At 44.2% G+C, this 541,274-nt stretch overlaps 1 protein-coding gene and 1 pseudogene across 3 annotated transcripts; one reads left to right on the top strand and one right to left on the bottom strand.

The window, feature by feature from the left end:
- Positions 1-80,265: 80,265 nt before the first annotated feature.
- Positions 80,266-529,698, bottom strand: LOC144829368 (xaa-Pro aminopeptidase 2-like). Of its 3 annotated transcripts, none has more exons than XM_078688440.1 (22): positions 529,681-529,698; positions 504,248-504,322; positions 435,835-435,908; positions 414,819-414,929; positions 357,289-357,352; positions 351,125-351,229; positions 350,447-350,533; positions 347,853-347,996; positions 343,291-343,392; positions 340,016-340,097; positions 280,348-280,543; positions 232,585-232,674; positions 229,136-229,245; positions 220,026-220,103; positions 208,906-208,977; positions 127,776-127,836; positions 118,857-118,926; positions 113,770-113,874; positions 99,687-99,746; positions 83,120-83,196; positions 81,774-81,872; positions 80,266-81,248 (listed from the first exon to the last, which is right to left on the bottom strand). In XM_078688440.1, exons 2-22 carry the CDS (start codon positions 504,294-504,296, stop codon positions 81,048-81,050), a joined length of 2,037 nt encoding a protein of 678 aa, XP_078544566.1. In that variant the 5' UTR covers positions 504,297-504,322; positions 529,681-529,698; the 3' UTR covers positions 80,266-81,047. The 3 variants fall into 3 exon arrangements, with proteins under 3 accessions (XP_078544566.1, XP_078544567.1, XP_078544565.1); XM_078688441.1 differs by lacking the exon at positions 529,681-529,698 and having other exon boundaries at positions 80,266-80,903; positions 81,005-81,248; positions 504,248-504,570; XM_078688439.1 differs by lacking the exon at positions 529,681-529,698 and having other exon boundaries at positions 504,248-504,575.
- A 6,164-nt stretch (positions 529,699-535,862) lies between these two features.
- LOC144829709 (28S ribosomal RNA) lies at positions 535,863-537,597 on the top strand (annotated as a pseudogene).
- The last annotated feature ends 3,677 nt before the right edge of the window (positions 537,598-541,274 follow it).

The following is a 541,274-nucleotide window of genomic DNA, read 5'->3' as shown; positions in this document are numbered from 1 at the left end:
CTTTCTGAGAGAGTATCCTCTTGTGGGGATGGTTGGTAATGTTGTAGCACCTATTGTTAACAATACCCGGGGTCCAGTTAACTCCAGAGGTGGAATTACCAGGAATTCCAAGTGGAACTCTAAGGGGCCCATTGGGATGACGGGCGGACAAAGTCCGCCCGTCATCCTGGCATGTGTAGGGACCGCCCGCCATAAGTGCGGGGGTCCCATTGGGGGTATTAGGATGTGCCCGCCACAGTGGCGGGCGCATCCTGTATCTTTAGCATTGCGGTGTAAAGATACATGTTGTGCATTACAAAGCACAACGTGACAGGCACCGCGCGGTGCCTGCCACGTTGTACTTTGCAATGCTGGGGGGGTACCCCCATGTGCACCCCCCACCCACCCAGAGTCCCTGGGGGCCCGCAACGGGCCCCTGCAGGGTGTCTCCGCATGCCTTTCCGTGGCGGCATTGGAAAATGCCCATGCTAATATGGCTGGCGGTGTCTGATAGACACCGCCACCATATTAAACCTTTTCCGCCCCAACCGCAAGGCGACCAGGGTGGAAAAGCGGCGGACGGTCTTTCCGTCTGCTGCGGTCCCTCCGCCATACTAATATGGCGGGGGTCATTCCGGGTAGGATGGCGGGCGGATCGCCCCCGCCAGGCCGGCGGTGGCTCCCGCCAGCCTGGCGGGGGCGATCCGCCCGCCATCCTAATTGGCCCCTAAGAGTCTACTGAGGAATGAAGACTTATCGGGAATCAGTAATTCCGACTCTGATACCCCTAGTAATTTCTCATTCTCTCCGACATTTTCCTCTGGAGATTTCAGCTGTTTTTAGCAGTCAAAGTTCACAGAGAAATGTTTAGGGGGAAATAAATGAAATCTTGGAATCCTGATAGGCCCAGTAACTTACAATAAAGACTTGAAGGTGTAAAAGTTGGAAAACAAGCCTTCTTATCTGCCCCTTGAATATATTTTCTCTCCAACTGGATAAGGCTATGATGCCCTACATGAAAGATTCTTAAAAGGAAAGCAGAGCCTTAGCATCGATTTAGGTCATTATATTCTCGTCCCATTAGCCAGCCATGACCCTCGATTTTATTTTAATCTAACCCATTTTAATCAGAACTGTGAGGTCAAAACCATCTGTTATCATATACTCCATTATACTTCAGATGACGATCAAATATACCAAAAATATTTAATATATAGGACATGTTCATATATCATACGAATTCTTCAAAAATGAGCGTGTTATAATGGCTATGTTTAATATTAATCCTAACAGGTGACTGTCCATTGCTAGTTCCATTGGGAAATAGGACTTTACATCACAAAAAACGTTTATACAACACTGTTTGTATTGCCCGTTCCCAGTAAGGTATTTTCTTTATCAATATGTTGACATTGCCTACCTATTTGAAGCTTTTAATTGTTACTGTTTGTACATACCTCATACCTCATACCTTATACAGTATCTAAAAAGAGGTAACTCTAGCTGTATCACACTATTATTAGGGATGTGCCCGTCATGCTGATAACATCTCCATAATATATGGAATTTTGTAATCATCAATTGGATAACTGCCACTACTAAGTTATGGAATACATATGAATACTCAGATAAATGTTTAGTTTGTACTCTGAGTAAAATACCAGAGAGGGAACTGGGGATCTCATAGGGAAATATGATTGGAAGATATGTAAGAAAATGTTTATGATTAACCACATTGTCTGATAATGAACCTTGTTTTAATGAATTTAATGCAGTGAACTGTTATTTTATTTAGTTTTTTTCATATGTTTCAGAAACGAATAAAGTTTGTGGCCCCTGAAGAAGGCGTCCTGTGTACGCCGAAACGCGCGTCGAATACATTAATGCCACTGATTGTTTTATTATAAAAAAAATATTTTTTTATTACATTAATTGTATACTGTGGTTGTTTTTTAAAACAACGGTTTTAATTCTTATTTGAATTAATGTCTATAATGTGTCTTTTTTTAACGGAAGAATTTATCCTATATGAATGATATATTAAAAAGCTATTGTTTTTATTATCTTTTTGATTCCTGAGTGTTTTCCATAAGTTCCTTGTTACTGTGTTCTACATTTTCAAAATGCCTAGGATGTTATACACATAATTGAATTCCCTGCCCTAGGATTTGAATTAATCTCTGCTCAGGGGCCCCTTGTTTTTCTCATATTGGGGGCGATCCGCCCGCCATCCTAATTGGCCCCTAAGAGTCTACTGAGGAATGAAGAATTATCGGGAATCAGTACGAACCTGAAGAACACAGTAGAGGGGAGATAATTAAAACAGTTCCGATTGATGCTAACAGAATATCCAAACAAAATGGAAGGAAACTAGACTTAAAAAACCTACAACATATCCACGAACCTGAGTGAACAGGAATCTAATAATGCTGGAAAACCAGTGAAATGTATGTTGCTCAACTGCAGGTCAGCTGTAAAGCATGCGTCAGACGTTGCTGCTCTTATCATTAACCAGGAAATTGATATAGCTATCCTAACTGAAACTTGGCTTTCGGAATCATCATCTCCATGCATGGACCTGTTAGTGCCCCCCCAGTATAACATAGTAAGACTGGACAGACCAAAAAAGATAGGGGGGGATAGCCTGGATCCACCGATCTGATATAGAAATCAACCAAATTCAATCCGACCCTATGGAATGCTTTGAATACCTAGGCCTTAATGTTCGATCTACAGGCATTCAAAGTTGCATCCTGCATGTCATCTATCATCCCCCAGGAAATAATGCTACCTTTATAGACCAGTTAATGGAGATTATCACGGAAAATTCTAACATTCACTCTAACAACATATTCCTGGGTGATTTTAACTTACACTGGGACGACAATAAGGACAAACTGATCAACACTCTGAAGGACTTCCTGACTGAGTTAAACCTTACCCAAGCATGCACATAACCAACACACTCGAAAGGAGGAATTCTTGATTGGATACTTTCAAGAAGCAACAACATACAGATCCAATCAGTTATGCCATGCGACTGGTCAGATCACCACGTCCTAACCTTCCTAATGCCAACGCTGAAAAGGGGAAAGACTAAGCAGCCTACTAAACTTAAGAAGTGGACCTGGGAGACTAAAGAGTCGAATATCGAACGATTAGTAGAAGAATGTGAGAAAGATCTCAAGTTACTGAATAACATGCAAAACGTGAACGACCTAATAGACCACTTCAACACAACAGTCACAAACTTAGTTAACACCACTATGCCACTAAAGTTAAAAAGAGTGTCGGAAAAGGACAAAAATCCATGGTTTAATGAGGCACTGAACGAGGATAGACGGAAACTAAGAATGGCCGAAAGGAAATGGAAACAAAACCCGGCAACTCCAGAGCTGAAATCATTAAGAAAAATAAGGAATGAATACAACAAAAAGATCCTGAAGTCTAAAAAGGAATATATTAGATCAGAATTGGATAATGCCAAAAACAGACCAAGGAAACTATTCGAGGTCCTAAAGCAACAATCCAACAAATCGGCAAAATAGGCCCAAGAAACCACTAAAACCCTTCTGAGCTGTGAAGTATTCGCTAATTTTTTCACCGACAAGGCCATCACACTGGATACAGAGCTCAAACCTGAAGCGGACAATCTACTCATCCAACCACACAGTCTGCACAATAATACTCAGACAAACGACCTTGAGGAAACTAAAAACAAAGCGCACTGGGACACCTTCAAAACTTATGATCAGAATACCATCGACAAAACTCTAGCAGACATCAAACCAAATAACCACTTCAATGATCCACTCCCCACCAAATGTTTACAAAATATCAACCACGTCATCATCCCAATATGGACAAAAATAATAAATGCATCGCTATCGCAAGGGGTCCTTCCAGAATGCCTGAAAGCAGGCCAAGTTACACCGATCATCAAGAAACCAACAGCGGACCCAGCAGATCCGAATAACTTTCGCCCAGTCACCAATATTCCATTACTGGCCAAGCTAATCGAGAAATGTGTACAAAATCAACTAAGCCAACACATCACAAACTTCAGACTATTGGACAACTGCCAATCAGGATTCAGAGCAGGACATAGTACGGAAACAGCGATCCTACATATAGCGGATGATGCCTTACAGGCCCTAGATCTTAATAGAACATGCCTACTGGTCCTTCTAGACCTATCATCAGCGTTTGACACGGTAAATCATGATAAACTATTGGACAGACTACACAAGAGGATGGGAATGTCAGGTCTGGTACTGAAATGGTTTGAATCCTTCCTTCAGAACAGATCGCAAAGATTCTTGGTCAACCAATCTTTATCCCCCTCTTGTCCAAACTCGATCGGGGTCCCTCAAGGATCTACCTTATCTCCTTCACTCTTTAACCTTTACGTTGAACCTCTGACAGAAATCCTCCAAGACGCAAACATATCCTATCACATGTACACGGACGACACGCAGATTTACATCAAAGTAGCATCTCTAGAGGACATCAAGTTAATCAATGAGGCTTTAAGAAAGACAATGTATTGGTTAACCAGTAATCACCTGAAGCTGAATGCTCAAAAAACTGAATTCCTATTAATTTCGCCACCAAAGATCAATTCAGAGACGATAGAGTGGACCAAAATGATCACAGCACTAAACTGCACCCCTACGCTGGTGGACTCAGCCAAATCGTTAGGAGTCACCTTGGATAAGAATCTAGACATGAAAGCACACATCAAAATAATGGCAAAAAGTGCGCGCTTTCACTTGAACTACTTAAGGAAAGTGAAACCGTTCATCTCATCGGCAGACCTCAAACTAGCAATTCAATCCTTAGTTATCTCAAGGATTGAATACGGATGTACAACTTTAGCAGGCCTACCAAAAATGTCCACGGCACCTCTAAAAGCATGCTTCAATGCAGCTGCAAGGCTCATCACCGGCTCGAGGAAGTTCGACCATATTTCACCTCACCTAAAAGCGTTAAACTGGCTTCCATATAAAGCCAGAATCCAATTTAAAATGGCATGTATCACCCACAAAGCACTCCACTACAAAACACTGAGTTACCTGGCCCAGAAGATTGAGATATCGGGAGGTTGCAGACCTGCCAGAAGTGCCAAGGAGCTGCTGTTGAGGCCACCCTTATTCAGGAAGAAGAAAACCTATGACAGAGCGTTCTCTGGGGCAGCCCCCAGAGTCTGGAACTCACTCCCTCCGAATATCAGGAAAATTACTAACACTATTACATTCAAAAAGGAAGCTAAGAGCTTCCTAATGAATAAGTTCCTTACATAGTCAAGTACGGACTTCAACGTCACTGCATCGGAAAGGGCCCACACGGAGCATCGAATGGAAACGAGAAACAATGTCCAGAAAGCAGTAACGACCTAGAGGCTAGAGCACAGAGAGAACTAGAAGAAGTTCGCTTAATAAAAGCCAAGACAGTATGGTCTATACAGGAACTTAGCAGTCAATTTAACAGGATATTGGAGAAAAGTTATAACTTTTATGTCAACTTGGGGATAGACGCAGGTTGAAAATTTAGTATGATGTTATCCTGATGTTAGTACTAACCGAATCTACCTCATATCAGTATGATACGCCTATTTACTTAAAGTATAACTAACCTACCATAGTCCAGTAAGGCAATGCTATGTGAATTGTAGCAGTAGGTTACACCAAATGTATGAAACCATAACTACCTACCTCATTCCCTTTAGGGTAACGATATGTGAATGGTTTGTCTAATCTACCTCATGTATATGTATTCTGTATTTCTAATCTACCTCCTGTTTATATATGCTGTGAAGCGTTCTGATACCCAAGGGTCACGTTCGCGCTATATAAAACTTCCTAAATAAAATAAAATAAATAAAATAAAATAATTCCCACTCTGATACCCCTAGTAGTTTCTCATTCTCTCCGGCATTTTCCTCTGGAGATTTCAGCTGTTTTTAGCAGTCAAAGTTCACAGAGAAATGTTTAGGGGGAAATAAATGAAATCTTGGAATCCTGATAGGCCCAGTAACTTACAATAAAGACTTGAAGGTGTAATAGTTGGAAAACAGGTCTTCTTGTCTGCCCCTTGAATATATTTTCTCTCCAACTGGATAAGGCTATGATGCCCTACATGAAAGATTCTTAAAAGGAAAGCAGACTAATTAAGCAAAGGAAAAATTACAAACACAAAATGTATTTCTCTGTGTAGTACTCCTCACACCTCTTTGTCCACCCAGTAAAATCAAAAGAAAGGGTGCTAACGTAGGAGAAGGCTCCTGATTAATATCACCAGGCATGAAGGACATCCAATAAATAAAGACTGAGGCTGGAGAAGAGTGCCATGGCCTGGGTGCAAGTTATAGTTAGCTCATTTAACTGTGACTTTAAAGTGTCAGTGTTTCTTTGGTTATTAAGCATTTGTCAACACCTAGCAATAATGTTACTTTAACCTTTAGCTTTTGCATTAGATGTCTAGGGTTTTTTCAATGTTTGTTAAGATCTTTTCACCATACCTAAGTATAACATCACTTTAACCATTGCTGTTTTCAGTGAATAACTAGGGTTTTTAATGTTTGGGGAGATTATATTATCGCAACTGACTATAAAGTCTCTTTAACACTTGGTTTTTTCAGGTATTTCTATAGTTTTTTGGACATATTCATTTGACAGCCCCACTGAGCACGGCCTTCTGCCATTAACAAAAGGGGGGGGGGGGTGGCATAGGCCCACTTCCGGCTAGTGGCAATCCACTACAGACTGCTATCCATGATCCGTTTGCTGCCCCTGGTCCTCTTCTGCTTGCCCTCTCTTCTCCATCTGCCTTCCCTTGCCACCACCTACTGCCCTCCATAGTCAGCTTGCCATCCCTGCCCCCCTCTAGCCTGTCTTAATTCTCTGCATGCCCCATCATCTCCCACCCTGATCAGCTTGCTGCTCCTTCCCCATCTCGCCTGCCCTTATAATCCATTGAACTGCTCTTGCTAGTGCCTGCCCTCCATGGTCCCTTGCTACTTATGCCCCTGGCCCCCTCCACCTGCCCTCCATTGTCCATATGCGGGCCTCTGCCCACTCCTTCTTGCCCTCCATGATTTGTTGTGCTGCCACTTCCCATCCTGCATGGTCAGCTTGCTGCCTTAGTCTCCTTAGATCCCTTTCCCTCCATTGTCTGTGTGCATGCGCCAGCCCCCTCCCTCCTGCTCTACATGGACCTTTGTGTTGCCACTCCCCTCCTGGCCGCATGGTCTGTTGTGCTGACACTGCCCCTCCTGTCTGCCCTTTGGGGTCAGCTTATTGCTTCTGTACCGCCCTCCCTCTGTTGGCTAAGCCTGTGTTCCTACTCCCTCCCTCCTGCCCTCCATTGTCTGTTGTGTTGCCACGGCCTTTCCCTCCTGACCTCCATAGTCTGCTGTGCTGTCATTTCCCCTCCCGCTTGCCCTACATGGCTTGTTGTGTTACCACTGCTGGGCCTGCATGGTCAGCCTGTTGCCCCAGCCCCTCTGTCTCTCCGCGCTCTCTTCTGAGTCCATGCCCTTATCCACTCCATCCTGTCTTGCATCATCCATTGCAACGGCCCTGCCCCTGCTCTCTCCTTCCCTCCCTGGTCCATTGTACTGCCACTGACCCTCCTGCCTGCCATATGTGGGCAGCTTGCTGCCACTGCCTCCCTCTCCCATTCTCTGTTGTCTATGCCTCGGCCCCCTCCCACTTGCCCTCCATGGTCCATTGTGTGGTCTATTGTGCTGCCACTACCCCACCCTGCTTCCCTGTGTAGTCAGTTTGCTACCAGTGCAACCTTCCACCTGTGTCGATTGTCCGAGTCTATGTCCCTACCCCAATCACCAGCTCTCCATGGTCCATTGTGTTGTGACAGCCCCTCTCTCCTGCCCTTCATGGTTCCTTTTGCTGCCATAGCATCTCCCCCCTGCCTGCATGGTTGACTTGATATTCCTTGATATTTGTTTTTTATCTAATTGATCACTGGATTTTTTATGGCACAAGTTACTTAAGCGGTTTGAACACTTCTATCATTGGGCTATATTTGGCCTACATTTGGGTGATATTGAGCTACATTTGAGCTCTTTTCTGGGTTGGCCATCTTGAGAGACTTTTTTGTTAACAAGCTACCTCATTCCTCCATTTACTGCAGTATCCTCCGTAAGTATTGCTTTCAGTGTCACAGCTTTAAATCAATCAAGAAAGCATTCAGATGTGCTACACTTTTGTCATCAATACAGATTGCTAGCACTCTATTTGGACATTAGAAAACTGTGGTAACACTGCATGTGATCCCCAGGGAGTTAACTCGTAGGCTGCTGCTTTTGCTGAAAGTGCATTCAGATGGTATGTCACAATGCTTTGCTGAAATGGGTTAGAAGATATTTGAGAACTCGTTGAAAATATGTCTTAATTTTGACTTCTACAGCACTAAACATAACTTTAATGACAAATCGAACCCCCTCATGTTTTTATTTTCTAAAGGAAAATGCTTTAAGTTTTACATCTTTGATTCAATCAAGATGTCTTTAGGTGTGAAACCCTTCTACAGTCACTAAGAATGTTAGCATTTTAGTTGTTGAATTGAACACTGAAGGAGGCTGCAGTCGAACACTGGGGAATCCCTGACAGGCGGCTAGTTCTGTTTGAAGTAAATGTTTTACTCAGCAGTTCAGACTTTATTCTCATATGACTAAGGAAGATTGTGTGACTTTTCTGGAAATATGTTCTCATTTTAGTTTTTGGAGCACCTGACATAACCTATGAGAAACTCATGAGAAAAAGCAGTTTTTTCTCAAACATGGTTCATCAAATCCCAGCAGAGGATCAGTATTTTACACCTCTTTTTGACCCTCAAAAAAAGATTTTTCCTACAATGCATTTCAATGTGGACCTTGTAGTAGAGTCCAGTAATCGCTGCCACACCATGATGTTCATGTCCCCCACCCGAATGTCTGACAAAATATCGACAGGTAGAAAATCGACCTACAAAAATATCAACACAGAAATATCGAAGAAAAAAATATCGAAGTCCTATCTACATAAAGGTAAGTACAAAAACATGGAAAAGAACTATCGTTGTAAAAAATATTGATGTTAAAAATATCGTTTTTTAAAATGTTTTCATAATAATGTAAAAATAAGTAAATAATACATATATTAAAAAAATTATAGATATAAATATTAAAACATATTAAAAAAATAATAACTAATACATATAATGTTAAAATCAATTAAACATCTACATATAAATTAATATATATACTTACTCCACATATTGCAACATTAGGGAAAGCGTTGGATAGTGTCAGGGTAAAAATTACTATTCCCACTCCAGAGAGTGCAACAGTAGGGAAAGTGCTGGGTAGCGTAGGGGTAAAAATTACTATTCCCACTCCAGTAAGTGAAACAGTAATGAAAGCGTTGGTTAGTGTAGGGGTAAAAATTACTTTTCCAACTCCAGAGAGTGCAACAGTAGGGAAAGCGCTGGATAGCGTAGGGGTAAAAATTACCATTCCCACTCCAGAGAGTGCAACAGTAGGAAAGCGCTGGATAGCGTAGGGGTAAAAATTACCATTCCCACACCAGTGAGTGCAACAGTAAGGAAAGCCCTGGATAGCCTAGGGGTAAAAATTACTATTCCCACTCCAGAGAGTGATCAGTAGGGAAAGCGCTGGATAGTGTAGGGGTAAAAATTACAATTCCCACTCCAGTGAGTGCAATAGTAGGGAAAGCGCTGGATAGAGTAGGGGTAAAAATTACTTTTCCAACTCCAGAGAGTGCAACAGTAGGGAAAGCACTGGATAGCATAGGGGTAAAAATTACTATTCCCACTCCAGCGAGTGCAATAGTAGGGAAAGCTTTGGATAGCGTAAAAATTACTATTCCCACTCCAGAGAGTGCAACAGTAGGGAAAGCGCTGTATAGGGTAGGGGTACAAATTACTATTCCCACTCCAGAGAGTAGGGAAAACACTGGATAGCGTGGGATAGTGTAGGGGTTCAATTAACATACTTATCAATTAAATAATTTTTTATGAAAAAAATATTATATTAATAAATAAGTAATAGTTACTTAAATAACATTAAATTACATCCCACACTATTCCCCCTTTAACACACAACACACTACACATACAAAAAACACAATTAATCAATTAATAACAATGAATAATACATTTATTATAATTAATATATATTTATAAATTAACAAATTAATAAATGTTAATTACCAATTAATAATTAATCACCAGATAATTATTAATTATCAATACATTAATTAAAAACACCAATAAATACAAATTATTAATAAATTAATTATAATTAATATACTTAACTAATTAGTAACAATTAATTAAGAATCAATAATTAATTAACAATTAATTTATAATAAATAGCAATAATTAAAAACAATCTCATTAATTAATTTAATTTAATTACTTTCCACCCTATTCCCCTATAAACCCGCAGCTCACTACACATAAAACATCACATAATTAATTTAATTATCAATTAGTCATTTAATAAAAATGTATCACCAATTAATTATTAATTACCAATACATTAATTAAAACCAATAAATAAAAATAAAGAAGAAATTCTTTATAATTAATATAATTGACTGATTAATGAAAATGAATTACCAATTAATAATTAATTAACAATTACTTAATAATCATTTCCAATAAATAAAAACATATTAATTAATTAATTATAATTACATTACTTCCCACCCTATTCCCCTATAAACCCACAATCTGATACTAAAAGGCACAATTTACTTTAACAAAATTACTAATTTCGAAACATGTATTTTATAATTTGTGAAAATACATAAAAAAATGTTTAACATACATATAAAATACATACAAAATACATAACACTAAAAATAATTTGGATGTTATTGACAACGATATTTTTTTTACGATATTACTTACTTCGATATTTTAAAAAATTATATTACTTACCTTGGGGTCGATATTCTGGTAAACGATATTCTTGACTTCGATATTCTGTCCCTACGATATTAAAAACTCGATATTAATGTAGGTTGATATTTAAAAATCGATATCTTGACTGACCACCCCCCCACCCACCCATGTGTTTTGGGTCCAGGGTGTGCTCACCTTGTGCCATTATATACATTTGTTTTAAATTTCAGGGCACAGGGACCATGTCCCCTGAGTTCTGTAATGCCTGCCACAACATATTATTCAGTGTCTGACTAACCAAACAGGAATGACTAGTCTCCTTTAAATAGGTCAGTCAGAATATATTTAAACAAGTCGATTGCTCTATTTTTTTTAACCTTAACATTTTGAAAAAATGCCTTTCCGAAGGAGTGGATTTTGCAACGTTTAATTGCTTGTAGGCATTGTTCTGCCGTTTTAGGAGATGCATAGCTCCTTGCAGTTGGGCGCCATACTTTAGTTGGTTTTAACCTGAGTTGTGTTCCTTTTATGATTATTCGTTCTCAGTGTTATTTTATTTCTGTTTAATTTTGCCAATATCTTGACTCCTGCACGGGAGCTTGTGGAGGTGAGTGGGGTACTGAACCTCGGTTTGCCGTTTTATTTTTCGCACTGCTTTTTACCTGGCTGTAGTTGTTTTCCAATGCTGCTTTGGACCGTGATTCAGTAGCTGACTCTGGTCCATGCCCCTTGGGCACACCCCCCGCGCATGGCAGGCTATAATTCACCTATGACAGTGCATCCGCGCAATGGACGTGTTCAATGGGTGTGTTGAAGGCGCTCCTAAGGCAAGCCTGTCCATGGCCGACTGTGCCATGCACCAGGAATACTGTCCATTTTCGTAAGCATTCTAGCATTTTCCTTCTTCATTTTAAAGATAATGGCCTGAGTTCAAACTGTATCCACTTTAGTTTCAACCTCTCTCATGATGTCTATGCTTGTGAGAGTTGTCATTTCTGCTGCTGCAGCAACAAGCGGGGGGCGAATAAATCTTCACCCCCTGAAACAATTCCAAATTCTAAAATGCCCGGTTCTTAATACACAGTCCATGATAAAACATAAATGTGAACCTCTGGAATATTTAGAGTATTACTGCCCAAATATAGATGTCCTCACTGAAACTTGGGCTGATAGTTCAGCTGCCCCAGATTTTCAGGCTGCCTTACCAACTGGATACTTAATTAACCGATTACATAGAGCTGGCAACCGAGGTGGGGAACTGGCAATAATTTTTAAGAAACACCTGACAATCTGCTAACAGTCTGCTAGGATTACTGTGAACTGCTCTCCTTTACTATAACATCAAACTATCATGCTTCTTATCATGGACTCTTAATTTATAGGCCCCAGGCCCTTAAACTAATGTTCTAGAAGCTCTCAGTGATTTTCTTAAGGGGAAGTGGTCAGTAAAGCAATCTCATAGTATTAGGGGATTTCAATTTCCATGTACACGATCATGAGAGCACTGATTTTAAAACACTATTTGGCTATATTTTGAGTTTTGACCTTAGACAGCTGGTGAACTCTCCTATTAACTTTGCAGGACACACATTAGATGGAATCGTTACTAATTTTCCTGAATTACAGCTAGGCGACATCCTTCTGCTTACATGGACTGATCACATTGGCGATGCAGTTTAGTACCAGTGACATACAAGCTACCATAGTCTCTAACCATACAACTCAAGCTAAGCTAGTAAGGTCTTGCCACAAAGTTAATGAACCTGAATTGATGAGGACTCTAGAGATCTCTCAATCTATCCTTTCAAAAATCTAAAATTCTGCCATCCCTGGATTTGAAATTGGATTCAGGAAACAGCCAATAAATTGCCTCCACTTAAGGTCAGCAACCACAGATCACACCCTTCGGCTCCATAGTTCTCCCTTAAGCTCAGGGATCTAAAGAAAAGATATCGACATTAAGAATTGGCCTGGAGTATTAATTATGACCCAAATAAAAAATGTAAATACAAATTGGTGATTCAAGAATATAGGAGCCTGATTATTTTGGAAAGAACTTTCTACTTTTCAGACAAAATTAAATCTGCAGGTAATTTAGTCTTGGAGCTGTTCCAAACAGTTCACAGCGTTTCCACCCCCTAGTCTCTATCCCACCTTTTCCCACTCAGTGATCATTTAGAAAAGTATTTTAGGCCCTAGTTTCTACTACCTCAGATGTTAGTTATCCCACACTGGGCAAATTTCTTACTATCTCCACTGAATGCATGATTGAACTTGTGAAACATATCAGGACGGGAGCCCCTTTGGACCCTTGCTCCATGAAAGAACTACACGACATAGTCGACATCCTGCCCCATATTTGGCTTTGTTGCTTAACAATGTTTTAAATCTGTCTGATTTCCTACAGACTGGAAAAAGGCCTCCGTTGTCCCACTTCTCAAGAAACCATCTCAAGTTCTGTTAGAAGATAAAAAATGCCATCTAATATCTAGACTACCCTTTCTGGCAAAAGTACTAAAAAAAGACACCTCAACATCACTCTCTAATTTCCTTGACCAGAATAATATCCTGGACTGAGCTCAGTTTGGTTTCATAGTATCAAAGCTGCCTTGACTGCAGTCTCAGATGAGGTCAGAGACATCCTTGATCATAGAAGAAAGGCTGCAGTGGCCTTGTTAGACTTATCCGCAGCCTTTGAAATGGTCAGCCACCGACTACTGAAACAACGGTTATTAGAGATAGGTGTCCACAGTTCCACACTCAGTCTTCGCTGCTCCTTTTTGGAAAACAAGGAACAAACAGTCAACATGGGAAAGAATGGCTCCAAGTCGTTTTGTTTATCCTGTGAGGTCCCACAGGGGTCGTTGTTGAGCCCCACTCTTTTTAATATTTATGTTGTTACCCTTTTGGAAATAATAAGATCACATGGTTTCTCCACAGTCTCCTAGGGAGACTATATAGAGACAATACCCAAATTGTGGTACCCATTAATAACAATATTGAAGTAGTGGCCTATTATTTCAACAAATCAAGGACCGCAATAGGTGACTGGATGAATTCCCGGGCTTGAACCTTGAAGCTAAATTCTGAAAAGACAGTGGTCCTCCTTTTCGGACGTGACACCTATTTTTGGAACAGCACTTGGTGGCCTCAATCTCTTGGTTCCCTTCTCTGTCCTGTCTATAAAGCAAGGAACCTGGGCATCATCTTTGACTCCAACCATTCCTTTAGAGAACAGTCTAACCCTCTCTCTACCTCAAGTTTCCTAGTGCTGAAAACTTTAAAGAAGATTCTGCCTTTTCTGCCAGTTGATCTGCAGAAAACAATGGTTACTTCTCTCATTCCATCCAGGTTAGAGTACTGCAATACACTTTATGTTGGTGCCCAGCAGGGTATCCTGGAGAAACTTCAGAGGATGCAAAATGCAACAGTTCGGGATTTGAAGAACATCAAAAGGTTTGAGCCTGGCTCCAAAGCTATGAAGGACCTCCATTGGTTACCCATCAAAAGAGAGTGGATTTTAAGGCACTCTGTCTTGTTCAGAAATCTCTTTATCATCAAGGTCCTAACTTTTGTAAAAGTAACATTTTCTGGTACTTTCCAAAGAGATCTCTTGAATCAGGTTCAGTTAGAAATGTTTTGGTTCTCTTCGTCAAAAAGGCTTCTTGGGGTGCCAGAAGCCTCTTCTTTACCACTGCCCACTTTGGAACAAATTGGTGTGGAATTTGAGGAATCAACCTATTCTCTTGGCCTTTAGAAAATCACTAAAAGCGTGGTTATTTACCCTTCTGGGGTAAAATCTGAATAGGCAGTCCTCACCCTCTTCCCTAATAGGAAGCGCCAAGACACCCTTGGGTATACTTTGCGCTAGAAAATTCTATCAATCAATGCATTCACAAAATAAGTCCATAAAGCATGCTTTTTGTGATTTAGTGTAATACTGGTCAGTATTTTTTGAGAAGTTAAGGTTAAAATTGTATGTATGTATCACGCCGGGGAGGATTTTGCCCCTTTAACCTTTGTTCTTATTTAGTGTTTCTCTAAGATTTTTTTTAAATGTAAAGTAAGATAATACAAGCTGTACTAAAATGTAAATGTAAATCTGTATTTGTAAAGCGCGAACTACTCACCCTTACGGGTCTCAAGGCGCTGGGGCCTGTTGTGGAAATTAAGTGAGCTATTGCCCACAGCCAAAGGTGCTGAGCTGAGCTGCCGCAGGAGCCGGAGATCAAACCATGAACCCTGTGCCCCGAAGTCAGCTGCCCTGGGCGCTGCACCACACCTCTCCATATATAGATATACACACACACACATGCACACACATATATTCATTAAAAAACAAAGTTTAAAGGAACGTTTTAGTTATTAAATAGAATTTGAAAAACCTTAGAAATTCACTGAAAAACACAAAGGCTAGAGGGACATTATAGTTAGGCTGAGATTTCACGCATGCAAAACCAGTGAAATTTAGCAGTTATGGTTGGCTAAGCTAATTATAACTCATGTTCCTGCAATGCATAGCTTATGAACTCACATATTGCAACACTTGTGACATGGTCAGTGACATCGTGATGACATCTCAAATTACATCACTGATGACATCAAGTGAGTGTAAATGTTTTCAAGAGTTTATGGGTGTTAAACCTATATACTAGCCTACTACAAAAGTTAAATTGGTATACTAGGTATACTACTACTGATTGATACTGCTTCTAACATACATTATGTGAGTGGCTGTGTGACTGTAGACTTGTGCCTATAGGTGTGTAAGTGGCAGTATGGGTGTATAAGTGGGTGTGTGAGTAGCTGTGTGGTAAGTGACATGCTGTGAATGGTGGTACTGGTGAGTAAGTGGGTGTGTCAGTGACTGTATAAAAGAGTGAGTAGCAATGTGAGTGGCTCTGTGGGTGTGTAGTAACTGTATGGGTGAGTTAGGGTGTCAGAATGAGTATATGAGTTAGTGACTATGTGGCCGATTCACAGAACTAATCTGAGACGAAATCCTAAACTTACGACATTTGGTATTCACAGAAGGCATTTAATAGAAATAAAGTTAGTATTTTGTCTTAAGTTAGGATTTTGTCTTAAGTTAATATTTTGTCTTAAGTTAGAAATTTTTCTTAAGTTAGTATTTTGCCTTACATTTTGCAAAATCCTAATTTAAGACAAAATACTAACTTAAGATAAAATCCTAACTTAGGACAAAATATTAACTTAAGACAAAATACTAACTTAAGACAAAATACTAACTTAAGACAAAATACTAACTTTACTACTACTAAATGCCTTCAGTGAATACCAAAAGTAGTACGTTTAGGATTTTGTCTCAAATTAGTTCTGTGAATCGGCCCCTCAGTGTGTAAGTGGCTATATGGGTGAGTTAGTGGCTGCTCGAGTGGGTGTTTGGGTAAGTAAGTTGGTGTGTAAGTGGCGTTATTGGAGATTGTGTTATAGTGGCTGTATGGGTGAGTGAGAGGATTATGTGAGTGCTTGTATGGATGTGTAAATGGGTATGTAAGTGGTTGTGTGGGTGTGTGAGTAAGTATGTGAGTGAGTGTTTGTAGGGATGAGTGAGTGGCTGGGTTGAGAGGCTGTATGGGTGAATGAGTGTGTGTGTGAGTAACTGTATAGGTAAATAAATGGGTGTGTTGGTAGCTGTATGGGTGAGTGTGTGACTTTGTGAGTGGCTATACAGGTGAGTACTGGTCGTATGAGTGACTGGATCGATGAGTGAATGGTTGTGTGAATGGCTGTACGAGTAAGTGAGTAGGTATGTGGCTACCTTCATGGAGGAGTGAGTGGGTATATGAGCACTGGTATGGGTCTGTGAATTGGCAAGTGAGTGGTTGTGTGGATGTGTCAGTGGGTGTACGAGAGGTTCTATGGGTGTGTGAGTGGTTCTGTGGATGATGACATCAGTGATCTTGTTTGAGATGTCATCAGTGATGTCACTGACCATGTCATGAGTGATGTAATATGTGAGGTCATAAGCAGTGAATTGCAGGGGCATAGGTTATAGTGTGGTTCTGAAACTTCTGGACTCGTGTAATTATTCGGGACTCGAGAATAAAAACTTCATCATAACATGACGAGTTTAGTATCAAAAGACCGAGAATGACGAGTACACCATGTACAAGCATTTTCAGCATATTCGTGTGACGATTTCACCTCGAAATCGTCATTATCGTTCAGAACCCCCGGCTTCCATTTTTTGTATGGCAGCCATTTTGTGAGTTGCCCTTTACATAGGCTTATAATCCAGCTGAATTCTATTCCAAAAGGACACGTACACCTAATCGACTTTCCTATGACCTGTGCAAGTTGGAACCATTGCCCCAGGCCGAACCTGTAAGGTCAGTTCCTCTCCCAGTGGGCGAACAAGATAGCATTAAGGCTCAACAAGCCATAAAACCTTTTTATCACACACACACCTGCCGTATCTTGCTCACATCTGTCTCTGCTCTTTTTGCTTCACTTGCTGTATGATGGGGAGGTGCCCGTTTTTATTGGGGGTCCACCGATATCTGATGGAAATACTGGACCTTGCCGGGTAATTTATTGTGGGCTGGACGAAGTGAAATATGGGCTTGTCACCTGACTCTGCTTTTCCTTTGTAAATTAAAGTATGCGAATAGTATATTGTAAATTCAAGAATGTTTGCCTGAAGCTGAATATTTTGTATAAAAAGAGAAGCCTGGCTTTGTGAATTCGAGCAGTCTCCTGAGAATATACTTCCTATGTGTTGTACTTCTAGGACACTTGTTACCTAGGTTGCAGCCAATAAAATCGATCCTTGACTTCACCTAGAAGACTCTGAGTTTCTGTGGTCTGAATCAGGAAGAACCCGAGGTCTCTGGGTGTACCCTGGCACCGCTGGGTTAACGGTTCAGTACCGGTTCTGAAAAACCCAGTACCTCAGTTGGCGCCCAACGTTTAGGGCGATTCCAGCGGTACCAGCCCAGCCAGAGGTTCGTGAGGAGCTTCGTGTGAAAATTCCGGAGGACGGCCAACCACTTCATCGACCCCTGCATGTCGACGTGGTCGAAGGTCTTTGCTACGAGGTTCCCCGCTTCCCGACGGCTACGAAGGACTGCTGCCCTGGCTATCGCCCTGATTTGGACCCTTGAAGTTTGGTAGAGCGAAACACTAAGACGAGTCTTCTGGTGACGTTATCGATATCTCAGTTAAGTATAAGTGGAGCGTCTCCCAGTCCTTAGTTGGTTTTGATTTGGAGCTTGCAAGCGCCAAAGCCGAAGGACTTGTGTATTCACGAGAAATATCGTAATCGATAATCCTTTGAAGTTTGGAGCTAGACTAGAGAGAGAAGATGCCTGGTCTTAGACTTGGAAATTTGTTTTGTCTTGGTTGTAATAATAGGTACTCCCGATTGGAGGACTCATGTCCGGTTCCTCCGGTTGGAACTCCAACTTACAAGTTATATGTCAAACACGGAGTAGGCCCCATCACATACAATGAAGTATGGATCAAATACACCAGAAAAGATGGTGTTTTGAAATGGCCCCAATATGGTAGCTTTGATACAGAAATCTTAGATAACCTCGAAATTAAACTGTTCAAAAAGAAAGCCCGGCCGGCGATGTTGGACTCTTTCCGCCTATGGCGTAAGGAAGCCAAACAGAAGGAAATTAAATTAGCGAAGAAAAATAAGAGAGAAGGGGTAATTTCGATAATGCAAGCTGCTATGCAGTTTAAAGACAATGAAGAAGAACAGATGAGTGAGCAGTTGCACAGGCAACGTAAAATGGTAATAGATAAATGCTATCCAGTTTTGCCGTCTCTTCAGCAAGATGCAGCAAAAGAGAATGAAAAAGATCCGTTAATGTCGCATTTATTAAGTTCGCCACCCCCCTATGCGCAAAATGCCACGGCACCTCCGCAACCTTTAGTTGTGCAACCTGTGCCTCCTGTTCCTCCACAGCACCCACCAGCTGTTCTTCAGCTGGCTCCTGCTCCTTTGGTGCAGCCTCCTCAAGGCCCACCGATCACATCTGTTTCACCTGTGCTTTCCACCACTTTGCCTAGTACACCTCCTACTTCTCCTAATGATCCCTCTGCTATTGCTTCTGCCCCTGCCTTATCTCACCCTGTTTTCCCACCCGTTCTTCCTTCAGTTTCTCCTTACGTTTGGCAGAGAGTGGCCAACACTGTTACTAATCTTTTCTCACCTCTTTTCGGGTCGCCTACTACGACCCCTAACATGGGACGAAGACAGTTGCGAAGTCAACTGCCTGACTATCAAGAGAGAGATTCACTGAATCGTTTGGCACATAAATGGGTTATGGACACTGTAAAGTATGATGTAGAGTCAGTCATGGAAGTCTTCCGTCAATGGGAAGCACCGACGCAGAGATATGTTTTTGAACAAATGTGTGTTTTTCTCTGTGAGGATTTGGAAGACAATGATCTGGAATACAACCCACAAGAGTTGTGTCGTGTGCGGTTCAATTTCGCAGAGGGCATGATTGTAGGTTGCGATGTCAAGAGAGCGGTTGAGATATTGTTGTCATATCGGAGTAAGGGGGGCCCTTCTCAGTCGCTATTTGAGCATGGTAGGAAAAAGGCGCGACACTACCCCATGAGAGAAGTTCCCCCACAATGGAGAGAGGGTGATGCAAATGCTCACCCACCTATTCTGCCTCATTTTCAGCGTGTGTGGGTACATGTCCCATGGAGGCGAGCTGAAGTTTTAGCCCTCAAACAGACATTGCCTGATCCCCGTAAAAATCCCGCAGGGTATTACAAAGAATTGTCACAAACTGCTGGGTCATGTATAATGAATTTAGCCGATATTGATATGTTATTATATCGAATGTTGTTCCACAGCCTTTATGGGGTAAGATTCGTCATGTAGATCATGATCAGGAGTTAGGTGACTCATGGGCTAATATTGCTGCTGCAGATGCCCGACAAGTTGGTGGTGCTAAGCCTGAGCCTTTAATAGCCGAACTCCCTGGTAAAATAATTGATTACATGAAAACGATAATGCCTGCAATACGTGTAAATTGGGATAAGTTGTCTGCATGTAAGCAGAAGAAAGATGAAACGGTCTCAGATTTCTTCACCAGGTTTGAAGAGACTTTTGTCGACCACAGTGGTCAAGATATGAGCACAGAAGGTGGTCAGCGTTTGTTCGTCGATAAATTCGTGCACAATCTGCTTCCCGAATTGTGTAAAAAGTTAAAAGATTCAGAAAGCTCATGGGCAGTTTCCTCCTCAGCACAGATATTGGCTACTGCACAGTATTACGAAAACCGAGACAAAGACGAGAAAGATAGAGCAGAAAAGAAAACTAAAGAGTTGAAAACGAAGGTTTTGTTACAGCAAGCATATCCGCCACGTGGTGGTGGTGGCCAGAATGGTGGTGGTCAAAATAATAGTGGTCAGAGTAACTATCAGAATAATTTCCAGCAGCCTCAACAGTATCAGAGGAACTGGCAAAGAGTCGAGTATACTCAATCACGTGTCCCTGTAGGCCCCAATCAGTGTTCATATTGTAAGGAAGAGGGTCATTTCAAGTATAGTTGTCCTATTTTATTACAGCGTGCAAATGGTGCTTCTGGTGTAAGAGGTCGAGGTGTTCAGCAAGCGTCCAGAGGTAGAGGAAGTGGAAATTTCCCCCAGAACACGCAGTCTCTTCCACCTCAAAATTCGATGAATAGGTTTGATCAGCAGAATAACGCATCTGGTAGGACAGCTCAGTACTATACTGATGATTACTATACAGAAGATGAGCATTGGGAAGGTAATGATTGCTAGGACAGCCATAGACAAAGAGAGGGAGTTGTTTCAGTTCCAGTAGATCAGAGTGGACCTTACGTTGAGGTGATTACATCAGGTGTGTCAGAACCTTTTCTGTTGGATACTGGTGCTACAAAGAGTTCTATTATGCACTCCAAACTCCCTGGCGCACCTTTGCCTGGCGAAATGAACGTTTCTGTAGGTTTTTCTGGCGCCCCCGTTAGAAATCCGATTTCTGACCCCTTGTCCCTTTCTGTTGGACCTTGTGAATTCGAAGCACCCCTTATTCTGACAACAGGTTGTGGTGAAAACTTGCTAGGATTAGATTTGCTAAAAAGATTGTATGCGACTTTGTACTGTTCTCCTTCTGGAGTACAACTTACACTGGGTAAGAAAGTGGTTTCTCCAATGTATTTGTCGAGAGACAAACTTCCAACAGAATTGTCATCTCTCCCTAATATTCTTTGGGCTACTGGTCCTAATGATGTAGGTCTTTTGGAAATACCACCATATGTTGTGACATTGAAAGCCAATGTTAGAATGCCACGAATTCCCCAATATAGAATTTCTAGTGAAGGTGAAAAAGCTTTGCTAGCGATCGTTTACGAGCTTATTGCAAAAGATGTGATTGAAGAGACAAGAGGCAACGTTTGCAATAGTCCTGTTCTGCCTGTTTTAAAACGAACTGATCCCTCTCAGCCACCTGTGTACAGATTTGTAATTGATCTTAGAGAGGTGAATAAAATAGTTGTGCCACAATTTCCAGTTGTCCCCGACATTACTGCATTATTGACTATGATTCCAGCTTCTGCCACCTGGTTTTCGGTGATTGACCTGAAGAATGCTTTCTTCAGCATCCCGATTGCCGAGGAGAGCAGGGATATTTTTTCCTTCAGTTTAGGAGGACGCAGCTTCCGCTTTAAACGCGCTCCTCAGGGCTACTGTGAAAGTCCATCAATATGTAGTCAAGCTCTAAAGACACAGCTTGATACGATTGTTTTACCTGAAGGTGCTACTCTTGTACAGTATGTGGATGATATGCTCATTGCTGCAGATACTGAGGAAATATGTAAGAAAGCCACATTGTCATTGTTGCGTCATTTGTGTGATTTGCATCACAAGGTGTCACTTTCCAAATTACAATATTGTCGACAAGAAGTGACCTACTTAGGTCACCTCTTATCGAAGGAGGGAAGGAAACTGACCCCAGAAAGAATTCAGGCAATAGCGAAATTGAGTGTGCCAAAAACACAGAGAGAAGTGCGTGCTTTCTTGGGCATTACATCGTACTGTAGACAGTGGATTCCAAATTTTTCCTTTTCAGCCAAACCTTTGGTGGCATTAACAGGTAAAGATACACCCAATCCCATTCCTTGGTCTGAAGAGTGTCAGAAAAGTTGTTCTGAATTGCGCACAGCATTATGTTCGGCTCCTGTGTTGGGTACCCCCAACTACAGTAAGCCCTTTACATTATATGTCCATGAGAAGGAAGGTTGTGCATTGTCAGTTTTGACTCAGCTGTTTGGGGACAAACAGCGTCCATGTGCATATTTTTCGTCGACTTTGGATCCAGTAGCTAGAGCATTGCCAAGTTGTTTAAGAGCCACAGCGGCAGCAGCTGTTTCTATTCGACAGTCTGCTGGTCTAGTAATAAATAATACCCTAGTCGTGATGGTCCCACATGCAGTAGACACGTTGTTAAATAGAACCAAGACACAGCACTTAACTAGTGCTCGATTGTCAGGTTACGAATTAACCTTGTTAGCGAGTCATGTGCACATAAAAAGATGCAACACACTCAACCCAGCTACGTTGTTGCCAATTGTAGAGGAATTAGATGCTTCAGAACAGCATGATTGTTTTCTTAGAACAGAAGAAGAAACGAAAGGGAGAATAGACCTCCAGGATACTCCTCTTGCTGAATGCGATGGTACATTGTGCGTGGATGGTTCATGCTTCAAGCTCCCGAATGGTGACATGACTGCAGCATATGCTGTCACGACTTTGCATACAACTGTTGAAGCTGCACGTATTCCACATAATTCAGCTCAAGCAGCAGAATTGATTGCACTTACGAGAGCATGTGTGTTGTCAAAAGGAATGAAAGTGACTGTCTATACCGACAGTCAGTATGCATTTGGTGTGGCTCATAGTTTTGGACGACTGTGGAAAGAACGTGGGTTCCTGACTTCGCATGGAGCTAAGATTCAGCATGGTCAGTTGGTGAATGAGCTTCTTGAATCACTGACCATGCCTTTGCAAGTGGCGATTCTGAAATGTAGTGCTCACAAGAAGGTGACTGATGATGTTGGTCGTGGAAAAGCATTTGCTGACGCAATCGCGAAAGAAACTGCAAGGAATGTGATGAGCCGAATGTATGTTGCAGGCCCTGCAAGATGGGTTGGTGATGTTGGAATGTGTGAAGACACGATAGAGAGTGTGAAATCTATTCAAGCTGAGGCTACAGAGAAAGAGTTGAGCATGTGGAGAGAAAGTACGGGTAGAATGGATGCAAATGGCTGTTGGATTGAATTGTCAGAGCATCAGAGATGGTTGTTACCCGACGCATATGTGCTTGCAGTGGTTACAATGGCTCATGGAATGGCTCATATCAGCGTGAAAGGGATTTGCAAGTTGTTGGCTCCAGTATGGCAAAATGCAGGAATTCCCAAGTGTGCAGAGAATGTCGTAAAGAATTGCATGGTGTGTCTGAAACACAATCCTGGTAGGGGAACCCCAACTCCAGCTGGTCATTTTGCACCTCCTACGTATCCGTTCGAGGTTTTACAGCTAGATTTCATCCACATGGAGAGGTGCAACAATTTAAAATACGTACTCGTTGTTGGTTGTGCCTTCTCAAGATGGGTAGAAGCATATCCCTTAAAAGACAATACTGCTTTATCCACAGCGAAAGCCCTTGTGAAAGAGTTCTTCCCCAGGTTTGGAATGCCTAGAATGGTCTGGAGCGATAATGGAAGTGAATTTGTGGGTCGAGTGATGAAGAGAGTATGTGAAGGGCTAGGTATCCAGCAGAAGTTCCACGCTGCAAATCACCCCCAATCAGCTGGATTAGTAGAATGTTACAATGGCACGCTTAAGTTAAAATTGGCCAAAATTCAAGCGAGCACAGGTCTTAAATGGCCTGATGCTCTACCCTTAGCACTCCTATCCACCAGAATGACTGTGCATTTGCGAGTGAAACTTAGCCCCTATGAGATAGTCTTTGGCCGCCCGGCTAACATATGGGGAGTGCCTAGACCCACCAAATTCAGCGAGATTGAACACCCTGTTTTGCTTGATTATCTGTATGAATTGACGGCTAAATTGCGTGTTTTGCATCAACAGGTTCACGACACCCTGCCTCCGGTCTCTGAGACTCCAGGACATCGGATCGACCCTGGATCCTGGGTGTTGGTCAAGAACTTCCAGAGAACGAAGAACGACCAGCCCAGGTGGACCGGACCGCACCTCGTCCTTCTTTCCACATGATCAGCCGTTAGGGTGGAGGGGAAGGCCAACAGGATCCACGGGGTCCACTGTAAAAGGATCCCTTTACCTCTGCCGTATTACCAGTGGGTCCAGGAGGGTGTCGCTGACTCAGAAACGAACACCGTGCCACATTTCCTACCTTTCAGTGATGCACGTGCAAAAGGAACTAACTCTGAACGTGAAAGTGAGGACATTTTGCAAGAAGCTGTGCCACCATTAAAGCGATTGAACACTTTGGAGCCTGAACTTTTGTTTCAGGATCAGACAGTACCGGGAAAGAAGCGCTATAATTTGAGGCCGAGACCTATGGACTAATAAAAATCTTTTTTCCTTCCAAGTGCTATTTTTGAAAGTGCAGCTCTCCCATCTGAAAACTTGCTTATTTTTGTTTTTCGAACCGCCATCCGGGTTCCGCTGCTAGGGCCGCGATTGCTTAAAGTCTTTGGGGTGCAGCTGACGACGTTAGGTCGGTAGTTCTGGTTGGTCAAAGACTGACAGAAGCATTCTTTAGCAGAATCAACCTCCCATCGCGGGCAGCACTTTAGAGAGGATGGAGTTTTCCGAGATGGAGAGACCTGCCAAACCAATGAACTTTAAACACAGATTATGTAAAATTATGACAAGGAAAAGCTTTTTGATATTGTGCATTTTTATGTTATTCAGTGTGATGATATTTTTAATAAGTTATGTTTTATTCTCTTTTCGAATAACATTTGCACCCACTTCATCGCCTATACCTCCCCCTTCTACTGTCTCCTCACATTCTTTTCAACCCCTTCCTGAACACGAATCCGCTATGAGACTAGAGTTTATTAATAACTCCTTTGTTCAGCTCTTGCACCAACACCAACTTGTAATGAACACGACTAACTGTTGGGTGTGCGGTCTTATGCCTCACACAACGGATAAAGATATCCCTTATCTGGTCCTGCCATTTAGCCACAATGGTTCTATGTGGGCATACAGAACAATGTTCATATATGCACGTGAAGTCTACCCCCTACATTCTGTAACAGACAATCCTAAAAATAGTGCTCTAGTCAAGGGTATAGTTGACATGATTAAGGATGGTATTTCTTATGAAACTACCCCCGAAGATGAGATACGTGCCTATATAGGATGGAATGTGACAGGATATGGAGCTATTCTGAGTGAGAAACAGCAAGCTAAGATATCTTCCCCGATTTGGATTGTACCCCATCAGGGTCACCTGTGTCTGCAGGGTACTGACAAGAATCCCAGAGCTCAGTTAGGGAAGAGTGTCTGTACTGAAACGTATGTTTTTGGGTCTCAGACTTCCCCTGCGTTTTTGGCAGCTAAGGGTACCTATTTCATCTGCCATGATAGAGCCTATACATGGTTGCCCCCTGACTTTTCGGGCTCATGTTTTGTTTCGTTCCTGTTGCCTCCCACCTACACAGCAGCGGCAGATTACCACAAGACAAGGATAGTTAGAGGTGTCTTGAGTGAAGAAGACACTGCAGGTCAAGAATTTGGGGACTTTGCAAAGGGTTTTCTGCCGTTCTGGGGATCCATGGCTAACAGCAGGAACATAAGGCAATTGACAAGGGTAGTTGAGTCCACCGTGATTGAAACTGCTGGTGCCCTTAGTAACTTGACTGCTGAGCTCCAGTCGGATCGTCTTATGACCCTTCAGAACAGGGTCGCTTTAGACGTCATACTTGCAGACCGAGGTGGGGTATGTAGATTGATCCAATCGAGTTTCTGTGTTTTCATCCCAGATAACGCTCCAACAGTATACCAAGCCATCTCTAAACTGCATAAGATTACCGAATCTATTCATGTGGATAAAGGAGATTGGTCATTTATGGGGTGGTTCTGGGAACTGATATCCGGCTGGGGATGGAAAATTCTGATGGTCATTGGGAGGGTCTTAGCCCTTCTTTTCCTGTTCTGTCTGTGCGTACAGTGTGCTCCTGCAATATGTGGCCTCTGTATTACATCATGTGTAAGGAAGCCTGTATCAAGAGATGAACTAAGTACTAGAATGATGTTACAGCAACATCTCAATGACTTTAGGAATACAGATCTGGACTCAGATTAGCATGAGGATAGATTAATTGCCTATGTAAGGGCAAAAGGAGGGTTTGTGGTTCTGAAACTTCTGGACTCGTGTAATTATTCGGGACTCGAGAATAAAAACTCCATCATAACATGACGAGTTTAGTATCAAAAGACCGAGAATGACGAGTACACCATGTACAAGCATTTTCAGCATATTCGTGTGACAATTTCACCTCGAAATCGTCATTATCGTTCAGAACCCCCCGGCTTCCATTTTTTGTATGGCAGCCATTTTGTGAGTTGCCCTTTACATAGGCTTATAATCCAGCTGAATTCGATTCCAAAAGGACACGTACACCTTAATCGACTTTCCTATGACCTGTGCAAGTTGGAACCATTGCCCCAGGCCGAACCTGTTAGGTCAGTTCCTCTCCCAGTGGCCGAACAAGAAAGCATCAAGGCTCAACAAGCCATAAAACCTTTTCATCGCACACACACCTGCCGTATCTTGCTCACATCTGTCTCTGCTCTTTTTGCTTCACTTGCTTTATGATGGGGAGGTGCCCGTTTTTATTGGGGGTCCACCGATATCTGATGGAAATACTGGACCTTGCCGGGTAATTTATTGTGGGCTGGACGAAGTGAAATATGGGCTTGTCACCATGACTCTGCTTTTCCTTTGTAAATTAAAGTATGCGAATAGTATATTGTAAATTCAAGAATGTTTGCCTGAAGCTGAATATTTTGTATAAAAAGAGAAGCCTGGCTTTGTGAATTCGAGCAGTCTCCTGAGAATATACTTCCCGTGTGTTGTACTTCTAGGACACTTGTTACCTTGGTTGCAGCCAATAAAATCGATCCTTGACTCTGAGTTTCTGTGGTCTGAATCAGGAAGAACCCGAGGTCTCTGGGTGTACCCTTGCACTGCTGGGTTAGCGGTTCAGTACCGGTTCTGAAAAACCCAGTACCTCAATAGAGCTAACTATAACTGCTGAAATTCATTGGTTTTGTACAAGTGAATTCTCGCCTAACTATAATGTCCCTGTTATCTTTGTTTTTTCTGTGAATTTCTAAGGTTTTTTAATTCTATTTCATAATTATAACCTCCCTGTAATTTTTGTTTTTTTCTGTGAATTTGTAAGGTTTTTCAAATTCTATTTTCCAACTGTAATGTTCCTGTAACCATTTTTTTTAAGTGAATTTCTATGGTTTTTTTAACTAGTAGTCGCGTTTGCAGAGTGGTGGAGAAAAAGGGCGGTGCCTCGAACCAACTCTCAGGAATCCCACTGTTAGGGACATACTGGAGGTAACGGGAAGGCTTCTTGGCCCCGATGGTACTTCAGCAGCTAAGGGGACTTTATCCTTCAAGCAGTAGTGTGCAATGTGGACCGTTTGCAGATTGATGGCGAAAGGTTGCATGGCCCCCGAAGTCCTTACAGCAATCATGCTCTGTAGGACTTGCTGGTGGTAAGAGGTAGTTGACCACCAAAGACCCTCTAGAACCAAGGGGACTTCACTCCCCAACTAGTAGTGCAGCAGGAGGCGCGTTAACAGAGTGGTAGAGAAAAGGGGCGTGGCTTCCAAAGACCACTTAGCAATCCCCTCTGAATGGGACTTAGTGGCAGTAACAGGAGGGCTTGTAGGTGCCAAAGGACCCTCTGCAGCCAAGGGGACTTCCCCCTCCACCCAATTATACACCAGGAGGCGCTTTTGCAGAGCGGTGGTGAAGGGGGCGTGGAATATGGCGACTTGCGGAATGTTTAAAAAAAACATTTTTAAGGGAGGGGGCTGGTTTGGCCCCCCTTTCTCTGGGTCATTTTCAGTCCTGGGGACCCCATCCCCTGGTACCAGGCCTTTCTCCAATGGGGACGGAGGACTGGATGGCCCTCCTTCGTGGGTTGATTTTGGCCCTGGGGATCCCATCCTCCAAAGTCCAGCCTTTTATAAGTTAAAGGGGGGTGAGCAGCCTCCTTCCTGGACTGATTTCGACCCTGGGAACCCTATTCCTTGGGATCTGGCCTCTGTTGTTGGTGACCTGTCCCACCCAGGGCACTCACTTTTTAAGGGTGAGGACCGGGGAGGAAACCTCAAGGCCCGAGCTGTTCCTGCTGGCTCTCCGCCTCCTGTGGGAGCTGCCATTGCTTTAACACATAGGGACCTGCTAACATGCAGTTCCATGTGTGTAAAAGAAATTCTGTTCCGGTCTAAGCAAGCCAGAGCAAATGCTGTTGCTTGCTCAAAATGGAGCACCCTTTGCAATGGCTTGGCGAGAGTGGAAAGCTCCTGCCAAGTCGTAGCAAACAGTCATGTCCTGGGAGTGGGCACCCCGGACATAGCAGATGGGCCCAGGGGGTGGCGGTCCCATGGCTATGTATGGCTCCAGGAGGAGGGGCCACACAGCCCCCATCATTCCTTGATTATGGGCCTGCCCCGGGGTGATGGCGGTCCCCTGGGCCAAAGGCGGCCAGGAGGGAAGACATTCAGCCCCCACCCATTTCTTAAAAAGTACCTTAACCCCGGGGAGGTGGTGGTCCCCAGGCAGGGGAGGTCCAAGAGGCCCCCATTGCTTATGGATCTCTCCTGCATGAACTTAGTAAATAGCCCCGGGGCGGTGGCAGTCCTTGGAGCTGCTGGTGGGCTGTGCAGCCCCCAGAAATTTTATTATTGTTTGCCCCATGGAGGTGGCAGTCCCCGGGGAGTGGCACCATATGTTTTTACTTTTTCTGTGTGGCATGGCTTGAATGTTACAACTGAATCATATATATCCTAAATGCCGCTATTGTTTCCTCATGGATTTTAAGCCTATTGTTATAAATGGGGTTTCTGGTTGGCTAAGGTATGCACCTAAGCCAGGCAGAACTCACCACTCTAGTCAGGGAAAGTAAGTTACGCACCAAAGATAACCTGTGCTCACCCTCTGGTAGCTTGGCGCAGAGCAGTCAGACTTATCATCAGATGCAATGTGTAAAGCGTTTGCGCAATACACACACCAGTGCCACAATGAATACACCACAAAAGAGACTCCATGCAGAATTATATAAAAATATACCATATATTGTGCATAAATCATACACCAAAACGACATGAATCATAAATACTGTGCATATTATTCCATCTTGTTATAATACTTGTTATCCTGTCAGTGCAAGAATAGTAATGACATACATTTTACATCAAGGCATGAAATGCAGCAGATTAGTTAGAAGGAATATACATGAGTCATAATTTCTGTACATACTGTGCAACGCTGGAGTAGTCCTGATAGTGCAAAGATCCAGACGATATACCTTGAAAATCATCAGGGCATGGAATGTAGCATCTTATGACACACATAAATCAACCTATGCGGGTAAGGATGAGAAAACACCTTCCCTCCTTCTAACTGTGATACTGTAATAAGGCGTAAGTCATAAGCTTCAGGCACATCGGTGCGCCTACTATGTGCATTAGAGTAGTAGTCTGGGCTTCATGATAAATGTGCATCCTCAAACTACGAGGTGTGCAGTACAGTGAAATCAGGACCGCCTGGGTCCTCATCTTAATAACTTTAAGACTAAGAATGCACCCCCGCTGCAGAGATAACACCTGGTTGCAGAGAGCTCCTCGGGAGTGCCTGGGCCTGTCTTCCTCAAAAAGCCTTTTAGGGAGTTTAAGGTCACTCATGGGTATCGCCATCCCACCTCAACAATCCCCGCCGGGATCAACACCTGGAGAATGGCGGGGGTGCCGAGCACTAGCCACCAATGTCCACGGAAACAGTGGGAAACTTGCGAGCAGAAACACAAAACTGAACACTGGTGCCCGCATACGTTGGCTGTCCTTCAACTCTGAACGCACTTTCGTCGATGTGAATGCCTCCTTGTGCCCCTTCGAAATAAGGCCGGTCTGAGGCAGACAAAATGCTCACCATGTGCCACCTTTAGAAATAAATTGCCTGCGCCTCAGACTTTCAGCAGGAGCTACTCACATTGACTGGTTGCCAGGAAAGGAAAGCAGTCAACAAGCTCCCATTAGGAATGGCTGTGTGGCTTGTAAAACAAGAAGACAAGGACAATCCTTATGTGCTCCATGGAAATAGGAAGTGGGCAAACCAACCCTCCATGGAGAGCACTGGAAGCACAAAGTAGGGAAACAGCCAGCAAGCCAGCACATGAGGCAGTGCAAAGTGGAATTCACTCCTGCTATCCAGAAATCAGTAGGCAGCAATCCAACGAGGCACAGCACAGCAAGCATTCAAATTGGGGTCCCTCCTGGTAGCACAACAGTCCCTAGAAATGTGTGCAAGACCATTGACTTGGTCAGTGTGAGTGCTCTCCCCTTGCACAGCTCCACCACTGAGGGTTGCCCACTGAGCTCTCTCTTGCTGGGTGCTCACGGCCCTCCTCCTCCTTCAGGCACCTGCCTGCACCTCATCCCTGAAGGTCTAGTGGAAGAGCACTCCGCTCTTCTGCTGTTCTGCCTCGACCTCTCTTGTTTATTTTTTACGTGCTCTGTTGCCTCTTTTCCTTTGTGCCCTCTTTCTTCTCTACTTACTCTGTCTTTTTTCACAGCGGTTCTCTTTGTTTTTTGCTGCATTTTTCTCCTCTGCCCCTGCTGTCCCTGTGGACCCTCCCCCCTAGTGTGTCCTTCCTTCCTCCCAGATGACCTGTCCTCCCCCGACCCCTACTTAATGGCCGCCACTGTGTGGCAAGAAGAGCAAGACCAATGATCTGGCCAGTGTGAATGCTCTCTCCCCGTGCAGCTCCACTACTGAGGGTTGCCGCCTGAGTCCTGAGCTCTCTCTTGCAGGGTGATTGAGGACCTCCTCCACTTGCAGGCACCTGCCTGCGCCTCATCTCTGGTGGTCCAGTAGAAGATCACTACGCTGTTCTGCTGTTCTACCTCTACCCCCCTTGCCTCTTTTCCTCTGTGCCCTCTTTCTTCTCTCCTCACTCTGTCTTTTTTCTTTTTTCACTGTTTCTCTTCGTTGTTTGCTGTATTTCCTCCCTTGCCACTGCTGCCCCCTTAGCCCCTCCCCCAGTGTGTCCTTCCTGCCTCCCAGCTGACCCACCCTCCCCAACCCCTGCTTAATGGCGGCCGGGCGCTGCGGGTGTGCCACTGGTGTGCCAACAGTGCGCTAAAGTCAAGCCCATCTCCATTCGTCTGTGACCTGACCGCGACCAGGGCCAGAGACCCTGGTCTTCCGACCTGCCTCCGCAACGACTCCAGCACCTTCCTCGATCTCAACCCCAGATGCAACAACAGCTACCAGCTCTCAATGCTGAACAACACACAAGGCCCTCTCTCTTGTCTACACTGCCCCTGCACCGTCACCCACCACTGTACCCCAGCAGCACCCCCCCAGCCTACCGTACTCCACTGCCCTCAACTGCATCCTCCTCAAACTGCACTCACTACACAAGCATGCTATAGAAATCTGTGACCTCCTCCCTCAACACCTACTTGCCCAACAGTGCCTTCCTCACAGAAACCTGGACCGATGCAACCCTGCACCTGACATCAACACCGCCATTCCCGATGGATACAAGATCTTGCGCAAGGCCACGCCATCAGCCCAGGAGGAGGCCTCGCCATTGTTCACAAAAACACCCTCCGCAGGACGACCACCATCCTGGATGTCGCAACAATTCTCATGGAGCACATCCATTTCCATGTCCAGACCAACTCTAAGACAACTTTCTGAGGAACTCTCCTCTACATGCTGCCCGGCCCTGAGCTCCCTTCACTGACATGATCACCAACCTTATCACACCACATGCCCTCACCGCCACAGAGTACATCCTACTTGGAGACCTAAGCATCCACCTGGATAACCACGACAACTCAAACACCGTCTACCTCCTTGAGAACCTAGCCAAAATAAGACTGAAGTAACTAGTCACAGACCCCACACACACACAGTAGGACACACACTCAATACCATCTTAGCCGAAAGAAACAGCATCTCCTACTGCCACACCATGTAACTCCTATGGACAGATCACCACTGTATCTATTTCTCCTTCAAAAAACCCATGGTACACAAGCATGCCCACTGCCCCCACCCTGCCAAAGCTGGAACAAAGTCACTGAAGACCAGCTCACCTCCACCTTCATCAGCTCCCCACCACAGACTACGCCAGAGGAAACACCGCAGCACGCAAGCTCGACCGCTGGATCACAAACTGTGCCGATAAACTTGCCCCCTCATGAAAGCCAAGGGAAGGCACATCAAGAAAGCAAGCTGGTTCACCACTGCACTCCAAGAATGAAGATGCTCCTGCAGATGACTCAAAAAGACATGGACGAACAACAACACCACGGAAACAGATGTCACCTACAAAGCAGCCACCACCTCACACCAGCATCTCATAAAAATCCACAATGAAGAAATCCCTCCAAGACAGAATCCTCACCAATGCTCACAACTCCACAGAGCTCGTCGCCATCATCGTCCAACCCTCCCAAGACTTCTGTAACAGAGTCAGTACCTTCTTCCACCACAAGATCAAGATGATGTGCAACAACTCGACAACCAAGACCTCCGCACCCCTCCAGCTCCCCCTACATGCGATGCCACCCAACAGCCCCTGCTCAAATTGACCCTACCCATGACAGAAGACACTTTGAATCCCATGAAAAGCATCCACTCCACAGCACCCTCAGACTCCTGCCCACATCAGATCTTCCACAGAGCCGCCTCGGCCATTGCACCCGAACTACTTCGGACGGTCAAGAGCTCCTTCGAGACAGTCACCTTCCCCGATGACTGGAAACACGCCGAAGTGAACCCCCACATGAAAAAAACCTCAGCAGATCAGATGGACCTCAAAAACCTCAGGCCCATCTCCATGCTTCCATTTGCAGCCAAGGTCATTGAAAAGGCCGTTAACACCTGTAGCGGGAATTCCGTTCTCCTACAGAACTGTGCATAGAGATTTGGAACCTCGGCGAATTAGGGTGGCCCAAAACTCACCTCAGTACCCAAAATCCCCTTACCAGGCTAGCTACAGTGTCTCATTGGTCATAACAAACTCCCAATGTTTAGACAAACCAGAACATGAACTTACGATACCTCAGGTCACGTGACCACTCTTTCGTTATACAATCATTTCAAACCAGAACGTGGAGTAAATGAGGACACGTGCACATTTGAAATATTTATTTACTAATGCCGTCTTCTCAAACACAGTATCTTAGATAATACAAGGAAACATATTATCAGAAGCAAAGTTATCAGCATAGTTACTAGTCCATAGAAAGCAAAAGGTGACAGCATGCTAAAATACTGTAATGAATAGGGGTTAACAACGCCTAATTCTCACCCTCCTTAACTAGCTTATTATATTAATATCTAAGAAGGTCTCTTTGGGTTTTAGCAGGGCGGCCCCATACCTCAAGATCCTAGTATGAAGAGATCAAATCAGCTTCCACCAGCTCTCTGCATGCGAACCGCATCAAGTGTGTATGTGTTCTCTAAGCAAAGCAATATAAAATGCGCCTAAAGCCAGAATGTGGCAGGAGCTGCACTTATGTTATGTCTATGAAGGTGCGGCGATCAGGCCTCACAACAATTCTGTGTCGAGTTATCCTTGAAGCTTCAGCACTCACTGTACAGACATAGTTTACCAAGCAAAGCTGATATCAGAGCAATAACATATTATTCTCATGTAAATCACAACGCTCTTCTAAGCTGAAAGCTAAATCAACAATTATGTGTCGTGTGCAGAAGCAGCAAAAGGAAAAATGGCGTTTAAACATTTAATAAGCTCATGCTAACTTAACACGGTTTATAGATAAGCAGTAACTATATGACACCCCCCATTATCCAAGCACGGATAAGATAAGATAAGATAAGGGCCTCCTCATGAAAGCAGAGTTCAAGAACGATGAGCAATATAATAATTTAAAAATTGACGGAAAAAAATTTCCATGATTCATTTAAAAAAATCCAAAATGTCAATACAGTGTTCACTTGTACTCAAGCCAAAAGGTCTGGGAGGTGGAAAATTCAAGCAAAATTTGCAAAAAGTTATGTCAGTAGAAAACAAGGGGTCGTGATCTGAAACTCGGAAAGCTTTTAGGGCAAGACCGAATATGCAAAATATGCAGCAACAGCCTCCAACATGAAATCACCGTCTTCATCCGAAAACAGTTCAGCCATCCAGTTCAATAATGGGAAAGAGCATACATGCTCTTCTAGTACCAGAGCCTCTATCACCATCAGAGGACAACTCGGTGGGTTCTCAAGAAAGCTCTGTGCCAAGAAATCTTGCGCTGCTGCGAGTATGTTCCAATGACCCATTAGTCCATGCATCGCTGCCAAGGCCATAATCCTTTCGCCAGAACAAACCAACTCTTGAGTAACGATGGGACCCATCAGCTGATTAAAATCGACGTCAGGAGATACCGTCTTGCAGAGACACAAATCAAGGGACCAGTCAAAATCACAGCTCAGGCAATGAAACACAGTCTGGACACATGTAAAATAGGAAAATCGAAACGATAATCCATATGCCGTGCTTAAAGTCGCAAGTGGCAGTGTGCCATAGTATTCAAGCATCCTGTTGCGAAAAAGTGCGAGCAGGGACTGCGCGGCTTCTTGCACACGAAGGGCATCCATTTTTTATAAAGCATAATATCACCAGAACGCCTGCCGCCAGTGCCAGCAAAACCGGGAATCCACCAAACAGACTTGAAAAAATAGAATGGAAGAAAGCAGGAATGACCCCAAATATTTTCTCAAATGAAGTCACGAGACCGCTGCTAACTATCTTAAAAAAGTGCACGAGCCCAGTCGTGGAGGACGCGTTAAAGATTGAATGAACCAGTTCGCTGAAATGCAACAGCAAATAAGTGTTTAAAAGGGCCTGAACCTCTGTGTGGGTGTTAGCTATGTGAAGCACAAATGTTTCTCGAGCCGAACTCAAGGCCACTTCTTTTTGGGACAAAAGAGCTCTTATTCTACTCATGCCATTGAACTCCGCTGTCAAGGTTGGGATGCGCGGCCAGATGTAAACATCCCCTTTCCCATGCGGGGGTGGGTAAAGTACATTTTTGCAGCAAACCACACGTTCAGATACAGTCACCACATAAGCAACACCTTTAATTAACCCACAACAATCTTCATTATTTAAAAGTAAATAACTGCAGTTTGCCAGTAAAGTAAAAGTGGGGATGATTGCGGGAACTGGAGTTCCTTTCAAAACACAGGCTAAATTTGGCCGGTCCTGGTTACAAGAACCGTGCAATTGAATGTGTCTGCACATTAAGGAGTGATCCGGTGTCTCTGTACACACCTCCCCATTCAGATAAACTTCTTGTCCGTCCTTTAAACATCTATAAGTAAATGGGAGGGACTAGACCTCATGAAGAAATGCATTACCTAATGGTTCATATCGACCTAGAACAACATAACGCATACAATTTGTAAATTTATATAAAGCAAATGGTAAAGTTATCAAACCGTGGATAAGCCACGTTGCAGCAGTGGCCTCTGCCACAGAGAAAGGCAAGGATTCCAACCTTTCAATATGCAACATTTAAAAAGACGCATCGCGCATGGAAAGCAAGCGCTGCTTGTCAGTTAAATTAAAAGGGGCAAAGAGAGAGGACACATTCATGTAGGTCCACGGCACCTTGCCAGGCTTCAGCGTCTGTAGGGTCCACGCAAATTGCATGATAGAACGCAATTGATTTTGACCATGGTACAATACAGACACTTCATCCTGCACAATATCCACTACAGAAGACACAATATTATCTAATGTGTAAATGCGGGAAGAAAGCATGTTTATACTATTATCTACCACAGCAAGCACTTTTTCTAGGTTAGCTTGATCAATAGCTCTAAGGCGAGTCGCCGCCTCAATCTGTGATGTCTTCCAGATTTCATTGTAAATAGCATATATCCATCTTTTTGATCTACCACTAGCCGGGCCTTTTATGAAATCATTTAAATCCACATCTTCATTCAGCTTGGATAGATGCAGCTTAACCGTAGCCAAGGTAGAATGTTTCAGCCAATTTTGACATAATTTTCCTACCAAATAAGTTGTGACAGAATGGTCAGAATCAAATCGCGGATCAGGTCTGAACTGTTTAAAGCCATCAGACAAACCCAAAAAACGATGCTGGCATGAATCAGCACTTCTCTGCCACATCAGCCAACCCTTTGGATACATACTGGATATGTTAAAGGATGAATTTAGCAATAGGGTCAGTAAGTCCCTAATGAAAAACTGAGTAAAATTGTTCCAGCCAGAATATTCTTCTAATTCAGGGATGGTAGGACTATTTAATTTTTTAGAAGTAGCCAATCCAAAGCATGTTGTTTGTGAAATAGTAGAATTCAGAAAAAACATGTGATTTGGGATGAGGCATGCTCGGTGCAAAGCCTCTGTGCCTTGTACCTGCCAGCTTTTAGAACCCCAAACCGATTTAAGGTCAATAATTTCCTTCCACAATTCATAACCGCCAACAGCCAGCTGATCAAGAAAGGACTTCGAGTACAATAATTTGGTATCGGTAAGTCTAACCTTGGACATTGGCTTCTGTGTCATTTTAAAATAAAAGTACTGGGGATTAGACTGATTGAAGTTGGTAAAATACGTGTACTTTTAAAAAAAAGTACTTGAACTGCCTTGTTTAGGAGCTGGGCAATGCTCCCATTGCGTATAATTTACAGTATTCCTTCTGGAAGTAGTTTTATGTAAGAAGTGATTGCCAAAATGTTGAAAGCAAAATAAATCACCATAATTAGCAGATTCTAAGTACAAATCTTCAGCATCAAAGGCAGCATAGTATTTCAAATCAGAAAACAAACTTTCTACGGCCTGAACATCCCAATCATCAGAACGTATGTTTTGTTTCACTACATCCCCCATGTTAACTCTAAGCACATTAGGGACATTAACAACCTCTGTAGGGCCATGAATTTGAAATCTAACTGCATCCCACACTATCCCATCAAGGACAGGCCAAGCAGTGATGTTAACAAATGTCAAGTCTCTTTTCAGTCTGTGTGCAGAATGCGATGAGGAAAGTGGGGCCAAAGTTCCATTGAGATGTCGAATGCAAGTTCTTTCTTTGACATAATGTCCATTGACAATTCGAAAAAAATAAAACACAAACCCAATTGACATAAAAAGGTAAATTGAAAAAAGCACTAGCCAAATATATGTCCAAGGGGGAATCAAAAAATGTTTTTTAAATAAGCTGGCATAAACTGCAAACCAGGAGGGCTTCTTTGAGGCGTTTGAAACAGTGTCAAATGAAAATCTGGATTCTGTGGCCAAACGTGTTTGCAGGTCAGGCATAGATAAGTCAGTGGGGTAAGTGTAATCAATGTCATTATGGTCTGTACCAGGCAAAGTACTTAATAAAGGACTGGAAATTGCAGGTAACTCAATGGCCACTTCTTGTTCAGGATTAGAAGCAGTGGCCAAGACAGAATTTCTCACAATGGTTGGACAGGAAACTGCCGGTGTCATACTAAGAAGAATCGGCCACTCTGTGTATCTTGACATTGTCAATGGAGATAAACCTGTTTTCCTTATGACCTGGAAGGGGCGGTAAAATGACAGTTCTTGTGCCCTTCACTCCAAGGACTGGAACCGGAGCTCGATAGGAAGGTCCAAATTCTTTCTTGTTATCGATCTTCTCTCGAACCAGTTCTCCAACTTGGGGTAGCCAGCCAACTACCGGGATCTGCAATGCATCATCCGATGTGGAGGGGAAATGTTCCTATGCAAGACTGTCTCTGGTCTTTTGTAGATCCTGTAAAACATTGCAATGTTCATCTACGTCAAAGGTAGTGGCGCGAGCCATGCAGTCTAGACCATCAAGGTCAGGGAGGTACATCTTGATGCCAAAGAGCATTTAGTACGGGGTCCGCCCACCCAGAGACCTTCTAGGGAGATTATTAAGTGCACGCTGCATGCCATTGAGGTGGGCCAGCCAGTTTCTGCCAGTGCCTATAACTCGGGCTGTCAATGAGTGCTTTAAGTCACAGTTCATTTGCTCCACTACACTATTACCCTCAGGTCTGTAGGGAGACAAAAACTTGACTTGGACCCCCATCAAAGTCATGGCATCCTTATACGCCTTAGAGGCAAAAGCCGGACACTGATCCGAATGGAAGGTACAACAGGCAAAAATCCCTACAAAGACACGCAAATCTCTTATGACAGTGCGTGAATCAGCGCTGCGATGAGGCCATACCCACACAAAGCGTGTGCATGAATCAACTGCTACTAAGATGTACTTATACGCAGTATCAGAGGAAAAAGGACCGCAGTGATCTAAATAAACACAACCTAGTGATCTAAATAAACACAACGCAGCAGTTGAAGGTTTAATCTGCTGGCAAATGTCACATTGAAGGACATAGTCTCGCGTCTGTTTGTACAGTCCCCGCCACCAGAAACGTTTTTGTAATTGAGCTACAGTGGCTGAGACGCCCGCATGCGCAGACGCCACACCTTCATGTGCCGCTGTAATCAACGTAGCCCTGCGATCCGAGTTGGGAATCAAACGTTCTCCAACTTCAGGAATTTTTACAAAAGGAACCTTTTCGGGACTTAAGTGGTATGTGTACTGCGAAGGGAACCCTGTAGGATGTTTAACTCCCTTCTCAGTGGCAGCAACAGCCGCCAAGATGTCATCATCAATCTTAATTTTGGATCGTGTAACTGCTGCAACTAGATATGTAGATACCGCTGACTTCGCCGCTTCATCAGCAAGCGAGTTACCGACAGCGTGGACTCCCACACGCTGATGGCCGAGAGTATGAATCACAAACACGAGCGGCAACTCAGCCTTAAGCTCAGCCACTCGAACCCAGATCATCTTCTGTTTTATTGTGCTACCCTTGGAATCACGAAAATCATTCTGAATCCAAAAGAACAAGTTCTCATTGTAAGACTGGACACAGTAGTAAGAATCACTTACAATAAGAGTAGTCACACCAGGATCAGCGTACTCCAACGCAAGTAAAAGAGCACAAAGCTCTGCCAATTGGGCGGTGCAGTCCCCTAGAGTCTGCGTGTGCACTACTCTGGACTTGAACTCATCGTTCACCATGGCACCAACCACAATGGCGCATGCGGAAACGTAGGCGTGTTTAGAGCCATACGCAACCTGCGCCGAACCATCAGTGAATATGATGCAATGGAAGTCCTCCAAAGGTCGCATAGCTAGAAGAGCAGGATGAACGAATTCATACTGCAAGTACTCCTGCGACCGTAATGAGGCATCAAAAATAAACGTGACATCCGTGGACGTCAAGGAAGCAGCCCATTGAATCCACCGAGGGTGCAAAGCTTTAGAATTTGGTACACTGGCTTTCGTAACTGCCTCCAAATGAGGACACGGTGTAACAACCAACATGCGTTTCCCCTGTTACAGAGCACGTTCCTTAAGAATCGCCATCTGCACAGCCGTTAAAACTTTCTCCACAGTGGAAAATCGCAATTCAGCCGAAGTGTACAAGTGTGACTTGTAAGCAATAGGTACTGTGTCACCTTCATTAAAAGTTAGGTACGTGAAACCCACCGTCCCAGGAATGATTCTTATCACCAGGTTAGTGTGGTTATCACGGGTCAGTAAGAATTTAGAAGCGAGCAGATCAGCCTGCAAAGATTGCAAAATGCTCAGGCAGCCAGCATGTTTTGGTAAAAGTTGGTTGTATCAAAGCATACAAAGGCTTGATACGCTGGGCATATTCCGGAATGTAAGTTCTCCCGAAATTTAAAAAACCCAGCAAAGACTGTAATTTCTTCAGTGTTGTAGGAGCGCGCAACTGTGCGCATTTCTCCAGGAAGTGAGGAGCCAAACCTCTACCTTCGTTGTTGAGATCATAGCCCAAGAACAACACTGTGTACTCTGCAATGTGCGATTTCACAAAGTTAAATTTGTAACCCATGTCTGCAAAGTTACAAATTATGCTGTTGACTCGACACAGATGCTCCCAAATTTCGTCGTCTGTGAGATATATGTCATCCACATACGAGCATGCATCTGGGTCGATCCTCTCTAAGAGAGAGACTATGCGGGCGGTGAAAATCCCAGGACTATTCTTATAGCCCATTGGGAGACGCCGAAATTGTTTTTGGACCCCGGCGCAAGTAAAGCTGGTCCATTGGGAACTAAGACCATCCAATCGATGGGCATAAAAACCGTTGGAAATGTCAAGCGTGGTCTTAAAACGCTAACGCACAAGACTATCCACAAGAGCAGAGCCGTGTGTATTCTGTACTGCACAGTTACGGCAATGCGAGTTTAAATGCCGGTAATCCAATACCAAACGATATGAACCATCAGGTTTGGTCACAGTAAAAAGAGGGTTATTCATCGGTGACACACATGTTTCAATTACTCCCTGATATTCCAATTGTTCAAGGATTGCCGCGACGGAAGCCTTGGCTTCACGCCGTATGGGATATTGTGGTTGAGGCTGCGGCTGAGACCGTAAAGGAATCTCGTGGCATGGGGACAATTTATCCCAACCACATTGGTTGAGGTACACAGCCGGCGCTAGAGCCTTAGCCCACTCTTCTGCAAAATGCAGCGCATGCTCTTTCGAGACTGTGTTCGCGAAACTCGGGAGGATTACCTCCTCCCCTCGCGGTGCTGCGAGCACAAAAGGTGGGGGCCAGTCAGCCTCCGAAAGTAAAATGTCATACGTAGATGAAAGATTTTCCCAAAATACCCCTTTTATGGTACGTTGTATGTCACCTTTGATTAACAGGACAATTTCATAAAGTCTATCAGGGGGAGCAACTCTTGTATCAGCTGTTTCTATCACAACATAAATGTCAGTCGCTGTCACCTTCAGTAGTGGACGCAGGGCCTCTCTCACAATGGTAATCTCTGCCGCGCTGTCCAGCAAGGTCAGAGCCCGTGTCAGATTCCGAAGCCGCGTTCTCACTATCTGTGGCATATCGATGCTCTGTTAAAGCCGCAACTTTCTTTTTGGCAAACTGCGGTCTCTTCGGCGTTGAGCCGTCCTGCTTTCCTGCACCGTCTGTGTGGCGGGGCTGGTCACGTCCTTGCTGACCACCCCGTCCTCTTCCGCCTCCTCCACCACCGGTCTTCGGGCCGATGAGTCCTGAAAGGAACGAGGAGAGCGTTGATCAGAAACCTGAAATCGATCAGGCGATTTAATCGTTGCGCGCTCACGCAAGTCATAAACACGTTCTGTTTGCGCAGGCATTGGAGACGCAGGACGAGATTCTTGTGTCTGCTGTTGTTGCTGTTGCTTACCCTGTTTCTGTTTTTTAGGCCAATTTTGTTTTTTGGACTTGGGCTGTACTTCCGTTTCTGAAGCCTGCCCTTGGGGTTGCTTTTTCTCTTTGACAGAAAAAGGCTTTAGACCCTTGCTATTGCGACCCACTGATTTATAAGCTGCCACAATTATCCTCGCCAACTGTCTGGGTTTATCGCATCGGGAATCACCTCCAAAGCATTAGCTACCTGAAAGTTCACTGCATCCCCCTTGACATTAGCAAGAATGAGATCGCAAACTATATCAAAGGAGCCACACAGGCGAATACCCAACTCAACCGCTGCCTCCGGTCCGTGATCATCTTGAATACGTTTAATGATCGTAGGCAGGACAGCCATAGACGGAGTGCCATAACACCTCGCATAGACCGCCGCAAATGTTTTTCCCCAGGTTTCACAGTCACCGATTTCAGGAGCTAAATCCTTTGGTAAACTAATCGTTAAAATCCTGTGTTTGTCACTAGGAGTTGTATTAGGAAATACAGCTTCCAGCTGGTCAAAATTCTCGGCAAGCCAGAAAGGAAAATCATCCTTTTCCTGGGGATGCTTGCCCATCACAGCATTGACCATCACGGGACTGAGCTTCAAACCGCCCTGTCCGGCCGGAAGCGCCGCACCTCTCCAGGCGCGTAGGGCGTTACCTGAGCTCGTCAGCTCAAAGGCTCGAGGGAGCCGTATTTAAGTAAAGGGTCCATAGGTCGCACGCTACTCCACCATTCCAGCGTGTATACCCCAAGAGCATCATGGTAAATGCAGTTTTCTCAAAGCGGGTGCGCTTATTCAAAAGTTCCGAAGTGTAATGCTAGCCAACTCTGGACACCAGTGTTTCAGGATTATTGTCCTTCATCAGCAGAGTGTAGGAAGAATTACAGGGTTTGCTGTGCAGGCTGCCACAGTGTTCTCAGGTCTGGTACCTCTCCAGGCGCGTAGGGCGTTACCTGAGCTCGTCAGCTCAAAGGCTCGAGGGAGCCGTATTTAAGTAAAGGGTCCATAGGTCGCACGCTACTCCACCATTCCAGCGTGTATACCCCAAGAGCATCATGGAAAATGCAGTTTTCTCAAAGCGGGTGCGCTTATTCAAAAGTTCCGAAGTGTAATGCTAGCCAACTCTGGACACCGGTGTTTCAGGATTATTGTCCTTCATCAGCAGAGTGTAGGAAGATTTACAGGGGTTGCTGTGCAGGCTGCCACAGTGTTCTCAGGTCTGGTACCTCTCCAGGCGCGTAGGGCGTTACCTGAGCTCGTTAGTTCAAAGGCTCGAGGGAGCCGTATTTAAGTAAAGGGTCCATAGGTCGCACGCTACTCCACCATTCCAGCGTGTATACCCCAAGAGCATCATGGTAAATGCAGTTTTCTCAAAGCGGGTGCGCTTATTCAAAAGTTCCGAAGTGTAATGCTAGCCAACTCTGGACACCGGTGTTTCAGGATTATTGTCCTTCATCAGCAGAGTGTAGGAAGATTTACAGGGGTTGCTGTGCAGGCTGCCACAGTGTTCTCAGGTCTGGTACCTCTCCAGGCGCGTAGGGCGTTACCTGAGCTCGTCAGCTCAAAGGCTCGAGGGAGCCGTATTTAAGTAAAGGGTCCATAGGTCGCACGCTACTCCACCATTCCAGCGTGTATACCCCAAGAGCATCATGGTAAATGCAGTTTTCTCAAAGCGGGTGCGCTTATTCAAAAGTTCCGAAGTGTAATGCTAGCCAACTCTGGACACCGGTGTTTCAGGATTATTGTCCTTCATCAGCAGAGTGTAGGAAGATTTACAGTGGTTGCTGTGCAGGCTGCCACAGTATTCTCAGGTCTGGTACCTCTCCAGGCGCGTAGGGAGTTACCTGAGCTCGTCAGCTCAAAGGCTCGAGGGAGCCGTATTTAAGTAAAGGGTCCATAGGTCGCACGCTACTCCACCATTCCAGCGTGTATACCCCAAGAGCATCATGGTAAATGCAGTTTTCTCAAAGCGGGTGCCCTTATTCAAAAGTTCCGAAGTGTAATGCTAGCCATCTCTGGACACCGGTGTTTCAGGATTATTGTCCTTCATCAGCAAAGTGTAGGAAGATTTACAGGGGTTGCTGTGCAGGCTGCCACAGTGTTCTCAGGTCTGGTACCTCTCCAGGCGCGTAGGGCGTTACCTGAGCTCGTCAGCTCAAAGGCTCGAGGGAGCCGTATTTAAGTAAAGGGTCCATAGGTCGCACGCTACTCCACCATTCCAGCATGTATACCCCAAGAGCATCATGGTAAATGCAGTTTTCTCAAAGCGGGTGCGCTTATTCAAAAGTTCCGAAGTGTAATGCTAGCCAACTCCGGACACCGGTGTTTCAGGATTATTGTCCTTCATCAGCAGAGTGTAGGAAGATTTACAGGGGTTGCTGTGCAGGCTGCCACAGTGTTCTCAGGTCTGGTACCTCTCCAGGCGCGTAGGGCGTTACCTGAGCTCGTCAGCTCAAAGGCTCGAGGGAGCCGTATTTAAGTAAAGGGTCCATAGGTCGCACGCTACTCCACCATTCCAGCGTGTATACCCCAAGAGCATCATGGTAAATGCAGTTTTCTCAAAGCGGGTGCGCTTATTCAAAAGTTCCGAAGTGTAATGCTAGCCAACTCTGGACACCGGTGTTTCAGGATTATTGTCCTTCATCAGCAGAGTGTAGGAAGATTTACAGGGGTTGCTGTGCAGGCTGCCACAGTGTTCTCAGGTCTGGTACCTCTCCAGGCGCGTAGGGCGTTACCTGAGCTCGTCAGCTCAAAGTCTCGAGGGAGCCGTATTTAAGTAAAGGGTCCATAGGTCGCACGCTACTCCACCATTTCAGCGTGTATACCCCAAGAGCATCATGGTAAATGCAGTTTTCTCAAAGCGGGTGCGCTTATTCAAAAGTTCCGAAGTGTAATGCTAGCCAACTCTGGACACCGGTGTTTCAAGATTATTGTCCTTCATCAGCAGAGTGTAGGAAGACCTATGGACCTTTTACTTTATTACGGCTTCCTCGAGCCTTTGAGCTGACGAGCTCAGGTAACGCCCTACGCGCCCGGAGAGGTACCAGACCTGAGAACACTTTGGCAGCCTGCACAGCAACCCCTGAATATCTTCCTACACTCTGCTGATGAAGGACAATAATCCTGAAACACTGATGTCCAGAGTTGGCCTGCAACTTTGCATTTACACTTCGGAACTTTTGAAAAGCACACCCGCTTTGAGAATACTGCATTTACCATGATGCTCTTGGGGTATACCCGCTGGAATGGTGGAGTAGCGTGCGACCTATGGACCTTTTACTTTATTACGGCTCCCTTGAGCCTTTGAGCTGACGAGCTCAGGTAACGCCCTACGCGCCCGGAGAGGTACCAGACCTGAGAACACTTTGGCAGCCTGCACAGCAACCCCTGAATATCTTCCTACACTCTGCTGATGAAGGACAATAATCCTGAAACACCGGTGTCCAGAGTTGGCCTGCAACTTTGCATTTACACTTCGGAACTTTTGAAAAGCACACCCGCTTTGAGAATACTGCATTTACCATGATGCTCTTGGGGTATACCCACTGGAATGGTGGAGTAGCATGCGACCTATGGACCTTTTACTTTATTACGGCTCCCTCGAGCCTATGAGCTGACGAGCTCAGGTAACGCCCTACGCGCCCGGAGAGGTACCAGACCTGAGAACACTTTGGCAGCCTGCACAGCAACCCCTGAATATCTTCCTACACTCTGCTGATGAAGGACAATAATCCTGAAACACCGGTGTCCAGAGTTGGCCTGCAACTTTGCATTTACGCTTCGGAACTTTTGAAAAGCACACCCGCTTTGAGAATACTGCATTTACCATGATGCTCTTGGGGTATACCCGCTGGAATGGTGGAGTAGCGTGCGACCTATGGACCTTTTACGTTATTACGGCTCCCTCGAGCCTTTGAGCTGACGCGCTCAGGTAACGCCCTACGCGCCCGGAGAGGTACCAGACCTGAGAACACTTTGGCAGCCTGCACAGCAACCCCTGAATTTCTTCCTACACTCTGCTGATGAAGGACAATAATCCTGAAACACCGGTGTCCAGAGTTGGCCTGCAACTTTGCATTTACACTTCGGAACTTTTGAAAAGCACACCCGCTTTGAGAATACTGCATTTACCATGATGCTCTTGGGGTATACCCGCTGGAATGGTGGAGTAGCGTGCGACCTATGGACCTTTTACTTTATTACGGCTCCCTCGAGCCTTTGAGCTGACGAGCTCAGGTAACGCCCTACGCGCCCGGAGAGGTACCAGACCTGAGAACACTCTGGCAGCCTGCACAGCAACCCCTGAATATCTTCCTACACTCTGCTGATGAAGGACAATAATCCTGAAACACCGGTGTCCAGAGTTGGCCTGCAACTTTGCATTTACACTTCGGAACTTTTGAAAAGCACACCCGCTTTGAGAATACTGCATTTACCATGATGCTCTTGGGGTATACCCGCTGGAATGGTGGAGTAGCGTGTGACCTATGGACCTTTTACTTTACGGCTCCCTCGAGCCTTTGAGCTGACGAGCTCAGGTAACGCCCTACGTGCCCGGAGAGGTACCAGACCTGAGAACACTTTGGCAGCCTGCACAGCAACCCCTGAATATCTTCCTACACTCTGCTGATGAAGGACAATAATCCTGAAACACCGGTGTCCAGAGTTGGCCTGCAACTTGGCATTTACACTTCGGAACTTTTGAAAATCACACCCGCTTTGAGAATACTGCATTTACCATGATGCTCTTGGGGTATACCCGCTGGAATGGTGGAGTAGCGTGCGACCTATGGACCTTTTACTTTATTACGGCTCCCTCGAGCCTTTGATCTGACGAGCTCAGGTAACGCCCTACGCGCCCGGAGAGGTACCAGACCTGAGGACACTTTGGCAGCCTGCACAGCAACCCCTGAATATCTTCCTACACTCTGCTGATGAAGGACAATAATCCTGAAACACCGGTGTCCAGAGTTGGCCTGCAACTTTGCATTTACACTTCGGAACTTTTGAAAAGCACACCCGCTTTGAGAATACTGCATTTACCATGATGCTCTTGGGGTATACCCGCTGGAATGGTGGAGTAGCGTGCGACCTATGGACCTTTTACTTTATTACGGCTCCCTCGAGCCTTTGAGCTGACGAGCTCAAGTAACGCCCTACGCGCCCGGAGAGGTACCAGACCTGAGAACACTTTGGCAGCCTGCACAGCAACCCCTGAATATCTACCTACACTCTGCTGATGAAGGACAATAATCCTGAAACACCGGTGTCCAGAGTTGGTCTGCAACTTTGCATTTACACTTCGGATCTTTTGAAAAGCACACCCGCTTTGAGAATACTGCATTTACCATGATGCTCTTGGGGTATACCCGCTGGAATGGTGGAGTAGCGTGCGACCTATGGACCTTTTATGTATTGCACCAAAGCACGAATCACAGCAATAGAGACTACATGTAGTCTACTAATTTCTGCAAGGGCACAATTGCCGTGCTGAGGGTGAGGAGTAAATCCAGCCAAAACAGGCCAATTAGCGCCTGGAATGGACAAAGGACCTAACCTCGGAGCAGTTAGAGTATGGGGTAGGGCGCCACCAAACCAAACGCGATGCTGCCAAGTATCAATAGGTACTTCCTGTGCCCTGTACGGAGTATATTCAGCCGGTACAGGTGAGGGAGTGTAAGTGTGGAACACACCAGAATTAGCGTCCACAGCCGGAAATGTCACCCACGAATAAAAGAGTTTGTACGGGTAAGCTGCTTCCGCACTCACCACCAAAATCACAGCCAAGCCTTCAACGGGTACATTATAAGTCTGCAAATGATTGCGCACAGCAATTCGACTATGCTGCGGAATGTCCACAGGCTGGGCCATGACTGCACAGGACCTTGGAAAAACAAAGTAAACTTTGAAGCACAACTGGGTAGTAATTCAAGGAAACCGTTTTAGAAAGATTTAAGCTTGAAAAGACCTATTTCAAAAATAGGTAGGTTTTGTCCGACACCACCGTTTTCCGGAAACGACAGGTTTGAATGATATACTACTCGAGTGTCATGATATAAGACCACCAACGAATGGGCGCCATGTAGCGGGAATTCCGTTCTCCTACAGAACTGTGCATAGAGATTTGGAAACTCGGCGAATTAGGGTGGCCCAAAACTCACCTCAGTACCCAAAATCCCCTTACCAGGCTAGCTACAGTGTCTCATTGGTCATAACAAACTCCCAATGTTTAGACAAACCAGAACATGAACTTACGATACCTCAGGTCACGTGGAACACATGAGCACTCTTTCGTTATACAATTATTTCAAACCAGAACGTGGAGTAAATGAGGACACGTGCACATTTGAAATATTTATTTACTAATGCCGTCTTCTCAAACACAGTATCTTAGATAATGCAAGGAAACATATTATCAGAAGCAAAGTTTTCAGCATAGTTACTAGTCCATAGAAAGCAAAAGGTGACAGCATGCTAAAATACTGTAATGAATAAAGGTTAATAACGCCTAATTGTCACCCTCCCTAACTAGCATATTATATTAATATCTTAGAAGGTCTATTTGGGTTTTAGCTGGGCGGCCCCAAACCTCAAGATCCTATTATGAAGAGATCACATCAGCTTCCACCAGCTCTCTGCATGCGAACCGCATCAAGTGTGTATGTGTTCTCTAAGCAAAGCAATATAAAACGCGCCTAAAGCCAGAATTTGGCAAGAGCTGCACTTATGTTATGTCTATGAAGGTGCGGAGATCAGACCTCACAACAATTCTGTGTCGAGTTATCCTTGAAGCTTCAGCACTCACTGTACAGACATAGTTTACCAAGCAAAGCTGATATCAGAGCAATAACATATTATTCTCATGTAAATCACAACGCTCTTCTAGGCTGAAAGCTAAATCAACAATTATGTGTCGTGTGAAGAAGCAGCAAAAGGAAAAAATGGCGTTTAAACATTTAATGAGCTCATGCTAACTTAACACAGTTTATAGATAAGCAGTAACTATATGACACACCCAGCTAGCATACTTAATTGAAGCTAACAATGTCCTGGACATCTTACAAACTGGATTCCGCAGCAACCACAGCACCGAGACCGCCTTACTCGCTGCCACCGACAACATGCGCTCCCTCCTCGACAAAGGCAACCCTCATACTCCTGGACCTCTCGGCTACCTTCAATACCATTTCCCAGTGCACCCTAGCCACCAGACTCCATGACACCGGCATCCATGGCAAGGTGCTCAACTGGATATGCTCATTCCTCACTGGCAGAACTCAGCGGGTCAGACTGCCTTCCTACCTCTCGGAATCGACAGAAACCAACTGTGGTGTGCCCCAGGGCTCCTCCCTCAGACCCACCCTCTTCAATGTCTACATGGCCTCCCTCGCAACCGTCATCAGGAACCACGGGGTCAACATTGTCTCTTACGCCAATGACACCCAGCTCATCCTCTCCCTCACCAATGAATCCAACATTACCAAACGCAACTTCCAAGAAGGGATGAAAGTCATCACCACCTGGATTAAGAACAGCTGCCTGAAACTCAACTCAAAGAAAACAGAAGTCCTCATCCTCAGCTCCACCCCCTCCACATGGGTCAACTCCTGGAGGCCCCTTCCCCTCCAAAATCTCCCCACCCCGATGGACCATGCACAAAACCTCAGCATCATACTAGACTCATCACTCCCAATGAACCGCCAGATCAACGTCATCTCCTCAACCTGCTTCAACACCCTCTGGATGCTGTGAAAGATGTTCGGATGGATCCCTTCAGATTCAATGCTCTCATCAGCAGCAAACTGGACTACGGTAATATCCTCTACGCTGGAATCAACAAGAAAGTCCTTTGCAAACTCCAAACCGTCCAGAACGCCGAAGCCAGACTGATCCTCGACATCCCCTTCTCAGTCACATCACCCAACAACTCCGCAATCTCCACTGGTTACGAGTCAAAAGAGGAATAACCTCCTCACCCTCACATACAAGGCTCAGCACAACACCGGACCAATATACTTGAACAACCGCCTCTCCTTCCACTCACCCAAAAGACACCTCCGATCAGCTGACCTTGCTCTGGCCTCCGTCCCTAGCATCCACAGGACCAGAACAGGTGGAAGGTCCTTCTCCTACCTCGCAGCCAAGGTCCGGAATGAACTCCCCCTCAACCTCCGGCAAGCTCCCACACTACCCCAATTCAGGAAGGACCTCAAGACCTGGCTCCTCGGATGACCCCAGCACTCAACAGATCCACCCTCCTCTCCCCAGTGCCTTGAGACCAGCAGGGGTGAGTAGTTGTGCTTTATCAACCCTGATTGATTGATTGAATGTGCAGCATGTAGAGCCCACAGCGTTTGGTTACAAGTCCCATGCAGTGTTTAAAATCATGGGGTCAGAGCCCTTGTACTTAAACTCAAAATGTCTTTGATGTGGAGGCAATTTCAAAAGAAACTTAGAAATGCACAACACCAGGGGCGGATCCTCCGCTGAGGCGGAAGAGAATTGCCCCACTGAGCAGGTCAAAAAATAAAAAATAAAATGACAACTCATTGTTATTATCATTTTATTTTTCCCTTGTTGCTCAGCTGGGTAGGGACGGGGCAGGCTGGGCTCTTACGGAGGAGTGGTTCGCTATCTCTTGAGTGCGCATGATCGTTTGGCCTGACGTTTTTGGGCCAGCCAAACCTTCATGCCCACTTTGCATGTTCTCCACCCAGAATGCATTACAGTCTGGGTGAGGAACATACACAGGCACCCTGTGCCCGTCTGAGCGCTTACACACGGTGCTCATACCAATAACAACGCTGCATTGCAGCATTGTAATTGGCTTAGGGGAGCCTGGAAGCCCGAGCGCTTCCTGTTCCTGCTTCTTGCCCTGGAGTCCTGGAAGCGGGCTAAGTGGACCAAGAGGCGGTGGCGGCACACAGGTAAGTCATTGTTTAATTTTATTTTCATTCCCTCCCCCTTTCACCCACCAACCTTAAATAGCAGCCGCCACTGCACAATACCCCTATCAACCCAGCTCTGGCTCCAGATGTACAGTAGGGGGTAAACAAGCTCTTTGTATGAGGTCAAGACACAGCCTATTCAAATGTAAGTACACCCCACCTCCCTCTCTCCAGGCCGAGTAAACAGATGCAGCCCTGTAACACCCAATCTCCTTGTGTGATGGCTCTCTGGAAAGTATGCACAAAGTGTAGCCCAGACGTGGATTGGAGTCAGGCTGCAAAGCACAGCGAGTCCTAGGTACAGAGAAATTACCAACTTTCTCGAAGTGGCACTTCGACAATAGTACTGAAAAATCCTCCTACACCAATAAGCAGGATTTATGAGCACTTTTCCAAACATTCCAAACGTGGCAACGCTATTCCTTTCAAATAAGAAATTACCACTTAAAGACTTTTGAGGGAACTCCCAATGTTAGCCTATGAGAGGAGTAGGCCTCAGAGCAGTGAGAAACCAAACGTGTGCATGTACAGACATTTGTCGCTACCAGGACATGCCACACAATAAAGGCACAAATAGCTACTTCGGGCCTACCTTAGGGGCAACCTATATGTAGTAAAAGGGGAGCATCAGGCTTGGCAAGTAACATTAAATGTCAGGTCACTGTGGTAGTATACTGTGCACACAGGCCCCGCAGTGGCAGGCCTGAGACCGGTTTGAAAGGCTGCTTCTATGGGTGGCGCAAGCAGCGGTACAGGCCCACCAGTAGCATTTTGAATGTACAGGTCTTGGATATATGGTATACCGAATAAAGTAATTTTGATGATGATGATGATGATGGTATACCACTGTACAAGGGACTCAGAGGAACATTAATTATGCCAAACAGGTGTAAACCAACCATCCCATGTTTAAAGGAGAAAGCACATGCACTTCAGCACTGATTAGCAGTTGTAAAGTGCCCAGAGTCCTAAAGCCAACAAAGAGAGGATCAGAAAAATACAGGAGGGAGGCAAAAAGTGTGGAGTTAACCCTGCAAAAAGGGCCGGGTCCAATACCTATTATTATTATTTTTTTTAAAAGGCCTGTAGCTTAGTTTTAAATTGCCTTGTGCTGGGTTAGCACCAACAGCCATCAGGTAGATTTTGCGTGATACTGAAATGTGGCACACTAAATAAAAAGAAGAAGCCATTTAATAGTTCAGCAATATTTATTAGCAAGACAATATTTAATAGAAACCAAGAATAAAGATAGTTCAAATGAAAACCTTGCATAAAATAAGTTGATGTAGAAACAAAGCAAATAGTAGCAATGATCAAACAACACACATTTTGTTTTCTTTATCATATTCTTTTGTCATAGGGTTCCTTGAAGCTGAAAGACCTGCACGAAGTATGTCACAAATGCAAAACATAAACGCGCACTTAATACATGTTTCCAGTGTGACCTAATGACATTAATGTAAAGTGTTGCACTTGACATCATTATTGAAGTGCATTCACTGAAGAATTCATACATGTACTATGTGCCTTCATGGTATTAAATGATATATTTTTTGAAGACATGATAAATAAACCCTCCTCATCTGTTGAAATTGTATTCATTTTAGAAATTAAAATGATTCATGTAATGTGTGCACTAATGTTTCAACTGTAGCTCTTAGGCACACTCATACACATGTGTTCAAGATTTAATCTATGGCACATGTAATATGAATTAAATGTACTGACATTTTACATTCTTTTATGTCTGTACATGCACACGTATATTAAATGTGCACCACTGATTTAAAACTTCAAGTTGTCCTGACTAGGCTTGTGCTTCATTCTGCATAAAATACTGCTTTCCATTTTCTGCTTGCATGCCTTTTTCCTTGCAGGTGCATTCACGTGGTTTATTACTTGAGAATAGATACAACACTGTACTATCGATAGAGAGAGGGTCAGAAGGAGACCTTGACAAGGAACATGGAGAGCTTGAGCGTTAACTGAAGGGTCCTAATCGGCAGTGTTGCAACATGACTTAGGTGACTATGGACGATGTTGTTCCCATGTTCAGTGTGGGACATTTCGTAAATGTTGCAGCTTACAAAGTGAGAATGGAAAAGGACAATGGAACCTCTGATGATGTGAACAGAGAGGTGTTGTTTAGGAGATTATTGTGTTAATATCTAGTGTTCACAGTGTCTGAGCTCTTAACTCTTTCATTTGAACTTTGAGTGGTTGAGACTTCTATGCTTTCTTCTGATCCTTTGTTGAGTGTGGCTTAGGCTAACACTCATTCCCTTGTCAAAAAGAAGACTCTTGCCCGAGCTTCTGAGATGCTGACACCTTCCTTCTCTTTCCCTCATTTCCTATTTTTCTGCATTTCCCTGGTTTGAGATCTCTTTAGACTATTGACCCAGTGTGAATAAAAAAATAAAATGATAATAATGTGCATTATTGTCAATTTTTTTCTGTATTCAGCTTGCAGCTGAAGCTGGGGGGCGGGGCTGGGCTCCTTGCATCACAGGGGGGAGAGTGGTGGCAGCACCTAAAGTGAGCATGACGCTTTGCGCTTTGGCTGGGCGTTTCTGGTAGGCCAAAGCATCATGCACATTCCGCATGTTCTCCACGCAGGCTGTATCACAGACCAGCTTGGAGAACATGCACAGCCTGCCAGCCTCTGTCTGAGTACTGAACTACAGCTCTAAGCACTGAACTACGGCACTCAGACCAATCACAACGCTGCCGTAAGGCAAGGCAGCGTTGTGATTGGTCAGGGGATTCTGGGAGGCTGTGTGCTTCCTGGGAAGGAGGACGGAGGAAGAAGAGGTGGCTGCCGGAGGTCGGTGGTATAGGAAAGTGTTTTTTTTATTTTATTTGAAGAGGTTATCAGATTCGTTGTGTCCTGGGTGTAGTTGTCTGCTGTTTTGTGGCGCTAGTTGTGAGATTATATTCCTAACAACAGTTCAGGGGACAATTGATAAGCAACAATTGTTATCTAATCACACATTGGTTACTACAAACAAATTTACATTTATAAGAAAAAAGGGGGAAAGAAAATAAAAAAAAATAAAGGGAAACCATATGTCAGATAAACTAAACAGTCAGCAAAATTCTTTAGAAAAATATCACAAATGTATTATAAATACATAATTCAAGAAAAACAAGCACGCTCAGATAAATACTCGCTGGTATACAAAACAATACATCACAAAAACCAGACAGGTGGCAGACAACAAATATGTTACAGTGAAGATACAACATATACAAAAATGATGTGTCCTCTAAAGATTATTGGCCACATATGCGTCAACGGCGTTTCAACCGCTGTTCAATTACGCGGTCATCATCAGGACAGAATTGTTCACTGAGCGTCAAAAAGATTCTGCAATTATAAATACATGTGTCACAAATCACATAAGGTTTTGGACTCCCTTGAAGGAAAGAAAGAAAAAAGGGAAAACAATAGAAAAGAGGAGAACAGAAAAAAACTCCCAGTGAAAAAGTTTAAATTTGAATCAGAATATGTTTTGCATCAAAAATACATTTTAATTGATGGATGAAGTGACAGATTTGCATGATGTCTTATTCCTTCACAAATGTGCATGTAAGCCAGTCTGTTTTAGGAAAAAACATTTTAATATAAATTTTTTTTTAAAACACAGGAATGCGTACATATAGGTGGCAGCGTAACACATACCCCACCACCTGTTAAAAATTGTCATTGTTATGTCCAGATGATAGATCAATGCTGAAAAAAATAGGATAATTAAGGGGACTTTAACTGATGAAATGCTCTGTGTAATATATGATGGAGTATCCCAGCTGAAAATCCCCAAATCAGGCCCAACTCAAGGCTCATGAGGAAATTGTAGAAATTCAAAAAGTTTAATCTGTTGCATATTGTGATTTGCTTTTCTATTTTTAATTTAAAAACTTTTATATGAATCCGTGGGTGAAATATTTACTGTGATATTGTACCAATTTGTACCTACAGTACAAAGGCAGTTTTGCTTTTTAAGATGTTTTGTAACAAAGGTTCACTATTCAATACAACAATAAGAACCATTCGGAGGTGTTGAACAGTTCCTGGAGAGAATTGAAAAAGCTGAAAAGAAAAGATCATAAATGATATAAGTGCTACATATGGAAATTACTAAACTGTGACCAAATGGTTTCTGAAGATGTTCCCTACATGTAGGAGATAATTATAAAAATTAACCAGAGTTAGACAAACTTGAAGCAGGTGAATTCTGATAAATGTGAACATGTTTTGAGAAAGAACTTCATGATTGGTTCTATTTACACAGATACAATGAAGTTTATATATGTATATCTTCAGCATCTTCAGGAGCAGGTGAAGGTCACAGTGGCAACAAAAGTGGGGAAGCAGCTGGTCACTCTGCTTCGGGTGCTGAGACAAAGACACAGATGAACACATTGGCATGGAGGGTGAGGGGACTTCAACAGAGGCCACCAGCTCATCTTCATCATCTTCAGAGGCCTCCATAAGCCAGCAGTCCCTAGTGGAGGCGGTCCCTAAAAGGAACTCTACCACTTGCATCCTTGTCCGCCACCCAGATACCCATCTCCACCCTCCCTCTTGCACCCTTCCATTTGGCCAAACCCACCTCCATATAAGAGCTGGGATCTCCTTCCTTTCGCTACAGGTACTGTACCCCCTGCCCAGTTCCCATAGCTGCTCTGAATAAAGAGGCTATTGACCTCTTATGAAGCATCTCTGTAGTCCAGACTACACTCCTGAATGCTGTTCGGGGCCTTAGTTGCCAAATGCAACAAATGGTAGCATATTTTTATGCCTGGCCGGCAGAAATCATTTACCAGATTAGCCTCCTCATTGACGGCAGTCTTCCAACCTGCCCAGCCTTGTGCCCTAATTCGGGTCCTTCCTCATGCCATTTCCAAAGTCCCACACCTATCCCAAGCACACTCACTTCTTTGCAGTCACCCACTCCAACACACACAAATAGCGCACTCACACACCCACATAAGCACAAACACACAAAGAAACACTAGCAAACACACAAACAACAAACAGACACTAATGACACTGCACTCACAACCACCACCACACCCATAACCACCACCACAATAACCAATACCAGCACTACACCACCACCACACCCACAACCACCAGTACACCCACAAGCACCACAACCATCACCACACCCACAACCACCAGCACACCCAAAAGCACCACAGCTACCACCACCAGTACATCCACAAGTATCATAACCACCACCACACCCACAAGTACCACAACCAGCACCAAACCCACAAGCCTCACAACCATCACCGCACCCACAAGCACCACCACATCCACAAGCACCACTGCCACACCAACCACCTCAACAGCACCATCATCCAAATGCACACCTACATGCCAAACACTTCCAACCAAACACAAACACACACATTCACCCAAATACAAAACACCTGCGAAACCACACACATCCAAACATGCACCAAACCCACATGTAACTGCAAAACATATACCCACACGCACCACAAACACACCAACCCCCACAACAGCACACTCATCTAAACCAGCACCCTCATACACAAGCAGACCTACGTGCAAAATAATACCACCAAACACACATGCAAAACAACACAAATAGCGCACTCACACACCCACATAAGCACAAACACACAAAGAAACACTAGCAAACACACAAACAACAAACAGACACTAATGACACTGCACTCACAACCACCACCACACCCATAACCACCACCACAATAACCAATACCAGCACTACACCACCACCACACCCACAACCACCAGTACACCCACAAGCACCACAACCATCACCACACCCACAACCACCAGCACACCCAAAAGCACCACAGCTACCACCACCAGTACATCCACAAGTATCATAACCACCACCACACCCACAAGTACCACAACCAGCACCAAACCCACAAGCATCACAACCATCACCGCACCCACAAGCACCACCACATCCACAAGCACCACTGCCACACCAACCACCTCAACAGCACCATCATCCAAATGCACACCTACATGCCAAACACTTCCAACCAAACACAAACACACACATTCACCCAAATACAAAACACCTGCGAAACCACACACATCCAAACATGCACCAAACCCACATGTAACTGCAAAACATATACCCACACGCACCACAAACACACCAACCCCCACAACAGCACACTCATCTAAACCAGCACCCTCATACACAAGCAGACCTACGTGCAAAATAATACCACCAAACACACATGCAAAACAACACCCACCAAACCCAAACCAAACATACACCTGCTAAGAAATGTACACCCAAACATACACTACATACACCAGAACCACATATGACTGCAAAAGCAACAGACACGCTGACACTCCCTCTACGTCCCAAACCTCTCCCACCTCTCCTACCCTTACTCCACAGGATGAATTGGCCGCATACTTGTCCCTAACCCCTGAGAAACCCAAATCATACCCTCCTAGGACAGATCCTTGAGGTGCCTGTTCTTTACCAACTGGATTCCCCTTCATGAGAAGGTTCCCTCTTGGCAGCCTATTTAGGAGGCATGTTTTTAGTAACAGTCCAAAAAGTTCTATTTGTTTCCAGTTTTATGTTTTGTAAGTAAAGATATTTTATATGAGAGAAGTGTACTCAATCCCTGGTGCTGTCGAGACTGGACTACAGTATTGCAACCCTCACAGGATCAGCAAAATCTCACCTAACTCCCCTCAGATCAACTCTGATCACAGCAGCAAGAATGGTCACCGGAGTAAAGAAATACAAACACGTCGCGCCTGCATTCAAATAATTAAAATGGCTTCCAATCAAAATGCGCGCCAACTTCAGATCTGCCTGCCTCATGCACAAAGCGCGGCACACAGGGAAACCCACCTACCTGTCCGCCAAACTCCAGAAGGCGGGTCAGACAAGAAGCCTTAAGAGAACCAAAACTCTACTCCTTATCCCTCCTAAAACTCGCAAACAAAAAACTGCATCTCGATCCTTCACAGAAAATGCACCCAAAATCTGGAACTCCATACCAGTCTTTATCAGGACGAATCCCTCCTACTTAAAATTCAAAAAGCAGCTCAATGACCTCATCCTCAACCAATCTCTCCCGAATGGATAGCTAGAACCTTAACGCCGAAGCCTGCCAACAGCAGCACACGGACACTTTAACATCAAAACCTCTACCTCCCTGTCCCCCTGACTATCTCCTATATCCCCCCTCCCCCGGTCTGATCTCGCAACGAATCATTGTGCTTTCTACGATGACGATTACTGTAATAACATACCTTACGAGTGACATTGTGCTCTTTATGACAATACTATGCGATACGTCATGAGTCATTGTACAAACCAATATGTTAATGTATCTTATGAGTGATCATGCTGTAACGTGCTCCGATACCTTTGGGTCTGGCTAGCGCCATATGCAACTCTTAAATAAATAAATAATAAATAAATAAATCTCATTTATTAACAACAATTATTCGATTTTGATAAGGTTTGTCCTGACATTAATCATTTCAAATTCATTGATTATTAACAATGTTAATGATGAAAATATGGGATAAATCTTCTTAATGATATTTATTATAGTAAAGACAAAAGCTTATTTACATAACAAGCCTGATTGTCCATTTGGAGGCTGGACTTTTATTCTTAGATGGCCTAGTCCAGCTAGTATCCCTTCATGCTTGGCTCAAATTCTGGTACTCAAAACACACTAGCTTCTCTCGCTTTGTTATAGCAGACTGCCTGAGGCAAGATGGAGCTTTTTCATTACCCTGGCTCACTCATGTCAAAAGATCTTTCACTGACATAGGCCTTTTTAATCTTTTTCTTTACCCCAATGAAATTGACAATTCATCTAAGTCCACAGTGAAAACCCTTAATTGCCAATTTAAAAACAAAGTCAGATCCGATAAAAATCAACAATTGAGGATTGTCCAGTGCTATCTAGATATAGAGCAGTGAAGGAGCTGGATGAACATGTTCTAGATCAGCTCTAGAACCTCAATGTTTCTTCTTCTCAGCATGAAAGCGTAGGGGGCAGAGAAATCTTTAACAATGTCAATCCATTTGCCAAATTCCAAAGTCTAACCCCATAAGCCACGCCATTCGAGACCTGCACTGGTAACCAGTCCAGGCAAGGATTCATTTTAAATCTATGTGCATTCCGCATAAGACTGCACAGGGCTACGTCAGCCTACCTTAACTCACATACCAGGCGACACACACCTCAACGAGAGCTTAGATCTGTAACCGGGGTGGCAGAAGTTATCTACATCTGGCCCCAAAACTGTGGAACACTTTGCCCATTAATCTCCGGAAACAAACCAATCTGTTAATGTTCATAAAGGCATTGAAGACATGGCTGTTCACTCACAAAATTTGGCCAACTAGCCCGACTCCTACACAGACACTGGACAGCTAGCACTAAGATGCCACGGCAAGCACGCGCTCTACAAAAACCCACATTTAATTTAATTTCATTTCATTTCAATCAATCTGATTACAGTTCTCCAGGGCCATTAAGAATCACAGACTACCAAATAAAGTTAGATGATTTATTACAAAGCTAAAAATAACTGGATGGACAAACACTTCAAGACAAGGGTGTAGAAATACTGTGGGACTAGTACAAAGCTAAATCTACGAATAAAGTTAAGATGGTGTAGCATACACAGGATTTTTAATCCAAGATTCAGGACACAGAAAATTAAGGAAGTATCCAAGTTCCCCTGCATCGAATGTTCATGAAAATAAAGCATTAATCTGTCCCTACACTAACACTAATCAATCAATCAATCATATCATATAATTTGTAAAGCGCACTACTCAGCCGTGAGGGTCTCAAGGCGCTGGGTGGGGAATGCTGCTACTTCTCGAAAAGCCAGGTCTTGAGGAGTTTTCTGACGGTCAGCAGGACTTGGGTCTGCCGTAGGTGGATGGGGAGGGTGTTCCAGGTCTTGGCGGCGTGGTGGGAGAATGATCTGCCGCTCTTCGGAAGCGGGGGACTGTAGCGAGGGCGAGGTCGGCGGAGCGGAGCTGGCGGGTGGGGGTGTAGAAGCTGAGTCGTCTGTTGAGGTACGTTAGTCCGGTGTTGTGGAGTGCCTTGTGTGCGTGGGTGAGGAGCTTGAAGGTTATCCTCTTGTTGACCGGGAGCCAGTGCAGGTCTCTCAGGTGGGGTGTGATGTGGCTGCGGCGAGGGATGTCGACGATCAGGCGTGCAGAGGCGTTCTGGATGCATTGGAGCGATCTCAGGAGATTGGCCGAGGCTCCTGCGTAGAGGGCGTTTGCCTAATATTCAAACTTGCTGCTGACAAGGGCCTGGGTGACTGTTCTTCTCGTTTCAGTGGGGATCCGCTCGTAGATCCTACGGAGCATGCGGAGGGTGTTGAAACAGGAGGAGGAGACGGCGTTGACCTGTTTAGTCATCGAGAGGGTGGAGTCGAGGATGACCCCTAGGTTGCTTGCGTGGTCGGTGGGTGTTGGAGCGGTTCCCAGTGCGGTCGGCCACCAGGAGTCGTCCCAGGCCGAAGGTTTGGATCCAAGGATGAGGACCTCCGTCTTGTCCGAGTTCAACTTCAGTCGGCTGTTCCTCATCCATTCAGCAACGGCCTTCATTCCTTCGTGAAGGTTGGTTTTGGCGGTGTGGGGGTCCTTGGTGAGGGAGAGTATCAGCTGGGTGTCATCGGCGTAGGAGAGGATGTTGAGGTCGTGCCGACGGGTGACGTGGGCGAGCGGTGCCATGTAGATGTTAAACAGGGTTGGCTGAGGGATGAGCCCTGGGGTACGCCGCAGATGATCCTTGTGGCTTCGGAGCGGAAGGGGGGAAGACGGACGCTCTGTGTTCTGCCGGAGAGGAAGGAGGTGGTCCAGTCCAGGGCCTTCTCTTGGATCCCAGCGTTGTGGAGGCGTGTTCGTAGTGTGGGGTGACAGACCGTGTCGAAGGCGGCTGACAGGTCCAGGAGGATGAGGGCCACCGTTTCTCTGTTGTCCAGCAGGGAATGGATATCATCAGTGGCGGCGATGAGGGCAGTCTCAGTGCTGTGGTTGCTGCGGAACCCGGACTGGGAAGGGTCCAAGATGTTGTTCTCCTCGAGGTAGCGGGTCAGTTGTTTGTTGACGGTCTTCTCGATGACCTTTGCTGGGATCGGGAGCAGGCAGATGGGCCGGAAGTTCTTGAGGTCCTTGGGGTCAGCCTTGCGTTTCTTGAGTAAGGTGTTGATCTCGGCGTGCTTCCAGCTCTCAGGGAAGGTTGCTGTCTCGAAGGAGGTGTTGATGACTTTCCGGAGATGGGGTGCGATGAATGTGCTGGCTTTATTGAAGATGTGGTGTGGGCATGGATCTGACCGAGATATGGAGTGGATGGTTTTCATAATCTTGATGGTGTCATCGTCGTGATGTTGGTCCAGTAGAGCAGGTGGTTGGTGCGGATGGTGGTCGTGAGGGCGGAGGTCTCAGTGGTTGTCGGGGTGGTCGTGGCGTTGAAACTGTCGTGGATGTCTGTGATCTTGCGGTGGAAGCAGGTGGCCAGCGAGTCGCACAGGTCTTGCGAGGTAGGGACGTCGTTGGTGCTGGAGCTGGAGTTGGAGAGTTCCTTCACGATGTTGAAGAGCTCTTTGCTGTTGTGCGCGTTGCTGTCTAGGCGGTCTTTGAAGGAGGCCCTTTTGGCCGATCTGATGAGGTGATGGTGTATGCGGGTGGCATTCTTGTGGGCGGCGTGGCTGTCCGGTGTTCGTTCACGGAGCCAGATCTTCTCCAGCTTTCGGCAGGTTTGCTTGGAGGCCCGGAGGTCTTCAGTGTACCAGCTGGGTTTCTTGTTGGTATGATTGTTGTAGGGTTTCTTCTTTTTTTTTTTTAAAACCTTTATTATACAGAAGGTGCTCACAAATACGGGCCTACAACCCATCGGGCCGGCCACCACACTGAAAGAAACATATCGGGCGGTACAGAAGCTCCAACAGGATATCATAGCAAACCATACGGGAAGCAAAGGCGAAAAGCCACAGAGCAACCACCACGAGCAGGATAAGAGAAGGTTGATTTTATAATAGAAGAAAGGGTATAGCAGAATAATGGCAATCAGTAAAGTCCAGAGGGCCGCGGCGGGCCGCGAGCAAGCAGAGATATAGAACACAGGATAATTCAAAAGGAACAGTTACATTTTGGCAAAGGCAGAACGTGAGTCCCACAGTAATAAGCAATTGCAACCGCTGCCCAGCGCCCACCCACCACTACGCGAACACACAATGATACACAAAACTGAAAATAGGCTTACAAAACTAAAAGCCCTCCGGTACAACAACCCAGGGGAGGAAAGAAAAAAAGGGGGGGGGAGGAAGAAAAAGGGAAAGGACATCGGGAAAAAAGGGGGAGAAGAAAGAACGCAGCCTCACTGCATGCGCCCCATGGCTAACGAAGCACTAAAAAATAGACCGGCACATGGAACTAGTGGTAACAGGAGTAATGAATGCGTAGTAAACCGTGACGGCAGGAAGACCAGAAGGCCCATGCTAGCAAAAACACCCCAGGGGGCCCACATGCCGACACCGCGTCCCGAAAAAAGAAGAAACATAAGAGCCATAGAACCAAAAAAGGAAAAAAGGGGAAAAAACAAAATGACAGACCCCCCCCCACCCCGCTCACCCCACCCTGCACCCCTGCAGAAGGCTATGGCCTACCCCCCAGCAGCGTGCCTGTCGCCCTAACAAGAACCCGAAATATAGAAGAGTTAAAAGTAAAGAAGGAACCACAAAGAGAAAAAGAAGAAGGGAAATAGGGAAATAACGACGGGAGAGGAGCCACTAAATCAGAACCATCAGCTCCCACCCCCCCGTCCAAAAATACTCAGAGCCCACGGGAAGATAATAAGCACAAGGAGAAGCTCCAGGAACATGAAGGAGAATCGAACATAGTCATACAGTCACAAACGGATCATCCGACCATACCGCAAGATAATAGTCCACCGAGGCAAGTTCATCTCAACCCTGTCCTTGTCTATCGCAAGCTGTAGTCGTCCAACGCACAAGGAACCAGATCATGAGGAACAGGAGGCGAATAACAGGGAGTCCAATCGTCAATCCACACAAGTCACATCGATTGCGACCCGGAGAAACCGGAAAGGACAGCAACCACCTCAAGCAATGCAGGCACAGTTCCGACGACAACAGGAGGAAAGCCGACCCGGCGGAGCAATCACAGGATCTTCGTTCGGCCATTCGAGGCAAAAAGGGAAAGGGAGATCCAACGAGACCGGTCCGGACGGGACCCGGCCGGCGGACCCCCGGCACAGGGGGGAGCACAGGATGATTGAGGGCAGCGGACATCCTTACACCCACACGAGCGGCAGCCGCCGGGTCCACGACCTCCAGGAAAGATCCGGCAGCACACAGCAGTGATGAAGCCGCACACACCGGGGGGGGGCCCAGCAGGCCCAGCAAAATGATCCTCCTCCAGGTCAGCGGTAGGTGCGGCCATGGGAGCACTCCAGGAGCGCAAGGCGGCAAGGATGTCGCCAAGCGTAGGCTCACCTTTACGGTATTCAGCAAACGTGCCATGCGGCGGACCAGCGTCGCCAGTCTCGGCCAGGCTGAGAGACATGGGGCCGGCCGCCATCTTAGAAGCCCGGCGGGGCCGCAGCAATCTCCGACCCCCGTCCGGCCACCAGCGGGACAAACAGGATACAGCCGACCACCAGCAGAGGCACCTCCAGAGCAGGAAGGCGGGCCACCAGAAGAAGGAGGGTCGCCGGCTCCCCCACGCCACCGGCTTCGTTCTCCGAGTCCGGGCGGAGGGACTCAAAATGGCCGGACAGGAGAACAAAGGGGAGACGAGCCACATACACGGTCAACCCCGTCCACGGAAGGCAGCGCCCCAACACCAGGCCGCAGGACCGCCGGACCAGGCCCGGAGAGCCGTACCCGGTCTAACTGCACATCGGCCTCTCCGACCGAGCCCACTCCGCCACCAAGGGCCGGCCACAGCGCTCCGCCCCGCCTGGGCGCCGCCGAGGAGGTTCAGGCCCGCTCACTCCGGAGGCCCCGAAGCGAACAAGGGCGCAGCTCAGGATCCACGGCACCCAGGAACAGACGGATCAGACGGTAAGTGCCTGCGATATGTCTTAGTTCCATAGTCTATCAAAGAATACTTCCCGGGGCAGGATAAAACACAGGATAGACGTTCCAGACAGGAAAGCGAACGGAGCCGAGCTAAAACGCGGCCATCGCGGACGCGAGCTTGGCTCCTCCCCCCGTTGTAGGGTTTCTTGATCGGGGCGAGGATGTTGGCGCAGTTGTTGATCCACAGTCTGAGGTTGCGGGCGGCGGTGTCGGGGTCGGTATGGTCGGCAGGTGGGCTCTGGGCGAGGGTAGTGGTTAGCTGGTCTTCGGTGACTTTGCACCAGTAGTGGTGAGGCATCTGTTGGGTGCGGTGCTGCGTGGTGGGTTTCTTGAAGGTGAAGTGGATGCAGCGGTGGTCGGTCCAGTGGAGTTCAGTCGTATGGTTGAAGGAGACGTGGGGGCTTGCGGAGAAGATGGGGTCAAGCAAGCGTCTGACCGGCGGAGTGGGTTGGTGTTGTGACGAGTTGTCTGAGTTGGCTAGGTTTTTTTTTTTTTTTTTGCAGAGTTTTATATAGCGCGAACTAGATCCGAACTGAATCAGGTATCAGAGCACTTTACAGAGCACCAGTTACGTTACATGAGGGCACGCATTCATTTTGGGCACGGGGAGATTAAGTGATTTGCCCAGAATCACAGGAGGTTTTTGGCATCGTTACCGAGACTCGAACCCAGATCCCCAGGTCCGAGGTCGAGCGCCCTAGCCATTAGGCCAACCCCTCTCCCCTTGTTGTCGATCAGGGTGGTGGAGTTGGTGTCGTTATTGTTCTCGAGGTGGAAGTTCAGGTCCCCGAGGAGGATGTAGTCCATGGAGGCGAGTGCGTGTGTGCTGACGAAGTCGGCGATGGAGTCGATGAACTGTGGTCGGGGTCCGGGCGGTCTGTAGACGAGGGTTCCTATGAGAGTGGTGTTGGGGTCGGTGTGGATTTGGAAGTGCAGGTGTTTGGCGGTGCTGAGGGTGTCGTTAGTGTTGGTCGAGACTCTGAGAGTGTTCCTGTGGACGATGGCGATTCCTCCTCCCGCTCCGTTGGTGCGGCCCTTGCGGGTGATCTTGTAGCCTTCCGGGATGGCTATGGCTATGTCGGGTGCCAAGGCGGGGTTCAGCCAGGTCTCCGTCAGGAAGGCGACGTCTGGGGAGGTTGAATTGAGTAGGTCCCAGTGTTCAATGGCATGTTTTCGGGCGGAACGGGTGTTGAGAAGGATGCATCTGAGGTGGTTGGGTTCTTTCCTGGTTGGCAGCATGGTGGGGCGGATGCTTGTGAAGCTGCAGTTCCGGCAGGTGAAAGCTCCGTGGGTGCGCATCGGGGCGGCCAGGAAGCAGGTGTGTGATCGTCCGGTGTTGAGTGCATGGAGGGTTCTGGCATCGTAGCGGTGTCGGGCATCATGGCGTTCGTGGTGTCCAGGGGTCCTGGTGCTGCGCGCGGTCCAGGCACGGACGGGCACAGACGGGGTTGCCATAGGTGCGCCAGAGGCGCGCCCGCTGAGTGCGGCCGCGTAGCGGCTTCCATATGAGGGGATGTGGGAGGGAGGAGCAGCTGGGAGCGGGGCGGCGAATGGGATTGTAGGTGGGCGGGGCAGGGGAATAAAAACAAGTCTGGGCAAGAAAGCAAGTACAGACACAAGGGAATAAAACAAGTCTGGGCAAGAAAGCAAGTTAGGCACAGGGGGAAAATACAAGATTAGGCAAAAACAATGCAAGCAGAGCCATGCAGCAGCTTGGGGAGCGACCTTTCTGCGAGCAGGGTCATTTTACAAGGCAGGATCAGTTAAGGTGCCAGCATGTGGAGTCTCTCCACTTTTATTGGGTCATGTAGCATGAAGCTACTAAGACAGAAATCATTCTAAAATGCTCTAGCTCCAAAAGCAGAGAAGTGGGTACTTTCACTACTTACAATTCTCCCAGTATCTCAGGTTTCTCAACAAGATGCACTCGGGTCATGCTATTCGATCAGGTCACATTTTCGTAGGTAATTGCTATGCCAACGACTTAGCATAATGACCTTGATTCCCAGGTCCTCTCCGGTGAGAAAGTACAACAGTTTTCTTATCTGCATTAGCTCCCAATGTATCCTTTTCTCTCCTTGCCTAACACATAAAACAAAGACATTAATCTAACTAACAAGGGTGCTTCTTCCACAAGCTACACAAATGTGAGTATGAAGAGAATAAAACATGCACATGGAATTCAACTATTATTTTCTAATGCAAGAGCCTCCAGGGTAAATTCATTTCAGGCCTACAATATTCAGCTAACATAAGAGAGATGAAGATGAGCTTTACAAAGTTACATAGAAATGAAGACATATGCAGTTAATATTCCATCTGTGTATAAAATGACATGATTTATAAACACATTCAATAATAAAATGATCATCAAGGGCGCAACACAAGTGCTTCAGTTAGTGTTCTCTGCTGTTTATATTTGATTGTTTATTTTTGATTGTCTTCAGAATTCTTCAAATGATCTACGTTTTGGCCTACACATGTCAAGTTCATGTTATTACATTACAGGATCCTAACACTCAGGTTAACACAACAAAAGATTATACATGGATACAGTCTACACGTGTGATTATAATAGATTTTTTGCTACATCAGTCAGAAGCAGGAATGGAACGCTACCTAACATGGGTTCCAAATAACGAACTCACATTTTATTTAACTCATTTTAGACTCAGCACCATGAACTTTGGGGTAATCTACCCTCATCAGGGCACATGTCTTCACTCTTTTCCCCCTTGTCCCAGTGTCAACATCTCAAACAATCAATGGCACTCTATGTTTTTTGTACATTTTATGACCACCCTAGACAACAATATTTATTACCATGTATACGCACCCTTTGCTTCAGTTATTATACAGTTTGTTTGAATTCTCTCCAACTTTTAGCCAACAAGCAATGTTGCCTTGTTGTAATAAGCTTTGTACCTCAGGCTTTTAGACTCAGAAAAGGATTGAGGGACAGATGTATTTCCAATTAACTATGATATTTAGTGTTGTCATGCTTTGAATTTCTATCAGTAATATTATTTTATGGATTTCATATGGTATCGTTTTATCCTTGTTCAGTATTATTGATACATTTTACTTCTGATGTAATATCTTTAATGGCTCTTAGCTGAATAGAGAATTTTTGACTGACTGAGTGACTGACGTAACATAGTTGTGCAGTGCAAACATCAGTGATAATAAAAAAGTTTTGAACATAGATTTTTGGCTGAAATCATTCATCTTGATAATAGACACCTACATAAAAAAATTCATTTGTTGTGCTTAACAAGTGATAAAAAAATAAACACATATGCATTACACCTTGAAAACAATAATGAATAACTTAACTTTGTGTATTTACAGAAAATGCAGAAGGCAAGGGGAAATGTGTCAATAATATACATATAAGACTTTTTAAGTTTAGAACTAACATTTTTTTACATTTATTGGAAAACAAACGTTTTGCCTTGTTTAGTGCAATTTTTACATTATGTTAAATTTGATTTAATTCAAATTACATGTAATGCATATGTTTATGATTTGATAGTTTACAAAAATTAATTGAAACCCACGTGTATAGACACTTAGTTTTTTATTGATTGGTGTAAATTTTGGTTTACCTGCCCATCATCATTACGTCAGCTTCATCAAATTATCAAAAATATAATACATTTATACAGGTTTATTTAGTTTACTTTCTTAAACTACCACTTTGCACACATATACATTACACATTTGTATAATATTGCTTGTAAGAGTGATTTGAAAATGCACGAGTCCAGAGATAATATCGACAGATAATTCAAAAGTTAGCAAATAAAAATTAAGTCTACCTTCGATTCCTGCAACAGCGGGGTTCTGTAGCTTTGTGATCAAGTAGCTGCAGCAATGGCAGGCCTTGAACGATCAGTTCCATGACAGAAAAGAAAGTGTGAAACAGTAAGAAGGTAAGTCAATGCCTTTTATCCCTTCTTATCCACCAACTCAGGTGTGGAGGTTTCCCTGCCACAGTTGCGTCGGCTGGAAGGCCTATTGTGATTGTCGTGGTGGACAAACTGGATACACACCCTGCAACAGCTGCTTTTGGCTATGGCGCTGTTGATGCGTGTGGAAACATCTTACTGAGTTGGCTGCCTCCGACAGTCGTTCGTCCATCAACCCACAAACATCTAAATAGAGCAGGTGGACCACCTAGGAGGCGGACAGAGAATCAGATAGAAAAACAATGGCAGTACAAAATCTGCCAAGATATACATTAGGCCCTTTATCTTTGTGTGATTGTGAGGTGTGATTGGTATAGTTGATCTCAGGACACAGGGAAGAACTGCATCAATCTGAGTGAGACTCCACTATTTGAGGTTTAATTTGAAGTGAATGTCAAGGTAGGTCCGAAAATGTTGCTTAGGACCGGTTCTTGTGCCCATGAATATCTTTAATTTCTTTAGAGGATCAGACAAAGTTAGTTGATGGAATTGCTTGCATTTGTTTGTCTATAAATTGCTGAAAGAACACGCTTGTGGAAAATTGTAAAGGAGGGTGAGCCGCAGCAAGGGGTGAGTGTCACAGTGTGCAGCGCTGGCATTGGCCGATTGCTGGAGAGCCGTACTGGTATTGATTGGCTGAACTGGCATTTGTTGTGATCGCCAAACAGAATTGTGGGTGATAAATAATTTCTTGGTTTAAACAAAAAGTCATTTGTGTTATTTGCATATGTGTGATTCAAAATGAAATTCCTTAAAGCACTGTAAAGTGTAATGAGGGGAGATGTGACTGTACCTGTTATAAAGTGGGAAGAGGCACCACCTGCAGGTATGCCAGGCCCTACTAGGGCAATAGACGTGGGTCTTCATACATGTGTTCGGCCCGCAAAGTGGCATAAGATCATTGAGAAAGATGGTCCTTTGACATTTCTTTGCTATGGCACATTTAATCTGAGAATCATCGACCATTAAAGGAGGACATTGTATGACATGAAACTGCCTCCTAGATGTACACAATATGAAGCACTTAATGGCTGGAAACATACAGCTCACCAGAGGCAGAGAGGGAGATTTCAAGGAAAGGCAAAGTAAAGAAAGCCATACGCATTTGTGCGAATTCTAGATGGGATGCAGATCAGAAAAAAATGAAAAAACTGACATAATTGAGGGAGCTAGATTATATCCTGCATTATTGAGTGAGGAAGAGGGGAAAGGGAAATGAAAGGATAAGAAAAAGAAGAAAAACACAGATGATACAGAGAACATAGCTGAGGACAGTGATAGCGATTCAAATGAGGATTTTATAACTGAATTATTTTTAAAGCGTCCACCCCCATACAATCTGACCCAAACTGGAGAATCGAGAAATATACCTATTGGTGAGACTTTCAAGGGGCCATTGGAATCAGTTAATATAAATTCTGATTTAATAGGAGATGATTCAGGAATGACAACCCCTCCAAATTCAGTTACTCTAAATGCTGTTCCTGTTACAATTGTTCCTGTGGTTCTTTGTATAAACCTGGATTGGCAGGAAATTCTACACCTACTTTGGCTGTTCCAACTGGTACAAGTCCTTCAGCTAGTGATTCTACTGGCTTGACAAGGAGACCAATTCCTCAGATACCTTTGGTTCTGGCACACAAGAATACCCCATGTGCTGCAAGTGCAGATCCTACATTAAATCAGACAGGATTTGACCCAGCTAGCAGAGTTTTCCAAAGATCAACACCCTTTTTCATTCCTAGAATGAATGTGATTCCAAATGTTGATTACACTACCCCAGGACAGAAATACCTTTGGGGACACCAAATTCTGATATGTCTCTTTTGAACTCATCACTGAATACAAATAGTGGTTCCTTTAGCGGCGAGAGAATTCTTAATATCTCAGCTGAACAACTTGATCTTACAGCCCGAGAACTTGATGATTTGTTCAAAGGTATAAACACCCCAACTAGTAGTGGGAATCCTGGAACAAGTGGAAGGTATACTCAACCCCCTGCATAATACCATCCCTCTAATGTAACACCATAAAAAATTGTTATCCAGGGATTTTCATTTTTGATCTGTGTTTTTGCATCATCAGAGAAGTATTTTAGCTTGGGTGGACATTGCTGACCTGGGCTGAATCTATCTAGACGACTTTTTCTTAAATTGCGGATGTGTTGCTGTAATGATGTAATATTTCAGGACCCATGAAACCTATACACTTCATTTTGGTGTCAAAACATAGGTTTTGGGGGTCAAGTAGTTTTATAGAGACAGAAAATAACTCCTCAGAGCAGTCCTTCCACCATTTTCCAAAATGGTGGCTGTAATAGAGGAAGAAGAGATATGTATAGAAATGAAACAAACAATAGTGATTTGTAATCCTTTTATGTATACACTAAACATAGTTTATGATCTGAATATGAAAAAAAGTAATGTTTATCACTCCTGTTTTACACTTTTTTATATTTCACTTTATTTATTTGTTTCAGCAATCATTCATGGTACAAATGCAGAATGTTTAACATTTGACAAGAGAATACCAACAGGGACATCTTTTTTGTAAGACAGGTTTTGCAAGTACATGTACATGTAAGTTCTGTGGGTAGAGGCTTAAGAAATGTTGTAGGTTTTAGCCCCCGATCAATATCTTCCGTACGATACTCACAGAGATATTTCCCAAATATGCTCGATTCAAAACATTTACACATCTTCTGATCAGGTAGATTGCTCTTTTAATGTGTGCACACACAGAATATGACACTGGTGGAAGGTCACTTAGTGGGATTGATCTCTTGAACTCACTGTACAAAAGATCGTCAAATGTGTGATAGTCAGAACTGGTTTTCCACACATGAACAAGGTATTTTTCTCTGTCTTTAAAGTCCCATTTTTCATGTGTTTCAGCAACTCTGTTTAGAAACTTCACAAGTTCAGCAGTTCAGGCTCCAAGTTTTGTTCCAATTTTGCTCATAGTGTCATTACCCGTAAGAATATATGACTTGATGAGAACACTGGGCATATCTGGGTCAATGTTCGGGTACAGAATATTAAGCAGGATTAAGTGTATTTTCTCGCCTGTTCCATAACATATCCATAACTCTGATAATCATTGATTAATGAACATTTCAACAAATCTAAGTAGCATAATAATAACATCTATGTAATTTGACAATACAATGACTCTATTGGAATCATTTCGAACAGCCCACTCACCATGTGGCAAAACACGAAGGTCAGCTTCCTCCAAATTGCTGTACAGTTCTTGAACAATATGGCTCGTACCTTTTGAAGATATCTCTGCAGCCACCAAGGGCCCGATGTATGACCCTTTTTAGAGTTGCGAGTTTTAGAAATGCGAAATCAGCCTTATTGCGACATTAAATTTGGGTATGCACAAACCCTACTTTGCGAGTCAGTAAACTGTTACTGACTTGCAAAATAGGGTTTACAAGTTTCTATTATGGAGAGGCATACCAAGGGCATCTCTTCCTAATAGCGTCTTGCAGTAGTATGTATGATTGTTTCGCGACTGCAAATGCGGTCACAAAATAATCGCAGATACTTCCGAGTATTTCGTAAGCCAGTAGCAAACGGAGGTCCACAGGGGACACCTTCCCCTTTGTGAATGTTTTAGAAAATATTTTTTAACAGCAGACAGTGGTCATATGAACGAGTGCCTGCCCTTAAAAAATTTAAGGAAAACTTTTCATTTTTTCTCTCAAGGCATCCCATTTTTCATTAAGGAAAACAGGCTTCATTTTTTTAAGTTGCTTTATTATAAAGCAAATACAGACATGGTGGCCTGATGGTTGTCTGCTGTCCCCAGCAGGCCACCATCTCTCTGATATGTGAGAGTCCTAAGGGGTCGCAAATTGTGACCTACCTCATTAATATTAATGATCGGTCTCAGGCAACATGTTATTATCTAATTTACCTGATATACTCAAGCACCAAGATCTTAGGTTGTATCCTACTTTCCCGCCTCGAAGATTCGGCCATCACAAAAAACATTTTTTGTCAGATGCGAATTGGGGTTCAGACAGAGCATTAGGACAACTGAACAATGCCTGAATATGTACCTAATTTGGGGAAAGTATGTGAAAGCCAAGTAGGCCTCTCTGAACCTTGCTTTTATTGATTTATGAGAGCTTCAACCTTGTTAATCACTGTAAACTGTGGGAGATTATGAGAAAAATCAGGATTTACTTTCTCTTATATTGTGCCTCCATCAGGACCTCTCAGTAAGATCCGCTACGGCCCCTCAGGCGAATGTTCTCCGAGCATTAAATCAATCAGGGGTGTTAGACAGGGGTGCATTTGGCCCCATTCCTTTTCCTGCTGTATATACATGGAATTAGTGAGTTTTGATTAGGAACAGTAAAGATGACCTCTATATGGGCCATACTTCTATCCCTATCATATTATATTAATATTATATGCGCAGTTGTAATAGCCCGAACTGAAAATTGCCTCCAGCGCCTCCAAGACTTGTTTTTAATGTGTATTGTGGACTTAATAATAACAATAAAAAAATGTATAAAGCTCATGGCTACACTGACTAGTGTGTCCCGGCGCTGCAGTACAAAGAAGAACATATTCCAGACAGAGCAGAGAAAGCAGAGAACGGTTAGACAGAAGGGCTTACAGAGGGAAAAAGCCACGCTTTCAACTCCTTTCGGAAGATAGTCTCAGAAGCCTCCAACTGGACCCCAGGGGGTGTTTATTCCAATGCTTGGCTGCTAAAAAACAAAAGTAGTGATCACCCATCCTTGCTCTTTCGATAGAAGGAATGCTAACCTGCCCGTCCCACTTGATCTCAATTGACGGGTCGGGGAATAAGGGGTTAGTAAATTGTGCAGGAAGGTGGGCCCCTTTCTTTGTAGGATATGATGGCTGACACATAGAGCCCTAAACAGAATTCGCTCCCTTACCGGAAGCCAGGGAAAGGAGGCTAAGGCCTTGTTAGAAGGGGCTCTTCTGGGTAGCATCAGAACATGACGCGCTGCTGCATTCTGGATGCGTTGGAGTCTCTGTATAAATTTGGTATTAGCTCCCAGGTAGAGTGCGTTCCCATAATCCAAGCGTGATGTCACCAGCGCATGAACCATTGTTTTCCTTGATGTAATTGGCAGCACATCTAAAGTCTTCCGGAGTCCCCGCAAAACTCCAAAACCTGTTCCTGCCACTCGCCTTGTGTGGTTCTCGAAAGAGAGGTTGGTGTCCAGCCATATCCCTAAATTCCTAACCTGCTCACAAGGGGAGGGCGTGATTAACAACAAAATTGGTTCTGTCGGGTAAGCGCCAATATTACTTTAAGGAAAGGCTGAAAAAGCTCAGAATACACAAACACAAAACCTCGCTGAGAAAAACGTTTTTATAATAAAAACAGGGAACACAAAACACGGCAATTACTTCATTCCGTTTTTGGTTTAGTATTTAAACATGTGAATGGTGACTGTTGTGAACATAGTGACTAGTGCAAAGCATATAGTGACACATATACAAATATATCCAGTTGGGGGATGGGGAAGGGATAGTGTCTTTTGTTCAAGGGCTAGTATTGTAAAGATTAAGATTCCAAGGAAACAGATGGTTAGTGTCCAAGTTCCTGGTGGTATCTTGGCCAAGTAGGAGCGTCGACGTTTCGACCCTGAAGCGCCCCAATTGGTGGTCGCGGCAGGTCTTTATCAAGACAGGGGTGGGGGACCTGGAAAGTAAGGGAGGAAGTATCAGAGAGGGTTCTGTGTATTTGCTTCGTCAAGTGTGACAAACATACAAATTTACTCACGGGTGGGTCTGGATTCCAAGGGGAAGCTTGTCAGTCGACCTGATTGGAAAATAAAACTAATTTAGGGCCTTGAACTGCTGGTCAAGGTCAAAGGTCTATTTTGGACGTGCCTAAGTGATTACTAAGCATATGCGATACTGGATGTGCTCAAATGATTAGTGTGTGGTGCCCATGGAGGGCTAGCTAAGTTACGCTGGGAAAGGTCTGCGTGGTCTAGGGACCGCTTGCTTACCCTCGGTTCTACGAATTGCGATGGTAACGCTGGCGATCCGAGCAAAGTCAAGGCGCCATCAGAGCTGTCAGGGTAAAGCTCGAAAAGATTGAGCCCGGGAAACCAGTGACGATAATTATACTAGTTGCTGGGCAACGCTGGTCGGCGGTGATGACGCGCCACCGCTCACCCATTCAGCCGGGGGGCGTGAAACTGGGAGACGTGAGGTGCTGATCCTCGAGGACGCGTGGCACGTCGGTTGCAAGGCAACTCCAGTGAGTTAGTATCCTCAGCTATGGTTGGCCAAGTACCCTGTCAAACGCAAAGGGGAACTAGTGGCAGGGACCAAAGTGAAGAACAGGTATTAAAATAAATCAACGCAACAATATACAGTATTCAAATATACATTCGCACTAACCCACACATGGGTTACATCATTTCGAGGGAGGATATAACGTTCAAATGGCCTGTTTTGAAGACGAGTCATATAAGCAGGTTAAAGTAAGCCCATTTGTTTTGAAATCTCCTCGTGCTCGTTCAATCCCTGACTCACAGAGTTAAGAGTGTGAATCCATTTACACTCTTTTCTGTTCAAAGCATTGGACAAGGAGCCACCTCTTGGATTTAGATTGATCTTTTCCAAGATGCGCCAACGCATACTTTCAGGATCATGATTATGAGTTACAAAGTGGTCCACCATGGGCGCCCCTTGAACCCTACAGCGAATTCTACTCATATGCTGTAGTATGCGTGCCTTCACCTTCTGTGTTGTCTGTCCCACATAGGGTTTGTTACAAGGACATAGAATGATGTATATGGCATTGTAGGCGCCATCAGAGCTGTCAGGGTAAAGCTCGAAAAGATTGAGCCCGGGAAACCAGTGACGACGTGCCACGCGTCCTCGAGGATCAGCACCTCACGTCTCCCAGTTTCACGCCCCCCGGCTGATTGAGTGAGCGGTGGCGCATCATCACCGCCGACCAGCGTTGCCCAGCAACGAGTATAATTATCATCACTGGTTTCCCGGGCTCAATCTTTTCGAGCTTTACCCTGACAGCTCTGATGGCGCCTTGACTTTGCTCGGATCGCCAGCGTTACCATCGCAATTCGTAGAACCGAGGGTAAGCAAGCGGTCCCTAGACCACGCAGACCTTTCCCAGCGTAACTTAGCTAGCCCTCCATGGGCACCACACACTAATCATTTGAGCACATCCAGTATCGCATATGCTTAGTAATCACTTAGGCACGTCCAAAATAGACCTTTGACCTTGACCAGCAGTTCAAGGCCCTAAATTAGTTTTATTTTCCAATCAGGTCGACTGACAAGCTTCCCCTTGGAATCCAGACCCACCCGTGAGTAAATTTGTATGTTTGTCACACTTGACGAAGCAAATACACAGAACCCTCTCTGATACTTCCTCCCTTCCTTTCCAGGTCCCCCACCCCTGTCTTGATAAAGACCCGCCGCGACCACCAATTGGGGCGCTTCAGGGTCGAAACGTCGACGCTCTTACTTGGCCAAGATACCACCAGGAACTTGGACACTAACCATCTGTTTCCTTGGAATCTTAAACTTTACAATACTGGCCCTTGAACAAAAGACACTATCCCTTCCCCGTCCCCCAACTGGATATATTTGTATATAAGTGTCACTATATGCTTTGCACTAGTCACTATGTTCACAACAGTCACCATTCACATGCTTTAAATACTAAACCAAAACGGAATGAAGTAATTGCCGTGTTTTGTGTTCCCTGTTTTTATTATAAAAAAAACGTTTTTCTCAGAGAGGTTTTGTGTTTGTGTATTCTGAGCTTTTTCAGCCTTTCCTTAAAGTAATATTGGCGCTTACCCGACAGAACCAATTTTGTTGTTAATCACGCATGCCCAGGTTCTGAGGGACACAGGGTTACCCCTTTTCTATAAAAGCACATGGGGAGGGGGTTGGTCACAGTGTCTGAGGCCACCTTGCCGACGACCAAACCGAGGGCGCTTTGCTTATCACTAGCACTTCAGTTTTATTACCATTCAGTTTAAGGCAGTTGTTAGCCATCTAGGACGCCAGTTCTTGTGGGCACATCGAAAAATTGATGGCTGCCTTCTCATGTGCTAGTGTTAGGGACACCACCAATTGTGTGTCGTCAGCATTGGACACAACACTTAGACCTTAAAGTTAATTTTTCAATGTACTACATTTTGCCTTGTGGTAGCCCCGGTACCAAGTCAATGTCTTTTAAGATGGGTGAGCCTTCTGTTAAAAATGTTAATTACCTGGGGATTTTGCTTAACCAGTCTCAAAATACTGAGAGGCCATACTTTTAGAAGAAATACTGAAGCCTTCTTTAGATTCGCTAGTAATGCTTCAAAATAAACCAATTGAAGTAATGCTGAATATTTACAAGAGTAAGTGTATGTCAGCGTGCATTTAGGGTGATGGCCTTTGGGGGCATAACAATGTGGAAGTCTTACAATGCATAGACAATCAATGTATGCATAGACTTTTATCAGTCCCTCGAAGTACTTCCTCTTTAATTTGCCACGAAGAGCTTGGCATGTCATTTTTGAAAGATGTGTTAGGGCTAGCACCCCTATTACCCTGGACAAACATTTGGTCATTACAAGAGGCTGGACTAACAAGATCTTGCATCTCCGACTTCTGCTACTAGATGAGGGTGATTAAAACACCATGGCTTGAGCATGTGAAGGTTTCTTTTGAGTGTTTGGGTCTGTCTTATTTTTACAATTCTCCTTTTTTAATTGGCCCAAATTTTAGTCCAAATGTTAAAAAATTTGTATTTTGAGCACTGCATAAATAACCACTTAGATGCGGCCCAAAAGAGCCGAAGCATTGTAAATTATTCTCAAGTAACAATAACCCCTGGCTTAGAGCCTTACTTTGGGTTGGTTCATATCCCCTACTCATCATTATTGGTTTACCCTTTTTAGACTAAGTACTATATATGTTTCATGCACCTTATCTTTAAAATCTGTGGTCTGTTTTTTTTGTGTGCTTTTATGGCCCTTGGCCGGATAAAGATTATCTTGACTTGACTCGACTTGACTAATAAGGTAGCTCTTTAGCGACCCAATTAGGAATCGCAGCCAGTGTCTGAGACACTGTTGTACATTCCATTTTGCAAATTGCGAGTTGCAAAAACGTTGCAATTTCCGACTCGCAAAATGGAATGGTCATCCATCTGGCCCCAACTCCTCATTGACAATCATTCTACTTGCAATAATTGGCAATTCAGTTTTGACTGAAGCATCAGCAATGTTTTGTGGAGTTAACATCTCCAAGTTCATCTTGTTCGATGCTGATGACCAGAATTTATCAAGTTGCACAGGTCTAGGTGTCGAATGTTTGATGCAAGCAAGGTCAATTGTTCATGCACCAGAATGTCCTTGATAAATTCACCCCTTACTTTTGGTACATCCATCTCTGTTGTTTTTTTGTAACCTATTTTGTAGAAGCTGGCTAGACGAAACTTTTAATATGGTAATAAAAACGTGGAAGTTTAGCTTTAGTGAGTATGTCAAACAGCGTTTTCTCTTTCAATACAAATCTCTCCTTAGAGTTTTGATCCATGTTCCAGGACATCTAGTAGACGTGTCTTTATATCGTTATCCACATATTCCTTGATAACGAAGTTGTGTAGTCGCACAGGCTCAGCCATTTTAAAGGGGTTTCCTTGTTGCTGCATGAAATGAAGAAGGCTGTCAACATATTTATTAAAACGTTCCCCTCTCTTTCCCACAAGTTCGTGGCAAGGAACAGTTTTACTGTGGCCCATTAAGTTTGGATTTGTTTTCTCTCTGAAAACATTGCAAAAAGAAAGGACTTTTTGGTAAACGCGCTGCCACTGAGCAACATATTCACTTTTACATGTCTGACCAACAATTCCCTTAGAGCTTTACTGTAATCTCTGGATCATCTGTTTCATTTTCATATGTGGAGCCAAAGCATTGAACCTTCCCTCTCTGTCTTTCACTACAAAATGTCTTAGGATGAATTTTCTGTAACTGTATGGTTTTTCAACCTCAAGCTTCTTAACAATTGAAATGTAGCCGAAGCCCTATTTAAGTCAAAGACCATTACCTTAAAATTAAACAACCCCCAGGGAGTCAATAGTGGGTATGTACAAGGACTCTCTTAACGACTCACTCAACTCATCAATACATGGTAAGGAATAATTGACAACTTAGGAAATTTGACTGACTGCTCTAAAATAAATATAAAATTTTATAGATCTATCTGGTTCAGGGACCAAAATGCTAGGAGACCATATTGGGTGAACAGTGGCAATCCTAGGCAAATTGCAGCTCACAACCCTTAGAGTAAGTGTGACTACAGGGATGTGCCCCACCAGCTGGTATAGGATGTGATTATAAACAGGGGCCTCTCCAGCCAAAGGACAGACAAGTATGCCTCTCCTACATTCCAATGCATGTTTAAATGTATGTTGTATATGTTATCACAAAGAATGGTTGACTGACTCAAAAAAGTAGTAAGGACATCAAAAACACTGCAGGAGAAAGTAGTTCTGCGGAAAGCCTTGGACCTATATTTGGCAGTTTAGAAGGGCTGCAACATGTCAACACACAGTAGGGTACAGGGATGGTGACCCTTCCCTAAGATAATACCTGACCAATAGCTTTTTTTAATTGTACCAGTGGCACCCAAACATAGAGGGAAACATGGGTGACAACTAGGTATTTTTAACATTTGTATAGTCTCTAATAGATTAGGAGCAATATCCAAAGTGCTCCATGGAATATGGTTGAACACACCCTGGTGGTTTTTAGGGACCAGGGTGCAACTTGATGATGAAGCCTCACACTAATAGGTTGTGTGTGGGTCCATAAAGAATAAGCACAAGTGATCCTCTTGAGAAAAGGCAGATATGTATATATTAAGGAAAAGAATAAGGGCTGGTAGGATACTTTGGGTGATGTGCCATCAAGGGGTTGTGTCTTTTCCTAGAGACCTGGATTAAATCCACTTCTGACTCTTAGGTTCTTCAGGTGATTCGATCAGGATACAGCATAGAGATTGTGCATTTTCCTCCAGATTTAGGAGTGAGACTGTTGCCATGGCCATCTCACAAGGACAAGATGCTAGCCATACAGCATAGTTCTGTTTCCCAACCAGGAGCATGGGTTCCTCCTCAATTGGGACCAGTGTAAACTCCAGCCAGTGCAGGATTGGACCATCATAGGGCTTGCTTCCTAAATAACTTGAACAAAGTCTTTCTTCCTGAGTCTCGTGCAAGATCTCTGAGGGGTTTGTGTCCCAAGTGCACCTGAGTCAGTCTCTTTTGGTCAGGCATTGACTAAGGCAACAATTTTTACAGTGCTTTGGACCAGACTGCATCTTCTTTCTCTTTGACCTCATCTACATGCCTTCTGGGATCCTGGTTCTTTGGAACTCGAGAAGTTGGTCCCAGTGACTCCTTAGCTCAGGTTGGTTTTGGCTTGGTGACTTCTTCCGGAGTCCTTATGGAAAGATGTGAAGCTCCAGCCAGACCCTCCGACGGTACTGACTATGGATGTAAGTTAATTCATTGGGGAGCAACTGTGGAGGCTGCCTCCACTCAAGCACGATGGTCCATTCGGGAGAGCAGGTGGACCTCCAACTGGAGGGAGCTGATGGCTTTTCTGAGGGCTCTGTTGCATTTCCAGGATGTTTTTAGGGTCATAATGTGTCAGTCAGGATCACGAGATGGTTTGCCCAGCTGTTTTGGATGTGTTTAATTCTTCTCAGAAGATTGGATGGCATCTTATGGATGTGAAAAGGGTGCTGCAGGTCTATTTAGCTAAGATGGCGCCTTTCCGTAAATCTGACTCCCTCTTTGTTAATTTCGGTACACCCTACAAAGGTGTGAAGGTTTCCTTGGTTTCCATTATCAGATTGTTCAAGCAAGCTATTTCCCTGGCTTACTCTGTAGCTGATGAGCCCCAATAGAGGGATTCAAGGGTCGCTCTACTTTCCTCCTTTTGGGCTGTGACATGGGGTGTTTCCATTGCTGAGATGTCGGGCTGCTACATGGACGGATCCACATATGTTTGTTTGGCACTATTAGCTTCATAATGTTTCCCATGCACCGAAGAATTTTGGCTTGGGGTCTTGGATATGGCCTTGCCCTAGATCTGCGCTCTTCTGTATTTGTTTTTCATTAAACCTTTGCGACTTTTGCAGCATTTCTTGTTTTAATGTTTCTATTTTTTGGGTTATGATTTGAAGGTCTTGTTTGGACCGTTTTGGTATCCCTTAATAGTAATATTGGGACGGAGACATAAGGACGTGGTGGTAATGTCTCAATTACTTACTAGCCATCTTTATTACTCCTACTCCTGTTTGGCCCCGCCCCATTCATTACGTCACTCCCTCCCTCCCGAAATTCAAGTCTTTCAGGTTTTTGAAGGGTGTTTGGTATTCCAGGAGGAATGCTAAGTAAAGTGTAGCCTTATAGGCTAGCTCCTGTGAGGGAGGGGCACTATTACAAGCATTTCTTGGGAGGTGGATTCACAGCATTGGTAATGAATGGGGTTGGAGGAAACAGGACTCGGAGTAATGAAGATTATCGGTAGGTAATTAAGCCAATTGCAAACAAAGGCCTTAAAGTATCTTTTCATTTACATAATGTTCTCTTAACTGCAACAAATTGAAAGACCTGACAGCTTCATGAGTGATGCTTTCTTTCCAGCTGACACCTGCACATTTATCAAAGAAACTGCCCAACACACATTCAAGAAAGAACACAAATGCTCTTGAAAATAACCAGTGCATGGTCGCAGCTTTTTATAATTTTTTAATATCCATTCAACAGGAAAAGTCTCCAACTTGGATAGGAAGCCTGTAAATGTTGATTGTGTGGCTTTTTAAATAATGGTATTAAGTGATAAGAATCACAGCAATTAAAATCCCATTATCTTAAATCCATGCAGTTCTTATTGCTCACTACTCTGATTTCATCATTGCAAAACATGCAACATCGTTTAAGGCCTATGCACTGCCTTTCATGCATGAACCAGTACCAAAGGACCGACTGTTGTGTAAAAGATAACACAAATTGCAAGGGCAACCAATCGTAGGGTCAGGTTTTTATATGGCATGCTTTAAAGCTGTGTAAAATATTGTGAAAATAAGCATCCTGTAGATAGTTTCATTTTATAGTTTGTTTAAAGGTGTATTTATTGCACATCATTGTTTGATAAGGCACGGTACACTGGAGCATAACATTAGGTGTGAGCCTGTACGCTATATTTGCCCATGGAGAGGGACACCGTAATTTCAAAAAGACCACTGTACATATTTAGGGCACTATTTAGACTTTACAGACAGGATACGTTGTCAAATTGTGGCAAATGCCCCATCCGATGTGCTTGAAGTGCCAGGCTACACTGCAATTGTAATAGGGGGTATAGGACATCTATCACATTTGTACAGAGTACCCCATGCACCAAAATCCCGGCAAGGCCCTTAGTCTGTGGAGACTTTAAATTACATGTGAAGTACGATTTTGATAATAACTGTGGTTACGTCACCAGTATCTGTCTTTTTTCTGGCCCAAGTACTATTCAAAGGCCCACTGCACAAATATATTTGCCAGCAGGGCCAATGGCAGCATGCCTGTGACCACTGTGGTCAAAGTGCCTTCCGAAATGGGCTCGGTGTTCTTCATCATCCAGCGGTGCTCCTCCTTCAGGTTCTGGCCCAGGAGCTCTGGCCCAATGAGTTTGCGGATGGTCTGGTAGTAATTATCCAAATATTTAACCTGAAAATAATGAGCACAAAGTCATCCAAATGCACGTAATAGGCAGAGATAAGATAGAATAGCAATGGCATACTTCCAAATTTAGGAAAACCTTGGTAAATGTTGAAACCATTCTAATTAAGGACTTCATCACGAATACCAGTGTTATTCCGATGGGGCTTTAAATGGTAGTTACTAGCCCCATCAAAATTATCATTCACACAGGAGCACTGCGGGTCTGCTGTTTTTCACCTGCTACTGAAAGCAGATGAAATGTCCAGGTGAAACTCTGGGAGAATGGGAATTACAGAAGGAATTGAGTGCTGCACTCCATCCAGGTCAATTCATGATCCCACAGTATTGCCCACCTCACCAATGTCCCAGGGATTGGTATCTGGGGATCAGTAGCACTGGAGATGGATACTGGGCTGACTTGAACCTTCTGGTAATGCTCCCCCTAAGGTTTATTGATTTCAATTGATCACATCATCAATAAATATTCACAATTCTCACTTCGTTTGAATTTATATGTCTCAATTTACTCACATGCTGATCTGACAAAAGGCGTGTGTCAATGAGCTTCCGTTCATAGGGGACGAGAGAAATAGGCTCAAAAGTAAGGTATGGTTTTCCTCCGAACATGTGCTGTGGATCAGAAGAATAGACATATCATGAAATGCTGAGGCAATGCATGATGAAGAAAATTAGAAGTGCAAGAAGCCCATTTCACAAAATTTAGGAGTGGACAGTCAGAAATGTATGCTATTAGGCTTTACAGGCACCGTGGTCCTGTCATCCCTACAACTGCCCCTTGTGAGAAGCTGTTCTCACACAGACAGTTCTACTCTATTGAGGGAATTGTAGATTTAAGTCCAATTATATGTATAAATAATGCTTTGTGAATCACTAACATGAGTTTGCACTAACAAATAAAGGCATTCATATGTCTCAGAGAGAGGAATGCAAATACCTTCATAAATAGGGCCCAGATATTATGTATCATTATAAACTGGAAAGAAAGAGGCAGAGGCACATTCATAGAGATAATAAAAGCAATAGGGGAGGCCAAATTAGCAAAAAGGATATGACATCAAAAAACAGAAGTATAGTAAGTCAACATGAATTGGGGTTTAACAGAAAGAAGAACAATTATAGGCGCCAGGGATGCAGAGAACGGCCAGACAACGAGGGAGGGAGAGCAACACAAGAGCACATAATTGATGGAAAGAGGTAAAGGGAGAGGGAGAAAGAAAAAGACAGAAATTTGGATAGAAAGAGAGAGTAAAAGACCCAGCGGGAGTGAAAGAAGAGAAGAGAGGAGAAAAAATCTGCTGACCGTGTTTAGAATGAAGAGTTCAATCGTCTTATTTGCTTACTGCTCCACTGTGGAGTTTGGATTTTATTTCACACTCTCTGCCTTCTAAATTGTTCTAGATGTTATAAGGCAAATACACACAATCATGTAACACCACATACTCTAGAACCTATTTGTTATGAGATCAAGGGAGAATGTACTTGCTCTAAGTGCCCTAAAACCCAACTATATTAAGTAATATGGTTTTCTGTGACACAAAGATGCCTTCCTCGTTAATGGCAGGGAATTGGGTTTTATATCACCGACGTAACTACTGGATTGTTAGAGTGTTAGAAATTGATTTGTTGGTTGACTGGGATGGGGGTCCTGGTTAAACAGCCACTACAATCCTAGTCAGACTAAGCCACAAGCAGCCAAATGTTCTCCAATTAAAATAACACCATATTCTAGAATTGCATTATTGCTATTGTGCAAAGTCATTGTACATCTGTATAGGAAGGTTCTCCCAAATGTAATTGTAGGGAATTCATCAAATTAAGTATTTCTATTCAGACTGGTTAATACTCCAAGCATTTACCTGGGTTTGAGCTTCTATTACCAGGGAGACATCTTCTATACGTATTCCAAAAAGCCCATCATGGTAGTATCCAGGCTCTAGGGCACAAAAAGAGAATATTATTCAGCTACATATTTGCTGATTGTTTGCTTCCTCCCTCAGAGCTTAATTTGTAAAAAAAAAACATAAGCGAAAAGGCCCAAAGATTTTTGAGGGAGTAGGATCCTGCTGCCAGTCCTTTCCTTTCCGGAAATTGCCAAACACCACGGTTGCCTATTCTTGATACTGAAAATGACCCTTTTTCCACCTTCCTCTTCCTCTTATTCATGAATGTTCTTTTCCATTCATACTTTCTCTCATTGCCACTGTTTTCGGTCAATTTCTTGCTCCGTCTTTCTCTATTGTATGCATTTCTCTCCCTTAGGCTGGGATAAGTCTGATGATGTAAAATAAGTCCTGATCCTAAAAAGTGCTGGTGCCCACAGCCTGTACGTACCAGCACAAAGTAATCACTGCTTACAGCAAACATCCCAATCTAAGGTTTTCTGAGTTAGTATATAAGAACATATAACACATTTAATGTAGAAAAAGGGAATAGAAGAGATAGTACCTGGAGGGTTCTTGACCTGAACTTGTTTGAAAATCCATGAACCTTTCTCAAAAAGTCCCTAAAGGAGGACTAATAGACCTACAGGCATCTTTACTTTTAATAATCAGTTTTCCCTGGCAGTAATGAAGGCCCCTATATGTCCGCGGCTAAAAACAGACAGAACAGCTTCATTAATCTAATGGTATTTTTCTGTTTTTATTACCATTAGGATGTTTTAAAGAACAACTTTTGACTTCAGCCCTCTCCACATAACACAGTGTAATGACCGGTATCATTCATAAACACAATTCTTTTTAAGTTCAAAAGAATTTTATTTGATAATAATAAAGAAGAGAAAAACAGGTGTCAAAACAGAATACAATGTAATACAAAGTTAAAGACTCTTAAGCAAAAAAAAAAAAAAAAAGAACATAAGTATATAAATGCATTTGCAATAAGAAGAATTGGGGTACAAAGTGAAAAATAAGGAAAAGATATAGGAAAAATACATGAGCGTAAAATATGGCAATCATAAAAACATTGGGAAAAGTTAAGAAAGTGATACAGTGAAGGATAAATGGAATGTATCGAGCGATTAAGGGGGTTTGGGAACTTCTTGTTGCGGAGGCAGAGGATGAAACAAACGTTTACTGCAAGAGTCCAAATAAAGTGCAACTGGAGTCCATAAGTCCATGCGTTTGACAGCCAAACATGCCGGGAAAACATGAGTGGTATCGAGTCTGTGGTTATGGCAGACATTAAACCACCATGCTTTGAAAGAGATTTTGGAGAAATCCTTCCAGTTAACTGTTAATTGTTGGAAAGCAGCAGCAAGTAAAAGGTCAACAATCTGGGGTTTTAAGTCAACATCATCCCAGCAAGGGGAAAGGCTACCCATAAAAATATGAGTGTGGGAGAAAGGGATAGAAGTGTGGAAAATCACATTAAGTTGAGCCCAAACCTGTAACCAAAAACTACGAACATGAGTACATAAAAATAACATGTGGAATAAGTCAGCTTGTGGAGATGAGCAAGACCAGCATGTGTGAGGAGTGTTAGGAAAGCGTTTGTGTAGGTCAGAGGGTGTGAAGAGGAGTCTATTATAAATAAAAAATAAAGTCTGAGTGAGTGTTGCTGCTCTTGAAGATTTGCGGAGTTTGGTCCAAATCTTGTCCCAGAAGGGAACTGACCAAGAGACAGACAAGTCATGCTCCCAGGACTCCTCGACTTTGGATTTAGGTCTTGGAGTCTCACTGGCGTTGAGGTAGTTATAGATGGCAGAAGCTTTTGGTGTAGTGCGTAAGAGGGAGTGGAGTGAGGAAGTGGGTGTAGATGAGGGAGAAGGAGGGTTGGGTTGAGTGAGGAGATCATATTTCAATAAAACTGCGTTTTTAAGCGAATGATATTTGCGTGCGAAGGAGGTGGGTAAGTCATAAAGGATGCGAAGTTCATGAAAAGATAAAAAAGAGGAGTTGGAAAAAAGTTGGGAAATCCATTGCAGACCTCGAGTGTGCCAAGATTTCCAGAAAAAGGGTCTGTCCCGGATGAGTAAGGAGGTGTTATGCCATATGGGGGAGGATAGGAAATCGGCAATGGTGGTAGGGGGTGAATGAGAGGAGGAGAGGAGTATTTTTGTGGTAAACTTATGAATCGGGGTAGAAACAGATGCAGGTTTGCGAGAGAAGGAGAGGTATTCGGAAAAAGAGAAGGGAGATAGAAGGAGGCGTTCAAGTTTGGCCCATAGTGGACATGGGGTGTCAGGATCTTGGAGCCAAAAAGAGGCTTGTCTTAATTGGAACGCCTTGTGATAGGCAGGGAAATCAGGGAAGTTAACCCCACCCTCTGATTTAGGACGAATCAAGCGCGCCAAGGACATTCGTGGTTTCTTTTTATTCCAGAGAAAGGAGATTAGAATGGAGTTGATCTGTTTGAAAAATTTGGATGGGATAGGGACCGGAATATTAGAGAGCGTGTATAAAACAATGGGAGATAGCATCATTTTTACAGTGTCCAGACGGCCCCACCAGGAGAGGTAAAGAGGATGCCATTTGGACGTGAGATCTGTCAATTTTTGAATACATTTGGACATACACAGGGAAACAGTATCTGGGATGGTGGGGGCAACATGCATTCCAAGGTACTTGATATGGGAAGGTTTTCATGTGAAGTTGGAGGCGGCAAAATCTGGCTTGAAAGTAAATTTGGTTAAAGGAAGGATCTCGCATTTGTCATTATTAAGTTTGTAACCAGAGATTTGGGAGTAAGCATGGACTTCGGTAAGGAAAGCAGGAATGGAGACAGAGGGGTTGGAGACAAATAACAGAATGTCATCCGCATAAGCAGATAGTTTGATGTGGGAATCTGATAGTTGGTAACCATGGATGGAGGAGTTTTGACGAAGCTTGGAGAGGAAGGGTTCTAAAGCCAAGTTAAAAAGAAAGGGGGATAGGGGACATCCTTGACGAACACCTCTTTTTAAATCAAAAAATGAAGAAATTTGACCATTGGCACAAACCGCTGCGCGTGGGTTAGAATAAAGCAGTGAAATTAAAGACGTAAAAACAGGGCCAAAACCGAACCATTGGAGGGTATGAAACAAATAAGTCCACTCAACCCTATCGAACGCTTTTTCAGCGTCCAAAGCAATGGCCGCAAGAGGGTGAGGTAAAGGACGGGATTTAGAGAGAATGTTAAATAGGAGTCTGGTGTTATCAGTAATAAATCGGCCTTTGACAAAGCCGGACTGGTCTTCACCCAATAAATCTGGAAGAAGAAGGTCGAGTCGAGCTGCAAGGGATTTTGCAAACATTTTGTAATCAATATTGACCAGAGAAATCGGCCTGTAATTTTTGCAGTATTGAGGATCCTTCCCCTCCTTGGGTATGAGGCAGATATGAGCGTCTGAAAAGGAGCCGGAGGAGGAACCCAAGGAAAGGAAGGTGCCAATAAGGGAATGGAGTCTGGGTAGAAGAAGCTTTGAAAAGTGGAGAAAGAATTCTACCGTGAAGCCGTCGGGCCCAGGGGCTTTGTCTTTTTGGAGGGTTTGAAGTGCTTTGAGTAATTCTTGTTGGGATATATCGTGTTCTAATTGACAAAGGTCAAGTGGAATAAACACAATTCTCAGTTTATGATTAGACCTATTTTTTTGCATTGCATTAGGTGACTCAAATTCCAAGAGCACTATCCTGCCGTTTTGCTGATATATTGATGAGTGGCTCGCTCTTGTTTGCTCCAGAACATCCCAACCTATGCACCTTGCTTTTACTCCTGCTGAATAACACAATAGCCACTTAGGTTTCATGATCTACACCCTCATTCCTTCCCTTGCAGGAATGTGCTCTCATGAACCAATTTGTAGGATGAAGGGGGGACCCAGGGAGAGCCGTGCGCGAGCCGGTCTCTCCCTGGGTAGGTTCCCGCAAGGGCTGGCCACGAGAGGCAGCTGTTAGCAGAATAATTAGCGGGAGGGAGGCTATAAATAGGGGTTGAGAGAGCGAGAAGGTAACTGTGCCGGCGGGGGCGGGTAGAGGAATTTTGTTTTTGCCACACCCACCCTGCCCTCTCTTTTTTATATTTTCAGCCATTCTGCTCCCCCTTTTTTTTTTTAGGTTTCGGTGCTTTAGGTACGGTCTAGGAGGTTAGGTTACCACGCTAAGACAGGTTAGTTTCAGTTTTTTCAGTTGGTAGGCGGTTTTTATGGGGGGTGGGCAGCCTGGAGCGGGTTGATCCATCCTCAAAGGACAGTTAAAGGAAAGGAGGGAGTATCAACAAGAGTCAGGTTGCTTCTGGGTTTTGTTTGGGTTAACTTGGTGGGGGGTTTCCTCTTTAGTAAGGATGATAAGATAATCTGAAGGAATTTTTGGTTATTAAATAATTAATTGGAAAAATGCTTGATCAGATTATTATTTGCACCTGTCTTAATAAAGTGGCCTTTCTTGCTAAACTAAGAAGTTGTGGACAGTGAGTTCTTGCGCGATGGTGGTTCTAAAGCATATCTGCTGCAATGTCTCCGTTCTAAGATTGCCACACTCTTGCATTCATTCAAGACAGTCTTCTGAACAACTATGTCTATCTATATCTATGATAAATCTGATAGTTTTCGTAAGTAAAAACAATTATTAGAGTAACCCCATTGCCAATCAGAAAGGTGTGCCGAATATCAGGGGAAAGTATAAAGCCCCCAAACATCCAATTTCCTGCAGTTGTTATGCTGTTTTGAATGAGAAATCAAAAAAGATTCAGAAAAAGAGTCTTGTTGGTGCCTTCATGTTGTTCAGATTTGCAGATTATTAACTCTGGAGTAATTTTCAAAATCCCTTGCTTCAATTGGGCAATTCCATGTTGTATTCCAGTGCTGAGGATCAAATTATGGTACCCTTTTCAACTACTTTTATATGTTCAATTCTGCTTCAACCATTTGTGGATTTACATTGCTCTGTTTTTATTTTTTTAACTCCCTTCCCACTCAGAACTCAAAATAAAGGCGCAGCCTGTCTTAGTCCTAATATTTCCTAACAAATAGATCCCATTCAGTCTCACTCTTTCCTTTTTTATTACAAGAACTATGATATATAGGGTTCCAAGGCCTAATTTAACTTGGAACTGCCCATTGAGCCTACAGATTTGACTACTAAGTTGATGACACCCAAATATCCTTTCTCTGGACCATGGCTGAAGTCTACAGATAACATATTTATGAGGTATACCACATTTTCTAACAATAGATGAACAAGCATAGGCTTTAACTAAAAAAAAGAAAGGTCGTATTGGTGGGTGTCAGGGATAAACTCTGCATATCCTCATTCTGTGTAGTTACAGTGGCTGGTTGCCCTAATCCTGCTTAGAGATTAAAAACATAGATTCTAAACTTGCTTATCAGATTTAACTAATGGCTTGTTTTGCTGTTTACAACTAAAGATGCTGCCTACTTTTTAACCTACACTTCATGGCTGATGTTTAATGTACTCTTTTCTCTGGCTGTGCTACTGTTGTGTGATAGATAACAGACCTCCAGATGACTTGAACAAAAAAAGAAATGCCTGCACCATTATGTAGCTAGACTGTGCCAAAACTTCTGAAGCGTAACCACGCAAAACCAGCAATTGATACACGTCAATGGCTGCTTGAAGAAGCGAGAACCACGTTTAAAGTTATCTAAATTGTACATTAGACAAGCGATAGTCGAGAAGCATCCAAAATAATGCCCCGCTAATCGTAATCAGGAATGTCCATTGAGCTACACCACATTGTAGGGTCCCCCCTACACATGCATGTATCGTGCGCGTGGCACAGACGTGTCCCCACTACAGGGGCACTCTTGTGCGCAACATACCTTTTTCGCCAATGGGAGCCTATGTACGCGTTTTCAATAGGGATCCGAGCGACCGTGTCCGTCAAAGCTTGTTCGCATCGTACTCGGGCGCTCAGAGCCCCGGAGCACGAGTTGGTCAGAAAGCCCTCCGGATCAGAGTCAGACCGAGCCTTCTCCCAGTGAAATTAGTATTAACTTTTTCAACCCCCTCTCACTTGCACAACTCACCTTTGCTAATAAGGGCCCGATTACAATCTCGTTCGGAAAGCATTGGGACCGCATCATGTCTGGAATGTTTTACACATGTCTCGGGTCTGGGGAGTGCGACCGAACAAGTATGATGCATTTGAATGCATTTGGATACGATTCGATCAGACTCCTATTGACTTCAATCTGAGCCTGTGTATCGAACATTTCTGCCACACTGTGCATGTTAGGAAGAGGGGACCCATGGATACCCCAAGGGCCCGATGCGGAGGGCCATGGGGGAAGGGGGGTCTGCTACTGGCCCCCAAAGAATGATTCTGGCAGCTTTTTTGATCTGGGCAAACTGACTCATGATGGCTTTCTGAATTGTTCATCGTACTTGCTCGCTTGGAAAACCTAGTCCATAGAGCTGTACGATTCCGCTCCAGAAGGCTCTATCCCTCCGAATGCCTTGCGGAACCGATTCAGTCAGTGCGAAGAATTTCAAGGCATCGTACTTGGTCATTCAGAACTGTGAGTGATGCGGTCGGGAACAAGGGCTCCGGATTGGTTTAGGCAATTCCTCATACAATTCAGAGCCCTTCCAAACGAGATCGGAATCGGGCCCTAAGTAGTAGATTTACATGTGTGAGGATTTCCCTATAGAAACGATTGTAGAGGTAGAGGAGGAAATTTACGCTTCAAGGTTTGTCACTAGCAGTTTGTAGTACTTTAGTAGCACTACCATAGTACTACTAGATGTACTACAAACAGCAGCTTTTGAATAGTCCGATGTGTGTTCAAATACTGGTAAAGCCAACTCAGACTTTTATCTACGTCATGTTGCTTAAGTGATACCTATTCAATTGCAAAATGCCAAAAAGCTGTAATAGTTGCTATATAGAGACAAACAATGTTATTCATAGTCAATCACAATAATATTATTGTTTGCAGCATTAGTGTTAGTAATAGTAACATTGGTGTAAGTGCTACTTATGTAAGAATGACTTGTATTATTTTCACCTTGTCCCTAAAATAAGACACGCTGTGTTGGACCTGCCAATAAACTGCAGGGTAAAAACATTTTTTATTTTTATTGTCTAACTTAATGGACTCTTTTCATCTAGTTGTCTTAGTGTGAATCCTTGACACACAGTTTATTGTATGATATTATTTGTAACCAGCTCATTCCTACTCATGTTATCCATTTCAGAAGAAAAATGTTTTAAGCTTATATTTCCTGATTTTAACTTGCCAAGTCAATGTTAATAGTAGGTCATTTATCACCACAATCAATGCTACTAATTTTAAGAATGTGGACGAGAAAAAGACGATTACGAGTCAGCAGAAAGGTATCTCCAGGTGAGATACCCTTCTGCTCAAAGACAAATAGCCCAGTGTTCCTGCACCTGAATTTCACAGGCCAGATTTTACAGACCAGAAAATTCAGCCATTAAAATTGAAAGAGGATTGAGCTGCAGTTGCAGACTAGTTTCGCCCTTGCCTGACCACCCTTTATGTATGGTGGTACAAGGAACAATTCCTGTTGTCAGTCCACAGCCTGCCATGTCCTCGGCCACTTTCCTTCCCCTTAAGACTCCCACCTCCCTCCACCTTCTCCAATTCCCCATCCAGTGAGGTCAAGTGAATGTTGAGTACTTTACAGAAATATTAAATGGCGAGCCTTTCCTTCTAGAATTGCAAACTATTTTCCCAATTCAGACCTGCAGATTGTATACACTGTGGAAGACTGTGTTAACCCACTTCTAGATTCAAACTTTATAGGCAGATTATGGAAGAAAAATATCTATAGTGAAATCAAAATTGGTGACTTGTATTGTACATAGAGGGCCTAATTACGAGTTTTGTAGTCTACCTGTGGTTCGCCACACCAGTGCCCAGCAGGAAGACTGCCAAACTCACAGTCAGACCGCCCGCCAGACGAGTATAATCCTGGAGGGTGGTGTGTGCTGTTGCGGTCCAATGGAGGTGCTTTTCTAAGGCTCAAAGGAGAGTCATAGAAAGGCAGCGCCGTGGGACTGATGAAGGGTGTTCCTGCATGGGAAGAAATGCAGCATGTCGTAATTATGCCCACAGTTCTATTAAACTGAATCAACCAAAAGTTCCCTTTAAGAACTGGTCTTGGTTAATTTCTATGATTTACTGAGAAACTGGGTCCAGGCCACATACAGTTACAGTTGTTTGATACTAAAATAGGAAGAGACAGTCTGCCTAGTGGGAAATTGGTGTGCCACAATTCTGCTTCACATGGCAAAAGCAGGGATGTGAAGCACCACTGTTTTCGTTTAATGCAGGAAATTCAGCCCACAGGGCTTTAGCCTTGTTTCACATACTTTTGGGCAGAGGAGTTGGCCTAACGTCTAGGGCGGTCGACCTCGAATCTGGAGAACTGGGTTTGAGCTTCGCCAATGATGCTGAACATCCTGGGCCTCATTATGTTGTTTTGCCGCAGGGAAGCGCAGCAGGCCTTCCTGCTGCGTTTCCCTTTGGCTAAAGAAAAGGGCAGGAATGCTCCGTGTCTCTCAGATACGGCGCATTCCTGTCCTTTTCCCCTGCGCCGGCGCACAATGGGCTGCCTGCGCCAATGCAGGCACATTTGCATAATGGTGTAAGGGTGCCTGCATTGCGGGGATGATTATTTTTATACAGGAGTCGTAAGCTTTTGGCACTGCCTCAGATTTACGTTTTCTCGTAAATCTGGAGCTGTGTCAAAAAGCCATGGATGTTGCTGGGAATGCCCCCAGCAACACCCATTGCACGCCCCGTTAACGCAGAACACTGCGTTAAAGGGACTGATATTTATCAGGCAGCATTAAGCCAAAAAAAGGGGCTTAGTGTTGCCTGATAATATAACACAGGCTTCTGCGCCACAGAACGTCACAAAAATATATGTGATGTTCCCCTTGTGATTCTGTGCAAATCACTTAATCTTCCCGTGCCTAACAAAAAAAAATGAACGTGTCCTCGTGCAATGCAACTAGTGCTATGTAAGTGCTCTGATACCTGATTCGGGTCAAGTTAGCGCTATAAAAACCCTGTAGGGGGTGTGGCCACGGCGCCGTGCAAGATGGACGGCTAGGGATTTCACTCCACCTCACCGGACCACTCGCGGGCACCTTCGCTGCGCAAAATGTGGTGACCAAGAATCGGAACATTTTCGGAGCCGGGTGAGCACTTCTCTGACCTCTGGCGGGTCGCGCTTTCTGATTTATCAGCGCTGACGCATTTGCTCGATGACTGCGCCCGCCATTTTGTAAACGCGCGTCTGTCATATGACGCTCAGCTCCTCCGCAAGAGAATTCTTTAAGCGCACTAATGCATTTATAAACGCGCTTCAACCTCTGTTTCTGCTCAAGTCTGCCTTTATTTCACTCTATTTGCCTCAAAATGCCACAAACTTTCATTTGCTTATAGACAATTCTAGGTGCAGACATTTCTGGCTGCCACAGCTTTTCATTTGCTGTTAAACTCTAGAGGGACGCCTTTACTATTACCAGTGGCCCGGTTTCAGGCTTATTCTTGAGAAGGTGTCTCTAACATTTCTATGATGCACTTTCTCCCCATGAACTGACGATGTTGGATACTTACAAGATGTTTGTGTGACCAACTCAAGCCTCGCTCTTCGTGGAATACACTACATGATGTAGACTGTGTTAATGCATTAATGATCAGCATTTTCCAGCTTATTTTCTTTTCTGCTTGTTGGAGTGGCTCATTTATTCACGGATGTTTTCATGAAGTCTCATGTGGAGTTCTTCATAATTTCCTCACGTTTTCATTCTCAGAAAACGCTGCTGCTTCTCCTTCAAAGATGAAACTTCCTTTCATTTCTTCTATTTTTCTTGTTTCTGCATCTTATGACTGGCTAACTTGTATTTGAAGTGTGTTTGTACCTTTATCTCACCGGACTCTGTATTTACTGGCCTTTCTTTCATATACTGGCATTATGGAGCTAGGCGCTTCCCTCTTTGGATATTCCTTCATGTTCTAAGCATATGTGTGGCCCTCTTTCACGCTCTCAGCGGAGTTTCCTGACATATTGACATTCACCTGCGCTACTACATTTTTGAGGATACTGCCCTCTTCTCAATTGCTTGCAACCCTCTACGCTGTCTCTTTTGCTTGGTTCTGGACAGTCTTTATGTGTACAGGCATATGGGCAGATTGCGCAAGCCACAATTTGTTTTCATTTCTTCCAAATCTCCTCAGAAGTCGTCTCCTTCAACTCCGCTCAGCGCTCCTGGAACGGCTAATCGAATGGCTGGTTTAGCACCGTCTTGTGTCTCCTCCTCAACTCAAGCATCATCATCTAAGGCTTCTCCTCCTAATATTTCTTCTAAGTGCTTGAAACAGGATCCTCCTTCTCCAGATAAACCTTCCGCTCTAATCTCTATGGAGCTAATTCTTGAGGAAATACGAGCCCTTCGCCCCTTTGTTGAGGAGACCAGCAAAGACATGCAAATCTTGAAAGAGAATTGGTCTTCCATTGACGCTAGGATCACTTCTATAGAACAGCAAGTTTTAGGAGTTCAGACCAATTCCCAACGCATATCCTCTCTGGAAAAATCGGTTCTTGCTCTCCAACAACACACTGAGGATTTGGAAAACAGAAATAGGCGAAATAACCTCCGTATTTATGGTTTGCCGGAATCTTTGGGAGGGAAGATCCTGTGACGTTCTTCACTTCCTTTCTGCCGAAAATGCTTGATATGCCGCCTTCCACGTCCATTAGCATCCAAAGAGCCCACAGGCTTTGTCCGCGCTCATCAGATTCCCCAAAACCACGAGGTGCTATCATTCTTTTCCTGAAATTCACGGATCTTCTCTCAGTTCTTTCTGCGGCCAGATCTAAACGTCAAGTTTCCTGGTTGGGCCAGAGAGTGTTTTTGTCTCAAGATGTCTCCAATGCTACGGCGTCCAGAAGGAAGGAGTTCCTGAATCTTCGTGCACCCTTGCGATCTCTTGGTGCAAGACATGGCCTGTTTCATCCCTGCATCTTCAGAGTAACTTACCAGAATAAGACTTGGTCTTTTCAAGATCCTGGAGAACTTAAGAACTTCATTCATCCTAAGTCTGGTGGTGCCATGGATACTTTGTCTTCCTCTTCTTCTGGCTGATTCAGTTGCATCTATGCTAGTGTTTGTTTTTTCATGGAATTTTTTGTGTTGTTCCTCTTCAAGTTTATTGTCTAAATTTGTCTTTTTCTCTTTCTCTTATTCATCATTTTTTTCTGCCTTAGTATCACCCTGTTGTATTATATTTCTTGCCTTGTTTACTCCTATTGCCACTTCCTAATTGTTACCTGCGGTTTCTTTTCTTCCCTCATACAGGTCCCTGGTGTTTTTTCTCGAGTCCGTGTAGGTCAACCGGTCAATTATTCAATCTGTTTTTTGTCCTGGTGCGGTTGACTTCCCTCCCTTTGCACGGTCCGTCTTGTCGAGTGTCGCCACTTCCCCATTTCCTCATGTTTATCTTTTTCAGGTATGTTGCTTTCAGTCATCCTTTGGATATGTACTCTCTCTTCTCCTGCTTTCTTTTTTCCCTCCTTTCTTTCCTCTCCTCCCCCTTTCATTCCTGTTTCTCTTTTCTAACTTTTTGCTACTTTCTTTTTTCGGCTTCATATTGTTTATATACTTTGTTACTAATTTTAAGGTTGGTATGATTATCTTGTTTGAAAATTTAGAGTTATTTCATGGAATGTAAAAGATTTTGTTAACCCTATTAAACGGCAGAGAGTACTTTCTCATTTATTCTCCTATACCCCTGATATTGTTCTTCTACAGGAGACTCACCTTAATGATCTTGAATCCCTTAAGTTAAAAAGAAACTGGTTTGGTACAGTCTTATTTTCTCCCTCTTCCAACAAAAAAATGGAGTTGCTATTTTGATTCATAGAAAATTAAAATGTACAGTGTTGTTAGAGGAGAAAGATTCAGAAGGGAGATGGATTTTGGTTAAATTATTGATTAATTCAATTCCTCTTACTGTTTTTAATATTTATGGTCCTACTTTACCTGATTGTGCATTTTGGCCTTTAATTACAAGTAAGTGTATACAACACAAAGATTACTTTTTTCTTTTAGGAGGGGACTTTAATCAGATTGTAGACCCCTTCCTTGATCGCAAATCCACGGTTCGCTTCATTCCCCACAAACCTCACAAGCAGTTCTTGAATACTATACTTCAAACACATCTTTCCGACTCATGGAGACTCACTCATCCAGACATTCTGGATTACTCTTTTTTCTCACATCCTCACGCTTCTTCCTCTAGATTGGACTATATCTTTCTCTCTCAGTCTCTCACTCAAAATCTTTTATCCTCCTCTATTGAACCTATTGTCATTTCAGATCATGCTCCTATTATAACTGATTTTGATTTACTTCCACCTTCTCCCAGGCCCTCTCGTTGGCGCTTGAACTCTACACTTCTTACTGACCCTATTTTCTCTTCTTCATTTCGAACTTTTACTAATGGCTTTTTTCAAACTAATTCTGCTCCCAACACTCCTCCTCATATCCTCTGGGACTCCTTTAAGGCTACTGCAAGAGGATTTATTATTGACTTTGTCTCTAAGAAAAAGAAACAATTTCTTCAAAAGCGTACGTCTTCTCTTGCATATATTAAAAAATTAGAACATCAATTCTATACTTCTTCCGACACATGTATATCCCCAGAACTGTTGCGTGCGAAGATTTCTTTCAACAAGTTTACCACGGATAATGCCTCTTCAATTCTTCTTCGTAGTAGTGCGCAGTATTATGGAGGCCGTAACAAATCGGGGAAACTCTTAGCTAACTACCTTAAATCTCGTAAGGAACGTACCTCCATTGAATCTATCTTTTCCTCTGATAATGTTCTTCTCCATACTGATAAGCATATTCTTGAACAATTCCAACTTTTCTACAAACAACTTTACACCCCAGAATCTCCTCCTACTCCTTCTATGCTTCATTCTTACTTTGAGAAGTTACCTAAACCCTCTACTTCTCATCTTAATTTTTCAACCCTTGACCTCGATCTTTCCCTTCATGAACTTTCACAGCTTTATCTTCCCTCACTAAAGGTAAAACTCCTGGTCCTGATGGATTCCCGGTGGAGTTTTATTTACATTTTTCTGACCTTTTATTACCCAAACTTTTATCGCTTTTTCAATCCTGGTACAGCTGCAGGTACTTTTCAAGATGCCACCATTTGTCTCATTCCAAAAGAAGGTCGTGACCCCAAATTTTGTAAGAATTATTGTCCCATCTCATTAGTCAATGTTGATTATAAACTTTTTGCTTAATTACTAGCCTCACGTTTGGATTCTTTCATGCCCCATCTTATTGGTAAGGAACAATGCGGTTTTATTAAAGAGAGGCTCACTTCTGACAACTCTCGTCTTTTTCTGAACGTTTTAAATAAAGCCTTCTCTCTCTCCCTACCTTTGGCTGCTATTTCTATTGATGCCGAAAAAGCTTATGATAGGGTAGATTGGTCTTTTTTATTTGCTGCTCTTAAATGGCATCGCGTTGGCTCCAAATGTATTTCTCTTATTTCTTTATTATATTATTATACTCTTCACCCAAAGCTTCTGTTCTGGTGAATGGCCAACTCTCTTCTTCTTTCAACCTTCAAAGAGGAGTTCGTCAAGGTTGCCCTCTTTCTCCACTTCTTTTTGTTTTAGCCCTTGAGCCTTTTTTGTCTTCCATTCGGCAGAATACTTCCATTGCTGGTTTTCCCTATGGTGACCATCAATTAAAACTTTCGGCATATGCCGATGACATCCTCTTGTTCATTTCAGACCCAGAATCATCTATCTCTCCTTTGTTATCTGAAATCGAAGCATTTTCCCTTCTTTCTGGTTACAAGATCAATTCTGACAAAACAGAAATTCTTCCCCTAACTAAGGGGTCGATTAGGATCGCGGACGGACTTGAGTCCGTCTGAGACCCCTGAGGAGGAGGGAACGTCCGCATGGGCTGCGGCGTTCCCTCCGAGCTGATTAGGATGTGACCGCCAGGGTGGCGGTCACATCCTCTATCTTTAACATTGCGGCGGGTGCAGCTTCAAGCTGCACCCGCCACAATGTTAAAAATGCATGCCACGCATTTGCATGCACAAAGCGGCATGCACCGCGTGGTGCCTGCCGCTTTGTGCACGCAAATGCAGGGGGGTACCATAGGCAACCACCATGTGCACCCCCCACACCCCCTTCACCCAGGGGGCCCGCAACGGGCCCCCGAAGTGAAACTCCGTATGCTTTTCCACGGCGGAAAATCCGCCGTGGAAAAGCATGTCATTCACACCATCCTAATATGGCTGGCGGTGTCTGATAGACACCGCCAGCCATGTTAGAGCCTTTCCGCCGCAGTCGGAAGGCGAACGCGGCGGAAAGGCTGCGGACGGAATCCCAGACCCACATCCATCCTAACATGGCGGTGGGTCTTTTGAGGCTCCGCAGCGTTTTTTCCGCATCCTCCGGGCCGGCGGTGGCTTCCGCCGGCCCGGAGGATGCGGAAAAACCGCTATCATAATCGGCCCCTAAGTTTTGCCTTCCTCATTCCTTTTCTTCCACTGGTTTCGCCTGGAATGGCACTAAGGTTAAATATCTTGGTGTATGGTTCTCTAATTCTATTTCCTCCTCTGTTAAATTAAATATGTCCGCTGTTCTCTCTCAAATTATTCTCTTGCTGGAACCCGCTTTTTCTTTCCTGGTGGGGTCGACTTGATTCCATAAAGATGATGATCGCTCCTATCCTTATTTACATTCTCTCTATGCTGCCTGTGCATATTCCTGCCTTGTATTTCAAACGTATAGACTCTTCTATCTCAAAATTTCTTTGGAAAATTAAAAAACCTAGGATTTCTCTTTTATCTCTTCGCAGACCTAAATCGAACGGTGGTGTTAATTTTCCAGATTTTCGCCTCTATCACAAATCCTTCTCTTACTGTCAGGCTTCGCGTTGGCTCTCGTCGGAATCTTCCCCCTTCTCTCCTCTTTGCCTCTGTATTGAACAATCCTTTTTATCGCCCTTTTCTTTTGAAGAGATAGTTTGTTTCTCTTCTAAATCCCCTTACGATTTGCTTCCCTTGTTTAAGTACACTTCCTCTCTTCTTAAACCTCTCTTCTCTTCGTCAATTCTCTCACGCGAATCCTTTCTACATTTACCCATCTGGTATAATTCACTTATTCTTTTACACAATAGACCTATTTGTTGGAACTCTTGGAGGCTTAAGGATATCATATGGGTCCGTCAGCTTTTTGATGGTGTTTTGCCTTGTTCCTTTTCCCATGTTCAACTTCAATTTCATTGTCCTTACTCCTTTCTACAGAAATATACTCTTCTTATGGAAATCATTCTTTATCGTTATTATTCTCTTCCCTCCTCAGTTTCCCTTTCTACCTCTCCTCCTCTCCTTTCTACTTCCCCTCCTCTCCTTGTACTACTCTCTACTCTTCCTAAAGTGACTCTTATTTGTAAATTCTTTTCTTCTCCTAACCCGGATCGTCTCAAGTCCAAATTGGAACTCTCCTGGGAAACAGATCTGGAGTGCACTTGGCCCTTTACCCTCTGGGATAAAGTCTGGTCCAAATCTTTAAAAATTTCTCGATCTGCATCTCTCACTCAATCTCTTTTTTCTGTATCACAGACTTTATCTTTCTCCTCATTCCCTGTCTCGTTTCACATCTTCCTCTGATTTTAACTGTTGGACTTGTAAATCACCTAATGCTGAATTTTTACATATGTTCTTTTTCTGTCCTACAGTTTCTACTTTTTGGAAACATGTTTGGTCTTCCATCTCTCGTGTTTTCTCACTTTCCATACCATACTCTCTCCCTCTTCTTTTTCTTGGTAGTCTCTCAGAGTCTCTAAATCTCCCCTCTCAGACTCACAGGGCTTTTTTGACCTTATGCTTGCACTCGCATTTCAACATATATCTTCTAACTGGAAATCCCTTACAAATGTCTCCATTCAACATTGGTGGAACTCTTTATGTCACCATCATAGACTTGATGTCTCCTTTGCCTCTTCCTGTAAACCACCTCGTAATGTTGACCTGTACTGGTTACCTCTTACTACATACCTAGATCATTTAGCTCAAAAGAAAACGGTTCTTATCAATTCTGAAATCCCCCTTGAATGATTTTACTCTCCCCTTCTTGTGTCTTTAAACACTGTTTACAGCTTTTCTTTATTACAATTGCTCTGTATATATTATACAATTTTTGATTATTGCTTGCATTATGCCTTCCTTTGCCGTTATCTTTCATAGTATTGTTTTGATATAGCATATTTTCTCTTACTCCCTTCCCCTTTCTTTTTCCCCTTAAAATCCCCATAAAATGCTTTAATTACTTGACTTGACATTAGCAATGTTGGTATTTTCATTTGCCTTGTATGCTTTATATTTTCCTTTGCTAGTGTCAATTGTTATCATTGTTATACTTAATAAAGCTTTTCAAACACAAAAAAAAAATGTAAAAAAATACTTACCTATCGAGGTGAACATTCCTTTTGTCAGTGGTATATTGTTGGACTGAAATCCGACCGGCCCTGCAAAGAAAATTAAAATGAAGTTGAGAAATATTAACCGTATTTTGTTGTTAGTCAAGTCCAATCACCGCTACCACCGCCATAAAATTACCTTTGGGCTAAAGCAAACAATTACTTGAGCTAGTGCATTAGCCGCCAACATATGGAAACAGGGAGCAGGGAGGGGAGTTCTCTCTGCTTTCAAGCTGTGCTTATGCACTAGAACGCCTGTGTTAAATGCAGTAGCAGCTCCTGGAGGGAGTGCTGCATGGTGGTGGGGCGGGGCAGGGGGCAGGGTGGGGGGTAGTTAACTCTGGCATGCAGCCGACTGGAGTTAGCTAACTAAATAAATGAATAAAACAAATTACATTGCGCGTGCTGAAACACCATCGGCGTTGCAGCGCACGCAATGTAATTCGTTTTTAAAATGTATTTAGTTAGCTAAGTCAGGTCGGCCGTATGCCGGAGTTTACTACCCCCACCCTGCCCCCCCACCCCACTGCCCCGCAGCACTCCCTCCAGGAGCTGCTACTGGATAAGGTAGAGCCAGGTTATGTGGTACTTACCAACACAAATGAGGCGAATGTTGCATGCAGCATGTTGATTTAAAAAAAAAAACAGAATTCTGATGAATTAATACATTTTTAACAACATTATGAAATGTATTATCATGATGGAATGAAATGTATGCGTTTTCGACATTCGAATCACATAATAAAATAGTCTCTCTTCTTTTCACTAGCACACCTGTACTTGCTATGACCCTTGTATGTCGTACACATACAAGCACACAGTAAAAATGGCCCAATCCTCTCGTTTTGCTGCAGTGCAGCAAGCAATTGTGTTAAACGGGGACGAGCTACATCACAAACAGCAAAGGCGGCCATATCATGACATGGTGCAGAAATGAAGAGTACCACTATGCATCTATTTTTATGACATTGTACTGACTTACTCAGGGGCTGAGCTTTAAAGACCACAGCATGAAAACAGGGACCAGTGGTTGCCCCTCCTTCATGCGAGCAGTACTGCCTACAGCTCATATACCTGCACTTAGAATACCTGTGTTAAGTGCACCCATTCATGATGATTGTAAGGCCCCATATGGCAACTTTTTCCAATAGAGTCTAATCTATGTCAAAATATAAGTGAACACATTGAAACACAGAGGTATTTCTTACTCATTGCAACACAGTTGCCAATAGTTTTGAAACTTAGCTTTACACAATTTATCATAGTAAATGTTGTGTAAGTCAAAAGGTTACATATGTAATTTTTGTTCACAGGAATTTGGAATAGAACATTAAGGGGCTTATTTATGAGCGATTGAGTCACTTTTACGCCGCGGGTGCGTCACTTTTTGTGACACACCAGCAGAGTAAAAAATGTGCCATGTTGCACTATATTTACAAAGTGACGCATCTAGGTAGATGCGCCACTTTGTAAACGCACTTTGTATGCAAATGGGCGTTTTGATACAAGAAAGAGACATAGAAGTGACGCAGTGAAATCTATAAGATTTCACTGCGCCATTTCTTGGACGCTAATGCATCAAAATCGTACGCCTGCCTCATGGCAGGCATAAGACTGACGCAGACACTAACAACCAGGGGCCCTCATTTATGAGAAATGATGCATCGCTGCGTGAAAGCAGCGATGCATCACTTCTCAGTGCGTACTCCTTGCGACCTACCTGATGCGTCATATTTAATGTATGACTCATCATGTCACAAGAAGGTACAGATACGTCAGTATTTCTGACGAATCCTTAAGCGCAAAAGTGACGCATTGCTGGAGTGTGTCACAAAAGTGACGCAACTCCAGCAATGCATCCTTTCACGTGGGGGCTTCCTGCGACAGTCTTATGCCTGCTGTGAGGCAGGCGCAAGATTATGATGCAGTGAAATCTCATAGATTTCACTGCGTCACTTCTACGAGGCTTTTTGCGGGGGAACGCCCCCTGCATACATTATACCTGACGGAGGTATAATGTAGCGCAGGGGTTTACAAAGTGACACATCTGCTTAGATGCGTCACTTTGTAAATAGTGCGCATCAGGAGGCATGTTTTACGCCGCCGATGCGTCACAAAAATTGATGCATCGGAAGCGCAAAACTGACGCAAGGCCTCATAAATGAGGCCCATGGGACTTGCCCATGTGAAAGTACACATTGCTGGAGTTGCGTCACTTTTGTGACACACTCCAGCAATGCGTCACTTTTGCGCCTACAGATACGTCAGAAATATTAATAATAATACTGAGGTTTATATAGCGCAACAGCTACCTCTCACGGAGGTGTCCCGGCGCTTAGTGAGGTAGGGGGGGCAGTGTACCGAGTGAAGGCGGAGGTGGAGACAAGACAGAAAGTTAGTGATTAAAGAGCCACATTTTTAACTGTTTCCTGAAACACAGCTCTGAGATCGCATTGCGAAGCTCAAGTGGTAGGACATTCCACGATTTGGCTGTTCTGGCTGAGAACGTTCTCCCCCCAAGCCGAACTCTTGAGAAGCGTGGGACAAGGAGCAGATTTTGCGTGTTTGAGCGCAGGGAGCGTGCCTGTTTGTAGCGGGGGAGTCTTAGTTTGAGATAGTGTGGGCACTTGCCCTGAAGAGCTAGGTAGGCAAGTGTCAGAGCCTTAAACTCAATTCTGCTTGCCACTGGTAGCCAGTGCAGAGCACGTACGAGTGGCGAGACATGTTGTTTAAATGGTGTGTGTTTAATCAGCCTTGCAGCCTCATTCTGCACCAATTGCAATCGCTGGATTGTGTACTTCGGTAAGCCTAGGTAAAGGCCATTGGCAGAGTCCAGCCTAGATGTTACCGTGGCATGGACTACTAGTTTGCGGCAATCTTCGGGTAGTAAGTCCAGGAACTTTCTTAAGTTTCTTAGTTTATTTAGGCAGCCAGCCGCTACTTGTTGAATGTGGGCAGAGGAAGAGAGGTCGTCATCCCATCTCACCCCCAGATTTTTGCACTAGTGCTAGGAGTAGGTGGAGGCCCCATTTCAGTCTGCCACCAGAGATCTGGTGAGAGCGCTGGACCTTTCCCGAAAAAGATCACCTCTGTTTTCCCTGCATTTAATTTTAGCATGTTTGTGTTCATCCAGATAGTAACATCACGGAGACAGCCCTTAAAATTGCCAAATGCCTCCTTTGTCTGCTCTTGGTAAGGGAGCACCAACTGAGTATCGTCGGCATATGAAATTGCTTTGACGCCCCAGTTGGCAATTAAGGTGAAGAGAGGGGCCAGTTACACGTTAAAAAGCAAAGGGCTCAGGGCTGACCCCTGGGGTACACCGCACCAAAGAGGTTTGGGTGAGGACGAAAAAGGGCGAAGGGCGACTTTTTGAGAGCGGGCACTCAATTAGGACTGAAGCCAGGCCAGCACCTTCCCACCCAGGCCGATGTTTTCAAGTCTCTGGAGCAGCCTGGCATGATCGACTGTGTCGAAAGCTGCAGATAGATCCAGGAGCACCAGCATTGCTGATGCCCCTGAATCTAGTGACCATCTGACCGACTCCGCTACCTCTATGAGGGCTGTCTCAGTACTGAAGCCCGACCGAAAGCCTGACTGAGTTTCATGTAGTACATTGTTCCCTTCAATGAAGTTGTTCAGTTGGCGTTGAACCAGCTTCTCCAGCATTTTTCCTGGTGCATGGAGTAGCGAAATTGGCCTAAGATTGCTAAAATCCCCTGAGGCTCCGGAGTTTTTTTTTTCAAGGGAAGCAGCGTAGCGTGCTTCCAGCGGTCGGGGAAGACTCTGGTAACAAGGGATGAGTTCCAGACATGGGTGAGTGTGGTAACTAGGGACTGAGATATCATTTTCTAGAGTTTGGGGGGGCAGGGATCATCAGGGGCCCCTGATTTACAATTTTCAATCTCTGCTAGTGCCTCCTGAGGCAAAATTGGAGAGAAACATAAGAACGGTGGAGCTGGCGCACTGGCTAAAGTAAAATCTAACCTCTCTGTCGCACCCGGGGCAGAGAAGGTGTCATACACCTTTTGGATTTTATTGTCAAAAAAGTTATAAATTCTCTTCTAGCCTTTTTTATAGATTTGTGTAGCATTTTCACAGCCTTTCTATAGCACGCCTTTGTCGCATCACTGTATTTTAGTCTCCATTGGTGTTCTAATCTCTTACACCTGCTTTTTTCTGCTTCAAGTGTTTCTGAGAACCACGGGGCAGAGGGCGACATTTTTGCAGGTGCAACAGCCTCTACCGCCGTAGCAATCCAATGATGCATTGCTGCAGCATCATTGTTTGGATCTGAGGTAAGTGCAGGCGGGTCTGAAGCTAAAATGGGACCCAGGGTTTCAGCTGTGAGATTTTTCCACTTCCTCTTCAGGGTGGGTCGTTTTCCTTTTGCTTGGCCTGAGTTGTTCATATTTATTTTAAAGGAGATCAGATAGTGGTCTGACCAGACCAGGGGTTGGGGTGTCTCTGCTATAGCATTCTGAAAGTTGGAGAAAACTAGCTCTAGGGTATGGCCTGCCCTATGTGTGGGGCCCGAGACCAATTGTACTAAGTTGGCCGCTGAGGGCAGTTGGGGTCATCAACATGAAAATTAAAATCCCCAAGTGCCATGAAGTTAGTATGGGCTAGCGATTTTTGCACAATATAATTGCAGAGATCATAGGTGATATTTGCTGCACAGTCCGGTGGTCTGTAAATAAGCAGACCTGCTAACGATACCCTAGCATTTATCTGGAAACAGAAGTGAAGCCCCTCAATACCTTAAAGGTCAAGAGAGCAGGAGGTAATCAGTTCGCATGATTCTTTAAAAATAATAGCCACTCCCCCCCTCTTTTTTCTCCCTCCCTATTTGCAAAGCACATTTTAAAGCCAGGTGGGATGGCTAGGGTGATAGATGCCATAGTATCTGCGTTTAGCCAGGTTTCAGTTAGGAACATGGCGTCCCAAGATGATTCCATGAGGGTTAGCCAGATATTGTCGGCATGTCTAGGGAGGGACCGGCAGTTCACAAGACCAGCCCTGAAGAGCTCGCCAAGCTCTAGATGGAAAGTCTGTGAGCCTCTTGGCTTGTTATGAGTTAGATGAGTTGGCATTGTTGTGTCAAGTGTAGCATCGAAACCCTGTCCGCATAATGAGCAGTTGGATGGCAAGCTCTTAGTTGCCAGATTGACTTAATGTAATGTGCAGTAGTTAACAGTATTACAGGCTGTCAGCTCAGCACCAGACCAACAGATCCTCCTCTCCACCTCCCTCTCCCGTCTCACAGCATTGCTGGCGCTGGCCGCGTTTGGGTCGTGGACGGGCACAGACGGGTTTGCCTTTGGCACGCCCACTGCGCGTGTCCGCTGCGCGGCCGGCCCCCCCATCTGTATTTACCCCGTCCACCCGGAAGTGAGGCAATTGGTTGGAGGAGTCGCGTCCCTCCATACAACCGGCACTAATAAGCCGTGACGGACCGGGGTGCGCGATTTACCCTGAGGTAAGAGTGTGCAAAAGTAGCAATTTCAATTAAAACTGCAATGAGGCAGTAAACAGTTCTAAAAGTACATGGAAGTTCGTAATCAACTTTCCCTTTCAATCAGCAGATATAAAAGTGTGCAAACAGAGCAGTTAAGATTAGTTTTTAGCAGCAATAAATCAGTAGGGGAGGCGGTGAGTTCGTCAGTCAACTTTCCATCCAAACACACAGCACACGCGATTACTCACTAATGCGCGGCCGAGCCCCCATCTGTATTTACCCTGTCCACCCGGAAGTGAGGCAATTGGTGGGAGGAGTCGCGTCCCTCCGTACAACCGGCACTAATGAGCCGTGACGGACCGGGGAGCGCGATTTACCCTGAGGTAAGAGTGTGCAAAAGTAGCAATTTCAATTAAAACTGCAATGAGGTAGTAAACAGTTCTAAAAGTACATGGAAGTTCGTAATCAGCTTTCCCTTTCAATCAGCAGATATAAAAGTGTGCAAACAGAGCAGTTAAGATTAGTTTTTAGCAACAATAAATCAGTAGGGGAGGCGGTGAGTTCGTCAGTCAACTTTCCATCCAAACACACAGCACACGTGATTACTCACTAATGCGCGGCCGAGCCCCCATCTGTATTTACCCCGTCCACCCGGAAGTGAGGCAATTGGTGGGAGGAGTCGCGTCCCTCTGTACAACCGGCACTAATGAGCCGTGACGGACCGGGGAGCGCGATTTACCCTGAGGTAAGAGTGTGCAAAAGTAGCAATTTCAATTAAAACAGCAATGAGGCAGTAAACAGTTCTAAAAGTACATGGATGTTCGTAATCAACTTTCCCTTTCAATCAGCAGATATAAAAGTGTGCAAACAGAGCAGTTAAGATGAGTTTTTAGCAGCAATAAATCAGTAGGGGAGGCGGTGAGTTCGTCAGTCAACTTTCCATCAAAACACACAGCACACGCGATTACAGCACACGCGATTACAGCACACGCGATTACTGACGTATCTGTAAATCCTTGCGACATGATGCGTCATACTGTAAATATGACGCATCGTTAGTGTCGCAGGTAGAGCACAGTAAAAAGTGACGGATCGCTGTTTTCACGCAGCGATGCGTCACTTTTCATAAATGAGGCCCTAAAAAGTTAGCTCTGGTTTATGTTTCTGAAAAGCAAACACTTTAAGAATAGCAGGTTTTTTTTTACATCGTGAACAATAATGTGGGTGACACATTTCTTGTCTATTGGTTGATCTTTGGAAATGTACAACCTAAATCTTTATAAACTGTAAAGGTGTTACACCTTTGAAAGCAATGTATTCATTTTCTCGGATTTTTTCAATATGTTAAAATATATTCCCTTTACCAATACCTGTCAAAACGGAACTTCACAGCTGCACCACGCACGTGACCATTCATGCCATTTTTTTCCATCTTCTGAAACTTTTCCAAGGCCTTCTAATTGAAGAAACCCCTCACACAACAATTCCAAGGCTCCACCAGAATACGATTGGTGGACTTGCTGGTCCATTACCATCAGGGAGATACCATCCTGCTGCTAGGCCTTGGTTAGAGGCAGTTATATATAACATAGCTGCATTATAAGGGGGGGGGGAGACCCACTGCCATTCTTTCGAAAAAAAGAGCCCCCCATATCTGACATCACTTTGTTCTCCTCCAAAGTTACTGCAAACAACAAAATATCGCACACAACATAAAGTCTATGTAAGCAATGATGATGATTGCTCTTGGGAATCCCTTTTTGTTTTACCCATCGATGATAGTGAACATCGCTTTGTGAGAATGTTAACCTAATAGTAAGGATCTATGTTCAAGAGACATGGAATATCACAATTATGTTTCCTCTCCTTTCTTGAGGGACAGTTTCAATGAGTGCAAAACGTATGGAATATTATATTTCTAATATCAATTAGCCATCAAGGTCTGTAACAAACTCACTCTACCCATAACACTCCTTTCACAGGAAAAAATCAGTGAACCTATCCATAACCAGAGTGGCTGCTTATCTAAACTTTCAAAAGACACTTGAACTAAATGGCAGTATACTGCCAAGGTATGTGGGCATATGCTGGAGCTCTACTTCGTCTTGAACATCAGCCATCATAATCAGTCCTCCGTGGTCCCACCCGGTGCTTTTCTGCATCAAGGAGTTTTAAGGTTAGGAGAAAAGTTAGTAATCAGCACAGAACCCTGATACGTTTGGTATCTGATTCTGCTAATGCCTTACTTGTGTGGAAAGACCTAACCAGACCTAAGAGGAAAATAAACTGACCCACAGCCTCCTCTATCAGATATCCTATATCAATGGAGTTTGCCTAAGAGTTTACTCAACAAGTGAGGGCGAGTTTCCTCTGGCATTAACTTTGCCTGTCAAGAACACTCCTCTGAATCAAAATAATTTTGTTCGAACTGTCTTACCTTGCCAATGCCTTGTACCCTCAAGTCTCTGCTCTGCATGTTATGAGCACAGGTCCATCAAAAGGCTTTACCATGAGGCTATTGGAGTTCGAATTGTGTAACCTTCTGCACTAGATCTTGAGATTTAGGTGCCAAAATATTACATGTACTTGACCACAAGTATCATGAAATTAGGTATAGATGCTTTCGATACAGTTTACTGAAAGTTGAGATCTTAAAAATGTACTGTGTGTGAGTTGGGATTTTTTTTTTTTTTTTATTGATTATAACACAAGAGTAAAATATACATATCGGGTGTCATGTGGTGGAACATATTACAGCAGTGGACGGGCAAATGAGTTGAGGAAGTACACTACAATTATAGGCATCTGAGAAATATCAATACCAGCTTAGAGCTGGGGCAAAACAATACAATACAGATAACCGTAAGCAAACATTATCAGAACCCGCCCACCAAGGATACAGGATATGAAGATTGGACATTCGACACCCAGATATGAGGAACAAAAAGCTCAGGAGAATATGCCACATCTCTTGTGAAGAAGGGAAAAGGGAAATAGAAAGGTCATAGAACAAAATAAAGGAAAAACAAAAAAAAAAACCACAACCCCCCACCCTGCACCCCTGCAGATGGCTACGACCTAACCCCACTAGCAGCGTGCCTGTCGCCCCCTAAACTACACCCCAAGGAAGGGAAAAGATGGAGGAGGAGATGTAGTACAAAACGATACGAGCTCCCGGACTCCCCTCCCCCCCGCCAAAAGCAGACATCCCCTACCGTGGTATTAAGCGAGTTATAGCAGACTAATAAGCAAACCGATAGGGGAGCCACCAACAGAGAAAAGACCATCCCGCCCAGCCCCCGGCACCACAGAGGCAGCAAATCCCTTTTCGAACTTAGCCGACACACCAAACCCAGACAATCAGAATTCCATCTGGCCCCCACTCCCACAGATACAACCCAGCAGAGCCAAAAGAAAGTCACAGTACCGAATTCAAACAGTCAAATTCAGCCCTGGCTCTTACGATCCATTGCACAAACCACATCCAATAGGACCAATATAGTAGCAAAGGAGTCAAAGCGTTGTTGAAAAAGGAGATCGATATAGCCTGAAGGGGGCAAAAAGGTTAAGTCTCGAAGTCTATCAGATACACGAAAGTCAATCCAAAAAGTATTAGTGGAGGTCTCCAGAAAAGAAGGAAGAAATGAGTCCTGTGCGGGCAATAACTTTGCCGATCTTGCTAGTTGTTCAGGGGCTCCGGTAACGTACCGCTGTAGTTGTAGGGATACAATTAGCACCAGTTTCTGATTATCTTCGGGGTCCTCCTCTCGAGGTAGATCAAGCTTCGCGGGAGTCACCGTATGTTGCAGGTCTGACACAAGGCTGGAGTCCGGTCTCAAACAAACAGTCTCGATGCTTGCAATCAAATTGTGGAGAGCAGCCTCCATTTGCAGGCGAAGAGCCCCGATGGCGGCCATTACGGTCCCCACGGTCGGTCCACACATCCTCCGAATCATCTCCGCGTGAACGATAACAAAGCAGATCTTTAACCCCGGAGGCCGGCTACTCCGGGGAAACCAACAAGCGCGGAGTGGACGGAGGCGACTGGCGACTCACAGGCTTGGCACTCTTTGCACCGCTGCCGAGAGCGGGGGCCCCACCCGCGGACCCCGAGGGCTGCAGCAGGGTCCCGGGACCTGGCCCCCCACCCACCGCGGCAACCACGTCTCGTCGCCGCTCGTCTAGTGTTCACCGGGACCAAGGACCGCCATCAGGATCGAGAATATGTTCCACTCCGATGAGACCGGACTCCGCCGGGTACCCGCGGCCGATGTTGTTCAACTGAAACCCGGCTGGGTCAGTACTCGAGGCCCCGGCTCACACACTGGAGTAGGTCCGAAAATTAAAGACGGCGTAACTTCGTCAATAAAAGCGATGAAGACTCCGGGATTGCCCCCCAGGGCTCAGCAACGATTCAGACACACGGGAGTCTGGCGGGAGCCTGGTCAGGATGAAGTTCAGGATAAGTCCGCCAGCGATGGAGGTCGACGGAGCCGGGAGCTTATGCGGCCATCTTTGTTGCTTGCGTAGCTCCTCCTCCCTGAGTTGGGATTTTTGAAAACTAATCACCATAGATTGTGCCATGTTTTGGCAGGAGAATGAGCAGTCCATAGTGGTGCACTGTATAGTTTGTGGTTTCTCCGTAGATTCCCAAGTTAAAGTATTTTCCTATATAACTTTACTGACCTTATACTTGTAACTCAACAACATTTACTCTCCGATCATCACAAAACAGCAAAAGAACAACAGTGTCCCAGCATAATAGAGACACAGCAAATACCAGAAGGTCAAAGAAGGAAAATTATGAAGTGTTAGAACCATAAAAGAAAAAGTAAGTACTGTGCACATCAATTCCATAAGGGCGCAAATCATGTTTAGTAGGAAGACAATGCAGCCAATTCTTCAGAATAAGCCTTCACTCCCTTTGCCTCAAGAATACGTGCAACTGGACAGCAAGCAATGAGTTTGGGAACAGGGAGGAGTGCAACGTACATGGAAACAAAACTCTCCTAAATTCATCAGTCTCAATAATTTTGAAAGCAAACATCCTTCCACCTCAATTGAAGGAACAGCCTGTCGGGAATAATAGGACACATAATCAGAGGAAGAGGGTCGGTCACTCAAGTCTGGAATAGGGGCACCAAGCAACAAAACATCAGGCACAAGTACAAGATACAGAACCATTAGGTCTTTCATCCAACTTGCCACCTCTTCCCAGTACATCTTTGCTAGGGAGTAGGACGACTAAGTTGAGAAAATAGTACCACAGATGTCAAAGAGCTGCCAGCACAGGTTCAAGACTCCAGGATATGCAAGAGTTACTATTTATAGAAAAGTTTGAAGGTGCTGTGTGAGTATTTGGACACTAGTGAGAAATGAGTAATCACGCACAGGATGTTTCCCAGTGTTTCAGGACTTATGCGTTTTACATTCAGGAGTTTCCTAATTTACTTTTGGAAGTTGATAATTCACAAAACAATTGTAAGAAGAACAGAGGGCCTGATTAAGAATTTAGTGGACGTGTTACTCTGTCATAAACGTGACTGATGTCCCGTCCACATTATTATTATTAGTGCATTACATCTTGTGACACATTTCATAAGGAAGACAAGATATCTACTATATTTGTGACAGAGTAGTCCATCTGCCTAACTCTAAATTAGGCCCAGAGTGGTTATTCGTATTGGGAATCAACTCACACACTTCAGACATTAATGACACATGGATAAATAAACCTGAAAATAAATCATTTAGTTTAGTAAATGTATAAGATGTTACAAATGTAGACCCAGTTTTAGCATCACATAAATGTATGCAATGATTTATAAAAATGATTGTTTTGAAAATACCACTGAAAAGTAGTGCGGACCGTAAGATTATTTCTAGAAATCAAATCGTAAGCAACATTTGATAAATCAATTGCAGGAATTGAGGTTATTAAAAATGCAATGAATCCCCTCCGGCCTGCTGGTCATTGTGTGGCCTCAAATTATACACATGTTGGGATTAAGCAGGACAAATACCAGGTTACTACCCACACATTGAAAAAGGGTGTGGTGTAAAAATTAAAAAAAAACACTCACTATAACTGATATCAGATGACTTTAATCATCTTTAAATATTTCCACAGAATACTATAAATAACTATACACATTTATTTTTTATTTTTGAAGTTTGACTCAATTGTTTTCCGGTATTCTCATTTTATAAAAAGGAACACTAGATACGACAACCCTAACCCCTCTATTTGCCATTAAGAAAATTAAGGCAACTACTAAAACTCTAACAGATGATGGTGTTGCCTCAATTTCTGTACACACTTCAGAACTATCCACACTATATTTCTGAGGCTTGGTTTCAAGAAGTGACATCGATGCTATGGTATTTTCTTTGGAAGGGGCATCTCTGGGATTGCCTTTACTAAATGTCGGAGATCGATCTATGATGGAGGGATTGCCGCTGTAGATTTCCAGCTTTATTACTGAGCGTTCAATCTACTGGTGGTGAATGATTGGCTGACGGCTGGCAGGAATGATCCCACATATTGCCTGGAACTTGACTGTCTCAGGCTGGAATGAGTGCTTGACCATCTCTGTGGTCTTCTGATACCCCAATCACTTCCTCAGATCACCAGGGTAATCTTCTAGTATCTAGGAGGGCCCTCCGCATCAGGAGTTGTGTGGCCCACCTGAAGGGTGTCAGGAATGATCCCACATATTGCCTGGAACTTGACGGTCTTAGGCTGGAATGAGTGCTTGACCATCTCTGTGGTCTTCTGATACCCCAAGCACTTCAACAGGTCACCAGGGTAATCTTCTAATATCTAGCAGGGTCTGCCGCATCAGGAGTTGGGTGGACCACCTGATGGGCAAACCCCCTCTCTGATGGGATCGACATTGGAGGGCTTTCATAAATGGGACCTACTGGGAATCTGAACACTGGCTGACCGGTGGCGAGGTTTGGCCATATGCTCATTTGCCAGCTTTCAAGATCATTTCTCCATCTCTCACACCCAATTTCACAAATATCTTCAAGTGCGCCATGCCTTGGGTTGCTACTCGTCTCGACTACGGACGTGCTGGAGTTTAATGCTTTTGAAGCAAAACTCTTGATGGGGTGGATTGGGAAGGGCAGAAACTCCCAACTGTACCTCACTTTGATTGACAATGGTCCTGAAACGTTAGAACGCCTCCGCCAGACTTGGGCGAACGCCCCCTTCGAACCGGATTACCTTTACCTTTTGTTTTGACTTAATAAATAGAGACACCAGAGAAACCCAAAGTGTCTGAACCTCTTTTCCGGGGTAGAATATCACTAGAGAGCTCCTTCCCACTGGGTCCCCCGACAGCTTGGTATTACGGCTTTGTTACATTTTTGATCAAAAGTTGTATTATACTGTAAAATCTTCTTTTTCAATAAAATCATTTTGAAATAAAAAAAGTTATATTTTACTCTTAAATCAAATCCAGAAATGCTTGTCCTTAGGATTTGCCCAGCTAAAAAGACCTTGAGAAAAATTAATCTCTTTGTCCCCTTGTTGTGGTTTGGGAGATGATAGGGCCTTGCATTGTATCCCTTTTAGATTATGCCCTCTGTCTGGGCTAATGGAAGCAGTCCATCTCAGAGTTGCAACAACTTCAGTTCATGGCCATGTAACTAATTCAATATTTCAAGAATTCCGACCCAGTCTCACAGGCAAAAAAGAAAATCTCAGCTACCTACCATAATAAAGGATATATCTCAAAGCACTTTGCTCGTCCCATAAAGCCTTCAACAAGATAGCCCTTTATTTTTTTCTTGCCTTATGACCCCTTAGCCTTCTCAGTGACAACTGTCAAGTGCTGAGTCCCTTGTGCACATACTCTGAATTAAGCAGACTTCCTCGGGTGTCATAGCTTAATCTGGGGTGGGCGCAAGGTTTGCACTGATCTCCTCTAAATTCTGTGTCTTATGTCCAGCTTCTGAGTCTTCAACATGAGATAGATTGAGGAATCGGTTTTGTTTATGGATTAAGTAAAGGGATAGGGTAAGTTAGTGGATCAGCAGTAATGTGCTTCAAATACGTTACACCATGAGGAAAGTGATGAAATAATGCTTGTATTAGGCATGGACTCTAGGCAACTTTACATCATGAGTGATTATCTTTAATAATAAAGTTAATTATTTGAAGGAGGAAAATACTTTCCAAAATTTTGTGTGCAGTGTGACTAGCCTCTTTGGATCATGACTAATGGATGACTGCTACAACAGCTGCAGAATTATACACCTTATTTATAGCATTTTTTTTTTAAGTAAAACATGTGAATGGAGGTGATAGGACTGGAGTATAATGTTCAAGTGTGAAGACAAAAGTAGTGGAATGATATATTTAGTTTCTCCATAGAAGATAACATAATTGCTTCATTGAACTTCGGTTTCCTTCGGATTTCATTGAATGTACATGGCAAAGTATAGACAATTGCTCTTTGATAATGTGATATAATTTTTAAGCACAATTTGGAAAGCAATAGGTTTCATTTGATATATTCGGTATTTCAACTACTCTAAATACTTCACTGTCGGTGAGCTGCATCAACATATTGGGTTAGTTTACTTCCTCATTAATTAACGTACACTCATGGACTGACAGGAAATTTCCAATTCCATGGCCAGTTCCATGCCCGTAGTCTAGTCCAGCACTCCACAAAGGTCTTCGGGCAAAGGCCTCCAGGCTTCTTCCTATAACCAGAAACAAAATGAAAAATTAGTGCAATGACTATTATCTAATATGTAATGGTAACTATTGTTTTCACACTAAGGGGCATATTATCAAGGGCAGTATTGCCGCGTTAGTGGCACTTTTTGCAGCTAAGGCCGCGATATTCCCATCGCCCTATTAACAAGGCGGCGCTAACATGCATCAGCACATGTTAGCAGCCGATTTTCTAACGTTACGCATCTTAGCAATATACATCGCTAATGAGATGCAAACTAGGCATTTTTTACAATTACTTCATTGAAAAACGGCACACACACAACTTCGCTGTATTATCACCGCTGCCCCGGACCCACGTAGTGATGAGAAAAGGAGCCCTAAGCCCCCATTAATGCATGATCCTAACACCTGAAAAAAACCTGACTTACCATTATTGCCTCAGGGAGGTCGATTGTATGGTTAAGTACACACTCCCCTATTATCAAGCTTTTCATTAGCGCTGTGAAATCATCGGTAGTTTTCACATGCTAATGAGGATTATCGCAGTCTACCGCTGCATTGTACTTCACCTGTTAGCAAAGCGTTGCTAATACGCCACTTACACAACAACGTAATTCAGCCATAGAGGGCAATAATGTAAAACGCGCTAAGCGTGTTTTGCGATATTTATCGCAGTTTGTAGATAGTATGCCCCTCTAAAAGTAAAAATAGCATTATATTTAGTTGATTAAAGAAGCTGATTTCACAGCAAATTAATCAGATGTGAATTCTATTAATGGTATGAAACAATACATATGTGCAATGTAGGCTCTGGAGCAATGCCACATTCATATCAAATAACCATTAAACATTGTTCAGATTACATGATGTAACTATTTATTGTGAAACTCTTACAAATATGTATTAAGTGAAAGTAGTGGATTTTCTTAGTAGGAAAAATTAAAAACCATAGCTAATTTAGGGAGGTGTGCTTTGGATGTGGGGTGCCTATGCCTTCTAATCTAAAATTGCATTGCATCACTAATAACTTATTTCCCTGTCTATTTTTAATATTTTGGCGATTCCCATCCTCTTCTTTAAAAGATGCTATGAGCCCTCCTGCTCCTGCCTGATTTATATAAAATGCTTAAACTTTGAAAGTTTGGGAAGAAACCACAGAGAAGTGGTGGAGGCCTAGTAGGACTGTTATGAGGAAAACTAGGGCTCAGAATAACAGTGAAGATGATCAATAATGTAGTACGTTTATTACCACATCGTCTATTTTGCACATCACAGTCTTTACACTTTGAGGGTGTACAAAGGCAGTCTATGAATTGGTGACAGCTTCAAACTTTCCCTTCAGAAATTTGTAGTATCAGTGGAGGGGCCTGTCCTCTGCATGTGGCTTGTCGCCGAATTGGTTGATGTCTAGAAATAGCAAAGAGGGACCATGTATTTGATGTCACCTCCTTGAGCACCCTTCATTTGAAGAAGACAAGGATGACACTAAAAAGCTGAGGTTTTTCATTGTGGGTGAGGAAATTAGGAATATTTTGAGGCAACATAGGTCAACTCCCACGATTCACAGTGAATCAAGGAAAGGATGGGCCGGGGGGGGGTACTGCCACACAGTGCTGAATGCCACAGTCAGGTAGAACCAGAAACTAGCTGTGCTCTGGTGTCTGTGTGTGAGCAGCACTTCTCAGATGTTCATAATAGTAGGTTCAGTGCTATATTTCCAAAGAAGGGAACCCCAAATTAATTTTATAGATCCATGACCAAAGTTTTACATGCCTCATGGCCTATCATGTTTATCTTGGCTGCCTATTCTATTCAGTCATTATTTTTATATTAGATTCTGTTATGTAGTAAAACATGATTCATAAAAAAGGATAGATCCATAAATCTAGCAATGAAAGCTGTGACCCAGTTTACGAGTGTGTCCTAATGTATTCAATCTCTTCCACTTCATTTCGGTTGATCCACAAATCCTGTGACCAAAAACATGAATTCCCTTTAAGGAATGATCCGGCTTGGGGACCAGAGCATGGCTCTAAAATGAAAGATCATATCAACTTTATGCTGTAGTATGTATGCCCTTGTTTCAGAATACGCTTACATTTTCAAAAAAGATCTTCAAGGAAAAGAATTGTAGGAAACTCCACAAAGGTATCATTACTAAAGAGACACGTACCGACATTTTGTTAAATGTATACTGTTAGATCTGGGGGTCTCTAATTGGCAGAGGTAAGTACCTTTGATCAAGTAGGGACCCTTGCTTCTTGTCAGGGTGAAGGAATCCACACAGTTGATACCCCTGCTCACCCCCTAGGTAGCTTGGCACGAGCAGACAGGCTTATCCCCAAGGTAAGGTACACAATATTTGCACTTAACGCACACAGTAATTTCAAAACACACCACAAACTGAAACCACACAGGTAGGTATATGTAAAAATATAGCTTTTTCTAGTTTATGCAGTAAAAATAACCAGTTACAGGGTGATTGCTCTTTCACCAAATGTTGCACGTTATCTTGGTGGTTGCGCTTATCATCAGGAAGTTCTTAATATAAAATAGTCTCAAGTCTCTTTATATTTATCACCAAAAACAATGCCAATGAATTATAGGCCCAAAGTCAGCCCTTCACTCGTTATGCCCAAGCCCTGAGAGGGCGCCTCACCGATTGCACTGTTGCTCACCACCTCGGCGAGAGAGGAGCCTTGCACCAAGCCCCGGCCGGTCCCGTCAGCTCTCCGCCCGCTCTCGTCAATCCAGTGAGCGGCGGGGAGCTAGCTCAGCACTTCGAGCGGGGACAACAGGCCAGGCACTCGCGTTGCTCCCTCGGCGAGGACGGGTCACTCTTCCGAGGCTCCGGCGATCGTAACACGGCTTCCTGGGGCAGGCCAATGAGGTCGCGGCCTCACAGACGAGCCTCCGCAACCACCCGGGAGTCAGCCAATGACAGCGCGGCTCCCGGGACAAGCCCCTGTGACGTCACAGCTTCTGCGGGGCGACTCAGCAAATCGGAGCGCGGCTCTCGGAGACAGGCCCACAGCAATGGCCAATCAGAGCGCGGCTCCTGTCGAAGAACGACCAATCAGGTCGCGGCCCTTTTGTTTCTCGACTCTGCGATCTTGGAGTAGGAAAAACGGCTCTTACTCAATTTCAGGTCTCCGGGCCGCGGCGATGAACTTCAGGCAGGTGAATTTTATCCGATACACGCTTCTGCGCCCCCGACCTCAGACACACAGCTGTAGGTACGGCTGGGAGCACTCACGGCAGGATAATGCTGGTGGGCACAGCATCAGGAGCTGAGCACGATCTTAGCCTTCTCGAAGCTCCCGGGCTGGTGGCAATTATCAGCGCAGCGCTCTCACTCAGATTAGAGAGCAGCCAGCGGCACACAGGCCAAGTAGGTCGGATATCCTGCCGGTAGCACACGGCATCCCATGATCTCTTCAGCCCACAGCGGCCTTGGAAAACACAGCAGAGTTTGGTAGTCCTAGGCAACCTTTCTGTCCCTGAGTTGCCAAACAGGAGGCCAGCTCTTCTCAGGCCCTTGGAGATTCAGTTTGAAGACACAGCACACAGCAAAGTCTTTTTAGGTCAAGCAGGTAGGGTCACAGCACACAGCAAAGTCCCTCTTCTCCTCAGCTTCAGTTGAAACAGCAGAACAGGTCAGCCCTCAAAGCACACAGCAAGGCAATCTTCCTTCAGTTCTTCAGCGGTCCTTCTTCCAGCAGAGGTTCCTCTTGATTGTAGAATCTGATTTTCTGTTGTCAGGGGTCCTTCTCTTGTACCCCTAAAAGTCTTTGTGCAAGTGGGCCCTGAGCCCGGTCTAAACCAGTTCTGGGTGTTGGTGGAGCCCTTGGGCTTCCTGGCTTCCTTATTCCTTTCAGCGTGAGGGGCAGAGGTGACAGTCGCCCAGCGGGAGGTGGAGCCAGCATTGTGGCAGGCAGGCACAGCGCTGTTCACTCCCAGGTGCTATCTCCTCCCACCACTCTAGTTGCAGATGCAGTCATTCAAGCACGGGCTGACTCAGACAACCTCCTGGGGGCTCCCCAGCCCCTGTCACCCTCAAACCAGACAGTCAATCCACAAGCAGGCCCAGGCACACAGAAGGGTTAGACAAGAGAACAGCCACTTTCTAAAAGTACTGTTCTCAAACACAGAATGTAAAAACAACCTTTCCTAAAAGATGTGTTATTAAATTATAAGTTCAGGGATATCAATCACTTATGTCCCATCTTGTTCCTATGAGAAGATAGGCTGGTATCCATTGAGACCAGCCTCTCCCATGTTAGTCTATGGAGCAAGATAACCTTGCAGCAGTAAGCACACAAAATGGCTGCTGCTCACTACCAGAGCATGTTACCTGCACTAGTACATGCTCTACCTTTCCTATACACTGCACCCTGCCCAGGGGGGTACCTTGAGCCTTCCATAGGGGTGACCAATGTGTACGTAAAGGGAAGGGTTAGGCCCAGCCAGTGGGGACACTGGCCAGGAGGTCAAGGCCGTTCACTGACTGCACACAGGCACTGCGGTGGCAGGCCTGAGACACCATTTTAGGGCTACTTATGTGGGTGGCGCAATCAGCGCTGCAGGCCCACTAGTAGCATCTGTCATCACCAGCCCTGGCACACACAGTGCACTTTACTAGGGACTTCATGGTGATACAAATATGCCAATCAGGTATACCCAATCAATATGATAATTTACATAGGGAGCACTTACACTCTGGCACTGATCAGCAGTGGCAGAGTGTCCAAAGCATCTAAACCAGCAAAAACGAAATCCAGCACAGCATAAAAAATACAGGAGGCAGAGGCAAAAAGATAGGAGAAAACCACGCCAGGGTGTCAGGTCTAACATATACAATAAAAAAATATATTGTTTCTCTCACACATTCTACATTGCTTAAACAGATGTTAACACTGCAATGAAGCATTACTGTAGAATTAGTTAAGAAAGGAAGAAATTATTGTTCTTGTATGAAGTGTGTGAAGTAAAGCGTCAGACTCACCTGAGTATTCTGCAGGGAAAACAAGCGTGGTCAGGTCAATGTTTCCCATCAACACTCTGGTATAGGCTTCCTGAAGGGGAGGCAACAGAAGAGTGTAAGTCAAAGTTCAATAAAGCTGGCTGCACACATGACGCCCAAATTGTAACAATCTTTTTAAAATATACATAACAATGTCCTAACCATGATCTGGTGTGTGATTTTCAGTAGAAAGCGATATCTACCCCCACTAATTAATATATTTTATCTTGCTTACGATGGATGTTCTTTTATAACGGATTTCAAAGAGTAAAGTCACTTTAATATGTATTCTTTTTATTCATTTCTGAGAGTTAATGCCTACGGTGTATGTGCGTAGCCCAAGCCTTTCTATAGCTTTCCTTCTAATTTTCATATCCATGTTTCTTGCTGTAACCTATGTATTCATAACTTTAATATAATTCCTGCTTTGCTTTTCTCATTTAATTTTGTTTGCATTTGATATAGAATGACCTAGTTATATGAAAAGACGTTTAGTCATATAGTTCACATCCTTGGTTCTGTTTTGGAGTGTGTGCAGGCAGGAGTGGCTTGTCCGCAATGGCGTAGGAGCACTGCCTCCTGCTAAAAGAAGAAAAATAAAATGATAATGAAAGCATTATATTATCTTTTTATTTTTGCCTAACTACTGATGACAGTCTTCAGCTGGGCGGGGTCAGACAATCCTGTTGAAGAGGCATGGCGTGGGGGAGGAATGGTGAACACTTTTAAGTGCGCATGTGTGTTTGGCCAGCCGTCCTACGCACACGCAAACTTAAGTTGCTCCAACCTCGCTCTGTGGGTGTATGACGGTACAACGCGTACCGTCACAACGCGTGCTGTTACAACGCGTCCCTTACAACGCAAGTCGTTACCACGACTTGCGTTGGGGGCGCGGATGTCGAATAGTATAATTTACTATTCTAACACCAGTCCCCGTGGACACTAGGGAAGGTGTTGGAATAGTACATTTACTATTTTTAATCTTCTAGCGCCCTCCAGCGCAAGTCGTGGTAACGACTTGCGTTGTTACGGACGCGTCGTAACAGCACCGCGGGGAAACATCCGCGTTGTAACGGATGTTTCCCTGCTCTGTTGCACAGCCAGGTTGGAAAAACACCCCAGGCTCCAATGCACTGTCTGAGCGGCAAACGAAGCTGCTCAGACCATTCCCAGCACTTTTCTCGTACTGGTAATGGTATTCCAAGCATGAGAGAAGTGCTGGTATTTTGCATCCAGGAGCCTGCGCAGTAGGAGTCCAGGAACAGAAGAGAGAAGGAAGGTGGTAGCCGTCAGAGCGGCGGGTAAATGGGAATTTAATAATTTTTTTGTTGTGCTTTTTGCTGTAACGTATTCCACCCCGCCTCACCACCAAGCAATAATAGCGTCCGCCACTCTGTGCAAGTTCACTGTGGGCTATCACTGATTGCACAAGTTTTTGTACCAAATGCCACAATCCCACCCGAAAGAAAAAACGTGTGGCTTTCTCTGAGTGACTGACCATGTTTATTTTCCATAGCTATTCAATGTACAGGGAAATTGATAACCACTATTCATTTTGTAAAATGCTATAAAAGGTTTCTACTGTTTGTTGTCTATGATTTGGAAGATGTTGATTCCAAAACTTGGTGTTACAAGTGTGCAAGATTGAATTTTATAGTAAGGGAACCCATAACTAAAGCTTACATTTCTCATCTATCCAATATCCACTTCCATGTATTTTTCACTTCGGTGTGCCTGTTTCATATGCACTGAGGGATGAAAACAACAAAATGCAGAATTGTTATTTTTAAGGTATCTATTTGATCCTGTCTCCACACTCACTGACCCACGACACTTAAGTATTAGAGTCCCCACACTTTTACACTTCAACTGTGGAATGTAAATGAAGACAGCCTTTAAACTCATCAATGGCACTTCTTTTTTCAGTTAAAAAAGAATTTTATTGGTCATAAAATAAGGCATCAATACAGAGTACATGAAAAGAATTGGGGGAAATAAGAGAAAGGGAAAAGGAAACAAAAAAAAAAAGAATAATCAGGATATACTTTACAAGGGATTAAGTGACAAAAACTGATCATGGGCAATGGGATTAAATATAGGGGATGCAATGGTTATACATCAAAAGCAGGTGCGAATGAGAACATATCAGGTAATAATGCAGAAAGAGAGAGGAAATGCAAAGGGTATCAGGGGGGCTTGGGGACCTCCTGCTGGGCAGGCCGTGGGCAAAATGAACGAGTCGTACAATTATCTAAATACAACGTAACAGGAAGCCATAAGTCTGCACGTTTTGCTGCCATATGGGCAGGAAAAACAAAAGCAGTGTCAAGTCTGTGATTATGACAAACATTGTACCACCATGCTTTAAAAGAAATGTTAGACGAAGCCTTCCAATTGATGGTAATCTGTTGGAACGCAACAGCCAACAGCAAGTCAACAATACAAACATGTAGGTCAGTCCCCTCCCAACAAGGTGAAAGACTCCCTAGAAAGAGACGAGTGTGAGACAGGGGAATACAGGTATGGAAAATTACGTTGATTTGAGGCCAGACCTGCAACCAAAAATCATGTACATGCTTGCAGAGAAATAACATATGAAACAAGGTAGCGTGTGGCAAGGAACAAGACCAACAAGCGTCTGAAACAGTAGAGAACCGCTTGTTTAGGGTAAAAGGAGTGTGTAGCAGCCTGTTGTAGATGAAAAACAAGGATTGCGTCAAGGACGCCGCTCTAGACGTTTTACGAACCTTTGTCCATACCTTGTCCCATAAGGATACTGGCCATGATGTAGCAAGATCACGTTCCCACTGCTCTTCCACCCTAGACTTAGGCCTAATAGATGCATTGGCATGAAGGAATTTGTAAATAGCAGATGTTTTAGGAGCAGTGTGTAGGAGAGAGTGAAGTCGAAGAGCAGGGGTAGGAGAAGTGGGGGAAGGTTGTGCTTGTAGGAGACGAGTCTAGACTTCCATGACCGCTGCTTTAAGTAGAAGGTATTTGGGAGCAAAGGATGAGGGCAAACCAAAGGAGGAACAAAGAGTGTGAAAAGGCAGAAAAGTAGAATGTCAGAATAACTGCGAAATCCAAATCAATCCTCTGTTCCTCCAGGATTTCCAGTAAATGTATTTATTTATTTATTTGACTTATAAAGCGCACTATCACCTTGCAGGCATCCTGGCGATGGTGGCTCAGAAGGGCGGCAGAGTGTCAGGCATGTCAAGACGGAGAGAGCAAGTTACAGTTATTTGGGAAACAACCAGGTTTTGATCTTTTTCCTAAAGGGGAGAAACTCCCTGGTTTGCCTTATCTCGCACGGGAGCAGATTCCAAAGTTTGGCCGCGGCCACCTCAAAGGATCTACCCCCTGATCTAACCTTTCTAAATCTAGGCACCCTCACCAGCCTAGCCGCTGAAGAATGGAGCAGCCTGGTTGGTGTATACAAAGCGAATTTCGATTGCAGGGGGAGAGGGCCTGTTCCATGGAGGGCCTTGAAAATGAGACAAAGGGCCTTAAATTGTACCCTCTGTCTCAGAGGGAGCCAATGCAGTTTCGCCAAAGCAGCCGGCCCATGTGCTCTCCTAGGAAGCCCCAGGACCAACCTAGCGGCCGCTGATTGCATTCTTTGGAGTCTATCAAGCAAAAAGCCAGGGGACTCCAGCAGTAGGGCATTACAATAGTCCAACCTACTAAGGATCGTACACCTTGCCACTTGTGCACGTGCCTGGAATGGTAGAAGTGAGAGGATCTTCCGCAGAGACCGCAGAACAGAATAACAACAAGCGGTCGTTTTTTAACATGAGTCTCCATGCTAAGCTTCTGATCAAGCATAACCCCTAGGTTAGGGACTGATTCCACTGGCCGCACTGTAGTCGCTGTCTCAGGAGGCCAAAAATTCTCTGGAAATGGGCGGGAGATCTTATTCCCGGCGCTAAAAAGCACCTCCGTCTTCCCCGCATTAAACTGAAGAGAATTGTTTTTTAGCCACCGTGACGTATCCCGCAGACAGTTGTGGAATATCTCCACAGGTGTCGATTCCTCTCCCTCAAAGGAGAGGATCATCTGCGTATCGTCAGCATAGTTTATTATCTTTATTTTATAGGCTTTAATGAGCGATACCAGAGGTCTTAGATATAGATTAAAAAGGATGGGGCCGATAGCTGATCCCTGTGGCACCCCGTGTGGGACATGAGAGAATGCTGATTGAAAGGGGGGCAAGGACACCGCCTGCTGTCTGTCCCGCAAAAATGACCAAAACCACATAAGAGCGCTTCCTCTCACCCCAGCATCACTTAAACGGCCCAGTAGGATCTCGTGGTTAACCGTATCAAAGGCGGCAGACATGTCAAGCAGAATCAAAAACGCTGCCTGTCCCCTGTCTGCACACCTTTAAAGCTCATCCACAGCGGTGACCAAGGCTGTTTCGGTCCCATGAGCCGGGCTGAAGTCAAATTGATCGTCCTCTAATAAGTGATGCTGTTCCAGATGTTTGGAGAGGGTTACACTGACCAAACGCTCGACAATTTTGGCCGGAAAGGGCAGTAGGGAAATGGGTCTATAGTTCTTGGAACATTCTGGGTCCAAGGAAGGCTTTTTCAACAGGTGAGATCTCACAGTCTGCTTCCACTGGGCTGGAACAGTACCCGTGGCTAAATATTGGTTACAGATCAGGCGGAGAATAGGAAATAATTCCTCCTCATACTCCTTACAGATCTTATGTGGCACGGGGTGCAAAGGAGAACCGGAAGAGATCCCCCCTGCCAGCCCACTAAAGGCTAAAAGGGTTTATCATGAATTAAAAGATACTTGTTATGCCAAATGGCGGATGAGAATAAGTCAGCAGTGGTCGCAGGGGGGGGGATTGGAGGATAAGATGAGCTTGGCAGTACATTTATGAATAGGAGTGGGTATCAAGGAGGGTTTGCGTGAGAAAGAAATATATTCAGCAAAGGAGAATGGGGAAAGGAGAAGACGCTCAACCCTAGCCCACAAAGGACAAGGGGAAGTGGGGTCTTGCAACCAAAAGGAAGCTTGGCGTAACAAAAAGGCCTTTTGATAGGCTGGAAAGTCCGGAAAATTAACTCCACCTTCAAAAGTAGGGCGGATTAATCTGGCAAGGGACATTCTGGGTTTTTTGTTATGCCATAGAAAAGAGAATAAGACCGAATTGATTTTCTTGAAAAATTTGGCTGGGATGGAAACAAGGATATTAGAGATTGTGTAGAGAATTATGGGGGATAACATCATCTTAATGGTGTCGAGACAACCCCACCAGGACAAATAGAGAGGATGCCACCTAGTTGTTAGGTCAGATATTTTTTGAGTGCATTTAGTCAAACAGAGGGAGATGGTGTCTGAGATGGAGGGGGTGATGTGCATACCTAAGTATTTAAAATGGGAAGGACTCCAGGTAAAGTTGGAAGCATTGAAATCAGGTTTAAAAGTGAACTTCGTCAGGGGTTAAATCTCACATTTGTCGTTGTTGAGCTTGTAGCCAGAGATTGAGGAATAGTTCCGCACTTCCTCCAGGAAAGCGGGAATTGAGTCTGTGGGGTTGGAGATGAAGAGTAAAATATCATCTGCATAGGCAGCAAGTTTAATGGGAGACTCCGTGGTCTGAAAACCATGTATAGAAAGGGCTCTAAAGCCAGGTTGAAAAGGAAAGGTGAAAGGGGGCAGCCTTGCCGAACACCTCGACCAAGATCAAAGTAGGAGGAAATCTGACCATTCGCACAGACCGCAGCGTGTGGGTGAGAGTACAGCAGTGAAACTAAGGAAATAAATTTGGGGCCAAAGCCAAACCATCCGAGAGTATGGAAAAGATATGGCCATTCGACCCTATCAAACGCCTTCTCGGCGTCTAGGGCGATCTCTGCAAGGGAATGTTGGAGATGCGATGACTTCGATAATATGTTAAATAAGAGTCTGGTGTTATCGGTGATGTACCGCCCTTTAACAAAACCAGACTGCTCTTCGTCTAAGAGGTCAGGAAGTAAAAGGTCCAGCCTTATCGCCAAAGACTTAGTGAAGATTTTATAGTCAATGTTTACAAGGGAAATAGGCCTGTCATTTTTGCAATGCTTTGCATCCTTTCCTTCTTTGGGTATTAAACAAATGTGTGCATCGGAGAAGGTCCCTGAGGAGTTGAATGGAGTTTTGGAATCAGTAACTTTGAAAAGTTACTGCCCCTCCCGACTACTTCGATCCACTTCGTCCAACAAGCTACTGGTGCCCCGCACCAAGACTGTCTCCTGGGGATTTCACCGATTCATGGTCACGGCTCCAAAATTGTGGAATACCCTGCCTCAGTCAATCAGGACCAGTCACTCCCTCTGGTCGTTTCGCAAAAAATTAAAAACATGGCTGTTTAATCAGTAACCTCCCATCGAACCAGTGGGCAGATTTTTGCAGATGTTGCAGCGCCGAGACGCCCAAGGGCAATTGTTCGCGCTTTACCAAATATCATTAATAAATAAATAAATAAATAATAAACCGTCTGGTCCAGGGGCTTAGTTGAGTTTGAAATGCTGGAGCGCAATGAGCAATTCCTTCTGCGAAATGTCAGACTCCAAGAGGGAAAGACCAAAAGGAAAGTGTTCAGACTTTTGAATAGTAGAGAAGAAGTGTGTGAGGGATTAGAGAGAGGGTTGAGTTTCAGAGGTGTAAAGAGTTTTGTAGAAGCGGGAGAACTCAGTAAGGATGTCGGCGTCTTTGTGCTGTAGGGGTAGAATTGGTATTGTAAATGGATTCAATGTTCAGCTCGTTGTGCTTGACCTTCAAATAATTGGCAAGAATTTTCCCAGCTTTGTTCCTACCACCATAAAAATTAGCACTTGACTTTAGCAAATACAAGGAGGCATCTTCTGTAGATTTCTCATTTAATTTCATTTTGGCAGCGATCAATGGCACTTCTAAGTAAATGAGGCATTTGCGCCACCCATGGAATACAGCCACTAGTAGCAAGCATGCTGGGCATCCTGAGCCAGGCGAACTTTGTGTGTGGCATTGGTTGTTCTGCGTGGTTCCATGTCAGTCATTTTTGGCCACTTGTCGCATGCGAATGGGCTATAAATCCAAATCGTGTTCTTTTCACTCTTGCTACCTGTCAAGGGGACACCACTGTTAGTCATTTGTCTGGGTTCTCTGTCTTTCCTTATAAAGGCAATGTATGCTGTGGTTCTATCGGTCCACTTCCGATTTGATAAATTTCATGGTTAACTGTAGAAGTTGCTGCCACTATTCTGAATGAGTTAATTGCAGTGTGAGGAAACATGCCTGATTGAGCAGGGGGGCTTCCACCACTAAATAACTTTTCAGCAAGCACACTGTTAAGTTCTCCAGTGACTGCATTGTAGGTGGACCATCTACCTTTTCTAATTATAAATGTCATGAAGATTTCCCCTATTTGCACAGCCTCTGCAATGAGTAGCCATACGCTATTCTTGACTCTGTCCTGAGGAAAGGCAACAAGAAGGCATTTTTATGGATTGTCTCCGCAAGTAGCGAAAGGTTGATTCTTTATGTATTGTATTAAGCCTCCTTCTTACTTGCCACTAAGACCGTCATGGACTTCATATCTGTCTCCTAGCAGCCAAGGGACAGAAAGCAGATACGTTTAATGCTCTTTCAGTCATTATGCGTGGTAGGTGCACAGTTTTCACATCCAATAGCGTGCTACTCTCAGAAAAGTGCTTCAACGCCTCATCAGGGGTAGCACGTGCTCTATAAATGCGAACCCTTCCCTCTTCCATCCCTCCACTATCCTTTTCAATCCAAATAACAGACTAGCTTGTCCACTGTTCAAATTACTTTCATATTTCCCTAGACCAATTCTCCACCAATCCTTTTTATGGTTCCGGAGTAGTGCGCTCCTCGCCAAAAAGCGCTTCAACACCTCATCAGGCGTAGCAAGTGCTATATAAATGTAAACCTTTCCCTCTTCTATTCCTTCACTGTCATTCTCATTCCAAATAACAGACTAACATATGCACCACAAATTAATTTCATATTTCACTATACTAATTAACCATTAATCCTTTTGGGTTCCGGAGTGGTGTGCTACTTGCCGAAAAAGCGCTTCGACTCCTTGTCAGGGGTAGTAAGCGCTATATAAATTAAATTACAATACAATACAATACAATATTCAAGTATAGAACTAAAGCAGCCAGCGACTTTGTCAAAATTTGATCAAATAGAAAGACAAATATACAGGAGATTAGAAGTATCGTCCTATATTTTCTTCAGCATTCCTGTACAATGGTGGATCTTAAACAATGCGAGGTCTTTAACAAATATTAACAATGGATATGTATCAAAGGCCTTCTTAAAAGTGAGTTGAGTGATGACCTTGATCCTCCCAAAAGTACTTTTGAGCAGGTACCTTATGAAGGGAGGCAGCCCAAGCTCCCCGCACTCATAGAATAGTATAATTTCATGGAACACACACGTGCACACACACACACACACACACACCCACCCACACACACACACACACACACACATGTGAAACATTTGCAGTACCAACTCCAGCTATAAAACTGCTATTAAAACTTGTACCCCAGGGGGTACGTAAAGATCATTGTGACAAATGCTGAACCCCTTCAGCGATCATATTTGGATCATGTAATCAACATGTGAGAAAATGTCAATAGAAATAACAATAACTCAACTCACTCAACTATTGAGAACGTATCGAACAATGCATAATAACCTCAGTAACTGGATAGGTTTAAAGAACATCTGAGAAACAAACCCCAGTGAAAAAATACTTGTATTACAAAGGAGACCACATTATTACTGCGAGCTTTTTAGCAACCCCATACATTTCTAGAAACATCTCTGCAGCAAGGGCATTAGCTAATCGAGCTGTTTTACTGAGAATGGGTAGTGGAGCTATCTAGTTACCTTCTCAAACGCTGTGGGAGTTCCCCAGTGCAGAGTCCTGGTGATGTCTGTTGTTCCATCCCTGCATCAAAGGTATGGAAAGCAAATTATAAATAAAACCGATGTCCTTTCGAAAAATGGAACATCAGATCAGTCAGGCCGGTATGTACAACACAGCTAGAATGGTTAATTTACTGGTCACGTAATGGAGTGCAATGATACAATGGGGATGCTATTTTAGCAAATGCGATAAAAAATTGCTCATATTAAGGATTTATATTTCATTCCAAATGGTCGTAGTTTGTAAATATTAACACATACCACTCTAAAACGTTTCTAAAACGTTTTAGTTACTGAGCAAAAGGATTTAGGGCCTAATTTAGATATGGCGGACGGGTTACCCCGTCACAGCCTGGTGGACATCCTGTCCTCCTTATCACAAGGATATAATGAGCTGGTAATAAAGGGGCAGGCTATCCGTCAGCCAAGCACTAAATCAAGCCCTAAATGTCTTTGTTCTCTGTAGATTCAGGACTAAACTACAACAAGGCTAATTAATATTCACGGAGGCCACCGGCCTAAATTAAGCATGAGGTTTATCTCATGATTTCCTACTGCCATAAATTTAAATGGATTTATTATGCATTTTTTTTCCCAAACTCAACAAAGGCAATGGCGTGTCTGGTCCTTTCACAGCATGACAGTTTTAGAATAGGCTATTAACTGCACATACACAAGCAATAACAGCAGTTATGTTGGCAAATCCTATAGATGCAATTCCACCGGAAGTTTCAAGAGTTGCACTGCAGGGTCTGTGAGACTTCAAATACATCTTACTCATAAATGTCAACAACACAATTTTAACTTAAACTGATATGTTTCTCAAGGAAAATACCAACAGCTGATTGTGTCACAGCGGTGCGGTCGATAACAAAGGCAGTGGTGAAAAACGTGATGCACACACTAGTGCACTAGGTCTGTGATGGAATAGGAATGTAAACAATGCCGGGCACAGCCAGGCACTCTAGCTGCTCTGAGTCAAATATATTTAGGGCACATTTCAGAGTTACTGTTTTAACTGATGAGACACAACCTCTACAACTTTGATTCTGCAAATATTGTTAATTAGCACGTATTTCAAAATGTCTTCAAATACATGCAAGGCATTCATCATGTCCAGGGCATCAGCAGTGGCTGGGAAAAATAAAACAGCTTCTGTGGGAGAGGGAGCCTTTGTAGCACATCAACTGTCATCAGCACCAATCCTAAATATGACTGAGAGCAGAGCCATTGGCTTAACCCAGATCAAAGTCTGTGAAAGAAAATGGGTTGGTGAGGCTAGTGGGGAATGAGGGGCAAAGACAAATCTCACAGTATTAGGATCCCTGGGATAAGACGCACACTTTAGTCGGCAATAGAGATCAGGAAGAAATCCACGATAAAAACCCAGATATTTGTAGCATGAATCATGTGGCCAAAGTCCTGCCAAAAAGCTATGATAGAATTGGTGTGGCAGTGTGGGGCTAGCTAGAGGAAAAGTACACTCATAAGGGAGAGTAATTTACCTGGTTCATAGAATAACCCATTGTTGTAGTATTAATGATGACTGAAATACGTTGTGACTTTTCTGGAACAGGTTTATTCGCAGCACAGGATAAACAGCATTACACCATCTGGCCAAGCATCAACTGACCCCTCTATAATTCTTAACTAGAATCATAACATAGGAACACTCTAGGAGTACTTGGTAATAAACAGAGAAAACAGACTAAACACATTAAAGCTATTTACAACATATCTCCCTCCCTTAAACCCATAAAGAAATCCCTTCTCATAAACCCTTAAAGAAAACAAATAAAACAGCTATTGAACATAATCACTAAGATATATAGGCGGACGACGAAATCTAGCATTTCTAGAAGAAATCTCATTTGTAGAAACAGATCATTGGAAAGCAAAGGTGTAGAAGAAGAGATAGTGTCACCAGAGCAAGAAGGTGTAGGGACAGCCACGTCATTTACAGAAAACGAAGATGAAGAAGTATCACCACTACCTACCTCCCCCCTTACACTGGTTTGTGAACCAGAATTCCAATCACAATGGGTAGATAACATGTAACCATTGTTAGAAGAAACAGATGAAGGTAGAGTGGTTTTCACATCAACTTCACACAGTCTCTTGTACAAAGCTACCCTCCTATAATTCCACCACTCGCCATTGTCAAGAAGAACACTGTGAGGACAAACACGCTTAACGGAAAAAGGACCCCTAAACTTCGAGAGACCCTTAGAAAACTTCCCCGGCTTTACTTTGACTAAATCACCCACACTAATTGACACGGAAGTGGCATTTAATGAAGGCTTCACCGGGGAAATCTTGTCTAGATTTCTTAACCAAGAAGGTGTCAGCTTAGTTACAGGGGAACGACCACGCATCAACTCAAAAGGGGACTTACACTCATGTTTGTGGGGAGTTGAACGATATGCCCATACAAGTTCTTGAACTTTATCGTTAGAAAAACAACCAAACTCAACAGACATCTTTATAATTCCCTTAATTAACCTGTTGACCCTCTCACACATTCCATTACTCGGTGGGTTATATAAACTGGTTCGGTGATGGTGAATCCCACACTCTTTTAAAAATGAAACCATTTTACCAGAGGTTAATTGTGTGCCGTTGTCAGTTATTAACACAGAAGGAAAACCCTCATCCAAGAACACACTTTTCAAGAAATTGATAGTAGATTCGATATTGATATCTCTAACAAACCGAACTGTGAGCCACTTTGAGAAACAATCAATGATTACTATAGCAAAACGTAGATTGAACGGCAACTCATTCATGGGTCCAATAAAATCTAGAGACATAGTGTGCCAAGGAAAATTCTCATAAGAAATATTACTTTCATTTTGAGAACCAATCACTTTCAAGCGTTTCTCCCCCTCTTTACAAAAACAACATTGCACCACACACTCCACAGCATCAGTGTCAATGGAAGGCCACCAAAAATTCTCTTTAACTCTTCGTTGGGTGAGAGTCTGGCCTAGGTGACCCTCATGATCTAGATCAAGTATTTTTTTTCTAAGTGAAAAAGGAGGAATAAATCTGTCACCACGCATCAAAACATTGTTGTCAGACGCGGACAATTCATCCAGGACTCTAATGTAAGGCCTGACAGAAGGTTCAACGGTACTCTCTCTTCTTGACCCCTTAATAATAAGATCCACAACCTGATTCAAAACGACATCCATTTCCATACTCTTAGACCACTCATCAAGTGAAAATGACTCTGCACATAGAAACAAAACATCTTGTGTAAAGGCAATTGCACAATCATCCAGGGTTATCGTCAATGACTTCTCACTCCCACTGGACTTCATGGGTAAACGAGACAAGCAATCAGCTTGAATGTTCTTCCATCCTTGAACAAACTGCATATCAAACTGAAAATCTTGTAAGCGTGACGCTAACCTTGCCAATCTGGGTGAGCCCTTGCCAGTGTCACCGGGTGCCAAAATGTTTACTAGAGGTTTGTGATCAGAACGTAACAGAAACCTAGTGCCCCATAAATACGTCCTGAAATAATAGGTGCCCCACACAGCAGCAAGAGCTTCACGTTCAATTACCGAATAATTGGATTCTGAGATAGTTAAAGGCCTGGAGGCAAAAGCGATGGTCTTTTCTTCGTTCCCATGCCGTTGTAAAAGTACAGCACCCAAACCAATTCCACTAGCGTCAACCATTAAGATTGACGACCGTTTGGTATCAAAAGGAGTGAGAACATTAGCAGAAGAAAGCTCACTCTTAATTGATTTAAAACAAACTTCTTGTTCACTGGTCCATGAGAATTTTACCCCTTTCTTCAGCAAGTTTCTCAAAGGAGCAGTCTTACTGGAAAAGTCCTTCACAAATTTGGAATAAAATTCAATTAAACCCATGAAGGATCGCAATTGGTCCTTGTCTACAGGAGACGGAGCAAGGTCTATCGCCTTCAACAAATTTCTTTTTGGTTTAACACCTTCAGCTGAGAGGGAAAAACCCAAATACTCAATCTCAGACACTAAAAATGCACACTTCTCCTTCCGCAAAGTAAGACCCGCTTCATCTATTCTGCGTAAAACCCTTTGAAGAACATTGTTGTGTTCATCAATTGAGTCTCCAAAGATTAAAATATCATCTTGGAAATAGATGACTTTTTCCAACCCTTTAAATACCTCAGAGACCATTCTCTGAAAAACACTTGTGGCTGAAATCAGCCCAAAGGGTAATCTGGTGAACTGAAACGTTCCTTCACCAGTAATAAAAGCAGTCAAATGTTTAGACCCTTCATCAAGCCGAATCTGATGGTAGGCATGTTTCAAATCAAGTTTGCTGAAGTATTTGGCTCCTTTCAAGGTTGAAACTAGTTCACCAATATTTGGCAAAGGAAAAACATCTGCAACGACACATTTATTTAATGACCTAAGGTCCACACAAAATCTAATTTTGTTATCAGGCTTCTGGGAAATAACCACAGGAGAAATCCACGGGGATGCTTCGACAGGCTCAATAATCCCGCCCTGCAGCATTTCTTCCAGAACAGTTTTCACTCCTTTCCGTACAGTAAATGGAACCCTTCTTGCTTTATGCTGGATGGGAATACTACCCTCTTTTAATATTATTTTATGGGAATAACCCTGTAGTTCTCCTAATTGTTCTCTAAAGACATTGTTGAAACTTAACAATATGTAATTCCCACTAATATCATCCACAACCATTACGGGATCTTCTGCTCTGGGATTTATGACTATGTGGAGATCATATTGATGAACACGACCTAATATTGCCGGTCCATCAGCAGATACATAAACTTTACCAAGTGTCGATCTGTTTTTAAAAAGGATTTCAGCTTTGAAATATCCAAGAAGATCTATCTTCTCTCCTTGATAACCAGAAGGGAAAATGTCACACTCTAGTAAACTTTTGCGACCCCATAGTTGCTTAACTAATGATAAGGGAATGATGGTCGATTTAGAGCCAGTGTCAACCATAAGGCTAATGGGTTTTTCTTGAATAATAAATTCAGCTTTTGCAATCCTTTCTCTTCTGTCTTGACAAGTAAGTACTGAATCATGTAGAACTAGTAATTTGTTGACGTCACGATTCAGTTCACTATAATCATTCACAACAGTCACTCTATGGTTGCTTCTATTTCTACACATTTTAGCAAAGTGACCTTGTTTACCACATTTTAAGCATTCTTTGTTATTGGCGAAACAAAACTTCGCATCTTAGGAATGAGTATCACTACCACATCTAGAACACACTTTAGATTGCAACTTAGCGTACTGCTGACTATAATTCTTCTTTTGAACGGTATACCCTTTCTTTCTAACAAGGGCAACAGCACAACTGTCAGTATCACTGTTGTCACTAGAGACAACTGTTTTGTTGGAAACCTCTGCAACTTTAAGATCAATACCACTTTTTTGTAATTCTTTCATACATTTCTCGCTTTCCTCAACAATTTTAGCAAGTTCAATGGCAACTTTTAACGTCGGGTTTTTTGCTGCCCATAAGCGTTCCTGTATTTTCCGATTGTTACATTGAACAATTAACTGATCGCGAATGTGTTCATCTGTCATTTGACCAAAGTTACACTTTACTGAAAGTTCTCGTAAACGCGCGACAAAATCATCTATGGACTCATCTTCGCGTTGTTTGTTTTTGTAAAACTTAAACCTTTGTAAAACAAGATTCTCCTCTTTGGCAAAGCGAGTCTCAAGTCTAGCGATGGCCTCCTTATATTCATCGAGAGGGGACTGCAAACCAGAAGGCAAAACTTGGGGTAGATATTTGAAAATTCGCTGACCCTCTTTTCCCAAAGTCGTCATCAAAAGTTCTTTTTTTCTTTAGGAGAAAAGTCTTCTCCATCCAATGCCTCGATGTAATTGTAAAACATTACAATCCAATCTTCCCAGGAAGTGGAGGGATTCCCTGGTTCAGTTAGGAATTGTGGAGGAAGTGCCACATTGACCTGTTGCGACATGGTAGTTTGTAATAGATTAGATTTGAAGAGATATTAAAACTACACAGGCTATATTCGGCAGATGCTATTTAAGGCAGATAGAGGTTTCTAGTGACGAATTTCTATACCAAACTCAACAAAGTTCATAAAGTATTACTCTTACTTATTTCCTTCGAACACAGGAATTTGTAAAATATGTGATGTTGTCACACGGCGAGATCACTCTGATATTTATTGTCTCTGTAATTGTGGCCGGAAGCGCACCGCGAGCATTGTTGAACTGAAATTGACAGATGATGCGCACGCAACGTGTAGCGTGCGTGTGACGATCAGCGTATGACTCAGGAGTGACGTGATCTTTGTTGTCTGTTCGGTGGAGGCAGCGCTGGGAGTGATTTGCGTAATGAGCAGTCACGAGGATATAGATCACGAGACGCTCGCGGCAGCTAGGCAACAGCGGTGACCGTTGAGAAAGATCTACGGTATGAGCTGGATTACCAAAGTATATAATAAGCGCTCACCTTTTCAAATGATTAATGCGACTTCAGTTTTCTGTTGAGAGGAGATAGTGATGATTCACTATATGCACACGGAGTTCTTTTGCGGTGAAAGCCGTATTTATCCTGTAAACCACTGATTTTGGGTCCCACTGCGCTGTAGCTTTTCTGGCCAGATGCTAGTCCTTGTCGCCAAAATTGTTGTAGTATTAATGATGACTGAGATACATTGTGACTTTTCTGGAACAGGTTTACTCGCAGCACAGGATAAACAGCATTACACCATCTCGCCAAGCATCAACTGACCCCTCTATAATTCTTAACTAGAATCATAACATAGGAACACTCTAGGAGTTCTTGGTAATAAACAGAGAAAACAGACTAAACACAGTAAAGCTATTTACAACACCCATCCACTCAGTGCTCCACAGATTCTCCATAAGGCGACAAAGCTTTTGTTTTAGCACTGGAATTTTCATATCAGTAGGATAAGTGTTGGAAGAGAGGATGGCAATATTTGGTAAGGGCCCTCTTATCTGCTTACTTTGGCATTCCAGTACTTCTCCTTTACCAACCTTTGCCCTTCTCATCTACACCATGCATCTCAAATCGGAAAATAATGTGGACCAGCAACTCTTGCCTTTCTTAGCTGTCATCATCATCGCAAAAGTGTCATGTCTGGTTCTTTTGAGGACAGAGCTGAAGGTGGCTCCCTGTCAGTTGGCCCCTAGTAGACACCACTTGCTGAACGGAACTCCTGGAGTGTCCCAGGGGTCCCAGCCACCTAATCTCTTATGCACCGCAACCACTTACTTCACCCACTTTAAGTCTTAAGTTAGGCACACTACATTTGCTTACCAATGATGAGGTGGTGGTTAAACTGCAGCTCTTAATTCAAGTACCCAATCAAGGCACAACTTACCGAGGCCTTGCAGAAATGCCGACACTCCTTTCCTTCCCACGCTGCCGCAGGACCACCAACGCGGTTGCCGAGTGGGGAAGGGCAGAACCGGACTACACTTTCCAGCGTCCCCTGGGACGGGGGCGCCGACTGCCACCACCCACTTCCCGCCTGGAGGCAGACAAGAGCAAGCAGCCCCTCCGGCTGAGTGGGGGGACACAATCAAGGCACAACTTACCGAGGCCTTGCAGAAACGCCGACACTCCTTTCCTTCCCACGCTGCCGCAGGACCACCAACGCGGTTGCCGAGTGGGGAAGGGCAGAACCGGACTACACTTCCCAGCGTCCCCTGGGACGGGGGCACCGACTGCCACCACCCACTTCCCGCCTGGAGGCAGACAAGAGCAAGCAGCCCCTCCGGCTGAGCGGGGGGACACAATCAAGGCACAACTTACAGAGGCCTTGCAGAAATGCCGACACTCCTTTCCTTCCCATGCTGCCGCAGGACCACCAACGCGGTTGCCGAGTGGGGAAGGGCAGAACCGGACTACACTTCCCAGCATCCCCTGGGACGGGGGCACCGACTGCCACCACCCATTTCCCGCCTGGAGGCAGACAAGAGCAAGCAGCCCCTCAGGCTGAGCGGGGGGATACAATCAAGGCACAACTTACCGAGGCCTTGCAGAAACGCCGACACTCCTTTCCTTCCCACGCTGCCGCAGGACCACCAACGCGGTTGCCGAGTGGGGAAGGGCAGAACCGGACTACACTTCCCAGCGTCCCCTGGGACGGGGGCGCCGACTGCCACCACCCACTTCCCGCCTGGAGGCAGACAAGAGCAAGCAGCCCCTCCGGCTGAGCGGGGGGACACAATCAAGGCACAACTTACCGCGGCCTTGCAGAAACGCCGACACTCCTTTCCTTCCCACGCTGCCGCAGGACCACCAACGCGGCAGAACCGGACTACACCTCCCACCACCCACTTCCCGCCTGGAGGCAGACAAGAGCAAGCAGCCCCTCCCGCATCGCGGGACGCGCGCGGGCTGAGCCTTGGCAGAGGGCGGGCCATCTGTGGCCGTCCGGGGATGACAAGGGACGGGATGGGCCACCCCCCTGAGAAACACCGACTAAAATGGGTAAGCGCAAGTTACAAACGTCTGATAATGCGGGCGGTGTGAAATCCAAAGTCCCACGTAATACTAACAATCCCTCTAACATACTGTCTTACCTCACCTCTGCTGTGGGTAAATTAAATAAAGAAATCGCAACTACTGAAAAAGAATTGGGTCTTGAAAACTCTATATTTGAGCTATCTGAGGCGTCCGTATCTGATAAACTGCCTATTCCTCTGGAGCCTGCGATTGTCATTAGGAACATGACTGTTAATATATCCTCGACCACCACAGGTACGCTAGAGAATGAAGAGGTTGTAAAAAACTCAACTGATAAAATCCCCACGGAAGAGGTTACAAATGCAGGCATGAAACATGTTAAAAGGCAGTACAAAAAACCTAAAATGCCTACACCTCATAAATCGAAAGAAGGACAATTTGTATCTAGACATTTTAAAACTTATATGAGAGACATGATCGAGGAAATACTCACTGAAAAATTGGAAACTGTGTTGACTCAAATTTGCAGTGACATCACTGAACCATTAAGAGAGTGTGTATTGGAAATCTTGAAAAAGTGTGAACGTATAAACACATTCTTGGCCTCAAATGAGCATTCACCAACTATTGACAACACTAAAGTGACTATAAACCCACGAACCCAGCCTATTGCAACAAAGGAGTCTCTAAAAGTTTGTGTCCCACCGATTGCTTTGAATCCACCACATTCCCCCATGCCACATAGTGGGATAATACCCATAGACCAGGGTAAGGGCCCTGAGGATAGGAGGAAGCCTAGTGCTCCCGATAGTTCACACCCCCATCAAGTGAATCTTACAGCTGAGAGAGAGTACACTAAAAACAGAGATGTGGAAATTAAACGTACCACGCACCTACTTCCAGAGGCTACACCTTATGTGGCTATCCTAGTAAATGTACCACCTCTTAAATTAGGAGAGGTAGAGACACATGAAACCCTGCTAAGAAACATCAAGGTTTGGTGCGATGAAAACTGCACGGGAGAAAAATTTCTCTTCCAGTATAATTACGGGGAGATGGGTGAGCTGGGTGGGAAATACCCCAAAAAATCTTAAGGGAGACTGTCTCATTGTGAACTTTAATAGACCACATGAAGCATCCCGGCTATTCTGGGATGGAACGGACACGCACATACAAGAGGGAGAGATAAGAGCACTACCACTTGGGTTCTTTTATCCTCGACCTCAATCCCACAGGAGGAGCTCACAAGAGACTGGGCGAACAGTACTAGTCAGAAATCCCGAAATTGTACCACCACCCCTAAATAGCTGGGCCACTAAAAAATCTGGACTGCACCCAAAAGTAAGTTACCATAATAGTACTGTAACAAATGAGGGCATTACCACGTCAAACAGATTCACACCTTTATCCCAATCGGGGGATATTGATTGACTAATACAAGATCGTCCATCTAACTCACCCACACGCCCCATATTACATCAGGGAAAAAGGGAGCCCCCTGTCAAGCTCATGAGCTGGAATATTGCTGGACTACGCTCCAAGAGGGATAATAAGACATGGATTGATTTCTTGAGGCAATATGATGTAGTTGCGCTGCAAGAAACATGGGACAGGGACTGTAATTTTTGGGTGGATGGGTTTACCTCTTATTCTGTAGCCTCATGTACATCCAAATCAGGGAGGTATAAAGGAGGACTGATGTTTTTAATTTCAGTTAATATACTAGGTATAGTGAAAGAGCTTATTACCACCTCTCCTCACATTTTAGCTATAAAAGTTCTAATGCCAAATAATAATAAGGTGGTATATATTAACTTCTATAACGCAACACAAGGAGGTTACCTTAATGAGCACATTCATTCACTTAAATTTTTTTTAACTACATATAAAGAGGCTCAAACCACTTTTTTCTCTATCATCCTAATGGGTGATTTTAATGTTCATTTATGTGATCAAAATTGTCAGTTCCTAGACGCAGATTACCCGGCCCACTCAAGCTACCAGCATTTCGAACACTCAGCAAAGGGATCTGCCCTGGAAGAATTACTCACAGAGGTAGACCTGTTCGAACCGGGGTTTGCTGACATAAAAGACAGGGCACCTACATTTAACGCAAGGATAAGTGAAACTATTATAGACTACATGTTTCTATCTCCTGCATTTTTAAGCTCTGTTTTATTTTATAATGCTATTCAATCCACGTTTAGTGACCATAATCCGGTTGTTCTGGAAATGGTCAATACTACACTCTGTTTTAATAAAATAGAGGTTCCTAAAATTCTCACTGGAGTTTTGTTGAAGGACCAGGGGAGGAGATTAAAATGGAACAAAATTATACCTGAGGAACTGCTATCTACAATTAAATCTAAGGTGGGGAATGAAATTAATGCTTGCAGAGACCCACTCAGTTTTGGGGGCGATGTAATAACTTCCTTTGAAAAGATCTGGCAACAGGTCACATTAGAACTCACGGTGAAGGGAGAACAGAAACCCAAGCAGGTGCACAGATGGTTTGATCATAATTGTACTAAAATACACGGTGAGCTTTTGCAAGCTCTTAATAAGAAGCCCAGAGATAAGAGTGTGGTCTCCTCCTTAAGGAGATTATACAAAACAACACTACACATTCGGAAAAATGAACTAAAACAAGAGGCGTGGGACTCATTATTTGACAAAGCAACCTTAAGGAATAGTCCTAAATTCTGGTCTATAGTTAACTCCCCTTTGTTTAACGGGGTGGAAAATGCTCCGCTAGAAATTAATATTACAGAACGGAATGGTTAAACCATTTTGAGAACGTATATGGGAGTAATCTGGAACTTGATACTTATGAGACATACCCTAAAGAAATAGTAGGACCTGTACAGAGTATTACTATCAAAGAGGTACAGGTAGCAATAGCTGAAACATCTGCTCATAAGGCCCCAGGACCAGACGGGGTGCCGTCTGATATGTACAAAGCCAACCCCGAACTTTGGTCTATAATACTGACTAATGTCTTTAACCTAGCAGCAAATTCCAGCCCGGCCACCTTCCCTAAAACCTGGTCCCGTTCTACCATAATACCAATATTTAAGAAGGGACAAAGGGGGGACCCAAGATGCTATCGTCCTATTTCTTTGATTGATTCGTCAATCAAGATACTAGGGAAAGTAATTTTGGCCAGGATAAATGCTTGGGCATCTGATAAAGACATTTTATGTGATGCCCAATATGGGTTCAGAGCGGGAAGAGGCACAGAAGACCAATGCTTAAACCTACACTTAATAATTAATAAATACACAGTAGCATCAAAAGGCTCGATCTTCCTGGCATTCATGGACCTATCCACAGCTTTTGACCTGGTCAACAGGTCAAAGCTGTGGAGGATGCTCCTGGAGTTGGGATTAGATCGGGCTTTGGTGAATTTTCTTGCTGAGTTACATAGGGACCTGTCGGCATCAATCAGAATGACGCAAGAGGGAAATTGCACTGCTAAATTTAAATCTGGCAGAGGGGTGCGTCAAGGTTGCATAATGGCCCCAATGTTGTTTACACTTTACATTAACTCTCTGGAAAAGGTCTTGGCAAATGTAACATCAGATATTCCGCGTATGGGAGGAACGCCCATTCCTGTACTCCTATACGCGGACGACACAGTATTGTTGGCAAGAACACCTAACGCCTTACAAAGATTGCTTGATTCATTTGGAGAGTTTATGGTTATGTTGGACTTGGTGGTCAATTCAGATAAATCCCACGTCATGTCTCTGGGGAAATGTAGAAAACATTTTAAAACAGTTTCTTGTAATGACAGTACAATGACTAAGGTTAAAGTTTTCACTTATTTAGGAGTGGTGTTTGATGATGCAGGCTCCTGGGCCCCCCAATTACTGAACAACGCAGTTGCTATAAGAAGATCAACCTCTGCCATTCTTGGCTTTGCTCGGAGACTGGGAGGCAAGCCAGGGGAAGCAATCTTGTCTATTTACAAAGCAAAATCTGTGGCTATAGCCAGGTATGGGGCTGCAATCTGGGGCTATAAAGACACAACCTCTATACAGAGGGAGGAAAATAAATTTCTGCGGGCTCTTTTGGGCCTTCCCCATTCAACTCCCAGTTTTGCTGTACATCACGAGCTAGGGTTGGGATATATCTCAGACTACCTGAATATGGCACCTATCCTGCAATGGATTAGAACATGGATAAATCCCGCCCTGACTCTGAACCGTAAGATTATCAAGGATTGTATGGCTCTAGATAAAGTGGCAGAAATAAAATGGTTGTGTTACATCAAAACCATATCTAACTATCTTGGGCGCCCAGAAATCTTCTCTAACCCAGAAAGCCTAGTAAGAGCTGATATTAAATGGGTAAAAACCAACTTTATAAAAACTAGAGATTTGGACCGTGAAGCCACGGAACTCTGTAAACCAACAGTGAGGGCTCACTATTTATTGATATTGCCTATGTCTATTCAGCCTTATCTTACAATAGTCACTAAACCCTTCCATCGATGGTTGTTAACCAAATTCCGTTTTAACCAATTGCATGTGTTACTGGGAAATTACAGGGAGTGGAGTAAACCAGAGGAAGCCGCCCCCTGTAATTGCGACCATCATTCATACCAGGACACGATGCATTTTGTGTTTTTCTGTCCTTTTTATACAGGGGGAAGGAAAAGGTTTATTAAGCCACTGTTGATGAATAGGGGTTTTATCCAAGTAAAACCTGCTTTAATATATCTACAGATGATGGAATCCTCTGCTGTTATGTTTGGGGTAGCAAATTTCATTGTAACATCTATCCGCAATAAAAAAACTAGGCAATTAGAGGAAACAAACTGTGAGTAAAAGTAATTCTCAATGGCTGTAGAAATTTTACAGATTTAAATGAACAGATAATGGATTATGAACTCTTGCCCACTAAATTGCTGATTTGTAGATAGAGTGTAAATTTTGTATGATATTCTGTAAACCCATGGACTTGCCTAAACTTTGTGAGTTGTGTATATGAATTGTATATTATGTAAATATCATTCGTTTTGTAATTGTGATTTTAATATGTAATTGAATAGCATACTTTTATGATTTTAAATAATCGAATAAAGTGGTTTTTGAATTTGAATTTGAATTTGAAGTACCTCCACACAGCTCACCTCCCTGAGCTACTTGAAGGTCATTACAATGAGACATCATCTAATTCAATATTCAATATAAAAATTTATTTCCTTTAGCAAATTCCTATTCCTGATTCACAGATCAAAGAACATTTCAATTTTAACTTCAACAATGTTATTTGCATACTCAGAAATTCTGCAGACATGGAAAAATGTATTTATTGGCAAAACTAGTAGACGGCACTTTTGTTTAGGTTGATGTATGGGTCCTCCCATAAACTCTGTTCAACCCACACATATGTATGTATTTGTTGGTATTCACAATACATTTGCAGGTTATTTCCAGTCTTGCAAACACTCGCAGTTATAGTTTTATCAAAGGAATCTGTAGATTTACTTGAGATGGAAACCCCTCCAAAACTGAAAAGGTCGGTAGGAAGATGTTTCCCCACAGGTAAACATCAATAAATCAATCAGGTGATTATGTAGCACAGCTTATCACCTGAGAGGATATCCAGGTGCTGTGCTGCTGGTCTTAGTTGAAGTGCCAGGTCTGGAGTCTCTTCCTGAAATGGGTGAGCAAGGGTGAAATGCGGAGGTGGAGTAAGTTCTGGAATTTGGTGGTGAGATGTGAGAAAGGGCATCCGTCGGAGCGGCAGAGGCGGATGCGAGGTGTCGATGCGAGGGCGAAGTGAGTGCAGCAGAGCAGGGATTCCTGGGAGGTCGGTGGAAATTTAGGCAGTGGTTCATGTTTGCGGATCCTTGTGTGTGGAGAGCTTTGTTGGCGTGGGTCAGAAGCTTGAGTTGCCATCTCTTCTGGATAGGGAGCCAGTGGAGGTCCTTCAGGTGCTGGGTGATGTGGGCCATCTTGGGTAAGTTGCCTGCTGGGTTCTGGATAGTCTGGAATCTTTTAGTGAGTTCGGTGGTGGTGCCTGGATAGAGTGCTTTGCCATAGTCCCGCCGACTGGTGATGAGGGCATGCGTTACTGGTTTCCTGGTGCTGAAGGGGAGCCACTTGAAGACTTTGGGAAGCCAAGCATTGCTTTGCATTCTGTTGCATAAAGACAGTGAGTTCCTATTTGTGTTTTGGTTCCAATATTAAGTTTTGGCATGGTACTGAGTTCCTTAATGGAAGAGAGCCCCCAATTCTGAACCATATCTTGAAAAATAATCTGGAACCTCTAAAGTTGCCATGTCATTCAGTCCTGATCCAAAATATTGATGACCTAGAGGTGACATTCCCAGCCCAAGAGGCATTCAGGCAGGAAACCATAGCCTTATCGAGGCTGGATCAAGTGGCTCAGTGGACTAATGTGTCCCCTGCAGGGGCCTGTGTGTGACCTCATGGTCACAGGTTCAAATCCTGGTGGGTCCACTCAGCCTTTCATCCATCTGAGGTCGATAAAATGAGTACCGTTGGGTCACAATAAACATCTGTTATTCAGTGTCATGATGCCTTTGGGTGAAAGTGTGCATTACAAGCACACATGTTATGTTATGTTGAATAACTTAGCTGAGAATGGGCATAAGGAGTCCCCAGCCAAGCTACCATACTCTCAGAAAGAAGTCTTGTATCTTGGACATCACATTGAGAGAGGAACAAGGAAAGTGTCGCAAGAGAGGTTATCTGCTATATTGCAAATTAACCCTTGTAAAATGCAATGAGAAGTCAGGATGTTCCTGGGAATCATGGGCCACTGTTGTCAGTGGATTTGCAACATTGCCCTAGTGACCAAGCCTCTACAGAGGCTTGAACACAAGGATGTTTTGGATCCACAACCATGGAACAAAAAATAAGAAAAAGCCTTCATCGAGCTGGGAGAAAGTCTTACCGAACCCTGACTCTCGGAATGCCTGATTATGAGAAGTTTGTATCATTGACTGTTTTAGGAGGGTGTGGTAAATAAATAAATAATACCCTATTTTTGACTAGGCATATAGCATAACAGATAGCTCAATAAATAAGAGTCAAGATTCGAGGTAGTAGGAGTTTCTGCAGGTTTATTACAGCATAAGGACAGGATCAGGACAACCTGCATAGGAATAGGACAATAAGGCCCGGCAGCTGCCGGGGCTGGGTCTGGGATGAGCGCGCTAACATTCAATAACAAAACACAGGCATATATACATAGCGCGAACACATAGCATTACATTGCAGTAGGCGTAGCAGTGGGTGGAGCAGAAGGCGTGACGCGTAGCAGTCGCGAGAGATAACAGTAAAAGTAGGTGTAACTGGGCGTGTACATAGACATGTGGTGCAAAAGTAACAGAATATGTCATGAATGGGCGGAATCATTGGAGGGGGCTACCTAAGGAGCCGGGACCTCTAACCTAATGGTGCGCGTAAACTGGCAATGACGTATTACTAGGAGTGGCTGGGGGCTATGAACTCTGTGCTAGGAGCAGAGACTAGAGTCTGGAGGGTCGGAGCGACATGTACCTAAACCCTATCTAGTATCTGATGTTTAGGGAACATGTTGATATAAACTAGAAGTCATGAGGGGAAAAGCTAACTTGATTCTAAGACTGGACCATGCATTATTCTACATGTAGTGCGTGATGAAGAATATTAAATGACCATTAAATACAGTATTTCTCTTAACGTGGAGACGAGAAGGCTAGACAATGACGGAAACTATTGATGCAGTTCAGTAGCTTAGGAATGCAGAGAAGGAGGACTGAACTGATAACTGGAACTATAACATACTTTTGGCAGACTCAGAGGCAGAGCCAAGCTGCACCGGGCACTGCGAGGCAGGAAGTAAGTGAAGGGTCGAGGATACAGGTGGGGGCTGTATCGCTCCTCAGCGAGGCTTTCAGGAGACAGGAGCTGAATCTGATGTCCGGGCCCTTTTGAGGCCTAGAAACGGGGACTTTATAATGGAATAACGTGCACACTGGGAAACGTGGCAACGTAACTTTACATAGGCCTGATATTCGTAGTATTCACGAGGACTGGGAAAGGACATACCAGAGGTGGACACAACTGTAATTGCGTCTTTAATCGGACATGGGGAATAACATATGCATATTGGTCATGCACACATAACATATGATGGATGAGGCGTAGGGACACAGAACATGGCAAAATTTACTTTTCCACATTCCCTCCTTGTCACTACGTTTCCATCAGGAAACATCAATATTCATGATACCATCTATTATTTCATACAGTACCATTTGCTCGTCTCGAATTGTCTTGGAACGGGATTTAGAACGGGGCTTAGGACTAGGAATACAAGAGGTAGCACACATACTGCAAATCGCAGGGCCACATTGTATACAGAGGCAGCAGCTAAATATGATCGCTACTGCAATACCTAGAAAGGACAGGAATTTCCATCCCCATGCGGAAATTATATTCCAGAACCAACCGGACCATGTCCAGGTGCCTGGGTCTTGATGTAACAGATGGGCAATTTTATGGAGTCTGGTTATAGCTGAATAAACAGACGGCGCGTTATTTGGAATGAAAATGCAGCAACTAGATCCGAGAACTCTACAGGCCCCGCCCCTATCGGCCAGTATGACATCAAGGACGAGACGATTCTGTAAAACGACAATTCTCATAAAGGATTGCTCTTCGGTTAGGTTACCTAGAGCGGAGGCAGTCTCATCTACTACTGCTTCAAGGGTTCTTGTTAACCTACGGATTAGTTTACTATTTACAACTGTACCTAAATAAGGGAAATCACCTTTATCTATATCAATGAATTGTTCTGCGGCGGTTTCAGTATAATCGACAATCGGGAGATTTCTCTTGTGTCTAGTATGTACTAGGAAGGAATTCCTATGGTAGTCAGGTGGGGCTAGGAAAACAGGTGGCAGTAGGAAGGCAATGTAACAGGTTCCCTCCCAATCGAGGGGCAGACGGACATATGCAGTTTGACCACAAACAAAATAAGAATGATGTGAAGCTTTAAAAATAGATTTCCCACTGTCACTATACTTGATAACAGTAGTACATTCACTATGTCCTACGTGTACAGAACCATAACTACGGACACATAATTCGCCTTTGACTGGTAGTACTGAAATAGCAGGTGAGTCTGGAGTAGTATCAGACTGAACATTCAGGACCATGAAATTCGACGAATAATTACCTAAATTATAAACTTCATTTTCTAGATCTAAACCTGTTCTGTGGGGGAAACCTTGCTTATCTGGAAAACATGTACTGTTAAGAAAAGACATATCTGTTGCGGATGACGTTAACGTGGACCATGCTCCACACGAACCATTGTGTGAAAATGGATAAGGAAAAAGTGGCAGAACTCCCTTCGGTGTCTGAAAAGGGGGGAGTCGACCACACACCCAACAATTAGTGGCATTGCTGGTCTGGTGTGAGTAATGTAACATACGGATAAATGAGTTGTTGCGCATAGCGAGGCGGTAAGAATATTCGTGAGGAGGCAGATCACTAAACGTGTGCTCTACTGTAGCATTAGCAGACATATTTACATGAGGAACTAGAAAATACAGATAGAACGCATAGCTGGTGCAGGAAATCAAAATGCTGATGAATAATATGAAACTCAGAAAAACGATACATCTGATTGAACTTTGACTGACTCTCTCACTATGGGGGTCTATTTTATACATGTCAGAAACAGTCTAACCGTTTCACCTAGGGGAGGACTTATACAATCAAACTGACTGACTTATTTTACTAGACCTGAGCTTTAACTTATACTCCTGCTGCGGAGTTTTCTCTAACAGGGGAGGGGTTGTAATAATGTCTTTTGCGGGACAGTCCTTTAAAACAATGTTTTGGCAGTCTTTAGAATCTTGGGAATCCTTGGAAATGTTCTTGGAGACTGGTTTCAATCCATTGAAAAGTTTTACATGAGAAAGATGGACCCACCCCTTCCTGCCTTCCAACTTGACGGCAGTACGGGTGGTCAAGAGGACCTGACGTGGCTCCTTCCAACGTGGTTCCAGCGGACTTGATCTGTCAAAATTTCTGATCATCACCAAGGAGCCTGGAACGATCTCGTGCGGTGCCACCTCGGTATTGTCTGGAAATGCGGCGGCAACCTGTGAACGACATGAGTTGAGGGCAGACATCAAGGAAGCTAGGTAATCTGTCAGCATATTACATGAAACATCGGTAATACTTCGGGGTCTAGGAGTACCCCACATGTTAGGGGGCCGGCCGAAAACGACCTCATACGGGGACAGACCTGATCTGGAATGTGCAACCATGCGCATATAAAACAAAGCGACTGGCAGAGCTACTAGCCAGTCCACACCTTTGTCTCTACAAACTTTTGCGATACGGATTTTCAGAGTCTGATTATGTCTCTCGACCAGACCGGCTGCTTCAGGATGGCGTACACAATGGAACTTCCACTGGTACCCTAACAACAGGGAAACGTGCTTCATTAACTCTGAGGAGAATGGCTGACCGTTATCAGAATATACGACTCTAGGGAGTCCATACCTAGGGAAAAATTCACGAACCAACTGTTTGGCAGTGGTCGCGGCTGTGTAATCTGGGACTGGATATGCTTCTGTCCACCTGGACAAAGCGCATACTACTACAAGGACATACTTGAAACCTCGACATCGCTCCATCTGAATATAATCCATCTGGAGGACCTCAAAAGGGTGGTCAGGGGGCTGGAAACCACCTTGTTCCACCGGGACACTTTTACCTGGATTAAACTGACAACATATCATACAGGTACGGACTTTCTGCTTGGCTGCAGCTCGTAAATGCTTGTTGAACCAAATGTTCTGGATACTGTCTAACATAGCTTTTTCTCCTAAATGTGCTGGACTATGTGCGGTATTGATAATGACTTGAACCATAGAGTCGGGGAGAAACCATGTGGCTCTACCCTTCGTTAACCATCCTTGATCTGTCTGGACCCCTCCTTGTTCAGATCATTTCTTGATTTCATCGGGAGTAGCATGTAACTGGATATCTATGACATCTTGTGTAGGGTCCTTAACTGTCATACATGTAATCGGATCTGGAGTATGTGTCATGTTAACTGGAATGTCTGGAGTCTGTGCTGTAAGCTTGGCTGTGCGATCTGCTAGATCGTTACCTTGGGAAATAATGTCAATAATTTTCGTATGTGCTTTGCATTTCATGATAGCAATGGATGTCGGTAAATGTATGGCATCTAACAGGGCTTGAATAAGGAGACCATGCTGAATCTTGGTTCCATGAGAAGTCATGAAACCTCTCTCCTGCCAGAGCACTCCGAAGTCGTGTACAACTCCAAATGCGTAACGTGAATCTGTGTAAACATTAACTTTCAGGTTCTTGGCGTGTATACAGGCTTGTGTCAGAGCGACTAGCTCTGCTGCTTGAGCGGACAGGGTATCAATACGGTGTGTTTCAATAACTTCAGTGTCAGTAGTTACTGCATACGCGGCGACTAGTTCTCCTGTACTAGTTCTCATACATGAACCATCCACATAGAGTGTCAGATCGGGATCTGGTAACGGAATGTCTGTCAGGTCTTGTCTTGGCTTTGTCGTAATGTTAATTACTTCCACACAGTCATGTGGGTCAGAATTTGAACTAACTGATGGTAACAGTGTAGCAGGATTCAGGACGTTGCAGCGTCTAATTCCTATGTGTGGCTGGAACAGTGTCAATTCATAACCTGTTAAACGTGCAATTGTCAAGTGCTGAGTTTGTGTTCGGTTCAAAAGAACTTCCACGGAATGTGGGACTTGTACTGTCAGGGAATGTCCTAAAACTATGGAATCACTTTGTCTGATAGCTAGTGCTGTGGCTGCAACTGACTTGAGGCACACAGGCAACGCCTGGGCGACTGGATCTAATGTGCTAGAAAAATAAGCACAGGGCTTGTATTGCCCTGCTTGATCTTGTGTAAGAACAGATAATGCTGTACCTTCACGTTCAGTAACGAAAAGTGTAAAAGGCTTACTGTAGTTCGGTGTAGCTAGAACTGGAGCTTGGCATAGGGCTTTCTTTAACTCGTTGAAACTAAGTGTATGTTCAGATGTCCAAGGGAGGACAGTCGATACGGCTGCCTCCTGTGTCGTTAACTGTATCAGTGGCTTGGCTAGAAATGCATACTGGGGAATCCATTGTCTACAATAAGAAGTAAGGCCGATAAAGGCACGTACCTCCTTCTGGGTTCTGGGCTGGGGAAGACTCGCTATTAACTGGATACGGTCGGGTGTCAACTGCCTTCCCCTCTGGGACAGCAAGTGTCCTAAGTATACCACTTGCTGGACACAGAATTGAAGCTTCGAAGGTGACACCTTGTGCCCCATCTCGGCTAGGAAATACAGTACTGTAAGTGACGCTCGCTCGCAAGCACGTTCGGAACGGGCTGTGATCAGTAGATCATCGACATACTGGAGCAGGGCAGTGTCAGTTGGCATATGAATGTTGTCTAGTTGTCTCTTGAGTGCTTGACTGTAAATACTAGGGCTTTCTGTGAAACCTTGAGGAGCGCGTGTGAACATATAGCTCCTTCCATTAAAACAAAATCCGAAAAGAAACTGGCTGTCTGGATGAATTGGAACACTAAAAAATGCATTCTTGAGGTCTATGACAGTGAAGAACGTGGCTTCAGAATCAATGGCTGTTAATAGGGAAGAGATGTCTGGGACAACTGGGTACTGAGGAATAATACATTTATTAAGCTCTCGTAAATCAATCACTAATCGATATACTGGGGGTGCATTTGGATCAGTACGTTTCATGACTGGAATGATCGGAGAATTACATACATTGGAGTCAGTTTCTACAACTACTCCTTGAGCCATGAGCTCGTCAATAATTTTGGATAAGGCTGCTACAGCCTCAGGTGGCAATCTGTACTGTCTGATTCGTGGTAACACTACACCTGGCTTGAGAGTCACACGATAGGGTGTGATTTGCATATAACCTACATCAGTTGGACCTTGCGCCCATAAGTGCTGCGGGACATTAGACAGTCTCGAATCAAAATCTCGTAGTACATAGTGACCCTTGAAGTCACGTAGGAACAGACGTATTCCCTCTGGGGAACAGCAAATGACTGCACCTAACTCTTTCAGTGTCTTAATGCCTAACAGATTTTCTGGACATGACTTAGTAAGTAACAGATCAGTAGTGCGGGACAATGGACCTACTTCTAGAGTAACTGGCTTAGATATCTCATTAACTATTGGCTTTCCTAAAAATCCAAGGGAAACATTTCTTGAGCCTGAGAGCGGAGCCCCTGGAACTTCGGCATGACTAATTGTGGTCCTACTTGCCCCTGTATCGATCAAAAACTTTCTGTCTTTCCCTAATACTTGACTGTGAACATAGGGACCTTCTTGATCTACAGGTATCTCGATGAGAGGCAAGCCTACCTCCCTCTCTAGGCTGTTTCATGAATATGGCTGGTACTCTGGATACTCAGACTGTGCATACTGGTACATCTGTGATGTGACATGCTGTGTTGCAGCAATAGGCTGCGGTACTGTAACTGTCTGTTGTGCATTCTGTGACTGAGGAGTCTGTGAAACTTGTTCTTGTCTCGGCGGACGTGGTCTTTCTTTAGTCTTACCAGTAGCTATGTTGTGTTTCAGAACTGCACACTCGTTTATAAAATGACCTGGCTGTTTACAATAATTGCAGTTCCCTTTAACGGGAGCTGCAGGATGACTGACTTGATTCGGACCCCTCTTCTGACTGTCTTGAGGAACAGATTGTGCAACCAGCACTTTCATTTTCGTGTCTTTCATACGTTTTCTCTCGTGTTCTTGCTCCTCCCTGATTCTATTCTGGTGATACTGAAGCATCTGGAGCATCTGGGACGGAGTATTTGCTTGCCAGGTGCTTTCGACTTTCAAGACTCGATTTTTAATTTGTGGACTTGAATTCTCGACTAATTTAGTAACGAAAAGGTGAGGGTATGACTCACTACTTGTCTTGAGACCACTGTTAATACTGAAACATTTTTCAAACCTAGAATAAAAATCACTAATATCTTCATCTTGTTTCTGTTTACAGGCTGAGATTGCATCCCAGTCTTCTTTTCTCGTTGTCAATAATCTGGGTAAAACTTGAATCAATAATTCTGGTAATTCTTTACATTTATCTCCAAGACCGGTACCTGGTACTCGTGCCTTGTCTTCAGCTTCTAGAGCTGTCCAATCGATCTTTTTCTCTCCCACCTCCCATTCTTTTTCCTTTAACTTTTCATACACCCCTGCGGGTAACAGGACCTTTAACATTTTAATGATATCTGGGTAAGTGTATTCTCCCATACGGAGCATGTCTTTTAATTCTCGATGGAACCCCGCTGGATCTTTATCATGACAGGGAATTAATTTCTTCATTTCAAGAAGTTCCATCTTTGATATTGGAGTGTATACAAACACTCGTTGCATTTCGCCACCCGTCCCTCTGACTGGGTGGACTTCTCGTAACGGATTCTGTCTGTCTATGTAAAATGATTTATTTTCTGGAGGTGAGACATGAACAAAATGCGGGTTCAAGAACGTTCTATATTTGTGACGCTGTTCTAGAATGACACTAATTAAATCGGTACCTAGACCTCTCCATTTGTACTGGAGTAACTCGTTCAGAATATCATGTAACGGACCTGGATCAGAGTGTTGACCCTCATACAGAGTAATGAGGTGCTGAATCATATACATACCCACCAGTCGTTGCTCGGCTGGGGGCAGTTTCAGAAACATTTGTGCCACTATTTCGTCTGGAAAAGTGGTAGAATCAGTAATCCATCGGACTGCTGATCGGGCTAGTTCTTGTTCATGCATAGTACTTAACTCACTGTAACCGACTCGTGATTTCAAAATGTGATCGGTAGCTTGAAATACTTGTTCTAGAGAACCTTGTTCTGGTGCTGAATGATGAAAAATAAACTTGGGTTCTAGGCGTAAATGGCGATCTGGAAATCTAGATTTTCCTACATACGCTATTCTGGCGGGATTCTCGTCGTCTACCTCTTCAGTATCAGAGTTACTTTCTTTCTCACTTACTTGTGCTGCTTTACGTTGTTCGTGTATCTTTATTATCTCTTTACGGATTTTCTTGTACATACTCTCCATAGCACCGACGGTCTTGTGCTTACCCTCGGCTATATTATCACTCCACCTTGTCAGGATTCTCATTTCGGCGGGATCTTTAGACGGGTAATCTTGTTCTCTTATTAGACAATTGATCAGGAACTTTAATATCATGAGCTGGATCTCGGCTTTCCTTTGGGACATAATCTCGCCAATACTTTCTGGATCATCCCCTGTACGGATGAAACGATATATTCTGTCTAGATCTTCTTTCATATTCGGTAAGGTGACTAGATACTCGGTCACCCTCCTTACGCGTACGGAATATAAAACCATATTATACTCGCCTGGAACTGCGTCATAGACACATTCGCCAAGGGCTTGTCTGATTTCTGTGACAGACTTATTACTTTTAGGAGTACGCTGTGATGCTTGAGCATGTAATTCGAGTGCCGATAAACGCTTGTGTGGCGGCGGGGTTTGAGGAGTAGCTCCTCCTGCGGCCCCTAGACTGGAGTCGTCTACTGAGGCTCTACGTCCTGGCAGAGTGGGAAATGGAACTGTAGGCTGGACTTGTATGGCGGGCTGGACCGGGGGTACCGTAACAGGTACTCCGGTGTCTGGAGGAGCGGGAAGTGCCTGATTTACAGGGACAGGCGGAGCGCGGACAGGATTTGCATATTCGGGGACTGTGTCGTCCAAATAGGACGAAATAAAAATATCAGCTGCGGTCGGTTTGTGACGTAGCTTGGTCGGAACTAATGGTGGCGGGAAATTACTGGATGCCTCTGGGGTCGCTTTTGGCAAGCCCTCGGCAAGAAGAGGATACATACCCTTAATAAGGGCATGCCTCTGTCTGTCTGACTGTTCGGCTTTGACTCGTTCACCTATCTCGATTAATTCTCTTTCTTGGGCTCGTTCCTGGGATTCTCTACTTAACTCTGACTTTCTGACTTCCTTTTCAGTTCTTCTATGAGCTTCTTTACGCCATAACTCGATGGCATCTTTCTGTGACTGTCTGGCTTTCTTTTTCCATAATGCTTCTTCTACTCGCATGATACATTCGGCATCCCATGTACCCGATACGGGCCATCTATACTTTTCTTCTAACTGTTTGGTATACTCTACCCATAAATCTAGATATAATATGGCGCTTATGCCATGTTTCTGATACATAAAGTGACCTGGACTGTCCCTAGGCGGAACAGGAACTGCTGCTTCCAGCAGACCCTTTCTAGTTTTTAACTGACGTAACTTGGAAAATATAGGCATGACTGAACTGTAATCTGGACACAATACAATATACAATGAAAACACGAAATCACATCACACTCATACCACAACATTAAAATACATAAAGAACATTATAAATAACAGTTCGAACAGAATATTACCTGAAATACTGAGAACAGAAATACAAGAATTTTCTCGAGAACGGAACAGACTAGAGTTACTGGATGCACTGCTATAACAGTACGGAACATACCGGTCCCATAAAGGGACACATCAAGACCCGTATCCACCTAGGCGAACACTTCGTTTGTGAGTCTGGGCACCACCAACCCACGGACCAGGAGTCAATTTAGATTGGTCCTGTCTAGATACTACCCCAGCAATGGTACTCACCGGGCAGCACGGAACGGAAGGCCTCGGACTGGACTGGATTTCTACGACGACGAACTTCGGACTTCAGTTACGGGTGGGCCTCCGGATACCTCGGACCTTGGACTCTTGGCTTGGGCTCTGGTCGGGACTCGCCGCGTTCCTCCACCGTCTCGTTCGGATGCTGGACCGCCTTCTCCGTCTCCTCCGTGGGCCTGAGGGATACTTGAGCAGAAATATCTGCCACTGCGCAGAAGAGTTCCGTCACGACTGCAGAGGGTCAGGGGGTCGGCATGGCTTCACCGACGCGTGGGGAAAGGGCAAGTCCCTATTCGGGCGCCATTATGTGGTAAATAAATAAATAATACCCTATTTTTGACTAGGCATATAGCATAACAGATAGCTCAATAAATAAGAGTCAAGATTCGAGGTAGTAGGAGTTTCTGCAGGTTTATTACAGCATAAGGACAGGATCAGGACAACCTGCATAGGAATAGGACAATAAGGCCCGGCAGCTGCCGGGGCTGGGTCTGGGATGAGCGCGCTAACATTCAATAACAAAACACAGGCATATATACATAGCGCGAACACATAGCATTACATTGCAGTAGGCGTAGCAGTGGGTGGAGCAGAAGGCGTGACGCGTAGCAGTCGCGAGAGATAACAGTAAAAGTAGGTGTAACTGGGCGTGTACATAGACATGTGGTGCAAAAGTAACAGAATATGTCATGAATGGGCGGAATCATTGGAGGGGGCTACCTAAGGAGCCGGGACCTCTAACCTAATGGTGCGCGTAAACTGGCAATGACGTATTACTAGGAGTGGCTGGGGGCTATGAACTCTGTGCTAGGAGCAGAGACTAGAGTCTGGAGGGTCGGAGCGACATGTACCTAAACCCTATCTAGTATCTGATGTTTAGGGAACATGTTGATATAAACTAGAAGTCATGAGGGGAAAAGCTAACTTGATTCTAAGACTGGACCATGCATTATTCTACATGTAGTGCGTGATGAAGAATATTAAATGACCATTAAATACAGTATTTCTCTTAACGTGGAGACGAGAAGGCTAGACAATGACGGAAACTATTGATGCAGTTCAGTAGCTTAGGAATGCAGAGAAGGAGGACTGAACTGATAACTGGAACTATAACATACTTTTGGCAGACTCAGAGGCAGAGCCAAGCTGCACCGGGCACTGCGAGGCAGGAAGTAAGTGAAGGGTCGAGGATACAGGTGGGGGCTGTATCGCTCCTCAGCGAGGCTTTCAGGAGACAGGAGCTGAATCTGATGTCCGGGCCCTTTTGAGGCCTAGAAACGGGGACTTTATAATGGAATAACGTGCACACTGGGAAACGTGGCAACGTAACTTTACATAGGCCTGATATTCGTAGTATTCACGAGGACTGGGAAAGGACATACCAGAGGTGGACACAACTGTAATTGCGTCTTTAATCGGACATGGGGAATAACATATGCATATTGGTCATGCACACATAACATATGATGGATGAGGCGTAGGGACACAGAACATGGCAAAATTTACTTTTCCACAAGGGAAGGGTGATCATTATCAGTGTTAACCCGAATTCATGGAAATTCCAAATGCCCCGTAGCCTACCTTTCAGCCACTCTTGAACCAGTAGCCGTGACAATACCGGGTTGTCTAAAGGAAGTGGCTGCAACTGTTATCTGCAATGAACAGTGTGAGGAGATTCTTATTGACTACCCTCTCACAGTCATGGTTCCCCATTTCGTGGAGATCTTAGTGACCTGCATTCAAACCCAACAAATGACCAACAGTCAACTTGCAAATTATGAGCAGGTTATTCTTGCGACAAAGAACATTACATTGAAAAGGTGTTTCTATCTCAATCCTGCCACATTGTTGCCATTGCCTGTTGTTGATGAAGATGATCATGAGTAGGCCATGACTGCCTTAATGTTACCGAATTATGGACCAAATCAGGACCCAATATTCGAGATGTCCCTCTGATAGAGCTTGATTATATGTTGTATGTGGACAGCTCTTGTCTAAGAGATGAATGGGGTGATTTAAAAGCAGCATATTGTTGTTTGCACATTAGAGGGTGTACTTAAAGCCTCCTTTTTGTGTAATATAACCTCTGCACAGGTGGCTGAACTGGCCACTCTGAAGAACCGGGTTTTAGAACCCAGCGGCGCCAGGGGAAACGCCTGATGTCTCCGAGTTCACCTGTCTTGGCATACAGAGACTCTGGATACTTCTTGGTGACATCAAAGATCAAATTTATTGGCTGCAGCCAGTAACAGAGATCCTAGAAGTACAACACGGTGTATGTTCTCAGGAGACTGCTCAACTTTACAAAGCAAGCCATCCCTTTTTATACAAAAAATTGTGCTTCAGGCACACATTCCTTATTTACAGTTTGACCACTCACATGTTTCCACAACAAAAGCAGGAGCATGATGACAAGCCCATTTTTCAGTTTGTGCAGCCCAAAATTAATCATAATAAACATTCTTCTTTCTAACAAGCCGGACAAGAACCCATAATAAAAGACCTCAACCCAAATCATAAATAGGCCATAAAAGAAGGAACAGAAACAGATGAGAAGCAAGATAGAGGGGTGTGTGCATGTACCATAAACTCAGCAATGTCCTGCTCTTTGATCTCTATCTTGACCAGCTAAAGGGCAAGAACTGGTTTGGCAAGGTCAGCTTCAGGCAGCAGGGTCAGTTCACTTCAGGTCAAACAGGAGTCAGTAAAAACTCAAGCTAAGGTGTACGTGTCCCAGAGACTTGTTCAGCCACAGTCATAGGCCTATGTGAGGGCAACCACAAAATGGCTGCCATGCACAAAATGGAACCCAAGGGTTTCAGAATGAAATCGTCAAATACACAGTGAATCCATCAATGTAACGTGACGGAAACACTCATGCTTGCTGAGCTCACTGTTTACGGTTTGCTGTTACCAAAATCGTACCAGAACCACAACCATTACGACCCAGGGTCAGAATTCACGGAACCTCAGACCCTCCTTTTGCCCTTACATAGGCAATAACCTAAACTCACATCAATCTGAATCCAGGTCTATACTCATCAGCTCATCAAGATGTTGCTGTAGCATCATCCTATTACTTAGCACGTCTCTTGATACAGGTCTCCTTGCACACGAGGTAGCACAAAGGCTACATATAGCAGGAGCACACTGTACACAAAGACAGAACAGGAAAAGGATAGCTAATACCACCCCACTGACCATCAGAATCTTCCATCCCCAAGTGGATAACGATCCCCAAAACCATCCCATCAACGACCAATCTCCTTCGTCCACATGCACAGACTCGGAGATCTTAAGTAGCTTGGAAATGGCTTGGTACACTGTCTGAGCGTTGTCAGGAATAAAAACGAGCAGCTCGATTGAATCAATTTACATACCCCTCCTCTATCTGCAAATATGACATTTAACGCAACCCTGTTCTGAAGAGTCATAAGGCGATCCGACTGGAGCTCAGCAGTCAAGTTGCTAAGGGCACCGGCATTTTCAACTATGGTGGCCTCAACCACTCTCGTCAATTGCCGTATGTTCCTGCTGTTAACCATAGGTCCCCAAAACGGCAGAAAACCCTTCAGAAAATCTCCCAATTCTTGTTCTGCAGTATCTTCCTTACTGAAGACACCTCTAACAACTCTCGTCTTGTGGTAATCTGCCGCAGCTGTATACGTAGGAGGCAACAGGAACGAGACAAAACATGTGCCCGAGAAATCAGGGGGCAACCATGTGTATGCTCTATCGTAACAGATGAAATAGGTACCTTTAGCTGCTAGGAACGATGGGGAAGTCTGGGACGCAAAAACGTACGTCTCAGTGCAGATACTCTTCCCTAACTGAGCTCTCGGATTCTTGCCATTACCTTGCAGACAAAAATGACCCTGATGGGGTACAATCCAAATCGGAGAGGATCTTTTCGCTTGCTGGTTCTTACTCAGACTAGCTCCATATCCGGTCATGTTCCATCCAATATACGCTAGTGTCTCTTCTCTCGGTTTAGTCTCATAGGAACTAGCTCCTTCAATCATATCGACTATTCCCTTAACTAGAGCACTATTCTTTGGATTGTCTTTCACAGAACGTAGGGGATAGACTTCACGAGCATAGATGAACATCGTTCTGTATGCCCACACGGAACCTTTATAGCTGAATGGCAGGACCAGGTAAGGAATACCTTTATCGGTAGTATGGGGCATAAGGCCACACACCCAACAATTTGTCGTGTTCACTACTAGCTGGTGTTGGTGCAGAAGCTGAACAAAGGAGTTATAAATGAATTCCAATCTCCTAATGGACTCATGTTCAGGCAGAGGATGAAAAGAATGCGAAGAAACAGTAGAAGAAGGTATGGGTTGTGTAGTGGGTGCAACTGTCACTTGGAAAGAGAATATAATATATCCCATCAAGAACATCATCAAGCTAAGTAACATGAAAAGACATAATATCAAAAAACACTTTCTACTCATAATTCGGCACATTTTGCTCTTAAAACTCGTTTCTTCAACAGGTCTCTCCATCTCGAAAAACTCCATCCTCTAACCGTGCTGCTCGCGGCGGTTGGGTCTTCCGTGCTAAGGAATGCGTCTGTCAGTCCAGGGAACGCCCTAGGACCAACCAGAACCATCAACCTTATGTCTTCGGCTTGCACTCCCAAGTCTTTACACCGCAACCCTACAGCAGAACCCGGATGGCGGTTCGAAAAACAAAAATCAGTCAAAACAGTTTCTCAGATGGGAGAGCTGAACTTTCAGAAATAGCAAAAAGGATTTTCACTTTATTAGTCCCACAACTCTTGGTCGCAAATTATAACGGTCTTTTCCAGGCAATGTCTGATCACGGAAAAAGAGTTCAGGCTTGGTAGTTTCCAGTCGAACTGACGGTGGCACAGCTTCTTGCAGAAGATCGTCACTTTCACGCTCAGAACTCGTCCCAATTAAACGTGCATCGCTAAAAGGCAGAAAACGAGGCACGGTGCCAGTTTCTGAATCAGGAATGCCCTCCTGGACCCACCGGTCGTACGGCAGAGGCAAAGGAACCCTCTTACAATGTACGCCATGAATCCAGTTTTTCTTCCCTTGCACTCGTACTGCAGATCGCGTAGACAATAGCATCAAGTAGGGACCGGTCCAGCGGGGCTGATCGTTCTTTGTCCGCTGAAAGTTCTTCACTAGGACCCAGGAGCCAGGATGGATGGCATGTCCTGAATCTTCAGAAGCCTGAGGCAATGTATCATGAACCTGTTGGTGTAAGACATGCAATTTAGCCGTCAATTCGTACAGGTAATCAAGCAGTACAGGGTGTTCGATCTCGCTGAATTTTGTCGGCCTCTGCACTCCCCATATGTTTGCCGGGCGACCAAAAACTATCTCATATGGACTAAGTCCCACTCGAGAATGTACAGTCATCCTAGTTGACAAAAGTGCTAAAGGCAAAGCATCAGGCCATTGAAGACCAGAGCTCGCCTGTATCTTGGCCAGTTTCAACTTAAGGGTGCCATTATAGCACTCCACTAGACCAGCTGATTGGGGGTGATTTGCAGCATGGAATTTCTGACGAATTCCTAAACCATCACATACTCTCTTCATCACTTGACCCACAAATTCATTCCCATTGTCACTCCAGACCATTCTCGGTAAACCGTACCTAGGGAAAAACTCCTTAACAAGGGCTTTAGCTGTGGACAGGGCAGTATTATGTTTCAGGGGATATGCTTCTACCCATCTTGAAAAGGCACAAACAACCACGAGTACATACTTCAAATTGTTGCCCCTCTCCATGTGGATGAAATCTATCTGCAAAACCTCGAACTGATACGTTGGAGGCGCAAAATGACCAGCTGGAGTTGGAGTTCCCTTGTCAGGATTGTACATCAGACAAACCATACAATTCTTGACCACATTCTCTGCACACTTAGGAATTCCAGCATTTTGCCATACTGGAGCCAACAACTTACAAATCCCTTTCGTACTGATATGAGCCATTCCATGCGCCATTGTAACCACTGCAAGCACGTACGCATCGGGTAACAACCATCGCTGATGCTCTGACAACTCAACCCAACAACCATTCGAATCCAATTTACCCGTACTCTCTCTCCATACGCTCAACTCCTTCTCTGCAGCTTCAGCTTGAATTGACTGCACACTTTCTATCGTATCTTCACACATTCCTCTATCCGGAACCCATCTCGCCGGACCCGCAACATACATTCGACTCATCACATCCCTTGCCGTTTCTTTCGCAACTTCATCTGCAAACGCATTACCATGACCAACGTCATCGGTAACCTTCTTATGTGCACTGCATTTCACGATCGCAACTTGCAATGGCAAAGTAAGTGACTCAAGAAGCTCATTTACCAACTGACCATGCTGAATCTTAGTTCCATGCGAAGTCAGAAACCCACGCTCTTTCCACAATCGTCCAAAACTATGAGCCACACCAAACGCATACCGGCTATCAGTGTACACAGTCACTTGTTTCCCTTTCGACAACACACACGCTGTTGTCAATGCAATCAACTCTGCTGCTTGAGCTGAGTTATGTGGGATACGTGTAGCTTCAACAATCGTGTGCAAAGTTGTAACAGCATATGCCGCAGTCGTATCACCATTCGGAAGCTTGCAGCACGAACCATCTACCCATAAGGTACCATCACACTTTGAAAGAGGAGTGTCCCTAAGGTCTATTCTCCCTTTCGTTTCCTCCTCTGTCCTAAGAAAACAATCATGCTGTTCAGAAACATCTGTCTCCACTGAAATCGGCAACAACGTAGCTGGATTCAACGTGTTGCATCTCTTTATATGCTCATGACTCGCTAAGAGTGTCAACTCATAACCTGACAATCGGGCACTAGTTAAGTGCTGTGTCTTTGTCCTGTTCAACAATGTATCCATTGCATGTGGAATCATTACAATCAACGTATTATCCATCATCAAGCCAGCAGACTGTCGAATAGAGACAGCCGCTGCCGCTGTGGCTCTCAAACAACTCGGCAACGCTCTAGCTACCGGATCCAAAGTCGACGAGAAATACGCACATGGACGCTGCTTATCGCCGAACTGCTGTGTCAAAACTGACAATGCACATCCCTCTCACTCGTGGACATAGAGTGTGAAAGGCTTACTGTAGTCGGGAGTACCCAACACAGGAGCTGAACACAACGCATCACGCAATTCTGAAAAACTCTTCTGGCATTCGTCAGTCCAAGGAATAGGATTCGGAGTATCCTTAACAGTAAGAGCTATCAAAGGTTTCGCAAGAAGCGAAAAATTTGGAATCCACTGTCTACAATACGACGTAATACCCAGGAAAGCACGCACTTCTCTCTGAGTAGTTGACACACTCATTTTCGCAATCGCTTGGATTCGTTCTGGGGTCAATCTTCTTCCCTCCTTCGCTAAGAGATGACCTAAGTAGGTCACTTCTTGTCGACAATACTGCAGCTTTGAAAGAGACACCTTATGATGGAAGTCAGACAAATGACGCAACAATGACAAAGTAGCTTCTTTACAAATCTCTTAATTGTCAGCAGCAACTAACAAATCGTCGACATACTGAACAAGAGCAGCGCCATCAGGTAAGACAATCGTATCAAGCTGTGTTTTCAAAGCCTGACTGTAGATTGATGGACTCTCACAATAGCCTTGAGGAGCGCGCTTGAACCGGAAGCTTCGACCTCCTAAAGAGAAGCCGAAAATATCTCTACTCTCCTCGGCAATCGGGATGCTGAAGAAAGCATTCTTCAAATCAATCACTGAAAACCAAGTGGCTGAAGCTGGAATCATGGTCAGTAAGGCAGTAATATCTGGAACAACAGGAAATTGCGGAACTACAATCTTATTCACCTTGCGAAGATCGATCACAAACCTATATACAGGCGGTTGTGAAGAATCAGTACGTTTCAGAACAGGCAAAACCGGACTATTTCACACATTACCTCTCGTTTCTTCAATCACATCTTTCTCAATCAGGTCATGAATGATCGCTAGCAACGCTCTTTAACCATCACTAGAGATCCTATATTGGGGAATACGTGGCATTCGAACATTTGCTTTCAGCGTCACAACATATGGCGGTATCTCCAAAAGACCCACATCATTAGGACCAGTAGCCCAAAGAATATCAGGAAGAGAAGACAATTCGTCCGGGAGTCGGTCTTTCGACAAATACATCCGAGAGATCACTCACTTACCTAATGTAAGTTGTACTCCCGAAGGAGAACATTGTAGTGTCGCATACAATCTTTTCAATAGATCCAATCCCAACAAATTCTCACCACAACCTGTCGTCAAAATAAGGGGTGCTTCGAATTCACAAGGTCCAACAGAAAGAGACAAAGGACTAGAAATCGGGTTTCTAACTGGGGATCCAGAAAATCCGACTGAAACATTCGTCAAGCCAGACAAAGGTGCGCCAGGGAGTTTAGAGTGCATAATAGAACTCTTCGCAGCACCAGTATCCAACAGAAAAGGCTCTGACACACCTGATGTAATCACTTCAACATAAGGTCCACTCTGATCTATTGGAACTGAAACAACTCCCTCTCTTTGTCTATGGCTGTCCTAGAAATCATTACCGTCCATATTTTCACCTTCGACATAGTAGTCGTCAGCATAGTACTGAGTCGTCCTACCAGACGCACCATTTTGCTGATCAAAACAATTCATTGAATTTTGTGGAGGAAAGGAACGCGCATTCTGGGGGAACACACCACGTCCCCTACCTCTAAAAGCTTGCTGAACACCTCGACCTCTCACACCAGAAACACCATTCGCGCGCTGTAACAGAACCGGGCAACTATTTTTAAAATGGCCCTCTTCTTTGCAATATGCACGCTGATTAGGGCCTACAGGAAAACGCAGTTGAGGAGGCTCAAACCTTTGCGGGTTTCTCTGAAACTGCTGAGGCTGCTGATAATCACGTTGGCTACTACGAGGCGGATACGCTTGCTGCAAAAGAACCTTTGTTTTCAACTCTTTAGTCTTCTTGTCTGCTCTATCCTTCTCATCCTTATCCCTATTTTCGTAGTACTGTGCAGTAGCCAATATCTGTGCTGATGAGGAAACAGCCCAAGAACTCTCTGAATCCTTCAATTTAGTACACAACTCGGGAAGCAAGTTATGCACAAACTTATCAACAAACAACCGTTGACCACCTTCCGTACTCATGTCTTGACCACTATGGTCAATAAACGTTTCTTCAAACCTAGTGAAGAAATCAGATACACTTTCATCTTTCTTTTGCTTACACACAGACAATTTGTCCCAGTTTACTCGCATAGCAGGCATTAAAGTCTTCATATAAGTAACGATCCTACCAGGAATTCTGCAACTAGAGGCTCAGGTTTAGCACCACCAACTTGTCGACCATCCGCAGCACCAATATTAACCCAGGTATTACCTAACTCTTGCGCATGGTCCGTGTGACGAATCAATCCCCATAAAGGCTGTGGAACCACATTTCCAAACAACATGTCTATATCAGCTAGATTCATAATACATGAGTCTGCAGTCTGTGATAATTCCTTATAATACCCTGCAGGATTTTTGCGGGGGTCAGGCAAAGTCTGCTTAAGAGCCAAAACTTCAGCTCGCTTCCACGGAACATGTACCCAAACACGTTGAAAATTGGCTGGTGCAGCTACAATCAAAGCTTTATTCGATATAGAAATATCTTAAAAGCGCAGAACAATAAAAATACAATTCATGTTGTTAGTTAAAACACTTAATAAATAATTAAAAAGACAAGGATAAAACAGCATTAAACAATTTACAGCTTTGAGTTAGTTAGGAAAAAAAAACAGGGGATCACCTGAAAAAAATTCATCACATAGCTTTGAATCTAATCACCCACGCCAAGCTAAGAAATTTAGCTACCCCACAGGCCAGTACTGTATTAGGATCGGATTGTAAGATTCTTAGAGCTGGGGCATAGCCTCTAGTCTCGAGTAGGTGACAGACTGGTTTTAGCCATTTGGATCTGGGCTTGTTATAGGCACTGCAGACAAAAAAGACATGTGGAATGGTTTCCAGTTCAGCGCTGCAGTGTGGGCATGTGGCAAGCGTCTGATGGGGGTTTCCATTTAGAGGTGCGTTCACGGACTGGTAGAGTTCCCATTCTAAACTGGATATATAAGGCCCTATCGTTTTCTAATGAAGTCCATATAGGGTTCAAGCAAGGGTACTGTCTTGTGCAGACGAAACTCGTCTGTGAGTCTACCTAGATTATCCGCTCTAGATTCTTGGGCGTCGACCCACAACCAGTATGCCCGCTTAATCTCCAGTTTAGATATTGAAGTCCCGGATTCCCATACAACCCACAGGCCAATGGCCATTAGGAGCTCCTTCACTTTGGAGAGCCAAGCAATTTTGTGAGACCCCTGCAAATTCATGACTTCTTTAAGGCGTCTGCGTAGCTCTCTAGCTCTGGTGTGCGCCACAGGCGGGCCCAATAGAGAAGCGGACGCAGAATTATAAGATCTTTGATAGATCTGCGTCCAAGGTCGTATTGGATGGGTTTGCTTGGGGTACTCCTAGGGACAGACAAAAGCTCCTTATAAAATGTATTCTCGGACATTACGAGGGAATCAACATTATTGAAACCCCAGAGCTCTGCTCTGTACAGAGCACTGGCTACTGCTTTTGCAGAATAAATCTCCAAAGCGGGAGCTATGGGTCTTGATACTGAGGATCTATGCTCCCTGCCTATGACGCCCACAACTCGTTTGTGGTTTAAAGCCATTTTTTCAATGTGAGAGTTCCATTTAAGTTGGTCGGATATCCTAATCCCAAGGTAGTCAAAATTTTAACCCGCTCCAATGGCTCTTCATTAAGTGTGAGCGGGCGATTGGCTTTCCTACTGGGATTAAAATAAAGGAGCTTGGTTTTAGAGGTGTTAATAACCAAGCCCCTCAAATTACAAAAGACACAGGACCGATCCAGCAATTTTTGGAGCCCCATGGGCGTTTTGGAGACTAGTAGCGTATCATCAGCAAAAAGCATGGCGGGAACTTTCACACCGGCCAAACTAGGGGCATCAGCATTAATATCAGATAAAAAAGAAACCATCCCATTAACAAATAAAGAGAAGAGGGTCGGCGCCAGGACACATCCTTGGCGGACACCTCTATTCACTGGGATGTTTGCAATTTTCTGCTCCTGCGTGCCCCACCGAATGCATGCATACGTTCCATCATGCAAGCGGGCCAACAGGTTCAGAATAGGCAAAGAAAACCCCATATCATGAAGAACCGCCCAAAGGCGCCCTCGAGGGACCAGGTCGAACGTGGTCTTCAAATCGATAAAGGCCAAGTACAAACTGCCCTTACCGATCGAGACTGTCTTCCAATGGAGTAATAACAGCCTGAAAGCCTGATCTACAGTGCTTGTACAAGCCCTAAAACCTGCCTGGAAGGGGGAGATAATATTGTTCTCCTTTGCCCAAGAGAGGATCCTTTCCAGAAGGACTCTGCCAACCACCTTCTGACCAGCGTCGATCAAGCTGATTGGACGATAGTTGGCAGGGTCACCCCTTGGCCCCTTCTTGTAAATAGGTATCACTTCAGCCCCCTTCCATGAGCTTGGGACTGGAGACCCAAGGAGGAGGGCATTAGTCAAGAGGGAGAAGAACTTGGCCCATTGCTTAGGGCTGGCGCGGAACAGATCACCGGGAATGCCATCCTGGCCCGGTGCCTTGCCTGGGACAATTTTGCTGATCGCAGACTCAACCTCAGTTTGCCCTATAGGATCAGTAAATAAGGTTGTATCGTACAGGGGTAATATACATTCTGCTGTCAGTTCGCTATTCTCGGGAGCCCCTACCCCGGCGTACAGTTTCCTAAAGTGATCGAACCATTCCCTGCCCGTGATATGATTAGGTAATAAATCTAGGCCATCTTCATTAGTTTTTCTTACTAAAGCCCAGAACCCTTCACCATTCCTGTTCTGGCTAGCCAGTTTTAGCTCTTCCCAGTGGGAATCATCCCAAGCCCTCTTTGCCACTAATAGTGCGCATCTGTACACAGCTCGGGCTAAACGAACCTCGGTTGGATCTCGGGTTTTGATGGCACAAATCAGTTTGGAATTAGCCCCTCTGCATTAGTGGTTATACCACCTAGCAGTGGGCTTCCTGCGCTTCAATTGGCTTACCCCACGTCCGTCAAGGAAGAGAGCGGCCATCCTGTCAATTGTCTCCACATAGACCGTGTTAACCTGGACAGAACCTGGATCATCAGTACAGAGTGCACAGAGCTTCTCGGTCTGATCTCTTACGATCTCCCCAGGGCATTTGTCTTTTGCTCGTTAATGGCAAATTTATGCCATTTAATGAATCTTTTATAATTCGAGGGTACTAATTCTCTAGTCGCCATTGTTAATCTATTGCTGAGCAGGGAATTCCCCGCAGTTATCAGGTTGCACAAGCTAAGGGATAGTGGGTTATGGTCACTATGGATAGATGGGATAACTGCCATATCTGACACATATCTCCACAATCTCTTATCAACCAAAATGTAGTCTATTCTACTGGGGCAACTAACCCTATTATAGGTACAGGCACCAGAAAAATCAGAAACCTATTATAGGTACAGGCACCAGAAAAATCAGAAGAGGTGCAGCTACATTACCAGCATTAACATCGGCCTGAACGGCCTATTTCCACACCGGAGGAACCTCCCTCATTGGATATTGTCGCACTTTCCTCCTAACAGAAGGATCAGGCTCAAACAACGGCTGAGAAGGAGACTTACTCCTAAACGACAACAATGTCGCAACTGCTCTCTCAACATCGAGACCCACTATAGTTCCCTTCGCAAACTCAGACTGTACACGGAACAACTCTGACGGAGTCTGTCCCAAATCACCATCTTCCCATTCTTCACGAAGGAAAGTACACATTTCATCAAAAACATACCTCTGCTTCTGTGCTTCCCATTGACAGAAGACATCCATAACAGATTCTAAATCATATCTCAAAGTATTAGTAACCCATTTACGTACCAAATGATCCAGTACTGTCCGCTCGTCGGGACCAGGCAATTGGCTACGTAATTGTTTACGCTCTGAAACAGGGGTCATACCTAGTGACCCAAAGAGAGGGGAAAGGAGACCAGTAACGGTATCAGTCATCCTCTGTCGAACAGAAGGAGAAGTTGACAGAAGGACAGGAGACAAGGCAGACTGAGAGGAAACCAATATAGGAGCGGTAGAAGAAGAAGTAGCAAGAACAGGAGACAAAGTCGTAAGAATTGGAGGCGGAGCAGGTAGCAAAGTCAGCGGCCCTTGAGAAGGCTGCGCCAGAGGAATATGAGCCAACTGAAGAGGAGCTGGCGGCTGTGCAATAACCGGAGGCAAAGCAACCGGAGGTTGCGGAGGTGCCGTAGCACTTGGCACATAAGGGGGTGGCGACCTCAACAAATGGGACATCAAAGGATCCTTCTCAAGTTCCTTCGTCGCATCTTGCTGATGAGGTGGCAAAGCTGGATAACACTTATCAATCGCCATTTTACGTTGCCTGTGCAACTGCTCACTCGCTTGTTCTTCTTCATGATCTTTAAACTGTATAGCAGCTTGCATTATCGAAATACCCCTCTCTTTTATTTCTCTTCGCTAATTTAATTTCTTTCTGTTTGGCTTCCTTTCGCCAGAGGCGGAAAGAGTCAAACATCGCCGGCCGGGCTTTCTTCTTGAAGAGTTTAACTTCTAAATTCTCTAAAATCTCCGTGTCATAACTACCATATTGGGGCCACTTTAGGACACCGTCCTTTCTAGTGTAGCAAATCCACACTTCATTATACGTTATGGGGCCCACGCCATGTTTCAAATAGAGCTCATAGGTTGGAGTTCCAATCGGAAGAACCGGACACGAATCCTCCAATCGGGAATCCCTATTACAACCACAACAAAATAACTTTCCAAGTCTGCTAAGACCAGGCATCTTCGCTCACTAGTCTAGCTTCAAACTTCAAGGGAATATCGAACACGATAGCCTCGTGAATACACAAGCCCCTCGGCTTTGGAGCTTGCAAGTCCCAAATCAAAGATCCCAAGGGATACCCAAAAACTAAGGACTGGGAGACGCTCCACTCATACTTAACTGAGGTATCGATCACGTCACCAGAAGACCCGTCTATCGTCTCGCTTTACAAATCGTCTAAGGGCTCCAAGACAGGGCGACAGTCAGGGCAGCAGTCCTTCGTAGCCGTCGGAAAGCGGGGATCCTCTCAGCAAAGACTTTCGGACCACGACGACATACAGGGGTCGATGAAGTGGCAGGCCTTCCGCCAGAATTTTCACACGAAGCTCCTCACGATCTTCAGGCTTGGACCAGTACCGCTGAAGTCGCCCCATGTTGGGCGCCAATTGAAGAGACGGGTTTTAGAACCCAGCGGCGCCAGGGGAAACGCCCGATGTCTCCGAGTTCACCTGTCTTGGCATACAGAGACTCAGGATACTTCTTGGTGACGTCAAAGATCAAATTTATTGGCTGCAGCCAGTAAGAGAGATCCTAGAAGTACAACACAGTGTATGTTCTCAGGAGACTGCTCAACTTTACAAAGCAAGCCATCCCTTTTTTATTCAAAGAATTGTGCTTCAGGCAGACATTCCTTATTTACAGTTTGACCACTCACATGTTTCCACGACAAAAGCAGGAGCATGATGACAAGCCCATTTTTCAGTTTGTCCAGCCCAAAATTAATCATAATAAACATTCTTCTTTCTAACAAGCCGGACAAGAACCCATAATAAAAGACCTCAACCCAAATCATAAATAGGCCATAAAAGAAGGAACAGAAACGGATGAGAAGTAGGATAGAGGGGTGTGTGCATGTACCATAAACTCAGCAATGTCCTGCTCTTTGATCTCTATCTTGACCAGCTAAAGGGCAAGAACTGGTTTGGCAAGGTCAGCTTCAGGCAGCAGGGTCAGTTCACTTCAGGTCAAACAGGAGTCAGTAAAAACTCAAGCTAAGGTGTCCCAGAGACTTGTTCAGCCACAGTCATAGGCCTATGTGAGGGCAACCACAAAATGGCTGCCATGCACAAAATAGAACCCAAGGGTTTCAGAACTAAATTGTCAAATACACAGTGAATCCATCAATGTAACGTGACGGAAACACTCATGCTTGCTGAGCTCACTGTTTACGGTTCGCTGTTACCAAAATCGTAACAGAACCATGACCATTACGACCCAGGGTCAGAATTCACGGAACCTCAACTCTTACTAGCGCCTGTTGTCTGTCTATGACAATTTAAGAGTCACCATTTACACTGATGGCCAATATGGGTTTGGTGTGGTACACTGCTTTGGGCAGTTATGGTCCCAGGCAGGTCTCATGGCTTCTTCTGGATCCCCTCTCAGAAATGGGCATTATGCTATGGAACTTCTTGAGACATTGGAGATTCTGACAAATGTGGACATTGTAAAATGTGTAGCACACAAGAGCAGAGATTATTTTGTGACAGCTAGCAACTGCTATGTGGACAAGGTTGACAGATATAGCACTCTTGGGTCTTGCACGTTTAATTGAGATTTTTCAAATTCATCTGAATATGAGACATCTATGAATCTGTTGCTGACCTTTGATGATGCGTGCAAAGAGGTGAAGAGATTGCAGGAAAAAACACCAGAGTCCAAGCAGGAAAGGTGGATCAAAGCAGAGTGTACTAAGGATGATGGGATTTAGGTTTATGTAGATGGTCAATCTGATTTGCCTGTCTCTATGCTGCAACCTCTGGCACGTGATTACCATTGTGCTACCACACATAGGCGGAGAGACAATGGTTCGTCTCTTCTGCACATATTGTTTTAATGTCACAACAACGAGGTATGCTGTTTCTTTTCAGAGATGAAAATGAGACAGGTCAGTAGTGAACTGAGTAATCCGTAAGGAGGGAAGTCTGATTGCTCAGGACCAGGAGTTCTCACACAGCCTTCATCATAGGGCATGCTCTTCATTGGGACAGTGCTGCAGTGAGCAAGGGGGTTCTTTACCAGAGATCTTTTGTTTTTGTCGCATGTGAAGTGTGGGTATAAGTGTGGGGCTGCTGGTGTAGATTGATGTTGGCAAAAGTGTGGTTTAAAATTGACTAAGTGGTACCCTAACAGTTTAATAGGGGAGTCCAATTATCTAAAAAAAATGTTGATGGCTGTCAGCAGTGAAAATGAACTGTGTCTGCTCAATGTTTAGTATGCGTGTGAGGGCTCTGCTCCTGAGCAATCAAAATCTCTACTTGCTGATTTCTCAGTTCACTACCGACCTGTCTCTTTTTTTATCTCTTTAAAGGAACTGTATACCCCTTTGCTGTGATGTTTGACTTATTGAGGAGCACATATGTTGGACCTATATGCTTTTCTTGTCCCCCTCTTTGTGTATCACATATTGTTTAACCCCCAAATTCTGTATTGTTGAAGTTGAGCTATGTCACAGATGTGTTACTTGCCAACAGTTGAATGCAGGATAGAGAACTCCACTCCCTATAAGTCACATAGGAAAATCAGGTGGACCCTTTAACCACATGCAGCTCAACTTTTTTGAGTTGCCTGTTTGTAATGGACGTCATTACATATTAGTGGTGGTCTTTCTCCTTCCCCGATGGGTAGTGACCAGAAGGAATGACAGTGTTACAGAGGCCAAATTTCTGCTGACAGAGTTGATCCCCTGCTTTGGGATCACGGTTTCTCTTGAATTACATTGTGGTAGTCACTTTAAGAAATAAAGTGATGAAATTGCTGTGTGCAGCTTTGCAGGTGGATCAGAGGTTTCACTGCAGTTAACGATCTGAGGCTTCAGGCAGTATTGAGCAGATGAACAGGATGCTAAAATCCCACCTTGCTAAAGTGTGCACATCAACATCCCTGAAATGGCCTCATTCCCTTCCGTTGGTACTGATGAGTCTAAGGAGAATTCTGGCTCGGAGAACAGGCGTGTCCCCACATGAAATTCTCATGAGCAGAGTCATGAGACTTCGCTCAGTGCTTGCAACTGCAATTGTGAATATTACAGATTATATGATTCTTGACTACTGCAAATGCCTGGTTGATGTGGCATGGTTACACACAAGGATGTGTCAGAACCATTCTATCCCTCACCAGGTTGAAATAGTGACTTCCCTCCTAAGGCTAGAGCAGTGCCATGACCTCAGTCCTTGAGACTGGGTCCTAGTGAACAAGCACTTGAGAAAGTTGTGTCTAGACCCTTGATGGTGTGGCCACTTTCAAGTTATCCTGGTCACAAACACTGCTGTTGTATGTGGAGGCCTTCCAAACTGGATTCATTCATCACACACTTGGAGAGTGAGACAAGCCGAAGAGGAATTAGTGACTGCCAGTACTGAGTTGCAAAGGCCAAACTCAGTACATCCGGAGAGGGAGAAGAAGGAGAGGCGTACAAGTGTCTCAAAGCCAACCCAGAACGAGTGCAGAACCTGTGGTGAATGAGCCATGAGTAGCCACAGTGACTGAAACTGAAAAAGCAATAAGTACAGATTGTGAGCTGGTACAAGGGACAAGCAGTATGACCAGAGAGGGGCCAAGGAAGGAAAGGTGACCAAGAAATGGACAAAAACAGATAGTTTTCAGATGTCATCAATCAATCAATCAACGGGTTGTTAAAGCGCATCTACTCACCCGAAAGGGTCTCAAGGTGCTGGTGGGGTGGAGGGGGGAGGGGGGTCCTAGAAGTTCGCGGTGATTAGTCAAAGAGCCAGGTCTTGAGGTCCTTCATGAACTTGGAGAGTGTTGATGTCTGCTGGAGGTGGAGAGGGACGGTGTTCCTTGCCTTGGCCGCGAGTAAGGAGAAGGAGGACCTCCTATTCTGGCCCTCTTGATACGTGGCACCGTCACAAGGGAAAGCTGGGCTGAGCGGAGGGATCTTTGGGGTGCATGGAACGAGAGGCGGTGGTTCAGGTAGGCTGGTCCAGTGTTGTGGAGGGCTTTGTGGGTAAGAAGCTTGAAGGGGATTCTCTTCTCAACGGGGAGCCAATGTAGTGTCTGCAGGTGTTGGGTGATGTGACAGTGGCGAGGTAGGTTGAGGACGAATCTGGCAGATGCGTTCTGGATGTTCTGGAGTTAGCGGGTGAGATTTTTGTTGATCCAGGCGTAGAGTACATTGTTGTAGTCCAGTCTGCTGCTGACGTGGCAGTGGGTGACAATCTTCCTGTGCTCGAGAGGAATCCAGTTGTAGGTCTTTCTTAGGAGGAGGAGGGTGTGGAAACAGGAGGAGGAGACAGCGTTGATTTGACTGTCCTATATGAGTTAGGAGTCCAGGGTGATTCTACGGTTGTGTGCGTGGTTGGTGGGGGAGGGTGGGTTCTCGAGGGCATTGGGCCTCAAGGTGTCATTCCAGGAGTCTAGGTGTGGGCCGATGATGAGTATTTCGGTTTTGTCAATGTTGAGTTGTAGACAGCTGTTTTTCATCCACCTGTCGACTATTTCTTCTTGAAAGTTTTGTATGGAGGTGTTGGGTTTGTTGGAAAGAGAGAAGAAGAGTTAGGGTGTTGGCTGAGTAGGATACAATGTTTATTCCATGGGATTTGATGATGGGTGCAAGCGGGCCATGTAGACGTTGAACAGGGTGGGGCTGATAGAGGATCCTTCGGGAACTCCGCAGATGGTCAGTGTGGGATCCTGGGGGAAGGGAAGGAGTCTGACCCGCTGTGTCCTGCCGGAGAGGAATGAGCGGATCCAGTCGAGGGCTTCATCCCGGATTCCTGCATTGTGTAGTCTGCGGGCTAGGGTGCTGGTAGAAACTGTTTTGAAGGCTGTGGATAGGTCCAGGAGGATGAGGGCCTCAGTTTCTCCTCTGTCGAGAAGGGAGCGGATGTTGTCTGTTGCAGTGAGAAGGGTGGTTCTGGCGCTGTGTTTTTTTCCTGAAGCCATATTGAGAGGAGCTGAGGATGTCGTTTTCTTCTATGAAGGGGGCGAGCTGGCTGTTGACTGCTTTTTCGCTGACTTTCACCGGGTACGGGAGTAAGGAGAACGGTCTGTAGTTTTTTAGGTCGGTGGGGTCAGCCATGGGTTTTTTCAGGAGAGGGTTGATTTTGGCATGTTTCAAGTCATCTGGGAAGGAGGTGGTCTCAAAGGGGCAGTTGATGATTCGACGAAGCTTGGGGGCGATGATGTCTGCAGATCTGTGGTAGATGTGGTGGGGGCAGGGGTTTGTAGGGTGGGTTGACTTCATAGTCTTTAGGGTGCCTTCGATGGGGCGGGGGGTCCAGCTGTCTAACGTAGGCTGCGTGTTGTAGGGGGTGTAGTTGCCTTGTGTAGGTTTTCTTTATTGTCGAATTCATAGATGGTCTTGATTTTGTGGTGGAAGAAGGCACTGAGTCTGTCCCAGAGGTCCTGGAAGGGGGGATGTTGGTTGTCTCACTGTTGGGTGGGCAAACTCTTTGAGGATGCCAATGAGTGTCTCGCTGTTGTGTGCATGGGTGGAGATTCTGTCCTGGAATGCTTCCTTCCTAGTGTATCTGATGACGTTGTGGTGGGCAGCGGTGGCTGCTTTGAAGTTGTCGAGGTCTGTTGAGGTTTTGGAGTTTCTCCATGTCTTTTCGAGGCGTCTGTAGGTTTGTCACGAAGTTCGGTGGAGAACCAGCTGGCTCTCTTAGCCTGAGGGTTGGGGGTTTTCTTGAGGGGGGCGATGGTGTTGTTGCGGTCGGTGATCCAGGTGTGCAGGCTTTAAGCGACTGTGGTTGGGTTGTCATATGTGGCGGTGCGACGGAGCTGCTGAGGGAAGCTGTAAGCTGGTTGTCGGAGATCTTGTTCCAGTTCCTCCACTGGAGCTGGTGTGGGCGTTTGCGGGTGATGTTGGATTTGAAGGTGAAGTGGACACAACAATGGTCCATCCAAGGGAGTTGGGAGGTGTGGTTGAAGGCGATGGAGTTTCCTGCTGGAAGATGGGGTTGAGGGTGTGTCCTGCTGAGTGCATGGGTATGTTATGATCTGTTTGAGCCCAATGTTGAGAAGGTTGTCCAGGAGGGGTGAGGAGTTGGGGTCTTGGAGGTTGTCGAAGTGGAAGTTGAGGTCTAGCAGGGTGTAGTTGGTGGTGGTGATGGCTTGCGGAGTAATGATGTCGGTGATGGAGTCGGCGACAGCTGTGTGGTGTCCGGGGGGGTCTGTAGATGAAGGTGACTCAGAGAGTTGTGGTAGGGTTAGTCTGTATCTTGAAGTGCAGGTGTTCCATCAGGTCTGAGGGCCCGTCGGTATGGGTGCTCAGTTGGAGGTTGGATTTGTGCACGATGGGGATGTCTCCTCTGGTGCAGTTGGGGCGGTCCATCTGGGTGATCTTGTATCCTACAGAGATGGTGATCACAATGTCAGGTCCCGAGGCGGCGTTCTCCAGGTTTCTCTAAGCAATGTGACATTGGGGGAGGTGCTGTCAAGGAGATTCCAGATGTGAGAAGTTGGCCTGGCATATGATGTCCACTATTCTAGTGGGAACCTTGCATCAGTCCAAACAACCCTTATTGATGGTAGGTTTAAGACAACCTTTATAGAAAGCTATCCTAGTGGTAGCTGTGGAGAGCAGCCTTTAGGCTAAGCCATTAAGGAATGTAAAGCAGCTTGTTTTACCAGTCTATAATCTCTTGAATGATCAAATGAAAATACACCACACAAGGTATATATATATAAAATATATGTATTTATTCTAAACACAACCCATCTAGTCTCTTTATGAGGCTAGAGGCAAAAGTACAATACAAGAACTTAAATAGCACACAGTCAACTAGCACAGTATACGTTTTGCCCTAGGGGCCTCACAAACCATATACTAAAAAAATAGTGTAAGAACCACATGAGAGCTAGAAGTGAGGTCTAGGGCCTGTAGATCTGCTGGGGCAACCAGGAACCACCCAATATAGGACACAGGAGACCCATGGGGGACGTGTGCAGTGTCTAAACACACCCGTGAATCACCATTGACTTCTATGGAGAAAGTTTAAGTTAGAGTTTTAAAGTTTAAGGACACTTAGGAGTGGACTGCGGTGAAACCCCTTTAGAACTAGACACTTAAAAAGTCAAGACCCATGGGAGCACCGAAGTACTCGTGTTACCTCACCCAGGGAAGCCGGGTGCATCGGTGTCTTTTCGTGTCGGGTTTTGTCGTCGATTCCAATGGAGAGCTGCAAAGAAGTGCTGCAGGCGACCAGAGGAAAAGTGTCCGGATGGATCCAAGGGTGGATCGGAGATCTGAAGAACCTGAAAGCAGAGGGTACAGAGCCTGGGTCACTAGCCAGTGACCAGGATGGCGACAGGAAGATGCCAGCCCACATTGGGTGCTTTAAGGTGAAGAAGGTGAAGCTTGACTCTTCAGCTACGAGATCCAGGAGGTGTCGACGACAACCAGGAGCTGGATTTGAGCTGCCCACGTAGGATGTCGAGTGCTGTAGTGTCAGTATCCGGATTGGACCCAACAAGCCTTGGCAACAGCAACCACAAGATGACAAGATTGGCTTTGGTGCAGACCATCAAGGTCTTTGGAGGGGAGTCAGGGCACGTCTGGAGCAACCAGGAAAACCCAAGATTCAAAGCATTGTCCTTCGTGGGGACCCACTAGCCAACGGACTAGGGACCGCAAAGGAGCCTCAAGCTGCAAAGCAGAAAGTGGGCCCACGGAACATTCGTGGAGTGTATGCCTCTAAGCTTCAGTGCAAAAAGGTGCTCGGGGCGAGGGCAACAAATAGCCCAATGCACAACTTCGGGAAACTACGGGAAGTAGGTGCATTTGCAAAATTGCAGGATGTCCAGGAGTTCCGGTCCTACGTGATAGCTACAGTTCTCAGCTTCGCTGGGGACTCGTGTCAGCCTCGAAGATGTCTGGAAGTCCATGTCCTGTGTCGCAGATTCTTTGGGATCCGTTGGGAACCTTGAAAATGCAGACCAGCAAGATGCTTCTTTGGTGTCTGTTTGAACAGGGGGGTCACTCCTTGACCCATAGGGAGATTCCTTCCATCTTCCAGTCGATTTGGAATGTCGAAGGTCCAAGATTTCATCTTCAGAGTTTCATCCAGGGTAATCTAAAGTTCTAGTGACTGGGTTCATATACTTATACCAAGTTTAGGGGTTGAACTAACTCTAGGGTCCCACCTATGGGAGGACCTGGGTAGGGGGTGGTTACATCCCTTCCCCTTTGTCCAGTTTCGGGCCAGAGCTGGGGCTGAGTGCCCCAGAAACCAGTTTGAACTGGGAAATGTAGAGAGCACCTTGTGTGCCCCAGGCAGTGTCTGAAAAGCATTCACTGAATGCAACCCACCCTGCCCCTATAAACTAAAGCCTGTCTGGGGAGGTGCTGGCACCTCCCTGGACAGGAAACCTATTGTCCAGGCCTCCCCTGCTGGAATTTCATCCAGCAGCAGGAGGTCAGACTTGTGTCTGTGGCAGCAGCATCCATTTTGTGATGCTGAGGCTCTTTTAAACATTTACCGGGTAAGTAAGTGTGTACATTGTCTTCTCCCTCTAGAGGGTGGAATGTTACCCCTGCCACCAGAACTGCCGGGGTGGAGGGGGTAGTATTCCAAAGTGTTTGACACCAAACGTGACATGCTTTGAGGAAGCCAAACCAAAGTTAGAATTAACCGCAAGGATTATAATGCACTTAAGAGTATATGGTATGGCTATATCATAGAACAGCTATAAGGAAGGGATTCCAAAAGCTGCAGAAGGGCTCAGCTCATGCTAGGGTACCCGCTCATACAAAACCAAGCACTCTGCCTTCAGGATTGTCAAGTACTGCCATAGGAGTGACTTATAGGTTAATATGTGTCTATATATATCGGTAGATTTAGGTATACTATATCTAAGTAAGGGGTGCTTACACCACCTTACCCAGGCTGTAAGTGCAGACCTGTGGTGCCATTTTGGAAGGCTTCCCAGGGGTGGCATAATACATGCTTAAGCCACTGGTAGACCTCTGGGGTATCTATGCCATTGGTACCTAAGGTACCATATACTGGGGACTCATAAGGGTGACCCAGTAACCAATCTGGTATTTATTTAATTATTTATGCAATTTGTATAGCGCAACAAATCCCAGAAGGTGTCTTGGTGCGGAAGACAATAATACAGAGCAGCTAGAGTGATTAATTACTAGATAAAGAGCCACGTTTTACTAACTTCCTGAAAGTAAGAAGAAAAGGACTAGCCCGGATATGAAGGGGTAGGGTGTTCCACAATTCTGCTGTGGCGACTGAGAAACATCTGTCTCCCCATGATGATTTCTTTGTACGTGGGACAATTAAAAGGTGGCCGGAGGAGGAACGCAGTAATCTATTGGGAGTGTAAATGCATAAAGATCTTCTTAGGAACTCAGGTCCAGAGTTGTTAATTGCCCTGTATGCTATACAGAGTGCCTTGAATTTAATTTGGTTCCTAATCGGCAACCAATGAAGCTGGCGTATTACCGGGGAAATAGATTTAAACTTGGGCGTGCCTGACAGTATTCTCGCTGCTGAGTTTTGAATTAACTGCAACTTATTCAAAACTTTTTCCTGAACATTTAAGAAAAGGCCATTGCAATAATTGATCTTAGATAAGACCAGTGTGCACATAAGGGTTTTTCCTGCGATCAAAGAAAGGAAAGGAAGAAGTTTCCTGATCATTTTGAGAGTGAAAAAAGATGAAGACACCATAGCATTTGCATGGTGTGTAAATGCAAGCTTATCATCAAACATCACTCCCAAATTCCTAACCTTGGTGACAGGAAGCGGGGGATCCCATCTCAGTTGGCCACCCAGTTGGGGACCAGCTGGGGACTAAACTGCCGAAAGTCATTACCTACGTTTTATCGGAGTTCAACTTCAGGTAGTTGCGTGACATCCAGAAACTGATTTCTCGCATCCCTTCTTGAAAATTTGCTGCCACCTCTACTCCGTCATTATGGACTGCCAGTACAAGTTGGGTGTCGTCGGCATAGGAGGTCAACCCCATCCCATGGGTTTGATGATCCTGGCCAAGTCCGACACATAGATATTGAATAAGGTCGGACTAAGGGAGGATCCTTGAGGCACTCCACATGGGAGGGAGAAGACCGGAGGTTGGAAGTACAGATCTGGGGGTATCATAGCGCTTTACATGATCAGAAGCAGTACAAGACAAAAACAGTTGTTCATCAAATAAACACACACATGAAAAATAATAACATAATTAAAGTTAAAAAGGGGCAGAGTGAAAACACTACACATGAGTAGAGGCTGCCAAGAAGAGAGAATATACATGGTAACCCACAAAATGCAGGTACAGGCAACAAATTAGGTAAAAGAGGGGGAACAAAACATTCTGGGCAGTATAACAGGTAAAGCACAATTAGTAAAAAATGAGTGGGTGAGAACAAATTAGGGCAGTGAAGAGAGTATCGAAGGAGAGCTATTATAGGAAGAGTTGGGTGGTATGGGTAGGAGACAGGGTTGGGGAAAAAGGGGGGAAAAGGTAAGAGAAAAGACGGTGATGTGTAAAATATGGGGGGGAGAGGTGAGAGCCAGGAAGTAAGTAAAGGAAAATCAAAGTAGCAGAGTGTAAGGTCAGAGGGGGGTTAAGGACCCCAGTAGGTGTTGAGAAGGTGATGTTTCAGGTATTTTTTAAAGCTGAGGTAGGAGGGGTTACAGTGCAGGTCCCTAGGAAGAGCATTCCAGATGTTCGGGCGTTCCCAGAGAAGGAGCGAGATTGGGTGTTTTTCTTTTTTAGCAGCGGGGGACGAGGAGGAGAGCATTAGTGCTTCTCGTCATTCAGGAGCAGCCCGCTTCATTGACTTTATTTGTAAGGTACAACGGTGTTTGTTGGTGTAGAGCTTTATGCGTAATGCATGCAGTCTTGTATGGGTAGCCAATTAAGGGATTTCAGGGCTTGGGAGATGTGGTCAAATTGCTTACAGTCAGTGATGAACCTGGCAGCTAAGTTGAGCACAGGTCTGAGGGGGGCTAGGTGTACTTTGGGGGTTCCGGTGATAATAGCGTTACCATAGTCAACTTTCGAGAGGACAAGGGATTGGACAACCTATTTAAATCCTCAGATGGAATGAAAGGTTTGATTTTCTTGAGATGACGGAGAGTGAAATGGACCGGAACTGCTGCTGTTGAAACCAGGATCCCAGAGTGACTCTAAGGGCTGGTTGGCTGGGCTCTTGACATGAGCCTCCGGGACAAAAGGCTCCAACAACCGTGAACACAGTACCTGGACTCTACCATCTATGGGTCTACCCTTCCAAGTGGTGCCACCAGAGTCCTGGACCCTGGGAAGTGGGCCTGTGGTTCTCCACAGTGGAAATGACGCATCTTCTCTGCTGCGCAGCGCAACCCCAAGCAGAACTGAAGCATTGTCGCTTCTGCCTGGAACAGACCCATCATAAAGACCAACAGCGCCTCCACAGCCTCTTCAGAACCGCCCCTGCGCCATGCATCCTCGGCACAGGTCCTCACATCCCTTACCAATGGCAGCCTCAATGTCGACATTGGACTCCCCATTGCAGCCTCACAGCTTCTCGGAACCAATTAACCCTGAGTGTATTGTGCATAGCGGGGCTACGCCCGGGTCCACGGAGTTGCAAACAAACCCTGTGGAACTCCACTCCGCTATGCACACCCGTACCCCCCTATTAACAAGTAATTAAACATGAATTAGAAGTAAATTCAAAGCCACTTACCTGTACTCCAGCATCCCCGGGCTGCTCTCCTCCTCTTCCTCACCGTATCCGTAATCCTTGCAAAATCTGTGCATTGGCACATGCCAGCGCATGCGCATTTCTCTGCCCTGGGTTAGAACCGATGCAACGGCTTAGCTGTGCAATGCATCCTCGATGCCGGACTTCACATCATAAGACCTCATTGACGGAATTCTCAATGACAATGCAGGCCCTCGCCGCACCTCGGAACCGAGGTATTGCCTCAGCAGCCTGATGCAGCTTCAACATGAATCCTCGCAATTCTCTGCACACCAGGATTTAAGGTACATTGTTCAGAAGGCCTGACTGAGACCCTATAGCTGATCCACAATCCTATGCGTTCAGCCTGAACTTGTGACTTTGTCCCAGTCTAGCACAACGAGATATCCACAGTTAGCACTGTGCTTTTTTGCGCTAATTTGACTGTAATCTTTAAACTTGCATAATCCGGTTCTACTAATTGGGTTTTTGTTGTTTTGGTCTTGTTTAATTATTAAACATTGCTCTCTTTTTATAATTTTGTGTGCAACCTTTTTTGTGTGGTGTTTTCACTTTATTACTGTTTGAAGTATTGCAAAAGAACTTCACGCATTGCATTTACATTAATACTGACTGCTCTGTGCCAAGCTACTAGAGGGTTGAGCACAGGTTAATTTAGTGTGGCCGTGTGCCTCACCCTGACAAGTATAATGGTTGCTGCTTGATCAGGGCTCACACCCCAGTCAACCAACAACCCAATTTCTTACAATTATTACCCCATACACTTATGATATGCTCATTAATAATTTTGAGTTGCCCTGCAGACACAGAAACTCCTGAAGCTGAACCAACTCCTGCCCCTGTAGAAGAGCAGCTTAGATATGATATGCAGATTTTACATCGAGATAGTTATACCACAGCCTCCATTACATGATGAAAAAGAGCAGAATGAGTTTGATTTAGAGCTTTTGAGTGGAAAGGGTCCGAGTATAATTTTTCACATTTTGTTTTCTTTAAGCTGGTGCATGGTTATTCACAACTAATAGCGGCTAAAGGGTGTTATGTGTGCACTTATTTGCCAACGTCTGTTGATGGTGATATGAACTATCACCATATTCCACTAACTTGCCGCTTAACATGTAGCCTTTCCAATAGTGTGTTTTACAGGCAAGGTAGTTTAGGTTATCATTTTTTTGAATCATGATAAATACATATGTGCAGTATCTATGTGTAGATGACTGAATCTGTATGTTTCAGTTAGTACTGTAAAAGAAATTGAATATTTTTGGGTGGTGATACATTGCTGTCCTGCACCAAAGGATTTTATGGAAAAATTGGAGGTGAAAAGAGAACTGAATGCAAACCCTAATTTAAAAAATAAATATTTATTTTATTAAGTTCAGCCAAACGGGAAACATAACATTACAGTGTAGTTGGTACAAGACAATCATTTCTTACAGAATCTGACAAATACACCTCTTCTCTCCCCTTAGTTATCAATGACAAAATCACCATCACTGTCCCTGTTGCCTCCTTCAGTAGTACTTAGGACAATCAGGGACTGGATTGTCTCTCCCAATGGGGCCATACAGGGATTCCCTCTCTATGCATTCTGTTACAAAGTATGAATCTTCAGGAAGTCAGATAGTTGGTTCCAAGTAGTAACTTTATTTGTAGGTAAGTTACAGGAAGCTTACATAAACTAAGATGGAATAAGCTGTAAAGTATGCCCCACCAGGAGCAGGATATCCTTCCTGCTCAGCCTGCTGACATCAACTGCCTAACTCCCTGCACACCACATTCCATGCAGTCATCACATTCTATAGGCATCATAGGCTGAACAAGAGGAAAGAGCAAAGGAAGAAGAAGGGCATGAAATTAACTCACAACACATTCCATTTGTCCCAGATGTTTCCCCATTTCCTTGGACACCTCCTGCTCACGTAAATGATTTCTCCACCACCATACACCAGTCCAGTCTCGTAGGGTCGACATGGCTTCTGACCCCCATCGGCAGGCTATGTTGCGTTTCACAACCATTAGACCCAGGGTGACCCAGGTCTGATCTGCTCACCCCCGATCAAAGTCCTCCCAAACATTCAATATGCACCACTTGGGAGATAATGTTAATGCTTCTCCCGCTATTTCAGAAATGCAGGATACTGTGTCTTCCCAGTAGTCTTGGATTTTTTGGCATGCCCACAGAATGTCGAATAACGACCCTTCCTCCCCACAGCCTCTGTGACAGCGTGCGTCTGCTTTCCTAACCATTTTTAGCAGTGTAGTGAAGGAAATGTATACTCTTTGTAGGATTTTGAGCTGGATCAATCTGATGCAGGCCTGAATGGCCACTTCTCTTGGGGATGCCAAGGCTTCCATCCAGTGCTCCTCCTGTAGGTCCCTAGTGGCCTCTCAAAATTATCAGAGTGTCTGGTAAGTTATTAATGAACTTATATGTGGGGGATATTACTTTATGGGTTAAATGTTCTTTCAGGTGTCTGCACTCCAATGGTGATGATTCCGGTATGGACTTCCCCCGAGGTACCACTGCATGTCGGATCTGTAGGTAGTGGAATAACTCAGTGTGAGCCCAGTCATTAGATTTTTGTAATTGTTTGAAATGTATCATGTCTAACCCCGTATATAGGTCTCCCACCCTCGAGATCCCAATCAGGTCCCATTTACCGAACCCTGTTCTCATCCCCATTGTGCCCAGTTGCTGTGAGTCCCAGGAGTGTTGCTTTGGTAATTTTGTTCTTCCACCCCAGCTTGGCCAGGGTTGAGTGCCATACCTTAACAGTCAGCGCAGTGGGCCCCTCCAGTGAGAGATGCATTGGCTCTGTATAGAGTGCCTACAGATACCCTATTGAAGGAGGATTTAATTGATCCATCCTGTTTTCTGGTTCTGCAGGCAATTGGTGGACCCACTGATTTATGGTTACTAATTGGGACGCCCTGTAGTTTGTATGTGGGCAATGCTATCCCCCCTCATACCAGCTACAAGTCAACTTGATGAGTACAATTCTTGGGGATCCCCCATACCATAGGAATCTTCGGACCGCGTTATCAATTGAGTTAAAATATGCCTCAGGAAATTGGAGTGGTGGGCCGTGCAAAATGTAGAGAAATTGCGGCAGTGCTACCTTTTTAAATAAGGCCGACCTACCTAAAAGGGACAAGGGGAGAGCCCGCCAGTGTTGGACATTGTTTTGGAGTCGGGTCACAGGGCCTTGTAGATTTTGAGCCTGAAACCTGGCGGGGTCTGTAGTGGTATAGATGCCAAGGTATCGGAATCCCTCCATCACTATTTGTGCTTCACATTCTCGGGGGAGGGAGGGCCTTTGGCCGCAGAGAATATACACCACCGATTTCGACCAGTTGATTGTGTACCCTGAGTATCTACTAAAGGTGTCAAAAATGTGTAATATTCCGGTGATAGAAGAATGGGGAGAGGGCACATACAAGAGGACATCATCTGCATATAGTAATATTGTGTCTTCCAAGTCCTCTGTCAAGCGAAGTCCTATAATTCTTGCCCCCCGGACCCATGCCGCCATCGGCTCTAACATCAGTGTGAATATTAAGGGGGATACAGTGCAACCCTGCCTCGTGCCCCTCCGCAGAGGGAACAATCTTGATATCTTCCCATTGACCACCACTTGCACTAGGGACCTTTCATAAAGGAGACTGATCCAAGACAGGATGTGCGGTACAAAGTCCATTTGTCTAAGCACAGTGAACATATGGGCCACTCAATATTGTCAAAGGCCATACACGCATCCAGGAAGAGAACCACAGCATCCTCCCTGATCCTATGGGCACGTCCAGACACCCCATGTAGGCACCAGAGGTTTAAAGCTGCACAATGTCCTGGCATAAAGCCCAATTGATCTGAATTGACTAAGGTGGTGAGCACTTGAAGCAGCCTTAAGACTGATAATTTTGCTAAAATTTTGGCCTCTGCATTGAGTAGTGAGATGGGTCGGTATGAGGCGCATGGGTCCCTGAGCTTGCCTTCTTTGTGGATTACTACTATGTTACCCAGCCTTTGCTCAGTCAGGAGCCAGACTTGTGTTCTGCTATCTTCAAACATTTTCAGGAGATGAAGTACCGTTATGGGTGCTGTGAGCTTGTATAATTCTATAGGGATACCGTTTGGGCCCAACACCTTGCCCGAGCTTAAGGTTCTGAGTTCCTGCCATACTTCTTCCTCAGAAGTTTCGGCATCTAGAAGCTGCTGTTCGCCTACCGTCAAGACTGGGAGGAGAATATCTGCCAGAAACTCCAGGGAGTCTTGTTCCATAGCCCTCGTTCCCAAGGAATAAATCGCTGAGTAATGATAAGCGAAGGCCCGCCAAATCTCCTCGTGGTCCCTGAGGACCACCCCAGAATCTACAGTGATGGATGGTACCCACCGGTTTACTCTCTCATGCTGATCGAGCCACTCTAGCAGTTTTCCTATTTTATCGCCGCAATCATACACTCGATGCTGCATTGCCTTAATTTTATTTCTGGCCTCCTCCATCACCCAGTCTTTTTAGTCTTATTGCTTAATTTTTAATGTATGTTGCAAGCTTTCATCCTTCCATTCTACTATCTTAAGTTCAAAGTCAAGAATGTCTTCCTCAAGCTCATTCACTTTTGCTCTCTTCTCTCGCTTGTGTCCTGAGATTAGGGAAAGGGCATGGCCCCTGACTACTGCCTTGTATGCCTCCCACAATACCTGCTCTGATGCGACTGACTGAGTATTTTACTGAAAATACTGTTCAATGGCTTCAATAAGTCCCTTCCTAATTATCGGCACTTTGACATTCAAGGGGTAACATTGCAACTGGGCCCATTCTATGTGGGTGTCCCACTCTATATCTCATTCATAGGGCGGAATGTTCTGAGATCCTCCTAGCCAGATGCTTCATGCCTGTAAAGTAGGTGAGATGTGAGGCAAGAGAGATTAAGAAGTCAATTCAGGAGCGACTCCCATGTGCTCCTGAGTGGAAAGTATACTCCTGCATGTTGAGATTTAGCGCCCTCCAAATGTCAATGAGGCCCAGTGCCGTGTTTGAGTGGGGTTTGGGGCCTTAGATGGTAGGCAGTCTAGACACTCACATCCCGTCATGTTAAAGTCGCCTCCCATGAGGAGGCTTCCCAATGGGGGTTCTAGCAGTAGGGCCCCCACGTCTGCTAGAGTTGAGTGATATTAATCACGTCTCCTGCCCAGATCCCTGAGTGTTCCCCATACCTCCGCAGTCTATCCAACCAAGTTTTTTCAGTTAGCAGGGGTCATTTTTCCTCAGAAGGATCCTTGTACCCCTGGATCGTGATGTCTACCCTGCATGTATTTTCATTTCATACCCCCATCGGTTAAGAGCGTTACAGCTGTTTCCAATGAGGTAGGTTTCTTGCAGCAATACCACCTCGGGGAGTGCCTTTTAATATGTTTCAGTACTATTCCCGATTAATCTTATGGCCTAACCCATTTACATTCCAGGTGATTAATTTAAGGTGAACAGAAAAATGCCCTGTATTTATTTATTCCGTGTTTTATATAGCAAGGACATGACCTGATTAGGGTATCAGAGCGCTTCACATTTGCATAGCCTTAAACTTACGACAGCAAGTTTGACCTGAACTTTAAGCAAAAGTAACAAGCGTACATCAACTTGAGAGAGAGACATTTGTGTTTACAAAAACATATATACATGTCCTAACGACTACTAGAGATTGATTTGTATAATCATAATATGAGAACAGGAAAGGATCCTAACAGTGTCTGGTCTACTGTTATTATGGGGGAAATTTGCTCATAGGTAAAGTCTTAGCTTCTTTTTTGAAAGTTTAAGTGGATGAGATTCGTCTAATGCTCGGGGGTGAGTTCCAAATTCTCGGTGCTGCACCAGAAAATGCTCTGTCTTAAGTTCTCTACTTTCGGATGAGGGCAGGTTTCAGTAAGAGATCTCCATTGTTCCGAGAGAATCTTCTGCCTCCTGATAATGTGATTTTCTGGGCTAGGTATAGTGGCGTTTTGTAATGTCATCCGACTGCTTGTATTTTCGCTGATCTAGTACTGCATTGTAACTTTGCCGGATCTGCGTCCTCGTAAATCCTCACCAAAGTATGGGTCCTGTACTTTGATGCTCCCTGCTCGTCTTATTAAACATGAAAAGTTCCATGGCAAACCTGCTATAACATTCTTAAAACTTACCCTCCCTACACCACCCCAGTCCACCCCCCACTCTGCATCCCTGCCTGATGAAGCCCCAATTACCCACCCCCAACTCAGCAGAGTGCCTGTCGACCCTCCCAACTTAACAAACATTGGGAACGTGTGCTTGCCATTCAATTCTTCCCTCCACCCCCTTGTTTCTGGGCTATTTCCTCCCACAAAGAATATGGATTGTATGCAGTAGAGGATGGTGCTTGTCCCCAGGTTTGGGCCCATTGGCCTTTAAGTCTTCCTATATTCCGGCCATTATTTTAGGAGCGGAAAAGCTAGGGGCTATTGTAATTGTGAACCCTTAAGTCCTTCAATGGGTGTGAAACTTCCTGTCTGATCCTCCCAGTGTCTGCCCAATATATCACTCTCCAGATGTTTATGCTTTCTCCCCCAGGTGTGTGCCCTCTGTTGGGTGGGCTCCTGGCACCTTCCGTGTATCCTCTGAATCTCCCATGTTGGTCCTCGCCCGAGCTCCCCACTGTCTGCCAGCTGTTTATCTTTTCTTACACTGCCTCAGGTGGTGTAAAAAACCAAGGGCAAGATGTAGATAATCTTGATTTACCGATTCTAAAATACCGAATTCTACCGATTCAGAATTTTAGAATCGATAAATGCTATGTAGGTAAGTATTACCGAATCGGTACGATTCGGTGTTTACCGAATCGGTATTTACCGATTCAGGAATTCCCATTCATTCCTAAGGGCCTCCAGGCCCATAGGAATGAATTGGAATTAACGAATCGGTAAATACCGATTCGGTAAAATGGTGAACTCATTCAAGGGTGGCAGGGTGTCACATTGACACCCTGTTGCACCCCTGAATAGTGCATGGGTGCACATGTGGCAGACATACATGCACTAAAGCATGTATGTCTGCCACATCGCACTGTTGTAAAAGCAAAATAATTGCGTTTGCAAAGGTTTTCGATATTTACCACCAACTTGTAGTTGGTGGTAAAAACCGAATCCTTACCTATGTAATGCACTCATTTGAGTGCTCCCTACATTGCAAATTCGGTAATTTACCGGTTCAGTATTTTTAAGGAATCGGTAATTTACCGATTCCTTAAAATACCGAATCGGTAAATTACTGAATTTGTAATTGAGGCCACCTACATCTCAGTAGCCTAATACCGGTCGGTAACGGCCGAAATTCGGAAATTTCGGTCGTTACTGACCGGTATTAGGCGACCTACATCTGGCCCCAAGTCTTTCCCTCTGATTCCACCCGTAGACGTGCCGGGAAGAACATATAATACTTCACTCTTTTGTCTCTGAGTGCCTTCTTCACTGCTATGAAGCTGCGTCTTAGCCCCCGGGTTTTAAGTGTAAAGTCCGGGAAGAAGTGGACCTTAGTGTTTTCAAATAGAAATGGTGGGGCAGCCTGGGCATTTTGTAGTATCACATCCCGGTCTCTATAATTAAAGAGATGCGCTATGAAGGACCTGGATGATGCCCCTAGCCTGGGTCGTCCACCTAATACCAGATGGACCCTCTCAATGGAAAGAATTTGGATAATTCCTTGTTTTGGAGATGCTGTTGGATGACATTTTCAACAAATAGATCGGGCTTGTGTCTCTCCACGTGCTTTGGGATCCCACGAATTTGGACATTGTTGCGCCGCAACCGTCCTTCTTGATCTTCTAGCTTGGCCTCTAAGTTGGAGTTGAGTGCTTGCATTTCTTTCATTTAGGCCGTGAGCACGGAAGTATCTTGTATTAAAGTTTTGGTGGTGTTTTCGAAATCTTGCACCCTCGTTCCCATATTGCACAGGTCTGTTCGAATCAGCAACACTTCTGTCGAGACCGAATCTAGTCAGTTCTCCAAGGCTGTCTGCACCCCTTGGATGGTGGCCACTGATGTCATGGAGGGGAAGAGGATCTCCGTTGGAGGCGGACATGGAGTCAGGGGGCGCGACACTCCTCAGGATTTTCCTAGGCCTCCTCCCTTTCAGGTGGGTAAACTTGTCTAGTTTTGTCTGGTGACTGACCTTCATATATTTCTCCCCTGCCATGGTGGAGTGCAACCTCTATTCAGTTTAGGATTTGAAACTATGTGGACACCGAGGAAACCGTGGCCGCCAGCCAGGAGTCACCTAGGTAATCCCTGTGGCCTGTCAGGTCATCCCTCTTTGCCTCAGTTCTGGTCTTGACTTTCCACAGGGTATTGTGCTCACTTTTCAGATCCTGTGATCCCTCCCTGGAGGCTTGTGAGGTAGCCCGCACTCCTTGAAGGCTGTGTTTAGGCCGGGGGGAACCTCAAGGCCACGTTATAGTGGCAGGGGTGAGCTTCAGTCCTGCATTGAAATCTTTTGGGGTCCCCTCGCCACTTACTGCAGGATTCGGTAGCAGATATCATGATGGGGGTCTGCACGCACAGCTCCCGGTCTATTAATGCTGCCGCAGTCCCTGGCTCTGGCTTAAAGATTCCGTTCACTGCCTCCAGGGGCCACACCTCACCACCCCCAGTGAACTTCGGTCCAGGTCTGTTCCTGAGCACCATACAGCCTTCTGTGTCTTCCCGGCCTACCTTCCGCCCGACTGGTCTTCCCCTGCAACCGTACTCTTGCTGTCGAGTATTGCACAGCAATGGATAGCCACCCGAGCCCCCTCTCTGCAGCTCGTTCGCCAGAGGATCCCTGAGCTCTCTCTTTGGCTCCTGCTCAGCTGCCCTCGCTGCTTCTCTCAATACGTGCCTCCTTTCGCTGGGCGCTGTCTAGGGAGCCCGCCCACCCTCTGAAATTGAGGCCGGGGCTCCAGTTGGGTTAGACAGGCTGCACTCTCATAGCCCACCCGGGTGGCACTGATACAGCAGCTGGCACCATTCCGGATTTTGGAGGGATCTTGTGGGTCGAGTTACCGAGCTGCTTCAGGCAGCGACCATCTTCACTAGTTCGAAAGCCAAGCCCCCTGCAAACCCTAAATTACCTCCTCTGGTATCTTGGTACAGAGCTGTCAGGCTAACTAAGAGGATGTGAGTAAAGAATTTGTGCAGCACTTCAAACAGTAAAACAGGGAAAACACCACACAAATAGATCTCACACCGTCAAAGATGCATCACGCACTTGAGGCAATGTGCTAGTTACAAGGTGAGGCGAGTCTGGTGCGAGGTACTGATAGGTACACAGGGCTTGTGATGCAAAGTCCGGTGTCTAGACATAAGCAACCACGGTCAGTAAATGTTTTTTCAGTTGTCATGATGGGAAATGGTGGATATTTCAGGTGATGGTTCTACAAGCCATCAGAGAGGGTTAATTTGTGAAGCAAATTCATTTTCATTTATTTGCACTTAATAAATTGCTAATTTGCTAAATTCTTAATCCTCACCTATTTGTGTGCACATGTTATTTTACATTTAGACTTTGTAAAACAATTATTATATGCCTTGATTAATTGTAGTTGGGATATCTATATCTTATCATTGACATAAGTTGGCCTAGGTGCCATACTCTATGTTGAAATATTGTATTTGTGCTTGCTTTGCATGACTTGTTTTCTCTTGTAGACACTAGAATCACCATGTTCTTATTAAAAGGGTTATTGTCTGTTAGCTTACTGTGTGAATCTCGTATTATTGAAACTAATTAGTTGGACAATATTTTTAGCACCTGGATGAACAGGATGGGAGGTAGATCAGATGAATAAATCTTTATGAGACAATTTGAAGGTCACGATGATAGATGAATCTGGCATTGTATTATCTGTGAGAAGGAGGCCGACACCTAGTCATTGATTTTTGATTGGTTCTTACTGGGTGGGAACCTGTAGAATGTATCTCTTATATCTGATTTCTTGTTTTAAAATTTGATAGACTGTTTAGTTAGTTAGCATTTGTCCCTGTCCAGCTTTGCAGGTGGACGGCCCTTCCTCTTGACACTTGATAATCCTTATAGTTCTGTTCATAGATTTACTTTCTAGAGCAACTACACTTCTTTTCTTGAACCTGGACCTTTCATTTGTTTCTACTTCCAAGGCTATATATGACCTACTTTCTAAAGGAAGTACACATATCCCTTTTTCTGGAAACCTTCCTTTGGTTCTACTTTTAATGCTATATTTACTGACACCAACTGCTTCAAAAGTTTATGACTTATCCACAAACTTAGTTTAGCATTAGGGAGGTTCCCTTTATGGAAACAAAATGTTGTCTTAGTTTGCATATGCTATTGTTAATCAGTTGTTCTCAACTTATTCAATTTGAAATTGTAACTTTACTAATCTGTTAAGAAACCTTCATGGTTTACAAAATTACTTCTCTCTGTCATTCCTGTGAGGCAAACTCTGCTTCACTGTCATTTATATATTGCTGAATTTTATGATTTTAGCCTCAGTGTGAGAAAAAGGTCCATCAAAGTGAACATGACACAGATTCGAGTTTGCGTCAGGTTTGCACCGTGGAAACACCATCCTTATCTCTAGTGCTATTATCTGTACACCACAAGATTGGTCAGTAGCCCCTGGTCTATAGTGAAGGGCATGAGGTAATGCCTAAAGCTGAGTGACTTGAAAGGGTCTCTTGTGGCCTGATGGTTCAGGTCTCTAGCATGAGATAAGTCATTGAGTACCTGCTTGACTATTTTACTGATCCCGATAGAGCTTATCGTAATAAATGGATTTAGGAAAATTCAATTCTATCTGGATATTTTGTAAACTAGGAGAACATTTGAAATACACACCAGTAATATTACAAATTGTAAACACTTGAAACCCAATTTGTAAACGTGGATTTTGTTGCTAGTTATCATATCTATATGTATTTATTAGATAGACGTGTGTATGTGTGTTTGCTGCTTGTTGGGATCTGGTTTCCACCGTAGAATGCTCGTGCTGTATGTTCCCTGCGTGAAACAGAGAATGTTCTAACTACGCCATTTGCTGCCGGGGAGCTCCTATGACAGGACCTAATAAATGAATCTCCTTACCTGATGACGTTTTGACTTCTTTTCATTGGCGACAAGGGTCCAGTCTCCGGTCTCCCCACTCTACGGTGATCCTGCTCTCAGCTGACCAACGCGGTGCCATTGTGCTTCAGCTGTTTCCTTACTTTTGATGTTGCCATCTTCCTGCATTCTGTTCGCTTTGGTGGTCTTCTACTGGCAATCTGCTGGTCATCTTCATATTCCTGCAAGCTGTTTCTCCAATTTTGAGGTACTTTGTGCAATTTTGTGAGCCCGGCGCACGACTGAGGCAGTTACCACTGCTCCTCCTTCGTGGCGTCTTTGTTCTCCCTTCATGCGCTGCGTGGCATGTTTCCTACGTTCCCCTGCCTGACTTCCTCTGTGACGCGCATGCAACGTACCAACGTTGCGTGCAGCCATCTTGGATTTCTTCGGTCTGCATCTTGCAATATTGTCATGGCAACACTTTGCTGAGTCTAACACTGATGCGCACAGCTGTCAATTTCAATACGCACAGTTCATCAACGCTTTGCCGAGTCTACCGCTGATGCGCACAGCTATTAATTTCAACGCGCACAGTTTAACAACTTGCTGAGTTCATGGCTGATGCGCACAGCTGTTAATTTCAGGCGTTCAGTTTAATGTCATGTGTTTTTTTATGTACTTTCTTCGCTGATGCGCACAGCATACCCTCAGTGATGTTCCAAGTTTTGTGCATCATTACCTCTATTCATCATTGGGTATTCGGTGATGTACACACCTTTTCGCCATTTCTTATAGTTGAGCATCATTCTTCCTCTTTTGCGCATTTGGTGATGCGCACACCATCAATCATTTCTCGTTGTCTTCACACTATATCAAGTCCTCGCTCAGTGCATTTTATATCAGTGTGGGGCAGCAACTCACCCACGCTCAGTTATGGATTGTGTTTTGGCACCTCTATCTTTCCTACAGTCTGCCGGCTCACCACCTGTAAAATGGGAAGAGTGGAAAGATACTTTTGAGGTGTATTTAGAAGCCATTGCTGGTGAAACTTTCACTTCTAAAAAGAAGAAGGCTCTTTCAATCTATAACCTTGGTTCGGAGGGCAGGAACATTTTAAAAACCTTACCTCTGGAGGTAGTAAGTACTCTTGTGAGTGGTGGAGACAATGGTGATTCTCTACTTGTTGACGAATATGCTTCTGTCATCAAAACCTTAGACAAACGATTCAGCCCTAAAAGGAACATTGTTCTGGAACGTCACAAATTTCTTCAGCGTGCTCAAACTCCTGGTGAGTCTATTGATGATTTCGTCCCTGCCCTTAGAATTCTAGCTGTCAATTGCAACTATAGTGAATTCAGGGATGAGATCATATGTGATCAGTTAATTGAGAAGACTTCCAACAAAAAAATCCAAGAAAAATTGCTATCCTCAGATGATCCTGAGTTGGAAACTGCTCTCACGTTGGCCAGATGTATAGAATATTTCCAGTTCTGCGTGAAAGAAATGAGCAATACTTCCTCAACTACTGAAGTAAAGCTACTAAAAACTGTTTCCAAATCTGCAAAATCACCATCTGTTAGTGTTCCAAAACCATCACCTGTCAACATTTCACGTCTTCCTTCATCGAATCCTACTAAAGCCAAGTTTGAACAGAATGATGCAATGTGCTTCCCCTGTGGGAGTAAATCTCATCTGGGTCATGCCAAATTTAGTTTAGCCTAGAATCAGACTTGTTACAATTATTGTGGAAGGAAGGGTCACTACTCAAGAATGTGTAAAGCTGTTCTCATCAAGAGGAGTCCAGATCAAATGGTGAAAGCCTTTGCTGATGATTCAGAAGAGGAGAACTATGACCTACGAATGCTGTCCCCTTCATCGTCTCGCACTGAAGGAGTAGTTGAACTATCTTCCTTGGATGGAGTTCACAGAAGAAAATCTCCTTCTTGCAACATTTCTGTAAATGGTACATGTCTAAGTTTTCTGGCTGATTCTGGTTCTCCGTTTACTTTGGTTAATGTTGTAGATTGTGATAAAATAGCCAATACTCAACTTGAACAATCTAATATCAAAATGTTTGCATATGGGGGCAAAAGAGTTGAGGTATTGGGAAAATTTACTGCAAATCTCATTTCAATACCAACCACGCCACTGGAACTGTATTTGTAGTCAAGAATGGTGCAAATTTGTTAGGTTGGGGTGAACAAGGAGCGTTGAACATCATCTTGGACCCAAACCATCCCGACATGGTAGTTTCCCGAAGTGAATTTTACAAATCTTCTCTCAGTGCATCCCCAGCTCACACCGTTACCCAATTATCCAATGTCAAGGGGGAACAAATGTTTCCTGAAGTTTTCGATGGCAAGCTTGGTAAGCTCAAGGGGTTCCAGCATTGAATCATTCTCAAAGATGGTGCAAAGGCCGTGGCACACAGAGTTCGCAAGGTGCCTTTGAGCCTTCGTCCAGAACTCAAAAAAGAATTAGAACGTCTTTGTACTGCTGGAGTTATCGAACCTATTGAGGGTTCCGAATGGCTTGCACCAATTGTTTTTGCACGAAAATCAGACAAGTGTCTTAGGATGTGTGTTGACTTGAGAGTCCTCAACGCTAACATCTGGGTCGATCATCAACCACTTCCCACCATCAATGAGTTGTTAACCACTCTTGATAGTGCCAAGTTTTTTTACTTCCCTTGACATTTCCTCAGCGTATCATCAAATTGAGCTGTGAAAAGAGTCTAGACATGTAACATCTTTTGTCACTCCAGAAGGTGCTTATCGTTACATCTGTATGCCCTTTGGCCTTACCTCAGCTTCAGCTGTGTTTCAGAGGTTAATGAAGAATCTATTCAAGGACATTTCTGGAGTCATTTTTTTTCAAGACGATATCCTTATTTATGGGAAGACTGAATCTGAACATGATGAAAGAGTAAAACATGTACTAAGTATCATTCAAGCAAGTGGTTTAACATTGAGGGCTGACAAATGTAAGTTTCTCCAACATGGTGTTGATTACTTAGGCATCATATATCTCACAACGGTATTGAGCCCAAACTTAAAATAATAGAGGCCATTCAGAATGCACTCACACCTTCGAACAAGTACCAACTTCGTTCCTTTTTAGGGTTGGTAGAATATTACTCAAAGTTTGTTAGCAATTTTTCTACTAAAACCGCTTCCATGCGCAACTTGCTTAAGAAAAATGTTACATTTGTATATGATGATGACTGTTGCAACAACTTTTAATCTATCAAACATGAAATTGTTCAAGCTGGCCCCCTTAAACTTTTCAACATCAATGATGTATGTATATATCTACCGATGCCAGTAATGTTGGGTTGGGGGCTGTTTTTTTCCAAAGGAGGAATGATGGTCGGGAAGGAACCATAGCCTTCGCTTCAGGAACTCTGAGGGGTGCTGTGGGTACTTACTCAACTATTGAAAAGGAAGCCCTGGGTTTGTGGTGGGGTGTACAACATTTTAAGAATGTTTTGAGGCAACAAGTTCATTTTGAGGACTGATCACAAACCTTTGGTTGACTTATTCACAACCAAGGGTGGCGGAAGGGCCACACCGCGTATTTCAAAGTGGCAATTCAGGTTGCAAGAATTCCGCTATCCACTTGAGTATGTGGCTGGGGCTAAAAAACAAGTTGCTGATTGCCTGTCCAGGTTACCCCTTTCAGCTGAGAATGATGTTTCAGAATGTGACAATTTAGAAATTGTCTGTGCTGTATGCTCGTTGGAAGACACTGTGGGTTGTGCCCTTTCTGAGTGTGAATGGTTGGACAGTACATCTGAGGATATTGTTGTAATGAAGGTCATCGACCACTTAGCCAATGTGTGGCCCAGCGACAAGGATTGTCCTTCTGATTTGGTGCCCTACAAAAGAGTCAAAGATGAGTTGTCTGTGATGGATGGTGTGTTACGTACAGGTGGGTTGCTAGTGGTTCCCTCCTCAATTCGCAGTAGAATTTTAAATTTGGCTCACGAAGGTCATCCTGGCATTCGTGCCATGAAGCACAGAGTGAGGCAAGATTTTTTTGTGGCCGGCTCTGGATAAGGATGTTGAACATTTTGTACGGGACTGTTGTGCGTGTGTCACAAGAGATACGTCTCAAGTGCCCCAACCTCCTCCTGTTGAACCAAATGTTGTGAAGAATACACCATGGACCAAACTGGCTTTTGATAATGCTGGTCCGTTTGGACTCATTGGTAGTTCCCATAAATATGTTCTTGTTCTGGTCGACTACATGTCCAAATGGCCTGAAGATAGATTTGTGGATAATGTCAATTCCTCTTCTGTTATCAATTTTTTTCAAGACATTTTCCTCAGGGAGGTTTTTCCGGAGGAGTTAGTATCAGACAACGGTACCCAGTTAACTTCATTTGAAATGCAGAAATTCCTTAAGGAGGCTGGCATCAAACACATTTTTAAGTCCCTTAATCACCCCGCAGCAACAGCTTAGTTGAGCGTTTCAACCGTGTTGTCAACGAAACACCTGCAATTTGCTTTGGTGAATGGGTTGCATTGGCGCAAGGCTGTTTGTGATATGTTGTGGGCTGTGAATACCACTCCTAATGTCAGTACTGTGTTGCCCCATTCACCTTCCTTCGGAGAAGGGTGGCAGGCTCCAAACTGAATAAGGAATGGATGTCCAGAAGAGTATTCGATACCAAGAAGCGGTCTACTGTAACTGATGTCAGGGCTTCTGTTCAGTCTAGATATGACACCAGGCCTGCTGTGCATCACCCTCTGGATGTTAAGGTGGGTGATTGGGTGAGAATTAAGAAACCGGGATTTCTTCGCAAGGGAGAGTCTCGATTCTCATCTCCTATAAGAGTGTCTGCTGGAAAAGACCATGTGGTGGTATTAATGGACTGAAGAGTTTGGAACAAATCCACCATCTCCATTGTACCCAAACCTATGGTAGATGTGGTAAACAAAAAACTGGGGGCTCATTTTCCTCCTCTTGTTGTACCCTCTGGTGTTCACGGGAGGGGAGGTGTTGTTCATTCTGATCATGCTCCTTTGAGGAGTGCATCTTCCAGGTTGAAATTTGTTCTTGTGAAATTCCGTGATTACAAGATGTAATTTTTTTTTCTTGTTTTCTGCTCTTGCCTCCAATTTCATCTTTATTCTCACGCTCTCATCTTTCTCTGTTTTCTTTCTGCCATTTTCTGTTCTTCATTTTCTTTTTATTGTGAAGAGAGGGCGGTGTGTTGGGATCTGGTTTCCACCGTAGAATGCTTGTGCTGTATGTTCCCTGTGTGAAACAGAGAATGTTCAAACTACGGCAGTTGCTGCCGGGGAGCTCCTATGACTGGACCTAATAAATGAGTCTCCTTACCTGATAACGTTTTGACTTCTTTTCACTGATCTTGATAATTAGGAATCCCAAAGTGTTTTAATTTTCACCTGGGATGTGTATGACTAAAAGAGAAATGAAATGCCTGAATGTGGCCAAAAGACTTGCTAAAAACAAGTAGGTATTATACTGAATTCACAAATTAGGTACTTAATTGTGAATTAATTGGGTGGTCAAATCCTCTAGGTAAACAAATCTCTCTAGCTACAAAAGATTATTTTCTCATATAATGCAGCCCATTATCTACACTCTTCTAAGACCAAACCTTTCCATTCTCTCCAAGATTTACAGATTGTGCATTGAGGCTTGGTCATTCCTGAAATTTTGCCTCTAAACATCGAAATCACACCCTACTGGACCTTTGCCAACAACCCAATCTTCATGTTTTTCAAAACACTTGAAAACGTTACTCTTTAATCTAGGTAAAACTTTCTGGTAGTTATGCCACAGTATTGTCCTCTCTAAATTAACAGCATGCTCTATAAATACTGATCTAATCTAATCAAATGCAATGTCTAGTGGCTTGACTGTTGCCTCTAAACCTGGTATTATCAAGCTTCAAACTGGATTTCTCATTTCTCAATTATGTAATTCTTGGTTAAATAATCACATGAACCCAATGCTTAATGTGTGCCAGTGCTTTCAAGTGCTTAGCACCAGCACTTACTTTGCAGGGCCGGGTCTACACGGGTCTGCTGCACGTGACGTCACACATAATATTGATAATTGATATTTAAATTTAGTATATGTACCTCACGGACTCTGCGCAGTGTTGTTCTCCACTCCCGAGTCCCTAGTGAAGAGTGTTGAGGCTGTGAGAGCCTGAGCCAATAAGATTCTGATGGCATTACTGTTTTTGCTGCCCTTTGTTCAGTGTTGCTGCTGGGCGGGACACTGATTGGCCAATTTGGGCTGGATTTGGTCCGGCAGGTGTAGGGTATGTGTGGCAGCCAGGCAGCATGTGCAGATTTTGTTCCAGATTGCCACGCCTCCCATGAGTCAAAAGCAGCATTCAAGTGAGCCCAACCATGTTGAGAGCAGTAGCAGCACCACACCAGGCCTATTTCAGTGAATTAAGGCTGTGCCTCGGCTCACCACGTAACAGTAAGTAATAACCAGTAGGCATGTCCATGGCCAAACCAATGCTGCTTTTTTTAGCGTGCTGATGTTACGCCCGTGGTTTGATGATAATACTCTGCGTCCCACGGCTACGCTACTGCCTCTGCCTGGCCTAGTAGCTGCGGTCATACACAGTCAGATATATTTTTGTATCATGATGAAGGGGCCGGGCCAGCTGGGGTTAAGTTAAAGGCCCTGCCCAGCGCCTGAAGTTTCCTCCAGGTTCCTGCTCCCCTAATAGTTCGCTGTTTCAGGGCTGTATGTATCAGTAGTTAGTTAAGGCAGTGCCGCGGCCCCCAGCCTACCACATAACCGTAATAACCCTAAAGTACTGGTAACCATGCACTGACTGAGCCATGCCCAACCAATGCTGCATTTTTTTGGGGTGTGACGGAGATGATGATGTTGCGCCACTGCCTCTGCCTGGCCAATTAGCCGGCGGCGGCCGTACAGACATATATCATATAACGATGAAGGGCCCAGCCTACTGGGGTTAAGTTAAAGGCCCCAGACCCCCAGTCCTTCTCCGACAGGAGGAACTGGATTGTTGATCCATTCGGGGGACGCATGATAGAGGCTGTGAAGGAGCCTGCGTGAGAGTGCTGGCTGAGCCCGGCTTACAATGATGAAACAGTGCACTAGGGGACCCCAGCTTCATTAGTTGAAGGAGCAGATGGCCGAGTGAGCGAGAGGTAGCAAGGGGAAGCCCCTGCTACCCTTGCACTGCAATTGCTACCCCAAGCTTCAAGGCTCAGGAAGGCAGGCGAAGGGAAAGAATATAAACAGGATTCTAAGAACCCTGGTTACTTTCCTGTAGATTTTACACTGCCTGCCTATATCCTCGCACTGCAGGAGCAAACAGAAATATGTTGACGGACTAAGGATGAGAAAAGGAGTCACCCTGCGATGACACTGGCGATCAGAGGGGGCAGGATTTTACTTTCGCTACAACTGGCATGTTGGTTAATCAACTTCCATGGCTTCTGTGCCCCTCTGCCTGCAATTTTCCAGTCTTAGTGCTGATGTAGCCCCTGCCTGGCCCCTGCCCTGAGCCTGAAGTATCCTCCAGGCTCCTGCTCTCCTACACAGTTAACTGCTTCTAAATGGCTAAATCCCTGCAGTTTAACGTTCACAAATGAAAATACAACTGATTGTGTTCCGAGATTGTGCAGCGGTGCATCACAAGTTGCCACATGGATGTGTCACCACCTGGGTCAGGCCAGGGAAGCCGTATTTTAGGTGTTTTCAGATGGAGAAAGCAGAAACTTGAAACTTTGGAAACCTCCCTTTCTAATGACAGATTTAGCACAGGACACATGATATTGGGCCACACTACCTTATTCTAAATATATGATTCCTTGGTGGCAAGCAGAATTTCTATTTTAATGTTTTATAATTTCATGAAGTTATTAGTAATCCATATCAGGGATCTGGTCAGGAAATATATTTTTTGTCCTTTGGTTACCCTCCCTCACTCACTCTCTGTGCCTCACAGTATGACTCTTGACATTCTCTGCATGTTTCTCTCTCTATTTCTCTATACTTCCCTCTATTGTCCATCTGATTCCTCCCACCTTCCTCTCTCGTTCATATTTACTGACTGTTGGACATGGCCCGATTTGCAGGGTCATCCCTGAACTTTTTGCCTTCCTCCTATATTTTTTCTGACCTGTTGTTGGCTATTTTATGACTCTGGGCACTTTACCACTGCTGATCAGTGCTAAAGTGCATATGATCTCCCTATTGTAAATTGATATGTGGATTAGTGACTCCATGATTGATTGGTTTGGTTTACTTGTCAGACTCTAGTATAGTGCACTGAGTGTGCCCAGGGCTTGTAAATCCAAATGCTGCTGGTGGGCTTCCAGGACCGGTTGTGCCACCCACAGAAGCATCCTTGTAAAATGTGTCTAAGGTCTGCCATTGCAGAGCCTGTGTGCAGTCTTGTACTGCCATGCTAACTGGGCAAGTGCACCCACTTGCCAGTCCCTAAACCTTCCCTTTTCTTCATATCAGATACCCTTATGGTAGACCCATGGGCAGGGTGCATTGCACGTATAAGGTAGGACATGCCCTGGTGTGTGTGGCATGTCCTAATAGTCAATTACAGCCATTTTTATGTTTCACTATTGCAAGGCTACCTGCTCTCCATATGCTAGAATGGGCAGTTAGATTATTACATTTTATAATCCTAACGGACTCAGGGAACATGGTAGAAATCCGAGTTTAGTATGCCTGAACTCAGAATGATAAAATACATCTTTTAGTGAAGTTGGTTTTAACATTCTGTGTTTGAAAATACCACTTTTAGAAAGTAGGTATTTTCTTGTCTAACCTTCCAAGCCTGCCTCTGCTAGGTTGTGTATTCCTTGTCTGGAGTTTGAGTGACAGGGCTGGGGGATTCCAGGAGACAGGATGAGTCCGCCCAGTGGTGAATAGAGAGATCTGCATCTAGATGGGAGGGAGGAGTTGCACCTGGGACCTGAATAGGACTGTGCCTGCCCCCCACAGTGCTGGCTACACCCCCCTGTGGGGCGTCTGATGTTTCTGTCCTGCACTGTGAAAGGAAAGAAGGAGTCATGTAAACAGAGTGCTCCAGAACTGGTTTGGACTAGGTAAAGGCCCCTCTGCCCTCAGAGGACAAAGGATTTTGGGGTATAAATATAGGGACCCCTAGAAATTAGATCACTTTTGGACTACAAGACGAAACCTTTTCTGAGGAGAGGAACCTGAACAAACTGAGGAGAGGCTATCCCTAAGCTGAAGTGCTGCTTGGGGGATTGGCCTGCAGTGGTTGCCTGACTGCCAAAGAAAGGAGAAAGAACTTTGTGTGCTTTATTTTCAACTTGTGAAGGATCTCCAAGGGCTTGGAAAAGAGCTTAGCCCCTGCTGAAGTCACAGGGACAACAGACTTCAACCCCCAGCTCCCCAGAATTCTTTGGAAGTGCCTGCTGCTGTTTCGGGGTCTTCTGAGGGACTGCGTGTCGCAAGGAGCTGGAAGCGAGACTCAAAGAGGAAGAAGCGTGTTACTGCTGCTGCTGTCGCATAGTGAATGTCGACGTTGTAGCTGTAGTATTACACCGCATCAGGAGAAGGGTCTCGCAACGAAGGAGAAGCGTGTCGCCGTCGCTGTCGTCGCATCTTGGATGTCGCCGCTGTAGTTGTCGCATTGTGCAGAAGCCTCTCGTAAAGTCGGGGAAGAGTGCCTCAGCCGAGGCTTTGCCGTCGCATCGCTGTACAAGGGTGTCGCCGCTGCAGTTGACGCATCGAACCCAGACTTCTCACATCATCGGAGAAGCGTGCCACATCTGGAAGATCTTCACGTCTTTATTTCTTTGCACCGTAACTTTGCCGCATTTCCATCACTGCAACATTACTTGTTGTGGAAGTGCAACGCATCGTAAGGTACATTGACGCAAAGTGTCACATCTTAAGAACTGAACTGAACTAAGCTAAAATTACCATCTTAAAGTATAGTATTGTGGATTTTTGTTGTTTGTGGTCTTGTGTTAAGTCTATATAAAGAATACTTATTTTTAATATACAACTGTGTGGTGTCCATCTGTAGTGTTGTCACTGGGTTACTGTATGTGGACACAAATGCTTTACACACTGCCTCTGAGATAAGCCTGTCTGCTCGTGCCAAGCTACCGAGGGGTGAGCAGGGGTTATTTTAGGAGTGTACCCCCTTATCCTGACTAGAGGCAAGGGTCCTTATTTGTCACAAGTACCTATCTGTGCCAACTAGAGACCCCAAATCTAACATCGACTCTCTCTTTTCTCTAACTCTCTCGCTGTATATATTTCTTTTTTTTGTAGTTTTACATACCGTGGACCAGTCCCCCAAAGTAACATAATATTAGTATCTATTAAAGATTCCCTTTCTTCTATTGTCCATCTGCTTTACATTCTTCGTACACTGGTGCCCCTCTCATACTCCATACATGTGCTATTATTGTGCACTGTCTTCTCCGATCCCATCCCTGGTAGCTAACGTTTCTTTAAATCTTTAATGGATTGAGTGGTTAGTTCTGAAACTTGTTGTGTCTCAATGCAGTCTCTCTTTCTTCTCAGGACAACATGCTGAGCTAAAAATTGCTTGCACACTTATGTAGATTTGGTATTTATTCCTAACTCTTGTCCAATAAGGCTGTGGCAGTGCTCGATCTGAGTAACCAGCAGTTTCTTGCCAGAGAAGGCTCCCAAAAAACAAAATTGATTCCTCACCACGTCTGGCCTGCAAAGGGGTTCATTTTATGTGCTTCTTTCCTCAGCTCAGTGCTCACAGGGACTCTAACTGTCTGTTGCCATGATGGTAGTGGTGTAATTGAAGGGGGTGACTGAATTATTATTACAATTCAGGGCCTCCGAGTTTTCACTAGCCTTCTGTGCACCATTTCAATGTTTGCAGTTTGCGTGTGAAGTATAAAAATAAATAAAAGTAATCGCTCCCTTCATGAAAGGCATATTCTGTGAATCTGTGATGTTGTTATGTGGAAAAATGATTTACGTTAGTCTGTAAAAAGAACAAAAACATTAACAAGGCTTGTGATTAGGTCCTAATACTTGAGAGTGCCTATAAGTGCAGAATAATCCACAGCCAGTAGTGGCTCTACATTGAAGTGTCTTTTTGCTGTTTGTGATCTGACAGTAGTGGATGGATTTCAACAATCTATAACACACTGCCATATGCAGTGTCTGGGTGCGTTCCGTTCACTTGTGATTGTGAAGTGCTCCAGCGCCTACAAGTGCAGCCAGTTTGTTAACTGAGACTGCAGTTAACGCTGGCGCCTTTGTGCACCACTTCTATTTTACCTGGAAGGGCAGCCATAGTGAGTTCCTGAACTCCCCTCTTTAGTTTCAGACAGTGCAGCTACTCTTTCTAGTGCCTACAATTGCTGCTATATCTACTGTATGGCAATGTTTGGTTGTTCACATGCTAATCAATTTCACCAAAACCGACTGTTACTGAGCTTATATGTGTTAACCCTATGAGCGCTGACACATTCTGGGTATATATGAATATAAGTACTGGTGAGTGTGGGGCCTAAACCTAGTTGGGAAGTTAGTGCCTGTGACCGCGATGGTAAGGTACTTAATTTGAACTAGCTGTTGCAGGTGGGGCCCACCAGCACTTATTTTTCGGGGACCGCTACCTATTTTTCTTATTCAGACTTTCACCGAAAGCAGAGAGACAAAAACATAAAAAGGGGAAAGAAAGAGGAAGAGAAATATGGAAAAACAGTGACACTGGAAGAAAACAGTAACGAAAAAGAATGTGCACGAATTAAGGGAAAGAGTTGACTGGAGCTGCTCAATTGAGATCTACATGAAGTGCTGACATTCTGTGAAACAAAGAGATTGCTCTTTCAAGTGGGGATAGCATGTAATCCTGACCTAAAAAAGTTAAAAAGGCATCTCCTGGAGAAGTGTGGCTCATGTGGAGAAGTGTGGCTCAATGGTTAGAGCGGCAGACCCTGATGCAGAGGTCTAGCCCGGGACCAGGGTTCAATTCCCCGCCTCGGCGGGTCTTGGGCTCAAAAGTCCACGAACCTGATAATTCTTACCTCGGTGCCTATTCCAATCATGGAGTCCCACTCTGCAACTCTGGGCAATAGCTTGCTTAATCTCCACAACCGCCCCCACAACGCTAAGGATGCCTGGCCTCCACCTTGGGGGTGCCCAGGAGTGGACACCTCACAGGGAAAGCCAGGATGGGTTCCACAGCGGTATTCGTACAAGCGCCTTGAGACCCTTGCGGGTGAGTAGTGCGCTATACAAGTATCAATTTACATTCTTACTTTTCAACATTGTCTCTCTTACATGCCTTTGTGATGGGACTGTAAAGTGCACAGTTCATGTAACTGTCAAGCTGCTTCTCTTCAGCCACCATCTTGCATGGAAGCTCCCATATTGCATCTGTCCAGGGTCCACTAAATGAACCTTTGCCAACATGTGCTAATTTTCTGGTAAATGAGAGTCAGAAGTGCCCGTTGAGGATGTGGGTGGGGCAACTAGAGTAAGTGGGTTGAGCCGAGGGAAGTGGGTATGGCCTCCTAAAAAAATGCGAGCACCTGCACTTCATATTTTATAAATTAAGCACTGCAATAACCACATCTGTAGCCAATGCAATTTTCAATAAAATACAGAGTTCTGAGGATCATGCCAAAACCCCATCTCATCAATAAAAAAAGGATGCACAAATCTAGCTACGCCAATAGAGTAAGATTAACATAACACCATGCTAAATTGGATGAGTTATTGAATAAAACCATGTACCTGCAGCTAGCTTCCTAATGAGGGGAGTGAAATGTACTAATACACCTAATATCACCTATAACTGCCAAGAGTTACCATACTGTATGGGTAGAATAGTTTTAAAAAATGCAAACTGTTCACATATCCATTAGAATTCTTTCACATTAATATATACTTAGAAACCAATTGAATTGTAGTACAACAAGGGTGGAGTGCCTGAAAATTAGTTGAGTACAGTAACATTTAGTTGTTACAATTACTGTAACCCATAAGAAGATGACATCATAAGTGGTTTAACAGTAGGTCACAGAGTTTTATAGTTATGGGAAAAGAAGACCTAAGAATTGGCTTAAAAAGAGAAGGTGAGCTTCTGGATGACCCCTAAAAATAACAAGCATTGGCATAGCCAATAGGTCTCGCCTCTGGGACCTTATAAGTATTTAGTTATGCAGCACAATATGCGTGGTGCAACAACATCAACTGTTGCATGGCTAAACACTTATACGGTCCCAAAGGCGAGACCTATTGGCTATGCCAATGCTAGTTGTAGTTGTACCCGCCACTGGTCTTGAGTAACACTGAAAGGAAAACATAGCAATTAGGGGACAGGCAATGAATGAAGGGAGAGGCAGTTTTACAATAAAAGCTTGCTCTTTCTTCCCCTCTGCTTATTAATCACATTGGATAGTTTGCTGGAAAGGCAACACGACTGTAAAATGTGGGAAGTTCTCTTTGGGACTGTCAACAACTGAATGTCTCTGAGTGACAGCCAAAGTTGATTTTTGACCTCATATAGTGACACTATAAAACGTGCAGCCTCTAACGGAAAGGGCCTCTGATTTTTCTGGCAACATTTTACACCTCTTTTCAAGCCCTAACAACCTTAATAGGTAAGACTGTAAGACAAAGTTCTGTGTTTTCTTCATTCCTTTCGTTACACTTTTTTATTTAATTTTTATCTCAGGTTACATCACTTCAGGCAGTGTTTGAACCAAGATGAATCCTACATTGCTGCGATGAACTTCAAAACTAAGAAGTGTTTATGTGCGTGATCTAAGTGCACCTATATGCTAGGAGGCACTCAATCTGTTTAGTAAAATTATATGAATATTTTGAATTTTTTATTGCCAGCGTATAGCTGTCATGTTTAGGTGGGGTCATGTTTTCTTTTAATTTTTATAGCACACGTTTTCAATAAATATTAAAAAGAAACGTATCCATTGTACCTGCTTACCAAGGCTAGACCTATTGGCTTTTCCAAAGTCTGTCTGTTGGAACTGATGTGATGCCAAAACTATCTACTTCCCTCTGCATTATATGTCAGGCCAGGCTCCTTAGCCATGTCATGATGTAATTTACGCAGCTGTCATTTTTGTGAAAAAGTGTTGATATAATTTCTGGTGATGACATCTTTATGCTAATTAACAATTTCGAACCTGACTAATGATACCTCTTTATGACCATACAATCTTGACCAGGATGTATATTCCATGGCAACAGATATAAAGACTGAAGCACCAATTCACAAAGCCCCTGATGAAAAACACATCAGAAATCTGCTCCTGTGAGGCTACTCCTTCTTTTACAGTAGACTTATTAAATATTCAAACAGAATCCCAGAAGCGATGCAAATAATTTATGACAGTCCTAGATTTCCTGGAGTACAGAAACAAGCACATGTCTCATGCATGATTTTCAACAGGTTGAAAGTTCTGCACGTGTAAATAATTTGCGAATATGCATTAACACATGTAATATTTTTCCACAGAGAAAAGAAGTCTTACAAATGAGAAATACCATTTATTAAATATCGTTGTGTTCCTCCCCCTTTCCACTCATTTAACCCAGCGACCTGGGTTAAATGAGAACCGAGTTACATAGCAGAGTTGAAGAGAAAGGTTTTCAGGTTTTTCTAAAACTTGCTTCAGAGAGAGCAGCCTAATGCTAGTAGGAAGACCAGCAGTAATGAAGGCGAATGATCCTCCTCCTCTTCTTGCTTTGAGCACCTGAGGAACCAGAAGTGGCCTTTGGCTGCTGGATCTCAGGGAACAGAATTGGGAGTAGGCTTGAATTCTTCTCCTTAGATATGCAAGTCATCTAAGCTGCAAGGCTCTAAAGGCTTTGTCCATGTACACCTACTTATGCAGTGTGGTAGACCCACAAGCATATGCAATCTCACCAACTATAAACTTGTGAATGCCACACTTCTGCCATACTGGTAAATTTGCCACATGCATAGGAGCACCTAATGATTGCAAAGATCATTAGTGGAATCAGTATTGCGAAGGTGTCTGAAAAGTCAAGTACAGTTCATGTGCACAAAAACATTGGTGAAGCAGGTCGATTAACATGATGGCATATGGGTTACCTGGAAGATGGCAGGTTGTAAGACCAAGAAAAACAGTGCCCTATGGAAAGCCTCTTAAACATATACTGATACCAGCATCGCAGACTCCCATCTCTAACTTAAGAAGAAGATTGTCAAGCATTCCATAAACTGGAGAAATGTCAGTTACATGACAAAACCACATCTGAAACACTCTTAGGGTGAAAAAGGGCCAGTTACTTCACTGATCTGCATCGGATTACACCCGGCCAAATGTCAGACCACTGACTCTAAAAGGGTATTGGGGCTGGACACTGTCCAATAGGTGAACCCATCACCTGTGAAAGGGTGGCAGATAGTGAAACGTTAGCTTCACCTCTGGAAGGCCAGTAGAGTCTGCCACATTCCAGTCTCATTAGACGTATTGTGGGTTTAGCATTTTTATTAAGCTATTCAACCAGTGGTACTTCTGGCTATTTGTTGATTTTTCAAGACTGTGTGTGTTCTGACAAACTTAACAAGAAATGGCAGTTAAAGTTAATAACCGTATGACTACTATACATGAACAACAGGGGCGTTCAAAGTAAAGGTTGTCCTCTATAGCAACAAGGGAGGTGGTATAGTGGCTAATCCTAATACACTTATTTATTTTTTAAACACATAACTTACCCTCTCCCAGCACTGCACTGGACAAAAAGCACCTTCTTGCTCTTCGTGTTTAATATTGCCTAATTATACAGAGGCGGTCTTTCGCTGAATAGCTGTGGTGCTTGCCCTTGGGGCTTGAACCATTTGGCCCTTCACCAGGAGAAGTAAGCCTGAAGTGGTAAATCGGACTGCAATAAGTTACAGGAGTTTGATTTAAAGTTGAATCTCTTTGGGTGTAAGTAAATGCCATTAACCTTCGGATAACCTCCCAAGCCAAGAAGAGATGTGGCAGAACCACTGTGACTTGCGTCACCGCTAGCAGCAGGGATTTTCGGGAAGCAGATTGCGTTCCATGCTAACCCACTGCAAGTCTGCATTAAACTCCTGCGACACTGACCATCCACTCCTGGCTCCAAGGGCGATTCAGACTGCACTGCAAGGACCTAACCCTCTTCCGGCCTTCAATTTGAGGACAATGCAGGAGGCCAAGAGTACCAACAGCTATGGAACCAAGCATTGGCTGCGTGGCCGTAAAAGTAACGCCGCGCTCGCTGATGGGAAAAAGTGCTGTGCACATCGCACGCGCACGTGCATTCTAGCAAGCTGGTGGCCGGCAAAGTTGCGCTTTTTTAAGCAGCTAATAAATGTCTTGCATGAGCAGCGCATGCGCTGACGCTAGCGAGACCTAAAAAGGGCTGCTTTAGTTCTGATATTAAGAAGAAGAGAGTTCCAAGCAGATGTTGCAGCTCCAGTATCCTGGCAAAAGATATTTTAAAATGAAGCACATGAAGTTGAATGGAGTTTCAGCTTCTTGGTTCTCTTTTGCTGGTCAGGATCATAAGCAGCTTAGATAAATATGTGAGTTTGTTCAATTGTGAGGTTGTGTAGATGAGTCAACATGATTTTAATTGTATTCCTGTTGTTAAGGAACGCCAATGCTGTTAATGTAGAATTGGCGTGTTGTGGTGGGAGTCTTCTGAGGCAATGAAGAGTCTTGTTGCAATGTAGCCTTGAGCGAGGCAAGTCATCATTGTGGAAAATCACTAAAATGGCTTTTCCGAATGTCAAGACTGGAGACGACAAGAGATTACACGGCTGTTTTTGGTTGGTCATGGCAAAATAGATGCTTGATATTTTGAGTGAGAGGAGAAAGAAATGTACAGAGTTTTCCACTTTGTTAATGTGAAGCATGAAAGTAAGCGTTGACGTGAAACTCAAGGAGTTTGCTGTGAGCACGAGTAATAGCAAATGCCTTCCATTTTCACTAGATCCTGGAGTGTATATTTGAATGTATTCCTGTGTTTAGATAAAATGAGGAGAAATCCAGTTTCATGTGGCTTGATCAATAGGCACTTATCATAGATCAATCTGTGGAGTTTCTTTGAGAGTTGAGCAGAGAGTGAGGCTATCCCAAAAATTCATGTATGCCATATGCATTTCGATTTGTGCATATAAATGTTAAGATCTGACTCAGTAGTTATCCACATACAGGTTGCACAAAGTAGAAGTTATGATTGCATCCTGATGGAGACCACTAGATATTGTGATTGTACCCAAGATGAAACTCTCTATCTTCACAACGGGTTATCAGTTTGTCAGAAAAGAGGAGATCCAGCTGAGGATGTTTCCAAGTAAACCCAGGTGGTGTTTTGGGGTATGGGTAGGCCAGTACTGATTAATCATGTGTAGGCCATTGAGAAATCAAGAAGAATGAGAAAAACAACATCTACTTCATCCAACAAGTCTGTCAATATGTTCACTGTGTACTTTTTAGTGATAGGTCGTACACTAGCTTGACTTTTTGAATTCACAGATGTATTGTTTGTCCTAGCAAGGAGTAACAAATGTATAATGGGAAGCTTTGTAGCAATGGCAAATAATGAATCCCAGCGCAATATATCGTATTTATAAAAACAAACAATGTTCACTTTGCAAGTACTGTCAAGAGTCAGCCATCCTCCTTCTCACCTATCTATCTGCTGAAGCATCTGTCCACCTGGTTATTTATCCATCTACCTGCCCATCCGCACTAATTTATTCATCCTCACTTTAATCCATCCATCCATCCTTGCATCCATTCATCCCCCTATTACATTATATCATTCATATACACATCCATCATTAGAATTACATCAGTTTTGCTAATTCATTTAATCAAACACCCTAATGTATTCATTCAGCCACCTTTCTAGCCTATCATTCATCCCCAGCAGTGCTCAATTTGTGCAAGAAATAGTGCTGTTCCCGAAGCACTGCTCAACAGTCAGCGGCCAGTGCAATTACACACTGGTGCTCCAAATACTATGGCTGGTAGTCTTTAATCCACTACTAGACACTCCCTGCCCCTTTCTCTTGCAGGTTCTGGCTTTGTCCCTTTGTGGCAGTTTTGCGGCAACCACCGGCTCAAATTAAGCACTGATCCATGCACTCACATGTTGATTAATCATCCATCCACCTTCACTCTCTCCTTCAGTCATTTCTCAAAATTCCCTCATTGATACATACATTTCTAGTCTTGTCTTGTTGTGTTAATGTGTGTGATAGAATGAATATGATACCTTGCTGACAGGGGTGTCTCCTGGTAAGAACTAGGGGCATTATGTACAGAAAATATGAATGGCAATTTCCAATTAGCAATTCTTACCGAATTGCAGTTATGAAAGGCAATTCCTAATGTACAAAAGAATAATTTTCAAAAGAGCGATTCCTAATGGGTTTGCAAATAGGCCTACCTCGTGAATATTAACAAGGTAGGTTGTGATTTGCGACCCATTAGGAATCGCTGCCGTCACAAGGATGGTGGCCTGCTGAGGTCTGCAGACCACCATGTCTGTGACTGTTTTTTAATAAAAAACTCATTTTTTTAATGGATCCTGTTTTAAAACGGGATACATTTCAAAAAAAGAAAATTAAACTTTTAAGTTCAATTTTTGGAGTGTAGTCAGGTTTCCTGGGACCTCTGCCTGCTCGTAAAAAATATCTGTTTTATCATTCAAAAAGGGACCCCCTTCCCATTTGCGAATGGTTACCACCTCTTTTGAGGTGTTGGTTAAAAAATGAATTATTTGCATCTGTAATTCTGTCTCAAAGCATAACATTCATACATACTACTGCGATTTTGTGTTTGGAAGAGACACCCTTAAAACGCATCTTCCAAATACTGAATTGCAAACACAAATTGAGCACATTACCGAATCATAATTTGTGATTTGTACAAATATAAAACCATTTTTGCCATCAGAAAACGGCCCGATTCTGTACATATGTAAAAGATACACAGAATCGGTAAGTTTTCCAACTGCAAAAATGATTCATACAAATGGCCCTAGATTGCTTAATTTTAACCTTTAACTAATTCCATGTTGAACATTATTCACATACAAATTGCAATCCTACGGAATAAAAATGTCTTAGCCAATGCGTGATATTATTGCTGCTAGGTAGCATCAATACATACGTACAGGTATTGTCCGCCGGAGTCGACAAGATACATTTCCTTCACCGAAAGCTTGCGGACAGTGTTATTGGATGGACTGAAAAAGAAAATAAATTATGAAAGCACACACATACACCAACTCACTTAGTCCTTCAGAACTAATGAGGCACTACTGAGGTATACAAAAATTATCTCCTGGTAAATTAGGGCAGGTCAAACCTACTATTATTTATCAGGGAAAAATGCCCAGTAAATTCTGGAAAATGCAGATTTTGGAGCGGCAGCCACCAAAATCTACATTTTATTCCCCAAAAACTCCTGGTATTCCCCCCTATGAATACCAAACACCTTAGTGTTGGGTTTATTGGGTGCAATAATTATCACATACTAACAGTAACCATCAGTGTTCAGTTGAGTATTTCATATTCAGGTTAGAAAAATATCACAAATAGACTAGGAAAGCAGTCGACTGTTATGTCTGACTGTTTAAATTCAAGCAAGAGATAGATACAGAAATAGAGGTTGGTGGGAAAGACAAAGAGAGAGAGCGAGAGAGAGGGTTAGAGAGCAAGAGAGCAAATGAAAGACAGAGAGAAACAAGAGGGCTTTGTCTATGGAAAACATCAGGTACCCCGCCTCTAGACGGCCGGCCTGAGGGTTTTTTCGGGCAGGATATTCTGCTGCATTTGTGACACAGTATTCTGTTTGCCAAACTTTAAATCGGATCCTTAGTCTTGGAAATTGTCACACCTTGGATGAAGGTGAAGATAATCCTAGAAATGCAGGGTTTTGTTCTTGATCAAATGGTAGCACTTGGATTTGGAAATATTGAACTATTGCTAACAAAATATTAGTCGCGTCCACATCCTGTGATTCTGGGAAAATCACTTAATCTCCCCGTGCCTGAATGTGTAATGTAAATACGCTGCTCATGAAAAGCGCTCCAATACCTTGTGTCGAGTTTGCGCTATATAAATATGCAAAATAATATATATATATGCTGGCAACCATACCCAGTTAATTACCATTGCTAGTGGTCATACAGAATTACCATCTGGTATTGGTTCTTTTGAAAAACCGTTAAAGCAATCAGTAATAATAACTATTACCCTTTGAATTACAGCCAATAATTGAGAGGGTGTGGCTATTCGAATATTTACTTTAAGTATTGCTGCTCTAGATTCTTGTAGCCTGCCAGTGTATAGAGCTCATAGTCTGAATACTTAATCCCCCACAATGCGATATTAATGCCACATTCTCGTTTATAATCCAGATTTTCAATGTATCCAATTAAATTCAGCAAGCAGAATATTACATGTATTCCTCCAAAAAATGCAATATTCCTCCAAAGCATGTCGTGACATCAGTAGGATTGCTTTGTTGAAGCTCTTTTTAGGTCTCGCTGAACCAACGCGCATGCGTTGTTCTGCGAGAGTATAGTAGGCGAAATAAACTCTTGAAACCAGCGAGGATTGTCCCCAATGCATGTGAGGTACTCAAGCGTGACGCTTCCCCAGCGCGCGCTTGGCCTCACTTCTCAATCACACCCCATATGGTGTTCCCTCCCACTCGCTCGCACATCAAAGGCTGCTCCCGCCCTCTGCTTCACACTTAAAAGGAATGCGCCCCCCGCAATGCCGAGAGCATTTCCCGGACGGCCGCTTTTCATTTCATTTCGCAAGCAGTTCCCCCTCCTCCCTCTCCTGACTTGCTCCTGCCTCCCACACCAATCCCACGTCGATGCTGCTTCCACTCTCTCGCTGCCCCGTCAGAGCACTTCAATTGCTTGCATTTTTTATTTAGATGGTCGGCGGTTCTAATCTGTAATAAGAAGATTGACTCCGTGCTTGATTTGAGTGAAAGGCAGCATGGAGGCTGTACCAAGCTTGGAGTGATGTACTTTTCTTTCTATCTTCTCCCGCAATGCCGAGAGCATTTCCCGGCCGGCCGCTTTTAATTTCATTTCGCAAGCAGTTCCCCCTCCTCCCTCTCCTGACTTGCTCCTGCCTCCCACACCAATCCCACGTCGAGGCTGCTTCCACTCTCCTGCTGCCCAGTCAGAGCACTTCAATTGCTTGCATTTTTTATTTATTTAGATGGTCGGCGGTTCTAATCTGTAATAAGAAGAGTGACTCCATGCTTGATTTGAGTGAAAGGCAGCATGGAGGCTGTACCAAGCTTGGAGTGATGTACTTTTCTTTCTATCTTCCCCCGCCCCCGCAATGCCGAGAGCATTTCCTGGCCGGCCGCTTTTAATTTCATTTTGCAAGCAGTTCCCCCTCCTCCCTCTCCTGACTTGCTCCTGCCTCCCACACCAATCCCACATCGGGGCTGCTTCCACTCTCCCGCTGCCCCGTCAGAGCACTTTAATTGCTTGCATTTTTTATTTAGATGGTCGGCGTTTCTAATCAGTAATAAGAAGAGTGAGTCCGTGCTTGATTTGAGTGAAAGGCAGCATGGTGGCTGTACCAAGCTTGGAGTGATGTACTTTTCTTTCAATCTTTTTCATGTGTATGTGTATTGATATGAAAAATATTACACAGTGGCTATAGCCACTGTTATGTGTTCTTTTAGTGAGTTCATATAGCACAAACTAAACCAGAAGGCATTAGAGCGCTTTACCTGAGCACCAGTTTCATTACATTAGGACACTTTCATTTTTTAGGTCTCGTCTATCCCACAACACCACTCAATGCCACAACACCACTCAGCGCACAGCATCACTCAACGCAACAGCATTACTCAGCACCACCACAGCACCACTCAGCACCACCACAGCACCACTCAGCACCACCACATTATCACTCAGCACCACCACATTATCACTCAGCACCACCACAGCACCACTCAGCACCACCACAGCACCACTCAGCACCACCACAGCATCACTCAGCACCACCACAGCAGCACCCAGCACCAGCACAGCATCACTCAGTGCCACCCCAGCATCACTCAGCACCACCCCAGCATCACTCAGCACCACCACAGCGCCACTCATCACCACCACAGCACCACTCAGCACCACCACAGCACCACTCAGCACCACCACAGCATCACTCAGCACCACCACAGCACCTCTCAGCGCCACCCCAGCATCTCTCAGCACCACCACAGCACCACTCAGCATCACCACATCATCACTCAGCGCTACCCCAACATCACGCAGCACCACCACATTATCACTCAGCACCACCACATTATCACTTAGCACCACCACAGCACCACTCAGCACCACCACAGCACCACTCAGCACCACCACAGCATCACTCAGCACCACCACAGCACCACGCAGCACCACCACAGCATCACTCAGCACCACTCAGCACCACTACAGCATCACTCAGCACAACCCAAGCATCACTCAGCACCACCACAGCATCACTCAGCGCCACCACAACATCACTCAGCACCACCACAGCACCACCCAGCACCATCACAGCATCACTCAGTGCCACCCCAGCATCACTCAGCACCACCCCAGCATCACTCAGCATCACCACAGCACCACTCAGCACCACAACAGCATCACTCAGCACCACCACAGCACCACCCAGCACCACCACAGCATCACTCAGTGCCACCCCAGCATCACTCATCACCACCCCAGCTTCACTCAGCACCACCACAGTGCCACTCAGCACCACCACAGCACCACTCAGCACCACCACAGCACCACTCAGCACCACCACAGCATCACTCAGCACCACCACAGCACCACTCAGCACCACCACAGCACCACTCAGCACCACCACATTATCACTAAGCCCACCACATTATCACTCAGCATCACCACAGCACCACTCAGCACCACCACAGCATATTTCAGCACCACAACAGCATCACTCAGCATCACAACAGCATCACTCAGCGCCACCACAGCACCACTCAGCACCACCACAGCATCATTCAGCACCACCACAGCACCACTCAGCACCACCACAGCACCACTCAGCTCCACCACAGCATCACTCAGCACCACCACAGCACCACTCAGCACCACCACATTATCACTCAGCACCACCACATTATCACTCAGCACCACCACAGCACCACTCAGCACCACCACAGCACCACTCAGCACCACCACAGCATCACTCAGCACCACCACAGCACCATGCAGCACCACCACAGCATCACTCAGCACCACCCCAGCACCACTCAGCACCACTACAGCATCACTCAGCGCAACCCAAGCATCACTCAGCACCACCACAGCATCACTCAGCGCCACCACAACATCACTCCACGCCATTAATAATAAGAAGAGTGAGTCCGTGCTTGATTTGAGTGAAAGGCAGCATGGTGGCTGTACCAAGCTTGGAGTGATGTACTTTTCTTTCAATCTTTTTCATGTGTATGTGTATTGATATGAAAAATGTTACACAGTGGCTATAGCCACTGTTATGTGTTCTTTTAGTGAGTTCATATAGCACAAACTAAACCAGAAGGCATTAGAGCGCTTTACCTGAGCACCAGTTTCATTACATTAGGACACTTTCATTTTTTAGGTCTCGTCTATCCCACAACACCACTCAATGCCACAACACCACTCAGTGCACAGCATCACTCAACGCAACAGCATTACTCAGCACCACCACAGCACCACTCAGCACCACCACAGCACCACTCAGCACCACCACATTATCACTCAGCACCACCACATTATCACTCAGCACCACCACAGCACCACTCTGCACCACCACAGCACCACTCAGCACCACCACAGCACCACTCAGCACCACCACAGCATCACTCAGCACCACCACAGCACCACCCAGCACCAGCACAGCATCACTCAGTGCCACCCCAGCATCACTCAGCACCACCCCAGCATCACTCAGCGCCACCACAGCGCCACTCAGCACCACCACAGCACCACTCAGCACCACCACAGCATAACTCAGCACCACCACAGCACCACTCAGCGCCACCACAGCATCTCTCAGCACCACCACAGCACCACTCAGCATCACCACATCATCACTCAGCGCTACCCCAACATCACGCAGCACCACCACATTATCACTCAGCACCACCACATTATCACTCAGCACCACCACAGCACCACTCAGCACCACCACAGCACCACTCAGCACCACCACAGCATCACTCAGCACCACCACAGCACCACGCAGCACCACCACAGCATCACTCAGCACCACTCAGCACCACTACAGCATCACTCAGCGCAACCCAAGCATCACTTAGCACCACCACAGCATCACTCAGCGCCATCACAACATCACTCAGCACCACCACAGCACCACCCAGCACCACCACAGCATCACTCAGTGCCACCCCAGCATCACTCAGCACCACCCCAGCATCACTCAGCACCACCACAGCACCACTCAGCACCACCACAGCATCACTCAGCACCACCACAGCACCACCCAGCACCACCACAGCATCACTCAGTGCCACCCCAGCATCACTCAGCACCACCCCAGCATCACTCAGCACCACCACAGCGCCACTCAGCACCACCACAGCACCACTCAGCACCACCACAGCACCACTCAGCACCACCACAGCATCACTCAACACCACCACAGCACCACTCAGCACCACCACAGCACCACTCAGCACCACCACATTATCACTAAGCCCACCACATTATCACTCAGCATCACCACAGCACCACTCAGCACCACCACAGCATCACTCAGCACCACAACAGCATCACTCAGCACCACAACAGCATCACTCAGCACCACCACAGCACCACTCAGCACCACCACAGCATCATTCAGCACCACCACAGCACCACTCAGCACCACCACAGCACCACTCAGCTCCACCACAGCATCACTCAGCACCACCACAGCACCACCACAGCACCACTCAGCACCATCACAGCATCACTCAGCACCACCACAGCACCACGCAGCACCACCACAGCATCACTCAGCACCACCCCAGCACCACTCAGCACCACTACAGCATCACTCAGCGCAACCCAAGCATCACTCAGCACCACCACAGCATCACTCAGCGCCACCACAACATCACTCCACGCCATTACAGCATCAATCTGTGCAACCATTCAACAACAACTGGTTCAAATATGTTCTCTCAATGTTTCAAACTTTATTACAAATATCACAAAAAGATGTTAATATTTCACTTCTGTTCTTGGATTTTCATCACAATAAAATACACTGAACATGATTTTCACAAAAGTTATTTACAAAAGTTTAAGCTATTGCCATTATAAATTACAATCACTTTTATTTAAGTATTAATTATTTAAAAAAATTAAAAGCCATTGTTATTTGTAATATCAATACATCTAAGTCACGTAAATACAAAACATGCTGCATTACAAATGCTATAGGTGTCTCATTTGCGAAAGTTATAACTATTGGCATTGTAAATGACAAAGCTAGTAATTTAGCTATTTTCAAAACCAACACATAACTAAAAAAATTGTCATTTACAAGACCAATAGCTCAAACTTTCATAATGCGAGACCTATTACATTGCAAATGCTTGTTAATGGAAGCTGTCTTCAGCCCTAGACGTGGAAATAATTAATTGAAGTCGATTCATTGAAGATGTGAAATATTTTGTAACAGGAATATTGCTCTCCAAGGAACATTGATCTCTCAGATTTTAAGATTCCACAAATGGTGGGTAGGAGCTGTTTTATGTACGTTCTTTTCCATTCCAAACAAAAGTGTAAGACATGCAGCTTCAAAGAAAGTCTTCTGTCACAGATTGCCAAGCCATATAGGAATAGTTGTTTGATATATTATGTACAACGAGGGATGGTGCCGAGGTGGAGGGTATAAGTCACATACCTGTGCTGTTTCGTCGTGCCTGATATTCTCCACTGCATGTTTATGAGGGGGTTTTGGGTGCATCTCACTGGCACAAAAGAGAGACACATCGATATTTCACGCTTCCCTGAGAGGGGAAAGATTGGTTGAATGCCTTAGTTGGGGCTGAACCTTTGCCATGGACTAGTTGGTGCATTCTTGTGTAGCTGAGGGGCTGGGCACCTTGTTTGGGTGGGGGACTCTGGGCCGAGCGGAGAAGGCCACTTCACAGCATTCCAATGTGATGGAAATGTACTGGTTCCTTTCCCTTTAGCTTTGGGTAGTTTAGGGGAGTTGATATCGGGGGGTAGGGAAAGGGGGGATTTATGGTTACTTTGGAGGGGACCATGAACACAAGCTTGATCCCATCCACACTATGGTTAGACCAGGGGTGTGGGAACTGATGAATGATACCGCAGAATTTATCGGGGTATCGGAGAGGCATGCAATTCCCCAAGAACCTTATACTTGCATGGAATGTGAAGGGGCAGAACTCCCCTCTAGAAGACATTAAATCTAGAGGGAAGTCTGGGGGCTGCTCCAGATATAATGTGTCTCCAGGAGATGCACTTGAGATCCCAGGACACTTACTGTACCCCACTCAATATTTCGCAGCCTCTTCCACTAGGAGGGAGCGGTGATGATAGGCGTACCTAAGGTCAAACCCTTCGAATTGGTGGGAGTCAAGAGAGATACACAGGAGGTGTGCTATGTATATGTAGAGCGGAGAGTACAAGAGTGTACACTGGTTATATTCAATGCCTTTGTTTCGAAGCAGGGACAGGCACAGTACATCTAGAGCTTGGTAGATAAGGTAAAGATGTAGGCATCGGTACACCTCCTCTGGGTAGGAGATTTTAATCTGTCTCCAGATGCGCAATTAGATTAGCATTCTTAGGATAGATGTGCACAAGGAGCTTTGCCGTGGGACCTGCTGCACTTCCAGGCCGATCTGGGGGTGGTGGACCTCTGAAAGGTGCAGCACCCATTGAAGCAGGATTAGACTTTCTTCTCCAATTTTCATAGATCCTACTACAGGATCGACTTGATGTGGGCTCCTAGTTCTTTCTTGAGGCGACTGCAACCAGCAAGAGGTTCACTATAGCTCTCTCGGACAATGTGTTGGTCCTGTGGGAGAGAGATGGCCAACAGAGAAGGGGGCATTGAGCATCTTTATGTTGGTTCAATCAGATCTTACAGAGGGACCACCCCTGCAGACAGGCACTTAGCGATTCTATAGTGAACTACTTTTAGAAAAACAAGGTAGATGAGATGCCTCTCACTCTGGTCTGGGGCACCTTCAGGGCGGTCTTCAGGGACCAATGCATAGCAGAGAAAGTGAGTTTCTGTCTTGTGGGATCGCCTAGTCGGAATGTTCTGAAGGCCGAAGGCAACTGCTCAGCACAGACAGACGGAATATTTAAAAGCCCAGCACCGGATTGTGGGGCTTCAGTGACAAATCAACTTAGAGGCCATGGAGAGGGCAGAAAAGGCACCACTTTACCTGAGGCAGTGGTTCTATGAATGAGCCAACACAACAGGAGCCCTGGTATGTGCCAAAGGCACAGCAGATCAGCGGGTGTTCATCCATCATTTGAGGGCAGAGGAAGTCACTTTGAAAGCGAAAGGGCTGGGAAATGTAGAGCCTTATGAGAATACTATTTGAGCCTCTATGCTGAAGAGCTGGTGCCAATAGCAGACGTACATGCATACCTCTCACCAGAGGAGGTCCTGAAAGCAGTTAAAGACATGCATCCTGATAAAGCTCTGAGGCCAGTCAGACAGCTGAATCGCTTCGATAAATATTTGGCTTTGGAGGTAACCTTGAGGCTGACAACACTCTTTAATTGCTTCCTGCTAATGAGGACAATTGCACCCTTGATACATCATGTGCATATTACCCTAATTCACTTAGGAGGACAAGCACAGGTGGCCTATAATGCTTATGAACTCAGATCTCAAAATGTTTACAAGAGTTTTATCTAGCAGGCTCTTCTTGCTGCACTTTCCGTACCTGTTTAACCCATTTGGGGGTTAGTTCAAATATCCGATGGGTATTGAACTTAATTATTGAGGCCAATAATCAAATCCCTGTGGCGATCCTGTCATTGGATGTGGAAAAAACCTTTGACAGGGTCAACTGGGTCTACCTCTTTCAGATGCTTTCAGGGATTGGACTGTGGACGAACATGCAAAACTGGATAGCAGCTTTCTGCAAAAACACAACTGTGTCCATCTAGGTAAATGGCTTATGCTCCACCATGATCTCGCTGAAGAGAGGGAAGCAGCAGGGCTACCCCGTCTCACCTATTCTTTTTGTCTTCTCCATTGAGCCCCTGTCGGCCATGACACACCAATGCTGGTATATTAGGGACATGCCTGTTGGGGACGATCACCATAAGATTAATTCATTTATGGATGATGTCCTGTTGACCCTGACGGACCCAGAATAATCCATTCCTTGGGCAATATGGGCCCTGGAAAACTATGGCAAAGTATCTGGTTGCTAGGTCAATCTTAACAAGTCTGAAATGCTCAGTGTAGTGATCCTTGCAGTCTCTGAACTGACAATTCGTGAGGCCTTCCCTTGCACTGAGCAGAGAAGAAAGTTAAATACCTAGGGATCTACAATACAACATCGTACCGCCTGCTCTATGCAGGAAACTATCCTTGAATCATCCACGCGATCAGTAGTGACTTGCATAAATTGAAGGATCTCTCCTGTCGAGGCTGGGCAGGGTAGCCGATGTCAAACAAAACATCCAAATGTGCTTACTGTACGTCTTCCAGGCCTTGGTGGTCGTGGTCCCAGAGGATGCCATGCAGGCCCTCCAAAAAGAGATAGACACATTTATATGGAGAGGAAAAGGGGAAAGGGTATCCAGAATGGTCCTACAAACCAACCAACGCTCGGGGGAGGGGGAGCTGCCAGATGTTGAAAAATACTATGAGGTAACCCAGCTCTGACTATTTCTCTAATAGTTACTATATGAGACAAAACTCTACTGGATTCTTATAGATGTAAAGGTGATTAACCGTGCACTGTAAGCCATGCCTATCTGCCCAAACATGCAAGGTCATCAGTCTGCTACTTCTCTGAGTTCCATAAGCCAGTAATACAGGTGTGGGACTCTCTCACGGGAATTATGATCCTCACGTCCTTCCCCTCCCCCATTACGCCACTACTGAACAGCCAAGACTTTATCCCAGGTCTGAATAAGTGAGAATTTGGCCACTGGGAAGAAGGGGTTGTAGGATGCTCAGAGATGTGTTTCCTGGAGGGAATACTAAGCCTTTCTTCAAGTGCAAACAGAAGTACTGCCTTCTGGAAGCCAATCGGCTTCTCAACTTCCAGCAGCAGCATTGGACTCTCCAATAAAAAACAGTGTCTCCTAGGCCGACGGCATGGTAGAAACTATTTGTGTCATATAGTGGCCCAAAGGGCCTTATCTCCAATACTTATACTATACTGTATAAAATATACTGTCTAAAATAATGATGGGCTGGTATGTGACATCCGAGAAACTGCAACATATGTATGACATAGCAGATGGATTATCCTGGAGAACTGGCTGTTAGGAAAATTATATGATGCATGTGTGTTGGGCTATACTATAGTTCTTTTGGAAAGAAATTCTTAGGCATATCAGGGGGGTGGTCGATTACCCACTGTGACCAAACCAGACAACGCTGATCCTGAATGTAAGACTGCTGGAGATAACAAGCCTATCACTGAGAGATTGGTGTATGATTATGAATATGTCTCCTGCGGCCAAAAATTTGCTTGCACTGAAATGGAAAACTAGCCAGATCCCCACCATGCCGGAATGGGCGGGGAGACTATGGACATTGTTGGTGATGGAAAAACTGTCTTGGGGGCTACTGGAAATAGGGCATTGGTTTGAGGCGATGTGGGGTTGCTTGCTGAACTACTTAATAGTGAAAGACTTTCTTTACGATTTCCCTAAATCAATGAGATCCCCGCACCTCGCTACGTGATTTCAGGGGTGTGAGTAGACCACTGCAGCCAAGCAACAAATAACTGAGCTCCTATAGAACGCCTCCTGGGCTGTCTAGTACTGCGGGTCATCAGCGTGGACCCCTGGGGCCTGGGTAGGGTTAGGGGGGTGTTGCCACAGCCATACTGGGACTGGGATGAAGCAAGGGATATGATCTGTGCTGTCGATATAGTTTGTGTTGTTGATTTAATGAAAACAAAGCAAAGAAAATCTCTTTGAAAGAAATATTTAAACTCTGGCTTGAACTCCACTGAAACAGGTAGTAAAAATCATAAGCAATCTAATCAAGACAAATCCCTTCATACCTGTAGTGGGCAAGTGCTGCATTCAAACCACTGGCAGAAATCGTCATGAAACTGGGACCATCACTATTCTTCTGCTTCCTAGATCCAAAAAAGAATAGTCAATTAATATCTGTTACAGTATGTCGGTTAGAGGTCTTAGAATACATTTCTCTAAAACATATGTAATGAATTGTGGGCCAGGATGTGTTAAGAAAAAACTTTTTTATTGATAATAAGAGAATAGAATCCACAAATACTTTTTCCTATCTGGGAATATTGTTTGACCGTACAGGGTCATGGGTGCAGGCTGTAAAAGCAAGGAGGCTACTTTACATTAAGTATCTCAACAAAAGGAGAGAGAGGGTTTTAGGGCACTCTTAGTCCCCAAGCAATATACAGGTAATCAAAAGAAGAGTGACCATAAAGATAAAGTATATAAAGGAGGTGGGTGTCGCACGTGAAGTCTGAGGCCAGTTGTAAGTGGTCCGATGGTAAGACCAAATTTCAAGAAAAAATACACTGTTTTTTCAGGAAACCCTCACTCACCCTAGTGGTGACATGCTTCATCATCGGGTCCACCGGGAGAGATCGAATACCTCCCCGGTGTGCTGCGACGCCAGGAGACTGCGGAGCAGGTTTTTGTGTGAAGATGAAGTGTGAAAAAATATACTGAGGTTAAAAATGTCAGAGGTTGTACCAAACAAAACTTTATTCATTGGTCAACCTGACATATTAAAAAATGAGATATGTGAAGGGAAACTAGCCAATTACTTTATACTGGTGTTTACCCTGTAAAGAAGGTCAACATGTTTCTGCCCGTTTTTATGTTTTACTTTACTGGGCTTTCATCAGGACCGGTAAGCGAGTGTGCCAATGACAGGAGGGGCGCGCTAAGGCCCGCCCTGCCAATGGTCGTGAAAGTTAAAAATAGCACTATGTGTAAATTGGTGCAAAAAGAAAAAGAAACAAACTCATAAGTAGTGGGGTTTTACCTCTTTTGCGAGGAACCTAGGAGTTTGTAAAGAAATAGATCCACGCCCCATAGAACACAGGAGGGGGGTGGGAGCGACAATGGCACACCGCCCGCAACGCTCAGCACCCGCTCGGCACCTAGCTTCACCCTCGCTGGATCTCGTGGATGGATGATCCACGAGATCCACCAGTATAAAGTAATTGGCTAGTTTCCCTTCACATATCTCATTTTTTAATATGTCAGGTTGACCAATGAATAAAGTTTTGTTTGGTACAACCTCTGACATTTTTAACCTCAGTATATTTTTTCACACTTCATCTTCACACAAAAACCTGCTCCGCAGTCTCCTGGCGTCGCAGCACACCGGGGAGGTATTCGATCTCTCCCGGTGGACCCGATGATGAAGCATGTCACCACTAGGGTGAGTGAGGGTTTCCTGAAAAAACAGTGTATTTTTTCTTGAAATTTGGTCTTACCATCGGACCACTTACAACTGGCCTCAGACTTCACGTGCGACACCCACCTCCTTTATATACTTTATCTTTATGGTCACTCTTCTTTTGATTACCTGTACTTTACATTAAGACCTTATCTACTCTCTCCAATTTCAGCAAGAAACTGGGTAGACGTCCTGTTGTTGAACTACTGGAGATCTACAAAGTGAAATGTGTTAGCGTAGCTACATATAGAGCTGGCATATGGGGTTGTGCGGATGTGGGTTCACTCCAGGTAGCCTAAAACATGTTTTTTAAAATTTTAATTGATGGTCCCCAATAGTACCTCCTCTTTTGTGTGCCATACTGAATTAGGTCTGCCATATCTAGAAGATATTATCCAGATCCAACCGGTCCCGTTATGGCACAGGATATGGATAACAGAGGAGACAAAATGTAATAGGGGCGTGTTAGTAGATAGCTGGGGCTTGGATGCAAGCCTTGGGGTGTCGATCGTTTGTCATGATGTCACACCACACCTAGAGACACAATGTTGCGGAATGAACTGGTGCATGTCCTTTGAAAAAGAGATTTATAAAAGTCAGTGATGTCCTGCATAATGTGTCACAATGTGCAATCCATGGCAACACAATTTTGGCACTGGATGATATGCACTAAGTGACTCCTACTTGATTTGGGATATAACTTAAGTTAAAGGTGTTGCTTGAAAACTGGTACTGCATGTTCAGTGCCTACCTTTGCACTACCAATGAGAAGAAAAACATTTAATGTATCATCACTCTTTCTGACCGACCAGCGTACTGAGGGGCAGATTTACAACTTCTGGCGCATCCCTGCAAATCAGCAGGGATGCGCCAGAACAGATGCGTCACATAATTCCCCCCTTGCGCCACTATGGATGTGTCGCATTTACAATGCGGCACACCATGGTGTAAGGAGGGGCAGATGCTTGACGCATCTTGTGGCGTATGGGCGGCGCATTGTTGGAGTTGTGTCGCAAGCGCGACGCAACTCCCGCAATGCACTGGGGTCGCCCATACTTAACGTGGTGCATCGATCCTTACGCATGCTTCAAACAGGCGTAAGGGTCTGACGCAGCAGCGTCCTAAAACTGACTCCGTGAAATCTTGTAGATTTCACTGCATCAGTTTTACAGGGCTTTTCTGCGAGGGAACGCCCACCCTGTGACAGAACGCCCACATGAAACCTGACGCAGGTTTCATGTGGTGCAGGGCTTTACAACGTGACACATCTGCCTAGATGCGTTACGTTGTAAATAAGTCGCAACATTGCGCATGGTTTACACCACCACTGCGTCATAAAAGAGACGCACCGGCGGCGTAAAAGTGTCGCAAGGGGCTTGTAAATCTGCCCCTGAATGTTTTATATTTTTTACAATGTTGTTATTGTGGGGGTTGTCTCATGGAATGAATGCACATTATAACAAAAAACTTTACATTTTGATTTCATTGGGTGGTATCCATTTTCCATTTCTTTTCTTTTTGTAAGATCATTTCTTATAACATTACGTTAATCATTTATCTTCCAAAGCTATTGTGTTAACACCAACATTCTCTTATGCCGAAAAGCAGTGGAATCATGGCTGAGTCAAAGGAATGTGTGACAGAATATCGATGGACAGAAAAACGGCCTGCAAAAATATCGACATACAAAATATAGAAGTCAAAAATATCGAAGTCCAATCTACATAAAGGTAAGAACAAAAATATAGAAAAAAATATATAGTCGTCAAAAATATCGACATTAAAGATATCGTTCTTTTTAATGTTGTAATAATAATGTAAAATTAAGTAAATAATACATATAATTAAAAGAAATATAGTTAAAATTATTAAAATATATTTAAAAATAATAACTAATACATTAAGGGCCTGATTCTGATGCGGGTTGGAAAGCTTTCCCACCTAGGGCCTGATTCTGATGTGGTTAGGAAGGCCTCCTAATGGCATTTACTCCTTCCAAATCGGATCGGGAACGCCCCAGGGCCCAATTGAAGTCAATGGGAGTCGTATCGGGAAGCATCCGGATGCATTGTACTCCATCGGTCGGACTGTCCCGATCCGAGTGGGTTGGAAACCATTTCCAACCAGATTCAGTCTGGAAGTATTTCCAAACTGCATCAGAATCAGCCCCTAAATGTTAAAATAAATTAAATATATACATATAAATGAATATATATACTTACTCCATAGAGTGCAACATTAGGGATAGCGCTGGATAGCATAGGGATAAAAACTTACTATTCCCACTCCAGAGAGTGCAATAGGAGGGAAAGCACTGGATAGCATAGGGGTAAAAATTACTATTCCCACTCGAGAGAGTGCAACAGTGTGGAAAGCGCTGGATAGCCGAAGGGTAAAAATTACTATTCCCGCTACAGTGAGTGCAACAGTAGGGAAAGCGATGGATAGCGTAGGGGTAATAATTACTATTCTCACTCCAGGGAGTGCAACAGTAGGGAAAGCGCTGTATAGCGTAGGTTATTCCCACTCCAGAGAGTGCAACAGTAGGGAAAGTGTTGGATAGCGTAGGGGTAAAAATAACTATTCCCACTCCAGAGAGTGCAAGAGTAGGGAAAGCGCTGGATAGCGTAGGGGTAAAAATGACTATTCCCACTCCAGTGAGTGCAACAGTAGGGAAAGCGTTGGACAACGTAGATGTTAAAAATAACATACTTATAAATGCAATAAATATTGTAATTAAATAATGATTTATTAATACATTTAGGAAATACTTCCCACCCTATTCCCCAATAAACACACAACACACTCCTCATAAAATGTCCCACAATTAAATACATTTTCAATTAATCAATTAATAAAAATTAATTTGCAACTAATAATTACATTTAAAAAAAATCTCAATAACAATAAATAATATGTAATAAAAACTTAATAACCAAATAATAATTAATTAACAAAAAAAATAATTTGTAATACCACTAAATAATATGCAATAACAATTAATAACACATTAATAATTCATTTACAAAAACAAAATATCAATACAAATAAATAATATTTAATACAAATTAACAACCAATTAATAATTAATCAACAAAGAAAATAAATATCAATACTCAATTTTTCTTAATTAATTACGTAGTTACAAATAATTTACTTACCACCTTATTCCTCTAAAAAAACACAACGCACTTCAACAATAAATTAATACAACTACAATAATTAGCAATTAATAATAATTCATTACCAATTAATAATTCATTAACAATAAATTAATTATAATAAAAATAAATAAAAATTAATAAGTACTTAAAATATTTTTTTTACTTCCCACCCTATTTCCCTATAAACCCACAACCCGCTACAGAAATAAAACAAACACAAAGGGGCCGATTACGATTCGGTAAACCAATCGTACGACCGAATCGAATACGTAGCCCTTTCCGTACGACTCGTACAATTCCGTCCGAATCGCGTAGTACGATTCGTTTGAAAAATATACGACAGAATCGTTGTGAACCGTACGAAAATCAAGGGGAAATCCGTACGACACGGACCCTCACAGTGAACCAGTGAACCGTACGAATCGTAAACATGCTGTACGACCCGACCAGTATGATCCGGACCTGGGAATGCAATTCGTACAGAAAATGTCGCGTATGAGCGATTCGTACGGTGAGCCACACAATCACATACGCACCGTACCCCTGCAATCATGGGGTGTACGCACCGTACCCCTAGGCACCATACCCCTACGCACCGAACCCCTGCAATCATGGGGTGTATGCACCGTACCCCTACGCACCGTACCCCTGCAATCATGGGGTGTAGGCACTGTACCTGGGGGGGTCAGTTTTGTACACGGTTCGAGTCGAAATCTGCTTTTCTGGTTGTTTTGAGCTCCCATAGAAAAAGTCATACGGAGTGTTGACGAGACGAATCGTACGTGCTAGGTTGGAAAATGCTACTTCGATCCTTACGGATGTCACATACTGCGTGTTACAAATGCAATTCATACGGATTTTTAAGTCGTATGGTCTTTCGTACGATTCGTACGGAGATCTGCTTTGGGTCCGAATCGTACTTCATCGTACGTACGGGGACGTTTAAGGGTACGATTCGTACGGGAAATATGCTCCGTACGGCTATTTGGAAGGGATTTTACCAAATCGGAATCAGCCCCAAAATGTAATTAAAATAAATTAATAATTCCTAAAAATTATTATTTAATTTACTATAATTTAATTAATGCCCACCCTATTCCCTTATACACCCACAACCCGCTACGGTGCTAAAACGCAAAATTTACTTTAAAAAAAAAAAAATGACTTATTTCTAAAAGATTTATACATATTATTAAAAAAACAGTACAACACTTAACAAAAAATATAGAACACATACATATTAAATACATACTAAAATATATAACACTCATATAAATATCGATATTATTAACATTAATAATTTAACTATCGATATTACTAACATTGATATTTGCAACATCGATATTTCTTACCTTAACTTCGATATTCTGGTTGTAGATATTCTTGACTTCGATATTTTGGCCCTACGATATTTAAAACTTGATATAACTGTGCTTCGATATTTAAAAATCGATATTTTGACTGTCCACCGAGCCAAAGCTGGCCTCAAATAAATGGAGAACAAATGTGTGTTATATGCTGTGGAGCATGTTCTAGGCTTAACAAACTTCTACTTGGAAGGTGGATACTTTTACTAAGAAAAACCTGTGAAAAAAGTAAAAATTGTTCAATCTTCTTCTATTAATGGTACAATATCAGAGTCCCCAGGGTTACTATACCATGAGGAACATAATGTTCTATTGGTTGTGCCTGAGGAGTGTTATCAATATAGTTCTAGTTAATCGTAAAACAAATGTATTGGGGCAATGCTCTATTCTTGGCTAGATTCACAAATGTGCTCATCTCTGAAATATGTGGTCAAGTTCAAAAAGCATAAAATTATGGTATTTGTCTTGCTTGAGGGCTCACATGAAAAGACCATAGCTCAGGGAGAGAAGAACTCTCCATTGATTCTGTGGTGAAGTTAAGGTACAGTTCAAAGCCATGACCATCTTGACTTGTTTGCAGGTCTACAAAAGAAGATGATTCCTTATACTTGAACATGAGTCCTTCATATTTAGGACAAATGTCTGTTCACTGAGAATCTTTAATGTCTGCAAAGAAAGGGTAGATGCTGTTTGTGCATCATAGCATGCACGTACGGAACACTTCTCCTATTGATATAAGTTAGGCGGCATCATTAGTGTGTTTAAATCCTAACCTTAGTCGTGCTTGTTTAAATGCTAACTGCTCATCAGTCGCAATTTCACTGTAATAACAATGCTTTAACAATGTACATCTATGCAAATATTCTCACAATTCCATGTGCTGCCCCCCCAAAATATTTGTGGTTCCTACAAAAAAGGGATGCTGCATGTTCAAAGAGAATGTGTACTGTATGTTTTCCTATTTATGTTGTAGTTTTATGCAATGCTTCATATCACATTTTAGTCACTTCAGAGTGCTGTTATTTTGCCGACTTCAGTGTTAAAGCAAGAAAGGAGGAAAATTAAAATATTTTGAGTGTGGGTGTTTACTCATGGGTGATATCTGTCACTACTCCATCTCTGTCACTGAGATACTCCTCTGATAGTTCAATTGAGTAAGGGTCGTTGGGGGCACGGCCATTTGACCGGCTGCCCGTTTAGAGTTTTTACTCTTCTGTACCACTGTAAAAAACATGGGGCTAAGGGACAGTAAAAACGTTTTAATGACTCCAACATCATGGGGGAACATTCCTATGGTGGAGGGGTCATTAGTTTTTGTTTTTTCAAAGACAAAATCCTGGTTTTATATTTGAAAAAAAACCTGAAATTTATTAAAAGTTTGATGGATGGTACTATGATTTTGACAGTACCATCCAGCACATTTTAATGCCTTGGAAACAACTGCTTTGGTGGTGACTCTTGACAATGTTTACAGATGTCCACAGGGCTGACGGACAACTCAAAATTTGACAGGTAGACAACCCTTGGTATTGCAGTTGTGAAGTACTCCATCACACCAATGGACTTTCCTCTGCCTATCAAACTCTAAATCAGCGCCAAAGAGAGGAGCTAGTTTTTTTTAAACATGTCCTAGACCCCAGACCAGTAAGCATTGTGACTGATGCAGAGAATCCTTGACTGGATGCTTGCATCTACCAGGAGACAGTGGGCTGTTTTAGGGATTTCCTAGGAGTATCCTTTGTGCTACTGCATTGTTAATACATGAGAGAGAAGTGGAGGAGTATTAGAAAATGTTTCTTGCTTGACTGCCTAGGGCATGGGAATACATATTGATTGTGTATGCAGGACATGCCACATCACGGTCACTGAGCAAAATGAAAAATATACAAAGAACAGTACCTATTACTTGTTGCATAGGGACAGTTTTTTTTCTTTCTATGCTTCACAGCTGTTCATATCTCAATTTGTTCAGCAGCAGTAGTTTTAAAACTCCTCCTCCTGTTAAGAATCTGTTTTAGTTCAGCCATCCTTACTTTCAACTGCCTCTACAATATTCTTAGCAACCCAAGTCTTCCTTTAATAGGCGCCTCTCCAGTTTCACTGTTTGCCCAAGAATAGCAGACCTAATCTTCATGATCTTTTAATTTTGACGAGCAAATCTTAACCAAGATCAATTATTTCAGATGTTACAATCAAGAAGAAAGAGAGGTGCCATCACCCATGCTTGATCGACATGACAAGTGTAAACTTTGTTCATGTCTATTGTTCGGGTCCTAATCAAAGGCTGATGACACTAAATGAAAATGAGACAGTATGTTTGGATGAATATCCTAAAGCTATTACTTTCTGAAAATGTAACAGGTCTCTTGAATGTTGAGAATATATGTGTCTGATTTCTGCTGGAAAAACGTTTTTAATCGCGTTGTTTAAAGGATCTAGGAGATCTGGAACAAACATTGGTGGATGATCACAAGAATCATGCTGGCTTAGCTTCCGCTTCTTTAATCGAGTATGGGGTTTTAATTTACAAAGATTTTTCTGTGTGTTGGTATTATCGCAGGCTCCTGACACTCCTGAATTTGTATACGCCAGAGACAACTGCTCATTTTGAATCATGCCCTGACAGTCATTTTATATATTCAGGAACATTTCGTTTTCATAGCAGCAACACTGTAGAGCCAGCCCATTCTGAAGTTCATGCTTCCATGCCTTGCTTTAGAATAATCAACACGGCCTTGTTGTTCACCTACCCTGTTCAGATCAGCCACGTTAGAAGGCATTCAATCAATGACAGTTGTGAACCACATTTAGGGAAGATTCAGGTTATGTTTTCTCTTAACATAACAGATCATAAGATAAATTAACATAGCACACTTGTTTTTTGTTAATAGGCAGTCAATTTACCCCATTCATGTCTAGTGTAAAGTGCCTCAAAATAACATCCAGAATTCACCCTGGCACCAGAGTAGCAATGCATGGAAGGTATGTTATGCCTAATGTGGAGTTCACTATAGCAGCATGGAGGATTTGTCACCGCTACCTGGAAGCGGACGCACATTTTATACTTAATGATAAATAGCTCAACAGCGTGCATTCTCCTGCTTTAAGTACAGTTATAAAGAACAACAATGGCTTCATGTGAATTGTTAATATCCCATTCTGCATGGATGAAAGTTGTATTATGTTACCTTCTCAGCTCATCTACATGATGTGCTCCAGATAGCTCATCAACTGCTCCTTGTGGGACATTCTTCTCCAACCACACAAAGTACTGGATTACTGCTACGGCGTCCCGGATCTAGAGAACATGCAAAAAGAGAAACATCAGTAGGCAGCCAGTGCTTTACACAGAGTGTCTGAACTGTAAATGCAACACATTTCTGTTAATTTCTAATTAAGAGGATCCAAACAGAGGAATCTAAACTCTCTGCTTGAACTAGAATTTTGACTACTCCTAGCCAATTTCACACACAGCGCCCCATTTGTGTACAGGGAGGAGACGACCTCTTTATATGTGCTTGAGATCTTGTGAATCAGTGCATCTCACTAATAGAAGACATTGGACTGCAGAGTGCTCAAGTGACCTTTCATTTACTTAATTATTGGATATTCAGAGGTAGGGTTGACGGTTACCCTCTCAAGTGTGGGGTTAGGTCATAGAAAAAGACAATAGGCATGAAAGTAACATTTTGTTCAAACCCTGGCAGCAGGACTGCACCAAAGCAGCAGAACATGAGCAGATGGGATTGAAGAGGAGGACCGGGACACAAGCAGCGAAGGACCTTGGAACAAGTAGGAAAAGCTGTGACACAACTCAACTCTGAACATTGCCTGCAGCATGAGATGGGGGACCAAATCAACTTAGTCCAAATATGCACGTCTCAGAGCCCAGCGTTAATGCCACTGTTTTTTAACTTTTATACAGTAAGATGAATTGAGCTTTTCCTGTTCAAACTCAATCGATCATCAGATATCTGTAAGGGTAGACCTGCTGCCTTTCTCCTGGCTGAAATCTGTTGCAGTTGCCACAAACTCAAGAAAACTGACATAAGCTGTGTCAGCAGGAATTGCTTTCCCCATCAGAATTACGAGAAGGTCAGCAACTGCAGGTCTTGAAGGTGGAGTCTCCAGGTGAAATACAGGCGATGCAATGAGGAATAATTAGTGTAATCTGGACTGAATTACAGATTATTTTAGTAATTCCTTATTTGTCAGGAATAACGCAGGGTCCCACACGTAATACTCAGTAACACCACACCCCTGCTATTGGTTACTATCAGTGGCGGAAGTATGCAGTCAAGCTACACAGACTCATGACTAGGTCCCTAATAGGGCAATAAAACACTTGGTGCCTAGGAACTCTTACTCAAGTAGGATTTAAACAGAGGTCAGATAATTGCATTTGAGATTTTTCTAATTCTCATTCCTCCATTTGGTAGATTGCAAAACTAAGCAATGCAAAGCCAGTCGGGCTATTCACAAAGGTAAATTACACTTTTAAGTTGTTTGGATGTGCAATTTACTCTTACATTTTTAAATAATTTTACTACTTTTGGCTATTCACGAAATCTGAGTGAAAAGTTACTCACAAGTGTAAACTTACATGCCTCCACCCCCAGACAAAGGGGTTGGAGCCAAGATTACGAAAGTAATTTATTACTGAAAAAATGGTAGTAAGTCCAGCACCACATGTGGCCGACCACTAGGACTGTAACTCCCGCCAATTGAAAATAATGGATGCAGGGGCTTAAGTTTAAACCTCATAGGAAATATTGCTAATTAACTTAAATTGTTTAGGATAGATACAAATATAAATAATTATAACTCATTGGTAAAAATAAACAAAAATATGATATATTTATTATTTACTTCAATTTAAAAACAAATGTAGCAATACCTTTTATTAAAAAATAATTACATTACTTTTAGGTCATTCTATACATCACTTTTAATAATTATTAATGCATAATGCAATAATACACCTTTCCACTTTAGGTGGCAATTTAAACTTCTGAAAAATAAATGTAATTTAATACATTTTTCATGCTGGTGAACCAAAGTAGGCCTGGCAAAATACTCAAACCAATCCCGTTCCCTTCAATTCCTCACACAATTTTTCTCTTTCCATTTGTTCTCGCTCTCCTTCTATCCTTTCTTCTTCTCCCTCTTTGTTCACTTTCTCTCTACCTCCCACTCCCGCATCTCTTTCTCTTTCATGAAGCCTCCCTGGACCTGCTACAATTAACCTCGAGGAGCTGGGAAGAGTGACAGAGGCACCAGCAGTGCCCCCAACCTAAACACCGCCCTCCAGTGGTTGGTTCTATTCCATCAGGGACATGCCCAGTGGGAAGAAATGCCTCTCTGGTCCTGATTCAGATAGTCCTAGCCTCGATAAAGAGCACTTTTATTCTATGGAGCTGGATCTGAGCTAAATGAAAGGAATATTCTTCACCATGTACAAAAAAAATTTGCAACAAGGAACAGACAGAGGGGCTCTGACTATGATAACCAAGCTTGAATGCAACAAAATTGCAACACAATTGCAACAAAATTAAAACCCCTTAAAAGGATGTGGACCCCCTGTTCAAAAGATAAAAGGAAAGGAGAATGGGAAGGAAATCCATAACAACAGTAGCATACTCAGCATACCCTGAAATGTTATTTTCACATAGTTCTCACAAAACATTGAGGATCAAGCAATGAGGGGGAGAAGAAAAGAACTCTCCCTTCAAGAAATGAGGGGGAGAAGAAAAGAACTCCCCCTTACAGGGGGACCAAAGACATACAAGCACAAAGAATTTGTTGTGACTTACTTTTACAATAATCCTGACTCATTCTTCACAAGGCAGCACACATGGAAAATGCAAAAACAAGGAGAAATAATGCATTTCTCCTCATTTCGCCAACTTAAGACCAGGACTTTCCTGGTCTTAATTTTGGTGCTGCCACCCTTGTACATGGGGGCAACGTCAAATACAATGGGTGTTGCAGTGGATCACTAACTACGACACCCACTGCACGCCCCTTTCACGCTAAGCATAGCGCAAAAATGGTGCCTTGTGTACAAGGCATCGTTAAGCCACGTTAAGTAGTAGGTAGCCTTATTTGTACATAAGGCAAGGCACCTATCACCAAGGGAGCATCACAAAAAGTGATGTTCCCGTGGCGATAGGGGCTTGTACATATGCCCCTAAGTTTGAGCTACCCTTTCAGGCAGGATGTAAGAACCCTAGGAATACTGTCAGGCAACCATAATGGCAAACACATTTATTTCTGAAGAGGCTGGTGCCTTTGCTCCAATCACAAAGAAAAGAGAAAAGGTGACATTTTTCTAACAGATGTGAATAGCAGAGGCACAGCTAACATTAGTTCAACAGATACTACGGCACTGGGCCCCAGAGATTTCTCAATTATGTTTTTATTTTACTGCCTTACAGGCCAAACTGGAAGGCCATTTTCCTTGCTTGTGTTAGAACCCATTGCACGCTTACTATGCCGCTGGTGAAATGAAAGACGGATTTCCAACAATAACAGAGTAGAGGTATACTAAAAGTGCATGTACACAGAACACTTTACTGTTTTAATAAAACTCTTTAAATGCTAAATCAAAGAAATTCAGCTGTAAAGATGTCATTACATGGGCCTTCCGAAGTAGGTTCTGTTCCTGAGAATTTTTGACTGCCTTTGTCTTCATCACTGGCGAGAAGTTGTCCACTAAGAGCTTATCCTGGAGTTAGGGAGAGAAGAGGGAATTGCAAGTTAGAGGAAAGTTCAGTTAACAAAATAGTTACTTCAGTGCAGTTTGTATTCTCTCACACTTTTATGTATAGTTATAGGTTTATGCTTCCAGTAATGCGAGAGTCTTCTGCTGTATTAAAATAATTTTGTCTAATTTAGATTTGCTTTAGTTAGCACACCCAGACCACACTAAGCCACATTACAAAAGAGTACGTTTATTTTGCTGTGAAGGGGCTTCATTTTGCTTTCAGAAAATCTTTTCAATTCGGCTGCAAACCATGGTCTCTATTTGCATGCAACAAAATAATGTTTAACCAGCTTCCGCAGGAAAGGATGTTCTGATGTTGCAACATTGTCAGCCAGTCAATTGATCTTTGTGCGGCAAATATGTCATAAAAGAGAATCAATAAACACATCCATGAAATCGGAAATAAAATCCGGCATAAAACATCAGACAATACATGCAGCAATTTCCTATTAATGTTGCAATCACTATTCTTTAAATATACTTTTGGATTATGAATCTCCGTAGCGCTTCCTGGTGCTAATAGCCACTCTCATAAAGTTAATTAAGGTGTTGCAGATACGTGAGGAACATAAAAACTGTATAAGAGCTATTGACAGCTGGTGCTGCCTAGAGTTGAAGGTGCGTGATTGGGGGACTAAAAATGATTTCTAGGGGGCAGTGTATAAAGGGCAGAACAATATAAAGTGCACATTGCTTTGGTCTGAGTACATGTCACAAGGGCATTTTAGGAGTGTATTTTACAATGATTTCTAAACAGGAAATAGTACCTCGACCTGCCGGGTGCCCAAATGTAAACGAGTAAGATCTATTGTTGGGATTAGATATAAAAACTCTGGTAAGGTTTGATCCCAATGTTAGAGGAAACAGGTAAGGAACTGGAAACAGATTCCATGATTTTTACGTTGTTGATGGGCTCATTGTAACACAGCTTATGGTAAAGTATTTCTACAAGTTGCTTTGAGTTGGCATCAATACTTTGAGGGTACTGGAAAAGTTCAGGTAGGCCCCATTTGACAAATGTTTGCCTTACATAGGCTATCCAGGGACAACAATCCTTTTTGTCTAGGCACAAGGCGTCAGTCAAAAATAGACAAACTAAGCCTGCCTCAGGCTTACACTGTAACACATATACCGGACTCAAACAGAGAAAGTGTCCACTATTACATAAAATGCCCTGCCCCCAGGGCAGCCCTGAAACTGTGCTGCCCTGGGGGCAGCATATTCAAGTGAAATACCGAGGGACTTTGAAGCAGCTGCACCATGTTTTACTGTGCAGGCAGTAACCCGTAAAGGGATTCCCTCGGTTGCATCGGACACGCCCCCATGCAAATGAGGGAACGTCCTCTGCAGATACTGCTTTGGCTCTTTATGTGTACCAGCACTATCAATATTACAGAAGGGACAGCACAAGCATCTGCGGCCCCATCTGAAATATCAAAGTGCCCCAGGGGCACGCAAAACGGGTGCAAACGTCTGTTGCGCCCTCGGGGCACTTTCTGTACTACGTCCACATATGTTAATTCATGGCAGGAAAGGTGCCAAAGCCACCATATCAGCGATACATGTTAGACGTAGCAGGTTGTGGCCAATAAATGTTGCCGTGGTGCATGGGATTTAATGGAGTCCACATATAGTTTTATCAATCTTTTGCTGAATTGCTGTAGCCCCAGATTCCTGCACGATAAAGCCCCATAGATACACATTTGCCTTTATAAACCTGTACCAGCTCACGCACTGGTTTGGCGCCAAACTAGAGGCAAAAAAACAGAAGCCTCATTAGCACTTTCAAATTGTTGGGACCTTAAATTTAAAAGTGGTTCCCACCATAGCTCTGAGTTATAAAGAATACCCAGGTAGTTCAAAGTTGTTATTTTACCCATTGAGGTGCCCCCTAAAAAACAAGTTTTAGATTTTGCTTTGCATGGGCCACAAGTCTTAATAAAATATTTCGAAAAATTCACCTTTAAATCCAAGTCTTCCATAATTGCAACAAACAAATCTAAAAGCAATCGAAGACAATTACCTGTCCCAGCATAATCAGGGTATACCGAAACGGATATATGGTATTTTCCCATCTTGGGCAAATCCTTACCTTTTGACAATGAAAAGCTCTCACCTTGTTAATGTATAATAAAAATAGAAAGGGGGACATTATGCATCGCTTTCTCACACCCCGTTGTGAAGGGCTAGGTGGGGTACACTCCCCCCGGGCAAAAACGCGCCCTAAAGAAGGTGTCTTGACATAGTGGATTACCAAATTCAGTAGATCCCTCTCTACCCCCAGTATTCTTAGCAAAGTTAAAGGCACAAGAGCAGCCTATAAAGGCTACATGAAAAGCCCCTCTCCTGGACTTAACATATCTACCAGTTAGTACATATATGCTAAACCATTGTTCCACTTTGCTATTACTGAGCAGAAGCTAATGTGGACTTCTGATATTATATTCTGTTCTTCCACCCACAATACCAGGTGGGATAATAACCTGAGCCCAAGGATCTTAGGGCTAGATGTAGGTAAATGTTATTTACCGATTCATAAATACCGAATTTTACTGATTCGGTATTTATGAATCGGTGAATATGAAGGGGGGAGATGTAGGTATTTCCAGATGTTGAAATACCGAATCGTTAATATTCGGTATTTACCGATTCGGTAAATACCGAATCGGTATTTCCTATTGATTCCTATGAGCTGTGAAGCCCATAGGAATCAATGGGAAATACCGATTCGGTAATTACCAAACGGTAAATACCGAATTCTGCAAGGGTGCAGGGGGTGTCACTTTGACACCCTCTTGCACCCCAAATACAGGCATGTGTGCCATGTGGCACACAGACATGCCCTAAGGGCATGTCTGTCTGTCACATGGCATGTGCATGCACACCTGGATTCGGTATTTTACCATCCAATTGACTTGGGTGGTAAAATACCGAATCTGAAAGGCCTTTGGGACTCAGAAGAGTCCCACCTACATTTGGATTTACCGAATCAGTAAAAATACCGATTCGGTATTTTACGGAATCGGTAAATTTACCGAATCGGTAAATTTACAGATTCTGTAAAATGAAGGCCCCTACATGCCAATTCTTAAATACCAGTCGGTAACGGCCGAAATCGGCCGTTACCGACCGGTATTTAGGCTCCTACATCTGGCCCCAAATGACAAAGTCAAAAAGAGAGATGGTACTATAACAAGAAGGGTGGGACATATCACCTTTTTCTAAAACTATTGTTGTTTCTTTCCATGAGTTTGATATGGGCCCACTACAGCTGTTCTCAATGTATTAGTAATCAGGGGGGGGTCCAAAATGGGGTTTTAACTTTAAAAATATCGGCAGGGACCCTATTGGGTCCTGGCACCTTGTCTGTGGGGCACTGTTTAATCACATTTGTGACCTCAGAGATAGAAATAGAATTATTGAGCTCCCATGTCTTCATTTATATGGATTGGATGCACCTCATGCTGATCAGGGGAGAAGATTTCCAGAAAGTGTTTTACCGAGTTTGCCCTAAAAATTAAGGCCTCTATAGTCCATATAGAAGGATCTGTGAAAAGAGAGGCCGTTAATAACTTTCGAGCACTTTGAACTATATTTTAAGTTTGCGGCCTCCATGAGGTAATTTAGAGATTGGCCCTTATATTTGTTGTCCGTTCTGAGACAAATATTTTTTACTCAATTTGTGCAATTTTCAACTCTGATATTAAAATCTAGGGCAGGAGTGTAAAACCTTTTTCAAATTTGTGTGTGTTGCTGAGCAGGCTGAACTGAATCATCTATGTAAAGGGATAGGTGTGACTTACGATTTAGCAGATAGTTTAGTGGATAAAACGTGGATAAGGAAGCAAAGCTTTCCATAATAATGCACAAATTAGCATCAGAATCTAGGCAAATCAATAAGGCCAACAGGTTGTTTGTAACTAATTTGTGAAAAAAGAGGCCAGGGTTAACTTTGACCCACCTTATCCTTACTACCTTGTTGGAGGAGAATCTAATAGGTCCAGACTTTTTTATATTGTGATACACCTGTGCCGCAAGAGTGATGCCAATAGGGTTATGATCGCTAATGCAATTACTAATGACTGAAAAGTTCAAAAGCTTAGTATAGCAATTTTCAGAAACTTAGGCCTAGATGTAGGTAAATGTGAATTACCGATTCATAAATACCGAATTTTACCGATTCGGTATTCATGAATCGGTAATTCAAATGTAGGTAGAAATTCGGTAACAAATACCGAATCGGTATGATTCGGTATTTACCGATTCTGTAATTACAGAATTGGTATTTGCCATTGATTCCTATGGGCCTTGAAGCCCATAGGATTCAATGGCAGTTACCGATTCGGTAATTACAGAATCGGTAAAAATACTGAATTTACAAGGGGGACAGGGTGTCACTTTGACACCCTGTTGCACCCCTGTAACTGGCTTGTGCGCCATGTGGCACAGGTGTACATGCACAGATGTGCATGTACACAAGAATTCGTTATTTACCATGCAATTGTATTACATGGTAAATAACGAATTCTAAAGGCCCTGTAGCACTGTTAGAAGTGCTACCTACATAGGAAAATACAGATTCGGTAATTTTACCGATCGGTAATTTCACTGATTTGGTAAAATTACCGATTCGGTAAAATTACCGAATCTGTATGTTTTCAGTGCCCCTACATATCAATGTCAAAATACCGGTCGGAAACGGCCGAAAATCGGTATTTTCGGCCGATTCCGACCGGTATTTTGACACCTACATCTGGCCCTAAGACCTGATCAATTGTACTACCTTTCCCATTGCCAATATAGTTTGGGACGGGTGGGATTTCATTGGTCCCACAGTCACTAACAAATAGTAAATTGTATTTTAAGATTATATCATTTAGGGCTACACAGAGAGTGCCTGAAGTGGGTCATATCCACTGAATGTATGCACTGGAAACCGCATACTGATTTATTGCAAAACCTACAGTTAAATCACCACAACATTTATATGCTTTATGCTTACAAGCCGAAAAGAACGTTTTAAAAAAGTTAGCAAAATTGGTAACAACGAAAAATATTTCTGATTAACAATATTTTTTATAAAAATGTACAAATAAAATATCAAAAGAACCTTTGGACAATCGCCTAACCACTAAAAAATAGGGCGAAACCATTGTTTACTAGCATTAGCTGAAGAGAGTTTATTTGAAATAATTGTTGCCAAATCTTCCTTTGCTCCACCTTATGAATCTACGGCTGGCTGAATAAAAGAATAACATTCTGCGCATAGGTTATCCTTCACGCATGTTTCCTGTAAAAAAAAGAATTTCATAATTCTTAATAATTTGAGGCAGGCACCAGCAATGTTCCATGAGAGAATTCTCAAATGACCTGCTTGTGGGTGGACCCTGTGGGTTGATGACTCAGGGTGAGGGTCCACTGTTGGGCTCCTTATAATAAAAGCAGGTTGAAGGGAGGTATGAAGAGGAATACAGAGGGGTTAAGTCAGATGAATCATTATCATAGCTAGACAGTAAATATACTTCATTTTAGGGTGTGAAGGGATCAAATATGTTGTAGGTTGCCACATTGAATATAGCTTGCTGTCCCAGTGGCTTTCCATTAGGGCAGTATTGTGTAGGGGGTTCATAAGTATGAAAAGAGGTTGAGCATGGATGGCATTTTTGTCATTTAATAGATACCTTAATGTAGATGACAAAAAGCCCATAATGTGTTTTTTTTAGGTCAATCACAATGCAATCTCCTTTGTAGTTTTTGGGGTGTAACCCGACTTGCCCCACCTTGTGAGCAGAAAAAACTTAAATTGCCAAATCACCCCACCGTCCCGAAGATTTCTTCAGCCTGTGTGTAGTTTTGTGCTTTAAGGACATCCCATATTCCCTCAGATTCTGATGTATACGAGGGACATTTTCTAGAACAATAACACAGGGAGAACATTTTGGGGGTAACTGTAGAATGTCTTTACAAGGAGGGAAGCCCTGTGAACTGACAGTATTCACATGATGGGCGAAATGGCCTCAGTTGGCGAGAAGCTGTTCTTCCTGCGCAGGAGACTCAAGGCCCAATAATATACGGGTCGGTACTTCCAAGGCTATTGCTTTCTCCATGATTTTGAATTGTTATGCCCTGAGGTGATGAAGGGCTAGCTTTCAGCACTAGGGTGGGAGGGAGGAAGTATTGTCTGTGGGGAGGTCAACTGATGTTGTGTGACTAATTTTTCTATCAACAAAGACAATGTCAACTCCAAATTTCTAAATCGAGACAATATGAAGTTTTGCAACTTTGAAACCAAAATACTACAATGATTCATCAGTTCCTTGTCTGTGGCTTTTATTGCGTCCACTGCAACAGAGGGGTGACTACTTTGTGCATTATTATAATGAGCCCTCGTTTGAAAGTCACAGGAATGAACAATTTTGGGCAGCTTCCTGCAGACACAAGGTGCTGTTCTACCATTCTTTTTATTGGGGGTAAGGTCCAAGATGATATTTTCATCCTCAATAATCTCAGGGCACTTATTTGGGCTTGGGCTACCACTGCACCCATTCCGCTCTTTAAGTAGAGTTTTTGCTGTTGCCTCTCTCTCCCCCAAATAAACTGCCTTCATCATTTACCAGCGTGGCTGATGGGTCTATTGGGGGTTTGCTGGGACAAACACTGTACTGCCTCATTCCGCTCTTCAACGTTTTAATCTCAGAACTAATTGCCCCCATTACATATGACAAGAAGGTCGTGGTAGAAGATGTGTAGCCCCTCGTGCAATGCAATGCAATTTACTACTGCACATGTTCAACTTTAAACCTGTAAGTAAATTGATGTTTTTGTGTTGCATTAGGGCATGTGCGAGTGCATGCTCAATACTTTAGTAAATGAGGGTCTCAAAGTAGAAGAAGATGGGGCATCCAGAAAAAGCTGGAAAGAGATGTTTAATTTGGACTCTCATGCTTTGAGACAAACTTTAGTTCAAAGCAATTGAAAATGAAAGTGTTTCACTTTGAATCATCTAAATATATGTGAAATGCATCTTGTCAAGTACATGGCAAATACATTGTTTAAGGATGTATAATTTTAGCATGCTGACAAATGAGTCCTAAAAACACTCACAGTAAAATATCCAATACAAAATTTGCAAGGATTTGAATATTGAGGGCACAAAGATTTTACCATGAGTAGGTGTGACTTACTCTTGTAGTATAATTAGATTACTAGTGGAATACATGGGTATACCAGGCAGTTGGTGAACTATGAAGGTGATGGGGCGTAAATAACTAAGTGTAACTTAGCTCACATTGGTAGGTGAAGGAAACAAGTCTGACTCCCTTGGGGGAAAATGTTTTGAAGAAAAGGTGCATTTTCCAGCACAATTTTCACATATTACCAGAAAAAATGCCAGAGCCTTATAAACAACACAGTTACCCTCAAAAGAGAGTTGTGGTGCTATTTGCAGTCAGTCTCTTTCGTTCCATTTCTACTCCATTCTTCTTCTCTGTGGTTTGCCACTATCACTTCACTGCTATAATCTCTTTCTGATATCTGGCTATTCTATGCTTTCTCAGTCGGTCTATTTTATCTTTCCTCTCAGCAGTTTGTCTTTCTGCTCAACTTTCTCTCTTTTGTCTGTCTCTTGGTCTTAACTCTGCTACCCTTCTTTTCTGTGGAACCGTCATCTCTTTCTTGTGTCTTTTCTTTTCTATCAATCAATCAATCAATCAGGACATTTATAGAGCGCACTACTCACCCGTAGGGTCTCAAGGCGCTGGGTGGGGGGGGTGCCGTTACTGCTCGAACAGCCAGGTCTTGAGCTTCTTCCTGAAGGAGAGGTGGTCTTGGGTCAGGCGCAGGTCGGTCGGGAGAGAGTTCCAGGTCTTGGCGGCCAGGTAGGAGAAGGACCTTCCTCCTGTTGTCGCTCTTCGGATGCGGGGGACGGCGGCGAGGGCGTGGTTGATTGATCTGAGGAGGCGCTTGGGAGTGTAGAAGTTGATCCGGTTGTTGAGGTAGCTCGGGCCTTGGTCGTGTAGGGCTTTGTGCGCGTGGGTGAGGAGACGGAAGGTGATTCTCTTGTTGATCGGGAGCCAGTGCAGATCTCTCAGGTGTCCGGAGATGTGGCTGCGTCAGGGGATGTCGAGGATGAGTCTGGCCGAGGCGTTCTGGATCCGCTGGAGTCTCTTCTGGAGCTTGGCGGTGGTTCCTGCGTAGAGGGCGTTGCCGTAGTCCAGTCGGCTGGTGACGAGGGCCTGGGTGACCGTCTGCCTCGTCTCGGTGGGGATCCACCGGAAGATCTTACGTAGCATGCGCAGGATGTTGAAGCAAGACGAGGAGACGGCGTTTACTTGTCTGGTCATGGAGAGGGAGGAGTCCAGGATGAAGCCCAGGTTGCGTGCGTGGTCCGTCGGTTTGGGTGCGGTGCCCAGGGCGGGGGGCCACCAGGAGTCGTCCCAGGCGGAGGGCGAGGAGCCCAGGATGAGGACCTCCATCTTGTCCGAGTTCAGTTTCAGGCGGCTGGTCGTCATCCATTCGGCTACATCTCTCATCCCTTCGTGCAGGTTGGCTCTGGCGGTGGCGGGGTCGTTGGTCAGGGAGAGGATCAGCTGGGTGTCGTCGGCGTAGGAGATTATGTTGAGGTTGTGTTGGCGTGCGATGGCCGCGAGGGGGCTCATGTAGACGTTGAAGAGGGTGGGGCTCAGTGAGGATCCTTGAGGGACGCCGCAGATGACTTTGGTGGCCTCTGATTTGTACGGTGGTAGGCGGACTCTCTGTGTTCTTCCGTCGAGGAAGGAGGTGATCCATTCCAGTGCCTTGTCCTGGATTCCGATGTTGCCGAGGCGCTGTACTAGGGTGCGGTGGCAGACAGTGTCGAAAGCCGCGGAGAGGTCCAGGAGGATGAGGGCCGCTGTTTCTCCGTTGTCCATCAGAGTTCGAAGGTCATCGGTGGCAGCGATGAGGGCGGTCTCGGTGCTGTGGTTCGCTCGGAAGCCCGACTGTGAGGGGTCGAGGGATCCATTCGTCTCGAGGAAGGCGGCCAGCTGTTTGTTGACGGTCTTCTCGATGACTTTGGCCGGGAACGGGAGGAGCGAGATGGGACGGTAGTTCTTGAGGTCGGTGGGGTCTGCTGTGGGTTTCTTGAGAAGAGCGCTGAGTTCGGCGTGCTTCCAGCTCTCAGGGAAGGTGGCGGTGTCGAAGGAGGTGTTGATGATGTCCCGCAGGTGGGGTGCGATGACAGCGTCGGCCTTGTTGAAGACGTGGTGAGGGCAGGGGTCAGTCGGAGATCCGGAATGGATGGAGTTCATTGTGCGGATGGTGTCTTCGGTGCTGATCGGAGTCCAGGTGCGGAGGGTGGTGGTGGGTGGCGTTGTTGCGGTTGTGGCTTGCGTTGGTTGGTTGCTGAAGCTGTTGTGTATGTCCGTGATCTTGTTGTGGAAGTAGGACGCGAGGGAGTTGCAGAGGTCTTGCGAAGGGGTGATGTCATTGTTTCCGGCGTTGGGGTTGGAGAGCTCTTTCACGATGTTGAAGAGTTCCTTGCAGTTGTGTGCGTTGTTGTCCAGTCGGTCCTTGTATGTATTTTTCTTGGTGGCGCGGATCAGTTGGTGGTGTTTCCGGGTGGCGAGCTTGAGGGTGGTCATGTTGTCCGTAGTTGGTTCCCTTCTCCAGACTTTCTCGAGGGCTCGACAGTTCTTCTTGGAGCTCTTGAGTTCGTCGGTGAACCATGGTGTTTTTCTGCTGCAGGGTCTGCTGGGCGGGGTTCTCAGAGGGGCGAGTTCGTCCGCGCAGTTGTTGATCCACTTCGTGAGGTTGTCGGCGGCCTGGCTGGGGTTCGCCGAGCTGGCGGGAGGGTGCATGCTCAGGGAAGCGGTGAGCTGATCGGCTGTGATCTTGTTCCAGCTTCTTCGGGCAACCTGTTGCTGGTGGTGGTGGATCGTCGTTCTTCTGAAGGTGAAGTGGACGCAGCTGTGGTCCGTCCAGTGGAGTCCTGTTGCGTGGCTGAAGGTGACGTCTTTGCTGGACGAGAAGACGGCGTCGAGTGTGTGTCCGGAGAGGTGGGTGGGGGTGGGCACCAGCTGCTTGAGTCCGAGGTTGGCGAGGTTGTCGAGCAGGCTGATGGTGTTGCAGTCGCTGTTGTTCTCCAGGTGGAAGTTGAGGTCCCCCAGGAGGATGTAGTCGGCGGAGGGGAGGGCATGCGGGCTGACGAAGTCGGCGATGTCCTCGCTGAATTGTGTGCGTGGTCCCGGGGGTCGGTAGATCAGGGTGCCTCTGAGGGTGGTGTTCGGGTTGGTGTGTATCTGGAAGTGCAGGTGTTCAGCGGTGGTTAGGGTGTCGTCGGTGTTGGTCGTGATGCGGATGGTGTCTCTGTGGACGATGGCGATGCCTCCTCCCGTCTGGTTGGCGGTGCGGTCCCTCCGGATGATCTTGTAGCCCTCTGGGATGGCGGTGGCGATGTCGGGGGCTGAGGAGGCGTTCATCCAGGTCTCGGTGAGGAAGGCAACGTCAGGGGCGGTTGTGTCGAGGAGGTTCCAGAGTTCTACGGCGTGTCTGTGGACGGAGCGGGTGTTGAGCAGGATGCACTTGAGGTGGTTGTTGCTGGTGTTCGGCTTGGCGGGTGCAGGGAAGGTCCGGATGCAGCTGAACTTGCAGGCGTGGCAGCTGAAGGGTCCTTGGGTGTGCTTCGGGGTGGCTCGATGACATCCTGGGATGCGGCCGGTGTTGAGTGCGGTGAGATCGGCGGCGGTGTAGGTTCGTCGGGTCGGCTTCCGTTGGTGGGGGCCAGGGGTCCTGGCGCTGGTCGCGATCCGGTCGCGGACGGGCGCAGACGGGCTTACCTTTGGCGCGCCTTCGGCGCACAATCGGCGCGCCCGCTGCGCGTCAACGCTGCGCGTTCGCACGGTCGCCATTTAAGGCGAAGTGCGCGGGTGGGCGGAGCAGCTGGGAGGCGGGAGCGGGGAGGGAACACAAGGAAAAAAAGGGGCGGGGTCGGCGGTGGTGGCGGGAAGCGGGGGGCGGCGAGGGAGGTGGGAAACAGGACGGGGGACGGTCACAAACTAGGAAACAAGCACAATTACAGTGAAAATACGTTTAACACGGGCAAAAGCTAATAATGATAAAACAAGCACAATTTACGGTAAAAACCGCTTGACACGGGCAGACACTAAGAAAACACAAGCATAAATGGATGACAAAACAGAGCCGGTCGAGCGACAGCAGGGTCAGCCGGCAGCGCGGCAGGCAGCGAGGCAGAGGGCACAGAGAGGGGGCACACGCAGCAGCTGGTGGCCGTGCGGCGCGGGGGTGTCCCACAAGTGGGTCACACTCACCTGTGCCGCACGGTCGCCATTTAAGGCCAAGTGCGCGGGTGGGCGGAGCAGCTGGGAGGCGGGAGCGGGGAGGGAACACAAGGAAAAAAGGGGCGGGGTCGGCGGTGGTGGCGGGAAGCGGGGGGCGGCGAGGGAGGCGGGAAACAGGACAGGGGACGGTCACAAACTAGGAAACAAGCACAATTACAGTGAAAATACGTTTAACACGGGCAAAAGCTAATAATGATAAAACAAGCACAATTTACGGTAAAAACCGCTTGACACGGGCAGACACTAAGAAAACACAAGCACAAATGGATGACAAAACAGAGCTGGTCGAGCGACAGCAGGGTCAGCCGGCAGCGCGGCAGGCAGCGAGGCAGAGGGCACAGAGAGGGGGCACACGCAGCAGCTGGTGGCCGTGCGGCGCGGGGGTGTCCCACAAGTGTTTGTCCCTCCCTGCAGTGTTTCACAGTTTTCAGGTTGAGCCTAGAGTCAGTGCACATGCGCTGCTCTGCGAGGCATGCAGTATTAGATAATGGACTTGAAGCTCCGCCCACTCTCCGTCAAAATTTTCCATTGGCTTGTGTCTTTGTCTGTAAATGCTGGCTTCTGATTTAGTGATCGGCTTGTTAGTTCCTCTTTAGTACAGCCATGTCTTCAATTGTAACCTCCCATGGCTACTGGCCCTTTTACATCTGTTGTCACACTGTATGTCTTATTTAGGCTATAAGCACTCCTTTCTTTAATGAGTGAAGTGAGAGAACCAACGGCGGACCCCAGTGGCCGCACCATATCCGGGTGTGCTCCCGAAGTAATGGTTAGCAGTATGAATGGAGTCGGTGTGCACAATCAGCTCCTGCACCTGCTGTTCAGGAATGCCAACTGCTGAACAGATATACAATACTTTTTGAACAATGGAGTGGTGCACTCCCTGATTTGTATTTTTCAATAATGAAGCTCCATCAGTTTCTTCGTGAAAAACTAAATCTTTATTTCAAAATTCCATAAGATTTTGCAGAGCCTCAGCCAACGCGTTTCGTTCAAAAGATTTGAACTTCATCAGGGCATTCGCAGTAGTAGTCTGTTAGTCGATGTAAATGATACATCCAGTTCAAAGTAGGTCCTGCGGCCAATTCAAGTCTGGACCCAGTATGGTGTTGATAAACCAGCGGGTCAATCTGTGACTGCATAAGCAGCGTGGGCCTCCCTGATAAGAGCCCAGTCGATAATCCTCCAGAATGTCTCAGAGTTCTCTCAGATCATAGTGGGGAAGCATTTTCTTTAATGAGTTTATCCTACTGCAGGCACAACATGCTATCCTGCAACATTCAGCGCGCCATGCGCTCTTTCACTTTCCAAGCAGCCCGTCACTTAAAGGCTCCTCTTGTGTTGCTTTCTTTTGATCTCTGAACATAGAGTCTGCAACCCGATTCTTTCTGCCCCTTCCTTGTTTTCTTCAGCTGTTTCTTCTTTACTGTAGCCAAACAGGCATGTGCATATCACCAATGCGAATGGGGCTGCATGCCTTTTTTTTTTGCTTGTTTAATTTAAATCAGTGGAGAAGGGCAGGAGATTAATTTGCCATTGTCACGAGTTTTTATTAAAACTTTTAGTGTAAAATATGCTTCACAGTTAAACTCCAACCCCCTCGCGCAACACTTCCACCGGCCCCTCCCAAATCCTGAGTTAACCCGTCTAGAAGCTTTAGGCCACCATCTTGTATAAACAGCACTTTACATCTACACATTACGATGAGCTTACACTTTTAAATATGGAGCCACGCCAGCTTTATCTTCTGCATGTCATTTATCTGCTGCCTTGCGTCTATACATAAGCCATTTACCCACACCCGTCATCTCTAGACTGTCCGCTGCCTTGTGCAATCTTGCAGAGGTCTAGTCACACTGTGCTCTCCTTCTTTAAGTACAGCAACCATCGGCTTAGAATCTGATTTCTCTTCTGTTCGTTGTCTCCAGCCGAGGGAACAGACGGTGGGTTAGCAGAGTTTACTTCACCATTGTGGAGGTCTCCATGTTAATAGGGCAAGGGGCTGCCAGCAGTGATCCATACACAGCCAGCCATGGGCCAGTCGCCCAAAGAATTACCATGCTGGCCATAACAAGATCCGACGCCTTTGTGTCGACTCTGACACTTCACCAGGACCAAGGGGTGTGCGTATGGGCCACAGTAGTGAAACCCCACACAAACAGGTATTTGTGCAAAAATCAAGATTCCAAGAGCCTTGTTAAGCACTATGTGTGTATTTCTCCACATAATTCTCACTTTGCATGATCTGCACCAGGACATATGCTTCATTCTTGAGTGTCTTAGATCAAAACTGTGGAGTGGGCAAGAAATAATCTGTATTACCGTATTATGCCCTCTTCCGAGGAGTTGCCTAAAACGAGCCATTTTCAAACCCCTTAACTATTGCACAGCTGGTATTGGTATTTGCCACGTGCAGTGTTAACGCAACAAAAAACGCAATGCAATAGGTCTCAAAAAAAATTACAGCTCCTTCAGGCAAGTGCAAGTTTGGAGCATTGGTAAAATGTCTCAAACTTTTCAAAATTTGGTCGCGTGCTGCATCGTACAGCACACATTGAAAGTGGGGAAAAGTATAAGTATGTCAAAGCATGGCATTCTGAGTTTTTTGCAACAAAAGAAACAAGCATTTGCAATGCAATAGGTCTTGCATTAATGAAAAGTTTGAGCTATTGGCCTTGCATTACTGTTAGCAACGCCATAGCTCAAACCAAAGTCTGTCCCTTCAGCATGCTCTCTCTACTGGGCTCTGGGCAGCAATGCATAGGGCAGGCCTCCTTTCTGGAGGCTAACGTCTTCTCTTAGCGTGGCACAGCTAATGTTTTTCCAGTTCAAGAGAGCCTCTGTGCTCTTCCCAGAGCCAGGGCCTGCTCACTTAGAACTTGCTGTTGACAATAGCAGAAGCCCACATAGTAAGGAACACAGACTGCTTAGCGGTATTAATGCCAAACGAGCTGCTGTCCTTTACTCTCCTCCAGGAATCCCTGTTTGAAGTTAAAGAGAAATAAATTAGCGGTGCTGATTTAATAACTCGCTCTACAAAGCTAACGTCACTGTTCTTTAATTAAGACCCCCGTGGAAGGAATAAACAACATCTCTGAAAACTCTCTATGTGCCTCGCAATTTTGAGTGCGTCGTCAAAATCATGACGCGGCACCGAGTCCTTCGAGCACAGCCCTGGACGGCCACAAATAGCAGGCAGGCCTTTTACGGCCTACTTCATCGAGTAATGGGCCTGCAGGACATATATCACAAGAGGCGACTACTACTCTCCACTCTCTTCCTGCGCAATGCTGTAACTGCCGCTGTGCATGATGGGAAAAAGATCGTCACTGCATCAATGTGCTGGAGGCATGACAGATCACACCGCATTTAAAAATAAAAAAGCACCCTGATTAATAATGTTCTTTAGTCATCCCCTACCCCTGCTCTGTCTTGTATGCACAGCAGCCGTGCACCAATCCAGGCTTTTCTCTCATGCGTTTTATATTAAATACTTCATGAGAGCAAAGCAAGGATTGGTTGGGTCATGTAAATCCAGCGTCCCAAAGGAGACCAGGGAAGCCGCCTAAAGAGCGCATGTCGGGTTGGACGCAGTCCGAGACCTGTCCAACCCGACATATGCAATGTACTTAGTTGAGGCTGTATTGCCAGTCACTAGGATTGACATGCCCTGCCTTAATATTAACATCGCCCGCAGGCCAACTTATGTAAGGACACCGCATCTGAACACCAGCTGCTGGTATTATTTTTTATGACTGGCTAGCCTCACTGCTGGTGGGGAGGGGGTCTTCAGGTTAAAGGGGTCAATAATCATATGCCCCAGGGGTGGAGCCGCCGCTGATACTAGGACTACTACAAGATTAAGTCACAGCAAAATCTTTGTGGTTTCGGTCTTGACTCTTTAAAATGTACTCATTTTGCTTTCGGCCAAAATGTGTATTTGCAACTTTGCAATGTTGTAATTTGTATTGATCACCAGCCTTTTTATGTTTTGTTGGAAATCCATGGTAAATCTTTCAAGATGTTCTTCTTTGGGCTTCATTGTTCAAATTCAAGATGTATTTGGTCTCACATGGCCAAGTACTTGTGATTTCCCTTCCTGGGGAGCTTTGTGCCAGTTTGGCCGTCATCCTGTTACTCCTGTGGATGATGAGCCTTCCTATGCCTGCTGTCAATGCTTTTCAAAACAGATGTGTATTCTGGTATAATCCTGTCTTTAAACCTCCCTAGATTTAGGGGAAATGCTTCACCCCATTTTCAAGCTCGTTTCTACACTTTTAACAACTAGCTATGAAGAATGGTGCTAACTACACACTGGTGTTCTATTATCCATTTTCGGCCTTCGCATTTGTGAACCCAATCCTCTTTTGGTAGGTAGGATGGGGGAACATCACCCAAACATTCTCCTAGTAGTGCACTTTAATTTGTACATAACCATTTTTTCTAAAATATAGCTTGCACCAGCAATACCCAAACTAGAAATTCTTTAAGTCCTCTTCTGGATGCACCAAGAGCACTGTTACAGGAGAACAGACTGAGCTTCCTGAGGAGGGGATGTGCGGCAAGCCTTTTACGGTCATGGGAATTTTTAATTTTCATCTTGAAGACCTCACCGACCCTGATAGCATAAGACTGCAGCAAATTATTAGCGGAGGGGACCTCAAGCAGCTTGTAAAAGACCCCACTCACACCGCAGGGCATACATTAGATGGAATTTTCTCTAGCAACCCCAACCTCGCTTACTCGGAAGCACTGCCAATCTCCTGGACTGATAATACTGCGAATTTATTGGAATTTAAACAGGCTAAGTGCCACCAGCATAAACCTTTTTGTAAGGCCTTGTAAACTACGAGGGCCTGGGGAAATATTAATAGCCTAGAGCTAGGAAGTCTTCTGAAAGCTACAGCGTATCCACCGTTATTTAATGCAGAGGAAGCTACGGCCACCTACACGGAATGGGTAGATTCAGCTTGCAGGAAATGAGTGCAGGGCAAACAGTGCATTCCCAAGCAGGCTTTTCCATCTGCCCCTTGGTATACACAGAAAACCTAAAAGCACACAAACCTGACTGTAAGTGGCTAAGGCGAGTCTGGATAAGAGGGTACAATAACATCAATAAAGAGGCCTATAAAGTAAGTCTTACACACTACAAAAAACTTCTTCTCAATACCAAAAAGTCATATTTTGGGGATCAAATTAGGAAAGCTAAATCCTCATCTGAAAAACTTTTCAAAACTATTACTACGCTTAAAACTTCAACTAGCCCCAGGATAGACAGTAGCCCGGAACTTTGTGAAACTCTGGCCGCCTTTTTTATGCAAAAGGTGGAAATTATCTTTTCCTCCTTTACTCTCCAGCTAATAGATGCCAACAAGACCTCAGCAACAAGGTCGCTCATTGACAATATGCTTTCCCCCACACTAGATTGCTTCACGCCGCTGGACCTACAAGGTGTTACCAAATTACTGTCAGGCATTCGATCTGGTTCCCCTCTTGACCCTGGTCCAGCTTCTGTACTGAAACTGGTTTGAGATACTACAGGGGTAGCCCTTACCCCACTACTTAATTTTTAAATCGGGTCACTTTCCTGGACCCTAGAAAACTGCATCGATCCTTCCTTTATTAAAAAAAATCCAACCTGGATCCAAAAGACCCAAATAACTATAGACCCATCTCGCGTCTTGCTTTTCCAGAAAAGATGATTGAGAAGGCCATGAATGGCCAACTCAGTACGTTTCTCAAAACTAATTCTCTGTTGGACTCTACACATTTCGGTTTCCGTGTGGAACACAGTACCGAGCTGGCTCTGATTAAATCTACGGAGGAGATCAGAGAGGCTTGGACCAGGGAGTCGCCACGATATTGATCATGATGGATCTCTCGGCTGCCTTCGATACGGTCCATCATGTAGTTCTGATGGACAGTTTATCTGCATGTGGGGCCCAAGGCAAGGCCTGGGATTTTCTTAGATTTTTTTTACCGACAGGACCCAAACTGTGGACTTGGGTGGGGATAGATCTAGGCCTTTCTCTCTCCCCTGTGGAGTGCCGCAGGGGTATTCTCTCAGTCCCATATTATTCAATGTGTATGTGTCACCAGTGGCAGCCCTAATTAGATCCTTTGGGTTCCAGTTGACCTCGTATGCAGACCCGCAAATCGTGTTGTCTTTCCAGAATGGTAAATAAGTGGAGACCGGATCAACATTAGGGGTGGGCGGACATCTCCGTTCCGCCCACGGAATGTGCAGAGATTTGCCCCTTCCGCCTTGCGCAAAGAAGGCGGAGAAACGAGGCAAATCTCTGCACATTCGGGGGGCGGAATGGAAATTGGCCGCCCGCCTCCCGTCCGCCTCCCGCCCGCCGTATTAAATGATATTTAAAAGCCTAAAATTAAATTGAAATAAAACTTACCTTATTGCGGGTGCATCCTTGCCCATCGCGGCTTCATCTGGGAACTGCGCATGCGCGGGAGCCTGCGTGGGCGGGAGGCGGGCAACAGAAATATGCGGAGAGGCACGGAGATTGGTTCAGTCTCCGTGCTTCTCCGCGAAAGTCCCTTACTCGACTTCCGCCCACCCCTAATAAAGATGCCATGACTGGATGGCATCAAACTGCCTGAAACTCAATGCAGATAAAACAGAGGTGATTATATTTGGGACCATCTCCCACCTCTGGACACTGAACTGGTGGCCAACTGCAAATCTAAGGCTCTTTGCATGGTTTTCAAGGCGCTCATGGTTATTAGTCCTGCTTTTCTAAAACAAGGTATACAATGGTATGTTCCAGGAAGAGAGCTGCGCCCCTCAGAAGTAAAACATGTGATAGTTCCTCGCTTCAAAAAAGCCAGTTGGGGTGGCAGGAGCTTTCGTCATTGTGCTTCAAAGGCCTGGAACAGCCTGCCTTTGCACCTTAGAAACTCAACTGAGCTCCTCCCCTTCAGGAAGGGATTGAAAACCTAGCTTTTTACATAAACAGCTTTAATTTGATCTTTATCCAGGTAGACAGTGCTCAGCTCCAGCAAACCCTAGGGTAACAGAGAGCTTTAGAAGTCTCAGTAATATAACATAACATAACATAACATAACATAACATAACATAACATAACAAATAGTTTCCAGTTAAGTGAAACACAAAGCTTAGTTAAACTACACTGGTTACATCACCATCATTCTTTGGCCCTATTTTGACTCAAAGAAACCACACAGTTTGAGTAGAGGTGGCAGGCATGGATTTCAATGTATCTCATTAAGACAGCTGACCTGCTACCTCGAAGAGAACAGCATCCTGGACCCGTCCCAGCCCATGTTCCACAGCACCGAAACTGCCCTCATATCAGCCACCGACGACATCAGGACCCTGCTGGACAATGGCGAAACCGCGGCCCTCATCCTCCTGGACCTTTCAGCCGCCTTTGACACTCTCTGCCACCGCACCCTAGGCACACCTCCACAACGCAGGGATCCGAGACAAGGCTCTGGAATGGACCACCTCCTTCCTCTCCGGCAGAACCCAGAGCGTCCGCCTCCCCCCTTTCCGATCCGAAGCCACCAAGGTCATCTGCGGGGTACCCGAAGGATCATCCCTCAGCCCGACACTGTTCAACGTCTACATGGCACCGCTCTCTCACTTCGCCCGATTGCACAACCTCAACATCATCTTGTACGCCAACGACTCCCAGCTGATCCTCTCCCTCACCAAGGACCCTCTCACCGACAAAACTAATCTCCACGAAGGAATGAAAGCCGTCACTGAGTGGATGAAGAACAGCCATCTGAAGCTAAACTCGGACAAGACAGAAGTTCTCATCCTCGGCTCCAACCCCTCGGCCTGGGACGACTCCTAATGGCCGACTGCACTGGGAGCAGCACCGACACCCACCGACCACGCACACAACCTGGGGTTCGTCTTCGACTTCACACTCTCCATGACCAAGCATGTCAACGCCGTCTCGTCCTCCTGCTTCAGCACCCTCTGCATGCTCCGCAGGATCTACAGATGGATCCCCACCAAAACAAGAAGAACGGTCACCCAGGCCCTCGTCAGCAGCTGGCTGGACTACGAAAACGCCCTCTTCGCAGGAGCCTCGATCAAACTCCTGAAATGACTACAGAGCATACAGAACGCCTCCGCACGCCTGATCCTAGACATCCCTCGCTACAGCCACATCACACCCCACCTGGGAGACCTGCACTGGCTTCCCGTCATCAAGAGGATCACCTTCAAGCTCCTCACCCATGCACACAAGGCGCTTCACAAAACACTGGACCGGCATTCTTCCACAGACGACTCACCTTCTACACTCCAAACTGCCAGCTCCGCTCCGCCAACCTCACCCTTCGCCAACGCCACCGGCCCCCGCATCAAACGAGCAACCACGGGCGGCAAATCTTTCTCCCACCTTGCCGCCAAAACCTGGAACACTTTCCCCATCCTCCTACAGCAGACCCAGGACCTACTAACCTTCAGGAGGCTACTCAAGACCTGGCTATTCAAGCAGTAGCAGCACCCCTCCTCCTACTCCCTCCACCTCCAGTGCCTTGAGACCCTCACTGGTGAGTAGTGCGCTTTACAAATGTTCTGATTGATTCATACCTTTGACATGGGAGAAACTTCTGGAGTCATTGCGCTCCAGAAGTGTCTGGAGTTTCCTGTCTCCCTGTCCTGGCTCCAGCTTGTCTGGGGCACAAAAGACAAGTGTAAAACCCTTTGTGAGTGTGCTGAGGTAGAGCCTTTGTGATGTGCAAGTATGCTAGGTGGCAGCTCTGCCTCCCCATCAAGTCAGAGATGGCTCATCCTGCCAATACCAATTCCCCCTTTGTCTCACTGTCTGGAAGCAATACACAAACACCAACTGCCAGCTACACCTGGTCATTTGACCTAGGATACAGGCTGCTGGCACCAAATGACTGGGAAAAGAAAATGCCAGCTTTGTAAAAATGGCATTTTCAGTACTGTGACTTAAGATCCGGCTTTACCTTTAAGCAGAGTTTTAAATTACAAATCTTTAGACACCAAACCCAATATTCCTACCAGTGCTTAATTTGTAAAATAGTAAGTGCCAGGGCTCTGATAAGGAGGCCACTGTAGCCTGCACCACCCATCGCCCTTGTCATCGCTGCCAAAACAACTACAGCGCCACCATGTGGTGGACTGTTCTAAGTATGATGTTGACAATTAGGTGCAGGTGCCCAGCACTGGACACCAATTAAGTGCCTTTGCTTAGCACGGGAAAGCCTCGGCTCAAATGAAGCACTGATTCCTACCTTCTTTTAGTTATGACTTATTAAATGTAATAAGCTAGCCCAATGTTATCTTATAGGAGAGGTAGGCCTCCCAGTAGTGGAAATACAAATGTAAGAGTTTTTCACTAAGAGGGCATGCAAAAAGTTAAACAAACATGTTCAACTTTTTAAATATACTGCACTCTGCTCTGAGGGCTTTTTAGGGCGTACTGTAAGGGTGGGGTACATGTATTAAAAAGGAAGGTTTAGGCCTGGCAAAATGTTTATTCTTGCCAGGTTAAAATAGCAGTTTAAAACTGCACACACAAGCTGCAGTGGAGGCCTGAAACATGTTTAAGGGTGCTACTTAAGTGGGTGGCACCATCACTGCTGCAAGCACACTAGTAGCATTTGACCTACAGACTCTGGGCATATGTGGTACCACCTTACTAGGGACCTACAAGTAAATGAAATGTCCTGACTAGGTGGAAGCCAATATTACCATGTTTAATGGAGAGAGCACAAGAATGTTTAATGGAGAGAGCACCAGCACTTTAGTGGTGGTTAACAGCAGTAAAGTGCACAGAGTCCTAAAGTCAGCAAAAACAGAAGGATTGAAAGCAAAATGTTGGGGAAAACCACACCAAGGATGCCAGGTCTAACAGTAAGGTTTACCTTTTGTTTCTTTTTTGTTGGTTCTTATCTGTGGTTCATTTGTTTCCCCTCTCCCTCTAAGTAACTTTGATCAATGTGTGTCCGGGTAATTAACAGAAATTTTAGGATAAATCGGAAACATTGTAGTAAAAGCTCATTCATATACTATGTTAAGGCATCTGTTGTATTATGTTATGTAATGAAGATTTGTAGAGCGCACTATCACCAGGATGGGTATGCAGGCATCTTCAAGATTTGTTCTGTACACTTACGTTGTGTGAAGATTAAAATAAATAGACTTTTGAATGTGTTTGGAACATCTTTTTCATCTACTTACATTAGAAATCTGCGTGTGTACTGTAGCCATATTAATATTTCCTCAACAGACCGCGGTGAACTGGGATAACTAATTAGTACAGTCAAAAACACAACATACAGGAATATTCGTAGCTGATTTTTTAACACAATATTTGAGTAAACTTGGATACTGATTTTCTGAGAAATATATTTGGAGAGGAGAACCTTTTTTAGGGTTTACAAATCTTCCCCTGCCAGAGCCAAGTCTCAGATTAAACTGTGTCTGCATGCTAGGACTTCAGAAATATTTATTTCTCAGTTTACCCAAAATGTGCATCGTCATGCATCAGATAGAATGTTTTCTTTCATATTTTAGAGATGTTACAGACTCATGCTTCAAACAGCAGAGCTATCCCTGAATTAACACGTATCTGACAGAATCAAGCTTCACAGCCAGGTAATCTCTGAGGCTCAAAAGGTCTTAAATGCCAGAGCCTACTCCTACAGTAGGTTTATCCTTGAAGTTAAACAGATCTTAGATAATCAGGTGCCAGATGTATGACCCTGGCATTTTGTGACTCGCAAATTGCGTCGCTTTGCGACCCGCGATTTGCGATGTACAACAGAGTCACAGACACTGTTAGTGAATCTCAACGGGGTCGTAATTTGCATGCCTCATAAATATTCATAAGGCAAGCGCAATTTGCGACCCCATTGGGATTGGCTAGCACTCCCAGGGATGGTGGCCTACTGGGGTCAGCAGGCCACCATGTCTAGAACTGCTTGTGAAATTAAGCAGTTTTTTTTCAAATGCTGCGCATTTTCCTTAATGGAAAACGGGATGCATTTAAAAAAGAAAAATTAAACTTTTAAGTTTAATTTTTTAAGGGCAGGCAGTGGTTCCTGGGACCACTTACTTCTCTTAAAAAATATTTTCTCACACACTCACCCCTTCCTGTTTGCAAGTGGTTTACCACCTACTTGAAGTAGGTGGAAAACTGCAAGTGTTTTTTGGCTGCAAATGCGGTTGCAAAACAATAGTAGAGGGGCGTGGCTTGGACGGCAATGAGGAGAGTTTCCTGAGTCCAGAGCTCCGCTACACCCCGGGATGAAAAGCGAGACAAAAGCGTGATATCAGCGCACAAAACTAAGAGAGAACTAGCGAGTAAGCGATCGGAATACCCAGCGAACTGAGGGGTCTACCCAAAAACTACCAGAGTCTGAAAACTAAGTAATTGGGACGGACGCCCAGGAATAACGACGATACCCAAAATGGCGCTGGCGTGCTGAAGGAGACGCATGAAGACCGTCACAGCGAAAACAGCTAGCAAGGAGCTGAGAAACAGTCAGCAAGGTCAGTGCATTAAAACCCCCTCACTGCGGAGTCCCCCCCCCACGCTGCTGGCGAACTGCTAAGAGCCCCAGCGCCCAACCAGCCTAGTGCCAAACAAAACAGAAACTGAAGGCACCACAAAGGGATGCCATCTTGAGAGGGGCGCAACGCGACACGGCACTAAGGCTAGCAGAACACAGCTTTACCGAGGAGTACAGACAAGAAGGAAAGACTGACCCCACAACCCATGCCCCTAACAAACTAACGGTCACAATCGGTAATAAAGAGGCAAGAGGTCAAGAGTCTGTTTATGCGAGCAAGCTGAGGAGGACACCCAAAAGGCAATCACGCACCCCTAATGGAGGCTAGTAACTGAAGAAACCCACACGGTACTCAGCATAGCGCAGCAAAACAAGGAAGGAGTGTAGGCAGGGTGGAGCAGGGAAAGACCCCCTTCCGAGTGACATCCCCGCCGTGCATTAAAATCCCGAGAAAAGAGCAAAAGCAAAAGCGAAGGGAGTCATGGCCGGGCTGACACATACGATCGAGAACTAATCCCAACGTGCACTCGTAAATTATTCAAAGAGGGCAAATCAAACGCACAATCACAAACCATCTAACAGAGGGTAGACAACCGAGAGTTACTCCGTCAACCGATATCAGGTCGGCAAAAATCGAGCAGAATAGATCAGACATGCGGAAGGCGTAACCGGATACAAGAAACCCGATTCATGTGTGGAGTGCACTGTAAGAGGGGAAATCAGCCACGGCATCCCTTAACCAACCAAAGCAGATCAAGGGAGAGAAACCCCAACGCACAGTGAGCGGCCAGGAGAGAGGAAAACAAAAAAAGAAAAAACAAGGGGCAACTGTGACAACTCCGCAAATGAGACACTGCGCCAAACAGTCGAGAAAAAACAACACAACCGCCGGGCGCTCTCCACAGCAACTCACAGCAACGCCCCAATAAACCTATCAAGGGGTACTGGTGGCCTAATCTGGTTAAAAGTAACCCCGTCACGGAAAACAACGCGGCCCGCAAATCTACATGAAGCAAGAAAGCCAACACTATAGGGGGGTCAGTACTAACACAAAAGTCCAAAAAGAAGATCTCAAGTCCAACAACCAAAAACAGGCTCCATAAGCACAACTCTGCCGATCCACAAGCTGAACGTCAGCAGAAGTACGCAACCCAGCTTGAACCACAGATCAAGGGCAGGAGATTTGAGCATCTCCAGACACAGAGAGGGCTACCTAACACTGAGGGAAAAATCTCTCAACCACCAAAAACCAGAAGGTCATGCGGAGTCACACTGGACATCATACTGTAAAAAATGGCAGAAGTTCACGACCTGGCCAGATCTACCAAGCAAACGTCCGACGCTATCCAACTTGAACTGGCTGCAGTCAGAGTAGACATCCTTGCAGCGAACAACAGACTATCAGTGGTAGAACAGCGGGTGAGTGATATAGAAGATGGGGGCCTACACACAAACAAAACGATCAGCACTCTAGCTAAGGTGACCACTGCCCTCCAAAAACAAGCAGCGGAATTTGAGGACCGCAGCAGAAAAGGAAACATAAGGATCCTAGGAATACCAGAAGGTGAGGAGGAAAACGCGGGTTTGTGCGTGTCACTCATACCGGACCTTATACCCAAGCTCACAAATCTCAAATTCGAAAACCCATTTGAGCTAGACAAGGCTTATAGAGTGCCGGCCTTCAAACCAACAAATAGATTGGGCCCGAGACCCATAATATGCAAACCACTACGCTCACACCACACGGACGCCATCTTTGGAGTAGCAAGGAAAAACCCAAAACCTACAATGGAACGGCCACAAAATAATTCTCACACAGGATTATTCGAAGACTACAGTAGACATAAGAAAAGGATTTCTGAGCCAGAGAGACAAAATAAGGAAAGAAAACATCATGTTCTCATTCGTTGGCACCACCAAATTTAGGATAAGCAACAAAGGGAGGTCGCACACATTTGAAGACCCAATGGAACAATCAAGATACCTGTCTGGGCCAGTTCATCAAGAAATGGAGAAAACATCGATGACGTCGAGCAAGAGGAGCGCGTCGCCAGACCTGGCTAGGCAGTGACCGCAAGGCATGTAGCAATGGTCTCTCAGGAATAACCCATAGGAGCCATGGTTGGAAACATGAGATCTGAATGAAGTAACGTCAAGGGAAAACGTATACACCTCAAGACAACATACTCGACCTCAAGAACATGCCAAAGCAGGAATGGCTGTACCCAGACACAACAAAAGCAATAAGCAATAAGACTTGGGCATGGGCACCAGACATGCGGAGAGAAAGAGATCACGGACAATCACGGGCGAAGATAAGACTTGATTATATCCTTTCTTCTTAAAACGTAGTGGGCAGTTAACTAGTTAATCTTGTATCTAAGGGATGGAGGCAGAGACTAAAGTAATGATGTAACACCATAGTGTGCCACGATATCCCAGGGAAGGAGGGTGCGGGAGGGATCTTGCCGTCGCACATCTAAAGCACGATGTTTTAGCTCTGGGAGGGGGGGTAGGGAGGGAATAAGTGGGGGGAGTGTTGTCTTGTCTGTCTTGTTCGTTTGTATTTTGTTTACGTTTTTGTCCACACTACAACTGAGGGTACACCGTCCCACACGACTCTCCTACTGCAATCATCCACCCTGGCTTACACCTCTACACCAAAGGAGCTCAAGCTGCAGCAGGCAACACAGCACAGCTCCCAAAATGAAGAAAAACAAGCGGAAGCGGGGGAGAAGGGAAGCGAGACCCATACTATGTAAGCCATGACACATACCACTAACACAAATATGCCACATAACCACAGCACAGACCTGCAGGCAGACCTGAAGATAGTTTCCCTCAACGTAAAGGGCCTAAATCACCCGATCAAGAGTAAAAAAGTATTTGACTACCTAGCAAATCAATCAATCAATCAAACAAATTTGTAAAGCGCGCTGGGTGGGGAGGGAGTTCCATGTCTTGGCCACCAGGTAGGAGAAGGATCTTCCTCCGGTGGTGGCTTTGTGAATTCGTGGGACGGTGGCGAGGGCGAGGCTGGCGGATCGGAGCTGGCGGGTGGGTGTGTAGAATGGGAGGCGGCTGTTGAGGTATTTGGGGCCCATGTCGTGGAGGGCTTTGTGAGCGTGGGTGAGGAGTCTGAACATGATCCTCTTGCTGACGGGGAGCCAGTGCAGGTCTTTCAGATGGACAGAGATGTGGCTGTGACGGGGGATGTCCAGGATGAGTTAGGGTGTTGAAGCAGGATGACAAGACGGCGTTGACTTGCTTGGTCATCGTGAGGTAGAATTCCAGGATGAAGCCCAGGTTGCGTGCATGGTCCGTTGGCTTGGGTGCGGTGCCCAGGGCAGGGGGCCACCAGGAGTCATCCCAGGCAGAGGGTGATGGTCCCAGGATGAGGACTTCCGTCTTGTCTGAGTTCAGTTTCAGACGGCTGAGCTTCATCCATTCCACGACGTCTCTCATTCCTTCCTGGATGCTGGCTCTGGCGGTGGCGGGGTCGTTGGTGAGGGAGAGGATCAGCTGGGTGTCATAGGAGATGATGTTAAGGTTGTATTGGCGTGCGATGGCTGCGAGGGGGCTCATGTAGACGTTGAAGAGGGTAGGGCTGAGCGAGGATCCTTGAGGAACGCCGCAGATGACTTCGGTGGCCGCGAATCGGAATGGTGGGAGGCGGACTCTCTGGGTTCTTCCGGCTAGGAACGAGATGATCCAATCCAAGGCCGTTCCTTGGATTCGGGTGTTGCTGAGGCGCTGTATCAGGGTGCGGTGGCATATGGTGTCGAAGGCTGCTGAGAGGTCCAGGAGGATGAGGGCAGCTGTTTCCCCATTGTCGAGCAGGGACCTGATGTCGTCGGTCGCTGCGATGAGGGCGGTCTCCGTGCTGTGGTTTGCTCGGAAGCAGAACTGCAAGGGGTCGAGGGATCCGTTTGTCTCGAGGAAGGTGGAGAGTTGTTTGTTGATGGTCTTCTCGATGCCTTGGCAGGAAAAGGGAGGAGCGAGATGGGGCGGAAGTTCTTTAGGTCCGTGGGGTCCGCCTTGGGTTTCTTCAGGAGGGTGCTGAGCTCGGCATGTTTCCATCTCTCTGGGAAGTTGGCGGATGCGAAGGAGCTGTTGATGATGTCCCGGAGTTGGGGTGCGATGATGGAGTCGGCTTTGTTAAAGATGTGGTGTGGGCATGGGTCGGTGGGGGAGCCGGAGTGGATGTTGTTCATCATGCGGGTGGTGTCTTCCGTGCTGACCGAGGTCCAGGTGCAGAGGGTGGTGGTTGGGTGTGCTGGTTCGGTGGTTGGGTGCGTGGTCTGTGCACCGAAGCTGTTGTGTATGTCGGCAATCTTGCGGTGAAAGAACGAGGCGAGTGAGTCGCAGAGGTCTTGCGAGGGTGTGATGTCGTTGTTGCAGGCGCTGGGGTTGGAGAGCTCTTTAACGATGCTGAAGAGTTCCTTGCTGTTGTGGGTGTTGTTGTCCTGTCGTTCTTTGAATGTAGTCCTTTTGGTGGTGCGGATCAGCTGGTGGTGTTTGAGGGGTGTACAGTCATAATATCGAGTCTTTTATTTCGACTGGACAGAATATCGAGTAAAAAATATAGAATGGACATAATATCGACTTGACATAATATAGACAACAAAAATATCGACTAGAGAAAATTAATATCGAATAGAATGGACATAATATCGAATCAAAAATATAGAATGGACATAATATCGACTAGACATAATATAGACAACAAAAATATCGAATTTAAGGTAAGTTAATAATAATTTTTATTTTTTGTGTAATATAAGTCTGTAGCGGGTTGTGGGTTTATAGGGGAATAGGGTGGGAAGTAATTTAATTCTAATTAATTAAATATGTTAATTTATTTATTGATATATATTTAGAATTAATTGTTAATTAATTATTAATTGGTAATTAATTAAAATATAATTGGTAATTAATTATAATTGATTAATTGATAAATATTTTAATTTTAGTAATTTATTTTCTGTAGCGGGTTGTGGGTTTATAGGGGAATAGGGTGGGAAGTAATTTAATTCTAATTAATTAAATATGTTAATTTATTTATTGATATTTATTTAGAATTATTTGTTAATTAATTATTAATTGGTAATTAATTAAAATATAATTGGTAATTAATTATAATTGATTAATTGATAAATATTTTAATTTTAGTAATTTATTTTCTGTAGCGGGTTGTGGGTTTATAGGGGAATAGGGTGGGAAGTAATTTAATTATAATTAATTAAATATGTTAATTTATTTATTGATATTTATTTAGAATTAATTGTTAATTAATTATTAATTGGTAATTAATTAAAATATAATTGGTAATTAATTATAATTGATTAATTGATAAATATTTTAATTTTAGTAATTTATTTTCTGTAGCGGGTTGTGGGTTTATAGGGGAATAGGGTGGGAAGTAATTTAATTATAATTAATTAAATATGTTAATTTATTTATTGATATATATTTAGAATTAATTGTTAATTAATTATTAATTGGTAATTAATTAAAATATAATTGGTAATTAATTATAATTGATTAATTGATAAATATTTTAATTTTAGGGTTCAGGGTCAGTTTTCAGTTTTTGGGTAAAGGGGTATTTTTAGGGTTCAGGGTCAGTTTTCAGTTTTTGGGGTAAAGGGGTATTTTTAGGGTTCAGGGTCAGTTTTCAGTTTTTAGGTAAAGGGGTATTTTTAGGGTTCAGGGTCAGTTTCCAGTTTTTGGGTAAAGGGGTATTTTTAGGGTTCAGGGTCAGTTTTCAGTTTTTGGGTAAAGGGGTATTTTTAGGGTTCAGGGTCAGTTTTCAGTTTTTGGGTAAAGGGGTATTTTTAGGGTTCAGGGTCAGTTTTCAGTTTTTGGGGTAAAGGGGTATTTTTAGGGTTCAGGGTCAGTTTTCAGTTTTTGGGTAAAGGGGTATTTTTAAGGTTCAGGGTCAGTTTTCAGTTTTTGGGGTAAAGGGGTATTTTTAGGTTTCAGGGTCAGTTATCAGTTTTTGGGGTAAAGGGGTATTTTTAGGGTTCAGGGTCAGTTTTCAGTTTTTGGGGTAAAGGGGTATTTTTAGGGTTCAGGGTCAGTTTTCAGTTTTTGGGTAAAGGGGTATTTTTAGGGTTCAGGGTCAGTTTTCGGGTAAAGGGGTATTTTTAGGGTTCAGGGTCAGTTTTCAGTTTATGGGTAAAGGGGTATTTTTAGGGTTCAGGGTCAATATTTTTTATTAATTTATATTCAAAAAATTATTATATACTTACCAATACTTACGTTGTAATGGTATGCGTTGTAAAGGTATATGCGTTGTAAAATCTTGCGTTGTAAATGTATGTGTTGTAAAAGTTTTTGCGTTCTAAAAGTTTTGTTGTAATGGTAGGCGTTGTAAAAGTATGCGTTGTAACGTCATACATCCCTGGAGTGGGAATAGTAATTTTAACCTCTACGCTATCCAGCGCTTTCCCTACTGTTGCACCCACTGGAGTGGGAGTAGTAAATTTTACCTCTACGCTATCCAACACTTTTGCTAATGTTGAACTCACTATAGTTGTAACAATAAATTGTAAACATTTTCTAAAATGTTATATATGTTTATTTAATAATATGTTTATATATATATATATATATATATATGTGTGTGTGTAATTTTTGGTGATATATTTTTTTAATTATATAAATTATTTATTAAAATTACATTTTTTTATTAATTATTTCTAAGTTTATATTAAATATATTTATTACTATATTAGTTTTAACTTAATTTTAAGACATTTAAAAAAATCGATATTTTGACAGTCTATATTTTTGTAAGTCGATATTTTGGAGTCGATATTTTGGTACTTACCTGTTTGAAGATAGGGAGTCGAAATTTTGTCAATCGATATTTTTGACTCGATATTTGTGTATCTCGATATTTGTGTCGTCGATATTATGTCAGTGATCCGTTTGAGGGTGGCGTTCTTGAGGGCTGCATGTTTTCTGTTGTCTGGTCGTGGCGCCAGGCTTTCTCGAGGGTGCGGCAGGTTTTCTTGGAGTTTTTGAGGTCGTTGGTAAACCATGAGGCTTTCTTGCTGCAAAGCCTAAAGGAGATGTCAAACTCTTGCAAGAAACCAAACTATCCACTTATAAACATAGACTGTAAGATTTATGCCAAAATCCTTGTTGTAAGGCTAAACAACCTGCTCCCACAGCTGATTAAAAACACACAAGTGGGCTTCCTGAAAACACAGATGTCCCATGACAACACCAGACTCCTTTGCCATGTTATAGAACACTTCTCCAACTCTGACATACCGGCGGTAGCAATCACGCTAGACGCAGAGAAAGCCTTTGACAGAGTGTCCTGGCAATTCCTAGAACAGAGCACGTGATCCCCCAAGGCACAGATAGCCATAAATGGGTCAACATCACACCAATTCAACCTTCAGCGGGGAACGAGACAAGGTTGCCCCCTCTCCCCAGCGCTGTTCCTACTTGCACTCGAACCCCTTATCAGAGACATCTAGGCCAATAGGAACATGAAAGGTGTAACCATCAACAACACGACAGCCAAACTCGCAGCTTATGCGGACGACATACTGATAATAACAGAGGACCCAGAATCTTCCATTATAGCCCTTATAGACACCATAGACGTGTACTCAAACCACTCAGGATACAAACTAAACAGAGACAAATCGGAGTGTATGCCACTCAACGTACACACAACCAGCGAGGTAATAGGCACCTCAGGGCTAGCCTGGCAAAATGGGTCTGTCAAATACCCAGGGATCCAGTTTGGGAAAAACCTGAAGACCACTCTCAAAAACAACGAGAAACTAACCTTAGGAAAGATCAAAGGGCTATTGGAATTATGGTCACCCAAATGTATCACTTGGTGGGGAAGAATAGACACCATTAAAATGATGATCACACCAGTGGTAAACTACCTGGCAGGAATGCTCCCCCTCCCACTCTCAGACAAATTCCATCGCAAGGTAGACCAAATGATAAACTGATTCATATGGCGAGACAAAAAGCCTAGAATTAGCCTCCCAAAACTAAAACTAGAAAAGAGACTAGGAGGACTAAACGTGGCGGAATGCAGGACATTCCAGACGGCCTTCATAGCCAGACAGGGAATATACTGGATACTACCAAACCAGAAGTACACGCCAACTGGCTCTCCATCGAGAAGGCCATTCTAAACAACATCGGACCGATGGCGCTCCTCACAGCTAACAAGCATGGCACAAAATAATTTATTTATTTATTTATTTTCAGGGTTTTGTATAGCGCGAACATGATCCTTACAGATATCAGAGCGCTTTACATACATATGAAAGGAGGACAAAAGATAGGCAAACTTAACAAACCAGTTTGTGCATAGATGCCAACCCTGCATGGTAGTAGAGTGTGATTATGACATTGTGGTCGAATCAGGTGCTGAAATAAAAAGTGGAGAAACATAGGCAAGTAGTCTTTGCAAAGTTTAAGTTCAAGTGAATTTAGCCATGAGGATCTATTTGACTTCTTTTTTAAGTATGCAGTGGATGAGATGAGTCTAGTTTCTGGCGGGAGGGCATTCCAGATCCTGGGGGCCATCCCTGAGAAGGAGCGCTTGTACGTTTTTTTCTTGTTGAATCTTTGCGGTTTCAGAAGGAGAGTTTCTGCGCTTCTTGTGTCGCTTGAGCCTCCTGAGATTGTCAATTTCTGAGCAATGTAGCTGGGCGAGCTATGATGTAAGGCCTTGTGAGTAATGCATGCGATTTTCAGGTGAATTCTGGCTTCAAGAGGTAGCCAGTTAAGAGATTTTAAGTCAGGGGATATGTGTGAGCGGTTTTTTGATCCAGTTATGAGCCTTGCTGCAGCGTTGATAGAGGCTCTTAGTGGTGCGGTTGTTGATAGTGGGAGACCGCAGAGGGAGGCACTTCCATAGTCAATCCGAGGGATAACTAGCGCTTGGACTGCAGTTCTAAAGTCATCGGCTGGGAGGAAGGGTTTCAGCTTTCTCAAGGTATTGATTTGGAAGTTAGCTCCCTTGGTTGCATTGTTGAAATGTCGTTGCTTATTGAGATTGGAGTCAAGGGTGATGCCTAAGTATTTTGCTGAGTCTACTATGATAGGCTGGGCGTTGAATGCAGTGAGGTGTTTCAACCAATCCTGGACGATGGGGATTTTGAAGGGGGGTGCTATTAGGAGGAATTCTGTTTTCAGAGCATTACGTTTGAGATGGTTCTCTGCTAACCATGTCTGTGTGTCCTTAAGTGTTGAGTTGAGAAGTTTGAGGTCATCAGGGGATTGTAGTTTGAGGTAGAGTTGGGTATCATCCGCATACATGTGGAATTGCACATTAGAGGCATGAAGCAGTGCGGTGATTGGCTCCATGACTAGGTTGAACAGGGTTGGTGAAAGGGATGATCCCTGCGGTACACCAAGTGTTACTGGAGTAGGTGTGGACATAGTGTTATTAGTTTTGAATGACTGAGTCCGGTTATGAAGGAAGGAGGTGAACCATTTGAGTACTGTCCCAGAAATACCCATTCTGGTATTCAACAATTCGAGTAAGTTCTCGTGTTTGACCGTGTCAAATGCAGATGTGAGGTCGAGCAAAATGAGGAGGCAGGAGCCGTTTTGGTCTAGAATTTGGAGTGCGTCATCAATTATGTGAGTCATGGCTGATTCTGTGCTGTGGCCTGCACGGAAGCCGGATTGGTGCCGGTCAAGAAGGTCAAAATGATCAATGTGTTTTGTCAGTTGGAGGTGAGCAAATTTTTCTAACAGTTTAGCTAAGGTAGGGATATTGGAGATGGGACGATAGTTATTGAGGTCAGTAGGGTCAGCTGTCGGTTTCTTTAGTATGGGCGATACTTGTCCCACTATGAGCGAGTCCGGAATAGTTCCTTGTTGAAGAGAGCTATTAATGATTTTGGTCCAGAGTGGGATAAGCCATGGGCTGAGGTCCATTACGGCGTTTGCAGGTAGAGGATCCGAGAGGTGATTGGAGGGCTTCAGGGTACTTAGAATAATGCCTATAGATTCTTCCGTGTAGGTATCAAAAGATGTCCAGGTAGCATTGTTTTTTAGTTTGAAGAGTGTTTTGCTGAGGGCGTTGGAGTATAGATTTAGATCCGTGAGGAGATCCTTCTTGATGTTAACTGTTTTTTGATTGAAGAAGGTAGAGAATTCTTCGCAGGATGGTAGCGTGCTGGTTATGTTATGTACTCGCTGTGGTTCATCTTTGGATTGAGTTTTGAGGAGTTCAAAAAGTTTTTTTGGTCGGTTTTTTGCTTGGTCTAGTTGTTGGCTAAAGAAGTCCGCTTTCGTTCGTTTGATTTTCCTGAAGTAAGCATTTCTTTTTTTCTTCAGAGTCTTGAGGTGCATGGCTGATGGGATGGATCTCCAGTTGCGTTCTGCAAGTCTCATGTCTCGTCTGTCCTTGTTGAGCAGACCGTCGTACCATGGTTTTGAGTTTTTGGAGGCAATTCTCTTTAGCTGAAGGGGGGCAACTTCGTTGACTATCGTAGTCATTGAGTTGAGGTAATGATCGGTAAGAGCCTGAACGTCGTCATTGCCGATAGGGAGTATGAGAAGGTTGTAGATGGATGAGGGTGAGGAGATGGGATTGAGGTTCCTCAAGTCTCTTTTCCATACCTTGGGTTTGGTGGAATGGGGTGGGTAAAGTTTCACTTGTTCATTGATGAAAAATGTGATAATGTGGTGGTCTGACCAGTCACAAGGTCTGATTGAGTCTAGTTGGGTGGTGTCATCTTTGGAAATAATGAGGTCCAGGATAGAACCTTTGTCGTGAGTGGGGCTGTTGCAAATGTGGGTGAGTCTAAGGTGTTGAGGAAGTTTTTGAGATTGTTAACCACCGAGTTGTTGTGATCATTCCAGTGAAGGTTGAAATCACTGAGGAATATTTGTGTATTATGTCGACCCGAGTTAGTTGTGATCATGTCCATAAGATGTTCAGTGAAGGTGAGGTTGTCTCCTGGTGGGTGGTAAATGATGTGTAGGGAGCATACTGGATTGCCCTCACTGTTGACATCGAGGAAGATGTGTTCACAGGAGGAGAATGTAGGGGAGATGGCTCTAGATACTGAAAGGTTAATCGGGTGAATACATGCTATTCCACCTCCTGTCTTGCTGGTCCTGTCTAATCTGATGATGTGATAGTTGGGGGGAACTAGAATGTCGATGAGGGGGGTGAAGATTCTGTTAACCATGTTTTGGTAAGTATGGTAAGGTCAAGGTCATGTGCGATAATGAGGTCGGCTATGTCAGATGCGTGTCTGGGGGCTGATCTGCAGTTAAGTAGTGTGCATTTGAGCCGTGGGCTGATGAGGGAGGCGGAGGGGTCCAAGGTGAGGGTGACTTTTTTCAGATTGTTAGAGATGGTCCCTCTATTATTTTGGGTCGGGGGCCTGTGAGGGTTGGAATGGATGGTGGGGATGGGAAGGTGTGTGGTGGCTATGTGGGTCGTGGGAGCTGTTGCGTAGGAGTGTAGGAGGGGGAAACAACCATTACAACGCAACTTTTACAACTCACTACCATTACAACGAAACTTTTACAACACAAAAACCATTACAACGCATGTATTTACAACGCATGTTTTTACAACGCAGGTACCTTTACAACGCATACCATTACAACGTAAGTATTGGTAAGTATATAATTATATTTTAAATTTTATATGTTTGGGTTTTTTTAAGGGGTACTTTTAGGGTTGAGGGTCAGTTTTCAGTTTTTGGGTAAAGGGGTATTTTTAGGGTTCAGGGTCAGTTTTCAGTTTTTGGGTAAAGGGGCATTTTTAGGGTTCAGGGTCAGTTTTTAGTTTTTGGGTAAAGGGGTATTTTTAGGGTTCAGGGTCTGTTTTCAGTTTTTGGGTAAAGGGGTATTTTTAGGGTTCAGGGTCAGTTTTCAGTTTTTGGGTAAAGGGGTATTTTTAGGGTTCAGGGTCAGTTTTCAGTTTTTGGGTAAAGGGGTATTTTTAGGGTTCAGGGTCAGTTTTCAGTTTTTGGTTAAAGGGGTATTTTTAGGGTTCAGGGTCAGTTTTCAGTTTTTGGGTAAAGGGGTATTTTTAGGGTTCAGGGTCAGTTTTCAGTTTTTGGGTAAGGGGTATTTTTAGGGTTCAGGGTCAGTTTTCAGTTTTTGGGTAAAGGGGTATTTTTAGGGTTCAGGGTCAGTTTGGGGTTTTTGGGTAAAGGGGTATTTTTAGGGTTCAGGGTCAGTTTTGGGTTTTTGGGTAAAGGGGTATTTTTAGGGTTCAGGGTCAGTTTTGGGTTTTTGGGGTACAGGGGTATTTTTAGGGTTCAGGGTCAGTTTTGGGTTTTTGGGTAAAGGGTTATTTTTAGGGTTCAGGGTCAGTTTGGGGTTTTTGGGGTACAGGGGTATTTTTAGGGTTCAGGGTCAGTTTTGGGTTTTTGGGGTACAGGGGTATTTTTAGGGTTCAGGGTCAGTTTTGGGTTTTTGGGGTACAGGGGTATTTTTAGGGTTCAGGGTCAGTTTTGGGTTTTTGGGGTACAGGGGTATAAGGTAAAAATAAAACAAAATTACATTTAAATTAAATCAATTAAATAAAATTAAATAACATTAAATTAAATTAAATTAAATTAAATTAAATTAAATTATATTATTTTCAATTATTTTAAATAAAAAAATAATAATATATACTTACCAATACTTACGTTGTAATGGTATGCGTTGTAAAGGTACCTGCGTTGTAAAAACATGCGTTGTAAATACATGCGTTGTAAAAGTTTTTGCGTTGTAAAAAATTCGTTGTAATGGCATGCGTTGTAAAAGTATGAGTTGTAACGTCATACATCCGTAGGAGGGAGCGTATGTCATACCTTGTCAGAGGATTGATGCATCGGTGAGGGCGGCTGGAAGAGTTATGGGCAGGGGTAGAACTCCAGCAAGGGGGGTTGTGTTTGTGTAAGCGTGTGGGAGGGGCGGAGTGCTTGCGGGGTAACAGGGTATTAGATGGAGAGGGGAGTCTCAGTTGACTTGAGAATAGTTCTTTGAAAGTTTGAAGCTCGTTTTTAATCTGGTGAAGGGTGGACATAATCTTGTCAAGAGTGAAGTTAGGAACAGTAGTAGTGGGAGTTGTAGAGCCAGGTGTAGGTTGAGTTAACTTGGTTCGGTGTGAGAGCTGAAAAAGGCGTGGAAGAGGTATGGGTGAGGTGTGCGTAGAATGTTGGGAATGAGTTGGGCGTGGATGTGGGGGAAGTTAGGGTGGATGGAGGAGAAAGAGGAGGTGAGGTGAGGGTTACAGTGGTGACTGTCATGTTGGGGTGTGGGGGGAGTGACGAGGTGGGGTAGGGTGGTAAAAGAGGAAGGGGGACTCGAGTTGGTATCGGAGTGGGGTGTGGTATGGGAGAGGGGGCTAACGGTGAAGGAAAGTGGGGTGTGAGTGAGGGGGGCAAGGTGTGATAGGAGGGGGGGTGGTGATGTGAGAGAGGGAGAGGGGAGTAGGTGAAAGAGGAGGAGGGGTGGTGAAGAGGGCTGGGTGTGCGAGGCGGTAGGGAGGGGATAGAGGAGGGGGGTTAGGTGTGAGAGGTGGTGGGGAGGTGATAGAGAGGGGGTGGCTAGCTGTAGAAAGGGTATGCGGGTAAGGTGAGGTAGAGTGGTTGAGGGCGGTGTGCGGATCTGGGCATCCAGGAGTCAAGAGAGTTGGGGGAGGGAGGGTGTGGGACTGAGTGGATGAGGCAATGGATTGGGTGTTGGGGGTGGGGGTGGGTTGGGAAGGAGTTGGAGTAGGTTACCCATTCTTTAATGATGGGGAATAGGATATCAAATAGATTGAGGCTACGATCAGTAGACTGGGTGAGAATAGTACCATTATTGTAGATAGTGATGGTTGCTGACGCTTGGAAGAATTGTGATGGAGTAATAGACATCAAAAGACCATGTGCGGACTTCCTTGTAAAGGAGACCGTGAGTAAGGCAAGGAAGGCTTTCCTCCATTGTGCTCTGCGTTTAGTGTAGAAGATGAAGTCAGTGGGCATGCGTCCATAGATGGGTGAGAAGTAAGGATCTGCAAAAGGGGTTTCTGGGTGGGATTTCAGAAAGTTGTGTTTTTAAGGTTTTGGCAGATTTTTTTGAGAGCTTGGGGGGGTAGCTGATTGAGTATGTGTGGGTGCCGGAGAGTTCCATGGTGGGAAGTGTGGCGTAGGTGAAGTGCTGTGAATGTGTAGGGCTGTAGGGGTGGAGTGGTCGTTGTAGAGAGTGCGTAAGGAAAATCTGCGGAGGAGCTATCCTTAGACTAGTCAGTACTGGGTACTGGTTATAGATGGCCGATGCTTAGGGAGGGAGGAGAGTGGATAGATGGGGCAATAGAAGCTAAAGAGAGTTCCAAGAATGACTGCCTAGAGGCTAGACTAAGATTAGTCAGGGACTAGTCCAAGATGGCCGACATCTTAGAGAGGAGAAGGTGGTGTCTGTGTAGAATAACACGATACTTAGAAACACAAGACTCACACTCCTCAAGGTAGACCAGAAGCTTGAACATAGCATTAGAAACTCGAACTGGGAAGCCCTATGGGCAAACCCCAGAATCCAATATAGAAGGAAAAACCTGGACATATATTCGTGGAAGAGGCTAGGGTTCTCATTCCCGGCACATCTAGAAGAAGAGGGGAAGCTGTGCACGTTCAACAACCTCAAAATAGGACACAACCTCCCGGACATAGAACTATACAACTTCCTCATAATCAAAACAGCCCTAGCAAAATCTAAAATAACAAAGCACAAACCCTCAATCATTCAATATATGGAGAACCTAAACAAAGTTGGTCACCAAGTGTCCCACTTATACAAACTCCTCCGCCCGGCTCCTCAAAATTCAACATTAAGAGTACCAGATACTGGGAAACACAACTAGACACCACACTTGATGGAGCGGGATAGAAAACAGAAATCTGTTTAAACCCGTGAAGTCACACTTCCATAAATAAATTAATAATGCTAACAATTTGTGTTATGTGTATAATAATCCAACCTAGTTTAAAGTTGCATTACATTACAGAACACGTGGGAAACTAATATGTGTGCTCATAAATGTGCATTATGTTGCATTCTCATGTATGTGGAAAATAATAAATTAATCTTGTCTATTGTCATGTCATAACAAATAGCAGCTGTTTTTTTATAATGGCATGTGCTTATTTTGCTTCCCTTGTCTATGTGGTGTCACTATATTCTTTATAGGTGCATAAAGAACCCTGCTGGATTCATGAAGACTGGTAGATATAAAATGCTGCTTTATTTGTGCTTTACTGCTAGGTAATTTAGACTAATGGATTAATTATTAGCAATGATGGGAGGCAACAGAACAAACTGTATTTCTTTCATTAATTATTCTTTGTGTTTGTTTATATAATAGTTTTACAAGTGAAGCTTAGAGATGGCTGCAGGAAAATAGTACCCTTTTAAAAGTGGCGCAGGGACAGTGGCGCAGAAAATTGACGCTTTCTGAAAGAGGCCTAATGATGAAAATGGCTCAAGTGAAAATAATTCTGTGAAGGATGGAAAAGGCCTCTGAGCTTTTATTTTGAAAGGTTTTGGATGAAACTGCTAAAAAGATGACTTTTTGGAGAAATTTGCTAACGGTTGCTAACGTGCCACGGGAGTTCAGAGCTGACTAGCTCAAGGTTAAAAGGAAACTGTTGCTACAAAATGTAGCAGACTAAGGAAGAACTGCCAAGACTTCTAAATGAACAATGGACTAGTGAATTTGCCCGGGCATGTAAGAAGGAGGTGTCACAGTTTACTGTGGTACGAGGTGGCTCAGCCAATGGAGAGCTAGAATTCGTCTGCTGGAATGTGAAAAATAGTTAGCTCAGCTAAATTAGGGTATAAGAATAGGTTCAGAGAACACATAGTTGGCTTACGCTCGAGAAATCTGGAGGACGATGTTATGCTGATGGACTTTACACGTGAGGACAGGAGTTTTTATTAATTACTTTATTACTAGGTGATGAGGGTAGAGACAGAGATATAGTTAGGATTTTGGGAAATGCTTAATTTTACTTATTCCTGCTAATGAATAATAATTCTTGATTTATGCTCTTTTTATTAATACTGAATAAATCTTTCTTTATGACATTTTCTAATGCTTGTTTAATAAAATACCAAAACCTAAGTTTTTCTAGATGTGTTAAAATAAACTTTCTAAAAATGACAAGCTGGTCTTGATTATTGCAGATGGTTTAAACAACTATATTTAGATCTTATCGCCTCATGATTCAAGCGCTCTATTGTTGTTATGGGCCTAGTGTTGTAGTGTAAGTTTTGTTGGTAGTAGATAGTGTCATTTGTGCAATATTTTGGTGAGAGCGCTGGATCAATTTCTGGTAGCAGAGGAATTGCCGCGCTCGGATTGGCTAGAGCGTCAGCATTGTTAATGAAAAGCTGCTCTCTGATTGGTTGTTGCTCGATGTTAGATTAAAATAACCACTGTCTGCCGAGAAAGTGTCTCACTACTCCCAAATTTCCCTCAATACATTAGCTATATGGTTTAAAACAGGGCTGATATGTGTGGCAAGAAATTATAATAATATTCTATAGAGGAAGGGCTGTTTACTGTATGAGAGCGCGAAAGGGGAGAGCCTGCAGCCACAGCTCCTGCATGCGTCAGAGCTTGCCGCGCTCTGATTGGTTAATATGTCTGAAATGATAAAGCAAAGCAGTGTTCTTATTGGCTGAGGCAAAGTGAAAGGCTGCGTTGTGATTCGCTGTCGGCGCTCCTGTGTTTTTAGTGGTTGCCTGCCGAACATTTTATGTACATTTTATAAGTGTCCCCAAGTTTATAATACACACACAAATATAGTAATAAGTCCCCGTTTAGTTTCCTTGTTGGAGGCGCTGTTGTAGAAAGGAGAAGTGTATTTGGAGCATTACAGTAAAAGTGTTCCCTGATTGACTGAAGCGTTACTTTGATGCTGTAATTGGCTAGGCGTCCGTTTTTGTTTTCTTGGTTAGAATCACACTGTTATTTCTAAAGATAAATGCGTGCCATAATCATAGCGCACTGCGTTGCAACCACATTTTGTGAAGGAGGGGGGCTGTTAAGGAGCGAGTGGGAGAGAGAGCTGCCTGCAGCGGCTCCTTACGTCAGCCGCCGCGCTGACATTGGCTAAAAAGCCGTCACGTCATTGCTAGAGCTCTGCTCTCATTGGGCAAGGCTTCGGCGAGGCCTCCATATATTTTTACAATTGCGTATACTTTGATAAATAAAAGACTGTACTTATAAACATTTTTACTACGATTGAGATCATATTGCATTTTCGAAAGGGTGGCGCTGTGATTGGTTGCAGCATTTTACCAGCCGCGCTCTGATTGACTAAAGACGCCGCAGTGTCATAATCAAAGCCGCGACATGATTGGGTAAAACGCCATCGCGTCATAAGAAGAGCCGCGCTCTGGTTGGTTGAGGCATCGCGTCATCGTAAAGGTGGAACTGAGTTTGTTATTGGGCGAGGGTCTGTAACCATTCGGAAGAGCAGCGCTGTAATTGATTGCCTGGAGTGTTGCGCTGAGATTCCCTGACGCTTTAAAACCGCTGCCGAGTTTGTAAACATCTCGGCTTTCAAAGTAAATGCGCTGTGATCGCGCTAATAATTAACAATACATGTCCCACTGAGGAGGCACTGAAAGGCTGCTGTATAAATAAAACGAGCGTTAGCAAGCAGGCAAGTGCAGCAGAAACGACGCGGTGAATGAATAAGAGGATTGGGAGACTCTTTAGGGAGTGTGTTTGCAACAAAGGAAGCAGATTTAGAGCTAGTAATTACAGGGGAAGGTCTGAAGATTTTACAGCAGTGTGATTAAAAATTAAATGAAAAGAAAAACAACATCAAGCTTTCTTTTTCCCACAACTATTGATATATGAAGGTGTACAAGTGCAAATAAATAAATTTTAAAGTATACCTAGTCACATTTAAGTGTTGAATAAATATTTTATATTGTTGTTTTGCAAATACATATTTTTAAGTTTATTAAAATTAAATACAGGTTATAGCAGAAACAGTAAAACATTGTGTCATAAAACGAAATGTGATAATGACATATAATTAATGTTTAAGGGGTAAAAGGTTATTTACAAGCAAGAAATTATATGTAAATTAAGGCAAAACAGATTAGGTTTTCTTTTTTACAGGTATACGTTGCAGAAGGTGTGTAAGTGAAAAATAAGTACATTTAAAACACATGTGATTTTATATTGGTATTATTGTTATAAATAAAAATTTTGCGTTGCTACTGTTTTTGCAAATTGATATTTTTCTTTACAGGTTAAATATAATTAGTGATACAGGTAAATTAGGAGATATATTAGATTGACCAAATTATAAGATTATTCTACACCTGATAGTGTTAAATTAATTAATTAATTGATCAGCAAGCGCTGCAAGGCAAATTAAGAGAGTATATTTACCAAATTAATTAAAGAGAAATAAAATGTCTTCCTTATATAAGAAAATGAAAAGGGTTGTAGCCAAATGCGAGAATAAATTAAAGATTCCAAAATTGGCGAAAATAAATAATAAAGGTGTCAGAGTAGAAAATATAGATCAGTGTACAATTGATGTTGTAAATATGGATCAGAACAAAATTTCACGAAGACCCCTAGAGCAGATTAATGCAAAGCCAAAAGTGTCAGATCAGATTGATAAAGTGCCAGCTCAGAATTTTACTAAAATTAATGCAATTGAAAAACATGATGAAATGATTGGTATATCTGGAATTAATATTCCTGATCATGTAAATTCATCAAATGATTTAAAAGAGTCCATGAAAATTATGGAAACAGAGATAGTCCCTGTGCTGGGAAAGGATGAAATTAGTTCCACAGTTTTAAAGGTTCCATTACCTGAAAAAGTTTATTCCATTGTACTTGAGATTGAATTAGTAGGGATTGCAACAGAGCAAGGAACAGAGATGACTTCAGTTCTGGTAAGTGAGAAGTCTGACATTGACCTGATTAAATTGACACAGTCTGATGAGTCAAAATTATGTTCAAAGGAAAAGGAGATTGAGATAAATGAGATAAATGAACAGTTACAAATACAGCGACAGGTAATGACTCAAGAGATTGAGATGGCTTCATTGCCATTGCAAATTTTTGTTAATGAACAGACAGAGAATACAAATACAGGATTAAATAAAGAACAAGAAAATAATCCACAAAGATTAAATGCACTTCCAGAATTTAGGAATAAAAATAATGTTCTTTTGAGTGAAGACATCAAAGTAAAAGATACAATTGATCAACAGATTGAAACATTGACTTCTGCAGGTTCACTTAACAGAAATGCAAATTTAATTAAAAGATTGATTGATAATATTCAATTGGCAGAAAGGTTTGCTGTCGTGATATGTGCAGCATACAAAATGAATGATGAACATGCTTTGAGTTCACTAATACTAACATCTGTAGTTGAAACATGGCAGGTAGTCAAAGGTTTACAAGATGATGCAACTCATGAGGAGAATAACACATGGTTAAGAAACACATGGTTAAGTACAGATTTTAGACAGCGAGATGAGGATGAGATTTTGTCACACAAAGATGGTAGAGTAGTTTTGCTAAATAGCATAATTACTGATATGGACAGAATGTACCATAAAATTGCAGAATTTCTTTACCAGAGGTGTCTGACATATCAGCAAGTGAACACAATTAAGAGAACAATTGTGAGATTGGGAACAGAATTACAGGAGAGTGGTTCATTGACCAGATTACAAATGGATTTCTGTGAGATGTCACTGCATGATAAACTGTGCTACATTTTTGTGATTTTCTGTTTGATTTCAAAATGGTTTGAAACATTTCAGATGCGACATGATGATGAAATTACTGTTGCAAAGTTATCAGATAACAGAAAACATATTGAAAACAGATTGCTCCATTGTACAGATAGACTAGAAATTTCAGATGTTGAGGAGCATGAGAATGTTATTATAAAAGACAGAGATGCAAAAATGTGCCTAGCTGCAGGTACAAAGTGGACAGATATTCTTCCACTTGTTTTGATGTTTCTGAGAAACACTACTGATAAAAAGACAGATTTAAGTCCACGTGATATTATGATGGACAAGGTCATGAGACAGACATTCATACCAGAGGAAAGAATGATGCCTATCAATGATAGCATCAAATTGGAGAACTGCAGGAATTTATCAGATGAAATGATTTCTGTGTTTGATGAAGATGAAACTGAAGTACAAACAAGAGAAAAAGAGCAAATATTTGATCTGTTACCAGGTAAAAGGATCAGGAAAAAAGTTCGTCTAAAAAGAAATTCTCTAGTGCCAAGGTGGCAGAAAAGGAGGTCAGTCAGTCTTGTCACAATAAATGCAGAGAAGTGCAAAAGACTGAAGAAGTGGATTAACACTGGCCATACTTTTCGTGTAACTACACCTGAAAATCCTGATGAGGATAGTGTCACAACTGCTGATTCAGATTCTGAAGAAGAGCCTGAAGAGAATCCAGATCTTGAAGATCGACAAGTTGGTCGACATCTGGAGAACATGAATAGAAAACAAGCCTTGATTGAAGAAGACTTGAAAGTTATAACTGAAGACTCAGAAAATGATGGAAATCTGCCAGATAAAGAAGCAGAAGAAGAATGTGATCAGATTGTGATTCAAGACCAGGAGAGTATTGAAAAGCAGAAAAGTAGCTCTGAAAGCAGGAACAAGAATTCTGAAACTGGGAAGTTGAAGGTAATTGAAGAAGAAAATGAATTGCCAAGTACCAGCTACAAAGATGATGTTCCTAACGGAGTGAAGTTGCTGAGTAAAGAAGTACCTGAGTCCAGAATGAAAATTTCTGACAATGAAACTGATGAGAGTGATGAAGATTCTCAAATAAGAAAATTCAGAAAAGGAGCTTGGAGAACGGAATGTAACGTGACCAAGCAAAAGAAGAAATTACCAAGAAAAAGTGATAACTGGCCAGAAGAAAACGAAGGCCTAAAATTCAAATTGAGATACAGATCAAAGGAACAGATTGATGAGATATCAAGTCAAAAAGATTCTGTAAAGAAAAGTGAGACAGGAAAGAGAATGGAAGAGATACCTGTAATGGATTACAGTCAGGAAAAGATTGAAGAGAATAGTGACAATGATTGAAGTACATACCTGTTGAATTTTTAGGTTTCTGTTTTTGGCATAAGGCTGAAGAAATCTTGTTAGGTGACACAAGGTCGAAGAAATTCTGTTAGCTGAAAAATTAATTTGTGACATTAGGTCGAAGAAAAACTGTTAGAAAAAAAAAAAAAAAATTTTGAAAAAGGGGGGTGATGTTAGAAATTTTTAGAAAATTTAGGTAAAATTTTTTAAAATTTTTGTTTTATTTTTCTTTGCAAGCTTAATGAAATTATAATTCTGCTTTGGTTAATTTAGGTTATTGTTCTTTTAGAAATTAACAAGGAGAAGTTTAAGGTTAATATGACAAGCAAGATACTGACATTTTATTAGTTATAGTTTTTTGCAACACTTTTATTGAAGCTCAGTTGTATGTTACACAAGAGAAAGAAATAGAACTAGAGGGGTTTCTTAAAACTCAATATGAGAATTGTAGATAAATTGATAAGATAAGTCTTTAGAAATACTAACACAGGTGAAATTGAATCATGTTCATCTTAGATAAAATCTTTGCTAAAATATTGGGTGGTGGTGTGGTGATTTGTTAATCACCAGATGAGGGAGTTGATGGAGCGGGATAGAAAACAGAAATCTGTTTAAACCCGTGAAGTCACACTTCCATAAATAAATTAATAATGCTAACAATTTGTGTTATGTGTATAATAATCCAACCTAGTTTAAAGTTGCATTACATTACAGAACACGTGGGAAACTAATATGTGTGCTCATAAATGTGCATTATGTTGCATTCTCATGTATGTGGAAAATAATAAATTAATCTTGTCTATTGTCATGTCATAACAAATAGCAGCTGTTTTTTTATAATGGCATGTGCTTATTTTGCTTCCCTTGTCTATGTGGTGTCACTATATTCTTTATAGGTGCATAAAGAACCCTGCTGGATTCATGAAGACTGGTAGATATAAAATGCTGCTTTATTTGTGCTTTACTGCTAGGTAATTTAGACTAATGGGTTAATTATTAGCAATGATGGGAGGCAACAGAACAAACTGTATTTCTTTCATTAATTATTCTTTGTGTTTGTTTATATAATAGTTTTACAAGTGAAGCTTAGAGATGGCTGCAGGAAAATAGTACCCTTTTAAAAGTGGCGCAGGGACAGTGGCGCAGAAAATTGACGCTTTCTGAAAGAGGCCTAATGATGAAAATGGCTCAAGTGAAAATAATTCTGTGAAGGATGGAAAAGGCCTCTGAGCTTTTATTTTGAAAGGTTTTGGATTAAACTGCTAAAAAGATGACTTTTTGGAGAAATTTGCTAACGGTTGCTAACGTGCCACGGGAGTTCAGAGCTGACTAGCTCAAGGTTAAAAGGAAACTGTTGCTACAAAATGTAGCAGACTAAGGAAGAACTGCCAAGACTTCTAAATGAACAATGGACTAGTGAATTTGCCCGGGCATGTAAGAAGGAGGTGTCACAGTTTACTGTGGTACGAGGTGGCTCAGCCAATGGAGAGCTAGAATTCGTCTGCTGGAATGTGAAAAATAGTTAGCTCAGCTAAATTAGGGTATAAGAATAGGTTCAGAGAACACATAGTTGGCTTACGCTCGAGAAATCTGGAGGACGATGTTATGCTGATGGACTTTACACGTGAGGACAGGAGTTTTTATTAATTACTTTATTACTAGGTGATGAGGGTAGAGACAGAGATATAGTTAGGATTTTGGGAAATGCTTAATTTTACTTATTCCTGCTAATGAATAATAATTCTTGATTTATGCTCTTTTTATTAATACTGAATAAATCTTTCTTTATGACATTTTCTAATGCTTGTTTAATAAAATACCAAAACCTAAGTTTTTCTAGATGTGTTAAAATAAACTTTCTGAAAATGACAAGCTGGTCTTGATTATTGCAGATGGTTTAAACAACTATATTTAGATCTTATCGCCTCATGATTCAAGCGCTCTATTGTTGTTATGGGCCTAGTGTTGTAGTGTAAGTTTTGTTGGTAGTAGATAGTGTCATTTGTGCAATATTTTGGTGAGAGCGCTGGATCACACTCACTGAGTAAGACTTACACACCCTCTGGGCGTCCCCATCGAAAAACATGATTTCCCCAGTGTTAGCGCAGACAGAATTCTGGTTTTGCACCAATCATACTGGACACCGGCAAGATTAGCGTTGTTAGGGCTCAGAGAAAACGACCGCTGTTGTAACTGTGAATCAGAAAAGGGTGACCTGGCGCACCTTATATTCCACTGCCTTAAGGTTAGAAAGTTCTGGAAAAAGGTCTTTGCATTCATAAATAGGGCCTTAGACTGCACACTAAAAGAAGAATTTGCCACAATCATCACTACACTATTGACGGCGGACATACACACACAACAAGATAGAAACCTCCTAGACTTCCTCCTAACGACGGCAGCCAAAACAGTGCTCGCCAAATGGAAAGACACGTCAAAAGCCACGTTCAAGGGGTGGCTGAACTGGGTGACATATTTGAGAGGAGCCGACAACACAGCACTAAGAAACACACCTTGGAAGAACCCCAACAGAGGGATGTAGGTGACCCTAGATAAGTTCCTAGACCCATACGAGCCGTCATAAACAACGTAACCAAACATCACCAGCAAGGGGCACCTGGAGCAGAACGGGGTAGGGACGATACAGGGAGTTTGGATGATCAGTAGACTCAAACTTCCCCACCAGATGGACGGCAACCGTAAAAAAAAGCCATTAACTACATGTTTTGTGTTAACTGTGTTGAACTCTTGAGCCAAGAACAACCGCAATTACCTATAAGTTTTATGTTAAATGTTTAAAAGTCAGAGGGGCATAGGAGCACTGGCATATATGCACCTAAGGCACAAGCTGTAACCTATAGCCAAAAGTCGAGGACGTGAGCCCCGGCGAGAACAACCGCGATGTGGTGTTACTTTGTATTTGTCATATATTGTATTGTAAAATTCCAATAAAAATCATTACAAAAAAAAATAATCACATGCAAAACAATAGTACATGGCTGCTGTGAGTCTCGCTATTAGGAAGGGAGACGAGAGTCGCAAACGCTAATATGCGAGGCAGTGACTCGCAGAATAGCGTTTGTACATGCCATTACCCTTTTTTGTGGTCACAAACGGGCCGATCTCCCGTTTGCGAGCGCAGAAAAGTGACGTACATCTGGCCCCAGGACTTGTAGCCAGTCTATTCTTTGCATTAATGAGATTTTAAAGGCGGAATATATTATGGTTTGTCCGATTCCCTTATGTGGAAGAGATCTTAAAAGGTCATGCCTCAATCTATGTAGCTATCCTTCAGGTTGAAATAATCCTACAGGTTTGGGCCTAAAACAGCAGATCTGTGCTTAATTTGAAGAGTACCAAGAGGCCCATGGACTGTTAAGGCTGGGGTATCCTTAAGTTTAATGGACATTACCATTTCAGGTCTTAGAGAGCATAATTGTCCCTAGAATAAAACATATTTTGCTGACTGAGACATGATACATCAGGTCTACACTATAATTTTCCAAGAATCTAGCAGCATAGACTAGAGACAGAAAGGAGACACTGCAAAAAATATACTTGTGTTCCCCAAAAGCAAATATCAGATTATGCCATGATGTAGTCCAAACCAATTGCGTGATCATTCTCAAATTCCTGTGGCTCTTACCTGGGGCATGACTTCATAGAGCCCATAATTGGTGTATTCCGTTCCAATCCAAACTTTGACGTCATCTTTGGTATAATTTTGCACATTTTCCCGGACTAGTGTGTAGTCTATGAGTTGGACACAGGTAGGTGTTGAGCAGTCCGTCTGGAGGAATTCGTGAATTTCCGGCGTGATGCGGCTTTCATTTACAAACAACCTAAGAAGGATGAAAAATGTTTATTTCCCAAACAGATCTTACCAATGTGCTGACAGTTTATACAGAAAGACCACTCACACAGAAGGGGTCCCCTGAAATTCATGGCTGGCAGAGGGAGCAGGGGAATGAAACTGCTGACAATAGAGAGAGAAAACACACCCCTCTGCCCAAAGTTAGCTTATTCTGGTGCTAGGAAGTCACCAGTAAGAAAAATTAGATCCTAGAAACAAAATGTCCTCCCAAATGTAATACAAACAAGTAAATTGGAAAAATGCATATATTTTCATTAATATTATTTGCTCCATACAGTACCAAAGACAAAGATCAATGTCACATAAGTCAATATCAATTTACATCATGAGTCACACACACTCATTCTATCAACCTATCACACAACCACATACTCAAACCTACTCAACATCCCATCAAGTAACAATTCATTGGATCACAACAACAATCTTCAAGTGATGCCAAGAGTCCTCCCCAAGGTATATTAAAAAAATGCGATGTCAGAATAACATGGACAGGTATACAAGAGGTATATACAATCCTCAACTTTTCGCACAGTTCAAGATTCCAATTCCTTTTCCAGGAGGGAAACAGATCTGCGCCGACGCATGTTTCGGTGTCTAACCCGGATCTGGGTCACACCTTCATCAGGATGAAGCAAGACAGTGTGGGACTTATGAAGGAAGATATCTGAAAATTAACATCAGACCCTGGTCGTAGAATGAGAACAGAGATTAGCACAACAATAAAGAACACATCGGAATTACCTGATATGGTCGATGATAGGGCAGGCACATACGGACTCATTGGTTATTCCAAGAGAGAGAAGCAAAATTGGCAACATCAACGACAGTACGAGCCACTGTATGAAGGCCAAATTTAGAGAAAGGTCGCCATGCGGGCAACAATGTTGTTAGGCTATCGCAAGGTCTCGTCAAATGCTTGGAAGCCTCAAGCAAATCTCTAGCGCTGAGTGCAGGAACTCATTTTGGTATTCACAGAATGCACTTACTCATTTTGGTACTCACAGAAGGCACTTACTCATCAATGAGTAAGTGCCTTCTGTGAATACCAAAATGAGTAACTTATTCATTTTTAGTAACTTATTTATTTTGAGTAACTTACTCATTTTGAGTTACATACTCATTTTGGTATTCACAGAAGGCACTTTGATGAGTAAGTGAGCATAATGAGTAAGTTACTCAAAATGAGTAAGTTACTCATTTTAGTATTCACAGAAGGCACTTACTCATTGATGAATAAGTGCCTTCTGTGAATACCAAAATGAGTAAGTGCATTCTGCGAATACCAAAAGTAGTGAGTTACTCAAAATGAGTAAGTTACTCAAAATGAGTAAGCTACTCATTTTGGTATTCACAGAAGGCCCTTACTACTCATTGATGAGTAAGTGCCTTCTGTGAATACCAAAATGAGTAAGTTACTCAAAATGAGTAAGTTACTGGTTTTCACAGACGACACTTACTCATCAATGAGTAAGTGCCTTCTGTGAATACCAAAATGAGTAAGTGCATTCTGTGAATACAAGATGGTAGAAGGTTTAGGATTTGGTAGTAAGTTAGTTCTGTGAATCGGGCCCAATTTCTTTTGTACTGTATGGAGCAAATAATAATAATAAAAATATATGTATTATTCCAATTTTCTTGTATGTATTACATTTGGGAGGACATTTTGTTTGTAGGATCAAGTTTTTCGTACCGGTGATTTACTAGCACCAGATTAAGCTAACTTTGGGCTGAGGGGTGTGTTTTCTCTGTATTGTCAGCAATTTATACAGAAAGGTCTTGCAAATGTGAAGCAGGAATATTCAATGAAGACTTTTATAGGCAGCCAGTGGGTAATTTGTAAAAGAATAAGTTCCGTGCCCAACACTCTGCTCATAAGGCTGCAACTGGTGTAATTACATATCAACATATAGAATATCAAGGCTGCATAGTTTTGAATCAACCTCTTGACTCCATAATTGACTGTCAGACACTTACTTCCACTTTATCGTACTCCTGCAGGTTCCTGCTTTCCCCTTCATTTGTTTTTCACTCTCTTGCTCTCAGGAAATGTGTGATGCAGAAAAATAAGTGCCAGTCCAGCTAACCACCGTCTCATATTAAACACGGTAGGTAGCCTATATGCAGTAACCTTACAATATAAGGTCACAGTGTAACCAAGCTACCTAGGGGCATATTTATAAGCCCCTATTACCACCACACCATCACTTTCAGTGACAATGTGATGGCAATAGGGGCTTCACCTTATGAGGCAGCATTAAGCCACTTAACGTGGCTTAATGTTAAGACAAACCTCCCCTTTCATATTAAGGAAATAACTGGTGAAGAATCTAACATTGACACTGATTTCCGTTAGACACAGCATTTCTCTCTGAAATATTAGAACAAACTCAGAAATAATGCACTATTCCATTATCTTATTTTGTTTGACAAATGTTTACTTTTAAATTTGTGGGCCATGGAGATAGAAGCTTAATTTTACGAATACTAACTAAGGGCAAGATAGTGGGTTATTAATCACGTTGGATGTGAGTCCACCACAAAGAATATGACCACAAACCTATCATGGTAAAACACCAGTTCAGTAATTAAGGGCCATATGTATCACCAAACTATTTTGCATTTCTTAATTAGAGAATTTTAAGGAATCGCTATTTAGGAATTGCAAAATGGTATGTATGAAAAAAATCGCTTTTTTATTTGCGATTCCTTAAGCTTCCTTATTTGCGAATTCGCATTTTGCGAATTCGCAATTAAGGAATAATTTCCAATGCATTCCTATGGGCCAGGAGGCCCATACGAATGAATGCAAAATAATTCTCAAATTGCGAATTCGCAATTTGCTAATCACAATTTGGGAATTATTGCAAGGGTGCAGGGGTGTCTCAAAGACACCCTGCTGCACCCCTGAAAAGTACACGTGTTTGCATATGCGCACATACATGCCCTATGGGCATGTGTGCGCATCACATGCCACCTTTAAAAATGCCAAATTGTGCATTTTTGGAAGAATTCGCAAGTTACCATCAACTACAAGTTGGTGGTTGTTAGACCTGTCTGCCCTTTGGGTGGTCCCTCCTATTTATTATTTATTTTTGTCCCCTTTCTGCCCCTCATATCCCTTAATTATTATGTCCGCTGGATACTTTTGTGGTGTTGACCTGGGGGATAGATGCTCTTTTGCCCTCATAGTTTTTTACCTAAGGCCTAGTTCCTTTTCTGACTAAAATTCATCCAGACCTACAAAATGGTGGATGACAACTGCCATAACTGCCACACCTGAGGCTTGACCCATAGGGAAGAATAGGAACCCTCTAGAACCTTCTGGTCCCTTCTGGACCTCCTAGGGTCAGCCTATATAAGGCCAGAACCAGGGCGGCCATTTTGGAGTGAGTTGGCTAGGAGTTTAGACCACAGGTCAAGGAGGACAGTGCGCTGAAGGCGGGTTGATGGTCCTTTGGGGCTGCTATCCCCCTCTGTTGATACTGCCCCGTGTGTGTGGATCTGACCCTGTCTAGGTCCTCAATTTATTTATTTATTTGCGTGTTTTTATAGCGCTGTGAATAGACTCCCGAAGGAGTATCTCCGCGCTGTTGGCAACCAGTAAAGCAACTGACAAGAAAGCAATTCAATAAAAAAGAGAGTACTGAGAGGCTCCGAGTCCAGCAAGTGTACAGTTAAAATGAACTAAACAGAAAGGTTTTCAGATATTTTCTGAATTGAAGGTGGTTATGACACTGTCTTAGTGAAAGTGGAAGGGAGTTCCAAAGATTGGGGCCTACTACGGACAAGGCCCTGCCACCTAGTCTGGATTTGGTTATCCTAGGAACATTCAATAACAGCTGGTCACTGGATCTAAGGGATCGAATAGGGGCATAAGGAACAAACTTGCTGGCCAAATATTCTGGTCCCAATTGATTGAGTCCCTTATGGATAATGCAGCAGGTCTTAAACTGCACACGTTGGCGTATTGGTAACCAGTGTAGTTTTTGGAGTAATGGTTTTGAGGGGGATCTAGGGGGTACATTGCGGTATTTTGCACCACCTGTAAACGGTCAAGAACCTCCTCATTTGCACCTGCCAGAAGACCGTTACAATAATCAAGTCGGCTTATGACCAGAGCTTGAACTAAGGTTTTCCTATGAGAGTCTGGGAGAAAAGGAAAAATCCTACGGAGGAGACCAATCGCATGGAAACAGGATCCCACAGTAATATTGACATTTTGCTTCATGGTCAGCTCCGGCTCTAATCTGACTCCCAAGTTCTTGATTATTGTTTTGGGCTCAGGAACTGGGCCCAAATCTGAAGGCCACCAGTCGGGGGACCATTGAACCCTGGCTTCCCAGAAAAGCATCACCTCCGTCTTTCCAACGTTGCATTGAAGGCTGCCCCGGGTCCCTCAGAAAATAGGAGCTGCAAGGCGCCCCGATTCCCACCTTTCTCGCCACCCCCAGCGGTGTTTACAGAGCGGCGGGGGCTGCAGGTGACTACCTCATTGTTGCTGAGTGCACGTCCCAGCTGCCGGCTCGCCAACTGCCCAGCGTGGAGGTGAGGGGGCTCGACGAAGTCCCTAAGTGGTGGTGTCATCGGTTCCGCTGCTGCGCGGAAAGAAGAGAGCAGTGTTTGCCCTTCGCGCAGGCTCAGCGGTAGCGTGGCCGAGGGGAGTGTCCTAGCTGAGGGAGCGGCCTGTCGTGATCTGCTGGTGGTGAGTGACAGCGTCCCTCTCCCGCACAAGTCCGGAAGCGCAGCTTCTCACAGAAACACCCTCGTGAGTGAGTAGTTCGAGGGAAGACACTACCGGAGGCGCGGCGGTGTCTCTGCACGGCGCAGGTCCCAGTGGTGAGTCAGCCAGTGAGAAGAGCAGCCGGGGAGCCGACGGGGATCTTCCGCCTCCCGGAAATCCATCGCTCCTGGGCCCTTTTGACTGTGGAAGGCAACGTAGGGTGGGGATTGAAATCTCAAACCGGCTACGGACCCAATCCCCCCCCCCCCCCTCCACTGACTTCATCAATCAAGTGCGAAGTAAGTAGGAAGAGGGAGGCTGGGCTGGCTTAGGAAGCCTTCGTTCTCTCGAGGAAGAGGGTCCAGTCGAACACGAGGTGGATAAGGAGGAGAGAGAGAGCCTTTGGAAGGAAACTGACAGTACTGTGAACTAAAACAGGCGGAAGGGGAGGTTTATGTGCTCAGGTGCTAGTCAATCCAGACGGGGGCTAAACTAAGGGAGAAGCCACGGAGGATAACCTGAGGGAAGTGCAATCAGCATTCTTTTAGACAGAGGCAAGGGATCTTGGGTAATAGCGCCTTTTTCCTTTATGAGTAGTTTTACCTAAGGAACTCCCCCCTTGAATTGAGGAAGCTTCTCAAGTAAATCAGAGTTTAATCACAGAAGGGTCTTGAGCTGTGAACTAAATTTCAGTTATAAATTGAGTGTGAGGAGAGAGTTGAGGGATTCATATTGCCTTGATATTTGCCTCACCACATTGACAACTGTTGAAATTTCCCTTCAAGTCATCTATGTCAAAGTGAGCCTGGAATTATTGATCTGCTAGATAAAAACGTATTGAGTTGATAAAGAAACTTTCACTCGTGGAAACCAAAGGTTACCTGAATTTACATAGTGAACAACTGGTGCTCACCGAGAGTCTTTGTATTGAATTCTCTTGCTTGTAAATCGAGTAGTAATGATTTTTCTTCTGTAAACACTGTCTAGTGCTGATTCCTTCTATGCAGAGCTAAATTTATGTACTGTGGTTAAAGAGAACTTTTATAAAACAGCTCGTATTTTTCCAAACAGGGTGTAGTGTCCTTATTTTTGAGTGGATGGATGCTTGGTTACTGATGAATATGACCCAAATTTGGCACATGTTCCTTGGAGTTAGGCCTACCCACTTAGTGCCAAGCTACCTTATGTGACTTGGGATTCCCTAGGTCCAACAGTGGTAATTTGCGAATTCTTAACCAAAATTCGCAAGCCAAAATGCTACATACATATCATTTAAGGAATCGCAAAATTGCGATTCCCTAAATGCTATGGAAAAATAAGGAATCGCACAAGTTTGCAATTCCTTATTTTGGGAATGTTTCATACATCCCAAAACATGCAAAAAGGCCGTTTGTGATTCGCAAAGGCCGAAATTCTGTGAATTTCGGCCTTTGCGAACCACAAAAGGCTTGATACATATGGCCCTTAAATCCTAGCTAAACCCCCTGGCAGCAATGGGAACATTTGCATTTGGAAGCAAAAGTGTTCAGAAGTAAAAACACTCTGCAAAACAATTTCCACAACAATTAAAAAAACTAGAAAACATTTTAATGAGTAAAATGGTAATAACAAGCATTGGCATAGCCAATAGGTCTCGCCTTTGGGCCTGTATAAGCATTTAGTTATGCAGCACAATATGCTTGATGCAACAACATTAACTGTTGCATGGTTAAACACTTATAAGGTCCCAAAGACGAGACCTATTGGCGTTGCCAATGCTTGTTGGGAATGCCATCAGTACATGTGCTGTGCCCAGGCTCAGCCATGTTAGGACAAAGCGATGTTGGATGTTGTGTGTAATTGACAGGTACTGCTTGGGCCCCTCATTGGGTGTCACTGAGTGATATGCAGTCACAGAGGACCTGTGGGAGCCAATAACACGCCTGTCATCATTCTTTTTACTAAGTTGTATAAGCTTCAATTTCCTGTTGCTGAAATGCGTATTACAGTCTGGCCTATTTACTGAGCTGTGTCATCTCTACAGAGATACATGAGAGCCACGAAATTCTCAGCAGCTTATCCAATTTTAAACAATCTAATATGATTAATTTATTGAACTCAGTCCCCTCTGTGCACCAAAATGAGTGCCACAACTGTATAGGTTTAATCGATTATAGATTATCCAAGTGTGGCAACCCCAACTCCCTATGTACTATGTCTGTCACTGCAGACTGAGGAACAGCTAGAAGTCAACACAGAAAAATGTTCTCTTGAGCTTGGAAAATATTGTGATTGGCATGTCCACAAAGCCCATTACCAAAAGAGGCTACAGAAGAACATTCGGCTCTAAATATTGAAATCATTTCCTGAATGATTTACATCCTAATTTGGAGGCAAACATAAAGATGCCGCCACAGACACACATCCTCTTTAACATATTGTTATCAATGTGTTTAATTCAGAAACAATTATGCCTTTTATGCCTTTAATTTGGGAACTTCGTGATTTACACACGACTGCTCCAAAGATCAATGTATGTGTTTTCTTTACGTTCATTTTAGGTTCAATCAATCAATCAAGGCATTTGTAGAGCGCACTACTTACCCGGAGGGTCTCAAGGCGCTTGGGGGGGGGGGGGGGGGGGGGGTGCTGCTACTGCTCGAACAGCCAGGTCTTGAGCTTCTTCCTGAAGGAGAGGTGGTCTTGGGTCAGGCGCAGGTCGGTCGGTCGGGAGTTCCAGGTCTTGGCGGCCAGGTAGGAGAAGGACCTTCCTCCTGTTGTCGTTCTTCAGATGCGGGGGACGGCGGCGAGGGCGTGACTGGCTGATCGGAGATGGCGCTTGGGAGCGTAGAAGTTGATGCGGTTGTTGAGGTAGCTCGGGCCTTGATCGTGTAGGGCTTTGTGTGCGTGGGTGAGGAGACGGAAGGTGATTCTTTTGTTGACGGGGAGCCAATGCAGGTTTCTCAGATGTCCGGAGATGTGGCTGTGTCGTGGGATGTCGAGGATGAGTCTGGCTGAGGTGTTCTGGATCCGCTGGAGTCTCTTCTGGAGCTTGGCGGTGGTTCCGGCGTAGAGGGCGTTGCCATAGTCCAGTCGGCTGCTGACGAGGGCCTGGGTGACCGTCTTCCTGATTTCGGTGGGGATCCAACGGAAGATCTTCCGTAGCATGCGCAGGATGTTGAAGCACAACGAGGAGACGGCGTTGACTTGTCTGGTCATGGAGAGGGAGGAGTCCAGGATGAAGCCCAGGTTGCGTGCGTGGTCTGTCGGTTTGGGTGCGGGGCCCAGGGCGGGGGGCCACCAGGAGTCGTCCCAGGCGGAGGGCGAGGAGCCCAGGATGAGGACCTCCGTCTTGTCTGAGTTCAGTTTCAGGCGGCTGGTCGTCATCCACTCGGCTACGTTTTTCATCCCTTCGTGAAGGTCGGCTCTGGCGGCGGCGGGGTCGTTGGTCAGGGAGAGGATCAGCTGGGTGTCGTCAGCGTAGGAGATGATGTTGAGGTTGTGTTGGCGAGCGATGGCCGCGAGGGGGCTCATGTAGACGTTGAAGAGGGTGGGGCTCAGCGAGGATCCTTGAGGGACGCCGCAGATGACTTCGGTGGCTTCTGACTTGTACGGTGGTAGGCGGACTCTCTGTGTTCTTCCGTCGAGGAAGGAGATGATCCATTCCAGTGCCTTCTCCTGGATTCCGACGTTGCTGAGGCGCTGCACTAGGGTGCGGTGGCAGACAGTGTCGAAAGCTGCGGAGAGGTCTAGGAGGATGAGGGCCGCTGTTTCCCCGTTGTCCATCAGGGCTCGGATGTCATCAGTGGCAGCGATGAGGGCGGTCTCGGTGCTGTGGTTGGCTCGGAAGCCAGACTGTGAGTGGTCGAGGGATCCATTCGTCTCGAGGAAGGCGGCCAGCTGTTTGTTGACGGTCTTCTCGATGACTTTGGCTGGAAACGGGAGGAGCGAGATGGGGCGGTAATTCTTGAGTTCGGTGGGGTCCGCTGTGGGTTTCTTGAGAAGGGCGCTGAGTTCGGCGTGCTTCCAGCTCTCCGGGAAGGTGGTGGTGTTGAAGGAGGTGTTGATGATGTCCCGCAGGTGGGGTGCGATGACAGCGTCGGCCTTGTTGAAGACGTGGTGAGGGCAGGGGTCGGTGGGAGATCCGGAGTGGATGGAGTTCATTATGCGGACGGTGTCTTCGGTGCTGATCGGCGTCCAGGCGCGGAGGGTGGTGGTGGGGGGCGGTGGATCGTTCGTGGCGTGCGTCGGTTGAGTGCTGAAGCTGGAGGTTCCCTCACCTCTAAAAATTCCGAAGGCGGTCAATTAAACTATGCCGACCATTGGCCATTTTTGACACAAGGACAGCGTCGCTCACATAAAGGAGGATCAGGACTGCCCTTCCATCCACTTGTGGTGAATCTGCGGCCACGCCCTGGAGCAATCTGATTAATAATCATCTTTTTTTTAATGTGGTTAATTATAAACCATTACATTTTTTATTTTAAAAACACAGTGAGTTCAAAATAGCACAGCAAGTGAGAGCGTAGGTGTTTGACAACGTGGCAGGGCAGCTAATGTGCAAAATAAGTAAGTGCCAATTAAAATGCAAGAACATGAAAATGAATTTGTAATAGAGTCAAACAACAGAGTAAAAAGCAGCAGCACCATATTAGTGGTTTGCATACATTTAAAACAGTCATCAAGTAAAAAAGGTTGAGTAAAGCAGCAATTTCTTTCACAGCCAAATCTAGGACATTCGACCAGGGCAGGGGGCAAGGGGTTAGCAGCAAATTTTCACAAAGCTGGCGGGTTCAATCGATGGACTGTTCAACAGGAAGCAAAGTATACTTAAGAACGAACTGCTGTAACAAGGATGAAGCAACAGTAGAAAAGATTAACATTGGAAAGAAGAAAGGAAAGGAGAAGAGACCAATGGGAAGAATGGAAAAAGATTAAGAGAAAAAAGTGAAGAAACAAGGAATCAATTGAAGACAGGAAATAAGGTGTAAACAGAGGGAAAGAAATTACAAGCCCGGGATTGGTGCGTGCATGCATGCGCAGTATGCTCATTTTCAAGCACTGCACTCGTGCTTGTGGCATGCCTCTGCTCGCTCCTGCAAGGTGGATGCCGCCACAAGCAAGAGTGTGTGCTTGAAAATGAGCAGAGCGATGGCTAAAGGCCCTCCTATGCCGCACATGTGCGCTGCATAGGCGAGACCTAAACATTAATGGGGAGAAAAAGCGTTGTTTCCTCATGTTTTATGGCCTAGATGATATACTGTTGATAAGATTGACGAATTGGGATATTTACGGCCAAATGTGGAATTTGTAAGCAGAGTAACGGAAGAGAAAATGTATGTGGCCAAAAAAGGGGTTCCCATTTCGCGATAAGGTATCCATTTAGATCCAAATATGGTACCAATAGTTTAGTCAGTAAATATAAGGGTACTAATCATGAGTATGTTTTGCTTTTAAAAAATGATTTTCCATAAATTGAGGATTTGAAACACAGGATTCTAATGAAAACCAATGCCACACTCATACCTCACAGAGTCTGTAAAGTCCCCTTAAATCACAAGAACAAACTTATAATAATCCTGCAAGATTTGTGTTCTAAGCAGAACATTGAACCAACTGAATCGTCTGCAGGCAGTAAAGAGGGTTATAATACAGCCCATACATTGGGGACTGCAAAGCAATGCCCCAGTGTGCACAGTTAAAAAAACAGAAGTGCCAGTCAGCCCCAAAAAAGGGGTTGACTACGCAAAAAGAAACACCTTGCCATGCTACAGCTTAATCGTTCAATCAGACTGCGTCTCAGCATAAGAGACTTCACAACCCACCTAAATAGGGACTGATGTACAAAGTATAATCAAGTAAGGAATATATGCAACAAAGGCTTTCTTCAGTGATCTGTGTAGATTTCTGAATTTTAAAGGACTAAAAAAAGTCCCCAAGAGTATACATGAAGTCTATTAAAGTATTAGATTGCCTTGCACACTCTACCCTGCTAGGCCTACTCTGGATCATAAGAAGTAAATGCTATGCAGAATTTGCAAAATTAAATTTTCCTTTGTTTTTCTTGACCTAGATTTTTTTTACAGGAGGAAAAAAGTCCTTGGCCTACTCCTCCAGAACTCGTATGAGTATATGTGTTTTCTTGTGCTCCCATTTTTCACACTTGCTTTTTATTATCAGTGCTAATTGGATGTAAAAATGATTTTGAAAACTTGTGATCCACAAAAGTATTCATTTTTTAATGCAAATTTCCAGTTGCCACCTCTTTGCCAATTCCACTGGGACCAGTGCAACCATAAAGCAGATTGGGATTGTGAAGGCACTATTCCCTAGGCTGCAGGTTTTGTCGTTCCCCACGCTTGTGCTGAAACATGTATTTATAGATTTTGATGCAAGCCTGCTCTTTTTTGTAATAATGATGAGGCAGTTAACACAGCTATATCACTAGATTGCAACAGGTGCTGAAGCTGCTGTTTTTTCATTTCATATTTTCTTTTTAACTAGGCACCGCAAATACTTGAGGGCCCCACAAGAAATATTTGACCTGGGCCAGCAAAAATAACCGACATGCCTATTTTAAACTGACAATATGACTGCATTTTTGCACTGTTGTAAGTTTCATCTGTGAGTATTACAATTTGCCGTTTTCAGGGAGTGTTAAAGCTATTGTTTTCCAAGTTTGGCCTACGCAGTGAACTGCTAAGCGGTTCTAAAAAGTCCACGAAACCTGGAACTTGAAGAAATTGAAGGTATGTATTGAAGATGAGTTACATGTGACTGACAGGACAGGCAACAGCCAACAACGGTCAAATCATCCACATTCCAGGTTCCACCTTAGCTGCAGTTGTCAAGGTAGCACCTGCTCTAGGTTTGAACACAGAAACTAACACATCTTGTCCCTCATGTTGACAAAGGATGTATGACGTTACAACGCATACTTTTACAACGCCTACCTTTACAACGCATTTTTTACACCGCAACATCCATTACAACGCACACCATTACAACGCATGCCATTACAACGAATTCTTTGAAACTACCTTTACAACGCATTCCACTACAACGCATACTACATTTACAATGCATACCATTACAACGCATTACATTGCATTGCATGTAAGGTAAGTGTTGGATAGTGTAGGGGTAAAAATTACTATTCTAACTCCAGGGGGTGCAACAGTAGGGTAAGTGTTGGATAGTGTAGGGGTAAAAATTACTATTCTAACTCCAGGGGGTGCAACAGGAGGGTAAGTGTTGGATAGTGTAAGGGTATAATGTGTTGTAATGCTATGCGTTGTAATGGTATGCGTTGTAATGACTGCGTTGTAATGGTATGCGTTGTAGTGGTGTGCGTTGTAGTGTCATGCATTGTAATGACTGCGTTGTAAATGCATGCGTTGTAATGGATGTTGCGTTGTAAAAGTTTCGTTGTAATGGTAGTGCGTTGTAAAAGTTGCGTTGTAAAGGTTGTATACCGTTGACAAAGAAACGTATTCCTCTCATTACTACTAAGCTTGGCCTGCTCACGTTTCACATCAGACACTTTTAAATTACTGTAGGAAAGTAGGATCTGCTTCTATAGTTAACCCCACTTTTTGCTTGATGTAATGCTGTCTTATGACTAGTCTGACTGGGATCCAGCTAACCAGGACCTCAGTCTCCCTGCTTTCTGCCCTAAATTGTTATGATAAGTACTTAGGTACATCCCAGATTGGATACTGGGTACCCTTTTCAGTCCCTAGTATATGGTAATAAGGGACCCAGGGCATAGGTACCCTAGAGGTCTCCCATAGTCTGAAGCATGTGTAATGCCACCTATGGGAGACCATTCAAACTTTCAAACTATCTCTGCAGGCCTGCCCTTGTAGCCTGTGTAAGCTGGTGCTAGCACTACTTATGAAAGATATAGGTTCCCCTATATCTAACGTCATTGCACTTAAATCCTATAAGTCATCCCCAGAGCAGTCCTTTTCAATCCTGAAGGCAGGGTGCTTGGTTTTAAGTGTGAGGGTGAGCAGGACACCCTACAGCCTTCGAAGACCATTCTCCTGGGTTGTAAGTAAGAACACCAAATAACGTATAGAGAGGCACTGCGTCATTATGCGATGACTATCTCGAAACTGGCTGCAACAAACCCTGTTATGTTTGGTATCAAACATGTTGGAATCATACCCCCACACCATAAACGGTGTGAGAGGTATGATACCAAGCACTCTAAAAGCTCTCCGTTAGGCCCTCAGTGTTCCCGGTACCAGTCTTCTAGACCCGGAGAGCACAACATGGCTGCTGCCCTCCTGCTGCTGAGTGAAGCTCGAGCAGGGGAAGGCAAAACAATAGGCATCCTGTCACAGGGAGGTGGGGGTTTAAAGTATTGGGGCAGGATGGGAAGACTGGCCTGGGAGGACTTGCCAGCACCACATAGTCTGGGTGCAGGGCACATTTGGTGCCCTCCATGCGTAGCCCAGCTCAAACCAGTTCAGGGAGCTGTTGCCTCCCACTCTGGTGCAAAACTGGACTAAGGACAGGGGAGTATCCTCCCCTTGTCCAGCCTCTCCTTAGGGAGGGACCCCTGTATTGTCCCAACCCTTTCCTTAGGGTATTTAAGGGCTTACCTGTGGGTGGGTCCCTTGATTCATCGTGGGACATGATACAATTCAGACACCACTTCAACTTTGACTGTCTGGGCACTCTGGACTTCCCTGGACTTCGATCTGGGCATCAAGGCTGCAACTGGGAAGTATCCTGCTGCTCCGGATCTCTTCGCCCTGCTTGTCTGCTGCAACGTCTGTGCCTGTGCTCCATACAGGAACCTGTCCAGGGCCTGTGGACATCCAAGTCACCTGAAGGAATCACCCCTGAATTTTGAGGGAGTCACTTCCCTGCATCTGCAGGCAACGCAACTAAGCTGACCAGTATGCTGATCCTGGGCTCCGACGGACTCCGAAAGGCGCAGAAACACAGATGGCCCGCCTTCTCCCCTCTCACCAAGTTTGAGGCCATTATCCCTTGTTGGAGCCGTAGGAACCGAACACCCTGTGCACAGCATTGACTTGCTGTTGCAAAGGCTTGTTGGCTTCCTTCCACCAAGATCTTCGGGCTCCAAGTAGCCCCAACATCAAGCTTATCCAGTGACCAGAATCTTTGACCACACCGAATTTCTTGCACTGTGGGCTTGCTTCTCTGGTGAGCTGCTCGAGGTACTCTTGTGACTCCAGTACCTCGGACCTGGGATTCCTGTCCAGGGTCACCTTTGAATTCTTTGGACTCCCCTGATTGCTCAGGTCTGCCCTGATCCCCCTGCTTTTGGTGAGTCTCTTGGACCTTGCTGGGCTCGACATTGCACCTTCTTCTACTTCTATGTTGGTTGTAGTTGCCAAGGCTTGTTGGTGCTCCCGCCAGACACCGACCCCTCAACTCTCGACATCCGATGTGAGACAGCTTATGTACGGCTCCTGGCCTTCTACAGCATCGCCTGGTCCACACCGCTGCTGTTCCAAGGTCACCATCACCTCTCATGCAACATCCGACATCGGTGGGCATTCGTCTTCTGTGCCTCCTGGTCACTCCTAAGTGGCATAGACTCTGTCCCCTCTGCTTGCAGATTCTTTACATCTTAAATCCACCTTTGGGTTCCACCGGACAGTTTCACCTTCTCCAGCAGCTGCATTTTCCTCAAGTCTCCCATTGAGTTTGACAATGGTTTTCGACCCCACTTCACGCTCATGCACCTGGCTTCCTTGGGGCAGGCATCCTTGTTCCTAAGGTATTCACGGAGGGGGTGGCTTTCCAACCTCTTGTCTTCCACAGAGTTTCTTCGGGGTCCACTGGGAAGGGTCCTCTTTCTATAAAATTGCAACTGCGACTTACCCTTTGATTTACACTGTACACGCCCTCCATGGGGCTTCTAGATACTCACTTTGGGTGGTTCGTTGGGTCTCTGGCACTTCTACGTCCTCTGACTATTATCCTGAATCGAGTCGTGGGCACATACCACTATTTTAGTATATGGTTTGGTCTCCCCTTGGGGACCACTGTGTACTCTGAGCTATTTACCTGTTTCTTTTGTAAAGTATTGTGTGCAGTGTTTACCTTCGACAGGAGATATCTGTATGTGTTAGTGAGTTTCTTATAATAAATACATATTTTTATAAATACACTGTGTGGTTCTTTTTCATTTAATCTATACCTATAAGATTGTATCCTGGTAAAACAAGCTGCTTTGCAGTCCTTCTGGACTACGCCTGAAGGCTGCTCTCCACAGCTACCACTTAGAGAGCTTTCTAAGGTTATCTAAGAGCCCTGAAATCACCATACGGGTTGTCTGGATCAGTGCAAGGTGTCCACTTTCATAAGTGTACATCATATATTGAGCCAGCCTCTCACATTGGTGTGCACTGGGTGGGATTTAAGCCTGCATTTTTTTACCAGATAATTTTGGTGTGGATTAATTGAAAAACCATCACTAATACTAGACACATGTAATATAAGCTTAGAATAAGTAAATTCTACTGAACTTAGAGTTGGGCAGTTAAGGGTCTAGCATAACCCTTTCCCCAAACAGAGAGAGTTTAGTTCCTGTTAGACCTGGCATCATTGGCGTGGGTCTCCTTTCCTCTTTTCGCTTCCTATCTTTTATGTTGGCTGGATTTAGATGCTCTGGGCGCTGTGTCACTGCTAATCAGTGCCACAACGCAAATGCTCCCTGTGTAAAGATGACTGTATGAAGTGGGATAACTATAATTGGCTTGTTTGGTTTACCTGTCAGTACCTAGTATAAGTGCAGTGTGTGTGCCCAGGGCTGGTAGACCAAATACTGCTGGTGGGCCTGCAGCGCTGATTTACGCTACCCACAGATGCAGCTTTTAAAATATGTTTCAGACTTGCCATTGCAGAGTCTATAGGCAGTCCAGAACTGCCTTTGTAATTGTGAGGTGCACCCACTTCCCAGTCCCTGCACCTTCCCTTCAGACCATGTAAGACACTCCTATGGCAGGGTGCGTTGTCTGTGACTGGAAGAACATGCCTAGGGCTGTGTAGCATGTTCTAATAGCGAGTTACCCTCAATTTCACTGTTTACTATTGTGAGGCTATCCGTTCTCATAGGCCAGTATGGGCAGGCTGAGTATTACATTCTATAATCCTACCTGACCCCAGGAACCTGATAGGAAATTCGAATTTGATATGTTTAAGCTCAGGACATTGAGATACATCTTTTAGTCAGGATCATTTGTATATCCCGTGTTCGAAAAATGCCTCTTCTAGGAACAAGGTATTTTCCTGCCTAAGCTTTCCTGTAGGTTTTTCTAGTATGCTTATTGGCCGTTTGGTTTTGGAGCAGCAGGGCCAGCTGGGTCAGACCTGACTGGAGAGAGAGATCGGCATTCAGAGCATGGGGAGGGGTGACTCTTTGATCTGAGCAGGGCCGTGTCTTGCAAGGTGAATGATGGCTCCACCTCCTCCTGGGCGTCTGATAGCAGACCTCCTCATTCTCAAAGGGCAGGATGTCGCCTCGTAAACCAAGTGCTCCCTGACCCCACTGAACTGGTTCTGGCTGTATTCAGTGCATTGTGACTTTAGAGAACAGATACTTTTTAGGTATAAAACACTGCGTTGAAACCTTTTTCAAGTGTGTTCCTTCTGGATGTCAAGACAAAACTCTGTCCGAGTGAACAGAGAAAAGGACTTTGAAACTTTCACCAAGCTTGTTGAAGAAACTACTCGACAGCTTGAATTGAGAGTGCCTCCTGCTGAAGTCTTGGGGCATTAGACTTCACCCCGTCAGCCGTGCGAGGAATTCTACTTGCAGGTGAGGCCTCCGTCGAGTAGTCCGGAGCCTCTAGTTCTACTGTGAGGAATGCAGACTGGTAACCCTTGTTAACTCTGTGTGGGCCACTGCAGCTAAGAGAGAGCTGCCGCCGCTGAGAGCCCCCCTTAGTTTGAACCTTCGGAACCTTCACTGAATCTGTGTGGGGTGCGACAGTTAAAAGAGAGCTGTAGCTGCAGAGTGCCCGCCGTTGTGCCAGCCTGGTGGAAATCATCCTTTGTCATGTGGGCCGCCGCAGCTAAGAGAGAGCTGCTGCCGCTGAGTGTCCGCACTGTTGTCAACTTTGCATCATCGTGATTTGTCCTGTGGGCTGCCGCAGCTAAGAGGGAGCTGCTGCCACTAAGTGCCCGCACCTTGGCCAACGTTGCATCATCGTGATTTGTCCTGTGGGCCATTGCAGCTAAGAGAGAGGTCTTGCCGCTGAGTGCCCGCACTGTTGCCAACTTTGCATCATCGTGATTTGTCCTGTGGCCTGCCGCAGCTAAGAGAGAGCTGCTGCCGCTACGTGCCCCCACCTTGTTCACCATTGTCAATTCAATTCAATCTTTCTTTATTCGTCCTTCCGAAGGTCATAAAAGATACACCATATTAAAAACATACTATAAAATCATACACGTCTCAACAATATAAAACTCCTTTTCCATTTAAAAAGAGTACAACAGCAAGCAAATACTGTAATTTTTTCACTGAACTAAAGTGACAATGCAAAGCGATTGGGTTCATATATAGCCGCAGATATTATCTATGAGTGCAAAAGACAACAGCAGCCATAAATAGCAGCAAATAAATAACCAATAGTACATGAATAATAAAAATCAATCCTATAAAGGAGTTAGCAGCAGGGGTGGACATTTAAGCAGCAATACAGACACAATCCATGCAGGAAAATGGTAAAGTGCATTGGAATTAAAACAGCATGCTTCTTCTTTCTGCTAAAATACACTTCAAAAATCTCCCAACAGCAAAGCAAACATCATGGTTATTGAGCTGCTGTAGAAAATACAAAGCCGCTTTGCACTTGGAAAATGTGTGTCTGCGCAAATGAGGTATTAAAAATGTCCTGGTAAATGGAAGATAAAACTGACAAAAAAAGACAAAATGTAAAATGGTTTGATTTGAATGTTCATCACAAGGCCAGATAGTAATAGATTCCTAAGAATGCTGACCCAAGGGAAAGCATACCAACCACCGAAACGACCCCATCCTGAATCTAGTCAGCTGATTCCTTTCGTGCACATTATTTACATATAGTAAATATGGGGCAATATAGGGAGGTACTTGTATAAGGTAATAATTCCTGACAGTGGGTTTGGCTACTTCGGACAGTTCCCTAGACCATTCTTTATGTTTCCGAAAGCCCACAAAACCCTCTGTCGATCTCCTTTGCCAATTAGATCTGGGTACTCAAACAAAGAGGAGTAACCAAGTTCCGTAAGGCCAGTTTTAATGTATTGGAGCCAGGGGATACAAAGACCACGAGTGCAGCTTAAACAGTCTCTAATAATTGCCCGATTAAAATCAGCCTCTTCATTTGTCCAAAGAGAACACAAGGTAGCTAGAGGTGCAGCATTCATGGTATCTTGGACATACTCGAGACCTAGCTCCAAATGGAGGTGAAAATGCGGCGAGTAAGGGGGTACTCCTAAAACTCTACGGCAAAATCTATTCTCCTCCAGCTGCATAGCAAAAACATCCCTGCAACGCCAGATCCCCATACCATATGTTAAAATCAGAATACATTTGCGCTTATTAATCTCTAAAATTGGGGCTATGGGCTTTTTACCTATGGACATAGCAAGTGAATAAGTAGTGCCAACTGCGCTTGTGTATCTTATTATTCTATTATTTATGCAGGTATGCCATGTACAGCCTTCATCAAAATCCAGGCCTAAGTACGGGAAGGAACTAACCCTTTCCAGCTTTTTACCCTCTATATTCAGGCTACAGGACTTGGATTTTTTGGGGCCACAAATCATGCCAAAAGTTTTCCTATAGTTTGGCTCCAGCCCCGAGTCCTTCATAAAGTTGGCATCACTGGAAATGAGTTTTTTTAGGCCGATCGCAGTCCTTGCCATACTCCATAAGGACTGCATCATCCGCATAAAGAAGTGTTGGCACAGCACCTCCTTTCCTTCCATGAATACCCCTCCTTTGATGACCCCGACCTCTGAGCTTGATTGTCTGCACGAACCGCTGGTCATCCCTCAGCCTGAGGATACAGTTTATTGCCCACTACTGTATGCACTCGCCCCTCTTCAACGGAGCTACTATTGATCATGACCTCCCCACCCCATGAGATTCGATCAGGCGCACACATTCCAAAGGAATTGGCAGAACACTCAGCTGCGTGATAGCCCCCTCCTATTGTATGAGGGATAAGGGCCTCTACTGTTGTCATATGTTGGAATGGGCCGGAACTGGGGGGGTGCCGGGGATGTCATCCTCATACTTCACAATGTCTTTGTTGTAATAAAGAACGTTCACATGTCTTAAACCAGGGTATAAAAGACCAGGCCTCAGAGAGGCAGATAGAGCACCTCGAGACGATACCTTGTTGTCCGATCTGACGTGTTCTGCTCCGTCGGAATAAAACGTGTTTCCTGTCTTCCTGTCTCCAGCGCCTGCCTCTTTATTTGGATAACTTCGTATGGTATTAGAGGCGTTAACGCCGGGCAAATTTAACTTAGGAAGCATCAACTAAATCGCCTGACCATTTTGTATTGATCTTCATCAATTGGCGTCCCAAACGCGGGGCCCATCAGCGACACGTGGTTCCAGTGGGAGAGGTCCCGACGACAGAGTGAACGACTGCAACGATCGGGAGAGCTCCTGTCCGATAGACCCTCGTCTGACAGCCGATCATCTGAACTTCACTGATTCCAAGCAGACCTCTCCCGAGTGATCTACGGTCCTGACTGGGAACCACCAGGAGTGCCACGGTAGCAACAGAGAGTAGAGGACGATCGGGCGCTGGAAGCAGAAGACGAGAAACTGTCCATGCGGTCCGGGTAAGGTCGTGACACACGACGAATTGCGAAATTGATTGATTGTTTTTATTGATTGAAATACTAGTATTTGCTTTGTCGCTCTCTGAGATATTCGCTGCCTGCAAACGGGGAGGAATAGGAATATTCTATCTCCCTTTGCGGATAGTGAAGGGTAGGTAACGCGGACTTTTGTCCCCCATTGTAATCTGCCGTGCCTATTTTTCTCCCCATTGATTGATTGTTTGATCGAGCATTGAATTGTTCGAAGTTGGTTCTCTTAAGGATCTTCTCTGCCTACAGACGGGGAAGAATAGGAATATTCTCTCTCCCTTTGTAGAAAGTGAAGGGTAGGTAACGCAGGCTTTTGCCCCCATTGTAACCCGTCGTGCCTATTTCATTCCTCATTGATTGATTGTTTGTCCAAACATTGACTGTTTGGAATTGGTTCTTTTTGGAGGTATTCTCTGCTTGCAAACAGCGTAGAATAGAATATTCTGTCCAGCCTTTGCAAGTAGTGAAAAGATAGGTAGTGCAGGCTTTTGCCCCCATTGTAATCCGTCATGCCTATCTTCTCCCCATTGGTTATTAGTTGGGTCAACCCGGTCCGCTTATTAGAGATGAACCATCCAGCTCCATTGGAAGGCACCCCTAATAAGGACATGTTCACTAAACAAGGACTAGTCGCTATAGCTTATAGTAAGTTATGGCATAAATATACCAAAAGGGACCCCGAACGTCAGTGGCCACTGATAGGTTCTTTTGATGAAAATAAAATAAAAACGTTGGAAGCAGCTGTAAAAATAAATAAGGCAACGCCCACTATGCTCGATAGTATTGGCATGTGGCGCAAAGAAGCAGAACAGCGAAGGAAAAGAGAAGAAGCAAAAATAGTGAAAGAGTTACGAAAAGCAGCCCATCTGGCCGCAAAAGAACTAGATGAAGAAATAAGAAGAAAAGAGGAAGTTAAACAAACACAAGAATTAGGACTGGCAGGCCAATGCCCTGTCAGGACCCCCCTCTACGCTCTACCCGGAGGTGCCCTCCAAACAACGGGCGAACGACGAATTACTGCTAGGCCCTCCGATTATCTACATGCCCCCTCCTTATGCCCCCTGCCAGCCTCTGGCACAGCACCTGCCAGCTCTGAGTGCGGCCAGGGGTGACCCTAGCGCTAGTGCCCCGGCTCTTACGGCCTTCGCACCAGCCACAGTGGTAACAACATAGGATGAACTCGAGACTGGCAAGCAGCTAACGGCCAGATCAAATAGGTTGAGTAAAGACGAGCGGGATGGGATTGACAAGATAGCAAAGACACTGGTAGAACGGAAGGAGAGCGAAGAATATACGATGAATATGCACAATTCACATGCCGGTAGTCACAGACGGCATTTTATTTTACGGTTCAGCTACCACACCCTGAACGCATATGAGGATGGGTATCAGAATAAGGGTCCCGCTAAGCTGACGGCTCTATATAGAAGGGTCGATGTTGGAGATGGGACTGAGAGCGATGTGACGGACCTCTTCATGCAAACCCTTGAAGTCTTCCGCCACCTCGTGGAACAGAAACCAGAGGTCAAGATCCCAGTCCCTGAGAGGGTTGAGCCCCCATTAGAAGCAGCCAACACTATGATGCCTATTAGAGAAGCCGCCCCCTACTGGGTTCCCCCAAGAGGTCAGGGAACAAACGATGATATCAACCACGCAGACGCAAAAGGGAGGGTTGTGTACAATTGGGTTTACCAACCATGGGATCGGCAAGATATTTTAACTTTTAGGCAGACCCTGCCCGATTTGAGAAAGAACCCGACAGCATTTTATACCGAACTAGGCACAGCCTTGGGCTCAACCATAATGACTCTATCGGACATTGATTTGTTTTTCGGGTTGTGTCTACCGGCCGATGTGTGGAAGCAAATCCGGAAGGCCGACCACACAGATCTGTTCGGACACACCTGGAAGCAACTCATTGAACTAGATAGGCAGCGAGAGCCCGGAAAGAAACCTGTAAAAGACATACTGGAACTCCCCGACAAAATAGTACGGAAGCTAAAAACGTTGATCCCAGAGAAGAAAGTAGACTGGTCGGTAGTCACGGCTTACCGTCAGAAACCCCAGGAAGACGTATCAGAATATTTCTCCCGATTTGAAACGGTGTTCTCCGACTACAGTGGCCAAGACATGACCACAGCAACCGGACAACACCTATTCGTGCAAAACTACGTAAAGGGGCTATCGCAAGAGGTCTCCCAAAAGTTACAGACGAGCGAGAGTAGTTGGGGAGCCTCCAAACCTGCAGCTATCCTTCAGATGGCTCAGTATTACGAACACCAAAAGAACGAGAACGAGAGGGCGACTGAGAGAAAGAAAAAGGACTTAAAGGAACGAGTGATGATTGCTCAATTGCAGGGAGTGACTACAGGAAGGGAACGGTACAGGGGAAACTACCAGTCGAATGCCCCTAGGAATCCGCTCCCTAGAGACCGCAACCCCACACCCGGTGCTCCACGAACTGACCTCGATGAGAACCAGTGTGCATTTTGTAAAGAATTTGGACATTGGAAGTCTCAATGCCTGGCCCTTCGGGAAATGATTAAAAATAAAGAGACAAGGGACATGACAAATGGCCCCAAAACTGGAGGGCAGGGGCGAGGGCAGACCCACGACACCACCAACGACCGACCTGGCAGACCAAACACATTTGACCGCCCCCGACAGAATCAGTGCCAACAGTTCGACTGTAACAATGCTCACGACTCTGCATAGGACTGCCAGGGGCAAGGGAGGGATCCAGTCGAGCTCTGTGTTGACCAGCAAGGCCCTTACGTCACTGCTAAGGTCCTGGGTACAAAGTCTCCATTCTTGGTAGACACTAGAGCGACACGAAGTGTATTATCAAAGCGACTGATTCCAAGGGCACCCTTGTCTGGCTCACACATTACATCGATAGGTTTCGATGGAACGCCCTCCACTAATCCCCTGTCTGTACCTATCCCCTTTGACCTAGGAAACAATCCCACTGACACAACATTTCTACTCTCCTCCAACTCCCCTGACGCCATTATGGGTATTGATTTACTGAAACATTTCCGAGCTACTATTAGGTGTTCCCCAGACGGAGTACGAGTCATCCTATACGACAACCCGAGCATGTCCAGATCCCGCCCCGCACGACATATGTACTCTATAACTAATGTTGACCTATCCTTGCTCGAGACCCTACCCCTGTACCTATGGGCTAGAAACGACTCGGATGTAGGACGAATGATGATCGATCCTGTACACATAACTGTTCGACCAGATGCAATACTCCCGAAACTCCCACAGTACCGGATATCGCCCGAAGGCGAGAAGGCATTGGTAGCGATTATTCAGTCCTTGGTAGATGCAGGAGTGGTAGAGGAAGTGGTTAGGAATGTCTGCAATAGCCCTATCCTACCCATTATTAAGAAGCAAGGTGAGGGAGATGAGAAAGCGTACCGCTTCATCATCGACCTACGAGAAGTCAACAAAATAGTGGTGCCACAGTACCCCGTGGTCTCAGACATCACCACCATTCTGACTCTCATCCCGTCCACTGCCACCACCTTCACCGTTATTGATCTCAAGAACGCATTTTTCTCTATCCCCATCCATCCAGACAGCCGTTATCTTCTCGGCTTCACTTTAAAAAAACGTTCGTACCGATTTTGTAGAGCTCCCCAGGGCTATACTGAAAGTCCCAGCATTTATAGCCAGGCCCTCAAAAGACAGCTGGACGCTGTCCAGCTACCGGATGGAGTGGTGTTGATCCAATATGTCGATGATATCCTTTTGGCGGCCGACACCACTCCACTTGCAATCACGGCCACTATCCAGCTCTTGCACTTTCTTGCGGAGAATGGCCACAAAGTCTCCAGAAAGAAACTACAGTTTTGCCAGCCCCAAGTGACATACCTAGGCCATCTCCTATCCAAAGAAGGGAGGAAAATTACGCCCGACCGAATCCAAACCATCCTAGACACCCCCATCCCAAAAACACAGAAGCAAGTCCGTTCCTTGGTAGGCCTTACCTCTTTTTGCCGACAATGGTTACCAAATTTCAGTCTCATTATAAAACCCCTACTTTCCCTGTTGGCCAAAGATGTCCCTTTCCCACTCCCTTGGACCCCCGAATGCCAAGCGTCCTTTAAGGAACTGCGGGATGCCCTTTGCTCGGCACCCGTCCTAGGAACGCCAGATTACTCCAAGCCCTTCTCCCTCTTCACTCACGAAAGGGAGGGATGCGCATTGTCTGTTCTAACTCAGCCCATCGGCGCCAAACAACGCCCTTGTGCCTACTTCTCTGCCACTCTTGACCCGGTCGCCAGAGCTTTACCTGCCTGCCTTCGAGCGGTAGCCGCTGCTGCTGTCTCTATCCGCCAGAGTGAGGGAATTGTACTTTCGAACTCTCTCACGGTATTAGTACCCCATGCAGTTGACACCCTCTTGAGCCAGACCAAGACCCAACACCTGACTAGTGCACGACTGACAGGGTACGAATTGACTCTACTTGCACCCCACATCACTCTGAAGAGATGCACAACTTTGAATCCTGCCACACTGTTGCCCTTGCCTGAAGATGACCCCGATGTGCCCCCTATACACGACTGTGTGACCCTCACGGACGAACAGACCAGGAGTAGAATTGACCTCCGAGACATTGCTTTTACAGACCCTGATGGAGAGCTATGGGTAGACGGCTCTTGTATCAAACTCCCAGACGGCACCACTTCAGCTGCCTATGCGGTGACGACAGCCCTAACAGTAGTTGAAACAGCCCGCATCACGCAACGATCCGCACAGGCGGCAGAGCTAATTGCCCTCACACGAGCATGTATCATAGCAGCAGAAACCACGACAAACATTTACACGGACAGCCAGTATGCCTTCGGGGTGGTTCATCATTTTGGGCTCCTGTGGAGGGAAAGGGGATTCCTGACGTCCCACGGCACGCCCATCCTTCACGGAGATCTAGTCTCCGCCCTGATTGAAGCAGTTCTCCTCCCCAAACGATTAGCAGTAATCAAATGCCAGGCACACAAGAAGGTGACAGACCTAGTCGGACAGGGAAACGCACTAGCCGATATCACTGCCCGAACCACAGCTGAGAATAGGACGACGACACGCGTGTATGTGACCAGGTCACAAGCAGAAAAATGGACCGACGCTAGGGAAACGATTAGGGACATCCAATCGGCCAGCACACCCCACGAACTGACTGAATGGGCACGGGTGGGTCTAAGGGACGATGAAGGCTGCTGGCGGACAAAAGACACAAACAAATGGTTGCTGCCTAACTCATACTTGATCCCCATACTGACAATGGCACACTCCCCTGCACACATAGGTTCTGCCCCCATGATTCAACTCATTTCCAAAGTCTGGCACAACCACAAGATCCCCGACTTAGCCAAACGCCTAGTCCAGCAGTGCCTTATCTGCCTACAACACAACCCCGGGAAAGGAACTGTGGTACCCCGGGGAGGGTTTGGGATCCCCGACCACCCCTTTGAGGTCCTCCAGATGGATTACATCCAGCTGGAGAGGTGCCAAGGCTTGAAGTACATATTAGTCATTGTATGTGCCTTCAGCAAATGGGTGGAAGCCTATCCGACCCGTGATAACACTGCCACGACTACTGCCAAAGTACTACTGAAAGAGTTTTTCCCTCGCTACGGCCTTTGTCGAATTTTATGGAGCGACAATGGCCCCCACTTCATAGCTGAAGTTATCCAACTAATCCTGAAGGGGTTGGGGGTAAAACAAAGGTTCCATGCAGTCTTCCACCCCCAATCCGCTGGCCTGGTTGAGCGACACAATGCTACACTGAAACTGAAACTGTCAAAGATAGTGGCCACCACAGGACTTAAGTGGCCAGATGCCCTCCCACTGGCATTACTATCGATGCGCTCCACTCCCACTAAGCACCATTTGACCCCCTACGAGGTTGTGTTTGGGCGACCAATGAACCTCTGGACTGCTCCTAAACCAACCTCCATTCACGACGTCCCCGACGTCCTACTGTCAGATTACTTATACAAGTTAACTAAAACGTTGTCTGTCATTCATCAACAGGTGCAGCAGGCTATCCCCGATGCTTCCAGGGGTCCCGGTCACGATATCCAACCGGGAGATTATGTTTTAATCCGAAACTTCCAACGAGCAAAGAGTCTGGAACCCCGGTGGACGGGCCCCTGGCAAGTACTGATCACCACTCGGACGGCTCTTCGAGTAGAGGGGAAGAAGCACTGGCTGCACGCACACCACTGCAAGAAGGTCTCCTCGACCCTGGCCACGACAGACAACGTCAGCACCTAAGAAGAGCTCCTGGACAAAGACCGACCATCACTGAACTGCTATCCCGATACCGAGGCACTTGAACTTGCAAAGCACTCTGATCCCACTGTGCCATCCCGGGAAGGGTATTTCCTGCGTCGAAAGGAGGGAGCTTCGGCTAAGTAGGCCACTGACTAAGTTAAAAATCTCAGAACGGTGGCCCAAAGCAACCAAGGGTTACGCGGAGAGAAGCTAAACAAAGTCTGTGGTTCTGCCCACTACCGAGCACCTTGAAGATGAAGATGATGGAAGCGCCAGATAAGAAGATGATGGAAGCGCTAGATAAGAAGACGTCGGAAGCACCAGGAAATACCCACTACAGGAACCCAAAGACTGATAATTTGCACGAATCAAAGACAATCGCTTTCTTCATTGTCTTCCTCCTTTGCCTCCTCCTCATGACTTCCTTCTGGATCTTGGAGGAAAGCACACCCGCTCATCAGATGTTGCCGACCACTGCACAGCCAACCACCATGAAAGAGCACCACCTGATCACCCTTTCACCTCAGCTCCGAGAAAGGCGTAAGGAGTTCTGGAACAATTCCTTCGTGCAACTGTTGCACCAGCACAACCTTGCTGCAAATGCCACGAACTGCTGGATCTGCGGGTTGCTCCCGCATGCCACCGGACACTCCATACCCTTCATCCCTTCTCCTTTCTCAGTTCACGGCTCCTGCCTCGCCTGGTTGATCCTCTTGCAGGAAAGCCACAAGGACAACGCCACTTCTGGTCAAACAGTGTCGCACTTCTACTATGGGTTCTGGCTGAACAAAACAGGAAGAACGTCTGCCCCCTTTTGCCCTGTGATTTCAGGTTCAGCCTTCCTTATGAACATCCCTGCCAAAGAACGAGTTGAAATGCAAGTGCTCCACAATCCAGCTAGATCCGCCTTCTCCAACCTGCGGAAACGAACGGCTGCCACTCTGACTGTGGCCCTGTCTGTCATCAATGTCACAGGTCTCGTATGCCTCGAAGGCCAAGGAACACAGCTTGTGGGTCACAGTTCCTGCCGCATCACCAGAACATTGGTCTCAGTTGATCCCCCCTCCTTTGTTGCTTCTCTGAATCTGTACTTTGTTTGTGGCACCAAAGCTTACACTTGGCTCCCGAAAGGCTGGAGGGGTACGTGCTACATCGCCTTCATCCTTCCTCCCACGTATGTGGCTCCAGCCTACCATCACCGGCAAAAGCGCGCCGGAGACATTGGACAAGCCGACTCCACCGGAGCACAGTTCCTGGATGCGGCGAAGGGACTTGTTCCTCTGTGGGGCCCAATGGCAAATAGCCGCGCTATCCGACACCTGACTCAGGCAGTGGAAACAACCATTAACATCACGGCTGGCATCCTTGCTAACAACACGGCTGAGCTTCAGGCAGTCCGCCTGGTGGCTCTTCAAAACCGCCTTGTTCTAGATGTGGTTCTGGCCGACCGTGGTGGTGCATGCCGCATCATCGGCTCCAGCTGTTGCACCTACGTGCCAGATAACTCGCCTTCAGTCTACAAGGCAATCGAACACCTTCACAGACTGTCCACAGAGGTTCACCAGGAGCAGGAAGGATGGTCGCTTGGAGACTGGTTCTGGGACACTTTGAAGGACTGGGGATGGAGATTGTTTACGTTTATATTGATACCAATCATGATACTGTGTGGGTGTTGCTTGGGTATTCAATGTTTGCCACCTTTGTGTTCACTCATTTCCAACTGTATGTGCCCTAAGACTCTGGACTTTAAAACTGAGCACATGAGTCCCCTCTACGAGATAGAGGTCCGTGGTCTCATGGGGATCAATCCGAACTGACAAGCTGGCGAGACATGTTAAAAGGGAGGACTGTGGAATTTTAGTTCATGTACTGAACATCATCTGCGCCATCTTGCAGACTCACTTATGAACATACACGACAGCCATTCTAGGTATCATGGTCTCCCTGTTCACGATCGATTGTTGGCGCACTTCCCTGACCCTGTAAGCATCCCCCACGCACCCTGACTGCCCCCGTTCTCACATGCACAAGTCATGAGCCCTCCCCTCCCGCATGACTCTGTCTCTGAGAATCACACCCCGCGCCTGACCAACACCTCCTTTCCTTCCATGAATACCCCTCCTTTGATGACCCCGACCTCTGAGCCTGATTGTCTGCACGAACCGCTGGTCATCCCTCAGCCTGAGGATACAGTTTATTGCCCACTACTGTATGCACTCGCCCCTCTTCAACGGAGCTACTATTGATCATGACCTCCCCACCCCATGAGATTCGATCAGGTGCACACATTCCAAAGGAATCGGCAGAACACTCAGCTGCGTGATAGCCCCCTCCTATTGTATGAGGGATAAGGGCCTCTACTGTTGTCATATGTTGGAATGGGCCGGAACTGGGGGGGTGCCGGGGATGTCATCCTCATACTTCACAATGTCTTTGTTGTAATAAAGAACGTTCACATGTCTTAAACCAGGGTATAAAAGACCAGGCCTCAGAGAGGCAGATAGAGCACCTCGAGACGATACCTTGTTGTCCGATCTGACGTGTTCTGCTCCGTCGGAATAAAACGTGTTTCCTGTCTTCCTGTCTCCAGCGCCTGCCTCTTTATTTGGATAACTTCGTATGGTATTAGAGGCGTTAACGCCGGGCAAATTTAACTTAGGAAGCATCAACTAAATCGCCTGACCATTTTGTATTGATCTTCATCACTAGGACCTTCCTAAACCCGTACTGGGTTGGAACTAAGATATGGTTAGCATTTATCCAGTCTAGGAGGCAGTCTAGCACAACTCTCCCAATTACTTTGGCGGAGGAGTCCAGAAGAGATATAGGTCGATAACACCTGGGGTCATGCACATCCCCTATTTTGAAAACAGGCACTATCACAGATGTACGCCAGAATTTTGGAACACCCTCGCTGCAAACTGAATTAAATATAGCGGTAAGTACCGGGGACCAGAATGCTGGGCCCGGTGCCTTCTTTCCTTTACTGTTGACAATTGCTTTCCAGACTTCCCCTTCATAAAAAAACAAGATTTTGGCATGTTAAATTCGCCAATGATGGCGCTTTCTTTACAGCAAAGTCAACGGAGTAAAGGCCAGTGTATTGAGTCACCCAAGACTCAGGAGGGATGTGGACAGTTACTTTGTCGGCTGGTAGGGTGGGAGATAGAACTGGCCTTACAGGCTTCCAAAAGGCCTGAGGATCTTATGAGAGACAAAAGCCAACCATTAAGTCCCACTTCTCCTGCTTCAATGCTAGCTTTCTTTCTTTTGTGGCAAGTTTATACATCTTCCTGCTTTCCCTGATCATAGTCTGGTTTCTGGGGTTTTGTTTTAGAGCCCTGCATAAGGTATTATTAGCCTCTCTACAAGCCTTGTCAAACCAGGAGTGAACCTGATTACAGGATTGGGAAATAGGTTTAGAAAATAGATGTTTAACTTTATCTAACAGGGTTGCAAACCCTTGTAAAATCCAAGGCTTGCATGGGAAACACTTGCAACTAAACACCAGTGCCAAACTAATCATGATTACCTGTGACATAATACTATTCATGTTTGCTGTGCGCCAAACTACCCTACGCCCGCATCTTTAGTGAATAGTGCCAGGGTGGATACAGGCTTAGGCCTCTGTTCCCTATAAGGTAACACTATCTTGGCAGAGATAGAATTGTGATCACTATATGGCTGAATAAGTACCTCACCGTCCTTAATCAGAGAAAACATACTCCAGGAGACAAATACGTAGTCGATAGTGCTTCCTGTGCCACGTCCAGTAAAGGTGGGAATATAGTGGTCAGTCAGTTTGGGCGCCTTATTTGCCATACCTCTTTCTAATAAGAGGGAAAATAGAACCCGTCCTCTCGCATCCATCACATTATGGTCCGGCTCGGAAGCGACTGGCTCAAAGGTGGTCGGGGAGAGAGGAAATGAGAGCCCCAGTTTGGCATTAAAGTCCCCCACCACCAACAACTTAAAGGGACGATCCGCCATTGTCAAAGATTGTCGCTATCGTCTCGTGCGCCAGTGCCGTTAAGAGAGAGCTGCTGCCGCTGTGAGCCCACCATGGAGCTGCATGACGAGAGTCATTGCCACCACCAGCCCGGTTCGCCAACTCCATGTCAAGTGACATCACTGCACCGTGGAAAGAGTGTGGAGTAAACTATAAGTTTACCAGACCCTACCATCCACACTGTAATTGGCTTGTTGAAAGGTTCAACAAGACATTCAAGGGTATGATCATGGGACTCCCAGAAAAGCTCAAGCGAAAATGGGATGTCTAACTACCCTGCCTTCTCTTTGCCTACAGAGAGGTTCCTCAGAAGGGGGTTGGCTACAGCCCATTTGAGCTTCTGTTTGGACATCCAGTGAGTGGTCCACTGTGTCTAGTAAAGGAGGGCTGGGAGCAACCTCTCAAACCTCCTAAACAGGACACAATGGACTATATTCTTGGCATGCGTTCACGCATGGCAGAGTACATGAAGAAGGCCAGCAAAAACCTAGAGGTCAGTCAAGAACTTCAAAAATCTTGGCATGATCAAAAGGCTGTCTTGAATGTTTACTAGCCAGGCAGAAGGTGTGGGTGTTGGAGCCTGTGGTCCCAGCAGCTCTCCAAGATAAGTGAAGTGGACCCCACACCATACTTGAACAAAAAGGTGAGGTCACATTCCTGGTGGACCTAGGTACTCAAAGAAGTCCCCACAGGGTACTTCATGTGAATTGCCTAAAACCTTTTGTTGACAGGGCTGACATGGGCTTGCTCATGGCAACTGATGAGGGACAGGAGGAAGAGGGTGACCCTCTCCCTGATCTCCTCTCTCAGAACCCTGATGGATCAGTAAGTGGAGTAGTCTTGGCAGGCAGACTCATTGATCAACAGCAGACTGATTGCTGGCAAGTCCTTAATCAGTACAGTGGAATGTTTTCCATGACACCCAGTCAAATCATCTGGTGTAGCCATGAAGTGGGCACAGGTGACAGTCTGCCTGTGAAGAGTAACATCTACAGACAGCCTGACCATGTCAGGGACGGCATCAGGACAGGACAGAGGTCAAGAAGATGCTGAAATTGGGGGTCATTGAGCCTTCTGATAGCCCCTGGGCTAGTCCAGTAGTCCTTGTGCCAAAACCTTTTCCTAGGGCAGATGAACTCACTTTAGCCTCAGCCAAGTTTCTGAGCACATTTGAGCTGACACCTGGCTACTGGCAAACCAGACTAGCTGAGGATGCCAATTCAAAAAACAGCATTCTCAACCCCTCGTGGGTAATATCCCTTGGTCTGAAGAATGCACACATTTCAGAGGCTGGTGAATAAAGCCTTAACAGGTCTGGAAGCCTATAGTGCAGCAAATCTAGATAATTTAGCTGTCTTTAGCTCCACCTGGGAAGATTACCTGGTCCACCTCAGAAATGTTTTGGAGGCCCTGCAAAAGGCAGGCCTCACTATCAAGGCCACTAAGTTCCAGACAGGGCAGAGCAAGGTTGTGTACTTGGCCTCCTGGTAGGTGAAGGTCAGGTTCAACCATTGGAGAGCAAAATCCAGACAATTGTGGACTGGGTTGCTCCCACTACCCAGACTCAGGTCAGAGCTTTCTTTGACCTGACTGGGTACTACAGAAGATTTCTGAAGGGACATGGGTCCATTGTGACTCCCTTGAATGATCTGACATAAAAAATAATGCCCAAGAAAGTTAAGTGGACATTAAGCTGTCAAAGGGCATTTGATGCCCTAAAGCAGGCCACGGGCACTGCTACCATCCTGCAAAGTCCTGACTACTCCCAAATGTTCATTGTCCAGACAGATGCATCTGAGATAGGGGTAGGGGCTGTGTTATCACAACTTAATGCAGAGGGTCAGAATTAACCAGTAGCTTTTATCAGCAGACGGTTGCCCCCAGGGAACCATTGAGAGGGCATCCTTTGCTATGGTCTGGGCCCTGGAGAAGTTGAGGCCATACCTGTCTGGCACTCACTTCATTGTTCAGACAGAACACAAGCCTCTGGTATGGCTTCAACAGATGAAGGGTGAAAATCCCAAACGTTTGAGGTGGGTGATTTCCCTACAGAGGATGGACTATACAGTGGAACATAGACCTGGGAGTAACCATGCCAATGCAGATGGCCTCTCCAGATATTTCCACTTAGAAAATTAAGATTCAACTGGGCAAGGTTAGTCTCATCTTCTTACGTTTGGGAGGGTTGTGTACGAAAGTAGGATCTGCTTCTATGGCTACCCCCACTTTTTGCTTGATGTAATGCTGTTTTAAGACTAGTCTGACTGGGATCCTGCTATTCAGGACCCCAGCCTCTCTGCTTTCTCTCCTAAATTGTTATAAAAAGTACTTAGGCACATCCCAGATTGGATACTGGGGTACCCGTATCGGTCCCCAGGGCATAGGTACCCCTTGAGTTCTCGCATAGGCTGAAGCAAGGTACTATGCCACCTATGGGAAACCATTCAAACTATATCTGCAGGCCTACCATTATAGCCTATGTAAGCTGGTGCTGGCACTACGTACGAAAGATATCAGTTTCCCTATATCTAAGGTCACTGCACTTAAAACCTGTAAGTCACCCCTACAGCATGCCTTTTCAATCCTAAAGGCAGGGTGCTTGGCTCTAAGTGTGAGGGTGCCCCTACATGCGCATGACACCCCTACAGCCTTCGGAGCCCGGTCTCCCGGGTTGTAAGTGAGACAGCCATTTAACAGATAGAGGGGCACTGCGCAATCACCATCATGAAACTGGCTGCAACGCACCCTGTTATGTTTGGTATCAAACATGTTGGAATCATACCCCCACAACGTAAACGGTGTGGGAGATATGATTCCAAGCACTGTAAAGTTCCTCCGTTAGGCCCTCAGTGCTCCCGGTACCAGTCTTCTAGACTCAGACAGCACAACATGGCTGCTGCCAACCAGAGACACGATTATGCCCTCCCGCTGCTGAGCCAAGCTTGAGCAGGGGAAGAGAGAACAGTAGGCATCCTGTCACAGGGAGGTGTGACCACCTCCCAGACAGGTTTAGTGTATTGGAGCAGGGTGGGAGCGCTTGCCAGCGCCACATACTAATTCAACAGTAATCTTTATGGGTTCCAGAGTAGCGTGCTACTCGCCAATAAAGCACTTCAAAACCCCATCAAAGGGTAGCAAGCGCTAAATAAATACAAACCTCTTTCCCTCTTCTATCCCGCAACCTACCATTCTCTATCCAAATAACTGAATAACATATCCACCACTCAAATTACTTCATACTTCACTATACTCATTTTCAATACTAATCCTTTATGGGTTCCGGAGTAGCATCCTACTTACCAGAAAAGCGCTTCAACACCCATCAGGGGTAAAAGGTGCTATATGAATGCTAACCTTTCTTTCCTTTTATCCCTCCGCTATCCTTCTCACTCCAAATTACTGACTAATATCCACCACTTAAATTACTTTTATATTTAAACAATACTAATTCAGCACTAATCCTTTTTTGATTTCCGGAGTAGCGTGCTTCAACACTCCATCAGGCACTATATAAATACAAACCTTTTTTCCTCTTCTATCCTTCTGCTATCCTTCAGAATCCAAATAACTATCTAACCTATCCACCACTTTAAAATGTACTTGCATGTTTCACTATACTAATTCAACACTAATCCTCTATGGGTCCCGGAGTAGCGTGCTACTCTCCGAAAAAGTGCTTTGACGCCTCATCTCTGGAGCGAAACTGGACAAAGGACAGGGGAGTGATCTCCCCTTGTCCATTCCCTCCTTAGGGAGGGACCCCTGTATTGTCCCAGCCTTTCCTTAGGGTATTTAAGGGCTTACCTGTGGGTGGGTCCCTATAACCGTCGTGGGACATGATACAATTCTGACACCACTTCAACGTCAATTGTCTGGGCACTCTGGACTTCGCTAGACTTCGATCTGGGCATCAAGGCTGCAACAGGAAGACTCCTGCTGCTCCTGATCTCGTCACCCTGCTCGTCTACTGCAACGTCTGTGCCTGCGCTCCATACAGGAACCCGTCCAGGGCCTGTGGACATCCAAGACACCTGAAGGAATCTCCCTTGAAGTGAAGGAGTCACTTCTCTTCATCTGCAGGCACTGCAACTAAGCTGACTTTTCTGCTGATCCTAGGCTGGTAGAGACACCAAATGGCTCAGCAACACAGGTGGTGGTACTTCACATACCTCGAGGCCTGCCCTGTCCTCTCACCAAATTTGAGGCCAGAATCCCTCCTCTGAGCCGCGGGAACCAAATCCCCTGTGCACCAAGTCGACTTGCCATTGCAAAGGCTTGTTGGCTTCCTTCCACCAAGATCTTTGGGCTCCAAGTAGCCCCAACGTCAAACACCTCCAGTGACCACAATCGTCGACCTCACTGCATTCCTATCACCATTGTTGAGCTGCTCAAGGTCTTCTTGCGACTCCAGTGCCTCCGGCCTGAGGGTCCTCTCGAAGGTCCCCTTTTGAATTCCTTCTGCTCCCCTGATTGCTTGTGGCCTGCCCTGACCCCCCTTCTTTTGGTTTGTCTCCTGGGCCTTTCTAGTTCCGACATTGCATCTTCTTCTACTTCCACATTGGTTGCAGTTGCCAAGGCTTGTTGATACTCCCGCAGGACACCAACCCCTCAACTCCAGACATCCACCGTGAGACAGCTCGTGTATGGCTCCTGGTCTTCCATAGCTTCGCCTGGTCCACACAGCTGCAGCTCCCAGGTCACTGTCAGCTCTCCTGCAACACCCGACATCGGTGGGCATTTGTCTTCCGTACCTCCTGGTCACTCCTGAGTGGCATAGACTCTGCCCCTCTGCTTGCAGGTTCTTCACATCTCAAATCCACCTTTGGGTTCCACAAGACACTCTCACCTATTCCAGCAGCGGCATCTTCCTGAAGTCTCCCATTGAGTTCGACGACGGTTTCTGACGCCATTTCAGACCTATGCACCCGGATTCCTGGGGCAGGTATACTAGTTCCTAAGGTATCCACGGGTGGGGTGGCTCTCCACCCTCTTGTATTCCATGGGGTTTCTTTGGGGTCCACAGGTAAAGGTCCTCTTTCTTTCAAATTGCAACCAAGACTTACACCTTTTTTTGTACGGAGAACGTGGTCGTGTTCCTAGACTGCACACTACCTCTGTGAGGCTCTTAGATACTCACCTTGGGTGGCTACTTGGGTCCCCGGCACTTCTACACCCTCTGAATATTGTTCTGACTTGAGTTGTGGTTTGCATACCACTATTTTAGTATATGGTTTGGTCTCCCACTGGGGACCACTGTGTATTCTGTGCTACTTACCTGTTTCTGATGTAAAGTATTGGGTGCATTGTGTATATCTGCGGCAAGGAGATACCTGTATGTGTTACTGAGTGTCTTGTAATAAATACATATTTTATAAATACACTGTGTGTTTTTTTAAATGTAATCTATATCTAAAAGATTGGGTTCAGGTAAAACAAGCTGCTTCACACTCCTTCTGGGCCAAGCCCGAAGGCTGCGCTCCACAGCTACCACTTAGGGAGCTTTCTAGGTTTTTCTAAGACCACTAAAATCACAATAAGGGTTATCTGGATCAGTGCAAGGTGTCCACTTTCAAAAGTGTACATCATATACTGAGCCAGCCTCTCACAATTACCCATCCACGGTCTGACCAAATTGGTGGTAGCCACTCTGCCTGTCAATAATGCAAATGGTGACATATTGGTGGTGGTATTGGGAGTGGTTCGTAATGACCACAACACATTCCTTATCTCTGTTGTCCAATTCAAACCACTCACCACAGACAACTGCATGTTATCCTTCATTATTCTATTGCAGCGCATAACTGGGCCATCGCTGCGTGGATGAGACAAAGAAGTCTTGGCATGCTTAGCAATTTCTGAAATTCTCTCAAAATGAATTATACCCCATTATCCGTGACCAACTCTCTTGGGTCATCCTCTCTCATGAAAATGGTTCGCAAAAACTTCACCACTTCTTCAGTGTAGGCCAGTTTTTACAAATTTCACCTCCATCATCCAGTTCCATAATCCACCAATACAAGACTGTACCTGTACCTCTCACACAACACGTGTCAAATAATGTCCACCCAATTTGGACCATGGTTTTTCCGGAATAGGTATAGCCTCCACAGGACTGGGAAAGGTCACCTTTATTTTATCACTTACCACATGCCATTCACTCCCTTACAAGGTGTTCCACTGATCGGTCCATACCTGGCCACCAAAACATTTACCCGATCCTTCCTTTCATGGATCTTATTCCCACGTGTCTCTCATGCACTAAGGTCAACACTTTATTCCCTTCATCACAGCATCCTTAATACTTAATTCCAAAAAAACATGTTTAAAGATCATACCATTTTTTACTTAACATACACACCACTTGTTGAATGATTTCATCCTTTTCCAAAGCATTCTTCCATTCCTCCCCTAAAATGCACTCATAATCAGAAGCCTGCAATGCTGCCACCACACACAAATCTTCTTCCAATCCATCCTCAGTGCCTTCATTTTTAAGTTGCAACCTAGATAAGCTGTCCATAAAGACATTTCTGACACCTGTAATGTACTCAAAATGGAACTGGAATTCCAAAAATCCTGTAATGCCATTTGGTGATGCGAAAACAACAGTTGATGGACATAATGCAGAACAATGTCATACTTTCGCCCCAGTCCAGAGATCTAAATCCATAGTTTTTTTGCTCACCATGCCATTCCAGTTTGAACCCAGCCATATGGAAATCCGTCTTGACCCTGTGCCCCATGTTAATAGTCCAGCCCGAACTGCCAAGCCAGGTCCTCCCTGGACTGGAAACAAGCATCCTAGGACCAGTTTCAGGCTTTCAGACCTCATCAGCCAGGATAGCTTGATTCAAGTGGCATGTAGAGCACAGGACTCACGTCTGAGCATACCCGTCCCACTCGGGGTGACTAATGCAAAAACAACAGTTGATGGACAGAATGCAGAACAATGTCATACATGATGCGAGGCGTGGTCTTACCAGCAACCAATTTAGTAAACACACCAATCAAGGTTTTGTGATCCATATGAATAACAAACTCCGTGCCCCACAATTCATTCCTGAAATGGTCAACACCCCACCAACATGCTATTGCTTCGTGTAGATGACAGAATAGGTGGATTCCGCACCGCACAGTGCCCTTGAGGCAAACATCATTACTACTTCTCTATCATCTCTTTTCTGTAAAAGAAGTGCCACCAAACCATGCTGACTAGCATTTGTCACCACCACTGAAAAATCACAAGTGTCAAACGGTTGTAAGGAATGCATTGGCTAACACATTCTTTATGATCTCAAACTTCGGATGTTGATTCTCAGTTCACACAAATTGCAGATTTTCTTATGATGGCTCTTAATACCCATATTCTCCCACTACAATTGGGAATAAAGCAGGCATAAAACTCTAAGATACCAAAGAATGAATGAAGCTGATCCTTACTCTGTGGCACCAGAAAATCTTTGATCGTTCTTACTAAACTTTCTTTGGGCTCCACTCCTTGGGACGACAAATCGTAACTCTAAGAATCCACCAAATACACATTGAAGTTACATTTGGCCGCTTTCAACTTAAACCTGTTTTTCAGTTAAAATGGTTAAAAATGTGCCTAATGCTGTATTGTGACTTTCCATATTTTTCCATGCACTAAAATATTTTGCTGCAAAGTTTCGCGTTGGCAACCCCCTTGAAAATAGCTTTCACCACTCAAAGACAAATGAAGCTGATGTTAGCCCCAAAGGCATTCTTTTGAACCTAAATGCAGCAGCAAAGGTAACAAATGACGTAAGATGGTGACTGTGTTAATGCAACGCTTTCTGATGATATGCATAAGACATGTCCAAGGTCGTGAAAGGGTTTGCTCCTTTAAGGGAACCTAATATTTCAGTTGTATTTGGGAACGGATGCCTAACTACCCATTTCCTTTTATTAAGGTCATGTAAATCTATACACATCATTCGGCTACCATTCTCTTTTCAAGCAAGAGCCACAGGTGACAGCCACTCAGAGCTCTCAATAGGTTCAATTATACCTTGCTCACTAAGGGATTTCAATTCCAGCTTCATTACTTCCCTAATGGCCAAGGGCACCTGCATCACCTTACGAATAACTGGTTTGCAATATCTTTTGAAATTATATGATGGGACCTAACCTTTAATCTTACCCAGCTTCTCACTGAAAACCTCATGAAACTCTCGCTCCTCAACCGTCCATACCGAATTCCATTCTCCTTTGGCAAATCTTGTACTGAACTATTAGGATCTAAAATGATCCCTAGATTCTTCTGTTTCAACCACCCCAATAGGCATCACCCATCCTTCGCTACATAGACTGTGGCAGGGTTGCTACATCCTTTAAAGCTCAAGGTACACTGAAATTCACCCAGCATCTCTACAGGTTTACCCCTAAACACTACAGGTCTGGTAAAAGACTTCTTTAGCTCAACATTTTCAAACTTCAGCCATTCATCTGGACCAAACAAGTTAAAAAACAAACCAGAGTCAGCCATCATGGGTTCATAAATCCCACAGATATCCACTTGACAAACCAGCCTTTTGACCGTACTTGAGTTGATCTTCAGAACCATACTATTCTCTACATCTTCGACTGATGAATCAGAGATCATTTTGACGAGATTCTCATCCTCACTGTCTGAGTAAGAATTAGTTTAGAGCTCACTGTAGATAGAAAGAATCTTCTTGGTTTAATCTTAACAAAAGAATGTTTGGATTTCCAAACTTTCACAAAATGTCCCTTCTTTTTACATTTGGCACATGTTTTGTCCGCAGCAGGATACATAGTGGCATTACCTAAATTATTCCTACTGCCACATCTATTACATTCCAAAACCTTTAGTTTGGAATCCATTCTTGTCTCCTTTTTCTTGGCTGCAGTATCCAAACCAACCTATTAGACCCACAATTTAATAGCCATTTGCTCTATATACACAGCCGTAGTTTCTACGCTATTGAGTATCTCAAGAGCCTTATACAAAGTACAATTTTCAGCAGTCAACAACTTTTCCTGAATTTTCTTGCTAATAGTTTTCTCCACTATTTGATCCCTCAACGTTTAGTTCTCAAAGGTCTTATGCTCACAGGTCGAGGCCAAAACTCTCCAGTCACTCGCAAAGTTCTCTACTGATTTCCCTGGCAATTGTTTCCTCATCTAAAATGTATGCCTTACCATCATAACATTAATTTTTTTCTTAAATCTGGTATCCAGCATTCTGATGGCTGAGACATACACATTGACTCATCAACCTCATCATCCTCATCACACACACCAACCATCTGTAGTTTTTTAGTACAATTCTCCTGATCAATGGTTTCCATATAAGCCTCAAACCCTTCCAACCATAATTCCCATCCTACTTGGAGAGGATAAAAATGGTAGTGGAGGTAAAACCGTTTATTGCATAATGAAGCTCTTGTGGAGAAGAGGTGAAAGAAGACCTGTGTGTAATTTTAGCTCCAAGCATTTGAGGTGCACACATATAAAGAAAACTAGAACTGTAGACAGGTAAGCTATAGTGGTATGGAAAGTTTGGCATACACCAAATGAATCATTAGATTGCATACTATGACACAAAATAGGAATTTCAACCACAATCAATGTGGTGTAAGTGTCACCATGAGGTGTGCATATCACCGAAGTCCAAGTGCAAATGTACTGTTCCACAAATACTGGTAGAATATTGTGCATATCACTGATGATGCCTCAAAGAATGACACACAGTAAAGCAATAGTTGAAAAAAGTAACACAAATGGTGTGCCTATCATAGCACGAATAGGCAAGGAAAGCCGAACAAAACTGTTGAGAGATACCTATAGTACTTAGGTGTGCCTGTCACAACAGGTGCAGGCCAATCAAACAAGACACTGGAAGGAGAGACGGTAGTGATGTCTGCAGCAAAAGTCCCGCTGTGGTTGTCTTTAGTCAGATAAATTGCCCCAATGCCAAAAAAAGATCACAGAATGTGAAGAAGCAGACAACTTCAGCGACGTCTGCAGTGACAGTTGTGACCGTGATTGGCCCTGATATATATAGAAAAGTGGTCACAGAACAAGCAAGGCACACAGATGGACTCATGACACCACAAACATTATGTTGCTGTACAACTGGTAGATACCAAGGTGTGAACCAGTAGATAAGCAGAGTTGTTGCTGTGAGAAGCTGGCCTGGTATATGATGTCCACTTATGTAAGTTGGCGCCTTGCATCAGTCCAGAAAACCCTTATGGTGATTGAAGAGGTCTTGGACAACCTTAGAAAGCTCTCTAAGTGGTAGCTATAGAGAGCAGCCTTCAGGCTGAGTCCAGAAGGCGTATAAAGCAGCTTGTTTTACCAGAATATAATCCTATTGGATAAATGAAATAAAAAAGATCCATACGAGGTATTTATAGAAATATGTATTTATTATTTAATACTCTCTATTTAATACTATCTACTACCCGGAGATAAACACAATGCACACAATACTTTGCTTGGAAACAAAGTAAATAGCACGGACTACATAATGAATACAAAACCATATATTCCGAAAGTGGTATTAGAACCATGACACAGGTCAAGACAATGTCGAGAGGATGTAGAAGTGCTAGGGAACCAAGCAATCACCCAAGGCGAGTGACTAGGAACCCAACGGAGAGCGTGTGCAGTGTGGGAACACAACTGTGTGCTCCGTACCAGTCTACGTGTAAGTCGTGGTTGGAGTTTTAAAGATTAGGGACCCTTCCCAGTGGACCCTGAAGAAACCCAGTGGAAGACAGAAGGTTGAAGAGCCACCCCACCCGTGGATACCCTAGTATCCACGTTACCTACACCAGGGAAGCCGGGTGCATACATATGAAGTGGTGTTGGAAACTGCTGTCGAACCCAATGGAGGACTTCAGGAAAGTGCCGCTGCTGAAGAAGGAGAAAGTACGGGTGGAATCTAAATGTGGATTCAAGTTGAGCGGTACCTGCAAGCAGAGGGGACAGATTCAATGTCACTGAGTAGTGACCAGGAGACTTGGAAGACGAATGCTCTCTGATGTTGGGTGTTACAGGAGAGTTGACAATGACCTTGACTCTGCAGCTGTGAGGACCAGACAATATTGAGGAGGACCTGGAGCCATGCACCAGCTGTCCCACAAAGGATGGCGAGTGCTGAGGGGTCGGTGTCCGGCGGGAGCACCAACAAGCCTTGGCAAACGTAAACAACGCAGGAGATGAAGAAGGAGAGCGTCGTGACCAGCAAGGGGCCACACTACAAGCAGGGGAGTCAGGGCAGGCCAGAGCGATCAGGGTAGCCCAAGAGAAGTAAAGGTGACCCTCAAATGGACCCACAGGCCGTAGGCACTGGCGTCGCAAGAAGACTTCAAACAGTTCACCAAAAGATGCAGTCCATGATGCACATGATAAGGTGTGGCCAAAGATGCTGGTCACTGGAAATGCTCGAGGTTGGGGCTACTTGGAGCCTGAAATATTCTTGGAAGGAAGCCGACAAGCCTTTGCAACTGCAAGTTGACGTGGTGCACAGGGGTTCAGTTATTGCAACCCCCACGAGGGATACTGGCCTCAAATTTGGTGAGAGGGCAGGGCAAGCCTTGGGAGCTGTGGAGAACCACCGCTTGTGTTGCAAAACCTTACGGAGTCCAGAGGAGCTCAGGATCAGCAGACCGGTCTACTTAGTAGTGGTGCCTGCAAATGCAGTGACTCCTTCACTCCAAGGGCGATTCCTTCAGGTGTCTTTGATACCCACAGGCCTTGGAAGGTTCCTGTATGGTGTACAGACACAGATGATGCAGCAGACTGGAAGGTAGACAAAGTCAAGCCCAAACGAAGTCCAGCAAAGTCCACAGTGCCCAGACGGTAGAATAAGAAGTGGTGTCTGATCCGAATCTTATCCCACGACGAATCTAGGGACCTACACAGAGGTAAACCCTTAAGTACCCTAAGGAAAGCATTGGGACGATTCAGGGGACCCTCCCAGGGGAGGGTCTGGAACAGGAGGGAGGTTAATCCCATGTCCTTTGTCCAGTTTTGCGCAGAGCTGGAGCCAATTGCTCCCACGACTGGTTTGAACTGGACTATGCACTGGGACACCAAATGTGCCCCTCATGCAGACTTAGTGGTGCTGGGGTGAATGTATGACATTGTTCCGCATTCTGTCCATCAATTGTTCTTTTTGTGTTTGTCACCCCGAGTGGGACGGGTATGCCCAGATGTGGGTCCTTGCTCACTTTGCCACTGGATTCAAGCTAGCCTGGCTGATGAGGGGTGTTTCCCCGAAACCTGTCCCAGAATGCTTGTTTCTGATCCAGGGAAGGCCTGGCTTGGCAGTTTGGCCTGGACTGTTCCCATGAGGCACAGGGTCAAGACTGATTTGCATATGGCTGGGTCTAAACTGGGGGGGCGAAGTGAGATGAAGGATGATGGATTCAACACAGATCTGTGACTGTGAATCAGTGTCTGAAAGGTTTCAGCGCTCCATCCATCATCTCCTTGTGTTCACTACTAGACAGTGGGCATTTCTCTGCTCTAAAAGTCTTTGTGTGTCTTTGAGCTTGGCTCCAGTCCACACTGGAGGCTGGGTAGGCACATCTGGGCATTCCCTAGCTAAAGCTATAAAACACTGGGCATGCAGATTTCTGCCATTTGCAGGCCTGGCTGCAGAGATTGAAGGAAGAGGATTTAACAGTTGACCTCTGGAGCAAGATCACTTAAGATTAAGATATGCATTCCACAACCTCATGGCAGACAGGACTGAAATTTAAGGGAGACATCTGTGGTTCAAAGGGAGATCCTGGCTTTGAACCACTACCAACTTCAAACGCATGCTATAGTTACAGGTGTCATACTTTGGCTGGGCAGTGATACCCTTGAAGGAACGTGGGACAGGAAAACCTGGAACTGTGTGGTGCACACTGCCAGAGGAATCTGTTGTGCACAAGTAGGATTATTGCCATTGAAAGGAACTGCATGCCCTTCCTGAATAGAGAATGACCTGGGCCATCTTCCTGCTGCTGTGTGGCACCCTGAAGTGTGCACTCCAAGAGCTTGTTGGTGCCCTTTCAAGTCCAAACTGAAAGCACGATATCAGCGCGGAACTAAGAATTGTGCCTGGAGACCTGATTGCCTTGTGCAAAGCCCCAAAGTCTTGCCCGCATCTAAGGTGTGTGGTCCTCGCATCGTGGGGACTTTGGCACGCATGTGTCTTGGTGGTGAGCTGACTCACCAGTTGCGGCATCCAAAGTGGCCCGCTTCATCAATCATGCTGTATCTCTCTAGTGCGACACGCATATTGTGCCTGATTCACAGTTTGCAATCCTCAGAGGAGGGGGGTGGAACCATAGTAGCGCCTCATTCTACCTCTTAAGACATTGCTGAACTTGCGCCTGTGCATGTGACTGGAACTGTGTGGTGTGACCAATATCAACGTGCATAGGACGTTGTGGCTGGGAAGTACCAAATTTGCAACTCTTCATTGTGTGTGACTGCAATGGTCTAGGGTTACCTATATCATTGCACAACAGACGTTGTGCGTGTATTGCCTAGGTGCAACTCTGATCGACGTGTACCTGACAAGGTTTCTCCTCCTTCTGAGAGGCCCCCTTCCTTTGCTTCATTCTCCATTCATCGATTGTTCCCTTTTTGGCCCTCAGTGCGGGGGACCAACTGTCCTCTCCTCACCCAGACGACTTTGTGTTGCCAGGTAGTATTGCCTGGCTCGGGCCTGGGTGGTGAGAGTGATTGACTGGGCTGGAGGAACGTTTTTGAGAATGATCGGAAGCAGGTCAAGAGACTGCACGACCCCCCCTGTGCTTTGCAGAACTCGGCTGATGCCAGGAGGTCCTTGTGGATCCAGTTGATGGGACGGACTATTGCCCTCAGCCTGTTTCTTATACGTATCCTGTGGGTGAACTTCTCTAGGGGCTGCCAAACCCCCTCACGAGTGCCTCCTAATTAATCCTTTTACCTACCCCCACCTACTTCCCTGGGATCCTGACTAAGTGTGACTTTGAATGTATGCGGCCTAGTGCCCAGGGGGAGGACGGGGGTACCTTCAATCAGGGGGTATAGTATAGTCATTTGGTGAGTTAGAGGGTGGAGGGAGGGAGGCTTGGATCACGGGGTCTGCAGTGTGTTATCAATTGACCTGCTGGGTATCAATTGCTCTGCGTTAGGGTGCTGGGTGCATATGTGTATTACTGCGTTCCATATCCGTTGCACCACATATCAGGATGGAGTGAGTGTGTGTGGGTGTGTGTGTGTGTGTGTGTGTGTGTGTGTGACAGTGACTGTCTGTGGAACATCTGTGATTCATGACACTGGCCAATGGTTTGCATTACCTGTTGATTTCTTTCTAGAAGAGCACTACGTTAAGATTGGTTTAACCCACTCAGCCTCTGTCCGTGGAGCTACTGTGATAGAATTCTGTGTACATACATATTTCTGTTATCATTGTGACCCGGGGTGCACCCTCGAACTGTGTGGTATTGAATTAATTATAAGAATTGCTAGGATGGCACTGGGGTGTTGCACTGCATGAGGGTGCTGGGGAGGTGTAGAGTAGGATATTTCCCAAGTAGGCATATTGCTGATGGCATTAAAGCACAGTTGGCTTAGTACTCCTATTAATTATTCCAAATGTGATTTTATGCCCAGAAAAACATGATGTTCTCTTTTTTTAAAAAACAGATTATATTCGGGTCTTGCTCAGTTAAATTCGCATCTCACAGTAAGGGTTCTAGAAGGAGTAATTGTTACCATCAACGATACCACTGGGTTGTCTGGGAGCATGTGGATGCCATAGGGTCACTCGTTGTTGATGGACGGCATGTGTTGAATGACTGTGGTGGGAAAGCACAAGGTTGTGGTGGCCACCATGTTGTCTGGGGAGTTAAAAACTGAAATGTACCTCAACCTCTCCCTCTTCTTGTGTTGAATTCCAATGGAAAATCTGAATCAGAGTCGTTGGAATTGCTCCACTTGTCTAAATTAGAAGTCCACTCGTCTGTATCTCGGTGCCAGCCCATGGCTTCTCTCTTGTTTGTCTTTTTGTTCAATGTTACCTGATATCCATCTACTGTATATGGATATATTTTCTCCAGAGAGAATCTTTCAAGATCTTTCTTCAATTTGTTGATTTTATATTTCATCAGTTCTTCTTTAGCCTCGTTTAAATTCTTCATTATTTCTTCCAACTTTTGCTTGTAGGCTGTTATCTTGATGGATGATTTCAATTGATTTTCTAGGGTTTGAATTTCTACTATCAGTAGATCAACTGTTTCTTTCGCTGTATTCAACAATAAAACCAGCCAGTTTCTAGGGCATCTCCAAGCTATTTAAGACCAATTGGTAGTAAACACTTTATTGTCTAGAAAAGTCTTGGTGCATTGGACACAATCAGACCTTAAGGGGCAATATTGCCTCTAAGGTATTCTGTCAGTATTGATGCATGTAAGATAGTCCTAATATGTTGTTTCTTAAAATTATTGCGTTTGGTCCACGCCTCTGTTTGTGAAAGTGTTTGTGAAATGTGGGTATCTAGTATACTTGGTGTTTGTAAAATGGCCTGCACCATTTCATCATCAAAGGCTAATCCTGTAGTGTCAGTCATGTTCAGATTGGTTGGAAGTCCAATTGTATGTAGATCTACAAAATGTAGGCGGAAGAGGTTAACGTGGTAAAAGAGTATCCGACACAGACAATTTAGTGAATGATTGACAAATAATTAACACCCACAGCTAAATGCTGTACTCAATAGCATCTCACAGTAAGGGTTCTAGAAGGAGTATTTGTTACCATTAACGATACCACTCCATATAATCTATCTCACAAAAAGGTAACTGGATAGTATATTGTGAAGAACACAACTAAAAGCGGGGGGAAGAAGCACTTGTGTGTTAAGAAGAGAAACCTCACTCACCCTAGATTGACATGCTTCATCATTCGGTCCCCTCTTCACACTGGGACTGCAAGGTACCCAGTATGGGCTACAACTCCCCCGTAGGACAGTAGCACGAGGTGTTTTATGTCATCCAATCTAGGGTTTGAGTGAGGAGCAGAGTGCAAAACAAAATGTATATTGGTGTGAGTTAAAACTATCTCTTGGTAGGTGACAGTAATCTTTACTAATAAACCCAATGCATAGATTAAAATAAGCTAAGTGAAAATAGGGTAATGGATATTTCCCCATTGGAATCCGGTCAACATGTTTCTGCCTCTATAGACCAAAAGGTTCTTCGCATTCTTCAGGACCATGCTCTATGTCACTCTGCTCAATCTGTGCGCAAAATAATAACTACAATACTTTTACTGGTATGGAGATTGTCATTGGTACCAGCTTCTAGTCAGGTCCACATGGCCGCTTTTGGTTGTGTTCTTCACAATATACCATCTAGTTACATTTCTGTGAGATAGACAGTTACATTTAGCAGCATAAAATTCTCATTAAGTATCATAAAGAAAAGTGTTGACATATTAGTGTCATCCCCATTATTATAAACGTTGTTAACATTTCAACTCCCTCTCCCCCACCCCCGTGAGTCGTTTCAGCTTTAGCATGTCAGCTCAAGTGGTGTGTAGATATGCTGTAGGGATCACTCCTTGGCGTCTTAGATAGGTTATAATCATGGGGTGAAAGCGGGTAGAGTCAAGGAGAGGCGAGCCACTTTATGTGCTCCGGCCCATTTAATCCCACTCGCACTCAAGCGATGGGGGACGTAAGTGGCCTTCGTTACCACATCCAGGTTGAATGCTATTAATTTGTCTACTAGTCTTCTCCAGGCCCTTGCCATGTCCAGTGTGCCTATGCCCTGTTGAGGTTCCTTGAGAAGTACTGTCCCTTTAGAGCTTGCCCACTTTTCTAATGCTCTTCTTCATGTCCTGACTCTCGGCCCCCCGTCGACTTCCAGATCCTGTTGATTTCCTGTTTGGCCAGAACATATGCAAGATCCTGGAATTTCCCTGCCACTTTGGTTTTAGCTGTATATGGGAACCATGCCAATAAGCAGTGGCTTGGGGTATGAGGATTCTCCTTGTCTGTGATAGTTTGCACTATGTGTAGCACCTCTTCCCAGAAAGCACTCAGAGTGGGGAAGTCCCAGAACATATGTAATATATGTGCTTCTCTTTCCCTGCCTCTGGGGTAAGATGCTGTCTCAGCTTGGAAATAGATTCTAATTCACACAGGGGTATGATATGACTTATGTAGGTTATAGTAGTTGATTCATTTGAAGCGCGCATTCCGCAAAACTTTTGGGGTTCTCTCTACAATGGTCTCTCAATCTGCCTCAGTGTTCAGTATTCCCAAGTCTTCTTCCCACTGCAGTCACAACCTCTCTATAGGCTTCTGGATGTTGTGATGTATCACCCCATAGAGGCATGAAACCATTTTGATATTACCTGCCTATAAAGCCAGGTGTAGGCAACAGCCCAGTTCTCGTGGTTCTGTGAACTCCACACCCCAGTGCTTCCCAATGCTCAAGTGAGGGCCCTGTGCAGGAGAAAGTGGCCTTGGGGTAGGTTAAATTCTGTGCCGAAGTCATCAAAGCGGAATAACTCAAAATCTCGAAAAAGATCCCCCACCACCCTCACCCCCACTTCCATCCATGCATCCAGGCCCGCAAAGTTCCCACCGTGTGGTAAGTGTCGAATCAGGAAGAGGGGTAGGTCAGGAGAGTAGGGAATTCTGCACAGGTTCGTTGCAGATATCTTACCTAACACAGGGTTACTACTCTGGTCTCTTCAGTGTCCCCAGTGGGTCTACGCTGTATGCACAGCAATATTTTCGCAAGCACAGAGGACGCTGGAGTGAACGGGTTCAAGGCCCTCTCCGGGTTCCTCCTGGTCGCCATCCACTGGATTAGCCAGTTATGGTTGAGCTGAGCCGCAATGTAGTATGCTTCAAAGTCTAGGACCGCTAGCCCTCCAGTCACTGTGGAGCACTGAATCATGGTTAGGGCCTCTTGCCTGAGGCCCAATCCCCAAATGTAGGATACGATCTGTGAGTCTGAATTCCAGAACATCGCAAGGGGTATCCACACTGGAAGTGCACCAAAGAAATACAATAAACGTGGTAAGGCCTACATATTCAGAAGAGACACTATGGCAGCCATTGATAATGGTAGGGATTTTCAAAATTCCATGGAGGAGCAAAGGGAACGTATCCCTCTACCCACATTGCCCTACACGAGGTTAGCAATTCTATGATATATTTTTCCCCCTACGTACGCCAGGCAGCTAGGTTTCCATTGCAGGCAGGCCAGCTCATCTGGGGGGCCTATTGGGTGTCATGAGGAGGAGTTGCAATTTCTTACAAATCACTCTAATACCTGAAAGCAGGCCAAAGCTTTCCAGCATACTCTGTACCCCTTTCAAGTCCTCTCCTGTTTCCCAGATAAATATCTGGAGATCATCTGCATATAGAGTGATGTGAAGTTGTGAATCCCTTACCATCAGCCCCCGGTAATCTTGTCCTATTCTCGCGTAGCAAGCCAAAGGCTGCATGGCAAGGGTGAATAGTAGAAGAGATAGGGGGCATCCCTGTCACGTGCCCCGCACCACTTTTTGACCCAGAGATATAGCCCTCCCCGTATGCACCCTGGCCATTGGGTTTGCATACAATATCTTCGCCCACATTAAGAAACCGCCACCCAGTCCCATTCTGTTTAGCACCTAACAGAGGAATTGCCATTCCAGGCTATCGAAAGCCTTCTTTTGACATGTGTGGTAGGAGTCTGGCCACTAGGATCTTACTCAGTATTTTATAGTTGATGTTCAGCATTGACAGTGCCCTCATCCAAATCAGCACCCCTCTAGCATAAGCAAAGTGTGTGGTGTAGAATGCCTGGCTTCGCCAGCGTCTCTGCAGCACCTGTCCCTCATTTGCCTTGAGGTGTGTTTCTTGGAGTAGGGCTATTTGTACTCCTCTTCTATTAACGATGGGGAACACTTTATATCTCTTGGACATGGTGTTCATTCTCCTTCTGTTCCATGATAGCTATTTATAAGTTAGTGTGCCTGCCATCTGTTATCGAATGTAAGACTTGCTTGTTTTACACTTATCGGTGCCACCACTTTCATTGTGCCCTGTAGCTCCAATTGTACCTCTTCCTGCGTGGGGGCCAGTGCATCTCATTTGGCTGCTCTGCTGCGGGATCGGCCACTGTGCTTTCTCCGCCGTCCATGCTCCTGAGAAGTGGCCTCGCTTCGATGATGCTCCAGCCAGTCCAAGGACTCCTGCGGACAGAGCAAGAACTCTGTTCCTCTCTGGGTGATCACTCGCAGTCTGGCTTGGTATAGCATTGTATAGTTGTAGTCGAGTTGACGGAGCTTCTGCACCTCTCGGGAAAAATCTGGAAATATGTGCAACACCATATTGTTCACTTGGAGGTACCCTTGGTGTCTTTCTTGTGCCAGTATGTGGTTCCTGTCCTTATAGTGTTGGAGCCTCACCACCTCAGAGCGTGGGGGGGCCCCAGGCAGGGGTGGCCTCACCCGCACCCGGTGGGCACTCTCAGGGGTGTAGAAGGCCAACAGTCCTTCTGGTGCCACCTCTGTGCGCAGCCAGTTCTCTAAGTAATCCACCATATTGGCCCCTGCCACCTTTTCCGGCAGGCTTAGCACTCTGATGCTGTTCTGCGGGAGCGGCTTTCTGCATCTTCCGTGCTTAGTTCCGCCGCGTGCACTTTCGCTTCAATGCCGGTGAGTTGATCTTTCAGTGTAGGAAGATCAAGGGTGGGTTCTGACAGTTGGCGTTAATTTGCTGAGACTCTCTCAGTCAGACACCTGTGGTCATCCCTCAGAATCCTCAGATCTGTATCTATGGAGTCTATCTTCACCTCCAGCTGCTCACAGGAGGCAGTTATTGCCTGTAGGATTTCTTCTAGTGTCGGGTTCCTAGGGGGGTTCCGCTTGTGAGCCAGGACTCTTGCTCCCCTCTTGAGAGCTCTCTGCTAGAACCCCGTCTCGATCATGCTTCTTGGTCATTTTCCCAATTGCAGTCGCAGGGAGGCCTTGTCCCTCGTGCCCCTGCTGCGTGTCCTCAATGTGGGGAGCCGTCACACACCTCCTCGATAGGCACTTGAAGATGAGTGAGGGTTATCTTAGTTCCAGCCTGGGTGGGTGTCTCAAGGAGTCCTGTGGCAGTAACAGTACAACAAAGGTGCACTGTAGCATGCCAGCCCACGACCTTGGTTATCTCAGTAAGGGGTCCTCAGAGTCATGTGCTCTTCCAGCCCTCTGGAGTCACATGCAACAGCCCAGGACACTTGTGAGTGTTCAGTGGATGCCTGCCCCCATAGGGTCCAGGGCATTGCTCGGCTTCCCCCTATAGGAGTCAACGCAGTGCCAGGTGTCCAGACCTCAGACTCCTAGGCCAAGGCCTCTATGGTATTTCAGTCGATCAGGCTCTTCTGCGCAGGCCCGACAAACTCAGCACTCCCTAGTAGGCAACCTACAGCCACCACGGACTCCTCATCCAGGCTCCGAGTCTTGTGTGCACTAGTTGGCCACTGCTATAGGCAAAGGTTTTACCTCTTCTGGTTGCCACTCTCACGCCCTCAGGGTGGCATGTCACTGGGTCCCAGGTGTCTCTCTGGGATAACCCCTCCTCTGGAGCTGGTATGCTCCCTCAGAGGTTCCCCCTGTTGTCTCAGTGCACTAGCAGCAAAGCAGTCTTGCAGCGCAGCAGGTCTTACTAGAGGTCCATGGCCAACACCTGATCCCCCACAGCCTCCTGGTCATCCAGCCTCCATCAGACTGGCCCTGTGTGGTCTAGGGTAGAATTCTGCTGCGCACCATCAGGACCAGCCCAGTATTTCCCACTGAGCAGTCCAAGGCCACTCTAGCAATCCATAGGCTCTCAGCAGCCTCTAATGGGTCCACACTCAGGTCTGGACTCTATCAGGCACCGGCTGCTCAGCTCAGGCGATAGGCATAGGCCTCGCCTCCTCAGGCTTCATGGCCCGCACTTACATGGCCACTTGTCCCAGGGCCACTGGTACTCCGCTCCGGCACCACTCCTTTACAGGCATCTTCTCTGGCGCAGGCGGTCTCTTGCTGTGGCTCTCGCCTGCCGTTATATTGCCCTGGGGTCAAGGCTGTCCCCCAGCTCTATCGCCCTCACCTGGGGTTGAAGGCAGCCGTAGTGTTCCTCGTCTGCCTCTGGCACCGCAGGGCTCGTCTTCTCCCACAGTTGCTTGCCTCCAGAAATGCCTCCGCGCACCCCACAGCTCATCTCTCGGTTCTCTCAATAAGCCAACACCAACTTGGGACGCTCGTGGCTTCGGTGGATGGTCCTCGTCTTTAGGGTTCTTCACCCTTCAGCTCTGCTGTCTTTTGGACCTGTCGGGCCCCCTGGAGCAGGGCAGGGTAGGGTTCTCCCTCAGGGTCAAGTTGGCATCCGTGGGGTGGTCAGGATGGAGCTGGATGGCAGTCGGCTGATCGGAGCTACTGAGCAACGCTACTCACTCCATCAGCGTCAGGCAACTCCCCTGGAAGAAATACATGATGTTCATGTTCTGTTGATTATTATGTGTGTTGAATACAAACATTATTTACATCCATCACATGTGAAGTGTCTTTTTTGATGCTCACGGTATTTATTGTGAGTGAGTGCTGTGACAATGCTTTACACATTGTTTCTGTGGTAAGGCTAACTGCTCAGTGCCAGGCTACCCAAGTGTGAGCGCAAGTTATACAGTGCGTGTTAGCACTAGCCCCTGGCAGAAGTGGTAGGTTCTCCATGGCTGGTGTATTGCCTCAGCCAACCAGAAAGTGACAATTCCAACACCAGGATGTTGTCCAGTTGTTGCCAATAAAAAGTCCACAAAACCAAGAAGAAATTAAAGGTACTTATTGCGGAGAAGTTACATACGACCGTCAGGACAGACAGCAGTCAGGAACTGAAATCCCCCACATTCCAGATTCCACCTTAGATGCAGTTTTCAAGGTGGCAACTGCTCTAGGTTCTAACACAGAACCTAACCTCTTCAACATATAAATGCTTGGTGGACTTAAGGTGTTGATAAATCCAGGGGCTGCTTCTGTCACAACAAGTTCATGTACTGATACCCTACGAAAACTTTCTTGATGGGAAAGGCTTTTGACAAGCAGTTAAACAATCTCCCCACGAGGACAAATGTTCATACTCATCTATTTACTCCCTTGATCTAATTTCTGGGATTGTTCACCAGTTGTTTTTCAATTCCTTAACCAACTGTAGCCTTTCAATTACCTTTGAATTAACAGAAGAGCCTAGTGTAGGATTAATAGACTTTTCCATACAGATGGGCATGACTTGGTTCATTGAGTTCCCCAAATTTTCAGTGGTTCTTTCATAGATAAGCATTTGAGATCAGGCTTCGGGCATTAATTTCTTCTGGCTATTATTCCATAGTCCCTTGTAGTCTTGGTAGATATGATTTCCAGCCTTTAGGTGCACATCCATAACTGGTATCTGGGTCGGTAAATAGTCAAAATATTGAATTTTTAATTTCGACTAGACATAATATCGAGCAAAAAATATAGAATTGACATAATATCGACAAGACATAATATAGACTACAAAAATATCGACTAGAAAAATGTAATATCGAATAGAATAGTAATAATATCGAATCAAAAATATAGAATGGACATAATATCGACAAGACAGAATATAGACAACAAAAATATCGAATTTAAGGTAAGTTAATATTAATGTTTAATTTTTGTGTAGTATAATTCTGTAGCGGTTGTGGGTGTATAGGGGAATAGGGTGGGAAGTAATTTAATTATAATTAATTAAATATGTTATTTTATGTATTGGTATTTATTTATAATTATTTGTTAAATAAATATTAATTGGTAATTAATTAAAATATAATTGGTGATTAATTTTAATTGAATTATTGATAAATATTTTATTTTTAGTAATTTATTTTCTGTAGCGGGTTGTGGGTTTATAGGGGAATAGGGTGGGAAGTAATTTAATTATAATTAATTAAATATGTTATTTAATTTATTGGTATTTATTTTGAATTAATTGTTAATTAAATATTGATTGGTAATTAATTAAAATATAATTGGTGATTATTTTTAATTGATTAACTGATAAATATGTTAATTTTATTAATTTATTTTCTGTAGCGGGTTGTGGGTTTATAGGAGAATAGGGTGGGAAGTAATTTAATTATAATTAATTAAATATGTTATTTAATTTATTGGTAGTTATTTAGAATTAATTGTTAATTAATTATTAATTGGTAATTAATTAAAATATAATTGGTAAATACATTTATTTGATTAATTGATAAATATGTTAATTTTAGTAGTTTATTTTCTTTAGTGGGTTGTGTGTTTATAGGGGAATAGCTTGGGAAGTAATTTAATTGTAAGTAATTACATTTTTGTAAAAAATGTATTGAGTTTATTTTTTTAAATATTTTTAAATTGTAAAGTAATGTATTGTTAATAGGTAAATAAGTAGTATTAGTAGATAATTTGTATTAATAAATAATTTTTATTTGTATTTTTAATTGATTATTTAATATATTTTATACCATTGTAAAATATTTTAAATATTTTGTAAATGGTATTACTATTTATGTTATTTATATTTATATATGAAGTATTTACTTTCCCTACTATTGCACTCACTTGAGTTGGAATAGTAATTTGAACCCCTACGCTATCCGACGCTTTTTCTACTGTTGTACTTGCTGGAGTGGGAATAGTAATTTTTACCCCTACGCTATCCAACGCTTTCCCTACTGTTGCACTCTCTGGAGTGAGAATAGTAATTTTTACCTCTACGCTATCCAACGCTTTCCCTACTGTTCCACTCTCTGGAGTGGGAATAGTCATTTTTACCCCTATGCTATCCAATGTTTTCCCTACTGTTGCGCTCTCTGGAGTTGGAATAATAATTTTTACCTCTACGCTATTCAATGCTTTCCCTACTGTTGCACTCACTGGAGTCGTTACAGTAAATTTAAACCTCTAGCTATCCTACAGTAAAAATATTGTATATGTTTTGTTAATAATATGTACATATATATATATATATATATATATATGTATTAAAAAGAATTTTTCTTTTTTTAAGTTACATTAATTATTTCTTAATTTTACGTTTATTTAAGTATTTTAAATAAGTTAAAATTAATTTTATTTATTATTATATTGCTTTTAAATTACTTTTAAAACATTTTAAAAATTCCATATTTTGACAGTCTATATTTTTTACACTCGATATTTTGGAGTCGATATTTTTGTACTTACCTGTTTGAAGACAGGAAGTCGATATTCTTGCAGTCTATATTTTTACATCGATATTTTGTCATCTCGATATTTTGACTGTCAATATTCTGTCAGTGATCCATCTGGGTCATATTACACCCTTTACCCTTCCATCTTATTGAACAGACTAGATTCTATACATACTGTAATCACTTCATGACTCAAGGTTCTCTTTCTGCTTAAATGCTATGTGAGTAAACACATAGGGGTCGATTCCGATTCGGGAAAAACTGCTCCGAATAGCCGTTCGGAGCGTTTTTCCCGTACGAATCGTACCCTGCAACGTCCCCCGTACGTACGACGAAGTACGATTCGTACCAGGAGCCGTACTCCGTACGAGTCGTACAAGACACCGTACGACTCTAATCTCCATACGATTCTCCCTCGGAACCCGCTGTACGCGACATCTGTACGGTTCGCGGCTGGTTTTTACGACCCAGCAAGTACGATACGTGTCGGGTACGCACCATACGACCCTTTTTCTACGGGAGCTGAAAACAGCCGTAAAAGCAGAGTTCGCGCCAAAACAGGTACGGAACGCCCCCCCCGGGTACGGTGCGTACCCCCCATGATCACAGGGGTACGCACCGTACCCCTGCGATCATGGGGTGTACGAGCCGTACCCCCCTTGTACGATGGGTGTACGAGCCGTACCCCATGAACGATGGGTGTACGAGCCATACCCCATGAACGATGGGTGTACGAGCCGTACCCGCATTGTACGATGGGTGTACGAGCCGTACCCCCATTGTACGATGGGGGTACGGCTCGTACACCCATCGTACAATGGGGGTACGGCTCGTACACCCATCGTACAATGGGGGTACGGCTCGTACACCCCATGATCGCTGGGGTACGGTGCGTACCCCTGCGATCATGGGGGGCACGGACCGTACGGTGTGTATGTGTTTGTGTGCTTTTCCGTACGACTTGCCCTTACCTGACGTGGAACTTTACGAATCGCGTCCTCATACCCCGGTCCGGATCGTACTCGTCGGGTCGTACGGCATGTGTACGAGTCGTACGGTATGTGTACGAGTCGTACAGTTCACGGTTTCAGCCTTGCAATACGTACGGATTGCGACGATTCGGACGGATTCACGGAATACGGATCGTACTTCGCGACTCGGACGGACGGGTACGATTCGTACGGAGAGGGCTCCGGATACAAATCGTACAGACGTTTTATTTCCCAAATCGGAATCGATCCCATAATGTAACATGTGCAAGCAATGCCATGCATGCAGGAAACGCAAAAGACAAAACTGTGCTTTAATTGTGAATAAATAGGTGTCATAAACAAATGCAGACTTTTTACTACTTTTGAACCCTCTGTGAAGCATCTCTTGTTCAGTTCCCAGTCCTCCTTTCCTTTGTACTTTCTCAATAGTCTTTTCCATCTGATTAACTCAAGTACAAGCAAATGTAACTGCTCAATCTGTATATAATTCACAGATTAACCCATATATACACTGTTAGAAATGTCCCTTTCTGCAGTGTGACCCCAAAACGTTCTACCTTCCTCTTCACCATTGTGCTAAAATTCATTTTTGGTGGCTTTACTACTCTGGGCACTTTACCACTCATAACCAGTGCTAAAGTGCATGTGCTCTCTGCTTACAATATGGTAACATTGTCCACAATTGGCATATTTAATGTACTTCTAATTCCTTGGTGAAGTGCACTGCATGTGCCCATGGATTGTCAATTAAATGCTACCAGTGGGCCTGTAGCACTGAGTGTGTCACCCACTTCATTAGGCCTCTAAACAGGACTCAGGCCTACCATTGCAGAGCCTGTGTGCACAGTTTTGATCTACCATGTTGAGTTGGCAAGATAACCCACTTGCGAGCCCAACACCTTCCTTTTCAATACATATAATTCACCCCTAAGGTAGGTCCCAATGGCAGGGTGCAGTGTATTTAAAAAGTTGGACATGTACTTTTAAGTATTGCATGTCCAGGTAGTGAAAAACTCTTAAATTCGTTTTTCACTATTTCAAAGCCTATCTTACCCCTTGGTTAACATTGGGATTACCTTATTCCATTTTATAAATGTAAATTTCAATTGGGACACAATAGAAATTTTGAGTACACGGTTTGGTGTCCCTGGACTCACAATTTAAAATCACAACTCATAGTAAAGTCAGATTTAAAATTGTAAGTCTAAAAATGCCACTTTTAGAAAGTTGCCTTTTTCGTACTTCTAACCATTCTGCGCCTCTGCCTGTCTCTGAATACACATCTGCAGTGGGTGACAGCCGGGCTTTGTGCATTCCCTCTAGACAATCTCACACAAAAGGAGCTGAGGTATGTCATTCACATCCTGCTAGCCTTTCACCTGCCTGATGGATTTTTCTGGGTTAGATGGGATGGTGGAGTTGACACTTGTATCTAAATAGGGTTGTGTCTGTTCCCACACAAAGAGCTGCATACCCCACTGTAGTGAGTCTGGAGCCAGGGCAGAAAGGGAAGGACCTAGTGTACTTCAAAGGCCTCTCTTTGAAGTCTTTCCTACTTCAAAGGCACAGCTGGGTATAAGTACTGTACCCCTGACACCACCAGCTCAGTATACCCTGGACCTGAGGACACTTTGCTAGGATGAAGGACTGCTGTGCTGCTGAAATGGCTGACACTCTGCTGGACTTTGCTGGATGTGCTGGACTCCTGCTCAGCTATGCCTGCCGTGCTGCCTGTTGCCCCTTGCCTAGTAGTGAGATGGACTGGATCTGAATCTACATCCTCTGAACCAAGTGACTCAAAAGGCTTGCCTGCTTGCCGCCTGTTCTGCAGTCTTAGGGACATCAAAGACTGCCTGCAACGTTCCAACCAGCTCTTGGACTCTGACATCTGTGAGTTCTACCCTGTCAAGTGGTGCCAATCTAGTCCTGGGCCTTTGAAGGTGGGTTTTCCTGGTCTGTTCTGCAAGAATCCATGCATCACGTGCTTTGTACTGGTAGGAACCGGCGCATTGAAGCCAACTCAGCGCCTCTTCGAGGAATCTACAGTGCCGACAGCGTGGTTCGACACCAACACAGCATCTTCATCATAGGGGTTCAACGATGACTCAGGACACGACTGGGAGTATGATGATGACACAGTGCCTTAATTTTAAGGGGTTCAATGATGATGTGGGACCCAACTGCGACGCTCAATGATAACACAGCACCTTCATCGTAAGGAACTCAATGATGATGCAGGACCCAACTGTGTGACTCGGAGCCGACACATATTGGTCTTGTCATCGATGCATCGTCAGGAAAAGGTACTGTTTTCAGCGTGGTCTGCATGGCATCTGTATAAGACCTGTGCTCCATCCTGGTCGGCTTTGCATTTCAGATTTGACACGGTCCTGTGCGACCAGATAGCCCCGGCTGGTGCTTTATGACTCTAAGCACCATAGTTAAAAATGTTCTTAATATTGGATTTTTGTCATTTTGGTGGTGTTTTGTTCAATAAATTAAGCTCTATTTTTGTGTGGTGTTTTCACTGTTTTACTGTGTTTATTGTTGCACAAATACTTTACACATTACCTCCTAATTTAAGCCTGCCTGCTCTGTGGCAAGCTACCGGAGGAAGAGCACAGGTTAATTTAGACTGTGTATCTGACTTACCCTGACTAGAGTGGTGGTCCCTACCTCTTCCAAATAGAGACCTAATTTATAACATACACCCGTACATTTGTTTTCTTCTTGCCGTACATGTATGATATTGGTTTAGGATATTTTTTAAAGTAAGTAAAACCTTATATTCCTGAATTGTATAAATATGTGTAGAAAAGCAAGTGTAATATGATGCTATATATTTTTTTTGAAATAATTTGCATGACAACTGCAGTGGGTAACAAATGGTGATCGTATTGTCAAATTTACCTAGGGGATTCTGCTCACGGTTGATCTTGCACTAAAAGGCACCATCCCCAACATCCTTTTAGCAGAGTAATAATCATATGCAACTGGGACCATCTTGATATTTTGGTGCTCAATATTTATACCATGATATTCTGTCCGCACAATAATTTTATTATTGTTATTCTGTCAGTGACATCTTTCTCCACAAGGCTCTTCTCCAAATGCACTACATTCGATGCTCTAGAATTACTCAAATCATTCTTGCAGGAAATGTGCCTGCATGTTCGTCTTCTTAAAGGACAGCTCTAAAAGATCCACAATTCAATTCACTGCAGTACTCGGATGCTGTTGCTCATGTTATAGTGCATTCTTCGAGACAGAGACTCCATCTCTACATAGGCCAAACATGGCTCTCTGTATTGGGCATGAAAGGCCTAAGGCCCGCTTAATAGGCCTGGAGTGCTTAATGTTATACATCTTTCAGACACCCAACCAAAAAAACCTAATTACAATGATGCGATACTGATTATACATTGCCATCATTGCAGAACATGAGCACATGAAATTAGTATTACTTTCCATCTGTAATCAAATCTGTTGGGCTCCTTTATAAACACCTATTCCTGAATGCCACATAGCAATTACCACAAAGACAACTACATACAAGATCAGGTGATTAGAGTAAACCAATCACATCTCTTCCTACAAAGCTGAGAAGCTACAAAGTCCCTATTTCTGTTCTCCATAGACTATGGAATCACCAGCTTAAAACTCTGAGTTTGCTGCCTGCAATAAAGGACCTCCATGCCAATTTAGCTTGAGGTGTCAACCAAATCGAAGATGTAGCACCCAGCTGCATGGCCCAAGTTGCTTCCCAGAGCCCAGATACACATTAAACTGAATGAGCCACAAAAAGTGACGTCAAAGATCACCTAAGTGTAGCGAAAATCCACTCTCTCCCTAAATATAATTTTTTTCAGTATCCCACAGAGCAAACTAGCGAACACATAGAACAGATCCTTCTGAGCATGGTATGAAGGCCATTTGCAGTCCCAGCCTAGATCAGTTCAAGAAGTTCCTTTAAAATAAAAATGTTAAACTGTGGTTTGGTCACCTGAACCTCAACACATCTTAAATTGCACCACGCTACACCAATCATATACACATTGCCACACTGTATGGGTAATCCAACTTTACTGCACAAGATAACCTTTATCTAGTTATCTCTGCTAACTATTTGCTCAGGATGTCCATCCACATATAATGGACTAGAGCTTTATAACCCCTGTAAAATAAATTAATAAATACAATCACATGTCATTTTTTTGCAACTTTATGGTGCAGTATTTAACATTTCCGACTTGTTTATTTTATAGCATACTATATTATGATTCATATAAAAAATGCAGTGTACATTACTTCAGTTCCATTTTGGTTGGCAACATTTGCTTGTACTTACCTGATAAAGTTCTTACTAAGTAAGGTGTAAGCATAGAAATAGGGATTGTATGGGATGTCCTTGGCTCGAAGGTTAAAAAGCCCTGTGGAAAATGTAACCAAAAATTTAGAATGAGTTCAATAATCAATTTATTTGTAGCTTTTCAAGACTGGAACATCTTTAATGGAGTTTGACTGGGGAGTAGGATGATAGGAATTTAGGTAACATCAAAACTTCAGAGCATACATGGAAGTTGAATATTGAGGCCTGAAGGTAAATCATGGTAGACATGATCAATTATTATTTACAGCTATAAGCAGGGTTTCGATTAGCGTAACTAGTGAGTTAGCATTTGTGCCATTGAGAATTATCTAATATTGATGCAACAGGATAGTTTTATGGTGTACCTTACTACTCTGCTTTTACAAGATGTTATGTATACGTGCTTTGACTTGCTTTAATCGATGTATAAAGAACGTTATTTACTTTAAAGCGCTCTGATATCCGCAAGGGTCTTGTTCGCGCTCTATAAAACTTTCAAAATAAAATAAACATAGCATTTGTGGTCTATGTTTTTATGCAGTGGGGGAGTCCTAGAAGTACAGTGTGTATATAATTAAGATTGAGCAGGTCTCATGGACAGAAGGGGGAATGCAAATAGGTATTCTGTCAAAAAGACATAATGGGTGCAGAAATAAAGATAATCACAAAGGGCAGATATGGTGCTGCCATATGGAAAGAGAAGTGCATGAAAAACAGGTGCTCTTTTTATGTGTCACATAAACAAGACAAAATTAACGTTGTGAACTGCAAAGAGAAAGGAAGAGAGCTCTACTATCTTCTGCAATAAATTTACTATTTATAGCAAAAATGAATTAATAATTTTGTTACAGGACATTTACGATATTCATTTTAGGGAAAAAAGCTAACTTGTAAGAATATAATTTATACCTATCTCTGAGTCATGACTGACTTTCCTACTTTCACTTTGCAAACGATCATAAACAACGTGCTAATGTGTACCGAAAGGAAAAAAGCATTCTTAAATACAATTGTGCCCTTCATTCTGATGTGTCTCAGTCTCCATTCCGATTAAAATAATTGAAAGAATAGTATGTAAATCAATTTGAAGTCCCCCTGCATGACATTTGTGAACATAAAATTAGTTACTGTATTTGAACGCACAGAAAAATGGCAAATATTGATCAAATAAAACAATTGACAGTTTGGGAGAATGGTGAAGTGCAAAGAAGAACATTTGAGGCTTTTCTTTTTAAAGTGATTCAATAATACATTTCATGCCGATAGAACATTTTTGTTAATGAAATGAATAATGGCATTTAATATTTTATGGATACACTGCAATATACCTGAAAATGTAAATAAACCGAAATAAAACATGACCATGTCCTTTGAGATGAGTTAGGATATTTGGTGTTTGCTTTTTGAATGAAGAAATGGTTCGAGTATTGCAACAATAGATTAGTTCCATCAGACTTTTGCTGCATAGGCAGAAAGTAAAATTAGGTGAGCAAACCCCACAATAAATAGAATGATCCAAGAGTGGAGAAATAAAAGGTGAAAAGGTGTTCCCTCTGCACACTTAGGGAGTTATTTATGAGAGCACTGCATCACCTTTGCACCACTTAAAGTGGTACATGTGTGATGCATGGCTCTCAGAAAGATTTTTGAAGCCACGCAAGGGCACCTGTGTGGCTTCGAGTGGCCTCATAAATAATGAGTAAAGCAATGCAGCGCAAATCACTGCGTCACCTTACTCTGCGCCAGGTTGGGGTTCAATGGGCGTTGTGGTGGGTTTTCCCATGCAACACCTATGCAATTTGGCGCTGTCCCAGATTTACAAAGTGATGTAAACCAGGGTTAAACGTCAATTCCGTATGCCTTTCAAGGTACCTTGCTCTGCTGCCCTATGCTAAAATGCCATAAATGAGGTCCGTAATATAATGGAACTAAGAAGGAGAAAGGGGCATAAGGCAGACCCCTCAGGCCCTGAAGAGTGGGGGAGGGGGCAATCCTTAAGAGGGCCCTCAGTACTTCAAGGGAGTCCCCGTACCATTCAAGGCCAATGAATATCACAGAAATATGGAAGACTTAGGGGCCTATATCACATTCTGCATGGTAGGGGGTGGATGCATCTTTTTGCGTTACACCTCTTGCAGGAGAGAAAAACATAACTACACACAAGCAATTATCAAACAAAAATGTGATGTACTACTCCTCTTTCTCCTTCCTCTAAGCTAAATCTATTTCTTTTTTTGTTTAAAAAAAAAAAAAAAGCATTTGTTCATAGTTTACGGCAGGGCCGGACTGGGAACCAAAACTGGCCCTGGCAAGGGCCGGTTTCGCCCGATTTTGTTACAGGGGCCGATATTGCAGCCATGCTTAAAAAACAGCCCTGTAACAAAAACGGCCTGCCAGGGGCCCAAAAACGGCCCCCACCCGGGAAATTCCTGGTGCCTGCTACGGCCAGTCCGGCCCTGGTACAAAACCTTCCTACACACATTTTTCAATTTGTCGTTCACTTTGCTCACGTGCCTCTTGAGCCTTCATTCACTTATATTAATACAGTCTTGTCACAACTCCATCTTTGATGCACTAGGGCCTCATAACTCAAAACCATTTGTGTTATTGGTTCTTTCATAATCAAGAGCCGCTATTATATGACATTTTGTAATGCTCAATACAAAGTTTTGAAAGGAAAAACCAATGTTTTTAGAAAAAAATTCTTGTGAAAATCTTGAGTTAGAATATTCTCTATGATTCTAAATTAAATACAAATTGTATATTTGTTATGTTGGAATTGGGTATTTTGATTCAATTTACGATTGATAATGTACTATTATCCTTATGAGAGAAGTACAGGAGAGAGTCGTTTTGACATTGCAAAATATTCTGCCCCAATAAATCTGAGGCAGCTTTAATTGCTAAGCACTTTTTCAACAGCTGGTTTAGCATGATGACTTGTTTGTGCTGAACAGTGTTTATTCAGCTCTTGCAGATTTCTGTATGGAAGTTTGCAGGGGCTTTTCCTTATTTTAACATAATTGTCATTCAAACATATTAAAGTAGACTTTTCAGCAAACTTGTTTTATGTTATGTACTCTTGTAAGATTGTAGTATGTGATATTTCTAACTGAAGATATGCCACATGAATTTAAGAACACTGAAGATATTTCTTATCGAAATTCCTTATAGCACTTATAATATTGAACAAATACTCAATGCTGTTCCAACTGCTTTCCAGTATATATTTTTTTTTATATGTTGCTCCTTACAGGCAGTTTCATCCAGCGCTGACAGTAGTACTGCTGTCGGTTTTTGAGAATGTCTTTCCATCTGGTCCCTGATATCAGAGACTTTTGCCTGCCATGTACTTCCTAAAATCAATGATAAAAAAAGAAAATCAGGTTAATTACAAATCACACAATTAGCAGCATAGAAAAAGGTCACCAGCATACAATTCATAACATATGGAGATATCTAAATTTGCAATTATGACTGCATACAACTTTAATATTTCACCCTGTGCTGTGACCTAAAAACATTTTTGTCGATTTTGAGTGCACAAGCAAGCGAATTGAGCGCGTTTGAACTCCTTAAAGGGGGCAAATGGCCTCCTTTCTAGTGAAAATAAAAAACAGGAAGAAGTGATGCATTTTATAGCACAATTTTCCCAAAACATTATAAAAATCCCGGAGGACCTGAAGTGGCACTATTGAAAAATTGCTGTACTTTTATGGTGGGTCAGGCAAACCTTCCCATGGGAGCTGCGTGTCACCTCTCCAAGGAAGCTTTGAAAATATTTAGCAAAACTATACATCTCTCAACTTATGCCCCTTAAAGTTTGTTAATAGCTTTGTACTTTACAAGCCGCTACAAAAACTTGTTTTAGGTAGGGCACACGGCCTATCAATTTTCAAACTGTATATAGCATATTCTTTTGCTTAATTATCCCTGATAGACTATTTTATGTATATCCAAGCCGTGTATTATGTCTGCGGTATGAATGGAAGGGGAATGATGAACAAAGCAATGGTTAAAACCTGCTATCAGAAGCCATAGACTGGAAGAGCTACACAACTCTTGTAGGTGCACGAGCAAAGCTACCGCTCAACTGAGGCTACAGGATAAATCAGCACTATCTTGCATGTCCATTTCTCAAACAGCAGTAGCAATATCATAATAAAAGATCACAAAATGAATCCACAAAACCATCAAACAACAAGCTTTAAATGTATTTAAAAAGCAGTCACTTTGTTTAAAACATCAGATTGGCAGTTGCTGAATATAAAGACATTGCTCCTGGACATACAACATTTTCAGTTTGGATAAAAATGCTTGATTCCCTCTAAGAGAACGTGTCATTCCCATGATTGTCTTTTGACTAGATATTGCAGATTTTCATTTTGAGTACATACTTGGTTGGTCAGCATTTCCTGCATGGGCAAATTCAGCCTTTCATATTCATTTATCATTGTCAAACACCAGGGTTCACCATCACATGGCATGGAGTTTTACTACCATTTTGCCAGAGATTTCTAGATTTGTGTCAAAAAGGGAAGCAATAAGCCAAGACGAGCCACTGACATGCCATGGACAGCTAACATTTTGGCAAGAGTAGCCAGGGTGTGGCAAAGATAGGCCACTGCTATTCCAGGGTAGCTAGAATATTGTGAGTGCCCCAATATGTCAGTGATAGGCTAGGCCATCATGGCAGGGTTGGAAAGCATGTCCTAATAATGCCTACTGTATGACACAAACATACCATTATTAGATAGTGTGTCAACTTCAACAACAAGGTGATGACAGGAATGCTTGATTTAATCTCACCATCTGGCATTTCTTCTCTTCGGGCCGGATCCCAGTCCTTTGTTTTTCTGCCACCATAACTCCTCAGTTTGGAACCAGACATATGAAAATCAGTCTTGATAGTTCTCCAAAAGGAACAATCAATCCTGAACTTTCAGACTAGGTCCTCCCTGAACCAGAACACAAGCAACACAAGCAACCCAGGACAGGTATCACCCTGGTTAGGGCTCATCAGTCCCATGTATCTTGGTTCCAGAGGGACAGTGAGCACAGGACTCACACCTGGGCATACCCGTCACTCTTAAGGCATCTCCTGCGACAACAACAAGGTGATGGAAGGAATGCTTCAATTATTCTCTCCCACTAACATTCACTCAAAGCTGCATCCCAGTCCATCATTTTCAGCCTGAACTGTTCCCACTGGAGAAGGGTCAAGACTGATTTGCATATGGCTGGGTCCAAAAAGAAGTGTCAAGGTGTGCAAAATAATGATGGACTGAGACGCGGCTTGTGCAATTAACAGTTGCTGAGATTAATTCAAGCATTCCAACCTTCAATTTTTTGTATATTTAAAGGTTTAGTGTGTCACCAGGAACGTCCACAGTATAGTGGGCGATTTTTACATCAGAGCAAACCACTGTGTGCCTTTTTTGCTGGAAGTCTGCCAACTAAATGAATTGAACAAGCTGAAATGGGCCCTGCCATATCAAAATAATGGACCGGAAGAGGACCTGAACTGTGATAAATATACTGGACCTCGTCTGTGTAGACTTTCAAAGACAAGGTGATGGGAGGTCTGGCATTCTGTGTACTAACCAGGTTGGAGAACTCATTTACAATGTTCAAATCTTTTGGGAAGCACTACTACTTGGTGCCTTTTCCTCTACAGCAGCTTCCATGCCTTTCTGGTTGCTGACATGGCCGGTCTATAGGAAATGGCAGAAGGTGCTGTTGTGAGAAACAACAGGAATGATGAAAAATAAAGCAGATGATACCCAAGAGTTAAAATTCTCATTATTGACCTGTACATTCTCCTGAAATCTGCAGTGGGAGGATTTAAACATGGAGCTAAAATCTTTGGCGTTAATATTAGAGAGTTTGAGTTTGACTACTACTGAGCAATGGCAAAGGGAGGTAAACTGAGGCCACACCTTATCACAGTTCAAGGAAAAAACCAAATCTATGCGGCTGGACTAAATGACAAGTAGATAGGACAATCTGACAAAAATGCCTCTTGATCAATTATTTAATGCAATGAGTGTCAGGGAATTGATCCATCTTTTAAAATCTTCTAGGGCAATACACTTGAAAGCTCCCAAAACATGAAGAATTCTAAACTATTTGTTTTGCTCTAATATTACTGTCTTTTTAAAAACTTTTTTTTACATGTTTCATGTTTGTTTTGTGGTCATTATGGGAGTTGCTATACTTAAGGCAGACCCTTTTGCGATGGAAAGCTGTTTTATAATGTTTTTTATAGTCTGAATATGCGAGTCTGTTGCTGGTTGCTTTGATTCTTTCTATTCTCTCGTGCTCTAGTTGCTGTGGACTGAATGCGCATGTATAACGGTATAATGGAGTATACAAGGCATATAAATTGCCAGTTTTCATGGCCATGCACAGCGAGCGTTCTTGCGACACAATAGAGGCATGCAAATGGCAAGTCTGTTTGTGCCGTCTGTGCCACAAAGGCAGCCAGAAACTCTAAGCAAACCTCGGTGTTTGCCCATCAGAGACAAAAATCTATCCCAGAGGTAATCTGCTTTGTCTACCCCGTCAGCAGACTGCAGTTTAGGTAAGCAAAATGCTACACTTGTTAACTTACATAAACACGTTTGAGGGACCTCTACTGGGAGTACAACTAAGCAGATATATGCAGGCCTTCTTAATGTAAGATATCTCGTTATAGATTGTGATGTAATAATTGCAAGATGTATTCACAGCCAAAACCTGGGTTTATTTTTGTTCAAAGAAAAATGGATGAAGGTAAATTCTAATTTCTCTTTCTGATATCCATCTTGTTGGACATCCTGAGTTTAAAAAGTGTAATATTTGTGGGCCCAAAAGGAAGAAGTGTGCCTGAGGCTGAAAGCTTTCTTTAAAATATTCCACGTGCCAAATATATCAGACACGTTCTAAGGAGCAAGGCAGCCCATTAAAGTGAACAGCAGTTTCATACGCTTAATTATTACACAATGTTCTATTAAGAGCTAAAGTAGAAAGATTGCAATACCGTTATACCGATTTAGCAATCGAAACACAACTTTCATTCTTTGTTCGAGTGTTTAGTGCACTTGCCTTTCCCTTTTGTACTTGTGAGCGTGTAGCCAGCTCGTCATTTGATCTAAAACTAAAGCAAATAATGTTCAAAAGACTGAGCACATGGCCACACTTATGAGCATTCAGCTTTCACTTGCAATAGTCTGTAGTCTGATATATTTCGCCTTCCTTGTTCATCTAAGCCTTGTTGATATTTCGACAATGAATATTGGAAAGACCGTGTGCACTCGGGCAATTAACCCTGTAATTTTTTAAAGGGTTCCCCAAAGTACTGAAGTCCCGAGTCACAAACAAAGTCCAAATCGACTCTGTAGATTTCTTCCTACGTTTGGAGTATAATGCTGTTTTTTGGAATTCACAGGTTTCAAGAGCATTGAAACTGCTAAAGTCAGGGGTTTCAAGGAGAGAATCCCCCGGATAATTTTACTTACACTAACTAATGCAACAGTTTTCTGCATTCAAAATAATACATAGTCAACAATCAGGCATACAAAAAAATGTCACTGAAACTCTCATTGTCTCATGGGTAAGTTTCCCCCATCCCCTATGAAGAAACATCCTCTGCCACACGATCATCAATTTTAGGGGTGTTCAGTTTGTTTTCCCATCTTGCAAACTGATTTACTCATTTCCTTGACAGGACTAAAAGTCTTCAACCATTGCCAAATTTACATTTTAATAAAAAGGAAATGGAGCCTTCGCTGTTCCAAAATAATCTGTATGTGCTTCTAGTTCAACAAATAACTACCTGAGAAGTTGTCTTGGAGTCGATAGATGTTGCTGGTGGGAGTGGGCCTCTGCTCCATCCAGATTAGATCGACAAGGTTTGTTTCTATGGACGTGAAGTTTCTACCAGAATCTGCCAAAGCTGTAGAGTAACTCTTCCAGTCATCTGTAATACATAAACTGTAAATATTAGAGCTGGCCACTCATTAAACCCTCATACATCCACAGATCCACATACACACTGTCTCAGCAATCTTCCATTAGCAGAAGAACGTCTAAGGGCCCACCCAACAACAGAGAAGTGGACCCTGAAGGAGACCTGGCTGGAGAGAGACCTGATTCCTAGGAGCCGTCCCGAGGAACTAGTGGTTGCAGAACTGACAAGAAGGAACTTTACCAGCAGTTGGTGAAAAGGGGAACAGAGTCATTTTTCAACCTACAGAGGACGAGGACAAGAGTCTGAGACTTGTCCAAGGAGGTCGCAACTAAGGCGGACAGGAAAACAATGTTCATTCTCTTTGAGCCCTACCACGCTACAGCTTAAAGTGTTGCTTTGCCTCTTCAGTGGCTGTGGCCAAGACCTGAGATTCTTTGCTTGTCCGCCTCCATTCTGAATCTCATATCACTCTATTTAGAAAGCGTTTGAAGTCCCAAGTCTCTTCGACCTGCAATAATTGCTGACAAATTTTAGTGCTGATTTACTGAATAGAGCCAAGAGGCTTAAGCGAATATACTGCTCGATATGTATCTACCATTGATCGCAGACCATGGACATTCTAAGGCAGATTAACACTTACAACTAAAATTCAACCCTTAAAATTATGTTGGAGCTGCTATAACAACCACTGAAGATCACAATACAGTTCGCCACAGCCAGCTTTACACTTCAGTCTTATGATCTTCAGCCATTAATGTGTAATGTAATTATGTCTTTAAGTGGCCAGATGTACCACCCGTTTTTGCATGAGCAGACGGGTTTGTGAACCTGTTTGCCATGCAAAAATATATTGGGCATGTACATAGCCTATTTAGGGAGTCACAATTTTTTTGGGACTCGCTATTTGGAAGGGGCGTCCCAGGGACCACTGCCTGCCCTTAAAATATGAAACGAAAACGTTTCACTTTTTTTCAAATGCATCCAGTTTTCCTTTGAGAAAAACGGGATACATTAAAAAAAAAAAAAAAAAAAGCTGCTTTATTAAAAAGCAGCCCCAGACATGGCAGCAGGCCACCATCCCTGGGAGGGCTGGCATTCACAATGGGCTCGCAAATTGCGAGAGGCTCATTAATATTAATGAGCCTCGCAATTTGCGACCCCATTGGGAATCGCAAAACAGTGTAAACACACTGTTGTACATTTCATTTAACGCCTCGCAATTTGCGACTCGCAATGTGTCGCAGATTGCGATGCGCTAAATTAAAGGGTCGTACATCTGGCCCTAAGTCTTGCAGGTTCATGTTTTAGTTTTGCTTCGATAGTTTATGTATTGTTCATTGTTCATTATGATTTGTTTAGCAATAGTATGTTGAGGCCCTTGCAAATCAGAATTGTCATCAGAGGTGTAATGGTCATTCTTGCAGTACCCGCTGTGTGGGAGGCCCGTAGTCTTCTATGCATTAAAGGGGTCCCCTCAGCTTGTCTGCTCGAATGTATGGGTATTGCCAGATGCCCCCTCATCATTGTTTGCCGGGGCCCCCAATTTTTACTTACCCCACTGAATGTCATTGCTTTCAATGTGCCTTAAATGTGTGCAATTTTCACACCCTTTTCTTAGGAACATCTTGGGAAACAAGAACTATCTGTTCACATGTTTATACTCAGTGTAACACAATAGAAATGGCACACCCGTTGACTTGTAGCTAAAAAGGAGTATCTGTATGCTGGGGCATAATCTGAAGGACGAGCACCAGATATGATTGCTCTCCCCAGTGACTTGGGCTTGGGGAAAAAGATGAGGGCTTCATTCATAGAAGATATCACATGAAATTATCTTTTCACAAAGGTAGAACATAAAAGAGGATTCTGTTAGATTGTGTTTGATAAGACATTAGTTATTTTCATGGAGTTCTCTTTATTATTATTAGCCCCTGCAAATGCTTTTATTGGAGTGGAAAATAAAAACATGTGTAGACATTATTGGGTTCTTTGACTTCTCAGAACCAAAGTTGTGTCCCCATCAAAACTAACCTTGCTTCTGTCTCTGTTGGTTCTGGACACTGCTCTGTCCCATAATATAACTGATTGGTGGTTTAGTAAGAACCCTGTCTGTTCTCTCTTACTTGCAAGCTCTCATACTGTCTCCAAAATCTCTGTGCCAGGAGAGATCTGCCTGGGGGAGAGAGCTAATACTTTGGCAAACATCACATCTTGCTCTTTTTCCTTCTAATAAAGATCCACTGGGAGATGCATGTATACCATGCATGGATGTCAAAGTGCTTGGATTTCAGCACTTTTGAAACCAATGCCATTTATGTAACACCGCACAGTGATTTATATGCCTTCTTGCCTAATACTGTATTGCATTGACTAGCAGCCCACGTGACAAGCAACGTGTTGTAGAAACAGGCAATAATTCTCTATGTACAGAACTACACATTCTGATTAAATTGGCATACCCATGGAGAAGAGGAAAGGATCAAATCCAATTAGCAGTCCAGGTTGAACCTCATTGAGGATCCACTCAACAATGGAATTGACCCTAGCTGCAAAAGAAAAGATATTTTAAAATCAAGTTTATGGTCAATACACATAAAGGGAAATATACCCTTTTAAAGTTATAAATGCCTATTGAACAATATCTGGTAGAAGAGAATGGTAATTGATGTAGGTGAAAGACAGTCTTGCTGGAAACAAAAGATCTATGGGTGCAATAACAGACACTGCACATATTTGTATTTATAATCGCAGAGGTACAAAATACCACACTGACTGTGCTACGTTCCATGGAAGTTTGACTAGAAAACTTACATTCTGGCTTCAAACCCACACTGAAGATGAACACAATCCAGCCAAAACGTAAATATGCTGATGTGTTGTCTAACAAGGGCGTAAAAAATCACAAATGTTCATTTAATGTATCATGGCAGTAATCTTTGCTTACAGATGACACTTTGTGTAGACTAATACATTATTTTATGCCCAGCTTTTATTTAGCATTGCTTCTCTTTATACATGAATGTTAGTATCCTTTATAAAGTGAAGGGAACTCCAAAGGACAGGCACATTTATGAAAGATTGTTTTCTAATATTAAAGTCATGGTTAGTAATCTCTGGCTTCGGCAATGTATACTAACTTGTTCTTTGAAGCTCCCAGTTGCAGTCCAGTTGCCGCTCTGCTTGCGTCCAATATCGACTATCTGTCCACAGTGCTGAATTTGTCATTGTCACAACAGCAGTTCCTAAAATAAACCAGTTGCATGTAACACAAACCATTTATGCTAATGGGGCTCTTTAACCCATTCTTTTTGTCAAACTAACAATTTACATCACACATTCATCAATGCTGCAGTTGTTTACATTACCTCTATCCCATTTGTCTTCCTCTCAGAAACACAGTCTCAAAATTTAGAGAGGAACTGCAGATTGTATGTTCTTCTAATATTCCTCTCCACCTATTCACTGTGAGAACAGTTATCCATTGAAACATTTCACAGTATTGTGAAAGAAGATCTAAGCAATATGGCAGATTTTTTCTTTGCCTCAAGCAGTTAACCACACGTATGCAGCTGCACGGCTGTTATTGAGGAACTATTGTTGGATGGTTCAGACACAGTAAACTTGCAGTCAATCTCCAAACTTTCTTCACTGCCAAGATGTTAGAGCTTAAAGCCATTATTCAACTTTGGACATTCATGAAAACCATTGACCAATGAAAAATAGTCATTCAACCTGGCAGGGAAAGAGAATCTATGCCAGTATTCGCCTGGAAGGATTGCAAGAGGATAATGGATTCAAGTGGTGTCTCTTGTCTGAATCTGTTTAATCCATTAGCCTCTTTTAACAGCATTGATCATACTGTCTTACTGAGCCACCTTGCCCATACTTGTATCATTGAACATGTTCTGGACCAGTTAGGCTGCTTTCTATTGGGAAACAGTCAATCAGTGGCTCTTCCTTCTTTTGATTATTGTTACTAAAAAATCCTGTCTGGTGTATTTCAGGTTGCTTTTTGAACCCACCATAGGAAATAGATTTTCTGTTTTGCTAATAACTTTGGCATTATTTGACGAATCCTCACAAGATGTTTCAAACACAAAAGGCTCGTCCACCTCAGTTCCTTCTTTGAAAGTTTTGAGGTGATCTGAAAAGAAATTTTCCCATGCAATTTCTATTGGGAACTTTAAAGACAGTTACAGACAAAACAAACAAGAACCAGAATTACATTAGATTTGGAAGACAGCTACATCTTGACCCAGACAGTGTGTTTTTTAGGTCTCACCTACGCAGCGTGCATGCGCGGCATAGGAAAAAGACCTATAGAAATTGCTTCAGCTTTTCAGCCAAAAACGTGCACTCATTGCATTACTTTCAATGGCAATGCATGCACGTTTGGCGATTCACTTGCGGGAGCGAGCTATGGCAACATATGTTTGCTCGCTCCCGCAAGGGAATCGCTGTGTGTTCTCTCGCACTCCCCCCACCCCTCCCACTTGTTAGCCTAGTACTGCCGCACTCCCCCACCCTCTTCTTGCAAAAGGCACGCGCGCTTGTTTTTCTTTGCTGATCACACCCATTTCTCTACTTGAACTTCTGCTTTCACAGCTCCTTGTATTTTACTGATTTGTCCTCTATTTTCCTTACAAATACTTTAATTTTGTTATACTTGTATAACCACTTTTCTCAATTTCTCTGAAAGTCCCTTTATGTCCAAATTACATACATTTCAAGTATATGTTTTTTAACAACTTCTTGTATTAATTTCACGTGTTTTGTTTTTAAAAGATAGCTTTATTTTCTCAATTCCAATGCTTCTAGAACTACTGTGGCATCTTAGTTGTAGCCTCTAAGTTTTATCTAGTACTTTAATTTCTCGGTACGCCATACACTTTAACAACTTCTTGAATTTCTCTAGCATGGCCTTGGTTTCTCTAACCTCCCTTAAAAAATGTTTTATTTGAATTGTTGTGTGCCTGAGCCCTGCCACAGATCACAGGGTGCTGACAGGCGGCGCCGCTTCTCCCACTGTCCAACTTATAGGGCTTTTCTGAGAACGCACCAGATGTCTGCACCAGAGATTTTCGCGCCCCTTCTGTCCCCGAGCTCAATTAATCGCCGCAGCTCCCATGCTGCCGGCTGCAGCTTGTTATTGATTTCCAAGCTCATTTCAAATGTTCGAGGTGTTTGTAAACATTTGAATAATTAAGTCAGAAGCATGTAGGCGCACTACCGCCATGCAGTGATTGAATACCCTAATAAAAGACCAATTGGAGCTAATGGAAGTGCAGGGCTCGCCCCTGACTCGGGCTGCAAATTGGAGCGCCCCAGTCACCTTAGCTTCCGCAGACCTTAGGATGCCTCTCTTCTACAACCCCTATTTACTTAGGGGCAGATTTATGAAGGCCTTGCGCCGCCGGTGCGTCACTTTTTCCCATGTTAAAAATGACGCACCGGCGGCGCAAGGCCTTCATAAATCTGCCCCTTCGTTTTTGCCCTTTTATATAGATGTAATATAGCGTGAACCCGGCAAAATGCATTGGAGCACTTTACATGGGTAACAGATTACTTTTCTCAAGGTCAGATTAATTTTCAAGGCATGGAGAGATTAAGTGAGTTGACCAGGATCACAGAATGTGAAGCCCACGCCGAGAATCGAACTTTGTCCCAAGGTCCATTGCTCTGTTAGGCCACATCCCCCCCCCCAGTCCCTCAACCTATTTGCTCCCAAATCCCTCTGTAGGCCCTCTGCCTCTTTGTCATTCCCTCCGCTGCCCTTATAGTCCCTCTTCTACCCGTCTCCTTCGCAGCTCCCTCAGTCCGAGCCCTATTTCTTCAGTTTTGCTAGTTTTCACTCCACTTCCTTCACAGTTCTTCTTTGGCCCACAGGCTCCACAGTCATTCTTCAGTCCCCTCCCTCATCAGCCCTAATCCCTCCTTTTCAGTCCCCTTCCCTTTGCCCGGCACCCCATCTCAGCCCCTTGCCCGCCCGGCTTGCAGTGCTGTGCAGTCAGAGGTGCTGAGGGCCCCTGTCAGGGAAGAGTTGAAGAATGGGTGGAAGTCTAGCGTTTGACCCACTTCAGCCGGGGTGAATGACCTGTGTTGGGGGATTAGAGCTTGTTTTGTCTGTATGAGGGGTGGCCTTTTGTTCTGGTCGTTTCCCTCTGCTGTCCCCGCAGCTGCACAGATCATAGCAGAATAGAGCCCTCAAGCGCGCGCGCGCCCTCGCCCTCCAGCCCGAGCAGCAGGTGAGAGGCCGGCTCCCGCCGAGGGTATACAGAAAGAGAGAGTGAGTGAGTGTGTGTGATTGTAGTGTGTGCAAACCTCTGAGCCTGACCACAGACGCAGATATTGCTTGCGCAAAGAAGACCGTAAGGCACCGTTTTGGAGACCGGTGGCGCACAGCATCTGACGTTTGTCAGACTTGTTCTTTATTTATTTATTAGCCCACTTTGGGGACACTCCCTCAAATGTTAGGAGTAACTGAGACAAACCAAACCTGATCTTCCCGGGACCCCTCAGCAATTCCTGAGAAGAAATAAATCAGCAGCGCGAGTCTCGATATGCCCCCACGGACAGACCCTCCCTCCTCCACCCCAATAGAACAGATGGTGCCATGGGGCTGCTAGGGCATTCGCTGTGGGAGGGTGATGGTGGGGGCTGGGGGCGACGGGGGGCTGTGCTCTTAGCTGGGCTCTTCAAGCATATCCTAAACAGGGACCGACTACAAGGACATCTCCAGCTGAGGCGTGCCCAGAATAAAAGTAGCAGTAAGAAAAAACAAGCATTGGCAAAGCCAATAGATTGCGCTTTGGGGACCTTAAAAGTATTTATTTACGCAGCACAATATCCTTGGTGCAACAACATCAATGCTTGTTTTGTTTGGTCTAAATTTGTTCAGTAGTTTCTGAGAAATGAAGGCTCAAAATGTATAGATATCTAGATGGTTGTATATAGATATCTAGATGGTTGAGTTTGCAGGATTCTCATGGGAGTCTGTGGGCACGCAACATCAAATAATAGAAAAATCTGATTGGACAATGAAAAGAAATGTTGCTGCCTCTATTATTGGGCATAGGGACTCATGCCGAATGCCGTGTTTGTAAAGGATTGGATGCCCCCGGGAAAGGGGGGCCAACCCTACACCACTCTTGGCCTTTGGCGGGAAGTTGGCATAGTTACATGTGGTAATAAAATATTCCCTGTAACCCACAAGTGGCAGTGGAGAGCCACCCACTGTCCACAAGAAGAGGTAAGAGAGGTGAGGGTGAAGATACCTCCTCCCGAATTAAACTCTACTAACAACAGTGTATCCGGACCCCAAAGTGGCTCCTAAAGCCTTCTCAACTCCTTATGGTGGCGTGTACCACAACAGCGGAAAGGAACAAATTCCTTTTGTAATTTAACACTCACATACCCTATTGGGGTCATGCTTCGTCATCGGGTTCACCCTGACTCCTAAAGGTCAGGGCGGGCTCAACCGTATTTCAGGGAGCTCTTAGGAGATGTAGGCCAGGGGCACTTAAAGACAAAAATCCTACTGCACCCTCAGGTATCCCTTAATTAATCGGGATGTAGTGAATGTAAAAAAGATAATAAAAGCGGGTCTTTTTTGGAGGTTATAGTCCTAAGACCCTAAAAAACTGCCAACTTGTTTCAGCCCAAAGAATTTTTGTCAAAAATGGTCCTGGGCTTTCGTCAGGGCACAATGAAATTTCCTTCCTGGTGTAGATCAAAAGACAATATACAGCAGTGCAGGCAGGGAAACAGAACACATGTCTGGGCCCACCTGGTGGGAGCAACTTTAAATCTCCCGCCGGCTGGAAGCAAGCTTTCCCTCAGGGGAGGGTGGCCTTGTGGCACCTTTTGTTTAGAAAGGAAATGCCCCAGGATATGAGGTCCCTGCAGCCCAACCCTACACCAAGCATGTAAAAGGCTTTGTGCAGCGTGATGTTGGCTGCCTGTGGGAGTGTTGGGCACGGCCAGGCCCTGTAGGCAATGCCCCACTGCGCACAGCCAGAGGCTATGTGCAGTTTGGTCTTTGCTGCCTGCGGGGGTCAAAACACAGGGTCTGGTCCCAAGCCAGGCCCTACGTCCAACCCCACATCGAGCATGACCAAAGTCCATGGGCGGTGTGGGGTTTGTTGCCTCTAGAGATGGTTGGCTGCAGGCCCTGCAGACAACCCCCTGCTGTGCATGACCAAAGGCCATTCATGGTGGGAGCTCCTAGGTCCACCCCCTTGCCGTGTACAACCAAAGGCCATGTGCGATGTGGAGTTGGCTACCTCCAGAGATGGTTGCCTGTCGGCCTTGCAGACAACCCCCACCAAGCACAAACAAAGTTCATGTGTGGCAGGAGGTTGGCTTTACCTATAGTAATAAAATATTACTTTAAGTAAAAAAAAAATCACTGAAAAAACCAAAGGTTAAAGTAACGTTATAGTTAGGAATTGTTATTATATGTTACTAAACAGAAAAGAAAACTTAAAAATTCACTGAAAAAGCCAAAGGTCAAAGCGATGTTATTGTTAAGTAAATATGTCAGTACAAATATAACGTTTTGAACTAAAAAAAAAAACACAGAAATTCACTAGTTATAGTTAGTAGAGCTATCTATAATTTGTGCCCCCGCCATGCACTGCTTATTACCTCACATATTATATCACTCATGACATGTTGTATAACACCATTTATGACATCACCGATGACATCTCAAATGACATAATTGATGGATATCCTCTTCTTAGCATTCCATCCATAGTTTTAAAGCTATTGTGCAATCGCAGAAGGAAACTATCAAACAACTTACTTTGCCTGTGCCCTCAAATAAGCAGTCCTACTCGAGCATCTAAACAAAGTTACAAAAAAGTTACTCTGTTATGTGATAAGCCCAACGTTTATATTTTGGACACCATTTATAAAAGTGAATCCACTAACGTTTTCGGCACAATTCTTTAATAATGGGGGGAAGACGTTTTAGTGGTCCATCGATCTGAAGATAAATATTATTTTGTCACCTTTCTTTCCAGATAAACAGCAATAACGTGCACATAACTATGATTTGGTAATCTTACTATAATTAGTTTGAGACAAAAAAAAGCACTGAGAAACGTGCTGTTTCTAATTACTTCTACTGTTAGATGGGCAATCACTCTAGGAGTTAATCTTTTCTGAAATGCACACTATGTATGAATATCTATCTAAGTGTTAGGTGATTGGTACAAATGTTTTTCTGGACAAGTCACATTTTTTGGTCAGCCCGAGACCGACCAACTATTCATTCAAAATTCATATTTTTTCTCACCTGCTGAACCTGTAAATCCTGTCATCCATGCCCTTCTTGCATCTCGATCTGCGATGTATTCACTCTTAAAAATAACAGCAGTCACAATTATAAAAGGAACACTTGGAAAAACCTCTTAAATTCATTATACACACAATCTTACAAAGAGCAAAAATATATAGCCCCTGGGCAACACAGCACTGTGGCTACAGTTTTGACTGGAATGAATACTGAATTCCAGAGGTGACCTAAAACTGTCTGTAAAGATGGAAGACTAAAAAGACAAAGGATTACAACTAAAGAACCAGAACAGTGTTTTATTGATGTTTGAATGCTGTGTTGCTCAGGGGCTGTATATATTTTTGCTCACATTGTGGACTTTGTCCACTTCACATTAGAGGGTGAAGTGGCTACCCTTTTCCCTTGGAGCACCCTAAGATTATTCTCAATCTACATGGGATACAGAAAGGTTTGCACATTTGATACCCCTGACACTGGCATTCTCTCAAATCTTACAAAAAGCTCAGCATTCTCTTTGGGAAAGACCCTGTCAAGGATATTATAAAAGATTTGTTTGAGGTTTATTGCAACCTAACCAATGTAGCAGCAATGTAATTCAGTTGTTCACAGGATGAAGCAGATTAAAAAGCTCTCCCTTTGGGTACTTGGTCAAGTTCAAGGCTTGATCATATAACCGAAGCTGGAAAGTCAACAAGTCAAATGACTAGTCCAGTGATAAAGAAGTAGTGGGGTCATTTAGGACTTGGGTGGAGCAGGGGGACTGCCAAAAATTGGCGGTGCCCACGCGTTGTCCATTGCAACGCTCCATACCTTATTTAGAGGTGTGAGGCTGCTGGGTTTACAGTGGCAGAGCCTCAGCGGTCTCCACTTTAAAAAACCCTCACCCATCTGCCACAGGACCATCGAGTCACAGTGGTGACAGCCGTGCCATATTCAAAAAAGGGGTTACCGCCATTGATTTTTTATGTCCCGGTCTTACATGATAGGCATGGTATCAAACAAATCATAGCTCTGACACACAAAAACAAAACTCCAGGCACGTCACAGCTACTGAGTTTTTGATTTTCTCAAACAAACTCCCACCTTTGGAGTCTATTTGAGAATAACAAAAGAGTAAGCAAAGCTGGCTGAAACAACATGGGGAACCACTTGACATTCAGTTGTGTCTACAGTGCATCCACCTCATCGCTAGATGCACTGAGACAGTGATGTGCCTGCCAGGGATTTCAAAATATGATGAGCAGTCCAGTGGGGTGGTGGGACACCCGCCAAATTCTAGATCAGACCTTTGACATTCACACAAAGAAACATCTAAAATAAGAGAACATTTGCAAATTTTATAGCACTAAAACGTTGGTTTAAAAAATAATAGCAATTAGGTAAAAATAGATTACTTTATAGCAGGGGTCTCCAACCATTTCCGTAGTGAGAACTACTTCACCTACCAACATACTAAAAACCATAGGCTGCACATCTGTCTCTTACACGTATCATCCACCACACTGCTACTTCCCATAACGTGGAAAATGCACCTCACTGGTCATCACTCATGACATGGAAACACTTCCCACATGGGATCAAAAAACAATGACAACACCATTCCAATCATACACCCTACATTATGTAGCTTGCTGTCCATGTAGGTTTGCGCTTCATTGCCACACAAAGGAGTAGGTAATAAGCACTATATAAATGTTGAAATACAAATAATTTATTACATCTTGCCTTCTTCTTTATTATCACACATGATGGCACCTTGAAATTCATGAGGTTAGGGTGTGCAATGTACAAAAATACCCCCTGACAGACTATAAAGTTGCTCCATGTAGTAATAAGCTAAGCCAAACATATGGTACAGATGACTTGACTCTTAGTTCAACCCTCGACTTTCCCGGAGGTCCAGATAGCTTAGGGGTCTCCAACCTTTTCTGTAGTGAGAGCTACTTCTGATCATTGAAAATCATTGTGAGCTTTGACGTTCACACAAAGAAACATCTAAAATAAGAGAACATTTGCAAATGTTATGGCACTAAACCGTTTGGTTCAACAATAAGAGCAATAGGGTTTTTGGAAAGGAGAACATGGCGGCAGTCGGCTGACCTGCCGCGGTGCTCCGTGAACGCGCTCCTGCAATGAGCTGCTCCGCTCGGCAGACTCGTGATTTGGCCCGGAATTCAACATTTGAAGACCCTCGGTGCCCCTCGGTAGAGGCAAGAAGGGGGAAATATCCTTTGTTTTTATTTCTTTTGAGTTACTCACATAGCGTGTTTGGCGTCCGTGAGTGTTTCTTTTTTCCGGCATCTGTAGAGTCTGTCTTCCCTCCGCATGCTGGATCCAATCAGCGGAGGTTACCGTTCGGCTTGCTTGGTTCGCAGTGATCCTGGGAGGATTGGATTTCCTCTGTCTCCGCGGCAGTTTCAGGTCTCCCTGGGGCTGCGGCTGTGGGCTGTGGCCGCCCTGGAGCTGAGAAGGGGCAGGAAGGCACGAAGCCTCGTGCAAACCCCCAGTGGTAAGACTTACAGCGGCACTCAAAAGAACAAGGTGCGATCAAAAAATCCTTTACCTAAGCCTTCGCCTGTAGATATTGTGGAGGGAGATAGTGGGGCACCCTCTGCAATTAGCAGTGAGGAAGGGGGGGAAAAAACTGTGAGCTTCAACCTGGTCTGATTCATACTACCCCAGGCGGGCATCAGCCTGATTTATTTCAGTCACCTCTAAAAAGTTGTTAGTTAAAGAGTAAGCGTGGGAGAAAAAAGAAAGAGGCTTTGGAAAAAGTTGCTCCTGAGTCTAAAGACTACTGCAGTCCCCCAGAGAAATCAGACGCAGTTAAAAATAAAACCTCATCTTATCTGTCTACGGAGGTAAAGACCAAGAAGCTAAGATCTGCTAAAGCCACTAGGAATCTTGGAGTGGTCCTGGGTGTGGGGTCAAAAATCACGCCCTCTCTCCGCTCGTACTTTAAGGTTATTCCTCAGGTGCTAGATCTCGCGGAGGATAGATCCATGTCAGCTATGTCAGCTCTAGCTTCAACCACAGCTCCCTCCTTATCTGATCCAGCACTTGCTTTCGATCCTGCTGCCTCCCCCGCGCTAATTGGCTCTTCTGTTCCATCTGTCCAAAATGCTGAGCCATTGTTTGATTTGTCTGTTTCCGCTTCTACGGTCGAAAAAACTATCTCTCTGCCAGATTCGCCCGGGATCTCTGATACTGTATACTCGGCGTTCGTTCCATCTGTTGGCCAAGGCTTACCTGTTGAAGCTCCAGGGGGGCCCGGAAAGGTCAATGCTCAGGAAGCCTTACAAGAACAGGGGACCCCAGTTCTAGCCTCTATAGCCAAGCCTGATGAGTGCAGCGTCCCTGCAGGTTCTCTGGCAGCCATGTTTTCTTCCCTATCGCTAGATATAAAAAAGGGGTTTGAGGAATCCTCGGCCAATCAGTTGGAGATCAGGAATTACTGCGAATCTTTGGATGGTAAAATTGATGGTCTCACATCAAGAACAGGGAAATTGGAAGAGACAGTAGCTGTGTTATCTGTCCATTTGGACCAGGTCAAGGATGACATCACTAGGCTTAAAAGGGCTGATATGGACCTGGCGGACAGAATGGAAACTTTGGAAAAAAATGCAAGACGGAGCAATATCCGCATTCTCAATGTCCCTGAGGGAACAGAAGGGTCTGAAATTAAGCAATTTGTTATTCACCTCCTGAATGAGTCCTTGTCCTTAGATCAATCAGTGGAAGACCTCGCTCTTGATATCCAAAGAGTCCATCGGGACCCTTTTAGACGAAACCCCCAAAGGTCTAAACCACGTAAAATCTTGGTGAACTTTCATACATACTCTCTTAAAGATCATATTCTTAATCTCCCCTTGAAACAAAAATCCTTGGCGGGGAAGGGATATACTTTTCAAATAAGGTCCGATCTTTCAAGAGTTACACTGGAAAAGCAGTGGGAATTTGGGAGGCGACTGGAAGCTTTTAGGGGGTTGGGTGCTACGGCACAACTGATGTTTCCTGCTGCCTTAATAGTCATGCACAATAACAAAATGTTTAATATAAGATCTGTGCTGGCAGCGGATGAGTTGTTATTAACCCTGGGCAGTAAAAGTAAGAGTTCCTCGAGTTAGTTAAAAAAATAAAACACACATAAGGGAAAAAGAAATTGAAAAAAAAATGGGAGAACACGTTTCATGAACTATTTAATATAGGAAAGTTAAAATTAAAATACAGATTAGCTTGGTCTAATTTAGCTTAGTCTATTGCTATCTTAATCATACACTAATTTTTTGACTAATATTATAGCAAGAGATGAAATTTAACTTTTTGGAATCCTGTATAATACCAGGTCATTGCACTATGCACTTAGATTTGGGGTTGGAGTAGTTCTTGCAGGAGCGCGGGGAGGGGTGCTATCTACTGGACCTGTTCCGGTTAGATAAAGCAAGGGTTCTCCAGGGGATGGGTGGAGGGATGTGGGGGGGTCACAGAGGTAGAAGGGGGAGGGGTCGAGGGTTAAAAACGAAAAGTTCCTCATTTTTCATTCGGTTTTAGTTCAATTGTATATGTTGCTGTCTTAACTGGTAACAGTTTTGCAAAGGTGTAGAGTGGTTATTTTCCTTGTGCAGGTGTATTTAGCTAGGCCTTGGATTAGAATTTATGGGGTATATTAAAGTCATTTCCTGGAATGTTAATGGCCTGCGTTCCAAACCAAGAGCTGATAAAATTTTACAGTATGTGCGTGATTCAGAGGCACAGGTAGTTATACTCCAGGAGACTCATCTGACGCATGCTGAATCTCTTGCCTTAGTGAAGAAAAATAGATGGATTGACTTCGCGGTGTCTTCATCACAGAATACTAACATCAGAGGGGTATCAATTATTTTTAAAAAACAGCTTAAAGCCAGGTTAGTTGCCCAGATCGTGGACCCAGGTGGCAGATGGGTCATTACCACAGTTGTCATCTCTGGGGTCCAATATACATTTGTTGGTTACTATGGGCCTAATATTGATGACCCCTCTTCTCTTGAGGCTATTTTTGCCCACCTCCTGTCATGTCCGGAACCAACCATATGGGCAGGCGACTTCAATATAGTCTTGGACCCTCTCCTGGACAAAACTCCTAGTAGTCGTCTGGTGGCCCTTTCTAAATCTAGGTCCTTTCTGCTCACATCTATGAGACAATATGGATACGTGGACATTTGGAGATTAAGGTCAGGACAGCAACAGGGCATTTCCTTTAGAAACTATAAATACCATCATAAATCCAGAATTGACTTTGTTCTGATAAGTCAGAGTCTGACGGATGCTGTTAAATCTATAAGGTACCTCCCTTTACATCTGTCTGACCACTCGGCAATACTCATAGAGTATAAGGGGACTCCTAGCATCTCCCCTAGAGGTTGGTCTTTTGATCGCTCTCTTCTTTCACATCCTGATGATGTCTCCTATCTTAAGAGCGAGATCCAAAGTTTTATGATCATAAATGTTGGTTCAGCAGCGTCTGGAGTAGTTTGGGACTCCCTTAAGGCGTGCCTAAGGGGGCTTATTACAGGCAACGTTTCCTATCGCTCTAAACAATATAGGGAGGAGGTTGCTTCCATTGAGATAGACATTGCTAAAACTCAATCAGATATCGATGTTTTGCCCGCTTCTATGGAGGCGGCCTCAAAATCACTCCAGGATAAGTTGCTTGGTTTAAAAGCACACTTGGGTTTAGTTCTGAGTAAGAGAGTTCAGCAAAGATGGGAAGCCAGCAAACTGGTCCACTTCCAATATAGGGAAGGCGCAGGGAAGCTGTTGGCCTGGAAGGCTAAAACAGATCAGGCTCGTAACAACATTGTGTCAATAGCCTCAAATGATTCCATAAATACTTCGGATGAGAGCATAAGATTAGCCTTTAGAGAATTTTTTCAGGAAATATACCATGAAGATAAATCCATCAACCCTGATCTAGTTAAGCATTGGCTAAGTAAAATCTCCCTTCCGGCCCTGTCTGCTGATCAAAGTATACTCTTGGATAGTGAGATTTCTGAGGAGGAGGTTAGGGCAGCCATTCGAAGTGGCAAGAAAGGGAAAGCGGCAGGACCCGACGGTCTACCAGCAGAAATTTTTAAGTTATTAGAACATGAAATCACACCAACTCTTGTCACTCTATTTAACCAAATTTTGATGGACGGTCAGCCTCCCCCAGAATCTTGAAACAGTGCCTCCATTACTCTTATTCTGAAACCTGGTAGGCCTGCCTCCTCTTGCGGGTCTTATAGGCCAATTTCGATCTTAAATGTAGACTACAAAATCTTTGCTACTGCTTTGGCAAGGAGGCTGGCAGGGGTTGCTCCCGAGTTGCTTCACCAGGATCAGAAGGGGTTCGTAAAAGGATGTCAGCTGTATGAATTAACATATGATTTAATAGGAGCCATGGATATGGCTACTGCTGCGTCCCTTCCTCTGGCTGCGGTAACTCTGGATGCCACCAAGGCCTTCGACAGGGTGAATTGGATATACCTGTCGGAGGCCTTGGCCAAATTTAACATTGGGGGGGGGGTTTGGTGAGCCATAGGTCTTCTGTATCAAAACCCTACTGCTCGGGTATTGGTTAATGGAGCGCTATCGGACCCCTTTAACATCTCCAGAGGGACGGGGCAGGGCTGCCCTCTCTTCCCTCTCCTATTCTATTTGTATATCGAGCCCCTAGCGCAACGCTTGAGGGATGACATGAATATTAAGCCTTTCTCGTATGGGGGTTGGGTGCGGAAGGTAGCCCTCTATGCGGATGATGTGCTTATCCTTTCTTCTGATGTACAAACCGCACTTCCAGCAGCATTGAAGGTAGCACAGGAGTTCGGGGAAGTATCAGGGTACGAGGTAAATGCCTCAAAAACCGAGGTTTTAATTTGGAATGATGATCTCTGTGAAATCAGCATACAGCCAGGATCTTCTATGCGATGTCTTGGCTTAAACATCACGAAGGACATAAACCATTTAGTAGCCTCTAACTTCTCTGCAGTAGCAAAGCATTGCCGGCAGGTAATCCGATCCTGGGTATCACTACCATTATCTCTTTTAGGGAGAGTTAACATGGTCAAAATGACCATTTTACCCAAAGTTTTCTTTTTATTCAATATGATCCCTCTTTATTTTGACCCCTCCATAATAGCGAAGTTACAGGCGGATATCTCTTCCTTTATTTGGAATAGGCATCTTCTGCGGATTGCCTGGAAGAAACTTAGGAGATGCAGAGAGGAAGGGCGGTTGGCTGCCCCTGATCTGCAGTTGTACGCCTGGGCATTTCAACTCTCGCATGTTAGAATGCTTTTAAAGATGCCTGTGGATTCGGGAGTGGGAGCTCTGCTCTCAGCTTTGCTCGATGGGGAAGGTCTTAGCCAGTCAGGTTTTTTGTTTAAATTTGGCAACCAAAAGTTTTTTTTAAAAATTAAGTTGAAGATTTTGCAGGGTTTAACAAAAACGTGGGCAAAGTTAATGGTCAACTTAAAAGTTAGCTAGTATGGCTATGGACACCTCTTTGGGGTCTTCCGGAGAGCCCTTTGTGGCTGGGTGATAGCTTGGTGGCTCCGCTTAAGGAGGCAGGGATGCTAGTTTGGGGGGACTTATTTTCAGAGGGTAGTTTGCTTCCGTGGGAGTGTCTGAGAGATAGAATGGGTCCTAACCTATCAAGGTTTAAATATATGCAAATGGCTGGGTGGACTCATTCCTTCTTGGCTCGGCCATCCTTGGCAAATAGATTTCCAATTGGAGGCTATAGTCATTTAGTATCCCAGATGGTAGATAATCCACCGGCCAAAAAGGTAGTCTCCCTCTGGTACAATCTGATTATTGAGGAACTCGATGGGGACTTTTTGCTACCAGACCAGCTTTGGGGACCTACTATGCCGGGACATAATGTAAAGGATATGTGGAGCAGCTCATTTAAAGTTTTGTGGGATCTTGTTAAGCCATCATGGCTGTGCAGAAACCATTTGTTCACGCTCCACAGGGCCTACTATTCTCCCCTCAGACTCTCAAAATTCTCACAAGGGAACCCTGTGGTTTGTCCTAAATGTGGTCTACTAGCGGCCTCAGATGCCCACATGTTCTTTGAGTGCCCTCGCTTAACTCCTTTTTGGGATGCTATATGCCACACTCTCTTTGAATCGTTAGGAAGTCAAATCACCCTAGACCTTTCTACTGTCATCTTTGGGCCCTCGGCCGAGGTTCAAGGGCAAGCAAAAAGTCTCCTGTTTTATTCAATCCTACTTGCCCGTAGAGAGATTTGCAAAAAGTGGAAAGACTCTGTTCCGCCCTCACACCTCGACTGGCAGATTTCAGTTTTGCAAGTGTCTAGAGTTGATCTAGTAAGATCTGGTAACCCAGCTAAGAGAGCATTTTGTCACCAGCTGGATTGGGGTCATTGACTTAACAGGGTTTTTTTTTTCCCGGTCTGATGATTACTCACCAATGGTGCTCTTGAACCCGAAGAGCCCGGATTCACTATCTGGGAGATATTGGTTGTACTTGCACCTTTTGCTGGCTAAGGTAGTGTTAGCACTCCCTTTTTGGTTTCTTATTTGATGGTCCCTGAGGACATAACATATCTGAGGGTGTCGGTCCATTCAGAGGCGACTAAAACCATACCCTGCCTGGATGTTAACCTGTGAAAGATTGTAGTGTCCCAGACGGCGACCTCACTTGAAACCAAGGTGATAAATGAGGACAAAAAAATAATAAGAGCAATTAGGTAAAAATAGATTACTTTATAGCAGGGGTCTCCAACCTTTTCTGTATTGAGAGCTACTTCTGATCATTGAAAATCATTGTGAGCTACTAAAGGCCGAACAACTTGTGAATTATTCCCATAGTCCCCCCACACCCAACTTCATTGACTAAAGGGCCTCTACAGAGAAAGAGCTACCCACTTAGTGTATGCAATGCACAACATGAAACAAGAAAACCTGGTATTAGTCTTCCCTCTTGAACACAATGTGTGATCCTGACCTATGCAGGCACCAGTAGACTACAATCATGAGCAATTATAGGGCCCTACCAACATACTAAAAACCATAAGCTGCACATCTGTTTCTTACACTGTGTCATCTGCCACACTGCTATGGCCCATAATATGGAAAATACGCCTTAGTGGTCATCATTATTGACATGGAAACACTTCCCACATATGGGATCATAAAACAATAACAACACCATTCCAACCATACATCGTACATTGCGTAGCTTGCTGACCATGTAGGTAAGCACTTCAGTGCTGCACAAAGGGTTGATAGTAAGGGCTATATAAATGTTGAAATACAATGATTTTATTACTTCTTGACTTTTTTTCTTTATTATCACACATAATGGCTCCTTTAAATGCTTGAACTCAGAGTGTGCACTGTACAAAAATATTCCCTGACAGACTATAAAGTTGCTCCATGTAGGAATGAGCTATACCAAATGTATGGTACAAATGACTTGACTCTTAGTTTGGCCCTCAACCTTCTCTGAGTTCCAGATAGCTGCTCCCCTGCTGTCGCTCCTTGTAGCTCAGAGGAACCACCACAGCATTGATCTCGCCATGAACCACGGTTCAGTTCCAGCTCTCCCCTCTGCTTTTTTGAATTGCTGCAGTTCTGTATGCATGCATTGTCTGTCTCCCTTGTGTTGTGCCCACTTTTGTTGGATTGTATTAGCTTGCATTGTGAATCTGAGTCCCTTTGGCACCCGTATTTATCGAGTGGATTTTCTTTTTTGCCCACATTTGTTTGACTGTATCCTAATTTATTGAACTATTTATTTATACCTCTTCTCCCTATGCCTGTTTTGTCACCGCTTCCCTACCCTGTGCCCTCCCACCTCCCAATCAGCTCTTCCCACCTCCCAGGACTACTTATGAAGGCCCCTGTGCAGCCACGCCCCTGGCACACCCAAGGCATGCCTAAAGCAATCCCATCTGCGCGTCTTTGCCTGGGACATGCTCAGCACCAGAAACCCTGGCCCTTCCAACCCATGCAGCTACACTCTTTCTGACCACCTGGCCCTGGATACTACAACAACCAGTGCTGCTGGATATCCCCACGTACCACCAAACGACCATTATCATGCCTACACTGTTGCTTCAACTGCAGCACTGAAGTCAGCAACACCAGGAATACAGGAAATACCACCACTCCCACCATGTTGACGGAAACCACCACAAACAACCTCCAGTGTATCCTATTAATCACACGTTCTCTCGGAAAGCAAGACACAGAGATATGGGATACTATCTCATCCATCAATCCAGACGTCATCTTCCTCACAGAAACCTGGCTGAGCCCCACCTCTGCACCGGTGTTGCAACCACCAAAGTATACAAACTAACACACTGAGACAAGACCAACAAACATGGACCTGGAGTCGCCATCATCTACAAGGACACCCTCCGATTCCTGACCTCCCCCGACTACCCAACCCAAATTACAGAAAAACTTAACTTTCAACTACACTCAGATGGGATGAGTACCATCAGAGGCACTCTCGCCTACAGACCGCCCAGACCATGCCCTGGCTTCTGCAACCTCATCAACATTGACTCAGAGCACTACATCCTCCTAGGAGATATCAACTTTCACCTCGATGACCCCACCAATGGCAACAACTCCTGGAGAGTGCGAACAACATCGGCCTCAAGCAGCTGGTCACGGACCCCACTCACATCGCAGTACACACTATCAAATCTATTTTCACTTCCAGCGACAGAGTCAAATACGTGGACCGATCATCACAGCATCCACTCCACTTCACCATCTCAAGACCCACCAACACAAGCAGAGTGAACCACAGATCCACACGAATAGACTGGAAACATATATCTAAAGGCCTATGGAACATGGAAGGCTCTCAGAGCCCGCCTCTCAAACCCAACAACGACCCTGATTAAGCAGCAAAGTACTTCTCCCAATGGATCACAAAATGTGCCGACCCCACCAAGACAGCCAATGCCAAGGAACCAACCAAAAGAGCCAGCTGGTTCACCAAAGAACTGAAAGTATCCAAGTGCATCAGCCGGCAACTAGAAAGGAAAGGGCTCTCCAGCAGAAAAACAGAAGACTGCCCCACCTTCAAGACAGCTCTCAAACAGTACTACCAGCTCCTGAAAGAAACAAAAAGGAAAACCTTAGCAGACTACATTGAGGCCAGCGCCAACTGCTGCAAGGAACTCTTCACCATCATGAAGGAATTCTCCAACCCCACTGCCAGCGAGAACGACATCACACCATCACAGGAACTGTGCAACATGCTGGCGGACTTCTTCCACAACATAATCTCTACAGTCTACGAGAACTTCAAATATCAACCCTCGGTTGATGACAATATAAACCAACCCACACCCACGAACACAAATCTGGAACACCTCGAACCCTATGGGACCCTCTCGCTGCGCAAGACACCATCTCCATCATGAACTCCGTGCACTCAGAAGTACCCACAGACCCCTTCTCCACCACGTCTTCAACCTCAGAAACAAGATTATCGGAGACAAACTTCAGAAAGGTCCTGAGCACCTCAATCACATCGGCCTCCTTCCAAGAAGACTGGAAACAGGTGGGAGTGAGGCCCCACCTGAAGAAAGCCTCCGCCGACTCCACCAAGCCAAAGAACTATCGCCCCATCTCTCTTCTCCCATTTCCAGCCAGCGAACATCCTTGAGAAAGCGATCCTCAAGCAACTCATCCACCACCTGGGGCACCTCAACCTGCTGGACCCCTCCCAATCTGGATTTTGAGCCAACCACAGCACCGAGATGGCCTGGGTAGCAGCCACTGATTACATCAGGGCCCTCCTGGACTACAGCAAAATGGCAGCCCGCATCCTCCTGAACCTATCTGCTGCTTTCGACACCATCTCCCATCACACACTGATCAACAGACTCCACCATGTCGGGATCCAGAGAAATGCCCTTAAATGGATAGCATCATTCCTCTCCAGAAGGACCCAGAGGGTCCTTCTCCCGTCATTTACGTCAGACCCTAAGAAGATCATGTGTGAAGTTCCCCAAGGGTTATCACTCAGCCCCACCCTCTTCAAAACCAACATGACGCCCCTGGCTCACAACGTCAGATCACACACACTCAACATCATCTCATACGCCAACGACACCAAGTTCTTCATCTCGCTGACCGAAAACCCTTCCACCGCCAGAGCCAACTTCCACATCTGCATGATGGACGTCACCGAATGGATGAAAGACAACTGTCTGAAGCTCAACACTGAAAAGACCGAAGTCCTCATCTTTGGCAACAACACCTTGATCTGGAATGGCACACAGTGGCCAGCACATCTTGGCCCACCACTGGCCCCAACAGACTATGCCCGCAAACTCAGCATCATCCTGGACCGCAAACTCTTGATGGAAAAACAAGTCAACGCAGTCAATTTGGCCTGTTTTTACTCACTCCACTTGTGTCTGATAGAGCGCAATTTTGTTCTTCCAATCATAGGGTTGCATCATAATCATAGATAGTTCTCATCCACATATAATCTGTTGCTTTAATAACCTTAGGTCATTAGATTGTGTATTGCAATAACGTGAATTGATGTAGTATTTTTTTTATTTGGGGCCAAAAATTGTTTTGTAATTGTATGTGCTTAGATGCTATCATAGATGTGTAAAAGTATATTCATAACTAATTAATGTTTTAATACTAATGTTCATATATTGTGTGGATATTAATGACCCATATATACATGTATTCTAAACTTGTGTATTGTTACTTTGTTAGCCAAACTTAGAAGGCCTAACGTTTGTTTCTCCCTGTTTGCTCTCACGTTGAAGGTTGCTTATGGAATTCCTGTGCATGTAGAATCCTTCTCTCTTCACGTCTCTGTTGCAGGTGCAAGAATTCAACCTCATTAGCTAGAATAACGTCTTTGTTTCAGGAGCCAGACAGACATAGGGAGGAGAGGGTGCTTTTGAACAGCTGCACAGATAATGTAGGTGGTGTTCTTTCTCGTCAGAGAAGGCCTGGAAACCATTGCCTCATGGAAAGTTACCTGCAAGGATGATTTTGAATGGATGAGGAGGTCTTGTGATGTGTTTGTGAGGGAGGGGGGGGGTGATTTTCGACTTTTGTATTGGGGTTAGGGACAGAGTCTGGGGACTTCTGCCTGGAGAGAGGGGAGCATCTTAGAACAAGCTCTGTAGGTTCATGCTACTCAACCCATTCAACGTGAGTGTGCTTCTTAGGAAGACTTCACGTGCTGACACCTTTCTGATGACTTGCTTGGAGAAATGTTAAGTAGGGATGTCACATTAGCAGTAGTGTTGGGGCAGACTGATATGTTTTGTTTACGAATCGCCAATGAATGGGGCTCTTGATGTTGGCAATAATGAGCTGTGGGTTGTTTCTTAAATTGGTCATTCTGTACATACTGTACTGCCTAAATTTCACTCGTAGGTTTGGTAGTATATTAGTGCCCATGTACCTTTACACTCTCGTCTTGAGGTGTTTGTATGTCCGACTTTTCTTGGATTTATAATAAATGTACTAATTTTGGATCAGGAGTTTGTATTCTTTTAGTGTCATGGGAAATGGTAAACTGGCTAATGATTTCCTCTCCCCTTCACACTTACAAGCAGGCACCAAAGACCCATCACCCAGGGTTTCCAGATTAAACCTAGATCTTGAAACCCAGCTTCCTCACTTCCCAAGATCTTCAAGTGGGTCCCAGTCAACACCAGAAGGACAATCACACAGGCCCTCATCACCATCAGGCTGGACTACAGAAACGCTCTTCACGTAGGAATCACGACACTCCTCCTGAAGAGACTACAGACAATACAGAACGCAACAGCAAGATTCCTCCTTGACCTACCAAGAAGGACCCACAACACACCCCACCTCAAGAAACGACACTAGCTTCCGATACAGAAGCAATGCCATTTCAAGATGCTGACCCACGCCTACAAAGCCCCACACAATGATGAACCAGCATACCTCAACAAACAACTTAGCTTCCATCTACCAACTAGACAGCTCCTGTCTGCCTCCCAATTCCTCGCAGACACCCCCTCGGATACAAAAAACCAACAGCGGAATATTCTACTTCTCACACCAGAGAGCCAAGATATGGAACTCCCTTCCCCTGCACCTAAGGACAACCCCATTGCTCCAACAATTGAAAAGAGAACTCAAGGCCTGGATGTTCGAATGAGATACGAATTGCGGTGGCTACAAGCGCCTCAAGATTCTAATGGGTGAGATGCTGCGCTCTATAAATGATTGATTGCTCAATATAGCATTTGTCATCAGGGACGATGGGAGTCCATGACAGTTTCTTGTTTAAAAACTATAACTTCCAAAAATGCCTTTCAATCCAGTGATATCATTTGATGCTCTGAGGAAATGCTTCTGCATGTTGGAGAAATAACAGCTGTGATTTTTTAAAAGATACCATTTTTGTATAACTTTTGTGTCACTATTCACAATATTTTCAAATCTGTGCTCGTTGAAGGAAGGGGGTCATACATATAGGCTTGGTTCATGTCTTCGCTTACCCTGTTCATTGGCTGCACTTACAACAGAAAAATATAGCCACTATTGGGGTTGAGGTACTTTTTTGAAATGGTATACATTTAAAGTCATGTGTTAAGCCTTATGTTTATTGTGCCATACAACTAAAGGGACGTTTTATGAGGATTATGTTTTAATAAAGTACCTGTAAGTTGTCCTTAGGCACACACCAGAGCCATGAACTTATTTTACATTTCGTTCATTATTTCATTAAAATGTAATGAAAGGAAATGTAGAATGAATTTACTGGCCTTAATTTGTGACCAGGAACAACTTAAAGTGTGCTGTTTTTATTTAAGAATAAAAAGATCCCTGCAAATCGCTGCTTTAATCTAATGATTACATTAAAGCAGTGTTTCAAATGTTTTTTCAAAAGAAAAAATTAAGTATTTTCACATTGCATTTTGTTGCCTCAAATAAAGCATTTCACCAACATCTTTTAAAAAAAGTATCTCTCTGCCACACACCTTCTGCTGGTGGTCTGGTTGTGCCTAAGGTGCGGAGATTTTCACATCCTGTGCTGCAGTTTGTAGAGACAACAGACCTCATAGGCGTCAGGCAGCAGAAGGCAGGTGTCACTGTTACCTCTTGGCAGTCTAACACTCCTCATGCGAGGCCGACATCACCCCCTTCACCCATCCCTCCTCAGCTAAGCTTAAAAGCCAATGGGAGCAGTTGCTTTGTGTTAGAGCGGGTAACAATGGATAAGAGGTCAAAATGGCCTACAATTAAAGAAAATGATAATGACAGGGTACAAAAGTGGGCATTGGGTCATAAGCTACTGGTAGCTTGTGATCGAATGGTTGGAGACCCCTGCTTCATAGTGTTACAATAATGTTAAACAGGAGCAGGCAATGTTGTTGATGTAAAGTCTGTTATACTCTAGTCCATATAATAGCACTAAAATCAGCTATATTTTGTTATTGAGAAAATGTGCTGAGAATGAGGATGCACTAAGGATAGTCCGGATTTATAAAGCAGGCTGCTGCACACTCGCAGCCAGACTTCATGACGCGGGGATACAAGGAGCCGCCCTTGACTGGATCCTATCCTTTCTCGCCGGCAGAACCCAGAGGATCAGGCTCCCTCCCTTCATCTCCACACCCACCGATATCGACTGCGGAGTCCCCCAGGGTTCTTCACTCAGCCCCACGCTCTTCAACATCTACATGGCCCCCCTTGCGGCCATCGTAAGACAGCATGGGCTCAGCATTGTATCCTATGCCGATGACACCCAGCTCATCCTCTCACTCACGAAGAAACCCGAAGACACCAGACTCTGCTTTCAGGAAGGAAGAAGAACGTCGCAGCCTGGATGAAAGACAGCTGTTTGAAGGTCAACTCGGAGAAGACCGAGGTCCTCATCCTCGGACCCTGCACGCCCGCCTAGGACAACACCTGGCGGCCCTCCACCCTCAGGAATCCTCCCATTCCTACAGACCATGCACAAAACCTTGGCATCATCCTCGACTCCTCCCTCTCCGTGAATCACCAGAGCAACGCCATCGCCTCCACCAGCTTCAACTTCCTGCGCATCCTCCATAAGACCCTCGAATGGATCCCCCCTACTGCAGAAAGATTGTCACCCATGCGTTCATAACCAGCAGACTGGACAATGGCAACGCCTTATACCAAGGAATCAACAGAGCTCTACTGCACAGACTCCAGACCATCCAGAACGCCGCCGCCAGACTCATCCTGGGGACTCCACGTCATGAACACATGACCCAACACCTGCAAGACCTCCACTGGCTCCCTGTCAAGAAGAGGGTTACCTTCAAACTCCTCGCCCACTCCTACAAATCCTTCAACAACATTGGACCCAAATACCTCAACGAGAGAGTTTCCACATACCCAAAAGGAACCTCTGCTCCGCCGACCTCGCCTTGGCAGAGGCCCCCCGCTTCGGCAGAAACAGAACAGGCAGGAGAGCCTTCTCCTACATCGCAGCCAAGACCTTGAACGAGCTCCCCGTGAACATCAGACGCTCCTCAACCCTGCAAATCTTCAGGAAGGACCTCAAGACCTGGCTCTTTGACTGATCAAAAGCTGCGTCTGATCTAGAGCTGCCCCTAGCGCCTTGAGACCCTCACGGGTGAGTAGTGTGCTTCACAAACCCTTGATTGATTGATTGACTCTGAACTACACTAGCGAAACAATAGTTGTGCAAGAGTGGGCCAAATTTGAGAAAGTGGAAGGAAAGATCTGGCGTCAAATATGTAACCTAAATCGTGCAGTGCCGATTGCAGCGCTAAGACTCAAATTTGGTCTCCTTTCCACATATGTGTTATCAATGGCTGCGTGCTTAAGGTGGTGTAATGCTCTGATAAATGGGTCTGACAATTTACTAAGGGCAGCATTGCACAGGGAAATATTTGTAAATACGTTGGGAAAAAGTGCTATTTTTATAAATTATTTAAAAGCATTAAGAATGTTTGGTTTAGATATGGACGGGGCAGCGGTTCTGAGTAAAACAGCCTTAAAGAAGATAATTAAGAAAACAATATATGTGGTTTCCCGTGAAAGAGATTCTAAATTGTGCTCAATAAACAGAAGTATAGATTGTATTGTTGGGAGTACCATTATTAAAAATCCCCAACAGTATGTCTTATGGAACCTGAAACATGGAGCACGTAGGGTGATCCTGTTATTAACATTGAATTTATTACCCCTAAGAATTGTAACAGGTTCCTGGGAGGGTATTCCTAAAAATGAGAGGTATTGTCAGCTATGTAATTTTGGTATACAAGGTTTGAATTATGTTTTGTTTGTGTGCCCTGCACTCCACTCAATACGACACAGCCATTGAAGGATTGTTTTTTTAAAGTATAACATTTCCACAGCAGAACAGGCCCGCAATTGCCTCCTGTCCCCTCCATCCGAACTTATGTGTTTTAAAAAATTCCGCTTTTTTAAAGAATTTTTAAATATTGTTTAAGATTGTAAAAAGTTCTTATGATTTGAATGTCTATAGTACTTGTATTCTCCGTATGTGCATCTTTTAAGAAACCGTATGGCGCTAGTAATTGTTGGTAAGGAACATTCTATGTGAATGCACAGAGCACTTGCACTTCATTGCGTATTTTATAAAAATACCCTGCTGCTAGGGGTGGTTGGGAAATACTTTCCCAAAAAGTTGCACAGAGCACTTGCACTTTTTTCGACGCGTTAGTCGTCTTGCTCAAGTTCTTACGTGCACTTTATAAGATATTTTTTGCTGCTAGTTAATTGTTGGTATGGAGTGTTCAATAGAGGATGCCTAGAGCATTAGCACTTTATTGCGCAGCTTATAAAAACTTTTTGCTGCTAGTATTAATTGGGATAGCTTTTCCAAAAGAAGATGCACAGAGCACTTGCACTTTTTTCTGACTTCAGCCCCTAAGTTTAGGCTCTTATGTTTACATCCAAACATGTACATCTTTTCAAATGTCGTGTGTTGTTTGATATTTATTTTTGATTATAACTTTATATGAATTTTCCTGTGTACCTTACTTAATTAGGTTTCTCCAATAAACTATAGTGTGCTGTATCTGAAATGAGCATGTATATGTTGAAAGACCATCTGCATTGTAATTAAGTTGACTACCGCAGAGTATAGTTTAGTGAATAGAAAAATTGTTCTCTTTTAATGAATGCTTTTGGAACAGAATTAGTTTAAACAATCTGCATAAATTGGTAATAATCCATATACGGCAACTTTATTAACCAAAGCTCATGTATTTTTAAATGAAAATGAGAATTTGTAATTTTAATTGCATTTTTTGGTGTATGGAATTGTGTTTTAATTATGTATTTTATGTGGAATTCTAAACCATATTAGAACATTGGAATGTTGGGAGCTCCATTGAAAACAATGGAGTGCTCCGGGCTTATAATGGCTGGTATAAGCCTGGAGCTCCAACATTCCAATGTTTCTTTGTTCACAGCTCTGGCTGTGAACAAAGGCTTCAGGGAACCTGAGGGGATTCCAATCCCCTCACGCTCCCAAAAGGCGTTGGTTTTTTTGTTAGAACATTCTGTCCTCTAGTGACAGAATGTTCTAATAGCCTTATAGCCCTTCGTAGATGGGCTATACCGCTATTAAAGTCCCTATCCCTTGTTAAAGGCCCTCGCCTTCGGCTCGGGGCCTTTAACGCTGGAGAGAGCCTTTAATAGCCAGTATAACCCTCTACGGCGGGCTATAAGGCTATAATAAAAATTGAATTGAATTGATTGATTGATTGATTGTACTTCATACATCACTGTTCTTTCTTCGAATACATGTACTAATGGTCCCTTGCTCACTTTGCCACTGGATTCAAGCTAGCCTGGCTGATGAGGGGGGTTACCCCGAAACCGGTCCCAGGATGCTTATTTCGAGTCCAGGGAAGACCTGGCTTGGCAGTTCGGGCTGGACTGATCTGCATATGGCTGAGTCTGAACTGGGGTTGTGAAGTGAGCTAAAGAATGATGATGGATTCAACCCAGATCTGTAACTAGGGGTGAGTGTCTGAAAAGTGTCAGCGCTTCATCCATCATCTCCCTGTGTTTGCTAGGAAATAAACAAAATGCCAATAACTCCAACTCAAAAAAATGCGAGACGCAGTGACATGGCAGGCATGCATGTTACGTCTTTGGCAGATAGATGCCTGTGAGAGGCAGTTTATTGCCTTGACGTCTACTTGTTTGTTATCGCTGATGGAGTCACTTTTTGGCAACCAAGTAGACATCAACGCAACAAAGGGCCTTTCACAGGCTGTTAATGGAGCCTAGCAGCTTCTACTTCCCTCTAGGGGCTTGCAGAATTTCCAACAAAGTTTGTAGAGTGGCACCAAAGAAAAGAAAGGCACAGCTCGCCAAACTCAATTTTTGCAATATTTTATTCTTTTAGTAAGCAGCACAGCACATCATCTGTGCCGCACTGCTTACTAAAAGCATAAAATATTGAAGAAATGGAGTTTGGCGAGCCGGGCAAGGAGCACAATTTGAAAATAAAGGCACACTTCCGCCATTGGCTGCTAACGAAGACGAAAAGAAAGGGGCGTAGCGGCTTTTGCTAAAGTACTCCACAGTTCCAAAAAACAAAAATACAATGGTGCAAAAACAGAGTTGGGCGAGCTAGGCACAACAAAACAAAGTTTGCAATGCTACAGTCCAAGAAGAATGCTTTGGTGCTAAAAGAAAAAAAACATTAAATTGCGGAAGAGGTATCCTGCCTTATGAGAGGTAACAACAGAAGAGAGGGAGGGACTAAGAAGCCTATTAACAAATCAAAAGCTAACATTTACAAAGGACAGTGACAGCAGCCAATTAAAGAGATGGATGGAGAGTGGACGGAGCTTTAACTGCATACCTGATTACAGGATGTAGCAAAGAGATAGAGCAAGCGCTGCCTAGGCAAGACCTAATGAAAACATCCATTAGACTGATCTTGTATGTTTGCTCAAGATGTTTGCAGAAGAACTGTGTGGAAAGTATGCTGAAGTGGAGAATCAGTAATGAATTGCACGGCAATATTGGAAGCTTGAAGAGTGGTAAGATAATTGGGGCAAGAAGCATTAAGTAACTTGGAGGTGAAACTTAATGACTGTGTGAACCACTGGAAGCCCTGCCAAAGTAATAATTCAGACTTGCAACATAGAAGATAGAAAGTGAGATACGAGGAGGGTGTGAAATCTAAACAAAGAACCCAGCCTGATGGAGAGTATTGTAGGAGTGCCAGCGCCCAAAGACAAAATACAACTGGTCTCATTCTTAGTTCTACATGAATCTTTTACAGCATTTATTAAGAACGAAATAGGAAAAGACTATTTATAAGAGGGAGATCCAGCTGTTTGATAGTTGTTGCCAGCACGTTTAGTGTAGGTGCGGCGCAAAGGCACATGAAAAGAAGGAAGAAACTGTACATTTTGCCTCGGGACTTGTAAAAAGATGGTGTTTTTGCATTGGAGACTATATTGGAAAAGAAAGGGCTTGTCCAGGTCTAAGGATCCATTTCAGTTACTCGAAACGAGAGAAAATGTGAGATGTCTGGCAATCTATGGTATGTTTGGAGATGATCATAAAATATAAGGAATCAGAAATCGAGTAATGTCAGGAAGATTCAAAGAACAATGTACAGAATTTTAATGAGCTGCCTACCATCACCAGATGCAGTATTTGTGCATTTAAAGTTCACCTTGTAAATGAGAGATTGAAGAGTGTCTTCATTTTGCTAAGAATTCTGCGTGTCCTGGGTAAGTTTATCAATTCTCGTTGCTGCTTTCCATAACTCACTATATGGATCTTTATTCTATGTTCCATGTTGTAATCCAGAGGGAAGCAGTGTGGTGTTCGCTTTGGATTTGTCAGTTGTGACCAGCGCCATAGCATGCTGTTGTTTTTCTGGTGGTTATCTCATCTAATACATGTTTCTACTGTCATCTCCCTGTCTTGGTGTCGACTTGCCAGACTAACCACCCACGAAGATTCTGCTTTATTGCAATTGATACTAGAACCTTAACAGACTTACTAAGCAGTTAGTTGCTCTCTTGCTAGGGATGTTCTCTACAAATACCTATTCATGCATGGATTAACTTTACAAAGACCTGTTAAGACACTGGATCCAAATATATTAAGGTAAATAATCAAAGACTGACATTTAAAGATAGCGTAGAATAGGAAGGTGACGCCACAATCAATCTGTAAACAATCAGTAATGACAATGCTCATAGTCCAGTGTTGCGTTGTTCAGTGGGCGGTGCGGTTGCCGCCGCACTGAATCCTTTGCCGAAGAGGTCCTGTGCCATCTCTTCTCTTCTGTCGATTAATTTTGGCATTATTATCTTGGGATGTGCAGGTGTGCAGGTCGGTCCAATTTACTCAAGAGGTGCAGGTACGGACAACGGCGGACACAATGACCGCACTTTCCTGCTGTGTTCCCTACACGTGCGGATTTTCAATGATCAGTGAAAATCCGCACGTGTAGGGAACACAGCAGGAAAGTGCGGTCATTGTGTCCGCCGTTGTCCGTACCTGCACCTCTTGAGTAAATTGGATCAACTTGCACATCCCAAGAAAATAATGCCAAAATTAATCGACAGAAGAGAAGAGATGGCACAGGACCTCTTCGGCAAAGGATTCAGTGCGGCGGCAACCGCACCGCCCACTGAACAACACAGCACGGGATGGACTACGTGCATGCTTCTTAAAACTGGAAAAAGTCAAGAAATAAGAACTAGCCTGGCTGACAATTTACTTTATTTTGAATTTGCTTTTCAATAAAAGATTAAAGACAACTCCACAAAGACTATAAGACTTATTGTACAATAATCTTCTTACACAAAAGGGTGGTGCACCACTCCATTCTCTGGTTTCAGCATTTCTCTACTTTGCAGTTAGCACCAAACAAGGGCAGGTGCTGGAGTAAGTTATGCACACCCAACCCGAATGATCATTGAAAATCCTGACGTAAAGGGAACACAGCAGGAAAGTGCGGTCATTGTGTCCACTGTTGTCCGTACCTGCACTTCTTGAACAATCAGTAATGAAACTGCTAACAGATACACTTGCTAGTGTATGTTAAATATTTTTTGTTTGACAAAACTAAATATTCTTCATAAGGCATCATAATGACTACTGATTAATTCTATATTTTTATTTGCAGTCAACATGAGATATGATAATATTCTCTGTGCATTTGTTCATTTAAAAAGTATTTTGTATATCAATCCTTAGGAGAATTAAAATGTCAAAGAAAGAAAAAAATAATTCAGCCTCTTAAAGGTTTACAAACGAAATCCGCAAAATATATTCAAGGCTGTGGCAAAATCAGAAATTGATTTTGTTGTAATCGTGTGTAAATTTAAATATAACATAGTTGAATGTTCTCTGTAAAATTCAGGTCGTTACCTTAGCAATAAACAGGAATTAATAGGCTCGTTTATGTCGGTTCGCTTAAAACATATAAGATGTGGTCCAGGGCTCTGGTCCCCCTTGTATATTGTCTATTAGTAGTTCTCAAAACTCTTTTCACCTAGGGTTTTGAACTTGAATGAAATAGCAGGAAGTCACATTTTATCGTGATTTTAGCTAGTTAAGAAGAGGGCAAGAATAATCAGACGGCACTGGTACGGTTTGAATTTTGCACCATCATTTACATTTCCAGATGGTATACATAACATATGCACACACGTCTGGACAGTCGAACAGAGTGACCGGAGTTTGATTTTAGTTTTGTAACCGTTCAGCTGGTGAAAGTAGCTTTTTTCCACATCCCGGATACAAAAAATGGCAATGTAAAATGCTTCTATGTAATCAAGAATCAGCTGTGCAAAATTACTTCAGCAAGGGAGCACAGTGTAATCCTGACCCAGTCATAGAAAAACAAATCTAGGAAACCAACAACAGAAAACTAATGCTGGCGACACTGCTGCTAAATCATTTGCAAATTACCTCAGACGGTTTTCACTGAGACAATAGTCCCCTTGTCTCGCGGTATCATTATGAGCTGTTACGAAACCTGGGTTACAGGTATGACCGTTGTTGTTTAACTGTGGAAGAAAACGCCATGTGCACGAGGGGCTGACTAGAAACGAGAGGACGGCTCCCTGGGCTTACAATTAGAACAAGCATTTACAATGCAATGGTTTCGCCTTTGGAAAAGTTAGAGCTATTGGCATTGCTCATGACATTTCTTTTTTTTTTTTACTTCTAAATAAATGGCATTGTTGTTTACATTGCAATAGGTCTCACATTTGTTGGAGTTGGAGCTACTGGCATTGTAAATGGCAATGTTTTTTATTCATGCTTTGTTAGCAGTGGAGTGATATTTTTTTTAAGTGCCCACTATACCATATTATAAGCTTTTATAGCAACTATACAGTAAAGCTATAGCTATTTTAACGTAAAAGGGTGTAAATGGATGAATACAAATACCAAAAAGAATCTTAAACTGTATGGTGGAATGTATAGCAGGTGACAGACTACCGATCACAACATACGTACTTTAAGTAATTGTGGAAACCATATGTAATAAAAAAATCGGTAGTATGGGGTGTCAATGACGCTTATGCAAATGATGCTCAGCTGGTGAAGTGGTCAGCTCTGTTTGCAGATGCAAAGTGGTGAAAGGTGAAGTATTCAGCTCTGTCTGCAGGCACAAAGGGATGAATGGTGAAGTGGTCACTCTTCAGCTGTGAACATGCTCTTTACTGTTGCTCATGGGCATCAAGAGAATCTGCCAGGTCTGAGTCATTTCAGACACCTTATGTGAGGGCTGGGGTTTGTAAATGCACCTACATTAAACACCACTAAGAGATGAAGCGATTTCTGTGACATCACGTGATTTTTCTCCAAAATGTTTTTTTCACTTTCACTTTTTGGGTTTTCCGGGATGCTCTGGCATAAGATTCCCGGTTCCACCATGATTCGTTTTGTACAATAAGAAAACACAATAACTAAAAATACTCTCAAACTACGGTTTAACAGAGACACCTTTTTCTGTGTAAAAAGCACCTCACCATGGACCAAGCAGGGGCACGTGCCCCTAATCCACAGCAGGATTGAGACACTTCTCTGACAGGAGTTGTGCCAACCCACCTGCAGCCAACGCCATGGGTCACAGGAACATGAGATAGAGAGAAGGGGAGGAGATAGAGAGAAGGGGAGGAGATAGAGAGAAGGGGAGGAGAGAGAGAGGGGGGGGAGAGAGAGAAGGGGGGATGAGAGAGAGAAGGGGGGATGAGAGAGAGAAGGGGGATGAGAGAGAGAAGGGGGGATGAGAGAGAGATGGGGGGATGAGAGAGAGAAGGGGGGAGAGAGAGAGAGAAGGGGGGAGAGAGAGAGAGAAGGGGGGAGAGAGAGAGAGAAGGGGGGAGAGAGAGAGAGAAGGGGGAGAGAGAGAGAAGGGGGGGTACATGGAGAGAGAAATGGGAAATAGGAGAGAGAAATGGGTGACAGAGAGAGAAATGGGGGACAGAGAGAGAAATGGGGGACAGAGAGAAATGGGGGACAGGGAGAGAAATGGGGGACAGAGAGAGAAATGGGGGACAGAGAGAGAAATGGGGGACAGAGAGAGAAATGGGGGACAGAGAGAGAAATGGGGGACAGAGAGAGAAATGGGGGACAGACAGAGAACGGGGGAAGAGTCTGGAAGGGTGAAACGAAAGGGAGAGAAGGCGATAGTTCGGGGGGTACAGGAAAGGGGCAGGAGGTGGACAGGCAATATACATTTTAAAAACAAGCGGTAGATTTGGAAGAGGAAAGCAAAAGAAAGATAGGGCGAGTACAATGTATCAATGGAGGATGTGAGAGGATGGGAGGGAGAAAGGAAAGGAGGGGGCATACTAAGTGGAGAGGGGTGTGTGAAGACAACGGTGAGCGGGCAGGAGGGACGGCGAATGGAGGAGGTTGAGCTGGTCAGGGTGCGAGGAGAAGAACGAGAGGGAAAGGCAGAGCGAGGAACCAACGAGGAAATAGAGGGGAAACGCGAGAGGGGACGGCTGGGGCATAGGGGAGAGTGAGGGCAGAAGAGAGCTACCCACACACACACACACCCAGAGCCCCCCACCCCACACACACACACACACACACCCAGAGCAGTCACATACACACACACTCTGCAGCAGTCACACACACACACACACACTGGAGCAGTCACACACACACACTGGAGCAGTCACACACACACACTGGAGCAGTCACATACACACACACACTCTGGGGCAGTCACATACACACACTCTGAGGCAGTCACATACACACACACCCTGGGGCAGTCACACACACACACACACACACACCCTGGAGCAGTCACACACACACACACACCCTGGAGCAGTCACACACGCGCACACACACACCCTGGAGCAGTCACACACGCACACACACACCCTGGAGCAGTCACACACACACACTGGAGCAGTGACATACACATACTGGAGCAGTCACACACACACACACACACACACACACACACTGGAGCAGTCACATACACACACACACACACTGGAGCAGTCACATACACACACACTCTGGAGCAGTCACATACACACACACCCTGGAGCCCCGGTGTGTCTAAGACGACAACGTACGTTTATCAAGCATCTCAACAAAGCATCAAGGGAACCCTGTTTTGCAAGACTATTTCACCTCAGTTATCATACCACAAATGAGCGGTTTTAAAAAAGAGACCATATTCCATATTTTTAATTGTACACCATGCACCCATAATGACATTTATCCCATATTCAGGTTTAACCATGCTCATTCTTGCGCCTCAAGTTCCTGCTGAATGACTTGTGCAGGGGTGGTCATGGTGCAGTCAATGAGGAGAAAGGTCACAGTTCAAACCCTCTAATCAATACCACTGTCGAGAAGGCTGCACAGATTTACCAGCCCTGGATTTAAAGGTATCCTGGCAACAGCATCACCCCACGCCTGGGCGCTGACACAGCAGTGACGGATTCACAGGGAGAGGACCCCCGAGCGGTCACGAACTATCGGGCAAGAGGGCGGCGCACATGTTGACAAAGACAAAAGAAGCCTTGGCAAAGCCAGAATGTTTGGTTTGCATTTTGAGTGCCGGCTAAAACATTAAGAGCGCCTGATGCACAGGAAAAAACGAACTAACTGATTTTTATATACGATGCATCTACGGAATATGTACTTTAATGTCCCATGATTTCAGAGTTCTTTTGAGATATAAAATATTCCTTCATGCGCTGCAATGCAATCATTCCATAGCAGGCTGAATACTATACAAATAAGAAAATAACATGGGGTGAGAGAAATACTGTTCAGGGCAGAGCAAACACCGGCACTATGTGTGTATGTATGTATTAAAGAATTGGTAAACATCGGTCTTCAGATAGCTGCTGTCATGACAAACCTAAAGATAATAGCAACTGGTGGGAGTGCTGCCTGCCTGGGAGAGTCCCAGGTGGCCTCATCTGTGGAAAAAAAAGTCCTCTGCCTGGATGCTTGTAAAAATAAGCCTGATGTTTCTCAAAGCGACAAACCAAAATACCTTCTTCCTACTGAGTAACCAGTCCCACTTTGCAGGCGAGATCTCCCACCAAAGATGGAGGAGAGACAACCAGCGGAAGGCCAAGCACCGGACCAGCCTCGTGTTGGCTCGTGCGGGCTTTGTTCAACAGGTTTACTATGAGTCATGAGGCGAACACCCCAAGTGCAGTCCTGCGGTGTAAGCGGATGTGACCAGCTCCACCGCGGGAAACAGCACACCGACACACAGCTAGTCACACAACACATTGAACACCCGAACTTGACTTAATAATACAAAGTAGTGCTGAAGGTTGGCTTGGAGCACTGCTCGCTGTAGGAGCGGTTCTGGAGAATTCGGATTGTCCAATTGGACCTCTTCATTAGTTGCTACTCCACAGCACGTGAGCTCTAAGGAGCTGAAAAACGTTGATAAAGTTAGGAATGCCACTGGTTGCAACCACAACCTCATTCTATACAAATGACCCATACATATCGATTCACCTCATGACCAACACCCCGGACACCATTTATGAGCCAGCTAACTCATTCACATTCAGTGCCCCCCCATGACTCCGTGGTTCGCAGACATACCGTCGGAAACATGTTTGCGGTGGCCAGATGGCAGTGGCGTGGGAAGTTGCAGCATAGCGCTGGCGGTACACGGACGGGGGGGCGCAAACGGACAGCGGGAGCGGGAACGGTGCAAGAAAATTAAAACGGCACTCACCTTATGTGCTTGAACCTTGACAGCATTCTTTGGACTCTAGCGCCCCTGACAACAAAGACGGGAGGGGGACGGGAGAGGACGAGGGGGGCGGGAGAGTACACGAACGGCGGGAGGGGGGCGGGAGAAGACGAGGGGGGCGGGAGAGTACACGAACGGCGGGAGGGGGGCGGGAGAGGACGAGGGGGGCGGGAGAGTACAAGAACGGCGGGAGGGGGGCGGGAGAAGACGAGGGGGGCGGGAGAGTACACTAACGGCGGGAAGGGGGCGGGAGAAGACGAGGGGGGCGGGAGAGTACACGAACGGCGGGAGGGGGGCGGGAGAGGACAGGGGGGGACGGCGGGAGGAAGGCAGGACAGCAGCAAGCACGGCCCGGCCGGACCAGATTCGTGAGCTCCTAGGGCGGGGAGGGGTGGGGGCAGCGTGGGCTTGGGGTCTTGGCAATTTGGGTAGCTCTGAGAGACAACTAGGGGTGACAAAAGCTAGCCTCTTCGTTTACAGCACAGCAGGGAAAAAAGCGGAGCCCCGCTGAATTGGAGCAGCAGCAACTGCAAATATGATAGCTATTCGAGGTATTCAACAACTCGGGGCTGGTCAACAAGTCCCGGGCCGGGCCGGGCAGTGCGCACGCGTGTTTGCTAAAACAGCGATTCTCCCGGCTCTTGAGAGCCAGCAGCTGCTGTTTTGTTTAGCTGGAGGAGCCCGGGCTATGCCTCGAGGAGGAGGATCGGTCTCTGGGCGCACCTTGGCCAGGAACAGAAGCAGCTGTGAGTAATCACGCCCTCACTCGCTTTCTGAACAAGCACCTACGAAGACACAGGGGGCGGGGGAGGACACGGACGGCGGGAGGAGGGCGGGAGAAGACACGAACGGCGGGAGGGGGGCGGGAGAGGACACGAACGGCGGGAGGGGGGCGGGAGAGGACACGAACGGCGGGAGGGGGGCGGGAGAGGACACGAACGGCGGGAGGGGGGCGGGAGAGGACACGGACAGCGGGAGGGGGCGGGAGAGGACACGGACGGCGGGAAACGTGCACAGGACAGCGAGGGAGGGGCGGGGAGGCACACGGAGGGGGCGGGAATGGACAGCGCATCTGAATTCACTTTCAGTGAAAGGGGAGGGAACGGGAAAAAACGTAACTCCGCCCTGGGAAAAAATCTCGGGAACGCCCCCGAATCTGGTCCGGCCTTGACGGACAGATCCGGCACTCAATGGCTAGCCTCCATTTATGGAGCTAGCCAATGAGAGCCGGGGGACGTTCCCGAAGTGCTTAGTGTCGACATAGGATTTCACCTGCGCTGAAGAGCTGCGCAGAGCGCAGCCTTCGGCAGGCGAAACCCAATAAAGGTAGCAAACGCTCTCACATTTACAACCCTGTTAGAGCAAAGGTGGCCACGGCCGGTACTGTCTGTGAGGGTGTGGTATTGATGCTGTTCCAGTCCCTCTAAAAGTTCCAGGATGTTCACCACAAAGATCCGGATTATCCTACCTGGCCATTAAAGTAAAAGTCATCGCCCACACAAATGCAGAACTGAGGAGCACGAAAAGGCTGCATGTCCAATTTTATTCAACATCAATCAATATAAGTTGATAAACTAAAACCGGTGAATTACAATTGGGAACAGCAGCTGACAAGTGACGTATCATGAATAAAGCAGGTACAAAAACACTCTGAGCTGGAATGGTGGCCATTTTGAGAGATGGTACAGACCTCTGAAGAAACAAATCACCTGTGCAGGCTTCTTCCAAAAAGTGCTTGTCACGCTCTACTTGTGGAAAGCGTACCTTGAAGAAAATGTCCAGGCTCTAAAATGGCTGTTTTGTTTCTCACCCCCCCACTGTGAAGTTTGGAAGTCTATCAAGAGTCCATTTCCCCTTCCCTAATCTTCTTCCCAGGAGATGCGGCACATAAAAAAAAGCATTTGCAATGTAATAGGCCTCGGCCGGCAACTCCGTTTGTTTAGACGAGACGCGCCTAAACGAAGGTGCGTGGCAGCTATAAAAGTGAAAGTGTGGTATGGGGAACTTTTACCAAAAAAGCATTTGTTTGTCAAGTTGAAAAAATGTTTTTTATTTTAAGCGCCCAATGCCACACTTTCACTTTAATGGCGGCCGCGCCATCGAGTTGAAAAGTGATTGGAGGGAAAGCTGAGTTCTCAGAATAGAGATGGACCGTTACTTAGTTGTAATGCAGTGTTTTTTTAAAGAGGTTTCTCTTCAGTTTTTTTCTGAAATTGGAGATGGATGGGCTGATCCTGAGGGATACAGGCACAAACGAATAAGGTTTGCTTCCCTTTTTTAGGTCTCGCCTAGCATGCAGCACGCATGCGCTGCTCGCGCAAGCGAGATTTATTGGTGTAAAGCTCTGTAGAGGGACTTTTGTTACCGCCCATGCTTTCACTTCGGCAACGTGGATATTTATTTAAGACATTGTGTTGTGATTTGATTGCAGCGATTTTGGTTACTGCCCTATGGCTTTTTTTGGCACGCCCGTAAGACAGTGAATCTATGGAGTGTCTTGCTCACGCTGCCTGCACGGGCCAGTCGGCTCTCTGATTGGTTGGCAACTACCAAATAAGCTTTCTGATTGGTGGACCTTGTCAGTGAGCCACTGGCACGTGCAGGCAGTGTGAGCAAGACACACTGCAGACTCGCTGTCCCAAGGGCAGCGCCATGCAAGGGAGACTCGGGCCTTGCGTGTGCCCGTGTGTTCTATGACTAAGAGCAGCGAGTGTTTATTTGGGCACTGCTGGAAGTGAACCGCGTTGTAGCTGAGCCGGAGGGTTGCCTGGCAACCAAGACGCGTGCCCGAGGTAGCGTCATAGCTGGAGGAGCCGCCCAGCCAAGGCGTCACCACCGTGCCGAGATCAGGAAGAGAGACGCGCCACAGGAAAACCCGACTCTGCCACGGGAGAACAGCTGTTCATGACAAGGCCAGCCAACGGACATCCAGCGGGAGGAGCGGAGACAACAAGGCAAATCCCCCCCCCCCCACGTAACCACTCGGACTCCGGTCCAGCGCAGCTGTGTGTAGTTACCTGAACGGGATGGGAAAAAGGCAGTGTCCCGCCCCGTCCCAGCTGTGCTGAGGCGTGAGCTACAGAGTAGTGACGCAGTGAAGCAGGAGGCCCGTCTAAGATCGTTACTTATAGGGATGTAGTAATGGAACCACAGGTTTAATGGGGAAATACAGGCATGGAGTTTCGCAGTGAGGAAGATGTGGGGGATCAGCCTGCGTTGTTGACGATAGTTGGACAGGGGTAACACCTGTGGAATAGTCAGGACATAAGGGGCAATAACTGAGACATACACAGTGGTTAGACAGTGTGGACCGGAAGTCCTGAGCGACTCCGGTCCGTTTAGTTAAACCCTCTGGCCACGCCTGGGCCAGAGAGTGCAACATAGTGTGGAGGTGCTTACGGCCTTTTCCCAACTCCTGAAAACACTAGACCGCTACATCCCTTCCCAAATCAGTTGTTAACCAAATTAAACATGAGTTGGGTAACACACAAAGTCTGCAAGTCTTTGGCTGGGTCTCGAGTTTGGTCTGAGGTTGTACGGGTGCCGACCAGCTGTTGGTTCCCGTTCAGGACTCCTTCTCCGCGGTGATGGTGATTCTCTCGCGGGAGTAGCTGCTGGTGACTCTTGACTGTGATCCTCCGACACATCCAAACGAGGTTCTCCAGTGAGTGATGTTTCCGCATGATGCGGGGCGGCAGGCGCTGACGGTACCTGCTTGAACGAGGAGATGTTTCGTGTCAACTCCTCTCCATTCCGCTTTACAGTAACTGCCGTACCTTTTGTCGATTTCACGACTCATGTTCCAGCCTCATAAGGGGTGCGAAATTTTCCGCCTGGCCGCCAGGCTCGTATCAGCATGGAGTCTCCAGGAATCAGTGTCCGGCAGTTTGCTCTCCGTCGCTGGCTGGCTTTGTCATTAGTCCTCTGTCTTCGTTCTTGGGCTGCCTCCGGATTGTATGGTTCAGGAGCCCAACTTTCTGCCATGGGCAGCATGTCACGCCTCGGTCCCGCCAGCATGAGCGACCAGGGAGATCGCTGCGTTGTGCTGTGTGGTGTGCTTCGGTACTCCCTGAGGAAGTGTTGGAGTGCACCTTCAGGATCGGTCCCTTCCACAGTGGCTATGCGCAAAATCTTGTTAATCGTCCGCATGAATCGCTCGACTTCCCCATTTGCCTGGGGCCACTGCGGTGTGATGCGGCGATGTTTTATTCCTAGCCCCTTCAGGAAATCCTTAAATTCGCTCCCTTGAAACGGAGGTCCATTGTCTGTTTTGAGGACATGGGGAATGCCGAACAGGGCAAACGATTTGCTCAAAATTGTTTGGATGTTTGCAAAACTGGTGGACGGTGCTAGTTCCACCACAGTGTACTTGGTGTAGCTGTCTACTAACACTACCGTGATTCTCCCATCGGGGAAACTTCCGAAATCTAAGCTGACCCACGACCACGGAGATGGGGCTGGATCTTCTGTGATGACAGGCGCTGGAGCTTCAGGTCCGCTGGTGAGCTGACAGGCTCGATAGTTTTGAACTGCTGCATCAACGCTGTCTTCGAGATTTGGGAACCACACCTTTTCACGCATTCTGGATTTCATCTTTCGGGTGCCTTGATGGCCTTCGTGGGCAAGCATCGTCGCTTGTTCTTGTAGCTCTTGTGGAATCACAACTCGTGATCCTCTCAGGATAAGGCCGTTGTCTGGAATGCTGAGCTCGTCACGTACTTTCCAGAATTGCCCCAAACGTGTTCTGTCAGCTTCGCTCCAACCTTGGATATTTCTCAGGAAACCTTCCCACGATCCGCCTTTCAATGCTTCGGCAACCCTCTGGAGGACAACGTCGTTTGTGATGTGTGCTGTTATCACGTCTGCAGACATTGCCTGAGGGCATGACCACTGCATGACCATGTTCACGAACTCCTCGGTCTTTGTCTCTTGCTCTGCATCCAACTCGGCTGCAGCAGCTGGGTGCCGAGATAGAAAATCAGCCGGATTCTTCGCCCCGGGTCTGTATACTAGGTCCATTTGATATTGTTGTATCTGTATGGCCCAACGTTCAATTCTAGGCGGAGGGTGAGGAGCAGTTCCCTTAAACAACGGGATTAGTGGCTGGTGGTCTGTTACCACTCCAAATGGGTGGCCGCTAACATAAAGGTGAAAATGGTTGCATGCCCATTTCACGGCAAGAGCTTCTCTTTCAATTTGTGAATACCACGCCTCAGTTGCGGTAAGTGCTTTGCTTGCAAATACCAAGGGGGCCCAGACCCAACTGTGTTTTTTGCAATTTTCACCCCGAGTGGGCTGGGTATGCTCAGACGTGAGTCCCAGGCTCTCCACACCACTGGAGTCAAGCTATCCAGGCTGATGAAGGCTGATAGCCAGAAACCGGTCCTTGGATGCTTGATTCCGGTCTGGGAAAGACATGGCTTGGTAGTTCGGACTGGACTGTTCCCATAAGGCACAGGGTCAGAGCTGATTTGCATATAGCCAGTGTCTAACCCAGGGTGGTGTGGAGTGCAAATAAACGATGGATTTAGGCCCAGATCCTTGTACTGGGGTGAATGTATGACATTGTTCTACATTCTGTCCATCAACTGTGTTTTTTGCAATCAGTCTCTTGTGTGAGCAGTGCCCCTAGACCAACTGGACTTGCATCCACTAGTACTTCGGTGTGTTTTGACGTGTCAAAATAGGCCATGGTTGTTCCATCTAGCAGTGCTGATTTCACCTGGTTAAAGGCGTCTTCCTCCACGCGTGTCCACCTCCATGAGTTTTCTTTCTTCGTCAGGTTTCGCAGGGGCTCCGCAATTGTCGCCAAGTTCGGGATGAATCTTGCACAATATTGCGCCATTCCCAAAAAGCTTCTCACCTCTGACGCATTCGTCAGTGCTGGGGCCAGCTGGATTGCATGAGACTTTCTGGGGTCTACTTTGACCCCCTCCGAGTTGAAAACATATCCAAAGAACTCGATTGATTTTTGAAAAAATTGACATTTGTCCTTGTGTAAGGTCACTCCATGCTCTGTTAGTCGCTGGAGCGTGGCTCTGAGTCGCAGATGATGTTCTTCAACGGTTTTAGAATGGATCAAAATATCGTCACTCCCGTTCAGCATGCCTTGAAGGCCTGACAGGATTTCCTTTACTATGTTTTGAAAGAGTTCAGCCACTGACGATATTCCAAAGTTTAGTCTTTTGTATCGCCGTTGGGTGTCTGGCTGCTTGGTGCTACCAACCCCCTTTGTTTGCTCTGTGGTACTGGGTCTGCAGCTCTCTCCACTGCTGGTAATTGTATTGTTATCCCCACTCCGTTCTGCGATGGTCGATTGCTGTTGCCACTGTTTGTTTGCTAGTCCTGCGTGCTAGTGCTTGTGAATACTTTATTTTGCCAATGCTTGTTGGCTTACTGCTGGGGCTGTCTCCTTTCTGTGATGGTCGATTGCTGTTTCCACTGCTTGTTTGTCAGCGCGGTGTGCCAGTGCTTGTGTACACTCTATTTTGCCACTGCTTGTTGGCTTATTGCTGGGGCTGTCTCCCCTTTTCGTGCTCGGGGCACTTATTCCTGCTTCCCCGTTTGCTGCCGGCTATTCCTGTTGCTAGCGCTCTCTCTGCACTCAGATTTCCCCCGGGGCTGGGCCTCGTGTGCATTCATGCATGTGCGCGTCTTCTTTACTGGTTGCCGGTTGCTCGGGTGTGACGCCGGCCGGCTGCCAAGGCACACGCTGCTTCCTGGAGAGGTCTCCCCGGTGCCTACTCGAGCTCTTGTAGCGCACGCTGCTTACCGGGGTTTGAACGTCGCTGCTGGAACATTATGTCAGGTTTATAAATGGGTCCAAAATTTTAGTATAGAATTTTGTTTATAGGTTATGAAGTTGGGTAGCGTTGTTTATGATATATTTTCTATAGGCCGCTGGAGAAATTCTCTGGTAGCAGAAATTGATGGTTGCTAAGGGTAACCAAGGTAATATGTTGGTTGCTAAGGGTTACTAAAGTGTTATGGTATGGAAATAGGATCGATGTTTTAACACATGTTGAGTTCGTTTTTCGTGCTATCTGTAAGCTATACCGGTATAGATTGTGTGGCGAGAAATTAGTCACGCAAGCCATCTGTTCTGTTTGTAGTGATATCGCCGAGTATCACAAGAGGTATCGCCGTGTACCATAGTGTTGTCGCCGAGCAGCACAGTTTTAGGGCTAGGTCTGAATCTTGTAAAGTGAGGGTTTTCTAAGAAATTAAAGCAGCATGAGAATAGGGACAAAGCGCCTTCCATAAAACTCACTGTGATAAAAGTATTAGTTATATCCGAGCTCGAGTGAAGGGTAAATTAGCGTCGGTGCATGATTATCTATAAACAGCTTAGAGTCCTGTACGGGTACATGTTTCATATCTATAAACAGGTGAGAGCCCTGTACGGATAACGTCGTTATTTTGCTAACGGTGCATGATCTCTATAAACAGGTGAGAGTCCTGTACGGATTTCATGTGTGTTTGAAAATTAGGGAAATTTCAGTGTGAAAGTGCGAGTTTGAATTGTATTTTATGTTCAAGTGGAACTCTTAGAACTTTCACTTCGCGGTGGGTTCAGAGCAAAGCGAGTTCATAATTATACGTGTTAGAAGGGTGGGGTAAGGGTTACTCTACTGACAATTGAATATTATCCTTAGTGTGAATAGCGCCGTCTATTCCGAAGTGTGGATACTTGAATGTATGTAAACTATCCTAAATAGTGAAACGAACAGATGTTGTCCTTATAGTCATCGTTAAGAATTAATTTACACTGAAAGGTGTTCTTAAAATGGCGCTGTGAAAAGATTTTGTGAAGGAGGGGTAAGCGCCAGGAGTGAGAAACGAGAAACCGCAGCTGCTGTGTACGTCACAGAGCCGCGCTGGGATTGGGTGACCTACGTCACAAGCTATATTCTGATTGGCTCTTGAGTCTCTGACGACCTGTGAGCTGATTGGTCTTTCAGAAAAACTCCAATTTTATTGGTTGAGCAGAAAAGTGACGTAGCTCAACTGTCATTGGCTTGTTAGTGTGTTTCGCGCACGGATTGGTTGTTTTACGGAACATCCCGGAAATATTTTACGAACGATTTTGTGAATTAGATTTAACTCTTAAAAATGAGTTATCATTTTAAACATGTTGAGAAAAAGCCAACATTATTTCAGAAGTTTAAGAATTTATTTTCACCTGACAAGAAAATCGAAACGCGAGGTGGTAAACTACTTCATAAGTATAAAACACCTGCAGCGTATATGGAAGGTGAATATGGATATCATACTGTCTTATGGTTCGATAGTTGGAAACGCTATACTAAGAACGACGGTGTTTTAACTTGGCCTGATGATGGTTCATTTAATGTAAAAGTTTTAAGAAATTTACGAGAGAAAATGAATGCTCTTGTTCCGAAACCGAGACCAACTCAATTTGAAGCTTTAGTTGAGTGGGAAGACGAGATGTATCAATTACAAAGAGAAGCTAGTGGAATTAAAAGACCTTCTAAAAATCCACCTTAGAGAAGAGAAACTCATGAAGATAGATTGCGAATGTGGAGACAGGGAAACATGAGTGAAGGATTGTATTTAATTCATGAAATGGTAATGGGTACTCCTACAGGGAAATCTATGGAAAGTGAATCTGAGGATGCAGTTATGGAAGAAATATATACAACTGCTAGAAAGAATCAGCCTTTGAGACCTCCTAGATCATGGTCTACTCCGGTGGTTTCTACTGAAACTTCACCGAGTGCACCTCCAATTAATGAAGCTCCTAAACTTTATCCTAATAATTGTGAAATCATTGAAACTCCTAGAAGACCAGAATTCGAGAATGTTCGAAATGAAGGTAGACATTTTACAATGGCTCCAAGAGCAAGAGAACCTCCAAAAGATTATACAAGAGAGGCAAGAAATGTTGAAGATGTTGATTATAATGAATATTTAAGATCAAAAGAAGAATTAATAAAAAGAATGACAAAAGGCATGGAAGCTGTGACAGTTCCAGTAACAATTGGTCCTGTTCAGCCCGTATTTGACCAAAAGGAAACAAACAAAACTGGATTAACTATTCCTTTAAATACAGAAATTCAAAAGGCTGCTGAAAAATTTTATTCAGACTTATCTGAAATAAACTCTTCTAAATCGAGAATGCCTGATTTAACCTTTAATGAGGATTTATCTCCAAAAACACCAATGGGTGCTATATCAGATATAGGGAGTCCTGAAGTCAGGGTAACCACACCAAAACTTGATGTGGCCAAATTAAAAGCGAATATCGAAGAATTAATAATTGGAACAATTGGTCCAGATAGTTTAAATTACTATCGAGATGATGAACTACTGTTCATTTGCAAAAGCATACAGTGGAAAACAAAAAATAAATATGATCAACTAGAGGATCTAGCAGCTGAACTTGAAATCGATGTGAGTAAACAAAAGAATTTTGCAAAGCATTACAGATTAGACTTTTCAGAAAGTGACATTGAGAGTTTAAACTCAATGGGAAGAATAGTTCACATTAAAGATTTGATTGTCTATATCAAAAAGCTAGGAGAACTGAATAAATGGAGAGTAAAATGGACGAAAAAGAAGGAAGATGAAAGATTGGAAAAATTGTCAAAACAATTTCCAATGAGAGAAATTGCAGGTGGAGGATATGTTCATGTCCCTTGGTCGAGACAGGACATTCTGTTATTTACAAATGACTTTCCAAAATTGAGGGAGAAACCAGTTGAGTGGTACAGGCAAGTCGATAGATTCATTAAAGTGTCAAAAGTTCTGTGGATTGATTTAGATGGATTTTTTGATATTGTCGTTCCATCAGATCTTTGGACAGAATGTAAAATATCGATTAGTTGGCCAAAAACAGAACCTGAGAGAATTAAAGAAACAGGTGCTCCAAATCCACTTGTAATGGATTTTTATGAAAAAGTAATTGTTTGGATGAAAAACAAAATTCCACCCAAAGAAGTCGATTGGGTTAAAATAGAAAGGACAGAACAGGAAACAAAAGAATCAGTTCATTCTTTTTATGAAAGACTACTGTTAATCTTTAAACAATACAGTGGTTATGAAAAATTAGATGAAAAAGACATGAGCCATTTTGTCTATAGATTTGTTTATGGACTAAAACCTGAAATTGGAGAAATGATCAGAAATAGTATTGTCGGATGGCAATCACTATCTGTAGATGATATTCTAAGAAAAGCAAAGTATTGTAGCGATGAAATAGAAGTAAAACAGAAGAAGCTGAAGGAGAAAGCCATGTGGGCTCAGGTAAAGGTGGCTGAGCAACAGATTGCCAGCATGGGTAATAAGAACACTAATTTCGTTCAAACTGGAAATACAAACCAGATACAAGGAAAGTTTAAAAATAATAATTTCCCAAAGAAATTTAGCCCAAAGATTGAGGAGTTGAAGCAAAGATTACCTTGTTTTAATTGTGGCGAAATTGGACATTGGAGAGACGAGTGTCCTCATCCTCCTAAAAACTTAAAGAATCCCTTATTGAATCCACAGATGCAGAATGGTGTTGACCTGCAGCGACAGCTACAGATACAACAAGGGTTAAACGAATTTAATATTCAGCGACAGTTACAGCAACAACAACAACAACAGGTGAATAATCGTCAAGACCAATTGCCACAACCACCTTTTCCGAATTGTGGGGGAGTTCAAAAATATAATCCAAACGTGGGATTTCAGGGAAGTGAACAGGTAATAAAACCACAAAAACAGCAAAAGCAACAAAGGGTTCAAATGCAAAATGCTTCACAACAATTTTTATTAGCAGAAAGTCAAGACAGCGATTCTGATGATTATTGTTGACGGTGCCCGAGAGAGGAGGAAGAGTGTGTTGTTGGAGCCACTCTTGAGGTTGACCAGTCTGGTCCTTTTGTAAACGGGAAAGTTAATGATGTAGACATCACTTTTCTAGTGGACACTGGTGCTACCCGTTCTACTGTTAGATCAGTGGAAATTGAAAACCTACCTCTCTCTGGGGATACCATCCAAGTTGTCGGAGTAAGTAATCAACAAATTAAAACTGACTTAACTGATCCAGTACCAGTTGAAATTGGAAATTACAGAGACAAACACAGATTTGTGGTTTGTAATAGTAGTCCAGTGAATCTATTGGGCAGAGACATCCTATGTAAAATGAATTGTAGAATATATTGTTCTCCTGATGGAGTTGAGTTACAAACAATGGAGGAAGATGGTTTATACAGAATGACAATGATGATGATGGAAGCAGAAGAAACAAAATTGTTTCCTGCCTTTGAAGAAAAAGATTTACCTGAAGAACTCAAAGAAACAGTGAAATCTGAAATATGGGATTTTACTGGAAATGAGATGGGTCTGATGAAAAACGTAGATCCAGTAAAAATTACATTGAAACAGGGAATAGAATTTCCAAACATTCCACAATATAAAATGAAAACAGAAACAATTGAAGGTATTACACCTATAATTGAAAAATTTATCAAGCAAGGTGTATTAAAGGAAATGGAGAGTAGCTCTTGTAATTCACCAATTATGGGAGTTAAAAAGTCTAATGGAACATTTAGAATCGTACAAGATTTGAGAAAGATTAATCAAATTGTCGTTCCATGTTGTCCTGTGGTTCCAAATCCAGCAGTAATTTTATTTCAGATTCCACATGATGCTGAATGGTATACAGTCATTGACCTTTGCAATGCATTCTTTACTGTTCCCTTACATCCAGACAGTTATGAAATTTTTGCTTTCAGATTCCAAGGTAAGACCCTCGGATGGTCAAGAATCCCTCAGGGCTATACAGAAAGTCCTTCAATCTTTAACGAATTGTTAAAAAGATCATTAGAAGACCTAGACTTACCTGGCAGGTCTACGCTAGTACAGTATATTTATGATTTGTTAATAGCTGCAAAGACAAGAGAAAATTGTGTAACAGACACAATAATTCTGTTAAATCGCCTTGCAGAAGAAGGACATAAAGTGTCCCCAACAAAACTACAGTTTTGCAAACAAGAAGTAAAATATCTTGGTCACAGAATTGCAAAGGGAAAAAGACAAGTAACAATAGAGAGAATAAAAATGATTCAAGCAATGTTACCACCAAGAACACAAAGACAGGTCAGAATGTTCTTGGGAATGGTTGGTTACTGTCGACAATGGATAAGTGGATTTTCAGTAATTGCAAAACCACTACAAAGACTGACAAAGTCAGATGTAAAAGATCCAATTATTCTCAATGATGCTGAGATGGATTCTTTTGAGAACTTGAAAAAGAGCTTATGCCAAGCTCCTGCTTTAGGTATGCCAAATTATGAAAAAGATTTTGAACTATATTGCAGTGAGAGAGAAGGATGTGCATTATCTGTGTTAATTCAGAGACATGGAAATTTAAAGAAACCTATTGCATACTTCTCTGCAGTTCTTGATCCAATTGCAAAAGCATTACCAGGTTGTTTGAAAGCAGTTGCAGCTACAAGTATCAGCCTCGAACAAAGTGAGGGGATCATTATGGGATTTCCTGTGAAAGTTTTTGTGCCTCATTCAGTTGAAATATTACTGACAAGAGGTAAGACTCAACATTTAACAAGTAGCAGATTGACAACGTATGAGAAAATCATACTAGGAGCAGATAATGTTTCGATTTCAAGATGTTTAAATCTGAATCCTTCTACATTACTGCCTGATTCTGAAATTGTTGATGACATTGAAACAGAACATGAATGTTTAGATGTCATGGAATTCTGCACAAAACCAAGAAAAGACATCAAAGACAGACCTTTGCCTGAATCGGATTTTGTCTACTTTGTAGATGGCTCATGCTTAAGATCCGAAGGAGGTGTCCTAAAAGCTTCATATTCAGTTTGTACAGTCATAGATGTTGAAGAAGCATCATGTCTTGAAGGAGTTCGTTCAGCACAAGTGGCTGAATTGATTGCTTTAATTCGTGCATGTGAAATATCAAAGGATATAAGAGTTACCATTATTACTGATAGTCAGTATGGGTACGGAGTTGTGCATGATTATGGACAACTCTGGTCACAAAGAGGATACATGACATCAGCAGGATCACCAATTAAAAATGCAGTTTTCATTAGGAGATTAATTGAAGCAATACAATTGCCAAAAGAAATCGCCATTGTTAAGTGTGCAGCGCACACTAGAGGAACTGATTATATTTCCAAGGGAAATGCCTTCGCAGATGAAACAGCTAAATACTGCGCAAGGAAAAATTATTCATATAATCGGGAGAGGAGTAAAGAAACTGATTCAAATTCATTAATGCTAACAACTGTTGTAGAAACATGGCATGAGATTAGAGATTTACAAAATGAAGCAGAAGATGAAGAAAAAGACTTGTGGTTAAGATCAGATTGTAGACCACGTGAAGAAGATGGAGTGTGGGTTTACAAAGATGGCAGAGTAGTCTTACCAAATTGCTTGATTGCTGACATGGCCAGATTATATCATGGTCCATCACATCTGGGAAGAGATTCTATGGTTAGACTTTTCAGAGAAACATGGTTCAATACCAAATTTAGAACTATTGCTGAATCTTTTTGTCAAAGGTGTTTGTCATGCCAACAAATGAATCCAAACAGAAAAACAGTGGTGGGGACAGGAATAATTGGTCGAGAGGGTGGTCCCTTTACCAGGTTACAAATGGATTTCATTGAAATGCCTTTACACAATTGTTTGAAATATGTACTTGTAATTGTGTGCTTATTTTCAAGATGGGTAGAGGCTTTCCCTACACGACATTGTGATTCAATTACAGTGGCAAAACTAATGCTCAGAGAAATCATCCCAAGGTACGGTTTTCCAGTCACTATTGAGAGTGATGGAGGAAGCCATTTTGATAACAAACTGATGAAGTTAATTTGCGAAGCTTTGAGCATTGAGCAGAAAATACACTGTGCATACAGACCAGAGGCATCAGGAGTGGTTGAACAAATAAATGGAACAATTAAAAACAGAATTGGAAAAATGTGTCTTGAAACAGGTGTAAAGTGGACTGATGCTCTTCCACTTGTTTTGATGTCATTAAGAAGTACACCAGATAAAAAGACAGGTTTGAGTCCTCATGAAATTTTAATGGGAAGAGTTATGAGGCAAGCTTTTGTACCTGTAGGTAAACTGTTGAGCATAAATGACAGTGCTATTTTGGATTACTGTAAAAGGTTATCTGATACGGTAACTTCTGTGTCTAATCAGGTGGGAACTGAAGCTCAATCAGATGAAAAGGTTTTGACACATGATCTGAGACCTGGCGATTGGGTCAGAACGAAAGTACATCGGAGAAGGAATTGTCTAGCTCCTAGATGGCAGAAACCTAGGCAGATAATTTTGATCACTACTAATGCTGTAAAGTGCAGAGGATTAAAACGTTGGATTCATCCTAGTCATACTATTCCAGTACCAACTCCTGAGAGTTCTGATGTTGAAAGTGATACAACAGACGATTCTGATTCTGAGGCAGAAGGCGAAACAGAAGGTGAAATAATTCCAGATTCTGAAGATCGACAAGAAAGTCGACATCTGGAAACTGTGCCAGTGAATGGAAATTTGACAAGAAAAGACTTGGAAATAATTGAAATAGATTCTGAAGGTGAAGAGAATCTGTTAAAAGGAAAAATAACTGAGGATTCGGTTGTCTCCATTGAAGACAAAGAAGCAGAACAAAAGGAAGTTTCAGACCAGGAGAGTATCGAAAGGCAGAGAACAAACTCTGAAGTAAGGAACAAAAATCCGAAATCTGGGAAGTTGAGGGTAATTGAGGAAGAGGAGGAAAACGAATTACCGAGTACCAGTGATGGAAGACAAAGTGAAGTTCCTGAAGGAGTGAAATTGCCAAATAGAGAAGTTCCTGAGTCAATTGAAATTTCAGACTACGAAACTGAAGAAAGTGACGTGGAAGGTGAAAGTGAAAACAGAAAGAAAAGGACTTGGAAGTCAGAATCAAATAATTCTGAACCAAAGAAGAAGTACGTGAGAAAAGCAGACTACTGGCCAGGTGGAAGATTGAGAGTCAGATTGATCAAGAAACCAAAAGAACAAGTTGAAGAAATCAGTAGTCAAAAGACTCCTGGAAAAGAAGTTGGAGTTGGAAGAAAAATTGAAGTGATATCGAGAAAAGGGAAGAGAATAATAAGACCAAACCAAAAATACAAGTCTCCTGAGTGGACTTACTTAGTAATTCCACCTGTTATTGACATATATGATAGTAGTGAAGAAGAAAACGAAATCCAAGAAATTAGTGACAATGATTGAAGTATAGAAATATAAAATTGGCAAAAGGCTGAAGAAAATTTGTTAGTTGACACAAGGTCGAAGAAAAACTGTTTAGTTGAAGAAAACTTATGTATGACATAAGGTCGAAGAAATCTTGTCTAGGGTTTTAAAAAAAAAAAAAAAAAAAATATTTTAAAAGGGGGGTGTAAATATAAATTAAGAATTTTAAAATTTATTTTATTTTTTTTGAGCTAAATTTAACCAAAAATGCCTTATGTTAAAGAGAGCACTTCAAAGTGTTCTGTTTTTAAAAAATGCTGTAAGATGACTCTGGTGTGTCTGCTCATTTTAGTTCTGCTCTGGTTGGTTCTAGCTGTGATTATTCCTTTGGAGATGAATAGAGAATTACACAAAGTTAACATAACAAGCAAAGCTCTGGTTAGCCAAACTAAACATAGTGCGTCTGCAAAAGTTATTGATCATCAGCCTAACATTCATCAAGATAAATCAATTGGTGATTTCTCAAGTAATACATTCACAAAGCTATTGAGTGAATATGTTAAGGTAATGGATGCAAAAGACTGCTACGTCTGTGTTAAGTTACCTGCTTCTGTTTCTGAGGGAGTAACATATAATATGCTTCCTCTCACTTATGCTGTAACATGTAGTGTATTAACTAGTTTATTTTATCAAACTGGACGTTTAGAATATTACTATTCAAATTATGATGAAATTTTTGCAAATATTAAGATTGATAATGCTTTAAATAAGCATAAGAAAGCAAAACAAATGAGAGAATTTTTCCTTGTTACTAACGAACTCACTTACGAGTATGCTTACAAGAATAATCTAACATGCAAATTAAGTGCTGAAGGAAAGAAATTTTTAAATATGGTTGAAGAGAGAAGAGCAATTTATAAGAGGAATGAATTAGTCAAGCAGACTAAGTCAAGTTTCTGGCAGAAAGAGGATGAGAAGTTAAATGGCAAAATGCTTGAAAATATTGCAATTCACATAGACAAACCAGTTAGTGGAAAACTTTGCATTAGAAGAGATAATACACTTTTTGATAATTATTTTGTAGGTGCAAGTAACTGTGAAGATACTTATCAGATTTTGGGAGGTTGGGGATTTAAAGGTGGAAAAGATCCTATCTTTCCTGGGATTTATTTTGTTTGTGGTGACAAAGCCTACTACAACCTTCCAGACCACTGGTATGGAACTTGTTATGTGGGAATTGTTTTTCCTAAAGTGTTTCATGTTGACAGAGATTCAGAAGGATTGTTTAAAATTCATAATTATGTAAATAGAGTTAAAAGAGAAACTTTTACTGAAGTTCTGGGAGATATTTTTCAAGCTGTAATACCTTTTGTTGGTATAACCCTAAATGCAGGGAGAATAAGAAAATTGTCCACTATAGTTGATAGATTATCAACTGACACAGCTGATGGGTTTCAATTAGTGAATGTTGAAGTTATTGCAATTAGATCCATGGTAATTCAAGACCGCCTTGCTTTAGACATACTCCTAGCAAAAGAGGGAGGAGTCTGTGGCATTTTACATGTGCAACATTGTTGTACATATATACCTGATGAAAGTAAGAATATTGAAATGTATATTAAGAATATTACACAAATGCATTCAGAGATAATTCCTTTAGAAGAAGATGATTTTACAGGGAAACTTTCAAAAAGGTTTCAAGCAATTAAAAACTGGTTTCATAATATCGGAAGTTCAATTCTTGGCAAGATTTTGGCACCTTTGATTATAATAATATTCATTTTTATTTTGACCAAATTAGGTTGTTTGTTACATAAAAGAAAGATACAGTTGAAAGAAAAGAAAAGAATCTATAAACTCAGAAAAGAAGAAGAAAGAGAGATCGAATTACAGGAGTTACATAGAGAGCGTTATGCTAATTCTAAAGATTATGCAGAAACAGATTTTTAGGTTTACTGATACAAATGAATTTGAATCGATTTCTTAGAAATTTAAATTATCAAAATTTTGAGTGCTGGTGTGGTGATTTGTTAATCACCAGATGAGGGAGTTGATGGAGCGAGATAGAAAACAAAATTTTGTTTAAACTCGTGAAGTCACATTTCCATAACATGAATAATAATATTAATAATTTGTGATTTGTCATGCTAATACAACTTAGATTACACTTTACACATGGGGGGACTAACATGTGTGCTCATAAACGTGCATAATTGTTGCATCTTTTTGTTCGTGCAAAATAATAAAATAATTTATTGTTTTCGTTTTTGTCATAACTAACTGCTGCAAACTTAAAAGAAGCATGTGCTTGTTTTGCTTTTCCTTGTCTGTGTGATGTCATTTCTACTATTCTAGGTGCATTTAAGTCTCATGGAATAACGGAGACTGGTAGATATAAACGCTGCTTTATTTGTTTGCAATGGCTAGGTAACATTTTGATTAATCGGGTGGGTTAATTAATTAGTAAATCCTGGGGTGGATACAGAATCTACATTATTTCTTACATTAATACTTTTCTTGTGTTTGTTTTATATTAGAAAACATAAGTTGTCTGCTTTTGGGCCTTGTCTGCCCGAACTACAATATGCTGAATTTTACTTCTGCAAAAGTGCTGAGACGTCCATTCTGAAATAAATTATTCGTCAAAAGCTGCGTTCACAAAGCAAAAACTAACGTGCTATCGTCATTCTGTCGGACATGGCCAAGGTCGAAAAAGAACATTTTGTCAGTCCTTAACTTGGCATCCGCGGAAATCAATTGGAAGTCAATGGACGCTGCGAGAATGACTTTATACAATTGTTGCAATACAAGGAAGCTCCTGGTTGCACTCGGAAGGGACAATGGTCTCTAAGAAATGTGACTTAATGGAAGTTTTGAAAAGTGGGTGACATGTCACTTGTCACTCTCAGCCAATGGGACGTCGAAGATTTCTGAAAACTTTCCTTTGCGTAGTTTAGTTAGCGTAGAAAGGTATAAAAAGTCATGCCCCTAGGGATGGGCTGGCTGCTGCTTTCTGACTTTCCGATGAGGGTGAAGTGCTGACGGACTTTGCGTGGAGCACGTAAGAATCCTCAAATGAACTTTACTTTAAATTCTATCTATTTAGCTTAGTTAGGGAATTAGGTTTTAGAAATGTTAAACTTTACACATTTACTTTAATTTTGTTTCACTTACTTAAATTGTATTTTACTCACGTTTCTTTACAAACATGCTTACTTTATTGCTAATAAAATTCATTTATAAAACTATCAACTTATATACCATAATTTAGTAAATAAAATCTTACTTTTGACAAACAAGCTGGTCTTGGTTATTCAGGAGTGTAGGTTACTATTAGCTAGATCACGTCGCCAATGGTGGTCGTTTAAATGGTCAAGTTTTATTCTAATGACAATATTCTTTCCGCAGATGTATAAATATGTATATAGTTTGTAGATAATGTGTATATAGATTTAATCTGACCACCTGATTCAGTAGGCCCAAATTATGTCAGGTTTATAAATGGGTCCAAAATTTTAGTATAGAATTTTGTTTATAGGTTATGAAGTTGGGTAGCGTTGTTTATGATATATTTTCTATAGGCCGCTGGATCACTCGCCTCTGCTGCCGGCAGGTCCACGTGTGGCGCGCCTCTTCCACAGCGCCTTAGCAGGTACTTTCACGGTTGCAGTACTACTTCTGGTCACGCGGGCAGCGAGATCCCACCCTCGTCGCCAGTGTGGGGGATCAGCCTGCGTTGGTGACGATAGTTGGACAGCGGTAACACCTGTGGAATAGTCAGGACATAAGGGGCAATAACAGAGACATACACAGTGGTTAGACAGTGTGAACCGGAAGTCCCGAGCGACTCCGGTCTATTTAGTTAAACCCTCTGGCCACGCCTGGCCAGAGAGTGCAACATAGTGTGGAGGTGCTTCCGGCCTTTTCCCAACTCCTGAAAAAACTAGACCGCTACAGAAGAGAAGGCTGAACTACATGAATTATATATTTTCCCTTCAAGTGGACGAATAAATAGATCCGACTTTGGAAGGGGTGACTCCTTGGCCTAAAGTATTTGCAGCCTTCTTGAGAACTGTTAATCACCGCTGGACGTCACTACCCCTGATTTAATGAAACACCATAAGACGCTGTCTAGCTGGCAAGACGGCTCAGAGAATTGAACTCTGGCTGGCAACAAATGCTGCGATTAGGTGCCACTAATTTGATTCCTAACAAGCCACACTCAGCCTTTCATCATTCTGTGGTCGGTAACTAGGGTACGATAAAATGGTAAAAAATAACACCTGGCATTTACCGTGATTAGAAGTAGTGTCAAGTGGTATATAAAACATTATAATTGATACATAAGCAAGCTGTGAGAGCTGTGTATACTGTGAGAGTTGTGTGAGCTGTGTAAGAAATTTGAGCTGCGAGAGCTGTGTAAGCTGTGAGAGCCATGTGAGGATAAGAGCTATATGAGCTGTGAGAGCTGTGTCGACTGGGAGAGCTGTTTGAGCTGTGAGAGCTGCGAGAGCTGTGTAAGCTATGAGAGTTGTGTGAAGAATATGAGCTGTGAGAGCTCTGTGAGCTATGGGAGCCATGACAGTCTTCAGAGCTGTGAGAGCTTTGTGAGCTGTTTAAGTTCTGAGAGCTTTGTGAGCTGTGTGGGGATTGAGAGCAGTGAGAGCTGTGTTAACTGTGAGAGTTGTGACAGTCGTGAGAGCTGTGTGAACCGTGACGGTCATGAGAACTGTGTTAGCTGCGAGACACTTGAGAGTCGTGAGAACTGTGTGAGGTCTGACAACTGTGTGAGCTGGGAACTGTGTGAGCTGTGAGAGCTGTGTGAGCTTCGTGACAGCTCTGGTCACACTCCAAGGTCTATTACCCCTTTGAGCCCGGGCTCCGAAATAGGTTGCCCAGCATTAAGGATTGTGTAAAAAATACATACGGCCAGATTCATCATACTGAAATCGGCTCGCAAAGGGCCAGATTCTGAGAATCTGGCCCTTTGCGAGCGCTATTTTTGCATTTGGGATTCATCATCCCAAATGCAAAAATCGCTATACTAGAAATCGCTATATTGCGAAGAATCGCATTTAGGAATCTCAATTAGAGATTCTTTAAATGCTATTCATGAACCTTTTTAAAATTGCAAATTCGCAATATGGGGCCGCTATTTACCGCGAAGTGTAACTTCGTGGTAAATAGCGAAAACTTAGAAAAATGCACTTTAGTGCATTTTTCTAAGTTGTATGTTACACACTCACATGTCCTTTGGACATGTGAGTGCGCAACACCAGTGTACATTTGCATTTCAGGGGTGCTACAGGGTGTCCTTTGGACACCCTGGCACCCTTGAAATCGCTTCCTTATTTGCGATTCGCTAATTGCTAATCGCAAATAAGGAATGACTCCGCATTCATTCCTATGGGCCTTAAGGCCCATAGGAATGAATGGGAAAGCCATTCCTTATTTGCGATTAGCAATTAGCGAATCGCAAATAAGGAAGCAGTAGAAATCGCAAAATAAATTGCGATTTCTACATGAATGCCGTTTTGCTAGTCTTTAATAGCGATTCCTTTATAATCGCTATTAAGGACTCGCAAAAGAGGACAATGATGAATCTGGGGGTTAGTGATATTGGGCCAGACGTAGGAAGGCAAATACCGGTCGGTAACAGCCGATTTCGGCCGTTACCGACCGGTATTTGCAGATGGAGATGTAGGGGCCAGAAAAAGTGACAAATCGGTATATTTCTGTAAATTTACCGATTCGGTAAAATACCGAATCGGTATATTTACAGAATCGGTAAATCTACATGTAGGTGGCACTGTAATCAGTGCCACAGGCCCTTACCGAATCGTTATTTACCATGGAATACTATTCCATGGTAAATAACGAATTCCTGTGTACATGCACATCTGTACATGTACACCTGTGCCATGTGACACACATACATGCCCTTAGGGCATGTATGTGTGCCACAAGGCACACAAGCCAGAATCCGGGGTGCAACAGGGTGTCAAAGTGACACCCTGTCCCCCTTGCAAATTCGGTATTTTTACCGAATCGGTATTTACCTATTCAGTAATTGACATTGATTCCTATGGGCCTTGAGGCAATGAGGCTTGAGGCAATGACAATTACCGAATCGGTAAATACCGATTCGGTAATTACAGAATCCTACAGATTCGGTAAAAAATACCGAATTTTTAACTACATCTCATTTACCGAATCTAGAATACCGAATCGGTAAAATTCGGTATTCTAGAGTCGGAAAATGAGAATTACCTACATCTAGCCCAATGTCTATAACTTTTTTACAAAAGAAAAACAAAACAAAAAACAATGACATTTACAATGACAATAGCTAAAAATAATGTCAGTGCGAGACTTATTGCATTGTAAATGCTTGTCTTTTTTTGCACTTCTTATCTCCAGTTTGATGGTGTCCTGACTGCCAGTGTGCAGAGAGCTGCTGGAAGTGGTGAGCTTGTCAGCCAGTGGTTCAGGAGTGCCTGCTGTAATGGCTTTGTAGATTTGGGCATGAAGGGTAGAACCCTGCCCAGCTTAAGTATAATTACTGATGGAATGAATTAGCTAGAGTGTCTTTAATGGAGCCTTCTGTTTGCCTCTTGCAAAGATGGAAGAGAAAAGTTTATTAGATTTGGGGGCATACATCTGATATGGATGTGAAATATGTTATAACTAATTTATAGCTATTGATCTTGGCAATGACCTGAAGAAATTAATATATGCACTCTTTTGGGTATAAATCAATTATCTCTCTCTCATTCTGGTATGTGACAGGCACGCACACCAATCAGCTTTTCTTGCTGCCTGTGCAACTGATTCATGAAGTTTTTCCTAGGAGTGATTGTGTCTTACTTCTACCTTACAAGCGAATTACAGTGGCACATGCAAGCCTGATATAAAAAGTATTTTTTATGTGAGTCATTGTGACTTCCTTCAGGCTTTGATGTGACGTGACTTACTCTTGTCGTTTCTCACACACACCTCCAGCTTGAGCCATTCAATAGTAGGCAGTCATCAGTGATCAGAGGCACATCACTAGGCGGTGCTCAAATGTCCTACTCAAAAACCTGGCTATTACAATTAGGGGAGTGCCCGGTTGCACGACTTCACTTCATTTACTTTAAAATGTAAGGATAACGACTGAAATTTCCAAAGCTCTTTTTTACATTACATGAGCAAACGTCTGCAAAGATAAGTTATTGAGATACTTAGCTTGCAAAATGTCATTTTGCATTAGAATGTTCCCAATAACACGAGACTTTTGCCCGAAGTGTAACTAAAATGAACACATTTTCGCACGCTCACAAAGATATCACAATGATGTATTTCGCCCTAAAATGTCAGTTGAATTATAATTTCGCAACTCGCAAATTAAATGAACCTAAGAAGAATCCTCCAAACAAAGCCAACAAATACACAATCTAATCAAAGCAATAGGCTCATATAATTCTCCCTAAATGACATTACTTCATTCAAAAAAAATTAAAAACTCAATAATTCATATTTATCACATTGCTGCAATTAGTAACTGTCTGGAAACAGGGCTGTCAGTTACGGACGCCAACATTTGAGAACAAACATTTGCCTAAAAAATATTATGGTATATTGAAAACATTGCGGAGTAAAGCGCATACATTGGGTGGGAGAGAAACATTTGAATTATGACGTCAGGATGGTCATTGGAAAAGGCATTTCCAAATTTTATGGGGCGGTATAAAAAATGCAAAGACTCCCTTTGCCCCACAAGCACAAATGCTGCAAAGAGGATTTTGATTTCGGGCACTGACCACAATTCGGAGCATTTTGCTAGAATTTCTTACATTTAAATTAATTACTGAAGGAAGTTATGAAGAGGGAATCCCAGTTACTTTTATTAGATAAAAGCGGTAATTCCTAAACCTAAGCCGTAATTCGATTGTCCAATACTTACTAATGGTTTAGAAAATGTTCAGTGTGTAAAGGTGCTCCATATCATTGACTAATTACCACCCCAAAATGGAGGGACCCAATTTGGAAACATATAACTGACATTTTGCTGTTAAATTCTTAAATTGAAACAGCAAATTTCTGTAAGCCAACAAAGAAATTGTTTCACCTGTGAACATTTTGGGAGAGATATCCGGGAACTCTAGACTCTCCCCCAACACCGGTTTAAATATTTAATTCCATACTGACTCACTCACTATAGTGTTTGAATACATATTTTAATACATTGCCTAAGCAGAATCAGAAGCTTCATTAAGTGCTCCATTTTCCCCGATATAGTTTAATGAGTTCTCAGAGGCATTTGCGCAGGAAAACAACCATTTACTCATGAACCACTTGGTGCTTTACTTGAGCTGGTGGCTGCAGGTGGAAGCCACTGGCACTCATTTTTGGGCACTGCCATTATTTTTCATCATCAGACTTTGACCCAGAGCAATAGAGAGTAAAACACTAAAAGTAGAGGGAGAAGCACAGAAGAAGGGAGAGAACCAGTGGCGGCTCCTCGGTTAAGGCGGAGGAGCGTCGCCCCACTGATTTAGGAGCAGTACTGCGAAAAAATAAAATTAAAATAACCTGGTTATTATCAATGTATTCTTCACTACAGGTTGTGTTAAGGATGGGGGTGGCTGGGATTAGGGGGGATGAGTGGTTTTCCCACTCCAAGTGCGCATGACTGCTTGGCCGACCCTCTTGGGCCAGTCAAATGGTCCTGTGCACTTTGCATCTTCCCACCAGACTTGCTTTACATAGCCTGGTGAGGAACATGCAAATTCTCACAGTCCCCGTCTGAGTGCCGAACCACGGTGCTCAGACCAATCACAATGCTGTAGTGCAGCGTTGTTATCGGCTATGGGGAGGGAGCCTGTGTGCTTCCTGCTTCCTTCCGCTACGAAAGCAGAGGAGGAGATGGCTGAAGGGAACGAATGGGAGAGGCGGATGGCCGGCAGCAAAAGATAAGTGGATTTTTTTTGCCTCCCTACTCCCCCCCCAACCCAGCTACCACCATCCCTGCCAGCCGCCGCTGGAGAGAAACACAGAAAAACAGTGATGAAGGGAGAAATAATAACTTGCAAAAGTGAGATAAATGGACAGGGAGCGTCTGGTGGTGGATTAAAGAGGCATCGGGTGAAATCAAGACTATCTGGCCTTGCTATTTAACACGCTGACATTCAATAGCACCTGTCATGGGCTTCTGAACAAATCTTTGGGACACAGCGTTAATTCTTTCACAAATTAAGCACTGGAACCACTGACACAGACACGTGTTTCTCCATATTCCTGTCTCACAGCGTGAGAATATGGAATCTGGAGAAACACAAACAATGGAAGATATTTCGAGCAGCCAGCAACAACAAGCCATTAGAATCAAACTACCAGGAAGTTAGTTTCTCCTGTTGATGCAGGTGTGAGGGCGCAAAAATAGAAACAAAAGCACCCCTACGCCTCGCTATAGTCATGTCTGTTTGCTTTGTAGTGCTGACATGTTGCCAAGAGCCACTCTGTGACACAAGCAGTTACTCTATCCAGCAAGTAGCAGACGCAGTTGCTCGAGGTTTTAAGTTTGATTTTGTCCCGAGATCACCGTTTGTAATTATTTCCTACACTGATGGTTTGTTGCAAAAACACGTTTAAAGACCAAGACATGCCCTCGCCAGCCATTGCCTTTAGCTCATTAAACAAATTATGCCAACCACCGCCTTATATTTTATCACTCTCAGATAACGCATGAAAAAGAGGTACATTTAATAATGTAATGAATAGAGCTAACCTCTGTCTGAATGGGTGTTTGGCATTATTATCCCAAGGGGAATAAACATTTCCCTCCTTGTTGCTTGAGTGGGGAAAACAATTGCTTTTGAGCAAAATCTGTGCAGTTATCAGTAGTTAAACAGTTTAGTGACATTTTATTATAAATTAATTTGCGAATTGTTACTGACTACAATTGAACTGACCTACCGGCCATGAAACCATTTTCAAAAAAAGAGTTCGGGGGAGGGAGGTGTGGGAGCTGATATCATAACGGGAATGGGTATTTTGTTATATACCATCATTATGATTAACAATGTGAATGTACTTCTGTTAAAACAGTTAGCATGTATACTCGTGTTCAGGCATCTAGCACAAAAAATCTGTAGAAATTCGTGAATTTTAATTTAAAATGGCAATGACATATTCATTTGCAATTAAGGTGGCACACAATAGCGGCCGCTTGTATGTTTTTTAGACAGCGTTTACAAGCGTAAGGTGTAGCTTGCTTGGGACGCAATTGGAATGCAGCTGTCCATCATGTAACTCCCCCCTGGTCAGTTGCTTTGTTACCAGAGCAAGCAATGGCATGCTCAGTGTTACAGCAGGTGCTTTAAAATGGCAAGCTATCGCATCAGATGTGCACTTGCGGATTCTTTTTTTTATCATCAACGTTTTTTAATGTAATGTTCGTTGAAAACAAAGAAAGAACATATCTGTGCACACCCTGCTGCATAATAAAGAGGATTCCACCACGTGCGTCCTCCCCCGAAAGGGTCCAAACAGACATTAGGCCACACAATAATAGGCCCACCGCTTCCCTCAAACCGTCTCATGCTTTTGAGGGCAGCCCCTGACTGCATGCACTGGCTCCTCCAGTATGGCGCACCAGTCCATTGTCGGCCCCTTGATGTCATGGAGGGTGAAGTAACTGGGGTCCAGTGCCTGGCAATGCTTTTTTTGTTGCAAGGATGGTTCTAATCCTTTTAAAGTGCGTTCTACCAGGCTCCCGCCAAGATCCTCCAGAAAGCCCATCACTGCAACATGGGGGGAGGGTTCCAGTACCCTTCCAAGAACCTATGAGAGGGCAACAAAGATTCTCTGCCAGTATGGGGCAATAACAGGACATCCCCAAGCCATGTGAAAAACATCATCCCACTGCTCAGGACAACGGAAACAGACAAGTTCAGGAATTCTGTTTGCGTGTCATAGTCGTAGACGAGTGAAATAGGACATCTGTAAGTATTTAAGATGAATAAGTCGGAGTCATGAGGAGATACCAACCCCGTGAAGGGACATGCTTGCATCTATCCAAAGGTCATTTAATGGTCCCAACCACTCCTCCCAATGTGTTTTCAAGGAGGAAAAGAGATCAGGAGAATTGATCACTAAAGTCTTGTATGTCTGTGATATGTTCCCTTTCCCTAAAGGGCCCATTCAAATCTTGGCCTCAAGTAGGCTGTATTCTGGTAAGTGTCCGAGAGACTCCAGATGGGACATAATTGCGTGGCGCACTTGGAAAATAAAGAAATGGAGATTTATGCAAGCCAAAATCAGTCTGGAGATCTCAAAATTATTTCATTTGCACACCTTGCCAAAGGTCACCAATTGTAGCTATGCCAATAAGATCTCACCCTTCAAAGTCTTCAAGGGTTGCCCTACCCTGCAGAAAGTTTCCTCACCATAAGGGTGGTTTGAATGTAATCTTTAAGATCCATCTGGTCCATCTCAGAGCAGATCCTCAAGTGAGCAAGATCACTGGTGACCTCTGGGAAGGTCTGAGGAATAGGGTTTCCATACATTATTACCACAACAGCGATCAATCCCATCAGTGGCAATTCAAACAGGGATGCAGGATCATCTCACCCACCATTTAACCAGCCATTTATCACCAGTATCTGTGCCACCCAGTGGCAATGGAGGTATAACTCCATTCCCTCGATTGTAAAGATTTGCTGAATGCCAGCCGGGAGGGTTGGTTCTGCCATTGAAATGTGAGTTTTCCCAATCAATTCCTTGAAACAATACTGGGGGATGAGCAGCAGGAAGTCCTGGAGGATGCACAATAGCCGTGGCAGCCCCATCATTTTAAGTAGGGATATCCTGCCCAGAATATTGAGTGTCATCTCGACTCATTTGGTGAGGTTTACCTAAGTCCTAAGAATCTGGAGCCTCAAATTCAGATTCAAAGTCAAATTAGGCTCCAGAGCTATATGAATTCCTACATACTGGAAGCTAAGCCTACGATCGGTAGCACTGAGTCCCACTCCATTACGTCCCCGTCGCCTTTCAGTGGAACCTAGAGGGACTTGGCCCCGTTAACTGTAAGACCAGAGGTGTACCCATAGAGGGTAAGCATCCTGATCAAGCGGGGCACTTGTGGATTCCCTAAAAACAGTTCTATCCAAGACCAGCAGTGAGCATTATGTCATGACCTCTCACCCAAAAATTAATTAATAAATATACACTGCAATGCCTACTGAATTATACTTTTCTGCTCTGATTGACTTGTTCCTAGCCGGTCCACAAAATATGTACCATGCAATTATTTAATGAACTGTGTTACTGTACTTTAAAAAAACAAGGTTTGTGGCGGCCAGTTTGTAAGTGACCACTGTTGCCTCAAAATTCGATGTAGTGTTAATCCATGAAAGAGCCTTTGTTATCAGAGTAATCTGTAAATCTTCCGTTTTACTAGACATAAGGACACACCAATGATACGGTTAATCAGAGGCGTGCTGAAAATGAAACATCACTTCAACACATTTTGTTCAATCAAACCAAACTTTTCAATTGTTTTTGCTGTAGATGGAAGCCCTATTGATAACATAACCCATATAAATAGATGGCTGAAATATTGAGCCATCACTGTACAAATTCAAACCTATGACATGCAAGTTGCTCATACAACAATTAAGCCACTGAAATACCGAGTTATCAATGTGACTCAGAACCCGCATAACCGATTCTCGCAGGGTACTTACATATTACAGCAATACCCTGAAGTGGGTTTCTAGGCACTAAGATGCTTTCTGAGCTTAAGCATTGCTATCATTGTAAAAAAAAAAGTGTCTTCCTTTAAAACTCTGATGTAATGTAATGTAAAAGGATGTATAGAGCGCGGACTAATCACCCGTGAGGCTCTCTAGCAGCAGCGGCTCCTTCGCTAAGGCGGAGGAATGTCGTCCCATTGCTTTGCAGCAGTAAAAAAAAGGAAAAATAAAATGATAATAACTTGGTGTTATTATCATTTTATTTCCTCCTGCTGCGGCGTCTTTCTAGGTCAGGGTGGGGCTGCTCCGCTCACAGAACAGGGGGAGAAATGGTGGGCACACTAAGGCCCAGATGTAGGTAAATCTGATTTACCGACTCTAGAATACCGAATTCTACCGATTCGGTATTCTAGATTCGTTAAAGCAGATGTAGGTAAAAATTCGATAATTTTTACCGAATCTGTATGATTCGGTAATTACCGAATCGGTATTTACCGATTCGGTAATTGCCATTGATTCCAATGGGCCTACAGGCCCATAGGAATCAATGTGAATTACCGAATCGGTAAATACCGATTCGGTAAAATTACCGATTTTGCAAAGGGAACAGGATGTCACTTTGACACCCTGTTGCACCCCTGATTTTGGCTTGTGTGCCATGTGACACACATAGGGGGCATGTATGTGTGTCACATGGCACAGGTGTATATGTACAGATGTGCATGTACACAGGAATTCGTTATTTACCATGCAATTGTATTACATGGTAAATAACGAATTTGTAATGGCCTGTGGCACTGTTTGAAGTGCCACCTACATCTGGCTTTACCGATTCGGTAAATTTACAGATTCGGTATTTCGGTAAATTTGAAGGCCCCTACATCTCCATTTGCAAATACCGGTCGGTAACGGCCAAAATCGGCCGGTACCGACCGGTAATTGCCGACCTACATCTGACCCCTAAGTGCACATAACTGTTCTGACCAGGCCTTTCAGTCCAGCCAAACAGTCATGCGCACTTCGCATGTTCACCACCCAGGCTGCATTACAGTCTGGGTGGAGAACATGCCCTAGCTCCCATTCTCTGGCTGAGCACCGAACCACAGTGCTCAGACCAATCACAATGCAGCATTGTACTGTGTTACTGTTCTTTTGTAACACCCCCCTAAAACTTCCCCCGACCCCAGATTTGTGCTGGCCGCCACTGGTCGCTGAGTAGGTGTGGAAGGTGTAGAACATTAGTCAAAGAGCCAGGTCTGGCGCTTCTTGTGGAAATTTGTGTGCAAGGTGGCTGTTCTAATATCCTAGGGGAGAGCGTTCCATGTCCATGTCTACTTTTGATAGGGCCTGAGGAGAAGAAGAACAAAGGTGCCCTTTGGCCAGAGAACTTTGCCTGCCTGCCACAAGAACTGCCAATACTCAGGGGCTTATTTATGAGCCCTTGCGTAATTTTTGCACCACCTGGGAGTCACTTTTTGTGATGCACTAGCAGGGTAAAAAATGCGCCATGTTGCGTCATATTTACAAAGTGATACTTCTAGGTAGATGCATCACTTTGTAAACCCCTGTGCCACAATATACCTGCGCCAGGTATAATGTATGCAGGGTGGGCGTTCTAATGCAAGTGAGCCTTGTAGAAGTGACACAGTGAAATCTCTGAGATTTCACTGTGCCACTTCTATGACGCAAATGCGTCAATATCTTACGCCTGCCTCACAGCAGGCATAAGACGGATGCAGGCACATTTAAAATGGGACTTGCCAATGTGTAAGGACCCCTTGATGGAGTTGTGACACACTCCATCAATGCGTTATTTTTGCGACTACAGATACGTCAGAAATACTGACGTACCTGTAACTTCTTGTGACATGATGTATCATAATGTAAATATGACGCATTCAGCATGTCGCAAGGAGGGCACAGTGAAAAGTGATGCATTGCTGTTTTCACGCAGTGATGCGTCACTTTTCATAAATGGAGCCCTCAGTTGCTTAAACCCAACCATGCCAATCTGCCACCCATGTGATGACCCTCATAAAGATCAATGGACCCTTTGCTGCTCCCCACCCCCATTCTGCAAAGCTTCAGCCGGTTATCAATAGCCAATCCTTTCAAATTATCAGATGCAATGCTTTTCCAGCAATCCGTGATATATGCAATGCAGAAGAGATTGACAATCATCATATAGGAGCGTATGTTCCACAATCTTAAAATCTATTTATCTGAGAAATAAGTGATACAGTCATGGTTCATGGGAACAGAACATGCATGAAAAGCCGGCAGAGTAAGAGAGGTCCTGCTGCAATGCACTGAAAGACTTACCATATGAGCATCTGTTGCGGGAATGATGTAGGCTTCGAGGTTAAACATCCCCATCTCTCGTCGAAGAGAGCGCAGGCGTTGTGTTGTATTTACTGCTGTAGGTGGCAGATACTGCCCTCAAAGAAAAATACAGGGTCTCATTAATAGGCTGTTAAAGACCCGGAAAAGTAACTACAGACATGCGATAAACACTGTGGGATGGAATTGAGTGACAATGCACATTCACTTCATTCTGTAACGTTCCAAACTGAGAATGGAAGAAGCTTACACGAGTTTTGAGACTGTCCCAAAATTCCACCACTCCCAGAAAGTTAAGAAGCACAGAGTAAAAAGAGAAGCACACACAAAGTAGGACACCATGAGCCATATGAAGGTAAAGAGTTACTTCTAAGGTAACTGGAAAGACTAATACACTCCTCCTAAGAGGACTGGCAGTTTTATAATCTAGCACAGCAGTGTTAGTGTATCTTACCTTTAAGATACAGCATGGTCAGGACAAATTGGAGTAGATTGGTGTGTATACTTTATCCGAATTTAGCTGCTATTCAATGGACAGCCACTGACATATAATTACTATTCAATATTACGTGGACGAATAACAATGTTTTGCCCAAGACCACAAAAGTTCTTTTTTTTAACAACAGACCCTTATGCTTTGTCTATAAATATTACGAGGTTATTATTTCTTCAGTTTCTCCAATGTTCACTTCCATTTTTTGCTGTCTCACTACAGACAGCCATAACTGTGTGTCACAGACAGCATTGTAACCATTACTTCAACATATACTTAGAGTGGCATTTGGATCTTTCTCATGATACAATGGCGTTCTTTTCTATCACAGCACTCAGTTCGCGATGTTATGGTATTCCTCCCAGCCGCGAGTTTGTTTCCTGAAAAAAGTATTTCAATCTCACTCTCTGTTTTTGAATAGCTGAGCTATCCATTGCTGCAATCAGGGAACTATGTTTACGTTTCAATTTTCTATTGCATTTGACTTTTAGCAAAATAAAGGGACAATGTATCTGGCCCCATTACCTGTGTTTCAGCAGGGTCTTGCTCCGTCCCACCCCTCCCCTTCCCTCCTGGGTGCCAGCACCTCATTGCTGCTCCTAGGGGTCTCACAATTTTTAGGTCTCGCCTTGCGAATGCAGCACATAGCGCATGTGCTGCTTTGCCTTATTAGGTCTCGCCTAGAGAATGCAGCGCATGCGCTGCTTTGCCGTGGCAAGACTCTATTGTTGTGGCTTTTGGTAGCGAAGGGAGACAAACCATGAGCGCACACAGACAGGCCATGTCGGCGTGCATGGCATCTCCTCACACACTCCCATCGCGCGTTTTGCGATCCTGCACGCTCCACGCAGCCTTGTCGCACGCACCACTTGCGGGACGCTGCTTTCTGATGGCGCCCGCTCCTCGCAGGGATCTCGCGGGCTTGTTTTTATAAGGAGCGGTCTAAATCATCCCTAGATGAACACCACACTTCACTATTGAAATCTAGTATAAAAACAGGTGAGTGCAGAAAGAATCTCAGGAAACTGCATCTCTAGGACGTCAGTTATCCCCATTCAGGGGATACCTGATTTGTCTTAAGGGGCTTTTTTCAACAGCAGAGGCAATTCCTGGCAAGAGGGTTTTCATTTGTACTAATGTAGTCAACAGACTTTGTTCAAGTGAACGCACTAATAATAGTTTTTCCAAAAGTTGTGGCTATGAATTTTCTTTGAATGAAAATAATTATCTTGCATGGAAGGCAATACCAACTCAAGGAAATCTTGTCCTCCACCACATACAAATACAAAACCAAAATCCAGCCTCTGAGTTCTCAAGACACAGTCATTCATTCTATCATCAAAACATGCTTTGGACTGCTTTTTTGCCTTGGAAAATCTATTAATCTTTCCCAGATGTAAGCATGCAATGCATCTCACAGGACTGTGCTGTTTTTAACATTATCCAAAATATCATGAAGTATTTTAAATGAGGACTGTGCAATTGTTGGCTCCATTCTCCTATCTCTGTTGCTCTGTGTCCAGGACTGCCATGATTTTGCACTCCTATTCACTTAGTTCGTTTTTTTAAATGTTAAATGCATTATGCTGCATTTACACAAATACTCACAGACTACTAGAATGTGTAAGTGCCTTCCTGTTAGTAGAGAAAAAAGCGGTGGACTAATTTGTAGATACTTAAGGGGTGCTGATCGAGTGGAGATTGAGGATAGCTTTCATGGGGACCAAGACAAACACCCTGACCCCTTCATCTGCACCCTGTAGCCCCTGTGTCTATATGATTTGGAACCTGTAACAATGACTTTAGGATAGAATCTACAGGTCCAAAACAAAATCTTACTCATTGGAGAGGACTAGTATATTACCTGGGGAGCAGAAGCCAGGCACTGAACCAGTTTTAAAAACCTACCCTCCCACTGTATAGGGCCAACTGTTGTAATGATGATACAGACTTTATAGTGAATACAATAGTACAGTTTGTTATCACAGCTGCCTATTCCATCGATGAGTAACTTTTAGAATTTGAGCTGCTTAAAGTACAAAGAATTTTAATTCTGCCTTATTGTCACAACTTCTTCACAAGTGTGTTGTTGAGATGGCTGAGTGAGAATAACGCCACTGGGGTGTGTGTACGTGCAAGAGGTGTAGATCTGAAGTTTGAATTCTGGCTGCCCCGGCATCCACAACTTATTGAAAGAGCGCCATCACAGGAGGTGATCACACTAGTCCTGTTCACTTTATGAAAGAACACTAACTGTAATAGTAAGTGATTGTTAAGGTGTTTCATTGTTACTTTTGCAGAAGCTTGAGAAGAACTGTACTTTTTTAGTTTTGGGAGGCTTGATTTACCTGTGGTCTAAAGGGTAACTAAGTGGTATTTGTGTAGGGATCACTGACAGAATATCGGGGAGCAAAATATCAACCTGCCACAATATTGAGGAAAAAATATAGAATGCTAGAATATCGAATTCCTATCTAAATGTCTTAAAAGTAATGTAAAATGAATGAAATAATCAATATAATTAACTAAAACATACTTTAAAATGCTTTAATAACTTTAATATTAATAAAAAATTAATGTAAGTAAAAAACATAAACATGCATTTTTTTAATACATATATATATTAACTATCCTCACTAAATACCACAAAATCTAACAAAATCTAATTACAGCTACCCTCCCAGCCACCAGGTCACCAAACCTAAAATGGTGGCTGGGAGAGGGAGGGTAAGCCCCTTATAGCCTTTGGGCTATAAACTTGATTGGGCTATGTTTGGGCTATTCCCACGCAGCCCAAATAATGATAAAGCATAGCAGCTGCCTGACGCCCCTCCCCCTCCCAAACTGCCCAGGAGGCAGACCTCGCCTGGGTCGGCTGCCCCCCAAACCCTCCTTACACAGGAAGCGGCGCACACAGCGAGGCCGCGAGGACCGACGCCTGTAGCCCTGGGAGCAGGGGAGGCGCAGAGGCTGCGCCGCTCACTCACCAGTAATGGGCGCTAATGTGGCCCTGTAATGAAAAGGAGCAGCCCTCATTGCTGCTGGCCCCTGAGACGGAGGATGGATTTGGGTTCAGAGACGGGAGGAAGCGCGAAAGACGAAGCTGGAGACCCAACACAGGAAATGCATGGGAAACAAATTCATTATAATTAAGAATGGAGAATTCTTCTGGAAACCTTTCAGACTGCCATGAGTGGGGTGAAGGGGGATATTTCAATTCTTCCACGGATGTGGAAAAAAAAGCTGAAACGGTTGGCACTTATTTTTTAACCAGCGTATAGGGAATGCCAATATAGCTATTCAACAGATGTGAAGATGGGCAGCTGTCAAGGATGTGTTTTGTGCAGCTGGTTTTCATCGTCTCCGCGACAACCACAGTGAAGCTTGACCTGTGTACGTTGCAACCAGTGACACTGAGGTGTGAAAAGTCTAGTCTGTTTACAACTGTCAATAAACATGTGTGTTAGGCATTGATCACACACACAGTTTCAACAACTCACTTTTTCTTTTTATTAAGCAGAGTACTGTACTTGGCAATTAACAAAGGAGTATTTTTTATTACATTTCTTTATTACAAATTTTCTTTTGAGTGAAACACTGCTTGAACACCACCAAGCGGTAATTGCAATCTGCGCTGATTACACGCAGGTAATCAATCACCAGAGCCTAACATAGAGAACATAAAAGGTATTACAATCAGATTATCGAACCTACTATGTATTAGACGGCCGCAAGGGCCTACAGAATCAAAGACATATACAAATACGTGAACAATCTGCTCTATCTCGATCAAAACAACACCAAAGACTTATATTTATGCTTCCGCTGTGAATTTCAATTCTTGCACTGACATTTTTGTAATTAATTTTCTTTAGTTTATTTATAGTTTTTTTTCTTCTCCATCTGGTGCATCTGTTCACCTGAGCAGGGTTTCTTTCTATTTATTTTTGGTCCTATGTGGGATGCATGCTTTTTAGGTCTTGCCTAGCGTTGCAGCGTATGCGCTGCTTGCTCAGAGAGACATATAGTTAGAGAGGAGATTTCAGAAGGGGGCTTGTAGCCCCGCCCCCTTTTTCATTGGCTGGCATCACAGTTTATGCTAAACGGTGGCCTGCCATTGGAAATTAGTTTTTTTTTTTTGCCGCCCTTTCCTCTTTTCCTCTGGCCCATCCAGACAGAATCGTCTGCTTTGTGGCTGTTGCGAAGCAATTTCTTATCTGTAGAGGGTCCATCTGTTTTCACTCAGCCGCGTGTTTATTTTTGCATCGCGCTTTGACTTAAAGTGAAAGTTAAAGCGCGATGCCAATATAAACAAGCGGATGCCTTCCCACAATGGCGAGCGCACACGCGTTTGCCCCTAGGCGCTTCTGTCTGACTGGCTTAGACGTGCGTTTTTTGCACAAAGTATGCATGTCTGCCGTATCTGTTTATGCCGTGTGTGTCTACAAAAATAAACACATGTGAGGACTTCATGGTCGTACCTACCCGTGGAGAGTGCTTGTTACAATAGCATAACCGCACACCTTTGCCCCTAGGCGCTTCTGTCTGACTGGCTTAGGCGTGCGAGATTGAGCTTTCGGAGTCCATCCTGCGGAAGGTGCTCTGGGTGTCCTTTGGAGAGTAGGAACACAAGGAGGTTGTGTTAAGACCCTGGAGAGCGTCACTTCAGAACCAACCTCTAGAGAGCAGCCTCCAGTCTGAGCGCGAGAAGGGGGACTAATACTGACGATCTGAGCAGAGGGAGACCAGGTAGGCAGCTTTAGGAGACATCTAGTGCATGGATAGTGACCTGAGTAGAGAGTCCAAGTTGGAGACAAGCAGTGCCAGGTGATGCCCGGTATGGGGTGGGTGGAGTGGTTAAGTGCCTCCGTAATGTGTAGCCACCTTATGGGACTATAGGGCAGCTGCCAGGACTGGTGCCCTCACGGTTTCTCTTTTGCAGGATGAGTGGGTGAATAAATACCGGAGTCTGCACTAAGCTACTGCTTCGGTCCTGCCACTGACTGCTTACGATAAATCACCTCGGGCAGCAGGAGAGGCCCTTAGTGCCTCCTGTGCGTCGGCTCCTCTCACTGAACAATTTCAGCTTATTTTATGGAACACTTTGCTAACCCTCCATCATAGTGCCGCGAGGTGTTACTATGCTGCGAATCAGATGCACTAATATCGACCTTGGTAAGATGAACAGCAGAGTGACAGACCTGTGACAAGCACGGACGGCATTGGCACTGCCAAGCTGGGCCCAGCACTCAATGCGCTCTTCAGTGAGTCACCACAGGGCTCTACCCCCCCACACACTTTTTTGTTTTTTTACTCTAAAAAGCACGGTGCTGTCTTCACGGACACCATTCTACGCAATGCAGTAGGTGTTGCTTTTGGTATCGTAAATGACAATGCCTTTTAATTTCTTTAAAGACATAGCCATTTGCAATGTCAGTAGCTCAAAATAATGTAATTGCGAGACCTATTGCATTGTGAATGCTTGTTCTTCTGTAGTTTTAACTGCTGCTACACCCCCACCTCCTCATTCATTCTTGCCCTATTAATTCTGCCCCCTTTTACTCTGTTCTCTTCTGCTCTTCTTGTCCCTCCTTTCATTTTCCTTTCTACTCTGCCATCTTTCCCCCCCTCTCTTTTCCATCCTTATTTTCCTCATGTTGGTGTCTATCACTTGCCTGATATGCTCGCTGCTTGCCCCAGGTACTGCTCCAACAACGATGCCCAGATTTTTTGTGAAGTCTGTCAGTTTCTCACTGTTAAACACTATGGGCCATATTATCAAGAACGGGCATAACATTATCGCCGCTTTAGCGACAGGAAACGGCCGCTAAAGCGGCGATAAGGGATTTGATAAGATAATATGCCCTAGAGAATTCCAATAGAAGCCCAGGTTTGATGTCCTTCCCACCAGAACCTGGGCTTCTATTGGAAATCTCTAGGGCATATTATCAAGCCCCTTATCACTGCTTTAGCAGCAGTTTCCTGCCGCTAAAGCGGCGATAATGTTATCGCCCGTTCTTGATAATATGGGCCCATGAGTGGTAAATGATTCAGCGCCTCTTTCATTTCCATTTATGAGTGATAACATTATAATTGTTGTCTGTCCAGATCTATAATTTTAGCCATTTTGGTTTTGTTACTTTACATGCACGGAGACTATTAACTGATATTTTATGTTCCCAGAAACTCAAGACTTTGACATCGCACAACCATAAAGTTGTAGCAAAAATTTCAATGATGAAATTACCAACAATTAAGTGTGTGAAAGTATGCTATACTTAACTCCAGATCTATGTACCTTGACAATATACATATTGTCAAGGCATTTAGATGTGGAGTTAAGAATAGTAAATCCATCCCTACCTACATGATATTTTAATTGTTGATATTTTAGCTATGTGTTAGACCTGCCATCCTTGGCTTGGTTTTCCACTGTATTTTTGCCTCTTCCTCCTGCATTTTTGCTGTGTGCTGAATTTCGTTTTTGGTGGTCTAGATGCTTTGGGCACATTGTCACTGCTGATCAGTGCCAAAGTGCAAGTGCTCCCTCTGTAAGTTATGAATATGGATTGGTGTTTCCATGATTGGCTTGTTTGACTTACTAATAAGTTCCTAGTACAGTGCACTGTGTGTGCCCACTGCCTCTAAGTCAAAGGCTGCTAGTAAGCCTGCACTACTCATGGTTCCACCCACACAAGCAGCCTTGCAACAGGTTCCCAAACCTGCCACTGCAGTGTCTGCACACCGTCTCTACTGCCATGTCGACCTGGAAAGTGGACACACTTGCCAGGCCCTAACCTACCTTTTTCTTACATGTGAGTCACCCCTAAGGTAGGCCCAAGTCATCCCTGTGGGCAGGGTGCAGTGTATGTGAAAGGTAGGACATGTACTGGTGTGTGTAACATGTCCTGATAGTGAACTACACTAAATTTCGTTTTTCACTATTGAAAGGCTATCTGTCCCATGGAATAGAATGGGAGTTTATTTATAACATCTTATAAAGATAACTTCCCATTGAGACCAGCTGGGAAGGTAAAGTTTAGAATGCCTGAACTCAGATTATAAAGATGTATCTTTTAGTAAGGATGATTTTGACATTTTGTGTTTGAAAACACCACTTTTAGAAAGTGGGTATTTTCTTGCTTAGCTATCCTGTGTGCCTCTGCTGGGTTGTGGATTGACTGTCTGGCTTGAGAGTGAGAGGGGCTGGGAATGTGCATTCACTTTAGACAGGTGTGTCCTGCCTTTCTTAGATGAGTCAGGGCTGGGCTGAATAGACCTGGGCTGCATTTAGAGTAGAGGGAGGAGATTTCCTTTCACATGAATGGGTCTACTCTGCCTCACACAATGCTGTCTCCACCTCCTGCCAGGAAGCTGGACCACAGAGGAAAGAACTGGTTTTGACTGAGCACCAGTGGCGGCACCTCGAGGGAGTGATGCGGGGCGGTGGGGTGGGGGAAGGCATGGTGTGTTGTAGTAAACTCCGGCATATGGCCGAACAGAGTTAAGTAAAGAAATAAATAAATAAAACGAATTACATTGCGCGCGCTGCATCACCGATTGCCATGCAACGTGCACAATGTAATTTGTTTTATTTATATATTTCTTTACTTAACTCTGTTCAGCAGTATGCCAGAGTTTACTACCCCCCACCCTGCCCCTCCCCTGCCCCGCCTCATCGCCCCGCAACACTCCCTCAAGGAGCCGCCACTGCTGAACAGAGAGCCTCTCTGTCACAAGAGAACAAAGCAAAATGCTGTATAGATATTGGATCCCAGACCCCAGAACTTTGGAATACTTCTGGACTCAAGAGGAACCTCTGCCAAGTAGAAGAGCTGGGAAAGCTGAAGGAGAAGTACTGCCTCTTTGCTGTGTGCTGTTTGGAGTTGGCCTGCAGTAGCTGTTTCTGCCAAGGAGAGGACAAATACTTTGCTGTGTGCTGTGTATCCTGCTTGAAGTAGAGCTTCAGGGACACAAAGACTTCACCACCAGCTCTCCTGAACTTCCTTACTGGGAGTGCTGACCTGCCAAGAGGTGCCTGTTGCTGAGTTGGGACTCTGGGGTTGCTTCTCTTGTTGGGAGCTAGAAAAGAGACGTAACTACAAGAAGCGCAATGCATTTGCACCTGTTTCCGATGCATCACCGCCGTGCAGGAAGAATTTCCACGCATCTCCAATGTGCCACAAAAGAAACTGATGCAGCGCCTGCCGCAGCTGGATAAAGACTGCACGCTGAATCGTGTACACCGATGAATCGTGTGCATGATCTACAAAGTCCGAGATCACCGCACCGCACCGATTCCGATGCAGGCCCTGCTGTGCGGCTGCAAGAACCAATGCATCGTGGATCATGCAGAAACCAACGCAGCGCGTTTTGACTGGGAAGGGGGAAGATGGCGGCCGAGTAGGACGCTCGGTCGGAGAGCTCCTCAACAAGAGACCTGGAGAGCGCAATGTACGGCACGGAATTAGCGCTAACACATCAGTGATTTCTATTAGAAAAATAGAAAACAACCGGATCGCTAAAAAAAAAAAATCATCGCGGAGTATGGAGGAGGAAACCTGATATCAACAGGAACATGGCGAGTTTCTAGCAGAATATAACGGAAAAAAATTCTGGAAAGTTTCCTGTCGAGCCTCTGGGGGGTCGAAATAAGAGAAACAGCGACGAGGAATGGTCGCTTACCTGTTCTGTGAAAATTTTTAGATGAGGGGAAAGTCCGACGAGAGAGCTGTGTCATCGACGAGAGAGAGGGGAGATACGTCGGACTGCAGCACGAGCTTCCCCGGAGTCTGGGCGGAAGCTTGAAAAGCGAAAGCGGTCCACAGGAAGGTGTTCGGAAGGCTTGGCTTCCTGTTCCGGGGCATTAGCGGCAGTGGCAGCGGCAACTGTGGAGGTGAGCAGAACCTGTTCTCGTGTTGCTCTGGTACCCATGAAAGAGTGATTCGGGAGGTCTGAATAAACAAAGGAAATCAAGGCAGAAAAGAGGAGCATCTCAGTGACTTGGTAAAAGTAAAGCTAAATATAATTATAAACACAGACTGCCCAAAAAAAAAGGAAAATACAAGATTTGGGCAGCACATGAATGAAAAAGTGCCAGAGGAGGTGGGAGACTTTAATATAAACGGGGAAGATAAAGATAAAGATAAGGGCATAGATAAGGAGACAGACATTCAGCAAAAGAGTGTAAAATTAAAAAACACAGCTAGCCTGGAAGACACAGAGGAAAAAAGAAGCTCGGTAACTGTGGTCTCTAACTATAGTCTCAGAAACAGGAACTTCCTCAAGCAAGAGCAATATCCCAAAAATATTACTCCTAGAGAAGTTAAGAGAAGGAAGGCAAAAAAAACATCTATAGAGCCCATAAAAAAAAGTAAAGAAAAAGTAAAATTACCCAGAGACAAAGTTGATACAACTCAGAAAATAAAGATCACACCTTCACTAAGAACTTTCTTTAAAGTCCAGAGGCAGCAAACAAATCAAACAAAAGACGTTACAGATCGACCGGCCTTTTTAGTAGAAAAGTCTGAACTAGCCCTATTGCAGAAAAAAGACCAACCCCCACAAAAAGAACCTCTCCATACTCCACAAACCAAAAATCCAAATATCCCTTCAAAATCAATAACTAAAGCTGGACTAGAAAGCAAATTAGTTGACGAACTTAGACCCAATCTCGGTCCTCAAGATATGGCCGAAGTAGCCACAGCAACAGCAACAGTCACAACTGTCACAACTGTCATAACAGAAGAAACAGAAATCATAGAAAAAGCTCAGAACAGTAATAACGAAGAGAGAGAACTAAGTAAAGAAAAAGAAAATGTTGAGATGCAGAAAAAAAAAGAAAGTGGGAAGGAAGGAATATCGGACCTTAAAAATCCCAGAAGTCAGACCGACGAGTTTCTTGAGAAAATATGGATCGAGATGAGAGACAAATTCGCCATATCTGAAGCAAAACAAGATAAGATTCAAGAAGTATGCGAAAAGTTGGACTATAAACTAAATGCTTTAGGTGAGAGAGTCACAGCTATAGAAGGAGAAGTGAGTAGATTGAACAGTAGGGTGGAAAGTAACAGAAAGGAGATATACACGCTGAGACAAGAGGGGAAATCTATGAGTGAAAAAATGGAATCTCTTGAAAACCAGGCAAGGAAAAATAATATAAGAATTTTAAATGTTCCCGAAAATAAAGAAGGTAGTGACATTAAGAAATTTATTGTAGAGCTTTTAGTGGAATATTTCCCATGGAACGATGCTGAGACGCTGGGAGAAGACATACAAAGAGTCCACAGAGACCCGTTCGGAAGGGCCAAAGACAGGAAAACACCCAGAAAAATCCTTATAAATTTCAAGACGTACACATTAAAAGAGAAGATCCTGGGTGAAGCCCTGAAAAGGGGAAATTTCAGTAAAGATTCATGGTCCTTCAGAATCAGATCGGATATGTCTAAAGCATCTCAGGACAGACAATGGGAGTTGGGGAAATTCATGCCAGAATTACCATCCCTAGGAGCCACAGTACAAATGAAGTTCCCACCCTCTTTACGAATCATGTGGCGCAACAAAATGAGGAACATCAGAGATCCCAAAGAAGTGAAGAACCTGCTCAGTCTAATGAAAGACACTGTTCAAATGGAAAACCCCACAGTCTGAAATAGACTCAAAATAAATATACTAGAAAAAAAAAACTTTCATAAAAATATGTGGAAAAAAAAAAGTGAAGGCGCTAAGAAAATTAAAATATATATTCCAGGTCCAAAATTGAGGAGCGAAAAGGGGTTAAGATGGAAACCCCAAGAAAGAAAGAAGGAGGCTTCCCCAGGGAGGGTAAGAACAAAACACTAAAACAGAAAAGTAAAAAAAAAACACACAAGATAAAAAATGGGTGGGGAGCAAAATGGGAAAAAAAACACAAAAAAATAAATCCTCGATATTGAAAGAAAATTGGAAAAGAACAGAACACCAACAATTCACTACCAATGTTATTGAAACTTGCAAAAAAACAAAAAAAGACAATAAAAAATAATGGGAGACACCAGTAGAAATATAAAAATACTATGCTGGAATGTTAATGGCATGAGAACCAAAAGTCGAAGGAACAAAATTCTGGAATACCTTAAAGCATCTGAAAGCGAAATTATTATTCTTCAGGAGACGCACCTATTGAAAGAGGAATGGGGTCAGATAATGAAAAACTTAGGATGGGTGGACGTCCATATTTGCACAAATCAAGGGTGTAATATTAAAGGTGTAATAATTATTCTAAAAAAATCCTTAAATGCAAGTATGGAATCTTCAGAAGTGGACAGTAAAGGAAGATGGGCAATGGCAAAAATAAAATTAGGGAACAACGCCTACACAATAGCAGGCTATTATGGCCCCAACCTCGATGACCCTGAGCCCTTACAGAACTTGTATACTCATTTGCTAACAGCTAACACTCCAGTAATCTTAGGAGGAGACTTTAATCTCATCTTAGACCCTAAAACTGATAGGTCTCCCCCAGGAAGAAATCTCAACTTACCTAATCTACCAAAAATGAGGGAGTGGATTGGTATATACAAGAGAGACTTGGAATTAATAGATATATGGAAAGAAAAAGGAGATAAGGGTCAACCCTTTACATTACATAATAAAAGACTAGGACATAGGTCTAGAATTGATTTTTTCTTAGTCGATAGAAGCTTACTGGCAAATGTAACAAGTTTAATCCACATTCCAGCCCATCTATCAGACCACTCCGCCGTACAGTTAACATTACAAACTAAGGCAACACAGATACACAAAAGATTCACGGTGGAAAGAGCCATGTTTTTAGATCAAGAAATTGTACAAGCACTTAAAGAAGAAACAGAAGCCTTTTTTGAAAATAATAAAACGGGAACATCTAAGCAAATAGTATGGGACACGTATAAGACCGTATTAAGGGGCAAGCTACTTAGCCTTGGAACTTACAGATCGAAGAAAGCAAAACAAGAAATAACAGACTTAGAAAAAACTATAAACACCCTAGACACCCAAATACTAAGGGAAAGAGACCGGGACAGGAAAGAAAATCTGCAAAAAGATAGGCAAAGGCAGAAGGACTCCCTAAGTGATATTCTTGAAGAAAGAGTAAAAAATAAGTGGGAAACAAGCAAGTTGGCAAACCATGAATACGGAGAAGGATGTGGAAAATGGCTCGCATGGAAATTAAAGACTGACTTAGTAAGAAATAAAATAAAATCCGTAGTAAAACAAGACCAAACAAACCTGACCTCAGAAGAAGAGGAAATCAGAAATGAATTTGCGTCTTTCTTCTCGGAGTTATATACTGAAGATGTAAACCCATCTGAGGAACAGATAGATGAATATTTGAGAGACATGCTAGTGTTAAAACTATCTGAGGAGGAGAAAAACGAGCTAAACAGGGAAATTACACCTACCGAGGTTAAGAATATAATAAAAACATTGAAAAAAGGGAAAGCCGCAGGCCCAGATGCACTACCGAATGAACTGTACCTGTCTTTAATAGACACACTAGTCCCACATATAACAGAATTAGTAAACTTGATATTTAAACAAAAGGAAAAGCTGCCGGATACCTGGAATGATGCAGTTATAACAATTATCTTAAAGCCAGGAAAGGACCCTAAAAAATGCGAATCATACCGGCCGATATCTCTGCTCAATGCAGATTATAAAATTTTTACTAAAATAATGTCAACAAGACTGGGAAAGCTTACACCCCAACTCATACATTCAGATCAAAAGGGCTTCACAAAAGGAAGGCAATTATATGAACTGACACATGAACTCATAAGCACCATAGACATAGCCACGTCAAAAAATATTCCTCTTACAATACTAACTGTCGATGCTGCTAAAGCATTCGATAGAGTAAACTGGGCTTTCTTAAATAGTATAATGATCAAAAATAATCTAGGGGATTCCTTCCTACATGCAGTAGGAGAAATTTACAAAAATCCTAGATCAAGAATTCAGGTTAATGGCAATCTTACGAGTAATATCAAAATTGGCAGAGGCACGAGACAAGGATGTCCTCTCTCTCCCTTACTTTTTAACTTATACATAGAACCCCTAGCAAACAAACTCAGAAGCTGTAAGGAAATAACTCCCTTTAAATATCAGGGATGGGAGAAAAAGCTAGCACTCTACGCAGATGATCTGATGTTATTTACGGATAAATATGTAAAATCTAAACCAGCTATAGAAAAAATCATTAGTAAATTTGGACAAGTTTCAGGATATTCAGTAAACCACACAAAAACAGAAATAATGACATGGAATACTCATTTTAATAGTTCCAATATAAAAAAAGAGATAAGATACTTGGGCATCTTGGTAAACCAAGACTTGGATAAAATATCGCAAAACAATCTAAAAAGAGTAGCCAGAGAGGTAAGAAAATTACTTAAAGTGTGGTCTAGTCTACCTTTAAGCTTTATAGGGAGGTCCAACATTATAAAAATGACTATACTCCTAAAATATACCTTTCTGTTCAACAATATTCCACTGGAATTTAAAAAAGCCGAATTGAAAAAGTTACAGGGAGAGCTTGCAAGCTTTATATGGGCCTCCAAGGGAACCAGAATATCGTGGAGAAAGCTCAGGAGGAAAAAAGAGAAAGGAGGGATTGCAAGTCCGGATTTGACAGAATATTACAGGGCTTTTCAATTTAAAATATACGGGCTCTCTTAGGAATACACCAATATTACCCTGAATATTTGCAAGTGACGACAGAAGCTGAGGACCATTTTCTCTTCAAATTTGGCCACCAAAAATACTTTAAAAAAATCAAGCTAAAGGTTCTAAAGGAAGCAGTAAAACTTTGGATACAAATTAGAACGATTTTAAAAATACCTTACTATAGTGCAATGGCACCGATATGGAACTCTCCCGGAACTCCGGACTGCCTGAAAGATGTCATGGCCACCCCCTTAAAACAAAACAACATCAACTATTGGGGTCAACTCCTAAATGGGTCAACATTGATCTCATGGGAAGAAATGCACAAAATCACCAATGGAACAATATCAAAATTTAAGTTTTATCAACTAAACAGCTGGGCAAAGACAATATCAACACATGATAAAGATAGTAAAACCTTGGAAAAAGAAATGACAAAAATTTTACCCATAAACAAGGAGGTAGCAAAATGGTATTGGACTTTATTAATGGAAGAAGATGAAAGCTCCCAGATAGCAGAGAAAATCTGGGGGAAAGATCTGGATATAGAAGACCTAGTAAATCTATGGGAAGACTCAATAGAGAAATGTTGGACAACATTAAAATCAGCGGCATTGAAAAAAAAACATCTGTACACCCTGCATAGAGCCTACTGGACACCGAAAAAACTCTCAAAATTTAAAAATGCAGGAATTAAAAAATGCCCTAAGTGTGGGGAAGAAAGGGCAGATGATGTCCATATGTTCTGGAGCTGCCCATCTCTGAGAATATTTTGGGAAGAAGTTGGTAAGACGTTAAGTTTGATATTTCGAAAACACCTAAAAGTAAGTACAACCCTTATTCTTTTTGGGATTGGTAACTCAACAGAGCAAGTAAAATTAACAGTAATGGAAGCAAAGCTACTTTTTGTGCTAATGGTGATAGCTAGAAGGGAGATATGCATTAAGTGGATTGGGCCATCACCCCCAACACATGGAGAGTGGATGAACTCAGCTATAAAGATAAATAAACTAGACAGAAGGGGTAAATTTAGTAAGAGGCTTAATTATTGGGAAATTATGGAAAAACATCTAACCTCTGAGGAAAGGGTAGAACACACTGTCCCATGATTAAAGCGAAAGTACAATCTGGAATATGAGTATGATACTCATAGAGTAGCCAAGGTGGCTAGCTCCCCTCCTCTCGACTACAGATATGTTTATATGTAAATGGTAAGGGATCTCCTCTGAACAAACAAGAAAAGGGAAAACTCCCATGACAAGAGAGACCATTGGGCAGTGACGGTACACAAAAGCTTCAGAGGTAGAAACCAAATTTTCCATATACATAAAATTTTCGCAATATGAGGATTAAAAAAAAAAAAAAAAAAAAAAAAGAAACCAACGCAGCGCCATTGCCGCCACCACTATTTCAAGAACCGACGCATCCCCGATCCTCGCGCATCGCACCGGGGCGGACACTTCTACAAGGATCCAGGGCCACAGTAAGAAACTGACGCATCACCTTCCTGCACATTAGGAAACCAACACATCACCTCCCCTTCTATAAGGAGCAGATGCATCACATCCCCTCCGAGGCAGTAAGGATTCAGCTCATCACCTTCCCTGCGCTTAAGGAGCCGACGCATCACTTTCCCTGCAGCTGTTTTTGTTTATGATTGTGACGCATCCAAGTTACTTTGTGTTGAAAGTGTCGCATCTTTAGTTTGTTATGGACAGAACTGTTTTTACCTTCTACGAAGTATATTTATTTTTGAGTACTGTATTGAGGATTTTTGTCGTTTTGGTCTTCTTTGGTTTAGATAAAGATTACTTATTTTTCTAAACTGGTGTGGTGTCCATATGTACTGTTTTCAAAGTGTTACTGTATGTTTGCACAAATGCTTTACACACTGCCTCTTAGATACGCCTGCCTGCTCGTGCCAAGTTACCAAGGGGGTGAGCAGGGGTTATTTTAGGTGTATCCTCCTTACCCTGACTAGGAAGAAGTGTCCCTTCCTGGACAAAGGTGCAAACCGTTGCCAACCAGAGACACCCATTTCTAACAATATATTGTGGATTTGAAAAGAACAAAAGTACTTTTTAAAGGGCAGGAGGTTGCAAGAGAGTAACTGTGTTATGGTGCCATTGACTTTTAAATTGAGAAACACATTAGTCCCTTGGTAGGTGCAGCATTGATTTCTTGGGGCAACTAATAAAGAAACTGGGCCACAGGCTGTACTTTTATTGGCACTATCCTGCTTGTGTGGCCTCTTTTTTTAAACAGTAAATGAAAAAACATGCAGTTTATCCTGCATGAGTAGAATTCGTTTTCTCTCAGCTGGGAGATTGTTCACTGCTTCTGTACTGCATAGCAGCTTCTCGAGTCCCAGTACTGGAAGTATGTAGTGTATTAAAATAAGAAGCATAATTTAGTGACGGATAAAGCCATGGACGTCACTGCAATGGGTGCATAGAGACTCTTTATATCAATCGTAGTTGTTAAATTAGCAATTACATTCGTTTAAATATGAATCATACTGGATATGTCTCTCTGCATACTACTCCGATTCATACATTTTATTTACCTGCATTCATTGTGTTGGCTGGAATTCATTAACATTGGCTTTAGGAATCAATATGTTATTTAATGGAGATGTAAATGTTTTGAACACCAATGAAGAAGATTTGTTTTCGTGAGAAAGCACGTGGTTTAAGGTGTGGTTTTCTAAACAGAACATATTGGTTTCTGTTGTCAAAATACTGCTGTATATCAACAGAACATGGCTGTGTCTGTTTAGTGCATTGGTGCATGCACAGTAAATTACCTGTGTGTGCATGTGTATGCCACAATGATGTGCTTGCACAATGCATTAATTTGTAGACGTGCTTTGCTAGTTTGCCCTCAAATGAGTCAAGTCTTAGTCATAATAATATTGTTTGTATGCATACCCCACTGCTGTTTATTCATAACACATTAGTCCGGACATGTGACATTTTATTTAAAAGCATAATAGATTGGGGTTCCCTCATGTACTAGTTGTATGCAAAAGTTACTGATTCATATCATACTGCTTTGCAAGAGTAACAGGTAGGTGTAGCTGTTGAATGTACCTGTTAGCATACCAGCTAAATTGACTCTCTCTTGTAATGTACTGGTTTGAGCACATCATTTATTGGTTGATATCTGTAACCTGTTGATTTCAAAGCATTATATGTTGGTTTTCATTCATAACGTACTGGCAGACATGCATAATTGCTTGCTTTCAATATATACTATATTGGTTTACTCTTCTTTTGTGCAGGTTTGTACTTGTAATATTTGGTTGTAATACACAATCCGTTGGTTTGAAACATGTACATGATGGTGTACTGGTTCACATTCCTAACCTCATGTTACTCTTACAAATCACCAGTATATCAATAATACATATTTCAGTATCGGCCACTCGTAGTACGAAGTGGTGAGGGGAGGTAAAATAAACAAGAATAAAGAAGAAAAAGAAAACTTAGCTGCTCTAACGGACGCCGCCTCGCTCCCGATCCTTGCGTCCTTGGCAGGAGGCTGCTGCACACTGCGCAGACTCCCAGCTCCCAATACTTATTCCCAGCATGTGAGGTGCGCCGGGATTGGTCTGAGCGCCTCGATTCGTTGCTCAGACATGGAGTGGGAGCCTGTGTTGGTTTCAGGGCCGGACTGGGACCCGAAATCGGCCCTGGCAAAGTGCTCAGCCGGCCCCCCTACTACCCTGGGGGTGCGACCGCACTCTTTGCCAGGGCCGGTTTTCGGCCGATTTTGTTACAGGGCCGTTTTTGCAGCTATGCTGCAAAAACGGCCCTGTAACAAAAACGGCCCCCTGGGGCCCAAAACCGGCCCCCACCCATGCGGCCGACCGGAGGATTGCCCGGTGCCTGCAACGGCCAGTCCGGGCCTGGTTGGTTTCTCCATCCAGCTGTAAAATTCAGCTGGGTGGCGAAAGGCTAAGTGCACATTACGGTTTGGCCAGCCCCAGATGGCCAGCCAAACCGTCATGAACACTTGGCAGTGCCCATCACTGCCCCATCCACCCTGGTGCTGCAGCTGCAGCATAAGACTGGGAGGCCACGCCCTCCCTTGCAGCCTGTAGGGCTAAAAATAACAAGATAATAAAAATGTTTTAGTACCGTTTTAATTTTTCCGTTTGCCTCTGCTAGCTTTCAGCAGAGGGGGGGGGCAACACTCCTCTGCCATAATGGACGAGCCGCCACTGACATAGTTGCATCTCAACTAATATGTTACACATCTGGACCAATGTTCATGCACAGGGTTAGGGTGTGAACCACAATTTTATGCATATGAACCCATTCATTTTGAGGGCAAACCAATAAATATGCCTACAAACTGATACATTAAGTTACACACATAACAGGATTTACTGTGCATACACAAATATATTAAATAGGCACAGCAGTGCTTTGTTGATTTCAACCGGTATTTTGGACTGTAAACTGATTTTGGGCCATATCAAGAAGGGCGTTAATGGTGCAGCGTAGCACCCAGCTGAGAGTCTCTTTTATGCACGTGCATGACCTAAAGTGGATTCATTTAACCCAATATTTGTCTGAGTTAGTAATTTATTTTCAGATAGTACAACTCAAAAACTTTGATTAATGTTTTCAAGACTGGACTTGGCTTACTTATCAAGTCCACGAGTACGTCAGGGGTACTTCAAGAGTAATTCACACCTACTCATAGCAAAGCATTTGTTAATCAGGCTCTTTGTCTCTACATTTTACCCTCCAGTTTAAGCATAACCTTACTTTTATGATAGAATGATTTCATAGAGATGCATTTGTGGGGTGTTGTACCAGTAAGTGGGACTGAGAGATGATGTTTAAAAAATGTGGATATGTTTTTGCTCCCATTGCTTGTGTCTTTTTGAAGAGTAGTAAGTAGGTTTGACTGATGATATGAAGTGCTAGAAGGATAATTGGAAGATTTAAAGATGTATTGGATTATCCTAAGGTTAACTTTTGCAACATGTCTCTCTTGTTTACTGCTCAGGGGTTTGCTGTCAGATAGTCCGAGGGTATATATTGTTTAGTTTGTCGACACTGGTTTTGAAAATGTGAATGGTGGTGAACAGGTGACTAATTCTTTCATGAGTTAGTCAGAGAACAAGTCTTTTAAGGGCTGAATCTGTTGTTTACCTAGCTCTTATGGATAGTCAGTATGTGGTGAAGCGTGAAAAGGATAGTGCAATGGCTCTTCACACCAGTATTAGTGGGATGAGGCAATTGACATTTGTGCAGTAATTGTGTTTGCTGACGTATTTTATGTTAAAATTTTTTACTAGATTAGTGAGTGCAGATACAATGTTTTCTTGGCCAGGTTGCCTTTGAGGTGACTGTCCCTGAGGTAGATGTTAGTTTGAATGACGAATGTATTCGTGATGAGGCTAGTGATTTTATAGGTGAAGGTGTTGCTGTGTTCTGAAGAAATATAGGTCATGTTCGAGATGATCGCTTGGAAGGTGATCTGGAAATGGGGCAGGGAAGGGGATCCTTGGAGAGGAAAGTAGATGATATGGAACGTTCTCAGCCAAAGTGTTCTGTGGATAACTGTAAGTCCTACTCCATGTTTGTGTTTTAATGAAGATGGTAAATGAAGGATACTTTGGGGACAAGGACACTGAGGAGGTGTTAGCCCTGTTTCCATGATAAAGAGCACATCAAAGCTGTGAATAGCAACGGTTTGCTTCTTGTAAGATGGGCAGCAATTGTGCGGTTTGGTTTAGCACTAATGAGCATAATGTGTAACAGTGTAATAATTCTTCTGGTGGCTTATGTGTGGTAACGAGGGGCAGGTTGAAGAGGTTGGTGTGGTTAGGATGGCATGCATAACTGAGATGCTTGATGTGCTTGCGGAACAATTCTAGGGCTTGGGTTCGGTACCCCCTGGACTTGAGAACATAGGGACTTAACCGGCACATTCTTATCAGGGGTTTTGGCCTATAGCCTTTTCTAACCAGATTAAGCAGATGTTACCATATTCTTTGTGTTCTCCTTACTTCAGACAGTCTGCAAAGAAGATCATAGGATAAGGCAGAATAAAGGATGTGTCAGAGGTAATGATGATGACTAATTACATTTCTCTGTGCTCTAGTTGGCTGGTGTGGTGATAATGAGAGAGTAAGGCCACTTTGCCTCAACTGTGCTAGCTCTTAATTGCTATGCTTTCATTGCGTTTGACGTTTAGATCATGGAAAAATGTCAATCTTACATGTACCAGTACATGAGTTCAAATGGTATGTTACTCATTCACTTATGCATTTTTTTCACAGGTACAATTGAACTTCATTGGACATAGAGTGTAAGGGGGAGCAAAGGAAAACAGACAAGGCTTACACTAGGAAATGGGAGAAGGACATAAACCCAGATACATCACAATCCTATAGATAAAGCACATTAACGTATTTCTGGTCAAGTCTATTACTTGGGAAGGAAATATATGTTTATTTACAAGCAGGCAACCCGGACAGCAAGAGTAGGGATATACACAAAGAAACCAGAAGGTCCCAGATGCATTGGCTGGTGGTTCGAATTTGGCGCAATGTTTACCTATTCCTTTTGTTTATTAACTGATGCTAATAGGGAAGTGGTGCCAGAAAAGAAGATGCAATCTATCTAGTTGGTTACCATATGTCTAGCCTCTCCCAAAATTATAGCAAACACATAAATGTACATTTTACACAAACCAGTAATTTCAGGAAGATGTAAACTATACAGCACGTATCTATACTGTAATCTAGAAACGTTATTTATTTGTAGTTTGTAATGATCTCAATACAGAATTTCTTACCGGGGGCAATGAGGTACAATTCCTTATCATCCCTTCTTCAGAACGATGTTTATTTGGAATTCCCATGGCACATTCTAGAAACAAAAAAAGATACAAAGTAAAACTAAAACCAAATAGAAATTGAATCTTGAAACCTTTATAAACGTTTTCAAAATATTTATTTTGCATTGTATTACTTTTTGCAGGCATATCCTGAGAAAACATTTGTTTCAACTGAACTGGGGCTATTTTCAGCATGTTATTATATCACAGACTGCTAAATGTGGTTAAAAGTTATTACAGAATCGAGGCTGTCTTCTCTTCAGAAGCAAGAAGGATGCTGCAAACACTAATATATAAAATTCTAAGTTAGGTCTGTTCCTGTCCTCACGTTGCAACTGTATCGGTAAGAAGGATCCCTCATCCATAGTCCTCACCATTATGTTATGCAATCTCCATGATACGAGTAATAACTAATAAGACCTTACTTTGGAAGTGCTAGAATAAGGAAGAATGAAACAGAAAAATGAAACTTTTTATAAGAAATCTTAATAGTTCCTCCTCAACATCTTCCTCGTCCAATCCTATACAAGAGTCATCTTGGTGCTATGTGCGCTCATCCGACAAAATAAGCCAGAATGCATGATTCAAGCAAGAAATGTTTGCAGGTTTCCAAGAGGTCCTCCTCCCTTTGATAGGAATCACCATGCAGCAATGTGGATGTCCAATAAGTGATCATACAACACGCACCCTACAGACAATGCTTTCGTTTTTAAGCCTTTCTATGTATAGGAAAGCAAATTTCTATCTCTGTTAAATGAAGCAAGCATAAGTCAAGATAGGATTTGCCAAGGATGGAAATCAAGTTTAAGAAACTGTTACTCCACTGAGGAGGACAGACCTAGACAGATGTTTGGATGAGTTCTCACTTAATTCCTGTGAAATGAAGAACTATTTTAAGGATGAGACCTCGGTCATGTCTGAGAAGATCCAGAAATAGGTGAAGGGGCTGATACATGATAACTGGCAAAATAATTGCGAAGAACCAAGAAAGGCTTTTGGAGTTGAAAGGCAAAGCCTTCTGTCTGTTTTCTAACTAGTCTTCCGCTTGGACATCAGACTCCTTGGGTAAATTAGGACAGCCCTCCTCCAAAACCTACTTAGATGGAAATAATGCTCTGTGAGAAGTCACAGTCTTGCAACAAAAAAGTAGTCCCCTTGTAGTAGGCCAAAAAAGAGGACCGCTGTGTATTTTATGCTACATACATAAAATAAACATCTGAATCTCGAGTCATCCATGATGCTGGAACCCCTGCCAATATGTTGAAAGGAGGCATTTCTGACAATATATTAAAAAAACAAGTCACTGACAGAATGCTGAAAAAGCTACCCATTCACTTGCCACTCTATCTGACTTAATAGTAAAAAAACAATGTATCAAGCTGAAAATGATAACAGAGACTTTCTCATACTCGATTCTGGACAAGGTCCAAGAGGCCAGAGAAAACTGGAAGCACACAAGAGAAGTGTACACCATATGAAGCCAGCAATAGAAGAGAGAAAGCAAGCCATTCTCCATCCATGCAAAGAGTCCTAAGTCTTTAATTCCTGAAAGTCCTAAAAAATGCCAGAATTCTTTTGCAAGAATGAACATTCTTGGGAAAATGCAAACTCTGTTAGAATTAGCAACCAGTTCTTTGTTCATTTACCTACCAAGTCCTGCTTACAAAAAAGATATTCCATCCCGTCTACAGAGCTGTCTTGAGCCACCACTTACAGAATGGTTTGGAAACATATCCTGGTGGCCCCATTGTCGTTTGCATTACCACTGCTTGGCCCCTCACCCTTCACACCACCTTTACCGGTCATGGTGGATTGTTGGTAAATCACTTCAGTGTAAATGCATGAGGGTTTACTCCAGGGAAGATTTGACACACCGTGGGGCCTAGCTTGACCAGATCACAGGAGAAAGAAGGCATAGGGACACTCTTGAACTAGTACTGAAGTAAACCACTGTAGCTTTCTTCTTAGAGGAAGGACACTAGTCTGTGGAGTTGATAAATGTGGAGACAGATTCCCAAAGGTTTAGTATACAAAATGGACCCAGGAGAAGCCTCTTCATGGCCTCACAAACATTGATGCCATTTTTGCATGCTACACTCTATGCAGTGCTCAAGTAGGAGACAATTTTCTTGAAGCACCTGTTGAGGCCTGGATTGCTACTGCAGAGCTGTCCACTTAAGAACATCTATAGTGAAGATGATCAGGACTTTCACACCAATGCCAGAGACCATGTCAGGCACTCACCTGCTGAATGTTTTACAAGTTGGAGACATCTTGGGATGTCAGTGCTCTGCAGATCTTCTATTTGTCAGGTTTTTGTCTCCAATTAGCAGCATTTGTCATCCAAAAGTCAAAGTACAGGGGTGTCACAATCCTTTTTTTGTGCACAATAAAGACCCAGAAAAATAGACATCCTTTGCATGCTCACCATTTCTTATGGATTAGAATGTGATCTGAATGAGTAGTATGAAAATGTTTTTTTTTTCCAGGAAGTAGTTCACTGTACCACCTCTAAAGCAATGCTCTTGTTTTCAAATCAGGCACCAAAGTGTTAAAATGCCAACTGAAACCAATGGGGGTGAAGATAAACCCACCCAATAACATTTGTGGATCAGGAATACTGTCACTCAGTTGTCATTCCATATGTTCCAAAAGAGCTGAAAGAGGCGAAGACTACCCTCAATTGGGATCACCTGAAACATTGCCAAGAATACCAACACAGTGTGGTTCCAACTCTCTCTTCTGAAAAAAAAGTGAATTTTCAAAAGGTGTCAGAACGACAATTCCAGCCTTGTCCTCTCCCATGAAAATGTAGGCAGCACCATGAAAATCCGCATCCCAGAGACCACAGTTGTGCCCCTGAAAGGAATCCTCCATGCAGCTCAACAAGGTTCGTTCTTGCACTAAATGATCTACATGTTCTTCCCCTGCAAGTCCAGATCATCTTAAAGATCAGCTGCATTACATTACATTTCAAATCCCTTTACGTTAATAACCCCAGTTGGGCTTTTAATAAATATTAAGACAGTCCTTGAATTATATTTGTAACCTGAAAAAACAGATTTAATATGTAATATTGCCACAGAGTGTATTTCTATGGGCCATCCAGTCTTTGAACAGTGAAAATACCATATGGGTGCCAGTCACTGTAAGAACAAGTTAAAGTTAAATTTATGCTTGTCCTACTTTAACATACCATGCACCCTGCCTCGTGAACCTCAAGGCCTAAATAGGGGTGACGTATGAATTGTTAAAAGGAAGTTTTTTTCCTTTAAAAAGAGTTAATTTTGACAGGCCAAGATGCAGGGTTGAGCTGCCCCTGCCATACTGCAGTGGCAGGCATGGAGTCATGTTTGCCTGGTCACACTAGTGGATGCCACAGTAACTCTATAATTCATAGGAACCTTTATAACTTTTTATGCCAATATACTATTGAGGTGAAACAGTCTTTACAACAAGGTTTTTACCAAGTTGTAGTACTCATTTTTTTTACCACATATGCTTTTAAAACGCAAATGTTTTTACAACGTATGCTTTTACCACTCATTTTAGGTAAGTTCGGAGGTGTGGGGGTCTCCCCCCACAAATACTTGGTTATATAAATAAATATATACATAAACAATGCGTGGTAAAGGCATGTGTTGTAAACGCATATGTGATCTAAAAAAAAGCGGGGTAAAAAATATGTGGTAAAGGCATGTAGAGTACTTCCCTGCGTTGTTCAGTCATACAACCCTATGGACTTATACGGAAGTTAAAAATGCCAATTAGGTGTTAGCCAATTTGACATGTTTCAGGGGTCATGTCACATGCATTTTCGGCCTGGTTAGTAGTGTCCCAGAGCACAGAGTAAAAAAAACTAACAGCAACAGTCCACAAAAATGGGGGTGACCACACAGAAAGAGGCACTTTCTCAAAGTTCCCATCATGTGTTGACATACATTATAAACTTCTCTGCTGCCAATGAGAGACTGCCTCCTTTGGTGAATTGTACTGCCCTTATCTCATTGTCTTATCGTTGCTTTCAAACCACCAAGGATAAGATATTCCATAGATTTCTAAAGAAAGGTATGTCTGCATGGTTACTATTTATTGAAAGAGATTAGATACTTCTATCTGTGCTGCATTCTACAGCACACATAGAAGTAATACATTGCCATTATTGATTGTTTAAGTGCAGGAAGGGTACCTATACAGCTATTTGCAGTGCCAGCACTGGGGAGAATACAGAGTGTGCCGTAATGTTGTAAATACTACGCATCCCTGCATTTTGCAAATGACGGAATGTGACGCTGCCAAATTTGGTGCAGCTCAGCGGTCCCAGATTTCCTTGTAAATATGCCCCTAAATTTGCTGTGCACACTTTTTAGGTCTATAAGGAAAACTAAGCAATGAGTCAAAAAACAAAACATGCTAATAAATATCACCAAAAATTTACTTATTTGCTGTAAATTTTGAAACCCGTTACTGGAGTGACCCTTTAAAGTTGTCTTATTTGCTGCAATGCTTGTAAGCAAGCATCTGAATTAAATTAATTCGAATAGAAAAATGTCCAACATGGTGAATCAAGAGTCATTCATATAATAATGGATAAATATCACAGCAACTTAAATCAGCATATGGTTTAAATATATGTTTGTAAATAAAGTGTTCTAGAGATTTATTTAAGCTCTATCCTTTTTAAAATACAAAGGTATACATTATAAGTGCTCTTTAATTTTTTTTATTAACCAGCTATTGATCCGGGACAAGAAATAAAAGGATTTATTTAATTGTGTATTATATTGTGCAAGTATTTTACATTAGGATATTCTACCACAAGAAAGTAAATTGATGTTGTGGTTAGTAGCCTGTGAATCACGTAAAGTACATAGAAATTAAATTGCAGTTTGCCTACAATGCTCAACAGTTTCTAGTATTATTTTGACTTTTATGCGCAATTTACTGTGCTGCAATGACATTGTGGAACTGAGAAATGTGGTTCTAATTGAGACAATTTTGCATTGAGTGACCGCACGCCCGAGCTTGTTAGTTGTGGATGTGTATTTAATGGGGACTATCGTGCACGTGCAGCTCGAGAAAGCATTCCAAAAGCTTTCAGTGTCGGTGATGAGACTTATAAACAATATCAATGAAACACAATCGGTAGCACAATGTGAGCCAGAGATTTGTGGTTGGGGAGATCATTTACGAGAAAGATGTGTTTTTTTTGTTTTAAGAAATTATATAAGACAAAGCATTGGTGGAGATGTGTCGGGTTGAGTATTTGTCCCGAAACTCGCACATGTAGTGCTGGTACATCTTGTACCTGCTCTAGGGTACATATGCTTAGGGAGTACAAGAGCGGGTGGAAAAGAGACTAGGACTGAAGGCAATAAAGAGAACAGACATGCTCCTGACCGGCTACATCTCATAGGCTTATTGCTCTATCTCTCCAGATTTTCTTCTCTGTGGGTTACCAACTGAACTCTAGCTCCCATCTCCTGAAGTCATGGCCCTGAATTGCTGGATTGCTGGATTTATTCGATCCCATGTCGCACTCCAACCTATTTTATTTGTTCCCATAAATTTTTAACTTTCATTCTAGACCACATGCTCAACTATCACTCACTGGTCCTGATGAAGATCTCATAGTAACCCTGACGTCGAAACACCATTAGAATCAGACGAGATATAACCTCTATTCACCTCCGTAATAAATATTTCTTGGACTCTACTAGACTCATTTGTCTTGTTCACCCTTTCTGTACATTGTGATCAACATTAGAGTACATCAATTGATTTATTGGTTTGATTTCATGTTATTGAGACATAATATTTAGTAAGTGTTTGTTTCTTTCGTTTTTCTGTGCAACTACATTCACTTGTATATCTTTGAACAAGTGTTTATGGATATAGTTTATAGTGGATAAATTATGCATCTGGTGATTGAAAAACTATAAGTGTTGAAATAAGTCTGCAGCGAACCTTTGTCTTTCTGATACCAGCATTACCCCTGGTTCCTACATAGTATAACATGCATTCCATTGTAACTTCTTATTGTTTTGGACCCACTCTGTCGTGTCTTGTGATCAATAACGACAGACAATTATTGTATATCACAAGGAGCTTTATTCTTAGCTTCCTATCAGTTCCCTGTCCCTACTCTAACTGTCCCTTTCCTGCCACTGCTCCTCCTCTTCCTCCAACCCCTAGAATCCTCCCATCCCAACTACTAGAACGTGTACATCATCACATCTCCCTCCTTGTTAACAAAGAACTTTAAACATTTTCAATCCATCTCTTCAACTAGTCTCTTTGGCTTAAGTATGTCTCGTCATGATCTGAGACGCCTTCCAATGTCTGTAGGCACATCTTCTTGTGCCCTGTCAAGTCTTAGGGTTGGACTCGGGTGACTCAGTCCTTCAACATCTGGTTGGGCTGGAGTCCCATCAAGTGTCTCTCTCATGCTCGGGGTACATTTCTAAAAATGAGACACGTTTCTGGTAATTCTTCTTTGCTCCGACTCAGCAGTGATCATGGTGCGTTTTTGTTGAGTGATGATCAATGGCTCTTCCTTGAACCGACAATCCGTCTTCTTGGTCTGCTCTTGTTTAACCACTACACAGTCTCCTGTCTGGAGGGAGGGAGACTTGGCGCGCCGTCTGGTGTCAGCATATGCTTTCATCCTGCTTTTCACTGCTCTGTCAGCTCCTGCTGTCTCTCGATGGGTGCGTGTTGGGTGCACCGGAGTTAGAGCTACTTCCAACGTCGGGATCCTAGTCCTGATGGGTCGCCCTAGCATGAGGGTAGCAGGACATTTTCCAGTGGTGGCGTGAGGAGTAGTCCGATACGCTCTGAGCACTTCGTTCAGAGCTGTTTGCAAATCTTTCTTTTCCAACGTGGCCTGTTGAAAAGTCTTTTTCAGGCTGGCCATGAACCTCTCAATGGTACCATTCGCTTATGGCCACAACGGTGTAACCTTCCTATGCCGAAAGTTTAAATGCTTTGCCAATTCCCTGAAATCATGACTATTGAAAGGAGGACCATTGTCTGTCTTGAGTTCCTTTGGAACACCCCATGCGGCAAATACTTCGTCTAGCACAGCAATCGTGCTGGAGGCGTTGGTTGAAGACACGAATTGAGCTATCGGGAATCTCGAGTATTCATCCATGATAGCCAACACGTAACGACCTGACTGGAGTGGTCCGTAGAAGTCCATGGCAAGTTCCTGCCATACCCCTTTGGGCAATGGAGTCATCTGAAGAGGAGCTGGAGGCACTCCTGACTTCACCAGTTGACATTGGGGACAATCCTTCAGAGTGAGCTCAACCATTTGATCAAGTTGCGGGAACCAGACTCTTTACCTTAAAGCTCTTTTTGTGGCAACAACTCCCCGGTGACCTTCGTGTGCGAGGTTGACCACTCCTTGACGTAGTTGCCTCGGGATGACAATCCGATGGTCCCTTAGCAGGAGCCCCTCTGACGTAGCTGACAACTCGCCACTGACGTGTCGGAAGGCTTGTATTTCCTGACGTACTTGTGGGTCACTTGTTTCATCCTCACTATCATTTCTCCAGCGATGTGTGCGCAGCCGGCGCACTACCTTCTGAAGGATATTGTCCTGCACCGTGGCGTCCTTGATCGCTTCTAATGGGACTGCCGGTGGTCGGGCTACATCTACCACAAAGTGGATATATTCCTCAGCAATTGACGGAGGTCAGTCATGGGATGCTTGAGGGTGCCTGGACATGTAGTCCGCCGGATTCTCACCTTTCCCGGGTTTGTGAATGATGGTGAACGTGTATTCCTGCAGTCGCAGACCCCACCGTTCAATGCGGGGTGGCATCTTGGCTTTGGGATTACCGAAAATGGTGACAAGGGCCTGGTGATCCGTGATCATGGTGAAGTGTTTGCCGAAGATGAACACATGGAAATGCTTACACACCCACACGACTGCTAGGCTCTCTTTCTCGGGCTGAGAGTAGGCCTTCTCGGTGTTGGAAAGGCTGCGACTGGCGTATGCCACAATGTGACGCTGCTCGTTGTCACTGTCATATTGAGCCAGGATGGCACCCAAGCCCACTGGACTGGCATCCACCGTGATCTCTGTCTTCCTTTTGGTGTTGAAATAGGCCAGATTGTTCGCCGATCCCACTGCTTGCTTGATTTCCTGGAAAGCCCGCTCACACTGAGGGCTCCACACGAACGGTTGTTCTTGCTTCGTAAGGGCACGAAGGGGGTGACTGATTATTGCATAGTCTTTGATGTATCTAGAGCAATAGCTGGCCATTCCCAGGAATGATCTGACATCGCTGACATCTTGAGGGCTCTTGGTGGTGTTGAGTGCAGTTACTTTCTCGGGGTCAGGCTTCATTCCAGCCCCGGAGAACACGTGACCAAAGAACTTGAGAGTGGACTGATGGAATTCACACTTGTTCTTGTTCAAAGTTAAATTCGCTTCCAGGAGAGCATGGCATACTCGATCCAGGGCTTTGTCATGTTCTTGGGTGTCGGATCCATATACCAATATGTCATCGCTGTAGTTTAGGGAATTCGGGTTTTGCCTGATGGTTTGGCGTATCACCTCTTGGAATATTTCAGCTGCGGAAGAGATGCCGAAGCTCAGTTTTTTGTACCGAAACAGGCCCAGATGGGTGGCAAATGTAGTAATGTATCTTGATTTTTCGTGCAGCTCCAACTGATGATATCCCTTGTTGAGATCTAGCTTTGAGAATACTCTGGCACCATTCAGTGCCGCTATCATGTCACTCAGGTGAGGCCCCGGATGCCGCTCTCGTTCTATGGCTGTGTTGGGCAGCCTCATGTCCACACACAACCGAACTTTCTCCGGGGTACCCTTCTTGGGAACAATTACAACTGGTGACACCCAGGGTGTGGGACCGTCCGTTTTTTCGATAATGTCCGCTTGAAGTAGTTCCTGAATTTCGTCCTCTACTGCCTGCTGAAGGTGAAAAGGTACCCGCCTTGGGTGCTGAGCAATAGGGCGCACTTGGTCATTTATGTGTAGACGAATTAGACACTTGTTCATCTTGCCGAGCCCGCTGAACAATTTAGGAAATTTCCGAACAATGTCTGGATTGTCATGTGCCCGGTATAGGATTTCAACCAGTCTGAGTCTCTCTGCCGTGGGCAAACTGAGGAGGCAGTCAGCCTCCGGTCCCTCAATAACATGGATGTAAGCCGGTACTGCTGTGGACTCGTGTTTGAGCGTCGTTGCAAACTTGGCCAGACAGGGAAGTGGTTTCTTTGCCATCCAGGTAAACACCCTAACATGTGCGGGACTCAGTATAGGTGGTGGTCTCATCTTGTTGTATTCTGTCACGGGCATGTAATTTAACGATGCCCCACTATCAAGTACAAATTTGGTGGCATGAGTTCCCACTTTGATGTCCAGCGGAGGATACTTTTTTAGCTGGTCCGGGTCAGCCACCATACATATGTACTCATCCGTGAAGGTTTTCTCTTGAGAGGTCGACCTCGATTCCGTTGACGGTGACCTTCTGATCCATTGAGACCTGTGTGATTCCTTGCTGGAATGGGACGAGCCAGAAGACGACAGTGCTCTGTCTTGCACGGCTTTTGCGTGGTGTCGCTTTTCTTCTAGTCGAGATCTGGTTGTCTCACTTCTTCTCTCCATGCTGTATACTCCACACATGACTTCAAAATGATTCTTGCGCCCACAATTCCGGCATTGCTGTCCCATTGCTGGACAGGTGTCTGTGTGCGGGAAGTCATACCCACATCGGTAGCATTTTCGTGGACGTTCTGGCTTCTTGGTGTGACTCGATCTCTTTTCTCTCCTTCTCGATTCATAGCGTCGATGGCTTTGATGTGTGTGTCTGGACGCTGGGCGTGACCTTCTCTGAGGATCACCTGATCTTCTCTGAGTGCTGGAGCTTTGCGTCCAATAAGCTTGTTCTTTTTTTTCGCTGCGCCCTGTCTCCATGGTTTTTGCATGCTCCTCTGCCTGGTCGTATACCCTGGTCATTTCCTCAATCTCATCAAGGTTATGGCTCTTTCTTAGCAATCGCCTTCTGAGTGTCTCTGAATGACAGCCTTCAATGACTCTCAGTCGGATAGCATCTTCCGTTGAAAATGAGTCAAAATTGCAGTACTGCGACAGTCGGCGCAGTCGTGATATGAAGGTGCTCATCATTTCCTCTTTCTCTTGACGTGCCTGATGAAACACTTACCTCTCGTAATCCACGTTTCTTTTGTGCACAAACTTTCTGTTGAGTGCATCATGCACTTTGTCATAAGTGCCTTTGTCATCTGTCGGTAGTTCTTTAATCACCTTTCCAATCTCCTTGCCAACGAGATTGCGGAGTGCAATTCGTTTCTCTCTGTCTCCTGTGACTTTCGACCCTTCTAAGTAATCTTCGAAATCCTCCAGCCACTCCTGCCATCGAGGGCCCATACTACAACCCGCCACCAGGGTCAGCGATTCCGGGGGACGCAGGTGTGAGACGATGGGCACAACGGGAGCAGCCACCGCTGCCCCACCTCCGTTCCGATGTGGCGAGGTTGACATGGTTGTGCTGAAGTGTCAGCGACGCACCCGTATTCTGGCTAGTGTTCACTTTCACAATGTCCAATGCTTGCTTTGTGTTCATCACTGTTTGCACTTGTTTTTACCAATGCTTGTTTTGCGGCTATCAATGCTTGTTTCTGCAGTTGTCACTCTTTCTTGTTTTGTACTCATCAATGCTTGTCCATGCACTCATCAGTGCTTGTTTTGTATTTATCAATGCTTGTTTTTTTGCCTTTTCAATGCTTGTTTTTGCCTTTTCAATGCTTGTTTCAGCCTCACACTTGGAATGCCTGACTTCAAGATGGCCGCTCATGCATTGCACAGGGATGTCCTTCACGACTGCCTGACTCTAAGATGGCCGCCACACAGAAGTTCTCATCACCCACGAGGTTTGATTTTCATTCATTCCTCAGCTCACTCGGTCTCAATGGACACTCACCGAGGATCTCTCTCTGGACACCAGGACTCGCGCAGCCCAGCTCCCACTTCCAGGCCACTTTCACCATCAAGGTAGGCTCGGGGTGAGCTCCCGATTTCTTCTGTTGCCTGCGTGCCGTTTCTCACTCATCGGGGGTGAGCTCCGGTTTCGTCGATAACGGCGCTTTCCTTCTGGCGCCTCCACAGGGGTCCCCGCACCTCTCCAGATGCTCCTCACGCTTCGGGGCGATTCAGGAGGACTGGGGTGGGCTCCCAGTTTCTTCTTTCAATGCACACAGCTCTTGGCACACTCACGATGCACTCCCGATTTTTGGCGCGAAGCAGCGCTCACCGTGATTTTCATTGGGCGCTCAACCACGCTGGTCGGACAGGGCAATCGCTGAATCGCGGAGCTGATTAATTACCGCTGGCCTAAGGCTGTGGGCGGCGGCTTCGTGGGGGCACACGCGTCGCGATGGCGACCACGTCCTTGGTGCTGCCCGGGACAGAATATTCTTCTTTTTCAACGTGGGGATGGCAGGTCACCTCATCCCACCCTCGTCGCCAGTTGTCGTGTCTTGTGATCAATAACGACAGACAATTATTGTATATCACAAGGAACTTTATTCTTAGCTTCCTATCAGTTCCCTGTCCCTACTCTAACTGCCCCTTTCCAGCCACTGCTCCTCCTCTTCCTCCAACCCATAGACTCCTCCCATCCTAACTACTAGAACGTGTACATCATCACACACTCCACCACCTTCTACCATGTCCCTGTGGTTCTGATTACATTCCTGAATATAATTCCTGCAGCTGCAAAAAGCATGTTGCTGATGAGTTTATGTCAGAATCCCTGCCACATTTCGCTGGTGACAGGGTAATTCTTTTTTTACACAAGAAAGAGAGACAACAAACACAACTGAGAATAGAAAAACACTTAGAATAAATCAAAACTCGTAGATTCTCGTCACTGTGGTAGATTCTTCATCTTTATTTAAATTTCGCCTTACAAAGGTTTCCTCTTGGCTGCATTGTAAGTCCACCGAATCTCCACACAATCATAAAGCCCAGAAACATTTTTTAAGCTAATCAAAGTAAGAGTAAATCAGCATTGTCAATTGTAGATATGTTTCAGTCAGAACGTTACATTATGGCAATCTTAGTCATCTCAGAGTTCAACACTGTACAGCGATCCCACGGTGGATTCTCACAAGCACTCATTAAATGTAGTAGAAAAAACAGGGTCATTTCTACAATTGTCAGCAGCTGCATACAACAAGCAGCACCTTGAATCAAGGCACCCTGGAACATCAGATAGCCATGTGCGGCTTCAACATGGTGCTGTCCCACAATCTTCTACGGTGGTACATCTTTTCCAGGTGCTTCTCTGTTGCCAAACACTTGTTGCCTAGAGTCTCTATTGCGTTAAAAAAGACAAGGGCACCCTAAAGGTATGTTTGCAGGGACCTTGGGTAGTTTACATATTTTGCAGAACAGTGGTCCCTACTTAAGAACAAAATGAGTTTCAAACAGATAATCAAAACACCTGATAAGTGTAGTGTTTATTGTCCAGCCGGACAAAAAAGCTTTAATTAAGCGTATTAATTCAATAGAACAAAAAATGTAAGAACAACAAAATAACAAGTGGGCACAGCCGTGACCCACAACATATAAGACAGAACAACAAAAGCAATGGCCAAAGGGCAAAGCTACAATGAGTCTGTGCACTTGTATTCAGTATTTACAGACATGAATTTTCAAAACCACAACTTTGCATTTTTACAATATTTCTGTATCATATTGCATAAGGTTTTGTTTCTTAAAGTCGACGACGTTTCGATGCCTTATTTAATTGTGGGCATCATCATCAGGACAGAAAAATAATCATTGTTGTCTTTTTTTATCACTAAGCCTTTCTGTGAGCATAATGACATCGAGTGTCAGAATAATTAAAGGATAGCAAGTCAGTCGTAGTGGTATCAATAAGCAGCCTAGTCAGAGAACAGCTCATCTGTGATCAAGGTCTGCCGAGGAGCATAATAGCCCGTTTAGGGAGACTGGGGGCTCTGTGGCGGGTACGTCAGTCTGGTGCTCGTGTGCTCACTGTTCTGTTCTGTTCTGTTCTGCAAAATATAGAGTCTCTATTGGCCTGGAGTAATTTGCTTCATCTCCTGGCACGGAATCAGCTAACAAAGGAGCAGGTGACCCGAGTACCAAAAGAGAGATAAAATCATCTGGGTCACCAAGCTCCAATGCCACAGCTGTGGTTGAGTCCAGGGTGGACCTAGCACTCAGGATGCCACCACCCTCTGATGTGGGTGAGACCAACAATCTGGTGCTTCAGAGGAGCCAAATGAGTAAAGAAACTAAAATGTTCTTCATTCCATAGTGAATTTTCCCAAAGCATCTGTGAAGTGGCTCTCAAAGAAGTAAACATTTAGGATAAACTGCTGCAGGAGCTTGAAAAAAGGAGAACATCTTGGTGGTAACATGAGCATCTCAGACTCCTGAATTCCAGGCTAAAGTGATGGACTGTTCCAGATACATTGAGAGTGTGTGGGGCTACATTTGTATGGACATATATTCATATGCTAACAACAGTAAGCAGGAATTGTTTTTGGTGTATCTATAAATTTCCTCATGCAGGTGTCTGTGCTGCTTTAGGCAGCTTCTGTTGAAGATATGGCCTGCCTGATCACTTTGATAATACATCCACGAAAGTGAGTAAAAAACAGCTTAACTGATGAAAGTGCCTACTTCCTGACAATGGTGCAAATCTGTACCCACACGTTTCAGTGCTAAATCAAAGCCTAGTCAACAAAAGTAATGGGTAACAGTGAAACGTTGGAAGAATACCCATCTTAGGAGTATGTTCACTCATGTGAAAAGATATTCTCTTTCAGATGCAGTGCTCTGTATGGTAACTTCACAAATTCAATACTACAATGTACTCTGTGAAGATGTACATAGTGTGAAGATCCCTTTCCATGTTGATACTGTAGTCACCATTATCACGATCACTGAGTTTGCTAAGGTTCTTCGAGACACAGAAATTCAGCCATCCACCATCGAAAGTCTATGTCTATGGCTTTCACACACCATTCACTTGCAATTAATATTTTCTTGCATTTTTAGTTCATGAAAGTCTTCATGTGGACTTTGAGATGTATGTAATTGAAGTTGCCACTGACCATTAGCAGTTGCTTGCGCTTCTATTTGAATGTCAGAAAAGGCTTGGTACAAGTAAAATATCATGTCAATAGTGACACAGTCATCTGAACACAACATCACAATGCTATTTCTTCAACTGTTTAGGGCATTGGCAAGTTGGAGAACAGAAAAACGTGGTTGAGAAATATTGAGATGTTCCCTTCAAAATACTACATTTGAGTCAGAAATCAGCAGTCTACTTAGGCAAAACATTATTAAGCCTGCTACGAAAATTGAAGATTGGAGTCACCATTTGTCGCCAAGTCCAAAGGCAAGTCCAGGTGCGAAATTAAGATCTGAATGGGTATGACAATGCCCAATTTGCCATCTAGCATGTCATACGTTTGGCTCATTAGCTCAGTGGAGCTCAATTCTAAAACTGCTACCTTATTAAAAGCTATCACTCGTTGGCGAGAGCTAGCAGAATCCTAACACTATATCAGAATTGTTACCACTAACTAATTGTTTAAACTACAATGACGGCATTTTCAACTGTAGGAAGAACTAGCAATAGTGGTTAATGTGTGCCAGTTTATGCCGGGGCTCAGCACCAGCACTTATTTCTTAACACCGGCACATTTTATGACATTCCACCACTCTCTACGGTCTCCCCAGATACAAGCTGGCTCCGCTGAAGGCTTCACTTAACGCTGCAGCAAGATTGGGATCAGGATCTAAAAGAAATAGCCACATTTCTCCGACCTTGAAAACGCTGAACTGGCTGCCATATGAGGCAAGAATACAACTAAAGGTTGCCTGCATGACCCATAAAGCACTATATAACAACACACCCAGTTACCTAGCTCTAAAGCTTGAACGATCCGGAGGATGCAGACAACTACAAAGCGCAAGTTCTTTACTTCTGAAAACACAATCCTTTCATAAAAAGAATACTGGTTGCAGAGCTTTTTCAGGGATTGCTCCAAAGATTTGGAACTCCTTATCTCCAGTGGTTCGGGGAAACTCTTCCTTTACCGCCTTCAAAAAAGAGGTACAATAGTCCTAATGAACAAATTCACGTCCTAAGACGATACGATCCTCATATCACTGGCTACCGCGTGTGGATTAAAAGAGAACATTATATGTTTGTTTATTTCTACAATACTGAGCTAAGGCTCACTAACCGTACAGATTGTAATGTGATGTTGCCCTCTGGGATTACCATGTGTTGTCCACTGGTAACCTATGTAACCTTACACCTATGTTATCTTATACTTTTTACCTCTTTTGTAAGTAATGACGAATATCAAATGTGTGTAACTACCTCATTTCTTATGTCTTTAACTATATACTGTAAAGTGCTCTGATACCCTCGTGGGTCACGTTTGCGCAATATACAACTTATTAAATAAATAAAATGGTGACAGTATTGGACCCGAATTTCAGGCAGTCTGATAGGCTGTCAATGGCAGATGGGCTTCCCTGAAACAGTATATACTGTGTTTTTTTTTGTTTTTTTTTAAAACCTCACGGCCCACAAGAACAACGAGCACTGGAAAATGCAATAGGTTTAGTCTATGTGATTAATAATAATTGTTTTGTTGTAAGTTTTAGCTTGTGGAGCAGTTGTGCAGTATAAGTTAGTGAAACTTCATAAAACTGATATGACATGTTTATTGTATTTCCACTGCTACACCTCGACCCCCAATTTATAAGTTCCTCGAGTATTTTTTTTTCAATTCCAACACTGATGCTGTTGCAGTATGAACTTTGTGCCAACATCCATTGCTCGGGCTACTTATTGTTTGCAAGCTCACCAATAAAGTGGCCATCTTCTGAGAAGAGAAAAAAAAGAGCTTCAAAGCTTCCATTGTGCTGCCTCTTGAGAGGTCAGTACTGTGAGAAAGAAAACTAGTCCGGTGACAATATAAAGTACTACATACTACATCCAATTGGAAAAATAGCCCCCGTTTTGAGTCAAAGAATGCTGACCTTTTGTTCCAGAGATAAAGTAAATAAATAACTCAATCATGTGAAGCAAATTATCCATCTTAGGCTTTCTCAAAAATTGCCACGTGTAGTTAATATTTGACAGGCTTAGGCAGGGTGGATAAAGAGAAAACTTCCATTGGTGAAAATTCACAAAAAAGCTGCATTGAACTGCATTTCGAATGGAAACAGAGCTTTACATGCAGCTGGTGAGTGAGGCTGATATAGTAAGTGCTACAAAGAATACCCATGCCAGCGGGCAGCCCAGTGAGACTCCTGTTCTTACCTGAAAACTCTGTGCGATGCTTTCTGCTGGGGCGCCCAGCAGGACACAGACTTTCAGGACGGTCAAGGGCAAGACCTCCTCCATGGTGAGGGTAGCTCTCTCCTGGCACCTTCCGCGCAGGCACACGGCCACTTCCGGCTGGCACATTGCACGGTAGAGTGAGGCATAGGAGGGCACAGATGTTGTCTTTAAGTAGCTGAGGAGCACGTGCCCATCTCACCTCAACTGCTGAAGGACTCCAGACACCCGTACCTTGTTTAGTCACTTGTTAAGAAGTGATGCCCTGAAGCGTTCAGAAAGTGGGCTGATGCAGTTCTCGAGTCCTGTTGCCTACCTGCAGCTGCCCGCCTCTACAGCAACCACCCGCGAAGGCTAACTTGTAAGAACCTAGAAAAGTACAACCATTACTGAATCTATGGCAACACATATATCCTGTCCAGCAGAGGACGATACTACCAGCTCTGCAGCACAGCCGATAAGGACAGGCAGACTGATAGCCCGGACAGTGTACTTAGTCATAATGTAATCTGTCTAGAACGCTGACCTTTGTTGGCAACAAGACAGCCACAAAGAGATTATGTAAAGAGCGGAAGACAAACAAAACAAACACAGGGCAAGCGCAAGCGCTGTGCAGCCCAAACATTAAAAAGAATCCCACAAAAGCAGATGAAGACAGTACTTGGGCTACCGGACACTGATAAGAGAAACACATGAGGAAGAATAGGAAATAGTATGCTACAACCAATAGAAACTGAGGAAAGGTAAGTAGCAAGCACAGGAACCAATGAAAAGCAAGGGCAGAATGTAAGCCCATTTTAAGATTTATATTAAATACAATAGATTTCATAAGGATTGCGCAAGTGCTTTGCAAACCTAAAGAAATGGCCCACACCCTCTCCCACCTAGCTGGCACATCTGGCATCACCATACCGCCCGAAATTCCAGTGGAACACTGCATGGTGGTGCTGTCTGTAACAGTACAACAACAGCAGTTTTAACAATTTAACATACATTTTTAAAAAGCAAAAGAAGAGAGCCCCAGCTATTCTTACAAGTTTGGGCCATGAAATAAACCAAACTGTCACTTTTGAATGTGTGTGATGATTTGTAGATAGCTTTTGTACTGGTATTTTGCAGCACTCCCAGGGAAAGTGGATAGTGTCAGCTGTGACTGTTTTTTTTTTATTTTAAATTAAGCACCCCCCAGCAGGTAAACTGGGTGAGGCCTGTTGTGACCTTGCTGACACATGGTTATTTTCAATAAGGCTAAATGACTATTCTAGTTCAGCGCTGAATGCCTGTTGCCATATCTTTTCATGTTGTGGCATACAGCACATTCCCAAAAAGATAAAAGTCATTACTTGTGCACCAGCTTGAATGGATAGTTTATCACTAAGGTCAATGTAAGCATGGCAATTTACTGTACCCGTTTAATTTAAGATTTTGCATTAACTAATATACCCTGAAGATACCTCACCAAGACAGGACAGCCTTTTGTGTGTTCTCAATACTGCCATTCTCCCTTCAATGCCATTTAAGATGCAGTGGATAAGGCTGATTCCAACTCTGCTGTGCAAACAGAATTGGGTCGTTATAGCAACCTAGTGATCTTGGCTGCTATGCTAATTCAAAATGAGTTAAATCAAGATTAACTGAGATGCATCATTGCCGATGCCAATAAGATTTTGACAGAGTGTGACACAGCATACATGTAAATAATAGAACAATGGAGAACAAATCGTTTTGGTCTGTAATATTTCCGTGTATTACTTGTTGATGGTCAATGGATCAATATCACAATCTGTGATCATATTCTCTACAAGTTTACTTTTTCTCAAGCCTTCTGCAAGCAATGCTACCTCTTGAACATCGATTGCAGAAGAAAATAAAAATTATTTAATAAAACAAGACATGCCTGTGACATTACAGAAAACTAACCTTATACTGACTAAATGTCGGATCCAACACTTGAGGGAATCCTAAATTCATCAGAGATGCAGACTAAATCAGGAGGGTGCACCTCCAATGCGGCCTCAAGTGAGTCTGCATGTTCTGGCATGTCCATAGTGACTTTGCATGTCAGCTCATCAGGATAATGAAATTATGACTTTTTCAAGAATCATTAGATAACAACTTGTAAAATTGGTGCATTGGGTCACAATAGGATCATGGATATAACATGTTGTATATCAGTGCATTCCCTATATCATTTTGTTTCTAAAATGCAAAGTTTATTTAAAATATTATTGTAAGCATTTTTTCAACGAAGGCCTACTGTAATATGAAAGACTCTCATGTGTGCCAGGATCTCATGATGCTCACCCCTACTGAACCATTACAAATGTCACAACTGCCAGGGGTTGCCATTGAGCATTTGGGTCAATCCAATCCCCACACTGCTCCGCCGTTTGGTGTTTATGGATGAATATTTCCGATTTTCTGACGTCGTTGCTATTCCCTCCACATTGGCTGATCTCATAGTTTCAGCCTACATCAAAAATGCTCTTATGATTTGGATTACTGAACTTTGTGAAATTTGACATCTGACTAATCTTTAAAGGAAGTAACTCAATAATTTTGCTAGGTGCGTGGGCTTCCATCAAAGGAAACTATTTTATATAGCGCGTTCTAGACTTGAAGATATCAGGTATCAGAGTACTTTACATGAGCACCAGTTCTGTTACAGATAGACAATTTCATTTTTGTTAGGTACAGGGAGAAGTCATTTGCCCAGAATCACAGGATGTTGAGCGTCGATGCCGAGACTCAACCCCAGTTCCCCAGCTTCGAGGTTGACAGCTCTAGCTTTAAAGCTTCATCCTGTCTAAATTGATCATAAATAACCAATTACGCATTTTAACAGTAATGTGTGAGGACAGAAGTACACAACTTCACAACAATCAACAACTGTTATGCTTAATGTGATGTAGTAAAAGTAAGTGAGTATATACACTCTATGATGTTGGGCATGGACACCATAAAGAAAACATGCACAGGGATGCAGGTTAACTGAAAGCAATATGACAAGCAGCGCTATCACCAAAATACAATTTCCCAACAACGTTGCCAATTGGTATGGGAACCCAAAATAATTGTTCTAACTATCTCGTCCCTACCCTCAGACCAATGGGATTTTTGATTACTTCATGGCAACTTTAAAGAAAGTAATACAAGTTGCCAATCTCACAAAACATACATATCTAAGGTACTTCACTAGGCAATAAGAAACTACTGTGACAGTCCACACAGTGCAACTAGGAAGTTGCCCGTAAAACTGACGTTCAGAAGGAAAATAAAAACTAACCATCCATATGGTGAGAGATCCTCACCTGCTGCACAGAAGGAGATTTGACACTAAGGAACAGAACATTTAGATGAAATCTTATGTGGATCCAAGGAGGAGAGCCAAAGCTTAAGGGTTTCTCCAAAGGGGACTGGGTACCTAGCCAAAGAAAGTAAAAGGTTCACAGAAAGTCAACTCGACTATTGAGCCAGATCCATACGTTGTTGGATAATTCTGTGGCCTATGTTCATCATTTGGAAACAGAGGCACACTTCGGATCTGAATTCTCTTAGTTCAATTGCTCAATGATAATCCCTGTCAGGTCTCTTTCGAGGGTGAAGACCCCAACTCCAAAGGATTGTCAGAAGATGTCACACCTACTTATGACTTTGCCCCTAATCTCTCAAAATATGTTTCCCTCTGAGTTCAGTCAACTCTACACCTTGACTCTTCCTCTCTCTCCAAAGTATCAAGCCACCTGCAAGACACAGCCATACCAAGGATTGAGGTAAATTCCATGCTGTTTTCTTATTTTTGAGGGGGTGTAGTGTTTGTCACCTCAGGTACATACTTTCTCTGACACATGTTCTGCAAGTGCAGTGGTGGAAGGAAAGCAGTCTGTAGGAGAATGAATGGGTTGTTGATTGGGGTGGATGTCCACCACAAGGAATTACATCACAGACATGTCAAGGTAAAACACAGATTCAATTCTTTAAATCTGGTCTCAACCCCCAAGTAGCTATGACACAAAAATGTAGGCTTAACTTAGGAAAAATGTGAAGTAATTAGCATTAACAAATCAGTTAAATAGTCAAAATAATATTAACCCACAGACAATTTCTGAAAATAGAAAAATGTAATGAGCAAACTTAATAATTGGGTTATTGGTTGAGGGGGTTGGAAACTTCACTCAGGCAATGACTACAATCCTTGTCAGGGTGAACCACAAAAGTCACTAAATTAATCTGCACTTAGCCCACTGGCAGTGTGGCACAAAAGCTGCCAGGCTTAACTTAGAGGAAATGTGAACAGTACACGAATAGTAATAACGTGAAAACGCAGCACAAGAAAAATCCCAAACCAATTTAGAAAAATGGAGTTGATTCTATAAATAAAATGCTACCAGAATAACAAAAATGCAATCAGTAGAACCAGAGATATTGAATTTTACATTTGTAAGTGAAAATAGAGCAAAGAAGCAGAAAGAGCCACTCTTACTGGACTGGGGGAAAGTCACAAGTTGAGCCTAACAGTATGCGAGCATGGGCCAGATACAGGCACTATTTTAGTACCGCTGAAAAGCTACCTTCTCAAGTCCTGGCCCAAAGAGTTCTGTTTGCGTTGGAGGAGGCTTTCGTATGACGAGTATGTTGAGCATCGCTGTCATACCTGGAGCTTCAAGTTGGCAGTCAGGGAGGGCTGTAATTGATGTTGCACAAGGTGCAGGTCTCCTGTTGCCGGTCGTTGCAGAGGGTAGTGTCATCATGAAGAGCAGGTCCCATATGAGTTTTGCATTGTAGGTCGTCACGTATGCTAGAGTTAGGCCCTGAATGGGCCTTTTTGTAGGTGTGAGGACCCCAAAACCTCAGGAGTCTCACCTTTTTCTTTAGGAGGAGCTCTTACTGATGCAAGCCAAGGGGTTTGGCTCCAAACTGGCTAGGGTGACAAAAAGCACTGCAGGCCTGGAGTCAGGTTCCTTTTGTGTGCAAGGTCCTTTGAAATGTAATCAGGGCAAGGTAAGTCTCCTCCCCAGCCATCCTGGCAGGAAGACCCTCTCCCAGCTACACCCAGGTTCCATTGTTCAGTGTTGGGGCCCAATGCATATTCTTGATGGAGGAGCCATTAACGGCCCAGGAGACTGGAAACTCCTAGAAAGGCCTCAGAAACTTTGAGCAGGAAAACGCCAACTTCCTAAAGGTACATTTTCAAAATTATAATCTGAAATCCGACTTTACCACCCAAGAGGATTTCAAATTACAATTAATTTGAGTGCAAAAAATAAATTCTATGTGTGTTCCAAATCTGAAGTTAGTAATTATTAATTGAAATAAGGCACCCCAATGGTAGCCTATGGGAAAGGTAGCCTTACAGTAGTAACAAACAACTTTTTCATTACCAGGACATATAGAACGTAAATTCACATGTCCTACTTTTTAATTACCATGCACCTTACCCTATGAACCTTTAGGACCTACCTTAGGGTTGACTTATAAGTGTTAAAAAGGAAGATTTAGGCTTGGCAAAAGATTTATTTTGCCAGGTCAAAAGGGCAATTTAAAACTGCCCTACAGGCTGAAATAGCAGGCCTGAGACATGTTTTTAAAAGGTGATTTAAGTGGCTGGCACAATGAGTGCTGCAGCCAACTAGTAGCATTTAATTTAAAGGTCCTGGGCACACGTAGGACCAATTGATATGGACCTACATCTAAATTAAATGAAAAAAACTGCACAGAGTCCTAATGCTAATAGAAACTGGTTTAGCAACAGAACTCAAAAATCTGGAGTGACCCTGCAAAAAGGGCCATGTCCAACAAGCAAAACTACACCAAAATGACAAAATTCCAAAACGGGGAACAGGAGATATGGTTTTCAAAATATTTAAGGCAAAAGGAACCAAGAAAAAGTAAAGCACCAATCAGTAGTCACTGTTCTGCGTTGGCCTGTAGCTATGCATGACTTTAGGCTGACCACGATGGAGCGCGTGGGTCTGATCCACCAAGCAGGTCACCTGGGTTAAATATTTTACCTTCTGACATACTCTCTGAAATGGAAGTCTAAATTCTCCAGAAGGACTAGGTTTGAGCCTGTATCTGACCTCTCAAAAATAAAAAGCTGTTGGGCAATGTCCTGATAAACCTGTTGGTTTTGGGAGGAAAAGCTCAGATTGGAGAAATTGAAGTTTTGCGTCTGGCAAAGTTCTCTTATCAGGCAGAAACTTTTTGTAGCTTCACGCCTTCAAGATGTCTACCTTTGGAAGTAGTTTGTTTTTTATGGAGCTCAATATCCTCCAGCGTGGCAAACCTGTATACAATGAAGCAGTCTAAAAATTGGCCACTGTTGATACAAGGACCCATTGATGCTCCAAAAGTCTTGAAGTCCAAATATTTTCCAAGACCCAACTTTTCAATTTCTGGAGCAGCTCCTCTTGGTCACTTCTATTCTAATGCCCCTAGGACGTCAGGGGCAGCACTTAGAGGTTAGCACTCCCACCAGCAGAGGCCACCTGCAGAGTCCAGTCGAGGTTGAGTTGCAATTGGCCAGCTGAGCACTTTAGGAAAAAGAGCTCCTGCAGCTTTTTGTGTCCTTGTAGCCACAAAGGAGGTCAGCCAACCTACACTTGGAGACCCCCTTCTTCGCTCTGGATACAAATGGGAGAAGGTCCAGCCCTTCAGGTCCACACAAATCTCAAACAACAGGTCTAGGTGTTTTTCTGCTTGTCCAGAAAGCATACTGATGAGCTGTAAGTAAGATGTCACTTTCTAGGACTTACTAGCCAGTGGGGGAAACTCCTGGACACTACCTAAAGAATAAGGAGAGATTTACCATGGGCAAACTTTAAGGAATTGAATTATTAATTGGGGTGAATGGTAGTCCACCACAAGTAATAAAGTCACTTACTTCCATGGCAAACTGCATGCAGGCTTAACCTAAAGAAAATATGTAAAGTGTTTAGAAGTGCCATAACATATAAAAAGTCAAAGACACACACAATAACAATCCCACTTCCATTTAGACATTAGACAAAAATTTAAGTGGAAAAATCACCAGGAAAAATAGAGAGCCTAATGTAAAACAATGGTTGAGGTACATCGGAACCAATGTGTAATTTCAGACTGGCTGCGATGGAGCCTGGATTGGATACACCAAGTGGTTTAGTGCCGGTGAAAGTCTGTCAGTATAAATTTGAAAGCATTCCCCTTCAGAAAGGGACTTTGGCACTTTTTTTTTTACATAAAAACGTTGAAATTCCAGTTCTATTCTTTTTATTACATGGCCAATTAAAACTATTACAAAGTAGGTTAAAGGAAACATTACAAAATAGCAATATAAGTATATATATATATATATATAAAATCAAAAGAGAGGATCTCCTTAAACCCAGACCTACAAAGATGCAATCTGAGAACGAAGGGAAATTCCGTTTGATCACTCCCTACACCAGTGAATCCATGAACTTCAAAAGAATATTGCAAAAAAACTGGCATATTCTAAAAACTGATGCAATCCTGAAAGATGACCTCCCAGGGAGACCATTAGTAACTTATCGAAAGGCAAGATCCCTGAAAGATGCACTGGTGAATAGCCATTATGAACGGGTCCCCATGAGAACAGGGAAAATCGCTGAAATGGGAGGATTCTATCCCTGCGGAAAGTGTAAGGCTTGCGCAGGAAGCAAAAGGATGAGAAAATATGGAATCCCTGGGACAAACATCTTCAGAACCATTAAAAAGTTCACGACATGCAGTACCAGCTATGCAGTTTACTGTCTAGTCTGCCCGTGCGGCCTAAAGTACATTGGGAGCACCATCCACGAACTAAGGATAAGGGTACTTGAACATCAAAGGGCCATTGAGAAAGCAGACCCGGCATACCCTGTGGCAAGACATTTTGATCAAGTGCACCAGAGAGACAGAAGTAAATTGCAATATTTTGGAATTGATTTTGTGGCAGGGGGAGCTAGAGGTGGTGATAGACTAAAGAAATTGAGACGCCTGGAATCCAGGTATATCATCGACCTCATGACAAAGGCCCCACGGGGACTGAACAGCGGAGAAGAACTGGCAGTTCACTTGGGCAAATAATTTATGAACTAGCCAGTGACTGCCCTTTGGTTGAGTAATCTGAATCTGTAACTTTGAGTAATTTTGAATAATTTTGTATGACTTTTTTCACAGGTGGAGGGTTGTCCTGCACTTGATATTAATTGACTGCTGTGCACAAGTATATTACTATTGCCAATACATGGCTTGATGGACAAGTATGAACCTTGAGATTGGGGATTGCGAGGCTTCACAATCCCCCTCACAGTATCTCCCCACGATCATCATGGGGAGCAAGGCCGATACACGGCAAGATGAAAATAATTCAAGGGATACTTGAGTAAATATAGATCGCGCAGCGTATTATTATGCAGCAATGTATTAAACACACTCCAAGATGGCGCGACCTACAAAACACATAGTCCGTCAACCATGTTTATGAACGCTTTGCTTTAATACCCATGCTAACCCTCGCAGTGTAATTGACACTGACGAAGGCTTTATGCTGAAACGCGTCTGTTGATCCGTGTGATTAAACTTTGATGGTGTGAGCACATGAAACTTTGACTCCACGAGTGCGGTTCTTTGGAAAATACAAATTCTGGAGTCGAGCGCTGTGTATATATATATATATATATATATATTTTTTACCAAACCAATCTTCTGATTAAAGAAGGCGCTGACTCCGTGAGTTTCAATTCAAACGTGTTTATTCCTTTTCAGTTTCTGCTTAGACGCGTTTCGACGGGCTCCTGCCGCCTTGATCACTAACAAATGCATACTGACATTGAGGTTTATATATACACAAAAGCACATTCTCACTGATTGGGTAGTCTCAGTTAATGCTAAATGACAGTTGCTATAGTTACATAGGTTACACCCAAGATGATGACGCTGCTTTAGCATATGACTTGCACATTTGGAACATCAATGAAGTCTTTCCACTGTTACTGTTAATTTCACATGTAACAAATACTTGCAGCATATATGACCAAACAATTTCGTGCTTAATTTGTACAATGTGATAAATTGTGCCCAACATTACTGTGAGATCGAGCATTAATGGTGACATAGCACAACCCCACTTTCAGCCTATTTTAGTTAACATGTGTTGTGTCCGCGCTTCAGCGAATCCCGTGTGTCCATGCACACAGGCTGGACATTGCTGCTCATATATACATGTGGATTGGTCCAGCGCTGTAATCTCAGACATGTCAGTTCCCTGAGGCGCGCTTATGCGAGTTGGCAGCATCTGGATTGTTCAGGCTCGGTGAGTGTTTAGAGTGAGAATGCCGCGCGCGCGCTCTGTTTGTCCTGATAGCCTAATGCAGTTAAACTATTGAAGGTAGATTAATGCTCCTTCTGCGTGAAGGGTTGCGAGCGGGAACTGCCATTGTACTATTACATAACAAGTGCTGCTGAGCGTAGCGGCGGGGGTTGCCTGCTGTGTGGCACAATGTGTAATGTTTGCTGCCTATTGGTCGGTCATCTCCCTATAGTGATAAGTGTGTATAAAGTGTATTTACAGTGATTATAAATTAAAACCTATGCATGTGTTCACGGGTACTAGGGACAAGGGAGGCAGACAGAGGCGCTGGGATGTGTTTGTTCAAATGTGGACACTAAGGGCCTCATCCGCATTCAAACCTGCCGGGATCTTGGAGTTCATTAGAATTATGTATCTAGACTCCAGGCGGCGTAGCGCAAGTTTCCGATTGCCACCTCTGGGATTCTTGGGGATGCTGTCTATAACAAAATAAGTTAGACCATCCATATTGCCCCCATGGGACTCATGGATGTGGCGCGCCACGGGGTACGTTTGGTCCAGGTTTGCAATCGCCCTTAGGTGCTGCAGAATTCTAACATGGACGGGATGAATAGTCGATCCCACATATCTTTTGCCGCACTGGCACGTCAGTACGTATACAGCAAACTCAGTCTTGCATGTGAAATGTGCCCTTAGGGAGTATTTCTTCCTTCTGAAAGGTAATTGGACCTCAGTGGTATTGATGCCATGCATGCAGGCTTTGCATTTCATGCAATTTTTGAACCCCTTCTGTGACTGTAACCAGTTTTTCTTCTGTTTAAGAACCGGTGCATTCACCACTAGGGCGTTCCGCATTGATTTAGCTTTCCTGAACGATATCAGTGGACTCTCACCTACTTCGCTCCCTATAGTAGGGTCGTTGTGGATTAATGGCCAGTGCCTCTTTAAGATTTTGCGGAGGTTCGAGTGGTATCGGTTGTAGCCTGTTATTAGTCTGGGGGGTTGTCTCGCCTGGCTATGTGTAGCTGTTTCATTTACCACTGGGAATATTAGATCCTTTCTATTCTTGGTTTTACATTTCACGTCTGCTTTCCTGCATGTTTCTGGGGTGTATCCTCTTTGTTGGAGTCGCGAGAATAGATTTGTTTTAGCATTGGTGAGACCCTCAGGAGTGCTGCAGTTGCGTGTCATCCTGAGGCATTCTGCATAAGGGATTGATTGTTTGAGGGGGGTGGGGTGGAAACTGTGGGCATGTAGGATTCCATTCCCTGCAGTCGGTTTGCGGTAAGTGCGTGTTTGGATCTTATCCTGCTCTACAAACAGCTCTATATCTAAAAATTGTATGGTTTCTGTGCTGGTGTTGCAAGTAAACTTTAGATTTAAACCATTCTCATTGAGTTTTTCCGTGAATTCCACAGCACTCTCCACATCGCCATCCCACAAAATGAAAATGTCATCAATGAATCTGTTATACACAACCACATTTTTCTCCATAATTTCTCTGTGCTGTACCCACAGCACCCGCTCCTCCCACCAGCCCATGTGGAGATTCGCATAGCTGGGGGAGAAGCAAGTTCCCATGGCCGAACCTTGTACCTGTTTGTAATACAATTTGTCAAACATAAATGTGTTGTTCGTAAGACACCATTCAGTCATTGCCAAAATCATTTGGGTGTGTTCAAACAGACTTATAGGTCTTTTTCCCAGGAAATGTTTGATGGCGTTCAGGCCATCTGTATGTCTGATGCTAGTGTATAGGGCTTGGACATCCAGTGTCATGAACACATATTCCTTCTTCCATCCAATATCATATACTTTGGATAGGAAATCTCCTGTGTCTTTTATATAAGCAGGTAGTTTTTTGACTTCTGGTTGCAAGAACTGGTCAATGAATATGCTTGTGTTCTCAAACAGGCTCCCTATCGCTGAGATTATCGGCCTTCCCGGTGGTCTTTTGTCATCTTTGTGAATCTTCGGGATTAGGTACAGTTGTGCTGTTACTGGGTAGTCGTTCTTCAGAAATTCAAATTCATTTTTGCTCAAAAGACCTTTGCCTTTCCATTTGTACAGGTCACCGTGGTACTTTTCCTGGATTCCTACGATGTGCGTGGGGCTGATCCTTGTGTAGCACTCTCTGTCATGTAGTTGGTTCAATGCTTCTGCGTTATACATTTCAAGCGGCCAGAGCACTATGTTTCCGCCTTTGTCGGACCATCTTACCACAATGTCTGATCTTGCTTTTATTTTCTCCATTAGGTCATTGTATTTGCGTGTCTGATCCATATTTTCCCAATATTTCTGTTTGGTACTCTTAATGGAAAGATCTTTGAGGTCTCTTGTTACACATTCGGCAAAAAGATCCAGCCCATCTTTTGGCATTATAGGCATAAACGTTGATTTTGGTTTGAAACCAGTTGTAGTAGACTGACAGATATCCATTTCTGAGTTTCGTGCTACCCCACTTAGTGTGATGCTTTCTGATTCATTTTCATTCTGCTGTTCAAGATCGATCATGATTTGTAATGTTGCCATATCTTCCAGATTTAACCTTGTGTGTGATGTTTCTGAAGCTACCATCTCAGATGAGTTCTGTTTTGAACTGGCAAAATATTTCTGGAGTTTTAATTTACAGTGTTGGGGCCCAATGCATATTCTTGATGGAGGAGCCATTAACGGCCCAGGAGACTGGAAACTCCTAGAAAGGCCTCAGAAACTTTGAGCAGGAAAACGCCAACTTCCTAAAGGTACATTTTCAAAATTATAATCTGAAATCCGACTTTACCACCCAAGAGGATTTCAAATTACAATTAATTTGAGTGCAAAAAATAAATTCTATGTGTGTTCCAAATCTGAAGTTAGTAATTATTAATTGAAATAAGGCACCCCAATGGTAGCCTATGGGAAAGGTAGCCTTACAGTAGTAACAAACAACTTTTTCATTACCAGGACATATAGAACGTAAATTCACATGTCCTACTTTTTAATTACCATGCACCTTACCCTATGAACCTTTAGGACCTACCTTAGGGTTGACTTATAAGTGTTAAAAAGGAAGATTTAGGCTTGGCAAAAGATTTATTTTGCCAGGACAAAAGGGCAATTTAAAACTGCCCTACAGGCTGAAATAGCAGGCCTGAGACATGTTTTTAAAAGGTGATTTAAGTGGCTGGCACAATGAGTGCTGCAGCCAACTAGTAGCATTTAATTTAAAGGTCCTGGGCACACGTAGGACCAATTGATATGGACCTACATCTAAATTAAATGAAAAAAACTGCACAGAGTCCTAATGCTAATAGAAACTGGTTTAGCAACAGAACTCAAAAATCTGGAGTGACCCTGCAAAAAGGGCCATGTCCAACAAGCAAAACTACACCAAAATGACAAAATTCCAAAACGGGGAACAGGAGATATGGTTTTCAAAATATTTAAGGCAAAAGGAACCAAGAAAAAGTAAAGCACCAATCAGTAGTCACTGTTCTGCGTTGGCCTGTAGCTATGCATGACTTTAGGCTGACCACGATGGAGCGCGTGGGTCTGATCCACCAAGCAGGTCACCTGGGTTAAATATTTTACCTTCTGACATACTCTCTGAAATGGAAGTCTAAATTCTCCAGAAGGACTAGGTTTGAGCCTGTATCTGACCTCTCAAAAATAAAAAGCTGTTGGGCAATGTCCTGATAAACCTGTTGGTTTTGGGAGGAAAAGCTCAGATTGGAGAAATTGAAGTTTTGCGTCTGGCAAAGTTCTCTTATCAGGCAGAAACTTTTTGTAGCTTCACGCCTTCAAGATGTCTACCTTTGGAAGTAGTTTGTTTTTTATGGAGCTCAATATCCTCCAGCGTGGCAAACCTGTATACAATGAAGCAGTCTAAAAATTGGCCACTGTTGATACAAGGACCCATTGATGCTCCAAAAGTCTTGAAGTCCAAATATTTTCCAAGACCCAACTTTTCAATTTCTGGAGCAGCTCCTCTTGGTCACTTCTATTCTAATGCCCCTAGGACGTCAGGGGCAGCACTTAGAGGTTAGCACTCCCACCAGCAGAGGCCACCTGCAGAGTCCAGTCGTGGTTGAGTTGCAATTGGCCAGCTGAGCACTTTAGGAAAAAGAGCTCCTGCAGCTTTTTGTGTCCTTGTAGCCACAAAGGAGGTCAGCCAACCTACACTTGGAGACCCCCTTCTTCGCTCTGGATACAAATGGGAGAAGGTCCAGCCCTTCAGGTCCACACAAATCTCAAACAACAGGTCTAGGTGTTTTTCTGCTTGTCCAGAAAGCATACTGATGAGCTGTAAGTAAGATGTCACTTTCTAGGACTTACTAGCCAGTGGGGGAAACTCCTGGACACTACCTAAAGAATAAGGAGAGATTTACCATGGGCAAACTTTAAGGAATTGAATTATTAATTGGGGTGAATGGTAGTCCACCACAAGTAATAAAGTCACTTACTTCCATGGCAAACTGCATGCAGGCTTAACCTAAAGAAAATATGTAAAGTGTTTAGAAGTGCCATAACATATAAAAAGTCAAAGACACACACAATAACAATCCCACTTCCATTTAGACATTAGACAAAAATTTAAGTGGAAAAATCACCAGGAAAAATAGAGAGCCTAATGTAAAACAATGGTTGAGGTACATCGGAACCAATGTGTAATTTCAGACTGGCTGCGATGGAGCCTGGATTGGATACACCAAGTGGTTTAGTGCCGGTGAAAGTCTGTCAGTATAAATTTGAAAGCATTCCCCTTCAGAAAGGGACTTTGGCACTTTTTTTTTTACATAAAAACGTTGAAATTCCAGTTCTATTCTTTTTATTACATGGCCAATTAAAACTATTACAAAGTAGGTTAAAGGAAACATTACAAAATAGCAATATAAGTATATATATATATATATATATATATATATATATATATATATATATATATATATATATATATATATATATATATTACCTACTGGCGGTCGCCAGTAGGTATATATAGTTAGGATTGATTTCCATAGGGAAATCGCAACATTCTATTGGGAATAACTTTGGCGCCGATTGAGGAATCTGCCTGAATGTTTTAGCAACTTTGCCTCGCGGTGCTCCGGTCCTTCCCTGAAAGTTTGGGGGGGATTCGTCAAGCGGGGGCCGAGATAAAAGGGGAGTCCCAAAACGTGTTTTCCCCATGTTAATTTCCATAGGGCGGTCTGTCGCACTTTTAGCTCGAACGGCTGAATGGATTTTCACCAAACTTGGCAAAATTGTAGGGACTGGTACCCCGATGTGCCTTTGCTATGTCTCAAGATATATGCTCCAGTGGTTTTTACGAAAATTAACTTTGAAAAAATATATATTGGGCTACATTGGGCTATATATATATGTTAGAGCCCAAATATAGCCCAATGTACCCAATGTAGCCCAATGTAGCCCAAAGATGGCCATCAGAGAAAAAAAAAATAATTTAGCCCAAATATCAGCCAGATGTAGCCCAACTATAGCCCAATGACAGAATGTCCCAGAGTGTTCTAAAGAACAACTAGAGCGCTAACAGTCTTACTTATGACAAAAGTATGGCACACCTGAAGTTATCTTGATTGGAATAAAGTGTTAACACTTAAAACATTTAATTTGCAAAGGAACAAAATGAGGGGGTTCATTTTGCCATAGAAATTATGATTAGTGCTGAAGAAAGAAAAATTAGGGCACATTTTGAGTGACTTCTCAAATCCTCTTATATTTCATTAAAAAAATTCTGATATGCAGTCTCCCAAGATGGCCACCAGAGACAAAAGAGCCCAAATGTAGCCCAAATATCAGCCAGATGTAGCCCAACTATAGCCTAATGACAGAATGTCCCAGAGTGTTCTAAAGAACAACTAGAAACGCTAACAGTCTTACTTATGACAAAAGTATGGCACACCTGAAGTCATCTTGATTGGAATAAAGTGGTAACACTTAATACATTTAATTTGAAAAGGAACAAAATGAGGGGTTTCATTTTGCCATAGAAATTTTATATATATATATATTCACTGAAAAAACCATAGGTTTTAGGCCTTATATAGTTAGGAATTAGCATTTAAAAAACCTTTGAAATTCACTGAAAAAACCATAGGTTTTAGGCCTTATATAGTTAGGAATTAGCATTTAAAAAACCTTTGAAATTCACTGAAAAAACCATAGGTTTTAGGCCTTCTATAGTTAGGAATTAGCATTTTGAAAAACCTTTGAAATTCACTGAAAAAACCATAGGTTTTAGGCCTTATATAGTTAGGAATTAGCATTTAAAAAACCACTGAAATTCCTCCTATATAGTTAGTTGGACTAACTATATTTGGCGCACCCGCAATCCACTGCTGATGATGTCACATATTACATCATTCATGACATGGTCAGTGACATCACTGATGACATCACTGATGACATCTCAAATGACATCACTGATGACATCTCATTTGACAGCACTGATGACATCTCATTTGACAGCACTGATGACATCATCCAGTGACTGTGTCTTTCTCTACAGTTTAAATATGTTTTACATATTGAAGAATGAGTGGATGTATAAGTGTCTGGATGAAGGATTTAGTAGGTGCGTGACTGACTGTATGAGTGAGTGATTAAAAGTGTCTTACTGAATGCATAGGTTAGTGACTAAACTGTGTGAATGTGTGCATCAGTATGTCTGTTGTTGTGTAAGCTGCTGCATGCGTTGATCAGTAGCTATATGAGTGGCTATATGGGTTATTGATTGGTTGCCCAAGTATTTGTATGGGAGACTGAGTGTGTGTGTGTCTGGCTGGGAGGTGTGTTACTCTGTGCAGATCAATTTGTACTTGTATTAGTGATTGTATAAGAGAGTAAGTATGTGTTAGTATATGTTTGAATAAGTAAGGTGTTGTGTGTATAACTGTATAGATGAGGAAATGGAAGTGTGATTGATTCTTTCATGACTGACTAGGTGTGTGAGTAACTCCAAGGATGAGTGGCAGTGTGCGAGTGTCTGCATAGGTGTATGAGTGCATATGATAGTGTTGCATTGATGAGGGACTGTATGTATGAGTGATTGTATGGGTGAATGAGTGGATGTGTGAGTAGACCTAGGAATCAGTGAGTGCCTATGTAGTAACTGGTATTGGTGTGTCAATAGTTTCAAGAATGGTAGTCTGTATTTAACACTGGGTGTTTTAAAGGTTATATTAGAGTGTGAGGAGGTGCATCGTATTATCACATAAATGATGTCATCAGTGATGTCATCAGTGATGTCAAATGAGATGTCATCAGTGATGTCATCAGTGATGTCATTTGAGATGTCATCAGTGATGTCATCAGTGATGTCACTGACCATGTCATGAATGATGTAATATGTGACATCATCAGCAGTGGATTGCGGGTGCGCCAAATATAGTTAGTCCAACTAACTATATAGGAGGAATTTCAGTGGTTTTTTAAATGCTAATTCCTAACTATATAAGGCCTAAAACCTATGGGGTTTTTTTCAGTGAATTTCAAAGGTTTTTCAAAATGCTAATTCCTAACTATATAAGGCCTAAAACCTATGGTTTTTTCAGTGAATTTCAAAGGTTTTTTAAATGCTAATTCCTAACTATATAAGGCCTAAAACCTATGTTTTTTTCAGTGAATATATATATATTTTAAACTTCTATTTAGGATGATATAATTTATGCCAGTGTGTAATTTTGAAAAATTGTTATGTGCATTATTGTGTATTATGTGCATTATTGATAAGTAGGATTCCTACTCAACATTTGTATTACTAGATCCAGAAATCGCAGGAATCTCAGCTCACCTGCGGGTGTTGCCCTTTCAAGCTTTGATTTAGAGCTTGTATGCAAGTTCTAATAGGCAGCTTGATGTTGTATGTTCATAGATGTGTTCTTTGTAGATCTTTCAACGCTGGATAGACGCAGAATATATGTAAAATACTCTCCTGCTCGTAGTCACATAGTTTACAATTTTGCATTGGTCAAGTGTCTTTCCATCGAGGTGTTAAATCTTTGGTCAGGAAAGAACCCATTTTAAAAGCGACGAATGTGAATGTCAAATGTTTGGAAAGATTTGTTTTCAAATACTGCTGCGGACTTAAGTGTTTATACAATGGTATTACTGACTAGGCATGGGATTTCTTTGCGAAAATATCCATGAAAAGAATGTTTTTAGAGCGGTGTGTACCTGAGTTTTCAATGCTACCTTGGTCGTTGGCGTTTTCCCCAAATTTACGAGCTTGCCATTGTTTTTATATTTTAGGGAACCTATTTAGGTGATCCATCCTTTGGCAATTTTTCTTAAATTAGCTTTTGGTGCCTCTTTCAAATATCAACAGTGTTTGATAAAAGCTCTTGTTTTGCCAATCCAAACTCCACAGGAATTTGGGCCTGAGGATTGCAACCCCAACAGTTGACGGCATAAATTAAAGTTGAGTATGCGGTTGAAATTGACACCAAGGTTGGTTTATGTTGTTGACGTTGTTTTCTTTCAAATACCAAATATTTGGTTTTTATGTGTTTGCAAGCAAAACACACTACATTCTGTTTTTTAAACATATTTGTAAGCAATTAGCTGCGATATCAGTGGCAACAGCTGATATCAGTCTCTGCAGACCAATCACAGTTTTTCTAATCAGTGCTATATCATCAGCGTATTGAGTATTAGTTATTGGGTGATTTACAAGCCTGGGGGCATGAGAATTTACGTAGTTTTTTTTATCTTATTGAAGTCTGCTGTATAGAGGTTCAATAATAATGGTGCTAATACGCCGAATTGTTTTAACCCATCTTTCATTGGTATTCTGCAATCTTCCAGCTTGACTCTCACCTAGGTGTCTGTGTATAGTAGCTCTATGGACCAGAAGAGGTCAGGGGGAATACCCCAGAGCTTTAGTTTTGCCCACAGGGCCTTTCTTGACACAACACCCTTTCAAATGCTGCTTTTAGGTCTACAATGCAGGCATATAGTATGCTTTTATGGTACTGATACTCTTCAAATAAAATGGAGAAAGCATTGTTTGTATTGGTTCTATTTCCTCCGTGAAAGCCCATCTGATTTTTAGGAATAGAACCAATGCTGTTAATTCATTCTTTGAGCTTTTGCAAATGTATGGTCCCAAAGAAATTTGCCTCCACCTTCAAAAGGGCAATAAGCTTATAATTTGCAATATATCTGGTGAATTTATAGATGGGGAGCAGATAACTTTCCCTCCATGATGATTCTGGTACCTAGTTTATTAGAAGGCAATCATTATAGAAGGGAAGCAAGGCCTTGGCCCAGAAAATAGAGACATTTTAGTTCGAAGTCTACCAGGCAGCACAGCTCTCTAGTTGCTAAAGACTTCTTGAGGATATCCTGAACGCTGACCTAAGAATGCACTTCACCCGTTGCTTACCATTGGCTTTGTGTTTTGTAACTCACATTTGCTTCTGTTCAACATATACATGGAACCCCTCACCACCATTCTTAAAAATGCCAACATCCCTTTCAACCTATATGCGGATGACATCAAGATCTATCTAGAAACCTCCTCTTTAGATGACACTCACAGACTAAACAACACTAAAGGAAATCCAACATTGGCTGTCCCTAAATCACTTAAAGCTCAATCAAGACAAAACAGAGATCCTCCTCATATCCAACAAAGAAGAGAACCCTCAAATTGCAGAACCGCTAAAAGCTATGGATGCTCTCAATGCTAATCTCACTCTGGCAAACTCCGTAAAATCACTAGGAACCACCCTAGACCCAAAACTCGACATGGCCAAACACATTAAAAACTCCCCAAAGAGTGCCTTCTTCAATCTGAAGCTACACAACAAAATTAAACCATTCATCCCTACCAAAGATCTCAAACAAGCCACCCAATCACTGGTGCTATCCAGACTTGACTATGGGAATGCAACCCTCACTGGTACAACAAAATCCCACCTAGCTGACCTCAAAACAACACCCAACGCACCAGTCAGAATGGTCACCGGAATTAAGAAATACGATCACATTTAACCAGGACTCAGAGAACTAAAATGGCTCCCAGTCGAACTGCGTGCCAGCTTTACAACTGCCTGCCTCACGCACAAAGCCCTACACACAGGAAAACCCGACTACCTGGCCGCCAAACTCAAGAGGGCTGGTCAGACAAGAAACCTCAGGAGCTCCAATACCCAACTTCTCATCCCTATGAAAACACGCAAACAAAAAAACGCTGCACGGTCCTTCGCTGGAAACACACCCAAAATCTGGAACTCAATCCCAGGAGTTATCAGAACTATCTCGTCCTTCACAAAATTTAAAAAACACCTAAAAGTCCTCCTCGACCGCTCCCTCCCGAAGGGGTAGCCGCCGCCTTAACGCAAATCCCTACCGCCGTTGCTCTCTGACGTTGTATCACAAAGACCTACCTCCTCACTGCTCTTTGATCACCTCCTGTTCCCCCCCTCCCTTAAAGGTTCATGCCAAGACAAAGGGCATTAATCGAGGTTATCTCAGGACTCATGTACTACCTCAATACTGCACAGCAGACTTGGACTTCCGAACCTATATATATCACACTGCTCTATTATATGACTCTAGCGAAAAACTGCTGTGGTTCAACCCAAGACAATGTGCACTAATCGAGGCTATCTCAGGACTCACGTACTACCTCAATACTGCACAGCAAACCTGGACTTCCGAACCAGTTTGTATAACACTGCTCTATTATGTGACTCTTACGAAAAACTGCTGTAAAGCGCTCCAATGCCCCCGGGTCCGGCCAGCACCATATAAAACTCCTTAAATAAATAAATAAATATACTGCATACTAGAGAACGTTACCTAAATATAAATACTTTAAACTTTACACTTTAGTGTCTCTGTCAGATCTTATTGTGGACGAGAAAAAGAGTGTGAGCAAAAGGGTATGTCTTGCAACCACGATTCTTAAGAGGGTTGGGAGTGTTGTGTTCTGGGGTGTCTAATCACGTGTTCCTCTGTGAGTAAGTAGGAGGCCAAGTGAGACACTATAGCTAGTTGGTCCCGGGCTCATAGGTACTAAGGTGGTAGGATAACTCTGTCCCTGCATACTTAGGTCCCACAATCCCACGCATAGTTCTAAGTTTGCGCAGAATCCCTGCAACACCACCCCACTGCACAACGCATCACTGCACTCTTTGCTAGGGCGCGACTGTACTCTGCATCACTTTACTCTACATCATCAATACACTCTATGCCAGTGTACTCTATATCACTGCATTCTTTCACTCGATTCTACACCATTGCACTCTACATCACTTTACTCTGCACCACTCTACACACCTGCACTCCATATTAATGCACTCTACGTCACTCTACTCTACACCACTGCAGTCTATACCACTAAACTCTGCAAAACTGCAGTCTCTGCCACTCAACTCTATGCCACTCTACTCTGTGCTACAGCACTCAATTCTGCACCATTATACTCTCCGCCACTCTACTGAACTCTAAGCCAATGCACTCTACGGCACCACACTCTATGCCACTTCACTCTACTCTGAAACAGTCTAATCTACACCACTGCACTCTATGCCACTGCACTTGTGCCACTCCACTCTACGTCTCTGTAATCTACTCTGCACCACTCTCCTATAGCACTGTAATCTACGCCAATTAACTCTACACCACTTTCCTCTGCACCACTGTACTTAATGCCACTTCACTCTAGTCCACTCTACGACACTCCACTTCACAATACTACGCCCTATGATGCTCTACTCATTAAACTGTGCTCCACTCCATGACACTCCACTCTACTTCACGTGATGCCACTCTGCGACACTACTCCATAATGCTCTATGCAACTCCCTCTAGACCACTCAATACCACTTTATTCCACTCTGTTCTATGATATGCTACTTCACTGTACCCAAGTCCACTGCTTCACTCTACGCCACTCCACTCTCCTCTACAACACTCAACTCTACAAGACTCTACTCCACTCTATGCTATTCCACCTTCCTATACTACTAAGCTTTCTGGCTCTCCAAGACAAGCTACTTTGCTCTACTTCACTCTACTCCACAACACTCTACTCCACTCAACTGTACTCCACTCAACAACACTCTACTCCCTCCAGAAAACTCCACAACACTGCACCACTCCACTCCACTCTATGTCACTCCTTGACACTCCACTTCACTTCACTCCACTCCACGCCACTCATCTTTACTCTACACCACTCTATAACACTCTATTCCCTTTTACCCCACTAACTCTGAGCCATGCTGATGTACAACATGGCTAAAACATATTGCCAAAGCCAATATCTCTTGCATAAGCTTGTTTTGTACTGGGATTTGCACTTATAAAGACTGCAATTTTGTGCAACTCAGGCTTTGTATTGCACACTTCTGGGCTCTTTGACCATCTCCTGTTCTCCCCCCCCCGCCTTAAAGGTTCATGCCAAGACAAAGTGCACTGATCAAGGTTATCTCAGGAGTTAGGTACAACCTCAATACTGCACAGCAGACGTGGACTTCTGAACCTATATATATATATATATATATCACACTGCTCTATTATATGACTCTTGCGAAAACCTACTGTGGTTCAACCCAAGACAATGTGCACTAATCGAGGCTATCTCAGGACTCACGTACTACCTCAATACTGCACAGCACACCTGGACGTCAGAACCAACATGTATAACACTGCTGTATTATATGACTCTTACGAAAAACACTGCTGTAAAGCATTCCGATGCCCCCGGGTCCGGCCAGCACTATATAAAACTCCTTAAATAAATAAATATATCAATAAATATACTGCATACTAGAGCACGTTAGTTAAAATAAATATTTTAAACTTGTTAGTGTTTTTGTCAGATCTTATTGTGGACGAGAAAGAGTGTGAGCAAAATGGTATGTCTTGCAACCGCGATTCTTAAGAGGGTTGGGAGTGTTGTGTTCTGGGGTGTCTAATCACGTGTTCCTCTGTGAGTAAGTAGGAGGCCAAGTGAGACACTATAGCCAGTTGGTCCCGGGCTCACAGGTACTAAGGTGGTAGGATAACTCTGTCCCTGCATACTTAGATCCCACAATCCCACGCATAGTTCTGAGTTTGCGCAGAATCCCTGCAACACTACCCCACTGCAAAATGCATCACTGCACTCTTTGCCAGGGTGCGACTGTACTCTGCACCACTTTACTCTACACTCTATGCCAGTGTACTCTATATCACTTCACTCTGTCACTCTAGTCTACACCATTGCACTCTACATCACTTTACTCTGCACCACTCTACACACCTGCACTCCACATCAATGCACTCTACGTCACTCTACTCTACACCACTGCACCCTATGCCACTCTACTCTGCAACACTGCACTCTCTGCCACTCAACTCTACGGCACTCTACTCTGTGCTACAGCCCTCAACTCTACACCATTCTACGCTCCTCCACTCTACTGCACTCTAAGCCAATGCACTCTACGACACCACACTCTACGCCACTCTATTCTACATTGCATCACTGCACTCTGTGACGCTGCATGCTACATGCAAAAACAACAGTTGATGGACAAAATGCAGAACAATGTCATACATTCACCCCAGTACAGAGATCTGGGCCTAAATCCATCGTTTTTTTGCGCTCGACACCACCCCAGTTCAGACATGGCCATATGCAAATCAGTCTTGACCCTGTGCCTCATGGGAACAGTCCAGTCCGAACTGCTAAGCTAGGTCTTCCCTGGACCGGAATCAAGCATCCTAGGACCGGTTTCTGGCTATCAGCCGTCATCAGCCAGGATACCTTGTCTCCAGTGGTGTGGAAAGCACGGGACTCACGTCTAGGCATACCCGTCCCACACCGGGTGACAAATGCAAAAGCAACAGTTGATGGACAAAATGCAGGACAATGTCATACATCCACCCCAGTACAGAGATCTGGGCCTAAATCCATTGTTTTTTTGCACTCCACACCACCCCAGTTCAGACATGGCCATATGCAAATCAGTCTTGACCCTGAGCCTCATGGGAACAGTTCAGCCCGAACTGCCAAACCATGTCTTTCCTGGACCGGAATCAAGCATCCTAGGACCGGTTTCTGGCTATCAGCCATGATAGCTTGACTCCCATGGTGTGGTGAGCATGGGACACACGTCTGAGCATACCTGTCCCACTCGGGGTGAAAATGCAAAAACAACAGTTGTTAGACAAAATGCAGAACAATGTCATACATTCACCCCAGTACAGAGATCTAGGACTAAATCCATCGTTTTTTTGCACTCCACACCACCCCAGTTCAGACATGGCCATATGCAAATCAGTCTTGACCCTGTGCCTCATGGGAACAGTCCAGCCCAAACTGCCAAGCCATGTCTTTCCTGGACCGGAATCAAGCATCCTAGGACCGGTTTCTGGCTATCAGCCGTCATCAGCCAGGATAGCTTGACTCCAGTTGTGTGGAGAGCACGGGACTCAAGTCTGAGCATACCCGTCCCACTCGGGGTGACAAATGCAAAAACAACAGTTGATGGACAAAATGCAGAACAATTTCATACATTCACCCCCGTACAGAGATTTGGGCCTAAGTCCATCGTTTTTTTGCACTCCATACCACCCCAGTTCAGACATGGCCATATGCAAATCAGTCTTGACCCTGTGCCTAATGGGAACAGTCCAGCCCAAACTGCCAAGCCATGTCTTCCCTGGACCGGAATCAAGCAACCTAGGACCGGTTTCTGGCTATCAGCTGTCATCAGCCAGGATAGCTTGACTCCAGTGGTGTGGAGAGCACGGGACTCACGTCTGAGCATACTCGTCCCACTCGCGGTGACAAATGCAAAAACAACAGTTGATGGACAAAATGCAGAACAATGTCATACATTCACCCCAGTACAGAGATCTGGGCCTAAATCCAGAGCCAATGCACTCTACGGCACCACACTCTATGCCACTCTAGTCTACACTGCATCACTGCACTCTGTGACACTGCGTGCTACTGCACTTCTCTCTACACCTCTCTATTCTACTCTGCACCACTCTACTCTAAGTAAGTGCCTTCTACCTCGTCCTAATATTCACCACTGTACCCTGAACCACTCCATTTTACACAAGAGTACTCTATACCACTTCACTCTGACACTCTACCCTGCAAGACTGCACTCTCTCCCACTGAGCTCAATACCCTTTTAATTTGCACCACTGCACTCTATGCCAATGCACTCTACTCTGCACCACTCTACTCTACACTACTCTATTCTGAAGCACTTTACTCCAGGCCATTGCACTCTACACCACTCTACTCTATGCCACTGACTCTACGACACTCTAATCTACACCTCTGCACTCTATTTACCCTGGACCATGCTATGCCACTTCACTCTACTCTGAAACAGTCTAATTAACACCACTGCACTCTATGCCACTGCACTCTGTGCCACTCCACTCTACGACTCTGTAATCTACTCTGCACTACTCTCCTATATCACTGTAATCTATGCCAATGAACTCTACACCACTTTACTCTGTACCACTGTAGTTAACGCCACTTCCCTCTAGTCCACTCTACGACACTCCACTTCACAATACTCCACTCTATGATGCTCTACTCATTAAACTGTGCTCCACTCAATGACACTCCACTCTACTTCACGTTATGCCACTCTAAGACACAACTCCATGATGCTCTATGCAATTCCCTCTACACCACTCAATACCACTTTATTCCACTCTATTCTATGACATGCTACTTCACTGTACCCCAGTCCACTGCTTCACTCTACGCCACTCCACTCTCCTCTACAACACTCGGCTCTACAACACTCTACTCCACTTTATGCTATTCCACCTTCCTATACTACTAAGCTTTCTGGCTCTCCAAGACAAGCTACTTCGCTCTACTTCACTCTACTCTACAACACTCTAGTCCACTCAACTGTACTCTACTTAACAACACTCTACTCCCTCCAGAAAACTCCACAACACTACACCACTCCACTCCACTCCCCTCTATGTCACTCCTTGACACCCCACTTCACTTCACTCCACTCCACCCCACTCATCTTTACTCTACACTACTCTATAACACTCTATTCCCCTTTACTCCACTAACTTTGAGCCATGCTGATGTACGACATGGCTAAAACATATTGCTAAAGCCAATATCTCTTGCGTAAGCAACAGCTATTGGCTTTGCTAATGCTTGTTTTGCACTGGGATTTGCACTTATAAAGACTGCAATTTTGTGCAACTCGGGTTTTGCATTGCACACTTCTGGGCTAATATTCTTGACTGATTCCTGCCCTCATGCCTGTCATCCTTTTTCTACCACACTATTAACACATCTACGCTATCTTGGTCCTCATTCACCTGGAATCTCAGCGTCAGTTCACTTTTCTATTTGCCAAGGCACTAAAACACTAATTCTTCCCATAATTTTGTCCGCACTTTATTGCTGCATCTCTATTTTACTGATGGCTCCCCATCCACGCTCCTTCTTCCCTTCAGTCTGTCTTTAGTTATCCTATTATTCCTTTTCACAACACCCTCCACCTTCACCCTTCACCACCGTTGGTTATGATTTCTCTTCTAATGATATAAATAGTTATTTTTATCATTCCTGTTTTGTTTTGCTTTTGAATTATCTTTGCACTTCCTGTATCTTTTTTAGGTTTCATCTGCACAGCGCTTGGCTGCGCTTGTGAAATCTAGTTGCATTTAATATAAATGTTAAAATGGGCTTACACCCTGCCTTCTTGCTTTCCTTACTGGTTCCTGTGCTTACCAGTTACTTTTTCTCATTTTCTATTGGCTGTAGCATACATTTTTGTAAGGTTTTGCATGGACAGGTCAGTGTTCTTGGTCTCCAGTGTGCACCTCAGCTGCATGACACTATCTGTTTGCTCAACCCTCTTAATAATCTCCCGGTGGCTGTCCTAGAGTAAAAACTTCTGTGAACCCAGGAGCTGCACTACCGATCACAACAGCACTAACCAGTCTCCTAGGGGCCACACACACTCACCGCTCCCTTAGGGCTAAAGTAGCATCCACTCTAGTGCTAAAACTCCATCAAAGGCTGGGGCTTGCTTTAAGATGAAAACATCAGCCTGTGCAGCTGTGAACCTTAGACCATTGGTTGTAAGTGCCTCATGTGTATGTGTTAGTTGTGCAGTTGCCAATGCATGGCTCGTGACAGCCTGCATGTGTGTATTTCTAATGTGTTTGTTTTACTTTTCGGCATACACTCTTAGAGAACACGTCTCTGCAATCCCTCTCCTTCATCCCTGACCTTTTTCCGCTCTCCCCTTGCCTTGTCTTTCATTCTCTTCCCTTATTTCTCTCTCTCTCTTAATTTTTTCCACCCCTTCTCTACCTTCCTGTGCCCTCCTTCTGCCTTTCCCACTGCCTGTTACACCCCCTCCCGTTCACCCCAACCTTTCAGTTCTACTTTTCTCCCTTGATTACCCAATTATTCTTTCCTGTAATTGTGAAAACAGGCACCTTAATTAGGCATGAGTCCGGAGACAGATGGTGAAGTCGACTGTCATGTGCACTTTTGTGTTTTATTGGAGACATGCAAGGTGGAGCGTGGCAAGGAAACTATTAAATCAGTTAACAATTTGAAGCGATAATTGTTTTGTAAGGGAAGAGAAGCTCCGAGCTCATGAGCGGAGAGGAACCTGCTGACGCTCATTGCTAGCTGAAGAGAATGAGTGAGGCTGGGAAGTGAACTTGAGAAATTGTTATTTGTACAATGATGTGTGTATCAAATTGCGTGGCGTGCGTGTGTACAAGAGCTGTGTGCATTGCCAGTGTTTGTATTGGTTTATAGGTGCATGTACTGTGTGTTTGTATTCCGTTGCAGAGTGTACTGCTTTTGTTCTTTTTCATCTGAAAGTCTCGAGCTTAGTGTTCCTGTACTTGACAGGCATGTGGCAAACATCCAGAGATTGTGTGCTACCCATAGTTTTTTTTAATAAATTGTAAATGCCATGAAGACAACATTAGGGGAGACAGCTCTTGTTTACAGATACCATAACTTCCTTTTCTTATCTTATCTTATCTTATCTTATCTTAGAGGAGACTTGTATAGCGCACTGACACCGAAAGGTTTCCTGGCGCTGGCTGAGTGCCGGTGAGATGGAGAGACGAGGGTCTAGCCAGTCTGTGTGAAGAGGTGAGTTTTCAAAAGTTTTCTAAAAGCCAGAAGGGAATTGGCAGATTTAGGAGGGAGAGGTAACTGGTTCCAGAGGACGGGGGCTAGGTAGGCGAATCTCCGACCGCCGTTTTTTTTAAATTTGGTAGCAGGGACAGCTAGCAAGAGGCGATGGGAGGAACGAAGATTACGTGCCGGACGGTAGGGGATGACCAGTGATTTGAGAAAGGCAGGGGAGGTCCCGAACACAGCTTTGAAGGTCAAGCAGCCGATCTTGAATGCAGTCCTCTGCTCCACCGGCAGCCAGTGGAGTCTGTGAAGTAAAGGTCTCGCAGATTGCCACTTCGGGGTTTTATAGGCCAGCCTTGCCGCTTGGTTCAGTACAATCTGGAGCCTACTAAGGAGGAATTTAGGTAGGCCGTAGTACAGGGAGTTTAAAAAATCCAAGCGGGAGAGCACCAGGGCAATCAGGACTTGTATCAGGGCCTCTGGTGTCAAGAGATGGGAAACTTTCCTGATCTTTCTGAGCTGGAACATGCATGAGGACACAACCGCACCAATCTGAGGCTTAAGAGAAAGATCCGAGTCAATTATAACCCCAAGGCTCTTTGCTGACTTAGCCGGGGCGGGCGGGGAGATGAGCTCAGTTGGCCAGAACTGTGGGCCCCAGTGAGTAAGACTGTTTCCTGGAAGGATTAACTCGGTCTTCCCCGGGTTCAATTTAAGCTGGTGGGAGTTCATCCAGTGTTGGATGTGTAGCATCACTGCTTGACAATCGAGGGCTGAATTGGGGGTGTTAAGCGGGAAGATGATTTGCAGATCGTCTGCATAGTTGAAAACGGTGATATTCCATCTCTTCAAGGAAAAGATAAGCGGCTGAAGATAAAGATTAAAAAGCAAAGGGGACAGGGAAGATCCCTGAGGCACTCCACAGATAGATGGAACCTGTGCGGCTGTGAAGGGGCCCAGCCGGACCGCCTGCATTCTGCCGACAGGAAGGATTTGAGCCAGGCAGAGGCCAGGCCTCGGTTGCCGGCTTGCTCGGCACGGTGGACAAGGATGTTATGGTCCACCGTGTCGAACGCAGCCGACAGGTCCAACATGACAAGCGCCTGTGATGTCCCTCTATCGGCATTAGCCCTAAGCATATCCATAACTGCCAGGATCACAGCCTCGGTAGAATGGGCTGGTCTGAACCCGGCCTGGTTAGGTTCGAGGAAGTTAGAGCGCTCGATGAATTCAAATAAGCAGCTAGTGACATGTGCCTCCAGGAGTTTGGATAGGTAGGGCAAGAGAGAAATAGGCCGATAGTTGGCGAGGTCGTCCGGGTCAGCTCCCGGCTTCTTCAGTAGGGGCACAAGGACAGCCTCCTTGAAGGAATTAGGTACTACTCCTGTCTCCAGTGAGGCATTTAATAAGGGCACGATGCAGTCCGGTATGGACAGGCAGATGTCGCGGAGGACAGAGGGAGGACAACAGTCGTTGGGTAAGCCAGATTTGACTCGAGCAGCAAGTTTGGCCAGAGTGCTGGGGTCAAGGGCAGGGAAGGAAAGCAAGGAGAGCGGGTTTTCAGGGGGGGAAGCTGGCGTGTCATCAGGGAGGACTGAAGGAATCGTATTCTTGATCTTGGCAATTTTTTCGATAAAGAAATTATTTAATGCATTACAAGATTCCTGCGTCGGGGTCTGAGACGGAAGAGTCCTTGCATCAGACGTAAGCTCCCTCATGATTGAAAAGATTTCCTGGGATTTGTTATGAGCGGTGAGGATCCTTTCCGAAATGTGGAGAGCTTTAGCTGCAATGATAGCATCTTTATATTTTTTTCCTCGCAGCGATATATAGCTCTCTGTCGATGGACAGATAATTGCGTCTCCACCTACGCTCCGTTTGGCGTAGTTCGAGTTGCTGAGCTTTTAGGGTGGAGTTGAACCACTTGTGGGACTTACTGTGCCGAGAACGGGGAAAACTGGAGTGAGGGGCGATCACTAGCTTTGATGATCCAGCCAGTGAGATCTTCCTCCAGAGAGTGGACAGTCGCAGTTTTAGATAGCGAAGGACGAGTCTCAGCCAAGAATGAGAGGAATGCCTGAGAGTCAAGAGTGCTCCATTTCCGGGCAGTCCCGCCGGCCATATATAAAGATTTGTGGATTTGTTATCTTTATTACACGTGCATCTCATTTCAAATTTACATGTGAAAACTGGACGGCACAGCCCTCCCTCTTCTCTTCCTATTCACCCTCCTGGATGCAGCATCACACAGTTCAGTAAGCTGTAAATACCTTCCATGGTTGTCCTCTAGCCTACAGTGAAATGCTGTCTTTTTGGAAATTTCTCCTCTAAGGGTGACCATCGAACTTTGCAACTCTCATGCATCACTATAAAACACACCCCGTTCAATGAAAGAAACCTCCATCTCAGGCATTTCAGCTAAAACTGTTTCATCTATGGTTCTTATTGTGCTAAAACTTTTCAAAGATTTTGTCGTCTCAAAACAATTCTGGTGCCAGTTTTGAATGAGCGACTTTATATTTTCTTTGCCTTCAACAATAAACAATATACAGTTTGCAGTGCCATTTTGTTTGAAGTGTTTGTCCATTATTACACAGTAACAATCGTCTTTGGGTGGAATCGAGACAGTATGCGTTTTTGCAGTTTTAACATAGCGCAAACTTGAACAAAAGGTATTAGAGCGCTTTGCATAAGCACCAGTTATGTTACACAAGCACACATTCATTGTTGTTAGATACATGGTGATTAATTGATGGGCCCAGGATTGCAAGATGTTGAACTGGTGCTGAGACTTGAACCTCGTTGCCCAGGCCCCTCGCTCAATGAATCCCTCACTACCACTCTCCAACAGCGCACCTCATCTCTCCATAGCCCCTTTTTAACTTACATTTCATTTTTTTATAGCACTACTCATAGTTCAATCACACTCAGTTCTGTGATCTGCATAGTGCACGTTCCTTGCAGCAGGCACATTAACACTCTGTGCAACTTTAGGAAGAATCAAAACTGACACCAGACACAATTCTGATGTCTTATCAGTAGGAACATTAAGCACCAGAGAAATTGTGACCTTTTAATTATTGCCTGAAAACTGCTGGATGCACAAAGAAGTTCCATACATTAAACCCCTTGCATGCCTGGAACGGCTGGGAGCCCTCCCACACCCCAGTGCTCATGTGCGTAGGATGGCTCCTGGCTGTCCTAGGCACATGGCACAGGAAATCCCTCTGGTGCGGGCACCGAGGGATTTCTTTTCAGTCAAAACACCCTCGGGAGCTTCCCCAGCTCCTGAGGGTGTTGTTATACTTTCTAGTAAATGACCATCGGCGCGCACCTTGTGCTAACTTCATTTCGGAGAAACTGAAATTCAGTTTAAGTTTCACTGCCTCAGTGATCAGGATGCTATCTCAGCCCCCTGTGCACCGAGGCAGACGGGAGAGGTATCATTGGAAAGGGGAGAATCTCCCTAGTGGATCCCAGTTTAGGGATCGCCACAGAAGGGCGATCCCCAAGCGGGGATCCGCCAAGTAGCCACTGGAGGGGAGCAGACCCTTGGGCAAGGGCTTTTGCTCCCCCCATATGTTTGGGCCAGGTCAGTCTTTCTGTGCCTCTGGGAGGCAGATTGGGGGCCGAAAGTACACTAGGCACCAGGGATTTTTCATTTTATCTATTGGGGTGGGGGCTGACCAAAATGTGCAAGCCAATGCCGCCACACCCCCAAGTCCACAGTCTTTCTGCCTTCTCTGGGAGGCAGATGGGGCAATAGCCCCGATCTGCCTCCCCAGGGGGTCAAAAAGCATACTAGGCACCAGGGATTTTTTATGTATATAAGGGTGGGGGCTATCAAAATGGGAATGCCAATGCCCCCAACTGCCCCAAAAATTCCACAGTCTTTCTGCCCCCCCCCCCCCGGGAGACAGATGAAGCAACAGCCCCCAATGTGCCCCCCGGGGGGGGGGGGGGCAGAACTACACTAGGCACCAGGGATTTTTTATGTATATGTGGATGGGGGCTTCCCAAAATGGGCTTGCCTATGCCCCCACCTCTCCCTCCCGAAATTCCATTCTTTCTGCCCCCAGAGGCATATGGGGGCAATAGCCCCTGACCTGCCCTCAGGGAGGGGGGCAGAAAGCCCTCTAGGCACAGGGATTGGTTTTTTTATGCGCAGGGGTAGGGGCTGCCCGAAATGGGCATGCCAATGTTCCCGCCCCCCCAAAAAAATTGCCACAGTCTTTCTGCCTCCCCTGGAAGGCAGATGGAGGCAATAGCCCACAATCTGGCCCCAGGGGGCAGAAAACACACTAGGCACCTCGGATTTTTTTAATGTATATGTGGGTGGGAACTACCCCAAATGGGCATGCCAATGCCCCCACCCCCCAAAAAAATCCACAGTCTTCCTGCCCCCTCCAGGAGGCAGATTGGGGCAATAGCCCCTGATCTGCCCCACGGCTGGCAGAAAGGCCACTAGGCACCAGGGATTGTTTTGTTTTTATACGTAGGGGTGGGCCCTGCTCAGAATGGGCATGACAATGCCCCCACCACCCCAAAAAAATTTGGCAGTCTTTCTGCCCCTTGGTGGCAGATGGGGGCAATAGCACATTATCTGCCCTCTGAGCGGGGTCAGAACGTCCACTATGCACCAGGGATTATGTTTTTCTTATAAATAGGGGTGGGAGCTGTCCAGAATGGGCATTCTAATGCCCCCACCCCCAAAAATCCTCTGGAGTGGCAGAAAACCCACTAGGCACCAGGGATATGTTAAGGCCCATGTCCGGGATTAGCCCCAAACATTTTGGCTTTTTCAGTGACATTTTTGTCTTATCTACCCCCAAGCGGGGGTAGAAAAACACTAGAAACTAGGGAGAGTTTGTGTGCGTGTGAACTCGAGTTTCGCTGACGGTCTGCGTGTATTAACATTTAGATGGCATTTTGATGGCAGTGTGTGTGGACCTGCACTTGGCTAATGGTGTCTGTGGACTCGGGCTTGATGATGGTGTGTGTAGATTAGCACTTGGCTGCAGGGCCAGACTGGCAGTAGCGGGCACCAGGCGTTTCCACAGTGGGCCGGAGGGGTGGGATACAGTTTTCTGGACGTGGGGGCCGGTTTTGTCACTGGGGGCCAGTATTGCTTCAGTGCTGCAATATTAGCCCCCAGTAACAAAAGAGGGAGCTGTGCTTTTTACTAGCACATCCCTCTCCCAGGGCTGATCAAGCAGCAATCTGCCAGGGCTGGTTGCTGTTCCCAGTCTGGCCCTGCTTGGCTGGCGGTGTGTGTGGATGGCACTTGATGGCTGTGTGCATGGATGGCACTTGTCTGGTGGTGTGCATGGATGGTGATGTGCATGTACTGACTCTTGGCTGGCGGTGTGGCTTGTATGGATACCCCAGCGTTTTCTTACCCAGAATCCCCCCAAAAACCTCAAATTTACTTACAAAGCACATTTTCAAAGACATTACAAAGACCTTTCTCCTGAGGCGGAAGCCGGGAGCTACAGGCACAAACACTCGCTCATTTTAAACCACTTGAGAGTCACAATATTACTTGTTTTATGCTAAAATTGCCCTGCTGACTAACTGTGTGAATGTGTGCGTGTTGATATTACGAACCCTACCTTCCACAGCTGCACTCACCCGCCTTCAGCCTCACAGCAGATCTTAGCGCTGCAGAGGTCCCGCAAGGTAAACAAACTTTGCCGCCATTTCACGCCGCACTCAGTGGCCACGCCCCTTTTTACGAGGCCACGCCCCCTGGGTATTTAAGCCGCGAAACCTGGCATCTGGTTAGAAGACCTTTCTCCTGAGGCGGAAGCCGGGAGCTACAGGCACAAACACTCGCTCATTTTAAACCACTTGAGAGTCACAATATTACTTGTTTTATGCTAAAATTGCCCTGCTGACTAACTGTGTGAATGTGTGCGTGTTGATATTACGAACCCTACCTTCCACAGCTGCACTCACCCTCCTTCAGCCTCACAGCAGATCTTAGCGCTGCAGAGGTCCCGCAAGGTAAACAAACTTTGCCGCCATTTCACGCCGCACTCGGTGGCCACGCCCCTTTTTACGAGGCCACGCCCCTCTAACCAGGGCCCTCAGCCTCTATAAAAATGTGCATGTACAGAACGCGCAGCGGGCGAGCGCAGCGGGCGAGTGCAGCGGGCGCGACGTTTGCGTGCCGAAGGCGCGCCTAAGGCAAGCCCGTCTGCGCCCGTCCGCGCCAGCTCCGGGCCGAGGGCCAGCCATGCTGCCAGTCCCTCTCCAACCCCGAGAATCACGTGGACCAGTACTCAGCTACTTGACATAGGTAAGAAATCTTGCCCTTCTCCCACCCCTTGTAGTTTCCCCCTACTCTGCCCATTCCGGCACAAATGTCCTAACTGTCCTTTCTACCTCTGCCCTGACTGGACCCGACCTAGGAATTGTACACCCACAACCAACCAACTCCCCCCTACCAATACCTACGCCATGGGTTTGGTAAACTGTCGCTCCCTACCCAGCCACGCCACTGACATCTGGCTTTTATTGTCTAACTCAGCCTGGGATGCACTATTCCTAACAGAGACCTGGATAAAAGACTCTTCCAACCCGGACATCGCACTGGCCCTTCCCACTGAATACTATTTCACGGGACTCAGCCGGGAAGGCCTCAAAACAGGAGGAGGAATCGCGGTGATTCTAAAGAAACACCTGAAAATCACCTCAAGAAAAATACCTAACATTAACCCCATTGAAGCTATGTACTTCTCGATCTCCGACTCCACCACAGCAGTTTGCTCAGGGATCCTGGTCTATAACCCTCCAAACTCCCCTCAACCTGCAGTCCTAAAACTATTGGATGTAGCAGCAGATCTCTCCCTCAAACACCCCCACTTCATGGTTCTGGGCGACTTCAACCACCATGTCGATGTAATCAGCTGCAACCGCGCCGCCCAACTCCTCGAGTCTATGCTAAACATTAATCTCACGCAAAAAGTAAGAGGCGCTACTCACAAAGCAGGTCATACTCTTGACCTTATCTTTTCTAATAGCGAGAAACTTAAAATCCTCCCTTCCTTACCCCTACCATGGTCCGACCATTTTCTCATACCCTTCGAACTACCCCTAAACTCAGTCACAAAACAAGAGTCCGCCATTAGAGCTAAGGGCAGAAAATGGCATAAACTTACACTTGCGGCCCTAGAACCTAACTACCACAACAGTCTAATCCCTCTCCCGGACGACCTCAACAAAGCAGTGAATGCACTAAACAACGACCTCACGGCCGCAATCGAGAAAGCCGCACCTCTTCAAAACCTCTCCTCCCGTAGGAAACAAACTTCGGCCCCATGGTTTACGGAAGTACTACGGGCACATAAAAGTACATGCAAAAAGCTAGAACGCCAATGGAGACAGAACTACGATACAGGAGCTAAGGCCCTATATCGACAAAGCCTTAAAGAGTTTCGCAAACTCAAACGTCAATCCATGACCACCTATTTCTGCGAAACAATTGCCAAAGCAAATAACTCTACCAAAGCTCTATTCAATATAGTGAAAGAATTCACTCACCCCAGCGCACTATGCACTCCTGTTCCCGGGTCACAGACGCTATGTGAAAACCTATCTAACTTCTTTGAAGAAAAAATTGCCAACATAGCGGCAGCAATCCATCAGAAAGATCAAGATTCCTCCACCGACCCCATCCCTAGTAGCATGCATGCATTCGCCTCATTTCAGCCCCTAAGCAAAGAACTTGCTCTTAAACTACTTCTGGAATGTAAATCTGCCTCACCCCTGGACCCAGCCCCTGCTCCGATCATGAACGAAATCGCCCCCATCATCATTAATCCCCTTCTAGATATCTGGAATGCCTCATTACGCACGGGGGTGGTTCCCACGGCATGGAAACACGGCATGCTAATCCCCCTACAAAAAAAAACTGGCATTGACCCCTCCTGCCTAAACAACTACAGACCAATTTCACTTCTACCCAAGCCTGCAAAAGTTCTGGAAAAAGCCGTCCAAAAACAACTGTCCCACTACCTGGAATCCAACTCCCTATTCCACGACACCCAGTCAGGCTTTAGACCTGACTACAGTACTGAGTCGGCGCTGCTCGAGGTATCCGAATCGATCCGCGAATGCACGGACAAGGGAGAGGAGGCCATGCTGGTACTCCTCGACCTATCCGCGGCATTCAATACCATCTCACACGATAAACTGCTGATTCGTCTACAAGAAGTTGGTATCAGCGGACCCCCCCTGGAATGGATAAAATCCTTCCTCACAGATAGAATACAGCAAGTGATGCTGGGACCTTTTCTCTCCTCAAAAAAACTGCTGATCTGGGGCGTCCCTCAGAGCTCTGCCCTCAGCCCGCTCCTGTTTAACGTGTACCTCAAACCTCTGGCTAAAGTTGTTGAAACCTGGGGCGTCAAAGTAACCTTTTACGCTGACGACACCCAATTGGTGTTCGCCTTCAAAGAACACACAGAAAAATCTTTCAACAACTTCCGTCTCTGCATGCTCAACATCGCAGCCTGGATGTCCGCTAACAACCTGAAACTCAATACAGACAAAACCGAGGTTCTGTTCTTCAATCAAAAATCACCTATTTCCCCCAATCTCTGGTGGCCATCTGAACTTAACCCCCCCCAGAACCAGTTCAAACCGCCCGCAACCTTGGTTTTCAATTCAACACCTCCCTCTCATGCACAACCCAAATAAATAAAGTCACTTCTGCTTGCTTCGGGAAACTCCGAATGATAAAAAAAATCATTCCCTACCTGCCACTCGAATCCCGTAAAACGGTGGTTCATGCCCTCATCACTGCTCATCTGGACTATGCCAACAGCCTATACGTAGGCGCCCCCACTTACCTCATCCACCAACTCCAAAAAGTCCAGAATGCAGCTGCCAGGTTAGTCTGCAATATCCCATACCGCCATTCTATCACTCCCCACCTAATCAAACTTCACTGGCTCCCAATAAAACTCCGTATTCAGTTTAAGGCCCTGACCCTGGCTTTCAGAGCACTTAATGACCGAGGCCCACTCTACCTACGTCAAAGAATGAGATTTTCTCAAGCTCCAAGAAACTTGAGATCAAATCACCTCCGCCTCATGATCTGCCCCCGCTTTCGCCTCACTCGTACTGGGGAAAGGGCCTTGGCAGTAGCCACCTCCAAACTATGGAACCAACTACCCACTGAGCTAAGATTCCTAACGTCCGAACCTCAATTCAGGAAAAAACTGAAAACCTGGTTATTCTCGCAGATCTAAAAAACCCCCTCTCCTCGCCATCCCTCCTGAGAATATGTCTTCAGCGCCGGGACACCTCCGTCGGAGGTAGCTGTGCGCTCTACAAAATTCTAAATAAATAAATAAATAAATAAATTTTCCTCATATTTTTGTGTGGGTAAGTTGTAGGCTCACCGCACAGGAACAAATGTACTACCACCCAACATTCACCTTGGTCTCCAGAGAAGAGTGATACCTCACTTGTGTGGGTGCTCAAATTAGCGTCACCCTAAAAACGTATAACCAAACTGACATTTTGGACACGCTTTGGGCCCCCTTCAATCTCGAGATGTTATTGGCTCTTCCATGTCATAGGCACTTGGCCCATCCACAAAAGTAAGGTATAATTTTTATTAGGAGACTAAGGGGAATGCTGAGTGGTAGGAAATTTGTGTTGTGCGGTGATCCCACAACTTTTTCACACAGATATTAGAGAAAAAGTTAACTTTTTAGCTACATTTGTGGTTTGCATCAGATTATGGGAAGGACAATGTTGGGGGATCAACAGAAGCCACACTTCCCTGGACTCCCACTGGTGTCTAGTTTTCAGAAATGTCTGGATTGTTGAGGTTCCACTAGATGACTGCAAGCCCGGGACCAAAAATACAGGTGACCACCTATATAGCATAAAACAACCTGGTTTTTCAAGGAGGTCATCTGCGTTTTTGATCCTGGGCTCGGCAGCCATCTATGGAAACCTGCCACATGCAGACATTTCTGAAAACTAGGGGAGTGCAGGGAGGTGTGGCTTGCACAGACTTTCCAACATTTTTCTACCCAGAATCGCCTGTAAACCTCAACTTTAGCTACAAAAATCACATTTTCCTCACTTTTCTGTGTGGCAAAGTTGTGGGATCACTGGGTCGCCACATATTTCCTATCAAACAGTGTTTCCCCAGGTCTCTCAATAAAAATAGTGCCTCACTTGTGTGGGTAGGCCTAAATCCCATAACAGGAAATGGTCCAAAACGTACTGGGTAGACTTCAAAATTATCGATCGCAAAACTACCTGGTTTTGCGAGAGAGTCACCTGCGTTTTTGATCCTGGGCTCAGCGGCCATCGAGGGAACCCTACCAAACCCAGGCATTTCTGAAAACTAGACACCTAGGAGAGTCAACGGGGTTTGGCTAGTGTGGATATCCCAAAATGTACTACCCAGAATCCCCAGCAAACCTTAAATGTAGCTAATAAAATCACATTTCTTTGTGGGAAAGTTGTGGGATCACCGGACTACCACAAATTTCCTACCACCCAACGTCGCCCCAGGTCTCCCGATACAAATAGCACCTTACTTGTCTGGGTGGGCCAAGTAGCCATGACAAGCACAAAATGTATTGTGGAGACATCAAAATTACCAATTACAAAATGACATTTGTGCTGGCATGGGGATCCCAGACGGAAATATGAGGGAAATGTGATTTTATCAGCTAAATTTAAGGTTTGCAGGGGATTCTGGGTAGGAAAACATTGTGAGATCCATGCAATTCACACAACCCTGGACTACCCTGAGTGCCTAGTTTTCGGAAATTTGTGGGTTTGTTAGGTTTCCCTAGGGGCCAAAAACCCAGGTGACCCCCCCTTGCAAAACCAGGTTGTTTTGTTATTGATAATTTTGATGTCTCCACAATCTATTTTGGGCCCTTCCCTGCCGCGGGTACTTGGCCAAACCACACAAGTGAGGTACCATTTTTATTGAGAGACCAGGTGGAATGCTGGGTGGTGGGAAATTTGTGTCATCCCAGTGATCCCACATCTTACCCACACAGAAAAATGAGAAAAAGGCGATTTTTAAGCTAAATTTGAGGTTTTCAGGGGATCCTGGGTAAGGAAATGTTGGGGGATCCATGCAAGCCATACCTCCCTGTACTCCTCCGGGTATCTAGTGTTTAGAAATGTCTGGGTTTGGTAGGTTTCCTCAGATGGCCACCGAGACCAGGGCCATAAACCCAGGTGACCCCTCCCCCCTTGCAAAACCAGGCAGTTTTATGATTGGTAAATTTGATGTCTCCACAATACGTTTTGGGCCCTTCCCTGTCGCGGGCACTAGGCCCACCCACACAGGTGAGGTACCATTTTCATCTGGAGACTTTGGGGAATGCGGGTGGGTGGAAGTTTGTGGATCCACTCAGATTACAGAACTTTCCATCACAGAAATGTGAGGAAAATGTGTTTTTTTTTACAAAGTTTGAGGTTTGCAGGGGATTCTGGGTAATAGAATTTGGTGAGAGCCACAAAAGTCACCACATCCTGGCTTCCCCTGGGTGTCTAGTTTTCAGGCATGCATAGGTTTGCTAGGTTTCCCTAGGTGCTGGCTGAGCTAGGGTTCAAAATCTAGAGCTGGGCACATTGCAAAAAAAAGGTTCAGTTTTCACTGGAAAAATGTGGTGTCCACATTGCGTTTTGTGCCGTTTTCCTATCACGGGCACTAGGTCTATCCACACAATTGAAGTACCATTTTTATCAGGAACTTTGGAGAATGCGTGAGGGTGGAAGTTTGTGGATCCATGCAGATTCCAGAAATTTCCATCACAGGAACGTAAGGAAAATGTGTTTTTTTTACAAAGTTTGAGGTTTGCAAGGGATTCTTGGTAACAGAAGCTGGTGAGAGTCACACAAGTCACCCCATCCTGGATTCCCCCGGGTGTCTAGTTTACAAAAGTGCATAGGTTTACTAGGTTTCCGTAGGTACTGGCTGAGCTAGGGTTCAAAATCAAGAGCTAGGCAAATTTAAAAAAATGGGTCAGTTTTCACTGGAAAAATGTGGTGTCTATGTTGTGTTTTGGGGTTTTTTCCTGTTGCGGTATACTGGGCCTACCCACACAAGTGAGGTACCATTTTTATTGGGAGGCTTTGGGGAATACGGGTGGGTGGAAGTTTGTGGATCACTCAGACTCCAGAACTTTCAATCACAGATATGTGAGAAAGATCTGGGTATTTTTTATAAAGTTGAGGTTTGCAAGGGATTCCAGGTAACATAACCTGGTGAGAGCCACACAAGTCACCCTATCCTGGAGTGCCGTGGGTGTCTAGATTTCAGAAATGTACAGGTTTGCTAGGTTTCTCCAGGTCCCGGCTGAGCTAAAGTCCAAAATCCAAAGCTAGCCACATTGCGAAAAAGGGTCAGTTTTCAATAAAAAAATGTAATTTGTCCATGTTGCGTTTCGGCCCGTTTCTTGTCGCAGGCACTAGGCCTACCCACATAAGTGAGTTACTATTTTTATTGGGAGACTTAGGAAAACACAGAATTGTAGAACAACTGTTATTACTTATTTCCTTTCTATGCATTTCTGCCTTCCAAATGTAAGATAATGAGTAAAAAAGAAGTCACTTTGAAAAATGTCCTATAATTCACATGCTAGTATGGGAACCCACAATTTCAGAGGTGTGCAAATAACTACTGCTTCTAAATTCTACATTTTGTTCCCATTTCAAAAATAGATAGGTGTCCTTGATACCTATTTTTTCACTCTATAAATGTACTGCAATATACCTGTTACACAATGAAAACCTATTGCAAGGCGCAGCCCAGTTATTGGGTCTGGGTTCCTCTGGTTCTTGGTGTATCTACAAGTCCTATACATCACCACAACCAAAATGGTCCAGTGGACATAATGGTATATTGATTTAAGAAATCTGCCATACTTAGAATAAGGTACAGGTGAAAAAGTTGGCACAAACAGCTGTTTTTTTCTACTCAATTTCAATATATTATTATTTCAACTGTTAGTTTCTATAAGAAAACCTTGAAGGATCTGCACAAATGATGCCTTGCTAAATGCAGAATATTGTCTACTTTTCTGAAAAGTATAGCTTTCTGGGATCCATTTTTGCTTTCACTCCCATTTCTACCACTAACTGGAAGGAGGTTGAAAGCACAAAAAAGAGTAAAAATAGACTATGTTACAGTAAAATGCCAAAACTGTGTAAAAGGTTTTGCTTTTCTGAAAAAGTCTACCTGTTCCTGAAAGCTGGGAAGATGGTGATTTCAGTACCACAAAATATTTGTTGATACCAGTTGCAGGGAAAAAACTGACGCTTTCTTCTGTGCACTTCCGCCCCTCCCCAAAAAACAATGTTCAATCAATCAATCAATCAATCACGGAATTTGTAGAGCGCACAACTTACCCGCGAGTGTCTCAAGGCTCTGGGGAAGAAAAAAGGGAAGAAAAGAGGGGGGGTGCCGCTACTGGTCGAACAGCCAGGTCTTGAGTAGACTCCTGAAGGTCAGCAGGTCTTGGGTCTGTTGTAGGCTGAGTGGAAGGGTGTTCCAGGTCTTGGCAGTGAGGTGGGAAAAGGATCTTCTGCCTGTGGTGGTTATTCAGATGTGGGGGGCGGTGGTGAGGGAGAGGTTGGCGGAGCGGAGCTGGCAGTTGGGGACGTAGAAGAAGAGCCGCCTGTTGAGGTAGGCTGTGATGGTCTTGTGGAGTGCCTTGTGTGCGTGGATGAGGAGTTTAATGGAGATTCTCCTGTCGACGGGGAGCCAGTGCAGGTTTCTCAGGTGGGGGGGGCGATGTGGCTGTGGCGTGGTACATCGAGCATCAGACGTTCTGAAGAGTTTTGAATTCGTTTCAGTCGTTTGATGAGCTTGGACGGGCTCCTGCGTAGAGGGCATTTCCATAGTAGAGTCTGCTACGGACAAGGGCCTGGGTGACTGTTCTTCTTGTATCTGTCGGGATCCACCTGTAGATGTTGCGGAGCATGCAAAGGGTGTTGAAGCAGAAGGGGGAGACTGCGTTGACTTGCTTGGCCATGGAGAGCGTTGAGTCGAGGATGACTCCCAGGTTGCGTGCGTCGTCAGTGGGTGTCGGGGCTGCCCCCAGTGTTGTACGCCACCAGGAGTCGTCCAGGCTGTAGGGTTGGAGCCGAGGATGAGGACCTCCGTCTTGTCCGTGTTCAGCTTTAGTCAGCTGCTCTTCATCCAATCAGCGATGGCCTTCATTCCTTCATGGAGGTTGGATTTGGCGGTGAGGGTGTCCTTGGTGAGGGAGAGGATCAGTTGAGTGTTGAGTGTCGTTGGCGTAGGAGATTATGTAGAGGTCGTGCTGTTGGGCGATGCGTGCAAGCGGGGCCATGTAGATGTTGAACAGTGTCGGGCTGAGGGATGATCCCTGGGGTACGCCGCAGATGATCTCGGAGGCTTCGGATCAGAACGGGGGGAGGCGGACGCTCTGGGTTCTGCCAGAGAGGAAGGAGGTGGTCCATTCCAGGGCCTTGTCTCGGATCCCTGCGTCGTGGAGGTGTGCGCGTAGAGTGCGGTGGCAGACAGTGTCGAAGGAGGCGGAGAGGTCCAGTAGGATGAGGGCTGCAGTCTCACCTTTGTCCAGCAGGGTCCTGATGTCGTCGGTGGCGGCGATGAGGGCAGTATTTTTTATCTTAGTTGTTGAAGATGTGGTGCGGAATAGGGTCTGACGGGGAGCCGAAGTGGATTGTGCTCATGTTCTTGATGGTGTCATTGATGTTCACGTTGGCCCGGGCTAGTAAGGGGTCGTGGTCGATGGTGTGTTGTGAGTCTGGTGTGTCAGTGTCTCTTGGGGCTGTCTGGGTGTTGAAGCTGTCATGAATGTCGGTGATCCTGCGGTGGAAGAAGGTGGCGAGGGAGTCGCACAGGGCTTGCGATGGCGGGATGTCGTTGGTGTTGGAGCTGGGGTTGGAGAGTTCCATCACGATGTTGAAGAGCTCCTTGATGTTGTGTGCGTTGTTGTCGAGGTGGTATTTGAAGGAAATCCTCTTGGCAGCCCTGATGAGGTGATGGTGGTTGCGGATGGCGTCTTTGTGGGTTGCGTGGCTGTCCGGTGTCTTTTCGTTGTGCCATTTCATCTCTAGTTTCCGGCAGGTATGCTTGGGTGCTAGGAGTTCCGGGGTGAACCAGCTGGCTCTCTTGCTGGTGTCTCTGTAGGTGGATTTTTTTTGCCGGGTGAGGGTGTTGGCGCAGTCGTCAATGCATCGTCTGAGGTGGCGGGCAGCGTCGTCGGTGTTGGAGAGGTCAGTGGGTGGTCCATTCCAGGGCCACCCACCTGATGTATTTTGTCTAAATTCTGGGTCTCCTCTAGGGGAATCCACAGACCCCGATTACCTTTAAAATCCTCAGGATGTTGGAAGGAAAGGACGTACATTTGGCATGAATACCTTATGTGGACAAAAAGTTACAGGGGCCTAAGCGCAAACTACCCTAGATAGCCTAAAAAAGGCTTAGCACAGGGTGGGAAATGGCCTAGCAGCGAAGGGGTAAAATAAATAGTTATTTTTAAACAATGTGCCCGGCACCAAAGTGGCTGCAACAGTCATAACACATTAAGGAGTTTCAGTAACTTATATTGTTCAACTGCTCACCAAGGTACAACTAACAATATTAATCACATATGCGAAATCAAATGCATTTGCCATTGCTTGTTAAATGCTAGGCACTTAGTGAGCTATAATCAAGATTGAAAGGTAGGGTTCTTTCCTGTCAAAAGGGTTATTTTGACAGGATCTCCTATAAGTTTAAAAGATACAGGCGTCAGGCTGCACGGGCAGACCTGAAGCCATGCATCTTTATCACTTTAGCTCGGGGATGGCACAAAAAGTGTTTCAGTGCACAGGTGACATTTAACTTTCTGTTATCGGTTATTTTTTTGCACCATATATTATGGCCTTACTATGAAGTTAAATATGTCATCTGTAGACTACTCAATTTTACCATGTTTCAAGTGGCAGAGCACATACACTGGGGCATTGACAGCAGTGCCACAGTGAGCAGAAATAAAAAAAACAGCAATAACAGTGAGTAGGGAATCGGGATGACCACACTGACTATGGCTAGAGCTGACAAAGAGGAAACATGCTTCAGGTTTGCTCCATTACGTGCTGCCCTGGTATGTAGTACAGTACCTTTCTTTTGTATTTAGCTCTTGTTGCTGAAGTAAGCGTGTTGCACTGAGCTTGTGTCAGTCGTTCCTACCTCACTGAATATCCTGTGGCATTCTTTATTATTGCTAGGTGCACTCAGGAAGACGTTTAGGTTACATATGAGGTTGCACATAAATGTCTTTCTGGAGCAGATTGTGCAGATAATGGGGACAATAGTTATGACCAGCTCTGCAGACAAGCTAAAGGTAAAGAAGATTGTAGTATTGTTTTCCTTGACAACATAACCTGTATTTTAAAAAGATTTGATCTACAGAGCCCACATCATAGCCAAATAAACTTGACATTTGGCACTGAATATTTAATTGTAAAATTATGGTGACAAAGAGAACCAACTTAAAATTGAAACTGAATTCACTTCAAGACACTATATATTATAAGTAACTTACAGCCTGATTCATGTACGGGCCGTTTTGCGTGGCCCTAATAGCGAATCATAGCGACTCGCTATTGAGGACACGCAAAACGGTATTCATGTAGGAATTGCTAAATAAATAGCGATTCCTACATGTTCTCTATTTGCGAGTAGAAAATTGCTACTCGCAAAAAAAGGAATAACTCCCCATGCATTCCTATGGGCCAAAAGGCCCATAGGAATGAATGGGGAGTATCCCTTATTTGCGAGTAGCAATTTACTACTCGCAAATAAGATAGCGATTTTAAGGGTGCCAGGGGTGTCCAAAGGACACCCTGTAGCACCCCTAAAATGCACATTTGAACAGGTGTTGCGCACACACATGTCCAAAGGACATGTGTGTGTGCAACATGCAACTTAGAAAAATGCTTTTAAAAGCATTTTTCTAAGTTTTTGCTATTTACCGAGAGGTCTGACCTCTCGGTAAATAGCGGCCCAAATTTGCAAAATCGCAATTTTTGAAAGTGTCATGAATAGCATTTAAGGAATCTCTAATAGAGATTCCTTAAATGCTAATCCTCGCATATTAGCTAATTCTTCATTAGCGATTTTTGCATTTGGGATTGTGAATCCCAAATGCCAAAATTGCACTCGCAAAAGGCAAGATTCTGAGAATCTTGCCCTTTGCGAGTGCAATTTAGCTTCATGAATCAGGCTGATAGTGTCCAAGTGATAAACTCCTCTGCACAGAAATTTGCAAAGTGCGAAATGGGTCTTGCACCGCAGCAGGGTATATTCTAAGAACCCTCCAGCCTCCTTCCCTATGTGGGATCTGAGGAGGTGTGCTGGTTTAGATCGTCCGCCCGCCCCGAATTCTTGTCCCTTTCCAGACGTATTCTGTGATTTTCTCCTGTATGACCCTATAGATATCACAGAAAAAAAAACGAGAGCCATAGAATATAACTGCCCCATAAATAGTAATCATAAGGCCTAATCAATCAGACCACCAGGGCCATCTCAGACCATTCCTTAATCACGAAATTATTTTAGAGATAAGTAATCCAGGTCGAAGATTAGACAAAATGAAGCTAAATTCTAAGTGGCTTCATGGCCGGCTCTAGCCTCATGGTGGCCCTGGGCAGGGAGCGTAGGTAGGGGGCCCCGGAAGAGGGGGTCCGGGCAGGGCGGAGAAACGCAGGCGCAGAGGCCAGTGAAGAGGAGGGGGGTCAGAGGTATGGAAGTGGAACAGAGCCGGAGGCCGCCAAATCCCTGCCAGGGGCCGCCTCGCAAATATGTATCCATCCTCAGAGGATTATTATATTAAGGATATATATTGCGTGGTGGCCCCTGGGGTTTGGTGGCCCTGTGCAGGTGCACAGCTTGCACATGCCTAAGGCCGGCCCTGGTGGCTTAATCCATGTAAAAGACAATCAAAGATAATAAGCTAGTACCCGTGAATACATCTCAACGACACATGCACAAATACACCACTGAGAATATATTAGCAAACAACCTGCAAACCTACACACGTTGGTATATGGGCCTTGGCATATTACCACGATGCTTCCTGTCACAATCGACCTCAAACAAATAGTGAATTACAATGTGCTCCTAAACACACACAGATAGATGTGTGTAAAAACACACACACAAACACTGTGTGTTGACTAGGGAGAGGTGTGGCTCCGCGGCCAGGGCGACTGACGCTGGAATCTGGGGACCACGGTTCGATCCCTGGCTCCGGCGGCAGGTTAGCCCAGCACCATGTGACTCTGGGCAATAGCTCGCTTAATCTTCCCGACGGCCCCCAGCGCCTAGAGACCCTTACGGGTGATTGTGCGCTTTACAAATGTGGACTTTACTTTTTACTTTACACTACTGACAAGAGAACAATGTACATCTAGTACAGCGACAAAGGTACAAAGTGAACTTTCACCCAAGTGAACCACAAGTCCAAACCAACATTCCCTTTATACAACAGTGACATGTTTGTCACAACTGACATCTGGAAAAAATGACAATTAATATATGCCCCCCTCTTTAGAGCATCAACCACAAAATCCAGGGCACATAGTTTAGGAGACACAACGACCAACATGAGATGCATTTACAGGTTGGAGGCGAAGCACTAATGGCACATTGGCTGTGTATTCCATCTCTATTCACAAACATATTTTTCAGGTGGGATCAATACCTGTACAATTTCTACGGATTGCATCAGAATAAGAATTAATACCATAGGTCCTCAACCTGCCGATTTATTATAGTTTATTTACATATTTTTTGGGGGAAGGGTTCGGGAAATGCTATGCCACCTGCTAGTAGCCTTCGAACACACTGGGACAAGGATACATATAAAAGGGAGATTAATGTATACACCTGGAAGTAGATGAACTTGTCAGTCAGCCAATAAAAACGTAGGGGCCGATTCACAGAACTAATCTGAGAAAAAATCCTAAATTTACTACTTTGGTATTCACAGAAGGCATTTAGTAGTAGTAAAGTTAGGATTTTGTCTTAAATTTGGATTTTGTCTCAAAACCAACACTTAAGACAAACTTAAGTTTAACTAAAGTTTAATTTAAGACAAAATCCTAACTTTACAACTACTAAATGTCATCTGTGAATACCAAAAGTACTAAGTTTAGGATTTTGTCTCAGATTAGTTCTGTGAATCGGCCCCGTAGAGTTTATGGCAATATGGTGCAAAAGCCTCAGAGAAGAACAAACAAAATTCTGGGAAGCCTGAAATGATGAAGGTATAAACCGATCTTAGATGTTTAAGGGGCGGATAACCATACAGACCTATCATCTGCAAGGTGATACACCTGTAAAATCAATCAATCAGAACACTTGTAAAGCGCGCTACTTACCCGTGAGGGTCTCAAGGCTCTGAGGGGAGGGGGTGCCGCTACTGTTCGAAGAGCCAGGTCTTGAGGAGTCTTCTGAAGTCGAGTAGGTCTTGGGTCTGACGTAGGTGGGTAGGGAGGTTGTTCCAGGTCTTGGAGGTGAGGTAAGAGAAGGATTTGCCGCCAGAGGTTGTTCGTTGGATGCGGGGGACATCGGCGAGGGCGAGGCTGGTGGAGAAGAGCTGGCGGGTCGGGGTGTAGAAGTTGAGTCTGCTGTTCAGGTAGGCTGGTCCGGCATTGTGGAGTGCTTTGTGTGTGTGGGTGAGGAGCTTGAAGGTGATCCTCTTGTCGACTGGGAGCCAGTGTAGGTCTCTCAGGTGGGGGGTGATGTGGCTACGGTGGGAGACGTTGACTATCAGTCTGGCGGAGGCGTTTTGGATGCGTTGTAGTCGTCGTAGGTGTTTGGCTGGGATTCCTGCGTAGAGTGCGTTGCCATAGTCCAGTCTGCTCCTGATGAGGGCCTGTGTCACCGTTCTTCTTGTTTCGGTCGGGATCCACTTGTAGATCCTGCGGAGCATGGGGAGGGTATTGTAGCAGGAGGAGGAGACGGCGTTGACCTGTTTAGACATGGAGAGGGAGGAGTCGAGGACGAATCCTAGGTTGCGTGCATGGTCGGTGGGTGTCGGTGCTGTTCCCAGTGTGGTCGGCCACCAGGAGTCGTCCTAGGCTGAGGGGGTGGGTCTGAGGATGAGTACTTCCGTCTTGTCCGAGTTCAGCTTCAGACAGCTGTTCTGCATCCAGTCGGCGACGGCCTTCATTCCCTCGTGGAGGTTGATTTTGGCGGTGTGCAGGTCCTTGGTGAGGGAGAGGATGAGCTGGGTGTCGTCGGCGTAGGAGATGATGTTGAGGTCATGTTGGCGGGCCATTTGTGCGAGGGGGGCCATGTGGATGTTGAACAGCGTCGGGCTGAGGGATGAGCCCTGGGGGACGCCACAGATGATGTCGGTGGCCTCGGATCGGAAGGGCGGGAGGCGGACGCTCTGGTTACTGCGGGAGAGGAAGGACGTGGTCTAGTTAAGGGCCTTCTCTTGGATTCCGGCTTCTAGGAGGCGTGTCTTTAGAGTGCGATGGCAGACCGTGTCCAAGGCGGCTGACAGGTCCAGGTGGATGAGGGCTGATGTTTCGCCGTTGTCTAGTTGGTGCCTGATGTCATCTGTGGCGGCGATGAGGGCTGTCTCGGTGCTGTGGTTTTGTCTGAACCCGGACTGGGTTGTTGTCTTCCAGGTGGTGGGCCAGTTGCATGTTGACGATTTTCTCGATGACCTTCGCCAGGAACGGGAGCAGGGAGATGGGCCGGAAGTTCTTGAGGTCCTTGGCGTCCGCCTTGGGCTTCTTGAGGAGGGTGTTGATTTCGACGAGTTTCCAGCTTTCCGGGAATGTTGCTGTTTCGAAGGAGATGTTGATGACCTTCCATAGTTGGGGTGCGATGGCAGTGTCTACTTTGTTGAATACGTGGTGTGGGCACAGGTCTGACGGCGATCCTGAGTGGATGGAGTTCATGACCTTGCGTGTCTCGTCGTCATTGACGTTGGACCAGGAGGTCAGGCGGTTGGCGCTGGCGTTGTTCCCAGGGGGGGTGGGGTCTGGCGTAGTCGGGCGGTCATGGTGTTGAAGCTGTCATGGATGTTAGCGATCTTGCGGTGGAAGAAGATGGCTAGTGAGTTTCACAGTTCTTGTGAGGGCGGATGTCGTTGGCGTTGGTGCTGGGGTTGGAGAGTTCTTTTACGATGCTGAAGAGCTCTTTGCTGTCGTGTGCGTTGTTATCCAGGTGGTCTTTAAAGGAGGATCTCTTCGCTATTTTGATGAGGTGGTGGTGTCCTTGTGGGCTGCATGGTTGTCCGGAGTGTGTCCGTGGAGCCATATCTTCTCTAGTTTCTAGCAGGCGCGTTTGGAGGTCTGCAGCTCGTCGGTGAACCAGGTGGCTCTCTTGCTGGGGTGCTTTTTGGATGGTTTCTTGAGTGGGACGAGGGTGTTGGCGCAGTCGTCGATCCACTGTCTGAGGTTGCGGGCTGCGTCATCTGGGTTGGTGAGTCGGTGGGTAGGTTCTGGGCGAGGGTGGTGATCAGCTGGTCTTCGGTGACTTTGCTCCAGCAGCAGCAGGGCAGCTGTTGGGTGAGGTGGTGCGTGGTTGGTTTGTTGAAGGTGAAGTGGATGCAGCGGTGGTCGATCCAGTGGAGTTTGGTGGTGTGGTCGAAGGCGACGTGGGTGCCTCTGGAGAAGAAGGGGTCCAGTGTGTGGCCAGCGGCATGGGTGGGTGTGGTGGTGAGTTGTCTGAGGCCGAGGTTGGTGAGGTTGTCGATCAGGGTGGCGGAGTTGGGGTCATTGTTGTTCTCGAGGTGGAAATTCAGGTCACGAGGAGGATGTAGTCTGTGGAGGCGAGTGCGTGGGAGCTGGCGAGGTCGGCGATGGAGTCGCTGAATTGTGCTCGGGGTCCGGGTGGTCTGTAGATGAGTGTTCCTCTGAGGGTGGTAGTGGGGTCGGTGTAGACCTGGAAGTACAGGTGTTCGGCGGTGTTAAGGGTGTCGTCTGCATGGGTGGCGACCTTGAGGGTGGACTTGTGGATGATGGCTATTCCTCCTCCGATTCCGTTGGCACGATCCCTGCGGGTGATCTTGTAGCCGTCCGTGATGGCTATGGCAATGTCAAGCGCTGAGGAGTCGTTCTACCAGGTCTCGGTCCGGAAGGCCACGTCTGTGGTGGAGGTGTGGAGCAGGTCCCAGAGTTCGACGGCGTGTTTGCGTGCGGAGCGGGTGTTGAGGAGTATGCATCGGAGGTGTTTGGGTCCGGTCCTTGGAGGTTTGGTGGTCCTGTTGCATGTGAAGCTGCAGGTGTGGCAGGTGAAAGGTCCATGCGTCTGTTTCGGTGTGGCTTGGAAGCAGGTGTGGTTTCGGCCGGCATTGAGTGCGTGGAGGGTGATGGCATCGTAACGGAGTCTGGTGTTGTGGCGTACGCGGGGTCCAGGGGTGCTGGCGCGGTCCAGGCACGGACAGGCGCATACGGGCTTGCCTTTGGCATGCCTGGACGCGTGAACTAGACACTTGTCCAGTGCAGGCCCCAGTGCCCTGGCCAGGATGACCCGATCTGCAAAGAAATGGTTGTAACTAGCATCACTGGCATCCTTCTCTACTTCTCCATCCCTACACATTCAACAACAACTGTACAGGAGGGGCACAGAGAACAACCCATCACACATCCAGGATAGCGCAAGTGTACACAGTCCCGTAATTGTTGCTGTTAAGTGTGAAATTCTCAGAATTGCAGCTCATATTCGGATGGCATTAAAGATATATATACAACACAGATGCAGCAGTCCACGCCCACTCATATAAGGGATATCAAATTATGGTGTACTTACCAGCCTGAACTAACACGGTCTATACCTAAACCAGACAACGCCGCATATTGCTGTCCACCTGCATTGCCACCAGTGAAAGGGACCCTGCTAGAAGGTAAAGTAGACATGGCATCTGAATGCCCACTTACCTGGATACCTTTTTAAGGAACCACTTAGAAAAATAGAAAAACCGCCAAGAACAGTGTATTTCAAACATTGAATGTGATTCCAGCAGCCAAACAAGCCAATCCAGCATTCCACTCTCCAAGAGAAGAGCATCAGACGCCCCACATACAGAGCAAGGCAGCGGCTGCATGCTGGAGACGCCGAAAGGTCCTGATAGTGAACCCCAACTCTCACTGACAATATCACCACTGACAAACACTAAGGTCATGGGAAAGGAACGGGTAACATGACAAAATGCCTGACTTCACAAAAGAGAAAAAGTTAAATATTGCATAGGAGGGATGTATGACATTACAACGCATGCTTTTACCACGCATGCCTTTACAACGCAGTTTTTACAATGCATGCTGTTACAACGCATATCGCTTAGGGGTGCTGGATAGTGAATAGTTTAATTTACTATTCCAACTCCAGTCCCCGTGGATAGTAGGGAAGGTGTTGGATAGTAAATTAAATCTATTCCCTATCCTAGAGCGCCCCCCAGCGCAATGCGTTGTAATGACATGCGTTGTAATAGTTGCGTCGTAAAGGCACTGCGTGGTAAAAGTTGCGTTGTAAAGGATGTTTCCCCATAGGAGGTATGTTAACAAGTAAAGGCATTTAACTGTTATGGCCAAAGCAAAGAACAGACATTGGATGTCAGTTGCAGTGGATTGGTATTCGGCATAACACAGCTCCAGCGTGGTGCAACCAAAGATCACATAAAATGACATAATTATGACCTCAATTAATAGCCAATAGGCGTTCACCACTAATGGCCAATGACAAGATGGAATGGGAGAAGCCGTTGTGTCACCCATCCTAAAATGGGGAGCACATTGCCGGCTTTACTCAAGCCGATGTTGATCAACAAGTTGAACACTGGCCCATCTTGAAGATGTATCTTTAAGTACAGTCAGTAGGGATGGAGTGAAAGAAGGGTATTCTCACAAAACAATCTACCAATGATAACGAAATGGAAAATGCAAAAATGTAAACATATTGTGGTGGATTACTCTAATTGGAGTAATTACTCTAGGCGCTTCAGAAAGTTTAGCTTGATTGCTTGAGTGCTTTGAATATTGAAATGAGTGTCTACCATAGTACGGGAATCAGCAAAATTAAAAAAGAGCCAGACAAAGCAAATTACTCAAATACATTGCACTTTGAATATATAATTTGGGAGTGAATTTCAAGAACCTTCAAAGAGAAATTGTACATAACACATTAATAAAAAGACTTGTAGCGGAATAAGTGACAGTGGAAAACCAACATAGCTGCATTTATCGTGTTTTGGGTAATACATTTCAAATAACTCAGCTAAGCCAGCCACCATGATTGGATCTAAAATCACAAAAGAAATAACTTACATAAATTCTAGTTTAACGGATGTGCGGAGTTCAAAAGAAAACATAAAAAATAAATACTATTTAAAAAGTACACTTCATTTTCAGTTCTCGTTGATCCGGATTCACAGTTATTCATGTAAATTATGTGGCACCCGTGTGACCATAAAATGAAAGAATTGCATTTTTCAGCTCGGTGAAAATACATCACTTGTCAAGGTAATATTAGTGCTGTTTAAGATATAAACAAGCAAATAAAATTCACTAACTTACCATGAAGAATGTAAATCAGGACACAACATTTCAAAGAAAAAGATCCCATAGTGACTGCAGAGCTGGGTGGTCAACCTGCAAGTGGGAATAAAGCCAGGGCCAGATTAATGGATCTGTGGAAGAAATATAAAGCAGGGTCGTGCTTTTCTTGTAGTCCATCCCACATTCCAATTATGACACACTCTGATAGGTGCTAGCTCTTTCATTATCTTCAGGGAGTTACTGCTGCTGCAAAAGACAGCTGGATGAACTGTGCCATAAAAGTATTTTCTGCTGATTACAGATAAGAGATGAGAGACTTTACTGAACTGCCTCCATGTGACAGAGTAAAGGTTGCCAGACTTACTCTTTAATAATTATGCAAACCATGGCAACCATTAACCTTTTAATGACACCACCTATTGCGAGCAAAATGCATGGCAAAGAAATAACAGAGAGAGAATCAGCATCGTGACCAAAATGTTCCTACTGCAACTATGAATTTTATAAATGTACAGAAAGAATCCACATTCAGTAGTTGGCAGAGTGGAATCACATCAAATTTGTCAGAGTTAGAACTTTAATCAGACAGCATTCTTTTTGTGATGTGGTGTAAATCTATTAAACTGTTTTCGAAAAATTTCCATTTAAGGAGAAGCTCATGGTGGGCATGAAGTGCTTAAAAATGTAAATATATCTGGACTGTGGTGTCCAGATATGCTCTGCTTGGCCAATTTAAAGGGGAGCAGTCAGTCCTCATTGGGTGGCCACAACATGAACAATATATTGTGGCAGCCATTACAGGTCAGGGACATGATCCCTGCATCATGAAAATGAATGAAAAAAACTTAATGGGCAGGGTGAGCACACCTGACCCCCAGGGGCATGTGAGAGAGGTGTTAAAGTTGGAGGGCATGGTCTGGGGCCATTCATGTCAGAAGGAAGTTCTTTATTTAATTTTAGGCTCTTAGGTAAAAAAAAAATGTAATGTTGGCTTCTTATATAGCACACTAATCACCCCAAAGGGTCTCAAGGCGCTTGCTTTGGGAACCCGTCCTGGTTTTTCCCTGTGAGATAGCCCCTACTGGGCACCCCCAAGGTGAAAGCCAGGCATCCCGCTGCGGGGGGCGTAGTGGAGTTTGAGCAAGCTATTGCCCAGAGTTGCAGAGTGTGAGCCCCTGATTTGAGTAGGCACCGAAGCGAGAATTATCGATTCTCTGGACATTTTGAGCTCAGGACCCTGCCGCGTCGGGAATTGAACCCTGGTCCCGGTCTGACCTCTGCTTCAGGGTCTGCCTCCTCTAACCAGTGAGCCACACTTCTCCACTGGTTACAGCAGCAGCTATTCGAATGAACCACTCTGCACCCTAAACCCTGGACGCCCATCCCTGCACTGTGCTTAGGCCTGCCTCACATGGACAGAAGGTTCATTCTTCTGCCCATATTTTTGCTTGCTCCACCTGCTGCTTCTCTTGCCCTGCCGCTAACCCCCAATAACCCCCACCCCCCACCTCAACACACTACTCACACAACTGCACTAAACCCCCTACCGCCTCCCATAATACACCATGCCGCCACTCGCCTATTCCTCAACACCCGCTCTCTCGCCAAACACACCTACAGGACCTCTCCACAAGCCTACTATTTCTCTCGGAAACCTGGCTTAACCCAGCATCAGCTCCAGACATAGCAGCAGCCCTCCGATAGAATATCGAAAGACAAGACAGATTGAACAAAGCCGGAGGAAGACTCATTTTTATCTACTAATGGTCTGATTATGAGTTTCTCTGTATATTCCAACCAGTGCGCAAACCCCTATTTACGCACAAGTTGGAATTACTAGTTAAAAGTGATATAACATATCCGTAAATTATCAGATGCATTAAATACCTAAAGCTTCATAAAATTTTGGCAGGTCAAACCTGCTGTAATTTAACTTTGGAAATGTGGGCTGTACCATGCGGATTTTAGTGCGTTAACCACCAGAATCCGCACATTATTCCCCAATAACTCGTAACATGTGCTATTTATTGCACCCAATAAATAACTAGGCATAGGGTATCGTTATTTACCAGGTGTGATAAATAGCACCCTTACTTGTAATAAGGCCCATTGAGGAACTCAACTGCTTCACCGCGTAGGCCAGACCAACAAGTGATCTGCAAAAATTAATGGCCTTCAAAATTAGCACCTGAAGCATCCCACCCTGGGAGGAGCACTATGCTACTGTTCCCTCAGACCCAGATACATTTTCAGCTCCACTCTCACAGACCTCATCACCCCTCTAGCAACCTCAAAATCCATCTAGAGGAAAAAAGTAAACCCGAAGTCCACCACTCCTGGAAAGTCTCAGCATCTTAGGACTTACCCAACTAGTGAACCACTCCATCCACATGGATGAAAACCTCCTTGACCCACTCTGAATGAATTTTCCCATCGTCACAGTAGACAAGTGTATCCTGTTCACCTAGACAGACCACGTCCTTCTCTATTTTGACCTGCATCTGCATAACTAGCCAATAATCACCCACACCCACACCTAGACAACCTGACCCCAATGGAACAAAATCCCCAAGGACATCTGCATCACTGTGCTCTGGTCCTGAAGTCTGGTGATCACAATGGCCTAGCATGTTCCATTGCAAACGTCAACATATTGATCACAACTTTCCCAGATTCCCTGACTCCTCTGAGGCCCACCAAAACGTCCCTATCCAAGCCACAACCAAGCTAGTGCACTGAGGAACTCTGGCTCATGAAGCAGCATGGGAAGAAACTAAAACAACGGTGGTGGCACTTCCATGACAACACCAACAGGGTTGTCTACAAATCAAATCCCCGGTTATACCACAACGCCTCAAAACTACCAGGAACCTAGCCATCACTGGAAGGATCTCAATCAGTTCCAAACCTCTAAAGAGATCTTTCCCATTGTGAAAGAATATACGTCCCCATCTGCCAGTTCCTTGACCATCACCCAATCCTAGGAACTCTGCAGACAACTCTCTCACTACTTCATGAACAACATTGACACCATATACAATAATTTACCCCCAACCAGACTGCTCCACCCTCGAAGTCCTCAACTCAAATGACAGAAACTCCCTGGAAAATGCATTGCCCTGCTAGCCTGCCATCACCTCAGTGGAAACCACCAATATGATATGCACAATCCACTTAGGAGCCCCACAAGATTCTTGTCAGCAGTACATTTGTGCCAAATTGCTTGAACCCATCTCCATAACCCTTATCCATCCTCAACTCATTCTTCTCCAGTGCTACTTTCCCAGACTCCTGGAGACACCCCACTATCCTACTGCACCTTAACGAACCTTCAGCAGACCCCTTACATTGGTCAGCTACAGACCCAAATCCCTTCTACCATACCCTGTCAAAGTCCTGGTTAAACTCATCAATGTCTGCTGGCTAACTACATCAATGTGAGCCACATCCTCGGCCCTTCCAAGTCCAGAACAGACCTAACCACAATAAAGAGAAAGACCTCATCGCTACCACCAATGACATCTGCCTTATCATCCACAAAGGGGACACAAGTACACTCCTCCAACTAAACCTCTTGGCTGCATTTTACACTCAATCAGGTGTTTGTTAAGCGTGACTACTCACCCGTAAGGGTCTCAAGGCGCTGGGGGGTAAGGGGGTCGACAGGATCCAGTTCTTCCAGGAGGGGGTCTGTCGAAGAGCCAGGTTTTGAGGTTTCTTGCGAAGATGGGAAGCAATGTTATCTGTCTGAGGTGGAGCGGAAAGTCATTCCAGGCTCTTGCCGCGAGGAAGGAGAAGAAGCGGATTCCCTATCCGCTGTTCAAGTATGCTGGTCCGGTGTCGTGGAGGGCCTTGTGAACGTGGGTTAGCATCTTGAAGGTGAATCTAGCTTCGATGAGGAGCCGTGAAGTGTGCGCAGGTGCTCAGAGATGTGGCAGTGTCTTGGCAGGTTGAAGACCAGTTTTGCTGTGGCGTTTTGGATATTCTGTAGCTTGTGGGTGAGGTTTTTGTTATTCCGGCATGGAGTGGGCTGCCATAGTAGAGCCTGCTGGGGACCAGGGCGTAAGTGATGGTCTTTCTATGTTCGAGGGGGATCCATTTGTAGGTCTTACATAGGAGGGGGAGGATGTGGAAGCAGGAGGACGAGACAGAGTTGATCTGGTGGTCCATTTTGAGCTCTGAGTCCAGGATGATTCCCAGGTTGGGTGCGTGGTCCGTGGGGGTGGGCGGGTTTCCGATGTCGGGGTGCCACCAGGTGTTGTTCCAGACATCAGGGTTTGGGCCCATGATAAGTACTTCTGTTTTGTTGGTGTTTAGTTGTAAGCAGCTGTTTTTCATCCATTTAGCGACGGCTTCCATGCCTTCTCGAAAGTTGTGTCTGGCGGTGTTGGGTTTGTTGGATAGGGTGAGGATGAGTTGGGTGTTGTCTGTGTATGACACAATGTCTCTCTTGCCCGCCTCATTCAAAGCCTCAATCACCAACCACTATAATGGATTAGCACCTTCCTCTCCGGATGCACCCAAATGGTCAGCCTCCTTATCCATCTGATGCCTCCCATTTGAGGTAAATGACTCAATCCTGAGACCCACAATCTTTAACATCTACACATCCCCATCTTGCCAACATCTTTTGCTTACATGGATTTTGCACCATCTCTTGGTGGATAAAACTCAGCTCATCCTCTCCCTATGAGAATATACCTTCATCATCCTGCATCAGAGGCATGCCCTTGGTATTAGACTGGGTGAAAAGGGATTGCCTCAAATTCTTTGCCGTACTGAGACTGACGTGGACATCACGTTGCTCTACTCTAAGTGATCGCTCCTGCGGCACCTATACAGATCCTTCCACCTGCTGGTGCAGAAGATCATTAAACAAGCATGTAGACTTTACCTCCCTTGAAAAAGTTCGGAGTTTGTCGGCTGATATTCTCCCACCCATAAGGACCTACCAAAGAAAGCATACACCCTTCTTTTGCTTATTCAGACTTCCTACCCCTTCCTTGAGTCCTGATGAAGACCCGACATAGATGCACATGAATCCACACTAAGATATAGGGTTGAAACGTCAACGTTCTTTACGTAGATCCGTCCACACAAAGTTGCAACATAACCAAGGAAATACTATATCCAGTTGTAACTACTGTATTCTCAAGTGGACATTCTTTACCTATTGTTTTGTTTATGTGTATGAAGACATGTCTTGCGTTTTATTTATGTACAGCACTCTGTCACCAGTCACAACCAATCACTAAATGTACATACAGTTTATATGTCCTCGTGTTTCGGACAGCAACGTATAATTTGTGGATTAACTCTTTACAAGGTTTTTACTACATATTGACCTTCTGAACTACATACAGTTGTGTGTGTCTTCTTATATCCTCTCAAGGGATATGACGATTAATATGTATTAAGTACAGTGTTTCAAATCGATTGCATCCCCAACAGAACTACTATTATTGTTCAAATTCAACAGTGAAAAAACAGAAGTGGTCCTCTTTAACAAAGGCACTTAACTGTTGTTCATGGAGTGGTGGTCCACTAAGTTAGGACCGACTCCTTGCCCATCCAACGTGAGCAGGAACCTGGGTATCGTGATCAACAGTGGACTCTTCATGACAAATCAAGTTAAAGAAGTCACCTCCACCTACTTTTACACCCACAAACTAATCAGGAAAATCTAGAAGTGGCTCCCTTTCGACATCCTCTGATAAGCAACTCCTTGTCACAAGCAGGCTCAACTACCGAAAAGCCTTCTATGCTAGTATCTATGCCCAACTCATCAAACGTCTCCACTTTATACAGAACGTAGCAGAAAGACTCACATTCAAACTCCCACACCACACTCACATATCCAAACGCCTTAAAGACCTCCACTACTTCCCTATCCACGAGCGCACCCTTTTCAAACTCCATACACACACCTACAAATCATTATACAACGAAGGCCCAGCATACTTCAACAACTGCATCCTCTTCCACATCTTGGCCTGCCACCTCTGCTCAACCAGCCTCCTTCTCACCCACAGCCCATGCATCCACAGGACAAGAACAGGAGGTCAAGAAGTATCCTACCTCACCTCCAGAACCTGGAACGAACTTCCCTAACGCATCAGTGCTGCCAGCCTCATTCCTTGAATTCTGGAAGAAACTTAAAACGTGGGTCTTCTAAAAAGCCCCCAAACAGGCAAGTACCCATGCCCACCCTGATCCCCTTCACAAATGCCAGGATACCCTCTTGGGTGATATATGCATCCTACAAATGCAAAATACCATAGCATAGGTAACTTATTTTTACTTTCCTTTTTAATTTTCCAGAGTCACTCTTTCTATATTTTCACATTGAATTTTTTTTAAACAAGATGCTGTAATGGAACAAATGTCATTATTTTTGTTCCACTCAACTTGCAAAACAACAAAACTCCTAAATTTGCATTCTGGGCACTTGTAAAATGGGCAACAACTCAAGGAAATTCGCTCATATCTCCCCAGTAAAAAGAGCAGGGGGGCCACATGCCTTCAAAGGCCCCTGGGATCCCATCCACTGACCCTGCACAATTAGTCTGTCCCGGGGATCCCACCTCAGAACTGAGTATTTTCCCTGCCTGCACTAGCACAGGCAGAAAAACATACGCTTGCTCCTATCTGGTGAGAGCATTTTATTACTCCTGCCAGGTGGGCGCGAACATGCCTTTCCTGCCTGCAGCAGCACAGGCAGGGAAGGGATGTCTGCTCTCACCTGGTGGGAGATTTAAACATGCTCCTGCCGAGTAGGAGCAGGCTTTTGTTTCCCTGTCTACAGTTCTGCGGGCAGGGAAACAGACAATATTGCTTCTGCCCAGAGTGAGCAAGCATGTATATGTGTCCCCCACCAGGTTGAGGCAATGCCTGCTCCTGTACCATGAGGGGAGATGGCTGGGGCTGTGGGGCTCCACCGTGTTCCCTAACATCCTATTTGTTGGGTGTCCTGGGTGGGTACTGGGGCGCCTGTAGTATCGTCTCTCAGCAAGGCCTAGTTATGCCGTTAAAAACCCTTAAACCTCTAGAATTGAAGTTGGCACGGAAACTGGAATAGAAAAGCCAAGTTTATTAAGACCTCATGAGGTGGAACTACATTCAGACAATACCCTTCGGCAATGTATGAAGTAGCACACCGAACGGAAGGCACATGGTCCTTTTATACCCGCACAGGGGTTCAAAAAATAGGCGGTACACAGACAAGATGAATTTTATGTACATATAAGGACATTTTCAGCACAACAAGTGGGAGGAGCTAACGGTTTGACCGGTTTGGGGTAAACACATCTCGACAGTGATTTATCTGAAACAGATGTGGCTCAACTGAGCATGCGTGTATTTGACAAAAGGCTAAATATAGCTTATTACTAGGCAGAATATACAAGCAGCTAGCAGAGAGGTAGGACAAAGCACATGGTGAACACGAGGTAATGCATGGCATACAAAATGGCTGACAACAATACAAAATGGCTTCCAAGAAACGGGCAAGATATCATTGAAAAACAGATTGGCTTCAGCAAATGCTAACCTAATCGCTGTCAATTTACGCCGCGCCCACCACTGGCCCCTAGGGTTAGGATCCCCTTGGCCCAATGAGGCTCCAGCAGGGTGGTCATATTTCCCCCACCCCTAATAATTGCATTTGGACCTGGGGAATGGAGTCCCCAGGGGAAGAGGGGCATAAGGCCATCTTCCCTTTTTAATGTCATTTGGCCCTGGTGGAAGGGGTCCCTGTGGCCGAAGAGAGCTTGGGGAAGTGGGTAACATACCCTCTTCCCATTTTAATCACCTTTGCCCCTGGGGTGGGTTCTCCCTTGATGAGAGGGCACTTTCCCCCTACTCTTTGATTACAATTTGGCCCTGGAGATGAAGTACCCAGGCCCCATTTGGGCTTGGCAAGGGAGACAAAATGCACCCTCTCCAAATGATAAGGTATTTGTTCCTGGCTGATTGGGTCCCGACCTCTTAAGGTTTGAGGAGGTGGGCCATGCGCTTCCTCCCCTGTAAACATATACATGGCCCTGGGGGATGGGGCTCCCATGGCCTCTTAAGGCTCGGGAATGGGATCCACAAGGCCATTTGGATTTGGGGAGGGGAGCCATGCACCCAACTCCCCTAATATAAAAGTATTTATCCCTAAAGGATGGGGTACACAGAGCATTGAGGAGGGGGGATATTCACCCTACCTCCTGTAATGAAAGTATGGCCTCAGGGGATGAAATCTCCAAGCCCCTTTTGGGCTGAGGGAAGGGAGCCAAATGCACCATTCCACTAATGTCAATGTTTTGGGCCCTGGGGGGATGGTTCCTCCAAGGCCTCTTAAGGCTCTGGAAGAGGGGCCATGCATCCCTCTCCCCTAATAATATATTTTTATACCCCAGGGGATGGGGTCCCTGGGGTCAATAGTGTCTAGGGCACGTAGGGGTTGCTCATGCTCCCTCTTTTTTTTAGAACCAAAAGGTCCCAGGGTCCCCAGGGCGACTTGGGGAGGGAGTTGTATGACCCCCTCCTCCAGTCAGAGGTTGAGTGCTCGCAGGCGGTTGGACCCAGGGCTTAGCCACAGGCCATGCTGTGCAAACAACCTCCCACCACGCACAACCAAAGGCCATGAGCGGGTGGGGTTCACTTTACATATTTTAATAAAATATTACTTAACGTTGAAAAACACTAGAAATTAATGGAAAAAAACAAAGGTTAAAGTGGCATTATAGTTAGGTATGATAAAAATATCTAATTATGTTATTTTGTTTTTTAAAGAAAACATTCGAAATTCAGTGAAAAAACTAAAGGTCAAGTAACGCTATAGTTAGGTGAATATATCAGTGCCAACATAATGTTTTAAACAAAAACAAAAACAGAAATGTAAAAGTTATAGATAGCAGAGCTAACTGTAACTTGTGACCACACCATGCACTGCTTCGGACCTCACATAATACATCACTCAAGAGATGTTTTATGACATATTTATGTCACCACTGATGACATCTCAAATGCCATCATTGATGACATCACTAATAACATCATCCAAGCTTCTTGTGTACACATCACTCTATAAACGAGTATGTCATTAGAGGTTTAAAAGTAAGTACAAAATATAATAATGTAAAGCAGCATTAAAGTCATCACACAGGCAGCTCTCAAAGGTGAAGAAAGTTTGTGTTATGTGCAACACTGACTCGATACCATACACTTCATGGGTAGCCAAACTTATATTAACAATCAACCATAGATAGAAGTGTAACCCATATAAGCACAATGTTCAATGTGTATACAAGTCTTCAGAGAAAACTACGTTTCTCCAGATACTCAACTTCTGTTACATTACTAATGCCCTACTACGAACAGCCTTTACCTGTATCAAACCCTTCACAGTCACCGAACCTACAGTGAGAAATTAAGTGGATAGGAGAAAAAAAGCGGGTACTGTAAACAGTGTTTTCTCAATGAAGAGAGTTTACTCTGTACCCAAACAGTGAAACTCTCATGATAAAGACATCACAAAGTATTAAAAAATATCTACTAAGAACAAATTTCACTCAATGTAAAATTTGTCCAAAGAGACACTATTCATTAAAGAACCCCAAGGTTGGAAGGTGCTAACAGGCATACTATTTTCAGCCTTCATACTGTGGTTAAGGCTTTAGAGACAGCTCATCTTTTGAAACTAATCAAGCACATGTACATAGATTAGGGTGGGGTGCACAGAGTCTTCTATCTTATGTAGAAATTGTCATGCTGAGACAATTATGTTCATATACTCAAGGTTGCTTACAATAATTAGTATTTACTACGTAGAATGTTTGCCCTGTTGGCAACTTTTTTTGCAAAACCAAAAAACTTCTCAGGAACATACTGGACAGAAGTCGTCAACTGGCACCTGCCCACAGAGTTACCCCAAAATAAAAAATGTATACAATGTTCAATACCTCTACACACGCATGATGCATTAAGAACGCATGCATATTATCACAATACCCTACACCTCAAATAATTCCCTTGTTCCCAGTCTACAAACAAGAACTCTTCAAACTCCTCACTCACACATAGAATGTATAACGTTGGCCCTACTTATCTCAACAACCATATAAACTTCCACAAACCTACCAAACACTGTCACCCAGCCAAACTCCCACTTGCACACACATCCTCTGCATATGAGGAACCAGATCTGGAGGTTGTGCTTTCTCCTACCTCACCACCTCCTCAGTTCTTGAATTCTGCAACAAACTGAAGAGCTGGCTCTTCAACTAATCTCCACCCTGCCTGACCAACGTAGATCCTGGCTTAAGTGCCAGGATATCCTTCTGCGTGAGTCTTGTGCTCTATAAATAAACATTACATTACAATACATTACATCACAATATGGGCATCCCTTATGCACATTTATTGTGTGAGCCTGATTTAATATCACATAAAATAGGTATTTAAGGGTTTAAAAAGTTTATGATTAATGTGACTACTTTGAATACAATGAAAATGCCCCTCTACATACAACTGCATATGATGAAGGGTGTATATATAGAAAGTGTGAAAATACTACAATAAGGTGTCTATGTTTTTAATAACAGATACATATGCTATTGTTTTTGCATTTTGTAGCTACATCAGCATTTGATGATTGAGATTGTATATAGCCAAACAAAATGTTTACTGACATGATAAAGGCCTGAAGTTAGATGGCAGAAACCATGGTTTCTTAGTTGATATTAGAGGGACAATAATGTGCCTATATGAAAGGAGTACACAGATGTATACACAAAATATGGAATGAACATGGAAAAGAGAGAAATGCCCCACATCTAGTCAAACTCTCTTCCAATATGTTCATTTAAATTATGAATGAGTGGTCTTCTTGGTTAGGTTTGTATATTTTTTATGCTTATGCTTGATGTATCTACAAATATGGATGCTGTGATGAATTATAGATTGTACGCAATAATATTTCTTGTGATAAAGATGAATATCTATTGATATATGATGGCTTGTGTGGTGTTAATGAGTTGATTTAAATAGGTTTCATTTATTGTTTATAGTTATGATTAATGTGCCAAGATACCCAAGTTATTTTTGCAACTAATCTGTTGTTATGAATGGAACGATTGTGATAAAATTAAATCCTGAACCTCAAAAGATGATTGACTACTTGCACATCAGAATCTGCAGCCAGTTAATAATACAGTGACTACTTTTCTGGGAGTAAAGTGGTACCAAAATGGGTCTTTCTCACACACAAAGGATCTCTTGAAATGTCCAAAAACTGGTATGAATTAGCATCTTTAGGCTAGAAGAGGACTTGGAAACTAGTGCACCAGGCACCGGGAATCTGGTTTGTATTATTTGAACGTACCCATTCAAAGTTAGTCACTATGACTGCATGTGTATTCACTCTGGCCACCACTAAATGTGTATCTTAAAGTATTACAAATGTATTTTAAAATGGCATCTATGGACCTTTACATCCTTTGTTTGATTTAAGGCCTTGTGTTAATCCAATGTTGGAATTAAACCTGTCTGAAAATGTAGTTTTTGTATAGGAAGGGGACCATGCTTTCCTAAAGTCGAGCACAAGCGACATCATAGCTGAATAACTCCGTCCTGCACATGAGCCTGGACCCTCACTTTGTGGAATTTGAAGAGTTCTTTTATGAAAATGGCTAAATATTATTTTTTAAAAGGGGTTAGGAAAGATGTGCAATCTGAGCTTTTCAAACCACATCCACTTGTTTTGTGTGTTGTGAAAAAAGCAATGACCATGTCAGACACCCTTTCAGTGGGCCACAGGGCAAGCAGGAACTTCTGTGGCCACCCGTGGTGGTGGAGGCATTTTACTCTCGATGTCTTGGGCGTGACCTACTATGGATCCCGCTTAACTGGGCCAAGCACCCCTATTGCACCTGACTCTCAGTTAGGTAGCATTGAACGAGCAGTCAAGGCTCCTTTGGGGGGAAGTGCAGATACAGACCAGTGACTCGACTCATTACTCAACGCGCAAGTAGTGCAAGCAAAAAATCTGTGTCCAGCCAAATACTTATTTTTATATAAAAAGAAGTATTTGAATTCTAATTCTAAAGAAATCAACAATCAAAAGCAATAACACAATATACCTTGAGGTAGGGGCTCCAGTAGTTTTCAGGCCACTCCCTGTCCCACTAACTTTAGTGCAGCGGGTTTGATGTTATTCCCCATTCGCTGTTGTCCACATCCAGGGAATGTCAACTAGTAGGCCATACTAAAAAGTTCTCCACTCTACTCGATCCGGAATTACAGTCACAAGAGTATATGGAGTCACAGTACCGTTCCCAGTATGTCACCCGGGGCCGCAAGGGTCCAGTTCTGGCTTACCCACTCTGCAGGTATGGAATCCCTCAGCAGTACAGCAAAATCCTGCTCTAAATTGGCAAAGTCAGGCTACTTGCTGTCACAAGCAACAGCACCAGGCAGACACAGGCTCTCTCCACCGAGACATGCTATTAGCTGATTCTAGCGATCAGGGTTAGTCCCACTCCAGTGATTGCACAGTAAGTCACACTTCTCCTGGCAAAGGGGGTCAAGTTGATCTCCTTGTTCCCACGGGGCTCCAGCAATGTCCTTTGATATCCGGGCTTCCTTCTGTGAAGTTCGCAGTATGTGGGACGGAGCCGCCTTGGACACAGCAGCACTTACTTGGACTTGGGCAAGAGCCTGATGGCCTCACTCCAGTGACCCAGGGTAAAAAGGTCCTGCTCACTCCCATTGATCACTACACTGTATGCTGCCACCACCACGCTTCTGCTGCTTAACTCCTAGTGAAGATGGTAGCCTTCCACCACTATTTGGGAAGCGCTTTGGGTGCCCCCTGGTCCAACAAGACTGCAATCCATGAGACAGGCCTATGTCATAATGCAAATGCATGATCCGTTTACGCCTATGACAAAAATCAGCATTATGGATCCAGACAACAGCACCATTGGGCACTCAGTGCAGAAATACACATCTCTTATAATGCAGAGGACTTTTCTGTCCAAACAAACTAAAATAAAAGCTGAGCTTTTGAGTGATTCCCCAGAGTAGGCTTCAACTCCTCATTCATAACAGTTTCAGCAGTGAGTAATGCAAAAGCAAATGTGGTGAATTAATGTGTTATAGGCACTCCATGAAGACAAGTTAACAGTCAATGGGGATGCCCCGGTTGCCTAACCTTGGACCTGGCATTGGGGCGACCTATAGAAATTGGCCAGGTGAATGGAAGGGATGAAGAGGAAAAAGAGCACAATATCGCTCTCTTGTCTATTTATGCAGTCAGCAATTGAGGTATATTCACTAGTAGACTTGCTTCAGGTACTCAACTACTTGCTGATGCCTCTTAGATCTCCCCTCAAGGTACATCTGGGTTTAATCACCTATGTTTGCAGTATTGAATATCAAGTAAGGAAAATCATTATTTCTTAATTGCAGCCAAAATACAGAGAACAAAAATATCAAAAGGTAAGTGCATATAGGGAAGTATAGACCAAATATTCTTAATTCCACATCTACATACCTTGAAGATATACATATATCATCAAGGTACAGATATGTGGGGTTAGGTATATCAAATATATACACACTTTCCTGTTGGTAATTTTGTCCTCAATATTTTGGCTATGATATTAAGGTATAACGATATTCGGACCCACTATATCACCTACACTGTTTTGTATTTTCAGGATGTTCATCATAGTTAAGATTTAAGCACCTAAGAGGATCCGTGAGAGCGTGACCCTTGGAGCACTCTGCAGGTGACGGAAATGTTTGCACCCTGGATCAATCACAGTGCCATTTGGTAAGTAGTGTTTAGCATGAAGAATGTCATCCACCTTACACACACCACATGCCCATATACTTACAGGCAGTCTAGAGTATTTTTAAATCTTATAGCAACAAATGCTGGTGATATGTAGAGTAGAGCCATGGTACTCTCCTTAGTGTTGTGCATCTAGAAGATCTGTTGTGATGTTAATTAATTAGGATTTCATCTTCAAAAGTGAGCAGAAGTCTGGTAGCTATTTGGTGGTGCTTTGGTCTCCAACCAGAAGAACAATGTTCAGTGTATTTGCCAAGTGGCAAAGGACTGAAATAGGTATGTTGTTTGGCAAAATCTTTTGGAAATGGGCATGGGTTTTGAAGAGTGACAAGATGGTGACCATACTTTAGTTTTGTGAAACTGCAATGGTTGATCCAGTGCCTAATTTGTGCCTGCAGTTGCAAATGTGGCTCACCCACACTCATTATTTGTGACCATTATTTATTTCTCATCATCAGACTTTGACCCAGAGCAAGAGAGCCTTGAACCGAGTGAATTCACTGCACTTGCACTTTCCTGTTGGTCCCGAGACTCTGCCGGTCCCTGCAGGAGGAGCTGCAGGATGCAACTGGCTCAGGAGGGCCATACATTTGACAGAGGCGTTCTGCGGGGTGGGAGCCTTGAACCGAGTGAACTCACTGCACTTGCACTTTACTGTTGGTCCCTAGAGTCTGCTGTTCCCTGGAGGAGGAGATGCGAGACCCGATGGGGGCAGGAGCGCCATAAATTTGACTGAGGTGTCCCGCAGTGCGGGGCGCATACCGGGGCCAAGACTGGGCCATGACGGGCCCGTCTTAGGCCGTCAGAGGCTGAAGGAGGCTGAGCTGGGCCACCCCTCGTGGTTTTTAAATTCGCATTCAGGTAGTCTATGAAAAGGGGAGACCAGACCCACAGCCAAACACGGACACATGGGACTTTTATGTAAGTTGCTTGGATTTTTAAAAACTTAATTCAGGTAAATTTCCGATTTGTAAATTTGTACGAACTTGTTAATATTTTTTTTTTTTTTTTTTTTACTCCTGATCTTAACTGGTGTGGCCTTGAAAACACTTCCTATACTCCCGAAGAACCGTGAACTGTAAAAAGCTGCTACCCTGTAAAGATGGGGGAAAAGAAAGGCTACAAATAATCTGCCTTCCCCGGCGGCAAAGGGGCCATCTCAAGCACACATTGAGTTATCTGACAAGCGCAGTAGGAGCCCTTGAGAAGCAGATTTCTACAGTAGAATAATCTATACACAAAAATAAACAGGGGGTTTTAGGCAGTGAACTCACTGAGACTAACATCCAGCTAGCCCCCTTGGGGCATTTAGAAGGCATAGATGGCATGGCGGGTACACAATCACTATTACAAAATAGTTGCATTCACTATGAGACTGACCATATCTCTGTTAGTGATCAGGAGCAGAACTCACAACCCCCGCCTAAGCGCGCAAGAAACCCAGGGGCGATAAAAAAATTAAAATCATCTGCCAGAGATCATCAGCCACACTTTGGGGGTCCGAAACCAACTATACTGAAACCCCACAAGAAACCAAGTAAGCATAGAAACATATCGATCCTACATGACCAGGGAGATAAGCCAAGCTCCAAAAAACAATCTGCTGTCGTTCCCATAGATGTAGAAAATCTAACAACTTTGGTAAAAGATCTAGATCTATTCGTTAGAGGCACATTAGTAAAAATAATTGAAAAAAGATTAAATAACTGTCTATTAACAGGTATTAATATGAGCATTGATAGCAATTCCCAGAATAGTGATGGCCAAAGGGAAATAACAAGGTCAACGACAGCAGGTATTGCAATTACACAAGTCAAGCCATCTGAGGGAACCAGCAATAGGGAAATGACACAAGGCAAGGTTAGTTAAGCTGGAAAAACGTTACGGGCATTGGAAGAACCACCACGTTCCGTACAATTTGATAACTCCCAGGAAAAAATAGGAAATATGAGACAGGCACCCAACTTCAGAAACGCAAGCCCGGACCAATTATTTAATAATGACCGCCCCCTAAATCCAGTTCGATTGAGAACTCCAACAATCCCAGACTGCCTAGAGTTACCACCAGCAGCTACACCTTATACTGTCATCCTTGCTAACGTCCCTAGACTAATGGCGCAGGAAAATGAAACATGGGATTCTCTAAAAAATAAAGCATTGCACTGGCTGGGGGCCAAGATAGGGTTAACCGAGTTACTTTTCTAAGACCTTAATATGGTAAGAAGAGTATGTTGGGTCAGGAGAGGCGGTAAAACATTACCAGGGGACTATATTGTCCTGTCATTTAAAACACCCAGATTACTAGAAAATATTCTCTGGAAAGCAGGAAATACCACCATCACACCGCAAAGTATTAATGTCCTACACCTGGGCTATTTCTATCTGTCAACCCATCATAGTAGCCCCAGAATGATTAGGGGAGGCGGATCAGGGAATTAATATAATATTCCCAATGTGGTGGTAAGAAACAGATTTGGTCCCCTAGCTAGGTTAGACGAGATAGATTGACTCAATAAAAGGAAAAGTATTAACAGTTTGAAAGGGAACACTGACACCTATACTTCCATATATATTTCTGGTAGCAAATTAAAAGCTACGATGAAACCAGTTAATGGAACCTTATCAATTTATGCAGATGTGTCCTACGGAACCAATAACCTTGGGAAGCGAAGGGCAGGGAGTAAAGGGGGTAGGATGATCTTAGTATGGGGGACACCTCTAAAGATACTCAACTAGATATTTCTGTGGAGAGCTTATCCTGTGAGTCAGACATGAGACACGATACATCTCACGCGGAATGCATCCAGCCTGGAGGATCAGTGTTTGATCAAGGCAATATGGGGAATATATCTGTGTTATTTTGGAGTGAAGCTGGTCTCCACTCAAAGCTCACAAATTCAACCTGGCTAGAGTTTATTGATAATTTTAACATACTAATTTTACAAGAAACTTGGACGGTAGATGAAACACATATTAATGGTTATATGACGTTCCATACTCCGGCTGTCCCTGTTATATATGGGAGATCTAAGGGGGGTTTATGCATTTATATTTCTAATCGCTTGAATATTGACAAGATTACCCTGATAACCACTGATATTTTTTTATCAAAATGTAACTATGTATGTGGACAAACACTGCTGTTATGCATTGGTACATTTTTATAATAATGCTGAATGAGACCAAATTGTGAACGTTTTCAAAAGACTGGCCAGAGATTTGAAGAAGCTACAGAGCGGGATAGCAAGGGAATTGATTGTTGTTTAGGGGGTGATTTTAATATTTGTCTGTGCCCATTGAGTGGAGGGAAGAATTGTGATTGCACCTAGAGAATAATGACATTTGCTCTCACTTTCCCCATTCAATATATGGGGAAACGTTAAATGAGATTATATTTGCTTTAGGATTCGCGAACAATCTCTATTCCCCCTCTGTCCCCTTCACCGAGACGTTTTAACGGAAGAGGCATGAACTCAATTATAGACCATATAATATTTCCGAATAGATGTGCCTCTAGACTTATGAGCTTCAGAACGCATGAAATCGCCCTAAGCGACCACTTCCTACTTAGTATAAATCTAAAATGCCCCAATGAACTACGAAATCCTAAGTGTAATTCAGTATTCTCAGTTAAAAATATAGCTATGAATAAAACAAATGGTTATTCCTTACAATGGGGTATGGTTGAGCCAATGGAGTTTACTTGACAAATTGTGGCAAATTGTTTAAACTCCTTTTTAACCTGCCTGGATGAGAAAAGTACCCATGTTGAAATCTTAGAATCCTTTTCCCAGATTACAAACAAAATAAAAGAGGCCCTGTGGGTTGTAAATAGGAAAGATCAGACATGCAGTCATGGATGGTTTGATTCGTGATGCACTAAAGCTTACACAAGATTAAAACAAGCCTTACCTAAACTAGATAGATGTATCAATGAGATCAGGCAGTGCAGAAAGGAAATACACTCAGGATCAGAAGTCCCGTAAAAACGAGCTAAATGATGAAACATTGGTAGTGCTGCACAAAGCTTAACAAAAGAGGGACAGTGCAGCTTTCTGGCGAGCGGTCAACGCTCCATTCCTTAAAGCCGAGGATACACCTACGGGTAAAAATTGCTATTGGAGAAAACCTGGTGTGGATTTTTTCTCCAAAGTATATAAATCTGGAAAAGAGGATAGTACATCTAAAAATACAACTATAACATGGGGAATTACAGCCACAGCCAGTGAGCACATCGATCTCTCATTTTCCCTGGAGGAAGTAACATATGCAATAACTGAGACCATGAGAGGTAAGGCACCCGGCCCGACGGTGTTCTGGTAGACCTTTTTACATCTAATTTGCTTTTATGGGATCAACTTTAAATGCAGGTTTTAGCGGCCTGCTGTTCTACTGGATTCATTGAGACATGGTCAAAATCCATTTTGGTACCCATTTTTAAAAAAGGTGACCAGCAGGATCCAGCATGCTACCGTCCAATATCCTTGCTAGATTCACTGGTAAAACTAGATAGTGAGACAAATCATCCTGAATCGGTTGCAAGAAGAAACCAGGTGCTCTCAGACCTACAATTTGGGTTCCGCCAGGGCTTGGGAACGCTTAAACATGCACTGAACCGTAACATCCTGACGGTGAAGTCCAATCGGTCTAAAGAAGGAAGATTATATCTCGCCTTTGTAGACCTATTGACAGCTTTTGACTGCCTGCTACACAATAAATGATGGGAGATGTTAACTACTATGGGGGTGGAGACAACTGTACTGCAACCCCAAAGCAAGGATCCGTTATGGACTTAAAGGAGAATGCACTGCACCTTTCAAGGTCGAGAGGGGGATTAGGCATGGCTGCTTTCTGGCACCGTTTTTATTCACTCTTTACACCAATGGTCTTCAACAAGCACTGGTAGAGGGGTGTCAGGACTTGCCACCAATAAATAGATGCCCTATACCCGCCCTCTAGTATGCATATGACACAGTACTGATGGCCCGTACTCCACTGGGACTCCAAAGGGTACTTACTAGGTACACCGAGTACATGGAGAAGCTTGGCCTGCACTTTATTATCTCTAAACCTTTTATAAGTGCGACCTAAATAGCACCAGGTGCAGGGAGATTTTTATTGGCAATAGAAAGGTTGAACCTACCACAACATTCCCTTATTTAGGTATTTTATTTGACAACAAGGGGACATGGTATCAGGCCATAAAAAACAGGAGTCTGTTCTTTATGAAAGGTACTGTGGCCCTGGCTAACTTACAAAAAAGCTGGGAAGAAAACCTCCAGCCGAACTCCTGGAAATTTATAAGGCAAAGTGCATCAGCATAACAATGTACGGGGCGGGTGTGTGAGGCTACTGCGATACCAAACCTATTCAACAAGTGGAAAATGCTTTTTTAAAAAACCTCCTGGCGGTTCCAGACAACACTTCTATTTACGTATGCCACTCAGAACTAGGTTTGCCTTATGTTAGAACTGGGGGTCTCTAGTTGGCAGAGGTAGGTACCACTGTCCAAATAGGGACCCTTGCTTCTAGTCAGGATAAGAAGGAAACACTCTTTAGATAACCTCTGCTCACCCCCTTGGTAGCTTGGCACAAGCAGTCAGGCTTATCAAAAGGCAATGTGTAAAGTATTTGTGCCAACACTCACAGTAACACAGTGAAAAACACCACAAATTGACTCCACAACAGTTTAGAAAAATAAAGGTATTTAATCTAAACCACACAAGACCAAAAGAACAAGAATCCAACATACACAGTTCCAGAATATGGTTGCAAAAAGAGTTCTTACGGTTGCGATAAAATGTTCCACAGTTGCGTGAAAAGTTCACAGTTGCGTCACGTTTTGCCAACATTACCTTTTAAATGCGACAAAGTTCCAAAGCAGAAGCTGGTGCGGTGGAAAACAAGTGATGCGCTGCTACAGAGACCATGGGGAGGCATTGGCGACAGCCCCGCTGCAGCAGCAGGTGTGTTGCGACGAATCCAGTCTGTATGGGGAGGAAGGCAATGACTTGTATGGATTCCGGTGCGTATGTTCCGTAGGAAGTTTGTTCTCGCAAAGGCACGATGCGATGATCTGTAGGGGCTGCGACGATCTCCGGGGGGGGGGGGCAATGCGCGATCCAGCGGCAATCTTCCTCTCGCGGCTCCTCGATGTGATGGCTCTGTGACGATGTTCGCAGCGATGTGATGCAGTCCGCAAGGAAGCAGTGCGGCGATCTCACCCAGCGATGACAGGCTCTGCGACGATGCTCGCAGCGATGGTAATCTTCCTGCAAACGAAGGATGCGACGTCTCCGGCAGTGGCAACAGGCGCTGCGACGATCTCGGCCTTCGTAGCGGCAGGAATTTCCTTGCACTGTTGGGGATGCGCTCCGCAAGCGAGCGATGCGATAACCTTTCTATAGCAAAGTCTCTCAAATCTTGTTTTCCAGCTTCCCAGCACAGGTACAACTTCCAGAGGCACCACAACTGGCCCAAGCACTCTAGGAAGGACAGAGCTCTCTCAGCAGAGCTCAGGGAAGCTGGGGGTGAAGTCCTTTTGTTCCTGGGACTTCAAAACATGGAGCCAGCTCACAACAGGCCCTTGGAGATTCCTTCAAGTAAGGGAACAATGCAATATCAAAGTCCTTCCCCTCTCCTAGGCAGCAAAGCATCTGCAGGTCAGTCCAGCATCACACAGCAAGGCAGTCCTTCTTCTTCAGTCTTCCAGCTTTCTCCTTGGCAGAGGTTCCTTTTTGTTTCCAGGATGATCTGATGTTCTGTAGTCTGGGGTCCTATACTTATACCCCTAAAAGTATTTGTTCCCTTTGCGCAGGAGGGCCCTGAGCCCGGTCTGAACCAGTTCTGGTTGTTCCTTGAGCACTTTGTTTTACTGGCCTCTCCTTTCCCTTCAGAGAGAGGGCCAGGGTCGTCAGCCGCCCAGCAGGAGGTGGAGCCAGCAATGTGGAGGGAAAGCACAGCCCTGGAGCACTCTGTTGACATGATTCCTTCTCTCCTTTCATAGTGCAGGGCAGAGACATCAGACGCACCACAGGGGGTGGAGCCAGCACCGTGGGGGACGGGCACAGTCCTATTCAGGTCCCATGTGCAACTCCTCCCTCCCATCTAGATGCAGATCTCTCTATTCACCACTGGGCGGACTCATTCTGTCTCCTGGAATCCCCCAGCCCTGTCATTCACAAACCAGACACTCAATTCACAAACAGGCCAAGGCACACAGAAAGGTCAGACAAGAGAACAGCAACTTTCTAAAAGTGCTGTTCTCAAACACAGGATTTAAAAACAACCTTCCCTAAAAGATGTGTTATTAAATTCTGAGTTCAGGGATACCAGACTTTTATGTCCTATCTTGCTCCTATGGGAAGATATGCTGGTAGCCACTGTAGCCAGCATTCCCCATGATAGCCTATGGGGAAAGATAGCCTTACAGTAGTAAAAAACGAAAATGGCTGTAATTCACTACCAGAGCATGTCACCTGCACAAGTGCATGCTCTACCTTTAACATACACTGCATCCTACACAAGGGGGTACCTTGGGCCTTCCATAGGGGTGGCCAATGTGTACAGAAAGGGAAGGGTTAGGCCTGACTAGTGGGGACACTGATCAGGAGGACATGGCAGTTCACAGACTGCACACAGGCACTGTGGTGGCAGGCCTGAGACACCATTTTAGGGCTACTCATGTGGGTGGCACAATCAGTGCTGCAGGCCCACTAGTAGCATTTGTTATCACCAGTGCTGGCACACTCAGTGCACTTTACTAAGGACTTCTTGGTGATACAAATTTGCCAATCATGGATAACCAATCATCATAACAATTTACACTGGGAGCACTTGCACTTTGACACTGAAAGCAGTGGCAAAGTGCCCAAAGCATCTAAACCAGCAAAAACGAAATCCAGTACAGCATAAAAAATACAGGAGATAGAGTCAAAAATATAGGGGGAAACCATGCCAAAGATGCCAGGTCTAACACCTTACATTACAGATACAATTAAGATCCAACCAGTCCTGTTGTGGCACAGGATTTGGACAACCACTACAACTTCCATTAACCAAGATGTTTGAAAAGACAGCCTCACGTTAGACTGGGCTCTGGAGATCCCCTGGCTGAATTATATAAAAATATGTATGAAAGATCTGGGTCACACAGAATATTTTAAGAATACTGATATTTTGCACACAGTAAATAGAAAATTTCTTTTAAAATCCTGTATGACACTCATGGAGGAAAATAGATTTGCAAGCGAGAAAGCCAAGTCGTCGGTACAATCCAATCAACTTATACTCCCTGCATATGGTACACAGCCGTACCTACATTTTGCATTGAGTAAGTATGATCGATTTGTTTTAACCTGTTTTAGATTTAAGCTTTCCTGAACTAAACGACTGGTCTCCAACACTAATTAGTTGCCCCTGCGATAACCAATCCCAGCAATCAAGTATGCAGGTGGTTTTATTTTGTAAATGTTGTGTACCGCGAAGGAAAAGATGGATTTTACCTGTTTTAAGACTCTGGGGACTGAGACAATGAAGGTCTGCGTTCCTTGCCTTGCAATTTCTGGATAACGAATGTTTCACAAAGTCAATCGCTTCCTTCTTGAAAAGCATTATTAAACGCTGGAAAGGCATGATCATATGAAAATGCATAAGATATCAGAAGGATGTGATTTTGAAAAACGCAGTGGTTACTATTCAATGTATTTTTTAGTAATTAGTTTTTTTTAATGTATTGGGTATTCTTTTAACTACATAATCTTGATATTTTGACAGTGTTGCTTTTATGATTTTACTGTACAAAATATCGAATAAAGCTGAATTGAATTGAATTGGCAAGATCTTTTGTGAATGGGTGTGGGTTTTGAAGAGTGCCATGATGGTGATCATACTTTATTTAGTTTTGAGAATCTGCAATGGTCGATCCAGTGCCTAATTTGAGCCTGCAGTTGTAAGTGTGGCTCACTCACACTTATTATTTGTGACCATTATTGATTTCTCATCATCAGACTTTGACCCAGAGCAAGAGAGAAAAGGTAGAAACGGAAGAAAGACGGAGGAAGCTAAAATATAAGAAAAACTGCATATAACAGTAGAAAGCAGGAAGCATGGTTGAAAAAGTGTACGAAGGAGTGAGAAACAACGGCAAGAAGTGTACAGGGGGTGGATGGAAGCGGTATCAGGTGGAATCAAGGCTTGCCAGCCTTTGGGTTCCGCTATGGCCAGCAGCAGGTACTGGAAATAACTTTGGGCGTCAGCACTTCATTTTTCACAAATTAAGCCCCTGGTTGATCATGGTGAGTTAACACCCGTGATGAGGAGAGGAGCTAGTACAGGGACACCGAGGCTGAATGTTTTTTGAACTTCACATTAAATTTAGCTCTCACATACTCCTAGGTGGCAGCAATCTGCAGTAGCCACTTTATAGCGAGATTTCCACTTCCCAACTCTGCCTATAACTCGCACTAATATGGCCTGTGCCAATAGCATTCAAATTAACAAAGGATTTAACAAATTCAGTTTCACTCAATTTGATTGAATTCAGTTTAATGAAAGGCGATAATTTGAAGTGTGCACACTAGTATTTAAATATGTAACCAGAAGACTGCAAATAGATCTGTTATGCAAGCGCTCAGTTTAGTGGAATGCTGTATATTAAAGTGATAATTTCCAAAAATAGAAGTACATTCTGCTCTTGTTTAGTCGAGAACGTGTGCAACCGCACTGAATGCTCATTCTCTCGCCTGGCTGCCTCTAGTATGCTCTCATTGTTTTGCCTTATATCTGTGATCCAACCTTTTAGGGGCAGAACTGAAAATTCCATAGTTCTTCCGCCCGTGTTGTGTAATAGCTGGTATCCCCTTGGGACGGTCTATCCCCTGCGCTTCGGCTCTTTGGAGAATAAACTCAGCCAGGGCAGGATCAGACCGAAGCAGCCAGCACCCACGCCTCTGGGATATTTTACTCTAAGTAAACTCCCCCTTGTACCCGCCTGGGCGGATTGTGGCGTGGTCGGAACTGTGGAAAGCATCGTAAAAACATGACCTTTCATGCAGGCGACGTGCACGCAGGGAACTGCGTTTAAACCGTGTGTTATGACAGGCCCTTGCTTTACACAGTACTTTTTTTTATTAGAAACAATAAACATTGTGTAGCCGCGTAAATCATATTTGATTGTTGTACAGCGTTGTTAGAAATGAACAGAAATACATAAATTGACAGCTAACCTATTTTTGTCTAACCACGTCGCCTGGTGTAACCACAGCCAGATTTGTAATTTTTTTTTTTTTTTACAACTGCACCAACAATGTGCAAGTACAACCGCGCCACATAAAGGAAATCAAATTTCCGATGGCAAACTTCTGCTAATTAACGCAAGTGTCGTTGTGGTGCAAGCAAGTCTTTCTATATTTCGATGTTCTCTCTCCCACAGCACCAGTTAAGTTTATTCATGCTGACGACCCCACTGTGTGACCTAAAATAAAGATATGATGGTTCTCCCGAGCTTCTGTACAGTTCCACGCCCAGATGATGGAAACATATGTACTTTCACTTAGAAATGCTTCCCTGAGGCGTGAAATCAGATGGAACCCAGGGCTTTAAGTGGGTCGGATCCTGCAGTTCTTAAAAGCAGGATTCCCAGATGGGTCCCTAGCGGGCTCTCCATATTCGCCCTCACTCTCAGAATGGATAACATATCTTAACTCTACAGCAGTTCACTGTTTCTGAAGCAACTTTTATTTTCTTGCAGTTCTATATTGCAAAACTCGAAGTACTTTACATGAGCACCATCAAGGACATCTTCATTTATTTTTTGGTAGGCATGGACCATGAAGTGATTTGCCCAGAAATACAGGATATTGAGCCAACACTGAGACTCAAACCTGCTTCCTCGGTTCCAAAGTTGGCAACTCTGGTCATTACGCCACAACCTCTCGCTCAAGAACTAAAGCATTTTCACTTTAAATACAACGAAGCCATAGTTGTATGTATGCACGTAGTATATATAACTTATGCAACTGACTACCTTTGACAAAGCCAATAGTCCTGGCTTGTTGTAGGTGTAATGCTACTTGTTGTATCATACACCTGGAGGCAATAATAGAAGCAGCAAAATACCAGTCGGGCGGCACAACCTGAGCACATATTGTTTGCATAAATGTTTTAAGCCAAGCCCTTAATTATATCAACCACGCCCCTTTGAGAGATCCACTAGTTTTTTCATCCCATTTAAAGCCCTGATGGAACCAGTCGCATAACAAAAGCCCCCACAGTGCGGGGGGAGGGGGCGAGTTCTAGGGGGCGCCTCTGCAAAAGTGGTAGGTGGTGGGCAACGTACTTTGCAGGGGGAGCCTTTCCAGTTTCCTTACGTCACTGGATGGAACCAGGCCAAGAGGCGGCAAGGGCACAAGAGTACAGCGCATACACCCTCAATGCCAGTCCATGCGTGACCGACTGAACACGAGTTAATAATAAAAAAGGCACAATCACTGGGACACTAGAACTGCTCCAGAAGCCTGGCATGCAGCGCCGTAACATGTTCAATTTAAGTCAAGTTCAAGTTCAATGCGGTGGGTAGACACTGTAAAACATGAAAAACGCATCTTACCTTTGTTTAAAAGTTAGTGAGTAAAGCGCAGGAAATCCTTCAGGTTGTCGCTGCCAACACCCAGAGTGAACTAACTGCTCTCTGCTCTGCTTTGCTTTCACTGAGAATGCCAAGAATTTAGACTGGCACCAGAGTAATCCGACTTGAGGAAGCCTCTTGTGTGGGCAGACGATATTGGAGAAAACTCCACATCTAAGTCTGAAGGGACAGTGTTGTTTCTGCGAGGAAACAACATCAGAAATGGGCGCTAGCCACATCTGAAGTTTATCCTTTATTTGAATACAGAATACCCGATACAGAACGACCCAGAACAGACACACACGTGTATAAATAATCTAAAATGTAATAAACTTCCGTTTTGTTATATGTTTTACGTTGTGGTATTTTATGGTATAATATTTGTTACTTTTTAAGTGCAATGTTCACACGTCTTATTAGGAGCATCTTGGTTCTCTTGAACTCTGAACGAATTTAGTAATCCAATTTAATTAAAGGTAGCTATGTTTCAGCGTTCTAAACCCAATGTGGGAGTAGGTTTATTGATAGAGCGTAGGAGAATGTACCTAAATCTGTCCAGATCTGAGAATGAGCACCCTTAAGTTGATAATGATCGAATCTTGAATATTTGTACTTTACACTCCTCAGAGGAAGGGGCATTTTAAATATGGGGTACTCTTGGACGTTTCTGGACAGGAATGTCAGGTCTTGGTCATAGCATTGACAACGAATTATAGAGAAGGTATTAAGCTGGCTGGCCAATCCCCCCCCCCACACACACACACTAAGGGCTAGTCGAATACAGTGAGGCGATGCAAGCTAGTTATTTTTTTTGTTGCTCTGATCTCTTAGAGGCTGGCCTCCTTCTGTGAGAGCTATTCTCCTCCCATGTTTCATGATCACTTCTTTCCCCTCTTGGTGTCCTTGTGTGTGTGTCTCCTCCCACACCACTTCCTTTCCTCCTCCATCCTCACAGAAAGTTGTATCCATTATCTAGAGGACTGGCAGGGGTGCAGGCAGGGTGGCCACAGGAGCATGGAGCTCTGCAACATACACAACATTGCTTTTTCCAAGTAAAAAGTGAGAAGAGCATGCAGTGATGACGGATCAAGACTAAAAAAAGAAAATATAAGAGTTGAAAAGCAAAGAAAAGCAAGTGTATGAAGTGAAAGAGAAAGCAAGACAAAGAAAACCGACCCAGAGAATGATAGGTTCAGGTGTGCAACATACTGTCACATTTCCTCAATTAGCCACTGTGCTTCCTGATCCACCCCACATTACTGTTGTAACTTTACACTTGGAGAGTTGTGTACCTTATTCGGATGGTTGCCAACATCATTACTTGAGATGGCACTGCTGCCTTTATCTTCTCCTTTGTGAGGGAGAGAATACTCCTCCTCTATTGGGGTGTAGTATTTCTTTAGTTATCAAGTGTGAGCAAGCAACCGTGTTCACCATCATGCCATTGACACGCATGACTAGCAGTGTTTCTAGAAAAAGGTCTTCATGTTTTCAGTTCTAACATTGCCATACCAATACCAACTCTCCAGGCATTATGGTGAATGCCATCGCTTGGCATCGCATGTCAGCATACCTCTTCATCTTTGCCTTGGCTTCTTGATCTCGGGATGCAATGTTGTTATGATCTCGCAGGGATTTTCTTTCCTTTGGGGCAGTCATGGCCAGCATTTTTTATGAATACCGTTTCCAATGGTTAACTTCCTCTGGAGCTATGCAGTGTGTAGAATGAGACAGAAAGTCCAATCAACATCTTGCTTGCGTGAATCGCTGAACTGTCCCCTTGATGATCATCATAAACCATTCAGTCATGGCATTGCCTAGGAAGACCAGAGAGGTGCGATCTTCTTGTGATGTATTCCAAGCCATGATTTTGAGAAAATCCTATCCCGAAAACTGGGGTCTTTTGATCGTTTTCAAAATCAATGAGATGCCCATGCCGCAAAGAAGTCATCTAATACTGCAGTACAGCAGTGTATGATGTGGACGACACCATATAAACCACGGGAAAACCAGAGTATTCATCAATTGCTACTAGCAAAAACTCTCCAATTTCAGGAAACCCATAGAAATTAACTGTTTGCTTTAACCACACTGTGTGCAAGAGGTCGAACACCTGTAGTTATTATGGTCCTGGGGTCTTCCATGTACTCTGACACAGATAACATATTTGAACACTTTCTTTCACTAGACTGTCCAGTCTTGGAAACCAGACTTTTTCTTGAGTAGGTTCTTGCTGTCTACTATGACTCTCATGATTGAGGTGAACAAGTCTTCGCTGTAAGGATTTCAGTATAACTATTCTAGTTCCTCATAGGAATGATCCTTGTTCAGTGTCTGACAATTCTTCATGCATTATTTTGAATGTCTGTTGTTCTTCTTTAAAGATCTCTTGTAAGTATTGGCTGTTGTTGTTGATGTGCCTCTATTATTGCCTGCTCATGATGGCTTTTGCTCCACTAAGTGTGATATCTTTGTGTAACTCATGAGCTAGTTCCTTAATGAAGATTCGTGCAGGGGTAGACAGGTGGAGTACAGCATTGATGTATTCCTCTACCACTGATGGATGAAGTGTTTATTGCATTAGGAAGAGGGTGTCTTGAGGATTGTGATCCTTTCCTGGTTGGTGAATTATTTTGAAGTCATAGTCCAGTAGATGTATTCTCCACTGTTAGACCTGACTTGTTCAGCGTTTTAACCCCAGACTTTTTGCTTTTTCGCCTCATGTGGTTGACCTTGTTTTTGTTGGTTTTAGGCTCTGGGCACTTTATCACTGCTGACCCGTGCTAAAGTGAATATGCTTTCTGTGTAAATTGTTATTATGGATTGGTGTTTCTATTATTGGCTTATATGATTTACTATTAATTCCCTGGTACAGTGCAAAGTGTGTGTGAGGGGTTGTAACTCAAATTCTGCAATTGGGCCCGCAGCACTGAATGTGCCGCCCATACAAGCAGCTTTGCAAAAGGTTCTCGGACCTGCCACTGTAGTGTCTGCGTGCAGTCTCTACTGCCATGTCGACCCGGCAAGTGCACCCACTTGCCAGGCCCTAACCTTCCCTTTTCTTACATGTAAAGTACCCCTGAGAGCAGGGTGCAGTGTATGTGAAAGGTAGGACATGTCCTGATGTGTGTAACATGTACTGATAGTGAACTACAGTGAATATTGTTTTTTACAATTGAAAGGCTATCTGCCCCATAGGATAGAATGGGAGTTTCTTTACAGCATCTGATAAATATAACTTCCCATTGGGACAAGATAGGAAGGTAACTTTGAGTATGCTTGAACTCAGAATACAAAGACGCATCTTTTAGTAAGGATGATATTCAGATTCTGTGTTTGAAAATACCACTTTTAGCCATTCTGTCTGCCTCTTCTGTGTTGTGGATTGACAGTCTGGCTTCGGAGTAACAGGGGATGGAGATGTGCATTCATCCTAGACAGCCACTGGGAGGGTTGAGGTGTGCCCTGCCTTTTTCTGGATGAGTCAGGGCTGAGCTGAATCAACCTGGGCTGCATTTAGAGTAGGGGGAGGAGATTTCCTTTCACCTGAATGGGCCTAGTCTGCCTTACACAATGCTATCTCCGCCTCTTGCCAGGTAGCTGGACCAGAGAGGACAGAACTGGTTTTGACTGAGCATAGAGCCTCTCTGCCACAAAAGGAAAAAGGATAAGGCTTGATAAACATTGGGGCGCAGACCCCAGAACTTTAGAATACTTCTAGACTCAAGAGGAGCCTCTGCCAAGGAGAAGAGCTGGGAAAACTGAAAGGAAAGTACTTCTCCTTTGCTGTGTGTTGTATGGGGTTTGCCTGCAGTGGCTGTTTCTGCCAAGGAGAGGATAACAATGTTGCTGTGTGCTGTATATCCTGCTTGAAGAAGATCTCCAACGGCTAGAATTAAAGCTTGCCTTCTGTTCTAAAGTCTCAGGGACACAAAGACTTCACCACAAGCTGCCCTGAACTTCCTTGCTGGGAGTTCTGACTTGCCAAGAGGTTCCTGTTGTTGAGTTGGGCCTCTGGAGGTTGTTCGTGCTGTTGGGAGCTGGAAAAGAAATGCAACTAGGAGAAGACGCATCTGCACCCTTTTTCAATGCATTGCCACTGTGCCGCTGAAGAAACTGACGCAGAGCCTGCCTGCGGCTGGAGAAATCATCACATGCCGAAGTCCGAGATCACTGCACTGATTCCGACGCAATCCCTGCTGTGTGACTGCATGAACCCACACATCATGGGACAGTGGCTGGAGTGACCAATGCAGCGCCGCTGCCACTGCATCGAGAACCAACGCATCCCTGATCCTCATGCATCGCACTGTGGTGTAATTCTACAAGAACGTCGGGGCCGCAGTAGGAAACCGATGCATGACCTCCACTTCAGTAAGAAACCAACACATGACCTCCTCCTCAGTAAGGAACCAACGCATCAAGTATATATATATATATATATATATATATATATATATATATATATATATATATATCCAAACCAAGTTTGCCTGTGTAAAGAGAGCCCATGAACAGGTAAGTTCAATCGCCACCTTTATTCATGAAGGGAGCAGCGAGGACCAGCCGCCATGCCTCACATCATTATTCCAGTCCAGCCGATGCGTTTCGTGTTCTATACACTTCTTCAAAGGCAAAAGAACAGCAGAGAGAGCAGCGCAGCAGTTTTCGTGATGGCACCGTTGTATTTCGTACTCCGCCCCAAAGGGGCGTGGCCGCAACTGCGGCCCGAAGGTCGTTGTAGTGCCAATCATCTTTCTACAGTGAGCAGGCACACTTGCTCACCCTAATACGCTTACATTATCCCCAAGTGAGTGGTGGGACATGGCTTGAGTCCCCGCTGCACAATATCATCCTTCAAAAATCGGCATTCTGTTCCATAAGCGGTGGCGTCGGTTGGCGTCATGGCATGAGTGTATCAGCAACACCGGAGGCTTACTCCACGGCACAGGCTAGCCGTTTTACATCCAAACCAAGTTTGCCTGTGTAAAGAGAGCCCACGAACAGGTAAGTTCAATCGCCACCTTTATTCATGAAGGGAACAGCGAGGACCAGCCGCCATGCCGCACATCATTATTTCAGTCCAGCCGACGCGTTTCGTGTTCTATACTCTTCTTCAAAGGCCAAGGAACAGCAGAGAGATTTTCGTGATGGCACCGTTGTATTTCATACTCCGCCCCAAAGGGGCTTGGCCGCGACTGCGGCCCGATGGTCGTTGTAGTGCGGATTATGAAATACAACGGTGCCATCACGAAAATTGCCGCGCTGCTCTCTTGCTGTTCCTTGGCCTTTGAAGCCAACAAGCCCACCAGGTACCTCCAGAATGTGCCAGGGAGCTGTGTTGCAGAGAGGTGTTCAGAGGGCACGCCCCCTTTTTACAACACTCTGCAACACAGATCTGTGGCGCTTACTGGAGGTACCAGTTGGACTAGTTGGCCCCTAGGGGACCTCTGGATTGAAGAGGCATTAATTCCCCAACTTAAAATACGCCACAGGGCATGTTTGCACTCATATCACCTCAAGCCCCGCCCCCTACCTTCACCACTGTGCAAACGCGCCGTAGGGTGTACTAAATTGGGGGATTAAGTCCCCTTGCATACTGGGGGTCCCTGGGGGCCAACTAGCCCACCAGGAACCTCCAGTATGCGCCAGGGGGCTGTGTTGCAGAGAGGTGTAATGAGGCCACGCCGCTTATTACACCTCTCTGCAACGCTCGATCGGCAATAACCCCGGGGCTTCCCCGGGACGCAGCTGGGGCCGTCGCAGGGTTAGCTCTGCTTCCCCTTTGTCCCCCCCACAAGGTCAGACCCCCCGATTGCCCGTGGCAGGGTCCCTTGCCGGGTCCTGCCGCGGAGGTTCGCCGCCGGCGCACCTGGCCCCTGAGAAAGGGGCCTGGCGACCGGTCCGCCCCGGGACCCGTCCCGGGGCACCTGGCTGCGTGCCGCGCGTGGCTTTCTGTGGTGTCCCATCGTCTGCCTGCGCGCACTCGCCTCGGGCGCCCACCTCTGCGGCCGGCTTCCCGGGGAGGGCGAAACCCTTCCAAATGCGATCCGGGGAAAGAGGGCGTGTGCTGTTGGGATGCCAGGCCACCTCCCCTCTAGCAGGGGGAGGCCTGGTCTTCCCCAGCAACCCCCTTTGACGCTCCGGCATCATTCTTCCGACTACGACCTCAGATCAGACGTGGCGACCCGCTGAATTTAAGCATATTACTAAGCGGAGGAAAATAAACTAACCAGGATTCCCCCAGTAACGGTGAGTGAAGTGACTTCCTGGTGTCGCTCACGGGGCTCAAGTCCTTCTGATCGAGGCTCACCCCGCGGACGGTGTTAGGCCGGTAGCAGCCCCCGGCGTGCCGGGATCGGGTCTTCTCGGATTCGGGTTGCTTGGAAATGCAGCCCAAAGCGGGTGGTAAACTCCATCTAAGGCTAAATACGGCCGCGAGACCGATAGCCAACAAGTGCCGTAAGGGAAAGTTGAAAAGAACTTTGAAGAGAGAGTTCAAGAGGGCGTGAAACCATTGAGAGGTAAACGGGGGGGGGTCCGTGCAGTCCGCCTGGAGGATTCAACACGGCGGGAAGGTCGGTGGCCCGGGAGTTCCAGATCCCCTCCGCGGGACCGGGGCCCCGGCCCTCGCAGGGCGCATTTCCTCCATGGCGGTGTGCTGCGACCGGCTCCGGGTCGGCTGGGAAGGCTTCTGGGTGGCAGGTGGCCATCCGCTCCGGCGAAGGGTGTTACAACCCCCCTGGCAGCAGCTTCGCCGTGTCCGCGGGGCCAAGGGAGATTCGACCACCTCCGCGCTCTCCCCGGGGCGGTTGAAGAGGGGACGGGGCCCCCTGCTCCTGGCACGACTGTCGACTGGGGCGGACTGTTCACAGTGCGCCCGACCGCGTCGCGCCGCTGGGCGGGGAGGCCCACGTCGGGCACCAGGGGTCTGCGTCAATGTCGGTTACCCACCCGACCCGTCTTGAAACACGGACCAAGGAGTCTAACACGTGCACGAGTCGGAGGGCCGAACGAAACCCTGTGGCGCAATGAAGGTGAGGTCCCGCAGCGCTTCCAGCGGCGGGCGCACCACCGGCCCGTCTCGCCCGCTCCGTCGGGGAGGTGGACCATGAGCGTGAGTGATAGGACCCAAAAGATGGTGAACTATGCCTGGTCAGGGCGAAGCCAGAGGAAACTCTGGTGGCGGTCCGTAGTGGTCCTGACGTGCAAATCGGTCGTCTGACCTGGGTAGAGCGGCGAAAGACAAATCGAACCATCTAGTAGCTGGTTCCCTCCAAACTTTCCCTCAGGATAATTGGCGCTCGGAGCCCCCAGTTTTATCTGGTAAAGCGAATGATTAGAGGTCTTGGGGCCGAAACGATCTCAACCTATTCTCAAACTTGAAATGAGTAAGAAGCCCGGCTCGCTGGCGTGGGGCCGGGCATGGAATGCAAGTGCCTAGAGGGCTACTTTTGGTAAGCAGAACTGGCGCTGCCGGATGAACTGAACGCTGGGTTAAGGCACCCGATGCCGATGCTCATCAGACCCCCAGAAAAGGTGTTGGTTGATATAGACAGCAGGACGGTGGCCATGTAAGTCGGAATCCGCTAAGGAGTGTGTAACAACTCACCTGCCAAATCAACTAGCCCTGAAAATGGATGGCGCTTGAGTGGATGTGTTAATGGCTGGATGACTATGTGAGTGGCTGTGTGGGTCTGTGAGAGTATGTGAGAGGGGCTGAATGGATGTGTCGGTGGTTGTGTGAGTGTCAGTGTGGAAGTCATTTTGGCAATGTGATCGTTCCTGGAGCATCTTCATTCACTGATCTGTGGAAACATAAACCCTCATCAAGAGGAGACGACGAGACAACGAAGAGGTGAATCTCTTCCAAACAGGGGTACTTCCTCTTTTATTTTTGAACTAAAGAAGAGGAAGGCCCTCCTCCTTGGGCCAATTTTGATCTCCTGGGGTCTGACCTTTTCATGCTGGGTGTCCTGGAGCTCACCCAGAGCACACAGTCTGCGGTGTTGAAGACCAGCGAGGGATCCTCAAAGCCCCCGCTGTCCCTGCCAGCTCCCTGCTTCCAGCGGTAGCCAGCATTGCTTCCATATATAGGGAACCCAAAAATTCTTATCTCTGCATATGGGAGCAATCCTTTCATCAGTTTTCCTGCCTGAATTCCATTCCCAGTGAGCGGGAGCAATTTTCCTGCTCTTGCCCACTGGGAGTGGATTTACAGTTTGCTCTCGCTTGGTGGGGTATGTCAAGGCTCCTGCAAAGCGAAAGCAAACTGCTATCTCCCGAGGGTGAGCAGCGGTCCCCAGAGCCAGAATTGGATACAGGAGTAGGGCTGTGTGACCCCCCCCCCCTTTACTTTGCACGGGGCCAGCCCTAGGGAGGTGGTGGTTTCCTGGGCTGAAAACAACCTGGGTGGGTGGGTTGCAAGGCCTTCCTCCCCTACTTATTTGTTTTGTGCCTCGGGTAGGTGGTGGTCCCAGGGGCAAGAAATGGCTCAGGATGGGGGTTACCTGGCCCCCTCTCCCTACTTACTTGCTTTGTGCCACAGGGAGGTGGCGGTCACTGGGGCAATTTTTAACATCTGAAAGGGCTCTGCGCAGCCCCCCTCAATTTATGTTAACATGTTCCGGGGAGGTGGTGGCCCCGGGGCCCTTAAAGGTCAAAGGAGGGGGCCATGCAGCCCTCCTCACATTATTGTTTTTTTAAATAAACCCTGGGGAGGTGGTGGTCCCCATAGCTTGAACTGACCTTCATAGGGGGCTGCTTGCGCCCCATCCCCTTTTCTGTAATTCACGATTGCCCCCAGGACCTGGCCCACCCGGGGCTAAAAGAAAAACCAGCACGGGAGACTGCGCATGTTTTAAAAAAAATGTTTACTGTGAATTCATTATGATTTTTGCAGTGAAAATTTAAAAAGAAATGCTTTTTGGCCCTGGCTGGGTCCCTGGGGGACTCCACCACCAGGCATAGGGGGTCAGGGTGTTCCTACACTTCCCCCTTCTCTTTTTTATTTGTGTTTGGGACTCATCTGAGTTTCAGTCCAAGGATGGCTGCCAACACTTTCTGGTTAAAGTGTTGGCAGCCAATCAGATCTCTGCACAAGATAGGCAGGATTTGTGGAGGGTCCACAGGTCTAGATATACACATTTGGTTTTCCTTTAATATCTCCCAAACTACTAAATGGATTTACACCAAATAACAAAAGCGTTCTTTCTGTACCAAGAGGTAGCTTTCTGCCAAATTCAGTGCAATTATGTTCAGAGGTCGGGCTGTAGTTGTGTCTATAATCTCTATGGGAATTAACATTCATTTGTTGTACTTTGCTGTCATGTTGGTGGATTTACTACTTTTCTGTTCACAAATCAAATAACGGCATGAACATAGTCTTGCTGAACAAAGTAAATATACCGCAATGTTTATTGAAGTGCCATACTTAGAAAATTGGATCACTAAAGAGTAGTTTTATGTTGTAAGGTGTATTCACAGCTTGTATCTTTAATTAAAATTACATTAATTTATTACTATCATGTCCACTGATGCCAATAAAGAGGCAGTGGTGCGAATGTACCTGCTTTAGTGTATAATAAATATTTTTTTTGTTTTGACAGACTTGAAATAAAACTCCATATTCATAACATTAGTTATTACTTCGCCCTGTCCTTGTGACCACTCCGCAAGGTTTAAAGTATACCTACCATAACCTAATTACAATACCTAACCTACCATAGCTAACTGAACCCACCACACCTACCTAACATACCATAGATAATATAACTTGCCTCTGCACAAGGGCCATCAATTGCTTAGTTTCTTACACAATCGCCAGCTTTAGAAATCTGCGAAAAACAAACAGGAATGCTGAAAGGGTCCATAAGACTCCTTCTCTGCGTTTCATTTAGATGACAGTGGAGCCACTGGTGTGGCGTTACCAATGCAAGCACAGAACACCCTTTCAGATTAATTAGGGTAGGCATCCTCTTCCTCAGCAGAGGCTATATACTGTGCTACTTGGGCTAGCAGGCCGCTAGTCAGTTTTCAAATTAGGCCCAGAGACAGGACAGTGATATGACAACATTTGTTTGTTTTCCATATATAGAGCTCTGCATCATGAGCTGTAGTTCTAGGACCATAGGCCTTCGAAGACAGAGCTCTGAGGCAGCACTAGTTAGAACTCTAAGATGGAGACCAAAGGTTGATATTACTCTGTCCTTGAGCTCCAGAGCAGACAGACCTCTGTCTCCAGGGCTTGGACTGATTAAGCTCTGCCTTAAGGATAGAGGATAGATAGAGCTCTTTTACAGCGACTAGGATATAATAAGATCTGTGTAATGGCCTTGGAATGATTGAGCTATGAATAAGGGGCCACATATAGTAGTGCCTCCAGGATGGGCAGAACTTTGAGCCTGGAACAAGGCCATGGGATTTCTTTTTTAATTCAAATGTTTTTATTGAGAAGAAAATGAAGTGACCATACATAGTAAACACTATAAATCATATATCATCACATTATAATCTTGTTACTTACAGAGTACAGGAATTGGACTAAAATACAGGAGTAAGACACTAAAGGTATATAGAATGAAGCATATATGTATAAAAAGGGAATAAAATAAATTTACGGAACTATTAGGGAGATCAGGGTGGTTTGGGAACCTCCTGTTGCGATAGCTTTGGAACAGAGCGTATCCTGGCACTATCATCAACGAACATTGTTGCAGGTGACCATAAATCGATACGTTTTGTAGGCATTTTAGGAGAATATACAAAGGCAGTATCCAACCTGTGATTGTGGCATACAGTGCACCACCAAGCTTTGTAAGACATTTTTGAGAAGTCTTTCCAATTGACAGTAATTTATTGAAAAGCAGTGGCTAATAATAAATCAATAGTCTTAACATTGAGTGAAACCCACTCCCAGACAGAAGAAAGGCTACCTAAAAAAATATGAATATAAGAGAAGGGAAATTTAGTGTCATAGATCAAATTAATGTGTGACCATACTTGCTTCCAAAAAGTTTGTACCAATGGGCAAAGAAATAACATGTGAAACAAATTGGTGCTAGGTGAGGAACAAGTCCAACATGTATCCGGAGAGGTTGAAAAACGTTTGCTTAAAGTGGCTGGAGTGAATAAAAGTCTATTATTTACAAAAAATAGTGTTTGTGTAGTGTTTGCTGCTCTAGAGGCTTTGCGTAGTGTGGACCAGATGCCATTCCAAAGAGATAGGGTCCAGCTAATGTCAAAGTCTTTTTCCAAGCCTCTTCAGTTTTTGTTTTCCGTCTGTTAGTGTCAGAGCCATGTATATGATTGTAAATAGCAGAAGCTTTAGGCGTGGTCATTAACAGGGCATGGAGTTTTAGAGAGGAATCCAAGTTATTGGAAATGGGTGACACGTCAGAAAAATGCGAATACGTTTCCAATTCGGGTTTTTTAAGTAAATTGTATTTATATAAAAAGGAAGTCAGTAAATTAAAATCCTGTTTAAGTGTTGTAAAGGGTAAAAATTCTAAGTCTGAAAATAATTGATGGATCCATCCACATCAAACCCCTTTCTCTCCGAGTCTTCCAATAAAAAG

The sequence above is a fragment of the Lissotriton helveticus genome, chromosome 4_1, assembly GCF_964261635.1.
Source record: "Lissotriton helveticus chromosome 4_1, aLisHel1.1, whole genome shotgun sequence".
NCBI lineage: Eukaryota > Metazoa > Chordata > Amphibia > Caudata > Salamandridae > Lissotriton > Lissotriton helveticus.
The sequence above is the reverse complement of the archived record's forward strand: the minus strand, read 5'-3'. Positions and strand labels throughout refer to the sequence as shown.

Bases quoted from the DNA above. Each gene is read 5' to 3' on its own strand.
- LOC144829368 (XM_078688440.1), bottom strand. From the start codon at position 504,296: ATGGGATCTTTTTCTTTGAAATGTTGTGTCCTGATTTACATTCTTCAT. The intron at 357,353-414,818 runs GTAAGTCTTTCA...GTTATTTTTAAG, and splicing joins CCGCAACAGATGCTCATATG to AGTGAATACATCGCAGATCG. The intron at 220,104-229,135 runs GTAACATAATAC...TTTTGGATCTAG, and splicing joins CATGTAGATGAGCTGAGAAG to GAAGCAGAAGAATAGTGATG.